Source organism: Acomys russatus, chromosome 1, assembly GCF_903995435.1.
Source record: "Acomys russatus chromosome 1, mAcoRus1.1, whole genome shotgun sequence".
Classification (NCBI taxonomy): domain Eukaryota; kingdom Metazoa; phylum Chordata; class Mammalia; order Rodentia; family Muridae; genus Acomys; species Acomys russatus.
This window is the reverse complement of record NC_067137.1, coordinates 49,451,259-50,020,479: the sequence shown is the minus strand read 5'-3', so window position 1 is coordinate 50,020,479 and position 569,221 is coordinate 49,451,259. Positions and strand designations below refer to the sequence as shown.

Genomic DNA, 569,221 nt, shown 5'->3' with positions numbered 1-569,221 from the left:
TAGGGTGGCCTTACCAGGCAACAAAGGAAGAGGATACAGGTAATGCAGATGGGAGTTGATAGGCTGAAGTCAGATGTTAGGAGAGGAGTGCTTCCCTTTCTGAGGACTTCACATGCTCTGTCTTCAAACTGTGAGAAAACCCCAGGAACTTACAGAAGCTGGACTAAAGTTTCAGACTTGTTTCTCTGGTCCTCCATTAATTTTTGTCCTTTCAATTTACAAATTATTCAATGACAACTGATCTCCTGAAGAATTCCACTCTGTGCCAAATGAAGACCCTGACATCTGTACCTGAGTCCACAGCCTTGGCATATAATCAACAGTGTCTGGCTGTAACAGGATGCTACTCAAACAGCTTGACACTCCAGGGACATCATTTTAGAAATACTTAAAATTAACAAGCTCCAAATCCGGGATTTTTCCCACTGCCAGGGAACTATCCCCCACTCAAGAAATGTCTACCTCTTCTTCAAATAATCTAGCCTCAAATACAAGCATGTAAATTAGGACCTTCATTGTACAATGTTGGTTTATGTGGTGCCCAAGTTTCCACAAATATTTACCACAATCATGTTTTGATTTTTCTAACTACAGATTAGTTAAGCTGTTCTAACATTTGTGTAAATAGAACTGAAACATATGCCTCATTTGATCATTTAAACTTCTTTATCTCAGTAATGCACTATTGGGTATCAACTCTGTTGTTTACATCAAGAGTTATTCCTTTTTATGCATCTACAGTGGTGTTTAATATATATATGTGTGTGTGTGTGTGTGTGTGTGTGTGTGTGTGACTTTTCTTGCTGTTGAGGTACAATTAGGTTATTAAAACCTCATTTAAGATGGGTTTCACACTATTATAATAATGCCACTAGCGTCTACCATTATCAGCCTGTTAGCTCTAACAGTTCTATTGGGTATATATAGTAATACCCAGTTATTATTAAAATTCTTATTGACATATAATCATTTGTATTTTACGTTATTATATTATCAATGATTTAATTCATATAAACACAATGAAATTGTAGGAAGCACAATCAACATTAAAAACTACAAACAGACTTCATATACATTCCAACAAATTACAAAAAGTATACCATTCAAAATGATTACAAAATATTAAGTATATAGAAGAAACCTATCCAATGAAGAAAAATATATCTACAATGAAAACTTCATCACATTAAGAAAGGCAATCAAAGAAGGTACTAGGCAATGGAAAGATCTCCTATGTTCCTTTTTGACATATGGATTCTGGACTGTTTTTCTGGATCTATAAGATGTGGCATCCAAATTTTATAGGCATTGTATTAAATATATAGTTAATTTTTATAGCTTACCTATTTTAATAATATCAATTCTGTTCATCAAGGATCATGAAAGACCTTTCCATTGTCTACCATGACATACAACTTCCCCTCAATTAGAATGGCAAGCTACATCAAGGGGTCAAGATGTTTTTAGGTCTAGATAGATGTTTTAAGTTGATAATGATGAGCTATGATAGATATTGATTTACATTCAGAATTCTAGATGAACCAAGATAGGAAAGATGTTTTCTTCAAGGCTGTCAAATATAAATAGCCAAAACACTAAGAATATATCTTTTATATAATTCCTGACTGTGTCATGGCTTTTCTTGCTATAGGCAGTTTATTGTGTATACATGTAATAGTATAAATGTATATGTAAAAAATTTAAAAAGCATTTAATAAAAATACTTTTCAAAAGAAATCTACAAATATTAGAGAATGTGTTGAGAGAAAGGGACTCTTTATTCATTGTTGGAAAAGGTTGAAAGCTAATGGCCCCCATAGGCTTATGGGTTTGAATGCTTGGTCCTCAATTGGTAAAACTATTTGGGAAGGATTAGATGATGCCTTGTTGGAAGAAGTATATCACACACAGAGGGCCTTGAGGTATCAAAAGATCAGGCCATTCCAGTTAGCTCTTCCTGCCTGTTGCTATGAATCAAGATGTCATCTCTGCATTCCTACTCCAGTGCCATGCCTGCTTGCTTGACTACCGGGCGCCATGTTTCCCACCGTAATGGTCACAGAATGCTTAGAAACTATAAATGCATTCTTTTTAAGGTTCCTTGGTCATGGCATCATGTCACAGAAACTGAAAAGTAACTAAGATGAGTGCAGATTAATACAGTCATTATGAAAATCAGCTCTGAAATTCCCCAAAGTTTTAAAAATAAAACTGCCATTTGGCCCATCCATTTCACTCATGGGTCTATATCCAGAGAACTCCATACCTTATCACAGAGATATTTGCACCCCTATCTTCATTGCTGCTTTATTCATTATAGCAAATAAATGGAACCACCTTGTTTATCAACAAGTGACTGGATGATGAACATTTGATATAATATGCAAAACTCTTCAGCTCGAGAGAAAATAAACTCATAGAATTTTCAGAAAATTGATGGGCTTAAAATATATAATAGAAAATGAGGTCACTTCACCTTAGAAGGAAAAAATGATATCCTCCTTCACATGAGGATCACAGCCTATATTGTACACAATAATATATTGTAAACAAATGTATGTGAAGGAAGCATATAAAATAAAGTAAGGAGAATAAAATGGTAAAATTAGGTGATGAGTAACAACAAAATGCTGGAAAGGGAGACACAAGTCTGGAAAAAGATGTAAGGCAAATTATTTTTCTAGTTTTAATTACATGACAGAATTATGCAGGGCCATTGTAGCTGATAGTGAATATTTAAACCCAAAGTGGCCAGGCAGGGTGGCACAGGTCTGTAATCCTAGCATTTGGGGAAGCAGATGGGGACAGATTTCTGTCAGTTTGAGGACATCTTGGTCTACAAAGTGAGTCCAGGATAGCCAAGACTACACAGAGAAACCCTGACTCAAAAAAAGCAAACAAAAAAACAAAACAAACAATCAAAAACCCAAAGTGAAACAGTATGGCTGCAGTAATTGCCGTTCTAGTCCTATAGAAGTTTGCTGGGGAGCATGGAGTTTGGTCTGGTCAAGCACTTGGTTGGGTGGCTATGCTAATGTAACTGGGGAGCATGGAGTTTGGTCTGGTCAAGCACTTGGTTGGGTGGCTATGCTAATGTAACTGGGGAGCATGGAGTTTGGTCTGGTCAAGCACTTGGTTGGGTGGCTATGCTAATGTAACTGTATGGTTTTTTTTTTATTTTGTGTTCTTTACAAAACTGAATTTTATTAAAAAGCAAATGAAATGCATTATTGGAATGTTTTACCATTGCTTAACTTTCTATTAGATAAAACTTTAACTCTAAACACTAGTAAAATGATATGAGTATCCAAATTTTACATCCTATCTTTTCAGAAGCATTCAAGTTGGACAAAGATGCATGAAAAACAACCCAGGCTGGCAGTGAACTCATGTAAATCTAATGCTTGAAGTATAGAGATGGTGATCAGAACTTCAAAGTCATTCTTAGTTTATTCATGAGCTTTTAACCATATATATATTTGGTTTAGGCAGGTGGATCTCTGTGAGTTAACCATAAACTTTTAACCTGGGACACATAGGACTTTTTCTCACCAAAAGAAGTATGTAAATAGGTTAGGATTAGTAAAAGCAGAAAATGCACAATTGTCTAATATTTAAATAGCTAATTGAAAAGCATCATATATGCAAATTTATCCTCTTCCCTTTGTATAACTATCAATCTTTAGAATGGCCTGGGAGGTCACTGCTCACACTGAATGTAGTGAGGGACAGCTAGCCTGAGTGTTCTGATACCCACTGCATCCCCAATTCTGCCTTCTCCTCATTTTCCATATTGGTTCCTTATACACATCTGTATGGACAGCTAGACAAGACACCCACCAGCCCTCATTCCTGTATACAGCTTCTGCTTACCTTACTCTCTGTGTAAAGAAGCAAATGTGGGGTATAAGACAAGGTAAGCAGATGGTATGAGGAATTCTGGGACGATAAGTGCCTGTAGAGTGGTCCAGAGTAGAAAATATGGACTTTAGATGCTTGGCCTTTCCTAGTTCTATTCTTCCTTTACTCTGGGAGATGTGTGACCATGTACTCAGACATTTCCATTATGAATGCAAACAAACCTTGTGTCATCTAATGCAGCTTCATTGCACAGCATGCTTCAGTGATACCAGTTCCTTCCTGGGACAGTAACAGTACAGTGTGTGCAGATCCTTAAGGAAACCACTCATTTTCCAGACACCTTAGCCTTTCCCCAGTATGTAGCTGAGATGAGGGTAATGTTTTGACAAGGAAGTGGGGAAGGGATAAGGAAATTAGCAGTACCTCTAAAAACATAGAGGTGAATGATGTCTTATCTCAGAGAAAAATTTTTGGCTAATCTCTAAGGATACATTAGTAAGATAATCAAAATTAAAAACACCAAAAAGAGAAAATCAATATGCTGTGCACGCACACACACACACACACACACACACACACACACACACACACACACTTAAAAAAACTTCCTCTGAAAGCATTTCTATTCCTTCTAAAGTCTAATAATATTTAATTTTACTGAACACCATTCTAGGGGGTGATACTTGCCAGCAAAATCTCCAGTATACAGATGTAGAAACTGAGGAACAGAAAGGTTGTGTTAAAGAGATGCTTCAGTTCACTTGCTTGGGAGTGCTCAGGCCACTTTCAGTTCCAGAGTGTCTAGCCAAGCAGTCTACAGCTGGACCAGCCAGCTACATTGGGTAGGTCTACTATGTGTTAGGCGGTTTATGGGGTGTTTTATATAGATTAGCTAATTCAGACTGTGACATGGGTATAATTATCTCTGCTTGACAGATGAGAAAACAGAGGCTTACTAATTTGCCAAAATTATAAAGCTAGAAAGTGGTTGAGTTGAATTTTAGTAACTCGCCAAAGTTAAATGACTAGTAAGTGACAAAGCTCAGCTTCAGACTTGATTAAATTGTGTTCAGGACATATTGCCTAGGAAAGCAATATGTAATATTTTAAGTATGCTTACTTTTTTATAATTTCAATTTATGCATGCAGTATAAAGATTCAAGCATCTGGGCCTTTCTCCTCCATGGCGCGTCTCAACCTTTAACAGTGCCTGATAAATGAGGCATCGCTGTACCCCACAGCACACAGGGGACAGTGATTGGATTTCCAGCACTGCAGCTGAAACCGAACCTGGGCTCTGAAAGAGGGCTTATAATTGGCTTTGGCCACATTTGAGTTTTTCCTGGGATGAAAAAGCTTGTTAGACAAAAGGGGGCAATCTTTCCATCAAGTAGCAAACACTTCATTTCTGTATAAATCTGTGGGTAACATAACTTACTGATTTCAAATTTCCCTGTGAGTGCAATAATATCCGGAGAAAATTGGAAAAAATATATCAGCACCAAATCATTCCACAGGCATTCCTCAGAACATTCCAGAGCCAGAGCACATACAGAGAAGTATGGAAAAATGACTGCCTGGGCACTCTGACTTAAGAGATTGAATTTTCCTTTGAGCCTTTGGTGTGAGGATAGGTGCTGCATCATAGAACACATTCGCCATGCGTTTTCAAGATTCCAGAGAATGAAGCATGTGCTTTTTAAATGTTAGGGGCATGAATGCAGGAAATGGTGCTGAATGGAAGGAGCTACTCTCAGACCCTGCTTACAGACATATCTGCATATGAGTGTAAAGCAGAGAGAGCATTTACAGACATGCTCACAATGCTGTGTTCTCATGGCATTTTTAGGCTACTTCAAGAAATACTGTTACTTATTTATTCTGATTAAAGTATGTGACTTTATCTCCACAGATTAAACTATTGTTTCCCGCGGGTCCTCAAAATAGTAGAAGGTTTGAGAAGACATTCCATCCACAAATGGAGTCTATGGAGTGATGGCTACAAAAGGAAAAGCAGATAGAACTTTGGGTTTATTAATGTTTTGTTTTGTTTGGTTTGGGCTCTTTTAAAACATCACTTTATGGCTGAATAGACATCGCACTCAATGAAATGTTTGGCATGCAGATTTTTGGGCCTGAATTCAATCCTCAACACCAGTATAAAAAGATAGTCATGGTAGCCCACGTTTATAATGTCAGGATAAAGGAGGTAGCGATACACAGATTCCCTGGGGCTTAATGACTAGCCAGTCTAATCTGCTTCACAAGCTCCAAGCTAGTGAGGGACCATGTCCCTGAAAACATGGTGCATGGCATCTAAATAAACAGAAGTTGTCCTCCAGCTTCTACATGTACATGCACAGGCATGCACATATACATGCAAGAGTAGAAATCTGCTTCTGCACACATATGTACACCTGCACACAGATGCACGTGGAAAAAAATGTGCAGAAAAAAAAATGTGTCAGTTTGAGTCTGGGCTCACTCAGAATGGCACTTGTTGCAGGTGCTGTGTCGTCACCAGCAAAAGCATTTTAGTTTCCCTATCTCTCCTCAGAAACTTCCAAAAATACCAATGTGTAATGTGAGAGAATGGATCTCTGCTGTTGCTGAGCTTTTGAACTTGAATTCCCAAGAACATTTTCAGCCATGAAATGGAATGCCTATGGTGATCATGGACTTCCACCCAGCCATTCTGGCACCTGAGCTACCTGGCCACAGCCCACACCTAGTAGGAAGTTACTCTTACATATTTGGCAGTTTTACTGAGGCACAGAGCCATGGGTAACCTGGTTGCCCCAAATTCTTTCTTCAAAGAGAGAGTCTCCTTGAATAAATTGGACCCAGCAGCACTGGTGGTCAGCCTAAGAAAAGGACACTTGGAGTGAAGAGAGAGGAAAAGAAAAACAAGCAGGTTCGGGGTCTACTTGCCAGCACTAACAGTGGGTGGGAAAACCTGTAACTCTGTGGTTTAGAAGGAGAAAGCCTCAAGGTGAAGAATTATTTCCTTTCATTCATTGTTTGAACTCTGTCCTGTTTTGGTTTGTGATTTATAACTCACTGTGGGTATGTTTTTATTTTTGTTGTTTGTGGCTTTTTTCTTTAACATATGAAGTCAAATCCAATACAGAAAAAATAACAAATGATTATTCTCCATATTACAGTAAAGCTGTGCATAATGGTGCTTTTGAAATCAACGTTGAAAAGTTTTATAGGAGAAAATAAAGGCTTAATGCATCACACAGTATATACTAAGTGCTTCACACACAGTATATATAAAATTTATTTGGGTACTCATAATTATATATTATAGAGTAACTATATTCCCTGTTCTGTTGATGTAGAATTTGGGGTGTTGTGAAAAGTACTGACTTGTCTGGAATTATTCGATGCAAATACCTTTTGCCTTTGTTCAATAGAGAAATCCTCTGTCCCTATAAAGGGACTTAACTGCATTTGTCTTTATTCTTCTTTTTCACAAATTTTGTCACTAACAATATCACATTCTATACATAAATTTACATATTTGAGACATTTTAAACTATTGTTCTTGTTTCTTTACTTTTTAATACTTTCATTGAATTTCTATTGATTTTTTGTGTTTTGACTCAGTCTTGCTCCAATAATTAGATTTTAACAACAATTCTATTTGGATAAGTTTCTAACATCCACGATTATGGAAAAAACAAAACATTACTATGGAGAATAAAAATACTAAATATAAGTTTATCTCAAATTTTATAATCCGGCGCTGTCCATTATAGGCATTAGCTATATGAAGTTTTAAATTTTTTTCATTTATTTTGTTATTTATTCAATTTGCATCCTGATAGCAGCCCCCTCCCTCCTCTCCTCCCAGCCCCAGCCTCACATACTCCCTCTCCCCTCTCACCTGAAGCTTTTAAAATTTAGTTAAAATTGACTTTAAGTTATAGCTTTCATATATAAGTTACAAGGAGTTGTTATTCGCCCCATTAACAAATAAATGGATTAGCAATTTAAAAATCAACAATTTATACAAAAGAGGGAAAGAACACAGAAACAATTGTAGTCAGAAACCAGAAAGTCAGAGAAACACAAGAATTTGCAGCTTACCATAGCAAACTTCATAGGAAGAACCCACCACAGAAGCAATGCCAGAGCAAGAAAGTCAACTGTAATTAAGTTGCTGAAGGTTCAGTGTGCATATTTATGAGGGTTAAAACTCAAGGGAACCAACAACAACAACAACAAAAAAAAAAAAAAAGGAAGAAAAAGAAACAAAGAAGAAAAAAAAAAGATAAAAAGAAAAAGAAAAGAATAAAGCCACACACCTTTAATCCCAGCACTTGGGAGGCAGAGGCAGGCAGATTGCTGTGAGTTCGAGGCCAGCCTAGTCTACAAAGTGGGTCTAAAAACAACTCAAGGGAACCCAGTCATGAGAGACTACCACCACTTTGTAAGATTTACCACCAAGATCTCAACTATTTTGCTAAAGTTACTATCAGAGAAAAGTCTTTCAGGTTTTCCCTCTGTAGGAAGAACCAAAGCCATCATTCAAAAATCTGGCCGAGGACTCTGACAAGGATATTGAGGACACAGACTCTAGCTCATTTCTGAGGAAGTAAAGAGTAGGGAATTCACCTAGAAAAACAGTAAAGATCTTCTCATCTGATGTTTAGCATATATCTGGCCCAGTAATCACAGCCCATTCTACTTTCCATGTGGTCCAGTAATCATACTTTTTATACTAATTATAGTAACCACTTTTCACACAGTTTGGAATTTATCATGTTACCAATATTCATACTTCTTGGTACTTGCCCAAGGAGTATATGATGCCAAAACTATAACCCACTGGCATTTGCCATACCATCATATGTGTGGTGTCTGTATATACACACATGATTGTACATATACATATATATATGATTGTGTGTAATATATTTATATATGTTATATCCATATATCATATATATATATGTTATATCTAATATAGAGAGAAATTGGAATTGTGTAATACAGCATTTTCTATTAATCTTTCTATATCTCTTTTCATACATTAATATATATAATGTATTTTCAGCATTGACTAATAATAATAATCAATTGTCTGAGATGCCATATATAGGTATATTCATACATATAATATATATCCTTTGTATTATATATGTCTATATCCTATGATATATATCATATACCCTTGGTACATCCAGTACTCTCACCTATTGGTACTTGCCATGTGATCCAGCTCTCTCACTGCTGGTTATTTATTGAGTTATGCAGTAATCACACTATTTGGTATTACCACATCTTAGTATTTAAGGGATGATCGGAGACTTGTATCCCTTCTTATTTAGCATGTGTCGAGGATTTCCCACAATTTGCTATTCACTGTGTGATTCATAACTCATATTCTTTATTATCTATTATCTGATGCAGTACTCATAGGCCTTTGTACTTACCCAAAAGAGTCAAAGCCTCCTGTCCACAAATGTCTGCACATAAGTGCCAATAGCAACTTTATTAATACCTTCCCAAATATAAAAATTAACATGATAATCCATGGTTTGAAAAAATGGTTAACTGTGGCTTACCAGGCAATTGAATAGTATCATTCAATGCTGAAAAGACTTATCTTTTAAGGTCTGAAAAGAGATGTAGTAAGCTTAACCAGAAAAAGCTATACTGTACAATTACAATTTCTATAGTATTTTGAGAGATACAAAGCTATAGAAAAAGGGAAGATTGGTTGCCATGGGTTGCTACAGGAAGTGATGGAGTACAATGAACAGCATTTCCATGGAAGTGAACTATTTCACATGATGCTATAATAATGCATACCCATCAATTTCCCAAGCACACAGAATGAATGAATCCTGAGAATGAATCCTAACATAAAATAATGGTCTTTTTGTTCTAAGTCATTGTTGTGTGTCATATTTTTCAAATGTGGATCCCATCTAGATGTTTTCAGAAGGGCAAATACTTGCACAGTAAGAGGAATTCATGATAATTTTTGCACTTTTATTTAAATTTTACCATGAGTCAAAAATGCTCTAAAAATAAATACTTCAAAATTAGTTAAAACCTAGTAAAACAAGAAATATGTAATTTCATAGGTATCTAGGGCTCCATGTTACTTGTAGCTCCCAGCTACTGGCGTGGAAAGTGCGGATAGAGTATTTTAGCCACTGCAGAAGTTCCATCAAATTGTCCTGCATTGGTGCTCACAGCTTCACACTGTGGTACTGCAGTGTCGACCACTGATCTCACTGCAGTGTGGCACCGGCAACTGCTCATGGATCAGTGGAATTAATATAGGAAAAATGGCCATTTGACCAAAAGCAGATCTACAGATTCAACTCAATTCCCATCAAATTTACAACACATTTTTTTGTTTTTTTCTTTTTGTTGTTATTATTTTTCAATTTAGGGTTTCTCTGTGTGGTCTTGGCTATCCTAGATTTGCTTTGTAGATCCTGCTAGCCTCTAACCCACAGTGATCACCTGACTCTGTTTCCCTGAGTGCTGGGATTAAAGGCATGCACTACCAAGCCCGGATACAACATAATTCTTTACAAACCTTGAAAGAACACTACCCAGTGTCATACTGAAGACCAACCAAACAACAACAAAATGAAAAACAAGAGAATTTTAAAAATCTGTACAATAAAAGACCTTTTGGAGCTATCACCATCCCTGATTTTAAGCCATACTACAGAGCAATAGTGATAAATAATGCATGGTACTGGCATAAGATAAGTTGATCCACTGATACGGGTCAAATCAAAGGCCTAGAAATAAACCCACCTGCCTATGGACATTTGATTTTTTGGCAAAGAAGCCAAAAACATACAATGAAAAAAGTAAAGCATCTTCAACAAATGGTGCTGGTCTAACTGGATGTCGCATGTAGAAAAGTACAAATAGAGTCATATCTATTGTCCTGCACAAAACTCTAGTCTAAGTAGATAAAAGACCCCAATGTAAATCCAAATACACTGAATCTTATATAAAGGAAGTGGGAATAGCACTGAGCACATTGGCATAGGTGACAACTTGGTAAACAGAATGCCATAACAGCTCAAGTAGTAAGATCAACGATTAAGAAGGAGACTCATGAAACTGAAAAGCTTCTGTAAGGCAAAGGATACTGTCTAAAAGGACAAAACAACAGCCTACAGAGTGAGACAATATTTTCACTAACCATAGATCTGATAGAGGATTAATATCCAAAATATATAATATAGAAAACTCAAGAAATTAAACCCAATAACCTCATTTAAAAAATGGGATATGGCTCTGTTGAGAATTCTTGACAAAGGCATCTTCAATGGCCAAGAATATGTTCAACTTAAATATATGTTCAACATCCTTAGTCATCAGAGAAATGCAAATCAAACAACTCTGCTATTTCATCTTACATCAGTCAGAATGACTAAGACCAAAATCTCAAGCAAGAGCTGATGCTGGCAAGGATGTGGGGCAAGCAGAATAAGCCTCCATGGCTGAAGGAACTGCAAACATGTGCAACCACTTTGGAAATCAATTTGGAAGTATCTCAGAAAATTGCAAATATACAAACTTTAAGACTTATACCACACCTTTGTGTGTACCCGAAAGAAGCTCCACCACACAACAAGGACATTTGCTCAACTATGTTCATAGGAACTTTATTTACAATAGCCATAAACTCAAAGCAGTCTTGACGTCCCTCAACTGAAAATGGAAAAAGAAAATATGATACATTAACACAATGGAATACTACTCGGCTATTAAAAACATCATGAAATTTGCAAACCAATAGATGGATCTAGGAAAGATTATCCTCAGTGAGGTAATGCAGGCCCAGAAACAAAAACTCTGCTGTGACCCTCTGTGCATGTGCCCTGGAACTATAGAACTAATTAAGTAAATGGAATATCCAACATGCTGGTTCAACATTATGAAGACAGAAAGCTTCTTGGATCTATCAAAATCCACACAAAAGAGTAAAGGAAAGAGCTGGCATTTCAAAGCCAGATGGTTTTGAGGCAAAAACGCACGAACACGTTTTGTTCCTCTTCAGTTTTATCCCTCCTAATCATACTGTCTCATCAATTCTTGGACTTGCATCACTTTATTACTTTGTTGGTATGGTGGTTTTCCATGTTTTTATATGAATTTCTAGCTTTTTATCCATAGACCAGTAGTTCTACAACTTTAACATCTTCAGAATTACATAGAAGAGACACAAAGCACTAATATAGATAGATAGATAGATAGATAGATAGATAGATAGATAGATAGAAAATGATAGAGATACATAGATTATGAATATGTATATTCATACATGTATTCATTCATATGTGCATACACACATACATACATATATACATAATATGTGCTTATGTAAACCACAATGTACACTGTTTGCTTAGTTTTTCTGTTAGTCCTTGAGTATTACAGTGATGAAAAAAACATGTGCAGACATAGATGTAGGTACAGACATGCAAACTAGGCCATGAATGAGCACACAAACATGATATTCTCTATTGATGTGCTACCATGTATAAATATATGTAATATATACATATGTATATTATATATGGTATATATAGTATATACTTATACACGTAGTGTCAAAATGCATAAAATTATGGCTTAAATATAATATTTTAATTATTGAGCAAGTGAAAGGAGAAATCAAGTCTAGGTAATATGGCCTCAAATGAACCCATTAACAGATTTGATTTTTCTAAATCAAAAAAGCCTTGGCTGTTTCAGATAGTGTATCAGGAAGAGGAATGAATTTGACATTTATTTTGGACACCATTAGATTTGATTTACTATGTAGATGCCTTGAAATAAAAGTTTTTTAGAGGACGAGAAATAAAAGACCAAAATAACTGGAGAAAAATAATTATAAAAATAAAGAAGATTCTTTAAGATTCTTAAGTACAATAGATATAGACAGATAGATTATTGACAGATTCTTAGATAATAGATAGATAGATAGATGATAGACAGACAGAAACATGTACTGTACAAATAAAAAATTAAAAAATTAAATGGATTAAGGAAACATTCATTTCTCCCATTTGTTATAATAGTTAAAAAGTGGTTAGTACATTAATTGTGCATTTTTATTACAAAAATTATATTTCTGTCTTTACTTCTTCAGATCATCTAGTCTTTTAAAAGGGACATATGTGTCACTGCGCTGGCCAGTTTTGTGTCAAACTGATACAAGCTATAGTCACTTGAGATCTGGGAATCTCAACTGAGAAATTATCTCCATAGACCCAGCTATTGGCAAACTGGTAGGGAATTTCCTTAATTAGTGATTGATGTGGGAATTCCCAGTTCAATGTAGATGAGCCCACTCCAGGGCTGGTGGTACTAAGTTCTATAAGAAAACACACTGAGCAAGCCAGAGGCCACACTTCTCTGTAGCCTCTGCATCTGCCCCTGCCTCCAGGTTGCTGCCCTGCCTGAGTTTCTACCCTGACTTCCCTCAGTGATGGACTGTTACCTAGAGGTGTAAGTGAAATTAATCCTTTTTTATGTTGCTTTTGGTCAGTTTCACCACAACAATAGAAACCCTAAGACAGTCACCATGACCAAGCAAACTTGATACTATTTAATATGGTCATGTATTGTGATGATGGTTAGCTTGGTCAACTTCAGACAATTGCTATCACCTGGGAAGACGGTCTCATTCTAGCCTTGCTTCTGTGCAGTTTCCCCTGTGAGCATATCTGTTGTGCATTGTTTTGATTGCCTTAATTGATGTAGAGAAACTCAAGCTGAAATGGGCATCACCTGTCCTTGGTTTGTGGCCTGGACTATATGAGGATACAGAAAGCTAGATGAACAGTAAGCACAGACACATTCATTTCTCTCTATTCTGTTTTTGGGTTGAGGTGGCTAACTACTTCGAGGGCCTGTCACTTTGACTTCTACAGAAGAATTCAGGGTAATTTAGAATCATAAGTTAAATCCCCCCAAACTGCTTTTATTTCAGGTATTGTATTACAGCATAAATGAAGCTAGAATGCCTACTATATTTCAGATTCTCTGTAGTAGTCATTATATTTCTTTCTTCAGAATCATGTCTTCTTTCACCTATAGATAAAGGCATTAATTCCCTTGAGAACACATAACTACCAAGGATACAGTTAAAGCTAAACCTCAGGACCATATGATTCTGTCAACATTAGGATGTATGGAATACTTACCATAAAACACCAGAATTTTGCCCAATGATTATAAAAAAATAAGTATTTTCTAGTCTTTAGAAATGCCCTAAGGAGTTCCATGTGGATAAACATTGTGAGTTGTTTTTGTGCTCTACTTAATAACAGAGGGGTTATAATAAATGTTCTCTCATGGTCAGACACAACACCGGACTTCAGCTACTGTCTGTCTCCTCGCACTCTCCATAAAAAGTTTATGTAGCACAGATCATAAAGAATACAACTGAAGACAGGGACTGGCAGAGCAGTGTTGATGTAATCAATGCTCTGCAAGCACTTTTCTTATGCAGCGCTTGTGGAGAAGCACATAAGACTTCACAGACATCTGTTTTTGAGATGATAAAACTGTATCATTTACAGACTTCTAATAGCTTAAACAAAATCTTTTATACTGGAAACTAATATCAGTTGAGGTACCTCTCCCTCCATATTTTATTAATTATAACCTCTCTACTCTTGACCTTTCAAAGCCATGATTATTTACTGGATTTGGTACATTTTAAAGTTGAAACAGCATTATATATTTAACTAGATTACAGATTTTGACATTTCACAATGTTGAGCTTTGATAAGAATCAGAACAAACTCTTTTGAAGATGGTCCAAGGTCATGCAGCAGAATGGGATGAGATAGGAAACTGACTTATCTGGTTTGAGAAAGCTCCTGATTTCCTTGTGGCTGGGCCACAGATGAATTAATGGACAAGGCAACTAAGTGACCAACTGCAAAAGACAGAATTAGCAGTGGCTGAAGAACCTAATCTGTGCCTGCTCAAAGATCTTTCATCCATTCACAACTTTGCATTCCATGTGGTTCTCTTGGAATGGTCAACCAGAGAGCTCTTATGTATCACTGATAGCAGGGCTTTGAATATGTCAACACACTAAGCAGTCTGAGTATTTCTTGCTTGGAGTCCAGTATCTGTAAGTCTTGACAGACATGCTGGCCAAAGCATATCTTTGCTCAGAAATCAAGAGCTCCAAGGTTGGGGGCTGTCAGTTGGTGGTATTCTTCCTTTCTAGAAAAAGCTGTTCTGGAAAACAAGCCAAGAAGGAGCAGAGAGAGGAGAGACAAAGTTCCAACAGCAAAGTCTGTGTCTTTAAATTCATCTTTGTCCAGTTACAAAGGTAAATGAGTCCTTTGTCTTGGGCTCAATTAGTTAAAATTGAGTTTGCATTTGAGAAAGTGGCATGGTTACCAGCATTTCATTCTGAAGGAAACAATTCCATCTGATCCCAGGCAAGTCCATCCACGTATCTCATAGACATGTCCTTTTCAAATGTAATCTGGTTTTTTTTATGTCTCCTTGTATTCCCTGAATACTGCCAGATTGTCACAAGTATTTATGAGCTGACCTGCAACTCTGTTCTTCCAGTGTTACTGTCTCATAATCTCAATTGTTTCAGACTAAACCGTGGCAATAGCTATTTCAGACTAAGCAGCAATAGCTGTCTCCCCACTCGACTTATGTCCTCTAATGAAGCATACTTCATGTCCCCAAAGGGTATATTTTCAATTGTTCATGTATTTATATCCCCCCAAGTGAGCAGTCCCAGCTATTTCTCACATAAAGTTGAAGTTGCAGAGCATGAATTGATTAGGTCCTGTTTAGTGTGGCCTCAGACTCAGCGTTCTGCCCAGTTCTCTTGTCACTCCCCGGCATATAATCTATGTTCCACCCATGGTAAAGGTCTTCTGTTTCTTGGCTACACTTATCTGTTTACATGAATATTTCTTCTTTACCAGCAAAACTGTGTTCAACATTTGCCCTCATCTGAACAGTGCTTGGCAGATTTAAAAATCCAGTCGAGTTTTTAGTCCTACTCTAAACTTGAATTTTCAAAATTTTATATAATCCAGAAATCTGAAATCCTTTTACTTCTTAAACTCAAAACTTTGTGTTATTTATTTTTAATAAAGAGAGAAACAGATAAATGTGGCAGCAAAATAGCAGATGATGGTAGAATTATGCCCAAGAACCTTGCTGCAGAGAGAACCCATTTATTATCTGTTGTTGTTGTTGCTGCTGCTGCTGCTGCTGCTGCTGTTGAAGCCAAGATAAATACAAAGGTACATACTGCTTGATCCTGTGGTATTGATCTGCATTAATATATTCATTATGACTTGCTTTAGATTATATTCTATTACCTCTAACCCCCCTTGTCTTTAACAGTGTCAAAAGCTGTGTGCACTCAACATCCCTCCCTTTTCCCTTGAAGTCAACAGTAGTGTCAGCCATAGACTGATGATTTCTGGTTTTCCAATTTCCATCAGCTTCTTGACTTGGGCCTTTACTGAGACTAGGATTCTTATTGTTGCTCTCTCCTACTCAGGCTTTACATTTCATTGTTACACAAAGAAAATTCATAATGACATTTTAAAATATCCTATTCAGCTATTAAAAACAAGGAAATCTTGAAATGTCCAGGTGAATGGATGGAACTAGAAATGATCATGAGTGAGGTAACCCAGACCCAGAAAGACATGCATGGTATATACTCACTTATAAGTGGATATTTGCCCAACATAGAAGTCCTCTGAGATTCTCCACCCAGCAGAGAAGTGGGACAGTTGTTGTAATTTGCTGCTGGACTCCAGGTAGAGAGCTGAGAGTGTATGGAAGAATCAGGAAGAAGAAGGACCCAAAGGACACAGGAGACCCACAAGGAGACCATCAAGTCCTGTGGATTTGGACCAGGGCAACTGCACAAACTGTTGCATGTGAAGGGCAATACATGCAGTAAAACTAAATCCCCTGTTCAGATCTAGCTGATGAACAGGACAGCTCATTCTCCATAGTTGTGCAGGGAGCAAGGACTGCCTTTGACATGAACTCTGGTGCCCCAGATTTGATCAATTCCCCTTTGGTGGGGAGGCTGGGAAGGACACAGAGGAAGGGGAAGCAGGCTATCTGCACAAGACTTGATAGGCTATAGTCATATATGGTGAGGGAAGAGCTCCTTTTCTGTCAAAGGCTAGGGAAGGGAAATAGAGCAGAATATGGAAGGAGGATGAGAATGGGAAGATACAAGTGAGGGGACAACATTCAGGATGTTATCTGAATAAATCTGAATAATTTTAAATATACATTAATATTATTATGATCTATGGTACACATTTTCTTCCTTAAGCATATAATGTATATCTATATAGCGGTGGCTTTGAAGTACATTCAATATTTTCTTATGTTAATCGATGAAAACAATCATACTATTCTTTTCAGCATTGATACCAGCATCATATAAAATACTGATTCTAGCTGTACCACTGGAACCCATTACTCCACCACTTCTTTGTACTGACTAGAGCCTCCTTCTAAGTTTATTTAGCAGGAAATACAGATGTTGGCTTAGCCAAGAACACAATTTAAAGGCCCAACAGAAACCACAAAACCCAATCAGATTTTTTTTCAATTGCTTAGCATTCCTTCCCATGTCCTGCCTTCTCAGGCTGTAAATGGAAGGAAGCAAACGTTCCTGTTTATTTCTCTAAAGTGCCTGCCTGAAACACTAATTCATTCATTTTTGAATCATAAACTAGCTGAAGCCAGCAATACTGCAACTCATTCACTCACAGTGAAAATTACTGTCTATATACTCAGCCTGGTTCATTGAAACTTCTCAAGGCAGTAGAGTAAACTCCTAGGCAAAGGGACTTTACTATTAATTCTTATATCACATGATGTTATATGTGCTGGGGTTATTGGAATGTTAGGTGTGCTGAAAACCCCACAATGCCCAGACAAGACATGCTGGATAAAATCTGTGCATTCTGGTAAATACATCAAGGTAATAATTACTTCCACATTTGCCCTTCTAAATACACAGTTTTTACTCATGGCCAGGTTGCCCTAACACACACCCAATGTATTTCAGATTTCTGTGTAATTTAAAGAAAAAGTGTTGCTGAGGTGAGCCAAATTCATATATGGGCTCTTTGTGTAAGCTATTTTAGAGCCACAGAGCCTGCGTCTCCATCCTTATGTACAGTTTGTTTCCTATGATGGCTTTCTGCCATCAATTGGAGTAGCATTCTTACAGTGCCCTAGACCCCAATATGAAAAGAGTTTACTTGTTTTATTATTTTTCTAAAGAAACTGTTCTTATGTGTGTGTTTAAGACAAGAGGACTGGTTTGCATTTTCAATACCCTCAATCTGGACACAGTAAAAGAGGTGATACATTGGGGGAAAGTCATGGGTTGTAATGCCAGTGGAAAGAATGAGCTCGTTTTCTTGCTTTGGAAGCAGGAGAATATACGTGATGCTTTTACTCCATGGAAAAAGAGGAACTGAGAACATTATGACACACTTTTAGAAGACAAAGCAAATGGAACAAAATGCTTCTTTGTGAAGCAAAACTAATTTATATTATTTATGAACGGAGTACGTGCTGTTGTGATGATTTTTATTCTTCTGTATAAAGGAAATCACAAGCTCAGACACTTTCGTAGCATCTCCTAATTACCATCATGTCTATGAATTTTTCAGCAATTATATTACTTTCCAGTTAGTCTAATAGTGTCATTCCATGTTAATAAGGTGTCTCTGAGAATGATGTCTTAAAATCTGCTCTTTCATTTGTATTGTTCTGAGAAAGGATCTTGCAGTGCTGCCCATGCTGCCCATTCTCTTCCATTTCATTCTTCTACTTCCGTCTTCAAGCTGCTGGGTTGCAGGTATGCTTTCCCACAGTCATCAAGAATAGCTTTACTCCTTTAGTAATACCCATTCTATACAGAACCCACTTCTTTAGCTGTGACAGTTTCCTTCAATAACACTTGATTTCAAAGTTTTTGTGAATTTAGTTTTCTTAGGCAGGTTTTCTTTGTTTACTATTTTTGGGATTTCCAAAGATACTCAACAGTGTATTGGGGGAGTCATTAGCTTTTCCTGTACATGATTTTTTTTTTACTATTGTCTATGCTTTCTACTCAAATACTAACTTAAAGTGACATGAAATTTTACCTGTGTTTTTTTAAACAATAAAGGTAACATGCATCCCTTGATTGAAATGTCAGTCTGCTCAGAGACAACCAAAGAGAAAAGAAAATCGAAAACTCAAATACAATGTTGTTATGTTTTATTGCAGAGTATTTATAATAAAAAGCTAGACATCCTGTGCCAGATACATCACTGTGGCGGTTAACTCCTTGGCATGCTGTTGAGATGAGGAATGTGTGTCTGGAATAGAATGACGGATAAAAGAAAATGTCACCGTTTTGATTTTACAGCCTCGGTCTGTGCGAGCTTGTCTGCTCCAGCTCTACCTGGTCTCCCCTGGGAAGAGCCATGTGCTCAGCAGCACCCTGACAGGTTGTAGAGGAACTTCTCCATGGGAACAGAGAGGATTTTAAAATGCATTTTAATTAAGTTGTAAACTATAAGTAAAAAGGATTACACGTATGAAAAGCAAGTCTAGATTTAATTGCTGTTTTTCAACTGAGAAGTCAAGAATGTAGTAGAATCCCTGAAAATCTTTTTTTTTTTTTTTTTTTTTTTTTAGAGTTCTCAACAGACATTTATTTTCTCCAATACCTGAATTTTTTTTTTTTATTTATTTTTATTAATTTATTCTTGTTACATCTCAATGTTTATCCCATCCCTTGTATCCTCCCATTCCTCCCCCCCCCCATTTTCCCATTATTCCCCTCCCCTATGACTGTTCCTGAGGGGGATTACGTCCCCCTATATATTCTCATAGGGTATCAAGTCTCTTCTTGGCTACTTGCTGTCCTTCCTCTGAGTGCCACCAGGTCTCCCCCTCCAGGGGACATGGTCAAATGTGAGGCACCAGAGTATGTGAGAAAGTCGTATCACACTCTCCACTCAACTGTGGAGAATATTCTGACCATTGGCTAGATCTGGGAAGGGGTTTAAAGTTTACCTCCTGTATTGTCCTTCTTTATCATCTTTAATTGCAGCTTTAGAATGAGTAAATCAGTAGTCTTGCTGCATATATTTTTTGACATGCCACCTCTTAATCACACATACTCATTTACCTGTCAGTTTTGACTAAGCTGACAGCACCTAAAGAGTAGGGCATGCTTGTATGCTGAGTAGGAGAAGGAATATAAACAGAGGAAAGAAATAAATTCCTCATCTGTAAGATGCACCAATGCCACATAACGGTGAGGGCATTTCATAAGTGAAAATACTTGCGAGCTGAAGAGGTGGTACAGCAGGTTAGAGCACTTGCCCCTCTTATAAAGGGCTCAGGTTCAATTCCCAGAACCCATATGGTGGCTCACAACCGACTGTAACTCCAATTTCAGGAAGTCCAACACTTTTTTCTGGCCTCACTAAATACCACACGTACATATGATACTGTACCATGCATACAGCTAATACGTATAAAATAAAGTATTAAAATATTTTAATTCTTAAAAATTAAAATCAATGTGATTGATATAAAATAAAATGTGACTCATTTTGGTAATATTTTACTTTTCTAAATAGCTGGCAGTTCCTTCAAAGTCAAAGCTTTGTATATTTTGTAACTTCCTTTAGATGAACCACTAAAAACCAAAGAATCTTAATGAAACTGCTGGAGTGTCTTTAATTACAGTTGATAATCTTTGAACCTTAATTTTTCCTGGAGAATTAGCAAAGTCTTAGTCTATATTACAAAACAATTGGTGGGATGCAAAGATCAACACCTGGAACATGTAAAGACTTGGGAAATCACCCTCCCTCTTATAAATACAGTCACTGAGGGGCAGAGGGCAAAAGCGTTGACTGTGGACACCAACACCATATACTAACTTTCAAACAGAATGCCTGTGACCATGGAATTGCATTAAGCTCCCTGCTTCAGACTTCCCATTTCTCCTACAAGTTGATTGTGTCAGTTTCTAACTCTATTAATCCCAGAATAGAATAGACATTGTGAATTGCCTGAAGATGAGTGGTAAGTCAGGAATTGGTGAATAAGGGTAAAGCCAGCAACCTCCTGGGATACTAAATCTCAACTCTGTGAGAACTAAAAAATGGTTTATATGAGTGTTTGAAGTGAGGTCACTGTCTCATCAGTTTCTCCTGAAAACAATTAACAGTGCAAAGAATGACATGTGGGATATGTGCCTGTCTATACAAATTCACAAAGTTCCCAGAAAAGCAAAGTCCTTCCTTACCATTAAAAAAGAAAAATAAACTAGTTTTAATCTTGCTCATGATTTGGGAGCCATAGTGATGGAAAAATAATTATATTTAGTAATCTGTCTCTTCAGAAAAGAATGTGTCATCCAGAAGAGTAATGTTAATATAAAAGTAACTGCCAATGTCAAAAAAAAAATTGCTCACAGTATTTTCTTAAGCAATTGACATGACAAAGTTACCACATTTAAGTGTAGGACGAAGATTGGGAGGGATACTGTCTCCTTCCTAAACCTGCATCAAAATAGGCTTAGGATCATGTTGACCCTTGCTTATACCCCTTAGTTCTATGCTGTTTTTTGTTTCTCTGCCAATATTTTACATTCCTTGGGTACATTAGCTAAACATGACCCCATTGCTAAGAAAAATATGTGTCATATCAAGAACATAAAAATCAGTACATATCGTTTAGGAAAACCGAAGTTATGTATCTCAGAGAATCAGGGATTCAGGGAACTGGTCCAAAAGAAAATGAGGATGCCTGACACTCTAGTTGAACTTGGCATTTGAGAATTTCACAGGTCTGCAGGGGACAGAGTCAGATCTTACACGGTACAATGTGAAAATAAAAGTCTTGAGGAGATGACTATCACCTTACACCCTTGTTAACCTAAAGATACTAGATTATTAATAACAAAATGAAGTGCAAAGTCAAAAGCAGTCGATAGGAAAATAATTTGAAGTAAGACATTGAAGTAATGATAATTAGAAAGAGAATTAGCTATGGTGACATTTCTGTAGACTAGGCAAGGCAGGGACTGTGGCAGTTGCTGTAAGCCAGAGGTGCGTAGCATGGTTGACAATGAAGAGGCTGAGCCACTGTGGGCCACCTTGTTCCATTTATTGTTTTAGTGCATAATAAGTTCACATTCTTCATCAAGAGGTCATATAAATTAAATAATTATATTTTATAATATATTTAACTTCTTGTTTTTTAATAAAATTATATGAATAAAGAGTATGAATTAAATATACAATATTGTTCTACTTTATCATATACAATTTGTACATATATCTATGTATATCTACATATTTATGTATACATATATACATATATGTATATCTACAGGAGAAAGATAAATTGAATGTTTACACACTGAGTTAGATTTATTGATAAGTGGTGATTATATAATTGCTTATTTCGTGGAACATTCTTGTATGTTTTTGTTGTGTGGATTTCTTTTATAATAAGAAAATTATGTATTTTTAGTCACTTAAAGTACATCTCTTCACTTGAAGAATAACTCTATAAAGTAAATAATTACTCTGTCACTAAAAAATCACATGAGACTGAGTTATAAGAAAAAAAATGCCCAAAGCACTGGGCAGTGCTTGTCTTGATGTCCTCTCACTGGACAATACAGGAAGGCTTATCTTCCTGAGTACCAAATGTCTCTTAGGATTTTTTTTTTTACTTTTCTCCCCATTGTATTCCTTAGAATTGACAACATCTTAGTACTTCTTTCAACCAGTGCCACAACAACTGACATGGAATGAGAAACTGACACTGGTTATAAAAATAAATTCTTTTCCATCTGCACAGATGCTGCTACTGAGGCACTGTCAGCAATGCACGCACTTAGAATGATGTCCTTGCAAGTGTGCATGCTGGGGTTGAGTCACTCACGCTGTCACCTGATTCTCCTTTGATCAACAGCAAACATATGCATGGCAGCTGGTTGGAATCATGGTTGGCTACGGCATGGGCATAACACTAGATTTTGTTTTCATGTACGAAACTGCGGAAATAAATACCATCACCTTGGCATCATTAGCATATAATCTATACAACCAGCACACAATAAGCATTCCACCTGGAACCAATTCACACAGGCATACAAGATTCACTGTAGATTCAAGTTTGATGAGAAACTGAAATGAGAATTTCTTAGTATACTAAGTGCCCAAGAGCTGTGCACACTGGAATTGATGACTTAGCAAAGACATGGCAGTTTCTATACTTAAATGAACCATCATTCACTGAGTCCATGATCTACTTTGCCCTCAATTTGGGTATCCCCAAAACTAAAGGCTAAGGTAGTAGTAGCTCTGTGTTTCTAGACTTGTCTTCAACAAGATCTCAGTCACCTAGAGAAGCATTATCATCTTCAGTTCATTGCTATCCAGTGGGTGCTGAGACTTAGATTCCTCCAAATTATGGATGCAATAAGAAAAAAAAAACCTTGGCAAGAATCAATTAGATATGATTTGAGTTCAACACTCTCTACTTCAGAATGCTAGACAATCAGGATATTATTATCAACATACTCATGTGTGCATCTACTGGGGCTTTGTCAATTGCAAGAACCAGAAAGTGTGAGATTAGTTCCTTAAGGGTTAAGCCGTTGTATTTTAATCACATAGTTAATGAATAAACACAGATGAGGTAGATAACAATATGCACCAGAACTAACAAATAGTACATATAAGTCTTTTTAAAGACATGTTGTCTAAAGCTAAATAAAGTTTGTTAACTAGAAGAAAAGGAGTTGTACACTGCTGCCTAATAGCCCTTACCTGCAGTAACTACTGTGTGGTCTAGAGTACAGTGAAAAGTGTAAATACCATGGTTAGGATTTAGGTGATTTTGGCTATGAATACTGCTATCTAAGTAAACTGTTAAAGAAATAAATAGAATAAAAGAATAATACAATAAATGAATAATACATCACACATGCACACATACCTTTGCTCATGAGCCCATATGTGCAAGTGCACATTTCTACTAATAGGAACACGTGCACACCCTTCTCTGAGCACATGCCCTGTCACACTCTCAACTCTGGATTGAGTTTTCAGTTGATTAAACGCATGAAACTGAAACTATCCAAATAAACTCTCTTGGCAGTTATTGAAAGTCTTTTGAAGTAAGCCAGAATGCCTCTCTAGTCAATGTTTCCATACTGAATCAGTCCGTGTCACAGTGAGATGTGTTTATTTTTTATGTTGGAACATAGATTTCTTCTCTTACTGTAGCAGCTCTACTAACATAAAAACGAAGGAGACTGAAGCAGCATTCTGTGGATTTGGGAACCTTGTCCTCGGTGAAAGCTTACGCTTTAATGCTCTTTGCAGTCTATTTGTGATAGTATTGGGCTGCTGTCTTGCAGCAGCAATTTTAGCTTTTTTTTTTTTTTTAAATGGCCTCAAAACCACCAACTATTTTCTTACCTCGGAGCTAGCAATGCTCAACAGTAGCTTGCATTTCCCTTATTCCTTTTCTCTTTCCAGAATCATGAGGGCTATTGTAGCTTGCCATTGTCACAAAAACTGACTAGTGATGACTTCTGTTGGAAAATTTAAAGTTAATTTAAAAGGCTTTCTTGAAAGGTCCCATCTTTATTCACAGTCTTTTACTTCTCAATAGCAACAAAAGAAAAACCATGACAAAATTAAACTTTTCCAGAAGAAACCTACACACATATATATATATCATGATACCAACCTCTTTCTCCCAAAGTTCTTATTTTGGAGGATGACATAAAACTAAGTGTTTAAGTCAATCCTAAAGGGACCAGCACATCCTTCCCTACTCAGGAAGTCAAGTTCGCTATGACATGTGGTCTACTCTACCTGCAGAACTCTCTGAATCTCCATCTCTGTGTTCATGCCCTATCTCTGAAGGCTCAGAGTAGTCACTTTGAAGACAGTAAGTCTTCCTGACATTAATCTAAGCTTCCTAGCTCATCAAAACTCTGCTCTCATCTTCAAGAAACTTGAATAATTATTTAAAAATAATCTCTCTATAGCCTGTCCATCACCTAACATTTTAGATTCATATGCTGTCGTTCCCTTCAGCTCTCTTGTGCTTTTTCCTTCAGGGGAACTGATCCACTTACCATCCTCCAGGCTTGCCTAGTGCTTTGATTTTGGGTAGAATGTTGTCATGTCGTTGGCATTTATACAACAACTCTTACTTCTCACAGTCTAGAAATCTCTACAGTCTATAAATCTCTAAATCAGTCATCAATATTCATCCCTTTGTAGTTTCTTTTTTCTGAGAAAGGGTCAGACTGTGTAGCTCTGCATGGTCTGTAACTCACTATGCTGACCAGGCTGATTTCAGACTCACAGAAACATGTCTCCCTCTGCCTCCCAAGTACTGAGATTATTTGAGCAACCCTATTTGGTCTTTGTGTAGTTTTTATGCCTCTGTCTTAGATCCCTGCATTCACTGTCTCCTAATAAAGTGTGGGTTACATTACAGATAGTATAGTGGCTTAAGTGCTATTTCTCCCACCCTACTTCAAATATATACCCACATATGACTCCTGAAGCTATGACTGTGACCCTATTTTAAAAGTGCTCTTTACAGGTATAATTAATCTCATTAGTAACTCAATCTGGATTATGAGTTTATCTACAACACAAATGTCTTTCCCAAAATCAGGGAACTCCCTTACAAACCTGAGAGATTGCATTCCTGTTGCTTAAATCAGACAATTTTGTGGTGACCTGAAATTCTACATAAAATACCAGAAGCTGCTTATGAGTGCCTTCAACAACACACTGAATTCCAGGAATAGAAACAAGCAAAAATTTGTCCTTTTACTTGATAGATTTTATGGTTTTGAGTTAGATAAAAATTAATGAGCAATCACAGGGCATTTACACATATCTCTTAATTTCCTTTATTCTATTATAAACACAGTGATACACATTTGATAAAATTATTGAACCAGTATTGACATGTCATTATATTGATAATGACTATAATAATAACGTTAATTAAAGTTCACTTTCTGTGGTGCCTTGTATTGGTTTTGAAATTTATAATGGCCTGGACCTATTTTTTTCATTATTAGCAAACCGATTTGTTTCATTGCCATAAAAATAATTAGGATCCACCTTATTAAGCTGTGGTACCTACTCATCATTCTACCATTTCTATCTTCCTTCTCTAAAATGACACATAATAATAATAATGCAGAATGGCACTTTGAAGATTTCTTTCTGTGACTTAGTGCTCATTTACAGTTTCTGTCATGTCTTTTGGTGACTTGAACACACATTTCCTTAGCTGCTGAATAATATTGGACTTGTGGATATAAGATATTATAGGCTTTTACATCATGTAGCCTTAGTATCTCACTTGAACCATGATAAACACAATTTCATTGGATTTGTAGATACATTATACATGGATGAATCATTGAATAAACAGCCAATGAGCTCAATGAACTTGTTGAATAAAAATTAAAACATGATATCCTATATGTAATCAAAGTTGATTGTGTTATTTTCTTGCTGTCATTGAAAGAACCACTGAATTTGAACTTATCTCAAACTAGAATCTTTGATACCTCTAAAAACTTATAGAATATCATAAATTGATTGCATTAAAACAGCTTAATTCTGAATTAAAGTACATATGCACAAATATGTATCTATATAAAACTATAATTTAATGTATTTTGAGAAACACTAATTACTAAATGTATGACTTTTTCAAGTAAACATTCTGATTCATATTTTAAATGGTCGAAAATAGATTTTTTTATAAAATGAATCATTTTTTAAAAGTAATAATAATACACAATTCAATCAAAGTGTTCTATGTACTATTCAGTCTCAAAAGGCAAAACACAGAAATTATTTTATAATTAAAAAAATAGTTTCTTGAAATGCCACTTTAGATAGGTTCATAAAGATTTTGGTATTTAACTTTGAGTGTGATTTGCTTGTGATGACTTCAGTGAAGACATAGGAAATTCATCACACAATTTTATAGTAGATCATTTCAGTCATGTTCAATAATGTTATCATATCACAAATAGGAAACAGTGTCCTCTCCCCCATTTAAGACTATCCTCAAATAAACTACAGATTTATATTCCATCTGGTATTGTGAAGAAGCAAGTAAATCATTTCCTTCTGGAATAATGAAAACTTTTCCCTCAAAATTCCCCACTCACAAGTTAATGGGCAAGAAGCAAAAACAATATTTCATTCACAATTTCAAAAAGGTTTCAGTATATGAAATCCTATGGCATAAACTTAAGGTACTCAAGCTCTTATTACTTTGTCTTATTGAATAACTGTATTTCTACTTCTACCAAAAACATAATGAAACAAACAAAACACCATAGAGAATCAAAAGGAAAACATCTCAACTTTTGACTATTTTGTTTTGATTTGATTTGATTTTTAGAAAACACACATAACTTAAAACACAGCATTTTGACTCCCCAGAGTCTCCTCCTTCGCCAATTCCTTCAACGTTGGGCTCCCGACTTTTCATTGCCCCTCTTCTTTTTGTTGCTGACATTTCTATGCATTTATCCTCTATGACAACAAAAATCTTGAAAATTTCTTTGCTCTCAGTTTACTAGAAAACATTGAAATGTTGAAACCTCTTGATAACCTTTATTATTTTGTTGATATTTCTTTTCTTCCTGTGGCAAGGTAGTGCCGGATTTCTTGTTTTTATTCTTCTTTGATTTCTTCCTTCCTTTTTGCAAGATGCTTTGGCATTTGACAAATCAAAAACTGTTTGCTTCCTTTTTTAGTCATATTATGTCAAGTGATTCCTTTCTCCTTTTTTTTTTTTAAACCCTCATCCATTCCTACTGCTGCTTCTAAATTTATCAAGCAGCTGATAAAAAAAGGGACACTGGAATCCTAACATGTGTAAATTCAAAGTATTATAAAGCATGTGTATTTTTTAATATTTATCGGTAAGACATATATGTGTCAATATACTGCCTTTTCTAAAATATACTGCCTTTTCTAGAGAGGCTCTACCAGACTCTTTTGTTACCATAATCTTCTGGGAGACTGAGGTACAAATTATTTTTCTCTCGTTTTCATAGCGATACAATATGTGCTACATTTTAATTAATATATCAGTAAACAAGTGTTGAACACAACTTATTTTTTAGGCAATGGGTTAAACATCAGAACCAAAACATGAATGTGGCATGAACACTACATTCAACCATCTCACACGCCCTGAGGCACAATTTGGTTCAAGAGAAAGAGATGTGTTAGTCCCAGGAACAACAGGAGTCACGATATCTCTCCCTGCCTTAAGCCTAACTGAGAGAAAAAAATCAGGAAACAGACGGATTTTCATAAAAATAAAATTTATGAAATATATTATATTAAAGCATCTGGATTCAAACACAAGGCATTTGATGAAAGTTAACAACACTTAAAGATGAAAAGAGAGAGAGAGAGAGAGAGAGAGAGAGAGAGAGAACTCAACAAATGAAGTACAGAAAGAATCAGAAAGAATTTTCCATAACATAATAAAGGCAAAATATGAAGAACCCCCTGTTTCTAAGCAGAATTCTAGAAATCCTAGGCAGATTGATGAAGTAAGGAAAAAAAAAACAGTCAAATTGAAAAGAAAAAAATTCAATCATTTACAGGTGGTATGGTCATTTATGTATAAAACTCCAAAACCTAAACACACACACACACACACACACACACACACACACACACACACACACACACACACATCCTTTTAAACTAATTGAGGATTCATTAAAATTACAAAATAAAAGTAGATGTAGAAAATTAGTTTTATTTATGGACACAAAGGACTATTCATCATACAAAAAGTTCCACTTTACAATAAACTCTAAAAAAATAAAAATTTCGTAATAAATTTAGCCAATGAAGTCAAAATATCGTACATTAAAAAGATTTCAGAATACAAATAAAATGAAGTCTCATGTTCATTTGTTAGAAAAATAACATTATGAAAATGTGCATGCAACAAGTGCGAGTGTGATATGCAAATTCAGCATAATTTCTTAAAACACTACTGACATATTTTATACAAATAGAAAAAATATTCCAAAACACATATGGAACTGCCAAAGGTCCTGCATAGACACAATGATCTTGAAACGGAAAAGAGGTTGAAGCATCATACTTCTTGCTTTAAAATATATTGCAAAACTACAGTGGTTAAAATGATTTAGAACTAACATAGACAGACATGTAGACCAGTGGAAGAGCTTATGGAGTTCAGAAATAAGCCCATGCAATGTATTCAACTCATCTTTGATTAAAAAGAAAAAAGCCAAGACTCCTCAGTTTAAAAGATAATTCAGTAAAGAATGAAATAAAAATAATGCTGGGAAAAGTAGATATGCAAGTGTAGATGGACGAAACTGAACCCTTAATTTAAAACATGGACCATGATAAAATCAAAATCAATGAAAATCGCAACCCCAAAAAATTTGTACTGCAATTATAAATTTAATTAACAATTACATTCAAAGTATGGCAAAAAATTCATAGTGATTTGAGGATGAATTTGCAAGATGTAGAAACATTGACAAAATTTCAGTCTCAACATAGTATTCATCTAGAATTTTGTTACAAGAAATAAGAGTTGGATTTTGGGGATCCAAGATGGCAGCGAGCAGTATGGACCGTGTTTGGAAGCTCCAGTGAACAATTCAGGGAATTACATAGATTTCTGAGCCAGGAACACCGAGGTCGCCACACCACAGCAGAAGGAGTGCTCCACGGTTCAGAGGGACCAGAGTGCAGAGGACCTGCGTGCCCCTGAACAAGGGAGGAGCGTGGATTTTCTTGGATTGGAACAGTAGCAGCAGAGGCGGCAGCAGCAGCAGCGGGCAGCTGCAGCAGCAGCAGTGGCACCAGCGTCAGCAGCGGCGGTGGCTGAGGTTTGCAGCTCAGAGCCTTCCAGTGGAGGCGATTGGTGTGGTGGCCAGTGGGACTTGCTGCAGGAGAGGGGACTCTGGGCAGTATTTGGGTCACGCGGTGCCTTTAGACCCAAACTGGACTCGCCAGACAGTTCAGCACCAGAGTCCCGGGTACCTCAGTGCGCAGTGCCGTGGAGACGCTGGCTCAGCTCAGCAAGCAATTCTGCCTGAGGCACTAGCTCAGCTCAGCTACAGCTCCCCTGCTGTGACGCAGGCTGGGCGAAGCACTCAGTTCCACCCGAGGTGCTAGCTCAGCTCAGCGGGCAGTTCTGGGGCACTGACGCAGGATGAGGTAAGCACGCAGATTCAGCCCAGAGTCTCTAGCTGGACTTGCCAGGCAGATGGGGCCCAGAGACTCTAGCTAAGCTATGCGCACAGGCTCGGCAGCCTTAAGACTCTGGCTGGACTCTCCACACAGTTTAGGCCAGGAGGCCCGGACTGAGTTCAGCGTGCAGGGTGGGTCCAGGGTCCCTGGCTGAGCTTGGTGCACAGTTCTGGCCCAAAGACTCGGGTGGAGCTTGGCGTGCAGTTTGGGGCCACAGTCCCTAACTGTGCTTAGCAGACAGATTGGCCCAGAGACTCTAGCTGAGCTATTGGCACAGTCCCAACTCTAAGTCCAACTCTGGTTGGACACAGTGCACAGTTTGAATCCAAAATTCCTGGCTGAGCTTGGTGGACAGTTCAGGCCCTGAGTCTATAACAGACCACAGCACACACTTTGGGCCAAAAGCCACTAGCTGAGCTTGATGTGCAGTCCCAGCCCAAAAATTCTGGCTAGACTCTGCATGCATTTTGGGGGCCACAGTCCCTAGGGGAGCTCAGTGCGCGGATGGGTCCAGAGTCCCTAGCTGAGCTTGGCAGATGATTCAGGCCCTGAGAATCTAGCTGAGCTTGGCTCATGGTTCAGTCCCATTATCCCTGGCTGGACTTGGCAGGGGACCCAGAAGGCTGTGGATACCTTGGCCTAACCCAACGCTCATTCAGAGACCCAGAATGATTGCAGGACCCACAGCACAGGGGGAGCTGAGGATCACTGACTGTGAGAGTCTAAAACAACAGGGCTAGCCTCCTGCCATCCACACCAGTGAAGCATCAGAGCTTCTAGCCTAGGGAAATCGTGAGAAAACAAGTGAATCAATCATCAGACTCCCTCCACCCAACAAAAACAGAGATGGCAAGATATCTAAAGGACAGCGTAAAAGCATACGCAAAAAAAAAAAAAAAAAAAAAAAAAAAAAAAAAAAAAAAAAAAAAAAAAAAAACCAACATGGCATCTCCAGTTTCCAGCTATCCCAAAGAAAACGACCCAGAGAATTCAAACACAATGGAAATACAAAAAAAATTACCTCAAAATCCTTGGTAATGAGGATGATAATGGAGGAAACAAATAAAATTTGTTATCAACGGCAGGAAGACCCAGCCAAACAGGAGAGAGACATAAAAGAAGCACATAGAGTGGAACTGGAAAAAATTCAGGAAAATGCAAATAACCAGATGAAAGAAATCAAGAAAACGGTTAAAGCTCTGAAGACCTATAAAGAGGCAATGGAAGAAACTCAGGAATATACAAACAATCAGACGAAAGAAATCAAAAAATCAGTTCAAGATCTGAAGATGAAAATTGATTCAATGATAAACACACAGACAGAAGAAAAATGAGAATGTGAGACTTCAGAGAAGAAGGCAAACAACACAGAGGTGAGCTTTTCTAACAGAATCCAAGAGATGGAAGAACAAATCTCAAGTCTAGAAGATACAATCACAGATCTTGAAGCACCCATTAAAAAAATGTCAAATCTGGAAAACTCCTGACACAAAACATCCAAGAAAACAAGGACACCATGAAAAGAAGAAATCTGAGGATAATAGGCATTGAAGAATGAGAAGATATCAGACTCCAAGGCCCAGAAACTATTCTCAACAAAAATCATAGAAGAAAACTTCTCCACTCTAAAGAAAGAGATGCCTATAAAAATACAAGAGGCCTACAGAACACCAAATAGAATTGACCAGAAAAGAAAAACTGCCCACCACATAATAATCAAAACACAAAACATGCAGAACAAAGAAAAAATATTAAAAGCTGCAAGGGAAAAGGGCCAAATAACATTTGATGGTAAACCTATCAGAATTGCACCTGACTTCTCAGCAGAGACCATCAAAGCCAGAAGGGCCTGGACAGAGATCCTGCAAACCCTAAGAGACCACAGATGCCAGGCCAGACTACTTTACCCAGCAAAACTATCAATAACCGTTGATTGAGAAAACAAAATATTCCATGACAAAAACAAATTCAAACAGTACCTATCCACAAATCCAGCTTTTCAGAAGGGACTACAAGGAAAACTCCATCCAAAGGGTCAAGCTACAACCAAAACTACTCAGGAAATATATAACTATACCATGGCAAAACACAACTACACAAACACTCGACTGGAAACAACATCAAAATTAAGACTCTTAACAGTCACTGGTCATTAATATCTCTCAACATCAATGGTCTCAATTCTCCAATAAAAAGACACAGACTAACTGAATGGCTGCATAAACAAGATCCAACATTCTTCTGCATTCAAGAAACACATCTCACCTGTAACGATAGGCACTACCTCAGGGTAAAAGGTTGAAAAAAAATATTCCAAGCAAATGGTCACAAGAAGCAAGCAGGCGTAGCCATTTTAATATCGAAGAAAATAGATTTTCAACCTAAATTAATCAAGAGGGATGCGGAAGGACACTTTATACTCATCAAAGGTAAAGTCAACCAAGATGACATCACAATACTGAACATCTATGCTCCCAATACAAGGGCACCCACATTTGTAAAAGATCTCCTAAAAAAGCTTAAACCACACATTGATCCCCACACAATAATAGTGAGAGACTTCCACAACCCACTCTCACTGAAGGATAAGTCATTGAAACAGAAACTAAGCCGAGAAATAACATCATTAACCAATGCCATCGGTCAAATGGATCTAACAGATATCTATAGAACCTTTCACCCAAACAAGAAAGAATATACCTTCTTCTCTGCACCCCATGGAACCTTCTCCAAAATTGATCACATCGTAGGTCACAAAGCAGGCCTCAACAAATAAAAGAGGATTGAAATGAAACCATGTATCCTATCAGATCACCATGCTCTTAGGCTGCAATTCAACAACAACAGAAATAACAAAAAGCCTACATGTACATGGAAACTAAAAAACTCTCTGATAAATGACACCTGGGTCAGGTAAGAAATAAAGAAAGAAATCAAGGACTTCCTGAAATTAAATGAAAATGAAGGAACAACATACCCAAATTTGTGGTATACATTGAAAGCAGGGCTAGGAGGAAAATTCATAGCACTAAGTGCCTTTAAAAAGAAATTGGAGACATCGCACATAAGCATCTTAATGACACAACTGGAAGCCCTAGGAAAAAAAGAAGCAGAAACACCCAAAAGGAGTAGACTTACGGAAATAATCAAACTCAGAGCTGAAATTAACAAAATTAGAAACCAAAAAAACTGTCCAAAGAATCAACAAAACCAAGAGCTGATTCTTTGAGAAAATCAACAAGATAGAAAGACCGTTAGCCAAACTAACTAAAAGGCAGAGAGACAGTATTGAAATCAACAAAATCAGAAATGAAAAGGGAGACATAACAACAGACACTGAAGAAATACGAGGAATCATAAGATTCTACTTTGAAGGCATATACGCCACAAAATTTGAAAATCTAAGGGAAATGGACAATTTTCTTGATCAATTTCACTTGCCAAAATGGAGTGAAGAACAGATAAACAAGCTAAATAGCCCCATTTCCCCTACAGAAATAGAAGCAATCATTGAAAGTCTCCCAATCAAAAAAACCCCAGGACCAGCTGGTTTCAGTGCAGAATTCTACAAGACCTTCAAGGGCAAGCTAATACCGATACTCTTCAAGCTACTCCAAAAGATAGAAATGGATGGAACATTACAAAATTCATTCTATGAGGCCATAGTCACATTGATACCTAAACCTCACAAAGACTCAACAAAGAGATTTCAGACCAATTTCTCTTATGAACATCAATGCAGAAATACTAAATAAAATACTTGCAAAACAAATACAGGAACACAACAAAGATATCATTCATCATGACCAAGTAGGCTTCATTCCAGGCATGCAGGAATGGTTTAATATACATAAATCCATCAATGTAATCCACCATGTAAACAAACTGAAGATAAAAAAACTACATGATCATGTCTTTAGATGCAGAGAAAGCATTTGATAAAATCCAATACCCATTCATGTTTAAAGTTTTAGAGAGATCAGGGATACAAGGCACTAACCTCAACATAATAAAAGCTATATACAGCAAGCCAATAGGCAAAATCAAATTAAATGGTGAGATCCTCAAGGAAATTCCTCTAAACTTGGGAAGAAGGCAAGGCTGCCCACTCTCTCCATATCTCTTCAATATAGTACTCGAAGTTCTAGCCAGAGCAATAAGACAACAAAAGAAGATCAAGGGTATCCAAATGGGAAAGGAGGAAGTCCAATTATCCCTATTTGCAGATGATATGATGGTGTACATAAGTGACCCTCAAAATTCCACCAGAGAACTCCTATAGCTGATAAACAACTTCAGCAAATTGGCTGGATACAAAATTAACTCAAAAAAGTCTGTAGCCTTCCTACACACAAATGACAAGCTTGCTGAGGAAGAAATTAGGAAAGCCACACCCTTCACATATAGCCACAAGCAATATAAAATATTTAGGAGTTACTGTAACTAAGAAAGTGAAGGACTTGTTTGGAAAACATTTTAAAACTCTGAAGAAAGAGATTGACGATGACTGAGAAGATGGAATGATCTTCCTTGCTCATGGATCGGGAGAATTAACATAGTAAAAATGGCTATCTTACCAAAAGCAATTTACAGATTCAGTGCAATCCCTATCAAAATACCTACAAAATTTTTAAAAGGCATCGAAATTTCAATTCTGAACTTCATATGGAAAAAAAAACCCAGAATAGCTAAAACAATCTTGTGCAATAAAGAATCCTCCAGAGGAATCTCCGTACCTGATCTCAAACTGTACTATAAAGCAATAGTAATTAAAACAGCATGGTACTGGCACAGCAACAGGCTGGTTGATCTGTGGAATCGAGTAGAAGACCCAGATATGAATCCACACACATATAATCACTTGATTTTTGACAAAGAAGCCAAATCCATTCAATGAAAAAAGGATAGCATCTTCAACAAATGGTGCTGGTCTAACTGGATGTCTATGTGTAAAAAAAATGCAATTGGATCCATATTTGTCATGTTGCACAAAACTCAAATCCAAGTGGATTAAAGACCTCAACATAAAACCAGAGACACTAAATCACTTAGAAGAAAAGTGGGGAAGAGCCTCGAACATCTTGGCACAGGAGACAACTTCCTGAACAGAACACCAACAGCCCAGGCCTTAAGGTCAACAATTAATAAATGGGACCTCATGAAGCTGAGAAGTTTCTGTAAGGCAGGAGACATTGTCAAGAGAACAAAGTGACAGCCTGCAGACTGGGAAAAAATCTTCACCAACCCTACATCTGACAAAGGTCTAATATCCAAAATATATAAAGAACTCAAGAAATTAAACACCACCAAACCAAATAACCCAACTGAGAAATGGGGCTTGGAACTAAACAGAGAATTCTCCACAGAGGAAAATCAAATGGCTGAGAAACACTTAAAGAAATGCTCAACCTCCTTAGTCATCAGGGAAATGCAAATCAAAACAACTCTGAGATTCCATCTTACACCCATCAGAATGGCTAAGATCAAAAACTCAAGAGACACCACATGCTGGTGAGGATGTGGGGAGAGAGGAACACTCCTTCATTGCTGGTGGGAATGCAAACTAGTACAGCCACTTTGGAAATCTATCTGGTGCTATCTCAGAAAAATGGGAATAGGGCTTCCTCAAGACCCAGCTATTCTACTCCTTGGAATATACCCAGAAGATGCTCCAGCACACAACAAGAAAATTTGCTCAACCATGTTCATAGCAGCCTTATTCATAATAGCCAGAATATGGAAACAGCCTAATTGTCCCTCAGTAGAAGAATGGATAAAGAAACTGTGGTACATATACCCTATGGAATACTACTCAGCTATTAAAAACAAGGAATTCCCGAAATTTGTGGATAAATGGATTAAGCTAGAAATGATCATAATGAATGAGTTTACCCAGAAGCAGAAAGACTCAAACAGTATATACTCACTTATATCTGCATACTAGCCCAAGGGATATGTCCCACGAAAGCCTTCACTTACCAGGAAACTGGGACAGAAGGGAGGACAACCTATTGGGACTCTAGATGAAAGAAGCATGGGAGAATAGCAAAGTAGAAGGATACAGATGGTCCTAGAAACCTACAAGTAGAACATTACGAAAGGCAGATTTGGGCCCAGGGGTTTCACTCAAACTAAGGCACCAGCCAAGGACAATACAGGCGGTAAACTTTAAATCCCTACCCAGATCTAGCCAATGGACAGAACATTCTCCACAGCTGAGTGGAGAGTGGGGTATGATTTTCATACAAACTCTGGTGCCTCATATTTGACCATGTCCCCTGGAGGGGGAGACCTGGTGGCACTCAGAGGAAGGATAGCAGGTTAGGAAAAAAAGACTTGATACCCTATGATACAGGGGGAGGTAATCCCTCTCAGGAACAGTCATAGGGGAGGGGAGTAAGGGGAAAATGGGAGGGAGGGAAGAATGGGAGGATATAAGGGATGAAATAACCTTTGAGATGTAACAAGAATAAATTTAAAAAATTTTTTTCAATCAATAAAAAAAATAAATAAATAATAAAAGAGAGAAAAGGATATGAGAAATAGGAAAAGAGAGTAAACAGGATGAAAGAGGAGGTGGGTGGTCTGGAGCATTTCTTAAGAATGAGGTGCTTTGCAAATCTCATGTTTTCATGTCACTAAACTTGGACTGTTTTATACTCTCACTCTACTTCTTATTTACACTTAAGCTTCTGATTCCTTGATTTTAAATACACTCTTTACCTGCTAACTATGTAATTTGATCTTCTGGTTCTGTAATCTGATTTCTGCATTCATTCTCCAGAGTCCAGCTGCCTGGCTGTGGCCACTGCTGTGTAGAGGTGGGAAGTGCTGCAGCTGCCTCTGAGTGGATCTTCAGTGGACAGTAACACCAGGATCCTCCAGCAAGGTGCAGCTCCCCATATTCCTAGAATGTTCTTTTGTGTTTCTTCCTCCATCCTCCCCCTCCTTAAAAATTTACAAAAATCTGCCACAAGTCCTGTGCATTTGGACTTTGTTATAACTCTTCTATCTTTGTTTTGTCATTATTGTTAATGTTGAAAGTGATACTGTCAGTATTTTGTTCAAAGTGCACTTGTGAGACTCTGATTATAATCTAAAGTCTTCTAAAATACTCTCAGTGTTGCTTCCAGGGAGGTTTTTAACTCATATTAAATGATGTCATTTCAACCATATAAACTTCATGACTCTTGTTTTTCAAAGACATTTCATTATTCATCAATTTTCCAAACCTTAAATTGATGGAGAAGTATCCTACATACGGTAGCTGCTTCCTTAAACTCATCTTCAGCCACTCTCTTTCTTGTACCCTGCCCTTCCCAGGAGTCCCCTTTAAACTAAATCTCAATTGTATCTCCTTTCAGGGACAAGTCTACTGCATTAAGACTCACTAGCGATTTGAACAAAGTTTGGCTGAGTCCTCTGAGACTTTGCATGTTGGAGCATTAGTTCTCATTGTGGTCACACTGAGGTGAAAGAATATTGAACAGGTGGGTTCTCTTAGGCATCGCTGCCTTTGGAAGGGTGTAGCGCCCTTCTCATGGGACCTTTGAGTTAACTTTTGTGTGATAGTTGTTATAAAGAGAAGAAGCCTACCCTTCTCCGTTAATTCTGGTCTTCATCAGTTCCTACTATTGTGATGCCATCTACTCTGAGATCCTCATCAGAGCCAAACTGATGTAGGTATCATACTTGTGAACCTTCAGAAATCAAAGCTAAATAAACCCTATTTCTTTATAGCCAGCTTTAATTTTTTCCACTTTGAAAACCTTTTACTAACATGTAAATTATACATAAATTTTTACTATATTTTTATACACATACACAGTTTGATCAGATTTACCCCATTATCTTCTCTTGTCCCTTTCCCACTTCTTTGAGCTTCTTCCTCTTTCTGACTAGTCTTCAGACTTTCATCATTTTCTTAGGCCCAGTACCCTCAGGGAGGATGTACATGTCCTAATAGCTGCGTGTGTGGGGCTGGCATAGACACCATGCACCACTGCTCAGGAAATTCAGTGCTGTTACTATCCACTGGCTTATTAGAGAACTCAGCCACCAGCTCAAAGAGTACTCCTCCCCCACAGCCTAGCAGCTTTTTAAGTGCTGCTCCTGTGTACAGAAGTGAATGACCAGTACTGCTGCTCCATGACATATTCAAGGCAATAGTGGCTGTTGGCAGTCATTAGCTCTTCCTCATATTTCTCTCATTACAAAGGAGATTCATCATTATTTATTCATCTTGACAAAAGGGAATGGACTAATATATGACCACCTTAGCCATCTCAAAGTTATCATTTCTCTAAAGGTTCTTCTGTCTAATACAGTCCAGTTCAGAAATAGTAGGTATTAAAATTCCAATATATGAATTATGAGAAATTATATTTTTATTTTTAATATTGATTAGCATATATTAACTATAAATTAATCAATATAATTCTGAATTTTAATACATGTACTAAGTACTTTGAACATATGTACTTACACTACCCTCTTATGTATGTTCTGTTTACCTTCTTATGGTCCTTTCTTCCCACATAGTTCCCGTTTTCTTTCTTTCTTTTTTTTTTTTAAACCAAAATTTTGTTTTGCTTTTATTTTTATTTGTACATGTCTACATTTGTTTCAACTTTAATTTTCTTTAATAGAGTCTAACATCTGTGAGCAGTATTTAATCCCAGCAGAGCTTCACTCTAAGGCACATACCAAGGCTTGTGTCGCGAAATCCCCATGGTAGTCTGAGTTATGTTGAGATACCATCATAGGGCAGTGCCATTCAGCATACCCCCTGGTCATAAGATGCACATAGCCTGAAGATTTGGGACTCTGTCATCTTGAGACTACAGGGAAGTTCTATCCTTTACCATTTGTCTCTTCTTTCTTACCATACATTTTATTTTACCTTATTTTGTATCCTTACACACTGTTAATATTTTTAGACTATGCTCCAAAATGATCTTAGATGTGGAAGAAGCCATAAGTTTTATGGTGAGGGTTTCATAGCATGTTTTCCAATACTGGAAATATCACAGAAGCAAATATAGCATAACAATCTTTATCCTCTTGGGATGGAAGAGTCCTTTCCAGCCCTCATGTGTAGGTTGTACCACATGCACTTCTCTTCTACAAGGCTTTCAACAGACTATGATAATACATCTTCTTGCTCCTAGCATTTGTTGTTATGTCTTGAATTTTGAGGGTCTTTTGCTTTCTTTTTGTGTCTCTGAGACTGAGTCTTCTGCTGTAGCTAAGGCTGGCTTGGAACTCCATGTCAGCTTCAACATTTGTCATCCTCATGTCTCAACCATCAGAATATTATGGCAGTGTAAGCTTATTGGCAGATAATTTAACTGAAAAGTGGGTTTTCTGTATTTATTTTCTTCCTGACACAGGCAGACACCATTTGTAAAAAATGAGGTAATCACCATCTGTGAATCTATTCTCCTATTCTTGTTTTTAGTTTTTTAATTTAAAATGTTAATTTTATTAATTTATTTAGATTACAAATCAATTGTTATTCCATCACTTGTACCCTCCCATTCTTCCCTCCCTCTTGCTTTCACCTTATTCCCCTCCCCTAGGTCTATGACTGAGGGGGACCTCCTCCCCCACTCTATGGTCATAGACTGTCAAGTCACATCTTGGTAGCTTGCTTATTCTTTCTTTGAGTGCTACCAGGCCTCCCCACCAAGGGGAGGTGGTCAAATATGGAGCACCAGAGTTCATGTCAAAGTCAGTCCCCGCTCTCCACATAACTATGGAGAATGTCCTGTTCATTGGGTAGATCAGAGAAGGAATCCAATGCTTACTATTGTATTGTCCTTGGTTAGTACAATAGTTTGTGCAGACCCCCCTGGACCCTGATTCACCCATCACGATGTTCTTCTTGTAGGTTTCTAGGACTCTCTGGATCCTTCTGTTTCCCCATCTCCTATAATTCCCTTTCTTCTTTCATGTCATTTCTTTTAATATAGATTCAATATCTGAGAGAAAATAAATGCTATTTTTTATTTGATTCTGGCTATTTCTGCTTAACTTAATGATCCAAAGATCCAAATATTTTCAGGAAAATTGTCTGATATTATTCTTTTTATGTATTAATTAAGCTCATTTAGATAGATTAATTGACAGATGATAGATAGATAATAGATAGGTAAATACATAGATAGATAAGACAGATAGATGTCATACTTTCTTTTTCATTATTATTATAATTATAATTATTATAATTTACTCACAACATTTGGATTGTAATCCCCTCGCTCTTGTCTTCCTGTTCCTGTTTACGCTTCTTGTGCCAAGAAAACATCAGGAAGTACAAAAAGTCACTATCTGGCAGTCATCCTAGTTAGAAACACACCATTACCAGGAAAAGAAATATCTGTGGTACAAATTATGGATGAATGTATTTGTGTTCAAGGGTGAAATCTCACGTTCGAGTGACTTTATTAGCAGTCAGTTTTAATAATAATGAAAAGGCACATTGTCCACTGAGAAGACTGTTATAACCAAGAACTTAGATCTTTCAGAGTAGAGATGTGGGTGATTCTTTCAGGCAAACCACCTAGAAAGTAAATGTGGGCCACTGGGAATGAGTGGAGGACACAGTGGAGGGAGTGGTGAATCATCATTAACAGTTCAGATCTTACCAGCAGGACCTCCACTAGTACTTGATAACCTTTTTTAAAATTTTATTTGATTAATTTATTCTTGTTACATCTCAATGGTTATCCCTCCCTTGTATCCTCCCATTCTTTCCTCCCTCCCATTTTCCCCTTACTCCCCTCCCCTATGACTGTTCCTGAGGGGGACCTCCTCCCCCTGTATATGCTCATAGGGTATCAAGTCTCTTCTTGGTAGCCTGCTGTCCTTCCTCTGAGTGCCACCAGGTCTCCCCCTCCAGGGAACATGGTCACATATGAGGCACCAGAGTACGTGAGAAAGTCAGACCCCACTCTCCACTCAACTGTGGATTTTTAAGTTGCCAAAGATCACCAAGAGTCCTGGAGATACTGTTACTTTCAAGTTAAACAACATTCTACTGGAACTGTGTGGCTTAGTTATGGGCTATAGAAAATCCATTTTTAGATTGCTAATAGCCCACTCAGAAATCATCTTTAGTGCTAAGGTGTCACCCCTGAAACTGAAACACAGAATGTGGAGTACTGAGTATTGTAGCCCTCACTGTGGATGTCCCTCGGCTGCAAACAGTGCCTTGTCCATGGTTACAGATTTTACCGGAAGGTAGCCTATGCTCAGGAACTGAGAAATAAGAACAGATAAAGTTTGACCCATATGCTTCTATTTGGGGCAGTTCTGAAGGCTAATCTCATACCCAGATCTCATAACTCGGTTGAGACGCCAGGTGCAACCACATTGCCATCATCCGTTTGAGAAATGTAACAAAATGCCTGCAATAGAGCAGAATAAAAAACAGAAATTTATCTCTCATGATATTGGAGGCTGAAAGTTGAAGATCAAGGCACCAGTAAGCTTGTCTTCTGAGACCTGAGTCCCCACTTATTCCAGAGAAGACCACTGTCTAGCATAAAGAACAGAAAGCTACATCAACTCTGTGGGAGGCCTTTCAAGCTCTAAATCCTATGCACAAGGGAGGGGTTCTCACAGCCTAATCAAATCTTTATGCAAATCTCCTAAATACCATTACATTGTAAACTCAACAGCTGAATTTTGGGAGAGACATATCTACACCATAACAAACCTTATAGAGCAATTCCTCTTTGTCTCTCTGTCTCTGTCTCTGTCTCTGTCTCTGTCTCTCTCTCTCTCTCTCTCTCTCTCTCTCTCTCTTTCTCCCTCTCTCCCTGTCTCCCTGTCTCTGCCTGTCTGTCTTTCTCTCTCCTGAGACCCTCTCCAAACTTTGAGTCTTTGAAAGTCTTCTGGTGCACTCTACAATAAGAGTTGGTCATGGAACCCCCTTTCCAGATTCTGACTTGATGACAGCCAATCAGCATTCATCCACTCTTGGCCATTGCCTGTATTTGTTAGCTTCCTTCAGAGTGGTTAGTCATTTTCACTGCCCTTGACTAAGCATCTATTTCCTGTATTAAATACTAACATAACTGGGGACACCCGTAAGCCATTTTTCCTTACCTCTGAGTCACCTTTAACACACCAAACAGAATCTTTTCTACCATCAGATTACAAAGCCTTTCTGACAGATGGAGAATATTTATCCTGGGATCCAAAATGCTCTTTCTCGGCTTTTTTGACGCCCCCTGGTTTTGTATGTTTTCCATTCCTGCTCAAAATTGTTACTAAGCAACTTTGTTGAATCCTTGTGTCTCCAAACTTCCTAAGTTGTTTGAGGTTTCTTGTGTTCTTGGCTTTCTTCTCTGAATGTTTCATAATGCTAAAACGAAACACCATTCAGTTCCTTGACCCCACCCACAACTTCAGTGAAAGCTACCCATGTCAAATCCTCCACACCTTTCATCACAAGCACACATTTCCAAAACCAAGGTCACAATCAAATACCCTCGCCCCCTGCTATCCTTAACACGGTCACCACATTCTCATAGCCACATAAGCTAAGAACTAGACAATCACATTGGTAGTCTTTTTCTTGATCAGGCAAACCTTCTCTTACAGCTTCCCCATTGTGTTTCTTATGCTTCTCCATGCAAAGTTCACTAAGACAATTATACACTGAATTTCCAAACCATGAGAGTATTTGAACTGTCCTCCTGAATCTTTCCTATAAGGGTCAGGGACTTCTAAGTAAAGTTGCCAAAATTTTACCCCTTTGCCTGCTTGGATGTGATATATACATTAATGAAATGGAATTGGACATAAAGTTGTTCATGACTCATTTCTTTCCATGCTAAAAGAAAATAATAGTAGTCATTTGTATCACTGCAAAAGTAAACTGATTATCAGACATTTAGTAATCTACAATACGGTGTGACTAACATGATTCACTCATCTGATTTTTATCTATATTCTTTCCTTTGAATACTAGAAGTAGTTTTTCATTCAATACATTGAACTTCTCCAGAAAACTGTCTGTGCTTGGCAGAGAGAGCGTAGTCATCGAATTGTTATTGCTCTACATCATTAAACAACTCATGGCACTAGCATTTAGTTAACTTCTTGAAACTTACACACTATAAAACTAAACGCATTTCAAAAACTCCAGGTAAGTACGAACTATAAGACTTTGGTAGACCGAAGGGGCCCTCCTCCCTCACTATATGGTCAAAGGCTATCAAGTCTCATCTTGGTAGCCTGCTTATTCTTTCTCCGAGTGCCACTATGCCTCCCCATCATGGGGAAGTAGTCAAATATGGGGCACCAGAGTTCATGTCTGAGACAGTCCTTGCTCTCCAATCAACTGTGCAGAATGTCCTGTCCATTGGCTAGATCTAAGAAGGGGTTCGATGTTTACTGCAAGTACTGTTCTTTGTTGGTGCAGTAGTTGGAGCTGAATCCCTGGGCCCATATCCACCCATCATGATATCCTTGTTGAAATCATGGTATTATAGGTTGAAAGCGGAAGAGAGGGAGGAACGGGAGGATACAAGGTACGGGATAACAATTGAGATGTAATCTGAAGAAATTAATTAAATAAAATATTTTTTTAAATGAAAACAAAACAAAAGACTTTGGTAGAAAGGGAATGTTCAAATACATGTAAATTAAGAAGATACAAGATGATCGTAGCAGGAACCAGTTTGTTCTCTAAAATATTGAAAGGCAAAGAAAAGAGTGTTGTTTAAATTCTATTCTGGCTACAACTTTAGTTACACTTTACTAAATAAATCCCAGCCAGAATTTCTGAGAGTTTCTTATTTAAACTCCCTGGCTGAGACTGCAAACTCAACAACTTCGGTTATCAAACACTGTAATCAATGTGGTAAAGCTCAGGAAAGATGGAATGAACAGGCTGCTCCCCAGACAGTGAGGGTTATTAGAGTTTGATAGACTTGGAGCCAGCTACACCATATGGCTGCTGAAAAATCCACTCATCAGAAATAGCTGTAAAACTGGAAGCATAAAACCTAAACCTATTAGGGGTCAAAAAACGAAAATCAAAAAACTAGTGCCAGATTTTGCCAGGAAGGATTTTCTTTAAGCATTAGAATTCTTCAAAACTATCCGTAGGAAGGCATACTTTACATAACTCCGTAAGAAACAGAGAGGTACATCTGCCATACCCAGAGCTAAGGACACAAACACCCAGCCTGTACCCACCCTTGATAGTCCTGAGCTAAGACCTTTCAACAGTATGTGCCCATGAATTTGTTTACTTCCACAGGTTTTCAAAATTAAGCAAGCACTATGCTTCATACAATAACATTGAATTACAAAAACATATACATTACTAAATCAAAGTAAGGCAAGTCCTGAGTGTCCTGTGAAAATTATCCTTCTTATATCCTTAGGTCCCAATGACTGAATGTAATATAGAGTATTTGCATGGAACACATGAGGGTTTAGGGTCTCATTTTTTAGTATGCAATGGCCGAAGGGGAATGATCTCCTGGGAAAGTGAGTCTCTTGCCATGTGTGGGAGGATGCATCCTGCACACATTCAGAGCACTTGTACACTGAATCTAGCATTCCTAGGAATTCCCTGAAGTTATGATTTTCTCAGGTCCTCATAAACACATGATTTTCAAACTTAGAAGTAATATAAATAATAGACAGTAACCAATTAAAATATAAACTTATTTTTGTCTCCTCTAGCTCTTGTAGACTTTACCAGACAAAATCTCTCCATTATTTAATGCAAATTAGTTCTCATGGGTTTTGCTTATTTTTATGTAATTAATCCCCTTGAAACACAACTTTGGTTGTACTTCAATAGTGAAAATCCAGACAAGAGTTTTATTGAAACAATTAACTTGATCAATCATAAGCTTATTCCTTTAGTCTAGATCAGCTTTGTTCTAAAGCCCCTAAAAAGGGGCAGGAACATTAACAGTCACATTTGTTGTTGTTTTGGTTTGGTTATTGAAAATAGACTTTTTCATACAATATATTCTAATTATAGTTGCCCTTCCCCCACCTCTTCCATGTTCTTCTCCCCTTCACATCCAAATCTATAATCTTTCTGTCTCTAGATGAAAGACAAACAAACAGGTATCTAGGAGGAACAGTAAAATAACATAAAGTAAAATAAGATAAATCAAGCTGAAGAAAAGGAACTAAAGAAAAAGCACAAGAAACATATAGATTCAGAGACACACACATTCATACACACAGGGATGAATAAAAACAAAAAACAAGAAGCCATAATGTGTAGAGTAGCATGTTTTAAGTTATGATCATTTGTAGCCACTGGCTTCTCTCTGCACTTCGTCCTCCACCTCTTGAAGTGTTGGATCTTAATTTCTGTCTTCTGCTGCTCTAAGAAGATAGTTCAAATTTTTCTTTAGAGTTCAGATAAACCTTGGCTTGCCTCTGTGGACTGGGACTTTTCAGGCCTCCTGTCCATCTCTCTTTAAAGAGAGAATTAGTTCAGTTATATCCCATATGAAAAGAATCGGCAGGATGCATCTATCCTGTGCTCAGACAAACACCAGGGTGAAAGGTGATTTGGTGTACTTTGGTATTCTTCTGCTTCTGTCATTAAGGAAGTGGGGTGATTTCCTCTTGCCCATTAGAGGCTGAGATGTGACTCCTCAGCTGCAGGGTCACATGGACCTTAGCTTTCAGGTTATCACATGAAAGTCTAGTCACCAGGGTTGAAAAGGTTGTGCAGACTTGACAAAGTACATTGATATAAGCCACTGACCATAAGTTCCACAAAGGCATCGTCTCATCATTCTTCAACCTTTTTTTCTTTTTCTTTTTTATTAATTATTTTTACATATATATTTATATTATTACACATATATACAATAAACTACCTACAGCAAGAAGAACCATGAAACAATCAGGAATTGTATAAATGTTACATTCTTAGTGTTTTGGCTATTTGTGTTCTGGATCCTTGAAGAAAACATCTTTACCATCTTGGGGAGTCTAAAATTCTGAATGTAAATCAATATCGATCATATCTCATCATTATCAACTTAAAACATCTATTTAGACCTAAAAACATCTTAACACCTGAACAACTAAGTTTAATTGTAAAGCTAAACTATCTGGCCTTCAATCTCATCAGAGACTTGAGAAGGAATAAAATTAATTTCCTGAATGCAGGGAGTGCAGGTTAGCAGCTTCCCAAATGAGAAGATGACAGAGATAGTTTGCTACCAGAGTCACTCCAAAACTCTCTATAACATTGGAGCATTATCTTCAGCCTTCTGGCTGAATCTATCTGATAGACATGTTTGTAAGGCAGGAACTATTGGTACTTGCTTACCCTGTCTTGGCAGAGTTTGGCTGTCAATTCTGCCTGCTTCCAAGCTTGCCCATTTTAAGGAAGAATTCTGTCTGGAGTAGAAACGAGGGCATTTTGTCCAGTGGCTTGTTTTCCACATTTGAATCCGGCACTGTAAGGAGATTCTTTGATGCTCTTCATCCTCTTTGATGTAGGCTGGGTGTTGCAAGGAGTTAACCTGTCTCATTGGCAATGAGTCTTTAAAAACATTTTACATGCAGAGCTACATGACTTGTGTAACAGAAATTCCAAGTAATTTACATGAATGTATGCTAAACATGATGCTGTGCCTCACCTCTCACTCTCTCTTTGTGGGTGTATCTAGTTTTGAAACATATCTCAAATATCCCCCCACAGTCTTGCAGTTTCTTCCCCTCTAGACTAAAAAAAAAAAAAAAAAAAAAAAAAAAAAAAAAAAAAAAAATTCTTGTTATGTTTATATGGGAATGAGTTCATAAAATGCTAAGATACATTATGTTAACATATTTCATCTGATAAATAAATGAAAAAAACTTAAAGGACAAGTTATTGGCCAAAACAATACACGTAAAAATATGTACACATTTGCATAACATTGTAACATATTTAAAATTTCAGTGGAAAATGACATGTATATACTTGTACATATGTGCTTTTAAATTTCACTATTCAGCTATTCAATACATCTGAAAACGGTGACAGCATCTGTGATGGATGGAAAGCTTCATCTCTAATGACACATTCCTTGGACACAAGTATGCTCAAGAGGAAATTGTAGAACTTCCACTGAGAGTGAAGATGGCTGAATCAATAATCTTGATCAACAGCCTGCGGCTGTTCCCAGAAATCCCTGACAAATGGGAGTCAAGATTATTGATTTCTAGGATTTTCTGCTTTTTCCTTTGACTTCCCTGAGAGAATGAAGTTTATCTCTGCTTGAAAGTATAAGTAATGCAAGGGGGATCACAAACGATGAGCCCTAGCACTCGAGGTGACCTCCATGTCTTTTATCTATTGAGGAGAAAGAGAAAAGTCCTTCTGAACACTGGCCTGAGAACCAACAGCTGAAGTCCTGTATCTGAGCATGAAGTTGAAATGGAAGCAGTGCAAATTAAAACCAGAATTTTTTTTATTAATTTGTTCTTGTTACACCTCAATAGTTATCCCATCCCTTGTATCCTCCCATTCTTCTTTCCCTCCCATTTTCCACTTACTCCCCTCCCCTATGACTATGCCTAAGAGGAACTTCCTCTCCATTTATATGCTCATAGGGAATCAAGTCTCTTCTTCGTAGCCTGCTACCCTTCCTCTGAGTGCCACCAGGTCTCCCACTCCAGGGGACATGGTCAAATATGAGGCACCAGAGTACATGTGAAAGTCATATCCCACTCTCCACTCAGCTTTGGAGAATGTTCTGACCATTGGCTAGATCTGGGTAGGGGTTTGAAGTTTACGGCCTGTATTGTTCTTGACTGGTGCCTTAGTTTGAGCGGGACCCCTGGGCCCAAATCTGCCTATCATATGTTCTTCTTGTAGGTTTCTAGGACCATCTGGATCCTTCTACTTTGCTATTCTCCCATGCTTCTCTCAGCTAGAGTCCCAATAGGATGTTCTCCCCTCTGTCCCGGTGTCCTGGTAAGTGAAGACTTTCATGGGACATGCCCCTTGGGTTAGTATGCACATATAGGTAAGTATATACCATTTGAGTCTTTCTCATTCTGGGTTAAATCACTCATTATGATCATTTCTAGCTCAATCCATTTATCCACAAATTTCGGGAATTCCTTGTTTTTAATAGCTGAGTAGTATTCCATAGTGTATATGTACCACAGTTTCTTTATCCATTCTTCTACTGAGGGACACTTAGGACCCATATTTGTCACCTTGCACAAAACTCAAATCCAAGTGGATTAAAGACCTCAACATAAAACCAAAGACACTAAGTCACTTAGAAGAAAAGTGGGGAAGAGCCTGGAACACATACGCACAGGAGACAACTTCCTGAACAGAACACCAACAGCCCAGGCCTTAATGTCAACAATTAATAAATGGTACCTCATGAGAAGCTTCTGTAAGGCAGGAGACACTGTTAAGAGAACAAAGCGACAGCCTACAGACTGGGAAAAGATCTTCACCAACCCTACATCTAACAAAGGTCTAATATCCAAAATATATAAAGAACTCAAGAAATTAAACACCACCAAACCGAATAACCCAATTGAGAAATGGGGCTTGGAACTAAACAGAGAATTCTCAACAGAGGAATATCAAATGCCTGAGAAACACTTAAAGAAATGCTCAACCTCCTTAGTCATCAGGGAAATGCAAATCAAAACAACTCTGAGATTCCATCTTACACCCATCAGAATGGCTAAGATCAAAAATTCAAGTGACACCACATGCTGGCGAGGATGTGGGGAGAGAGGAACACTCCTTCATTGCTGGTGGGAATGCAAACTAGTACAGCCACTTTGGAAATCTATCTGGTGCTATCTCAGAAAACTAGGAATAAGGCTTCCTCAAGACCAAGCTATTCTACTCCTTGGAATATACCCAGAAGATACTCCAGCACACAACAAGAAAATTTGCTCAACCATGTTCATAGCAGCCTTATTCATAATAGCCAGAACATGGAAACAGAATATTTTTATGAACACAGGAATGTATAAAATATTACCATGTTGATAATTATTTGACAATTCAAGTAAAAAACAAAACCCTACAAGCTCAAGTGGAAAAGCAACTCTGCTGCAGACTCTATAGTTTTTGTCCTCTGTATGAATTCATGACTACTCTACATGAAAAGAAAAACATTAAGCATCCATCCTGGTTAATTCTAAACTATGTTCTATCTATTGATAGTTTCAGATTATCATACAATTTGTGTATGTGTGTGTGTGTGTGTGTGTGTGTGTGTGTGTGTGTGTAAACACAGAAAGGCATAAATATGAATGCATTTGAAATTTTGTAATAATTCTATTTGAAAATCAAGAAGGGCAACAGTGAAAAAATTTACTGTCATTGTGGTAGGACAGATATTTCCTGACCATAGACAATATAAGTAATTTTACAGAAAATTATCAAGCAAATTAATAAAGGAAATGGATCTATTTATATTTTGGCTATGAAGTGGATAGTCAGGGTGAGAATCCAAGTTATGCTAATTTGTTTGAATGTGTAATACCTCTTACTAGGAGGCAAGTTCTTCCTCTGGCTGGAACAAGGGCTTCACTCATCCTCTTCCCATGGTATTGGAGAGGTTTTAATTGTTTGTAGTCCATTGGTTCAATAACCTGAAAGCTGACAGGAGGAGGACCAGTGTCTTTGCTTAAAATATCTCTTCTTTCATGAATGTGCTTATAGGAAGAGAGCAACAGGGTTCCTAGCTTATACAAAACTCTTTCAAAGATTTGGAACAACCACGACACCAATTCACAGTCTTCAAATGGCAGAAACATCAGAGCATAATATGTCTGGAGAACTCATCCCTGGTAACATATATACTAAGGAATTCAAGAACAGTCTTCACATGTTTGAAGCAGCCACATAGAACAGGAGATAAGTGTTTTCTTAAGTGTCAGAGAAAGACGACCAAAAGACAGATGGAATTACATTATTAGAAGATGATCACAGGTAGATAACACTTAGATCAAGGTTAAATGGGATATCATGGAGAGTTGCAAGGCTCTTCGTGTGAGATGAATAAATAACAAAGTGTTAATCACAGGGAGGATGGAGTTTTATCTGACTCACTCACTGTTCCATCACTCAGTCATATCTGATACTTAGAGCATTTATGCAAATGAGTTGAGGTTGTGAATGGATAAGCACACCTATTAGCTCCCTATGGTCCAGGGGCTGCATAGCCACCGCCAGTGGCTGGCTTTGCACTGAGTATTACAAACCGTTCAGAGTTACAAAATACATTTGAGGCACAGACCTCTCAAAACGGCTAGCTTCATCAACTGGCTCTAAACTTACTCTTAAAAAAAAAAACCTGAAATTCTTTGTTCTATTAATCCATATGCTTCTTCTTTTCTTTTTAATTTTTTCAGTCATGAAACTGTTTCTTACAGATTTCGTAAGTTGAAAACTTTTTGTGGTACATTGATAGGTCAAAATTCACTTTCTTTTTTTCATCATCTGTACTATTGTGATTTATGATTTCTTTTTATTTGGTTCTGGTCTTAGAATTTGGAAGCAGTAGGTAGGCTATGAATCCATTGTTTGAACTGAATAATATATAAATATCAGAACTGGAGTACAATAACGGGTCTGTTGTGCATCACACAGGAGAGCCAGTAAGATAAATAATGTAGCTGCATAAAAATACCTTATTATGCTTATTATAAACTTCTTTGATTTTATATAAACACAGACACGTTGGTGTACTGCACAGCCTCCACAACACAGATCAATTGATACATGTATTTGTTTTCAGTATTTTTAATCACTAAATGGAGGTTATAGTAAGTTCATCGTACAATACTTTGAATATTATTCTATACATGTGGAGCAATAACCTCTTTTTCCATATGTGTCATATTTATTTCCACAATGGAAAAGTGATGACAGAAATTTTTTTAACAAAAAGCTCCAAAAAGTAAAGCAACAGTAGATTTCCCATTAAGTGAAGAATTCAGTACCTCATTTTTCAGCCAGTTTTGAAGGAGCTCAGAGAATGTCCTGGCTTTAGAATAGATACTTCTTTCCAGCCAAAAGTCTTCAGAGACGGTCAATAAGAACAATTTCCATTCAGGAATTCCATCTTTCATAAGCCAGGTGTCAAGACTGTCAAACCTTTGGACAGTTTAGTCTTATCAAACCTAATAAAACAACCCTATGTTACCACCAGGAAACATCGAGCTGCTCTTTTCCTCACAGCGTCACTTTTTAACTCAACTCAGTTTACCAAAAACCAGTTTTGCATTCCTGAACATCTTGTTCAGATTGTGAAATGAGATTTCTCTTGCAACTATGTCAATCAAACACACACATGAAGCAAGAGTGATATTCAGACAGATATACTCTGAACTTAAACTATGAGGCATGAAGTATAAAAAGTATTCTTCCTGAAGAAAACCATCAGTGGTAGCAATTGATAGTTCATGTGGTGTGAGACGAAGCTGGTGAGTGTTGCTGCATGCCAGATGTATGGAATTCAGTACAGAATCAGATCTTGCTGCTGTGTCTCTGTAGCAAGGTTTAGTATGTGATAGCATGGCTCCCTTTGCAAAGCTTTGCATGAATCCCTCCTCATTTTACGTTTCACAGTTTGTAGTTCTACAAAAAAGAATACAGTAGAATGTCTTTCTTAATGTCCTATGGTTATATTTATGGCTAAGAATGAGCTTTGTTTTCTTGGGTAGGCTGAGCTGACCATTAAAGTGTTTCTACAGCAAAGGGTAAATACTATGTAGAATGATTCTGTAAGCCTGTCTAGGTTTCATTCCTGATTTGAAAGGGAATGATTAAAAATCACCTCTTTACCTAACCACTCTCCAGTGTCTGCAGATAATCAGCAATGCCCAGACTGAAGAATTCCTAGCTGTTTAGAAGATATATACCTCTGTCAACCAAGTGCAATTCCTGGATTGAAGAGTTGCAAATCAGAAGAAATAAGTGGCTATATTAACCAGGTCCCCGATTATGTATTGAATGCTACTGTGCATGGTATTATATCTAAGGGTATCAATTGTATCATGAGGTGCTGGATCAGCCCTGCCTTTACTTATTTTTGTTTGTTTGTTTTTCTTTGTTTTTATTGATTTATTTAATTTTTTAGATTTTTAATAATTTAATTTATTTATTCAGATCACAACTTAATTGTTATCCCATCACTTGTATCCTTTCATTCCTCCCTCCCTCCCACTTTCACCCTATTCCCCTCCACTAGGCGTGCCTTTATTTATATAGAGGTATAAAAGTCAAAGGTCTTCCAAATCCTTGGACCTATTTTGTTTTTATGATAATAAATGATATTGTGTAATGTATACTTTGTTTTTATAGTTTGTGATTATAAATTATAGCTGTTTGTATAGGTTTTCCATGAGGTTTAAGATGAGGACTTTGAGTACCACAGCAGTATAAGATCGGAACGGTCTGGTCTTCTGTAGCTTCACTAGCTGGATTCGCAGCTTCCAGAATGTTTCAGTCCATTTGCTTTAACTATATTCCTCTAGTTGCATGGTCTCATTATCCCTAGTGATCTGACCCTTTAATACGGTTCCTCATGCTGTGGTGACTCCTAACTGGAATCATAATAATCTCAACCCTTTCTGCTCCCACAGCAGTGAAATGGATTAAAATATCAATTGTATTTGCTACATGAAAAAAAAATGAAAATCACTCATTTTAGGAATTGTTGTGATTATGTAAGTATGGAAAATTGTCGTTGTATAGTCTGAGGGAGTTCTTTTTTAAATTTATTTATTATTTATTTATTTATTTTGGTTTTTTGAGACAGGATTCCTCTGTGTAACAGTCCTGGCTATGTTGAAGAGTTCTTTTTATTACTGTACCTGATTCAAGAGCTCTGTGCCTCTCTTAATCTCTAGGTCTCATCTCCATGTCCCAGGACTTTTCTCTGTTTTCAGAGTTTGAGAGGTTTTTTTGTTTTGGTTTGTTTGGTTGGTTGGTTTGGGTTTTTTTAATATCACCAATATTTAGAGGAGATTATCAATGGAAGAAGTTGTGAACAGGAAAGTTGTTTTTAATTGATACAAAAAGAAGAAAGAGAGCATTCTTCCTCTACCCTATAAAAAGCACTGAGCACTTAGAACAATGAAAGCAACACTGAGCATTCTGCAGAGCCGGCGCTGGTGTGGAGAAGCAGGGAAGGAAATGTGAGCTGCACGGTTCATTTCACCCAGATTATCTTTTGATCATCATTGAAAAAGAGCATATTACATTTATAAAGTTCACAAATTTGAAACATTTGATAGTCAAAATTACTATTAAGATATAACATGGAATAGATACTAATAATATTTGAAGATCACCTTTCTTTTTTTTTTACATGTAATCTTACAATTTTATTTTTTTTATTAATTTATTCTTGTTACATCTCAATGTTTATCCCATCCCTTGTATCCTCCCATTCTTCCCTCCCTCCCATTTTCCCATTATTCCCCTCCCCTATGACTGTTCCTGAGGGGGATTACCTCCCCCTTTATATGCTCATAGGGTATCAAGTCTTTTCTTGGCAACCTGCTGTCCTTCTTCTGAGTGCCACCAGGTCCATGGTCAAATGTGAGGCACCAGAGTACGTGAGAAAGTCACAACCCACTCTCCACTCAACTGTGGAGAATGTTCTGACCATTGGCTAGATCTGGGTAGGGGTTTAAAGTTTACCGCCTGTGTTGTCCTTGGCTGGTGCCTTAGTTTGAGCGGGACCCCTGGGCCCAAATCTGCCTATCATAATGTTCTGCTTGTAGGTTTCTAGGCCCTCTGGATTCTTCTACTTTGCTATTCTCCCATGCTTCTCTCATTTAGAGTCCCAATAGGATTTCCTCCCCTCTGTCCCAGTTTCCTGGTAAGTGAAGGCTTTCGTGGGACATGCCCCTTGGGCTAGTATGCAGATATAAGTGAGTATATACCATTTGCACCTTTCTTTATTTTAAATAAAATGTGACTAAATTATAAATTATCGATGAAAATAAATCATTCACATATTATACCTGGAAATAATTTATTGGTCTAGAGAAACTTTTTGGTTTTTTCCACCTCCATAATACTCCATGACACTTGACAAAATGATCCTATCTCATACACCACAGGTCATTATTTTGGAATACGTCAAAAAATTGTAAATTAATGTTTATGAAGAATCTCTAAATTACTAGTTCTAAGTATTGATGTACAAAATGTATGTAGCTTCTAGATCTTGCCCCATCCACATTATTTTCAATATTATCTTTGAAATATTATATGCATTTCCTTTTCTGGTTATTCCTATTTTTTTACATTCCTAATATAAGTGGGAATGCAAGCTAGTACAGCCACTTTGGAAATCTATCTGGTGCTATATCAGAAAATTGGGAATAGGGCTTCCTCATGACCCAGCTATTCCACTCTTTGGAATGTACCCAGAAGATGCTCCAGCATACAACAAGAAGATTTGCTCAACCATGTTCATAGCAGCCTTATTCATAATAGCCAGATCATGGAAACAGCCTAAGTGTCCCTCAGTAGAAGAATGGATAAAGAAACTGTGGTACATTTACACTATGGAATACTATTCAGCTATTAAAAACAAGGAATTCCTGAAATTTGTGGACAAATGGATTGAACTAGAAATGATCATAATGAGTGAGTTAACCCAGAAGCAGAAAGAGTCAAATGGTATATATTCATTTATATCTGGACACTAGCCCAAGGGGCATGTCCCAAGAAAGTCTTCGCTTACCAAGAAAGTGGGACAGAGAGGAAGACTTCCTATTGGGACTCTAGGTGAGAGAATCAAGGGAGAATGGGGAAATAGAAAGACCCAGAGGGTCCTAGAAACCTACAAGAAGAACATTATGATGGTCGGATCTGGGCCCAAGGGTCCTGATCAAACTATAGCACCAGCCAAGGAATATACATGCAGTAAACTTCAAACCTCTACCCAGATCTACCCAATCGGCAGGACATTCTTCACAGTTGAGTAGAGAGAGGGGTCTGACTTTCACACAAACTCTGGTGCCTCATATTTGACCCATCCCCTGGATGGGGAGGCTTGGTGACACTCAGAGGAAGGATAGCAGGCTATCAAAAAGAGACTTGATACCCGATGAGCATATACAGGGGGAGGAGGTCCTCCTCAGTCACAGTCACAGGGGAGGGGAGTAAGGGGAAAATGGGAGAGAGGGAGGAATGGAAGGATACCGGGGATAGGATAACAATTGAGATGTAATATGAATAAATGAATAAAATATATTTTTTAAAAAGGCACTTTATCTAATAGGGCATGCTTTTATGTTCTGAGTTGACAACCTTTGAGATTCATCCCTTGACACTCAAAACATTTTATTCTTCGTCATGGGTTTGGGACTAAGGTGACATGTAATGCTGTTACATTCCTCACCATGAAACATGGAGAATGCCGATACTGAGATTACACGAAAATAACTGGTGATGATCTTTAAACATATGTGAGTGCATGATTATCAGCAATGTGGATAAAAATTATCAGCTCATCCATACTGGCTAGTTTTTATCAACTTGGCAGAAGCTAGAGTCATTTTGGAAGAGAGAACCTAAACTGAGGAAATTATTTGAGCAGATTCGCCAGTGGACAAGACTATGGTGGTGCATGTTCTTGACTGATGTTTGATGTTGTAGGGTTCAGAGCACTGTGGAAAGTGACATCTCAGAGCTGGTGTTCCTGGGTACTATAAGAAAGAAGGCCAAGGAACCCATAAAGAACAAGCTAATGTGCATCACTCCTCCGTTACCTCTGCGTCAGTTCTGCTTCCCTGTTCCTCCCCTGATTTCTCTTGATGATATACAATTACTACATGAAAATACGCACATACACACACACACATACACACACACACATACACACACACACACACACTAAAAACCCTTTCCTTCCCAAGTTGCTTTTGATCTTGGTGTGTCTTAACTGCTTTTTATTTTTGAGAAGAGACACCACAACCCAGGAAACCACAGGCCCTAGGAGAGAACCTACTATTCTACTAAATGAACATAGCAATAAAATAAATCCTAAACAAAATTACTTCTTTTCAGTTTATTTATTTATTTTTATAAGCTTGTTTATTTTTAATTTATTCACTAAATTAATATCATTATTAAAATATTATTATTAATTTAGCCCCCTCCCTCATCTCTTCCCAGTCCCACCCTTCTTCCTTCTTCCCCCTCCCCTTCCCATAGTCCTGAGAAAGGGGGAGCCCTCCTCCCTTACCAATTGACCCCAGCCTATCAAGTCTCATCAGGACTTCTTACATTCTATTACTTTGGGGACTGGCCAGGCTCCCCTGTCAGGGGAAATTGATCAATGACTGGGCAACAGGTTCTATGTCAGAGGCAGCCCCTACTCCGCATATTATGGGACTCACATGGAGACTGTACTACCCATCGACTACATCTGAGCAGGGCATTTAGGTCCTTTCCATGCATGGTCCTTGGTTGGACCATCAGTCTTTCAGGTAACCCCAACCCCCAATGGCATCTGGATTTGTTGGCTCCATTGGTCTCCTTATGGAGCTCCTGCCCCGTTCAAGTCCTTTCTATCCCTCAGCTGATCCATAAGTCTCTCTGTGCTTTGCCCCAAAGTTTGGCTGTGAGTCTCAGCATATGCTTTGATCCCCTTCTAGGTGGGGTCTTTTAGAGGATCTCTATGGTAGGCTCCCATCTTTTCCCACTCTTCAAGCACTTCTGGTGTCTATTCTAGTTGCCCTTCTGAATGAGCATCGAGCACCCTCCCTAGTGTCCTCCTTGTTATTTAGCTTCTTTAGGTGTGTGGGTTGCAATGTGGTTATCCTGTAGTATATGGCTAATATGCACTTGTAAGTGGGTATGTACTATGCGTGTCTTTCTGGGTCTGAGTTATCTTACTGAGGATGATCTTTTCTAGTTCCATCCATTTGCCTGCAAGTTCAAGATTTCTTTGTTTTTAATAGCTGATTAGTATTCCATTATGTAAATGTACCACAGTTTCTTTATCCATTCTTCAGTTGAGGGACATCTAGGTTGTTTCCAGATTCTGGCTATTAGGAATAAAGCTGCTATGAACATAGTTGAGAAAATGTCCTTGTTGTAGGCTGGAACGTCTTTTGGATATATGCACAGAAGTGGCATAGCTGGGTCTTGAGGTAGAACTATTTCCAATTTTCTGAGAAAGCACCAGATTAATTTCTAAAGTCATTGTACAAGTTTGCACTCCCACCAGCAATGGAGGATTGTTCCCTCTCCAGCATGTTCTGTCATTTGAGTTTTTTATCTTAGCCATTCTCAGGGGTATAAGATGGAATCTCAGAGTTGTTTTGATTTGCATTTCCATAATGACTAAGGCTGGATACTAAATCAAGTCAAAAGTATCAATAGCCCCCTGCATACAAAAGACAAACTGACTGAGAAAAAAATTAGGTAAATAACACCCTTTACAATAGCCACAAAGAAAAAACATAAAATACATTGGTGCAGCTCTAACCAAGAAAGTGAAAGACTTGTATGAGAAAAAAAAAAAACTTTCAAATCTCTGAAGAAAAAAATTTAAGAAGATATCAGAAGATGGAAAGATCTTCCATGCTCATTGATCCGTAGCATTAACATAGTAAAAATGGTCATTTTACCTAAAGCAGTATATAGATTCAATGCAATTCCCATCAAAATACCAACATAATTCTTTACAGACCTTGAAAGATCAATTCACAACTTCATATGGAGAACCAAAAGATCCCAAATAGCTAAGATAATCCTGTACAATAAAAGATCTTCTGGTGGTATCTCCATCGCTGATTTCAAACTTTACTATAGAGCAAAAGTAATAAAAACTGCTTGGTACTGGCATTGAAAAGACAGGTGGATCAATGCAATCGAATCAAAGTCCCAGTAACAAACCCACACACTTACAGACACTTGCTCTTTAACAAAGAAGCCAAAACCATACAATGGGAAAAAACCCCAGCAACTTCAACAAATGGTGCTAATCCAACTGGATATCTCCATGTAGAAAAATGTAAGTAGATCCATATTTCTCACCCTGTATAAAACTCAAGTCCAAGTGGATTAAAGTCCTCAATATAAAACCAGACACACTAATTCTGTTAGAAAAAAAGTGGAGAAGACCCTTGAACTTATTGGTAGAGTAGACAACTTCCTTAACAGAACAATTATAGTCCAGGCTCTAAGATCAACAATGAATAATTAAGACCTCATGAAACTGAAAAGCTTCTATAAGGCAAAAGACGTTGTAAGCAGAACAAAGTGACAGCCTACAGACTGGGAGAAGATCTTCCCCAACCCTACATCTGACAAAAAGCTAATATCCAAAATATATAAAGAACTCAAGAAATTAAACATCAAGAAACCAAATAATCCAATTTTAAAAACAGAGTACAGAGCTAAACAGAGAATTCTCAACAGAGGAATATTGAATGGCCGAGGAACATCTAAAGAAATTCTCAATGTCCTAAGTCATCAGTGAAACAGAAAATTCCTTCTTATGGGTTGTCACAATGTCCAAGTCCAAGCAGATAAACGAGAGTAGAAAAAAATGGAGATGACACACATCACTTTTTACATCAGCTGACATATCTGATTACATCGAACTACAAAAAAAGTTTAAAGTTTGCATCAACTTCAATTCTACTCATTAGAAGGAAAGAAATTTTTAGTGGTTGGCTAACTTCAATGTATTCAGTTGTAACTAACATTTTAGGAGACTTTAGATTTATCATTTATTTATAATATTAATACATAGCAAATATTCTTAAAGAGATATGAGTAACATAATTATCAATGGCAATAGCTAACATCTAGTGATAGATTATTCTTCACAACGATCCACTATGAAACACACATTATTATGTGAGTATAGTATAATAATTCCAGTAACACATGAGTACATTAAAACAGAGTCTACATATTTAATTGTATAATTTTGTTCTATTTTCTTATTTTCTGAAATAATGCAGTCAAATTTATTTATATACTGTTTATCAGTACTCTAAACTTATTGTCAAATATGTTTTGAAAATTGAAAAATAAGAACTCTTCAACAAATATCATTATAATCATGTTAGTAGAAAATTGGAATCCCTGTTCTCAGAGAACTAGAAGTTTAAGAATGAGTCAGATTCTATCTTTGAACTTGACTTAGCAATATTTGTTAAATTTGCAATAACTTTTTCACTTAGACTAAAGAGCCACCAATTCTAGGCTCTGGTTAAAAGCCAGACCTCAAAGTCTCTTATTATTCCAAGAGTAAATTTGCAAATATTTTATTTTCTTAATTTGTCTCAACCTCTGGTTTTGTCACAGACAGTTTTCATTCAACTCCAAGTTGAACAAGAGCCCTTCAGTCTCACAGTCTCTCATCTCTACCCCAATTTGTCTTGGCAGATTGCCTCTCACTGTGGCTGCACTGTTTCCCTAACTCGCACAGCTGACACCACATGTGAACACTATTTGCAAGGCATTATTAACAAGAGCAGGGAATCCAGTTAAAGGACAGCCATCCCAGATAAGAAACTTTAATATTCATGAGAACCAGATCTATACCCTTTTTGCCGTGTTTCATAAAACCTTGTAAATTGCAAGATCCAAAGTATCTTGCTCCTTCTTTACTATCCACACAAAACTATCTAAATGTTGCACATAAAAACAAAACAAAAACAAACACACAGTATTCATGACTCATGTTTTAGTTGTCCACTGTGCTTTGGTGCATTAGGAAACATCAACCCAGTAGCAACTGGGTCACTAAAGCTGGCCTGAAAAACAAAACAAAACAAAACAAAAATTGAACCTGCATGTCAGATTGACTTCTATATTAATAAAAATATTTTTATCTAAAAATCCTAACAATCTGATTATAATTAAGTGATTTATTGTCTGAAGTCATATGGCCAGATACCATGCTGAAATGTCAACTTGTTTCTACTTTCCTTTCAAAGGAATACTGAGCTAATGATGGAGTTATCAGAGGAGACATACATGGCAAAGAAGAAAAAATATTTCACTCATAAGGCTTTCTCTCAATGTCTAAGTGCTTAGGAGAACCTCGAGGGTTTTATGATAAAGCCAAGAGTCTTTGGTTTCATGGGTGTGAACTTCTGGATTCTGACATAAAATGTCTCTAGACTAGGAAAGCATGCCTTTAGTCTGATTTTTTAATGGTTCAATATCAGACAGTTGTAAATTGAGACGTATCAGACCACACATTGTTCTCTATCAGCCTAGACAAACTAACACAATTAAATGGGAGAAAATAAATATCACTCTTAATTTTTCAACTGAACAAAAGAGTAAGATAGTTACCCCAAAACATTTAGTTATATAACAAAGTAGAATATATTTTAGGAGCTATCTTAAGTACACTTTCAGTGAAAGAAAATTGGATCAGAGAATAAATTAAGACATAGGAAGAAAGTATAAATGGAATACACAAAACAATTAGATCTCATTACATTGCATAGGAAATGAACTTTAACTATAAGTTATAAAATTCTCTATTTGCTTTTAATAGCTTGTGCACATAATATAATAAGAGAAATACTTGAACTCAAGATAGTTTTGGGAATGATCTTCCTTGTTCATGGACCGGGAGAATTAACATACTAAAAATGGCCATCCTGCCAAAAGCAATCTACAGATTCAATGCAATCCCTATCAAAATACCTACAAAATTTTTAAAAGGCATTGAAAGTTCAATTCTGAACTTCATATGGAAAAAACAAAAAACCCAGAATAGCTAAAACAATCTTGTACAATAAAAGGTACTCCGGAGGAATCTCCATACCTGATCTCAAACTGTACTATAAAGCAATAGTAATTAAAACAGCATGGTACTGGCACAGCAACAGGCTGGTTGATCAGTGGAATCTAATCGAAGACCCAGATATGAATCCACACACATGTGGTCACTTGATTTTTGACAAAGAAGCCAAATCCATTCAATGGAAAAAGGATAGCATCTTCAACAAATGGTGCTGGTCTAACTGGAGGTCTATGTGTAAAAAAATGAAACTGGACCCTTATTTGTCACCTTGCACAAAACTCAAATCCAAGTGGATTAAAGACCTCAACATAAAACCAGAGACACTAAGTCACTTAGAAGAAAAAGTGGGGAAGAGCCTGGAACATATTGGCACAGGAACCACTTCCTGAACAGAACACCAACAGCCCAGGCCTTAATGTCAACAATTAATAAATGGGACCTCATGAGTCTGAGAAGCTTCTGCAAGGCAGGAGACACTGTCAAGAGAACAAAGCGACAGCCTACAGACTGGGAAAAAATCTTCACCAACCCTACATCTGACAAAGGTCTAATATCCAAATTTTATAAAGAACTCAAGAAATTAAACACCACCAAACCAAATAACCCAATTGAGAAATGGGGCTTGGAACTAAACAGAGAATTCTCCACAGAGGAATATCAAATGGCTGAGAAACACTTAAAGAAATGCTCAACCTCCTTAGTCATCAGGGAAATGCAAATCAAAACAACTCTGAGATTCCATCTTACACCCATCAGATTGGCTAAGATCAAAAATTCAAGTGACACCACATGCTGGCGAGGATGTGGGGAAAGAAGAACACTCCTTCATTGCTGGTGGGAATGCAAACTAGTACAGCCACTTTGGAAATCTATCTGGTGCTATCTCAGAAAAATGGGAATAGGGCTTCCTCAAGACCCAGCTATTCCACTCCTTGGAATATACCCAGAAGATGCTCCAGCACACAACAAGAAAATTTGCTCAACCATGTTCATAGCAGCCTTATTCATAATAGCCAGATCATGGAAACAGCCTAAGTGTTCCTCAGTAGAAGAATGGATAAAGAAACTGGTACATATACACTGTGGAATACTACTCAGCTATTAAAAACAAGGAATTCCCAAAATTTGTGGATAAATGGACTGAGCTAGAAATGAACATAATGAGTGAGTTAACCCAGAAGCAGAAAAATCAAATGGTATATACTCACTTATAACTGCATACTAGCCCAAGGGCTAGTATTCTTACTTATTCTTCCATTGACTTAGGCATGTACTCTTAAAAGTCTCATTTGCTCCTTCATTCTGCAGAAAATATCTTCTTGGTATAATTTGAGAGCTGAGGGTAAACTATAGAATCCAGAGGCAGAAAATTCAAAGCATCCCCAATAGCCTTTGTCATTTCCCCACTGGACACCAAGTGTTTGATGTGCCCTCTCAGTCCTTAGTAATTGTTACATTTGAGGGCATACCACTGAACTCAGCCTCTGGCTTCTTCTTTGTATAGACATTGTATAAATTTTCTTCTTTGGAAAGCTTTTGTCCTACAGTATATTATCAGTTCCTTGGATTTATAATGTATTAGTTTTTATACTAATAATACTTTTCATGATTATTCAAGAGCAAGTGGGAAATGATATATTTTTAATCTTTTTTTTTTTTTTTTTTTTTTTTTTTTTTTTTTTTGGTTTTTCAAGACAAGGTCTTTCTGTGTTAGCCTTGGCTGTCCTGGACTCACTTTGTAGACCAGGCTGGCCTCGAACTCACAGCGATCCACCTGCCTCTGCCTCCCGAGTGCTGCGATTACAGGCATGTGCCACCATGCCCGGCTACATTTTTAATCATTGAAAGCCTATTAAAATAAGAGAAAAGGAAAATTTTTACCAAAATGTTTCAAACTAATGGCAATAATAACAATCTCAGAATAGTCAAAAAAGGCTAAGAACAGATAGTTCATATGAAGTATGTGTATTATGAAAGTGAGAAGCACAATGTTTTGACACACTATACAACCTATGATCAAAACATGGTAGCTTTCAGTATGACACCTCTGTTCTGATACAAGTCAAGGTGCACCAATTTGAATTATAAAACAAATAGTAAATGGAAGAACAAAAATAGCTTATGTTCTGGTAAAATTTAACTTCTCAGATTAGCCTACCCCCATCCACTGTGCATTCCATTCCCAGCCCACAGCTGAGCCTGCATCCTTGGAGGCCTGCTGCCAGGCAAGACAGGATATCTTAACACAGCTAAAGCACAAGAAAATGACCTTCAATCCAATCTTATGAAGATGGTAGAGGCCTTTAAAGAGAAAAATAATAAATACCTTAAAGAAATACAGGAAAATACAAGCAAACAGATAAAGAAATAAATAAAACTGTTCAAAAACTGAAAATGGAAACAGAAGGAATAAAGAAAACATATATTGAGGGAATCCTAGAGATAGAAAACTTTGGTAAGAGAACAGAAAATATAGATGCAAGCATCACGAAAGGAATACAAGGGGTAAAAGAGAGAATCACAGACATAGAAGATAGGATAGAAAAAAAATTGACATATTGATTTTAAAAAATGTCATTCAAACACAAAACATCCAGGACATTTGGTACACTATGAAAAGATCAAACCTAAGAAGAATAGGAATAGAAGAAAGAGAATATTCCTAGCTCACAGGCCCAAATGATATTTTCAGCAAAATTATAAAAGAAAATTTCCCTAACCTAAAGAAAAAGATGTTCTGGGTATATTCCAAGGAGTGGAATAGTGGGTCTTGAGGAAGCCTTATTCCCAGTTTTCTGAGATAGCGTCAGATAGATTTCCAAAGTGGTTGTACTAGTTTGCATTCCCACCAGCAATGAAGGAGTGTTCCTCTTTCTCCACATTCTTTCCAGGGGCCCAGGGGTCCTGCTCAAACTATGGCACCAGCCAAGGACAATATGTGCCATAAACGTGGAAGCCCTACCCAGATCTAGCCAAAGGACAGGACATTCTCCACAGTTGAGTGGAGAAAGGGGACTGACTTTCACACGAACTCTGATGCCCCATATTTGACCACATCTCCTGGATGGGGAGGCCTGGTGGCACTCAGAGGAAGGAGAGCAGGCTACCAAGAAGAGACTTGATATCCTATGAGCATATACAGGGGAGGAAGTCCTCCTCAGTCACAGTCATATGGAAAGGGAGTAAGGGGAAAAGTGGGAGGGAGGGAGGAATGGGGGGATAAAAGAGATGGGATAACAATTGAGATGTCATATGAATAAATTAATAAAATATATACAATAAATAAATAAGTAAATAAATAAATAAAGAGATGTTCATAAATGAGAAAGAAACTAACAGACACCATATAGACTGGATCAAAAGAGAAAATTCTCTCTCCAAATAATAATCAAAACACTAAATATACAGAACAAAGAAAGAATATTAAAAGCTGCAAAGGGAAAAGGCAAGTAACATATAAAGACAGGCTTACTAGATTACACCAGACTTTGCAACAGAGACTTTAAAAGCCAGAAGAGTCTGGACAGATGTACTGTAGTCTCTACGAGACCACAAATGCTAGCCCAGACTACTATACACAGAAAAACTTTCAATCACCATAGATGGAAAAAACAAGATATTCAGTGACAAAACCAAATTTAAACACTGTCTATCCACAATTTCAGCCCTACAGAAGATACTAGAAGGAAAATTCCAACCTGAAGAGGTTAACTACACCCAAGAAAACATAGGAAATTAATAACTTATTAAAGTTAATAAACAGGAAGTATGATAAATTTGACATTTCAATAAATGAATTTTAGTCTACATTTAAATATCTGAATGAATTGCATATGAAAAATATAAGTCAAACATTCCTTCTAACTTACACTAACTTATACTTTTCATATGCAATTCATTCAGACATTTAAATGCAGCCTAAAATTCATTTATTGAAAGTTCAATTTGTTCATACTTCCTGTATATTAACTTTGATATGTCTGCCAGATATATTGGGCTAGAAACCTGAAGAAGATGCTCCAAAGTTATAGAGTTTTGGGTGACTACTCAGGTAGCAAACTGTCTTTGTCATCTCTTTTAGAAAGCTACTAACCAGCACTTCAGTATTCTCAGGAAATCAATTTTATTCCTTCCCAAGTCTCTGAAGAGTTGAAGACCAGGTAGCTTAGTTTTACAATGAAGCTTAGTTGTTTAGGGGCTAAGATGTTTTTAGGTCTAGATAGATGTTTTAAGTTGATAATGACAAATGTGATGGAGATTGATATACATTCAGAAAGTCAGACACAAAGATAAGAAAGATGTTTTCTTCAAGGCTGTCAAATACAAATAGGCAAAATACTAAGAATGTAACATATAATTCCTGATTGTTTCATGGTTCTTCTTGCTATAGGTAGTTTATTGTGTATATGAGTAATAATATCAATGTATATGTAAAAATAAACAATGTGTAATTAAATAAAGAAAAGTATGAGTTGAGAAATTTGAAATCATAATAAAATCTAGCATAAAATTTTAATTTCAACATCCAATAATTACTTCCCAAAACAATAATCTGGAGACAAATGATAAGTTTTCTTTTATTTTCATGAAATACAGTACAGTTGAACGGCCTAGTCATGAGGGCTGTGCAGCTACAAATACTTCTATATCATAAGCAAAAAAAAAAAAAAAAAAAAAAAAAAAAAAAAAAAAAAAAAAAAAAAAAAACAAAGCATAGCAAGGTAGGAAGAGGGATAGGGATAGGTAATAGTCAGCACGTGAGAAAAACATGTAATATCCTTAAGATATAAGGGCTACACAGAGAGCTTTGGAGAGGCAGAGGAATTCAAAATTGCATAAACAGGGGAAAGGACAAAATATTGCACAAGTTACTCTGGAGAAGATTTTTACATGGCCTGTAAAGCCATCAAAAAGGATATTTAATATCCTCTATTGAAAGAAATTGAACTATAACCACAAAACTAATTAATCTTGATGTTAGTGATGGTTTAATACAGAAACAATTAAAGCTATAAAAAGTAAGAGACATAATTGTTATAACATTTAAGAAAAAACTCAGGAGTAGTGAATCAAGAGACTTAAATTTTTTTCATGCATTCTTTTCATTTGACCTAGAAAATTATCTTAAGTAAATAATTATAGACACACCAACTGGTGTATAATTAGAGTCGTTCTGCATGTTTTTCCCAAGAAAAACATGAAAAGCATTGAAAGTATACATAGAACACTGAATCGTTTGCATATGTACAACATAGTCCATTCACCTAAGGAATTGATTATAGCCATTAGAAATCAATGTATGAGAATAGCTAATTAGTAAGTGAAACCTTTTGTAATCTGGTGGTAACTAAATGGTCAAACACATGGTACAATCCCAATTTAAAATAAGGTTCCAGTAAAGGGTGTGTGTGTGTGTGTGTGTGTGTGTGTGTGTGTGTGTGTGTGTGTGTGTGTGTGTGTGTGTATTCAGACAACTATATATAACTGCTGACAAGAAAATAACTGAAGGTAATACTAAAATTTAGTGGCATTTGCTGCTGAAGAATGAGATTGCAGGTGAAGTATACTTGCCTTTCTCTACTTTTTAAATTTCCTAGTAACAGTTTCTGCCCAAAACAGTAAACATTCAACAGCAAGTTGAAATCCTCTTCAATAGAACTGGCAAGTGCTGAATATGAAATGAATGGTTCTCTCAGGCATTTGATTGCTGTTATACACTTAGTCTTTCTACTGGCAGAAGCAGCCCAAAATAACCAGTAAAACTTGTTCACACAACTGTGCTGACAATGATATTGATGCCTAGAACAACACAGAAGTTAGCTGAGGGAAAACCATGCCGGGTTCAGATGAATGAAAACCAGAGCAGGGCAAAAGCAACTGGAAAATTAGGAAAGTGACCAGGAAAGTGAATGTTGAGTTCAAACTCCCAACCTGGGTGGGCAGCTCGGGTGGGAAAGGAACTTCTCCAGGGTTTGGGTTCACTGACCACAAGTAGAACAGAGCTTTGTACAGAAGGTCTGAGTGAAACAAGGACCTACAAAAAAAAAAAAAAAAAAAAAAAAGTTCTCTAGGAGTGCTGCCCAGAAACAATACCACCCAACTGAATGGAGGAGACTCGGGATTTCTCGGTTCAGAAAACAAACCTCAGGAGAAGGAACAGGAGCCAGTGCCAACACTTCCTCTTCTCTGAAGTTAAGAAAGTAAATCTGAAAAGAAGTCAATCTGTCAGATTCTCATACAACTGTCTACCTCAACTCTTTAAACTGAGCAGTTTATTTCTAAGAACTAATCACAGAGGATTGGGTTCTACTTTAAACCAAGAGAATTTTGACCTTATTTTCAGACGGTAGCAGACTTTGATAAATGACATAAACTACTTCTGACGTATTAGAAGAGATCAATGTACTTGGATTGAAAACTTGCCTCTCCTTAAGTCTTTGTATTCACACAACACACGTAAGGCTGTGTGTTTAGGAGCATCAGCTGTCCTGTTCACTAGTTCATTATCCAATTGCTCTACATGTTCTTACATTAGTGCTCCCTAATCATCAAGGGATACCCAAGGCTTATTCCAGTTTGTCTTTTATTACTGTGATAAAAATTAAGACCAAAAGCCACTTGGGAAGAAAAGGGTTGCTTCATCTTACAGTCCGTCTATCATAGAAGGAAGCCAGGCCAGAAAGTGAAGGCAGGGGCCGAAGTAGAGACAATGGAGGAACACCACTTCCTGTCTTGATTGCTCTCCAGGCTCATGTTCAGCTAGCTTCCTTTTTTAGACTTCCTAGGGTTACCTGACAAGGATTGGCACAGCTATGGCTTCCAGTATCAATCATTAATCAAGACAACATCCCACATATATCCCTACAGGCTAATCAGGTGAAGGCATTTTCTCACTTGAGGTTCCCTTTCCCCAGATGACCCTAACTTGTGTCAAGTTGAATAAAAAAAACTAGAAGTCACCAGCTGAACACTGTATCAGTCACTTGTACTCTACTTCAAATCCACTGGGAGGTGAAAGGAGCAGTAGCATGTAAATGTGGTAGTAGGACATGTATTAGTCAAGATATGCTAAGCAATGTAACAATTACTGTAAAAAAGCCAGCATTGGCATAAAAAGGCTGTTTGCCAATTACACTATATGATTAACTTCAAGAGGTTCTGCAGAGTAATGTTCTGCTACATGGTAATACACAGAATGATTCCACAACACCGCTTTCTAAAGAACACTGGTGGTAGAAGCAAGTCCTAAGTCGAAGCTGGTATTTTATAAGAGGGGCTGATTAAAAAATCTGAAAGATTTGGTAATGACATTCCCTGGAGCTCACAGCACGACTGAGGAGATGCTAGAAAGTCTTGGCTTCCTTTTCATTCGAGAGAGGAGATTTTTCAGTAAGCACAATGTGTTCAGTGTGCTGTATATGTCTGGGCTGCACTGTGTATGGAGAAAGCAACTCTGTGGTCATTTGGTTATAAAACTGAAGATTGATCATTGGCTTATGTCTTAGCAGCTGCTACCATTGATATCATTGACAAAAAGTTAATCAAAATGAGCGTATGAGTCATATGTCAAATAAGTATTGTACATTTATCCATATTGAAACAATGTATGCTGAAATTCAAGTATCTATGGCAATTTCATAAAGCACAAGAAACCAGCTCAAAATCTAGGAAAGCTAATTTTTTTCTTTGTGTGTTTGCCATATCAATCAAAGTACATTGTTAAGATAATTTGTTTGAAGTAGCTTGCTTAATTCACACAATATCTGGACATAATTCATTTTCATAAACATTTGAGAAGTATAATAAAAAGCTATTTATCAAAAAAAAAACCCACATGATACATGTTAATTTTGACACTTTTATTACCTGAGGAGCAGGTATTACCATTTAGTAAGAACAAAATCATCTCTGTGTATAACATGGTTAATATCATAAGAAGTTCCTTTTTAGCCTCATGAGGTACCATTTATTAATTGTTGACCTTAAGGCCTGGGCTGTTGGTGTTCTGTTCAGGAAGTTGTCTCCTGTGCCAATGTGTTCCAGGCTCTTCCCCTGATTTTTTTCTAACCGATTTAGTGTCTTTAGTTTTATATTAGGTCTTTAATCCACTGGGGCTTGAGCTTTGTGCATGGTGACAAATAGGGGTCTAATTGCATTTTTTACACGTAGACATCCAGTTAGACCAGCAACATTTGTTGAAGATGCTATTCTTTTTCCATTGAACAGATTTGTCAAAAATCAAGTGACCATATGTGTGTGGATTCATTTCTGGGTCTTAGATTCTATTCCATTTATCAACCAGCCTATTGCTGTGCCAGTTCCATGCTGTTTTAATTACTGTTGCTCTGTAGTACAGCTTGAGATTGGGTATGGAGATTCCTCTGGAGGATCTTTTATTGTATAGGATTGTTTTAGCTATTCTGGGTTTTTTTGTTTTTCCATATGAAGTTGAGAATTGATCTTTCAATGTCTTTAAAAATTGTGTAGGTATTTTGATAGGGATTGCATTGAATCTGCAAATTGCTTTTGGTAAGATGGCCATTTTCACTATGTTAATTCTCCAGATTCATGAGCATGGGAGATCTTTCCATCTTCTGGTGTCATCTGCAATCTCTTTCTTCAGAATTTTGAAGTTTTTTTTTTTCAAACAAGTCACTCACTTGTTTGGTTAGAGATAGTCCTAGTTTTTTATATTGCTTGTGGCTGTCAAAAAGGGTGTAGTTTTTCTAATTTCTTCCTCTGCATGTTTGTCATTTGTATATAGGAAGGCTACTGACTTTTTGTAAGGCAGAGGACACTGTCAACAGAACAAAGTGACAGTCTCCAGACTGGGAAAAGATCTTCACCAACCCTACATCTGACAAAGGCCTAATATCCAAAATATATAAAGAACTCAAAAAATTAAACACCACCAAACCAAATAGCCCAATTAAAAAATGGGACTCAGAACTAAATAGAGAATTCTTAAGAGAAGAAAATCAAATGGGTGAGAAACACTTAAAGAAATGCTCAACATCTTTAGCTATCAGAAAAATGCAAATCAAAATGACTCTGAGATTCCATGTTACACCCATCAGAATGGCTAAGATCAAAAACTCAAGTGACACCACATGCTGGTGAGGATGTAGACAAAGAGGAACACTCTTTTATTGCTGGTGGGAATGCAAACTTGTACAACCACTTTGGAAATCTATCTGGAGCTTTGTCAGAAAACTGGGAATAGGGCTTCCTCAAGACCCAGCTATTCCACTCCTTGGAATATACCCAGAAAGTGCTCCACCACACAACAAGAACATATGCTCAACCATGTTCATAGCAGCCTTATTCATAATAGCCAGAACCTGAAAACAGCCTAAGTGTCCCCTCAGTTAAAGAATGGATAAAGAAACTGTGGTACATTTACAACATGGAATACTATTCAGCTATTAAAAACAATGAAATCCCAAAATTTGTGGACAAATGGATTGAACTAGAAATGATCATACTGAGTGAGTTAACCCAGAAGCAGAAAGACTCACATGGTATATACTCACTTATAATTGGATACTAGTCCAAAAGGCATGTCCCATGAAAGTCTTCACTTATCAGGAGTTTGGTATAAATGTGAGGACATCCTATTGGGCCTCTAGGTGAGAGAAATATAGAAGAATGGGGAAATAGAAGGATCCAGAGGGTCCTAGAAGCCTATAAGAAGAACATGACGGGTGGATCTAGGTCCAAGAGGGTATGCTCAAACTACTGTACAAACCAAGGACATTACAAGCAATAAACATTGAACCCCTACTCAGATCTAGCCAATGGACAGGACATTCTCCACAGTTATGTGGAGAGTGGGGACTGACTTAGACATGAACTCTGGTGTCCCATATTTGACCACTTCCCCTTGTTGGGGAAGCCAGGTGGCACTCAGAGAAAGAATAAGCAGGCTACCAAGATGAGACTTGATAGCTTATGACCATATAGTGGGGGAGGCAGTCCTCCTCCGTTATAGACCTAGGGGAGGGGAATAGGGTGAATGCAGGAGGGAGGGAGGAATGGGAGGATACAAGTGATGGGATAACAATTGAGTTGTATTCTGAATAAATTAATTAAACTATTAAAAATAAAATAAATTTATGTAATTATAATTTTTTTAAAAAGTAGTTCCTTTAAAAAAAAAACTATTCGTTTAAAAAAAAAAAAACCTAAAGCAAGTGATCAAACTGGGATTCCAGAAATGTATAAAAACAAACAAACAAAATTCTAAACTCTTTCATATACCCTCATGCTCAACCCAAACATCTAAGTCAGACTAAGAATAAGAAAATCTTTAAATTCAAAATCACGATGTGCATAATGATGAGCTTTTCCACAAGTCTCTGTACCAAAAACTAGATAGAAATTTCACAGTAAACTTTATTTAAATATTTTTTATTGTTACTCTGATCATGATTTCACACAATTTAATTATTATATTGCTATCTGGTGGTCTCTATAAGAGTTACTGACAATGACACTATTACAGAAGTGGCCTATGGCTTAATGTTTCGATCATATCCTATCACTCACTTTACCAGTATCAAGAGAAGGGTACCAGTCAGAAATTGTTCTGTTCCAGGGATTTTACAACCATGTCACTTATAAAACCATAAGACAAAGATCTGGGCATGGTTGTCCCTGCCAACACCCAGGAGGGTAAAACAAGAGGATTTGCTTGCTATATAGTTAAACTCTATCTTAAAAATAAAATAAAATGCCATTACTGAAGAAAAACAAAATAATATAAAGTGTAAATGGTAAAATGTAAAAAAATATGTTTGGGCTACATCGCCTGGAGCATACTGATAGTAACTTAAATTCTGCTCTTCTCTGATTCTGATGGCCTGACCCAAGGAAGACAGAAAAATTGAAGAGCAAGTTTTAAAGACAGGTCTTTTTAGCAAGACAAAATATGATGCTCGGTCAACTCTAACTGCCAAAACAAAATCTAATGAGGTTATAAAAATCAAGCAAATTCTATTTCTGTACATCTACGATGTGCTCACCTGTGTTGATTTGTGAAAATCTGAGTATTTTGTTTGCATGCTGATGTTGGTGTAACCTTTTATTGAAAACCTGATACCTGTGCTGGATAAAGTAGCACTATCTACAAGAAATAGTCCCAAAGAGAGCAACTACTATGATTTAGTCAATACTTGTGTTTAAGTCATAATTAGCAATCGTCAGTTATGAAACCTCCATAATAAATCAAAACCTAAAATCAGTGTGAATCTAGACAGGCTCTCTTTACCTCCAAGGTGATTTTTGGAATAGTGGTCCTATTGTTCTGGGGTGTCCTATCCCTAATTACTTCTTTATCTACAAACAGCAGCATTTACAATGAGATGTTTATTTTCATTACGTTAAGTGGAACATGTACACATGGAGACAGCCCCATATTCAGTACATATGCTGCACCATTTGTCCTTAAGTCTGGGGATTTCCTTCAGTTGGCAAGAATTATAGGAGAGGTACCTAACACCCAGACTGAGTGAGTTATTCTAGCTTACAGCGGTGTTGGAGAGAAAAGCACATAAACCAGAGGATGTCATTAGACCAGTGACAATGGAGGAGAAAATAGCCAGTGCTGACAGCCCTGCTCACTTGCAAGCTGATGGGTGTCAGAACGCAGAGCAGTACAGACAGAGTGGCTTAGGAAGGGGTTTGCTGCATCTGGTGAGAAAGGAACTACAGCAGCAAAAAGGGAACAAAATATTGTATGTCTGCTGCATTAGCTCCACCTAGGAGAAGCAGACACAATGAATCTACAGTGTATACGGAGAGGGAACTAACCACATATATTAATGCAGTCTTTGTGCCTCAGCTGTAAAAGGGGTTCTGGACTTGTAGTTAGCGTGGCTGCACAGATGGGGTCCGTTGCCCCTTTTTCTGCAGTATTCCATATTCTAATTATGAGTCGTGCTCCTTCTGGCACAAAAGCAAAGCCACTGATGTGACCTCAAGAGCACGTAGGATTAAAAAGCCAGGCCCGTGAACTCCTATGTCTGCTCTCTTTCACTTCCCTTCTCCTCCTCCTGCTAACTCAGCCTGAGTGATTGTTTGTTTGTTTGTTTGTTTGACAGCATTTGGAATTCTTCAAGCTGTCTCTGATTCCTTTACAATTACTGAAAGAAAGCTTGAAGATTCTGAACCAAATCATTACTTACTATGGGGGAGGAAGCATATGCTTCCTTCCTGATTAAAAGTGTGATACAAAAACAGCATGGGTAAGTAAAGTGCAAGTAATAAAAAAGACCTTAGAGGGACAGATGGTGTTGTCCAGCATTGTAGTGCAAAATCTGTATCAATGCATACAAGTCTCCAACTCACAGGTCACTTCATTTTGATTATAAATGTTACGTTGTCCAATTCTAATTATAAAGAAAATAATATCACAAAATTAGTTAAAATGTTAATTTAGATATTTCAAGATTATTTTGCACTGTTTTTATTATTGCTGATATAGCTCTGTGAATTTTCTCTTCTCTATAAAGTGGTGTCCCAATACTGAAGTGCAGAAGATACACCAGATTTCAGATTGCGGCATTCCTTGAGCACCTTTGAAGAATAAATGTCCATAACAATAAGTTATTCTCTTGCAGGGTCCTTGAGCCCTCCATCTCCCTTGATTCTTCCTCTCATTTTTCGACAAACTCCCCAAACTTGGTCTATTGTTTGGCTGTAGGTCTCTGCATCAGTTTCCAACAGCCCTTGGATGAAGCCTCTCAGAATACAGTTATGTTAGGCTTCTATCTGCAAGCAAAACAGAGTATCATTAATAGTGTCAGGAGCTGGCTCTCTCCCATGGGGTGGGTCTCAGATTGGACCAATCATTGGTTTGCCTTTTGCTCGATCTCTGCTACATCTTTTCCCTGCACTTCTTGTAGGCCAGACAAATTTGAGGATGAAGATTTTGTGTGTGGCTTGATGTCCCCACCTTCCATTGGGAGTTCGGACTGCCTACAGGCATTGGCCACTTCAGACTCCATATCCCCCATTTCTGAGAGTCACAGCTAGGGTCACCCCATAGACTCTCAGTAGCCTTTCCCATCCCAGAGATGCCCCCCACCAATTTCCAATATTTCACTTCCCTACCCCACCCCACCTCACACTCCCCACACCTCATCCCCAGCTCTGTGTCCCTCTCCACTCCCTCTGCCACCCACTTCCCTCTCTCCAACTACTTCAGATGTCTATTTTATTTCCTGTACTGAGTGAGATTGAAGCATCCCTACTTGGACCATCCTTATTATTTAGCTTCTTTGGGTCTGTGGATTTTAGCATGGTTATTTTGCACTTTATGGCTAAGATCCACTTATATGTGAGTACATACCATTCATGTCTTCCTGAGTCTGAGTTACCTCACTGAGGATGATATTTTCTAGTTCCACCCATTTGCCTAATAAATGCATGATGTCTTTGTGCTGAGAAGTATTCCATTGTGTAAATGTACCAAATTTTCTTTATCCATTATTAGGTTGTTTCCAGGTTCTGGTTATTATGAATAAATCAGAGTAACTGCCCTGGACCCATGGACACTCATAAAGACTGAACCACCAACCAAAGGACATGCATAGGTTGAACCTAGGCCCCCTACACCATATGTAAAAGATATGCAGCTTGGTCATCATGTGGGTCACCTAACAATGAAAGTAGAGGCTGTTTCTGACTCTGATGCCTGCCTTTGTATTTCTTTCTCATTGTTGAGCTACCTTTTATGGACTCAGTAGGAAAGGATGCACTTAGCCCTTCTACAACTTGATTTGCTAGGGTGAGTTGGAGCCCATGTTGTGGGGTGGGGGAGGCGCTTCAGTTCCCTGAAAAGAAGGAGAGGGAGAAAGGAAAAAGAAGACTTTAGGGTGGGACTAGGAGGAGAGGAGGGAGAGGCTGCAATCAGCCTGTAAATTGATTAAATAAATAAGTAAATGGGGGAAAATAGTAAGTCATTCTCATGGACTCTCTTCCACTGCAAATCCAGCAAAGAGTATGGTTTTGGGCTCTGAATACAGTAGCATTATTCTCAGGTTGAATCTTTTATTTCAATGCCATCATATTGAAACACTTAGAGATGATTTTGCCTTTCTCTTCCCCTTGATGCCTGATATCTTAATAACAACTTTGGCCTCTTGAAAATTAGGAACACAATTGTACTCATTCAGTCATCCACTAATTCATTGAAAAGATGTTCCTTTGATGAATATGAAGTACCTTTTCTATATCTTCTGATGACTTTGCCCTGACACTGTTAATGATACTTTGCTATGCTGGCAGGCAGGAGCCTAGCATCACTACCCTCTGAGAGGCTCTACCCAACTGTTGATAGAAACTGATGCTGAGACCCATAGGCAAACATTAGGTGGAGCTCAGGGAGTTTTGTGGAAGAGTAGAGGAAAGGATAGAAGGATCCTGAAGGCACAAGAACTCTACAAAAAGATGAACAGTCAACTAACCTAAAACTATGGGAGTTTACAGAGACTGAAGCACCAAACAAAGAGCATGAATGGACTAAACTTAGTTCCCCAACACGTACGTAACTGATAGGCAGATTGGTCTTCATGTGGGTCCCCTAAAAAGCAGACTTGGGGCTGTCACTGGGACTCAGTTGCCTGCTTTTGTACCGCCTTCCCCCAGCTGGATTGTCTTGCTTGGCCTCAGTGGAAGAGGGTGTGCTTAGTCCTCATGCTACTGGATGTCCCAGGTGGGTAGGTAAGGGGACAAGGCTCCCCTTTCTGAAAAGAAAGGAAGGGGAGAAAGAGGTAAGAGGGTGAGAGGGTAGGACCAGGAGGAGAGCAAGGAGGGGGTGCATTCAAGATGTAAAGTAAGTAAATAAATAAATAAATAAATTTTAAAAGGAGAATATGTCTTTTAAATCTCAGCTATCTGTCAATCTTATGATAACAATAACGGAGCAGAGCATATATCCACAAGAAAAAGATAGGTGCCTGTAATAAGTAAGACAGATAGGAAAACTATTTAGTAAGCTAGGAAAGTATAGGTATCATAGAAAAATGAAGGGAATGAATATCTAAATAAGTGTATGGGATTTCAATTTTAATAGCCAGAAAATAGTTCACTGAGAAAAAAAAACATATCTCTAAAGAAAAACATAATACAGTCATAGATTTATGACAGGACACTGTTCTATGATGCAAAAGCTGTGAAGGCAGATAATATGTGAAGCATGAGAGGAAAAGCAAGGTTACCAATAAGGCAAAGAAAGCAGCCAATAGAGATGGCCACCGAGTCACAATCAGACAAGCCGATGCGGGCCAACGCAAGAATGATGATCACTGCATTAAATGGGTGACCATTGGTCAGTTCATACCGATGAATGGCCTGTCTAGGTTTATCCTTTATAAGCCTGTTCCTGATAATAAACGTTTGAAATTACAGAGGCCAAATAAAAACATCAGCTAAAAGATAAAAATAATTAGCAGTGAACAAATGGCTACAAGAAAAAGAACAGACTGGTTGTATTGCATATGCATTCTTAACTTTGGATGAGCATAGTATGGAGACAGACTGGAAAGAGGTTATGAGACAGAGTCCAGCACTTTTGGCATGGGACAAAAATGGAAGCATGGAATGTCATTAAGCAAGAAAAATGGAGACTCTGAGTAGTATAGGACTTGAAGTGTCATTGTAAACTTGGTAAGTATCAAGTGCCACAGTATATCAAAACGGAGAAATCTAAAGTAGAAAACGCATGCCAAGGTATTCACTTGAGAGTTTTAAGTAAAAAGAGTAACTTTTGAAATCATGGAAAATACAAGACTTTCAAAATAGGAAATGTAGACAGAAGAGAGTCCTAGGGCTGAAGCTTGGGGTACTCTGGGATTTTTGTTCTGAGAGAGTAAGCTCTTCCTCCAAGGGAATCAAGAAGTATTAGCCAATAAGTTAAAAAAAAGTAATGGGGGCAGGGAGAGGGAGAGATAGAGAGAAAATAAATAATAAATAAATAAATAAATAAAATTTTAAACTGCAGAATGTGATGGTCCAGAAGCTATAGAAGGAGACGATAAAGGAGGAAATACATCAAATTCTGGTGATGAGTCAAGTGAGATGGGCAATAGGAACTAGCCACTGAGTAAAGCAGAGTGGAATTCATTAGTGTCTTTTTAAGGTAAATTTTATTAGAGTGGCATGTTCAGAAACGTGTTTAATGTGAAGTTAAAATTCAAGGAATAAGATATAAAAAGAATTTGTCATAGTTAATTTAGACAGTATTCTGAAAGGTTCTTCCGTGAAAGATCAGAAAATCAGTAGTAACTGTCAGGAAAAGATCCAATAAACTCCTTTTTCACATGGGAGAAATAAAAGAATGTTTGTAGGTTGATAGAAATGAGCCAGTAGAACAGGAAAAAATGATACAAGAGACATGGGGATATGTTTAGAGGAAGAAAAAGCAATTGTTCTGCCAAATGGAGGGCTTGCCTGTGGATAGGAACAGTGTTAAATCAGCCAATGTCCAAGTAGCACATTCATGCAGGCCGTAGTTATTATGCTAGATACCTAAAGCTCTTTCTAATTGTCTCTATTTTGTTTATAAGCAAAGCCATCAGCACAAGTTAGGATCTAGGAAAAAAATAAAAGTTTGAGGAAGGGAGAAAAATAGGAAATATTTTTCAGGGAGTGTGGGGAAAGGAATGGATGGAAGAAATATAATATGACTTCAGGCAACAGTAAGAGCCCAATTGAGACTAGAGGTCATAAATTTAAAGAAAGAAAATCATCATGGCTGTGTTTTTTATACAGCTATTTTAGCTGTGTAAAGCAAATGTGGAGTGGGAAGAGTGATGAATTTAATTACAGTTTATCCATGAAGGAGATTCTGAAAGACAGACATACCTCAAAGAGAGTTATTACATGAAGTGTCAGGTGAGTAAATAAAGGGATATAAAAGTGTGATCAGGAACAACAAAATGCATTATATCAATTGATTTTGGGGCTTCTGTGATATAAGGAGACATAGAAAAGAAAGGCAAGCGGTAGTTTTGTGGAGAAAATGCCTACAGCTGACATGTTTGGAGACGCTGACAGTTGTTGATATGAGAGAAATTATGCGACGCTCAAGTGTGTCACATAGATGAAAAGTGATCACTTCAGAGCTGAGGAAGTCAGAGAAGTAAGAAGCCACACAAAAAGAAGAAACTATAGAGATTTTGTGAGTCACCAAGAGTTGAATCTGGACTTATTTGAAGAAAGTCCTTCTATAAAAGAAATGAGCTATTGAAGGAAAACAGAAGAGGAAACTGGAGAACAGTAAATGAGAGCAAACAAGTCTCATAGTGTGAGCATTGAAGCTTCCAGTACTCATGCAGGAAGGATTACCAAGCAGCCTGGGGAAAAACTGCACAGTTATAGAGAAAAGAGGCACCTAGGAAGGATGCTCTGGGGGAGCAATGTCCTCAACAGAGAATTGATGCCAGTCTCAAGAATGGGTCTCAATCTTGTATACTTGGTGCATAAGTAGATTATATGGATGATAACTAGTTCCTGGATGCATGGAGGGATGGTGGTATGTTTTGATGAATAATTCTCAGTTTTATTGTTGTTGGTTTTTACTCCTAGTTCTCACAAAAGGTCTGCTCAACCTCCTTTTTAGATAATGAAATCGCATGGATTGATTGGTATTCTTGGCTGTCTCTGTTACGGAGTGCAAGAAGTATCCAGTCATGCACATAAAATTGGCTTTATCCTAGATCAGTTGGCCAAACAGAAATAGGAAGGATATAAACCTACTTAAGCATTACTTTGATATTAAGCGTGAATGCCCCAATAATAATAAATAGCGCTCTCATTGTATGGGTATGTTGAAGCTACAGAATCAAGTGTATAATTACAGCAGTTCTAAGATGGCAGCCAACACAATCCCAAGCAGACAGAGAAACCAAATTTTTAGAATCTAAAGTGTCCCATGATTTTAAAAATCCAAAGCCATTTTCCCTAGTATTTGCATCCAACAATTGACATCACTTCATATATCTTGGCAATATGAATACCAAAAAACACAGATGAGGCTAGATGAAAGACACTGATGCTTGAGAGAAAGGAATGCATTTGGCATTCTACAAGGAGTGAGGTAGAATCAAGCAGTGTTACAGAAAGAACCAAAAAACCCTTAAGGCAAGCCAGCCAAGAAAGAAGAGCTTCTCTTTCAAGTATAAATTGGCCTTTGTTGAATTTTAACAAGCCCTCAAAGGACAGATTCCTGGAGATGCCTAGAGTCCTTCATTTAACGTGAAAATACTTTACACTTTCTCTCAAACAAAGAAATCGCACCACTGGCAAGGAGCCAGAGCTTGCACATTTTTTTGAGGCACCACAGGAAAGAGAAAAGAGAGAGGCCAAGCCCTTCCACATCCAGGCTGTGGAAAGAATGCGCCCCACTTCCCAGAGTCCTCACTGGTGGCAGTTCTGGGTCTGATTAATGAGTCCTCCCGAGCTCCTGGCCTTGCTGCCCCCAGGGCTGCTCCACAGTTTCAATTTCCACCCCACATCTCGAAGTGCCTCCTCAGTGAAGAAAGCCCCGAAATGTTATGGAGGGAATAAAAGGAAAACACAGATATTAGCGCTACCTGGCCGGCAGGAAATTTGAACTGTATCAACTGAGATGCCCCAAAGAGCTGCTGAAATGTAAGATAAAGTTCAAGATGGGAGGACTATGTCGTGAGCATGAATTTCATCTGAGAAGAGGCCAAAGAGGTCAGAGTTTGAGTTAGAAGTTTATTAGTCAGTAGCATGCACCATCACTTTCTCATTGTGTTCTGCTCTGAGCTAGGACTTCTCTGAGTCACAGCTGCAATAAGTTCTTTATGATTGCACTTAACCTCCTGAAAAGGGCTGTGCCATTTGGGTGGCTAAGCTGGAAGAGCATACTTGTAAGCTATTATTGATTTCAGTATATGGATTTGAGATCTGTGAATATGTCTAACTCTAGTAACACCTGAATTTGTGTGCTATCTGCTAAGTTAAATAATTGTTAAATGTTTAACCATGTAATGTCTCCAACATACCTTTGTGGTACAGAAACTAAACCAGGGAACAGAAATAATCCATCCATGATCTGTATCTGGAAAATGGAAATCCTGGGATTAACTCATGGTAGTGTGGCTCTGGGGGTCTGTTCTATGTGCCACTCTTTTTCAACAGAAACCATGATTCAAAGATAGAAAGATGCTTCTTTCAGAAGGAACTATATACTGTGTTAAAGAACTCATTTGTAAATTGTTTATATGAAGGTCAGCTTCCTGCCAGAACTGAGAAAATGTGCCTATATGAACAATAAAAGTAGAAAAATTCAAGCCAGACAAAAGCCCCACATGGCAAAGGGAGGTGAGCACAACATTACAACCCAAGCTAATGGGCTACTGACAAGTGATAGCTTCTGGGATAGGGGAAGTCAATTCTCATTAAGAATAAGGTTCCTAATGGGTCAACCACACTCTGGTGGCTGGTCACACATCCAAGAGTATATGGGCAGCATTTACTTGACAAGCTTTGTTTTGTGTGGTTTTAAGAGGACACAAAGGCTGGTATGCAGAGAAGGGGGTTGTGATGACAAAGTACACTATACACAACTCTCAAAAAGTTAATGAAAAATAAGAAGACAGAGGGCACATATGCATAAAAAAGGGATGAATATGTGAGAAGACAACAAGTAAGTAGTGAAGAGTTGAGACTGACTTTAACTCCTGTCGTCTGCCTGTTTCCAAGCTATGCCTCCTCAGGCGGGTACCATCCTTTTAAGACATGTCTTTCCTTTCTATATTATGGGGGAAACAACAACAAGATCCATTTTAATATCAAATGGGATGGTGAATCCCATTACTTTATTCTCATACTCTGTTAAAGGAATGTGTTATATGGACCCACAAGAATTGCAAAATGGCAGAGATATTTTGGGTTTCAAAAAATATTTAAATGTATTTTTAACACATTCAGATTACAGACAATACAATGTGAATAACTAAGTATTGATTGGAGAAATTGAGCTCACATACAAGATAAATTAGAACCAATAAAACCCTTTCCTAGTTTGGACCCTAAAGTGTCCCAAGGTTTAGGGTTTCTTCTTAACCACTTAGTTTAAAGTCACTCTGCCTCTGAGAATCACTTGCTTGCAATCTCCATTGTGGCTACTTACAGCTATGAGAGCTTTGTGACCAGATCACCCCATGTCACTGATGTTTCAAGCTGCCAAAGCTTTTGTGGTTAAGAAGAATAGTAGACACTTTGACAATTTAAGACCAGGGCTTTTCTTCCACTGGAGTGATTCAACGTGCAATTTGTGCACATGTGTTCCGGTCCAGATGGAGACTCAAATGACTATCAGACTCTTTGGTGTGAGTTCAAATTTCCTGAAGGTGTTGGAATGTCTGTAAAACATCAGATGCCCTTTTACTTGTGATTTTAAAAAGTAAATACATTTTAATTCTCTGCTGATTTGACGTTTATTTTATTTATGGGAGGATTTGACAGTGTTGTTGAAAAAATGGTTCATGACTAAAGGTTGTTGTTAGTTTCTGGAAGGTACTTGATACTCATATTTAAAAGGAATATCTACTTTGTTCACAGCAAAAATGGAAAACCTAATCATTGTGTTTGTGTGTGTTTCCTGTGTCAAAACTTAAAGTCTTCAGTCTTGTTCCAAAACCATTCTACTTTATAGAATTATTGTAGAGCCGAGCCATTGTCATCATTCTAACAATGGAGTTCTCCTACTTAAGCTTCAGAAACTTGTTAGTTTTTTTCTTTTTCGCAGGGGAGATTGGACTTGGGCATTATGATCAATGTAAATACTGGAATTTTCTTTGAAAACTCAACAATAGTGGCAAACTTTATTCTCTAGCCCCTTAGTTTTATACTAATCATTTTGGTTAAGGGAAGAAGATAGAAACCCAGCGACATTGTTGTGCTTTAAATAGTGAGTTCTTTATAATGGGCAATGTCTAAGAATAGAATTGATGCAAAAAGAAAGAGATTCATGGCAGATATATATAAGTTTCAGTTAATAGCTTGTGTTTTCATTTTTAATCATAAACCATATTCACCAGTTGAACTATCATCACCTTATAGTTATGTTGATATGTAGTTGCTTACATAGCATGTATTGAGGAAGTGATAAAGGCTCCACGTGTTGCAGCTTTCTTTTGCTAGAACAGAAAATGGACCGTCAGGTCCAATCCTGTGGATTATGTCAGTGTTCCCAGGACTCAGCTATAACAATACAATTCTGTGACAGCAACAATCAGCTCAGGTGGCCTTGAACTATGGGATAAAATAATCTTTGTGCTGCAGTATTTCTTTTTTCTTTCCTTTTAGTATTACTATTATTATTATTATTATTATTATTATTATTATTATTATTATTATTATTATTATTATTATTATTATTTTGGTTGAGTTGGCATCATCACTGCATTTAGGAGCCCTCATCACCACTCTCTAACAAACAGATTTTTCTCTCAAAGTTTTTAAAACAAAGGAATTCATGAATCTTGCAGCAGCAATTGGATGCTTGAACTTCTATAGTGGCAGCTATCATTTCTACCTCCAATTCAGTGGCAACCTCTAGTTTCAGAGTGTCATGGTGCCCACTGCTCCTAAAGAGCCAGTAAGTGTTAGTATGTGCCTCAAGATGAACCACCTGAAGGCATTTGGTAAGAAAAAAAAAACTAATGACTATGAATAGGTAACTCAAAGGATGATTATAAATTTAAGAATATTTTTCCTTTTTGTTCTATAAATTCTAAAGAGTAAATAACGGGCAAAAAATGGGGCCACAAAATACCCCTTACTAAGTTAAAACATTTCATGAAACAGGAGCCAAACACTGAGAGTCCCCTTTGTTTAGTACTAAACGAAAAAACAGGTTCTAATTTGTTAAGACAAAAAGTGAAGGAAAAAGGCAAGCCAATGTAGCACCTTCTTTACATCAAGTTAGGGCAAAAATATGCTGTCATTAATGTAAGGGTCTTTCATGTTAATATACTTTAAAATCATAGAGGTTAAGCAATATTCTCCATAAGATTATCATCAGAGATATTGCATGCATTCCCATTTGTGGAGTTCCACAAATAATAGACAAATCATTCATCATTTGATTAAATAAATTAGCTGAAGCCAGATATAATGATTCATATATGTAATCTCCACACTGTGAGAGTTGAGGCAGGAGGATGGCAAGTGTGATATTGGACTGTGTTCTTTCTAGAAAAAAGATAAATGAAGAGAGAAGAGGGAGAGGCACTAGCCAAAAGAAAAATTTTATAAGCATGTTTAAGTAAATGTTTTCAAAATAGTACAGCTTCTGTTTATCAACTATATAGTATAGTTGATATTTGAGACTGCAGCTTCCTTATCATGTCTGGAATGCATCATGCTGCAGCAGCTGTCCAGGTCCTCTGGCTTTTACAATCAGGTCAGTCATTCCTCCATGATTTTCTTGATTAATTTTATCCCTTCTCAAGTCTCTGATGGGGTTGAAGACAAGATAGTGTATTTTTACAATTATGCTTATTTGTTTAGAGGTTAACATGTTTTTGGGTCTAGATACTTGTTTTAAGCTGATAGAGATGAGAGATGAGAGATATTGATTTGCATTCAGAATTTTAGACTCACCAAGATAGGAAAGAATTTTTCTTTAAGGTTGCGCTGAGTGTAACATTTATATAATTCCGATTTTTGTGGTTCTTCTTGCTGTAAGTAGTTTACTGTATATATGTGTATTAATATAAATGTATATGTAAAAAAGAAATAATAATAATAAAGGAGTAAGTTGTACTGTGTATGCATCATTTGAGCATTTAGGCATGGGCACCCCATTATCATTTCTTCTCTGAATGTTTACCAGTTTTGAGTGTCTGTTACACAAGAGCTGCAAGTAATACTTATCTGTGGCCAGCAAAAGGAGAACACAAATAGGGGAATTCATAAAGCCTCACCCCTAAAGAGCTACAGGTAATCAATAGCTTTGGTGAGAAAGAGAATCAGACATCTCCAAGGAGAAGCCCCCTAAAAGGTTACCCAAACCCAAGTGCTCAGCCCTACCCTCATGTACACTCATGTACTCAATAGGTTTTATAGATATAATTTTTCAACAATAATGTTTAAAGGTTATGAATTTGAGAGGGAATGGAACACACATGGAGGTTGATGTGGGGAGTGGCAGGTACAAATGTTGTATAGTATTTATGTATATAATTACAAATATAATGTTAAATTTTAAAAATACAACTACAAACAAATAATTCTCTGTACTTACTAATCTGGACAATTGATAGCCAGATAATCAACTTTCTTTTGAGTACTATAAGCCATAACTACATTTTAGTTTGTTTATTTTGGTCTTGAACTTCAGTGTGCTGGCTAGTCTTATGACAACTTGACAAAAGCTAGAGTTACTGAGAGGAAGGAACCTGACTTGATAAATACCTCCAAAAATCCAACTGAAACACATTTCCATAATTAGTGACTGAGGGGGTGAGTGCCCAGAATATTGTGAGTGGTGCCATCCCTGGACTACTAGGTCCTGGGTTTTATAAGAAAGGTAACTGAGCACGCCATGGGAAACAAACCAGTAAGCAACACCCCTCCATGGCCTCTGCATCAGCTCCTGCCTCCTGGTTCCTGCCCTGTTTGAATTCCTGTCCTGATTTCCTTCAACAATGGACAGCAATATGGAAGTGTAAGCCAACTAAACTCTTCCCTGCCCAACTTGCTTTTTTGTCATGGCAATAGAGACCTAGTTAAGAGAGTCAGTATCTTCATAGTTAAATGTCCTCCTTTTAGAGCTACTTTCTAACCTTGAGGCTACCCAGGAAGCTAGATTACTCACTGTTTCTGTGTCTCAATAGCTAATTTTTTTTTCTATTTCTGGTTAGCATTCCTGTTTATTGCTGCAATTCATCTGTTGATAGACATTTGGGCTCTTTCCAGTTTGAAGCTATAAATAAGGCTTCTTTGAACATTTAAGGCCAAAGTCTTTATACACAAATGTGTTCTTGTGTTTTTTGAGTATACACCTAGGACTGGAATGGTTAGGTCATCGGAAAGTATATTTTCTATGTTGTAGGCAACGGTCAAATTGTTCTCCAAAGTTTAAGTGCTATTTTACACTGATCTGGGCTTTGTTCAAATTGTAGTTGCTCTATCTTCACAAAAACTGGCCCATCCATCTGTTTGGTTATAGCAATTCTAACGGGTGTGTGCACGTATCTCTGTATAGATTTAACTTTAGTTACTCTACTATTGAATATCTTTTGTATGTTTAGCCCCCATTTATAGTAAAGTCTTTGCACCAATCATTTGATGTTCTTGACTGGATTATACCCTCCCCTTTTTTTTTTCCTTTTTTTCATTTAATGCTATTTTTGTCTTTTATGTTCATGGGTGTTATACTTCTATGTATGTCAGTACACATGTCCTTAACTAGTGCTCCTGAAAGTGACAAGGGGATGTCAGATTCTATGGAGTTATAGAGGGTTGTAAGCCACCTTGTGGGTGCTGTGAATTAACCCCCACTGGGCTTAACTGCTCAGCAATCTCTTCAGCCCTGTGTATTTTGTTTTTAACTGACTTAAAAGAACTGTGTAGTCCTGTTCTGAATCTTGTGTTACATACACTGTGAATTTCCTACCAGCATTTATTTGCCTTTGTATTTTCTACCTATGCTGTAGAAGAGTGAAACACTGAGGAAAGGCTAATGATTTCCATCTTAGGTTGTTTCTTGCCCTTCCTACATGAAGGAGATGTCCTTAGAGTTATATCCTATGACTTTTGGCTCTTAAATATGAGACAGTGCTACAAGAGTAATTTAAGCAGCAGGTCCTCATGACAATTATCACAATATTCCTGAGTAATTTTGATGTGTTTGATAAAGTGGTTGGCTATTCTAAGAGGAAATGGTTATGACAGTAAGCTATGAGGTACGATTGTCATTGCTGCTGACATTCTTAGATCATTCTGACAGCTCAAGAAGAGAATTCATCTCTTCCCTGATGAGGCTGTTCTCATCCTTAGGTGTTTCATACTTTCAATGACTCTGAGAAAAATGACTCTGCTCTTGATGTCTCTTGCCTTCCTTTCTGGGTACTTTTCTTTTCCTTAACCCTCATACTAAAGCTAAAGTTTAAAATATGTTTATTAATATTTATTGATATTTAAAATATGTTTATTAAATCATGAGAAGAGGAAGAGAATGATGAGGAGGAGGAGGAAGAGGAGGAGGAGAAGGAGGAGGAGGAGGAGAAGAAAGAAGAAGAAGAAGAAGAAGAAGAAGAAGAAGAAGAAGAAGAAGAAGAAGAAGAAGAAGAAGAAGAAGAAGAAGAAGAAGAAGTTGTCATGGATAAGAAAATATGTATTTGTAAGCATCCATTTCTCTGAATATGGCTCCTTTTCAAACTGTGATTCTAAGATATAAAAAAAGAGACTGTGCAGATGACATTCTCCATATGTAGTGTCAACAATACGGCCAGTCAGCTCAGTTTCTAGGAATTGCATGAGCCAAGAATAGAACATTGCATAAAACAATTAAGAAGAGTTGTCTATGTCTTAATTCATACCCAAAATAGACTTTCAACAGATAAAGCACATTCTATATTCAAGAATACTTTGAGGAAAAAACATTAATTCCCAGTCTAATAAAACAGGTCTCAGAAAAATCCACTCATATGATGGCTTATTTAGTATATACACCCATGGCTCAGAGGTCTTTGCCCATAGATTGTATCATTTAATTTTCTCTGGTGGAAATCTAGTGACTGACTTCTATGTCCATCAGAGAAGATAGTCAGTACTGGAAGAAGAGCAAATGACTACACATACACTGGGATAACTCAAGCAAATAGACTGAAACAAGACAATAATTTAGAAAAATTCAACACAAATGAAGCCAGAAAGTAAAGATTTTTTGTAATGCAGACACATTCTTTCTTATATTCCTTATATAGCACTAGCCAAATTTCTCTTTAGTAGCAAGAATCAAACACTCCAGCCTGGACAGTAACTCATTTTGTTGGTTCAAACATGTAACAACACAAAGTAACTTGGTGCCACCCTTCAGTTCCTGTGCAATAGAACTATTTGTCACACCAGCAATGCATAAGGTCCTGGAATCAGAAGGAATTTTGTGCTAGTGAGTCACAAGAGACAACAGCAAGCAGGGGCTTCTGCCATTTCTACCCATTAATCTTCACAATGGAAGACAGTGTTCTACAAGTGAAACACTGGTACAGAGTATATACACTCTGTGGGAAAATCATACTCTAGCCCTCTGACGTATCAACAACTTACCCTTACTGGCACCACATGTGTATGTTCAAAGCCCATCCTATCATTCTATTCAGCTAGTGTCTTCATCATACTGTGACAATATGACAGATTACATAAACATAGGCTCATTTCTACACTTCATTTGATCAGAAGCAAAACTGTGTGGCCTTTCCTGACAGTTAATAGAGAATTCTGAAAGTTCATGTATGATATATGTTTGCTAAAGATGTCTTGTGAAACTCCCTGTTCCTATGGCTCTTAAAACCTTTCTGCCCTCTGTTCCTTAAGATCCATGAGCCTTGGGTTCAGGAGTTTTAGGGTTGTAGATATATCAGCTGGAACTGAGCTCTATAACTCTACTGGTTGATCAGTTTAGTGTTTTGTATAACAGTTTTCATCTGTTTCAAAAAACAATAAGCAACTAAGAAATTCTGAGAGCAGGCGAAATAGACTTCCCTGGAAAGAGCATACCAATTGGTTATCCAATACACATGGTCAGTCCTGAAAACATACATACAAGTGAAATTATATAAACTAAAGAGTCTGTGTTCATATATTTAATACAACTAAAGAAAAGGAAGGCAAGAGTTTGAAAGAGAGCAAAGTAGTACATGAAAGAGTTGGGAGGCAGGTAGGAAAATTATATAATCATAATCTCAAAAAAGAAAAAATTGAATTTATAAATATTAACTATGCATAGGTAAAAAATTCTTATCCAGAGTATCATTCCAGTAAGAACAAAACACTGTCCTTTTCATAATGGCAGTGATACAGTGAAAACAACCAATCACGAGACAGTTGTGTGCTCACCCCCAGAAAATAATACCATGTCTTTGTCCCAGTGTTAGTCTCTGAAGCACATAAAATGGATATTCTCCAGGGGCTGTAGCTAGGTCTATTTGCCAAGTCTATGTTTAACATTTTTCTCTGACACTACAACCATTTAAATCACAAGCCACCGTTGGACAGTGGTAAGAGTCATAATAATCATCTTCAATAAATTATATTGGTCAATCCAGACAAACAACACAAAAATTTAAGAAAGAAGGGGCCGGAGAGATCATTCAGAGGTTAAGAGCACTGCATGCTCTTCCAAAGGTCCTGAGTTCAATTCCCAGTAACCACATAGTGGCTCATAGCCACCTATAATGAGATCTGGTGCCATCGTCAGGTGTGCAGGTGTACATGCAGGCAAAACACTGTATACATAATAAATAAATAAATCTGTAAAAAAAAAAAAAAAAAGAATGGTGAGTTTGAGAAAAAAAAAAGAAAGGAAGAAAAGATGGAATCCCTGGCTCTGACTATAATTAAATATTTACACTGAGTGATAATACTCCCAATTGGAGCCATAGCCTCTCTAACAAATACCCAAGTACCAAAAAGAGGGAACCATCCCTCACGATGTTCTTCAGGAGAAATTAAGCAACCTCCAAAACAATATAACTTTTGCAATTTCCCTGAACTAATACTCAGAATTTGAAAACAAGATATCACAAACTTCAGACAGAGAATGAAGGAAAGTAGATGGTTCTGCTCTGAAAGCCTCCCTGAGGTCTAGCTTTCATGGGTTTGGAAGGTGCTATATAAGCTGACAAGGAAGAAATGCAGTCGGTGGTCCTACCTGCTGTCAAGCATGCTAACCACAACAATGACCAACTTGGCAAGATTTGCCCAGTGGAGCATATGTTGGGTAATCAACAGCTTATTACTGGACTTCAGGCATAATCAATGTGAAGGAAGTCATGTTTGGTACTATAGACCTAGCTACCTGCTGTAGCTGTAGAAATCGTAGAAACAAAAGAAAAATTAGTATTACCGCTTCCCTAAATCAATATAACTTCTAACTGTGTTGTAAATACTTATCCTTATACCAAAGATAAATAAAGTACCACATCCCATTATGGATTTTTTTTTTTTTTTTTTTTTTTTTTTTTTTTTTTTTTTTACAGAAGGTAGGGACTACTAAAGAGATCCATGACTGGTAAGTAGTCTCAAGACAATAACTACATCAACACTACAATACAACACCACCCAATGCACCTAATGGCTCAGCAAACATGGTGGAAGAGCAAAGTGAAAGGTTTTAGAGTCACATGATCAAGATCCCAACTAAGAGTGCCTTCTAGACACAAAGTAATGCGACAACCATATAATTTCAATAGTATCTGTAAACATGTCAATAAGGATGAGGAAAATTTCACTATATTTCACCAATCAATGAAGATAAGTCTCAACACCAATGGCTGCTGAGAAATGGGGGGAATCAATTTTCATCAGGGACAAGACCCCTGAGAAGTTATCAGACCTAAGTGGCCAGCTATAAACATTTGTACATATCAGCAACACTAAATGGATTCAGTGAGTTATATGTACATATACATATATATATACACATGTGTGCATGTTTATATTCATATACACACACATATATGTTCATATATTCATACATATATGTGTATATATGTATATATATATACATATATATGCTCTGAAAGCCTCCCTGAAGTCTAGCTCACATGTGTTTGTGTGTGTGTGTGACAGATGGAAGAGAGAGAGAGAGATTGGAGAGGGAAGACAGAGGAGGGAGAAGTTGGAAAGGAAAACTTGAGGAATGGAAATTATGTATTTCTTCATGTATAAAATTCTCAAAACACACACAAAAAATAAAACTATAGAAAGAAAAAAATTTAGGACTAGATGTATATCTCAGTGGTATGATAGCATGGTGAGGCTCTGAAGGTGACCCTTAGCACAAAAAACACAGAAACAAAAAAACAAATCACTCTAAACTATTAGTGTAAGAATTAAATATGCTGAACTAAGGTTTTTAAGAATAATTTGCATCTTTATGGCCTTAATTTAGGGAAATTTTTCTTTCAGAGGACACACATATTAACATGCACAGGCACAGGCGCATGCACAAACAGCACACAACATACATGCATAGACACATGTGTGGGCACACCGAACCCACCAATATCATAAAGGGTGAGATAGTGAACTGAATTGAAATAAAGAGGTTTGATCATGAAAGTTTTATTTAGAGAACTAAAATGACATTTCAGTAAGCAAATACATGCCATTGCCAAATACATCAAAACAAAACATAAAAGTATGCATTAAAATGCCTATAATTAAGTAGGGGAAAATCTTGTTTTTTGCTTCTTTTAATTTTTTCTATACTGAGGATTTAACATGGGGTCTTGAACATGCTATTGCTCTGCAAGTGTTCTGTCACTGTATTGTATCTCAGCCTACAATATTGTTTTAAACAAACTACTGGAAACATAGCAAATACAAATGAAATGAGTTATGCTATAATTTTAATGAAATTACAAAGAATTAAAAATAATTTTTAAATACATTGAACAATATAAGTTAATTGCACAAAACTTCATGTTAATTGCACTCTCTCTTATTCTATAACTTCAAACAGTTATTAATGTTTCACAGATGGCCAGTGTGATGATTCGATAATGAGAGTAGAATCTATGGGTAAAAGTGTTATGAAAATGATCTTTGAAAGAAGGTATTTTTAAATGCATCTAACTGAAGTCATAATATGATTTAGGATATAAAGATAATCCAAAAGCATTGAGCTGGGGAGACGAATGACCCTCACATTCCCTAGGCATAGAGCGTCCTGTAGATCCTACTAGACCAAGAGAAATCTATGGCCCTCGCCCTCGAGATCAGTGCAGCCACATTAGCAACTCAGTCTGTAAGTGTTTTGTTATTATTTTCTATTTCTTATTTCTATTTTGCACAGATCCCTCATGATGATTTTGATTTTGCTTGTACATTGCTCAGCCAGGTTTTAGGACTGTTTCTTGTTTCGCCACTGACTTAATATAAGGCATTTATACCATATTATTTTTTTTTACAAGCACAAGAAGAACTTTTAATTTTCTTTTTTTCAATATATTTTACTAATTTATTCATATTACATCTCAATTGTGAATACTCTTCAGCCTTGTCTCATATACTCCCCTCCTCATTCCTGTCATCTTTCTCACATCCTTTTCTCCTTTTTGTACTTAACATTTTTAGTTTGATGTATGTATGTATGTATGTATGTATGTATGTGTATACATGCTTTTATTTTTATCTATTGTCTGTATGTGGTATTAAAAGTTGACCTCAGGGCTTTGCACATACTAGGCAAGTGTTTTATAGTTGAAATACACCCCAGCCCTCTCTTTTGACTTATTGACGATGACTTCCCATAGCTTTAATAATCTCTAAAAACCTCTGGGCCATAACAGTTTCTCTTCCTAGGTTTCCTCTCCTGTCTAATTTATTTACCTTGACTTTTTTCTTTTCAGTCTAATATTTAACCATAACCATAACCCACACTAGTTCCCTCCCACTCCTAAACTTTTTACCCAAAATCCAAGTATCCTCTGAGCTATCTTTGTGTGTTTAACTCCAAAAGTTATTGAAGTCAAGGGCCAATGTTATTAATTGGCTGCTATCACAATTTCATAGGGGTTATATCAAACAGCTATGGATCCTCTACCAGTTAATATACTCCTTTTATATAGAGCTTTCACCAGGCACTTGGAGCCCCTGATATGCAGAATAACACCAGATGCATAAATACCAATGTAATAACATAAGAAACAGGAAAGAGCAGAATGTGGTAACTTCTTCAAAATTATTAACCCTACAGCAATGGCCCCTAGTGACAGTGAATTAGATGTGATATCATACAAAGTCCTCAACATAGCAATATTAAGTTTGTTTAATGACAGAAACAAACAGCCAAAGGAAGTAATAAAGGTGATATATGATGTGAAACAGAAAATCAATACACAGAGAGGAAAATCATGAAGAAAAAAAAATATAAAATAATGGAAATAAAAATCATAATAAGTCAAGGAGAAACTCTGCAGAAATTCATCAATAAAATGAATCAACTGGGAGACAGAATACCTGAGCATTAAGGGAAGATAGAGAAATTGGACTACCCATCAAGGAAAAAGATCTAATAATGAGATGGTATAGGGAGATTATAAGATATATGTGACATTCTGAAAAGACCAAATCTAAGAGGTATAGGCATAGAAGGAGAATAATCTTGATCTAAAATCATGATAGAAAAAATGCAGAGTTAGAAAAAGAGATACTACTCCAGATCCAAGAGGCTAATAGAAGTCAGACACGCCAGGAAAAAAACTCCCGAGTCAATTCTAAGTAAAACACTAAACATACAGAGAAATGAAATCCTATTGAAAGAAACAAAAGAGAAACATCAAGCCATTTACAAAGGCAGGCCCATTAAAATAATTGCAGATCATTCAGCAGAAACTTTAAAAGCAAAAAGGCTTGGAATATGATATTTCAAGCTCTGGGCAATAACAAATGATAACTCATAATACAATACAGAACAAAGCTACCTGTCATAACTAAAAGAAAAAATTCCCTAATAAAAACAGATTAAAGGAATTCATGTGTACTGAGTGAGCTCTACAGAAGATACCTGAAAGAATGCTTCAAACTTAAGAGAAAAACAAATCTACCCAGAAAACCACAGGAAAGAATAAATCACACTAAAGTAATATTATACATGAGAGAAAGAGAAGAACAAATATTACAATATCCATAAAATGGCTGGTATCAGCAAACAATTTCAACAATAATGATAAAAATTAATCACTGTAATTCTCCAATAAAAAGGCACAGACTAGTATACAGAGTCTATCTATTTGTTGCTTCCAAGAAACATACCTGACAAAAAGGTCATCCTTAAGGTGAAATAGTGGAAGGAACAAGCACTGTCCTAACATCTAACAAAATAGTCTTTAAAAATAGGAAAAATAAAGATGTCACCTCATATTGATTAAGGGAACTATCTATCAAGAGGACATGTCTATTCTAAGCATAGATAGATATGATCTATCAAACATAGATAGATATGATCAGTTTCATTAAACAAATACTACTTAGAAGTAAAGTCACAAATTGATTCCAACACAGTCACAACAGGTGGCATCAATACCCTATGGTCAATTAAAGAACCAGACACTAACATTGGATCACACCTGACAGGATTCATTCCTCTCAGCATGCTGGACCCTAACATCCTGCATCCTTCATGTTCCAGCACCAAGTGCTTCAGCTGCTGTTCCTCATCAGAACAGGACAGCTCCCAGGACACCTTCGAAGAAAGCTCCCAATCCCGATTGGTCCAGCATTTCAGACCGTACCACACAAGACTCTAATTAAGCCTGGAATTTCTCAACATTTAGAAACTGGACCACAAATGCTATTTCTAGCTTGTTTAACCATTTTCTCAATTTTATTTGGGACCCTACAAAGGTATTATTCATCCCAAATCAGCCGGAAGAAACCTTCAAAGAACAATGCCCCATTACCTTTAAGGGGGGCTGTGTAGGTTTTTGGTTGCTTTCCTGGGCTACAGAGAGATATTTTCAGTAGTGGTTGGTTATGAGTTCTTTTTGGTCTTATTTAGAAAGAAAACAAGGTTGGACTCAGGGATGTCTCTCTTTTCCTTTATCTTTCATTCTTAGGTTGGAGAGAAGGGTGGAAAAGAAAGAAGGGGGAATATAGAAATATACAGGGAAAATAGAACCAAAAGTAGATTAGTGAATATACTCCTCAACTTAAAGCCTTAATTGTCACTCACAAGGTTACTTTTAATTCACTGGTATAGGATTTTTGTAGATCGATGCAAAATAAGTTTAATTTTAGATACATTAGTATAGAACTCAAACTTAAGATTATTCTTCACATATATTAGACATATTTCTACTCTAATATGAGGTATTGCATCTATATAACTCAATTACAGTACAAAGTTTACTTCCAATGCTTTGAAAGTGCTATTGCAGGATGTTTAGGATAAGTAAATTATACAAGTTAATTGTTAGTTGACCTAACCATGGTCATATCAATTACTACTGTATTTTTATCACAAGAATATACATCTTAGGTGCAACAGATAGATATGATTCTATAGAAAGATAAGGTAAAATAGTTAGAAGAGGTCTTCAAAAGCCTCAGGGACATATAGAATATGACATTTAATGTTTTTATTATCATAAAGATTCACTGACAATGAGACAGGCTAACCCCTGGCAACACCCAGCCTACCTGAAAGAGGATGATGAGCATCAAAGAACCTCCTTATCGAGATGCTCTCAAAAGTAGCAAACAAACCACTGAGCAAAATGTCCTTGCTACCACAGACAGAATTCTGCCTAAAAATGAGTAAGCTTGGATGCAGGAAGAGTCAATGGCCAAACTCTGCCAAGACAGAGTAAACAAGTCCTCAATAGTTCCTGCCTCACAAATATGTCTGTCACATATAAGGGGCCAGAAAGCTGAACATGATCCTCCAATTCTATAGAGTTTTGGGTGACTGTTCGGGTACCTCATATTAGAGTAGAAATATATCTAATGTGTGTGAAAAATAATCTTAAGTTTGAGTTCTATACTAATGTATCTAAAATAAAACTTATTTTGCATCTATATTCAAAATTCTATATCAGTGAATTAAAAATACCCTTATGAGTAACAATTAAGGCACTAAGTTGAGGAGTAAGTTTACTAATTTACTTTTTGTCCTATCATCCCTATATATTTCCATATTTCCCCTTCTTTCTTTTCAACCGCTATCTCCAAACCTAAGAATGAAAGATAAAGGAAAGGAAAGACATCCCTGAGTCCAAGGAAAGTAGTCCTTGAATTACAGAAGATTCTGACACCCATACAAGTCTGGCCTCCAGGATGGTTGTTGAATCTTTCCAGTCATATTGTATGTTGTCATAGCAGCATGAACTAAGACAGTTGAGTGAAGAGTGGGGTATGACTTTCACAAGAACTCTGGTGCCCCATATTTGACCATGTCCCCATGGATGGGGAGACCTGGTGGCACTCAGAGGAAGGATAGCAGGCTACCAAGAAGAGACTTGATACCCTATGAGCATATACAGGGGGAGGAAGTCCCCCTCAGTCACAGTAATAGAGGAGGTGAGTAATGGGAAAATGGGAAGGAGGGAGGAATGGGAGGATACAAGGGATGGGATAACTATTAGGATGTAATATGAATAAATTAATAAAAAAAGATGTCCATACTTAACTGGAACATGACAGATTACTACTTTGCCTCTTTGAGCTCATATGAGTAAGTAATTTCATGTCAATCCCAGGAGATATACTGCAACTCCTTCAGGAAAACTGATCACATTTTGTATATAATCCTTAACTTGTTAAGTCTAGTTATAGGGAGCCACGTGGACAAAACAGACCTCGACAGAATGGCCAGAGATGAAAGGATCAGGGGAAGCCCACAAACAAAAACAAAAACCCAAACAGGAAGTTGGCTGCCTCTGAATAAATATGATCTGTACAATCCCTTCAACTTTTCAAGACATCACATGTGTTTACACAATCACTGACTTTGCAACATGTTAATTCGAATGGTCTCTAAGTATTCCCTCCTGTTGGCAGTGATTGACGCCACAGTAAAATGAGCACTACCACCAAGAATTTGCTAGCTTTTATCTCCTCCACATTTTAGGACAGGTGTTAAGCCCCACCTGTGGCATGATCACTTCTTTTGTTTTCTGGAAAGTTCTGACATTACTGGAAAGCAAATAGTTTGTTCTTATTTACAGAACATAGGACTACTGCAACAATATCTGAACCATATTATTAACTTATTTTACAATAAATATTATTTATTTGTGGCGTTGGACATGTGGCATCTATTATTAACATCTCTAAGAGGAACAGCTGCTAACTTGTTAAAAGAAAACCAAAATGCCAAAAATAATTTGGGGAGAAGTAAAAGAACATGGCAAATGTTGACAACCAAGAGGCTTACTGAAGTTATCAGAAATGCAGATTACTTACACATTAGTAAAAAATAATAATGGCATTTCACACTTTACTGTCAACTTGTGGGGAGATTTCTACATGCCTCACAGAGCATGACATGCAAATTACCCATTACATTTAAGATTTTAATTATAATACAATAAAAGCTTTATTCATCATTTAATAAAAGGGAAGAATACTCAAAGGAGGCAGTGAGTGATTTTTTAAATCTTAGATATTGATTTCGTGGGTTTTAAAAATAAGTTAAAGGAAAATAAATATCCTAAATGAAGGAAAATTACCACTTTTAGGACTTTTATGATTGTTTAATGCGGCACTTATATTTTATCTATCTTTAAAAAGAATTTGAAATTATTTAACCAGGATATAACACAAAGTATTTGTTTGTTTTCTTTTTACCAAAATCATTAGGAATAATTTGGGAAGAGTTGCAAGTATTTGGTAAGGTTAAAGAGTATATTTCACAAGTATATTCTGCTAAAAAATGAAATAAAATCTATTATCTATCATCATAAAGCCCAAGACCAGACCCATTCATTTTTTCTGACACCATGCCATTCAGAACTTCAGCAAAAAAATTTCCTTTTGCGTGATCCAACCACTTCATTCAAAAGGTAGGAAAATGATAGAACCTGATATCAAGTAAGTGTTGAAACACTAACAAGTAAATACACAAAAGCTGTTCCACCACTTGACCTTGGTGGAGCAAGTTTACTGTAGTGTAGCTTTGAAAGGCTTAAATTAAAAGAAAGAATAAGCAATTAAAAAACCTCAAATTCTATAGCTTGCGTGTTTTCTTTGACAGATCATCAGCATAAAAAGTATTTCACAAGGTCGGAGAGACGGTTAAGAAAGTTGGCTGCTCTTTCAGAAGACTCAAATTAGAGTCACAGCATCCACGGGGCATCTCACAATCTCCTGCCAACTCCAGTTCTAGTGTATCTGCCTCCTTCTGGGTTCCAAGGGCACTGCAAGCATCTGGTACAAGGTTCATCTAGGAAAAATACCCAAATATATAAAATAGAAATAAATCTCTCTCTCTCTCTCTCTCTCTCTCTCTCTCTCTCTCTCTCTCTCTCTTTTAAGTAGTATTGCAGGTCTGGTTTTGTTTGTTTGTTTGTTGTTGTTTTGTTTTTCTTCTTTTGATGGAATCAAATTATTTGGGGCCTTTACATTTTGTACTGCAAGATGGTAGATGGTCACCCTCAGTGATGTCTGGTCATCCCTTGGAACTAATTTAAGACATTAATTGCTGAAAGGAGGCATGATGGCTCATTGCCTGCAGTAACCGTGGCTCTGTTCTTTAGTTGGAAACTCAAAAAACAGTGATAAAACTAGGGACTTATTTCAAACTGAAAATTAAAGTCTGATATAACCATGGACTTAAGTTTCCCATGGTAGTAACAGGAAATCCCCTTTGCTTCTCTGAGGCAGTTTTCTCTCTTTGTCTCTCTCTCTCTCTCTCTCTCTCTCTCTCTCTCTCTCTCTCTCTCTCTCTCTCTCTCTGTACCCCTCTCTATCTCTCTCTCTCTCTTTCCCTCTCTCTCTTTCCCTCTCTCTCTTTCTGTCTTTCTCAGAAGATCTCAACATTATCTTGTTACTACTGAGTTTATAAAGAGGCTACATTATACAGATATAATGTAACAAGTTGAATTTTCTTCTCGGTGAGTTCAAAGCCAATAAGAATGAGCCAAGGGTAAAGGAATAGGGAAAATCCTTAGCTATAGCATGTGAGGAGAAGCAGCAGGGCTAACCCAAAGGCAGAGCTCTCCTTGAGCAAGCAGACAAGAGGATGTGGGTGGTAGAAACCATAATGCGTATGTAAACAGCAAAGCACTTTGAGAAGGGAAGAAAGATATAGCCGTATCTCTGGCTATATTTAGGCCAAAGTCATGATGCATATGTTTGAAACATAAAAAGGATAGACATTGCTGGGTCTACTCTCTTTCTTTTATCAAAATTTTAAGAATTTTCTCAACAGACTTTAATACTATTATTACTGAAATGTATAAAAAAGTCTTGTTCCTTCAAAGGAATCAATTTTAAGAATTCATGCAACACATAATATGATTTTTCTCCTCCAAGCCCCTTTGATTTAATTTAACTCAAACTAAAGTTGACCCCACCGGTCTCTGTGGCACTCCTGTATCTGACCTCCTAACATTCCTTTCTCTTGTGTTTTCTGATTTGATGATCACATTAATGAAGCAAGTCTTCAAAAAAGAATGGTACCACTTATATTTATGGATACTAGATGATTCAGAAATAATTGTCTGTAAGAAATGGATTGCACATCCATCTAGGATGGCCAGGGCTCACTGGAGGTGCTCCATGTAAATAGCTTGCATTCTTTCCCCGTTGTAAGCAAGACTAGGTTTCTGCTACTCAACAAGCTATTCTGATATATTAAAATCTGTTCTCTGGCTGTATTTCCTTCTCACATTGCTTTAAAATGAGTATTAAAATAATAACAACAAAACCATCAATCTACCTAGGTCACTTTACATGCTGCCCTATCTACCATAAGAGCTATGTTTCCAGGGAAAGTATTGCCCAAAATTCAGTAGCTCTCTCCCTTGGTATCTGAGGAAAATCTTAATATTCTCTAAATACAGGCCAAGAATAACTTCACTAAAATATTGGTTCACAGCTATTGTTTAGTGACAGCGGTGTTTCTGTTTCCCCAAACTCCCAGCTTTGCTTTTGTGCATTTATAGTTTTCTTGATCATATGACTGTGTCAGGCTTCTTATGATTGCAGCCATTCTTATAACTGATGAAGAACCATCTCTGAGTGTTCCAACTGCACCTGTAAGCTTTCTGTGTCAGGTGGTGCATCCATGTACTCCACACAGAGTTCCACAAGTCTTCAAACCCTTGCTTCAGCTTGACTTTAGATGGTGAGTCCGCAGCGGCTCCTCAGAAAGATGATACTGGACAGCACGAAGAAGAAAATGATTCCAATATGAGTTCACATAGGATAAATTCTCCCTTTCTGTATGATCACCGCCATTTTCTTCTTTTAAAATATTTTAAATATGTTCAACTAATATATACCTGTCTGAAAATATGTGTGAACATATATATATATATATATATATATATATATATATATATTAAAGCAGCTCATATTAAAATAAAATGGAAAGGCTTCAATCAAGAAAAGCTATTTTTCTCCATACAGTAAAATGGTACTGAACCACCAGAGAGGATGCATTGGCTCCAGAGGGTTGAATAATCTCCACAGCAACTGAAATTCCATCACCACTAATTGAAAATCAACCTAATTTTAAAACATATTGTATACATGCATAAAATGTATTTGAAATATCACAGCAGCATTAAAATGCCGACAACCAGAGTCTTCCCTCTAGACTGGTGCTACTACACAGTTCTGCTCCAGAATCATTCCTGCGGCTGTGTCTGGCAGTCACACATGAAAGGGGTAGTTCTGTGCAGCTGGCAGCTGTTGCAGCCTTTAACCCTGCTGTTTTAGAATGTCATAAAATAAGCAGAATTTAATCTTCTCAAATCATTTGGTTGGTGGCTGTGATTTCCGCAGAAAATAACATCAAAGAAGACACACAGTTTTGTTGTTGCTCGCTTGGGCACCTGGAGCATCAGTGTATTTGGAAAGAGGAAGCAAAAAAATCTCAAAGCCTGTAACACAGTCTTGGGATTAGATACTAAAATGGTATGGAGACTGGCCTATTAAATTTCACTAGTGATGGGATGTGCCCAGGATGATAAAGTTAGGAGACAATGTCATCTAATTAAAAATCATCACCAACATGACTGTGCAAACATGAGCTAAGCAAGGACAACAGCAAAACACATATGAAAACGGACAGGGAAAGACCACGAGGCTTTAACACTACATGAGGAACTATGGGCAGGAAAAGAATGCTGAGATTGAGAGAAATTGTCTTCCCCAGGACAGAGCACATCAACTGATTTTCTGATACCAAATGGTCATCTCGGTCCCGTAATGACCCCTGAGACTTAAGTGTAAAAATGGTTCTGTAGATGTATCAGTTGAGACTGGCCATCAAAACCCTACATTTTGATCAGTGGCAGTTTTCTGTAATGGTTGAGAAGCTGATTAGAAAAAGACATGTTCTGCCACAATGTAAAATTGTTCTTTTTTACGGTGGATTGAACATTTAGTAATGTTAACCTAATCTTCTTGAGTGATAGCCCGTTACTGTCATTGATGAGTGAGCACCATACTATAAGGACCATGCAAAGCATCCATAGCCAAACATGCAAGGTGTACAGTGTGTCTAGGATAGGGGTTAGGTGATGCCTCTGGACTGGGTCATTCTATCATCATGATTGATTGGTCAGTGCCTATTCAGCATATATCACATGGGTTCTCTGATGGACTTGGACATGTAAGTTAAATATGATCAGATAATACTTCTGTAATCTCATCTCCTTAGTATAAATGTATATTATTTCTTCAGATATCCTTGGTCACACAGCTCATTCTTTTTTTTTTTAATGCTGAGATGTTGAAGATTCTCTCAGGGTTGAATATTCTCTGGGGTTGCTCTTTGTTTTCAAAGAAAACAAATGCCAAATAGTCTGTTCTGAGATCTTCTTATTGGAAAAGAGTTATTCCTTATTTGAAAAGTACAGGTTGATCATTTCTCAACTAATGTCAACATAACATACTAGTGATTTGCTGGCATCTCTTCAGTTCCCTGTTTACACATCTGATAGTTATCTCATCATATTTTACATATGTTGGTTGACATTGCATTCTTAAACCTCTCTCCAATAGTTCACTTTTATCCATTTATATTTTTCTTTAAATGGTATTTTCCTTACTTTTGTTCACAATATTTTCTTTTCTAATACGATTTTTCTGTCTGGACCACTTGACTCACTCCCATTAATGTAAATAGAAACAAAGGGGTATAATAGCCAATAATGCATACAGATCCTCGCCTGTCATCCAGGAATTCACAAGCCCTTCACTGCTACAAACTTTAGTAACAATAGAATACCATTTGAAGTGGCAAAATATCAGCTAAATTTTACCTGAAATAACAACAAAAATCTGTACTTATATCCTATGAATCTTCATATGTTTTAATACATTATTTATGGTAGTAGAGTTCACAGCAATACTCATGGGGAAAGAGTTTTAATAGAGTGTAAGCAATATGCCATTTCTGAAGATATATAAAATTATGAAAATGTCTGTTAAAAGACCAATAATTTTCTGAGATTGCCTGAATGCAGCATCATTCCCCTGCTCTTTCTGTCTAGCTACCACATTCTAACTCTCCTAAGGACACTGAGAGCTTCGGCATGTCCATATGGAAGCTTACATGAAGATTAATTACTATCTACTTTTCTGCTACTGGAGACAACATCCTAATATGCTGTTGCTATAATACTATTATGTCTCTAGCCTTAATCTAAGCTTTACAAAGGATGCACAGATAATGGTGTCACTTAAGGATACTTCTGGACACAGTAATAATTGTTGAAATCCCTTTCAGACAGAATTACAGAGATGCACATTACTCTCCATTACTATAAGAGAAGTTCTGTGAATGTAGGGGCCACACAATAACCCCATAATGTATGTTTCTATACTTGATAAATATTTACAAGATATACTCTTCATTCTTTCTAGGCCTACTGTAATGACTCCGCTTATATTCTTCCTTTCTGTTAATTTTATTAAGAGGTATCTAGCCAATCAACAAGTAGCCTTTCTGCCTCTCATCTCTCCTTTTAATTTTCATGTCATTCACTCATTCACCACATCTCATAATACCCTCCTGCCACTTCTCAATCCATCTTCCTTTCTATCCCATTGTGCCAATACCACATGCCTTGATTATCTTTCACTCCATTTACTTTTTAGGTACTGCTCCATTCTGTACATGCAAGTGTATTAGTAAGATTTAGTCCATTAATAAATTAATGATGAAAATGAGCAATAAATCTCAGCATAAGCCGATGGTGATATTATTAAATCTAAAAATTCCTTACTAAGAATATAGTTAGGTAGCATGGTTAAAGCATCTTTTCTATAAGAAGCCAAAAGTATGCAGTTTATTGTAAAATATAAAGTTTAACTAGCACAGCAGAACAATGAAGACAACAATATCAATTTTCAACCATAATAAAGCACTAAATAAATAAAACTAACAAGAGATAAAACAAAATTTTGATTACTTAGAAATTGATAATTTCTTTAGAAAAGTAGATATTATAAATTATAACAAGTTAGAATAAGATAGTCATTTAAAAAGTTACCTTTCTATAGTAATAATAACATACATAAAATACATATTTTATTCAGTCAATTATAGATATATCATAAGTACAAATAAAGTTTACAAAAATAAAGTGCATACAAGAAAATGACTCTAACATTCTACCCACAGATATACAGAAATCTCAAGAAGATACATAGTAAATTTCCAGAAAGTATTTTTAATAAAACATGTTAAAATATCACTTCTTCCTAAATTAATATGAATACTCAATGCATTGCTAAGAATTAACGAATATAAGCAATAAGCATGTGTGAATATATATCCATACAGCCTAAAAAATGGCTGCTGCCCCATCTCAAGTTGTTTTACTATATAGTTACAGTGATTGCTATTATTCAACACTGACGCAAAAACAAATTTTCCAGAAACACAGATAGAGGACCTAAAATAAGAGCACAGATGAGAAGTAAGTACGCTTGAGAGCTGGTGTCTCTATGTAGTCATCAAGTGGTGTTGAACCAATGAGCTTGCGTTGCAAAATGTAAAATAAAACAAACTTACAAAACAACCTTGTGTAGCTACTTTTCCTTCACCAAAATAAATCCCAAACTAAACTTCAAAGCATCAAAATGTGAAAAAAAAAAACCACTTGTTGTACATATCTTCTGTGTTTGAAACAGGCAAACATTTCTTAGGACAAAAATATGGTCAATAATTGTAATAATGGAAAAAGTCTTATTAATCATAATGTAATCAAGAAAGAATATGAAAGCAAGCATGACAAATTTCCTAAACTGGTATTTACCATCAATATAATAGCCAATCCCTCTCCCATCTGTAATCTTAACACAACTGAACAAACACAGCATAATTTCTCAAAATGTTAGAATATTAAATTAGAAATTTTTGAGGGTGAAAATTTTAAGAGATACTTAACTGCACCTTTGGAATCACTTTTTTACTTTGGAGTTTGTCCATAATCAAAATATCTAATCATGTTTAATTTTTGAGTCAAAGGAAAATATTAAGAGCCAAAAATTCTTAGCTTAGTAAGAAATAGCTGTAAGAAATCTAATTGTACTCGGTGCATTGTAAAAATAAGTAAACGGTAAATTTTAAAAAGAAAATAAAACTAACCCAATCACAGTCAAAGCTAAAACCATTGGTCATAAGTTTAATTTAGACGGACTTGTAAACGGGCTGTGGCATTGTGTTTAAGGTGATCCCTTTAATTATATGTTTACTAAAAAGCCTTCAAATTGTACTTACTTTTTATTATTTAATTTAGAAATATTTATGTATCTCTAATTTTATAAAAATTCACAAGAAAATAAAAATTCTGAATCTTAAAACTTTTCAAACTCAAGTTGACAAAGACTACCGTACACAAGTGCATGATGCATTTGGAGTTCTGTGCTATGAAGTAAGAGGTAAGGCCTGAATTGCTGTTGCTTTCTTGCTTCCTTAATTAAATATATAGCTTTGAAAAGGTGCAATTCATCTATGCACAGCACCATCCAGGTCTATGCATGTATATGCATAATGCAGTTGTACATGTATATAGCACGCACATATGCTCCTATCAGTGCATTTCCTGTCCTCTAGAATCAAAATGCTACCTCTAAACTACTGCGCTCCCTTCACATTTTAAAAGCAAGAGTACTCTATTCTTTAATAAATCTGCTTTTTAATTTTGAATCATTTCCTCTAGATTTCCATGGCAAATATATATTTTTAATATTTATATTAAAAGTACCGAATGGGCTTCTTAGCTTTAAGCTATAAATACCACAAAACAGATTTGGAAGTTGGAACAGACCCAAGGTAAGTGGTTGCTAATGGTGATGGGGAACCATAGGTACCCGTGCAGTAAAGCCACCACACAATATGAGGGAAACCATTAAATGACCTGGAAAGGCATCAAGATGGCTGGCCCCTTTGTAGTTCCAACACAAAGACGGAGCCTTATTTCTAAATATTCTCCCTGGTGGGGAATTACAGCTGGAAAACAATCCCAGATGTATTCATTTGTGTAACCATTTGCTTCTTGTAGCATATAGGAATGGAAAAATTATTGAAGCCTTCAATTCTGGACTTGTATTTTTTTAAATGTCAGGCTTTGAAAAATAGCACCATTTTCTTTAAAACCATTCATTTACCTGGAATGTTGGCCAACAGGCCTATAATATGGACTTGGTTTTTGTTAAGATTGAAAAAATGCCCAATGGCAAGGAAGGAATGGGCAATTTTAGTGGATAAAACTAAATATGAACCCAAACTCAGCTGAGCAAATTGTCTAAGAAGAGGAAAAAACAATCTTTTTACAATGTCAAGAAATACTATATCCTGTTAAAGAAGCACGAATTTAGAGTAGAAAGTAATCTAGAAAGACTATTTAAGGATACAAAAAATGAAATTTAAGGCTGTAGTCATCTTTATGCTGAGAAGAGATTATTTTCAATGCTTAGAAAATAGCTGCCAAACAGAAATCTGTTTTATGTAAGTCAGTTTGAAGATATACATAAGTTACATGGATTTATGCTTCCTTATCAATGGGCAAATAAATTTAAATTCAAACTTTAAAGGCTTGGTTATTTACATAATATCTAAATCAATAAAAATTAGCTAATACACATGTATATTTTCACATCAAATCATTGGCTAAGTATTAAGTCCACTTACTATCTCAAATTATACCATAATATTTAATGCAGGATTCCTGATAGCTGTTGATAGAGGAGTGAGAAAAGAAGAGAAAAATTATAATCAGCTACATTATTTTATTACTTGACTATATATAATATATTCAATTATATATATTGCAAAAATATACATATATTCTTTAAAAGATCAGAAATTTAAATATATTAAAATAGTAAAATGTTAGACATGTTATTGCAAAATATGTTCATTTGGAAGTAGATTTTAGTTAAGAACCTGAGAAAACACATTTGAATCCGTCATCTTCTTTGTAAACATTAATTGAACACTACAGTTTTCAAGGAACAGTTGGTGTCCAGGATGTCAACTTGGGGATGAAACCTTAGCACACACTTCTTCCAAGGTGCTGCTTCAGGGACACAACTTGAGTCCTAGTCTTGATGAGGTTAGGAAGACTGTCAGAGGGAAGAGGCTAGCTGAGTCTTCCTCCATTTACAGATCTCTGAATCCTCCCTGAATATTCCAGCAACCCTACTCAGCTCATGGAAAGATTTTGTGCTGTGACATATATGCAGTGGGTATTCTGGACCATGAAGGAAGAAGGTGTATTTGACTCAAATGATCTCCTGCTTGGAGACAGATGATTAGCCATAAGATTAGGATACCAGAGAAACAGATTGAATTAGTTTCAAATAAAAATAAGGAACTCCACCTAAACTATGCAAAACTTCCTTCACTATGACTTATTGCTTTCTTCAGACCATTGAAGCTGCAAATAAATTTTATGAGGAAGAACAATAAATTAGGAATGGATAAAGGCACAATTTCCAGCCTCAAGTTGCTTGTACAGTTACGTTTTAACACATAAAATTCAGAGCATAATACTAACAAGTTAATAAAATCAGCCCAGTGCTGACATGAAAAAACATTTTTTAACAGTTGGTTAGCTCAATCAGTTAACCTCGTTGACAACTTATAATTTCAAAACCCTACACTACTTGTATTCAATGAACATTAAAAATATAGAAAGGTTCATAAATACATGTATCACAAGTTCCTTAGCCTTGGAATATATTTGAGGAAGGAATAGAGAAGTTGCTTTTAAAGTTAAAACTATAAAATTACCACATAATAAAAGCCTGTGCTTTGAACACTAATTGCCCATTTATTAAGAGGGAAAATGCTCTTTTTGAATGATGAGGAAAGTACAGTATATGAACTTCTTTTGTTTTTTCAGGGATGTGTTTAAGTATTTTTTGTTTCTCCTGCCCCTTTCCCTTTCCTCCTGATCTTCATTTTACTAATATGCATTAGTATCAATGCAGCATTACATCTCTAAAGATTCCTAGGGCGTTTTAATTGAGAGTAAATTGCCTTCAATAAATAGGGCCTCCTACTGACTTGGAAGGCTGGCCACCCTAGTGGCTGGGTACAATTGCTTGTTTGAAGAGTTTAAAGCAAGGCATGATAGCCCACTTTGTCAGCTGCCTAGAGGGAAGTTGTCAAAGCTGGGACCCTGCTGCTTTATTCCTATAACTGTGTTTTAGAAACACCTCACAAGTGGAATTGTGGTTGCCTCATCCAGAAAATGTGGAAAGGATTAATGTGGCATGTAAAACAAATCACTCCTGAGCTCAGCTGAGAAAGTGGGTATTAAAAGCACTCCAGTCAAAAGAGCTTTAGTGAGAGAGTCACGGTGATATACAGTCAGCATATGTTGGGCTGGTAATGCTGCAGGGTGTTTGGAAATGGTAATGGTCCATGGGTGTAAAGTCTTTCAAGACCTCTTAAAGACACATGTGTTTCTTGAGTGTGTTCTCCAAACAAGGACCTGTTATGGGTTAGATTCACTGAAGCTTTTAAACTTTATTGATTGGCTTGTGGCATTCCAGGTTCACTTACTACTTTTTGAAAAAAAGAGTGTGTTGATAAACATGGTCAAGAATCCAACTTTAATCTTAACCTTATGAATCAATAAACAATGTGGGATGTTGCCTCCTCATCGATTACGGTGCACACTATTTATTTCTATTATAGAAGTGTTTGCTAGTTTTCTGAGTTAATAGTCTATATATCTCTGTTGTTCTTCTAAATCCAGGTGCTTTGTAGATTTATTTTGAAGGGGAAGAAAAGGGAGAGGCCTGAGGATTTTTTGCTATTTGAAATATGAACCACAGCCTTAATAAAAATGTATGAGTTTCAAGTGGAGAGAGAAATAAAATAAACCTGCTAAGTGTAATTTCACAAACTGAGACGAATTTCCTTGGTACTTCCACTTTATAAAGGAATTCATTCGCATCTTCCATCATAATCAAATGTATCATTATAGCCAATGTCAAATGGACTTTCAAAGAAGAAACAGGCTAGTTTTATATAGAGAGACACAGTGCTTGTATGTACTATCCTTTGGTTCCTATGTGCTCTCTTTTTAAAAGATGTTCATATTTTCTTAAATACTATATCTCACCAATTCATTCTTTTTTCTAAATAAGCTACACTAAGGGATTATGTTAAAGTTCTGAAACGATAAAGGCAAAACCAATAAATATGCAATAAATATGGGGTGAGACATGTAAGTGTTGTCAGCATGCATACATGCCTGAACACAACAGGCATATGTTTTTTTTGTTTTTTTTTTTTTACTAGACCTGAGAAAAGTGAACAGGAAGTACTAGTTAACTGACATAAAAATCTCATCAGGAGAACTGAAGAAACAAAAATACTATGTGAGACTGAAAGAAGGCAGGATGCCACTGGTTTGAGTTCAGTGCTTCCGAGTTTGGTCCCAACTCACAACCATGAGTGCAAATGTTTTCACCAACTTCAAGCATGACGTTATATGTTACCTTTGCTTTACTGCAGGCTTGGTAAAAGTCAAGTTCAATAACATCTCAGAAACAGTGCCACTCTACACTGAAATTACAACCAGCCTTGGGGACAAAGCAGATATAACATTTCTTAGCATCTCTGTAAAACTCATAAAGCATCACCATTGCCTTGTTTTTAAGTCAAACTTCCTGTCTTGGGCGTTTTCATGTCACTGGCAGAAAGGAAAGCATATGGCAAGTGCCTGGGAACAGTATGCTGAATGTGAAGCAGGTATTTTTAAAAGGTTACAAGTGTGGAAGTAAAAGCCAGTACCAGCGTATATCAGTAAAGAAGCAGGAAGCAAACAGGCACTGCGGATATGTGCTCACTACACCCAGAGATGCAACTAGTGCTCCCACCTTCCAGTAGCCCATGTGGAACTGAAGAAGATGTGTAGACAATGTTCTGAACAAGAAGCTCCATGTTTATAACCCAATATTCACGGATGGATTGCTTGGAGAGCCTTTGATCTTTAAATGCATTTATTCTGTATGAATATTCTCACTCACTCACTCAAAGTAAATAAAACCTTCTCCCAGATCTTTACACATTGTTTACAGTAATTCTTCCAGGGTTCCATGATAATAAAGTATGCCTACAATGTATATAAATTATTAGAACATCCATGCTACCTTTTAGAAGCTATGATTATATATGCAATCATATATATGTATATATATAAAATATATATATATATATATATATATATATATATATATATACAATCTTAAATGTCCAGCTAATATGTGGAGCATGTAAAGTAATTTTCTAGTTATATTAAATATCTTGATCACAATACATTTGTCTTTTATATTATTTTTTAGAAAGATAGGTTAGTCAGATAGCTAGCACGATGACAGAAAGTAGATGGTCTGGACAATATTCTTGTGTTATCATTAAAGCCTTGTGACATTTTTTGCCACTTGAATTCTGAGTCCGAGTGATGTATTCTGTTGTGTCTAACAGTAACCAGATTTAGATTCTGGTACTGAGAAATCACTGCCTGCCTGCTCCCCCGTGCTTAGTAGTACCGACTTTGAATGCTTCCCCAAACACACTAATTGGGGACCTGGACTGTGTTGAGCTGTGCAGGTTTTCCCATCTCCCAGACAAGCTGCACATGAGGGCAGACTAACTCCAATCAAGATGGGCTGCACACCTGTACAACAGATGACTGACTTTAATGTGAAAAAAAAAAAAAAAAAACCTCCACAATATAATTCGATTTTTTTTTTCACATGGCATACATACAACTCAAATGGCTAAGGAGCTGAATCATGCCATTTAGCTGCAAGTTTTCATTGCTAAAGGGTTTTATAGGGCTTAAATTTTATATAGTCCAGTATCAAGTACTACTCCTAATTGCATGACTTCAAAGTAGGCATGTGAGTCCTGGTTTTGTATTATTTTAATGCTGAGCATTCTCTGCCCCTCCAATTGTTCTTACAGTTTCCTATATTAACAATATTATTGAAAATTTTATTTAACTTCAATTTAGCAAGATGCGTGCCTCCTTCCTTGAATGCAAATTTGAACACTGAGATTAAAATGATAGAGAAAGCCAAGCATGAATCAGTTTACAGGCCAGGGGTCCACTGTGAATCCCATAAAGTATTGTTTCGGGAACCTGGTTAGTGTTCTGTACACCTGCTTAATGTTTTTTTCATCATCACAAATGTCAAAGTGCTCAGTAAGTCACTGGGATTTGAATGACAGCCATGCACTAAGCAAGCAGTTATGTTTTTTCACTACCAAATTGGACCATAAATGATGAAAAAGAGGTCAAAAAGGAAGTATGGAACCATACAAATTTGAAAGGGGAAACTGCTAATAGCCATAAACCTGGTGCAATCAAAGGCTTGGCGAGTCATTGCAAATTACCTGCCCTGTGAATTACTGATCGCACTGCATTATGATATGGAACTTTCTAACTCCTTTCATCTGTAGTAACAGGCTTTCTAATAGCCCACAGATCAAACGCAAAACTCTGCCAGTGGAATTTTGATACAAAAACACCAAGGTTTTGCACAAGCATACTGTATGGGAGCCTAATGTATATGAGCAAAACACATCTAGTGTTTCATTGGGGCAACTGATTATTTAATATAAGTATTTTGCGAATTGAATACTGCAACATAACATGTATAAAAAGGGAAGATTGGTAAAGCATACATGAGGAATTCACAAGGAAGAATAAAAATGTGTGTGTGTTTATGTGAGATTAATGTGGCTTAGTATGCTTAAACAAGATCTTCACTATCTTTCACGTACAGATGTTCCTAGACCCTTTACATCTGACTTGTGACTCAGAAATGTGGGAGATGGAGAAATGTACTCAAAGAGACCCCGCGTTTGTTTAAATGTAGGGATGGTATCTGTGTCAACAAACTCCTCTTCATATGTGACATGCACATTTGGGATACACCTTCATCAGTTTCCTTTCGCTACAGGTATCAACTAATGTTTTCGTTTCTTTTTGTTTTGTTTTGCTTTGTTTTGTGGTAAATTAAAAACCTCTTTGGTCTTTGAGCTATTTAAAGCAGTTATAAAGCTTTAAAAAAAAAATCAACGTAGATTTTGCCCCAACATTCAGATGTCCCTGACCTGAGAGCAGGAAGGAAGAAGCAGTTGAGATAGTGGCCAAAAAAAACTATCAGTTATAGTTAGAACTAAAAATATTTTTCTCATCGATTATTGGCTTGGGGTTCTTACATCATGATCTATTACTCATTTCTAAAAACAGTTGTCTTTCTTTAAAAAAAACATCAGCAATTAGTGTGGCTCATTAGTTTATAGTTCATATGCACATTTATGTATCAGACAGGTCATTCCTAAACTCAAAGGGAAAGCAACACAAGTGAACTGGTAGACACACAGGAAGATGAGGTGAAGTACCTTAAAGACTGTAAGGCTGAGAAGGCTTTTGGGTGGAGCCACTCTTGGGGACATGGTTGTCTAGAAAAGGAAGTATCTCAAATAGAACACACTTGAGTTCATGTGTAGTTAATAGTTTTTAAAAGCTAATTTGCATAGAACAAGATAGATAAGGAGGATCTGATAGACCATGGGAATACCAAAAGGTACAAAAGACTATAAAGATCTGAGAGCCATGGACAATGTAGGCTAGAAAATCATGAGCAGAGAAGAGAATGACAGTATGTTTTCACACTGGGTCATAGTAAGGAGAAGGGTAGTGTGTTTTAATTGGCCATTTTGTGGAGAACAGATGATGATTACAATGAATAAAAATAAGAATCCTAGTTATATCAACATTACCAGCATCTCCATGGTAGTAGCTTAAGCCACAGCTGGGCAGTATGGTGCAGAAAGTGAAAGCAATCCTGGTACCCACCCCATCACATCCTCAGAGGAGTTCTGCAAGGCCCCCTCAGTGCTTCTTCCATCCTTGTAACTCGGGAATCCAAACTTTTGATTAAACTGTTCCAGAAAATCAAAGTCTCCTCAGTAACTCTTCAATTGGAACATTTCTCTTGCAAGCAGTTTCTTTACTTTTTGAAGTAAAAGTTTTCAAACAACAAATCTATTTAAATGAGCTGAGTACAGAATGCAAGAACAAAAAAAGTTATTCTGGCCAAGTTTATCTTAAAAAGCATTTCAAGTCTTTGCGGCACATGTACTGTTATAACCGTATTGGTCAATAAATTGCTATTAATGAAATCTGAGCAGCTGAAGTTAAATGCTGTTGTCAGGGTCAGACAGAAAGGTAACCGGGGCCTGAGGGTGTTAGACTGGGGAGAATTTTTTATTGAATATTTTTTACATACACATTTATATTATTACACATACATACAATGAACTACCTACAGCAAAAAGAACCATGCAGTAATCAGGACCTATATAAATGTTACATTCTTAGTGTTTTGGCTATTTAAATTTGGCAGCCTTGAAGAAAATGTCTTTCCTATCTTGGTGTGTCTCAATTCTGAATGTAAATCAAAATCTATCATATCTTGTCATTATCAACTTAAAACATCTTCCTAGACCCAAAAACATTTTAACCTCTAAACAACTAAGCTTAATTGTGAAACTGAACTATCTGGTCTTCAACCCCATCAAAGACTTGAGAAGGAATAAAATTAATTACCTGAATATACAGGGGGTGCAGGTTAGGAGCTTCAACTAGGGAGAAATTTAAAGACTGGTCCTCTTTAGCTCACCCTTAACTATCATTTTTGCAAATAAGATATATTTGTAAGCACTGTGTTTTGAATAAATTTAAAGATTATTTTAATGTTTTTGTTTGTTTTATTTTTGTTTTTTGGGGTTCCTGGAGAGGGTCTATGACCAATAGGTGAAAAGAGGAAGGGAGGAGGTTGGAGCAGAGTAGCAATGTGTTAGAAACTGCTGAAGCGCTGAAACACTATGACAGACATGCAGAACTGCATCTCCCGCCATTGCGGGGTCCAGACTGTAAGAAGAGTTATGCCATAGCCCACATGTATTGCAACTGATATGGAATTTCTTTGTGAACATGTATATTTTTTTATATGGTGAGTATCAGTAGCCACTTTTTTTCATTGCATAGTAATTTCTCTTGCAAAAAGCTCTCTAATTCATTAGTAAATGAATTGACATAAACAGCTTTGGTCCATGCATTCTCTCTTTTTTTTAAACACATTTTTATTGAAAAATAAAATAATTCATATTACATCTCATTTTCTATCCCATCCCATGCATCCTCCCATTCCTCCCTCCCTCCCACTTTCACCCCAATCCCCCTTCCCTATGACTGTGACCAAGGGGGACCTCCTCCCCCTGAATATGGTGCTAGGGTATCAAGTCTCTTCATGGTAGTCCGCTATCCTTCCTCCGAGTGCCACTGGGCCTCCCCAACAAAGGGACATAGCCAAATATGGGGCACCAGAGATCCTGTGAAAGTCAGTCCCCAGTCTCCACTTAACTGTGGAGAATGTTCTGTCCCTTGGCTAGATCTGGGTAGGGGTTTGATGATGACTGCACGTTTTGTCCTTGGTTGGTGCCTTTGATCAAGCAGAACCCCTGGGCTCAGATCCACCCATCATAATGTTCCTCTTGTAGGTTTCTAGGACCCTCTGGATCCACCTACTTTCCTATCCCCTATATTTTTCTCACCTAGAGTCTCAATAGGATGTTCTCACCTCTATCCCACTTTCCTGGTAGGTGTAGACTTTCATGGGACCTGCCCCTTGGGCTAGTGTCCAGCTGTAAGTGAGTATATACCATTTGAGTCTCTGCTTCTGGGTTAGCTCACTCATTATGATTTCTAGTTCAATCCATTTGTCCACAAATTTCGGGAATTCCTTGTTTTTAATAGCTGAGTAGTATTCCATAGTGTATATGTACCACAGTTTCTTTATCCATTCTTCTACTGAGGGACACTTAGGCTGTTTCCATGTTCTGGCTATTATGAATAAGGCTGTTATGAACATGGTTGAGCAAATTTTCTTGTGTGCTGGAGCATCTTCTGGGTATATTCCAAGGAGTGGAATAGCTAGGTCTTGAGGAAGCCCTATTCCCATTTTTCTGAGATAGCACCAGATAGATTTCCAAAGTGGCTGTACTAGTTTGCATTCCCACCAGCAATGAAGGAGTGTTCCTCTTTCCCCACATCCTCGCCAGCATGTGGTGTCACTTGAATGTTTGATTTTAGCCATTCTGATGGATGTAAGATGGAATCTCAGAGTTGTTTTGATTTGAATTTCTCTGATGACTAGAGATGTTGAGCATTTCTTTAAGTGTGTCTCAGCCATTTGATATTCCTCTGTTGAGAATTCTCTGTTTAATTCTGAGCCCCGTTTCTCAACTGGGTTATTTGGTTTGGTGGTGTTTAATTTCTTGAGTTCTTTATAAAATTTGGATATTAGACCTTTGTCAGATGCAGGGTTGGTGAAGATTATTTCCCAGTATGTAGGCTGTTGCTTTGTTCTATTGACAGTGTCTCCTGCCTTACAGAAGCTTCTCAGCCTCATGAGGTCCCATTTATTAATTGTTGACCTTAAGGCCTGGGCTGGTGGTGTTCTGTTCAGGAAGTTGTCTCCTGTGCCAATGTGTTCCAGGCTCTTCCCCACTTTTTATTCTAACTGATTTAGTGTCTCTAGTTTTATATTGAGGTCTTTAATCCAATTGGACTTGAGTTTTGTGCATGATGACAAGTACGAGTCCAATTGCATTTTTCTACATGTAGACATCCAGTTAGACCAGCACCATTTGTTGAAGATGCTATCCTTTTTCTGTTGAATACATTTGGCTTCTTTGTCAAAAATCAGGTGACTATATGTGTGTGGATTCATATCTGGGTCTTCAATTTGATTCCATTGATCAACCAGCCTATTGCTGTGCTAGTACCATGCTGTTTTAATTACTATTGCTCTATAGTACAGCTTGAGATCATGTATGGAGATTCCTCCTCAGGATCTTTTATTGTATAAGATTTTTTTTAGCTATTCTGGGTTTTTTTTCCATATAAAGTTGAGAATTGACCTTTCAATGTCTTTAAAAAATTGTGTAGGTAATTTGATAGGGATTGCATTGAATCTGTACATTGCTTTTGGTAAAATGGCCATTTTTACTATGTTGATTCTCCCGATCCATGAACAAGGGAGATCCCTCCATCTTCTCAAGTCACCTTCAGTCTCTTTCTTTAGGGACTTATAGTTTTTTTCAAACAAGTCTTTCACTTGCTTGGTTAGCATTACTCCTAGGTATTTTAAATTGCTTGTGGCTAACGTGAAGGGTGTAGATTTCCTAATTTCTTCCTCTGTATGATTGTCATTTGTATATAGGAAGGCTACTGATTTTTTTGAGTTAATTTTGTAACCAGCCAGTTTGCAGAATGTGCTTATCAATTGAAGGAGTTCTCTGGTGGAATTTTGGGAGTCCATGCATTCTCAATAGCTAATAATACCAAGAAGGATATATGTGTACCATGTGCCCCTTGCTGAAGGGCTTCCTGGTGTTTTTCTTGCTACAGAATTCAGAGAAAACTGTATTTGTCTCACTAAAGGAAAGCAAAAGGATGTAAGAACACCTATAAAAGTTTTGAAAGGAAAATTGTATTTCTTAACATTATACAATCATAAGCCAGAAAGCCTTAGGGAAAACATTTCTTATTGAATTCATATTACATTTCCAAATATTTTTTTCAACTTGCTGATATAATTTGAGGTCACTTTCATGTACAAACTTCTTTTTTTTTTTCAGGATTTTTAAATTTCACTTTATAATTGTCCCATGTTTGGCAAACTTTTTTGAAAAAGCCCAGCTTTGGGGGCAGATTGTATGTTCAATGCACTTCAAAAAATAAATTAAAACCATACTTGATCACTTATCTATCAGTAAAATTTGATAGCGTGCCCACTACCTGCAAAGCTCTGGCTACCAGGAGAATATAGAGTTCATCACATATCCTTAACTGGTCTTTTATGCTCAAAAAAAAAAAAAAAGTCATCCTTGTCTTTCACTGACAAATGCAATATCTGCTTTTCTACAGGAAATTGTTTTTAAATCAATTGGACTTTTAATATATTTCACCTGGACCCAGATAATGTATGTATTATGATCATCAGATGATTTATTTAAATGATACTGAGAGAACACCATGTGGAAAAATAGATGTATGGCATATATATGAGAACAAAGGTTGAGGCCATCATTATCAGTTAAGTTTGCTAAGAAGAATGTAGAATTTTCTGGTGCAAAGACATGTGCTGTGGTCTTTGGTATTGGCAAACAGCTCCTCTAAAGTCTGCTGGGGATCCATAGTTAGCAGAAGCGACTCTGTGTTGGAGCAGATGCTTATAGGTAGGACACTTCATTAAGTATGGAGAGGCTGGGTCAGCTCACTGGAGGGCTGCATGAATTGCTTTCCTCAGTTTTGATCATTTGGGCCATATGTCTATGGACCACATAAAAGTTGCACATTCCTAGAAACCACTGAACCAAGACATCAGTTACTTCAGGACCCATCTGAACAGTTTTAGGCAATTCACTGCTTCGATTATTTGAAAAGATACATTTTTTACAATAGTTACAAAACCAGGACCTGTACCTTCCTTCACAGTGTATGTCTGTCTGCTTAAAATATCCGTTTGTTAGACATTCAATCCAACATTTACTATAATAAAAGAGCAGAAATTTTTATTTTAACAGGTTCTAATTTCTTAAATGAAGTGTTTGGGAATTAGATATCCTTAGTCCATATGTCTTTTAGTCTTCTACTCTTGTATAGCCTTGATATATATGCACCAAAGCCTAGAATTCTGAGTGCCAATATTAAGGATCTAATTTAATGAAAGGATGAAAGTGACTGTGAGAAGGGAGCTCTCAATTTTAATAACCAGGTGCAAAGAGAAACTGTCTTACAAAAATAGCTCTATAAAATGCCAACATCATGTACTCTGCAAATATAATTCACAATTTAAACATTTCTAATAGCTTTATTTTAAAAAGTAATTAAGGAAGCATATTTACTGCAGTATGAAGTGACTATTTTAATTTTTAAAAATCTCCTTTTACATTTTCCAAGACAGACTTCAAAGTCTTAATCTACAGTACATCTCAAATCAACCTTGTTACCAGTATATTTGTCTCTTAATATATTTTGTATAATTTCCAGTATCTTATATTCTTGCTCTCAAAATTGATCAAAATATATATTTTCTCTGATATACAATTAGATGATCTTGTTCCTCCTTATATCATTAATTTGAATATTTAGAAATATTATTCAATCATTCTATAATGGTATAACTTCACCAATATTGAGTTTGAATTTGAACCTTTCTGGTCTTCAATCTTTGCTATGTATATGCAGTGCTAAACTTCCTGTTTCATATTCCTGGAACTAGTTATTTCCCATCACTCTTGCTTCAATACATGTAGACTCAACACAAAAGTAATGTGACAAACTAAAAATTATTTATTTTGTGTGTGAATGTGTACGACACTGTTTTAAAGCATAATCTGTATTGCTATAGTGTTTTTCCACAATGTGAATTGAGAGAGGCAGGGACAGGAAAAGACTCACCAAATCTGTCTCAGAACTTCCACTTTAAATTCAAAACAGACCTGAATGTCTACTGGGATCTATCTCTACTATGACAGAGAATGTGCACCTGTGAGCACCTTAGCCAGCCAAAGAATGGCACCATTGCTTCACATAAATGTGGTCACAGATATTTTTTATTTGGTTATAGAATTTTATCATAAATCCCATGGCTCCACAGAGAATTCTATCTGTCCTACAGGGCTACTTTTTGCCTTTAGATAACATTTTACAGTGCAGGCCTGATGTATTGCTTCTGTCACCCTTTGACCACTAAAGGATCTGAGATCAGCACAGTGGGTGAATAACAGGGAGACAAAGCAAAGTCTCTGCCCCTCTGGCACAGCCTATGCATATGGTCACAATTTTCCAAGTTTATGGTAATAAGAGGAATGCATTTATCATCCCTCTGCTCCTTCTTAAACTGATCCTCCATTGTTAAATTTAGCAGTTGGCCACAGGTATCATAAAATTATTAAATAAGGTGCAGAGTAATGTGTGGGGTGTCCCGTTGAATTTTACAGGAAAATATTGGATAGTGGGAAAAGAGTGGCAGGTCTTAATGGCATACTCAAAAAAGCATTCACCAAATTAGACGGTTGCCTTAAGGTTTCTGAAAGTTATACTGGGAATTAAAGATAACCTGATGAATCTCAGACTAATTTAGCCTGTCATGCTCTGCTCCAGAGAGGACAGCCTTGACATAGCTATGGAGAAATTGCTCCGAAAATCAAATTTTCTCATTACACTGCAGACCACACCTAAGATCCTTTTTTTGTGCTTTATCTATAATCATCAGCATTATTGCGATGGTTTTATATAACTAAATTTTAGACACATAATTAAATAACAGTTTTTTCTTGTTCTGAGAATTTCTCAGTTTTCAAAAATCATGCAGGGAAAAAGAAAGTCTATCCAATTTAGAAATTTTGGCAACAGTAGTGATCATGTCATAGCTGCCTGCTTTAAAAATATTCAATTGGATGAAAGTGTTTGATGTTATTAGTCATCAGTAAATAAAGGTTAAAAACACAATAGGATACTAGCATATACCCTAAAATAATCTAAGATATAAAAAGCAGAAAATACTAAGTGTTGGCAAGCCCATAGAGACACCAACATTTTCTTACATTATTGACAAGAATGTAAAATGTTGTAACCACTGTGGGAATTCTTCTGAATTTCTTCCACAAAACAAAAAATATACCTACCCAAAGATGCAGAAAATCTACTCTTTAATACTTATCCAACAGAAATAAGAACATGAAGAATGCATGTTCAAGAACAACAAAAAATACTTAATTATATTTATAAAATTTTATTGAGGGGCAGCACTGGCATACAGATGTCCACAAGTGCAAAAAGAGTGGATTGAATCATGCGAACTAGAATTACAGGCAGTTTTGAGCCTCCTGACATGGGTGTTGGGAACTGAACTCTGATCCTCTGCAAAAAGAGTAAGCACGCTGGACTATCTCTCCAGTATCATTGGGAGGGAATCTCGGTCAACTTCGTTGCTCAAAGTATAAGGGTACTCATCCTCAATTTTCACCAACAGAAAAATGGTCAGATAAGTTCCCACAGAAGGACCAGAAGAACAATGGAGGTGCCTCAAAAGGGTTATGCTGAGAGAAAGAAGCAATCAAGGGACTATCTGGGTTTTGGGATGTTCTTGGAGCCTAAAATGGATAAAACTCACCTATAATGTAAAAGTTGAGACAGGGTTTGTCTCTCTTTGGCAGGCAAAAGAATAGAAACAGAGGACTGTGCTAAATTTTACACAGTAATTTTCAACACCATGAGGGAGACTTTGCTTTCTTAGATGTGTTGTATACAGGCAAAAAAGAAAAAAAAAAAGAAAGAAAAACAGATAACACACAAGATTTGTGCATTTCATGTATATAAAATAAACCCAGCCAAAAATGTCAATAAATTTTTAACTATACTTGATTATATGTAATTTTTGATAGAGTCTCAACATCTGTGATTAACATTACATAAATAAAATCCCATGCTTGACTAAGTGGTAGATTAATAGATTGTAAAACAAACTAAGAATTTGAGTGCTCTGTATGTGGGTATTCCCTGTTTGGACCTTTCAATTTTCATTGTAATACCAACTCAGCACAAAATTCAAATGAGTTTTCACTGTGTTGCTACTTAGAAGTTTAAAGATAAGAGCTAAGCAGACATTAGATGTCATGTCAGTTTTTAATAGAGGAATTTGAAATTCTATTTGATAGTATGTTTAAATCATCATCGTAGCTACTTAATACAAAAGAGAATGAGTTCCTCCCTAGATGGCCTATATCTCAAAATGAAGTAAATAGAAGTGATTTTATGAATGATGTTGATCAAAAAGTATACGATGAGTCTAGAATTTGGATGGCCATAAATGTACTTACCCTATGCTTAGGAATAAATGGCATCCAATTCTCTCCCAAACGTAGGGCACAGAGAGACACAGTAATTAACCTTAAGACTTTGAAGCCAAGTATATTTAAGCTTGAGTTTGGGATCTCTCCACCTTATTATTTTTGTTCCCTGGAAATATTAGGGAGACTAAGTCTTCATTGCCTCACTTACCAAATGGGCATTTCCAACATACACACCTGAAGGACTTTCTAGGGTATAACAGGATCTGTATGTATTAACAGTAATTACCCAGATGCACAAAGGAGGAGCAGAATAGAAGATACATTTGATGGACTTTGGACTTTAATGAAAATGTCTTTAGGCAGAGGGTAATAGTAAAAGAAGAATCTAAACAGAAACCAGGAGACCACAGACCTCTGGTATTCCCTGCACCCCCTTCCTTCTTCCTTTGCTGCGTGGCAAACAGGAACCCTCATGCCGTCACCCGCAGCCCTGAAGCAGTGGTGGCCGTGGTTATTCCTCAACATGAGTCTGAATGAAAAGCCACATTATGAGGGTTTTTTTTTTCCTCTTTCCTGCAAATCTTCTCACAAGCTTCTCATAAATAAACGGGGCTGAAGTCAAGAAAACCAGACTAAATCCCTTTCTTACTACTTGGACCATTCCCAAATCATCCATCACAGATTCAGGCAGATCAGAGCTTCTTAATATTTCTCAGGGTGGCTGGCTAGGTTAGGCAAAGGAGACAAAGGGGACTGTACTCAAGCATCCAGCCTATCTTTGCCAATCTCTTGCTTTAAAAAAATGAGTGGTGTGCTTTTTAAATAAATCAACTCTCTGCGTCTACTAGAGGAGATGAAAATGCTTAGGAAGTTCAGAACTGTACCGACGGCTTCTTGCAGAATGACACTGTGCAAGATGAAGATGACAGTTTCTCTCTTTAAGTTCTGAAGTCAATGACCTCTGAGAACTGACTATGGTTATCACTGACTAAAATTTACTGACTCTTCCGATGTAAAAGCTATAGATTTTAATTCTACCGTTGTTCCTGGGAAAGTGGGCAGATTGTATATGGGAGTATCAGATTAGTGTAAGAAAAAACAATGCAGATCCCAAGAAAATTATGTGTGATATATGTGCATGGGCCCAGAAAATACAAAAAATCTGAGATGCAGCGTTCTACATGACTGCTCTTAAGTTTTCCTAGGATGTCTTTGTTCTGTTTAAGTCTTTAAAGTGCTCTAGAGAACTCAATCAGAAAAAAAAGTAAGGATGAGAACAATGAATAAAGAAAAAGTGTCACAGAACAATTTTCACAGAATGAAAGATTTTTAAAATTCTTTTTTAGTCAAAAAAGTCCATTGTTGTTTATAATGTTTTATTTAAGGAGTATAAAATTCTTCATGGGGTTTAGGAGTACAAGGCCAGTACACCTTATCTTTTTCTGGCTCTTATACTTGAAAAAAGTTTCCCCAATTGTGGTTGGGACAGAAGACATTAAGTAAATGTGTATTTTACATTTCAGTTAATTAAATGTGATCAAAGGTACCCTAACAGTATTTCAATAAGCATTTTCCTATCATGTGGCACAGTCTATAGAATAATATAGCCATGTCTCTGTTATTCGTTGAATAGTTCCTTTTGCTATGGCCAAGCAAAATTTTCCATTCTTTGAAACCCAGTGTTTTACTACACAGATGAAACACACCTGTTTTTGATATACAACCACTTTCAATTCTTTTCAACTTTAAAAAAAAGTTTCATGAAATGGAGAAAAAAAAATCCGTGTTCCCTATTTTGCTGTTAAATATAATTTGGAGTTTTGCATTGCTGATTAACAAAAAAGTAAACAACCACTTTTGCAAGCAAGTCATTGTACAGTCTAATAATTTTAAATTGTTTATGAAGTATTCACTGTGAATACAACAGTCTCACTGCCTTTGGAAGCTGAACTAAAAAAAAAAAAAAAAAAAAAAAAAAAAAAAAAACCTAACAAACCAAAAAACAGTGACAAAGAGAGAAGGAGGACAGAGTAATAGGAATGTGTTTTCTATTACATAGAGTGATCTGGTAACATCTTATTTGGAAAATGAGATAAAAGGCAAATTAAAGAAAACAATTTAGGAGAGTAAGTGCAGGCAATGTAGACCTTGGGAGGAAAGCTTTTCTTCAGCAGGGGAACAGTAACATCCTTAAACTGGGAGCCATGGACAGTTAGTTGAAAGAAATGTGAATAGCTTGTGATAGAAAGTAAGAGGTGATCTCATAGGCAAAACAAGAAGTCAAATAACATAGAGATTCCTAGGACATAATAATGACTTTGGGTTGTGTACATGAATGGCATAGAGACTCGTTCAGAAAATGAGCAAGGGAGGTAGTATCTCACCTGTGCATTCATATAATGGCAAACCAGTAGGGTTGATCTGTTGAATATGCACTATGGAATATGAATGTAAAAGGATAAAATCTTGTTAGTGAGTCATAAAGTGCCTCAAGAGGAGAAAGGATTCTGATGTAGTATGGCAAAAATCTGGATTATTTCTATCTTGGTTTCATTTTATTTGATAAAGCCAATGGGCAGAACATTCTCCACAGCTGAGTGGAGAGTGGGGTATGACTTTCTCACGTACTCTAGTGTCTCACATTTGACCATGTCCCCTGGAGGGGGAGACCTGGTGGCACTCAGAGGAAGGACAGCAGGTTGCCAAGAAAAGACTTGATACCCCATGAGCATATACAGGGGGAGGTAATCCCCCTCAGGAACAGTCATAGGGGAGGGGAATAAGGGGAAAATGAGAGGGAGGGAAGAATGGGAGGATACAAGGGATGGGATAACCATTGAGATGTAACAAGAATAAATTAATAAAAATTTAAAAATAAATAAATAAATTTTGAAAGTAGAGACAGAATACGGGTTGAATACTGTTGAAAAACAGGTATGGAGTATGAGAAAATTGAGCCAATGACAAAGTAAGTATAAAAGCAGTTCCATTTAATAAGGAGATAAAGTATATTTTGGCTTTCTCTTGTGGACAGTTTATTTGTAATGCCAAATGAATGTGCGAGTAGAGAGAATGTGGCATGTAGGCAGACTTATCCACCTAAAGGTGAGGCATGAGGAACAGGCTGCACATAAATATTTCAAACTCGGGTTTCAGCAGTGCAAAGGACTTAATGCCACATAATTTGGTGAATCTCCGAGGACTAATGGATGGGTATTGATCAAATTAGAATAACAGAGCTTTTGCTAGGTACTTAAGATTCTATGCTGATGGATCAACTTTGAGACAGTGAGGGAAAAGTGGAGGAAGATTAGCAATGTATGTCCTGGAAGTCAATGTAAATAAAAACGAGAGTTATATTTAGAGATTTTATAACAATGAGAAAAATGTAGTATAATATAAAAAAAAGTCACAAATTTAGTACCTGAAGTGATAACTGTATCAGAAGTTTACCCTTCATGCAGAAGAGAATATTATTTGGAATGGGCAGTGGCTCAGTCCAGTGTTGAGAGTTGGGTGGAGAGCCACTGGACAGGGGAGGGTGGGACAAAGTGTTCATTAGAAGGTGACAGCTGACAAAGGAGTAAGAAGATAGTAGAAGACCACACTTGAGTATGAATGATTAGTCCCAGCTAATGTAATGTATAACATCTATAGCCTAGATTCTACCCACCTCTATAGGCAATTCCAAAACTCAAAAGATGCCCAATGTTTGCTGTTTTTGTTGTATGATTTTCAGAAACCCAAGTCTTCAGAAGCAATGTATATAAAACATGTCAACACAAAGCTTACTGTTTTCAATCCTCTCACCCCACTGTAGGTGTTATTTACTTATTAGCCCTTAATGCTTTCATCTGCAAGTTTAGTGGTAACTAGAAAACCACTAGTGGTAACAGAATGCCCATGCTTACCCATTTAGCATCTACTACTGGGTCTACATTCTATTTACAGTTCACTAGGAAGAAGAAAAGATCTAATATGAATATTCAACAATAGGAACTCATTGCAGGAGCTGGAGAGACAGCTCAAGGCTGCTCTTTCAGCAGTCCAGGGTTCAACTTCCAGCACCTACATGGCAGCTCACAGGCTTAAATAACCCTATCCAGTCCCAGGGAATCCAATGCCCTCAGAAAAGGGCTTCCTAGGGAACCAGGCAAAGGGATGTTATACAGCTATTCATGCAAAAAATGTACATAAAATAAATATCTTTTAAAAAGTCATCGTAATGCAAATCTCTACAGTGTGCCAATTCTAGAATTGCGCAGAGAGACAGAAGACACGAATAAGATAAAACACATTCTTTGGAAAGTCATTCACATTTATTAGTTAGGACAGTAAACTGCTGTCTTAGTTACAAGACAAAATTCCATGCTATTGGTTTGAGGTTTGGCACAATGTCATCTGATCAATGTTCCAGACCCATGAGATAAAGAAATATGTTATGCCTACACCCATATACAAAATTCTTTAGGTATAACATTGATTGTCTAGAGATTCTGATTCACCCATGGCCTTGAAGAAAGAAAGAGAGACACTAGTTATCACAAACTACTGGTTTATTTTGGTTGATGGTGGTTTTATTTAATAACAGGAAGTATATAATATATTCCACTATGCAAAACACAGACATAATAATATTTTTATAAGTGACTTCCAAATTTAAGCCAACTTAATGAGCAATTTTTCCTTTCTTTGTGTTTTGAGTAAGGTAGCAAGATCAACAGAATCAGAATGCCTGCTTCCCAGCTACGCTCCCAGCATGGACAGAATCTGCTGACCTGTTGACAGCTCTTATTCTTGAAAATTAAGACAAAAGAATGAAATAGATTGAGAAAAGTGTGTTCAGTATTATTAGACTCATATATACTTTAAACTTTTTGCATCTATTTATATGCCTTGTGTGCATGTGCGTTCATGTGTTTTCTGTTAAGTGTAATGTCAAGAAATAAAGAACTGATAGGGTTGTCACACATCACCTGAACAGTGAAGAGAAAACTGGTGTTCACTCTGTGAAAATGTTTAAGATCATCTGGAAATGAAAACAAAAAGCAGCAAAGGAGAGAGAGAGATGGAGGTAAGCAAACTGATGCTTTAAGGCCTATTAATTTAAACAGGAATAGGCAGAAGAGAGCATATAGCTGGGATTCCCATTACCTTAGAGTTAGCATGGCTTAGTTAACCTCCTTTCCTCAAAGTGCAAAAATTAACTTAAATTAAAAACCTATGAAAATCACTGGTTTCCTGGCAGCACGGTCACTCAGTGAGTGACTCTTGTGTAGTGTGTAAGAGAAAGTGAGGACTTTACCACTTTTCCCTTCTATCTTCAGTCTTTCATAGCTTTTTCCAGTTACAGTTTGTAGAACTTCCTTTCATTAGCAATTAGTATCTAACTTACAGCTTAATTTATAAAAACCAAATCTTCAGTCTCACAAAAAAAAAAAAAGTTCATTCATTGACCTCAGACCACTCATATAGCCTAGTATCATACAATTCAATGATTTAATGTGCCCCAACTGTGAAGAAAATGCAAGGAGTCGTCAAGTCCCATTAGCAAGTCTGTTACTCAACATTTCAGTTTGTCATGCGGCATAAAATATGCATGAGAAGCGGGGGAGGCAGCACTAATTTACACCTGTCTAGAAAGTTTGGCACTGCAGCCTCCAGGATGGGGAACCATTCACCAGAGGGGAAAATGTAACAAGAGACTAGGTAAGTATGGAAGATGAGGTCATCCACCAACAGCAATCTTCCGAGCTCATAGACTCCTCTAGATTCATGAGGTGAGAATGAGCAGTCCAGAGCACTGCAACATTCAATTTAGCAAACTTCAGCATGCGTTCTCAAGCTCTCTTTGTCCTGATATAGTCTCATATAGTAGGTGACAGAGAGAAGCAGTGTGAAAAGATAGCTCTGTTGATTTCAATCAAGATAGTCTTAACTGCCTGAAAAGCAAAGAAAAATAGGAAGCTCTGGAGTCATATTTAAAGTAGAAAATGTATGCAAGCTCCAGAAAGCCTTTCCTTCACCACCCCCAAATACCTACTTGCTGTCTTTTAATAGATTAATTCCAATTTATTTGAACAGATTTCTCTTCCAGTGACTATTATCAAAGTGTGTCAGGTTTTAAAACTTTTTCCTTATGATAAATAAATTTGCAAAGACTTTAACAATCAAAAACCTGATTGCAGATTTATACAATGATCTTTCTTCTCCATTTCTTCCAACGAAACCCATATAGTTATTATTTCAGCTTCAGAATCAAGTCTGAGAAATGGAAACCTGACTTAATGGTTTGTCTAGAACAAATAAACCAAATGTAGGGTTAGTAAAGTTAGTCAATCAAGGCAGTACATGCAGGATTGAGAGTCGAGGGTCTGAACCAACATTTCTGAAGAGAGCGTGAGTCTCTCAGCCAGGCCCTTTGCGATCACCAGAGCTTCTCTCAAGCATATTTAGCTGTAGTGCATGGAAAAGACTTACCTGGGACTTTACTGTAAGGAATGTCACTATGGATGATCTGTGAGACATACCAGAATCAGTACTAGCTTCTAAGTCGTGAACAAAGAGGGATGGTTGTTGCCCTTAACATTAGATACTACTAACACTTGGTGAGTAGGAGCCCAAGGCAGGACATAGCCAACAGCAACAATCAGAATAAATTTTTAAAACATCAGAACATAAAACTTCTCCTGGATTCGGCACTTTAGGTTAGAGAAAGGATATGGATAAACTCTAGAGAAGAAGAATATATCGGAGGCACTACAGTGCTATACATATGGGATAAACTTTAAACTGTCACATCTCTTAAAAAATGTCCCTTAACTGTAGAGTCTCTACTATTGGAGAGTATAGTCTGAAATGTTGTCTACAGTTAAGCCTAGAGTCTTTGAATCAGTCTAAACGAGAATTAACTCAGTCATCACTTTTATTATAAACAGCCTATGTTTGCTTATTTCGGTTTGATACAAGCGCTTCAGTTACACAGCATCGCATGCCTTCAGCACCTGTTGCTTCTCAGACAAAAATGTCCCTTTCTCTTTCTTATTCATGCACAAAGAAATGAATTTGCCAAGAGCTGTCATTCTTGAATGTACCTGCCAAGTGTCAGGTACTTTAAAAGCTCAAATGCTTATAGCATATGCTGCCATTGCAGGCAGAAACTTCCAGTGCTCAATAATTCACAAATGTTTGAATATATTATGTTGAAATATTCATCCCTTGATATAGTCACATGTGTTAATCTGCCAATGCATATGCATCATGCTTACATAGCACATATACCTTGCCTAAAAAATACATCTAGCAGTAATTTAATACCCTACCCCTTCAATTTTGAAAAATTATGTATAAATCCCTGGTATTATATTTTCTGATTAATAGCCAATTATTTACATAAATGTTAAAATTATGTTATGTACTAAAGAAACTTGGATTAAGCTTCTGAGTATAAGATAAAATCTGCTCTGATGAGTTCTTAATTTTATTAAGGACTCCAATATTTTCCAAGTTTCTGTTAGATTTTATAACCAGATCAAACTGATTTCTCCTAAGCTATAGTTTCCAAACAGGGACGAATCATAATGAAGGAACAAGAATAGAACTGCTTGGCTTCTAGAGCCTTCTCCATAATGGAAGGAACACTAGCCCATTTTCATGAAAAGAGGGACAGCCAATAGCCAGAAGGTAGTCTTCTTGTAGATAAATAATGTATTCTACTGTCTGTTCTGGGGTCCTGAGTAAGGTACCATGCAGGGTAAAGATGGGGAAAGAATAAGTCTCTTTCTGGTCCTCTTTTCAAATCTGTCCAGCCAACTTTGGACTTTGTCAGAAGAATAGAATGGAATAAAGGAAGAGTAGGGAAAGTTTTCAGAAGTACTGGCATGTGGTTACTGGCAGAGTAACATAATTAGATCTCTATTTTGCCAGCTTTCCCACACTCCCAAGACCAAGAGAAGCCTTTCCAGTTTGTTCACATCCTAGCAGCCTAAATGCCCAGCTCTGCTTTCCTTCTGTTCATCATGAGTACATAGAGCTGGAAGAAAATTGATCAAAAGATACCTAAATCCTGTGAAAAACTCCTGCAGCCCATGGCAAATCTGAACTCTGTCCCAATCTTATTTCAACCTTATTTCACGATGCTCTACTTCAGGCCACTTAAGAACCAAAGGCAGTTTTCTCTTGGAAAAGTTTAGCAAAATGTTTTCATAGTTCTATTTGTTTCTCCTCTGACTCACCTTCTCCTTACCTCCTTACTTCTCTCTCTTCTTTGTATACATAACTCAGAATCCACATTGCTTCATAAGTAAAGAATCAACTAAAAGTTTTAAGGTCTTTACTATTAGAAGGCACATGTTTTTAGTTAATTAATATTTTATGAACCCTGCAGGTAAGGTAACACATTTCACTAAGCACAAAGAAGTAAAGCTGGTTCCTCCCAGCTCTAGCCTTCATGATTATCGGCCAGTGTTCTTGTTACCAGAAGACTTTGCATGCTACCAAAGAAAAAACAGATTAAAAACCAGGCTACAAACCCACTGATCTGAATTCTTTGTAAGACATACTAGTGGCACAAAACTTATGGGAGTAACCAACCAATATGTGACTTGACTTAAGCCCTACTCCATGAGGTGACTCCTATACACAACACTGCTTGGGTGCCCAAGAACCTAGGACTAGATAGGCAAGGAACCTAGGGGGAAACCAAAACTACTATTCCTAAGGGAGAAAGGTAGCAATAAACTGCCTGCTAGTGACATTCTGCTATATTCATAAGCCAGTGACTTACCCAGCCATCATCAGAGAAGCTTTCTCATGCAGCATATGAAAGCAAAAGACAAAGATCCTTAGCCAAACAATATGGAAAGAGTAAGAGACCTTGGAACACTCAGTCCTAATGGGATATCTCCTTCAAAAAGAAGGTAGAAAGAGTATAAGAGCCAGGGGAGATGGAACTCATAAAGAAAACAAGGCCATCTAAACATAGAAGGACCAAAGTAAATATGAACTCACAGAGAGTATGGCAGCATGCACAGGGGCTACAAAGGCTTGTACCTATGTGACCCTGGAACTGAAAGGAGAGATGGACACATACTCCCATCCCTAACCTAGAAGCTTTCTCCAATTAATACCTGATTGTAAGTGAAAATTTAATTTTCTCAAGAGAGTCACAGTGGGGAAACAAAGTATTCTTAAGGGTAGACTGCATGCCCAGCAGTGGATGCCAAACAGAAAATGAGCCCAAAGGCACCTTTGGAAGTTCTTTGTCTTTTAATGTCATATTAGGGCTTTTTTAAAACTTATTTCTATTTCATACCCTACAGTTTTTGCTTCTGGTTTTGTGCTTTTATGAAATTCTTGAGTGTGTGAACAATGGGATCTCTGCATCTACATCTGTTTCTTATGTCTTTTCCTGGGCTCTTTTCCTTCTGTTTATTTTGTTCTGTTTTGATTTGCTTATTTTTATCTTATTGAACTTTATTTTATTACTATCCCTTACTATCCTGTTTTCCAAGGAGAGACAGAAATAGAATAGACCTTGATGGGATGGGAGGAATGGAGGGACTGTGAGGAGTAGAGAGGAGGGAAACTATAATCAAAATATAAGAATATAATGATTAAAAATCTATTATTAATCAAAGAAAACAAAACAAAACACAAAGGTTTCAGGAACCCAATGGTCAAGGACCCCATTGATAGGATACTAAAATGGAAATGTCACTTTTACTCAAAGGAAGACTTTCTAGTAACAGTGTTACTCACACTAAGCCCTCGGGACTCTCCATAAAAAGTTTATCATAGTTCATAGAATGGGAACTCTCAGTCTTGACCTACCACCAAACTGCATTTTTCTTATTCTGAGTAACTCATGGTTCCCCAATTATTAAGCTTCCTTAGAAATGGATATACTATTAAAAAGCAGAGTTTTCTCAAAGTTTTGTGGAAGATTTAATTTCTAGCCAGTGCCACTGGTGACCTAAAACCAAGTCTGACATACAGTTATGTCAACATCAAATTAAATGGAGAACACTTACTCAATGAGCAAAATCAGAAACAAGACAAAGCTGCCTTCTCTCCATGTCTGTTCAATATAGTACTTGATCTTTTAGCTAGACCTATAAGACAACTAAAGTGCATCAAGGGTATAAAATTTGGAAAAGAAGAAATCAAAGTATCTTTATTTGCAGACGATATAATAGTATACATAAGTAACCCTAAAAATTTAAGCAGGAAACTACTACAGCTAGAAAGAAGAAGGAATCTTCAACAAAACATGCTGGTGAAAATGGATGCCTGCATACACAAGAATGCAAGTAGATCTATACCTATCCACCTGCCACAAAACTCAAGTCCAGGTGGATCAAAGACCTCATAATAAAACCTGATAGAAGAGAAATTGAGGAACAGCCTTAAAAGTATTTGTATAGCAAACAATTTCCTGAACATAATACCAATAATGCAGGCACTAAGACCAACAATTAATGAATGGGACCTCATGAAACTGAATAGCTCCTGTAAGGCAAAGGGCCCATCAATCAAAGTTGTTCCCTACAAGATTGGGAAAATTTTTTACAAACTCTACATCTGATAGATGACTAATATTCAAAATATGTAAATGACTTAAGAAACTCAGTATAAAATCCAATAATCCAATGGGGTAGCTATATAAACAAAATATTTAATAGAAGAATTTCAGAAAGCTGAGAAACACTTGTAGAAATGTTCAACATTCTTAGCCGCAAGGAAAATATAAATCAAACTACTTTGAGATTTCATCCTATGTTTGTCAGAATGGCTAAGATCAATAACACAGTTGGCAGCTTATGCTGTGAGAATGTGAAGCAAGGGAAGCATTCATTCATTCTTGTTGGCGGTGCAATCTTGTTGGCCATGATGCAAATCAATATTAGAATATCGGAAATCAATCTACCACAAGACCAAGCTTTACTACTCTTCAGCATATACCTAAAGGATGCTCCATCCATCCTACTATAAGGGCATTTACACAATTGTATTTATTGTAGCTTTGTTCATAATAACCAAAAACTAGAACCAATCTAGATGTCTCTTAACCAAAGAATGAACAAAGTATAGTACATTTACACAATGACATATTACTACACTGTTAAAAAATTAACATCATAAAATTTACAGGCAAATGGATGCAACTAGAAAAATTAAATTATCCTGTGTGAATTAGCTCAAACACAGAAAGCTAAATATAATATGTATTCACTAATAAGCCAATGTTAGCTGTAAAGTAAGTGATAATCAAGTTACAATTCACAGTCCCAGATAGGTTTATTAAGGAGGAGGACTCTAGTGGGATGCATGGATCTCCCTGGGAATGGGTAATAGAAGAGATTTTGCAGGTGGAGTGGGGGGTTGGTGGGGACAGGAGCAGGAAGAATCAGCTAGGGGAGGGAAAGGATGAAGGAAGAGAGTGCAGGGTGAGAAAGCTGAAATGGGGGGGGGACACATTTGTGGGAGGTGTGTAAACCTCACACAATGGGAAATTCCTGGAATCTATAAGGGTGACCATGGTGAGGACTGCAAGTAAAGGAGGATACAGATGCTGAACTAGCCATCTTTTGTAGCCTGGAAAGGCTTCCAGTACCAGGACTATTACCATTAAGTTACGTTGTGGACCAAGGGTTCCCATGAAGAGCCCATGAAGAACCCAGGCTGAGGCTAGGTTGAAAAGGGTTGCTCTCTAAAACTGGCAGTTGTGCCCTGTTGCCAAAGACAGTGTGCACACAACTCATTGAACATAGAGATGTCAGGCTGGTGCTTACATGGAGCCTTCACCCTTACATTCTAACCTTTTTGGTGTGAGAAGGTGCTCTGCAGGCTATGGAAGAAGAAACGTGGACACCAACCCAGCCACAAACCCCTCTACCTGCAATCTGTCCTGCCTGCACATCATGCAGAAGCAATGCTGGCCAGAACATATAGGAACAGCCAACTAAAGTTTGGTTTAACTTGAGGCCCACCTTACAGTAGGTTGCTCATTCACTCTACTGTTTGGATGGCCAGAAAGTGAAGACTAGATAGCCCAGAGACCTAAGGTAGAATCATCCATGACTTGCAAAAAAGAAAAAAAAATCAGTGAAATGATTCCTAGTGATATTCTGCTACACTTATAGACTGGAAGCTTCCTACAGCAGCAGGTGGGAAAGCATGGCTGAGACCCACAGCCAGACAAGAGTCTAAATTAAAAGTCTCCACTGAGAGATTGGGGAGCCTGGGCAGAAGGGTGGAGAAAAGATTGCAGGAGTCAGAGAGGAGGGAGGACACCAGACTAACATGGCCCACTAAATCAACTAAGCAGGACTCACGGAGGCTCACAGAGACTGATGCAAGATGCAAGGGGACTGCATAGGTCTGCACTCTGTCTAGGTTATATTATGGCTGTTACCTTGATATTTTTGTAGGACTCCTAACAGTGGGGATAGGATTGACTTGTCCAGCCTCTTTATGAAGGCTTTTGACTTACTTTGTTTTGTTGAGTTTGGTTATTATCTCTTAGTGGGTTGTTCTTTTCTGAAAAGCAAAGGAGTGGGAGCGGATCTGGGGGAGAGGGGAGAGATGGGGGATCTAGGAGGGGTGTAAGGGGGAAACTGTGGTCTGAGTGTATTATATGAGAGAAGAATCTATTTCCTTTCTTTCTTACTTTCTTCCTTCCTTCCTTCCTTTCCATTTTTTATCCTACCTCTATCTCCAGAATACTTGGATTACAGGCATGTGCCAACATGTGCCCAAAGGAGAAGAAACTATTTTCAAGAAGAAGAAGGAGGAGGAGGAGGAGACGATTTTTTTAAAAAAGGAGGTCATACATGTAGGATGGTTATGACTTGTTGAAGGGACCCAGGGGTAGGGGGATGGGTATCAGAAAGGGTAATAGGGAGTGAATATAATAAAAATGCCTTACTTTAAGAAGACACAAAGCATTTTGAAATCTACTTGGGATAATCTTGTTTTGTATACAAAGTAGCAAAGCTTCTACCTCTCACCCTCCTCATCCTCAATGACTGCATGTTTATCTAACTGGTACCAGTATTGAGTACATAGCCTGGGGAAAAAATTAAGGAAAAACACAATACTTTGATTATACGTTTAAAAGGACATATAAGGAACAGAGATAGACCTTTCTCTCTTTCAGCCTAAGGTACTAATCAGAGAATTCCAAAGAGAATTCTACTCACAGGTACCACTAAAATGTAAAAGGAGTTCAGAGATCTATTTCCATCCAGCATAGTTTGGACACTATTGACACACACCATTATGATTTTTGATGAACATTTCCAAAAAGAATGGGATGTCTGTTTTGGCTTCTGCAGTGTGAGGAACACATGTCAAAAGGCAGGACAGAAGGCTTATTTTTCTACAGATAGCCCAAAATTGACTCCTTTTGTTAAGAAAATATGGCAGTCTGCTGGTGTCTCTCTTTTTCCTTTGTAATTGCAAAACCCTTCCAGATAAAGCTTTGTGGTATACAACTTGGTTTAGACGTCCTGGCTTTATGCCTCTAACTGTTTATAAGTCATGCAAGGAAGTCATCTATCTTGACCAATATGGCTCAGACATATTTTCCATGTTAATTACACATGTTTGGCCTGACATTGCAGTAATACGATTTCATTTGTTTAAAACAGCAGAAGGGATGTGTCTTTAACTCAACAAATGTAGGTAAAAATTCTTTCCCGGCTGAGTGTAACAAGTCTGGAAATTATAAAGTTGCAAGCACTGATGGCTGAAACCCCAGAGACAAGGAAGCTGATATTCTACAAGGATTCCTTATTTAGGCTGAAAGCATGCTGGAATGGTATAACATAATTATCACAAAAATTATTCTACTAATATATGTCGTAGACACTCCAACAAGATTGGCATCCTAAAAATAATCACCAGTTTAAAAGGAAACAGACAGCTTTCAAATCGACCCAGTGGAAATGTTCAAATTTTGGCTGTGTGTTTGGTCAGAACTTCAGCATTTTTTTTTTTTTTTTTTACACTTACCAGAACACCAGCAGTTAACCCCGTAATGGCCAACTGGTAGTTATTATCTTACATTTGGCTCACAGCTGTGCAGTTGCGCTCACTTTATTGTCGGTTCAGCTCTAACCCATTAGCTGCCTGGTGACCGCTTGCATGCAGAGAGGTCTTTGGTTAACTCAGTCCCCATCAGGATCACAGCTGTTGTAAAATGAGTGGTGACAAAAATATCCATGTGCCATGCACTGTAGATAAATCTGTGAGCCAATTTAAGCAAAAGTTGAAAGGCAAATGAGGGGATAGATCCTCCACTTTCTGAAAAATTATAAATTGCATGTCCTTCAGAGGTAGGAATGCCCTTTGTAAATATCAGTGCTCCTGGGTTATGTGTTGGGCTAGTGAGGGGTACAGGTTAGCCATGCCATGCCCAAAGAAGCAAATGCTTCAATTTGCCATAACTCTAAAGTCAGCATTGGCTATCTTTTCAACTCCATGTGTCAGCTTGGATGCCAAACCCTTATCTTAGTTTCTCTCTGCTTAAAGCTTAGCACAGTGATTAGAAATGTATAACAATCATCAAAATCATAATCATCCAGTTCAAGCAAAGCTGCCAGTCTGGGGGTCATTGAACAGATTTCCTTCCAAAGCACCCCACTACAGGAAGTACAGGTCCAGTTATAATGGCCACCCTTTTATCTAATTGCGGCATTGGGAGCTGGTGTTTCTTGTTATATGAAAAAAAAAAAAAAGCACAAAATAAACAAGGAATCAGGTGACTACACCAGAGACAGAAAATTGAGAGAGCTTTGCCTCTGTCTTACAGTTAAATGCCATTCTTTCTCAAGACATAGAATTCAGTGGTAGATGCCACCTGAAACTTAGATTTGAAGGAATTTTAACTATTCAGGTAAGAGCTGTTAGTTTGGGCTTTAACTGTTGTGCTCTTGCTCCTCTTGCCCTGCCTCTGCTGATTGGAGATGCCACCCTGGAAAAATTTGCATGCTCTTTTCCGTTACACACTTGGATTTGTTGCGTAACAGTCAGTGACTATGGATTTTGCTTCAGTAATTAATTTAAATATGCTTTGTGTGCTACTGTGTCAGGCACTAGTGACAAGCATAGAGTGTGCATGCAAGGAATCAAAAGTCTGTAGGCATTTAAACCCCAAATTGAAAAGAATAAGTACATCTCCCCCTTGCACTCAACCTCTAGAGAGTGGAGTTCTTTGTATCAGCGACAGGAGGATGCCTGAAGTGTGAATACTATGTACAGATTTTTAACTGACTAAGTAATTTTCACTGAGGAATATAATGTTAAAGTCTCAGATAGATACACAGACCGTAATCATTGTAGTATATGTTACCACAAAATACAAAGTATGCATTTTACTTGTTAAGAATTTACAAGTGCTGGTAAGTAATAACAAGAAATATTTTAAAATAGAATGGAACTCTGTGTGTGTCTCTTTCTCTGTCTCTCTCTCTCATTTTGTGTGTGTGTGTGTGTGTGTGTGTGTGTGTGTGTGTGTGTGTAAAATACTTGATTAAAATAAGGATTGTGAGGTTTATATATAGGACAGCTCTGAGTTAGAACTGCTCAAAGATGACAGAACTCAGGGAACCCACGGCAACTAGAATAGAAAATGGAGAACTTGTTTGTGAAAGGAAAAGGAAAACCTGTGAGGGCACAGCCTAACTTTTGTGACTAATGTGCCACCAATCTCTGAATGACTTATAAACCATGAGCATAAAAGGAAGATACAGGTGATTATACTGAACTTAGACTGCAGTTTTCCAAGTTATCCACCAATTGATAAAAATCATATTCTTCAGAAAAGTTTAAGTGAATCTTGACTCTTGTCAAGTGACAGTCACAGTATCCAGATAAAGCCTGAAATTGGCAACTGCTAAAGAATTCACAAAGGCCAACTCCAACATGTGTACAATCTCACATTCCACCACATCCTCCCTCAAATAAATATATATGTGTTGGTTTTTTTTTTTAAGAAGAAAAGTTAAAAACAAAGAAAAAACAAGCCATGAACCATATAACCTCTACTGTAGGGGGAAAAATCAATAGAAAGGGACATCAAAATGATTTAACTTTCAGAATTAACAGGAAATGATATTTAAAGGTTCCATTTAACAATACTAAACTGTAAATGAAATGTGTTCATAATGAGTAAAAAGGGAAAAATATTTTAAGAAATGAATATAAGACAGAGCCAACAGAAATCCTAAGACTAAAAAATAGTGCTGTCTGCAATTTTGTAAAAAGTAAACAAAACATTGCTCCCACCACATGAATCTGCCTCAAAAAAAACCCGATAGGATGCAGTAATTCTGGAGAGGAAGAGTGTCCTCCTGAACACACAGCAGCTGTGAGAAAAGTGGTTGCTCTTCCATTAGCCAGGGGCTTCAAGCACCATCACAGGGCCATGGAGAAAGCTCCCATAGAATGAGGCAAAAGATGAAATTGCTGCCCTGCTTTGGAAGATGTCTATGGCTGCCCTAAATTTCTTCCACAACAGTGCAGCAAATTTAATACATATCAGTTCAGAGTCTAAACGAGCATAGAAATTACAGCTTGCTGAAGTCTCGGGTGATCTCTTGGGTATTGTAGCAACAAAGAATATAAGTTGTTAAAAGGTGCAAAAATGAATTTAAAATATTAACAGTCAGAATATTAACTATCAGAAGGTCAAATAGCATATACAATTGGAAGTAGATAAGGTAGCATCGGCATGTGTTATTTGTCTCAAGGACTAGAGAGCTATGGTTTCTATAATCTAAAGGGAGACATTAATCCTAGTATCAGACATTTCTATGACGCTCAAGAAAACTACACAATAAATTGCCTATGCATAACTGGGCATGCATATCATATAAGTCAGATTTAAGCTATGGGAAAGAACATATTCAATGGAGAAATGGTTTTATAATTTAATCTGTCAGTCAAAATAAAGAACCAACCAAAATATGACCCTTAGCAACCCAGTTTTTCTCCTAACCTCATAAAAGAAAGCCACAAATAATTATCTATAGGCTTGTATTGCTTTTGTCTTCGCTGTCATTCTCAACAATTGTATTTCTTTCTTTTTGAACCTTTTTTATTTATTTGGTGGATGGTGCAAGCATATTGTGGCCCACTTAAGAAGTTCAGAAGACACCTTTCAAGAGTTCTCTCTCTCCACCACATGGGTTCAGGGCTCAAACTCAGGTTGTCTGAGTTGGCAGCAAGAATGCTTTCCACATGTCATGTTACCATCCCTCAGCAGTGCATTTATGATCTGCCCTCGTGCTTTGTTGTAAATAAAGCTATCTTTATGCTTTACAAATCTATAAGCCCTTATCTCAATCCTTTGAGGAAAAGAACAGTACCTGGAAATGCCAGGCTCAGACTTTAATGACTGGTAACAGATTGAGAGAGTGAAATGTAGTTCAGCCAGTAGAGGCCATGTCAGCATGAATAGAAACATGGGTCCCCTCAACAGCATTGTATGCAAGACACATGTGTAAGGCCTGCCTGGGCTACATAAGACTCTGTACAAAAACAAACAAACAAATAAATGTGAAGATGAAAAGATGTGAAATAGTTCAAGGGCCATCAGTCAAAATAAATCTTATGCATAGCAGGAAGGACTCTATTATTTTTATATGCTAAGAGATGGAAGCACTAAGCAGAAAAAAATAGACACAATATGGCTAAGTCAACAGGGGAACAGTTTGAATTGGAGGTAAGGTATTTTATCCCCTGAAACTTCATGAGAAATAAAGATTTTAAAAAAACTGAAAATTCAAATGAGTTAGACTAATGTTCAATGTTTGCTGAAATTGTCTGAGTTTTTGAATATGTCAAACATTTTCTACCTAAGAGAAATCATATTTATAATACTGAGTCTAAAAATAATATATGTATATAGGAGGAAATATCCAGTCTGAAATAACAAGTGTGATGGTTGATATAGTCAACAGGACCTAACTTATCCTTGAGACAAGCCTCATACAGTAAGGCATACCTGTGAGAGATTTACACTGATAACCTCTGGACATACCTGTGATGGATTTTATTTATCATATTAACTGAAGTGAAAACCAGACTCAGAATGTAAAAGACACCTTCTGCCAGTGGCTTAAATCAGAGGTCACAGAGAAAAGTCTTTTGTCTGCTTGCATATTATTATTGATTTCTTCAATTCCATCAGCCTTCATCTACCCTGCAGCCATGGCTGCTTCCGCCATTCTGTGCTAACACCAGAGCTTGGGTTTGGGGGCATTCCAGTGTGCACTGAGGACCAGCAGTTCTCATGAGCTCCCTTGAGGCCTTCAACACCAGATTAGAACTGCCAAGGCATCTAGCCTCAAGGGCTGAGCAGTTAACAAGTCCTCAGACTTTCCAGTGTACAGACCACCATGAGTGGACTACCCAGATTATACTGTGCAAGGCAATCTAATAAACCCTCTTTTAATATTCATTCTCTCAGTTTTGTTATCTGAAGGCACGAATACAATAGCTAGAAACAATGTTTCTGACATTTTAACAACTGCTTTTATAGTTCTTACAAAAGCCATGCCTGTATCATTAACTAAATTTGAACTTTTCCATGTAATATCTCTGAGCATATTTCACTTAAAAGTGAAAATTCAGGCTATGAACACTGAAGTAAATATTTAAAGTGTACATCACATGAAATAATATTCAATGTATAACAAAAAGAAACCTTATGGGCCACAGAAGACTTTGCCAAGATTCTATGATTACATTTAAGAATCTAAGGTACAGCTAGAATATGTAGTTACTCCCTTCAAATTTATCACTAATGAGAAAGAGCTATCACAGTATTCCCAGATATGACCACCTTTTCATCGTATTGTTTGTTTTCTTACTGTTGAGTGTTTGAACCCATTGTATGTCAGACAGGAGGCTTCTAAGTGCTCTTCTCACTCTACAGGTCATCTCCTCAGAGTGACTATTCTGGAAGACATGCAGAAGTCTTCTGGCTCAGTGTATTCCCATTTGTGAATTACTGGTTTGACTCATGTGTTTGGGCTGGGGTCATATCCAAATAATCATATTTTGCCACATTACTTTGACTAATCAGAACATTTAGGGGGTTGTATATGATTTTTATATAAGTAACATTTATTCCTGGGAAAGATGAGATTGTACTCTGATGTAGATTAGTACTTGATTGGCATTTAAAAATGATAGAGACTACAGATTGGATTGGGTAGTCTGACTAGATTGACAATCTTAATTCCTTTCATCCACAGACATAACCACTCTATTTATTTGTATCTGTCTCCATACATTTTGCTCATCAAGGGTTTTAGGTTTTATTTTCCATGCATGTATCTTTCACATTGTTGGTTAAATTTATTCTTAAGTAACTCTATACATGTGACACAAATGGATGTTTTAACATTTTATATTCTAACTATTTTGTAAGGAACACTTTATAAGAGTAAAATTAAAACTTTCTGTAAAAGAAGAACTCTTGATTGTTTTAATAACAACATATAGAATCAAATGAAGAAAAATGCACCAAATTTATCCAGACTGATTTTTTTTGTTTGGTTGAGGTTTTGTTGTTTCAAGACAAGGTTTCTCTGTGTAGCCTGGGCTGTCCTGGACTCACTTTGTAGACCAGGCTAGTCTTTAACTCACAATGGTCCACCTTCCTCTGCCTCCCGGACTGCTGAGATTACAGGCATGCACCACCACGTCCTGCCAGTTTGAATTTCTAAAAATATTTTTGGATTGGAATTTCTATTAAACCATATGTGTTAACATTCTCAAAACAGAAAAGTTCTTTAGGTTATTTTAGCATTGAAATATAAATATAGCATTATTTCCAACTAAGATCAATCTTGCAAAGTTTTAAGCTTTTAAATATTTAAACCCCATAAATTATATGTTTAAAGAATATGAAAATATTTTCTATTGCATTACATTGTATTCTAACTCTTTGAAAATGGGGTATGTTTTGTTTATGTTTTTATTGTTGTTTGGTTTTTGACACTAAAGACAAAAAGGCAGAAGCATGCTGGATAAGCACATTTCACTGAGCTCTATCTCAGGCCCCATAATAAGTGTTTAACAATTTTGAGTAATGAAAACAGGAAAAATGTCTTCACTTTACTTTTCATTTATCTCTGCCAACCTAAGTTACCTTTATATAATTATGACAAAACTTATGCTCATCACCCAGTATAAGGAAGGCAATATATTTGAAAAAGATGGAAAGCCTCTTTCACTGCCATTCTTTGTTTGCTGCTTTGGGCTAAATTTAACTGACCAAAAAAGCCTCACATTTTAGTTAATATATTCAGACAGAAAATTTGCATGGAACATTAATCCCCTCAATTTCAATAAGCATACAGGTTATACAAGCTAATAAATCATGTAAGCAGCTCTACATTTTAAAATATTGGTAAATCATTATTTGGCCTGGAATTAGTTGTCTTTTCTACATACCTCATGCATATTTACCACTGCAAATATTTCTATATTCAAGAATTAAAATGCAATTTTTTCATTAAGAAACAGTAATTACTCACTAACCACACCAAGTGATACACATTAAACTTGCATAGTATTTTATCATAAGTATCTCAGATTAAACATGCTTTGAAATACTGGTTTATGGTGCTAACTACATAAAATAAGAATGTATGAATTCTTGATTACATCTTATTGTAATCCATAAAATTAGGTTGAGTGTTGTGGACCAAGTTTATTAATATTGAATGTATATATAAAAATATAATAATACAGTTAGGTAGATAAATAAAGAGCTGAGAGTAAGATATAGAGCAAAGAAAAGAAGAAAGAAGATATATAGATGAGGCATAGATTAGATAGATAGATAGATAGATAGAGAGATAGATATAGAGAGATCCTTATTTATAGATGCATAGATAGGTGATAGATAATGGATAAATCAATAGATAGATGATAGATAAAAGCTTTTTAGATAAATAGATGATTGATACATAGCTGATAGATAGATAGATAGATAGATAGATAGATATAGATAGATAGATGATAGAAGAGCCGTTCATTGTTTCCTTTCTGCCCAAGCCCAGTCTTAGTTTTTTTATACTATGATAAAATATTAAACAAAAGCAACTTAACAAGAAAGGAACTTTATACTCACAGTTTAAGGCATAGCCCATCACTCATGGAAAGAACTTCAAGCAGCTGGTTTTATCATGCTTACAACAAGAGACAGAGAAAGAGTGTTAGATGCATACATACTAGTGCTCAGTGTGCTTTCTTCATTTTACACAGGTCAAAATTTGACCCAGCGAATGGTGATGATCACTTACTAGGTAAGTCTTACCACCTCAATTAACATGATCAAAAAAATCCTCCACAACCATGAACAGAGTCTCAGGTCCCAGAGGAAAAAGTACTTAAGGGACCATGTTTGTGAAGCTGTGAAGTTGAAACCTAAGTTGCAGCAAATAACACAATAGTGGATATGAAGGACCATGGAACATCTGCCACGGAGAGATGCAGACATGGAGCAGAAACTTCCCACAGGAAAATTCATTTTCTGCCCTTGGACGATCTGAAGGGGTAGGGCTATCAAAGCCCTTTGGAGCCCAGTTGATTACACAGATGCTGGATGTGGCACTACAAGATTTTGCCTTGCTAGATTTGGGCTTGCTTAGGCCTAATCTGTCTTTGACTGTCCTAGCTCTTATATTCTGTAATGTGATAATTTACTTCGTGTCATGATATGTTGGAAGCATACAATATTTTTGTAGGAATATACAGTAAAGAGGCCTTGGAAAACTAAATTGTTAAAAATTGTTTATAAAAGCTAGATTTCTAAAGTGGAACTGACCCATTTTTACCTTATAACAAGTAGCTTAATGGCAATGGGTGGTTATTTTAGCTCAGAGTTCCAGGTACATGTGGGAAGGGAACTCAGGGAAGCAGGGACTTGAATCAGCTAGTCACACTAAATCTGTAGTCAAGAGAAAAAGGGGGATTAACGCATGCACGTGAGTCAACTGCTTGCTTTGGGAACATGTTATGGCGTTAAAAAGATATGCTTGTATATCAAATTGACAAAGAGTGGCATTGTGGTGGTTAGAAATAGTAGTCAACTTGAAGGATCTAGAATCTCCTGGGAGATGGGCCTCTGAACATGCCTCTGGGAGGTTACCTGGGCTGTGTTAATTGATGTAAAAAGGTCCATCTTAACTGTGGGAGGGCTTCTTCCTTAGATGACATATCCTGGACCATATAAAATGGGGAAAGGGAAATAATAAGCCCCGTGTATTTCATTGCTCTTATTTGCTGTGTGGATTCACTGTGCAGAGCTGCTTCAGTCTCTCACCTCTACGACACCCACCATGAAGGACTGTATCCCCAAACTGTCAGCTAGAAGAAGCCCTTTCTCTTTCATCTTGCTTTTGTCAGAGTACTTCATTACAGAAAGAGAAACGTAGCTGAGACACCCACTCACTGGCTTAAGCACTGGGAGGAAAGCGGTGGCTTCTGTTGTCAACAAGAGCTCACTGAAGGCAGCCAGATATTTCTGTGCTGCCAGAAAAGAATGCGTCCCTGCAGTCTCTAACCCAACTTCATCCTCCAACATGGCAAAAAAAAAAAATAAATAAATAAAAATGCCTAGAAACTTCCTCAGTTATAAACTATGCTTCCACTATAGAAATTAGAAATGAGAGATGGCTAACTATATACATATACTTAAAGTTACCTCACCCTTTGCAAATCATCACTTTACTTCCAGGTCAGAACTACTATCCTGAGATCCTGCTTAGTTTGCGCACTCTACTTCAAAATCTCCCATATTGTCTAGCATATTCTCTAGACTTGCTGAGAGGCCACATGGCTTCACTCTAAAATACCTGGTTCTAGAGTCAGGTTGATACACACCATGGCTACAGTTAAGTCTCTTAAATTTCCAGCACCTCACATTCCTCATCTGTAAACTGAAAAAATATGAAAATGATAGAAAGAATTAATTTGAATATTTCAAGAATTTTGGACAACTGAAAGAATATTGTCTTTGACCCCCACCTTGCCCTTCCACCTCAGTCATTTTTCATGCTTGTGATTTCCAGAACAGGTAGACCAGATTGCAGAGCCTGTGTGTCCAGCAGTCATGCAAGAGGACCCCACATTGAAGAGGGCCCATGCTTCATGCAATGCTCAACTATAACCATCCTGAAATTCTTAAAAACCTTTGAGCCTGGTGCTCTGGACTGTCATTTTGCCCTAGTTTCTCCAGTTATGCAAAACATCATAACTACATGTTACCATGAGATTCTCTTATAACATCAGGACTCTCTGCAGATTTTCTCATTTTGTTAGTCCTGATGGCATCGCTTCCCTCTTCCCTTACAACAGTCTAGGATGAAGGGTCTTTTTGCTATTATGCCCCATATATCATAAGCTCAGAATTTGAATTTTGTTATCTTTTTCTTTTAAGAATTATTTATATTAGGGTATGTGGTTATGCTATGTGTGCATAAATGTAGGCCCACAGGCAAGCTCGGCATGCACATTGTGATGAAAGCAGAACTTTCAGAAGTCAGGCCTGTCCTACTGTGATGGGTTCCAGGGATCAAGCTCAAATAGTTAGACTTTCATGTGAAGCACTTTTATTTTCCCCAAGCTACTTCACAGGACCTTTTTTCATGTATATGTGTGTGTGTGTGTGTGTGTGTACATGTTTGTGTGTGAGCAGGAACAGATATCAGTGTCTAGTGTCTCCCTCAATCTCTTTCCACCTTAATTTTTCAGACATTCATTTTCTCACAGAACCTGAAGGTCTCCAAATCATCTTTAGAACTTTCCAATGCTGGGATCACAAACATTCTCCCAAACCCCATTACACAGCTTTTTTTTACAAGGGTGCTGGGGACCTAAACTCACATTTATGTAGCAAGTACTTTACTGACTGAGACACCTGCATATATCTGCTGTGTTTGATTCTATTACATTCATGGACTGACATGGAGCTCATTGGACTAGACCCCTTTACAGTATTAGACAAAACATTCATCTTTGAAGGACCAGGCCATTCTATATCTTAAAATGAGTTCAGTGATCAAATATTGGAGTCTTATCAATGTAGAGTTGTTATAAAGGTGTTTTAAATATATATGCTTTCTTGCTGACCAGAGTACTTCACAATCAAAACTTTGATTTCAAAAATCTGTGACTCTGGTCTCTCATCTTATTCCACACAGCATATCTTTTTATTCCCATAACAGCAAGCATGTGGGCTGCTCTTTGATTTGATGAGCCAACAGATTTGCAGTCTCAGCTTAGGATGATATTTGCCATCTGCCAGCCTCAAAGCTTTCTGTTAGGTCTCAACTTCTTCTCAGAAATACAACCCCAAGCCAGTCCTACTCTAAATTGGATTTATATAGTTATTCTCTGATCCATCATATAGTTCCTTCCCTTTTTTATTTTTTATTATTATTTTTATATTTTTACATATACATTTATATTATTGCATATAAATACAATAAACTACCTACATCAAGAAGAACCATAAAACAATCAAGCATCATATATATATATATATATATATATATAAATATATATATATGTATATATATATTTTTTTTTTTTTTTTTTTGGCTATTTGTATTAGGCAGCCTTGAAGAAAACATCTTTCCTATCTTGGTACGTCTAAAATTCTGACTATAAATCAATATCTATCATATCTCATCAGTATCAACTTAAAACATCTATCTAGACCTAAAAACATCTTAATCCCTAAACAACTAAGCTTAATTGTAAAACTAAACTATCTGGTCTTCAACCCCATACAAGATTTGAGAAAGAATAAAATTAAATATCTGAGTAAACAGGAAGTGCAGGTTAGCAGCTTCCAAAATAAAGAAAAATGACAGTTTGCTCCCTGAAGAGTCACTCAAAATCCAAAACTCTCTATGACATTGGAGCATCATTCTCAATTTTTTGGCCCAATATATCTGGCAGACATATTTGTGAGGCAGGAACTATTGAGGACTTGCCTACCCTTTCTTGTCAGAGTATGGCCATTCACTCTGCCTGCATCCAAGCTTGCCCATTTTTAGGCAGAACTCTGTCTGTGGCCGAAACAAGGAGATTTTGTCCAGTGTCTGGTTTACCACATTTGAAGCCATCTCCATAAGGAGATTCTTCGATGCTCATTATCTTCTTAGAGAGAGGCTGGGTGTTGCCAGGAGTTAACTTGTCTCATTGTAAATGTACCTTTAAAATAATAAAAACATCTTTAAATGCCATATTCTATAGGTCTCTGAGGTTTTTGAACCCCTTATCGATCTTACCTTATCTATCTATAGAATCTTATTTATCTGGTAAACCTAGGATATATATTTGTGATAAAAATAGTCAATTAGAAAAAAGGTCGAAATTAGGAACCGGTTCAGAATTGACTAGTGTCAGTTCACAAAAGGAGATGCAGGATGGCGGCGAGCAGTGTGGACCGTGTTTGGAAGCTCCAGTGAACAATTCAGGGAATTGCACAGATTTCTGAGCCAGGAACACCGAGGTCCCCACACCACGGTAGGTTCTGAGGGACCAGGGTGTGGAGGACCTGCGTGTCCCTGCACACGGGAGGAGTGTGGATTTTCTCAGATCGGAGCAGCAGTGGCAGAGGCAGCAGCGGCAGCAGCGGCACCAGTGGCGGTGGCTGAGGTTTGCAGTTCAGAGTCTTCTGGTGGAGACGATTGGTGTGGTGACTAGTGGGAGTTGCTGAGGGGAGAGGGGACTCTGGGCAGGATTTGGGATGCGTGGTGCCTTGGGACCCAAACTGGACTCAGTGGACAGTTCAGCCCCAGAGTCCCGGGTTCAGCTCAGTGCACAGTGCCATGGAGATGCTGGCTCAGCTCAGCAAGCAATCCTGCCCGAGGCACTAGCTCAGCTCAGCCACACCTCCCCTGCTGTGATGCAGGCTGGGCAGAGCACTCAGTTCCACCTGAGGCGCTAGCTCAGCTCAGCGAGCAGTTCTGCCCAAGACACTAGCTCAGCTTGGCGGGCAGTTCTGGAGCAGGCTGAGGTCAACTCGCAGATTCGGCCTACAGCCCCTAGCTGGACTTGCTGTGCAGTTGGGTCCAGAGACTCTAGCTGAGCTTTGCGCACGGGCTCAGCGGCCCTAAGACTCTGGCTGGCTCTCCATGCAGTTTAGGCCCAGAGTCGTGGGCTGAATTCAGCACACACTGTTGGACCAGAGTCCCTGGCTGAGATCAGTGCACAATTCCGCCCCGGAGACTCGGGTGGAGCTCAGCGTGCAGTTTGAGGCCAGAGTCCCTAACTGTGCTTGGCATACAGAATGGGCCCAGAGACTCTAGCTGAGCTTTTGGCACAGTCCCAGCTCAAATACTCTGGTTGGACACAGTGCGCAGTTTGAATCCAGAATTCCTGGCTGGGCTTGGCGGACAGTTCGGGCCCTGAGTCTATAACTGACCAGAGCACGCACTTTGGGCCAAAAGCCCCTAGCTGAGCTTGATGTGCAGTCCCAGCCCAAAAATTCTGGCTGGAATATGCGTGCATTTTGGGGCCAGAGTCCCAAGGGGAGCTGAGCTCACTGCGCAGATTGGGCCCGGAATCCCTAGCTGAGCTCAGCAGACGACTCGGGCCCTGAGAATCTAGCTGAGCTAGGCGCATGTTTTGGACCCATTGTCCCTGGTTGGACGTGGCAGGGGACCCAGAAGGCTGTGGATACCTTGGACTGACCCAACGCTAATTTGAGACCCAAAACGATTGCAGGACCCACAGTACAGGGGAGCTGAGGATCATTGGCTGTGAGAGTCCAAAACGACAGGGCTAGTCTACTGCCATCTACACCAGTGAAGCATCAGAGCTTCCAGCCAAGGGAAATCATGAGAAAGCAAGTGAATCTATCATCAGACTCCCTCCACCCAACTCTGGAAGCTACCCAACAAAAACAGAGATGGCATAATGTGTAAAGTACAGTGTAAACGCATGCACACAAAACCGCAAAACAACATGGCATCTCCAGTTTCCAGCTATCCCAAAGAAAACAACCCAGAGAACTCAAAAAACAACGGAAACAAAAGAAAATGACCTTAAATCCTTGGTAATGAGGATGATAATGGAGGAAACAAATAAAATTCATAATCAAATGCAGGAAGACGCAGCAAAACAGGTGAGAGACATAAAAGAAGCACATAGACTGGAACTGGAAAAATTGCAGGAAAATGCAAATAACCAGATGAAAGAAATCAAGAAATCGGTCCAAGCTCAGAAGACCTATAAAGAGGCAATGGAAGAAACTCAGGAATATACAAAAAATCAGATGAAGGAAATCAAAAAATCAGTTCAAGATCTGAAGATGAAAATGAATTCAGTGATAAACACACAAACATAAGAAAAACGAGAATGTGAGACCTCAGAGAAGAAGGCGAGCAACACAGTGGTGAGCTTTTCTAACAGAATCCGAGAGATGAAAGAACGAATCTCAGGTCTAGAAGATACAATCACAGATCTTAAAGCAACCATTAAAGAAAATGCCAAATCTGGAAAACTCCTGACACAAAACATCCAAGAAATTAAGGACACCATGAAAAGAAGAAATCTGAGGATAATAGGCATTGAAGAAAAAGAAGATATCAGACTCCAAGGCCCAAAAACTATTGTCAACAAAATCATAGAAGAAAACTTCCCCAATCTAAATAAAGAGATGCCTATAAACATCCAAGAGGCCTACAGAACACCAAATAGAATTGACCAGAAAAGAAAAACTGCCCATCACATGATAATCAAAACACAAAACATACAGAACAAAGAAAAAATATTAAAAGCTGCAAGGAAAAGGGGCCAAATAACGTTTAATGGCAAACCTATCAGAATTACACCCGACTTCTCAACAGAGACCATCAAAGCCAGAAGGACCTGGACAGAGATCCTGCAAACCCTAAGAGACCACAGATGCCAGGCCAGACTACTTTACCCAGCAAAACTATCAATAACCATTGATGGAGAAAACAAAATATTCCATGACAAAAACAAATTCAAAAGTACCTATCCACAAATCCAGCTATACAGAAGGTACTAGAAGGAAAACTCCATCCCAAAGGGTCAAGCTACAACCAAAGAAATAGATAACTATACCATGGCAAGAACACAACTACAAAAACACTCGACTGGAAGCAACATCAAAATTAAGAATCTTAACAGTCACTGGTCATTAATATCTCTCAACATCAATGGTCTCAATTCTCCAATAAAAAGACACAGACTAACTGAATGGCTGCATAAACAAGATCCAACATTCTTCTGCATTCAAGAAACACATCTCACCTGTAATGATAGGCATTACCTCAGGGTAAAAGGTTAGAAAAAAATATTCCAAGCAAATGGTCACAAGACGCAAGCAAGTATAGCCATTTTAATATCAAACAAAATAGGCTTTCAACCAAAATTAATCAAAAGGGATGCGGAAGGACACTTCATACTCATCAAAGGTAAAGTCAACCAAGATGACATCACAATTCTGAACATCTATCCTCCCAATACAAGGGCACCCACATTTGTAAAAGATCTGCTGAAAAAGCTTAAACCACACATCGATCCCCACACAATAATAGTGGGAGACTTCAACACCCCACTCTCACTGAAGGATAAGTCATTGAAACAGAACCTAAGCCGAGAAATAACATCATTAACCAATGTCATGGGTTAAATGGATCTAACAGATATCTATAGAACCTATCACCCAAACAAGAAAGAGTATACTTTCTTCTCTGCACCGCATGGAATCTTCTCCAAAATTGATCACATCATAGGTCACAAAGCAAGCTACAACAGATACAAGAGGATTGAAATAATACCTTGTATCCTATCAGATCACCATGCTCTTAGGCTGCAATTCAACAACAACAGAAATAACAAAAAGCCTACACGTACATGGAAACTAAACAACTATCTGCTAAATGACACCTGGGTCAGGGAAGAAATAAAGAAAGAAATCAAGGAGTTTCTGAAATTCAATGAAAATGAAGGAACAACATACCCAAATTTGTGGGATACACTGAAAGCAGTTCTAAGAGGAAAATTCATAGCACTAAGTGCCTTTAAAAAGAAATTGGAAACATTGCACATAAGCATCTTAACAACACAACTACAAGCCCTGGAAAAAAAGAAGCAGAAACACCCAAAAGGAGTAGATGTCTGGAAATAATCAAAATCAGGGCTGAAATGAACAAATTAGAAACTAAGAAAACAGTCCAAAGAATCAACAAAACCAAGAGCTGATTCTTTGAGAAAATCAACAAGATAAACAGACCGTTAGCCAAACTAACTAAAAGGCAGAGAGACAGTATTGAAATCAACAAAATCAGAAATGAAAAGGGAGACATAACAACAGACACTGAAGAAATACGAGGAATCATAAGATTCTACTTTGAAGGCATATATGCCACAAAACTTGAAAAATCTAAGGGAAATGGATGATTTTCTTGTCAATTTCACTTGCCAAAGTGGAGTGAAGAACAGATAAACAAGCTAAATAGCCCCATTTCCCCTACAGAAATAGAAGCAATCATTGAAAGTCTCCAAACCAAAAAAAGCCCAGGGCCAGACGGTTTCAGTGCAGAATTCTACCAGACCTTCAAGGGCGAGCTAATACCGATACTATTCAAGCTACTCCAAAAGATATAAATGGATGGAACATTACCAAATTCATTCTATGAGGCCATACCTCACCTATGAGACCTAAACCTCACAAAGAGTCAATAAGAGAATTTCAGACCAATTACTCTTACGAACATTGATGCAAAAATACTAAATAAAATACTTGCAAAATGAATACAGGAATACATCAAAGATATCATTCATCATGACAAAGTAGGCTTCATTCCAGGCATGCAGGGATGGTTTAATATATGGAAATCCATCAATGTAATCCACCATATAAACAAACTGAAAATAAAAAAAACCACATGATCATCTCCTTAGATGCAGAGAAAGCATTTGATAAAATCCAACACCCATTCATGTTTAAAGTTTTAGAGAAATCGGGGATACAAGGCACTTTCTTCAACATAATAAAGGTTATATACAGCAAGCCAATAGCCAAAATCAAAGTAAATGGTGAGATCCTCAAGGAAATTCCTCTAAAATCGGGAATAAGGCAAGGCTGCCCACTCTCTCTATATCTCTTCAATATAGTACTCGAAGTTCTAGCCAGAGCAATAAGACAGCAGAAGAAGATCAAGGGTATCCAAATGGGAAAGGAGGAAGTCAAATTATCCCTATTTGCAGATGATATGATAGTGTACATAAGTGACCCTCAAAATTCCACCAGAGAACTCCTACAGCTGATAAGCACCTTCAGCAAATTGGCTGGATACAAAATTAACTCAAAAAAGTCTGTAGCCTTCCTATACACAAATGACAAGCTTGCAGAGAAAGAAATTAGAAAAACCACACCCTTCACATTAGCCACAAGCAACATAAAATTTCTAGGAGTTACTCTAACTAAGTAAGTAAAGGACTTGTTTGAAAAAAATTTCAAAACTCTGAAGAAAGAGATTGAAGATGACCTGAGAAGATGGAATGATCTTCTTTGCTCATGGATCCAGAGAATTAACATAGTAAAAATGGCCATCCTGCCAAAAGCAATCTACAGATTCAATGCAATCCCTATCAAAATACCTACACAATTTTTTAAAGACATTGAGGGTTCAATTCTGAACTTCATATGGAAAAACAAAAAACCCAGAATAGCTAAAACAATCTTGTACAATAAAAGGTGCTCTGGAGGAATCTCCATACCTGATCTCAAACTGTACTAGAAAGCAATAGTAATTAAAACAACATGGTACTGGCACAGTAACAGGCTGGTTGATCAGTGGAATCGAATCGAAGACCCAGATATGAATCCACACACATATGGTCACTTGATTTTTGACAAAGAAGCCAAATCCATTCAATGGAAAAAGGATAGCATCTTCAACAAATGGTGCTGGTTTACTGGATGTCTATGTGTAAAAAAATGCAATTGGACCCATATATGTCACCTTGCACAAAACTGAAATCCAAGTGGATTAAAGACCTCAACATAAAACCAGAGACACTAAGTCAGTTAGAGGAAAAAGTGGGGAAGAGCCTGGAACATATTGGCACAGGAGACAACTTCCTGAACAGAACACCAATGGCCCAGGCCTTAATGTCAACCATTAATAAATGGGACCTCATGAGGCTGAGAAGCTTCTGTAAGGCAGGGAACACTGTCAAAAGAACAAAGTGACAGCCTACAGACTGGGAAAAGATCTTCGCCAACCCTACATCTGACAAAGGTCTAATATCCAAAATATATAAAGAACTCAAGAAATTAAATACCACCAAACCAAATAACCCGATTGAGAAATGGAGCTTGGAACTAAACAGAGAATTCTCAACAGAGGAATATCAAATGGCTGAGAAACACTTAAAGAAATGCTCAACCTCCTTAGTCATCAGGGAAATGCAAATCAAAACAACTCTAAAGTTAACATTTGGTGTAGTCTTACTTAGAAGTGCCTATATTTTATAATAAAAACATTGAAGAACAGACATTTTCCTTTATTAATTCTTTTCATCCAAAAACACAGTACTGTTTGTCAGATGAATCTGTTTTTAGTAATATTTTATTAATAATCTTCTACATATCCTGTATTTATTATCTCTAACTATACCATATTGTTTATAATAAATAGAACATTCTTTTTCCTCATCATTGTCAAATTCTTGCATATAATACAGAACATAAAGATGATCTTTATGTATTTATTCTTTTTCTATAGACTTCTATTAAATAGTTTTTCATTATCTAGTTTTGTATTCTATATTTGTAGCATAATATTTTAGTGGGGGAGGAGGTCCCCCTCAGTCATAGGTAGACCTAGGGGAGGGGAATAGGGTGAAAGTGGGAGGGAGGGAGGAATGAGAGGGATAACAATTGAGTTGTAATCTGAATAAATTAATAAAATAAAAAAAATTCAACAGAGAAAAGTTATTTTCCTATATTTATACTTAATTTGCCTTAACTCCCCATATCAATGCAATTACTTAGGACTTAGAAATCCCCATCTCAGTTTTTTTACTATTTGAAAAAAGAGTTTTGTAATTAACAATGATAATTAACAGTATACTTATCAATGATAAATCTTGTTTGCAGGTAAACTGTTCTGCAATTTTGTGTAGCTTATTCTTGTGTTTTGATTTGTTTTTCAATCATGAAGCTTTAATTGTAAATGATAAATATTTTTCAGATTTGTTAATATTACGCTGTGGTTCTTTTTGTTGTTGTTTTAGTTTTTTGTGTGGTTTTGGTTTTGATTTTTGAAGACACGGTTTCTCTGTGTAGACTTGGCTGTCCTGGATTCAATTTGTAGTCCAACCTGGCCTCAAATGCACAGAGATCTGCCTGCCTCTGCCTCCCTGAGTGCTGGGATTACAAGCATGCACCACCACGCCTGGCTATGATTCTTATTTTTACCGATTAATGTAGACAATATACTGTTAGAGTTTTGTAAAAAATTTTTTCTTTGTCTTACAGTTTTTGTATGTCTATTTACACGTGAGGTGAACCACACTTGCTTATCATCCTCATTCACTCTATAAGACTTAATATTAAAATTTCTCCGTAGACTATAATAGCTTACATAATAGAAGAGAAGCAGTTTCACATGTTTTAATTGAACTCATATGCTGGAGCTCTGTGGTCCTAGTTACGTTTATAAACTAGAATTTTCGCACTCTCTAACATTCAAACGATTAAGTTTTTAGTTCTTTTGGAACCACTGTGTATGTTCAAATTATGTTGGAAAAACATATTTTATTCTGATTTACAGATGTGTTGCTATAGTACAGAAATATTTTCATTAGCTTATGGGTTATATTTGATATCTTGTTCTCATTATTATGAACTGTCTCTATTTCAACCTCTTATTTCTGTTGCTACTCATTTCTCACCCTTCTTGAGATTCCATTTGTTTTTCAGGAGGCCTTGGGGTGGACTGATACTAAGATGGTTGCCCTTACATCCTTTCTGTCCCCTCTTCCAGGGGATTACCTGGGTTCTAAGGGGAGGGATTTGATGGAGACATCCAATTTATCTTCTCTCGGTGTATTATGTCTGGTTGTGGTTCCCTGTGTGTGTTCACATCTGCTGCCAGAAGAAGCTTCTCAAATGATGACTAGGAAAGGCACTTATCAATAAGTATAGCAGAGTATCATTTGGAAGTATTTTATTGATTTTTTTTAGCCCAATAGTGTTTGACTTTACCCTAGTCTCTGGGTTACCAAGTCTTTGTTTCTTGGTTACCCAAGTAGTTTCAGGTAGGAGTTCCTTCTCCCGGAGAGGGTCTTAGGTCAAATTAGCCACTGGGACAGAAAGGTTGTAAGAGCAAGAGGAAATTGTGGACACCAGGAGAACAGAGTCCTCTAAATCAAATAAACAAGGTGAATATGAGCTTGCAGGCTCTGAAGCATCAAGCACAGGGCCTACATGGCCTCTGCATATATATTATAGCTATTAGCTTAGTATTGTTATGGTATGTCTGACTGTAAGGATAAGAGGATTTCTGACTATGGTGTCTGCTCTTGAGACTTGTCCTTCTGTTGTGTTGTCATGTCCAACCTTGATAAGATAGTTTTTGCTTAGTCTAATATGTTATTTTGTCATGTTTACTGGTTAACCCTTAGAAGTCAGCTCTTTTCTAATAATAGACACAAAGAAAGTGGATCTGGAGGGGATACCCTCCTCTGAGGTTCCCAAGCTCCTCAGCTCAGCTGGGGCTATCCTTCCCTGGGAGCTACAATGCCCCTGCTGAGAGGGCTTTTTCCCAGAGCTATTTAGTTTCTAGGCTCCAGTGTCCCATGATGCCCTTCCACTGGGACACAGTGCAACCTCAGAACTGTGTGGCTCCTGAGCCTCCATGTCTCAGGATGCCCTATCATTGGGATACCTTCTTCCCCCCAGAGATGTGATGTTCTTGGGCTTCCAAGTCTGAGGATACGCGTCCATCCCAACAGTAAGGCTGACACCATTCCCTCACAGTGAATGCTCATTGTTCTCTCTGACATGAGTGTGAAGCATCCCCGTTTTCTTTTTCCTAGTATGTATGGGCTGGACAACCATTTCCAAGTAATACCTTTCTCTGAATTACAGCCCCTATCTATAGCAATGATAAGCATAAAGGGGATTAATTTAACTACTGCTTGCCACGTTTGTGGAAGGTTTGGAACAGGACCCATACAGGCAGCAGGACTGATTTCCACCCTGGAAAAAACTCAAAAGGGCAGTGCTCGTTTCTTCAGGAATCTTCAGTCGGCACCCTGGAAAGGCTCTTATATAGTTTTTGATGATATAAGAATTTACCAAAAATCCCTCTGTAAGAAATTCACCTGGCGGTATCCATCCACATCACAGCTCTGACCTCTGGAGGTCAGAGGGCAAGGCGTGGGTTCTCTCTGTAGCTTTCTTTAGCCTTTACTTTGTTGCTTTGTTTGTGGAGTCTTCACAGCTTCTTCTCCCTTCTCTTAACAACATCTTCTCTGGCTCAGCTCAGCTTCTCCTAGCTTCACTGTCACCAGCTCTTCTCACTCACTTTCAACTCTATTTTCATTCTTCTCAATCTCGTTTCTTCTCTTGTGTAACCTGACTCCTCTTCTTCCTTGCTGCATTAACTGTCTTCTCTGGCCCTGCTCTTCCCTCTCCTGGACCCTACTCCTGCCCACTCTCAACCTTAGCTGACTTTTTATATCCTCTCCCGTTCAGTGTCAGTTGCATCTTGGACTTACGGAGACAAAAGAGGTTATAGTTCATACTACACTCCTCCCAATTATTACAGTAATGAATATTTGCTTTTAAGTCCAGGAATGACAGGTAAAAATAATTAGGCAACTGTGTAAAATATACATTATGTTCAATACAAATTGTTACCAGAGTAACATAAAAAAAAAAAAGGTTTCTCATTCAACTTTAAAAGAGGAAGAGGGGACAATATGTTCATGTTTGGGAGAGGAATGTTCTAAAATGGCAGGTGAGAATATCTCATATGTATAAGAAATATGGGGACCAGAGATTAAAGCAAACTGTTAAGACATAATAATGTTTTTATAGATGATGGGCATGGTAAATATATGGAGTAATGGCAGTTCATGACATGTTCTATAGGGTATGCTTACCTTATGAGAGGTTTATTTGGTACAGTAGTGTGACCTAATTTTTTAAAAATTTAAACATATTTGTAAGTGCACCTGCGAAGGTCAAATAAACTCATGCTGCAGTCAGTATTCTCCTTCCATCATCCTGGTTCAAGGGATCAAACTCACTCAGGGTGTCTGATGGGCAGAAACATCTTTTCCTTCTAATCTATCGCACAGATCTGACCTGTTCTTAACATTTGTCTCGCTGTTGAGAAGAAAGGGAAAGTGAAAGTGGTGTTGAATAGAAATAGGATACATAAGTGATGCACAGGGAGACGGTGATGATTTGGGCCAGAGCTCGCACTGATGCGTCAGTCTCAGCAACTTCAGATATGAAACATTAATAAAAGAATGAGCTAAAATGGACTCTCACTGGGTATATCAACCATACCCAAGGCAGGCCTCTTGTCCAGGAGTAGGTGGCCCAGACAAAATTATATTAGTAATAGTCTGTAGAATTTTGTTTCATTTTGAATTGTTTTTGGTTGTTTTGGCTTATTAGTCTTTCGCTTATTTGTTTTGATTTTTCATTATGTGTTTTGGTGGACATTTTTGTGTTTCCTATTGGGGGGGTTGGTTATGTTTTAAGGGATATTTTTGTGATTGCAGGCTACCAAGAAGAGACTTGATACCCTATGAGCATATAAAGGTGGAGGAAGTCCCCCTCAGGCACAGTCATAGGGGAGGGGAGTAAGGGGAAAATGGGAGGGAGAGAAGAATGGGAGGATACAAAGGATGGGATAACCATTGAGATGTAACAAGAATAAATTTTAAAAAAAGAAAAAAAAAAAAGGGTAAAAAAAAAGGATAGAAAACATAAAGGATGTGTGAAGGTTTGGTTTTGTGGAAATACATGATAAAATGTATTTATAACTTTAATAAAAACACATGAAAAAAGATGAGTCAAATAAATATAAGCTAACATTTGTGATTAGAGCAACTTGAAAAATGCAAGTAATTTCTATTCCTGAGATGTAAAATGCTACAAAGTAAAATTTGAAAGGGTAAAGATCAGAAGTAGAATTCTGAAGCTATTAGATTTTAAATGATGATTATACATTCAAGCTGAGACATCAAACATGAGGTATGTTAGTCTTTAATCCTTACACAGGCTAAACAGATCTCCCCCCTAATGTAAAGCAAGGTGCCATCTCATTTCTCTCACTATTTCTTTGTTTTACCTCACATCTGCTTTGCTTCTTATGTCCTATTTTACCTGTATTTACCCCTGTGGCTTAAGTTTTATTTTAAGTTGATTGCTTTTAATTTAAAATGTTTATATATAAGAAAGAAAACTATATGTGTGCACAGAGATGCTGCATGCGAACCTCCTGAAATAGTCTTCATCTTCTTTTAAGCATGTTCTACTTGCAGAAGTTCCTGCTGCACCCGAAGCTCTGCCTCAGGAGAATCTTGTTCTGAAGTCTAACTTGTGTATGTTTTGCCTGCTGACTCCTGGGTAGTGGCACCATCCACTTTGCAACACACTGGATCTCAGGGAAAATCTTAGAATAACATGTATGGTGTCAGTTTCTTGAATGACGAAAGGCTTGGTTCTTTTGTCTTTTGGAACATGAGAGTCGAAGCTGCAAAACTGTTCAAATTCTTCTGAAGGAACCCATAGGAGGAGTTCCTGTACGTGGGTCTCAATGCTGAAAGCTCACTCTTCCTCTCCTGCTTTCTTTTAGCTCCTTGAAGTTCATATAAATCAATGAACATTTTCCTGTATGCAGAGAACGTTACTTACCAAACACCAAGAAAGGCTTTCCATTGCATGGAGGTAGCAAAGATGAACAGAATGCTTAACAGGCAACTACCATAGAAAAAGATTCACCTGTCTGAGCACTTATTAAGTATTTCATATTTTCTGCATGTAATACCATTTGGGTTAATAACTCTGTCAGTCTGTCCATGTCAACAAGTCATGGATAAGCCTTGGAATGTACACTGACTATCACTAAAGAGCTTGTCCTTTCCTCTGCCCTAGAATACTTTCTGTAGTAGTTAGGAGATCTTTTCCTGATCATATCTTAGCTCTTTTTATTAATTTGTATATAATTAATGATCAACTCTATAAAGAATTTATAAATCTCAAATTTATGATAGCAAACTTCTTTGTCTTCTTAACCCTTTTTTGAAAATTCTGACTGTTGGCTTGACATGGTCCAGTTAGGTCTCAATTTGACAACATGGGTTAAGTCTGAGAGGAAGATGCTTCCCAAGGTTGGCAGAATAGAGTTGATATCTTTGGTATGAACTACTTGGGTCTCCCAGAACTAGCCTAGTCCTTCCAGCTTGGCATTTAAGAAACTTAGACGTAATCTGTACTCTCAGCATACTGGATCTTATCCAGACCTAGATTCCTGCACTTCTCTGAATCTCATACAATGACTTTAGAAGCAAACTATATTAACTGCTATAGACCACCCAAGAGTAACCTTTAAACTCAATGTAGCCATATCAAATTTCCCAGGGCTCCTTCTGGGGAAACTGGCTCACCCAGGACCACCCAGAGTTTGAATAGGAGATCCAGTAGAGTTTTTGGTTTGGATTCAACTTCCCAAGAATGTGAGATGTCTTCCCCAATATTAAGAAGCCAGACTAAAGCCTGTTCACACAGAGAACGGGTTAGGAGGCAGCATCTCATCCCACCAGTTGGCTGCAGTGATTATGTGCACATCAGCTGCCCACATCCGAGGCTCACAGCCTGTGAAATCTCCAGAAATGTCACAAAGGCCTTGATTCCAACACAGTTTCTGCAGCAGAAGACGATACAATTAGCTTTCTTTCCTCTCTGTTGCCTTCCTTTAATTAATAGTAAGTTGTCATCATTATACTCAATGTCTTATATTTCAAAAACATGAAATAGCTAATTATATGGTACATTGAAATTTTTATATGAAATATATTACAGATATGAAAGATATTCATTATTTGTCTTGCCATTCAGGTTATGTCATCTTATACATTTGGGGAACAAAATCGGAAGCTTTTGTAACAGAAATGGATTGCATCAGTAAAGCCCATGGATCAATAGCAGAAGGCTGGGAGCCAGTCCTGCATTCCTCTTAAAGCCCTATGGTGCTGGCATGGAAGCTGTACCTGTACTTAGTTTCATAACTCTGTTTTATATGACCCTGAGAAGAATATGATGAATGAATGCATTGAACATTTCTCTCACTTAAAAATGTTGACCTTTTAAATACACGTTACCTCTACCATTTCCCAGACTTTCTATCAAATCCCCGGTGTAACTCCAAATTGATATGTATTTAAAATAAATTTTTCTTATGACCAGATGTAAAGTGATAGCAGCACAGAAATATGACAAGTCATCATATAGCATGACACAGCACAGCACAGACATGACTTTGAAAAAAAAACGGGATGCTACTTGTTCATTGACCTTCCATCAACCTCACTGGCAGAGTAGATAAGGAACATCTATTTGTGATGCCATACCCTCCCCAGAAACCAAAAAGTAGGTTTTATGAGTTGAAAACTGTTTAAAATTTCATCTAAGATACATACACTAAGGCACAAGTGATATTTTTGCGAGAAAAGAGAAAATCCTGATAGATCTGTTCCTTAAATTGGAAGAAAGTTTAGCCCAAAAGTCATTTGTCAACCACCATGTGGAACTGCTTATGCCAGACTGAGGCATCCATTAAACTGGAACACATTGTCTCTATACCGTATAGGTTACAGGAAAGAGATTCTTACAAAAAAAAAAAAAAAAAAAAAAAAAAACAAGAGAGAGGAAATGGCAAGGCTGTACCTGCCTGCTCCACTCCCTGGAGATCCTCCAGCTCCATACAGTTACTGTGCAACAGTCTATTGTCTTTCATCACCTCCCACACCTAGTGCTGCGTTGCAGTGCTCCACACTGATGACTAGCAGGCGACAAATAAAGTTCTCCAACTTTGTCAGTGTGTCAGCAAGCAAGAGCTCCTCTTCCCTCGTTGCCAGAAGGCTTACTTCTGCATCACTTGACTGATGGCTAGACATTTACAAGCCATTTTCTTTGGCTGACGACTTTGTTTTCAAACCCCTAATGGAGCATCTGTAACTACTGTTTTACTGAACTAATTTCAAACACAGTTGTGTTTCTAGTAATCTATGACAGTTTTAAAAGTTTGAAGAGACCAGGAGTTGGAGACAACAGTACACCAGATGTGTTTCATTGAGATTTGTTGCTAAACTACGTTATAGAGAAATTTCAGGAGGCAAATAGCAGGCCAGGCAGTAATAGGTCCTCATTAAACATATGTAATCCCATGTCAAGTAATAAAGTGAGGCTATCCAAGCCACAAGGCGCCTAGCTCAATATACAATGGCCAAAATGGCTTTAAGATGCAAGGTGGACAATTTTTGTCTTAAAAATGCTACAACACATAGTCTAAAAAAGTAATAATATTAAGCACCTAGAGTGTGGCAGATATTGCTTTCAACTCATATGTCCATGAGTCAAGGTACTTACGTTATATGGAAAGACAGAGAGCAGAGAGAAAAAGCAAATCACAAATAGTTCTAGTAAACAGTGAAGATAGGCAGGTAGACCAGGGCAGAGGTGTGTCAAGCTGTAGGGCTGGCAAAGGCTGACAGTTGCGGTTTGCAGGTATGGGTGGGCAGGGTATTCTTGGATGAGATGACATTCGCACAGACACCTGACAGTGAGATTAGTAAATGTTTTTAGTAATAAATAACCAATTAAGTACAGATGTCTCAAAGAACCGATCCTCCAGTAGCCATCCACTGGTCTGATAATCAGAGATGAAAGTCAGACATTAAAATGTCATAAAATAAGGGTGGTAGTTTTTTTAAAAATGTCTCTTTGTCATGTTCTTTTGTTCTTACTGTGTGCCTTTTCTACAATTCTTTCATCCTAATAACTTGCTTTGTTTTTTTTTTCTTTCCTGAAAAATTCATGTATTTCTTTTTCTACTCTCTATATTTTCTGCAATTATATGAGTAACTAGAAATGGTTCCAATAATGCAATATTATTTTCCTAGAAACCAATATGTTTGCTTATTTTCCTTTTTACAGTTAATATGGGTTTTCCCCTTCCCCTCTCTCTCATGCTGACTGTCAGGACTAGAACAAAGTCTGTCTCATTTAATGATATGCATATTCTTCATAAAACTATTGCCTTAAATTGAAAAAAAATCACAAAATAAAATAATAATACAAACTTGTTAGTTTCAAAGGGAGCTTAGTCTCCATATTTTTCCAAATCCAAAAGCTCCAGTTTTTATAGATTAGAAAATACATAGTGACGAAGCACAACAAGTTATAGGTAATAACTGATGTAAGAGCAGTTAAAACATAAATGTGATACAAAGGAGATGTTTGTCCTCATCAAGGAAGAGAATGGGGACTTGGTGCTCATCTTTTGAAGTATTTTATATAGAAATTATATGTTGTAGACCTTGATTTTCTAAGATTGACCTAACAAATTAGCACAAGCTGAGGAACTTAACACAGACGTTTGTTTCTTTAGCAGTAAGGGAAAACATACAAATGCCAGGAAACGTTTTAGAGGCTGTAACAAAAAGTCTGGTTCTCCTGCTTTCTGACAACTGTTACCATGCCCAGAGATGTGTCATTCCAATCCCTGTGTCAATGTGCCAATAGTTGTCTCCATTTGTTTCTCTAGATGCAAATATTCCTCTTTCTCTAAGAACACAGCCAGTCATTACCCGCCATTATGATCTCCTCACAACCTGACTACATCTGCAGACTCAGATTGCAACATGGGTCACATTTAAAGGGAGCAAGGTTTAGCACTTGGATTTATCTTTTCAATGAATACATTTAAACCCTCTGGGTAATGAATTTTCTTGGCACTACAACAAAATAAGGGCCAGAGCTGAGAAAAATTAAAACAGGTACAAAACACACAGAAAACAGATCAAATCAAAAGATCCACTTCCTCATTCACACTTGCATATAAACAAACCCAACTGGGTTTGTAGTTCAAGCACAGCGTTTAATTTCAATTCGTTCTATGTGGTACTCGGATTAGAAATTATTGTTAAGTAATTGTCTTCTGGAAACCTGTCTCCCTAGTATCTAGGATATTGTAATCAATGTGTTTTGGAGATAAGACAAAAAAAAAAAAAAACCATTTTCCACAAAAATGCTCATATTCAGAGAAAGTAAACTCTAATGGTGCAAGGTAGTTAACAAAACATATGACTCAGTTCATATGTACATCTTCAAATTCAAGGGTAACTATGGTCCTGATGTGTAAGTTCCATGCACTGAAAGCAGAAAGACATGAGTTAGATCCTAGAACCCTAAATCTAGGTAAAGATCTGGGTGTGATTGCTCACACTTGCAATCCTGGCGGTGAAGAAGCAGAGATTGAGAAGCTGGCTGCCTGGCCAGGCTTGGGTACACGGTGACTTTTGGGTTAGCAATAGAACCTGTCTGAAATGTAAAACTAAAAACTAAAAATGGATGACAGCCTGTGAGGAATGGCACCTGCCTATTGTCTGATGGCCTTTGAGGAATGACACCGGTATATCAGCTGGCATCCGTAAACACCTGCAAACACACACGCAGATACACATACTAACTAAATACGCACATACATATGCACATTCCATAAAAATGTAAACAAAAAATGGTCCAGCTTCCATATTTCATAGTCTTACACAGAAGACAGTAAGTGAAAAGTACTCTGCACTTGGAATGCTTCCTGCTTCCGTTCTCCATCCAAAGCAATATGAAATTGAATAGAGATAAAAGGGGGCTTTTAGTCTGCATCATTCGAAATTGAGAAAATGTTACTTGAAACTTAACTATAAAATCTTTAACACCAGATAGTTAAATTTATATTGTAGAAAGAATTTATTAAAAGCCTATACCTAAAAGATCTGTCATTCTAGCTTTCAGGAAGTTGATTTAGGATCAATATCATGAGTCCAAGTTCAGCCTGTACGATAATAAGATACTGTCTCCAGAAAAGGAGAGGCACTCACACGCACACACGCATGTGCACACGCACACGCACACGCACACACACACACACGGCAGAACATAGTATGCGTATATATGCATATCCTTTTCCCTGTTATTTCCCCTTCCCAACAGCATCAATTCACCTAAAATTTTTAATGCAATCATTTTCATTACTTGGAATTTTTTCTTGATGATCATCTTCCATGTGGGAAGAAGTTGCTATGCTGATAATGGGCAAGCAACAGAGAACTATGTTTTCCTTGTAAGCCTACTCTAGCTCAGAAAAGTTGCCAGTCAAAAGCACAAGAAAAATATTTTAATTGATTATCATTCCAAGAAATTTAGCCAACAAAACATTTCAGGGTAGGCCACAGACTTGTACATCATTCGCTGGCAGCCCTGGAGCAACAATAGGTTTATTTAAGAAATATGCTGTAATTCTAGGCCAAGGGAAATAAATGTCGTAAGTGCTTCTAGTGTGCTCAGCTTTCTCCTCCTTGAACTGCACATTTTCAATCTAGGACTTCTGATTCTGCTGCTATTGAAAAAGGTTTCCTTTTCTCCTTTAATCACCCTTCTGTTTTTCCATCTGCTATGCCTACTACTCTTTCAAATTATAGTTCTCAGTAACATTGTTCTTGAGTCCTTTGACATGGTACAGTACATGACTAATCTCGAATGTCGGTGATGTCCTGGGGTGGGAAGAGACCTCCTGCTCCTTATCTTGCTTCTCATGTGATAGGATGGATCAGGAATATTCCTAACATAGGGGGAAAAACTGTGGCTCTGGCGAGCTATGTGTGACTCAGCCACATGTATATGCAGTGGTAGAGCTAAGGCGAGACTCTGGCCTTCAGTCCTTCACATCCTTTTTACTTTTTGGTATAGAATCTATTATGAAATGGGTTCCTTCACCCATTATCTAGAAATATGATTGAAATGATGCAGGGGAGATAGAATTCTCTTGCAGTCAGGCATTTTTCCAAATTTAATTATTATTTTTGGAGAAAATCTGAGAAGGCAGCAGAGTGCAGAAAAGTATCCTTTTGAAATAAGAAAATTGCATTATGCTGCTCTTGACAATTAGATCACTTACCAAAACTATAATCTGCAAGCCATTCTTTGCAAAGCTGACACAGTCTATATCTGTAAAAGCTGTCCACTGACATATGTGTCCAGGGGTGTCCTTTGCATGAATTAGGTGATCACATTGAGGGATTTTCTGAAGCTATGTGCAGAATATCATAACAACGTCTGCTTCAATCAGACGGCTTTGCTTTCAAATTTATATGACACTTGGCTTGCAAGCATAGTTCCTTGTCTTGTTAGCTATTTCTAAAGAAATGCGTCTTGTCCCAAGGTCTTGGGAAATGATCAATATAGTTAGCAAAGGGTGAAAATCAGTGGCAAAACCCCACTTCTGCTCCTTCCTTTTGATCTGTTTTGTTCTCACATTTTTATGTTCTGTTCTTACTTAATTGGAGTTCCTTGTGTGGCCATGAGAATCACACTAACACAACTAAATGATAAAAATGATGATGGTGGTGGTGGTGGTGGTGGTGATGATGATGATAATGATGTTGTTGAAAAGCCACCCTCATCCTCTAAAAAAGCAAAAATGACTTTGCATGTAAGGGGGTAAGTAGCTGCAACTGACAAAAAGCATGATCATCTTTTCCTCTGTGGCTTTTTGTATTATAAGTTCATGCAGCAGAGCAAACATGCTTAACTTTCACATCAAAATGACTTCACTCATTCAATTATAATTTTAAAATTATTTATTGAGATACCTTATTCCAAGATACAGAAGTGGACTATGGTAAATATTAGAGAAATACAAAATAATCCAAGTAAGCATAGCCTATTCCTTCATAATGCTCATGGTGTGCTGAAAAATATGCAAAAGAAAAATTAAAGCTTAGTTAAACATGGAAAATGCTACAATGTAGCAAATACAGAGAAGGAGAACATTTAAAGCCAATTACTCCCATGGCCATATCCAAAGTTAAAGACAATTCACTGTATATTGGGTATAATTCAACTGAAGCTTTTTCTCAATAAAACACTTAAGGGTAAAAGCAAGTATGATGTCATTATAAGAACTGCTACCTAAAAAAATGAGCTCTGTCCTGTAGAAATGCTGTGTGAACTTCTCTATACACATATATTGGTTGCAGTATGGTGAGTTTACAACACTGTGCTTCAGATATTATATTCTGAAGTATGAAGCAAATACTTTCTAAGCATTATTTTGAATAAGTCTAGAGTAAAAATTGAAAGGGAGACAAAAATGTAGCTAGGATAAAAGAGTCACAATGGGATTCTACCCTCCCTGGTCTACACTTCAAATTGTTCTTAGTAAGGCCATAAAGCTAACCACATTCCATTGTCATAGTAGGAATTAAGCAGCTAATGTAAGTATACACAAAAATAGAGAGGAAATTATGTTAAACTATAAGTTGCTCTGTGGTTTAATGTGATAATACAGTAAGTATCACATTATCAAATTACTCACTAACATTCATCAAGAAGCCACAAGTGGGATGGCTTATCATGAATGGTTAAAAAAAGATTCAAGAAACAAAACATATTATAAATTAATTTCCATCACTCCCCAAAGCAGGATGTCATGTTTGTCTTTTTGGCTGGTTGGTTGGTAAAACAGAGTCTCACAGTCTAGAGATTGGAATGAAAAGCTTGTGAGCATCTCTCTTGCCTTTAATCCCCAAGAGCTGGTACTAGAGGTGTCACTTCCATGCCTAAGTACACATATATCTATATAAGACCCAAGGTACAAACCCTTGCCCAAATTCCATGTTGATCAAGTACCACCAGGCAATGGTCTTCTGATGTGACATAGTCATTCAATTCAGCCACAAAGCATCTTGGGTTTGACTTGGCAATTTAGAGAACAGCAACCACGCTGTAGAGATAACAGAGCACTCATTTCTGTTTGCAGGTCTAAACTGTTATCTGCTGGCTTAGGAAAGCTTTCCCCTGGAATTTTATTTTAATTATAAAGATAAACAGCAACTGGGACAGGTGATAACATAATCAAAGATTAGCCAGATGAATTTTCATGGTTTTTCATATTTTGCAACATCCTCTAATTTCCCCTGTAAGAGAAAAGTCTATGGAAATTTAGGCTGGAGACATTCCAGAGCTATTGTGGTACTAACTGAGCAAAGGAGGGCTGTGCTGAGGGCATATTTCTCCTCTGTCCTCTGACAGAACTTTGTGGAACTTCTTCACTGATATGAATTTAGCTAAGTGGCATGCAGAAAACTGACATGGATCACTTCCCTGTGGAGCTGCTGATTACAGTCCTGTAATGCACAGAATCAGGAAAAATGATTGTCATGCTTAAACTTTTATCAGTCCATACAAAGTACTATCTACTTTTTTGCCTTTTCCCTGACAGGGCAAGCAACCCTGCCAAACATCTTAGAACAGATAGTGGAAAAAAAAGAAAAAGTTTACAGATCTCAAGAGAGTAGTTGTCCACTGGCCAGGGAATGCATCTCTGTGGGCCAAACCACAGAGAAATATTTTTATCTAGTGTATATTTATTTTACTATTTGGTATATTATAACTGTTATCAAGTTTCCCATTCTTCATGAAATGTTAATATATGAGTTCTGGTTGGGGACCAGAAATCTCTGTCAGAGCAGTGACTTTAAAATATCAGTAAAACTAAAAGCCCAAATTATATTCTGGTATATTTGACATAGTGTATTTTTTGAAATTACACTTATATAGCTAGCATCAAATAATATTGAAAATATATAATACTCAATATTAAGAAAGCATTTGTCTTCCTTACATGTATTTCAAAGGAAATATTCTAATTATTGAATTGTGTAATCTATTTTCATCCAAATACTTCTGCATGGTATATGACATATAGCATGTGCTCAAAATATTTTTGAACTTATAAAAGAAAAATATTAGAAATGTGAATATAGCATTATGAGTGAGGGAACACAGACACCAAAAGACAAATATGGCATGCATTCTTTTCTATCAGGATATTAGTTTTAAGCCTTTGATAGGCATGATATGAATCATATAACCACAGAGGTTAGGTATAGAGTAAAGCACTAGGGCAGGGGGGGTATCTAAGAAGGAAGAGAAAATGGAACATATAGTTATGGAGAGACATGAACAGACTAGAGCGCGAGAATTAAATGGGAGACGAGGAGAAGACAGGGGAAAGAGTAAAGGAGGAAGTACAAAGGGGGACAGCTAGCACTAACGGCCATTTGAAGAGTCATATCAAATTTACTACTGTAGAAGCTTTTAAATATATAAATATATGAATGATATCTAAGTGGAATCATCAAAGAATGGGGGAGACAATGACCCAACTAGACATGTTTTGTCACCAAATGAAACTTCTATTGTCAGGAATGGGTTACGTCTAATTGAGTTCTTGGCCAAAGGAGCCCCATGGAAACCCCAAACAAGCGGTTCCCAAGGTTATTAAATACTCTCCATAAACTGCTGAAGACGACATTTACATATCTCATTGAGCATGGAGAAGTCAAAGTGGTGTCTAACTAGAGCCTTCACCCATGCTGACTAGTGCTCATGGTACTAGAAGGTACTCTACAGGCTAGCAGAGGACAAAGACAACCACCAACATAGCTACAAAGCATTGCATCTAAAATGTTGACCTGCCTGCATGGTAAGCTGTTGTAATAGTGGCACAAGCATTGTGTAAGTAACCAAACACCATCTGATTGAATTTAAGAACCACTCAACAAAATGGATCTCATGCCTGACACTGCTCTAGTGGTCAAAAACTTGAGCCTATATATGTCTTGGACCTAGGGAGAAACCGAATATTACTCTTCTACTAAAAGGAACCTAGAAATAAAATTACTCCAAACTAAATTCTGTTATTACCATAGAGGAGTGTCTTGCTTAACCATCATCAGAGAAGCTCCTTCTTCAAGTAGATGGGAACTAATACAGGGACACAAAATAGAACAATGCTCAGAGAGAGAGAGACTTGGGCACACTCAGTACTAAATGAAATGTCTTCGTCATACCTCTTTTCTTGGGATGCAAGGAACTATGCTGAAGAGAAGATGAACGATTGTAAGACATATTAGTGAGGCAGGAACTACTGAGGACTTGTTTACCCTGTCTTGGCAGAGTTTGGCTGTCGACTCTGCCTTCATCCAAGCGTGCCCTTTTTTCGGCAGAATTCTGTCTATGACAGAAATGAAGACATTTTTCCCAGTGGCTTGTTTGCCACATTTGAAGCCACCTCCATAAGGAGGTTCTTTGATGCTCATCATCCTCTCTGAGGTAGGCTGGGTGTTGCCAGGATTTAACCTGTCTCATTGTCAGTGAATCTTTAAAAAAATAAAAACATTTTTAAATGCCATACTCTGTACATCTCTGAGGTTTTTGAAGACTTTGTTTAACTATCTTACCTTATCTTTCTGTACAATCATGTCTATCTATTGTGCCTAAGATGTATACTCTTGTGATAAAAATAGACTAGTAATTGATATGACCATGATTTGATCTACTAACAACTTGTAAAACCATTTTATCCTAAACAGCCTGCAATAATACTTTCAGAGTATTGGAAGTAAACCTTGTATTATAATTGATATCCTTGGATCCTGCTGTTAGGAGGAAAACCAAGCTTCACAACTGTAACATATGTGCAAAGGGCCTATATCTTAAGAAATATGAATACTAGAAAAAATCTGTGAATGAAAATTGGATGCCATAGAGGACATTTTTGTTTATTATTTATTTTTTGTTTGTGTTTGTTTGTTTGTTTGTTTAAGACTGAGAGAGAAGTTGGGTTATAGAAACATGGGATAGATTTTAGAGGAATTGGAAATGAAAAATGAATATAATAAAAATATAGTGTATGAAAATTTTAAAGAATAAATAAAACATAATTTAAAAAGATATTTGAGCACATGCATTTCCTTTCTTTTCTGATGGAAAACATTTAAAATAACAGTTAAAATAAATAATACAATTATAATAGTGAAATACATAAAACAGAACTTGTATTATACTGAAGAATGTGATTTAAAAAAATAAATGTAATGAGGGTAATCCTTTTCTGAGAGTGCAATTGCCCTACATATCCTAATATAACCTCTCCTGCAAATAAATAAGAACATTGTATGCAATATATATCACATTGATTGCATTTGTCACGGTACTATATTAAAAGGTAAAGATTATTTAGGGAAAAGACAAAATAAATAGATGAAACAATAATGTTGATTTCACCTAGAAGGTATTTACTAAATTCAGTATTCCTGAAGAATCTGTTACTTTCTGTTGTTGTACTACAATTCCATGACCCAAGCCAATTTATAGCATAAAGAGTTGAGTTTGGATCATGATAGAGTCCATCATGGTGAGGAGAGAATGTCAGCAAGCAGCCAGAGCAGGAAGTTAGGAGATCACATCCTTAATGGCAAACAGGAAGCAAAGAAAACAAATTAGAAGTGATTGGTGCTCTTAAGTTTCAGAGATGTCCATAGTGACATAATTCCTCAAGTAGGACTCTACTTTCTAGAAGTTTCGAGACTTCCCCAAAGGTACCCACAACTATGGACCAAATAAACAGGTGAGACCATAGAGGACACAATGCCAGGGTTGGTTTTGTTTTTGTTTGGTTGGTTGGTCTTTGATTGTTGGTTGGGTTTTTTTTTTTTTTACTTTTATTTATTTATTCTGTTCTAGTGTACACATGTATGGGACATCTGTGGCAATCAGGAGGCAACTTGAACGATTTGGTTCCCTCCTTCCTACAGTAGATTCTGGACATTGAACTCAGGTTATCAGGATTGGCAGCAAGCAAACAATTTTTCCTACTGAGCCTTCTTATCAGCCTGTGAGTGCCAATTTTCAATGCATTTCAGGTCACAAGGACTATGAGATAAATTCTAAAAACCAAACCAGTATGGAAAGTCCCACAGATAATTTTTCTGTATGATCCAGAGAGAACATGGTAACAACATATACTTAATTAGTATAGATGTTCACTCTGGTTATTGTCATCTTCTGGCTTCCATCCTCATTTTATCCCTTGCTAGCCCAACCTTTCACACAAATTGCTACTCTTGATAAAAAAGTAAACGTTTGTACTCTGTACTCACTTATAAGTGGATATTAGCTCTTAAGTAAAGGACAGTCATGCTATAATTCACAGACCCAGAGAGGCTAAGGAACAAGGAGTAATTGAGGTGGGAAGCATGGTTCTCCCTGGGAATGGGAAATAAAATAGATTTTTGCACGTAGACTAAGTGTGGGTGGGCATTGGGGACAGGAGAGATCAGGAAGGGTGTGGTGGATGAAAGGGGAGAGTACTGAGAGAGATGACTAGAACTGGAGTAGGGGTGGGGCATTTGGGGATGCTCTTGAAACCTAGTGCAGTGAAAATTCCCTGGAATCTATGAGGGTGACCTTAGAAAAGACTCCTAGTAATGGGGCATACGAACCTGAATGGGCCATCTTCTATAACCAGGCAAGGCTTTCAGTGGTGGAACTGGCACATTAACCCAGCCACAAAACCTTAGACCTACAGTCTGTCCTGACTTCAAGAAGTACTGAGGTAATGGTGGCTCACAACCTGTAGGAGTAGCCAACCATTGACTGGTCCAACTTGAGGCCCACCCTAAGAGACCCAATCCATGCCTGACACTGCCTGGAGAGCCAGGAAACATAGGCTAGATGTTACAGAAACCTAGGATAGAACCATACAAGACTGGCGCGCGCGCGCACACACACACACACACACACACACACACACACACATATATATATATATATATATATATATATATATATATATATATAATTTCTACTGATATTCTGCTATTCTCATAGATTGGGGCCTAGCTTCATCCAGCAACTGATGGGAGCAGATGCAGAGATCCACAGCCAAATATTAGGCAGAGCTCAGGGAACTCCACAGAAGAGATAGTAGGTGCCGGATGGATTCGAACACCAGGAGAGCATGGCCCACAGAATTAATTAAATATGGCTCATAGGGGATCATAGAGACTGAAGTGAAAATCACAGACCCTGTATGGGTCTGCAATAGGTCTTCTGCATATGTTATGGTTGTGTAGCATGGTGTTCTTTGTGAGTCTCCTAAGAGGTAGAAGTGGGGGTTGTCTCTGACTCTTTTGCCTGTCCTGAGATCCTGTTCTTCCTACTGGGTTGCATTGCCCAGTCTTGATATGAGGGTTTGTGCCTAGTCTTATTGTAACTTGTTATGTTGTGTTCAAGTGATATCCCTGGGAGGCCTGGCTTTTTCTGAACAGAAATGGAGGGGGAGTAGTTAGAGGTAATGGAGGGGAGTGGTTGGAGGAATGGAGATGGGGGGAAACTGCAGCCCGAATGGGATGTATGAAAGAAGAATTTTTTTAAAAAGAAAAAAAAATTGTATGTTTGATTGTCTTGAAACTCAATGCTGTTAAAATAAAAAATTGGGAAATGAATAATAAAGTACATAACCCTTCCAATAAACTGGAAGATGATAAGGCATGAGTTCATTTTCAGTGCTTGCAGATTGGTGGTAAGCATCTGCAGCCACAGAAACAACTTGATGCCCTTTTTAAGGACTACAATACTATAGCAAGGCCTTAATTAAATCCCAATTAAGCTCAGAAAATATGAACTCTTACTCAATTTTTTAAATGTTGAAATTCAGATATTGAAAGATGAACCAAAATTAACAAACAATAGGTTCGAGTCCTCAATGGCACTGATAAATCACTGAATTTCACTAAGTACTTTTCAAAGAAACAATGCAGTGTATCAGCAAATAATACAAGATTCTAAAAACACTGAAACAGATTGGAAAATGATCTAATGTATTATTTTTATTTAGGATCTGGCTTTACTATTCAATATAAATTGAATTCAAAGCTGGCAAAATATATGGCTAGATCTTTCAGATACAGTGTAGAGGTGTGAAGAAAATTTATGGAAGGCAGACAGGAGTGCTTGTTGTTATTTGCATATTAAATGCATTCCAGGGTCTTTGTGTTGAAGGCTTAGTCTCCAACTTGGAGCTACTGCCAGGTGGAAGTGGCAGCTTTAGTTTATAAATTGCTTATTTTGGGCGTTACTTCAAGGAAAACTGGGAGCCACACCCTGTCAATGTTCCTGAGAGGGAGCATGCAAAAGAGGCTCACTGTTGTTTCTGAGAGAGATGGGAATTTACAGGAATCACAGCCAGAAATTTGTGAGAGGGGGAGTTGAGGAGGAGATAGTGCCTGGGTTGTAGCTCAAGAGAGAGAAACTTATTACAATATTAATAATTTAATCCCAATACTTTGGATGCAGAAGCAGATGCATCTCTAGGTTTGTAGTGAGTCTGATCTAAGAATGAGATGAAGTCAGCCAGGGATACACAAAGAAACCATATAACACTGTCTTTAAATAAACAGGAAACACACACAAACACACACCTGTGCATACCTGCAATACCTGAAGTAGAAATAAAAGTAACTAGAAACCTTAAGGCCAAGCAGCTCCTGGGGCTCACACAAAGCTGAAAACAGTAGTTCAAACTGCTAGAGAAAAAGGCTTTCAGAGCACAGGAATGATTGGAAAGAAATTGCAGAGGTGTTATATGCAAACACATTCTTTTTTAAAAGTTTATAAACATTATTGAAACATTATTGTTAAGAATTTGCAAATAACCAGCCAAGGACAATACAGGCGGTAAACTTTAAACCCCTACCCGGATCTAGCCAATGGGCAGAACATTCTCCACAGTTGAATGGAAAGTGGAGACTGACTTTCACACGAACTCTGGTGCCTCATATTTGACCATGTCTCCTGGAGGGGGAGACCTGGTGGCACTCAGAGGAAGGATAGCAGGTTACCAAGAAGAGACTTGAAACCCTATGAGCTTATACAGGGGGAGGAAATCCCCCTCAGGAACAGTCATAGGGGAGGGGAATAAGGGGAAAATGGGAAGGAGGGAAGAATGGGAGGAAACAAGGGAAGGATAACCATTGAGATGTAACAAGAATAAATTAATAAAAAAATTTTTTTAAAAGACCATAAAAGAAAAGAAAAGAAAAGAATTTGCAGATAAAACATGTAATGTTATTTTTATTTGTAAATTTATATTTTATAAAAATGAATGGAAAAAACACCCAAGAAATCTCAAATGCTATTTGAGATGTGAGATATGTAATCCCAATCACCATAAAAGAATTACTGCCCCGATAAAAAGGTATGCTTCTTAGAAAAAAAATCAATCATATTAAAAGGGAGCAAAGATGTGTTTTTTATATGCTATATGCTTATCTATGTAGATATCCTTAAGGAATTCTATTTATTCACTCAACAAAATTAAAAGACAAAACAGAGGCTCAAAGAAAATATTTTTTTCTTTAAATTCTTTTTTTATATACTTTTATTTTATTACACAAGTATAAAACAAACTACCTACAGCAGGGAGAACCATGTGACAATCGTGAGAAGAATGAGTTCTAGACATGTTACATTCATAGTGACTTGGCCATCTGCATTCCTCCAGTTTGAAGTAAGTGTCTTTCCTGTCTTCTTGGATCTAAATTTCCAAATAAGATTCAATATCTATCCTATCTTGCATACATAGCCAAGAAAATGTTTTAAAATGTCTTTTCAGCTGGAGATAGAGCTCAGCGATCGATAGAGCAGTTCCATGGCACGCTCGCAGCCCTGGCTACAGCTCAACCACTTCCTGGCTGCCTTAATGTTCATGGGTTGCTGACCAACAGGTAAAGAATGCCACAGGTTGTTTTGTTGCTATTGTTGTTGCTGTTGTTGTGAGGTGGTGTTTGTTTCTTTCTTTTTGGATGTTGTTTTGTTTTCATTGAGGTTTTGTTTTTTTTTTTAACTTGTTTTGTTTTTCGTTTTTGTTTGTTTTTGTTTTGGAGGGGGGTCATTTTTGTTACAAACTTGAAATTGGCTTAAAGTTGCATGGATAAGGAAGGGGAGAAAACCTGAAAGGACTTGAAGGAGAAAAATATATGATCAGAGTATATTTATACTTAAAATTGTCTTAAATAGTAAAAGCGGAGCACTGGTGGTACACACATCTAACCCGAGCACTTGGAAGCAGAGGCAGGCAGAGCTCTGAGGCAGGTCTTTGAGGCCAGCCTGCTGTACAGAAAGGGTTTCAGGTCCGCCAGGGCTACACAAAGAAACCCTGCCTCAAATAAATAAATAAATAATCAAACAAACAGCCAAACAAAAGAAAGAAAATTAGCAACATGGTAATATTTTAACGTTGAGAAACAAAAGTTTGGTTCTATCTCTCAGAGTTAAACCTATTGTATCCAGCAAGTTCATTCCTCACCATTTACTCAAGAGAAATGGAAGCACAAGTCCTTTAAAAGATTTGTAAATAAGTAATTCTTAGCAGCTTTATCTACACCAGACAAAACCTGAAGACACCCCAAGTGCTCACTAACTACCTAATACACAACAGTGTGTTTGATCTATACAATGGAATGTAAGGCAAGGCAGAAGCACTTTGTCCTCTTAGTAGTAACTGTTTTATGCAATCTCAAACCCAATAGTCTTAAATCACTAACAAAAACTTTGAGGCAAAAGCAAGTCAAATTCTTTTTTTTTTTTTTATTAGAAAAATCTAATTGATTTCTTGGTCAATCAGTTCACTCTCTTTTTTTTTTTTTTTTACATTTTTATTTTTATTTTATCTTTTAAATATATTTTATTAATTTATTCATATTACATCACAATTGTTATCCCATCCCTTCTATCCTCCCATTCCTTCCTCCCTCCCCCCTTACTCCTGTCCCCTATAACTGTGACTGAGGGGACTTCCTCTCCCTGTATATGCTCATACCGTATCAAGTCTCTTCTTGGTAGCCTGCTATCCTTCACTATGGAATACTACTCAGCTATTAAAAACAAGGAATTCCCAAAATTTGTGGACAAATGGATTGAACTAGAAATGATCATAATGAGTGAGTTAACCCAGAAGCAGAAAGAGTCAACTGGTATATACTCACATATCTGGACACTAGCCCAAGGGGCATGTCCCATGAAAGTCTTACTTACCAGGAAAGTGGGACAGAGGGGAGGACATCCTATTGGGACTCTAGATGAGAGAAGCATGGGAGAATGGGGAAATAGGAGGATACAGAAGGTCCTAGAAACCTACAAGAAGAACATGATGATGGAACGGATCTGGGCCCAGGGGGTCCTGCTCAAACTATGGCACCAACCAAGGACAATACATGCAGTAAACTTCGAACCCCTACCCAGAACTAGCAAGTCAAATTCTTAATGTGATCCCATGTTGACCACATTCAAATAACGAAAGAATTCATTGAATCCCAAGTGGAGAATATGTGACAGACATGTGTCCTTTGAACATTACTGTAGAAATAATGCTTTGTTCTGCTAATATATACCCACCCACTATCACTTGAAATAATGCTTTGTTCTGCTAATATATACCCACTCACTATCACTTGAAATAATGCTTTGTTCTGCTAATATATACCCACCCACTACCACTTGAAATTGGAGGACCACACACTCGATAGCCTGGAAACCTTATGACATAAGCTCTGTAAGTTTGTTCTTACAGGTATCAATAACCAACCACATATATAAATACTAACTACACAACTTATTTTACTATGAATATTAGGACTGTTCAATGTATACACCAACTGTGTACTCATGCAGTAGAAAATGATATTATAAATAAAAAGAAGCTTACCAAAATCACACATTCTAAGATGGGATGAAAGCTAAGTACATAGCATTAACAGCAATATCTAGTCTCAAAAGATCACAAACTGCATGATGCTTCATTTATAATATTCAAAGATCTCCTAATGCTTTATGATTATCTTGAGGATTATAGTAGAAAATAAATACAATAATTCCATTCTATATTCCTAGATGTCTATTTAAAAGATGTAAACATGTATCTATAAAGAAAAAGTGAATATGCAGATAAAAACTTTGGTAACATGGTTAAATGTATCTTTCTGCTTCATGATGTAGAAAAATGTCCACAGAGTCATTGGGAAAATGAAAAGCAAATACAGAAAAATAATGAGCAAACAAAAGTGAAACATTGAGCTTTCGCTGGATTGATTGAGGGAAAGATAATCTTTAGACAGGATTGCAGATCAGTACCAAGGAGTTGTTAAGTTTTTAACAACTGACTCAGCTAGAATTAAGTGACTCAACTTTATTCTTCATGGGCTTAACCCTTCATGAATACAGCCAGCAGAGTTCTTGCCTTGTATGATTGTTACTGATAATAACCATATTGCATAATTATTTAAATTTTTAAGTTATACTATTGATCAAGCCCATGGAGAAATCATAGTTCCAACAAAGAACTGAATCTTACTGCCTTTGAAAACACAAAGTAAGGATACAAATGATGGTAGAGGATAGGAAGAGAAGGAGAAAAGAATTTAGCCCCATGAATAATATCATTTATTATTATGGAAAATGTTAGAATGATGGTTTTAGAATAAAGAAAATGGGAAGGAACTGTCTAATTGACTTACAAAATTATAAAGCAATTTATATGTAATATAATGTAGAAACATGAAAAATTAAACAATAATTTTTTAATTTTAAAAAGAGTAATTGGAACAAATTACCCATGGTATGAAGAGTAAGTTATAGCAAAGTCAAACAGATGGAAACATCACAGTTAACGTTGTTTATGAAAAGAGCACATTGCTATTATGACACTGTTTGGAATATTTTTATTAAATATTTTACATATGCATTTATAGTATTACACATATATACAATAAACTACCTACATCAAGAAGAACCATAAAACAATCAGGGAAAAAAATATATATATATGTTACATTCATAGTGTTTTGACTCTTTGTATTTGGCAACCTTAAAGAAAACATCTTTCCTCTCTTGGTGAGTCTAAAATCTGAATGCAACTCAATATCTATCATATCTCATCATTATCAGCTTAAAACATCTATCTAGATGAAAAAATACCTTAACCCCTAAACAACTAAGTTTAATTGCAAAACTAAACTATCTGGTCTTCAGAGACTTGAGAAGGAATAAAAGGGATGTACAGGGATTGCTGGTTATCAGCTTCCAAATGAGAAGATGGCAGAGACGATTTGCTGCTGCCTAAACAGTCACCCTAAATTCTCTAAAATGGTGGAACATCATCTTCAGTCTTCTGGCCCAGTATATCTGACAGACATATTTGTGAGGCAGGAACTATTGAGGACTTGCTTACTCTGTCCTGGCAGAGTTTGGCCATCGACTCTGCCTGCATCCAAGCTTGCCCAGTTTTAGTCTTGGAGTTTTTTTTAAAGTACCAAAACAAAACTCAAAATGACAAATGACTGCCTCTTTGGAATATGAGTGTATGTAGAAGGACTTAAAGGTCAGGGGTCAGGGGGTTATTATGTTTTGTAATAACCCCTTGTAGTAGCTAATTTTTTTCATTTGAAGGAACTGTTTCATCTAAGCAAATGAAGAGATAGGTAAGTATCATGACAGCAGAATAAAATTCCTCAGTCAGAGCTTTCAGTTTTCTATTTGATATTATTTTCATTCCTCTGCCATGGTGTGCCATCCCACATCACAATGCAGGAGGAACCTGTCTTCCTTTGCATGTGACGAACCTAAATAAAGGAAGCTTTCTCAATAACTTTGTAAAATACTTTACAGCATCAGTCTAAGTGAGCTGAGTCGTCTGTGTAGTCACGGAGAGGGAACACAAAGAACAACCCTGAGTCCTGGAATCATTCAAACTGATTTATAGCCAGAGCCCAAGCAAAATTTAGAGATCCCTTTGGGCTGCACAGATGGCTGCTCAGCTCTGTGCGCGGGTTTGTCTCTGGATCTGAACACCACCAAAGAGAAACATCAAGGTCCAGCATGAGGCTCACTACAGTGAACCATGCAGGAACAGGCAGCTAACACATCTGGCACCTCTGGAGAAGGAACCCCATCCCATCCCTTATTAACCTTGCATGAGGTATATTTGCTTTGTCTCCTTAGATTTCAAAACAGAAAAAAAATAAGCCCTTGGAAGATAAAACACTATGTTTTTCCTGTTTGCATAGGAGCACCATGTCTATAAAGTTCTAGGGGATTTTTTTCTACACAGCTCTTTAGATGTAAAATAGACTGTATCATCTTATCAAGAGGTAAAAATACATTCCCTTCATCCTGGCATCAAAAGGACAACAGCAGTGAGTTTTAATCCTATCTTCCTAAAACTAATTGTAATTGTCTCTTCTTTTTCTTATCAAGACCTTAGTCAAGTGGGTGGCAACCCAGGACCATGGAAACCGCAAATCACATCTTTCTGAAGCAATAAGAGTTGATGTTTATATTAATCGTTGTTCTTATCTTTCTGATAAAATACTTGAAAGCAGCAACTTAAGCAGGAAAGAATTACTTGGGAGCTCAGCTTAACAGGAGACAGCCCGTCATGGTAGAGGAGGCATACAAAGAAGAAAAGCCTGGCAAATGTAGCAGGCATGCAAGGGGCGCCTGGGCAGTGGACGCAGGATGTTGTCAGGAAGCAGAGAATCCAGAGGGCACTGCACCAAGAATATAACCAGTAAGGTCTACCCCCATGTGACTCACTTCCTCCAACCAGGCTCCACCACCTCCCAAAGGCTCTACAATCTCGCCCCCACCGCCTCCCCACCCAAACAGCCACCAGCTGGGTGGCAAATGCTCAAATACATGAGCCTGTGGGGAACAATTCACATTGAAACCAATATTGAAGTTTTGCCCTCCTTGTATATTTCCTAAAATTTTGTGTGTGTGTGTGTGTGTGTGTGTGTGTTTGTGTGTGTGTGTGTGTGTGTGTTGCATTTTATAAGCACCTTGTACTACATTATTGAGCCATTGGAATTTCTGTATGTTGCATTTGTGTGTGTTTGTGTGTGCATGTTTTTGTAATGACATGCAGATGAGTGCACATAAACATGCGTGCTGGTACATGTGGAGGCCCATGGTTCCCTGGGCTACTGTGGGATTCTGTATTTTTCCGTCTTATTCATTAAGCTAGGGACTCTTAATCAATCCCAGATCTCACGGATACTGCTAATCTTATTTAGCAGTTGGCTCTAGAGATCCCATGTCTCTGCTTTCTGAGCCCAGCATTATCGGCAGTTGGCCACGTCTACCAGACATTTTCCTTAAAGTCTGTGCATCCAAACTCTGACCCTCACCCAAGCATGCTAGCCATTTTGCCATCTCCTCAGGCCCTTCTTTTTCCTCAATACTGTTTTATATCCATCCACTGCATAGTCTTATACCTTCTCTCCAACCTGTGATTTCTACAGCTTTTACTTTATCACTACCCGTGGGATCTCAGGCTTTGTATCTTTCAAAGCTACACAGATAGATGAGGAAAAAATTTCAGGGGCCAGGTTTCCCAAAGAGAAAATATTAGAGAGGAATCACTTTCAATTCTCATGCAAAGAGGTTTTGAGAAGTCTACCTAATCCTGAGCAGAAGCTTTTGTGTTCACTGACAGCTGAAGTATTTGCTTGAGATTTCTCAGGCATTGTCAAGCTTCTGCCCGTGGGGAGTGCAGAGGTGTGTCTGCACGTGTGGGAGTATGATGCTAATTTGTCCACAAGCCTGCTACTCCCACCACCTGCATGGTGTTCCTTCTAACACCACATGCCGTCTTGGCTCAGGACCCTTGCTTATTGACTGCAATAGTCTCCAGAAGATGTCAATATGGCTGACTGTTTCCAAAATGTTCTGTTGCTCAAATGCTCTTAGCGAGATGCCACCAGATCACTAAATTAAAACAGTTAACCCCAGTACCCCAGAACTGCAGACCTCTCCTCCCTGTAGTGCACAGTGTTCTCTGCTGTATTCACAACTCACTCTTTCTTCTGCTTATTATCTCCACAAAGAAAAAGTTATTGGTAATTATGCAAGGATGAAATGCTTATTACAGCAATGTCAGATAGACCAAAATGCTCAAAAAAAGTATGTTTTTAATGACAATGAATAAATATAAAGATTATGCAAGTTATGTCAAGTTGGTATCAGGATATAGCCTTTAATGTGTCCTCTTTTCATGGTAAACATGCAATTTCATATGTTATTTCGATATATTTCTATATATGCTATTTCTAATGTCCAAAATGGTTTGTTGTTTTGGGTTTTTCATTTGTTAGGTTTTTTTTTCTTTCTTTCTTTCTTTCTTTTTTTTTTTTTTTTTTTTTTTTTTTTTTGGTCTGCTTGTTTTGGTGTCCTTGGCCAATCAGTTTCTTTATCTCCCCTCTTTCTAGTTGCTAACATCTTACCAGCTTGCTAGCCTTGTTCATACAATGATTTTTTTTAAACATTCCTAACTCACTAAAGATTAACTTGAGAAGGGGTTTCCAACCACACTGCCCAGCTCCCCCCCCACAAAAATCCCACATAACAAGCTATTGGCTATGGTGTAAGGATGAAGGGAATCTGCTGCTAATAAGCTCTTGAGCAGACTGAACAATCCCTGGGGGACACAGTAGGGTCCTCTCAGGAGGAGAGAGAGACATTGCACCAGGAATCCCTTGCTCCCCTTGCTTGGATTTGCTGTCTCTGGCAGGGATCCCATCCACCTCAGCTCAAAGGGCAATTATTTTCCAGTAGAGCTCCCCTCTGGTTATTTGAGAAGTTCTCCAGCCAATATGGCCTGAGCCTGAGAAGACATCTACAAGCACAGGTATTTTGGAAGATGGATCTGCCTGAATGATTTCTTGCTTGGACTTGGCTGGGACTTTTTTCCGTCTCCTTTCATTTTTTTTTTTTTTTAGTGTAGATTTTATGAGTATTGAATTTTAGATGTGTCTAGTAGCTGAGATCGAGTCACAGACAAAAGATCTCTAAGACTGAAATATAAATAGAGAAGAGCTCGGGATGACATCATTCTGCATGCACACCAGAAGTGACCACAAATAACCTACAATAACCTTTAAAATTAGTTTTTTCCTGACTTCATAAAACAATATTTTATTTGGCAGGCATGTGTTGGCAAGCTCTTCCAAAGCTCTGTTTGTTTTCTGTATCCAGGAAGACATAGCCACTGTTGTCACATAGGTTTCCTTCTCTGTGGTTTTGCCATTTTCTGCTTCTTTATGAGTGGCTGTTGCAGAAGATTTTTCTTTGGAACATTTATTAAGAGTAACAAGGACATGAAGGAAAAACTGTCCTTATAAATGTATAGAATGGATTTTTTCTTTCACATGTGATGCTGAGCAAGCTCAAGAGAAAGAAGTGGAAACATCAACAGAGATGTGGCTGCTTTATTTTGAGGTTATATGATAGCAAGAAGCTGAATACAGGCCATTGAAGGAAATCAGTCTACTTGCATTTTGATAATGGAATCAAATCTTAAGTTATAAAAAGAATGTAGGATCATAATATAGTATTTTTAAAGTACATAGTTATTCTGAACAAATTGAAAAGTATCAAGGGATTAAAGTGTCATTTCAAAGTTATGTCATACATTAGACAATATTTTTAACTTTAACAATGTTTCCATTATAAAATAAAAATTGGCACAGTTTTCTAAATGTTAGAATACTATAAAATCATTTCTGAATCTAGTTAAGGTCATATCAGTCAGTTTTTCAAAACCTTCTTCCACTATTTCCTCGAAGAAAAAAGACAAAAAGCATAAAATGTTTTCAAATATAATTTTAAAAGCATCAAAAACTTCCCAAATAAACAACACTTCCAGAATAAGTCATGATATATCATTTACTTCTTTTGGTTCCATTAATTGTATGAAGGCAACAAAGGAAGGCTCTAATAATTAACCTTGTGCTGTTGACCTAACCAAAATTAACTGGCTATACAACAATTTAGTTGTCCATATAAAAACAGGAAGAGAGATTTCCCCAAGTAACCCTTATTCTCCATGAGAAAAACAGCTGGTGCTCTCTCTCTGTCTGTGTAAGCCTGTCGGGCACGGATGAAAGGATGTATATTTCTGATATCCTCCCTTGTAAATGGGTGGGTTTTTTTTCTTTTTTCTTTTTCTTTTTTTCTTTCTTTCTTTTTTTTTTTTTTTTTTTTTTTTTTTTTTTTTTTGTGGAAGTATGCCAACACTCAGTTCCTGAGAGGCAGGGTCCCAAGAAAGTATGGTCTGAATACTTAAAATTATATCTTTATAAAACAAGGTCTGTGAAAATGAACAAAGTTTCCTTGCCAGTGTTACATGAATAATTACTGCAAAATAATAATGGAGACCCTTACCTGTCCCTCCTTGGCAAGGAGGAAAAGATTAATAAGAAACACTGCCTTCCAACAACAAAAAGCAAAGTTCAAGTACCAGACTTCTTTTGTGTCCCTGTTTTCCATGCTACATTTCCCACAGCACACTGCTGGGATTTTTTATTTTTTATTTTCGCTACGCATGCTCACACATCTGTTGCACATGTGTGATCAAGCGACTAGGTTTTTGAGCCAAATGTCCTGTTAAATGGACAGAGTGGGCAGAGCATTCCTTTGAGAGTTAGACTCTGCCTCTGGTGGATTGCCGCCAAATGCAATGGTGTAATAAAGAAAAGAAATCTGCTCATTTGAATTGCATTGAAATGAACTGTGTCCTCTCCTAAAATACCATATGGTAATGATCCCTGGAGGTATGGTGCATAACACCTAGGGCTGGCAGGCTCCAATGAAAGGCTGTAAACGTCCCAGTGTAGTGCGGCTGTGAAAGGCAAGATAGTTGACAAGAAGCATGCAGGGGGGAAACAAGAATTCTATCTGATGTCCCTCAATCAATTTGAAATGAAAGAAAGTGGACTAAACAAAGAAATGCTAGCACGTCGCCTTGGAGAAACCCTCCTTCTGCCATTAAAAAACAGTTCTTGGATCTCACCTCCTGTAAAGTAAAACCGTATGGAAAGAAAGCTGTTTCACCTGAGCAGTAGCCAGAGTTTCTTTGGAGCAAAGTATCTCAATAAGACTCAAGTGTGTATGTCTGCAAAGCAAAACGCAGTCTTTCTAATCAAGCCCCCACCAGAGCTGAGTGCAGACGGACCTCGTAACTGGAGACGCTGACAGCTCACCTCCACTCTGGCTAGCACTCTCAGTGAACCACATCTGAAGGCAGTAGTAGCTGGTGACCTGCACACCATGCTATGAGATCTCTAAGGAACGAACACACACACACACACACACACACACACACACACACACACACAAACTAGAATTTTATAGCATTGAGAAATTCAGTAACATTAAAGAGTTGGAGGTGAAAGTCTGAAATATCAGTATGGCAAAGGATATAAGGAAGTAAGGCCATGATTATATAGAGATTTATAGTACGGGCCTGGCCCACAACAAACCCCAATATCCACAACAAGTAATCATAACAGCATTTCTATAGAAGGGTGAGGCTGATCTTTTGTTTAATCTTTCTTGTAACAGTTTCCACTAATTTAGTGTAAAATCAAAATATATCACAGAGGAATAAAATGAGGAATTACATCCAGGCGAAGTTATTCTTGCTCATAATTTTTCTAATGAACACTTGAATTGTAATGGTCCTATATCTGTTAATGAAATATAGCAATTCCTAAAACTAATTTCTCTCAACTCTCTCTATTGCAGTCTGGACAACTAAAGCCCATTTTTAAGTCCATTTAAAGACACAAATTTACATATATGTGTAAACATATATATTTGTATATAAATAATATATGTAAGTAGTTATTCTTTCATAAAAATCAATGTTCCAGTTTCCATGTCAAATGTAACTTGGTATTTGATTTGTATAATTTCTTTGTGATGATTTTTAAAAAGCTTTCTAATGATTACTTAGAAAACAAAGACACTGTATAAGAGAGACACAGTGCCTAACACTCATTAGGAAGTCTTATTTACTTCGGGGAATTCCCTCATTTAGTCTTAACCATAACTCAGTGAGCAGCATCATGTTCTCATCCCTATGGTTAGAGATGAGAGAAAGGAGATGGGTCAGTATGTGTGCCCTGAGATGGAATCACTTCTCTTTGATGGAGAGCCTCCATTCCTAGACACTGCCACACCATCACACTATCAAGGACTTTGCTTCGGTTTCTGAAATTCAGATTCTAGGACTTACATTTCAAATTTACCTTTCTTGTCTTCCAAGCTCATAAAAAGAGAAAGCCCTATTAATCTCAATTATTTTGTAGTCTTTTATTTAAAAAATAATCATTGCATGGCTATTATTTTTCATGCATGAAGAATATGATTGAAATGTCAATCTGTTATCTTTACACCATAACACTAGTAATAGTATATACAAACGTCTGTGACTATTCTTCCCATAGTGGAGAAGCTCTTTAATCTCACTACACAACTCATTTCATTTTTCTATTTTTCTAAGCAAATGCACATAGCCAAAATAGAGGCTTATCTGTTTTGTTTTGTTTTTAATGCACAGTTAATAGTGTTTTTGTTAAAATATTTTGAAAATGTTAAACTTTAATTTTAAGTGTTTGTTTCTGTAAAGAATGTCACTTTCTGTCCTTGGATATAAATTGTTTTTACTTGCAGGCCTCATGAGCACTGAGATCCAACAAACAAACAAATAATAAATAAATAAATGATAAAAGCTGTTAGAAGTCAGGTACCAGGGAGATGCCATCTCCACTGGTAGTCTTGCTTCAAGATGATTGTCATAGTAACAACACAGATCTTTCGTATTTTCATTAATGACACAAGCTTCAAATCTGATACTCAAATGTTGATAAAATTGACACTGAATTCTGATGCGAAAGTGCAAGTCATATATTACATTTCAACAGAGTTCTGAGAGCCCAGGGATAAACTAATTATCGTCTTCACTGAACAGAATACTGATGCACAGAGATTGTGTTTATAAGGTCACTGAAAATATCCATAGATTGTGACTGGCCAAATCTAGACTCTACAACAATCCCCAAAAGTATGTAATAAGTATTTTAAAGCTTCTTACAAAATCAATACCTTCTTTTCACCTGGGTTCTCAATGTGTTCACCAAAAAAAAAAATCCCAGTACAGGTTCACAACTGATGTTGGAAAGAAAACACCAAAGAAATCCTACACACCCATTTGTGTTTTAAACATAGGAAATGTGTATCTACACAGTACACTGCATAGGCTGTGTGAATTACCTTGAAAGTACTGGATTTACCTTTAGATGGGAACGAACTGAAAAGAAACAACTTATGTCATTCCACAAGCTGATTCAAAGAAAAAAATCCTGGCCATTTTAAAGATGCTTCTTACTTCCTGGATGGAAAAATCCAGGTTTCACTGTTTTCTTAATCACAGAGAACTTTAATAGCTCTACTGGGCAACCCCGTAAACAACCCAGTGTCCTTCTGGACTGTGACAGCCTTGTCAGAGTTGTTAGATAAATTTTAGTGAAAGTTAGTCCCTGCCCATGGACACTACAAGGATTTGAAGAAATGAAATAAACTCCTGACCGGGCAGATAACAGAGATGAATTCTTTATAATTCTCACCTGAAAGCGCCTATTTGAATCAAGAATGTCTCTCTCCTCATCCTCTACCTCCCAACCCCCACCCCTTGCCTCCCTCCATCCCTCCTCTCTTCTCACAGACACTCTGCTCTGGCTGGGGGAAGTGGGGAAGGGAGGGGAGAGCATTCATGGATAAACTCTGGACCTTGCAGACCCACTTCTGACAAATGTCTTGGGAATGTGCCCACCAGACGACACATTTTCCTCAGGAGCATATGTTGCACCTTGTGTGCAAAGCCTCTCCCACAAACAGGAATCTGAACTCAGCTGTTCTTCTTCTCCTCCCTCCCTTCCCAAGTCTTTTTGCTTCCTAATCTGCCAAATTAAATGCTAAATCAGGAGCAATGGCCTACAATTAGCTTTTCAATTAAAATGTACGGTTCAAAGTTGACTCCAGCATGAGTAATTGCTTTTGAAACCACAACCAGCAGGCAGCTGCAAGATTGTTACAACAGTTTATTTAACCTCAAAACATATGATCAATTTTATTATCTCAGCAAAAGGGAGATATCCTGGCGAGTAGTATTTTAAATATACTACATGCCCTACATGCTGGAGAAAGAGCCGAAATTCTTCAACACCATAAATATCCTTTTGCCATCACCTTGCTGAGAAAACAAACTCAAATTACACTTTCTTCATTCAGAACTCAACAGAGACTGAGAACTTTGCAGCATTCAGCAGAGGGAAAAGTGTGGAGAGGAGTTGAGAAACTTCGCAAAATTGCAAGGTTTAACTTTCAAACATCCGGCTGTAATATTTGGGGTTTGTGTTAATCCAAAAGAGAGAGTTGGAGAGAGCTGCCAACCTTTTCAAAACAAAGAGAATTCCATTTCCCGAATCCTGACTCAACTCTGCTAACCGGATTCAGAAATCCCTTCTACAGACACACTAAAGAAGATTGAAAACCCAGTGTAATGTAAATGAAATAACGGTCCTTGAAACTTCTGCCTCCACTTTCCTGCCCCTTGTGTTATACCCTCACCCTCACGCCCACCATCTTCCTCTCAGGGGATGCTTTGGGCCAAACTTGCCTAAGAGATCGGCAGCTCTTGCTAGATTTCAACACCAATTCCTACATTCATTAATAGGGCTCTCTTCAGCAGGGTAATTTCTCTGTGGCCTTTCTTCACATTTACAAACCTCCTAGGTTTGTTTTGTCAGATTAAGTGATGTTGTGAAAAGTGCTTAGACCACGCCCAGAGCACAGGAAGTGCCTTAACACATTTTCTCTGAAAGCTGAGTTCCCCCTGTGATATCTTGGCCAGCCAACAGTTATACCATCTTTCAGGCGAGGTTTCCAAGCTTTGGAGCTGGGATGTCTCACACCATCTGGAAGCGTGGTTCAAACAGCTGGGCAGGTCTTATCCCTTTAACTTGAGGTCGTGTTATGAAAAGCGTTAATGCACTTTTTATTTTTCCGGAATTTTAGCTCCCAATAGTGCCCCAATGGACAGACAGTGTAAGTACTCATATCTATAGGTCCTAATACACAATTATACAATGCCATGAAGTGTATGCTGGATACTAACTCCAGCTCCAATTAGTCTAGCTGAAAGCTGTCCAGCATATCTTTTCTGCAAGTTTTAATGGCCTTAAAGTAAAAAGAAAGGAAGGAAGAAGAAAGAAAGATAGATAGAGACAGAGAGAGAGAGAGAGAGAGAGAGAGAAGCACTTGAACAAACAAGACAGTGTAGAAACTGCTTTCAAGAAAAAAAAAAAACCAACAACAAAAACACTAATTTTTACAAACACTTCAATATCACAAGAACATTAAGAACGCCAGCCTCATGTCATTCTAACTCCCCTCTGGAAGCATGCTAATGTATTAGTTCCCTTGAATTTCTATAAACTCTTGTATATGTAGTGTTTTATATGTTTTTAAGTATATTGGTGCTTAAACTAATAATCATGTGGTGTGCCCACTAAATTGTCACTCAGGCACTCAACGCTGGCCTTTAATCAACAACAGAACTGACAGTACATAGGAGATGATCTCACCTTTGATCAATGGGATCTGAATCTAAGTGACTTGTGAGCCACTGAGGAAGGTTTATTGTTTTTCCCATCTAAGTGGTAAGCAGTTTCCACCAGAACTGTCAGTCAAAGGATCCTCTTTCACTTTCTCATAAATATGCATTCAGACAAATAGCATTTTATGTTTTGAAATCTAATTGGTGGCAACCAACATATTTGGATGATAAAAAATAAACATCTTTCAGAGACCCAGAGCAACATAAAACACAGACCCCTAAAAACCTTTGTAGAAACAGGCAAGCCATGAGTAAAAAGTAAATAGCAAGCCAGGTATGATTTCAATATCTACAAGACTTTATTCATGAAAATGTAGGAAATGCACCGGATTCCAAAGATATTTACTTATGTTTCAGAACTGAAAGAACTGTTTAATAAACAAATGGAGGAAGTGATTGAAATGCCCAGAATAGTAGATGGGAGCCAATAAAATGGGGTTCACACAGCTATAAGCAATGAAATACGTCTGCACACTGATGAAAAGGCATCTTAAAAATTCATTGCCGGTGGAAAAGGCAAATCTCTTTATTTTTCATGTGATTCCATTTTTGTTAAGAAAAATTGAGAAATACACATACATAATAACTTTCATATGCATAGGATGGCCTGTGCTAGAAAACACCCCTAAAGATTCAAATTGTGCAAAGGGCTACCACAGCCAACGGCCAGAGGGGAAGTAACTGATATTTTCATTTTTGTCCATAGTCATCACATGTGTCTCGGCTGTTTACAGCCAGTATGTATTAGTCTCCCACTAAATATTTCCACGTAGAAATGAAATTAAAATTGAAAATGGATACTGTGGCTTTTGATGTGAGTTGGATACAGTTTTTCTTCACAGGTAGAGAAGCCGAAGTATCACTCAGAGAAAGGAAGATGGGGGTGAGAGATGAGGGAAAAGTGGACTGCGGAACTAGCCATGACCCAAGTCAGTAAACAGGAATGTAAACTCAAGAGAGCTGCCTCCAAGATTCATAGTTTATGGTGTGTGTGCGTGCGTGCGCGGGCGCACGTGTGTGTGTGTGTGTGTGTGTGTGTGTGTGTGTGTGTGTGTGTGTGTCTTTCTGTCTGTCTGTCTGTCTGTGTTGCAGAGGAAACGTGAAAGAAATTATTTTCATTTAAATAAAAGAAACAATTTTGAGTGAAATTGGAAAATGCAAGGCAAAAGTTGTTTATAACTGTAGATACTAGCATGAGGTAACTAGGAAGAAAATTAGTTTCAAATGCTTTGAGTTGATAAAAATTTAAGAAATTTATATTTTCTTCATGGAGATTGGGTTAGATATAATCACATATTGCAGTAATCTCCCTTTCCCTGCATAAGAATTAGATAAAATATAAGAACTAGTGAAACATAAAACAAATGTATTTTACTATACAAAGAACTAACATCTCAATTTCAATAAAGATTTTTATTTTAAGTTTCAAACAAGGTTATTGTGTTTTAATATTTCAAGCAGGATTGCCCACATTTTTTTTCATTTTTCTTCAATAGTCAAACATAAAAAAAAAAGCCAATACAAAAGAAAACTTGCAGAGTTTATAGCAGGATTTGAACAATTTTTAAATTATTTCTGGAAATCAGGAAAAATACATGAAATGGTAATGTGAATATGAAAAACACTTCAGATTTGGGCCAGTCATCTTAGAACTAGAGATTCTTACCACAGAAAACAAATGTTCATTTTCATTTTTCTACATGGCCACAGATAATTTCACTTTTGAAAGTTAAACATTGAACTTTATTTCAGCATGGTTCAAACTCCTGCCTAGCGGAGTCCTTTACCTTAAATGCCTGGGCAAGCTTTAACTAGCAGGTACATACAACAGTTACGTCCAGGACAAACAAAACGGACAAGAGACCGCTGGAAATACGGTGAAGCCCACACTTTCCAAGGTGTTGTGTGCTGTCACGTTCAAATAATTCATCTTGATTCCACTTCTCCATAACAGCTTTACTTTATGAACATTTCACATATTAGAGTATAAATGCACTAATGCCATATGCTATGCTAATTTTTTGTTTGCTTATAGGAATCATCGACGAGATTTGGTAAGAAAAACATCAGAGAAAATGTCTGAGAAAATGTCTAGGGATTTGTACTTGTGCCTTGTTTTCCCTCTTCATAAGAGCAGCAGGGCAACTGACCAAATATTTATGGTGCTCTACTCCCTCTAGTGGGCAGCTTTTAAATGGACAGTTCCACAGCTGCCTGCCCAGCTGGTGCAAATCGCCCCTGAGAGCCGCAGAAGGGAAAAGGGTTGGCTGCTCCAGCAATGCAGGAACTTCACAGTCTGTCAGCTCACATGCTTCCTGTTTTCCAACATCAGGGAAGTTAGCTCCAAACTAGAGCTAACTGAGTTAAGTTATTTCTTCTGAACCATCCAGTAGGTGTAGGATGCAGGTCAGCACTGACAAGTCGAGCATACAGGACTGCGAAACAAATTTTAAATGCATTGCTTCAGTGAGGTAAAAAGCTAGAATATGCTATTAATAATCCTTGAAATTACAAGTACACAGTGGCTATTTTCCTTGCAATAATACAGTGCCGTTGACCATGAAAACAAAGATGAATACTGTGCCCAGTACCTGACAGTTTATGCAGATAAATGTGCTTAGATGTAAATTTGTTTGCATCTTGAAAAACTAATTGATTTTCTACTTATATGAACCTACATAATTTCTACTACACAGGAGAGTCACTGCAATGTATTTTTGCTAGCTTACCGACAGTGGAAATGGAGCCTTGTATGAAACCTAAATGACCTCAAAGAATTGACAGACTATCTTCTGAAAGTGGAAGCAAAAGTAAGTGGGAAATGCAGCATGTTTAGTCACACTAAAGCGTCATTTGACAGATGCTAAAATTTATCTTTCCAACTAAAAGTGGTCCATATGGAAAACTAAAGTTCAAGCAGTGCACAAAAAAAAAAAAATTATGTGTTGAAAACTTAATCCTCAGTGTAAGTTGTGGGAGTAGGGCCTAAGGTGTTGGGGTCAGGAATGCTTTTCTCTCATGTATGGGTTCCTTCCTATTATACAAAGACTTGAAATAAGGGCTTCCCTCTTTAGCCCCCTTTTTATCCTGCTTTTAGCCATGGAATACCATGGAAGTTCCCTGATAGTTTTTGTCTAGTGATTTTGGACTTTCCAACCTTCATAGCAAGAAACAAATTCCTTCCTTACATTTTTCTCCCTCCACTCACTCCCTATCTTTCCCCTCCCCCTCCTTTTTCTCTTCTTTCCTCTCTCACACCCCCTTTTTCTACCATTTGTACCACAACAACACAAATACAGAAACAATGGAGTTATAAGGTCAGTATAAATCCATATATGCACAGATACAGAGTACCCAGCCTTCAAAAGGAGATTGTGCCATCTAACAACATGGATAGACCTGGAAGGCATTGTACTAAGGATCATAAACCAAATGGAAAAACAAAACCTTCATGCTCCCATTTCAGTATGGAGTGAAGTCTAGAAACTGTTGAACTTACAAAACAGGGAGAAGAAGGCTACTACCTAGTAGCTGCCTTTGATAGGGTCCAAGTTTGAAGTTATGTCATGAATAAGTTCCAATATACACCCTGTCAACTGTTGCTGATAAAAATGCATGCTTGCTTGAAAGTTTTCAAACACAGAACACACACACACACACACACACACACACACACACACACACACATTGAGTGTATGAGGGAACAGTTCGTTCCCCCCTTTTACTGAAAATAGATTTTTTCCTCCTATAGTGTAATGTGATTGCAGTCTCTGCCCCCTCTACTATTCCTATATCCTCCCCACCTCCCTTCCCATCTATACATCTCCTTTCTGTCTCTCATTAGGAAATAAACATGTGTCTAAAAAAATAAGAGTAAAATAAAACAAACAGTGACACATCAAAACAGGACAAAACACACAGAAGGAAAAGAGTTCAATGAAAGGCACAAAAACAGATAGAGATGCAGAGATCCACTTGTTTGCACACTCAGGAATCCCATATAAACACTAAACTGGAAGCCATAATATATGTCCAGGGTATACATATCACAACTGGTTCATTGTGTGCTTCTAAGAGATGTAGATTACCTAAGTAAAGCTGAAAGTAAAGTGTTAGCTACTCCTCTAGAAAAAGGTTGCCTATCAGTTTCCCCAGCTTGCCTCAGTTTACCCTGAGCTTTTCAAACTATATTTTTTTTTGCCAAACTCAAATACACTTTAGATTAGAGATTAATGTCATTCAGCATCACCTCTAAATTATAGTTAACTATGTAATTTAGAACTCAATCAAGAGGCCCAATTATACAACGTACGGTGGTGCATACCTTTAATCTCAATTCTCAGGGGGCAAACAGTGGGGGAGCTCTGTAAATTTGAGGCCAGCCTTGTTTATATGGTGGGTTCTTGCACCTTTCCTGCTCTATAGAAGGATGGAAGGAAGAAAGAAAAAGAGGGAAGGAGGGAGGGAGGGAGAAAGGTAGGGTGAGAGAAAGGGAGACAAGCAGAGGCAGGCAGGCAGACAGACAGACAGACAATTATTTTTTCTATCTTCAAGATAAATTTAAATCATTGAGATCAACACAAATCTACAATGGTGTACACATTGACATCCCGCTTTCTACTTTCATCAGTGCATTAAATATATCCTCAGAAATCACCAAACGCATTGATGTCACATGAAGGAGCAGAAACAAAACAGCTTTCTCTTGTATTGACTTGACCAAGAGCAAGCCAAAGTTTTTATTCCTTCACTTCTCTCCCTGTACCTTCCATCGGTCTGTAATGTGTGTTTACTGCCCAACTTGTAATCTGTCTGTATGCCTGTGACTCAAGCCTGATGTGAGTGCACCTGAATCTGTGCTGTGTGCATGTGTGCATGTGTGCATGCGCGTGCGCGCGCGTGTGTGTGTGTGTGTGTGTGTGTGTGTGTGTGTGTGTGTGTGTGCATGTGCCTATGGCCATTCCTAACAAAAAGGTTTGTTTGGTATTTATTGAACACCATAAAAAATGTGGCATGGAAAAGAAACGAAGGATTCACAACAGAAATACTTAAGAGGTTTTATCTTTACGTATAAGGATACTTTGCCTGCATGTGTAGCTGTGCATCACAAGCATCCCTGGTACCCACAGAGGATGTTAGAGTTCCCTGGAATTGGAGGTACAGCTAGTAATGAGCTGTTGTTTGGGTACCAAGAACGGAATCCTGGTCCTCTACAAGAAGAATGGGTGCTCTTAACTGCTGAGCCATCTCTCTAGTGCCTTTACCAGAGTTTTTCAAATGAAGAAGAAAATTTGCTGACAACAACTGAAGTAATCATTATTGTAAACATAAGTTATCAACCTATAGCCTCAGATTGCATCCAACATGTATAGTGGGTACTTGTGTTAGGTTGCTTTCAATCTGTTGTCTGCTTCCAGAAAATTAATACCACAATACACATATACACATGTATTATTGTGCTTCAGGGATATGGTAAAGTATGTAACTTAGGGCTGAAGCTATTCATTCATTAGCTTAGGCTGTAAAAACTGGTTTAGTGGAATTAGTTACATTGTTCTTTTAAAAGCAGGTTAAATATAACATGCTGAGGACAGCAGGTTAAGTGCATAGTCTAAAATGGTCTCCAGGCATATCATTAACTTAGCTGGAAAGTCTGCAAACATTCATAATGTTTAAGGTCAAGAGATATTTTCTTTAAAATGATCACTGCATCCATTACTGAAGATGAAATTGCAGACCAAATGCTTGGATCTAGTTCCATTTACTAATTGTCACTTGCAGTATATGGCAGATTACTTTCCCTTTTGGATTATTGTCTCTGGGGGGAGTGTTGCTGGGGAGAGGAGGAATCAAGACATGGGAACGGATCAAGACAGCATCCAACAGGCTTGTGAGCATGGCAGCTTGCATACTTTGAGAAACAGAGCCCCGTGCACTCGGGATGAAGGGAAGGTATTTGCAAGAGGGAGTGGAACAAAGCTAAATACTTGTCCAAGACAAGCTCACACATACTTTCATGGGGCCAGTGGGTGACCTTTCCTACAGGCAAAGAACTTCAAGGCCTTTTATGAGGTAATTATATCTGCCTTGGGTCTCCCTGTAAGCAAGACTTTCTCTGTAAAATTATAACACAGCTGCGATTGTGAGGATCAGATATGAGGGCAGTGAAGTATTGGGACACAGATGGTAAGTTTCTTGTCAATTACATACCTTGGCATACATTTGCTATTTATACCCATAACGAGCAATACAAGAACATGAAGCAATATAAGGAAAACTCTTCATATTGTGTCTGTAAATATAACATGTGAGTTGCACAAACATGTGACATCAAGCCTACTCAGACTGTCTTGTTGTGTTATGTGATAATCACCATATTTTCTAAAGCCCCGGCTGATTTTCTACACAGACACTGGAAGGTAAGAAATCATCACAGTACAAGGGACCTTAAAACTGTTCTCACATGAGTTCACAGAGAGTCATAGACAAGTAGTCTCTGATACTTCAAGCACCCTGTGGGAAATCAGACCTAAACCTCTCCAAATTCCTTTGAAATTCCTGTGTGAAGACCAGCACTACGTCTCATCTGTATTTCCCTCTGAGTCAATTATGGAAATTTTTAAAAATGAAACTCATATTATCTAATGATAATAGGTAGAGGCCATCCTGAAAATTAGTCATCTTTACATCCTAGAACTACATTGATTTTAGGGAAATAAGCCTGCAAAGCTGGGGGTATGGTAAGATTCACTGATGAGGATATGTAGAGCTGAGCCTGCTTTGGGTTGAAAGCCCAAGAAGAGGGTAAATAAAGCAGAAAGGGAATGATTCTTCTGTTAGTTTGTGTCCCCATGTTTTGAACAGTTTGATGTGTTATGCTTAATGACATGCATGCCAGGGTGATGGAGAAGTATTTTTGTATTTCCAGAAAATAGTTATTTTTAAAATTATGCAATAAATGAAGAAATCTTTTAACCAATTTTGTTGTCATATTTATACTTTAAAACATTGTAAATATTGTAACTAAGGGAAAGAAAATCAAGAGGACAACTAATTAGCATTGAAGCAGCTAGTTATATTTGTTCACAGGTTGACCAGAAAAAGGAAAAAAACACTATAGTTTTCTAACTATGATTGGTTGTTATGTCTATAATTGATTTAAATATCTTCCTTGGAGTGTTACAGTTTATTGATATACATAGTTGAAACCATTCATAACTTAAGTGAACTTACAGTTAGTATACCTAGACTTTATATGGCACATTCTGTGGATTGATCTCTTTGGAAGACAAGACACGTAAGTGCCTGGCTCAGGGGGCTACACTGACTTCTACACTTCCTGAAATAATGTAAACCCATCACCTGCCCACACATATCTGATCATCAGTATCTTCATTAGTGATTCCACAGAGTAAGTAGAAGAGCTAATGAAATGATTTTAAAGAAAATATTTTCTGTGCATATGAAAAGAGCCATTCAGTGCATGTATTTATCTGAAACTAGTTTCATATGCCCTTAACTCTACTTGTTTATAAAGTTTCCATATTCTGATGCCTGAACTCTCAGAGTTAGCTCTTTGTTCCTCTACAGCAGAGCAACTACATTTCCTTTACAATTTATTTCATTTATGTTATCTCAAAAACCTATCTTTTTAACCCAGGAATCCTTCAGTCTCTACCACACCAGTCTCTACTGGCCCACACCTTTCCGCACACATTAGAAAAACCCTGGGCAAAATCACCGATGCTGTTTCGGAAATGTGACCATGTATTAGTTTTCAATTTATACAATAGATGCAAAGACTATGGAAATGATGTGATACCTTGAAACACTTCATGCCATATCTCTCACTGTATCCTTTCCAAACTATAGCTTTCTCTTTATTTTGGAGCTTCTGTAGAATAAATCCAGCACTTTGGGCCTGCTATACCAGTGCTCCTAGACTGAGCTACAACCCAGCCTAGGAATAAAGTCTTCTCACCACTTTGCTCATTGCTACACAGAGATAAAAGTGGCTAAGCTTCGAAGAGTGAGTCAATGATCACTAGGGCAGGGAGCATGGCAGCAGGCAGTCATGATGCCATCGGAGCAGTAGCTGGAAGCTTACAGTGGATCCATCAACTAGAAGGAGAGAGGGAGAGAGGGAGAGAGAGAGGGGGGGAGAGAGAGAGAGAGAGAGAGGGAGAGAGGGAGAGAGGGAGAGAGAGAGAGAACTAACTGGAATGGCATGGGCTTTTGAAACCTCAAAACCCATCCCAATGACACACCTCCTCAAACAATTCCATACCTCAGAGTTCGTCCCAAACAGTTATATGCAATGGAGACAAAGTGTTCAAATATATAAGCCTATGAAGACCACTCTCATTCCTATTACCAAACTGATTTCTAAAATGAAGCAATTATTACTCAGGTTGAAATTGTATGTATCAAAAGAAAAACAACCTTCATTGCTAGATAGCTACATTTTTATAATAGTTAACAATTTTCAGTGGTAGATTATTTAATATTTTGACTTAGTATTTTATTATAAATAAAACAAAATAAATTTGTGGGCTAAGTCCATCTGGAACATTACCAATGTGTAGACTCCAGTGGGCTTTCTAGTCATTATCAAGCTAATAGCTACAAAGCTATGGAATTCTACATAAGGAGTATTATAGTAACACTCGTGTATTTGGAAAAGAAGGGGCATTGAGTAAATGTTCATGCTCTCGTGGATTTCTCCATTTGATTCTCATGATTTTGCATTTGTCATAGAGTCTGGTAAGTAAGCTCTTTTGTTATCAAATCATAAAATTATTTCAAAAGGAACTTTGGAGCTGAGGAGATGGCTCAGACCAAAAGGTACTTGCTATGTAAGCATGAAGACCTGAGTTCTATCCCCACAGCCTTGTATAAAACTAGGCATGGCAGTGTCCACCTGTCATGTCAGCACCAGGAAAACAAAAACAGAAGAATAAGGGTCCCCTGGCCAGCCAATCTAGTCAAATGAGCAAGCTCCAGTTCAGTGAAAGACCTGCCTAAAACAAAAGGTGGGGAGTGATTGAAACAGTATTTGTACATTTTTGGCCTTCACACACGCATCCTAATGCATGGGGACACTCCGCACATGTGCACACACATTCACAACTACGTAAACAATATTTTATATGAAAATGAAGTATGAGAAAAGGGGCTTTCTTGTGGTTTTCACAGTAAGATTATTAATCTGGTGATAAATTCCTAGGCCACTCATAATATTCAAATGCTACATGTCATTTCTAAAAATCAATGAAACACTACACAAGCTCATTTTACATGATCATGACAAAGGACAATCTGTGTGGGCCACATGCCAATGTGTGCATGTGTGTAGACTTTTATGACAATGTGTGTATGTGTGTAGACTTTTATGACAATGTGTGCATGTGTGTAGACATATATGCATTTACTTTCCCTGCTGAATAGACCTCATTGCTTCTGCTCAAAGCCACACACAGAAGCAATTTCTTCCACCAGATGGAGCTTTGTTTCCATTAAAACATCAGACAGAAAACGAAGTTGAACAGACTTAAGGTCAACTTGCATAGACTGCTTGTTTTAAAATCCTGTTACAATTAAGGCTGATTCTCTGCTCTTTGTATAAGCAGAAAAAAAGTCATCTGTAAATCTTCATTCATACCATACAAAGAATGGTTTCTAATAATAATTCACAGGGATTCTGTAGCCAACAAGAAGCATTGTCTATGCCTAGACTTTCATGTCTCAGCCAATCTCAGAGCTATTCCCATGTAGTGGGATTAGCAATATAAGTTACCTGCTTGTTCTGCAGTTTGAATTCTTTACCTCTTGATTGTATCTCCCTCCCTAAGCCCCTCCCAGTCCTCCTCCCTCCCTTAACTTCTCTCCCTCCCTCCCCTAGTCCTCAGAAAGGAGAGCCCTCCTCCCCTAACATCTGACCTCTATCTACCAAGTCTCACATGTATCACTTGGATCCTTTTCCTCTGTGGCATTGCAAGGCCACTCTGCCAAGGGAAAGTGATCAAAGTTGGAGAGCCAGAGTCCAAGGCAGAAGTAGTCCTTACTCCCCATATGTGGGGCCCACAAAGTCTGTGCTGCCTGTCTACCACATCTGAGCAGAGGGTAGAAGTCCACATCATATATGGTCCTTGGTTGGTACATCAGCCTCTGTGTTGTAGTATAATTATCCTGTATTATGTGACTAATATCCACTTATGAATGAGTACATACCATGAATGTCCTTCTGGGTCTGGGTTACCTCACTCAGGATGATCTTTTCTAGTTCCATTCACTTGCCAGAAAATGTCAATATTTTTCCTTTTTTAATAATAGCTGCATAGTAGTCCATTGTGGAATGTACCACAGTTTCTTTATCCATTCTTCAGTTGAGGGGCATCTAGGTTGTTTCCAGATTCGGACTATTACAAATAAAGCTACTATAAACATAGCTGAGCAAAAGTCCTTGTATGGTGGAGTATCTTTCAGATATATTCCCAGAAGTGGTATGGCTGGCCAATGGCCAAACTCTGCCAAAACAAGGTAGGCAAATCTTCAATAGTTTCTGCCTCACAAATATGTCTGTTAGATATACTGGGCCAGAAGACTATAGATGATGCTCCAACATTATAGGGAATTTTGGATGACTGTTCAGGAAGCAAACCATCTCTATCATATTCTCATTTCAGAAGCTGGTAATATGAACTTTCTGTATCCTCAAGTAATTAATTTTATTCTTTCTCAAGTCACTGATTGGGTTGAGGACCAGATAGTTTAGTTTTACAGTTAAGCTTAGTTGTTTATGGTTTAAGATGTTTTTAGGTCTAGATAGATGTTTTAAGTTGATACTGATGAGATATGATAGATATTGATTTACATTCAGAATTTTAGATGCGCCAAGATAGGAAAGATGTTTTCTTCAAGGCTGCCATATACAAATAGCCAAAACACTATGAATGTAACATATATAAAATTTCTGATTATTTTGTGGTTCTTCTGGCTGTAGGTAGTTTATTGTATATATGTGTAGTAATATAAATGTATATGTAAAAATATTTAATAAAAAGTTTAAAAAATAAGTAAAATAAAAACCTGTTACAAATGCCAGGAAAATGGGATTCTAAGTTTTTTTGGTGAGAGCCTTCGACTTAGCAGATGCTATTTGAACACTTACAAATCATTTGACAACTGACTTCATCTGATTCTTTTCCCTTTCTTCAAGTAATAATATTGTCAAGTCTAGGGAGTGAAGAAAGCCCTGAATGAAAGAAGTCCTATGTTAACCTGTGCTGTCACCATAGGCATGGCCATGTCAAGGACCCCACAGCCTCAGGCTCACAGAAAGGGCAAAGCCTTCCTCAAGGAACTGAGTATGAGAGTCAACAGTATACTCAGAAACATCTACTGTAGCCTCTCCCAACCCTAGATACTTATGGTCTGAAGACTTCTCCCTGAAAAGATGGTTCCTACTAAGATTAGCAGCTTCCTCTTGACCCAGGTATAAATCATAAACCCTACTTCCTACTTATCTGTATGTGATATACAGATATATACTCTCTGTTCGACTGTATATAATAAACATGCTGAGCTTCTGGGGTGCTACAATTTATCTACCTGAGAGCCCAGATCTCCTAACACCAGCATGCTGTCTGTCTATCTGTTTGTCTGTCTGTATTCATTCTTCCACAGCACCAGTCAAATCCATCCTTGGAAGCCATGCACAGAAATGGCAGTCAAATTGTATATATTTAAGTATATGCATTTTCATAAAAACAGAGTTTTCAATGCATTAGATGCTGAGAGACATAAGATTGAAGTCCATGTTGTAGCCACTGGAGTAGTCTAAAAGCCTGCCTAGAAGAAGCAATACCTATTACTCCACCCATCATTTAATGTTTGACCTGCTGAAGACAGTACTACTTGAGTTATTTATTGATTTTTTTGTTTCCTGTTTTTCTTTCCACTGTGCTTAAAGTGCTGGAAATGAGGAAAGCAAGAATAACTTCAAGTATCTGTTCTGTAAAGCATTCATATATTAGATTATGCCAGTGAACTCTGGGAAAGGAAAAGAGGCAAGTGAATAAAGAGTAAAGGAGAAAGTCAGAGTATTAAAGGATTGTGATCGAATCAGGAAAACAGGGACCTGAATGTTCTGCTGCCTCTGATTTCTGCACCTACAAAGATGTGATGATGTTTGCTGGTCAGTGGTGAAGGCTGACAATCACATTTTAGGGAGGATGTTCTTTTGTATCAGTGATTTGCAACAAGAGCTGATGGAATGTGTGAGAGGGACTTTCAGTCAGGACTGGAGCTTGAAATAAGAGATAAGTTTAAAAATATGAATAGAGACCATATCATCACATATGCTTCAATGGCTTCTTAAATATCATAAGGTTTATATAATGTCTCACTTAGCAAGGGTCAAAATTCTTCAAATGTTTATTTACCAACAGGTAAAGGTTTAATTTTGGAATTGTTGGTATTGCTACAAAGTTTGGATGCAGCTGATTAGTGTTATGTTCATCTAAGCCTGCCATTAACCAGGTAACTAAAATTTAATACTTAGCTTTGTTCAATTACAATTCAAAAGTAAAGGTGGATATGAAGATATGTCAGAAGAATGTTTTAATAGAGCATGCCATCACCAAATAGAAGTACCTATGGATGCTATAGAAATACCAAGGAAGAGTAAGTACTTCTTTTGGGAAGGTCAAGCAAGGAGGTATGTAGAAATCTAAGCCAATCTTGAATACGAACTTTGTAGAGAGTAACCTACCTCTCCTATGTAAAAGGCGGCTCCCTTGGATTATCTCCAAGAGTGACAGCATCACATCAGTTTTCCTATATGTTCAATTTTCTTACATTTTGAGTAATCCTTTAGAAGAATAGAATTATTTTATTCTCATGTAAATTTTCTGTAAGAACTAGAGTTCTTTTATTTTTAAAGAAAGGATTATTTTTACTAGTGATGTGTGTGTGTGTGTGTGTGTGTGTGTGACATATGTGCAGGTTCCTTGTGTAGGCCAAAAAAGGGTGCTGGATCCCCTGAAGCTGGAGTTATGTGTGCAAGTTCTTGTGGAGTCAAGAAGAGGGTACTAGATCCCCTGAAACTAGAGCCAAATGTGACTGTGAGTCTACTGACATGGGTACTGGAAACCAAACTCTGCTGTAGCTGCCTTTAGCTATTTCATTGGTTATTTTTATACTACCCTTTGTCCCCCACCCCCATAGGTTTTACCCTGTATCATTACATAGGAGAGAAAGAAGGACAGAGGGGGGAAGAGAGAGATCCTAGAGTCTAATTTCTTTCTTCTTGTTTCTTCTTTACTTGTAGCTGGTCTTTGCTAATTTGTGGGTTCTTTTTTTCCTACCCTTTATCCAAGCCCCTGTTTCACCCCCTGTTTCATTAGGAAGGAGAGAAAGAAGAATATAGAGATCCCTGAATATAATTTATTTCTTCTTGCTTCTTCTTTGAGCAAAGCTACTAACAAGCCTCTAACAATGCCCCCTGAACAACCACCAACCATGCCTCACTCTAGCATTCATACCTTATGAAAATTTCCCAGAATTCCAAACATCACACAATTACAAAAATTATCTATGGCTGGCAAAACAATGCCATTGCTAGAGCAGGAGGCAAATCATAGTCAACTTCTTCATAGAGTCTGAAACAGCCCCATATCCCCACACCTGGGATTAAAACAAAGACATATTCTTACAATATTTCTATGTTTTTAAAGAAACCAAAATTCTCACTACATTATGGCCCTCTGGAAGAGTAGAATGTGCTTTTAACCACTAAGCTATCTCTCTATCCTTAGGACTGGACCACTTGACCATAGGAATACTCAGTAAGTAGTAAGACATCTTTCTAATCAGGTGACATATCTACAATGAATGACTGTCATCTTACCTAATCATAGAAAAATGAAAATCAAAAGACAGCTGCATCTTTTTGTGTAGTGTCAGCCTTGTCTCGACACAATGGTGAAGGTCAGAGTAAATGGATTTGCCTGTATTGGATGCCTGGTTACCAGGACTGGCTTCTTATCTGGCAAAGTGGAGATTATTGCCATCAATGACCCCTTCATTCACCTCAACTAAAAGGTCTACATGTTCCAGTATGACTCTACCCATGGCAAGTTCAATGGCACAGTCAAGGGTGAGAACAGGAAGCCTGTTATCGATAGGAAGCCCATCACCATATTCCAGGAGTGGAGCAAGATCCCACTAACAATAACCGGGGTGATGCTGGTGCCTAGAATGTTGTGAGTCTACTGGTGTCTTTACTACTATGGTGAAGGCCAAAACCCACTTGAAGGGTGGGACCAAAATGTGTATGATATCTTCCCCCATGATTATGATGGTGTGACCCACAAGAAATACAACTCATTCAAGATTGTCACCAATGCTTCCTGCACCACCAACTGCTTAGCACCCCAACCAAGGTCATGCATGAAAATATTGGCATTGTGGAGGGATTCATGACCACAGTCCATGCCATCACTGCTACCCAGAAGACTGTGGATGGCCCCTCTGGAAAGCTATGGCATGATGGCTGTGGGGTAGCCTAGAACATCATCCCTGTACCCACTAGTGCTGCTAAGGCTGTGGGCAAGGTCATCCCAGAGCTAAATGGGAAGCTCACTGGCATGGCCTTCTGTGTTCCTACCCCCAGTGTGTCCATCGTGGATCTGACATGTGGAATGAAGAAATGCCAAGTATGATGACATCAAGAAGGTAGTGAAGCAGGCATCCGAGGGCCCACTACAGGGCATCATGGGCTACCCTGAGGACCAGGTTGTCTCCTGTGACTTTAACAGTGACTTCCACTCTTCTACCTTTGATGCTGGGGTTGGCATTACTCTCCATGACAACTTTGTAAAGCTCAATTGCTGGTATAACAAGGAATATGCCTACAGCAACAGAGTGGTGGACTTCACGACCTACATGGCCTCCAAGGAGTAAGAAGTCTGGACCACCACCCCAGCAAGGACACAAGAGCAAGAGGGAGGCCCTCAGCTTCTGAAGAGTCTCTGTCCCAACTCATCCCTGACACTGAGCATCTCCCTCAGTTTCTATCCCAGACTCCTAGAATAACAAGAGGGGACCAGGGAGCCCTGCTGTCTTGAATATTATCAATAATTTTCACTGCACCTACAAAAATTAAAAAGAAAAAGAGAAAGAATTAACAAATGAAAGAAGGAACAAAAGAAAGAAAGAAAAGAAAAATAACTTCTCAATATGTTATTACTAGATAAATACATTTTCTCTAAGATACCATATAGACATACCATATAGAGGCAACTGAGCTTTTATATTTTTTAAAGAAAAAAAGACAATCTTTACATAGCTTACCTATACATTTCTTTCTATATAAAATATACTCTTAAATTTACTCAAGTATCATGAACTATTTATTCTAGTAGGGTAATTAAAAATATATATTGAGAATGTTGCAAGTTGATTATGACTAACCCTAAAAAATCCACCCTTTGGGGAAATTATTAATATCTACTCTGTTTGTTTCTTTGTTTAAGTTGTTGGACACAGACATTTTTCCAGAGAAGGATGGACATTGTTGCATCAGGTACTTTGGAGTATCCAGAGCTTGCTATACTAATTCAAGTCCTTTGTACAAGGGTGTGACTGCACATGAGCATTGCATGCTCTATGGCTCAAGGGTAGTTGGGACCAAACATTTTACGATCTCGTGTTTTTTCTGGGGAACTATGTGGAGTCAGGGCTAGTGTGACAACCAATCTACACTTGCTCATCTTTAATGGTAGTACATGTGTACTGCAATAGGAAGATTGAGATGTTAGAGAAAGCCTAGCCTGTGGCTCCATCCACTACATGCATATAAGATCAAGCTATCTGAGTGAGCTGGAACAACATCTCAGAGTGACATTCCGAAAACAAAGATGGATCTTCTTGTGGGATACACTGATTCAGCTAAGGTGGGAGGTGGAAAGGCCCAGCATGGCGGCTTTCTCATGAGGAACAACATCGGCAAAGGCAATAACTTGATAGTTTATTATAAATTAATATGGAACGCTATAAGCTGAAGGACTTATAGACAATGTGTCAACGTGATGGAAAGAATACTATGAATGGACTTAGTTTCCTGAAGAAACAATGTGTATTTACATTATAATACTTCGGTTTGGTCACAGGGTAGTTAGGCTGTTGATATTAAAAGTTGTACAAAAGATCGGCCGTGTGGACCATGTTTAGAAGCTCCAGTAAATGATTCAGGGAATTGCACGGAATTCTTAACCAGGAACACCAAGCCCCCCACCCCACTACAGCGGGAGTACTCCACAGTTCGAAAGGACCAAAATACAGAAAACCTGCATACCCCTGCACATGGGAGGAACACGGATGTTCTTGGACCAGAGTGGCTGCAGCAGCAGCTGCGGTTTGCAGCTGGGAACCCTCCGGCAGAGGTGTTTGGCGTAGTGACTGGTAGGAATTGCTGCAGGAGAGGGGACTCTGTGCAATATTTCAACCCCGTGACCCTAGCTGAACTCAGTTCGCAGTTCAGCCCCTGAGACCCAAGCTCAACTCGGTGTGCGGTTTGGGCCCAGAATCCCTAGCTGAACTTGGCACACAGTCCCGGTCCTGGGACTCTGGCTGGGCACGGTGCGCAGTTTAGGCCCAAAGTCCCTAGCTGAATTGTGCACACAGTTTGGGCCCAGAGTCCCTGGCTGAACTTGGGGGACAATTTGGATCCAAAGAATCTAACTGAAATCGGTGGACAGTTTGGGCCAGTTGTGACTCTAGCTGAGCTTGGCGCACGGTCCTGGCCCTGAAACTGTGACTGAACCCGGCGAGCTCAGTGTACGGTTTGGGCCCATGACCGTGGGTGGACTCAGTGCTAACTGGACTAAGTTTGTGGATTAGGCCCCAGACCCGTTTGGGTCCAGAGAAGCAAACTGGATTCAACGCTCAGGTTGGCTTCATAGATGCTAACTGGACTCACTATGTGTGCGGTTTGGGCCCCGTGACACTAACCTGGACTCTGCGAATGGTCTGGGTCCCAAAACGCTACTGGGAACCACTGACTAGCAGAGCATCAGAGCTCCAGGACTAAGGAAATCTCAAATGGTATATATTCACTTATATCTGGACACTAGCCCAAGGGGCACGTCCCATGAAAGTCTTCACTTATCAGGAAACTGGGACATAGGAGAGGACATCCTGTTGGGACTCTAGGTGAGAGAAGCATAGGAGAATGGGGAAATAAAAGGATCCAGAGGGTCCTAGAAACCTACAAGAAGAACATTATAATGGATGGATCTGGGCCCAGGGGTCCTGCTCAAACTATGGCACCAGCCAAGGACAATACGGGAAGTAAACTTCGAACCCCTACCCAGATCTAGCCAAGGGACAGGACATTCTTCACAATTGAGTGGAGAGTGGGAGTCTGACCTTCACACAAACTCTGGTGCCCCATATTTGACCACGTCCCCTGTATGGGGAGGCCTGTTGGCACTCAAAGAAAGGATAGCAGGCTACCAAGAAGAGACTTGATACCCTATGAGCATATAGAGGGGGAGGAGGTCCCCCTCAGTCACAGTCAGAGGGGCAGGGAGTAAGGGGAAAATGGGAGGGAGGGAGGAATGGGAGGATACAAGGGATGGGATAACAATTGAGATGTAATATGAATAAATTAATAAAATATATTTAAAAAAGAAAAAAAGAAGAAACTGGCAAGAGTAGAGGGATGGAAATTCATAATCAGGATATATTATGTGAGAAAAAAAATCTGTTTTCAAAAAATAGTTGATGGCAAATGGACTATAATTCTCAACCTATATTTCCTGAATTTCAGTGTAAGCTATACAAAGTTTAAAAAATATAATTTACAAGGGTTTTTAATTAAAAAAATAAATAAAAAATAAAACGTTGTACAATTATCTTCTGTTCCAATGAAATTGCTATTTATGTACACATAATTAGAATTAACAATGCATTTTTGTTGTAGAAAGGATAGTAGACTCTAGAAGGATTCTCTACCCCAGCTAGTTCCCAAATAACTTTGGGACCTTTTAGATTAATAAAAGCTTTAAGGCACCATAGCCGGGCAGATATCAACCCTTTAAGCTATGTTGTTATTTCTCAGCTACATGTCCCAACTTACTTGCCATATTGTTCCTATTTGGACTCCTTCTGTTTCATCAGGCCAGCTCTCATGGCCACATGCTCAAGGTCTTTACTGCTCCATTGTGACGTCTGTCTCTCCTCTTTCTCCCCATCACCTTGTGGTGCCCATCTGATGCCAAGCCTGGGAACCTAAGCCCTGCTTACTTCTCTTCTGCCCAGCTTTAGGCTGTCAGCTACCAGTCAGAGAATGGGTCAGCTAAGTTTACACCTCACTTGGTGTAGGTGAGAATGCACCCCTCTGAGTGGCAACCAGATCTTGGGGGCCAGTAATTAGCATTATAGTACATAGCACCAGAACAAACTCCAACAGCACTTCTTTTATGCATACATTAAATAGATTCACTCCATTTTCCACAGTGAAAAACAGGCCCACTTTTAGTTCTTCTTGTCCTTTAGTTCTTCTTGTGAATCAGCCATACATTCCCACTGCAGTCACCTCGGCTCTTTACCAAGCATGCTTCCATGTAACAATTGTAGTCTTTTGCTCTCTGCTTTTCTAAACTTGTATTCTATACAGAAACACAGAGAAAGTAATAAAGCTACCATACTCTAAGGGAAATTTTCTGGATTGTGCTTATTTATATAAAGTTTTAGATCTAAGGTTTAGCACTGGGTGAAAATTAATGAAAAAAAAAAAAAAGATAGAAAAATGGCACATTGTTTGTCACTCCCAACATGTCTTTCAATTTATATGCTGAGAATGATACCCTCAAGAAAACTGGGAGTCTAAAAATGGAAAATATCAACCAAATTGTCCTTTACTAAAAACATTGCTATATGTAGTGACACAAAGATAATTATTAGTTCTTTATAATGATTATAAAATTACACATTATACAATTTAGTAGATGAGAGTATAAAACTATAGCTTTAGAAATAAATACTTGTCTGATATGAAACAGCAATTAAAAGTAAGTCGAAACAAAAGTTTGTTGAGCAAAACACATAGGTTTGAGAATGAGTAGTGGTCTATATAACTGCATAATTAACCCAAATCTTTTAATATTCATTAAGATTTCCAACCAGAGTCAAGAACCCTTCCCTGGCCATGATAACATATTCAATTTGTCTTAAGTTGCTGGTTTATGGCAGAACTAATGGATATTCCCATTGGGGCCTCAAATCTTAATTTGTTTACATAATTTGGCTCATTTCCAGGCTTTTGCGAGCAGTAACTAATTCAAAAAACAAACAGACGGAAATGTCTTTGAATAGAATTCTTTCACCATAGGGTCATGCATACCTCCATTCAGTAAAGCCAACAACCGAATTCCTGAAGAGGACTGTTGAAGAATAGGTTTTAAAAAAAAAACTCAGGTGGAATTAAAGAAATGAACTTCTATCCACACAGGAAAAGAAACAGAGACCATTAACTCCACAGGGTCTTAAAAACACACACAGGGTGGGGGTTATTCAAACTGTTGAAAGTTAGTAACACAGATTAGTAACAAAAACCTAAAGGGTTTTGTTATCCACTTAGATGGAAGAGCTAGAGTGCAACCGAATTAAAGGCTTCAATGTAAAGATTGGATAAAGAAAAATAAAAAGAAACACCTGATTGTACCAATAATCCAACCAGTTTCAAAAGCCTATTTTTCCTATAAGCAGAGCAACCAGAGAAAAAAAGAAAAAGCATGACAGATAGATCGAAATGGCAGAGCTCCAGAAACATCTCTCAGTCAAACCTGCCAGACACATTGGCAGGTCCTGTCCCAGTAAGCAGACTGCAATAACTCTCTACAGCTTAGTAGAGACACAAGATCAGTCCTAGGCAGAGTCTCCAGTCATGTTTCTACTTGGGTCAAACCATCACCAAGCTTGTCTTTGGATGATTCTCCCTCTAAGCTCAACTAGTTTTACAAAATGGAAAATAAGAGACTGTATCCAATACAACTCAAGATATTGATATAAATAGGATTCTTAAAACAGATCTTCAATTTGTGACGGAACTTGGGAAAACCTGACTTTGTATAGTGTCCATCATATGGAATGATCATAGGCCTCCACCTCTGCCTCTGCCTCTTCTCAATTGTCATGTCCCAAACTTGATACAGATGGAGTTTCCAGAAACATTGCAAGAATTACTAAGGTTAAAAGGGAAGATAAAACTGCATTATATGAGCCAGGCCTCATCAGCGCTGAATAGAGCCAGATGTTTTAACAACTGCTGGGATTATTTGTAGCATCCTCATTAAGTAGAGAATTAATTTCCATAATTCATTTGAATCATGCAAACATTTATACAAATCAAAGGCTCCAGTGTTTCCGGGAGGAAGCAAAGAACAACCCGGTCTTGCTCTACCCCTGCTCTCCACAATGCTCACCGTTCTCTACACAAATCTCCCACGGGAGCAAACATTATTGAACATATGGGGTTGAGAGTTGCTTGTGGCAAAGGAAAGACAGCCTTTCGCATTCCCCAGCTATTTTCTAGACCTCTTTCTTTATCTAAAAAAATATTTTGTTATTAAAGAAAAAGATCCATATCTTTGAGAGCTTTAAATGATATTAAAAAGAATGTTTTAGACTATTACATTCCATTGCTGTTAGAAATACATGCTCTGAGGCCAGACAATTTTCACTATTTTTTCCCGCATACTTTTTGGTGCTTGTGAATTAGTAACTTAAAATGCGCCTTGGTTTCCTTATCTTGCAAATGGCAATGAGTGCTATTACTGCCTAGCACATAAAAGTACTAGGAGGAACTATACTATGAATTATCAAGTGTATATAAAGCATTAACATTAGCTCTTCAAACATAGTAATCCTTCAATAAGCATTAGCTATTTTTCTTCATGTTTTAAATGTTCATAATTTTAACTCAATATCATTTCATATTCAGGAAGGCTTTATCTGTTTTGAAAAACTCTTTAAATACTCAGGTCTATTTCTGTCTTTACAAAACTGCTGACTATGGAGTTATCCTTAGCATGTCCCAGCACTCTGGAACCATTGCTCTGACCAACTTTAACCTATGAGCCTTCTATATTAGCAGAAGTCTGTCTTCTAGAAAATTCCAAGACTTACAAAGACAAAATATGTCACCTATTGCTGCAGAATTTTTTTATCCTTGGTCACTAATTGCCATGTAATAAAAGACCCCAAACCTGCTATTCGCAAAGTCTCTGAGCATTTATTTAGCTCAATGTCTCTTGAAGGTCAAATGAGCAGAGCTATGTGATTCTATTGGCATCTGCTAGACTTTTCATCAATGGAAATAAGCTAGAAGTCAGCTGATCTGGGCCTCTGCCATCTTTCTGGAGTCTGAAGGCTATATTGGGTCTGGACATCTCACAAGAGTGACAGAAGCAGGGAGTCCAAGGAGAAAATGGCTTCTTTCTCTTCTTCCCACACCCTCCCTCTCCACTGTGCATCTCTCTGTGTGTGTATTCATGTATGTGCACTTGTGTATGTTAATGCATGTTTAGAGTATAGGTCAGCATCAGGTATTCTGCTAAACTTTGCTCCACCATATTTATTTTAGATAAAATATCTTCTCATAGAATTTGGAACTAACAAATTTGGCCAGAGTCTCTGACCTGCAAGAAGGAGACAGGTCTGCCTATCTTCTCCCCAGTACTTGGTAACAGATACACTGCTACATGTGGCTGTCATGGAGGATCTGCTTCCCAAGGGATTCCAGTGGAACACTAGAGACTCACTTTATTGGACAAAGCAGGTCACATGATTCTCAGTATAACCAAGAAGCACATGCTCCTCCAATGGAAGCAAAGATTATTTCTGACCAAAACTATAATTTAGCATAGACCTTAAGCTACAAAAATATTCCACTGTGCTCAGGAATAGCTCTGCTTTGTTGGAAGCCACTGAACTACAAATTGAAGCCTCCCAAGAATGAAAAGGAACAATGGAAGCAAGACTTCCACTAAATAATTTTACAGAATTCAAATCTGGTCCTTCTAAAATATAGATCATTATACTGTCATATTTTGTAAATATGTTACTCAGTTTTGTGTTGGTTTAAAATATACATGTACTAAATATAAATGAAAGTAACATTAAATTTCAAACTATCAACAATTTACTTACCAATGTTGATATCTATACAATTTTTCTTTTACTTGTCATTTTTAAAACTGGGGACACATTTTTCAGTTTGGAAATTCGCCTGTATAACAATACAAACTACATAATATTAAACACTGTCTATGCATCTACTACTGGTCCACTGAATTTAAACTATGTCGACATGAAATAAACAAAAATTTACATTTATTGTTTATTTTCAAATTGAACTTTGAAAATAACTTCAGTCCTTCTTTTTCTAAACAGTTTTCTTAATGTTTTAATTTAAATGCTATACAACTAGTTTCAGCACTGATACTGTGAAATGTACATATTATAAAATGATGCTTTGTTATTTAATTTTTATACAGTGACTACCATAACTAAAATATCCTGGAATGAAATCTGTAGTGATGACAAAGTTTTGTGGGAAATTAACTTTCCTATGAGACCAGTGCAGAGTGCCTGAGATGACTATACAGGCCTTTAAAGACTTCAGGATCTGACTCTTCTGTAGATGGTACCATTCATAAAGCTGTGCAGTAAGGAGGAAGCCTGGATATGTGAGGGAAGTCCTGTGTCAACGTGTGCTGCTGGCATGGGACTGGTCCTCTCAAGAATGTTGGTCGCAGATCCATGGCAAAGTGTACCCCTCCCCTCTCACAGAATGGCTCCAGAAAGATAGCAAAACCTTCCTCTCATTCATGTGTTGGTGTTGCTCCGAAAATGTCTACCACAACTCTCTCTCACCTGGTGTTTACAGGCTGAAGAAGACTGCTTCCATCCTGTGGTGCTTTGAAATAGGGATGGCTCCACAGTCTCATAGATTTGGATGCTTGGTCATTAGGGAGTGGCACTATGACTAGGTGATGTGCTCTGTCAGGGTGGATGTGGCCTTGTTGGAAGAAGTGTGTCACTGGAGGTGGGCCTTAGGGTTTCAGATGCTCAAGATAGGGCCTGTTTCACTGTCTCTGTCTCTTCCTGCCTCTCTGTCTCTGTCTCCCTTTTTCCCCCGCCCCCTCTCTCTCCCTCCCTCTTGCCTGTCGATACAGATGTAGAACTCTGTTCCTTCTCCAGCACCATGTCTATGTGCATGCCACCACACTTCCATCTATGATGACAATGGACTAAATCTCTGAACCTGTAAGCCAACCCTCATTAAAAGTTTCCATTTCTAAGAGTTGCTGTGGTCATGGTGTCTGTTCACACCAATAGAAACCCTAGTTAAGACCTACAGAAATTGCTCCTACCATGATTAGCTAAACCTGCCTCAGCTGAATGTACTAACCCTGCCCCTTTGTTTATCTAAATATAACCCTGCCTCCTTATTCAGCTGTATAAAATAACCCTGGTTATCTGTTCAACTCCATAGAGTAAATATGCTGAGCTTCTAGGGCTCCGAGGCTTCTCTGAGATCCCCAAGCATCGGTCCCAGGCTTTTTGTGTGTCCTAGGATCTCTGTGAATGGGTCCTTTGTTCATTCTCCAATCAGTTCCATCCCTGGAGCTGTGATGAACACAGCAATAAATAACCTCTTATGAAGTATTTTCATGTAAAATGTACTACTACTTTTAACCAATATAAGTCATTCATTGCGCACTTTGAATTTTTAAAATGAGTTACTTTTAATCTCAGTTAAGTAAGTAGTATGAACTTTGAACCAAAAATATTGACAAAATTTTCCTATAACTAGAAGCAACTTCAGCATAGTTACTATTGACTATTTTTTCTTTCTAAAATGTATTTATTCACTTTACATCCTAGTTGTAGCCATTCCCTCCTCTCCTCCCAGTCCAATGCTCCTTCTTCCCCCATTCTCTGCTCCCATGTTCCTCAAAGGGATTTTGGAAAATAAATTCAGACTGACAGGTTATTAAAGTAATTAAATTTATCAAAAATGGTGAAAAATATAAAGCTATTTCATGGTCTTTTAACAAACAATTTAAAATAATTTCCCTTATTTCTTTTTTTAAATTTTAACTTATTAGAAGGATTACATCCTGATTGTTATCCCTTCACTTGTATCTTTCCATTTCCACCCTCCCTCCCTCCCTCTCTCACCCTATTCCCTTCCCCTAGACCTCTGACAGAAGGGGACCTCTTCCCCCACCATATATGACCATAGCCTATCAGGTCTCATCCACATAGCCTGCTTCCCCTTCTCTGTATGCTGCTGGGGCCTCCCCCACCAAGAAGTGATCAAATGGGGGCACAAAAGTTCATGTCAGAGGCAGTCCCCGCTCTCCCCATAACTCTGGAGAATGAGCTGTCCATTGGCTAGATCTGAACAGGGCATCTAGGTTTACTGCATACATTGTCCTTGGTTGGTTCAACAGTTTGTGCAGGACCCACTGGGTCCAGATCCGCCAGCATTGATGGTCTCCTTGTGAGGCTCCTGAATCCTCTGAGTTGAAATTATTTTTATAAAACTGAGTTTGTCTCTTTTAGCTTATTTCTTAACCTGGAAGCCACACAAATAATTGAGACTCTTTCATAATACAATGCTTCACAACACAATCTGAGCAGTTTAAGATTGTTCTTAACCCTCTATGCTACTCTCACAAACATCCCAGTGATACTTGCACTTTGTAGCTTTCCTGGGCTCCAGCTCCTTCCTCCTGATCCTGGTGGCCTACTCCTCTCACTTCTCCCCCTAACTCCTCCTCCCCTTGCTGGCAGGAAGTCCAGCTTTATTCTCTCTGCTGATCATTGATTGGCTATAAGCTGCTTTATTGACATAACAGGAGGATAATTGGGGAGCAGAGTTTACACAACATTTAGACAGATAATCAGATTTTAAACTACACAATAAACTTATGCCTACACCTCTAGGTCCTTCCATCCCCCCATTCTTCCATACCACTCTCAGAGCCCCACCTGGGGTCCAATAGCAAGTCCAAGCATCTATTCTGGTCCCCCACTGGGTGGAATCTCTCAAAGGACATCTATGTTTCGCTAATACCCACTTAGATGTAAGTCTATACCATGTGTGTCTTTCTGGTTCTGGGTTAGCTCATTCAGGATGATCTTTTCTAGTTCCGTGCATTTTCCTGCAAATTTAAAGATTTCCTTGCTTTTAATAGCTGAGTAGTATTCTATTGTATAATTGAATACTGTAGTTTCTTTAGCCATTCTTCAGTTGAGGGGCCTGTAGTTTGTTTCCAGGGTACAGAGCTAAACAGAATTCTCAGCAGAGGAATAGCAAATGGCCAAGAAACTTAAAGAAATGCTTGATATCCTTAGTCAACATGGAAACGCAAATCAAAATGACTCTGAGATTCCATCTTACACCCTTTGGAATGGCTCAGATCAAAAACTCACGTGACCGCACCTGCTGGCTAGCATGTGGAGAAAGGGGAACACGCCTCCATTGATGGTGGGAGTGCAAATTTGTACAACCACTTTGGAAATCAATATGGCACTTTCTTAGAAAATTGGGAACAGTGCTTCCTCAAGACCCAGCCATACCACTTCTGGGCATATACCCGAAAGATGCTCCACCATACAAGGACATTTGCTCAGCTATATTCATAGAAGCCTTATTTGTAATTTCCCTTATTTCTTGGTCATCAAATCTCTTCATTCTTCTCACCCTGGTAAGGCTAGATGGTGTAAGGCTTTCATGTGGCCAGAGATGGGCCTGCTCCTGCTTTCCCTGCCTCTCTGCATTCCTCAGACCTCAGTCCAAGATCCTCTCATATCTCTAACCTCTACTCTGGATATGCTGGATATGGAGTTCCTGCTACATGATGGATATGAGCTGAAACTAATTCCATTCTTCTCAAGAAAGCTCCTCCCCCGCTGCCCATGCACTGCCTTTCTGTTCAACTCAGTCATGCAACCTTGGACAAATTAATTAAGATCCCTGAGTCCTAATGTCCCTGTATAAACAGTGCTAGCGATGGTATTTATTCTACATCTTCAGTGTGTGCCTCACTAATTTACACCCTGGTGGTGCCTGTCCTCTCTAATCCACTACACTGAATAAAATCTATGACCACTTACCCAGCATGCCCTAGAGCAATCTTGCTCATGCGTAGTTGTGCCTTGCTGTGTTAAAATCACTCATGCTCCCTTTAAACCTTGCTCAAAATTTCCTCCTGCCCTATGAAGTCTTTCAAAGTCTTAAAACTTTAGCCGGCTTTCACAGGTGTAAAGGGAGCCCACTGCAGGACCTTTCATTAACAGCTGGCAACATCGACAGGGATATGGAAGGTCTAGCCAAAATCCACATATTTTCACCTGTGCCAATCTGAGTTATCTGACGTACATTTCTTAGGACAGGGAAAATATGGTGAGCTTATAATTGTACACAGAAGTTTAAGATCAATAAACTAGCCTCTATTATTCAAACGTAAAATATAAACTAATATAATATTAGTACTTGCAATCTCCCATACCATTCAAATGTAACACACTGAGTTTGATGTTATATTGAAACTCAGGAAAATAAAGACGAACTCATTTAGCATGTGAAAAGAGACGTTTCAGAAAATAGCCATTTTTTAAAAAAAGATTTATTTGTTTATTATGTATACAGTATTCTGCCCAAATGTATGCCTGTACACTAGAAGAGGGGACCAGATCTCATTATATATGATTGTGGGCCACCCTGTAGCTGCTAGGAATTGAATTCAGGACTTTTGGAAGAACAGACAGTGTTCTTAACCCGTGAGCCATCTCTCCAGCTCCAAAAGTAGCCATTTTTATTGACAACCTTGAACAAAGACATTTTGTGCAGCTCTCATAGTTTCTGCATTCATTGTAAGTCCTACAGTGTTCTTATTTAACATATTTTAATAAAATGAATATATGTATATAACAAAATGCATTTTAACAACTGTATGTGTATATAATTGTTAAATGCCACATAAGGGAAAATATTCTGTATGGCCAAAAGAAATCAGAATGAATAAGTCTTGGTTTAGCAAGGCCACCATTTCCACATCGAGAGTAAAAAAACTCCACAGTGCTGGCCATTCTGTCTTTCAGATCACAGCCAGAGATGGACTGAAGCAACGCAACTTTCATGAAGCTCTCCAGACATATGTAAAGCTAACTCGCAAAAATAGAGACTCTAAGAAAATGTCAGCATAACATTTCCTAAACCAAAGAAAACATTCAATTTAAAACTAATAGCTAAAAAACTAATAGAAGAGTGGGAAGGGATTCCAGGCTCTTTAAAGATTGAGAACAATCAGAGACAAAGGTGAAGAAAACTTGAGACATCCCTTTTCCTATTTATTTACCAGCTTTTTTTCTTTTTCTTTCGTGAGGTTGCTCGATCCACAAGAGGCAAGTACTTTTCCAATGAGCCAATTTCCCAGCTCACCTCCTCTTTATAAGGTGTGGTGAATTCCAAAACAAGGCAAAAGGATGCAATATCAATATAAAAGGACAGTTTTAGGCTTAGAAATAATTCTGAAGCTGATTCATTAGCTCCATTATAATGTGACCAAGTTGTTAACTAATATAGACTAAGATGACAATAATATAAATTAAGATTACAACTAAGCTGTCTAAATACTCATTCTTTGATAGAGTAGCTCACCTGATCAATTCAACTGAACTTTCTGTGCTAGGGAAGAATTGTGTATGTGAAGGCAGTATTTTCTATCTATCTTTTCTGGTGGCAGCAATTTATATTTAACACACATAATTTCATGAACACAAATTTTAACCCACTTTTACAACCTAAGCATCATATCCAATAAGTGACAAGATAAAGAAAACAACTAAAATATTCTACCACGCACAAAGAGGAGACATTGAGGTGTGGAATCGAGCATGAGAGAGAGTCTAAGGAAGTGTCTTTGGAAGCTGATAGATGATTTTTGTCTTTGCTCTTCATGCCACCAGGAGCTGCCCAGCAAGGGCAGAATTTCTTTCTTTCACTAAGGCAGCTATGATGGCTGCACCTTGTCCTAAACTCTCTTGTAGTTTCTGCTCATCCTGAAAATAAAAGACAAAACAAAAATACATATTAAAAGCAGAACACAAAGACTTCAAAGTAACTGGTTAACGCACTTGAAACTGGAATAGGCCAAGAATGTTGATAAAAGCAGAAAAAGGGAAATTTGCAACATACCCTTTATACTAAAATATATTTTACAATGGCAAAACACAACACAGAAATTAAGAATTAATTAAGCTGGGTTGACTTGAGATAGGCAAAGCAGAAGCCATTGTTGGTGATCCTAAAGATAAATTAGAGCAGTATTGCAGAGGGAGCAAACAGAGAAGGTGGTTCATGTTTTATTTTAATATCATATGGTATGATTACCATTCTATTTTCCTTATCTATTGGCACCTCCTGACTAACCACAAAGAAATGTGCCCATATAAGGGCTTCCACAGAAGTGAAGTCATCTGGAAATATTCACGTCAGAAGAGAGAGAGAGAGAGAAGAGGAAAGCAAGTCAGCTCTTTCCTTAGACAGCTAGCTTTATTCAATGTGCCCGAAACACTTAACATTGGATTGTTCCAGGTAGTACTGTGATCACTTGGCAACCCAACAGGACAAACCCAGAGCACAGTGATCGCATGAAATTCTGGAATGTTTGCTAGGGACGTGTAAAGCAAAGAATGAGAGGAATGAGTCAAATGGCCAGAGTAGACAACAATTTTTGATAACCAAACATGATACCTGGTCTTATAGACACATGCCTGTAGTGGATGTAAACATGTTTTTTATGACACTTCTGGTTTTCATATCTTGTACCAGTGCTATAGGCCAGATCATAAGACAGAAATGCAATGCCAAATTCCCATATTGAAAAGCAGTTTATTTCCTCTCTATAATGGCAGCAACCTTAATTCTAGAGCTCCTGAGATGGCCCTGTAGTTGAGAGAACATCCTACAAGACCCAAGTTCCCTCCCCAGGATCAGGCAGCCATAATCTCTTGCAGCTCCAACTGCAGGGGATCTGCTGCCTTCTTCTGACCTCCATGGGCACTGCATCCTTACACAATTCCCACAGAGATGTACAATTTATTTAAAGATGAGGTAACTAAATTTTAAATGCTGCATACCAATGTTTCCATATACATGGATAAAAATTTTTAAAGACGACAATTGGTAAACTCAAGGAGTGATGTTTTGCTGCTCAATGCTGTCAGAGGCTCTAAGATATGGAAAAGCAAGCCTCCCTCTGCTTGCAGTCACTGCCATGGATATTATTATTGGTTTGATTACCCTGTTCACTGCATAGCACTGCAAAGTTTTGTTTTGTTTTGTTTTGTTTTTTAACTTAAAGCTATATTCTCCCATTAAAAAAATCTAACATGTATTTGGCAGTATAGCATTCACTGATTTTTCTCAGTTATACTTAAGCATGGCAAAGGAAGAAAGCCAGCTGAAGAGGGAAACAAGTGGACTCCAGTAAAGACACCAGGGGACAGAAGGCTCAGCGGTAAGAAGATCCATTTGAGGATGATAGATGTGATGGGTATTCATGGTTGTCAATTTGACGGCATCTAGAATTGCCTTAGGATACAAATGGCTGGGTACACCTGGGAAGTGCGTTTTCTTAATTAAATCATTTGAAATGGGAAGACCCACTTCTAGTCCACATCTTTGATGTGGGAAGACACACCTTGAGTCCTGATCCTTTAAAGTGGCAAGATCTACCTTTATTCTAAGCCACACTTTCTGATAGCAGCCTATATAAAGAACAGAGAAGAAGCACTCTCCTCTCTCCTCTCTCCTCTCTCTCTCTCTCTCTCTCTCTCTCTCTCTCTCTCTCTCTCTCTCTCTCTCTCTCTCTCTCTCTCTCTCCCCTCCCTCCCTCCCCCTCTCCCTTTCCCACTCCCTCTCCCCCTCCCCTCCTGCTCTCATTCTTGCTAGCAAGTCCACTCCTTCACTGACAATAGAGCCAAACTCTCCTTCAGGATTCGCGCATAGACTGAAGACCAGCTCATATATACAACCTCCTAGAATGAACAGCTACTGGATTCTTGGACTTTCATTTGGTAGACAGCCATTGTTGACTATCTGGACCACAGCCTGTAAGCCATCCTAATAAATCCGATGTATACACACACAGACACACATACATTTATAATTAAATCTTAAATATAATTATTAATTCTATATAGTATTGCTGTAGACACAGATGTAGAGACAAAAGATATCATTCTATTAAGTCTGTTCCTGTAGAGAATCCTAAAAATATAACATATTTATGGCAGTTCTTTGTGCTTTGTTGCATTTGAAAATCTGTAATCACAAACTTATTTTAGTTTTTCCATAAGCAAAAAAAAATGACATTAAGTTTATTTTCAAGATAGTTTACATTTATGTTGAATTTGCACCACGTAAAATCAATAATCTAGAATTTTCTCTGAATTTTCAGAAAACACTTATGTCCACACATATATTCATTTTTTTTTTACAAAGAAAACTTTTTGTTGGAAACAACTCATTTTTAAAAGACTGCCAAGAGAGCATTAATAACTCAGCAAATTTTAGTGTACTATTGATCAAAATCAATAAAATGTTAAGCAATATATTGTGGAACTCAAGCTAAATGTAACCAAGCTTGTACCTAATTTTATTCAGTGCATAACAATTATTCAATGGCATACTAAAAGCTTAACTGTTGCATTTTGCAAATGTTGGGAATAACAGCAAGGGAACAACATGAAATTACCATTTTTAATGTTCTATATTCTTAAACTGCAATACTTAGGATCAGATTTTACCATGAGTTTTACCTAGGAAACTTTGTTCATCTATTTTCTTACCACCTATAACTTTAAGTTGAAATATACTGTTTGTACAAAAATTATAAATATGTACGCACATGCATGCACACACACACACAGTTCTAATCACCATTATAATTTTCCTCATCCAAATTATATTTTATTTTTGAATTTTTAACAATTTAAAATATATCATTTCTGCTCTCCCTCACTCCCTCTTAAATTCATACCTCTTTTTAATTATTATTGATGCACAACCACACACATACACACACACACACACACACATACACATGCACATAAATATTCAAATACAACCTGCTATGTCTGTTTAGTGTTAACTTGTATGTATGTGATTTCAGGGCTGATCACTTATTTTTTGATAATCAATTAGGGAGCCCCAAGAGAGACTAACTCTCCTCTTTGCCGTTCTTATTTGCCTGTAGCCGCTTGTCTAGGACGTGGGGCACAATGAGATTTCCACCTTCCACATTATCATGTCCATTGGTGGTCAGGTTCAGGTCTTATTTCGGCAGCCATAGTGTTGGAGTAACATGGATGTAACCTCCCTGTCATCTTTATAAGATACAATCTCACAGCACACTACAGATTCCATGGACTCTTATACTGCTTCTGCCTCCTCTACAGTGATGTTCCTGAGCCTTAGGTGTAGGGGTTGTGCTGTACTTGTCTCTGTTGGGGTCCAACACCCCACAAACAGCCACTGTCTTCACCTTGACCAACTGAGGCTTTTGTACTGATCTCTGCTTGCTTTAAAAAGGGGTTCTTTGATTACTGGTGAGAGCTATATCTATCTGGGGATATAAATATGAGTATTTAGAATACAGTTAGAAATAATATTGGTTTAGTATAGTAGCAGTAGTAAGCTTTCCTCTTAAAGCTATGATATCACTAACCAAGCATAGTTGGCTAAATTTCCATTACAAGGTAAGGTGTCTCTTCTGTTTAGGGTGGCTTAAGTCTAACTATACAGCTGGTTACTGTCAAGATATAAGTGCCACTATTGCACCTTTAAGGAACGTATGTCTGTGCTGGTCATTGTTGTGGTTTATAGGCATTATAGCTGATTTCTTTTCCCCATTGGTAGCATGCATAGCACCATCCTGTACTTTGAAGGACAGTCCTCAGAGAGGAGATTTTCACATTAGGTCCACCGTGGGTCTTCCAAACCTTTTGTCCAAATTGCATATTGTCTTTAGCAAATGATACTTGTCAACTTCCAGTAGGTAACCAAGAACAAAAGCAATACCCTATATTGTATTAGGAGTTTCTTTGACTACCTTGAGCAGCAGTGCAAAACGATGTTTCTCATATAAGGTACTGGAGTTTCTGTCACATAGTCTATGGCTCTTGAGGGAATCACTATCTCCCCAAGTGGCAAAACTTCATTTAAAAACTGTATCTGTTTTTAATAGCTGAGTAGTATTCCATAGTGTAAATGTACCACAGTTTCTTTATTCATTCATCAACTGAGTGACACTTAGGTTGTTTCCAGGTTCTGGCTATTATGAATAAGGCTGCTATGAACATGGTTGAGCATATGTCCCTGTTGTTTGCTGGAGCATCTTCTGGGTATATTCCAAGGAGTGGAATACCTGGGTCTTGAGGAAGCCCTATTCCCAGTTTTCTGAGAAAGCTCCAGATAGATTTCCAAGCGGTGGTACAAGTTTGCATTCCCACCAGCAATGAAGGAGTGTTCCTCTTTCTCCACATCTTCACCAGCATGTGGTGTCACTTGAATTTTTTATCTTAGCCATTCTAATGGGTTAAAATGGAATCTCAGAGTCGTTTTGATTTGCATTTCCCTGATGACTAAGGAGGTGAGCATTTCTTCAAGTGTTTCTCAGCCATTTGATATTCCTCTGTTGAGAATTCTCTGTTTAGTGCTGAGCCCCATTTCTCAATTGGGTTATTTCATTTGGTGGCATTTAATTTCTTGAGTTCTTTAATATTTTGGATATTAAACCTTTGTCAGATGTAGAGTTGGTGAAGATCTTTTCCCAGTCTGTACGCTGTCATTTTGTTCTGTTGACAGTGTCCCCTGCCTTACAGAAGCTTCTCAGCCTCATGAGGTCCCATTTGTTAATTGTTGATCTTAAGGCTTGGGCTGTTGGTGTTCTGTTCAGGAAGTTGTCTCCTGTGCCAATGTGTTCCAGGCTCTTTCCCACTTTTTCTTCTAACCGATTTAGTGTCTCTGGTTTTATGTTGAGGTCTTTAATCCACTTGGATTTGAGTTTTGTGCATGGTGACAAATATGGGTCCAATTGCATTTTTCTACATGTAGACATCCAGTTAGACCAGCACCGTTTGTTGAAGATGCTATCATTTTTCCATTGAATACATTTGGCTTCTTTGTCAAAAATCAAGTGACCATATATGTGCGGATTCATTTCTGGGTCTTCGATTCGATTCCATTGATCAACCAGCCTATTGCTGTGCCAGTACCATATTGTTTTAATTACTGTTGCTCTATAGTACAGCTTGAGAACGGGTATGAAAATTCCTCCAAGAGGATCTTTTATTGTATAGGATTGTTTTTGCTATTCTGAGTTTTTTGTTTTTCCCTATGAAGTTGAGAATTGATCTTTCATTGTCTTTAAAATTTGTGGACAAATGGATGGGACTAGATCTGATCATAATGAGTGAATTAACCCAGGAGCAGAAAAACTCATATGGTATATACTCATTTATAATTGGGCACTTGCCCAAAAGGCATGTCCCACAAAAGTCTTCACTTACCAGGAGATTAGGATAGATGTGAGGACATCCTACTGAGATTCTAGATAAGAGAAATATAGGAGATGGGGAAATAGAAGGACCCAGAGGGTCCTAGAAACCTACAAGAAGAACAACATGATGGGTGGATCAGGGCCCATGGGGTTCTGCTCAAACTATTGCACTAATCAAGGACAATACAATATTAAACATCGAACCCCTGCTCTGATCTATCCAATGGAAAGGACATTCTCCACAGTTATGTGGAGAGTGGGGACTGACTTTGACATGAACTCTGGTGCTCCATATTTGACCACCTCCCCTTGGTGGTGAGGCCTGGTGGCACTCAAAGAAAGAATAAGCAGGCTACCAAGATGAGACTTGATAGCCTATGACCATATAGTGGGGGAGGAGGTCCCCCTCAGTCATAGACCTAGGAGAGGGGAATAGGGTGAAAGCGGGTGGGAGGGAGGAATAGGAGGCTACAAGTCATGGGATAACAATTGAGTTGTAATCTGATTAATTAATAAAATTAAAATAAAAAAAAATTTTAAAAAGAAAAAAAATTGTATCTGTATGTCTACACATGCTTTTTCTTATTTTTGCTGTAACAAAACTCTATGACCAAAGCAGGTTATTTTAAAAAGTATTTAATTGTCTTATAGTTTCAGAGAGTTGTCATCCATGATGGCAGAGCAAATGCATGGGAGCAGTTGCTGGGAGCTCATATTCCAATCCACAAGGAGGAGGTAGAGAGAGAGAGAGAGAGAGAGAGAGAGAGAGAGAGAGAGAGAGAGAGAGAGAGAGAGAGAGAGAGAGAGAGAGAGAGAGAGAGAGAGAGAGAGAGAGAGAGAGAGAGAGATGGGAGGGGGGAGGACTGAAAATGGTGTAGGTCTTTTAAAAGCTCACCTCCCGTGAATACCTCTTCCAACAAGGCCACATGTCTTAATCCATAGTTTTATTAATTATGGACCAAGCATTAAAACATACTATCCTATGGAAAGCATTCACATCCAAACCACCACATGCTTGCATGTACTTTTAAGTAAGTATAAAATCATAGGATGCCCTGTGGCTTTTTCAACCCTCTTTAGTTATTTACCCCTCTTACACATACCTTCTTCTGTATTAACCTTCCTCCCTTTTCCTCAACTAAGCGAACCCTCATTCACTACATATTCTCTTTCATATTACTTGTATCCCTTTGTAACACTTCCCCTCAAAAATATCTTTTTAAGAGATAAGGCAATATTCTAATTCTATTCCATAGCAATTAAATTTGGTGTGTAGAAGCCTATATGTTACCTTCATCTTGTTCTATGTGAGTCATTTATTGTGTTCTGTTAATGAGTTCATTTTCTTATGCCCACCGTATCTTTCATCTTCTTCAAAGTAGGAAAGTCTTGAGGCAGAAATTGTTATGAGTCTTCTAAACTGCTAGCAATATTCTTTAGAAATTATGTGATTCTTCAATGTCACTATAGCTGAAGAATTGACAGCAACATCTCCTCAACTCATAGCAGCTCTCTCTTCACTTCTGCTCCAGTTCCACCTTGACATTTACACCAGGAAGTGTTCTTGTTCCAAAATTAAATTGCAAAGAAGCAGCACTCAAGAGGCACAACAGTGGCTGACATGGTACAGTGCTATGTCTTCATCACTCTCTCCTGCTCATTGTCCTTTTCTAATTATGACAAGAGGCAACTTTTGAAGAAACTATTTCTAGAGTACTTGAGATAGATACTTCTTTTAAAAATATACCTAAAAATATTAACTCTCATCATTGTAAAATGCAGATGTCAACCTTTGAAGGTGTGCTTTTAAGTTTATGTTAGGCTGTGAGAAACCAACATGTAGGTTTTTAGGAATCAATTTCAAAGAATAGCAGGAAAGGCTATGATGTCACTGTTCTCTCAATATTTACAGACAACATGAAAGGAAATTTTTTAGATAGTTTTTCTCTATACATACCCCTCCTAAGGAATGCAATGAATTTTGTTGAGAACCATAAATGTAAAATAATGAATATATATTTAGGCTTCAGATATCTCAGGAGATTTTAAAAGTCCACCAGAAAAACAAATATTGTATTGTCCACACAAATTCCAAATTCCAAACTCATTACTAACCTCAGCTTCCTGGAGTTACAAAACCACTCTGAAATTCAGATCACTAATACTTTGATATTAACCTCCTTCTCCTTTATCAATATTGTTTTGGTAAATACATAACAAAAATTATTCCTTACATTCCTAAAATCTTCAAATATCTTAAACAAAACTGTTAAAATCATATATGTACATATGACTATATATATATATTCATTCTAACTACAAAGCACAAAATTGTCAAGTGGTAGATATTACAAACCTTCAACCATTGATTAATAATACAAACATCATCACCATTATCAAATTAAATTATTTGATACTAACTTTCTTTTCCTACAAATTTTGCAGATATGGATAAAGAAGTGTAATGGTGACACAGTGTCACCTAGTGGAGGTGAGGTTAAGTGCTCAGGGCAGGTCAAAGTGATCACCCTTTGATAGGTTTGAGAAAAAAAAGTAAATAATGGTCCTTTCTAAAAGAAAAGCATTTTAAAGTGGTCATACATTTTATTATTAACTGGTTTGGTTTATTTGATATCCTATTGAAAATGCAGTTATTGATTATTCAGAACAAACCAAATTTAGAGAGAAACAAAAAATGACATAAAGTAATCATAAAGGTCAAGAAAGAAAGAGAGGGAGGGAGGGAGAAAGGGAGAAAAGAAAGAAACGAAGGAAGGAAGGAAGGAGGTTGAGAGAAAAGAAAAAAGAACAGAGAAAGAAAGGAGAGAGAAAAGGAAGGAGAAAGGAAAAGGAAGGGAGGGAGGGAGGAAGAAAGGAAGTTAAAAAAGAAAAAAAAGAAAGGAGGAAGAAAAGGAAGAAGAAAGGAAGAAAAAAGAAAAGAAGGGAGGAAGAAAGAAAAGAAAGGAGTGATAACAAAGGAACTGATTAAAATTGGAGTAAAACGTGGAAAGTGAAAACCCCAGGTGTCTGGCCTAAAGAAAAAGCAGTTAATTGCTGTGTCCACTGCTTATGGAACTGAAACGTGTCATTTTTTCTGCACCTCACTTTTTTTTTACAACGTCATTCATATTATCAATTTTATAACATGACAACATTGAAAGGATATAATTTTCTCTTTAATTTATGTATTTATAGGTCTTGTGTTCTTAGTTAACCATAAGATGCTAAATAAGAACTCCCCCACGTTGTATTCTACACTCAAAGTACTACATTCCTTGTACATACTCTATACATAGCTTGTTATTTGATCCCCTCGTATTCCAAAGACAAGGCTTATATACACATGATGACTAAGACAACTCTGCTACATCAGAAGTTTTAGTTGAGTGATCTATGTCATGTTTGAAATAGGCAATAAGTCATGTGCAACTTTTGAAGAAAGTTATGTGTACCAAAGTCATGCTTGAGATCCATGTACTGGTGTCATAGGGGTGGGGAATTACAAGAGAAGTCTCATGTTTTAATCTCATATGCAGTTTTGAGTTAGGCAGTGCTCACAGCTATCCTGGTGTACATGCAGCCAGCAGGCCACAGGTTGGATGCATACATAACTATATTTCATTGAGTGTCTGAAAAATATGTCAAAACTAGGGTTTTGTGCTACATTTCCCCAATTATAAAACAATACCTTATCTGAGAATTACATGCTAAGGCTCCATCATATGAGAAACACAGTTTTACACAGGGTAGCCGCACAAGCAGGAAATACACACAATGGCTATTGGTTAGAACAAAATACAAACTCAGCACAAGGGGGCTGCAGAGACAGCTGGGTGCTTAAAGAGCACTTGCTGATTTCCAGTGCCCATATGGTAGGTCATTACTGTTTATCACCCTAGTTTCATGAGATCTGATCCTACTTTCTGTTCTCCTTAGGCACCAAGGACACATGTGGTACACATACATATATGTAGGTAAAACAACCATACTCATAAAATAATTTTTAAAAAATCATCCAAGGGCATCAAAGAATTGCCATGTTCAGATGATGCCTCCACTTTTAAAGATAAAATGATAAATGATCAAAGAAATCAATTGTAAAGCATTTTTTATGTAAATGGTAGTAGAGTAACAGCAAGAATGTCTTTTTTTACTTATGTGCATAACCCTGCAAGAGTAGACATGTGTGTACTTCTGTGCACACCACATGTATGTAGAAGCTCAAGGAGGCTGGAAGATGGTGTGAGATCCCCTGGCACTGCAGTGACATGAGGGTGCATGCCGCTTTGTGCATGCTGAGTACTAAACCTGGGTCCTCTCTTCATGCTGAATTGCTGTGCCATCTCTCCAGCCCAGCAATAGTTTCTACTGAAGCAGAAATTCTGGCAGACTGTTCTCACAAGACTTAGTTTCAAATTTTTAATTCTAAACCTAAAAAGTAAAGAGAACTAAGACAGAAAACAGTACAATTCAGATATACCCTCCTAATAAAAACAATTGTGTATAATTTTGTTAATTTTTTGAATATTTAAAAATTAGAAAAGAAAAACTCTCTGGTTAAGAACCACTAGAACCTCAAGTGTTTGGATGGAGAAATAAAATACAAGTTTTTCTCTTAAAAAAAAAAAGGTATGTATGCTTACTATTGTCTTAAAAAATCAATATCCTTCCAAGGAAAGAAAAAAAAATCTGAGCTACAGGCTGCAAAAGGAATTCTGGTCTGGTCTGGTCTGGTCGGTCAGTCTAAGCCTGAAAAACTAACCTGGCAAAGTTCCTTCCCTTCCTCCATGGGAGCAGAAGCAAGTGTTTCCCAAGGTCAGTGCTGGCACATGTGCTGTTTCCTGACCTGCTTCCCATCAACAGAGGAGACCAAATGACTCAAGTGCACAAGAATTCCTCGGTGAAAAGAATTTCGTAGCACTGCCAGGTTACATAGCTCCCTCTGAAATGATGCTTTGGAATAAAACAAGGAAATGTGGGAGATACTTATTTTCACTCTCAAGGATAGAAAGAGGATGCTTTAGCCAAAGACACAAAGAGATACAATGTCAGCAAAAATGTCACAGGAACAGAATATAAATGTATGTTGAATTAAATAACAATTAGATACAATATGCTGCCAAATTTTAGTATAGAAAACTAGCTTACATCATGCAGGTTTGAAAACATCTGTATCTCACAAAACTATAGGGAAACAATGAACATAGTGTCAGGAAAGTGATGATTGTAGCTACAGAACAAGTTATGAAAGAGAAGCCAAAAGAAGCCAATGAATAATGAAGTCATTATAAAGGTAGGAAAACAAACAAACAAACAAAACCAATGTGAGTTGGATTAAGTTCAGGATCTGCTAAAATAGCTCATTTGATAAACTAGAAAAACAGCAAAAAAGACACCAAGGAGAGGCCACCTGCAAATGATGCGTACTTAAACTTTAAAATGTCGCTATTTCCAGGAGAGAACAGTGTGTATACTTAGCACAAAAGAATGTAGGTGTAAAACCTCTAGGACGAATACATGTGGGGAAACAGAAGGATATTAGTGGAAGATTATTACTTAAGACATGCAGCTGTTTCATCAACAATGGAGTCAGTGTGCTGTCTCCATGAACTCAGAAGGCATACCAGTTAACTGAAGCCTTAGCTACAGACAAGAAAATATGTAAGGTCCCTTTGTAAATGATGGAATGAAGTCAGAACAGAGCAGGAAGAAAATCCTTTTATTCATCCAGTGATTATGTTTCAGAAACCCATCTAATCTATTAATGAAGATATGATAAGATAAATATGTGTTAGGGTTTTCTGTTGTTTTGCTCTAATGAAATATGTAATCAGATAAATAGGCAAATGTATGAATGTGTTCATAATTACAAGTTATAAATAAAACAATAGACCAATTAAGCATTACATTGGAATTTCCAGACACAAAAAATTTTTTAACTGCACACTGTATTTAAATAAGTGAAATCTAGAAATAGAGAACCCTTGCAGACATGACTATAACTGAAACTCCTCAAGCATGTACAGGTTTGAAGCAACGCTGACATATTTAGAACTGTTGAATTTAAGAAAAAAATCTTTATAAATAGATCACATAACAAATTAGATACAGCTGAAGAGAGAATTATTAAAACTAAAGAAGGAATTGAGGAAATTATATAAAACAAAAAACCAGAGAAAGTAACAAGAGAAAAAATGGCAAAAAGAGACTAAGAATACATAAAGTATGTCTAACATACATTTCATCAGACGTGTACAAAGGAAGATCAGATATAACGGGAAGTGATTTTTAAAGGCTTATAGATGGAATTATTCAACAATTTTAAATTAACTGATTGGAACACACCAAAAGATCAACAATTTTGCTGAGAGCCACTTTTGTCACTCCAGCAATAGCGGCAAGAATAAAATAACTTATTATAAGCGATAAAACAAAAGTCAAAACTAACCTTCTCCCCTAAAGCCAAAAACTAGCTACAAATGCTACTTTTGAAAAATTGCAATGAAACACAGTCTCTGTCAGATGAGCAAAAATACATTTCTTACACTAAAGAGCCATCCAGGTACAAGAAAACAAATCTCAGAATAAAAGTCTAGGAGGTAGAAATACGTGGAAAATAAATACATAACTTTAAAGACATGAATCTAAAACACCAAGCATTTTCAAGGAAATATTTATAATAGCACCTAAATATAATAGTTAAAAGTACAAGAAATCACAATATTGGATAAAAAATATGTCACGTAAAAAGTGGGAGGTGAATAGTCAAAGTGAATTAAAATGGAGGGAATGAAAAACTAATTAACATACTAACTTTAAACATTCTCATAAATATGAGATATAAATATCAAAATGTCTGAAAGCAGTATGAGAAACTTCTAAATTGGAAGAGAATAAAGGCTTCCCCTAATCATAAACCCAACCCTAACCCTAACCCTAACTCTAAGACTAACTGTAACCCTAACCCTAACCCTAGGTGACTAAGGCCAGTAGCAGTGGTTTCAGTATTTTCTTCAAAACCACTAGATCAAATGAACCCCTCTTTTCTGAATATAATATGATGACAGGAAAACCCCAAATGTCAAAATAACTTACTGAAAGGAAAAAGAAAAATAGGGGCAGTAACCTTTAAAAGTTCTCATGTTCTGCCTCTTATAAACTCTGGCAGCATCTAAGGACAAGCTGAAAATACATGGACATCGCCTGCATCACTGGGGAGTGGAGTAAAGCAACACTTAATTTGACTGACAGCCTTCTCCTGGAGCACATAGAGAGGGGCAAGAAATCTTTGTCTTTGCAATTGGGTGATGAAGAAGACAATAAGCCAGAGCAGAAAATCTAGGATCCAGAGATACAAAGAGAGCAACTGGAAAATGCCTAACTCCTTCCTCTAAGTTCACCAGGACTACATATTTAAAGCCACTGGGGTTTTCTACTGTAACAGAAGAGGGCAGCATTGATTTAGGTAAACAAGGCAAGGCCAAGGGGAGGTGGAGTGTAATCACCTACAGTTGTCACACAAAAGAGAAAAGATGTGACTTACTCCATTAGCAAACCATCCTCCACCACAATAAAGAGGAAGACTGTAGATGACACCTCAATCCCAAGAGCACTTTCACGTGACCCTGGCTGCCAACACACACTGTGTTAGTTTACACACTCCAATTAGAACATTAGAGTGCGGGAAGGCTCCAAAATGGATTAGTAAGGACAGCAACTAAACTGGGGTGTTAAGCTGAAGGAGGCCATGAATAAAATAACCCAATTTGGAAAATAGTATTATGATTCTGAACTCGATGAGAAGGACAAAACTATTATACTGTTATTATTCAGCTCTTTCCCACAGAAGCATGGCTTAACAGTTCTGAAGTTACACTCCTGTGTATCCTACATAGAAATGGTTTTTGAAAGCTCATTGGAGGAAAAAGTTACATATAAGAAAGCAAGCCTAGAAAGGACCCTCAGATTGCTGGAGAGTTGGATGTCACAGGGGATCCATTTTGTTTAGATGAGTCAGATGATGGGATCCATTCTGTTTAGATGGGTCAGATGTGACAATGTATCCATTCTGTTTAGATGGGTCAGATGTCACAGTGGATCCATTCTGTTTAGATGGGTCAGATGACACAGGGGATCCATTCTGTTTAGATGGGTCAGATGACACAGGAGATTCATTCTGTCTAGATGGGTCATATGTCAGAGTGGATCCATTCTATTTAGATGGGTTTATACTAAAAGAAATACCCACACAAAAGTGGACCCAGATGGATGTGTCCATGCATGCAGAGGTACACATAGGTCCCAATTTCTTCCCATGTAAGGGGACTGCAAACAATGGCACACCAGAAGCAGGGAGCACCTTTTCACCCTGATTATGGTTTCTAAATTCCGTTCTCTAAAGAAAAAGGCTGGATCCCCTCAAAAAGTTGTTGGCTCTATAGGTGAATGGGGAAAAGAAGAAAAGTGTCTGTTAGTACAGAAAGTAAGGAGGTACCCAACAGTGTGAAAAGGCAAGAGAAGGAAATGCGAGATGCTCCCAAGAACTGAATCTGGAACGATGGGAACAATAAAAACTTGAAACTTTAGAGCACAATACCCAAAAACAAAATACAAACTAACAACAAAAAAAGCAGACACCTATAAGTCCCCTCAGAAAGCAGGAGAGAGGAAAGAATTGGAAGACAACAAGGTGTATATGCAAACAGATGTCATGGAAGAGAGGTCTTCGTCATTTTAGAACCCCACTTAATACTGGAATGGAAACAGAATCTACCATTTGGTAAGCAACATTATATAAGTTTCCACTAATAAAGTTTTAAGTTGATGATGATGAGATATGCTAGATGTTGATTTACATTCAGAATTTTAGACGCACCAAATAGGAAAGATATTTTCTTCAGGGCTGCCACACACAAATAGCCAAAACACTATGATGGTAACATTTATATAATTCCTGATTGTTTCATGGTTCTTGCTGTCAGTTGTTTATTGTATATATGTGTAATAATATAAGTGTATATGTGAAAAAACAAAAATATATTTAATAAAAATATGTTGAGAAAAAAAGACTCCAAAATAAAGGATTATCAATGTATGTTAAAGTTAGTGTGCAAAGAACGATTTTTAAAAATAGGATATTTACATAGTCTCAAGAAATATCCTATAAAATAATTGTATATTCTAAAGGACAAAATACACTTTTAGTAGAGATGTATACTACCTTAATCTTCCAGACCTAGGTTAACATTAGTAATAAGACCTTCATTCTTCATATGATACACTGAGGTAGAGAAACCATATTCCTGTGATATTCATCTGGCAAACGTATATTCTGAGTTTATCAAGAAAAGAGTACAGAGACTGTCCTTCTATTGTCATGATAAAGTACTGATCAAAACCAACTTGGGCGAGGATAGGAGCAGTTTACTTTACACTTCCACCTCACAGTAGTGTCAAGGGACGCCAGAGAGAAGCGTGAACAGGAAGCTGAGAACGATGGAGGAACGCTACTTCCTGGAAGCTGAGAACGATGGAGGAACGCTACTTCCTGGAAGCTGAGAACTATGGAGGAACACTACTTCCTGGAAGCTGAGAACTATGAAGGAACGCTACTTCCAGGACTGTCTTTTCTAGCCTACTCCGCTACCTTTCCGATACAGCTTAGGCCCACCTGCCCAAGGGTGGCCATGCCCACCGTGGGCTGGGCCCTTTACTAATTAACAATCAAGAAACCCCCACAGATTTGCTCACAAGCAAATCTACTGGAGTTAATTCCTCAGCAGAGAGTTCTTCTTCCAAGGTCCTTTCAGTTTATGTCACATGGAAAAAAGCTAAGCAGCATAGAAACCGAATTGGCAATGTTACACAAAAGTATCTGACATTTGTCAAATTACAGTCTGAGCCAGCAAGAGGTCTCAAGGGGCAAAGGTGCCTAGCTGTGTAAATACAAGCACTAGAAGTAGCATAGGAGTCAGGCATGGACACATGCAATGTGTGAAAACTCCCAGAGCTGGTTGTGTGTATGAAGGGGCCGGTAGGAGGGAGCTGAGAGGAGGGTAGCTGAGGCCTGCTGTTTACCAGCCTAGCTCCAGGTTCAATGAGATACCCTAACTCAAGAGCAAACAGCAGAGAGTGATAAGACAGCAGACCGGACATTCTCCTGTGACCTCCATGCTCCCAGGACACACACACACACACACACACATACACACACACACACACACACACACCAATAGTGAATACACAAATAAAAATTTCAGAGTACATACTACAGATTAAAGATTGATAAGGCAAAATATAATATATGCTCCAGGAAAAAAAAAAGTATAGGAAGTGCTATTTAAGTTACATGATGGAGTTACATCAACAATACTTTCGTGGTTCACATAATGTGATAATATAAGATATTCTGGCTCATGTGTATATGTGAATTCCTTGTACTGTTCTTAAGTCTTTTTCATAAAGCTGAAATGTTTTCAAGGGGGAAAGGTAAAAATTATAAAAATACTAAAAACTGAAAAACAATTTCAATTAAAGAGTCAAGACAGAAAATACAGGGCAAAAGCAAACAACCAGGTGAACAAAATAAATCCAAATATTTTTTCTAACTGCAACAAATATAAATGGACAAAGTTCATGGACAGATACACAAAACTTGCCAGATGAGATTAAAAACTAAAAGCCACCATGAAACACAAGGGCAAAGGGCTGGATTTTACAGGACTAAAAGACACTCAAAAGCTAGGCTCTCACCAACAGAAATTTTGGCTCTCTATAGTCACCAGAGGATATAGGATATCACAGATGTGTGTGCATGTGTGTACACGTTTATGTGTGTGTGTGCATGTCTCTGTGTGTATGTGTATGTGGGTGCACGGATGTGTGTGGGGTGTCTATCAAATCAAATCAAATCAAATATAACTGCAATAGCATTAGAAAATTCGCTATGTGGTATAACTCACATTCACAACTCCATTACCATTCTCCACTGTTTACCAAGCACAGTTATGTTTTATGGTATTAATACAAACTAATAAGAGAACTAAATCCCCTGGGTCAATAATAAATCCTTAACTGGAGAGCTGAAATCCTCACGAGTTAAGGATTTGTAACTTCTAGAAAAAAGCTAAAGGTACATATGTTTTACCAAATGATAAGGGAATAAAAAGAAAAAGGAGACTGCAAAACAGATGTAGTGGACCTAAAGCAAATATTTAGTGAGTCAAAATGTCATTTTTTGTTACCGTCATATGGTCATGCATATACATTACAAAGGTAGGCAGGAAGTCTTGTCAATGTCAGAAACTGTCAGGCCACAAGGTGATAAGCCATAGGGGACAACAGATACCAGAGCCCAGAAAATGGAGTAAAGGCAAAAGTAAAAATTTAAACCAAACATGCATTGATTTGACTGTCACGGTTGATGGGATTTGGCAGGCTCCCTGGCAGGATCTGTTTTATATTGAGAAATAATGAACGTCTGCTTTCTCTGCCGACATGTTTGCAGTGAGGTGTAGGACACAGGAAAGACTAAGCAACATTTAATTGTTGCTCTAACATTAGAATAAGCCGAAAAAGATCTGGGCAGAACACAGAGAGCCGCACATTAGAACTCTCTTGGGGCACCCTGGAAACCCTACAAAGGAAGTGCTAACATGTTTTCCATCCTCTCAGCCGAAAGCATAATTCTCCAGTTTCCTGGATATACTAATTTCATAAAGAATAATTTAAGTGTTATATAGAACACACACAATCAAAAGGAAAAGACAGGCTGCAAAATCTTTCTTCCTTTTAATTATTTATTCATTCTGATTGGGATTGGAAGGCCTTTAAAAAACCAATAAATGCCTAATGGCTATGAACAATTAAAATCTAGCAAAGCAATAATAATTACAAGAAAGAAAGTGTCTGTCTTGATTATACACATTTCCGATGGGGGGAAAAATGGGAGACTACCACATACTGAACAGTCAGCTATGAAAGCAAAACCAGACAGTAATAGTTATAGGGATGTATTGAAGACAGCAGCCATCTCAAGGTCAGCAGGAAGAATTTCTATAATTACCTGCAACAGTCTTGTAGAAGCATTCCTTTTGTAACAAGATGAAAAGTTTATTTCCACACCTAAACAATTAAAAGAAAGCTTGCATTGGGATGTGCCCTGCTCAGGTTGTAATGTTTGAATAGCCAGTGAGTAAAAAATGTCATCACAGTGCTTTTAATGTTTTAATGAGTCTTTGACAAGACAGGTTAACTCCTGGCAACACCCAGCCTACCTCAAGAAGATGATGAGCATCAAAGAACCTCCTTATGGAGATGGCTTCAAATTCGGCAAACCAGCCACTGGGCAACATGCCCTTGTTTATGCCACAGATAGAATTCTGCCTAAAAATGGACAAGTTTGGATACAGGTTGAACCGATGGCCAAACTCTGCCACGACAGGGTAAGCAAGTCCTCCATAGTTCCTGCCTCACAAATATGTCTGTCAGATATATTGGGCCAGAAGGCTGAAGATGATGCTTCAACATTCTAGAGAGTTTTGGGTGACTATTCAGGTAGCAAACTGTCTCTGTCATCTTCTCATTTGGAAAGCTACTAACCTGCACTCCCAGCATACTCAGGTAATTAATTTTATTCCTTCTCAAGTCTTTGATGGGGTTGAGGACCAGATAGTTTAGTTTTACAACGAAGCTTAGTTGTTTAGGGGCTAAGACGTTTTTAGGTCTAGATAGATGTTTTAAGTTGATAATGACAAGATGTGATAGAGATTGATTTACTTTCAGAATTTTACACACACCAAGATAGGAAAGATATTTTTCTTCAAGGCTGTCAAATACAAATAGCCAAAACACTAGGAATATAACATATACATGATTCCTGATTGTGTCATGGTTCTTCTTGCTGTAGGTAGTTTATTGTATATGTGTGTAATAATATAAATGTATATGCCAATAAATAAAATAAAATAACATCTTAAAAAAAAGAGGCTGAGCAAGTAGTGCACATCATTCCTCAGAGGTCTCTGCATCTGTCCCTCCCTCCTTCCCATTCTTGGGTTCCCTCAATGGACTATGATTCAGAATAATAAATAAATGGACTGTGATTCAGAGTAAAAAAAAAAAATGTCATCACAAACTACTCAGAACAACCACGAAGGCTGTACCATTCTTTGTTTTTAAAAATTAGTCTATGTCATTTGTACAAAATACCTGGTTTTCTTATGGAATCTTCATGGCTGCACCTGCTGTCCTTTGATCACGGTCACCTCCCATGCTGCCTCTTCCACTCCTTTCCCCCTTGCCTTCTTTCTGCTCCATGGCAGTCTCCCTGCTTTCTTGACTTTCCTGTCCCTAGATTCCACACACAGCCAACAATGTGATCCCACAGTTTACAGTCTGCTGTTTTACTTAACATCATGACCTCCAGTTACCTCTTTGTTCCTGCAAAGGGCATGATGACATTCTTATTTATGGCTGAAAACATGCTGCTCTGAGTAGATACCACACTGTGTTTACTATTCACCCTGGCAATGGTATGGATACACTACTCATTTTAAATTTAGATCTTTAAAGTTTAGAGAAAGGATGAGGTGACTTGGCTATTTGTTATGGAAGGAAGGTGAGAGCTTGCTTTGCATGCCCTCCATATAGAATCTCATATATAAGAATTATCAGTGACAATTTCTTGCCATATCCCTAGCATATATTACCTTTATGTCTTTAGTAAATTATATGATATATAGAATGAATAAAGTACAGGTATTTTACATTTTTTATGTTACCATGCAAAGTAATGGGTTTCATCTTGGCATCTGCATGCCTTAGGCTTCTTTCTCATTGTCCCCACATCCACCCATGCTGCTTTTGTTTTCATCCTCCTGTATATCCCCTTCCCCCCTCAGGATGGTTGTCCTCTAAGTTAGTCCCCCCCTCTGTCTTGCTACATCATGCCAAAGTATATAGTTAAAGAAATACATCAAACATTTGTTTAAAAGAATAATAGGAAATTTCTTGTTTTGGGCTAAGCACAACTGCAGCATATTATTTAACAGAGCAGAAGATAATGCAAAAAGATAAAAACATTACTATGGTAGCTTTTAGTATGCAAATTAATAGAAAGGTAAGGGAAGAATACAATGGTTAAAGATGTACTTTAATATGATTGATATTTAAACACTAATAAATAACATTAAATATGCATTATTCTTCCCTTTAAAACAAAATAATGACTTGACATTTTCTTTAGCCTGGTATGCTGCTAATTACCAAGGTTCATGAAACAGAAGAAAAGTCCTCTAAAGTATGGAAGAGACACAGAAGGTCAAAGTTCAGAATGTCTAAAGGCAAGCTGTGTGTGTGAGAGAAGACTTGCCTTTTTGATACAAAGCAAGGCTGAGCTGCAGTAACTTAGACTTCTGTCTGTTCTACAATGTTTATTTCCTTATCAGCTGCAAAGGGCCAAGGATATTTTCTAAAAATAACTCTTGTAGCTCCTATCAAAGGACCAAACAAAACGTAGCCCCCCCCCCCCACGTAGATATGCAGTGGTGATGATACGCAGTAGGAACAGATTGCATGCCAAGGTCTGTGGTGCTTAGGAGCACTAAGGAAGTGCTATACCACATTAACCTTCTGATAATCCATGAGTTTATATTTGAAAGCGTTTCAGACTTCTGGTGGTTCCATTCTCTTATTTATAACTCTTTAACATTTCAAAAAAATGGCTTGACAACTTGAGAGACAAATACATAAAGGTTTTCTTTATACCAAAATTAGTATAAAATAAGATTTTAATTTAATAGGCAATAAAAAACAAAATGTGAATTAAATTTTATTTAAGCAACAAGCACTTATCCTGTTTTTAAAACTGCTAATCACATCTTTTCTGGAGACACTCAGACATCTGAACTGACTTTTAAAATATAATCCCTTATTTTTATTGGAAGATGGAGAGAGCAAGCCACAAAAGGAGAATTCCTATTACAAAAACATACAGTCATATAATACTTTAAAACTCTTTACGAGAATAAAGATAAATCTTGGGTTTTCATACTTACATACAGTGAGTATTTTATTTTTTCAGCAATGAAGCAATACTAAACATCACCTTTGTCATTTACTCTTGGGACATCTACATAATTATGATGCATCTAAAAATAGCTCATTTCTTATATGTAACTGAGTAGAATAATTTAGAACTTCATTAAATATAAGCCAATGTATGAACAAGAGGGTAATCTCCACCAATCTGAGGATAATGTGAGAAGATAATAACTGAGATAGAGAAGCCTTAGAGGACTGAATGAGCAGGAATAGGAATTATAACACACTCCCTAAGAAATAATTTTAAACAATGCTTTAAATTCCAAAATTTAAAAAAAAAAAAAACCTTTTTTAGAATTTTATTAAATGGCTTATGGGATTGCAAAAAGCCAATTTTTTCTTGTTATGAATACTTCCTAATAACAAATGGAGGCACAGGATGGTGCACAGCTTCCTCGTTTAAACATTTAGAGATGTGTACTTTTGGAAGAGATTGTGAGCTGAGATGCACCATGAGAGTGAACATATACATAGGCATCACAAATGCATAAACTGAATATATGAGGTATAATATTGGAGAAGTAAGGAAATGCTATGTGGTGGGAAATTCCTGAGAAAAAAAAAGAAGAGATGGAACAAAGATGAAAACAAATAAAAACCCATCCCAAACATGGCAAGAAGTTTCATATCAAGGGAATAAAGAAATGAGCAGAAAAAAGACTCTACACCGCTCCTAAGAGTAACTATTCATAGAACTCAGCAGTTTAAAAAAAAAAATGACAGCATGAAATTCGCAGACAAATGAATGGAGTTAGGAAAAATCATCCTGAGTGAGGTCATCCAAACCCAGAAAGACAAAATATTCACTCCTTTATAAGCGGATATTATCTGTTAAGTAAAGGATACATGCTACAATGCACAGACCCAGAGAGGCTAAGGAGCAAAAAGGGTTCAAGTGGGTATGCATGGATCTCTCTGGAAAGGTGAAATAATAGATTTTTCAAGTGAACTAGGGGTAGGTAGGGATGGGACAAAAGTGATCAGGCATGGGAAAGGCTGGAAGAATGGGGAGAAGGATATTGGAGAGGTGATATAGATAATGCCGTGGAAACTCCCTGGAATCTATGAGGGTGACTCCAGCAAAGACTCCTTGTAACAGGGGATATAGAGCCTGAATCATCTATCTTCTGTTACCAGGAAAGACTTCCCATGGTGGGAATGGGACACCAACCAAGCCATAAAGCCTTACACCTATAATTTGTACTGCCTGCAAGATGTGCTAGAGCAGAGGTGGCACAGAACTTGTGAGTATGGGCAACCAATGACTGGTCCAGCTTGAGGCCCACACCAAGAGAGGGAGCCTGCCCATGTCTGACAACTGACCAGAGGGCCAGGAACCAGGTTGGATAGCTAGAAACCTAAGATAGAACCAAACATGACTGGCAAAAAAAAAAAAAAGAAGTCAGTGGAATGATTTCTAATGATATTCTGCTATACTCATAAATTAGTGCATAGCTCAACTGTCATCAGAGAGGCTTCATCCAGCAACTGATGGGAGCAGCTGCAGAGACCTATATCCAAATATTAGGTGGACCTTGAGGAAGCCCTCAGAGTAGGGGAAGGATTATAGGAGGCAGAGGGGTCAAGGACACCAGGAGAATAGGTCCCACATAATCAACTAAGCAGGGCTCATAGGAGGCTCACAGAGACTGCAGTGACAATCACAGAGCCTGCATATATTTTATGGTTGATAGCTTGGTGTTCTTCTGGGACTCCTAACAGTGGGAGTTGCCTCTGACTCTTTGTTCTTGGGACCCTTTCCGACTATTAGATTGCCTCGTCCAGCTTTGATATGAGGGTTTGTGCCCAGTCTTATTGTAACTTGGTATGCCATATTTGGTTGATATTCTTGGGAGGCGGCTGTCTTTTTCCCTAAAGGGAAAAGGAGGAGGAGTGAATCTGGGGTTGAGGGACTGGGAGGAGTGATAAAATGGGAAACAGTGGTCTGGATGTAACGTATGAGAAAGGAATAATTTTTTCTATAGAATGTGAGGCCAGTGAGATGGCTCAGTGGGTCAAGGTGTTTGTGACATGAGTTAGACCTGTAGGACCCACATGGTAGAAGAGTCAGACTCCTGAAAGTTGTCTGCTGTCTTATATACATGAACTACACACACACACACACACACACACACACACACACACACACGTCAGTGAAGTAAAAGGTTCTTCAAAAAAGAATCTATCAATGTGGTTAAAGAAGCAACAAGAAGAGCTGTTTAATTAGATGCTGCTGTAGTTTGGCTCATGTGTTAGACTTGACTTCAAGCCTGTGGAGGGCATGGGAGGAAGGAAGCAGCTGATGGTGATTCTGAGACACTGTTCTTTCTGTTTTCTTATTTGCATCGTGGGCTTCACGATGTAAAGAGATTTGATCTTCCAAGCTTCTCATTATGATCATAACCACAACAGTAACACACAATGAAACAAACTCCACAAAATGGTTATTGTGAAGACTTGAGAGGTTTTAAAGTGTTAACATTTCCAAATTGAAGTAGACTAATCAAAACTAAGAATTAACAATCTAAATTCTAGTGATTTGATTTTATATTTATTGACACTCAAAACAATAAATCACAAAATCTATAATGCTAAATCTTATGTGGCATTTTAATAAGTAATGTCATTAATAGTCAAATTTATTTTTGTTAGCCAATTAAACTGTCACATAATACATTAATTTTGGTCAAGATTTCATCAAAAATTATAATTCAGGAAATTTGGGGCTTGCCATGCTTGTCAACTCAAGCTGCAAATGTACTTTTAGTTTTCTTGGGTATCTCATAGGAGAAAATAGAGATTTATTTCAACACTCCTAAAAACCATCAGTCTCTCAAATAGTATCCGTGACTGCAATTGTCGTTTTCTCTTCTTTTTCCAATTAGACCAATTGCACTTTTGGAAGGAGTGGCTTGGTAGGTTTGAGGAGTACCTACATGAGAAGTTTAAACTTGTCTGACTTTTATGGAAGCAGAAAAGTCAGAAAACAAAGGGTTTTTAATGAAACAAGGAAAAGCCACAAGACAGTGCAGTAACTTGGCAAGAAGGATGGATTGGAACCAGATTAGAAACCAAGGGAGCTTTGAGTGGTAGAGAGCCAGGAGAAAGGTGTAAGTGAAGAAAGAGTTAATGCCTTTCTGAGATGTAGCCAGATAGAAAATTAGACCTTAGTAAACTCCTGTAGTGAAAAAAAAAATAATAATAAAAGGCAAAAATGCTGTAATTAGAAAAATTATGAAGTATAAAAGAAAACTTACTAGAAGAGAGAACAAGGTTGACAGAAGAGAGGGAAGAAAATAGATGGAAAAGCCAGTGGTCCTGACAGGGTAGAATACTTTTACTTTAAACTGACTGTACAGTATAAAAATTGCTCCAGTCTTACTGCTATAAACAAGAAACACTGCTATACTGCTTCAATTTAAATTTATTGAATTCAATTTAAATTTATTGAAAAACAAAGCAAAATCATACAAGCATGATTCAAAACTACCACCAAACATTTAATTAGCATTACGAAACCCATTTGTTAAGGGAGAGTGGCATGGCTCCTTTATGCCACCCAGATATTCTGCTTCTCCTTTCTCTCTTCAGGCTAACTAAATTAGCCCATTTCAGCCCACTTAGGCCCCACCAACAAACCCCACTGCACAGGCTGTTTAATATGCTGATCCTTTCTCCAGGAGACTTCCTTCAACACCAAGTCTCTGTTTCTATGGAGAGGTTCCTTTTCATTCCCTCAACTCAAGAAAAGTCTTTCTCCAAAAGTCAAACACATTCATCTTAGCCTGTCACTGTCGCTCACCCCATTCGAATGTCCTGCTACTGTGATTCCCTGCTGGCCTGTACCATGCAGTGATGGCAGCTCCACGTTATCTGTCTGTCTTGCACTATCCATTCCTAAGTCCTCAACTTCCCCACACAGACCCCTGCCTTCATCAGGTGCCTTGGAACTTGTTCTGTTCCTGCTATACCCTGCTAGTGATCACAGTTATTCGCAGGAGATAAGAGATGACTTTCTCTAACCTACTGCTTAAGTTAGATTTGGCTGAATAACACCTCCTAAGTACTGCTATGAATTTGATGTAAATGTCCTTCATAATTCAGATATTGAGTCCCAATTCCCAGTGTGATGATACTTGGAAAGTAATAGCAGTGGTCAGTTCCTGGGTAAGGAGAATGCAGTCATTCCCGGGACTAGTCTTCATATAAAAGTGACCTAGGAAAGAGCCTGTATTCTTCTACCAGATGAGGCCATGGTGAAAAAAAAATGGCATGTATAAGTCATGGTGTAGACCCTTAGCCAACAGAGAATCTGTCAATATTTTGATGCTGCACATCCCAGCCTCCCATAGTATGGGGAAGACGGGTCAGTGTACAACGTGTAAACATGATACCTAACAACCATGTAAAATGCAGGGCATAGAAGCACACACCTGCAATTCCAGTACTGGGGAGGCTGAGAGAAGAAGAGCCTAGGGGCTTTCTGGCCAGCCAATCTAGCCAGTGGATGAACTACAGCTCATGTTTATGCTATATGAACGTACCACACACACAAAATAAAAAAAAAGCATGAGGAATAAGTTTATATGGATTATAAATCACCTTTTCTGTGATATTATTACAGCAGCAGAAACAGAGAGAAAAATCAGTACCAAGACGAAGGAGATACTGTAACAGTTACCTAGAAATGTGGAAAAGGGTTAGAACTAGGCGAGGAGTAGATGCTTTGAGACACATGAAGAAAAAAATTGTGTTTTAAGTAGACCATTTATAAGCTGCAGTGGGGCTCAGAAATGCAAAATAAAAAGAAAGCTGTTGTTACAAAGTCTCATTCTCCTTAAAGAATGCTGAAGCACTCCTGCACAGTTGATAGAGTTTGCAGATGGAAATAGAGCATATTGTTGGCAAGTGGAGGAAAAGCTGTGCACTGTTATAAAGCAGTAAAGAACTGGGCTGAACCCTTGGCTGTGTTTTAGCTCTTTGCTGAAAGCAGTATGCGCAAATAGTGAGAAGACTAGCTGAAACAATTTCAAAGCAAAGTGGGAAAGGGGTGTGTGTGTGTGTAGTAAAAAGTGAGCAAAATGGTTTAACGACTTAACTGTTCATCCCACCTGACCCCTGCCAAAGCAGAACTTGGATTTGGGATATGTTCTGTCTATACTGGAAAGAATAAGCAAGTAGCCATCCCGATATAAGTCAAGCTCTACCCATTATGGCAAAGTGGCAATAGTGGATCAGCTACCTAAATGGAAAACAGGGATGCTGGCAGTACAGTGGAAGAGTGACTCCAAGGACTCCGCAGATGTCTAGAGCTGCATATTCTAGTCCCAAAGAACAATGGCTCTGGGGGCTGAGATATTCAGAGGAGGGGCTGCCTTCCCCGGAAGCTTCTTCATAGGTGGAATCTTAGTTACTTTTCCTGTTACTGTAAGAACCGTAGCAACTGTAGTGAGCAGAGTTGACAGTCTGTTGTAGTAGGGAGATCTTGCACAACTTGAGGGATCTTATCAAGTTGTAGTCACAGCTAAGAAGCTGAGACAGGAAATCCTTCTGCACAGTCCAGGACTCAAACCCAGGGAGTGGGGCTCATCACCTCAACAAACCTAATCAGTAGAATTCTCTCAGCACCCCATGAGAAGGGACTGTCCCTGGAATCATGCTAGACAATACAGATGAATCCATTCACGAGGTTATAGCTGGATAGGTTGTTAGGAGGTGGCACCTTGTAGGAGGAACTCTGTCACTAGGTCACTGGGACATGCTTTGGAAGGGTTTGTATTCTCCACAGACTCTCTGCCACCATGCAGTGAGCAGCTCTCATCTTGCCAATGTCCTATTGACCCCTGTAGTTCTCCCTCAGCATGACCCAGGAATGATGAAGCCAAGTGAATATGACTAGAGCCTGAGACTGTGAGCAAAGATAAATTCTTTGTCCTTTTAGACTCCTTATGTTGGATAGTCTGTCATAGTGATGAAAAGTGAGTGCTCCTATCAAGATAACCAAAACCTGAATCCTTGGGCAGCTGTGTGTAATAGCCCCACCTCCTTGCTCAACTGTAGGTGGGGGCAATTTATGGTATGATAACTGAGTAATATTTATATTTTGGAGTCTCTCTCTTCAAACTAGAACACACTAAATAAGTAATAGCAGCGAGTGCCCTTGGAAACTTATTTCAACATACCTTATCAAGCACTAGACAAAGATGGAGGGTTTTCCACCTTTTGAAGATTAAGTTTTTATTAATTGTGACATACTCTTTAAATAGCTTCCAAAAAGAGGGAAGTCTGCAAAAAGATTTTCTTAAAAAAAAAAAAAAAAAAGGCAAAATTTCAAACGCTCAGTCAGAAGGTTTTAATAAATTGGAACAAGTTCCGTGTCAGCAAAGGTTAACGTACACCTCTGTGTGGACCACCATTTGACTACATGTGCATGTTTTGTGGTTTCTTAGGACTCTATTATACAAACTACACGTTGAGCTTTCTACCTTGTAATTATGGTAAGTGTTATTTGTGAAAGTTTCTTCAACTTATTGGAATTTTGCTTCTTCAGCTGGCAGCAATTATACACTCAAAGACCACCAGAAATAATCCTGCAGCCCCTTTGAGGGTATGCAAGCTTGCTATGAACACTTCAGAGTACACACAAAGAAACACTAAACTCTGATAATAAACAAAACCAGGGGGAAGATCGTTCTTTTGCATTAGAACAGTTATGCTCATAAATGATTCAAAAGACAAAGAAGTCTGCGAGTATGTGTCGCTGTAGCTGAAGTCAGAGCTGTTCTGTGTGGAATTCTCAAGACTTAACGTACCGCTTCCTATGGATTTACTGACTTCCTTGCCTGGTCCTTACATTCATTTAACAAAGCAATTTCCATATGAACAACCACAAACATTTCTGACTTCAGCTGTTAATCTCCCATGAAAAATGACTTCCATACTATTTTTAACTAGTATATGGCAATGATTATCTGTTTATCTCTGAAGCGTGAAAACTGTAACAGTGCCCTTTATAATGTATGTCTGGACCACGCTCTCTTCCAAAGCCTTGGAAAATGAATGATTAAAATTTTCTCCTAGGAACAAAATTGAGAAGCATGTTGCTTCCTTTTCAATTGGCCCCTCTATGCCTCCTAAATTTGTTCAGAAGTGGGCCTAATCCTCAGGAACTGAGCCCTTGCGCTGGAACTTAGAAACTCTTGATCTAAAAGCGTAGAAACCTACTCAAGTTATTCCAGTGCAGAACATAACTAAAACCATTGCACGGCTTTAACTGGGTGTGATAAATCAACTCTAGACTTAGCAACTATATAGTATGATTACTGTTTTAGATTTGCAAACAAGTCAAATAAAAATTTCAAAGCTAAAGCATCTCATTCTAGTTTGCAAAGCAAATAATTACGGTCTTTAGCATTACATTTATCTTAATATGAATTCATAATGCAACTTAAACATTTTTAAATTATCTATATGTATGTGTGCGTCTGTGGGTTTATGCATTCCACCTGTATTCAGGAGCCTGAAGAGGCCAGAGATGGCATGCGGTCTCCTGGGAACTGAAGTTATAGACTGATGTGAGCCACTGTGTGAGTACTAGGAATTGAACTGGGGCCTTCCACAAGAGCTGTAAGGACTGTTAGCCACAGAGCCATCTCTATGGCTGTAGTGTATAACTTCAAATCCAGAGATTATTTTGTTTCTGACTCTATATTCTGCTCTTTGTGATGTTTGAAAAGGAACCAATTACAAGTTATTTTGACTCCAAATATGTAGAGCCAGATAATTTTAAATTAATACAAGCAAATGTTAATCAACGTGTACAATTTATTTACTCTTAAGAAACACATTTTGACTGGGGACTGACTTTCACACGAACTCTAGTGCCCCTTATTTGGCCATGTCCCCTTGATGGGGTGGCCCGATGACACTCAGAGGAAGGGTAGCAGACTGCCAAGAAGAAACCTGATATCCTGGCATCATATTCAAGGGGAGGAGGTCCCCATCAGTCAGTCATAGGGAAGGGGAATGGGGTGAACGCTGGAGGGAGGGAGGAATAGGAGGGTGCACGGGATGGGATAGCAATTGAGATGTAATATGAATTATTTTATTTTTCAATAAAAAAAAGAAACACATTTTGGTCTGTCAGGAACTTTTATTTCCATAATGTCTTGTGTACATGTGTGCACATATGAATGTACAAAGATTTGTACACATGCTCTCATGTGCACACATGCACGCACGTGTGTGTGTGTATGTGCACATGTATGCGTGTGATTATGTCTCTTTCTTTATTTGTATGTGTAGGCTCAAAATCCATGTCTAATGCCTTCCTTGGTGCTTTTCTACCTTCCTCTTTCTCTACAAAAAGTCTCATAGTGAACCTGGAGATCATTAATTCCACAAGACAAGCTGTCCCACAAGCTGCATTGAGGACCCTTTTTTCCAGTGCTGGGGTCACAGGCATTCACATCTGTGACCAGCCTTTAAAGTGGGATCTAAACACAGGTCCTCATGTGTGCACAATAAGCACCTTACCACCTAAGCTATTCCCCACCTTTTTCCATAATAAGTTCCACTATGACTTTTATTATTATAACTCCATTATAGCAAATACTCGATGATCAGTAAAGATCAGCAGCAGCAGCAGAAAGATCTATGAAAGACAGGAAGTTTCCATGGCAAATTAGGGATTAGGGAGCAAAATTGGAATATATATATATATATATATATATATATATATATATATATATATATATTGCATACATATACTTTCAGAGACTTTTTTTCCTTCTGACAGCTCGTAATAAGATGTATATTTTATTAGGAATTTATCTCCAGATATGACCTATAAAAGTATTCCTTATACCTGACCCATTTGAGATCTATAATTCAGCCAAGTTTTTACCTTCAAAACAATTTTGCTGGGAGTGGTGGCACTCACCTTTAGTCCCAGCACTCAGGATGCAGAAGCAGGTGGATCACTGTGAGTTCCGGGCCAGCCTGGTCTATAAAACAAGTGTAGGACAGGCAAGGCTACACAGGGAAACCCTGTCTCAAAAAACCAAGAAAAATTTAATTTTGAAATATTATAGACAATAAGATGTTTTCCTATTTTTCTTTTATTAAAATTAGATTTGTTATGTATTTTTTCAGTGACAGTTGCCTCTCCCCCAACTCATGTCAGTTTCTCCCTACCTCGCCTCCCATTCAAATCCACATGCTTCTGTCTCTCCTTAGAAAACAAATAGACATCTAGAGAATAAAAATAAAATAAGATAAAATAAAGACAATCTGGAATGAGACAAAAAAAAAAAAAAAAAAAAAAAAAAAAAAAAAAGCCAAACAAAAGAGGGGAAAACAAGCCAAAGAAAAGCCTTAGAAAACAAAAAGGCATCTAGAGAATAAAAATAAAATAAAATAACAAATACAGACAAACTCATCAAAACAATGGAAGAAAAAAAGAGCCAAAGAAAAGCCTTATGTTATAGATGTACAGACACACACGAATGCACACAGAGGAATCACATAAAAGCAATAATGAGAACTCATAATGTAGATGCAAAGAACCTGAAAGGCTAAAAGGACAGAAAAAAATAAAACAATAACAAAAGCCCTGACAAAAATATAACGAGACAAAAGTTTCTCCAAAGATGCCACTGAGTTCGTTTTGTGTTGGTCATCTACTACTGAACACGGGGCCTGCCCTTAAGAGTTGTTTGTATACCCAATGAGACTACTTTGGAGAAAACTAATTTTTCATTTGCAAGTCATTATCATTTTGAGATGGCTTCTAGATTAGGGATGGGGGATTGTGTCCCCCTCAGAGGTGGGACCATATCTGGCCCAGATCCATGCAGGCCCTTTGCATGCTGCCTCCGTCTCTGCAAGTTTATATGTGTGTCAGTCCTGATGTGTTTAGCAGGCCTTGCTTCCTTGGTATCCTTCTGATGCTTTCTACCTCCTCCTCTGTAGAGTTCTCTGAGCCCTGGGCATAGGGGAAGGGGTATTTGATGGAGACATACCATTTAGGACTGAGTGTTCCAAGTTGTTTCACCATTGACACCCTGTCTCGGCAGTGACCCTCTGTGTTTGTTCCCATCTAGTACAGATGAAAGCTTCTCTGACTATGGCTGACCAAGCACTGATCTTTTAGTGTATCAGTCAGGGTTCCCTACAGTGATAGAGCTTATAGAATGAATCTTTCTATATATGTATAGAAAAGGGATTTATTAGAATGAATTAGAGGCTGTTGTCCTGCTAGTCCAAGATGGCTGCCTATGAACGTAAAGTTCAAGAATCCAGCAGTTGTTCCGTCCACAAGGCTGGATATCTCAGATGGTCTTCAGTAGATGCTGGAATCCTGAAGAGGCAGGCTCTAATGCCAGTGAAGGAATGGACGTGTTAGCAAGGCAAGAGCAAACAGGCAAAGAATAAAAGCCATCTCCTTCCAAGTCCTTACGTAGTCTTCCAGCAGAAGGTGTGGTCCATATTTGATCTGGATTAAGGCTTCTACCATAAAGATCAAGATCAGAAGTAAATTTTCCCACTTTGAATTAAGCAGAAATTTCTCACAGGTGTGTCCTGTGTGTTAATTATAGATGTAGTAAAGTTGACAAACAAGAGCCATCAAAATGACTATAGCTGAATATCATTAGGAGTCATATTACTGCTACATTCCCCTAACAGAACAGTAGTCCCTAATCTATCTGCTCTCAGGTTCTTGCCCACCTGAGCAGTGTCAGGAATGAGTTCAATGTTATGGAGTTGGCCTTAAAGCCAATCAGATATTAGCTGATATTAGTGGCACACATTTTGTGCCACTGTTTCACTAGTGCATCTTACATGCAGATCATCACTGTAAGTGAGATGCTCAATCACTTTTTGCATCTCAAATCTTTATGGTTAAGAACATAGCATGCATGCTTTAACACTTGCATAAACCCAAATGTATGTGTTGAAATCCTGACCAATATACTGATCCTACTCAGAATCGGGACTTTGGTTTTAAAGGTGGAACCCCATGAAATTAGTGCCCTGATAAAGAGGTTCCCAAAAGTTCCCTTGATTCCTTGCATCCCAAAAAGATGCAGGAGGAAAATACCATCGATAAGACAGAAAAGAAGCCAGAAGCAGACAATGTCTACCTAGCATTTTGATCTTGAACTTTTCTGTAGTAAAAAATTTATGTATGTTATGTATAAGCCAACTACTCTGTTACACTTTATTGTACTCCACAAAGACTAAACACTTTGAGAAGAACAGGCCTTTCTTCTGTATGATATACTTCTGTATTTTTAAAATATACTACAAAGAAAAAAGGAAAGCACATGGTTTATCTTTTGAAAAAAATGATAACAATATCAAATGCATACAATGTTCAAATTCAAACACTCAAAGGATGGTTGAATTTGGTAAGCAGCTACACAGTAATGTGCCACCATTCATAATGATTGAGTATTCTATATGGTTAAACATCATGGTGCACATCCATAACCACAGTACTTGCGAGGCTGAGACAGAAAGACTATGGATGAAGTCTTATCTCCCGCTTAATACAATATAATTCTTACACAAATTTTCAGTTGTCATTCATCAACAGAAGACTCAATTTTCTTGTCATTTGAACTAACCTGATATCCTCTGCTTGGGTAGAGATATATATGTATGCTTATATTGTGTATATGGGTATATATACATATATACTAATACTTCTGATTTAAAGGTAAAGGTGACCTTTGCTTTTTATTATCATGCTCTGTGTAATATGAAAACAGTCCATGATGAACTGCATAAGGCAATGCTTGCAATTATAATCCTGCACAAAATATGAGCACAGAGTGCTCATTAAACTGGCAACGCTTTATTAAAACCCTAGGAAAATATCAAGCAGAAAAAATATTTCACAACGTAAGTTTTATTATTTTTTGACGTGAGGAAAAGAAGATAACATAAATATTATGGCAACAATAAAGCCAGCATACTGTAAAAATCAACAGTTAACAGGCCATAAACCATGCCAACCATTCAGATATATGTGACATCTCTCTCTAAGTTTTTTATAGCTAAAGATATTTATGTGAAAACAAAATCATCATTTTTAAAGAATGTCTGATAGTTCCTTACCATCTACAAAGATAATATTTTAGGGAGGAGAAACCTCTGGCATACCTACTACTGACTATGCAAAGGCAGAGTTGATGGAAGTGTCTCATCTCTGGATGTATGGGGCAGTGACAACTAAGTTTAATTATAATCTGAGAAATATAGGAAACAGGCTTAAAGTACATTCAAAAATACTAATGCAGAACATTTTAAATGACACTGTAAAAAATCTAGTTGCGAAAGATTATCCATAATCTGCCACAGAAGCAAAATTTCTGTTTCAAATTAAAGATGCCTACTGAAATTTTATTCATGTTAAACTGTGTTTGAACTAAAGTTACCTCAATACATGAAAAAAAAAAACAAAAACAAAAACAAAACAAAATCCTTGAAGTGAGCGTCAAAGGATACCCCAGTTATACCTCATATCCATATCTACTGATAGTGATTCACGCTTCCTGCTGTACTGACTATGAATGAGGTGGGAGCTGATGAGAATTATATCATTACACAAGCTGCAAAGCATGAACACAAGGAAAATGCACTTGGTGACCATGAAATGATTTTTGTGTTGCAAAACCATTAAAAGTGATGTACTTTAGGATTATCTTCTGCTTTGAGTACTGTGAGGACTAAGAATCACTAGTCACCTCACCTATCGGCCACTCAAGAGCCCATTCACTATTCACTATTAGTAATAACTTTAAGTTTGCAGTTGAAGAAGAGGCAGCATGGAGTTTGATGAATACAAAGAGCAAAGCAAGAGAGTGTAATCACAGCTCTAAGACAAGAGCAGTATCTGCAGGTGACCCACCAAGCTTCTCAACAATTTTTATTCTCTCACCCCTACCTTCAAAGAAGAGATGAAAAAAAAAGTGACCCAGAAACCTTTGGAACTACCTGCCAGTCCATGTCAGAACTGAACTCAGGTTAAAATGGCACAGCTGAGAAAGTCTTCATCAAATCCAGCCTAGGAGAAGTTGAGCTCATACAAATTCTATTACTGATTCATTTGATACTATGGAAGAGTAAGGAAAAAATTTAACCTTTACAATCAGATAATATTGAACAGATCCACCACCACCACCCCGAACTGGATTAGGCTGACCTAGAACTCACAGAAATCTGCCTGCCTCTATTTCCTGAGAGCTAAGATTAAAGGCGTGTGCCACCATGCCTGACTCTAGCACAGTTTAAATATGCCCATCCAGACACTTGGCATATTTTCTATTTGGGTTTTGGCAACTAAAGTTCATTAATTTTCAAAAGCAGACTGTCTGTGATGTGATGCAGAAAGGTGCTAAGTGTGACATACAAACCTAAGAGCACTGTAATATTGCTGTCATTATGGTTTTTGTTAAAACAAGTCAGACTGTTGCTTTGATTAAGCATATTCAAGATACTATTACAAAGGCAAGGGCACAGCATAAAAGTGTATGTACTAGAGATGTCATTCTTCAATTTATTATTACACTAATGGCTTTAAGAAGTAAAGTCTTACATGCATTAACCACACAAATTATGACATAGAGACATAAGGAAATAAATCATAAAGTGGAATTGCCTTGGCTGAAGAAACAGGATATAGGGACAGTAGTTAGTCTTTGCCTTTTGGCCTACTACCCACACATGCTCAGTCATGCCCTTTTACAGAGCAGAGTATGAGAACCACAACCATAGAATATTCTTATCCTCTCATTCCTATACTGTGTACCCTTGCTCACTCTCCAGGAGACTTTGATATAGATTGAATCTTGGGCAGAAATAATTAGAAATGTCCTATCTCTTATATATCTGTTTCAATAATCAAGAATAAGCACTTACTTATAAATTTTCCATTGTTTACTGGACATGATAGTGTAGATGCCTAATGCCAGTACATGGTGGGTGCCAGCAGGAGAGTCAAGAGTTCAAGGTCCTCTTCTGCTAAATATTGAGTTCAAGGCCAGGATGGATTACGTGATATCTCCAAAATCAAACAAACAGAAATCCTGCCATTTCTAACAAATACAACATTTTTAATTATTGATAAATTGCTGAGAAGTAATCATTTCAATCTCATCACTCATTGATTTAAAGTATCAATAACTTTTGTTATGCTTTGAGCACCTAGAATGCCCCAGGCATTAAGGATAAAAGTGGAACATGTTACAGAAAAAAGAACTAATACAACAGATGCACAGAAATACCTAAAAGTGAACAAGGGAGCTGATGTTAACACCCTTTCCAACCCAAGCATGTTGGCTTAGGCCTGTAATCTCACACTCAGATTTCTCAGGCAACAGGATGTCACACTCCAATCCAACCTGGGCTATACCCCTAGCCTGAATATCAGGAAAACAAAACAAACACAAAAGCAAAGCCAGGGAAATGCCCTTATTTTACTGTTAACTTCCTGGCATCTAACTTGCATGTTGTTTCCTATAGCTTCTAATTTAATTAATTCTCATTTTGGTCCTGAGATTAATAGACTGTTACCCACAGGAAAAAAAAAATCTATGCCACCTAGTTCTATGAAGAAATTGTCACTTGAAATAGGGCTACACATTTATGACTTGTTCAGCTGTTTCTGCATTGCTACAGCAGAGGCTAGACCCAAAGCCATGTACCTTCTGCCCCTTTTTATGAGGGAAACCAAACTGCTCCTCAACAGTCAATAACTCTGGGTCTTAGTAGATTACTTCTTAAGTATTTTAAAGCGTTTAATAAGCAAATTCTTTATATACTACTGAGATCTAACTTCCCACACTTTCTTCACTCATTCATATAACTGGGTGAGGTAACAGATCCCAGTTGAGCTGACAGCTGTACAACAGTTTTAATGTAGTAACAAAGACCAAAAATCCAAAAAATAGCAAACCCGAGAGTTAAGTGAGTTATATAAATGTGAATATTGAAGTTTTTTATTTTAAAGGGAAAATAAAAATGGCACAGCTACTCTACCATGAGCTATGATTTTTATCCTTTTTAGGCAAACTATCCGTGTGGTAGGTTATTTTTATTTTTATATATACAGTGTTCTGCCTGCGTGTACACCTGCAGGCCAGAAGAGGGCATCAGATCACATTACAGATGGTTGTGAGCCACCATGTGGTTGCTGGGAATTGAACTCAGGACCTTTTAGAAGAGCAGGCGGTGCTCTTAACCACTGAGCCATCTCTCCAGCCTGGTAGGTTATTTTTAAAACACTAAAGATAACATTAGAGAAATTTCAAGGTTTGGCCTGGAGGTAGCAGCCTACACAATCACCAGCTACTTACATAAGAGGCTGAGTGTGTCTGTAACTGCATAGTGTGGGAAGCCATACTCAATTCTGCCATGTCAAAAGTCTCATGCTTAGGCAGCATGCTAAGCTGCTGAGCTCTGCAGGAGGAGGTCTTTGGGTTCCAGGCCATCCTTGGACTATTTACCTTTGAAAGAAGTGGGGAATTCCCTGCTGAGAAACACCTGGAGGGTTAAGAAAATCTTTTCAGAGAGCTACTCAGTAATAGAAAGTTCTTACAGAGAGCTATTCAGGCAATTGTGTTCTTCTTGCCTTGGGAGCTAGGGAGAGAGGGATCCGAATAGGTCCTATTGACCTTACTATACAAAGTCTTACTCATCCGCAGTAGAGAGAATCTTGATCAGAAATTTCCTGACTTTATTCATTATTTCTCGTGTCTCTGTACCCTACTTCCAATCCCCACTCCCTCTTTCAGGTGAACCCTGATTTGGTATTTCCCGTGGGTCAGGACACGACACATGGGCTTAGTAGCTTTGTGCTATATTTGAAATTCAGAGATGACAAGGTACCTCTGCAGTAGAATGAGTTCAAAGCCATGTTAGACAGCACAGTGGGATCTTGTCTGAAAATGTAAAACATAAAAGGAAGACTGGAATACAATTCAGTAACAAAACACTTGGCATGCCTGAGACTCTAGGTTCAATCCCTGGTAAAAATGAACACGTTAAGAAAAACATTTACATCATTGTTTTATATATAAGTTCACTAACAAAATATGTATGTACATGTCTTCCAAGGTAAATTATTCAAGCATATGATAATTTTCATAGTCACATTTACATGTATAAAATTTTCAAAGAAACCCAATCTTTCGTATTCTTACTAAATTTAATTTAAAAGAACCATATTTAATATGAAAAAGTTACTTCTTTTAAGAATATAGTTCTAAAAAAAGACAAAACTAGAAAAAAGAATAAAGTCCTATGTTATATTAAAGATATTGTTTATGAAAAGATTACTCTGAGACATATGGCATTCTAAATATAAACATTAATAAACTTTTTGTGTCTTAATCTACTTTTAGTCAGACAATTGTCCTATAATGGCTCCTACTTCTTAATAAAAAAAGAAAATCTGTGATAGGCTTGTTCCTATGCTTTATATTTATTTACTGATATTTTCAACTTCTTTGGAGATCCTCACAGGGCATTCAAAATACAACATCTGCAAATTAAGTATAGAAGTCTAATAAATCTCTGAAGAATAATATATAATTGAAATTTTATCCAGTGTTAAATTTTGATGAGTTATTAAGTACTTTTAGAGTAGTGGAGCATTTATGCATTATCCAGCCACCAGAGCAAAGAACAGTGCATCTCCACACTAACTCCCTCACAGCTCAGTGTCCGCTTGTCCACACAGCGTTTGTAAGAACATCCCACCATGGTGATATAAAGGTGGACAATAAATCTTTAAAGTATAAAAAGAATAAGATAATTGTAGGGAATTTTATAATTGCATGAGTTTAGCATTTTTGTATTTGAAGGTCACAGATGACAAATACTCTTGGATAAAGGAAGGTATTTATTTCCTGTGATTGGCTAGTTAATATTATATTACAGAGAACTGAGAATTATTTCTGGCACTGAAGAAACATGTGTGTAGAATCTGCATCATGACAGATGCACTCTCATATATAACGCTCATATATGTTCAAAAGTAAAGGAAAACCTCATCTATAGATAATTCTTCTTTCTACAAGTAAAACTCTTAAAACTGCTAGAGACAGAAATGCCTGCTTCTGGGTACAGGTGCATAATGTTTTTCATCATTGAGATAAGAGTAACAACACAATTAATGAAAAAGTCTCTTGTTTTACAGCAATTTCAGTACTAAATGTGGTGAAAAATCAACACTAGGAAAGCATAACAGTTACATGTATGGACCCTGGGGTAGATCCAATTAATTCAGGGCTATGTAAAATGCTGTGTGCACAGCTACCAAAAGATGGTCAGTTACAAAAAAAAACTAAGGTCACTGGGTATAAAACTGCCGGGAGGACTGGATTGCAGCACACTAGTATTACTGAAATTATGTGCTAGTTAGTTTTGTTAGTATGAAACAAGACTAGTAACAGGAAGAAGAACTATCAACGGAGGAACATCTTTATCAGATAGACCTGTGAACATTGCTTTGTAGCTTTTTGTTGATTGTTGATTGATGTGGAAGGCTCCAGCCCATTGCGGGCAGTCCCATGTATGGGCAGGTGGTCTTAGGATATATAGGTATAGACATAGATAAATGTAGATACAGACAGATATTAATAGAGAGTTTAAACATAGCTAGACCACATGAAGTGATAATTGTTTCCCAAGTACCATAGACTATCTAACAAAACATCAATACCAGACATGGGAAACCTCCCTTCAAATTGTTGGCCCCTGCAGCCTCCAAAAGACATTCAAACTAATATAGGCCCTTGTTTGCCTCCTGAACCAGAATGTAAGAACCAACTGCAGAAGACATGACACAGTCCAAACACCAGGACTTGGTAAAAGTAAGTTGGAACTGACCCAGAAGGATCGTCCTTAGGGCTAGCTCTCATAGTATCAGAAAGTGGGAGGTAAGCTGCCAAGGGGCAAAACCAATCAAGAGTCCTACTTAGCTGTAAATCTTATGAACTGCAACAAGGCCCAAGCTGGTACAACATCTGCAATGGTCTAGCAGTAGCACTCTCATCTCGTGGATAACCAATAGCTGGCTAACTGGACTTATGTGCTACACAGTGTGGGGGAACTCATGCCTGGTACTATAAACCTAGCAAATTAAACATGGTTTGAGAGGTCATAGACCCTAAAGGAGAAACTACTAGTTACTTTTCTAAAGCAGCATAATTTATAAGTGTACTCTAAATGCCGATCCTTACTCTCATCGACAAGTGCAGTTCTCACACCTCACAGAAGATTCTTCTTTTTGCAACAAATGAAGACAGAGATCTACAACTGGTTAAAATGCACACAATAAGTGACAATAGGGTGCACAGCTACAGCTATTAGACACACAAAGCAGCCTCTGTACCTAGGGCTCAGGGAACATCATGGAAAAGAAGGTACAAAGATTATAGGAGACAGAAGAGCAGGGCATCTGCTGCTACATAGTGCCTACTAGATATATTGGAAAAGCTACTACATTCATGAAATCTCAACAATTGACTAAATAAGGCTAGCAAATGACATCAGCAGCTAATATACCAATGTATATAGAAAAAAGTTCATCAGGCCCCACTCTTAGAAGAAAAGCTATAGGCAATCAATGGTTATGGAGGGAGAGTGAATCAGAATCAGGGACAATCATCCTGATAGGTTAACCAATCCCAAGGGGTCACCACTATACATATGTACATATGAATATCCCTAAATACATAAAAATTAAAGAAAATGAGGTTATGGATCTCAGAGAAAATACAGAGTATTATGGAGTTGAAGGAGCGAAAGGATGGGTGGAAATGATGTAAATATAGTATTACCATAATGAAATTTTTAAATATGAAATTTAAACTAAAGAAAGAATCCACAATAATCTTCTTGAGGAGTAATAACACATGGACAATGAAATAAATGAAGAAAACAATATAGAGACAAAATGAGAGGCTTCATAAATAAATAAAAAACATTAAAGAAAAGTAAATTGAAATCAAAAGCACATTTTAAAATCATATGCTATTAATACATGTGATTTATCCCTGAAGTGCATGCAAAATAACAAATATGATAAAAGCACAAAGAACCTTGCTCCCAATAAGATCTTCTGAATAGATGAAAAGCCAACTGACAGAAATAAAAATTTCTCCATCATAAAATTTATTACAAAACTACATATAAAATAAAGGTTCTAGAGCCTAATAAAAGCCATACACACACTAAGTCTACAGCTATCATTAAGTAGAATTAAGGCCAAAAAGCTTTTATATTCTGGGTACTCTAGCCAGACCCTTGAGTAAGGAGAAAGGGAGCAAAAGTATTCAAATAGAAAAAGAAGATATAAATAAAGTATTTTGAAATGAAAAAACTTAGAAAAGAGTCTTAAGACTGAAAGAAAATAAGTAATAATAATTTGAATCAGTTGTGAGTTACAAAATATACAAAATCACTTTTGTTCCTATAGACTGCAAAGAAACTATAGAACACAGATATTAAGAAAGTAACCCTACTGACATTAGTATTAAAAAAATAAAAAATAGTAACCAGATATGGTGGAGTAGGCCTTCAATTGTTGCAGTAGGGAAGCAGAAGCAGGTGTACGCTGTGAGCTCAAGGCCAATCTGGCTTACATAGCGAGGGATATATAATGAGACAATATCTCAAAAACAAAAATAAAAACTACAACAGAAAAGAATAATAAATATATCCAAGAAGATGAAATAATTTGTACATTAAACAGTAGAAACACTCATGAAAGAATTTCAGATGGTACAGACGAAAGGCATCCCATGTTTATAGGATGGAAAAGAAGTTTTCATGTGTCCATACTACTCAGAATTCTGTAAAGATTTAATATTATCTTGACAGCACATCTGCAGACACAAGTTCATGGTAGTGGTATTTGTTATATATTAATTGAGGTATTAGTCACAGTAGTTGAGGTATAAAAACAAGAATCCACTGATGAAACAAGAATCCACTGATGAATGAAAAGATAATGAGATTGTGAAAATTATAAGGCTATGAAGTTAAATGTACAAATAATTACATCTAAAACTCTCAGAAATACATATAACTTTATTAATGCTCTCTGAAATGTTAAGGCATACATAAAAGAAATAGTTGGGAATTTTGTTGAGAATAAGGTTATTATTCTCCCATTCCATCTCTAAGCCATAAGCTCTCAAACCTTAGTTTATACTTGTGTATGTATTGTGTTGTGATTTAGATAAAGGTTCTTCAATGTCACCTGGGTTAAGTAGACGTCTTTATGTCTTATTACCTTAAATCTTTAATATTAAAGGCAACATACACTCCATCTACAAGAGTGGTATACAACATGCATCATTAAACCAATATATTTAAGTATACTGTCATTTATTTGGGTAATGAAGTCAACAATTTGGTATCCTATGCTTTAGGTTATTTCAGCGTTTCCAATATTTAAACCCCCGACAAAGCAAATGGCAGGAGACACTGTAAACTAAGACAATACCATATGCCACATTGAATGCCATATCACCTTTTATTAATTTCTGTTCTTTCTATACATATAACATTTGGCTGATGATAAGTACATTTAAAAAAGAATTTCAACAAACTAAAAAAAAAAAAAAAAAAGAATTTCAACAAACTAAAAATTGTCACATGAAAGACTTTACTCATCAAACTCTACTCAGTTACTTCAAGAAAGGAGTGTCTGAAAAATTACTAACTCAAAAATGGACCCAAAACTGAGAAAAGAATGTAAGGAAGATGCATGATCTGTGGCGACTTGTTTTTTGACGTAATAACAAATTTAAATTAAAGGCACTTTGTTCATTGAGTAGAAACACTGACCTGCCTGGGTTTTGTCAAAATTAGCAGGTATTTCTGTTCTGCCCATTCCAGCATGCACATGTATATTTTCATTATAAAATTTTGTAAAAAATACAAAAAAAGCATTTTCCTTTATTTGTCAAAACACTGTGATGTGCATTTGTGGAGCTATGAACATTAGGATCTACATTCATATAGATACATACTTTATAAATATAATACTCTACTTCCTGTATAATCTTTTAGTTCAAAATATCCCAGATGGTTTTGTGGTGAACAAAAGTACTCATCTCAAAAAGGACAGAAAACAAAGAGGAAAATACTTCCAGAAGAGTTTTTCTAGGAAAATTCTAGTTAAAAATTTTAGATAATAGCAACAAATATATTATGCCTCCAAACTGGTCAAATCTTTGTAAAAATTTCAGGTATTACATAACTCCCAAATGAAAATTCAATGAACTAACTCCAAAAGCTACATTTCAAAGTTTCTTGGAATAAAACATTAATAAAGCTAGAAACATAAATTCTTAATAGCATTTGAGATTCTGAAGATACACAAACACAGTCACATGCTGTTGTGCTTCTTCTATCCAGCAATACCTTTAAAATGACCATAAACAGGGAATGGTTCTATTAGGCTAATAAATTAACTAATAAAAATATGCTGTGCTTTTAAAATTGTGAGAAAACACAGCAAAGGAAGTAAGACCACTTAGTGTAAAATTTTATCTAAAACCAAGTGGAGAAATTAACAATAAAAATACTGTAAAATAACAGAAACAAGTAAGATAATTGATGCAGGTTAAATGTTTATATTCATGATGTTGAATAGAATATATTTTATATAGCACTTTAAAATCATATAATATAGATGACTTCTAAATGGAAAAAATCCCACAATATTTATATAAATTTAAAAGCCTCAAGTTATCAATAATTACTCTTTAGTATGAGTCTACAAATGTTAAATAGGAACCTTGAAGACAAATACACTGTTTTACTTACTATGAATTAGAAATATCAGCAACATTGTTCAAAAAGGATTACACACATTAGTTTATTATTTCCAATAAATATTATAAGTTAGCAATATTAGAATTAGACTACGATCAAAATAATGTTAGCACACAATAGAAAATACTGAATTTCTGTTTATAGATCCAAACAAAGAAATCATATTACTAGCTTGGCATTGGTAATGCACGCCTTTAATCCCAGCACTTGGGAGTCAGAGGCAGGTGGGATCTCTGTGAGTTTGAAGTCAGCCTAATCTACAGAGTGAGTTCCAGGACAGCCAGGGATACACAGAGAAACACTGTTTCAAACAAACAAACAAACAAATAAATAAATAAGTTTTAAAATATAAACACAGTTTTAAATTGTTCCCGATGAATTGGGTGTTCTACACATTGGCTTAAAATGAACTCGAAATATATATAAACTATAAAGAAAAAGAAAACTTAAGTGAACTTTGAACACAGTTTAACCATACTATACTGAAACACATGAAAAATCAAGAAATATCCTCGCTAATGTGATTTACCTGCAGGAGGCAGCAAAACTTTGTGGAAGAGTGAGAGGAAGGATGAAGGGAGCCTGAAGGGTCAAGGACACCACAAGAAGACCTACAGAGTCAACTAACCTAGGCCCATGGGGCATCACTGAGACTGAGCCACTAACCAAAGAGCAAGCAAGGGCTGGACCTAGACCTCCTATACCAGTGTAGCAGATGTGCAGCTTGATCATCATGTGGTCCTCTAACAACTGGAGCAGGGGCTATCTCTGACTCTTGCCTGCCTTTGGAGCCCTTTCCCCTAGCTGGGCTGCCTTGTCTAGCCTCAGTAGGACAGAATGTTCCGAGTCTTGTTGCAACTTGAGGTGCCAAGGTGGGTTGGTACCCCTTGGGCCCTCCCCTTCTCTGAGAAGAGAAGAGGGGGAATGGGGGCAGGGGGACATGGGAGTAAGACTGAGAGGAGAGGAGGGAGGGAACTGGGATCAGGCTGTACGGTGATCAATATTGTGGCTGGGCAGCATGATAACTCTCAAGACAGGTGTTGGTACAGAGCATAAACGTCTTTAACTCAGTTGTAATGGGACTGAATTTTGCTCTGAAAGCAAAGCATGGGAACCATTTGCTTGCTTGCTTGTTTGTTTTTCCTAACAAGAGACACATTCTGATTTATTTCTCAGAACAACAAATTTACTAGCAATATGCAAACTAGACCAACATCCAAAAAAATTGTTTATTGAGAAGACCATGTATGAGATCATAAAAATAGTGCAAAAAGATACAAGGAGACCATGGTCTTTCATTGGCCTTAGGGAAATGTTCTAACAAAGTGGGGGCTGGGGGAGAACAAATCCAGGACACATATTTTGGAATAAATACATTTGGGAAATAAATCCAGGCAGGGAATGGAGGGATGACTAGGCAGGTGATGAGAGTGTAAGCTGACATAGCGAGCAGATGATGAACCCCAAGTATGTTGGGGAGGGAAAGGAGCATGTGGACATATGAACAGTGTGGATGAGCAGCCAAGGGTTCACATGTAAGAGAACTCATACTTAGGAAGATGACAGAAGCTGGAACCAAAAAAAAAAAAAAAATGTTGATCATAAAATTGTGGATGAAGAATGGAAGCCGCAGAGTGATCAACTGGAGTTAGTGGGCCAGGAAATGAATAGGGAAGCCTGTTTGTTAGTTAAGGAGATACAGAAAGGGTATGGATCCTAATGGGTGGGGAAGAACTGGGAGGTGTAGGGGAGGGGGAAACAATAATCAGAATATATCATATGATAAAATATATTCTGAATAAAAAACATAATATTTTTTCACTAAAAAATGTGGTATATGAAGGTTTCAAAATATCTGAAAAAAAATTTAAAAAGAAAATGAAAAAATTCTGAAAAAAATGTAGACTGACAAGTTTATCCATTTATTGTTTATGGGAATGTTTAGTTGTTTCCATTTGGGGCTGTTTTTAATAATCTTCTATAAGCATTTGTGTCAAGGTTTTATGTGCACTTAGGTTTCCAGCTCTGTTGAGCATGTTCCTATGAGTGGAATCACTGCTCATATATTAAACTCTAGAATAAACATTTTGAGAAACTGAAACAAAATGTAGGCTGGTTCCATCAGACAGTTGCAGGTGCTACTACTGCACCACTGCAGATACCTTTTTGGGGTGGCCATTGCTGTGGTCTACAAGCTTGTGCTGGGTAGAGCTACTGATCGCTTTTTTTCTTAGCAAATTGTATAACAACTTCTGATACCTTGAGAGCTACTGCTCAAGGAGGAGGTTTCCAGGTCAGATGCAGCTTGACCATTCCAAGTCCTGAGTCCCAAATTGTGTGGTATAGTCTACGATAAAGTCTTACCTTGCACTTCAGGGGCCAACCAAGGTCAATGGCAATTGTGTCTATTGGTTTGGAAGTCTCCTAGACTCCTATAACTAACATCTTGAAGGGAGGTTTCCCATGAGTGGCACTGGGGTTTTGGTAGATAGTCTATGGTTCTTGAGGGGAGCATTATCAACCTGTGTGGCATAATCTCTCTCTCTCTCTCTCTCTCTCTCTCTCTCTCTCTCTCTCTCTCTCTCTCTCTCAGGTGTTATAAGTATTTTTCAGTCAGCTTACAAAATAGTATGTTTCCTTGTGGGCTTTTTGAAATATCTATAGGGTTGTTTAATTTATCTCTCCTTTCTCCCCCCAACTGTATTATCCTTCCTCTTTTAAAGCCCAACCCCATGTTTTTCACACTCTTGCCCATCATAGGAACTGCATCCCACCCACCTCTCCAGTGCTCTTTGACTCCTCGTGCCCAATGGGACCTTTTTACTTTCCTGGGTTCTGTAGTTACTTCAGGTTATATACTCAAATCTAAACATTTGGATCTAGGATACACAAAGAAGAAGCAACATGTTTTTTTTCCTTCTGGCTGTGCATCTCAATTGCTCTATCGAAGTAACTGCCTCTGCTGCATCTCAGTCAAACAAAACTTTGGCTAACTTTGTCCACATGTGCACTTTGCAGCCGCTTTGTGCATCTCACATGGACATTGGCAGCTTTTTCAAGGGCTGTGCCAAGGAGTTCATATCCTTTTTGGTGATTCCCATGAGTGCATGGAAGAAAGTCTGAATATGCTCCCAGTCTTGAGAGCGAGGTGGCAGAAGTTTTGGTCACACACTGCATCCACCATCTAGAGACCAATGTAGTTTTACATAATTCACTCTCTTAGGAGCCAGGCGCTAGAGTTTTATTGAGGTCATCTTAGATGGTCACAAAGGCACCAATGGTCACGGCCTGTGATATGAATGAATTAATAAAATGAAACTGTTGGCTTTAAGAACATCTCATTCACCAGAATATGACGGTTTTAGAGCAGAAAATCACTGTTCATGTCAAACAATCATTTCAGGTGTCAAAAGCAAAATGTTAGGCAGAAGGGGAGTCTAGAATATGAAAATATGATGGAGGACTTGAAGGTAGAAAGTACTCACTAAAGGGTTGGCTTGCCAGTTAAGAGAGTGTACTGCTTTTGCAAAGGATCCAAATTTAATTCCCAGCAGCAATATCAGGCGGCTCACAACTGCCTGTAACTGCAGATTCAGGGAAGCTGATGGCTCTGTTCTTCCAGGGTAGCTGTAGTCATGTGCCCACACTCACATGAGCATGCACATGTGGGCAAATTGTGGGTACATGTGCACATGCATCGCATGCACATACATACACACTTAAAAATAAGATGAAACTTTAAAATAGTACTAACTATAAACATAGAATTTGTATAATAACTTGAAGAAGTTGATAAATCATCTCAAATATGCCAAAATTTCCAATTTAAGACCATATATTTCCTTGATTTTACAAACAGCAAAATGAATAAAACGATAGGCCAATGCAGCATAGCAAATAATCATTAAATGCACACTCAATGTATACCAAATACATATTTATGCTACTCTTACGAATATTCTTAAATAATTATTTTGGTAGTAGTATATTGCAATGGAGGTCTACAGAAAGGAAAGAGACACCTGTGGTTTTGAGGGATGATTTCTCATCCATTTCAGAAAGAAGAAGGAGCCCTTCTAAGTTCTTTTCAAGAGAAAAAAGTGAAATTCTTCGGCTTGCCCTGGAGGTCACTACATAGAACATGGTGTCAAGGAACTTGTGATGGCTGGTCTAGATCACCCTATGGAGACAAGGCTTGCATCTACCTCACAGAGATCCATCTGCCTCTGCTTTCTGAGTGCTGGTATAGAAGGCACAATGCTGAATTATTCTTTCTTTTAAAATGTTTCTTTTTTCCATTTTTTTTTTTTTTTTGTGTATCCAAAATATGTTGTATGAGCATCATATGCCGGGACCAAAGTGTGCCATAAAGTAATCTGACATAGAATTTGGTGAATAAGTTTTGCCTTCAAAATCCCTTAATGAAAGGTGAACAATGTAAATACAAGGCTTTATAAAACTAAAATTCTGTACACTCAAGTACACCATCACTTGGGTAAATTCCCTATAGAGTGGGAAAAATATGTACTATCTATACATTTGACAAAGGGTTAATGTCTAAACAATATAACAAACTCAAAAAATTAAGCATCAAGGTAATAAACAACCTAATTGAAAAATAAGAGCTAGAGCTAGAGATCTCAAATGATAAAATACATCTGGCCAAAACCAGCATAATATCCAATACCCTTAGTCACTATGGAAACACAAATTAAAACTACTTGAGATTTCATATTTCCCTCCATCAGAATGACTAAGAGTGGAAACACACATGATAGCAAATGCTAGTATGGAGACAGGGAAAGGAGAACACATATTCTCTCTCTCTCTCTCTCTCTCTCTCTCTCTCTCTCTCTCTCTCTCTCTCTCTCTCTCTCTCTCTCTCTCACACACACACACACACACACACACACACACTTTCACACTTTAAAATGGAGTCATCCTATAACAGGGCAATAATTTCCATAGTAGACACCATAAGATACTAAAGGAAAAGCCCAGCTCCATAAATGGTCTATTCCTTTTGGAACTGTTGGCCAGTGAGGTCTCATAGAACCACACAAACATTACTATCTACTGTCATTTTTCTTGGTCACCATCCATAACTTGAGGGTATGACCATATTGCTGAAGACATTACATACTTGACATTACATTTCACCTGGCACAGTCCTGGAAGTCTCATCCTTACTGAGTAGATATCACAGAGCTTAGAAGGTGCTGTGCAAGCTACTAGGAGAGAAAAGTAATAATCAATCATACCCCCCTACAAATCCTGAGAAATAAAACAATGACTAGCCAAGAAATGTATGTCTACTTGTGCAACAGTGACATGAACACCACGGCAATAACCAACCACTCTCTGATGGGATTTAAATAACATTCAACAAATGAAACCAATCAATTACACCATTATCTAGTGCGGAACCTATAGAAATGGACATAGAGCTTAGGGGATAACCTACTATTCTTAAGCAACTAAATGGACGCACTGCTAAAGCAACTACCAATAACCTATCATTATATGAACATATCAATGTGTTACTCACCTCCCATTTGAAAAGCATATATTTGCAGCAAATGGTGATTAACACAGAGCCTTACAACTTCCCAAAGTGCAAAAAATAAGAAGTTACAGAATACTCAGCCTAAAGTTACGTAAACAACACACCACTTACTCTCAAGGCTCAGGGATCAGGGCAAAGGAAAGGGTAGAAAGAGTGTAAGAGGCAGAAGCAATGGATAAATACAAGAAAACATCTGGATACAGCAGAAAGTTGCACATATGAACTCACAACAGTTGTGATAATGTATACATAATCCACTCAACCAAAGTCAGGCGAAATCCCAGCATAGGGAGGGAAGTTAAGGCAAACAATTCTACCTCTGGCTATACAATGGACAGCAACTGTTAGCTGCTAGGAGAGGTAAAGAGAGTTTTCTCTAACAGAGTATTTGCTTTTAACGTGATTACTATCCAAGGAGAGACACATATCCAGGATTATTAAGGCAGAAAAAAATGCTCTTGAAGCATTTACCAAAAACAAGGACACAAAGTTGAGTGTTTAGGAAAAGAGATGTGGATCTCAGAATCCATTTGTAGGGGAGAAGTGAATAGGATTAAATCACATTATATAAGCCTTGACACTCTCAAAGAACTAACAAAACAATCTCCTGATGGGTAAAGGAATACAAGCCACAGGTGTGGACAGGTGGGAAGTGCAGGTTCTAGTCCTCATGGCACACATTTGATTTGTGATGAACCTTTCGTTGCTAGAATTATGTTAGTAACCGTATTGACTTGTCAGAGAGAGGAGATCTTTGACTCAAAGGTTCTGTTCTGTTTTTGTTGGAGCTATTTTTGTTACCAAACCAACTTAAATGAACAAACTTTGCAAAAATGGCAGAGCTGTGTGAAAAACAGCTGGCAACAGACCTAGATGGCCTATTTAGATGTTAACCAGAAGAGAACGTTTTATCTTGATTGAGTTATTGTATCTTTGGATCTTTTTGTTTGAGCAAATGAATGCCTTCCCTAACTGATACAGGCATTACAGAACTTCACACTATGTACAAGTACTCTACAAATTTTACCCAAATTCCACAAATCCATCCAGCAGAGTTTTAAAACTAGTAAACATTAATGTTTACAATGACATTTTCATATTTTGACCTAGAAAACCTTGAATATAAAACTTCATAAAATCAGATATGAAAAGATCATTTTGTTTCTATACTTCTAAGAGATGTATTGAGTGTGAGAGAAAGTGTGTATGTGTGTGTGTGTGTGTGTGTGTGTGTGTGTGTGTGTGTGTGTGTGTTTTACAAAATAGACATGATAGAATTTCCTCTGGCAAGGCCCCATGGAAAGGAGATGTGAAATCTAATAAAAACACCATCTGGTGCAAAGCCTACCAGGTTGATGTTTTCCAGAAATTGCTGGGTTATATTACAATGCTTTGAAGTATAATGCCTGAATTATTAAACACAACTAAGAAGAACCCGAGTTTCATTTGTTACAAGTAGGATAATTGCTGAAATGGATCCTGGCCCCTGGAAGACAGAACTGAGTATCTGTACATTGCAAAAATCATTATATAATATCTAGTTTCTGCTAAATTTTAAATCAGCCTCATCCAGAATACAAAAAAGGTTTGTCTGATTCATCTATCTTTTGCTATATAAAATGAATACTATCATAAGCTTTCTGTGTTTATTATCAATGACACACTCATGCAAAAGTAAAAGCTATTAAAAAGCAAAAATATTCAAAGGAATTCTTCAAAAAGATATGAACTTGTTAATAGTTTTCTCTAGCATTTAATTTTTCAATTAATTAGAAAACATATAGAGCAGTCATAGTTACTGTTTCCAGAAGTTAGGAGGTGGTTTCAGGAGGATCCCAGTTCAAAGCAATTCTCAGCTGCACAGAAAATTTGAGACCCCACAACAAATCAATATAAACCAAACAAACTAATCCAAGAAGCTATTGGCAATTAACAGCTATAGGAGAGGGAAAGTCAGTTTTCTTTAAGATGTCTGCCCTGATAAGCTGCTAATGCTCTAGTGGAATGCTAAGAATAGATATGTAGCATAAATTTAACTTGATCCTGAGAGGACAAAAAAGAAGATACAAAGTTAAGAGGGTAGGGGTAGATCTGGAAAGGAATAGGGGAGGGACTGAATATAATCAAAATATGTTGTATAAAAGTCTCAAAGAACTAAAACTTGAAAAAAAATCACTCTTTCCTTCTAGAATGCTATTATGAACTGCATCTGTTTGTTTCTGTTCTGCTTCCTTCACTGTGCTCTATGCCTCTATTTTGGGTGTGCTACTAAGATCACTTTGTCAACATCTCCAAATCTTAACATAAGCACTTTCCATCTTTTTTTAGGGGATATGTTTATTAAATGAAGGGGAGAAGAGGGGTATGAGAGAGAGAGAGAGAGAGAGAGAGAGAGAGAGAGAGAGAGAGAGAGAGAGAGAGAGAGAGAGAGAGAGACAGAAGGGCGAGAAGAGCAGCATTTTCCATCTTAGCACAGCTCTGCAAACTTTTTCCCAGCTCTTATGCTTTAGCTTACGGTCATTTGTTCTCTTCCTAATAATTATACTAACAGTCCATGGCACAGTCCAAAGCCTTGACCTCTTCACATCCACTTTAGCAAGGTTTTGCCTTTACTTATCTTACTTGGCATTTCCTGAGAATGTGAGAATCCTCTCTCCCTTACCCAATATGGACAGCAACACCAATTCACAATACAGGAGCTCTGAATAAGTTTGCACTGTGCAGATTACAACCTAGAGCTGTCATTTAGGAAATGTAGTGATCTGGTTGGTTTTGTATGTTGGAATAATGGCTGGTTCTGACAAAGTCTTACTTTACCCTTTTTCCTTGCTATCTACTATATTATTCTTAGCTAACTTCCACTTCTCCTGTATAGTTATTTCTTGGTTAAGTTCCTGTCTTTGCTAGGGTTACTATTGCTGTGAAGAAACACTATGACCAAAGAAAATGGGAAGGGAAGGGTTTATTTGGTTTGCACTTCCACATTGTAGGTCATCACTGAAGGACATCAGGATGGAACTCAAACAGGGCAGAAACCTGGAGGAAGGAGCTGGTGCAGAGGCCATGGAGGGGTACTGCTGACTGGCTTGCTCCTCGCTGCTTTCTCGGCATGCTTTCTTATAGAACCAAGGACCACCAGCCCAGGGACGGCACCACCTACAATGGGCAGGGCCTTCCCCCATTTATCAATAATTGAGAAAATACCTTACATCCAGATTTTATGAAGGCATTTCCTTAGCTGGGGTTCCCTGCTCTTATACACTCTAGTTTGTGTTAGATTGACATAATACTAGCCAGCATAGCCACCGTCCCTCTACATATTCCTTTAAATATTATCTTTTTTAGAATATATATATTTGTGTGTGTGTGTGTGTGTGTGTGTGTGTGTGTGTGTGTGTATATATATATATATATATATATATATATATTGGGATTCTTCTTGGTGTGCCCATGGTATTCTGCCTAAGCTATGCATTTTTGTTTTGTTTTTAGCATAATATTTATATTCATTATTTGAAAATTTCATACACCAGATCCTGATCACATTCACTTCCCATTCCTCCCAGGTCTATCCCCCATCCTTGTGCCATCCCTCATAATAGAAATACACCAAATGCAGCTTGTGTTGAGCATAACTCACGGAATATGGTCAAACTCCCAATGGCCAGCCTCTTGAGGATAACTGAGTACTTTCCCATCCCTACAACAGAATCCATCAGCTGTAAAAGGTTGCACTTCAGAATTTTTATCTGTTTTTTAAGGACTCTTTTCAATGCCTTCCTGCTTACACAGTTTCTTTTTACTTTGTGCAGGGAGTGAGGTTAGGAGTATTGTAGTAGATGTTTTCAAAATCTCTCATTCTCAATTATGAGTCTGGAGTTATTGATATTACTGCAAAAGAAGTTTCCTTGCCAAAACAGACACCAGAGGCATAGGTCATGGACTTCCACAAGGTTTCCACGGCTGCATGGACCACGGTCATCTACAAGGTCTTAAGCGGTTTCACTGGCTAAACCTGGTCTCAGGTCCCAGCATGGATCAAGCACATCATCATGGCCTCTACTGACACCAGAGATCACAGTCATCAACATGGTCTCCTGCGGCAGCCATGATCATGGACCCAGTAGCAGGGTAGACCTCAGACATTGACATGTCTTTGGGCATCAGCATAGGCCACAGACTTGAACATGGCCTCTGGAGACCACACAAACCAAGGACAATCTTGCCCTCAGTGGCAACAAAGACCATAGGCATCAACATGGTCTCAGTAGGCTATGCATTTAAATATCCATGACAATGATATATGCTTACTCTAATAGCTGCTATACTTATAAGTAATATTTTATGAGATGCTTTGATATTTAATACATTTAATACTCAGAACAATGTCATAAAATAGTATTTTCTATTTCTTTTGCAATTAGAAAACAAAAATTAGAAAATCACGAGAATTTTAAGTCATCATTCATTGTCAAATTGCTAGTTGGTCATTGCTGACCTAAACAATCTGGCCTCTATATTTCCCTGGAAGGCTTATAATTCCCCAATGCTGTAACCCTGCTATGCATAGCCCAAATCCATACTCTTAAGACTTACCTTCACAGTCAACCATGCAGCTTATCAGTTTCCCTGGTAGTAAGACATTCTCCTTTTTGGGAGGAAAAAATTTTATGTGAAATGCAGTTTTTTTTTTCCTTTCTTTCTTTCTTCTTCTTTTTTTTTTTTTGAAAAAAAATTTCAAAGATTATCTACCCTCTTGGTTTTCTTGAGTCTGCTATGCTTAGCTAATATGTTAGTGCCTTCGAAACGTATATTGCTTCTGACACTTGCAATTAAACGTGATTTTTAAAGACAATACTGAAGTTTTACTTTTAGAGAGTAACAGAAAGGATAAGGAGATTAATCTGTGCATAAAGTGTTCACTGAGCAACCATGAGGATCTAGCTCAAATAGCCAAAGCTCACATAATGCCAAACACAGCACTGTGTCTGCAATCTCAGTACTCCAATGGAGATAGGAGGGGGAGCCTAGGAAGCCCCAGAAGCTCAAGGACTACCCTGGGAAGGGAGGTGGGGTGTTGTCTCAAAGAAGGTGAAAGGCAAAGAACCAACACCCAGAGTTATGCTCTGACCTCTACAGGTACACCAGGATTCGCATTCACAAATGTCCCATCACTAAATAACAAACACAAAGATTAAAAACATAAAAATAAAAACAGGGCTGGAGAAATGGCTCAGTGGTTAAAACGATGGCAAGGACTCAAGTTTGGGTAGCTCTGCTCTCAATCACCTACAACTCTGGCTACCAGGGATCCAGTGCCCTTTTCTGACCTCTGTGGGTACCACACAGACTTACACACACACACACACACACACACACACACACACACACAATAAAAAAGGAATAAAAATAAGAAAACAAAATAGCAGAACATACAGAAACCTAGCAAAACAGACTATAGAAGCTGTCTTTCTTTAGAGAAACTTAACAGGCTTATTTTCCTATGTATTTTCTGCCATGCCTAAAGTTATTATTTTCTACCACTCTCTAAAAACACAATCTAACAATACTGAGTATTCTGAATCAATCAACCCTGAGCTTCTGTTTATGATTACATGTGATCCAGGAGAACCTGGAAACTGGGATATCTCTTAGCTTACACAAATCAACCAACACTGGTACTGCAAGTTCAATAAGCTTAAATTTGTCTTACAGGACTAAGCCCAGGAACAGAAATTCTTACATCTGGGAAAAAGCAGCCATATTTCTGAAATATGCTGTCTTCATCAGTTCCAGGAACCAGATCAATGCCATAAACATGTTCTTGCTATGAAGGAACACATCGGAGACTATATATGTTCTATCAGCAATTCATGTGTGGAAGAGGCACACAGAGCCAGTCACCAATTAACTGCCTTATGCTCACTGTCACATGGCACCCACATGTAAATACAAATTCAAAAATAGATTTTTCCTTAGAAAAAACTTAAAATAAGCATTTGAAATGCCACAGTTGCTTTCACCCTCCACTTTCTTTCCTGTCCTCTCTACTGCCAGTTAGACTACTATACAAAGTCCTGAGTATCCAGTCACTGAGAGAAAGAATAGCGTGGGTGCAGAGAACTTTTTTATTTGTTCAGAGGCCCTACCATGAGCACTTGAATAGCCACTGTCACTATCTTTCCTGCCACCGTAAACTCTTCAGTTTGACCAAGACCTTAAGGTTCTAACATTTGTATTCACTTTTTAATCTATTAATAAATAATTTCGAAGTTCTATATTAAAATTTCTTACACTGAAAGATTGTGTGGACCTCAGTAGTAACATTCTGTCTAACCGTGTAGATTTATACCTACCTCCATATTCATTATTTTGATGTGTTAGAACGCACTTGGTTGTACAAAAGTTAAGTTCTGTTTCCTAGCTTTTGCTAATTAATCTAGTTCTACCCATTTATTTGAAGAGTCTGAGCAGAATGGAAATGTAACTGATAATCAGTTATATGGTTCATTAGTAACAGATGTACAGCATAAACTATGCTTATCAGATCATAGAAAAGCAGATTCTCAGATTCCACTGGGTCACAGTTGGTTGACGATCCAAGAACCACCCCTGGCTCCCTATTAACTATGGACTCATAGTCAACATCCCAACCTTTGGCCTTGTTGGGCATCTCTGTCCCTCAGCATGAATTCAGCCCCCCATCAGCTGCCAGCATCTCTTTACTTCCTTTCTGCATTGTCAACAATTCTTTGCCTTACTTCTTTCAACCTAAAATGAGACTCTAAGGTTGTAAACAACTTCTTTGAGAGAACTTTTCCCATCATTTCTGAACAACTTTCATCAATAACTTCTCGAAATTAATAAATGGAAAATTGTTAGATAATAACATTGCAGCCTTCTAGAATGAAGGAATCACATTGTGTTAGGGTATATTTGACATCCTGAGTCAACATCCAAAGTTTAACTATTGAATATTTTTCTCTTTTCCCTCTTGGTATGTAAGATTTATTTTTACTTTAAATCCTCTAACTGACACTTTATATTTGGTGATGTTTCTTAGCTGTTTGTTTTGGGCACCAATTATTGATCTATTATTTGATGTAAAAACAAAAACAAAAAATCATATGCAGAAAATGACCCAGGTTAAAAAAAAAAAGCATGTAATCATGAGCTGGCTCAACATATATCATATATCCATTAATATCTTAGTTTCATTTTTTGTTTGTTTTTTTTTTCACATTATTTTTTTTTATTAATTTATTCTTGTTACATCTCAATGTTTATCCCATCCCTTGTATCCTCCCATTCCTCCCCCCCCCCCATTTTCCCATTATTCCCCTCCCCTATGACTGTTCCTGAGGGGGATTACGTCCCCCTATATATTCTCATAGGGTATCAAGTCTCTTCTTGGCTACTTGCTGTCCTTCCTCTGAGTGCTACCAGTTCTCCCCCTCCAGGGGACATGGTCAAATGTGAGGCACCAGAACACGTGAGAAAGTCGTATCACACTCTCCACTCAACTGTGGAGAATATTCTGACCATTGGCTAGATCTGGGAAGGGGTTTAAAGTTTACCTCCTGTATTGTCCTTGGCTGGTGCCTTAGTTTGAGCGGGACCCCTGGGCGGCCCAAATCTGCCTATCATTTTTTGTTGCTATGATAAAATACTCTTGACAACAGCAACTTAGGATTCCAAGAAAGGCTTTATTTTAGCACAAAATCCATCAGTCCATCATTGCAGGGAAGCCAAGAATGCAAGGACCTGAAATAGCTAATCCCATCCACAATCAAGAGCAGAGAGAATGAATGTATGTTTGATTGCACTCAGATCACTTTCTCTGTTCTTACAGTCCCTGCATAGGGAATGGTGCCACCCACAGCAGGTGGGTCTTCCTGAATCAGTTAACAGAATTCAAATCCCTCACAGTAATATCCCCCAGGCCAACCTAATCTAGACAATTCCTCATTAAAAGTCTCTTCCCGAGTGCATTTAGATTGTGTCAAGTTGCCAGTTGTAACTGTCACAATGGCCTTTAGTGCTCACTCTGCTACCAGGAAACAGGTGAGGTAGCTGGGCATCACACAATGATTGCCATCTTAAACAGAACCTCTGTAGTGATGTAAAGAAGATTTTGGGCCACAGTAACCTTCAAGAAATAAGCAGAATAACATAGCTGATAGTTAGGTCTACAGTAACATTTCTGACTCCAGAGACCTGTGGTCTGAGAAGATGCTGACGTATGTAGGAGGTAGATGGATGACTTGGGGTATAACTCTTAAGCTGTGTTCCTTAGTTCACCAAGCTGACCCTGGGCAGAATCCTTTCTTCAGTCTATTGGTGCCCTCTATATCTGGTTTGGATTGACATTTCTGTATGTCTCAAGAAATGTCATGTAATAAACTACTTCTGATAATCTGGTTTAGACCGCATGTTCTTGATTGCTTTTGTTTCATGTTTTTCTTTGTGCACGTGTGCATGTTTGTTTCTGTATATATGTGTATAGATGCTCATGTGTTTGCACACACATGGAAGTCAGTGGTTAACTTCAAGTATCTCCCCAATCACATTTCACCTTATTTTTTGAGACAAGGTCTTTCACTGAACCCGGTTCTCATCAATCAGCCAGGCCAGCTGGCTGGAAATGCCCAGGGCTCCTCTGTCTTTGGCTCTCTACTTCAGAGATTATGGGTGTGCACCTCTATGCCTAATTTTTTTTATATGACGCTGGATATCTTGAACTAAGATCCTCTTCCTTGCAATGCAAGCACTTTACTGACTGAACCACCTCCCTAAGCCTGCTTTTGCTTTTGTTTGACTAGTACAAGTGAGAAATAACTATATATACATAGTACTGTGTAAAACTCAACTGCAAGACGACGTGAATGAGAAAATACTACTCAATGGAACCAAAAGGTAAAGCAGGAATTTTTCTATGTATGCAAATAATTGTTAACATACATCATACTGAAATAAATTTCATAATAGACAACATAAAAATGTAAGATTGATTCTCATTGTTTTTATACCCAGCATTAATGTTTCATTCTAATAAAATCATCACAAATAAGAATCAAGACTGATAAGAGTTAAAAATGATATAAAATATGTACATGCAATTGCTCGCATAGCATGAGATGTGATAACAGACACTGACATTGTCATAGAAACAAGAATACATTGTCAAAAAAATAAAAATATAAAAGCACCAATTCCATTAGTCTGTGGTTTCAAAGTGTCTATGAGAATGTTTTAAAAATCTGAAAGGCAATACAAATAAATTCTCTCTCTTAATTTTAGGCTAAAGGTCAGGGTTAACCAGTGCACACTGGAAAATTGGGGAAAAAAAGAATGTATACACTACATGGCTTTATTTACACAAGTGTTAATGAAAGTAAAGTTTCCCAACAAACGAGGTGATGATAGCTACTCAGGCAGCTACAGGGAGAGTTGGCTGACAGTTCCTGGCAATGCAAAGATTCCCTGAGGGGGATTCTCAAACAAAATCCCAACCCCACATAGTTAAAAACTTGCAGTCACTGTCAATCCATATGGGAAATTCTGTTAGAGAAGGTTCAGGCACGTAGCGCTTCAGGAACTGAAATTCTACACCCAGAAACATGATTTTCCATTGCCCTTCGCTGCCAGAATCCCATAGCCATGTCTGTCTCACATAAATAAAAAAGACCATGGAAATTACAACTTATTTCCATATTAACTCCTAGCTTATATCATTAATAACTTACAACATCATGCAAATGGAGGACGCTTTAGGGAAGATTAAAACATTTTATGTACCACATTAATAAACAGGAAATTAAAGACAGGAAATCATATGAAGTAGAAAGATGCAATCCAGTCTTATCTGAAGGAATAAAAATAATATAAAGATAAAATAAGCATTCATCTGTACACTAATCTGGCTCTATATTTTTTGTAACAGAGTTCTTAAGTCAACATTTCAAATCAATGTAAACTTGAATGACAGAATGGAAAAAGGAACATTTCTCATAAACTGCTTATGTCATATAATTATATAGTGTTTTAAATATTCACAGTGGAGCATTTCTAGACAAAAGAATATAACTGAAAGATGAAACACCATGACTTTATCAGTCAAGATAGAAGAGTGGATTTAACATGGTGGTATCAAGCTAGTCCACCATATGACTTAGTTGTCAGATCAGAGTCCTGTACTTTCTCATTATATCAGTACCTCTCTCAAGGACTCTATTCAAATATTGTAGAAGTCATACACTACATCTGAATGCTTGGCTTTAAAGAATTAAGTGGCTCACCCCAACTAGTCATTTTGTATATTTAGACAACACAAAAGCAAGAAAACCAGGGATCACTGTGCTTGAGGGTGAGAACATCAATGGGAATTAAAGGGTAAGGAAGTGATTGGGACTTTTCTGATATACATTATGGCGCATAGCAGTTTAGGAGTGTAAACTTCCCTATGAAACTCATTGGTCCATATGTTAATAGAACATTAATTACATTGATAAACTTCTAAAAGTCTCCTAAAATAAATGAAATATGAAAGTACAGATAAATAATGCATAAACACAGGATATGATAATTCTATAGGCTTTCAAAATAGACTCTGTCTTGGCTTCTTGAGAGTGTGATTTGTCCAAATCTCTTGTTTCTTTCATGGGAAGAAAGCAAGCACAGAAAACTATAAAAATAAATTAGGTAACAAGAACTTTCCAGAGGATAAGTACTGTGTCCTGATACCTTTAGGAAATTTATATAGACCAGGCTTTTATACAGACTCTGTGGGGAAGAATTTGTGGCATCAATGGACTGCCCCTCAAGATGGTTCCTGGGTCCTTCTTTGTTTTTCCTGTTTCCTGGCCCACAGAAGTGAGCAGCTTTGTTACCCCATGTACTGCACCTCTTGATGTTTAAGACTAGAAACAATTGCGTAAGTGACCCTGAGCCGAAAGCTCAGAAATCACAAGTCAAAATAATCTCTTGCCTTTGTCTATCATTTCACATTCTGTCAGCATCAGAAAAGTATCTAACACAGAAATGATTGTTTATTTTGTTGAAAACGAATACTCTTTTATGGTGGTTTGCAATCACCTCCTCGTTAACACAGTTAAAAGGGCGTCACTGCTCTTAGAGCAGATATCTTGATAATTAATTATAGAACAGATGTTTTTAAATGGTTTATTTAAATGCATAACAAAGGTGAAGCATGTTAGGAATAGTACTCTTTATCTCTTTTCAAAAATGTTTTCCTCACTTCCTTCTTTTCAAACACTGAATGACGGTCCACATTCTGTACATAACAATAGAAGAAAAAGAATCCCTTGTCCATCATGAATAGACAAGAGGGTAAAAAATCTAAAGAAGTTCCTCTCTGATACCAAATATGAGGGTCCAGAAAAAAACCAGAAACTATTCACTGTTGTGAACACGGGTCCATGGCTGCAGGGAGAGTGGTTTCCAGGCAGCTGCCAAGGACAGCACCATCCTTAGAGTGGGAGCATCCAGAAGCAGTGATACATGCTGGGAGCTTGGCAGGTTAGAGACTAACATGCCACAGACAAGACTGACACATGATACAGCAAATCTAGAAGGAAACCACTGGATGAAATGACAGCCTATCAGCCAAGGACATGGGACGATGACATCTATATTCATGTGTTATCTCTGCCATGTTTTATGGAGGGATGTGGTAGTTATGTGTCAAATGTCCCACGAAAGTCTTCACTTACCAGGAGATTGGGACAGATGTGAGGACAGCCTACTGAGACTCTAGGTAAGAGAAATATAGGAGATGGGGAAATAGAAGGACACAGAGGGTCATAGAAACCTACCAGAAGAACACTGTGATGGGTGGATTGGGGAACAGGATGTCTGCTCAAACTATTGTACTAACCAAGGACAATACAATAGTAAACATCAAACCCTTACTCTGATCTACCCAATGGACAGGACATTCTCCACAGTTATGTGGAGAGTGGAGACTGACTCTGACATGAACTCTGGTGCTCCATATTTGACCACCACCTCCTGATGGGGAGGCCTGATGGCACTCAAAGAAAGAGTAAGCAGGCTACCAAGATGAGACTTGATAGCCTATGACCATATACTGGGGGAGGAGGTCCACCTCGGGCTTAGACCTAGAGGAGGGGAATAGTGTGAAAGCGGGCAGGAGGGAGGAATAGGAGGATACAAGTGATAGGATAACAATTGAGTTGTAATCTGAATAAATTAATAAAATTAAAATTTTTAGTCTGACTTTCACACATACTCTGGTGCCCCATATTTTACCATGTCCCCTGGATGGGGAGACTGGTGGCGCTCAGAGGAAGGATGGCAGGCTACCAAGAAGAGACTTGATACCCTATGAGCATATACAGAGGGAGGAAGTCCCCCTCAGTCACAGTCATAGGGGAGGGGAGTAAGGGGGAAATGGAAGGGAGAAAGGAATGGGAGGAAACAAGGGATGGGATAACCATTGAGATGTAATATGAATAAATCAATTGAGAAAAATTTTTAAGTGTTAAATGGACAGATACTTTGATAATATAGATGAGCATTACCAATTTTCTCTTTTGTAAATTGTTAATGCACGATTACAAATATTTTGACTCAGAATTACTCTGCTCCCATATCCTCTAATAGCTCTCAGATATATACATATAGATGATGGACAAAATATGCTTAGCATGTTAATCTTAATCCCAATTTATTTTATAGAGGCTAAAATAATATACAGGTGGAACAGAAGACTTTTTGCCATTTTTTAAAATTTATTCATATTACATCTCAATTGTTAGCCCTTCCCTTGTATCCTCCTATTCCTTCCTCCTTCCCGCTTCCCCCCTTCTCTCCTCCCCTATGTCTGTGACTGAGGGAGACCTCCTCCCCCTGTATATGCTCTTAGGGTATCAAGTCTCTTCTTGGTAACTTGCTATCCTTCATCTGAGTGCCACCAGATCTCCCCATCCATGGGACGTGGTCAGAAAAGGGGCATCAGAGTTCGTGTGAGAGTCAGATCTCACTCTCCACTCAACGGTGGAGAGTATCCTATTCATCGGCTAGGTCTGGGTAGGGGTTTGAAGTTTACTGCCCATATTTTCCTTGGCTGGTGCCTTAGTTTGAGGAGGACCCCAGGACCCAGATCTGTCTGTCATAAAGTTCTTCTTGTAGGTTTCCAAGACCCTCTGGATCCTTCTATTTCCCCATTCTTCCATGCTCCTCTCACCTAAAGTCTTAATAGGATGTCCTCCCCTCTGACCCACTTTCCTGGTAAGTAAACTTTTTCATGGGACGTATCCCTTGGACTAGTGTCTCGATATAAGTGAGTATGTACCGTTTGTCTCTTTTTGCTTCTGGGTGAACTCACTCATTATGATTTCTAGTTCAATCCGTTTGTCCACAAATTTTGAGAATTCCTTGTTTTTAATAGCTGAGTAGTATTTCATAGGGTAAATGTACCACAGTTTTTTAATCCATCCTTTTACTGAGGGACACTTAGGCTGTTTCCATGTTCTGCCTATTATGAATAAAGCAGCTATGAACATGGTTGAGCATATGTCCCTGTTGTGTGGTAGGACATTTTCTGGGTATATTCCAAGGAGTGGGATAGCTGGGTCTTGAGGAAGCCCTATTCCCATTTTTTTTGGAACAGAAGACCTTTAAAAAGACATTAAATATAAAAAAGCCAGCAATGTATCCGAATAAAATATGTTTTTCTACCTAAGAAAGAAAAATGGTCTTCTTATATATTAAGATTCATGATATCCTCAAGGAAAACTCACTATTACATTTAATGCCACTGAGATGTCCTAGCCAATAGTACATAAGAAGTGAAAAACAGAAGCTACAACATAGCTTAAGATAAACAGGCTTTTACTACTTGCAAGCTGCTAAAACAGTAGTTCTCAACCTGTGGTCACTGCCACTTTTACAAGGTTCACATATCAAATATTCACATTATTATTTATAACAGTAGCAGATATGAGCTGGCCAAAAAATTAAATTTATGGCTAGGGGTCACTACAACATGGAGAATTGTATTAAAGAGTCTCAGTGTTAGGAACTTCAAGAGACGCTGTGCTAAAAAGGACCCAGTTAGAAAACTAGTATAATCAAGAGACTCAAAGCACAAATAAAAACTCAAAAAACTAGAGCAAACACTGCCTCTCTAATCTAGCACGTAGAGAACATAACTAAATGAAAAGCTATTTACAACAGTAAGAAAAATGATCATATAATTAGGAAGTGGCCTAAGAAAATGTTCATGGTGTCCTACAGGAAACAAAGGGTTGGTTGAAGCCTTTTCCACAGCACATGTAGACTGGATAGGTAAGCCTCTGAGGAAAGGACGGGTTTCCCCTGCTGTGCCAAACACCAGGAACAAAAGCACCATAGGGAAGAAAATGTTTATTTCATCTTACAACTCTCAGGTCACCCTCTATCACTGACACAGACAGGTGCTGGAGGAAGGAGCTCCAGCAGAAGCTGTGAAAAAATGCTGCTTACCACCTTTTTCTTACATGTCCGGGACCACCTGCCTAGCCTAGCCTTATCAGCCATTAATCAAGAAAGCGGACTACAGATTTGCCTGCAGACACATCCTCAACTGAGGTCCCTCCAGCCTGTGTCTCCTCCAGATGACTCCAGCCTGTGTCAAACTGACATGTTACTAATTGAACATGTACAATGGTCTTCCATGTCACTGCGTGGCATGGTTGAATGATCAACAGCCATGGTCTACAAGTTGCTTTGCACTCCCTGCAAACTCAGTAGCATTCCCAGCTGTTTTTATTTCCAAATGCTAATTACAATGTCTCATTGAAACAATTGCACACAACAATGAGGGGAAAAAAAAATCCATGCTTCCATAGAACGATACAAAAAGTTGCATACCTTCTGCATCAAGTTTCTCTTAATGCAGAAACATGTCAATCTTGTAAGTAAATGAACAAGAAAATAAAACATAATGTAGGAAGATACAGAAGCCTTCTCCTCTGTGAGAAAGTGCTTTTAAGATTAAATAAATAAACGAGATGAACAAACAAAAGGGCTCTTATACTTATGAGATATGTGCACTTGCTGGGATACTTAAGTGACAACCTGCTATCATTATCTCATCATTATGAGCTTTTGAACTGCACGGTTAGTTCAGTGTCAGGAGCCAGGTATTCGTTGGTACTGCTTCCTCACATGGAGTGAGGAGGTGTCAATAAACTTTTCCCGTAGAGCAGATAATATTTTAGATGTGTGGATCATATGATCTCTGTACACCTCTTGGACTCTTGTCCTGGGCAGGAACAGAGCCAGAGGCAACACATGCAGATAAGGGCTGTGCCCCACTATCACCATACTTACGACAGGCCAACAGCAGTCTTGGCAACGTTGGTCAACCTGAATTTTAAAAACTTCACTAACAACTAAAATGAAATGCACCATTCTTTATTCATATTCATATTCTACATGGTAAGAAACACTGAGGCTTCAAGAGTTTTAAAATGATAAAAGCCAAAAATGCTGTTTTATGTACTTATATAATGTGTGTGGCTTTTTTAAATAAATATTAATAGGAAGTACCCAATCAACCATAACCAACATACAAATCAGAATTTCATCTTTTTGAAATCTAGGAAATGGATATTTTTAATGGAAATTCTTTGAAAAGTTAATAGATTTTAAGCTATTTAGAAGAAATGTTTAACTTAATAAATTCCAAGTAGAGCTTCAAAGTACCCCTTGCATTATTCAGTTAAAAGTTCAAATCAGTATCAAAATAATCTATAATTTCCACTCAAGTCCTTGGGGGATAAGTAAACAACTCAAGTGCAAACACTTCCACACATTCTTTAACCAATTAGCTGGTATACCTCACGTCTCCAACTGAGAGACTAGGCAAAAAGTTTGTTGCTGTTTTTCCAGTAACATCTGGAAAGTTTTCACAGCTCTATGTTCATGTGGCTCCATGGAAATGCACTGCATTTTGGGAGAGTCCTTGGAAACCATTGAAAATGGTTCTCAGAGGCAAGTTAATAAGCTTGAGAGTACACATGAAGCGAAGTCAGACAACCAGGAAAGCTGAAAGCTCGCTGTTTATGCCTTAAATTGAACAGCTTAAATATATGCACACAAATCACAGTTTCTTTGAATGCTTTTAATTTAAAATTAAATTAAAAGTAACCATCCCAACTGAACGTGGTGATAAATGCCTGCAATCCCAGGCATGAGAGGGCAGACGGGAAGACTTTCCAAGCTTGAAGTCAGCCTGAGGTACACAACACCAAGACAGTCAGGGGTATATAACAAGACTCTGTTGCAAAACATTAAAAAGAAAAAAGTAATTTCTTTAATTAAAAGGATTCATTTTTACTTATATTTAAATGTACCTTATTTTACATGAAATTATCTTCAAAAGTAATGAACATCTATCTTTTCTAAGAGCATGTACTATCCTAATTCCCACTTCTTCTGTGAAATTATGATATATTTGAACATTCATATAGTTCTAATTTATTATATGACTGATTAGTCCCTAAATCTTCCATTCTTTTATTAAATAAAGAACTGTCAGGAGGAAGATGGAGTTGTGGGCTGAATGGATTCGGTAGACATTAGGCTCTGTAGTCCATCTTCACAAAGTGACCTGAACACTGGACACCGAGAGCCTCTGCATATTAAGAGAATGGAAATTCTTTCTTCTTAGAAAATAAAATATGCTCATTGAAATAAACTGTAATAGAATATAGAGGGTACCAGTAAAAGAATGAGAGAAAATTGGTTATCAGTCTATAAATGATGCTAGACTTACGATTTGCTAAACGTTTTCTTATCAGTCCCAATGTCTACTGACTCTAACATCTGGTGAAGCAACAGTGGGTCCTAGTCTAATACTTAGCACAAACCAGAAACTTTTTTAAAACAGGCAATTTTACCACTGCCCATTTTACTTATTACTGGAAGATGACATAGTAATAAAGGCAACCTGTCTTTCTAATAGTAAATACTGCAACGACTCCATGTAAACTTTACTCAACAAATAAATCACCATTTGTTTCAGCGCATATAAAACTTTCATATGACTATGTTTTAAATAATTCTTATTTATACAATAATCAGCAATCTCACCAAAAACTAGAGTTTTGTTTTTGTTTTTGTTTTGCTCGTAAATTACATAAATTTATGTACAAATACCCTGGGAGCTAGAATTTACAGAACAAATCATAAAAATGATACAGTAGGAGAAAATCCTTAAATCTGTGTTTGAATCTCTGATCAACCTTAAAGTACACTGGTAAAAAACTTGATCTTCCAAACAATTCTCTGATTAGCATGTAGACCACTGCCCAGATCCCAGATGTACCCCTTTGGGACAAATACTCGGACATGTGTAGTTACATAATACAGAAGAGGCTTAAGTAAACTAAAATGAGGCTGGTAATATGGTAATGAGGTAAAGGCGTTGCCTGCAAGCCTGCTAACCAGAGTTCAATACCTAGTGCCACGGGGTGGGAGACAGTGAACAGATCCCCAAGTTGTTCCTTGACCTCCACATGCATACCATGTCATGTATGTTCACATACATACACACTGCACACCAGGCACATAAACATGAATGAATGAATGAATGAATTATAAATATATGAATATAAATTTTAAAAAGAAAATTAAACTGATAAGTCACATCCCTCAGCAGAGTAAACTTTATGCTGTGAAACAAATAACTGTGGATTATGAGCTCAAATAAAGTAAAGTAGCAGTATTCATGCAATTTTAACATTATAGTATTCCAAATGGACAGGATAATTGGAAAAATATTCAACACACACACACACACACACACACACACACACACACACACACATGACATATGCACAAAAGAGAAAAATCTCAAAACTGCCTAAAGAAAAGGTAACAGACAGAACAATGTGTTGGCCAGGACAGTGGCATTATCAAAGGCTTTCCAGTAGAAATAATCAGGCCTCATAATAAACCTGGCTGAAAATGATAGATATTTACAGAAAAAAAAAATAGCATTTCAACAATGAGAAAAAAAGCCTGGCATCTTGGTGCACAGGGAAGCAGAGGCAGGTGGGTCTCTATGATTTCAAGGCCAGCCTGGTCTACAAATTGAGTCTAGGACAGCCAAGGCTACACAGAGAAACCCTGTCTTGAATAAAGCAAACAACAAAAAATAATAAACATATGAAAAGATTTCACACCAAGTACTCATTAAGAAATTGCAAGCCATGACCAAATGAGATGCTACTACCTATACGGCAATGGGTATTATTCAAAATGCCCCAAACAGAAACAGGAAAATTTCCTGTTGACATGAACACTGCGACCATTTTTGCCTTGCTGAGTAACAATGGAATGTTTGTTGTCTTTTTATATATCTACTTTTGAACACTATGTGTTTCTCCTCCAACTCAAGTATTCATCACACCCAACTGCTTACCTTCCAATACCAGATGAGCTCTGTCATGCTCAGGGTACTGTGTTCCCTTCTCATTGTTTTATGTTGTTTGCTACTAGCCAAAGAGGATGCATACTGAGGCAGCAACAGATGGATGGGGCATGCAGAAAGTATAGAACAGTACTTTCCTGTCATCTGTCTAGTGTCATCTGGGGTGGGTAAAAATGGGTTACTAGTGACGCCAAAACCATATGAAGTACAGTTGTGAGAAGAACTTCTGAGGACTCATAGCTGTGTCTGTAACACTTTAGAATTTAAAATAAAGTAATTGGTAGAATATGAAGACCAAAGAAGAATATTTATGCATATTACATGTGCATTTTTACACAGAAATTCTTTTATGAATTACTGGGAAAACATAGGGTAAATCATTTTGTTTCAGTTCCAAGAAACAAATATAGCATATATACTGTATTATAAAGAAATTCTAACTCCTAAAATAAAATCATTTTCTTCTTAATATTTGAGATGTGTGTGTGTGTGTGTGTGTCTGTATCTAAGATGTATCTAAGATGCAGTTGCCCCTGAATGTTAAAGGGGTCCGATTCCCCTGGCATTTGGAGTTATACAAGGTTGTGAGCCCCCAGTATGGGTACTTGGAAATGAACGTAGGTTTTCTGCAAGACCAACAAGTGGCCGTAACCTCTAATTCACCTCTCCATTCACTAAAATCTTTTTTTCCTGATATTTTCTTAACTTAAAATTTCTTTCCTCCACGGGATATTATATATGTAGTTAAGATTGGAATATCAATGAATATCAATTACTAATTGTTATATCATTATAGCTACCACTGGATCTAAACTAGAGTATGAACATATAAAAGAATGGGCCTTGGGGAAGCCTTTAACATCCAAGTCATAGACACTGTATCCTAATTAAACCATTAAAACATCCTTATGCTCCAAATGAGCTTAAAATATAGTAATGTCTGTAAAGCATCATATTCAAAAGCTGTGATAGAATATTAGACACTACAACTGTAGTCAGTGTCTTTCACTGCTTATAGCCCAAATCTTCTAGTCAGGACATGTATGTTTAAAAACACATTATTTTTAGAAATAAGGAGGCACTTTTTTAACTAAAAAGAAAATAAACAACAGGCACTTGGGCAATAGCTCAGTCAGTAAAGTGCTTATTGTACAGGCTTGAGGGCCCACGCTCAATCTCTAGGACCTCTATAAGAGGCTAGATGCGCTGGTGCATGGAGGAGAGACAGGAAGAGACGTGTGGATCTCTGAGGCTCACTGAACAGCCAATGCAGCTGATTTGGTAGGCTTCAGGCTTATGAGAGACCTGCCTCAGAGAAACAAAGTAGACACTGTATGAGGCACACTGACAAAAAATGACCTCTCACCTCCACATAAGCATACACACATATACACATGCACAAGAGAGTATAAATTAAAGTAATTCCACAATGTGTGTGTGTGTGTGTGTAAAATTACATCCTTCCACATATATGAGTTTAAGATATTCTTATTCTAAGAAATAAAAACATGGAAATGTTAACTTCTGAATAATAGAAACAAAATAACATAACAAATATCAAATGCTTTTAAATTTAAGTTGTTTCAGCAAACAACTTACAGATTTTGAATCTTCGCCATATGAAATTCATACACACACACATAAACTGTGCAGTTAAATCTAATGGCAAACAGACCTAGTATAACTTTGATTATCATCAATATTTATTTTTCAATCTGTAAACCTAATGTTCAGTTGCTGTAGGGGTGGTAAGCATTCACCACTGAATAAATAAAACACAAGTAAAATAAAAACATACCTAACCCATACTCTGCAATTGTTTTTTTAAGAAATCAGTTACCATCTGCTGAAGTAAGATTTTTCTATGCCTGGCCAACTAATTGGTGTTACATAAAATTATTACAGGTAACTGGGAAAATATTTGTTCCTGAAGAAGCTACATATAGATATGCTTAAAATACATCTTATTAGAAAGGTTTATGAGCTACAAAAAGTACATTTCTGAAGAGGTCATGGAGGCCAGTCCACCACCACAGTAGAAGCCCTTGTTTAAGAAAAAATGATTTAAAAATCACAATATATATTTTCACATCATTCCTGCAACATATCAATAAGGTAGCCTACTGAGAGCAAAGCTAATTTGTAACAATGCTTTAAAATTTGAATCATTTCTTAAATCACCTAAAGCAAAACACCAGTGTCAGTTGATCAAATCATCTAAGAACCCCAAGGACACTGGCAATAGGGCCTTGGAGGCATCTACTCACAGAAGGAAATCAGAGCAAAGGAATTGCATTTCTCTTTTTTTCAAAGTCAGGTCAGTTAATAATAAAATATCAGGCATGGTCCCTTAACTCCTACTTCAGGGCTTTACTTACCCACGGCCATTTTTAATGAAACATTTAGGACTCGCTGAAAGCATGTGTCTTATGACGTTTGTCTTTATTCCCTTCTGAACTTCTTATGTGTGTGTGCCACCTTCCACTCTCAGCACACTGTCCCCTCCTCACTGTCCCTGAGGAGCATTTTCACCAGTGCTGAATGTATACTTCTATACTGTGCCAAAGACCTGGAGCTGGAGAAATGGCCAAAGCTGCCTTGGAATATAAGCCATGGCTTAAACGGAAAGAAAGTCTTTGTGGTATGGTTCCTGTGTTTCAAGTAGCATTAATTACAAATGTGCTTAGTCAATAAAGAAATTCATGCATTATCCCAAGCTTGCCATTAAGGATTCAGGGTCTGTCCACCATTTTTGCGATTTTCTATGTTTTCTTTCTAATTAACATCACAGTGGGTTTATGAAGCATAATCCAGTGTTTTAATACATACAAACATCTGTAATGATCAAGTCAGGGTAATTATCATGTCCACCCTAGCATCAAACATTTTTGTGACAAAATCTTCTAGGCCTCTATTTCATTTTGAAAACAACAAATTACCACTGTAGTCATCTTTAACTATTACATACAAACACAACAGAAATTATTCCAACTTTGTAGCTGTAACTTTATGCCCTCCCTCTCTCCCTCCCTCCCTTTCTTTCTTCCTTCCTCTTCCTCTCTGTCTCTGTCTCTCTATCTCTGTCTCTCTCTGTCTCTCTGTCTCTGTCTTTCTCTCTCTCTCTCTGTCTCTCTCTCTCTCTCATACACATACACACACACACACAAACTGGGCTTGGGGAACATTATCTCAACGTTTTGGAATTTACATTTACATTTCTCTGTATGCCCGATTTATTTTATTTAATATCTTCTACAGTCACCTTAGCTATCTCAAACAAGATTCCATTCTGTTTGACTGAATATCACTAAACTGTGCATGTATGCCACATGTCATTCATCCTTTACTACATATGTAGACACTAGGTTGATCACACATGGGCTACAGAGAACATCATTACAATAAACCTCGTAAGTGCAAGTATTTCTCCCACATAAATAGCGAGTAATAGGTTTGCTAAAGTCAGAGGAAGCTTGTTGGCTCTGTTTCTTAACAAGTAAACTTTATTATACAACCCAACTAGCTTACATAAAAGGGAAAAAAGATTAAAGGGAAACAAGAATGAACCTTCCAGTATCCATTCCACAGGATGGGTCCTTAGGTGTCTCTGGCCTGCACGCTGATCCGGCCTGTTCGCTGATTCTCTTCCCAATCCACGTGCGCTCAAGTCTAGTCCGAACCTGCTGCTCCTTTCTGTCCACTCTGCCTGCCTGTCTCTCATGTGTAAGGGGCGGTCTCTGTCTCTGTCTCTGTCTCTCTCTCCCTCCCCCCCCCCCCCCCGACCCCACTGAGGGTCGATTAGAAACACAATAGCCAAGGTGGAGTCCCCTGGTCCCCTTTCTGAATTCCAGGCCCAGGATGGCTCTACCCAGTATATCTCAAGGTTAATCTCAGGGAGTATCCATGGTGTGTCCAAGGGCAAAGCCTGCCAAGATTGCTTTCACCTGTGACAAAGCTTACAATCCTTCCCACAGAAGCTTCTTGTTTTTAACTCTTAAAGAAAACTCCACACTACTTAATGGAGTCTAGTAGTTTGTATTCCTACCAAGAGTGTACAAAGGCTTCCTTCCCTGCAAGTCCTGGCCAGTGTTCCTTATCTTTTGTCTTTTTTATAATAGACATTCATATTGGAGGGAGGTGTTATTTCATAGTTGATTTTATTTTCTTTCCCTTGATATTAGTGATGATAAGCATTTTCATATGACTCCTGATAATGTATAGCTCCAAAATTTTTATAGAATTTCAACAAATTCAGCTTCATTGTGACATTAGTTTTGTTGATGATGTAGAAAAAATTTCTCTATCTCATGAAGAGAATTGTTTACCATAGGCTTAAAGGTGAAAAAAAAAAAAAAAATCTCAGATGCCTCCAAGATAAGGTTGGTTGTATGCTCCTGGCCAAACTTCAGTCATAAATCAACCATGTACAGGGAAAGGAAATTATTCTCAGGGCACTCAGGTCACTGGGGGCAAAAGAACAGCAAACTGACGATCCTGGTAAATTGCCTTAAGAACTTAAGAGTCTCAGGATACTGTCAGGGTTAGCATTACTTTAGTATCTCCAGCATATTTAAATACATTTACCCAACAGAGTTAAAAAGGATTAAACAGAGTTAAAAGGATTAAGCAGAGTTAAAAAAAAAAAAAAAAGACCCTAGATTGAGCTTTCTAAATATCTATAGGGCTGGAGAGATGGCTCAGCCGTTAAAGGCTAGGCTCACAACCATAAATCTAAATATCTATATACTCCCATTTTGAAGAAGCACAGGACTCTGTAATTATCTAGTCTGCCACCACCAATGGCCTCTAACACAAAGCAACTTAAAATAATCATAAATTGAATTTATCACATAGAGTTTTATTGATGCCCTCTTTGGAAACAAGGAATCCTTAACATATTGTGTCTAAGAGAAGCCAGAGAGAGTAGATTTCTCTTTGACAAAGTCTATCCATGGCTCATAGACATTACCAGCTGGTTGGACGTGGTAGTACACACCTTCAATCCTAGCACTCTGCAGGCACAGGCAGGAGAATCTCTGTGAGTTCAAGGTCAGCCTAGCCTTGAAAAACAAAATACAAACAAACAAACAAACAAAAAAAAACCCAACCAACCAAACAAAAACATTACAGAACTATTTCTAACTTAATGAACAAAATTCAAGTGTTATAACTCTAAAAGGTTCAAATCAGACTTCCTTTCAACTTAGATTTTATCCACTAGTAGGCAGGACAGCAATGTTCCTTCTCTCCACTTCAAATGAGATAACTTTAGTTCAAATTTATTTGTTCTATACCACACACATCGTTAAAACCAGTATCAGCTGGTGTCATTGTTACCTGTGATGCTAATGGCATCTACATGAACATGGTCACTTTCAAATCAACTGCCTTGTTTACACTCCAGCTCTCAGACCTACTTCTAAGTAGCTACCTAATCTTCCCAAGGCCCTTTGCTCATCACCTAAGCAGAAATCCTGACTCAATGCCATCTTAAAGCTCCATCATTGGCAGTAAGGTGCAGATGAAGCACAGCAGAGCTTTGCTGTTAGACATCCCTTCTCTATTTAGATTAGGAGCAGCCATTTTATACATGAACTCAGATTGGCTGTTCCAGAAAGACATTAGGCTATCCGTCCAGTACAGTGTGGGGCTTTATTATTTTAACATCCACTAATAATTCTGTTGCCTAAAGTACATTATTTAAGTATACCTTCTTTAAAGAGGTATGCTTTTTAAAAAGGTATAAATCCATAGAGATTTTTAAGGCACATATGTTTTTAACATTATAATGAGTCACACTAGAGAGAGACAAAAAAAAAATTTTAAGCTATGCAGCAAAATACTATAAAAACCATATTATTAGGAATGCCCCATGATCCTTCAGATGGTGTTGGCAAAGGGAATATAGGATCCGTCATATACAGCTCCCTTAGGATTGATAACCACAGCCCAGGGGAGGAGTCAGGTCCCCAGAAGCCACATTCTCTGCTCCTCTGAGGCACTGACTCAAGAGTCAGAGCAGCCTTGCCAAGTCCATTCCTGGACAAGGGCACAGATAATAACTTCCCTTTTCCCTTTAATCAGAGATGCTGAGGGAGTCTTGTGTCAGTCTGGCTCCCTATGGTTTCAATCTGTAAGTTATATTCTACAAGTTTATAGTTGGGACAAATAGCATAATTTTGGAAAGAGGTGACAAGATAAATGTTGTTTTGCTAAATGTCATAAATTAAAACCATGCTACTCATTTAAATTGTGACATTATTAATTGAATATACATTCAGAAAATTCATTATACAGCATTATTATTTTCAATATTAAGGCCTTAGATTTCTAATTGGATTGAAAATTCCCACCAGTTTCAATTCTACACTACCTCAGGTAACAGCAAGACCTTTAAAAAGTTGCAGAATCTCTGATTTTGTTTTCTCACAGAAACAGAACAATAACCCTGCTACAGGCTTAACATTAGACAACTCTAAACCTAAGTAGAGTGTAGGCACACAGCGCGTGCACAGTAAATATTAATGTTAATCATCATCACATGCCCAAGTTTTCTTCCTTTATTAAATACTTTTTATTTTTACATATGCATTTATATTATTACACAATAAACTACCTAAAGCAAGAACCACCATGACACAATCATATGTAAATATTACATTCTTAGTGTTTTGACTATATGTATTTGGCAGCCTTGAAGAAAACACCTTTCCTATCTGTGGGAAGGATTATTAACTTTGTCACAGGTGAAAGCAGTCTTGGAGGGCTTTGCCCTTGGACACACCATGGATACTCCCTGAGATTAACCTTGAGATAGACTGGGTGGAGCCATGCTGGGCCTGGAATTTAGAAAGGGGACCAAGGGACTCCACCTGAACTATTGTGTTTTTAATCGACCCTCGATGGGAGAGAGGGGCCGCCCCTTACACTTGAGAGACAGGCAGGCAGAGAGGACTAGAGGGGCAGCAGGTTCAGACCGAGCTGGAGCGTACGTGGGTCGGAAAAAGGATCAGCGAACAGGCCGGATCAGCGTGCAGGCCAGAGACATCTAGGGACCCATCCAGTGGAACGGATACCGGAAGGTTCACTCTTTTTTCCCATTAACCTTTTTTCCCTTTTGTGTAAGATACTTGGGTTGTATAATAAAGTTTAATTGTTAAAAAAACAGCCAACACCTATCTTTGTGCATCTCCAATTCTGAATGTAAATAAATATCTATCATACCTCCTAATTATCAACTTAAAACATCTATCTAGACCTAAAAGCATCTTAAGCACTGAACAACTAAGCTTAATTGTAAACTAAACTATCTGGTCTTCAACCCCATCAGAGACTTGAGAAGGAATAAACTTGATTACAGAGACAGTTTACTCCTTAAATAGTCACCCAAAACTCTTTTTTTTTTTTTTTTTTTTTTTTTTTTTTTTGGTTTTTTGAGACAGGGTTTCTCTGTGTAGCCTTGGCCATCCTGGATCCCAAAACTCTTATAATGTTGGAGCATCATCTTCACCCTTCTGGTCCAATACATCTGACAGACATATTTGTGAGGCAAAAACTATGCAGGACTTGCTTACCCTGTCTTGGCACAGTTTGGCCATTGACTCTGCCTGCATCCAAGCTTGCCCCTTCTTAGGCAGAATTCTGTCTGTGGTAGAAATGAAGACATTTTGCCCGGTGGCTTGTTTGCCACATTTGAAAACATCTTCATAAGGAGGTTCTTTGATGCTCATCATCCTCATTGAGGTAGGTTGGGTGTTGCCAGGAGTCTCATTGTCAGTGAATTTTTAAAAGCATTTTAAATGCCATATTTTGAATGTCTCTGAGGTATCTGAAGACCTTTTCTAACTATTTTATCTTTCTGTAGAATCATATCTATCTGTTCCTCCTAAGATGTATATTCTTGTGAGAAAAATAGACTAGTAATTGACATGACCATGAACTGATCAACTAACAATTAACTATTATAACTTATTTCTCCTAAACAGCCTGCAATAGCATTTTCAAAGTATTGGAGGTAAACCTTGTATTATAATTGAGTTATATGGGTACAATGCCTCACATTAGAGTTAATATATATATATATAAAATGTATGTGAAGAATAATCTTATATTTGAATTCTATACCACTGTAAGTAAAATTAAACTTATTTTTGCATCTATATACAAAATTCTATACCAGTGAATTAATATAACCTTGTGAATGACAATTAAGGCATTAAGTTGTGGAGTAGTTTCACTAATCTACTTTTTGTTCCATCTTCCCTATATATTTCTATATTCCCCCTTCTTTCTTTTCAATCCCTATCTCCAATCCTAAGAATGGAAGATAAAGGAAAAAAGAGGCATCCTTGAGTCCAACCATGTTTTCTCTCTAAATAAGACCAATAATAATGTGTAAACATCTCCCATTGAAAATAATCATATTTGACCACATTCCCGGAATGGGGAGACCTGGTGGCACTCAGAGGAAGGATAGCAGGCTACCAAGAAGAGACTTGATACCCTATGAGCATATACAGGGGGAGGAAGTCCCCCTCAGTCACGTCATAGGGCAGGAGAATAAGGGGAAAATGGGAGGGAGGGAGTAATGGGAGGATACAAGGGAGGGGATAACCATTGAGATGTAATATGAATAAATTAATAAAATAAAATAAAAAACAAAAAATTAAAATTAAAATTAAAAAAAAAAAAAAAAAAAGAAAGAAAGAAAATAATCCTCTATAGTCCAAGAAGCAACCAAAAACCTACCGGACATCTCTTAAAGAAAATGGAGCATGATTCTCTTAAGGTTTCTTCTGGCTGATTTGGAATGAATAATACCTTTGTAGGGTCCAAATAAAATTGGTGAAATTGTTAAACAAGCTAGGAATAGCATTTGTGGTCCAGTTTCTTTTCTTCTGCTCATACAAATAGCAGAGCCTTAATTTTTCTGTGCATCACACAAACCTTATACATTTATAATTTTAGGACAGTATAATGCTTATGAGAAATTATATGTTTTCAGAACAAAAGAAGCGGACACTGACATTGGATCAGACTTGACAGGATTCATTCCTCTCAGCATGCTGCACACTGACATCTTTCATCCTTCATGTTCCAGCACCAAGTGCTTCAGATGCTGTTCCTCATCAGAATAAGATAGCTCCCAGGACAGCTTCGAAGAAAGCTTACAATCCCAATTGGTCCAGCATTTCAGACTGTCCCACACAAGACTCTAATTAAGCCTGGAATTTCTCAACATGCCCAGATTTTCAAAAGTGGCATGATCTGTTTGAAATTACACTGACTTTCAAAAAATGCCTTATTTACAAAATTAATTTAAAATCTTGCCATGGTGTATTGTTATTTCTCCAAATGTATTAAATGACATATGACAATTTTGATTTTATATGTCCTTTTACAGAGTCTTTCACAAATTGTAAAATACAAAAGATTATTACATCAGCTTTTTAAATCATAACTAAAAATAATCTGAGGAGCCATAAGTTAAGTGCAAACTGAATGAATGATGAGGTACACAGACATGTTCCAACATGAGCCAGCAGCTCTCCAGGCCCTGATGGATAGAAGCACGTTCTAAAGCCCTGACATAGACTTCAACATGGCCAGATTCTTCTCAATGATACTTGACAGAACCAGAGCAAATCTAGCCAAGACTGTGGCTAAGATTATTTCACTAGCAACAGACATGTTCACGGACAATGATGTAATCACAAATTTTGGAAGCTAAGGAGTCATAGAATTAAGTCAGGCACAGGAGAAATGGTACCGTGATCTGATCTCATTCAACATCTATAAGAAAATGACAGGGTAAATAGGTGTGGAGATGCTGTGATATACGGTTAAGCACAAGAATTCTAAAAAAAAACTTTTAAAAAAATCAGTCTAGGTATGGTGGTACATACTTGTAATCTTGGCACTGGGGAAGCAAAGGTAGGTGGGGACATAGGGTTCTCTGATCTGTTAGTGTAGCCTGTTTGGCTAGTTGCATGCCAGTAAGAGAAACTGCCAAATAAATTAGTGGATGACTGCTGAGGAGCAGCACCCAAGATTATTCTCTGGATTCTACATGCATGTGCACTCACATGTACTTGAATGTTATATGCATATGTACATTCATGAAAACAGATACATATATACACAAAACAGAGTGCACATGAAACATTTCATAGCATATACTGATTTTGACTAAGCTAGGAATATTGTCTACAGAACTGTGGTAGCACATTTTCCACTTGGCTACTTGGGAAACGACTCAGCAAATGAACACCCAGTTGTTTAAGGATGAACTACTACACACATATGCATGGAAAATCTGAATCAACAACAAAGCCAAAGGCACACTCCTGCCCTAAATGAATATTTATGTTGCCAGTACCACACAGGTTGAATTAAACACAAATGCTCCAATTTCATATTGATATCCAGCCTGACAGCAATATCAAAAGATCAAAATCCAACATGATACAAAGCAATCCATCAAGAACATGTACTTAGTTAGTGTGAGGAAATGAAATAAAGAGTAGCAATAACCACAGAAGCATGGCCTTGCTGAGTGCTGAAATGCGCCTAGAATATAGAGAGAGCCCAGAGCAAAAGCACACACAACACACAGTGAAGGAAATGGTAGCTCATAATAAGTGTAACTTTTGTTCCTGGGGACTGGATGCTCTCGTCTGACCAACACAGGCACCAAGAATGCATACGGTACACATACATACACAAAGGCATACTCTCTGACACATAAAAGTCAATAAATATTCAAAAAGCTCAGACACAGAAGGCTATGTTTCCAATAGCAGGCTACAGTGAAAAATGTCCCCCAAGCAAATGTCAAGCAAGCTTACAGGCACACAAGCCAGACTTCTCCCTGCTCTCATGTGTGTGTACTTTCACATGTGTCTATTACAGTTGCTCCCCATTTCATATGAAGCTCTCAGGGCAAAGGTACCCCAAAAAGCTAGCTTCAATTGCTGACCTTCCATAGACAACACCCTGATTTGGGAGCACCTCTTTCCATAACTGTGCAGAAAACAACACAAAACAAAAACCTTGAATTTGAAGCCGTGCTGAGGAATATGAACAAAGGAATTACTTTCACTGCAGCTTAGGTCATTATGTTACAGAATGAATCATATAACCATAATTAAACAATAAGCATTCCTCAATAGATTTATTCTCTTTGGCTTCTACAAAACAACTGGCAAGGAAAAGCAATCTTCCCCACACCCACAGGTCTCATCATGTTGTTCTTCCAGTTCAATGTTCAAAGGTTTCCCTTGTCTTTACAAATACCAAAGGTTTCATTGTGGTTAATAGAATTAGCCCCAATCTATTATTTCATCTAGAAAAGATGAGATTTTTCCCAACATGCTCAAGTAATAAGAACCTTTCCAACTTCAAAATCATTCCATAGAAATATGGAGTCATCCTACAATATTGATCATGTGAAAACAAAATCATTTTGAAAATGAATTTGAAATATTGTTAAAACTATCTTCGTCAATTATAATAACTACTGAAATAAAAACAAGTTAGTATCTTCAAAAATAACTGACATTGCTTGGAATATAACTACAGTTCTTTAAGAATGTCATTTTACACTCAGAATTTTTAATATTCCTTCATCCTTCCTAGAAATAGGAAATCTGGAATTCTCTTTCAAATTCCTTTGTGATGTAGTCCCTCGACTGAATTTATATTCAATGTGATATATTAAAGCCAGTAAAAATGTGAAGAATACAGAATAGCTGTGATTTTATAAGGAATTAATCTAGATATAACTGGTAGCATTCTTGAAATATCATGAACACTGAAAATCAAATTGTTTAGGTAATTTAATGAGCCACATCCCAACTACAGATAAAAGCCTTTACATTCAGGGAAAAAAAATAATCCCTCAACTTGTAAAACATTCTGCATCACATAGTAGTAAAAAGACACTTCTAAGCTCAACTTGCTCAATAAACACTCTGTATTGAACAAGCTCATGATCACACATGCTCTCATCAAGTCTCTTAGACATAAAAACTATAAACCTTAGGATAGTAATTCTACTATATTTAAATTTATTGCTCATATACATCTTGCAATGTCCAAAATAGACTTTGAAGTGTAAGTACTATAAATATAAAGGAAGCAGCTATAAACAGATGAAGTCAGAAAGGCAAGAGAAAAATAAAATAAAAACACCACAGAGCCTAGTCCTTCCTGTGTGTGTCCATCCCTTTGAGATGCTTACTTTTGCTTCCCTCACTTACACAGCTTTCTTCCCAGCAACTCTCTTCAAGACTCATATCTTTTTAAACACCTTGTTCTCATTCTAATGGCAGCCAGGAAGCTAGCAGAGGAAGAGATCAGGGGTCCCTATTCCCTTCAAAGGTGCACTCCAACAGCCGACCTTCCTCCACTAGGCACTACCTCCCTGCAGGAGGGCCACAGGCTGTCCATCACGCCTTTAGTGATTGGGCCTTTGGAAAATATTTAAGAACCAAACCATTACAGGTTCTAAACATGTATCAGAAAAGACAGAAACCTGTGAAAATATTTCTCTAGCCAGAGAATCTGAGTGCCAAGGAAAACTATGTTTGCATTTAGCCATGTATCATGTTTTATTTACTGTATTGACTTCATGAGCAAGAGTTTTCTAGTGCAAATCAAACGAGATTCAAGAGCATCAGGCAAACTTGGCAGTAGGTGTCGACATGACACTTATGAGTAAGGTGGTGGGACCAAATGGTCAGAGTCTGATTCACCTTAATGTTTGGAAACTTGGGAAACCTTTTGAAATCATTCGTGTTAATTGAAAACACTTTTGTTTCTTCAACTTTTTTATTATTTGGTATTTGTTTCTTAATATACCTGCAGAATATGGAATTTTGTAGGATGTTATCAGAGATAGGACATCTCACAGAAGTAGGTAAAAGAATGAAGTGGAGAATTTTGCAACTTAAATAATTTCCCTTATCTGTCAGGGTTTTGCAATACCATTTTGCCCTCTCTAAATCTTGGAGATAACTTAAAAAAAAAAACATGAAAACCAATGTTTACAATGTTGTTGACAACATAGAATCAGGTGCCCTACCCTAATCAAAGCCACACAATAACACCTTTAGGCAGAGGTGACTAAGATAAGCAGAAAACTGAAGTGGCCCCACTGGAGAAAGAATATGCTTGCTCCCTGCTCTGTTCTGCGGCTCATGTGCCAAGTCAAATGTGGCAGGTAAACAGAGTGAGGTTCCAAGCACTCTTCCCAAGTATTTGCATACAGCCCTGACTTCTGTAACAGAGTTCATTTTAAACTGACCCACTCTTCCCTATGCCTTGCCTTCCCTCTGCCTTCCAGCCACTGTGTTGACCATGGCAGCCTCAGGAACAGTCCACCTGGCTTTTGGGATGTCACAGCCAGTGTTCATCTACCACTGAGATGAACATGTCCCAGGACAGGGGAGGGTCTCAGCCTACTGCCTTAACTGATGTCAAATCCCGTGGGGTTCACATGTTCCCTTTAACACAGTCAGAAGAGGTATAGAAATCTTCAAGCTGACCAGTTATCTTTAACATCCTCCTCCCTGTGTCCAGGGCCTGGCTGTGAATGTTGCACTATAAAAAGCCTCTTCCCTTTTTATGACTTTTCAAGCAACCTCTGGAGGCTGAACTTCTCAACCCTCTCTAGCCTTCACATGGACAGCTTACTACCTCAACTGCATTCCCAGGTCTTAGTTCTGCCCTAAAAGATCTGCACAGGATAAGACCATTGATGAAACCATTCTCAAGTTTCCATCTGTGTGCATCTGGAAGTCCCTGGTACAAAGTTGCCAAGAAATATTCATCTTGTTATATGCCAACAAGTACCCTTAACTAGGCTGGGTATATACAGAAAGAAAGAGTCAGATAAATGACCTGAGGTAGCAGGGTAACATTAAACTAAAATTAGAAAAGAAAACTGGAGGTCTGAAGGTCTGCAGAGACCCCAGGCTTAAATTTTAAAATCAGATAATTAAGTCAGAGCTTACTACAGTAAAAGCTACCTTCACAGGTCCAGCGAGGGCTAGTCCTACCACTTGATACTTTCTGATCACACAAATGCAGTAATGTTCGCTGCTTTGCATTTTCCCTGAGCAGCACACACAGTAAAGTCAATTAGGTCACTCTGTAAATGTTGCCGGTATTCCATGATCTGAGGACTGTTACTATCATAAACAAAATAAGCAAACCTTGGTGACTGGTTACTCAAATTACTTAAATGCTAAGGCTCTTGTTTGATGAAACACAGCAGGGACTGTGGTTTCTTGAAAATACTGTTGAGGGTAAAAAAATAAAATCTGAAAAAGGGAAACAAACAAAAATAACAACAACAAAATTAAAAAAAAAAAATCTCCCTAAATCTCAGGTCAGGAGGAATAAGGCAAACACAATAAACATGGCACACCTACATTTATAAATGCACTATTGTGAGTTTGAAGACTGCTCCAGGGCAACAAAGAAAACCTAAGTTATGAAAACAAAGCACCACCTGGGAACAGGAGCTACTGCAGAGATGAGTGCATGACAGCAGAAGGTTTTCCTTCGTACACAGTGTTCAACGGTTGCTTTTCATTTTTAAATGGAAGCGCATGCTCAGCATAGAGCACTGTCCCACAGGAAAAGAAGCACAAAACAACAGTACAGTTACAACTCAGGAAAGACTATCTCACTCACATGTTTCGAAGACAAATTAGTGACATACCTTTTCTCTACTGGGAAATTAGCAATCTGTAAATCTAGTTTTAAATCACAAAGTGACGGCAGCAGAACCCTAACACAAAGAGACTTTATAGAAGCTGCTATGGCTAACGCACAGCAAAACTTCGGACGACTCTCAGCAATGTAAATCCGTGTCTCCAGAATGACTCCAGGCAGCCTCAGAGAGCTCAAAGCTGTCGGGACAATACACTACTTGTTCTAAGCAACACCAGTTGACAATCTGCTGACCTCCAGTTCTTTGAGACAATGTGGCACCTACAACTCAACTGAGTCTTTCTCAAGGACCTGCAAACCTCTTGGGAATCTAAGTCATCTGGAAGGACAGGCTCCCTCCTCCTAGTCTCTGCAGCAATGTGGATTCTAATTTAATTGCCAAATAGCTGACTCATGGCCTCAATCCCTCTTACACTAGCCAGCCCTTTGTAATGTTTTCAACAGAGGTCTGTTCTTTTCCTGTCTTAACCCTTTCATTCTCCTTTTACAATGCCCAGTCGCTCCTGCTTACACAGGAATAGATCTCAGCCCTTTAAGCTCCCCTAAGGGAGTTGCTCAATAAATCTGTTTTCACTGATTTATCTAATGTCTCATTTTATCTTTAACCATAGTAAGTGCCTTTGATTCAGTGCGGAAAAAATGTCCAGGGGTTACTCAATTTTTAAAATCTACATTAACATTATAGCATAAAAATTTTCCAATGAAATGTAGAAGAACCCATAAATCAGCTACAGCCATTTATTTAGTGCACGCTTCTAAAAGTTCCATAAAGCATAGACGTATATGCTATTTAGTATCAGTCTAAAGGTCCAATCTTTTAAGATCAGGGTACCCCTGGTAAGAAGATAACATAATTCTATAAAACAAACTAAGATCGTATTTATTACCACTACAACAAAAATTTCCACCTGGAATCTCTATACTGCTCACTAGAGATTGTTTACCATTTCAGAGATTGCAAGCATGCTTCAGTGTAAAAAGAAATAGTTGTTAGATTCTCAAAACACTGTCTTAGGAAAGACATTGCTAACCTCCCAACTGCTAATGTATGCAATGTTTCAAAACCTCATTCTTCTACATCAAGAGAGATATTTAATCATCATAATGTCTATATGTAAAATGAAGAATTTGAAACACTCTTGACAGACTCTAAATTAAGTATCTTTCATAACATTTACATTCCTATAAGTCAAATGACTTATGAAGTTCTATAATTATTTGATACATAAAAATTCAATCAAAGGTGGCACTCAGAGGAAGGACAGCAGGCTACCAAGAAGAGACTTGATACCCTATGATACAGGGGGAGGTAATCCCCCTCAGGAACAGTCATAGGGGAGGGGAATAAGGGGAAAATGGGAGGGAGGGAAGAATGGGAGGATACAAGGGATGGGATACCCATTGAGATGTAACAAGAATAAATTTTTAAAAAAATTGAATCATAAGTACAAGGTTAGTTTGGGGGGGGTTGCACTTTTGTTTTGGTTTTGGTTTTTTGTTTGTTTGTTTTCGTAGTTGTTGCTGGTCACCTAATGTCACATCTAAACAGTGTATAATTATGCTGCAACAGCCCTATGCCTTAAGATTTCTGAAAAGTCAATTAACATATGAAAAAAATCGCAAGGCTTTTCACAAAGTGTGAGAGATATACACATCTAAATGACTTATTGTGCTATTAATAAATTGGCATATTATCAAGTCCCTTGAGCAACAGTACACTCCTGCCAGAGAGTGTTCACACGGTCTGTGGAGACAAAGCATGCAGAAACCTGAAGCAAAGCTTCTCACACTCAGCTAGCAGAAGCTGTCACTGCTCCACTGTTCACCAGGAAAGGTGGTGCTGAACTTGATCAGTCCAAGACAAGATGGCTCTCATCTTTGTTCATTTGCAATACTTTATTCTTTGCATTTTCTCACTATTTTTGAGCCAGGTATAGAAATAAAAATATATAAACTCCAGTGCATATGTAACAGGTAATAAAATTCATTGTGAAATAAATGAAAATGATAGCCCTTTTTTTTCTGCAAACTAAGAGATCAAGGGAATACAAACACGTATCCATAAAAAGATCACTCATTCCAACACAGAAACACATACACACATCCATAGCAAGATCTCAATATAATATAGCAAGTCAGGTTTCTAATAATTTTTGAACTTATGCTGAAATAAAAGTGTATAGTATGTTGAGAGCCTTAAAATTTTTGCCTGTAATCTCTCAAGTTTACTATTTAATTAGTATTCTTTTCAAGTTGCAAACAATGTTCCATGGATTCCTTGCCTCCAGGCCTTTCCATCTCAGTCTCACCCTTCTGCTCTAGTTCAGGTACACAATACAAGGTTGGCTAGAAATGGTAATTGCGGGCAGTCTTTTCTCATTTGTCATGTAAAGACAATATCCTAACATTGTCTTACCATATTAAGAGTGCTACATTCCTTATATTTCTGATATATAGTTTTACAATTAAAATTTAACAGTGCCCTAGGTTTGCTACGAATTTATCATGATTGGATGTGAAATTATGCCCGTGTCTCTTTTCTAATTATTTAAATAATATCAACACTTCTATTTAATATGTAAATATGTTAAATTACATATAGGAAGGTTATTTAATAAACTGACTAAATTCCTGGGGTAAACACATTTGTATAAATTCGATCCGTTGCAGGATCCGTATGGGAGTATAATCAGCATTCTCTGATATTTTAGATACTTTCAGGGGTACACTATGAATAAACCAAAGAAATACAGCACTGTAAGTACAACTGGGGCACATAAATTTAGGGCAATCTCTAAATGCTTTATTTGTGGTCTTATTCATCAATCCATCAGCAAATAGTTACCAAGGGCCTAGCATTCCAGGACCATTCTGGGTACTACAAATAAAGCAAGGAACCAGAGACAAAGCAATAGCAAAACAAACCCAGTGACCACAGAGCATCCTGTCTGTTTAGGGCTATATAACATCCATGGATCTGTCTTTAGTGACTAGTACCACAAATGGCTTTGAGGAAGGCACTCTATTTTTATTCCCATTCATGAGCTTGGCTGACCTGGCTTCTAAAGGTAGACTGCTGATGAGAAAGATTTTCACAAAGCCTATTCCAAACTGCATTTCAAATAAAATTTGCTCACTGAAGTAAGACAGTCTGTAACAATGATATTAAATTTGGTGACCTCTATTTTAAAAAATACCCTATGAGCATATACAGGGGGAGGAAGTCCCCCTCAGTCACAGTCATAGGGGAGGGGAGTAGGAAAAAATGGGAGGGAGGGAGGAATAGGAGGATAAAAGGGAGGGGATAACCACTGAGATGTAATATGAATAAATTAATAAAATAAAATTTTAAAAAAGAAAAAAAAATACAACCAGAGAAGCCTTTTGTATTTCTATTAATTTTTTAAAATTTTACTTTATTATTACTTTAACCGTATGGGTGTTTTGCCTGCATGCATACATGTGCTATATGTGTGCCATGTATGTTGCATTTAGAGGCCAAAAGAAGACCCCTGTACCTGGAGTTGCACACAGTTGTGAGTTGCTACCACATGGGTGCTAGGAATAAAAGCCTGGTCCTCAGGCTGGAGAGATGGCTCAGTGGTTCCCAGCACCCACATGGTGGCTCACAACCATCTGTATTATGATCCGATGCCCTCTTCTGGTGTACATGAAGACAGAGTACTCATATACACAATTAATTAATTAAAAAAAAAAAAGAAGCTTGGTCCTCTGGAAGAGCAGCCAGTGCTCATAACCATGAAACAATCCCTCCAACTCCATCTACTGATGACTTTATTTTTATTTGCTGTTCAGTTTAGGTAAGAATTGTCACAATTCACTAAGACCTAATGAGAAAGTTCTCCTGACTTGTCTTAGGACATGTTTTTTGTTTTTGTTTTTTTCTTAGTCCAACAAATATTATGGCTGAAACCAGCAGCATCAATGTAGTAGCTAGTTTCAGAAACCTGAGGATCAGTACAGTCTGCCATACTGCAGAAGGCCCAACAGCTGCTTTAGATGCTATGCTGTGACATCCTCAAGATATTTGCAGAATCATTTACTGGCTTAAGAGTTTTGTCTCTTTCCCCAATGCCTTAGAAAAAAGAGCAAATAGCTTAAATGAAGCAAAAGATACACACAGTGAGATACTAGATTTAAAATATTTGTTAAGAAAATACTCAGGATATTATTGTCAAACCTAGTGTTCTTAGTTTATTAAAAACAAACAACTGAAATCTCATCATAGAACTGGAATTAAAAAATAAAATAAAGTCAAAGGGTCAGCTAAGGAGGATTTTCCTGCTTTATTTTAACAGCAGGGGCATCATGGATAAGAGGGAGCAGGAAAGGAAGACAAAGGCATCCTTGATAAAGACAACTGTCAAGGAACAACATTAACTATTTCACCCCACAGTAATGTTCCCCTGTTCAACAGTGCTATTTCAAGGATCATGTTTTCCACAGGGAAAACACAAAGAAAAAACTCTAGCTACCCAGTGGGTCAGGAAACATGTGAGAAGTTATGAAAACCCTATCAACAGTGTTTGTATCGCAGCTTCTGACCCTTTTAAGGCTAAATGAAATGCTTTCCCTGCTGTGTTGTGAGAGTTCACAAAGACATGTCACTGCATGCTTTAACCTTTGCTCTTGGATTAGCATACTTTTAGAGAAAATGATATAACCATTTCATTTTCAAGTAAAACGGTAGCTTTAGAGATTATGTTTAATTATTCTTCCATGATTTAGAATTGAACTCAGTCACTAAATGTGTAGCAACTTTTTATCAAGGGCTTTAGTTTGTGTCTACTCACAAGGGTGAGAAAAATACAACTAAGTCTGGGCTGATACAGGATTTTCTTAAATTAAAAAAAAAAAAAAAAAGACCACCCTCCCTGGAGAGACAAAATCCTTTAATTGCATCAAAACATCTTAAATATGGAGTCAGAAATTTAATAAAGGGATAAGAGGATTAAAGTGAAGAATATAGTACAATTAGAAGTAAGCCCAAGTTTATTTAGCAATACTTCTTCCTACTTAAAATTCAAAATTGAACAATTCTAGTCAGAGCCTAAGACAATTCACCAATAAGAAAGTGAGAAACACTTCTCATCATAAAGTTTATTAAATAAAAAGATAGACAAAAAGTAAATTTCTAAGATTTTAATTTGTGTGTTTCCTTTCGGTTTTTTTTTTTTTTCATTTTTAAGATTTTATTTTTCACCATGTGTATGAGGCAGGGGGTGCACGCCTGAGTATACAGTGCCTCCTGAGGCTGGACGCCTCAGATTCTCCTGGGGCTGGAGTTACAAGTGGTTCTGAGCCACTCAGCCTGAGTGCGGGGAACAAATAAGGGTCCTCTCCAAGAGCAATTTGCACTGTCTACTTCTGAGCCATCTCTCCAGCTCCAGGCCTTAACTTGAATACTTTCAATGAAAAAGTCTCTCTGGTAAATAAAAAAAATATTAAACATGTCAAAGAGGTAGGATTTCTTATATATTTGAGTATATACTTTGAAATGTTTGTCCATACATTAGTCTAAAAGTAAAAATTAAAAATAATTTTTAAAATAATAAAATGCAAAAGATTGTAATATATAATTTTAACTGAAAAAAAAAAGAGTCATTTTGTAGTTTTATTATTGAACTTTGATTCCCTATATTCTTCCTGATAGAGTTTCGGAATGATACAGTGGCTATAACCTATAAAAATGGCAGGAGTTAATAACCGTGAATAGTGCCTTTGTAAAACATCTGTTTTCCTGCCCATTAGGAGCAAGAGTATAAAAGGAGTTACTATTGATATGTTTGTTATTCAAGCAAATCACATACTAATAGCATCAGTGTACAGTCATCATTCTCCACTCAGCAAGAGGAAATTGAAGCTTAATTAAAACATATTTCCTCACCACTTGTCAAAGGTGAGTAATTAGATGAATGAAAAACTAATAAACCTCACCATCTTCTAGACACAAGCTTGTAGCACACATTGCTCCTTTCTCTCTGAGTCTCAGGGGAGCATGAGCCCCACTGCACTCACTGTGATTATACCAGAAATGCCAAGAGGATGCTGTTATACTGGACTGTCCTCAGCAGCCAAACAGCCACCATCTTGGGGAGTACAGCTGTGCCCAGGTGGAAAAGATCATCTCGGCCAGGCTTGACTATTGACAACCATTATCCCCTCATAAAGCCTGGAGAGGGTTGGTTATCCTATGGTCTCATATACCTTCTGTTTACAACTCTGCCTTAATTTCAAGTGGCCTCCTGCTGGGGCGAGAGTATATAGACCTGGAAGGGCTAAAAGAAGGGCCCCATCTATGCAGCCATGGAAAGTCATCATCCCTGTAGGGAAAGACTTTCCAGTGCTTACATTTTCCCAGGTAAAGAGAGATTTTGGCAATGGATTCTGAGAGACTATGAACACAACTTCAGACTATGGAGATGATCAACTTTTATAAAGTGATGACTGGAAGCAGGAAATACAATAGGACCAAATGATACTATCTCTCAAAAATCACTCCTGGAAAACTGTCCTTAGGCAAATTATTCACTTGTATTTAAATGATTTATTCTTGTATCTAAATTACATATAATAAATATCTAATGGTTAATAAGCCCCCAAATATGTCTTTGTACCACAAGCCTTGTTGACCTTGACTTAGAATGTCTCTCCCCACGCCCTACTCCCACGCCACCAAGGCTATCAAAACCACAAGCAAAACCAAAACAAAACAAAACAAAAAAACCACAAGCATATGATATTCTCCACTTGATTCATTCAAACACTGTAATTTTAGAGTTCCTTACACAACTGTACCTACAGTTTGGAAAAGTAGTTTTCTATAAATTAAGCTGAGAAAGGTAGTTCTGTCATTCAACTGGTATTTAAAGAAAATCAACATGAAACTACTGCCAATGGGTATTTTTCACATAAATGTAACACACTTTATAATAACAGCACATACATTTGGAAACTCTATATTTTCCCATGAACTGGTTATTTAGTTTGAATACGCTATTATTTATAGTTTTTCCCCCATTTTACCAACATAACAGGAATTGGATAAAAGTGGAAATCAAATCATACTTTTACCTTTTCATTTGCATTAGCAGTATGGTAATGAATATAATGGACAATTTCTAGGAAATCAGATCACTCAAAATGAAGTGTGTGCTTTTAGTAAATCCATAAGCAAGTCATCGCTTAAGATCATCAGTTGTCTGTCCCTGGGTTCCTTATGTGCTAGTTCTAATGTACTGTAACAATGCTATTTTCAGAAAATACTCTCTCAGGACTCTGGGACCCAACACTTCCTGAGTTATAAGCTTTTAACATAATTCATCTCAACTTTCTCAAATAAGTCACTATCATATTGCAGGAATTATAATTCAGACCTCATGAATCTGAATGAAGTATTATGATTGCCTATAAGTATATACATTCTAAATTGATGTGCTCTTCTAATAACAATTCTTAGATTGTGGCGTTATATGAGAAAAAATGAAGTTTCATTAAAAGTATGCAACAGGAATATTTTTTAAATAACTATGATTAGGTGATGACAATTTTTATATTTTAAAATATTGGTATTTTATCTTCAGCCTATTCAAAGAAGTTCCAACATCTATCCATGATTACACTATCTTCATGATTTTATGGAATTTGCTTTTCTATACTAAATGTTTTTTATTATGTTGAGTTGAATAAAACAAGATATCCATAATCCACAAATCTGAGATAATACACATAACTATATAGTTGTTTCCTTTTTTGTGGTATCTCAAGTTAATCTCTCCATCAGTTTCCTAAGCATGTGGGACTACTGACCTGTACTATAAATTCCTGTGATTTCACTCATAACTCCTGAAGTCCTTAAGCCTGCTATTACTATATGAAAAAGTACAGTAGACCTCTGCCGAGCTTCCTTACTTTCTGCACAGAAGCTTTCCTGTACCGCGTAACTTGGCTCGGCAGGCAAGGGAACACTACCATGGCCTTCTCTTCCAACTCTTCTAACACATTTTGCCTGTCAAATAGTCTATAGTTAAGTCATCTTTACAGTTGTGATGTGAGAGGGTGGGGGAGAATGTTTATATAGTACAAACTGGTTAGGTATATTAAAACATATAGCCTTGTGATTTCATGTTTGTTCATCAGCCAAGCTGTGAATTCCAGGAGGACTGAAACCCAGGCTGAAGCTTGGCTTTGTGTTCAGCATGGTGCGGAGTTGGCTGTAGACAATAGGAAGTCAGTTAGTAAACTGTGTGTCAGGACTTAGGATGAAGGAAGGGATTTGAAAGAAAATTAAAATGCAAAGTTTGAGGTTGAGCCACATGAAGCTACAGTGCTATAAAATGCCTTTGAAGGTTCCTTGGAATGCATGACTTACATTTAGAACATTTATTTTTATTAGTATGTTTAATTTAAACTTAGTATCTAAGAGAACATGGCTATTTATAATTGAGATGAAAATCTACATCACAAGAATCATCAAATGGTTGAAAATCAAAAACAGAAAACTATGGATGAATATGCTCATTTCATTATTGTGGTTTTTTTTTTTTTTTACTCATACATGACTTACCTGTCTCCTCACTAAAAAATAAAATTAGATAATGATGCCACTACACTCTATGTAACATGAAATTAACGAATGGAGAGCAATTGTAAACATACTGTAAGATTAAATTTCCTTTTTTGGCTTTCTACAGTCCACTGTATATATCTAGCTATATATTCATATGGCCAACGAATAAACATATATATGTACTTAAGTATGCATATATTTTAATGTACATGCATATATATTAATAATTTTCATATTTAAATATTTATAGACCTAATTCAATTTTGAATACCTGAATTTACATGAAGACATCAGCAGTAAATTAGGATGCAGCTCATTATATTAGCACTTTACTAGTATTGCGGTTGGCAGAATCTGATGTGGCTTCCAACAGTTGCCAACACCCAGTACCTACGCCTGCATATAACACCCTTCCTGAGGGAGGGTGGCGCCTGGGAATTTGTCTCTGGTCTACAGAATAAAGACATGGCGAGTTGTTGCTCGGTTATGCAGCTAAGGGAGAAGGGGAGTTCAGTATTGTTGGGCGGCTCCTTTGCTAGCTCTGCTGTTGTAAGACTCTCTGTGAAGAAGGTCCTGTGAGCAGGAAGAACTAAGGTCCCAGTGACCCTAGAGAATGCACTGAGTTTGAAAGGAGATCATTTCTTTTTTTTTTTTTTTTTTTTAAATGTAATACTGTTTATTTAACTTCAAAAACATCTCAGCATTCTAAACATACAAAAAATAACAGAATGTTGCAAATTGCGTTTAAGTACAGAGGGTTCTTGAACTCTCATGGATGCAGTAGGTTTTTTTCTTTTTTTTTTTTTTTTTTTTGCTGACAACAATGAGTTCTACAGTTTGTTTAGAAACAGTTTAAAATCTACCGCACTTAACTAAGGAAAAAAATCCAAGCTGTAGCTCAAGGAGATCATTTCTAAGACAGCTCCGGGGATGGCAGTCTTGAGAGTGACCCAGAGACAGATGGTCACCAGGATCTATGGGGTAAAACTGCTCCCAAGCTTCTAAACAGGAAATGACAATGGAAGCCATTCCCGAGTGAATTAGTTCAAGAATCTCCCATATTGTACTTCCTGTTAGAATGCATGTTTTCATTTTCAGACATAATTTGTTCCTTTTTACCACAAATAAAATAGATATGTAACTAATCACTGTGTCTAATACTGCATTTCATTTGGATATGTTCCAGGAAGCTAATCTGTTGCCATTTTCAGAGTTTACCAAATGAACCAACCAAATTCCTTAAAAAATAATTCTGTTTTTCAAACTTAGAAAAATTACTAACTCTGACAATAAAAGTCCAAGTAATATTGACAAGTGAAAAATATTTTATCTAAGAAAAATCCCATACCCTGCAAAGAAAGGAAGAAAGGAAGGAGGTAGGGGAGGGAGGGAGGGAGAGAGAGAGACAGAGACAGAGAGAGACAGAGACACAGACACAGAGACAGAGACAGACAGAGAGACAGAGAGAGACAGAGCAAGAGACAGAGAGATACAGAGAAAGAGACAGAGAGAGACAGACAGAGACAGAGACAGAGACAGAGACAGAGACAGAGACAGAGACAGAGACAGAGACAGAGACAGAGACAGAGACAGAGGAGCCTAATTACTCTGAACAAGGCCTTGTGAGTTTCTGCAAACAGATTCAATGCTGCATGTGTGGATGCATGGTTCAGGGCTCTGCTTAGTGCAGCACATTGGAGTATATGCTTCAGTGCTCTATTCAATGTTGAATGTCGGGGTACATGCTTCAGTGTTGTACTCAGTGCTGCATGTGTGGGTGCATGCTTCAGTGCTGTGTTCAGTGCTGCATGTGTGGGTACATGCTGCAGTGCTGTGTTCAGTGCTGCATGTGTGGGTGCATGCTGCAGTGCTGTGTTCAGTGCTGCATGTGTGGGTGCATGCTGCAGTGCTGTGTTCAGTGCTGCATGTGTGGGTGCATGCTTCACTGCTGTGTTCAGTGCTGCATGTGTGGGTACATGCTTCAGTGCTATGTTCAGTGATACTTGTGTGGGTGCATGCTGCAGTGCTGTGTTCAGTGCTGCATGCTTCGGTGCTATGCTCAGCCATGCATGTGTGGGTGCATGCTTCAGTGCAGTGGGAACAATCATCTGTTCACTCAGTTACAATAGTTAAAACCCAGAAATCAGCTCACTGAAGAAAACAAAGACTAACTCCTCCAGTCTCATTGAATGCTTGTTTGATTATCCCATTCAATTGCTACTTTCCTTAGTGTTTGGAAGCGTAGAGATATCTCCACCTACCCTATGACCAATCCTGTGCTCTTAAGGATGATACCAAATAACACTTCAGGATAGAAAACAAATTCAGTCTTTGGACACAAAGATATCTTAGAGATGTTGGACTTGTGTGTGTGTTTCCTAGCAAGGACACTTGCAATGATTACAAAGATTCAGGACCCAGGCTGTTTCTAGATATCTCTCAGAGCTCACAAAAGACACTTACAAAAGACAACAAAGGATAATAGCATGTAACCCACCACATACAGTAATCTGATATATTTGTGGTGTAAGACATATTTACATAACTTTATTAAATCTAATGTTGCTAAAAGGATTTACTTTTTAGTTTCATATCTTTTTGGGGGGAATTTATATGACTTTCATAAGCCTTTCACAAATAACTACTAAACAAAAATGTACAGAAAGGCTTTGTTAACTTCGCTTTCTACTGTATGACTTTAATGTTATCTATAATAACATGAGAAGTTGGAATTCGGAAGCAGAGCCAGTGGAATGCAGACTAAACTCCAATCTGCTCAGTTGCTTTCTGTAGCTCTGCCAACTGCAAAGTCCTTTCCTGTCTTCCCGCCTATGAAAGTTAGCACAAACCCAAGCATTCTTTTCTAAACTTCTATTGTCTCTTTGTCTCTCATCAAAACCACCAAAAGACTGTTGAGCAGGAAGAAATAAAAATGAGAACATCCATCTATAGACTTAATTCCAAGTGCCCCGCCTTGTTGAGATGCTCCCCCCACCCCGTTTCTGGGTAAATACAGCTCTCCTCTGGTTGTCTTTCATTTTACTTTTATTATGCTGTCTAGAAGAAAATGAGTATTGTCTCTCTAAACAATATTAAAGAGTACTAAATCTAAGACTAACCTATCAATGAAAGAAATAAAAATAGTACAGTGAAACTCATGGTCATACAAGGAAAAGAAAACAACAGACTCGAGATTCTGATTTAACAGGCATCAGAGTGAGACCTGCCACAGTGTCACTTGGCAGGACCAGCACACTTTCACTTCTCATCTCCACTTACATTTTGTTCTGTTCAGTGGTTTATTTGCTTGCTTGATATGGGGCTTCAACATATAAATCAGGCTGGTCTCAAAGTCATAATTTTCCTGCCTTGTCTCATGAATACTCGAAGTATAGGCAAGTTATACCATGGATAGCATCACACAATGGTTCTACGGCCTAAGTTTTCCAAATGTAGCATCTTTACATAAATTGTCAAACACTATACAGCTTCTTCTTTAGTGCAGAAGCAAACAGACATTTTTCAATAGTAATAGGTTCAGAAAACACTTTAGCCTTGAAACCATACATTTGCTTTGACCTTGAATATCTGAGGTTTTAAAATACATGTACAGAGTAGAAAACTATGGGACTTTATAAAGTTTATAGACTATAAAAGTTTTATTATAGCTCATATATAAAAATTATAAGAATGTATACTTGTAAATATTTATATTAAGAATAACTATAAAATATTTTAGACATCAATAAAATAAGTCTGAAACCCCTTATTGGCTTAAAACATTCATACCTTAAATATTAGATATGAATAAATTCATAACTATATCAGTAACAGACTTTCAGATAATTAGAATGCATTCCTCCAATAGAATTTTATATTTTACAACTCTATAGCAAAGTTGGATTAAAAATAATAAAGAATACAGCTTTGTTTTTTAAGACAATGTCTCAAACTCTTGACCTCATACTCCAGACCTCTGCATGATAGGCTTACCAACGTGCTCTACCATCCTGGATGAGAATAGCCTTAAACTGACTGAGGTACCTTGAGGGACTTTACAGGCCTTTTCTCCATTCCATCTTGGGTAGCTCATTAAAAACCTGGCTTTGCAGTTCTCAGCTCAGAATCACAGAGATCTGTCTAAGAGCAAGCAATAGACTCCAGACTCTTCTGGTTTTAAGCAAACCTGTTTTCCAACCAAGGAAATATCTTGGGTATAGAGACACAGAGATATCTCCCTCCATCTCAGCCCTTAAGTACTCAGAGCATGCTGGATATTGGAGTGCTGTATTAAAGCTGCTGGATTCAGCAGGTAAAAACCACAAAGTATTAAGTTAAACTCAAACTGCATATAAGCAAATGTGAAATGCATGTGTATCCCATGTGATATTTAGAACACATTTAATACAAACATCATTCATGGCCTCTGAATTATAACTCAACAAGGTATTCAACATTTACCTTGCAATTCTACTCTCCACTGGAAAGCTGGCTGCAGTGCAAGCAGACCCTTTGTACCTGATGTGAGTCATATAGTCCTGAAGGTTCCAAGGATTGGATATGTTCTCTCTCTCATTTGAGCTTTGCCTAAATACATTTTATTTCACATCTGCACACTGTGGTGTTAGCATTGTTCATACCTAAGTCCCTTGTAAAGATGGAAAATGATTTATTTATAATTCCTACCATATTTGTATACTATAAACCAAAAATTACAGTACGTTGAGAAGGAAATATTCCTGACCAAGGACACAGACTGAAGTTCCTCCTCTACCCGTCATCCATCTATGAGCAAGAATCTGTATTCTTTGGAGCTTGGGGAGCTTGACTTTCACAACCTCTATAGTTTCACCATCTTAGATTTCCAGGATCCTTTGAAAATTGAATGTTTCATCTTTTTAGTGGCTAAACTGGGTTCATTTATATATATTTTAGAAGCAAAGCTTACAGCTACATCATAAAGAACACTGAAGTTCTCCCTATGAGACTGTCTTTATATTTTCTAGACTCACTAACTTGTACAGACAAGCTGATGTCACTTTCACCTCATACTATCGTCCTACTTCAGACTTCCGTGTAGGGTTGCAAATGGCACACCATGCCTCTAGTGATGATAACCGTTATACTTAATTCAAATGTATCTATTTAAAAATATGCCTGCAGACTAATGGCATACCTTAGATAATTTCAAAAATGTATAGTTGTATTTGAAAACACATTATTTTGCTGCTTTCTCACACATAAGTTTAAAATTTTTGTTTGATTTTTACATTGTGTACAAACATGTGTCCACATGCACACATGTATGCAGGCCAGAAAAGGGTTTCAGATCCCTTGGACCTGGCATTACAGGTGGCTGTCCCCTGTCCAATAGGGATGTTGGAAAACAAACTCAGGTCCTCTGCAAGGTCTTTTAAATGCTGAGCTATCTCTCTATCTCCTAGCAACAATTTTAAATATCTGTGACTACCTGGAAAGCTAGTAATGAATCATATTTATTCCAAACAACCCCAAAGCAATTGTCAGACTTAACTTAATCACCTACATGAGACCTCAAAAATAAAACTATAAAGTAGTCACGGGTCTGATGACAGCTATGTGTGCACAAAAGACAATTGTAACTTCTCTATGAGAGTCTCCAAATGTTGTACAAATCCCATCTCTTTGTATAAAGAATGACTAGGAGCCAAGCATCTTGCCTTCCACTTTAACTAGCTTGTTGCTACTAGCATAATAACAAATGCTTTTCTCCAGCTAAGTGCTGTGCTCTGTCAAAATGTAGATGCCAGGCACTCACTTTAAGTGCTTAAGTAACATGTACTTGGAGAAAACACTTGATCACTAATATTAGGCATACAACTTAAAATTAAGTAATTTCAGATTTGCCACAAGGCATGAATAATAATTCTACATGATTTCCCATAAAATAGAGGACCTCAGTTAAATCTGAAGTTTAAATTCCAATTTGGAACATAATTACAAATTTATCTGAAGTATTTTTGTTTAGCAAACATCACAATCTTATTTGAACTACCTAATAGCCAGCTTATTACGTTCTTTGGGGGTTTTGTTTCCTTAATTTTCTGAAGGGAATTTCATACATGAATGTTATATTTATATCATCTTCATCCCTCCTTTTCTCTTCCCATACCTCCCAATCCCTCTCAAATTCATGTCTGCCTTTTTAATTATTGTTACATATATGCATATATTGTTACATATACATATGCATATGCATATATATATATTACATGCACACACACAGACACACACAATCTATGAAGGACATAGCCTACTAAGACCATTCAGTGTTGCTCATATATACATATGTTTAGGACTGGCTATCTTGTACTTTGTTTTCTGTCTCTCAGCAGCAAACAATTACTGAAGGTCTTCATCGAAGGGTGGGGACTTGGGAAACTCCCCCCATGTCAACTGATGTTACCTTTTATGCAGATCTTGTTTAGGCAGCAATATTACTGAAATTTCATGGGTGCAACTTTCCTGCAATGTCTAGAAGACACTGTCTAGCAGTAGGTACCTTGTTCCTCTGTCTCTTAGAACCTTTCTTCCCTCTCTTTCGTGAATTTCCCTGAGCCTTTGGTATAGGAGTTACATTATAGATGCATCAACTGTGGCTGAGTATGCCAGTTGTCTGTTTGGACTTAAGGCCTGCTCAATAGGAGGGAAATTATATCGTACACTGTAAATCTAGTCTAGTCAACTATCTGTGACTGGAGCAGTAATAGACTCTAGAAGACAACCTACTACTACTGTTCTCCTAAACTAATACAATAATATAATCTGTATTGTAAATAGTTGTCATTTCGTCTAACCCCCTCTCCCGCCCCCCCCCCCTTCTGAGACCAAGTTTCTCTGTGTAACCTTGGCCATCCTAGACTTGATTTATAGGCCAGGGTAGCCTTGAACTCACAGTGATCTGCCTGCCTCTGTCTCCCTTAGTTGTCTTTTCTTATACCCACAGATAGGTGTAGTTCTTACCCCCATTAAAGAAGTTTCTTCTTGTAATTGATGGACATTTTCACAGAGATCCACACTGGTCAAAACGCAGAGCTTACATCTTTTCTCTAAAACATTTGTTTGGTTTTTATTGTCATCCTATAGCTGAGAGGTTAGACGCATGACAGCCCATGAAGAGAAAAGTAAGTCTATGTGTCTGTGTGTGTGTGTATGAGAGTGCATGCATGTTCTCCTAAGTACAGCACACATGTGGAGATTAGAGGAAAAACTCAAGTGTCAGCCCCTTCCTTTTACCTTGCATGAGGCATTGTCTGTTGTCACTCTGTACCAGGCTAGCTGACACAAAAATTCCTGTGGATTCTCTGGGCTCCACCTCCCATTTCTTTTTAAGAGCACTGTGGTTACAGCCTCGCCCTACAGCAACAGCTTTTCACACAAGTTCTTGTTGTTCAACCTCAGCTTAGTCTTGTATGCAAAAGCCTTAGCTCCTGAAAGCTCTCCCAGCTCCAGATGAGTCTTTTCCAGCCATCAGTTTGTTTGTTTGTTTGTTTGTTTGTTTTACCATCAACGTCCATATCAAAATCACTTCCAAACTATTAGAAGTATGAAAACACCCAATCCGTAAATATTAACACTTTAAATACCTGTGAGTAATTTAGGAGGAGTCCGCTTAATAAAATATTCCTTTCTTTCACTTCCCTTGCTAATGCCCGAATCCACATCAGGCTCTCCAGCTTCTGAGTGAGCGGCACCAGTGTGAAATCAAGGCAGTGCACCTGCAAACATAAGCACAGTGAAGAGTGATGCTCAAATCACAACTGCGATGTTCTCTTAATCTTGTTAATACAGGTTACTAATCTGTAATGTCCTTTAGGCAATAAATGCTTTATACATGAATAACTTATCCCTTTTAAATATGAGGTAAATAGTCAAGAAGAATATTAATTTTAGATACACCAAGATAGCAAAGATATTTTCTTCAAGGCTGCCAAATACAAATAGCCAAAACACTAAGAATGTAACATTTATATAATTCTTGGTTGTTTCATGGTTCTTTTTGCTCTAGGTAGTTTACTGTATATATGTATAATATTACAAATATATATGTAAAAAAATAAAAAATATTTAATGAAAAAGAAATAAACTCTAACATTCTGTTGCAAATCATACCAGTTATATAAAAATACAATTCCAGTAATTCAGTTTAACTCATGAACTACAACAAGGTTCGCTATTTAATAGCCTATGAAAACTAATAAAAGTCAAAGGAAGTAAATACATACAGTATTTTAGAATATCTGATATCTCTAATAAAGAATTTGCTGTTGTTATAATAAGCCCAGGGCATTTTTCTATAGAACATTGTTTCCGGCAATATCAGTATTCTAGAAAATATGCCAATTTAGTGAGGAGGGACTCAGTTATCTCTAAGGAGCTGGCCACTGGGAGTTTGACCATGCTCCAATGAGTATATGGGCAACACAAAATAGACTTGGTGTATTTTTTTTTTTTTTGAGGAGGGTATAAGGGTAGGAGGTTGAATCTGGAAGGAATAAGAAGTTAGTGGTCAGGATGCATTGTGTGAAATTCCCAAATAATCAATAAAAACATTGTTAGAAAAGTAAATTAATTAAAATAAAAACAAGTAATTAAGATTCAAAGGATCACAGAGTGATGCTTGCTTATTTTTCTAAATTATTATAGTTTTTCCAAGATAATTTGTTAAATGGAAACATAGCAAATTACTCTTATAGGAAACTGCCTAATTCAGTGGTTCTCAACCTGTGGGTAGCCATCCCTTTGTAGGTTGAACAACCCTCTCATAGGGTTGCCTAAGACCATGGAAAAACACAAATGTTTATATCACCATTCATAACAGCAGTAAAATTACAATTGTGAAACAGCAACAAAATAACTTTATTGTTGGAGGGTCACCGCAACGTTAGGATCTGAGTTAAAGGGTCACAGCATTAAGAAGGTTGAGAACCACTGGCAGAAATGATGCAAAGAACACTAATAAACATGTGTGTTCTTTTAAAATACCTAATTTAAATGTTTTTTTCAGAGTTATAAGTTTCCCTTTACGTATGCTTGCTAAGCAGAAACATTTTAAAGCTTACCCTACCTTCATGCCCCTATGTGGGTATTACCCTTCCACCCTGCTCACACAAAGAGAAATACATTTCATACCAAACATACATTTTATTATGTTTCTTCTATACCATACAGGGATGAATTTATCCATCTTAACATTGAATTTGTTTTTCTAAGTAAAATTATTTATATGAAACTTTTTATTTGTTATTGCTGGAGATTAAGCCTAGGGCTTCACACACAGCTAACATGCATACAACTATTGAGCTTTGTTCCAGCTCCTACAATGCTCATTTTAAAAAGACATACAATATTTTTAACACATATTAGGTTCAATAGATATTCAATAAGTGTTTTAGAACTTGTCATTAATACAGTTAATTGAAAATATGTATATATAGCTATTTCACATCATAAGTACAATTATATGGCAAAGAAAAAACTTTAAAATGACATTCCACAGCGAATCTAAGCAAAAAAAGGAGAAAATTTTTCAAGAAAATTAAAAGCAGAAAAGCTTTCCCGTGAGCTAACCAGCTGCTGTGTAAGGGGAGGAGAATATGGCTCTGGAAACATGGACCCTTCCTTCCTATCCCTGCTTCCCTGTCACCATATAGGTAGAACTTCAACTTCTTTATGAGGCAATGCAGCTCATGATAAGAATAACTGCTATCTAATGAGCTGCAACATGCTAGACTACACTGCTTGACTTTCCACCAGTGTAGTCTAGCTTGTAAATCGATGGGTGGTACCCAGGCCCTCGGTGCCCACCAGCTATAGCAAGATATACTGGTTCCCACTTAGAAGTCCTATAAAGGGTGGTTCACCAACCAGAGACTCTTTCATATCATCGATGAATCTACATCTACAAAGTCTCCTTCCTATGGATTTGCAATATTTAAGTAAACTGGACTTGGAGATCAGTTTGCAAACAAAAAACAAGCTAACTTACCAGACTGTAGACAATTGTGGATATTACAGTCATAGACAGAACTTAAAGTCAGGGAGCTGGCTAAGGGGTCAGGTCCTCTCCTCAGTAATGCTGCCGGAGACTGTACACCTTGGTACTAAGTCACCTTGCCTGAAAGACCACTGCAGAATGATGCTGAAGGCGTCAAAGTATGATGAAACTTTTAAATCTTTCTAAGTACCAGTATCACATAGACACTATACAATTCTGCTGGTTACATGTCACCCATAATTAATGAGTGAACTAAGAAATGGCTTATGTGTTTAACCTTGGACAGCTCCATGGGTGGCAAGGGCTCTGGCTCCCAGGGTTTACACAAAGCCATCTGCACCTCCTGTCTCCTATACTCAATCCCACATATGCTTTAGATTTCTAGAGTGACCAGCTAATATATCACTAGCCCCAGAAGACTTCCAATTAATTTTTAATAATTTAAAATGTGATTTTCATTAATCTCTAAGGACAGGTACATTTGCTAAAGTAACAGAACTAAATATTTAGTATAATAAAACTCCAGTTTACCACTCTTAATTCCATTGTTCATGCTTCCAGGAAGCCCAGAGAGTGAAGTCAAGATTTGTGGTCTGAGGGGAAAGAGACTGTTTATTTGACTAACAAAAAAACTTAATTTCTGGAGTTCTAATGTATCCAAATAACACATTGCTGAAATCCAACAAAAGTGTAAGGAATTGGTCAAGGAAATAAGTACTGGTAATTATCAAATAAATGACTTAGAAGAAAACAGATTGAGACCCGTGAGTTTGACACAATAGATACTATAAAATGACCCACATGTGTACAGAAAGTAAACTGGGTAGATTAGGCTCAGCAAAGCAAAACATGACTTTCCAAGAATGCACAGGCTATATCTATCAGCTGGTAACAGTGGCCAGCTGCTAAGCAGATCAAAGCAGCATTTATCACCAGGATCAGAAGAACTCTTCAAAAACTTTTAACTTGCTTCAACTATTTAAGAATTATATGAAACATATTAATGAAATTATTTTAGTTCTGTGAACTGTATTTCAATAAAAGAGAATAAGAGCATGAACAAGCATCTCACACTGAACTGCCTCACTCAGAGCAAATCTCAATGTCTTCATGAAGGTCAAGATAGAATTTTGATAAATGGGCACAAATTAAGTTACCAACTAGCAGGGAAGCGCAGACTAAATGCAGAACAACTGCTTTTCAAATCTCTACAAGCCACCACATATCCTAGAAGACTGGGGAAATGATCACTTCCGACAAAATATAATAAATTTAAGAAATCTGCATGAACACTTTAACCATACAAAAGATTTTGCATTTTCTTTTGACTTTAATATTTTTAAGAATAAGTGTTTTATAAAAGTACTAATGATATATTGGAGTGCACAATTATTTTTCACACCTTCACTTGAAAAAGCAAAAGGACAGAACCAAAACTGTATTTTAAACAGTCAGAAGAAAAAATTCAAAGTTTCCACTACAATTGCTAAGATTAATTTTCCTTCCAATTATTTCACAAAGTGCTCTGCATTATAAAAACATAATCTTAGGGCTGGAGAGTTATCACTGTGGTGAAACATATACGCATCTCTTGCAGATGACCTGGGTTCTGTTCCCAGAACCAACGGGGAACGGTTAGCAACAGCCTATAACTTTTCCTCTAGAGGATCCCATTCTGGCTCCTCATCTTCACAGGTAGCTGCACGCACATGTGGGTGTGTGTACACACACATGAGAAAGAAAGAGAGAGAGAGAGAGAGAGAGGGAGGGAGGCAGGCAGACAGAGGCCTAAGAGAGAAATATGTTAAATAGGTCTTAAACTTTATATATATGGGTGTTTCCCCTGCATGCATGTTTGTGCACCATTTGCATACAGTGCCCAAGGAGGCCGGAAGTGGACACAGATTCTCTACAACTAGAATTACATGTTGTTTAAAGCCGCTACGTGGGTGCTTGGAATAAAAGCTGGGTCCTCTGAAAAAGAGGCCAATGAATTTAGCCACTGAGCTAGCTTTCCCACACACTATCTTTTTTTTTTAGAACATAGTTTTGCCCCTAACCTATAATAAAATAATCCTATGCATTATACACAACTACAGTAATTATCAACACAGATAGATCATCTGTAATAAACAAGTTAAAAGCAATACTAGTGATTGATACGAGGCATTTTATATATAAATAACGTCAACATTCATTTTACTTTCTTCCTACAGAAATCTTCCAGAAAATATAAACTGCCAAAGTATGAAGTTATAAGTGTGTGAGTGTTCAAGGGTTTTCCATATCACATGTACTCAAATGTCCCTCCTTTCTTGGTAGGTTAGGCCTTGGAAATCTTGCCTTAGAAAATAAAACCATTGTTAAGTCAGAGTGTATTTAATATAGCTACTCCCAGATATTGCAGCTCAGCCTCACCACTCTCTGAAGAGTGTCAGTCACTTACCCTCATGGCAGATGCATATTGAAGAGAAATATGCTGCCAACACTGAGGGCATGGCACTGCAGTATCAATGGTGCACTGAGACAAAAAATCCAAAACTCAAGGATGAGTTTTTACTGAGTCAATAACCAACTCTAAATAGCCATAAAAAGTTTAAAACTATTGTGTCCAAGTGTCTTAAGTTAAAAATAAAAAATAGTGTTCCAGAAAAAAAATTATCTTAAGTTGCAGCAATCTGCATATTATTTGTGACTTCCCAAAATTTTGTTTTTTATCATGAAACTTAAAAGTTGTCTGTAGATGAACTGGATAAGCATTGTCTGATTTTTTTTGTAAGATGATTAATTTTTTGAAGTTCATTCATCAGTGAAAGAGGCTGCATGTATTTCCTCCATCAACTACAAAGCCCACTACACACCACCTTGAACTTGTACGAAAAGATGCAGGTATATCTATACTTGTAAATAGTTTTTACTTATATGCTGAGCTAATATAATTCAAAATAATTATAACATCAAATGGGCTTTCCAAAAGATAATGTATCTTGATTATAGTGAGAAAACCCATTTTTTTTCAAACCTCAGAAACCCACAAGGCAGGCACATAGTATCTGTAAGCAGTACTTAGAAAGCCTCTGCAAGCATTCTGAGTCTTCATCCAAAGTGCAAGTGGACCCATCAAGTAACTTCAAGCATTACAATATCCCAAATATATAAAGAACTCAAGAAACTAGAAATCAAAAACTGAATTTAGCCCACAACCGGCTGACTCCATCCTTCTGGGTCTTAGCACAGGCAGGATACTAGGGCACAACAACAGCCTAACTTCTTTCAACTAATCCCAACAACTCCATAATAAGTTCACCAACCTTTAACACATGAGCCTTTGAAGGGCATTGCAGATGGGAACAGCAATACACACTGTCTGACTGTCCTGCCCTACAGCAAGAGCTCATAGAGCTTGCAGCACCCCAGCCAGATATTAGCACACTAGGCAGGAATGATCTGCCAATTCCCCAGTTACTTCTCATTTGAGAATTTTCTAGAATGAGAATAATGTTTTATTAAATTATTTTTAAGATCCCATTTTCATCTAATGATTCAGGTTTCAATTACCCAAAGAAGACAAGCATTGACATTATTAATGCCATGTGTCTCCTGTGGTGAGGCAGACTGAGTGCTAGGCTTACTCCTGAACTGAGGATAATGGTTTTTATGACAATCAACTCTCACAACTGCTGTGAGAATTAAAGGGGGTCATTTATTTTTAAAAGAGAACGGTGACTCATTTCTTCACCCATCAATAAGTGTCTGTTATGACTAATGTTGACATAATTGCATTAATAATACGCATTAGCAGGTAACATTTGTTAGGAGGGTTCTGAGAGTTACAAATGGAGAATTCCATCTTTGCCAAATGTGAACAGCAAGAAACACAAGATCGCCATTGAACTCTATCGCTTCAGCATGCCTGGAACTCAATCCTAGTCATCCACACTCTGAAGAGGGTTGGCAGTGGTGCTCTCCAGTGCTCTCTCTCTCTCTCTCTCTCTCTCTCTCTCTCTCTCTCTCTCTCTCTCTCTCTCTCTCTCTCTCTCTCTCTCTGCATATTCTAGATGAGTATTCTGTCCCGAGGACTCAACAATGTGTATGTGACAATGACATGACTGTATTAGGTGGCACCATTCACAAATAAGAGGTCTCCAGTAACGATGGGGGTAAAGCGGAGGGCATTGATAAAACTTGCTGTGCTCCACCTTAGCAGTGACTCAAATGAAGTCTTAGCTTCAGAATCCTATAAAATAAATCCTCTGGTGCCTGGAAAATTGAATTATATTCTGCTTTTAAAGGGATCACATGTGCAATTGTTGCAAACAGCATTCCAGTCTAAGCATGTTCGCCAAGAGTAGCACTTTGCACTGACTCCATCACCTTCCCACATATTTATAAAAAGCCATTCAGAGTCTTAGAAAACTGCAAAAATAATCTATTTTTAGGTCACTTCATATTCTTATCCTCGGGGAGGAGTACTTAGGTTTGGTAATGTTCTTACCATGTTCCTGTCTCTGCTAGAGAGTCAGTTCAAAGTCCATGGGTGCTTTGAATTTCTGTTTCTTTGGCTGGTTTTATCCTGTTTTAGTTTTCAGAATATAAAATATTGCAAAAAAAATGGTTCAAAAAATCATAGCCTATAATTCAGACATATAAGACTTGGTAAAGTCATTGACATATTAAATAATAATATATTTATATGTAATACATGTACATACTATATTTAGTGCCATTATATAAAATGCAAGATTTAAAAAATATTAAAATTCAAATATTAATGAAACAAAATATACATCAAACTTGTCATTATGTGAAATCTTCTTTCGTTTTGTTTGGTTTGGTTTGGTTTTTTGTTTGTTTGTTTGTTTGTTTGTTTTTGTTTTTCAAGACAGTTTCTCCGTGTAGCCTTGGCTGTCCTAGACTTGCGTTGTAGACCAGGCTGGCCTCGAACTCGCAGAGGTCCACCTGCTCCTGCTCCCTGAGTGATGGGATTACAGGTGTGTGACACTGATCCCAGCTATGGGAAATATTCTTAAGTATACTGTGACAAAAATACTAGGATTATCACCTGGGCACCCAGCCTTCAAAACAAAAAGATCCTTCTTGAATGTTTTCTACCTTGCTATCAGGTCCCAGTTTTATGGAACATAAAATTAAAAAGCTACATCTCTCTCCCATTTACTATAATACCAATCTTCATTTCCTTGCTTTCATATGTATTTCTTTTCTTTTTGTTTATTTGTTTTATTTCTTGAGATTGGGGGGGGGGTGTCTCACTATGTAGCCCTGGCGGGCCAAAAAGTCTCTATATATACCAGGTTGGCCTCAAACTCACAGGGATATGCCTGTCTCTACCTCCCAAGTGCTAGAACTAAAGATGTGTACCCGACACGCTTAAATACTTTCTGATTCATCATCTGCCCAACTCCGCTAAACCTGAGCTGCTGTGGCAGGAAAACCCATTATTTCGTTATTTCTTAGAGCATTATTAAGAAGTTTCTTCTAAATAAACCAAATTCATCAAGGCAACACTTCTCAACCTCTGGGTCATGACCTGCAGTGGTCGGATATCAGATATCCTGTTATCAAATATTTATATTACAATTCATAACAGAAGCAAAATCACAGCTATGAAGTAAAAAGGAAATGATTTTATTGTTGGGGAGGGGTGTCAGGCCAACATGAGGAACTGAAGTAAAGGGTTGTCGCAGCACCAGGAAGGATGAGACTCAGTGCATCAAAGGCCCCTCTGCTTTGTCTAACCCATTCTTTGTATTGCATTCAGAGTTTCAAGTTAGCAATCCAACCTTGGCTCTTAGCTATTTGTGTAGCCCTTCTCCTTCAGACCCACCCACCAGTTCTCTCCAGCTCTAACCACTCCTCGCTACTCTATCATGAGGGATGATGTTCTTCTGACACGTCAGAGCTGGACCTCTGCTCAGTGTGCACTTCTCAGCAGGCTAAGCAGTCAATTCTCCTAATACCTCTCTAGACACGCTAAACATTAGAGCTGTGTTTCTTCGCAGTTCACCTACACCTCCTTGTTCTCTCAAGTAGTCATTGATTCCTTATCTACCACTTATTTAAATGGGAAAGAACACAGGAATTCTTGAGCTGTTATCAACTATAGCATTTCCATAGTTACTGTGGTCGCTAAAATAAATATTTTAAAATCCCCATTTAAAAAAATTTAAAAGATAAGTACAATTATATCTGTACTTAACTGAGATAAAAATAATATGGGAACTTATCTAGAATAAAATGCCACAACTCCTTCAAAATGGATGACTTTTTTTTAAAGGAAGTAGCTATAAAGCAAAATGTAAGCATTTCAAAAGATTTTTTCACACAGATGTTTAGTAAACACTATATGAATCTCTATCATTAAAAAGTCAAGTAGTACAAAGGACAGTTCACTGGAGGTGACTAATAGATTTTTCTCTATTATTTACACAGAATTATAAGAGGGATCAGGAACATGGACTTTATCATTGAGATATTCATTTTCAAAAACTAATGCCCAAGACAGGTATACAAAAATCGCCTGGTAGGAAGAACTGATTAATTTTATAACTACTTTCAATAGAGAGGTGGTGGGAAGGTAATAAAAAAAAAAAAACAAAAAACAAAAGGAAACAGCTAGGATTATCCTTAAAAGCATGCACACATTGTGAAAATAAGAGAATAAGAATGATGAAAACAAAAGAAAAATAATTCATAAGTCTTTGTCGGTTGCAAAAGTGGCTTGAAAATGGCATTTCAGCCAGGCATGACAGCACATGCCTTTAATCCAAGCACTTGGGCAGCAGAGGCATTCAGATATCCAACTCACAGTTGGAGGCCACCCTGGTCTACAGAGTGAGTTCCAGGATAGACTCTTGAGAAAGAAAGAAAGAAAGAAAGAAAATGAGAAAGAAATGAAGGAAGGAAGGAAAGTAGGAAAGAAAGAGGGAGGGAGGGACGGAAGGAGGGAGGAAAAGAAAAGAAAGGAAAAAGAAAAAAGAAGAAGAAACAGGCATGCCACTGCACCTGATTCATATTAAACATGGCTGGTACAATGACAACTGCTCTACATTTGAAATATACACAGTGGAGAGAATTGAAATGTGAAATGATTATACAACATGCTGCTGTTTAGAAATGGAAAATATTTTAAAAAGAAAATCCCCTTAGATGCAAAAAGGGCATAATATCTTTTTGTGGATAAATACTATTCGGAACTGAAGGTCATAGACACTAAGCAGCTCGGACAGGTTAAAGTGTGCTAGAACTAGTACCCATACCTGGGGCATTAACTCCAGATTCAGAAGCCCTACCACGTTAGTCACATGAGAATATAATTAACTTTCTTAACTAAACAAGATTAACTCAAGTAATGTACACAATTAAATAGTGTATGCAAAGTCAGGTTCCATATGTTTATATCATTTATATTATATTAAATGTTAAGCAAGTATAACATATAAGTTTAACAATATTTAAAATGTGTAGTAGTTTTGCAAAGAATCATTAAGGTAGGGTTTTATTAAAGCTCATTTCATTATTTAAATAGAAGACAATAGCACAAAAGCATCAAGGTAGAGAAACTCTCAAGCACATTTTTGTTTGTGGTATATACATTTATTAAGAGTAAAAAAGCATTTACCTAGAGCAAATGCCTCAAAGCACAGAGTGCCTCCACAGCCTGGGTAGATCATTACTGTATCATTCTCTCTAATCACAAAGAGAATAGTTACTAGGGAAAACATACACACATTATCTCTTCTCAATCCCTGTGCAGTTTTAAGCTAAATTATCTACTAAAATATGAAACCAGAAAGCTAGAGTGCAGCTACCACAATACGTCAAATAAATAAGTGGCATGGCAATGGCTAACATGTTAAACACAATTCTTCCACTGGATCAAGCATTTTTTTTTTTTTAATGAATGACAAAGTCAATCATCCAATTCTTCCTAGAGCTAGCATCAATATAATCTCCTTAGCAAAGCAGTCACTTTTATGTTCTTCATTGCTTTATTGGCCTTACTGCTTCACATGTCAGTTTTCAAACCGATTAACTAGGATCACACTGGCAAAAATAATTGCAAATTGTTTTGCGCACTGAACCAAGCTGACTAGCCTAGTGAAAATGGGAAATAATTAGGAAATCCTAAATCTGTGCTTAATTATAAAAATGTACTTATAAAAATTAGAAAATGTCCTCTAAGTTCCATTCTGCTTCAGACTTCATTAGGCCACCACTGTACCTAAAAAAAAAGGAATGCTCTCCTTTAAGAGGATTAACAGTAGGAAGGTTTATCTATGAGAATCCTTTCTCTATACACCACCAGTTGATGTTCATCACAATTAATCTTTGTCCATTTCGATCCTACAACATAAGCTTTCCGCTCACCATGTAGCCATAAGCAAAGATCTAAAATTATAGCAACACAGCCACTTCTCTCCGTTTAACACCCCTCATAAAAATGACTTCAGCCTGCCCCTCATCTTTGTGTTAGAAACTAATTCCTTTATTACCACACATGTAAAAGGCTCCAAGGGAAGTCTTTAACCAGTATTTATCTAGGTTTTATTATTGACTTAGGCAGGAAATACCTGAGACCTACTGTATCAGCACAAGACAAGAATTTGTAAAACTTGTACAAGTAATTCCACTTCTGCTGAAGTGGTACGCAGGCAGGAAAGAGAAAGCCAATACATTCAAGTAGAAATTATAAATACTTAACATGGAATGCAAAGAAAATACTTCAGAAGGAAAAGCAGAAGTGTTCACAAGGTTACAAAAGCAATGCAACTGAGACTGCAGCGGAACCAGGACTACCCCAAGGCCAGCCAGTGGTGAGCTCCCAAGCTGCAAAAACCACTGCAAACAACAACAGTCATCTAGAGACAGGAAGCAAACAGACTGACACATAACCCCAGTGAGAGACACTAGGAGGGAAAGCGCTCTCCTTTGCACGTTGTTGTGAAAGAACTTGTACCTTGACAACACAGATCTTCAGACTAGGAATGACAGGCTTAACAGCAGAAAATGTACCAAGTGAGCAGTCAAGTAAAAGGAGAGAAGTAAAAAAAGCAAAAAGTAAAAGAGCCATGTCTAGAATCTGGTGGGAAAAGTTACAAGATCGTGGATTTTTATAGCTTAAATTCAGGAAAGGCCTCATGACTGTGAAGCTAAAATAAGAAGCCATTATACTTAAAAGAGGCCCTGCCCTATTTTCCAATTGGCATTTGGTCTTTATTAGGTAGGAACATTGGATACATCTATGTGTATATATGTATATTTTTAATCTTTTTTCCATTATTTAACACATTCATGAAAGCATCAAAGTAGCAAGTGTATATTTTGTACAGCACACTGGATTGATTCTGTTCCTGGGGCTGCCACTGAGGGCTGTGGAACCTTCTGGAAACAATTTACTTCTCTGTGACAGCTTCCTCACATGTAAAGTATCAAGTGTCAATGGCTGATGGTTTTCTGGGCTTTTTATAAGTTATTGTATTATTTGCTGACATGTTAAAATATTAAATATTTTAACTATTTTCAAGACCTCACATTCTGATCTGTTATACCTAAAAACTATTTCCTACCAACAACAACTAAGCTAGGTTTAATACCTTTGAAGCCTTAATTATGTTTTTCCAACACTAAAATTCTATCTGATACTTTATAATTTTTGTAAGAGTGAACTCACAAAGTTTCCCATTTCATCTAACACCAATAAAACTGTACACTGCCAATGCAAGGTGGAGCCCCTGTGTGAGAGAACTATAGTAAAATTATTTTTCTATTAAAGAAGTACGCACATGATTTTACTAAGTAATACTGAGCTTGCTCTACTTCTCAAGTTTGAACTCCCATTCATAAATGTGTTGCCTAATTTTCCACAATTTTGACAGCTAGTGATTCATTTGATGCTTAGAGGATTCATTCCTACATACTGAAGAATTAAGCTTTAAATCATATGCTGTCCACTCTCTAAAGAATGTTTTGTGGAAACACAGCCTGGAAAGATAGGATTCCTACCGAGCTTTTCAGACATATGTGTATTGTGAGAGTTTTACCAGATCTATAACAGCTCTTTGACCATGTCTCCATCTCAGTTCACAGTCTTAGTCCCTTTTATTCTTGTTTCATTTAAATGGAAGCCAATGATTTCCTATGTGATCTTAATATTGAATTTACTTTTTTATGAAATTACTTTTTAGATTTTCAAATGCTGTATTTCTAGATATATGTCTGTTATTATTGAAGTAGTAAGTGCAAACAAAATAAGAAAATAAAAGCTGATGGCTGTGTGTATGCCCTATGTTCATATTTCTTGTATAAGGGTACCGTGAAAGGAACTTTCAGATAATCCTCTAAGCAGCAGCCATCTGACGAAGGAAGTCAGATATACATGGCCCCCAACTGAGACTGTCTACTTCGGACATTTCTTTTCCACCAGGGTGTGGCAGCACCCTGCACTTAGTAGAAACCAAACACTGAATTCTGATCTTCTTAACTAGTGCTAGGATACTCTCTCTGATACTACACAGTGAGTGTCAGTGTCCAGCTAGCTACACTATCCTGAGGGAAAATCACCTACATACTCCACAGCGTAAGCTGCTTAACCACAGTGTTACGTATGTTATGGATGTCAAATGTATTGTCATCATAAGATGGGCTTCTTGGAATGTATAATAAACCAACTGTAAGTTGTGGAGCATTTATATCATACAGTCTAAGAAGGCACAAAAAACAACTTCAGTTAACTCATAAAAAGCTAGGACCCCTTATAGGCTAGACTAAGCAGCATCAGATATCATATTTGAAGAAAGAAAACAGCCAGTGTAATAAACAATGAACTTTACTCATAACAAGATAATAGCCAAAAATATAGGGAACATACAAAGTCAGCTCTCCACAAAGAAGGAAAGGAAGCACAAACCACCTCCACCAGGGCAATGTTCTCCCCAGTCCCCATCCCTAGTCCTGAAGGAAGAGATGTAACAGGAACTGGTCCATGGGCCATGAGGAGAGATGCAGGAGCAGTCCAGACTGTGAAAATGTAGGCTCAGATATACAGGGGGAGGAAGTCCCCCTCAGGCACAGTCATAGGGGAGGGGAGTGAGGGGAAAATGGGAGGGAGGGAAGAATGGGAGGATACAAGGGATGGGATAACCATTGAGATGTAACAAGAATAAATTAATAAAAAAAAGGGAAAAAAATAAAACAAGGCAGTAAACGAAACAAACAAACAAAAAAACCAACAACAACAAAAGAAAATGTAGGCTCAGGGGTAACCCATGACCCTGAAGCTCAAGATCGTCTATAGGCACCATGGAGAGAACACCATAAGAAGGAATCACACGAAACTGCCTGGGTAAAAGACAACACAGGTATTTAAAAGTAAACAGCTGACCAAAGTAGTGGCTGTGGCAGGATCATGTAATTAGCACATTGTGATGGTTTGAAAGAAAACGCCCCAGAGTATGTGAGAAAGTTATATCCCTGGAGGGGGAGACCTGGTGGCACTCAGAGGAAGAACAGCAGGTTACCAAGAAGAGACTTGATACCCCATGAGCATATACAGGGGGAGGTAATCCCCCTCAGGAACAGTCATAGGGGAGGGGAATAATGGGAAAATGGGAGGGAGGGAAGAATGGGAGGATACAAGGGATGGGATAAACATTGAGATGTAACAAGAATAAATTAATAAAAAAAAGGGAAAAAAATAAAACAAGGCAGTAAACGAAACAAACAAACAAAAAAACCAACAACAACAAAAGAAAATGTAGGCTCAGGGGTAACCCATGACCCTGAAGTTCAAGATCATCTATAGGCACCATGGAGAGAACACCGTAAGAAGGAATCACACGAAACTGCCTGGGTAAAAGACAACACAGGTATTTAAAAGTAAACAGCTGACCAAAGTAGTGGCTGTGGCAGGATCATGTAATTAGCACATTGTGATGGTTTGAAAGAAAACGCCCCAGAGTATGTGAGAAAGTCATATCCCTGGAGGGGGAGACCTGGTGGCACTCAGAGGAAGAACAGCAGGTTACCAAGAAGAGACTTGATACCCCATGAGCATATACAGGGGGAGGTAATCCCCCTCAGGAACAGTCATAGGGGAGGGGAATAATGGGAAAATGGGAGGGAGGGAAGAATGGGAGGATACAAGGGATGGGATAAACATTGAGATGTAACAAGAATAAATTAATAAATAAAAAAATTTTTAAAAATGACATAAAAAAAAAAGAATGAACCCCCCCCCCCCCCCCGTGGGTTCCATAGGGAGTGGCACTATTTGGAGATGTGGCCTTGCTTTGTTGGAGGAAGTGTGTGACGGGGGCCGGGGGGGCAGGCTTTGGGGTCTGAGAAGCTCAAGTCAGGCATAGGGGCTCACTATTACTTTCTACTGCCTGGAGATGCAGATGTAGAACTCTCAGCTCCCTCTCCAGCACCATGCAGGCTGCCACGCTTTCCGCCATGACAATAATGATCTAAATCTCTGACCTGTAAGCCAGCCCCAACTAAATGTTGTCCTTTATAAGAGCTGCTGTGGTCAGCTAGGCAGTGGTGGTGCACACCTTTAATTCCAGAGGGATTCTGATCTCTCTGAGTTCAAGGCCAGCTTGATCTACAGAATGAGTTCCGGGACAGCCAGGACTACACAGGAAAACCTTGTCTCAAGCCAAACACACTCACAAAACGAGTTGTCTTGGTCATGGCGTCTCTTCACAGCAGTAAAACCTTATCTAACACACAGATGTTCCTGATCTGAGCATAAGAATGAACAGTGACAGTAGAAGCCAGGGCCCCGATAAGACAAACATCTCTAGCTGAAAAAGTAAACAACCACGCCTGTGTGGTCACATTAGTACCTAGGATTTAGGAACGCAAGCATTGGAAGTGTGATCACCCAGCACCAGCAGAACAATAATAGGTAGAAATTACCCAAAACCTGCTGACTTCTGGGGGAAATCCAGGACTGACACTGTTGGAGCAGAGTTTGTTTTCCAGAGCACACAGCAGGTGGCTGTGAGCCACCTGAAATGCCATATTGAGAGGCATCCAAAGCACGTAGTACACATAATTAAAAATAAAACCAATATTTAATAAATCAAAGAGGATGTAAACAAACTCCTAAATAAAAACACAAAAGTACAGCAAACAGAATTGTGAAAAGACAATAAAGGACATGAAAAGGAACCCAATAAATAAATTAAAATACTAAAAAATAAAATTAAAATTTTAGAAATGAAAATCTCAAGTCTTAAAAATAATAGGGCCTTAGGAAAAAAAACTCCCCGATACAATGTATAAGGAAAGGACAGGCATATGGCACACATTTACAAGAGAAAATGTCATGGAAATAGGAGAAAAACTTCAGAGTAAAAGTGCCAATGTTAATCAACAAAATCATAGCAGAAAATTTCCAAATCTATGATGAGAGATGACCATGCATATTCAATAGGCACAGATAAGACCAGAGAAATGCCTCTCCATACTGTAGTCTAATTAAGACCCTAAGCACAGGAACAAAGAAAACATACTGAAATTTGCAAGATGGATAGACAAAGTCACATATGAAATCAAGCTCATCAGAATTCCAGCAGACTTCTCAACAGGAACTCTCACTCTAACTCATGGAATGTGGCCCACCAATTAGCATAACCACGATGGGTGAGCCCTTGAGGACTTTACAATGTTATGGAGGATTACTCTGCTTGTTGTTTTTGTGGCCATCATATTCCTCATAATCTATGAATCGTATGAGAACTCTATGGAGGCTGCCAGTCTCTCAGTGGGTAGTATACTGGAATGCACGATAACAATGTTTGACCTCTTTCAGGCACTGCTGCTGGAGCAGACAAATGACTCAACAACCACCCTTGGAAAGAACCTAGAAAGGTAGAATGTTAGCAATGACCACTCCCTTTAGAAAGAATTTGTAAAAGTAGATTGTCTAGAAAGTTAGGTTAAGATGTTTTGGTCAGTGGCTCAGATATAGAAAATCGTGAGGAACCATTTGAAACTCAAAAAGGCACATTCTTTTTAAAATATATTTTATTAATTTATTCATATTACATCTCACATGTTATCCCATCCCTTGTATCCTCCCATTCCTCCCTCCATCCCTCTTCCTCCCTACTCTCCTCCCCTGTGACTATGACTGGGGGGGAGCCGTCCTCCTCCTGATTATGATCCTAGGGTAGCAAGTCTCTTCTTGGTAGCCTGTTATCCTTCCTCTGAGTGCCACCAGGCTTCCCCATCCAGGGGACGTGGTCAAATATGGGTCACCAGAGTTAAAGTCAGTCCCCACTCTCCACTGAACTGTGGAGAATGTCCTGTCCATTGGCTAGATCTGGGTAGGGGTTTGACGTTTACTGCACATATTGTCCTTGACTGGTGCCATAATTTGAGCAGGAACCCTGGCCCAGATCTGCCCATCATAATGTTCTTCTTGTAGGTTTCTAGGACCCTCTGGATCCTTCTATTTCCCCATTCTCCCATACTTCTCTCACCTAGAGTCCCAATAGGAAGTCTTCCCCTCTATCCCACTTTCCTGGTAAGCAAAGGCTTTCATGAGACATGTCCCTTGGGCTAGTGTCCAGATATAAGTGAGTATATACCATTTGACTCTTTCTGCTTCTGGGTTAACTCACTCATTATGATCATTTCTAGCTCAATCCATTTGTCCACAAATTTCGGGAAATCCTTGTTTTTAATAGCTGAGTAGTATTCCATAGTGTATATGTACCACAGTTTCTTTATCCATTCTTCTACTGATGGACACTTAGGCTGTTTCCATGTTCTGGCTATTATGAATAAGGTTGCTATGAACATGACTGAGCAAATGTTCTTGCTGTGTGCTGGAGCATCTTCTGGGTGTATTCCAAGGAGTGGCACACTCTTAATAGTAGAGCCAGGGACTTTTTGAAGTTGCCAGGCAACAATAGCCAAAATCAGCACTTGTTGATGTGACTCTCTTGCTGAAGCTGGACTGGTGGTCAGGTGATGATTACTTTTTTGTTCCTATTTTTGCCCTCAGCTTCATGATATGCTTTAATAAAAACTGTTAATGAGTACATGTGCACTTTGAGGATTTAAGGTAGAAATAGCTCATAGTTTTTTATATAAAAGTTTAAACTTGTGATTCGTTTAAGATTTTTCTAAGATTACTTTTTAAGATAATTGATTCTTTCTTTGTAACCACAAATTGCAGCCTGCCAGTAAAGAGAACCTGGATGAAAAAAATTACCTCGTTTGCTTACACTTCATTAATCTATCACAAGTTGCTTAGTTACAAATGTATGTGGGTTCTTGGCAATAATTTGTTTTTCACATTTGTTTCTCACCCATAATACATAAAATATTTAATCATGTGAGGGTATTGGGGAACATTTTTTCTGCATATACTCATTGTAATTGTTCACTTAAATAAAAATAGAATGTAACCACATTGTGATTTTTGTACTGCTTGAAAGATTTGGCTGGGATGTATAAGCTGTGGGAGAAAAAAAAATAAGTTGTTGGAACTCACTCATTTGAGTTTACTCCACCCACCCAATATGTATATATTGTGTATATATGTATATGTGTATGTATGTAAAATGGTTGGAGCTTGTTCTTTGGAATTTGCTCTATCCACCCAATGTGCATATGTGTGTGTTTCTGCATGCACTTATACATGTATGGATGTGTGTGTGTGTGTGTGTGTGTGTGTGTGTGTGTGTGTGTGTGGAAACTTGTTGAAGCTTGTTGTAACTTGCTTGTTGAAGCTTGTCTTGCTTCATCCATCGAGTGTGTGTGTGTGTGTGTGTGTGTGTGTGTGTGTGTGTGCGCGCGCGTGCGTGTGTTTATGGTCTTTTTTCTCCTGTTTTCCTTTTCTCTTGTTGCTGGCAATATGCCCCCATTGGTTACAATCAGTTCCAGCCTGGAGAGCCAAGCCTTTTACCCTCAGTTGGCTGGGTAATCAGTCACTGGTTACAAGCAGTATTGGCCCCATCACAAATTCTATGCCCCATTCAGTTTACCCTGTGGTGTTGAAGCTGGACTTCAACAAGAAATATACCTGATTATCAAAGACAAATGCTTCCTTGTGAAAAATAATGCAAATGGCATACCAACACAAATAGATGCAGAGAGTGAGCAGGTGTCCCTGTTTTAACATCTGACAAAATGACAGTCTTAGAAAAGATACCAAAGGTTACTTCATAAGATGAAGGGAACAGGCTGGAGAGTTAGGAGCTCAGCAGTTAAAAGCACTGACTGTTCTTCCAAAAGTCCTGAGCTCAATATCCAGCAACCGCATGGTGGCTCACAACCATCAAATCTATAATGACATCTGATGTGTATTTCTGGCATTTATACATACATGCAGATAGAGCACTCAAATACATAAGAATACATAAATAAGTAAATCTTTTAAAAAAGGTTAAAGGAACAACCCATCAAGAAAGTACAACAACTCTAAATATATATGCAACATACACTGACATACACATTTCATTCAAAAAACACTCTATATGTAAAGTATTTATAAATAAACTGCAACACAACAATGGTGAGTTGGTGAGACTCTTTAATAGCCCAATCTCATGAACAGATGGGTCATTCCAAAAAGAAGCAAGTGAAAAAGCATCTTAGTTAAATGCGGCCTAGATGAAATGGACCTGACAGATAGCAACAGAAAAATCTATGCAAATATTGCAGAATATACAATCTTTTCAATAGTTTATGTAACTATCTCTAAAATAGACTGTATAATAGAATGCAAGGCAAGTCTTAGCAAGCATAGGAAGCTGAAATAATTTCTTATATTTTCTACTTCATCATAACGAAGTAAAATTAGAAGTCAATAGTGAGGGAAATCAGCAACAGGAAAATTCAGACTCATGGAGATTAAACATGGTATGGATTGAGGAATGGGGCATCAAGGAAAACAAGATGTAAAATTGAAAATGTCTCAAAGCAGAAAATAAAGACACTACATATAAAACCTGTTATGTACACTGAAAGCAGTCCTTAAAGTACCTATGTTTAAAAGTATAAGATAGACTTAGGATTTTAGAATATCTGAAAAAATGGCAATCTAGAAGAGATAAAAAGCCAAATCCTAAATCAGCACATGAAAGAAATAATAAAGGTTATGGCATAAATTAACAAAATGGAAGTGAACAAATATAAATAATCAATAAACTAGAATCCTTAAAATGTTAGATAATCCCTTAGCCAAACTACCCAAAAGAAATAGAAGATCAAAATTAATAAAATTAGAGAATAAAGAGTAAAAATGACAAGAGATACCGATAAAATTCAGAAAATTATTAGTGCTATTAAACTGAAAAGCCTAAAAGAATTGAATGAATTTCCATACTATACAGCTTACCAAAATTAAACCAAGAAGGCATAAACAATTTAAACAGATCTATAGCAAGCAATGAAACAGAAACTTCAAAAAAAAAAAATGCCTTAAAAAACAGTGCAGAGCCACATGTACTCACTGTTGAATCCTACCAGATGTGCCAAGAACTAATGCCATGCTTCTCTAACCACTTCATACACTAGAGAGGGGAGCAACACAACCACAGGTTTTATGAAGCCAATATTATAGATATCAAAACCAGATAAACACACAGAAACAAAACCAAAACTGTATGCCAAGTTCCCATATGAGCACAGATGCAAAATTCTCAATAAAATACTTGCAAATCAAATTGAAGAACACGTCGGAAAAACCATTCATTTCTCCCAATTAGTTACAACCCAGAGATGTAAAGACTTCAATACATACTAGTCAACAAATATAAAACATCACACAAACTGACTTAAGTGTAGAAATCACATGAATGTGGCTTCCACAAAGTCAAGGATCCGTTTATTGTGAAAAGCTCTTAAGAAATTAGGATTAGAAGGAATGTACCTCGACATGATAATATTCTATAAAGAATAACAAACTTACAGTCACCATTATGCTAAATGGGAAAAACTCAAAGCATTTGGACTATAAAATTCAGAACCAGCCGAGACTGCTGACTTTCTCTATTCTTATTCATGTGAATGTCCAAGATTTTAGCGAAGAATTAGGACTGGAAAGGAATAAAGCAAATGCACATAAGAAAGCAGCAAGATGGCATGATCTTCTTCTACATGGGAAACAGTAAGGATTCTAAAAGGTAACTCTTAGAACTAATGAACACTTTCAGCAAAGTAGCAGGATACAGCAACAGCATAGAAAATTCAGTAGCAATGACGCATAACAATAATAAACATACTGAGAAAATATCAGAAACGCAATTCTAATCACAAGACCTTCAAAACTAATACTTTGGAAGAAACCTGCCTAAGGAACTGAAAGACCTCTACAGTGAAATTTTTTAATAATGGACAAAAACAATCTAAAGAAGAAACTACAAGATTTGGAAAGATTTCCCATGGCAATAGATTGGCAGAATTGAGACTGTACACATGTTTACTGGAAACATTGTATAAAATTCCAATGACAGTGATATTTTTATGAAACTGGAAAAACCCTAAAATTCATAAGAAAGCATAACAGATTGAGTAGCTAAAGTATTTCTAAGAAAAAAGAACAACGCTGTAGATAATCCACTCCTGGCTTCAAGATATATAGGGTCACATTCATAAAAGCACTAAAAGCAGCGCAGAAAGCACTGGGATAATCACAGACACATGGATCAATACAGTCGAGTGGAGAACCCAGAAGCAAGTGCACACAGTCCCAGCCAAGACACCTAACTTTGACAAAGATATATAAAAAAATCATAGGACAAAGTTTTGTGAATAATGGTTCTGGAAATATGGGAAGGCACACACATATAAGAATGAGCCTAGATCCCCATCTCTCACCCTGAATAAAGCGCAACTCCAAACCCATCAAAGATCTTAACATGAGATGTGAAATGAGGAAGCTGTTAGAGGAAAATGCTCAAAAATATAGATAGACAAGACTTTCTCACAGTAGTCCTCCAAAGGATTAAATCAGTCTCAGAAAGACAAGTCTTATGTTTTCTCTTTTCTTTGGATCCCAGATTTTGTAGAGATGCATAAAATCATGTGAATATTTAGGAAAACAAGAGGAGAAGCCTAATTGCCTAAGAGACAAAGTCAACTAATTGGAGTAGAGAGGAGTGGGGAGAAAAAGAAGGGTCAGAACAGGAGTGAGGTGAAAGCAAATTATGTAATGATATAAAAATATCATGTGAAACTTGCTATTATGTACAATGCCTATTCACCAACACAAAATACAGAAATCATACTTTAAAAGAAAATTCAAATATAGTCTTACATAATTTTTGATAGAGAAAGCACTAATTTTAACATGTATTTAAGACATTTTTGCTATCATAAACTACCTAAATTGTGAATGCTTTCATATGACTAATCTATAATAGAGTCTTTTATTCCAAATAGGGAATATTCTTCTAGTGAGAGATATACTTGTTATCAGACAATGTGTTTCTATTGGTCATAACTAAAAGGCTGTATGGAACAACAAATGTCACTAAAAATGCACACAAAACGCACACAGCACTGTGAGTTATTCTACCCAATATTGGTTTCCTACATTTAATACAAACATCTGATTTTAATCAATTGGCCAATATTTACAACAATCTCTGACTTATTGTAAAAATATGCAGTTAAATATACCAAAATGAAGATTTTTAGGTAGATCAAAGTAATGCTAGCTTCCAACATGGGGGAGGAGGGCAATTGATCACACCATTGGCTAAAGGCAATTAGCATTTGATTGCTCTAATAATGTCATACGTGTAGTGTGACCACACAGCAGAGCTGGTCCCAATCCCAAGACTAGTTGACCAACACAAATTGGACCCAATGGGGTAAAAGGAAAAAAATTCATCTTAAAGTTGGGTAGAAAGACATAGGACAATTAGAGGGTGGGCATATGAGAAGTAGAGAGGATGTGTTCAAAATGCACCATGTGACGTTCGTAAATAATTAAGAAAAATATAAAATCTAATGCAAGTTTGTTCCTTAAATAATACTAAATGTTATCAACAGAGGAATATGCCAAATTAAACTAATATAAAAACAAATAAAGGGAAAATAATAGTGATGAGTAAATAGATGACCTAGAACAGTATTTTGAACATTAAAGGTTTAATAAAAAACTTTTAGAAACCTAAACTTACCCAAAATATTTCAGAAAAAAAAAATCCCTTGAAATGAAGTCTATTATAACATATTGTTATACAATAGCCACATGACTACAAAAATTATGAAAAATAAGCTTTTTAAAAAGAAAAAACAAATGTACTTTAATAAATTTCCTAATTCTTTTCAAAAAACTGTTTCCTCTTGCCTTTTTGCGGAAGTATTGTACCCTACTTCAGCTGGATCTCGAAGTAGAGCCTGCCTACGCATGTCAGCTTACCCTTCGTAATAAAGATCTCCAGTGCTAAAGATCTCTAAAGCACTAAAGAAACTCCTCTGAATTTTCATTAAGCAACCATGTAATAAAGACTTGTGCAAACTGTAGATTAAAATCTAGTCCACTACACCAAGAATTCAGGAGCATATTGGGGGCTCCTTTCAGTGTGTAATTTCCTAAATAAGATCAACTCAAAAGCTGACTGTCCCTGTTGATGACAGAAACCAAGGAATTACAAAAGGATTTTGTATATCTACTTGACAAAATGAGAAAATGTGACCTTCATCATTACTAATCCCAATGCCAATGATTACCTCTTTAAACTACCCAGGGCCAGTGTGATGGCTCAGTAGATAAAGGCACCAAGCATGTACAGAGGATTTAAGCCCTAGAATACAGTGAAGAACATAGTCAACTCCTATAAGTTATCCTCTAACCTACATGAACATGTGTATCCACACTTGTACACATGTGTGCACACACACAATTATTTCAATAATTAAACTCAATTTTAAAAGTTCATACACTAATACTTGGGTCAAATGCCTCAGTTTAGTTGACCTCCAGCCTCCTTTTCCTGTATTTGACCTCAACAGCATGGGAAATAGTTACAGTGTAAGTGATAACCTTCAAAGTTGATGAATATCAGTTAAAAACTTCACAGATGTATAAAAGAGAGTGAAATGAACATAATTTCCCTTGGCCTTTAGCTGACTCTCCTCAGGTAGAGTCAAATTGGAAGTTGGTAGCTCTTATATGGTTCCTATGGCACGAAACAGTCCTGTAAGCATTTACAGTTTGGAGAGAAAGAGATAAAACATCCATGTACTCCCAGCACATGGAGATGAGGAGCTCAAGGCATGACTGGCAATGCGGTGACTGTGAGACAATTTATATCTACTGAACCATATTATTTCAAAGAAAAAATACATATTTATCTATAACTTATAATTTTAGAACATGTTTATGATGAATAAAGAATATCTATGTACAAACACGGCCAGATTCCTTTTTGTTTAGTCTCAGAATTTAAAGTCATTTAACTAAAGCCTCATTAAAAGTCAAAACAAAAGCATATTTTTGTAGTAATTCCTCAGCAAAGTTAATTTAGAAGGACGTGAAGTGAATAGACTTCCGAGACTTCTAATATGTACATCTTTCCAGTTAAATAAAAATGTATACATGTTTATGGACACAGTTGTGTTTATCTTATAAACTCCCCCACTACATGTATATATATTTTTCCATTAATGTTTAAAGAATAACATAGCTAGACATAAAGTCATTTTTATTTAATTTTATAATCGTATTATTTCTCTACTTTTACTAACTTGGAGAATGATTAGCTAAATTTTCATTCATAAGGCAACAACTTTGGGATGCCTTTGGTCTAATGTGATGATTATGGCATGAATAACTATTAGCTTAGGAATCATATGATGGAGATGAGATACTGAATTGGGAAAGAGAGGCTTTCCAATGGAAGTACTCAGGAGAAAGATAGAAGGGGTGATCAAAGCTTAGAAAGCAGGTTAATGGAAGTGAACTTTGAATCATCCTATCCAGAGGGAAAGAAGATAAGCCAGACAAGTACCAAGGGCCATGCCACCACTGCAGGCTTGCAAGGGCCCAGTGCTGGGCTGGAAGTTACTTTCTGTATTCATTCATGCTAATCTATACAACGTGGGTGTTACCAGCTTCAATTCTACACTCAGGAAAATGAACTTCAAACTGGAGCATCTTGAGAAAGAAACTAAGCCATTGGTCTCTTCTTCTCACTGGACTGGACAAGCCCCCTGGCTTGTCACCTATGAACATCAAATGTAGATCTCTATACAAATAATCTGGACAGAGAAATAGAGGGCTCAACCTAGGATTTCAAACATATCCTTCACCCCAAGAGCCTTGCAGCCTTCCACCATTGAGCTGATTCCAAAACCTTCCTAAAGCACTCAATGACACTCTGTTGCTCCAGAAATCACGCAAGTATATAGACTTCCATAGTAGCTGCTCCCCTCGCACCTATCTTTAGCACACATAACCAAATACACTTAGCCAGTGAATAAACTAATCTGACTCTACCCAACCCTTCCCTAGTCCCACTGCTCACACTCGAGGTATGCATAATGCAGAGCTTTCTCTTTTTCTGCATAAATTATCTTACCTATAGCAAGAATTAAGCTCCCATATCACAGAATAGGCTTGAGTGTTTGGCATAGGGCCGTCACTAGAAATTTCTGAGAATGTTGGAAAGCCCTCCTCCACAGGGTAAAAAATGCTACAGACTTCAAGGCCTGTTTCCACATCCAGTAAGTCTAGCATAGATTCTGATTTTATTACTCAGTGAAGTCTTCAGTCAATGTATTCTTTCAGTCAACTGCAAAGGTGTGTGTGTGTGTGTGTGTGTGTGTGTGTGTGTGTGTGTGTGTGTGTGTGTACTACAAAACAAATAAATACACACATATATGAATGTATATGTGGTATATGGGAGGTGGTTTGTCTCTCCAAAAATGTCTAGGCCACTCTTCTAGATGCCACTCACTCATTCTACTTATATTTTCCATGGCATAGAGAATCCATTGCTTCTGCTATGTTGACAGAACACCCTAAATACAGCTCTTAGACATTAGTTTAAAAACCAGTCAACTTGGCCACATATTTTGCTGTGCTGGTGAGAATAAAGAAATTAATGGCTAGTAGAATCAACCAGTTTTCCAATTTCATTGAGCCACATGGTCATAACTACAAAGACAAAAGTCAGCAGAAAAGTCAGCCTAGGAATTCTGAAGTCTTTTGCACATTGGTGGATACGCAATTGAATCTAATCTTTTCCAGGCAGAATTGTTAAGTTCTCAAGAAGAAAACAGAGGTGCAATGAGAGTAAAGCTACAATAACTCACTTACCAAAACAACAACTATGGGATATAGGAGAGGACGGCTGCTCTCTTCAATTATACTCAGTAGCTTCTGGGTTTCTTGAAAATCAGAGGGCACAACCTCAAAGAAAAGAAAGTAAGAGAAAATGAATGGAAGACCTTAAAGAATAGAAGTTGGCTCCTGGAGGGGGAGAGTTCTACATAATATCCAATGTATTTATCAGATTAACAATTAAACCACTTTAAAAGAAACCTACAATTTATGGATATTAAGATTTAAGCAATATCCTGGGTTAAATTATGTTATCTATGGGTGGAAAATTAAAAATACTGTCTATGGGAGAAATATTTGCATCTCATGCTAGGAATTGGGTTCCAAGAATAATGTTTTCTTATATGAAATAGTAAAAAAATACAGTTTTTCAGCACAGAGTAGATAGCACATGTAAGGGTTCAGAAAGGTGTATTCTCTTTGACACTGTATGCTCGAGTCTCAAATTCTTCCAGCCATTACTGTTTACTACTTACATTCACACAGATGAAACTGTAGCATTGGTCTGTGATGAAGTTCTGAATATCTCCACCCACATGGTCCAGAACCACAGACGTGACTTTGACACACTAGGAAAAAAGCCATACCAAAAGACATTTATCATTTAGACAGACAGGCCCACATGAACATAAGCGACTCCATGACAAAGCAACAGATCTGTTCTAAACTCATGGAGCCTTGTAGCATGTACAGTAACAAACCCAGCTGAAGTGTATCAGACAACCACAAGAAAGATAATTGGAATTAATCCATGAATAATGTTTACTATTTTAAAATACAAAAAAATGTAGGAATTGTTACAAATAGGCAAACAGTTTTGCAGACTGAGGAAACACTCGGCAAGGAGCATGGTTTGTGTTTTATGAAGAATTTGTTACAGTGGATATTCAGGGGCAGGAGGAGAAAAGCTGAGCGGGATGTGGTGGTGGGACTGCAGGGGCCTATTAAGTACCATAGTTTAAGCAGCAGATTTCATTCCACCTGGAATGACCAGAAGCAAAGAAGGCAATAAGAAATTATTACAATGATGTCTGTTAGAGAGAAATAGGAACTGCACTTGGGCAGTAATAACCCAAAACAAAGACCCTGCCAAACACTACCTTCTAAAAGGTAGCTAATCTGGCTGTGGTGGTACACACCTTTGATCCCAGCACTCAGGCACAGTGGCTGGTGGATCTATGTGAGCTCCATGCCAACCTTGCCATCATAGTAAGACTCTGTCTCAACAAACAAACAAAAGGTCGTAACTTTAGACTAGATCTAGAAGGGGCAATATATCAATCATAAAAATACTTTCCCAATAAAGTATTTATAATTTGGCATTCTCTTGAGCCACATTTTTCTTTAATTATAAATACAAACTTAAGGTCAACAATTAGCAATGGGGCCTCATGAGGCTGAGAAGCTTCTGTAAGGTAAGACTCACTGTCAACAGAACAAAGCGACAGCCTACAGACTGGGAAAAGATCTTTACCAACCCTACATCCAAAATATATAAAGAACTCAAGAAATTAACCACCACCAAACCAAATAAAACAATTGAGAAATGGGGATCAGAACTAAATAGAGAATTCTCAACAGAGGAATATTGAATGGCTGAGAAACACTTAAAGAAATGCTCAACATCGATAGTCATCAGAGAAATGCAAATCAAAACGACTCTGAGATTCCATCTTACACCCATTAGAATGGCTAAGATGAAAACTTCAAGTTACACCACATACTGGCGAGGATGTGGAGAAAAGGAACACTCCTTCATTGCTGTTGGGAATGCAAACTTGTACAACCACTTTGAAAATCTATTTGGCACTTTCTCAGAAAACTGCAAATAAGGCTTCCACAAGATGCAGCTATTCCACTCCTTGAAATATACCCAGAAAATGCTCTGCCACACAACAAGGACATATGCTCAACCATGTTCATAGCAGGCTTATTCATAATAGCCAGACCTGGAAACAGCCTAAGTGTCCATCAGTAGAAGAATAGATAAAGAAACTGTGGTACATATACACTATGGAATACTACTCAGCTATTAAAAACAAGGAAATGTCAAAATTTGTGGACGAATGGATTGAACTAGAGATGATCATACTGAGTGAGTTAACCCAGTGGTATACACTCACTTATAATTGGATACTAGCCCAAAAGGCACATCCTACAAAAGTCTTCACTTACCAGGAGATTTGGATAGATGTGAAGACATCCTACTGAGAGTCTAGGGAAGAGAAATATAGGAGAATGGAGAAATAGAAGGACCCAGATGGTCTTAGAAACATACAAGAAGAACATCATCATGGGTGGATCAGAGCCCAGGGGGTCTGCTCAAACTCTTGCCCTAACCAAGGGCAATACAACAGTAAACATCGAATCCCTACTCTGATCTACCCAATGGACAGGACATTCTCCACAGTTATGTGGAGAGCAAGGACTGACTTTGACATGAACTCGGGTGTTCCATATTTGACCACCTCCCCTTGATGGGGAGGCCTGGTAGCACTCAAAGAACGGATAAGCAGGCTACCAAGATGAGACTTGATAGCCTATGACTATATAGTGGGGGAGGAGGTCCCCCTCGGTCATAGATCTAGGGGAGGGGAATAGGGTGAAAGTGGGAGGGAAGGAGGGAGGATACAAGTGATGGGATAACAATTGAGTTGTAATCTGAATAAATTAATAAAATTTAAAAAGCAATAGGATTCTTTTATAAAATCTAGCTGTAATAATGTCCCAGGAACTCATATCTCAACATTCACACCTGCATTGCACATATCATACTTTACAATCTATACTCCTAAAACAAAATGCTGCTTCTAACACATGGAACTGTAGCCCCAAGATGCTCTACTCCATATACTGTTATAAATTATGGGAGAATAGAGAGGGAAGGTGTCAAGACCTAGTTCTGGCATAAAAACTAGTTCACTGATAACGCTTAAGATTTTTTTTCCACTTAAAATTTGTACTGAGCCCTAAGTTCAAAGAGAACTTTCAAATATTCAAAGAGAGTAATCATATATTATTCAAAATGTATATATGTATATATATATATATATAACAAATATCAATTTATTATGCATCAAGTTTTTACCAAGAAATCACGTGAGCTAGATATTACAAAGAAACGCTAAAGTATTCCTGGGCCTCTAATGTATCCAAATAATTTGGAAGGCTTTATCAGCTAATTTGCTCCAGACTCTTCCATGATGTTTGTATGGCAGACCCCTTGCCGTGACAGCTATGCCTTTCCTCCTGCAGACTCTCTGACATTTTAGAAAGTAAGAGTAGAGATGTCAGTCTCCCTGGAGCAGATTTCCAAAACATTCCCAAGTCGTAACGATAGGTCTCCTATGTGACTAAAGGATGAGCTGATTTGTCAGAATCCCTTGCTTAAGACTACACTTTCCTAATATCAGAATGCTTATAAAGGCCTCACAGCCAGGCAGCAACTGGCCAGCAACCTCTTGTAGGAGTGCATTTCAGAGAGGAAGCTCTGCCTTGCTGTTCTTGCTACTGCAATGGCTATGAGGAGTAAATTATCTTTTTACAGAGCCTGCTGCCTCAAGTCTTCAAAAGGAAGACTGTGGTACTGTGTCAGGGTAAGTTGTATGCATGGAAGCTAACTCATTTCTCATTGGTCAGATAGAAATCAAGGCAACCACAAAAACAGATCTTATCATGCAGAATTCTGAATTCAAAAAATGATTTAGTTTTAAAATTTCCTTTTGTATACACATAAATGAGATCTGTGCTAAAATCATGAGCCATATAATGAATTAAGCTCCTAAATATCAAAACGTAGATGAACTTCTAGAGCACAGAGTTTAGAATAATTGAGAAAAGAAACAGGTATATTTTTCACAACTAGCAAATGCTTAACAGGGCTTAAAACTCTGCCATACATATGAAAGAAAAGCAGTTTTAAGTTAAAAATACCATATATTTTAATTACCAATAATTACCAATAATCTCTGAATATTACATGGATAGCATTCTGATAATTCTATCAGTAGTATATGCTGTAACTACAAGAACAGTAACAGGATGACTTAAGGTATAAATAAAAAAATAAATAAATAAAAAGAAAGGGCAGTAAATGCAATATCACCAAAACTACTGATAAACCTGAGATAATGTTTAACATGCAGAGAAAGCTATTTCTAATGGTTAAACAAAGACAACACCAATACATCAGAAATCCTAGACTTCCAATGACAAGCCAACACATTTGTAAGTCAGTTTTGACACCTTCCTGTGAAAGACGAGGAAAGGCTCACTTTATTTCCGCTCCCAGCAACAGCTGGATCGTATTCTACATACTATAAGGTAACTGCATATGTTACTCCCATATTGTACGTGCAATAATCTGTATCCAAGAAAACTAAGCTTAATTCATTTTCATATAATTTTATATTGAATTATATTCATCTGTAAGAGTTTTGTGGACTTGTGTTTGATATTCATGTTGGTCCAAGCATCCTGCCCACTATACCTGTGGTATATTCCTTGAGCCTTTTGTTTTGAATTCTAAGAATAACTTGGCTAGGGATAATCCTGGCATTATACTTTTTCTTCATACATTTGCACATACTAGCCACTGCATCTGAAGACCACATGCTTCCCCGCAGCGCTTCACTCCATCTCTCACTGACCCGCTCTTTTCCAAGCACTACACCAGCTAAATTTCAACACTTCCTGGATTTTCACAGCTGTCCCCAGTGATGTGATATCTGAAATTCTCTTTCCTCCTGTCTTGTAGCTGAGGAACAATCAGACATGAGATGATACTCCTGAATTCTGATTTTATTTGAAGCTTGCAGATGAGACTCCATTAAATTTGAGTGGCCTCTGTGGGGATGTAACAGTCATGCAGTATGTCTAAGCTTTGCTTGCTTTGGGGTTTTACAGGAAGGGGCACTTTAAGGAACTCTTTATCTGGAGACACCTTGGCAGATTTCCTGTTCAAGAGATTTCTTTCCAACTCCCCCCTGACCTCTGCTATACTGTGCTTCAGGATGTTGGCTTGTTCATCTAACTGAACACCTGTTACGGTGACTCTTGTGAACTCACAGGATAAGGGATTTCACATGGCATAGTTTAGGAGTGTCAGTATATCATGCAGAAAGACGTGAAGTGGACTAGAGAGATTCAGGCCAGGGCCAGACAGGAAACAGAGAAGGGGAGCCATCAAGTATTTCCTTTGGGCCCCAGTGTGAAAGAAGGTGAGGTGCACATTCTGTATAAGTTTAGCCTACTGCATAACTCATACCCACTCCTTAGTCTACATGGGAAAACCCACACTGACACATCCAGAGCTAGGCCTCTCTCAGGTAGTTCTAAATCCAGCCTGGTTGGCAGGAAAGAGTAATCTTCACATTTTATTTCTTACCCTTGTGATTTTTTTAAAAAGACCTGGACTGCCATTTCAATCTCTGATGGGGGTTGAAGATCAGATAGTTTAGCCTTACATTCAAGTTTAGGGAAGAAGTTCTTTTTAGATCAAGATAGATGATTTAAGTTAATAGAGATGAAATATGAGAATGAATTTGGTAATTTTCCATCCATTTCTATCTTTTGGAGTAGCTTGAATAGTATCGGTATTAGCTCGCCCTTGAAGGTCTGGTAGAATTCTGCACTGAAACTGTCTGACCCTGGGCTTTCTTTTGGTTGGGAGACTATCAATGATTGCTTCTATTTCTGTAGGGGAAATGGGATTAGTTAGCTTGTTTATCTGTTCTTCACTCAACTTTGGCAAGTGAAATTGATGAAGAAAATCGTCCATTTCCCTTAGATTTTCAAATTTTGTGGCATATATGCCTTCAAAGTAGGATCCTATGATTCTTTGTATTTCTTCAGTGTCTGTTGTTATGTCTCCCTTTTCATTTCTGATTTTGTTGATTTCAATACTGTCTCTCTGCCTTTTAGTTAGTTTGGCTAATGGTCTATCTTGTTGATTTTCTCAAAGAACCAGCTCTTGGTTTTGTTGATTCTTTGGACTGTTTTCTTAGTTTCTAATTTGTTAATTTCACCCCTGAGTTTGATTATTTCCAGATATCTACTCCTTTTGGGTGTTTCTGCTTCTTTTTTTTTTTCCCCCCTAGGGCTTCCAGTTGTGTCTTTAAGATGCTTATGTGCGATGTTTCCAAGGACCTCATGAGGCTGAGAAGCTTCTGTAAGGCAGAAGACACTGTCAAGAGAACAAAGTGACAACCTACAGACTGGGAAAAGATCTTCACCAACCCTACATCTGACAAAGGTCTAATATCCAAAATATATAAAGAACTCAAGAAATTAAACACCACCAAACCAAATAACCCAATTGAGAAATGGGGCTTGGAACTAAACAGAGAATTCTCAACAGAGCAATATCGAATGGCTGAGAAACACTTAAAGAAATGCTCAACCTCCTTAGTCATCAGGGAAATGCAAATCAAAATAACTCTGAGATTCCATCTTACACCCATCAGAATGGCTAAGATCAAAAACTCAAGCGACACCACATGCTGGCAAGGATGTGGGGAGAGAGGAACACTCCTTCATTCCTGGTGGGAATGCAAACTAGTACAGCCACTTTGGAAATCTATCTGGTGCTATCTCAGAAAAACGGGAATAGGGCTTCCTCAAGACCCAGCTATTCCACTCCTTGGAATATACCCAGAAGATGCTCCAGCACACAAGAAAATTTGCTCAACTATGTTCATAGCAGCCTTATTCATAATAGCCAGAACATGGAAACAGCCTAAGTGTCCATCAGTAGAAGAATGGATAAAGAAACTGTGGTACATATACACTATGGAATACTACTCAGCTATTAAAAACAAGGAATTCCCGAAATTTGTGGACAAATGGATTGAGCTAGAAATGATCATAATGAGTGAGTTAAACCAGAAGCAGAGACTCAAAGGGTATATACTCACTTATATCTGCATACTAACCCAAGGGGAATGTCCCACAAAAGCCTTCACTTACCAGAAAACTGGGACAGAGGGGAAGACATCCTATTGGGACTCTAGATGAGAGAAGCATGGGAGAATAGCAAAGTAGAAGGATCCAGAGGGTCCTAGAAACCTACAAGTAGAACATTATGATAGGCAGATTTGGGCCCAGGGGTCCCACTCAAACTAAGGCACCAGCCAAGGACAATACAGGTGGTAAACTTTAAACCCCTACCCAGATCTAGCCAATGGTCAGAACATTCTCCACAGTTGAGTGGAGAGTGGGATATGACTTTCTCACGTACTCTGGTGCCTCACATTTGACCATGTCCCCTGGAGGGGGAGACCTGGTGGCACTCAGAGGAAGGAAATCAGGTTGCCAAGAAGAGACTTGATACCCTATGAGCATATATAGGGGGAGGTAATCTCCCTCAGGAACAGTCATAGGGGAGGGAAATAATGGGAAAATGGGAGGGAGGGAAGAATGGGAGGATACAACGGATGGGATAACCATTGAGATGGAACAAGAACAAATTAATTTTTAAAAAAATTTAAAAAAAAGATGTTTACTTCAAGTTTGATACATATAAATAGCCAAATCACTATGAATGTAACATTTATGGAACTCATGATTGTTTCTTGTTTCTTCATGCTGTATATAGTTTATTTTATGCATGTGTAATAATATAAATGTATATGTTAAAAAAGAAACATAATAAAATAACAATAATAATAATAATAATAGTAATAGTAATAAAAACACTTCTGGGTCTGAAAAAAAACCTGGACAGGAGAGCATTTGCAAATGATCTTCACACTGCTGCATTTACTTGGTTATCATTTTAAAATATTTTATAATATTAATATTTTAATATATTATTCTATTTGTATATTGAACATTATGAAAAAAATTCCCTAATATTGAGAATATTTCAAGACTAATGCCTTAAACAGTTTCATTTGCTATTTCAGAACATACAATTTTATAGATGTTGCATTTTATGCAACTCCAATTAGATTAATTCTAAAGTAGTGAATGCATTATTCAATTCCTCTTTAATTTGTTTATAATCCACTTTTTCAAAACCTAACACCAACTCTGTTCTTCAACACAGAGATTTTTAACCTTGAAGGCCATTTTCCTTCTGTATTACAAACACTGGTCTAATTCTATATGTACTAATTAATGTCTTAAAGGTTTTTTATATTGCTTAAACTTTATTTTTCACGACTAAGTTGACATCTTCCTTCAGAACACAGGATATGGATTTATGTATAGCCTACTATTCATCTGTAGAATGGTAGGTATTTAGCTGTTATTAAAATATATTTGCTCAACTGTTCGATAAATTTAAAACTCCGATTAAAATATAGCACCATTCATCAGATATGTATATACCGAGAGTATTTTACAAAGGCTATTAAACACAAATCTACATATATGAATACACACACCAACTAAACTATAAATTTTTTTTTCTTAAAACCAAGACCCTTGATAATTATTTCCAGTCAAGTGTAATTATTTTTGGTCCTACAGCTTTTTTCTTGGCTAGAAATAATCAATATTTTTTATGCTTGAGTAAAGAGATTTGACTTAACCTAAATATGCAGTGTCTTTGACATCCTAATAAACAAAAACCATGTTGGCTGCCATTCCTGTGTCTGAGCAATGCTGTAGCAGCAATCAGGGCTGTCATTCTTGATGTTTCCACTTGCAGGCCCAGCACAGGGAACAACCTATGGCTAGACAAACTTTCTTCCTCTAAATATTTTGGCTAAAAACATTTAAATATTTAAAACACATTTCCAAGATATCCAGCAAAATTAAAGAAGTATACCAAAATTAAATGTTTTTGTTATAGCGTAACGACCATTGAGTAAAGACTTACCATGCACTAAGTACAAACATCTGTGCAGTGGAAATACTATTTAAAGCGTGGGCACTAGGGAGGAAGATGGGCAGTAAGAGAGCTTCCTTTCAAGAAAAGTCAGGGCTTAACTAAGCCTAAGAGGCATCAAGTCCAGGAGCCAGAGATTCAAAAATTTCTGAGAAGCCAACCCACTTTTTACAGAACTTGTTGGCTGACTCATCTCAGAATCAGAATTGGCCACTATCCCACTTCACTCCCATTCACCCTGCAGCCCTAGTGTGGGAATAAGCAAGGGAGTGGTGGAGAGATGTACTTTCCTTCCAGTCTGACTAAATGTTAATGATTACTATAAAATCTTTGTTTTCCTTGTTTGGTCCACTTAGCTTTGAGCCTTCACTATGGTCTTCCTATATTTAAGTCAGATTTTAACCTAGTCTAATTAAGAACTTGAACTCAGGAGCACAGTTCCCTGGCTTTCAATGTATCTCTGGAACATTCTTTCTGTGTGATTTTTATAGTCTTACTGTGTCCTGTGGCTCAATTTATTCATTGGCAAAATAATGCCTGTTAGAATCCATAGTATTAGCTAATAAATGAGAGACTAGGATTGCTGCTTTTAATGTCTTTCTTGAAACCTGAGAAAAATGTAGCTGGTAGGCAATCAACCCCAGTGTTTGAGGTGATGCCTGCTATTCTATACAAACTAAATGCCCCAACCACGAATGCTAAACTGGTGAATGATGTCAATGTTCCTCATCAAGACCCAGACCCTTTGCAGCTGATCACACCCAAAGAATTACCATTCACTAAATGCAGACATCTGCATAGTTCAAATTCTATTTAAAGAATAGATACCATAAAAGAAGATGAATATTCAGAAAAAATCCTTTTAAGTAGGAATATATGAAGAGAAAGCAAAAGAATACTGTCACCAAGGGTCTGTCATGCCATGGGGCCACTGGGACCTATTCTCATCTCAACAAAGAAAGCGCCATGTTTCCATAAGCATGTGTGTTACAAGTCTATGGGCTTTCCCAGCAATCCTTGTTCTAGATCCAGTAAGTGTGCTAAATCCTATTCAGATTTCTTCCTTGAAAGCACATAAACTGATATCTCCTTGAACAGCAACATATTAAATACGGGCTGTTCTTACACTCTGGTGCTGGCGATTTGATCACAAGATCTTGGCGGACAGCCTTGCGGGCACACAGAGGAAGGAGATGCAGGCTATCACGATGAGACCTGATGGACTGTGGCCAGATGGTGGGAGAAGAGCTCCCCGCCCCACCCCCACCCCATGCTCCACCCCGTGGCCCCCCCCCCCCCCCCCCCCCGTTGGAGGCCTTGGGGAGAGGAATGGGGTGGAAGGGGAAGGGAAGGTGGGAACAAAAACATAAGAGGGAGAGGATAACAATGGGGATGTAGTGTGAATAAATTATAATGAATTTAAAAATCAATTAGAAAAAATATGTTCTGTTCTTAACTCCACTCAGTTATTTCACATCTTCCCCTTACAAATAACGCTTTTAGCATATTATTCTATCTCCATATTGCCTTCACATTTAAGGCCTTACATTTTCACCTTTCTGGGTCCTAGATTTGGATGAAAATATGTAACAAGTGTCTTCTAATTAAGGGCTTTGGATTTGACCTTGGAGAAGAACTGGATCCTTTTGAAGTACTGCATCCAGTATATAGCAAGTAAGTGGGCAGAGGGATTACAATCCCAAGACTCCCTTAAGGATGGTCTTCCCTTTTTAATTCCAAAGACTATATAATGGGGATGAAAACAGAGCTGGTCCTAGCAAACATGAGTTCCTGTCATAAGGAACTCAAGGTCCCATTCAGTTACATAGATATTAAATATCCAAAGCTGAATAGTGTGTGAAAAACTGTAAGGCTCCCACACAATACAAATCTAATGAAGCCTGTGCCTCTCTCCTCAGTCTGCACTACAGAATGCTACACCACTTTGTGGCTAGTGGGCTACAAGTAAATAAATGGATAATTAATCCATAGATTGTGTTTGGCAAGCACTATACATATATATTTCCCAGATAAAATGACAAAGGACAACATGTTACATGGTATACCCAGTAATGTGATCTGTTTCTATTTAATAATGCATAAAAACATTGCAAGAACTTACAAGCTGACATAAACAAATCCTATCTTAACTAAAAGTACAAAGTCACAAAAAGTAAAGTCCTAGTGAGCGATGGATAAGTGTAAGGTTCCCCTTATGTGACCAGGCAGCGTTCAACGAGGGCCAAACTGAACACTGAGCTTTCAGCAGTGAAGGAAAGGTTTCTGTCTTTGAGAAGCTCATATCAAATGCAGAAAATGGCTAGTACGATCTGCACACTTAGATGTGCATGAGAACCTCTCAGAACCTTATACAAAACATGTATCTTTCATTTTCCTGGATGTAGGAATCAGAATTTCTGAAACACTACCAATTGGTGATAATATTACCAGTCTCCTGACAGCAGGATAAAGTAAAAAAGGATCCTTTAAAAGCACACAAGTTTAAACGGGCTCTCTTATCCCAAGTACGTATAATCACTGAGGGTGCATCCACATATAGCAATCCAGAGACCATGTTATCCCTGACAAAAACCCAAACTACTGCTTTTCTTACCATCTGAAATTAATTACCTATTTTTTTATTAGATCAATCAGCATGGTGAACATGAATGACAAGAGTAAACAAATTTATTATTCCAACTAATTTTCCTTCAAATTCCTGACAAATTTACATAACCTAATTTTATTTACATGTATAAAGTTGAATTTCTCAAAGGAATAAGAAGATAACCTAGATGCATACGTAAGTGACATTTCAAATTTTCTACATAAGCATGAGCTGATATATAGAAAAAAACTAACTCCAATTATTGGCAAAATATCCTTAACTTGAAATTACTACTCAGAGGCAACTTGAATAATGCCATTATATCTCTTGTGCGCAAACTACTTTTCTCGAATGTACATTCCTCTTGATTAAGAAATAGCTTTGTTCTGTCTAAAAATATACCATGTCGTACAACTTTTAATTATAAGATATATATTAGTAACCTGTTAACTAGGTATTATTTAGCGTACAGGTTAAAATTATTTACAAACATTAAAGATAGATTTATATTTGCAAAATATATATATAAACAGAATCACAAGATGTAAATATTTAAGCATGAATATTTCATAATGTTATATGTATTATACACAGGTAAATCTGTGTTCTGCTGTGCATGCGCATGTGTGTGGATAAGCCTGCGGGCCAAAGGATGATCTTAGGTATAATTCCCTAGGTATTATCCACTTTTTAAAGGCAGTGTTTCTCACTGGCCTGTAACTTACAAAGCACCCTATGCTGTCATCAAGCCCCAGAGATGGTACTGTCTCTACCTCCCAAGCACTGGGGCTCCAAGGACATGTTACCACACTCAGTTTACTTACCTGGGTTCTGAGGAATCAGCTAAACCTTAGTGCTTGCAAAACAAGTGCTTATTACTGACTGATTTATTTCCCCAGGCCTCGGGGTATTTTTAAACCAGGGATTTCTTAACAGCAAAGAAAGGTATATTCAAGGCTCAGTAGAGAATATTACTGCATATTCTGAAGAGACTTCACACGCTGGATGCAAATCCACTTCTTCACCCCGCAGCTGCTTCACTGTCTAGAGCTCATTTCTTCATCACGGCCTCTCTTGTAATTATAAAAGGCAGATTACCAGCAATTACATCGCTTCAGCTGACTCGCTTCAGCTAATTCCTGCAGCATCTACAATCCTGCCATGCCTTGAATCTTCTCGTCTTGTGAACTGGTGTCAGGTTATGAAATCAATTAGAACAGAGTGTGCTTAGTGTCTTAAACTCTTTGCAATTCCTCACATGATTGATGGATACCTAGCAGCTACCTATTTATCTACAGAAATGTATCTGGCTAATGTCCCAGCAAAGATATATTCTAGAAGTCTGCTTTAACATAGTTCTATCATCATTAACCACAATGATTTATATACATATACATATACATATACCAAAGCTGTGTGAGGGACCTGTGAAAAAAGGCAGTGAAGGTGGTGTGTTTAATTACAGTACAAAGTAGGATATGCAGAATGACCCCACAGTTAGTTGGTCCATGCAGGGTTCTAAGGACTAGAAATCTGAAGCCAACTCCAGGAGGACAGTGAGAAAATACTGAGATTTAAAACATAAAATCAACAAGTATGCTGCTACAAAAGAAAAGTGAAAACTACATCATTTCAAGGCTCAAATAAGACAACATGCTGGGACATGAAAGCAATATATTTGTAAGAGAGATGTTCAGTGTAGACAGCAGCAGGGCTTTAAATGCCCAGCCACACCTTGAGGACTTTGATTCACACATACTGAGTAGTCACCACAGATGCAGAGAGTCAATGTGACAAAGAGAAAACAAATGGAGAAGTTCTAGTTATGGGTCTATGAAACAAGTTTTCAGGTAACAAAGCTACATGGATAATTAAATCATAAGCTCGAAGCGGCATTTTGCTTCAGTTATTGTAGAACCGCCACACTCTGGAATAATAATGTATCTAGAGCCACTGGGACAACAGAATAGCCTACCATTTTGAACTTTAAAGTAGAATTATACCACAGACAAACAGTTGAAATGCATATCCTCACCCAATTATTAGATGAAGCCTTAATAAATATAAATGACTTTTTAACAGTCACGCGCCCTCTAACTGGATGAAAACAACCAAGAAAAGTAGAACTATAATAAGTACTAAGACTATTAGCTTAAATTAAAAAGCATAACTTCCCAGTATGTGCCTATTTACTAAAAACAATTGAAGCCAGGTGTGGTTACCCACGGTGTAAGCCTGCAATTCAGGCTAAGATAGCATGATTGCAAGTTGAAAGAGAGTGTGGGCTATGTGATGAGTTCTCCTGAGATCAAGCCAGGCTGTAGATGAAGAAAATGAAAGGAAGGGGTTGGGTGAGATGGCTTAGTAGTAATGTCCCGGCCCCACAAGCTTAAGGACCTGAGGTCAGGTCATCAGCACATACATAAAGTGACAGTCACGGTGGAGACTATATGTAATCCCATCACCAGGAACTCAGAAACAGGAGAATCCTTAAAGTGTGATGGCTAGCTAGTCTAGTTGAATCAGTCAGCTCCTGGCTCAGTGAGGGACCTTATCTCCAAAATTAGGGTGAGAGATCAAAGATAGCTCCCAACATCAATTTCCAGCCTTCACATTTATAAGACTGCATGCATATCTGTACACACAAAAGCATAGATACGCACAAGAAGGAAGGAGAGTTAGAGGAGGGAGTGAAAGAGGAAGAGAGGGAGGGGAGGAAGGGAGGGGGGAAGGAGGGAATCCAACTATTAGAGGTTAACAATTAAATATACCAAAAAGCTGGCTTGTGGGGCAGGGGGTGATTCTACAGTCCAGGGTACTGAATTCCAGACCTTACGCATGCTAAGCAAGCAGTGGATCACTATGTTATGCCATTAGTTTAAGGGAACGTTTTTGGTAAGGTCCTATATGGACTTTCTACAAAGGCTATTTCCTGTATGTATAAAACCAATTTACTGAAGTCGAAGGCCTATTTCATGAAAATAATAACATTGGATAAAAACTCTGATGATCTACTGTTCTATGTTCTGAATACTCAACATTATATTTGTTAGCACTTAGAAACTGTGACATCACTCTTATGTAAACAAGGGTACAGAGACCATTTTTATAAGTGATCTTCCTAAGAGAAGAAGGGGAGTATATGGGAGGGCTTGAATGGAGGAACAGAAAGGGAGTAATTGGCAATTATATTATAATATCAAAAATTATTAAAAAGAATAACCCTTGTGGAGGGCTAGGGGAAAGAGGGAGAGAGAGATAGAGAGGGAGGGTGGGACCAGGAGGTAATGAGAGAGGTGACTACAATCAGGATGTAAAAAAATTAAAACTGCAGAGCAAACAGTTAGCTTACATTCCTAATCTCACTACATGGGAAGAGCTCTGAGACAGGCTGAGACATGCATGTTTTTTACATCTTTCGGCTCTACTTTCTATTATCTCTCACTATAAATCTGATCTGCTATAGATAGTGCTATAGACTGAGAGTTACATTGTTTTGAAATTTCCTTTACCAAATTATCCCATTACTTCTGAACCCCACCTCATGAAAATTGTCAGGACTCGGGCAAGACATAGCTGATTCTTTGCCACGGTTTAATTTAAATGGCTTCTAGCAAAGTTCTCAGTAGAACTTTTGGTCCCCTCTGAAACGTTCAAACAGTTTATTGTCCACACTTCTCCCTTCGTTCTGCCTTTAAGTTCCAATTACAGGATTCAGGGCTCTATGAGGCCACGGCTTCAAACGGCTTCACACTCCTCCTGTGATCCAGATGCAAAGGCCTACAAACTACATAGTGCAGCTCCCAGCACTGCAATGACCCCGACTCTCACTTGTTATTTTGTTGTTGTCATGACAGAATACATGACATAAACAACCTAAGAAAAGATGGATTGGCTTTTACCCGCCCCCTAGTCTGAGCAGCCACAGCTCATCAGTGGTGTAGGCATGGCAGAGTTTATGACAGCTCCTGCTTACAGTAGCAGAAACAGAAAACAGAAAGCAGAGTGGGGCCAGGCAGACTATACCTCGTGAAGCCTGTGATCGGTGACACACTTGCTACCAGACCTCACCTCTCACAGGCTCCACAAACTTTTAAAGCAGAACCACCAGTTGCAGACCAAGTGTTTGAACACATCAACCTACTGAGGGCCGTTCACTTCCAAACCCAAACAAATTCCATGAATGCATCAGTATGTACATCCCTGAAGTATGTCTGGAGAGCTCTTTCTCAGAAATACAAGGTCCAGAAAAGTAAATAAAGCAGAAGATGACAGCAAGACTGATACTAAGGTCCTATGACTTAAATGTCAGTGACAAGTATGTGCACATAAGTATGGGGTAGGAAATGTGCCTATTAACATATAGTCCTCCCCATTTAATTTATAGCCACCTCATACATGAATTTGTTATTTTCCATTATGTTATAGTTAGACATTTGGGTCACCCCTAATGTATGTTGCAAAATTCTTCCCAGGCAATTACCATAAGCATACCCAATGCCTTCCTTCAGTTTCAATGGGGAACATTTCTTCTATTCATATCAATAAAACAATCCCCCCTATTGTGTGAGGAACAGCTCTACACCCACACTGATCTGCCCTGCAGATTTCAGCAGTGGTGACTTCATCATTTTTATATGCTCTTTTCAAAGTCAGACAAAAGCTCTTGGGAGAAAGAAGTTATAATATTCACCATTTTGTGCTTTTCTGTAAATTACGGGCTGAAAAATAGAGTGACGCAAGATAAATCTGCTTTTACAATGGGAGAGAAATCTACATGAAACCAGATAAATCCCTATCTGAGGCAGCCACTTCTTTCAGACTTAACTATCATCCTGTCAAAGTTTAAAATGTCATACTAATTTTTTTCTTTTATACGGCTCTTGGGAGATATTAATTAGCAAAAATCATTTTGCATCAACTAACACCACAGTCATGTATTGACTACGTGATCTTGTACAAATTAAAAACCAGGAGATTTCTTTAATTGCAAAACTGAAGGAGAAAATGATAAGGATAAACACATATACCTCTGTGCTGATGTACAGAAAGCTACACAGAACTGTTAGGCCACAACAGTTAAGGACGAAAAATGTCCACATGAGTATCTGTAGCTAACAATTAACAAAGCTAGAAGCCAGAGAGCGCTAAGTAAGAAATGACAGCTCCTTCCAGCATCCACCAAGATTCTTTGGATATCCAAACATCAGGGTTAGAAATGTTGAACAGGTGTTCTATTTTAAATCTCGTCTGAAGATTCTGAGATATGAAGCAGTGTTAGTCCCATTAAGAGCCTGAGACTGGTCTATTTATGACTACTTGCTAGATGTAATACGAGAGATTGGTTCTGCAGATCCAGGAGGATTCATTCTTAGGCCACCAACAAAGACTGCAGCAGCTCCTGAAAGAACAGTTATTTCTACAACAAAGAAAGTGCACATTCAATATCTTCTGTTGCACCCTGTCAACTTGTAACGTAGATGTTCTTGCTATAGTGCGGGAGCTGATGAAATTAGGCAACAAGGCTGACCTCTAGATACAGACCGCCAGATGTCAGGGCTGTTTCTATGCTATCCAAATCCCTAATTTCAAACCTAACCACAATCAACTTTCAGGACCATACCATATATGTTTAAAAAATATATATTACTTGATAGTTATAAATTCTTCTTAGAAGCAAAACATCTCAAGGAAAATACAAAATTAATTAAACTGTAATAAAATCAATTAGGCAAAAAAACACATGTCCAAATACAAAGTTACCATTAAAATGGTTGTAAAAGTCTTCAGTGGTGAAGACAGAAATGGTTCCTGTATCCATCACACTGCTTCTTCTGTTTTCCCAGAAGAAAGCGGATCAGTTCATAACTGATACACATATATCAGTGTTCTCAGTATCATGATTAACCCATCTATGGTCACAATTATCTCCCTTTTCTCCCTCTGTCTAAATCTCTGGTACTTATAAGCAATATAGTTTATCGGCCACCAGGGCATGATGGGCATGGGCCTCCAGCTGTATCTGAGTCTTATCTTGTCACATGGCAAGAAGTGGGACTTTCAAAACATGGTACATATGAAGATAAGAACCATGCAAAGCAACCAAGAGCAGTGTTTCTCAATCTGTAGGTTATGAATCCCATCAGGGTCAGATGTCAGATATCCTACATTCTAGATATTTACATTACAATTTGTGACAGTGGCAACATTACAGTTATGATGTAGCAACAACATAATTTTATGGGTGACGGTCACCACATCATGAGGAACATGGACAGGGGATGGAGTATGCATCAATCAAAATATTAACAGAACAAAATATTATAGGAGAAGAGGAAATAGCAACATTTCGTTTGAGCAATTTGTATGTTTTCCAAGGAAGACACCCTTATACCACAAAAATTTGTGGCAGCTAATCCAACTCAGTCTTTGAATGCTTACATTTAATTTGTCTCTTAGCACTTCCTCAAGAAGATGTCCTGTGGCTTCTTGGTCTTTTGTATTCATGACCACACAAATCTCTTGTGAAATTTTCTCTGAAATTAAAAATACAAAAGTGTTTCAATTTATCATTCAAAGAAAACATACAATAAAAGCCCTGTTATCTCAAAACTTATGCTTGCTTGACTTTAATCCACCTCTTGAATAAAATGAGAGACATTCTAGCTCCAGATCAGGTAGAGTGACCTGAGCTACACACTAAAACTTCTTTAATTCCGGTAACCAGACAGGCCAATGCATCTGTAAATTAAACATTATGTAATAACCATCCATTAAGCACAGAGATGAGAAGGGAGTTTATATTTTAAACGGAGTAAATAGAAGTGAAAATCATTTGTGTGATGACTGCCAACCTTCTTTGTTCATAAGGAGTCTCCAGGATTCTCATAGATTACCACTTATGAGTAAATATCTCCTTTTGCTCATGTCCAGAGTTTCCCTGGCATGCATCTAAATTGTCTCAGTTCCTGTTTGTATTCTTACAAAAGGAAGTAAAAATGGTTAAATTGCGCTCAAACTTTGAAGGCTTCCTTGAGTTGCCCTGGTGGAGGGGACCCAGGCATGAACATAGAACATTGGCCCCATCGACTCATCTGACATCAGGTGGAGTGGGTTCAGGGGTGATGCTCTGCTCTCCCCATGCCACCTTTGGTAGTTGGCAGAGCCAGCCCCAAAGTTATGAGAATAGGAGCGATATCCCTACGCCTCACTGCCTGAAGCATTTGGGAGGCTGAGCCCTGCACCTTGCCTGGGAAACACATGGAGTTAGCCCTGATGGCGAATGTACAAGTGAGCCATTTCTGAAGAGTATGAGAGCAGCGGAGCTGTCCCAGCCTCTTGCCAGTGACAGCACTTACGATAGTGGGCCTGTACCCATTTGCATTCCCACCAGCAATGAAGGAGTGTTCCTCTTTCTCCACATCCTTGCCAGCATACGGTGTCACTTGAATTTTTGATCTTAGCCATTCTGATTGGTGGGAGACGGAATCTCAGTGTCATTTTGATTTGCATTTCCCTGATGACTAACGATGTTGAGCATTTCTTTAAGTGTTTCTCAGCCATTCTGACCCCCATTTCTCAATTGGGTTATTTGGTTTGGTGGTGTTTAATTTGAGTTTTTACATATTTTGGATGTTAGACCTTTGTCAGATGTAGGGTTGGTGAAGATCTTTTCCCAGTCTGTAGGCTGTCACTTTGTTCACTTGACAGTGTCTCCTGCCTTACCAAAGCATCTTAGCCTCATGAGGTCCCACTTGTTAATTGCTGACCTTAAGGCCTGGGCTGTTGGTGTTCTGTTCAGGAAGTTGTCTCCTGTACCAATGTGTTCCAGGCTCTTGTCCACTTTTTCCTCTAACCGATTTAATATCTCTGGTTTTATGTTGAGGTCTTTAATCCACTTGGATTTGAATTTTGTGCATGGTGACAAATATGGGTCTAATTGCATTTTTCTACATGTAGACATTCAGTTAGACCAGCACCATTTGTTGAAGATGCTATCATTTTTTTATTGAATAGATTTGGCTTCTTTGTCAAAAATCAGGTGACCATATGTGTGTGGATTCATTTCTGGGTCTTCAATTCAATTCCATTGATCCGCCAGCCCATTGCTGTGTCAGTACTATGCTGTTTCAATTACGGTTACTCTATAGTACAGCTTGAGATTGGGTATGGAGATTCCTCTGGAGGATCTTTTATTGTATAGGATTGTTTTTGCTATTCTGGGCTTTTTGTTTCTCCATATGAAGTTGGAAATTGATCTTTCAATGTCTTCAAAATATTTTGTAGGTATTTTGATAGGGATTGCATTGAATCTGTAAACTGCTTTTGGTAAGGGAGATCTCTTCTGATGTCATCTTCAATGTCTTTCTTCAGAGATTTAAAGTTTTGGGAATGCAAACTAGTACAATCACTTTGGAAATCTATCTGGAGCTTTCTCAGAAAAATGGGAATAGGGCTTCCTCAAGACCCAGCTATTCCACTCCTGCGAATGTACCCAGAAAACGCTCCACCACACAACAGGGACATATGCTCAACCATGTTCACAGCACCCTTATTCATAATAACCAGAACATGAAAACAGCCTAAGTGTGCCTCAGTAGAAGAATGGATAAAGAAACTATGGTACATTTACACTATGGAATACTATTCAGCTATTAAAAACAAGGAATTCCCAAAATTTGTGGACAAATGGATTGAACTAGAAATGATCCTAATGAGTGAGTTCACCCAAAAGCAGAAAGAGTCAAATGGTATATACTCACTTATATCTGGGCATTAGCCCAAGGGGCATGTCCCATGAACGTCTTCACTTACCATGAAAGTGGGTCAGAGGGGAAGGCATCCTATTGGGACTTTATGTGAGAGATGCATGGGAGAATGGGGAAATAGAAGGATCCAGAGGGTCCTAGAAACCTACAAGAAGAACAATATGATAGTCGGATCTGGGCCCAGGGTTCCTGCTCAAACTATGGCACCAGTCAAAGGCAATGTGTGCAGTAAACCTGGAACCCCTACCCAGATCTAGCCAATGGACAGGGCATTCTCCACAGTTGAGTGGAGAGTGGGGACTGACTTTCACATGAACTCTGATGCCCCATATTTGACCATGTCCCCTTGATGGGAAGGCCTGGTGGCACTCAGAGGAAGGACAGCAGGCTACTAAGAAGAGACTTGACACCCTATGAGCATATACAGGGGAGGAGGTCCCCCTCAGTCACAGTCACAGGGAGGGAAGTAGGGGGAAAGCGGGAGGGAGGGAGGAATGGGAGGATACAAGGGATGGGCTAACAGTTGAGATGTAATATGAACAAATTAATAAAATATTTTTAAAAAGATAGTGGGCCTGTGTCTTGACTGGGCAGCACAGTGGAGCTGGATCTAGGTGTGGGTGTGGTTGAAGTGGCCTAAGAGCAGAAGAGCAGGAGAGCTGTCCCTGTCTCCAGTAATGGCAGCATTGGGTGGCTGACGTAGAGCAGTGCAGAACTCAACCTGGTGGTGTGGATACAGGAGGACAATTAGGTTGAGCTACCACCTCAGCCCAGATCTAAGCCTTTGAGTTGGCCCACCACAAAAATCTACCTCATCTGTGCATTGTTGGGACATATGAAAGAGCCAGTCCTGCTGATCCAAACCTGGAGGATCTCCACGACACAGGGCAAGGACCCCAGGAGGAGTCCCAGTAAGGACTCAATATTGATGGTGTCAAAAAGGCCAGAGAGGGAAGAATGGGAGGAAACAGGGGAAGGGCTAACAATCGAGATGTAATATGAATAAATTAATAAAATTAAAGAATGGAAAAAAAAAAAAGGCCAGAGACCTTGAATCAGACCAATAATACATTGCAATGAACATTTGCAAGTGAAGATGTATGGACAGAGGAGTAAACTGTGGGACATGCTATGATAAACTACAGATTCCACAAGAAGATGGTTTCTGTATTTTATTTGGTTTTGTTTATTTTTGTTAGTGTGCTTTTTATTTTCTTTTGGGTGGTGGCTACAAGGGCAGAGGGAAGATACAGGGGGATGGGAAGATGAGTGGAGCTGGGGCGCATGACGTGAAATTCACAAAGAATCAATAAAAGGTTTTTTAAAATATTGGTTGGATCATCATTTGGCTTTGCTGCTTCATACATGAATGGCTTATGTAATATATTTTCTATATGAATTAGTCAGCTAATAATATTTTGAAGTAAAGCTAGAAAGGACAGGTAAAGTAATATCACCAATTAGTAATACTCTTGTTACTAATTCCCATTTCCCAAAAAACACCTGTTTATTCACAAAGCCATAGTAATATAGAAACCATGGTGACCACAGAGAAAAGAATTACTATGACTATGGATACTGAAATTAGAAGCCTTCACATTGCAGAGAATGAACTAACTTTCCTTAGATCTCAGGATCTTTAGTAGTAGAAAAAGGACATAAATTCGAAAATACAATAGGACTATAGCTACCTTAGAGGACCAAAATGGGGGTAGAGGAAAGGCATGTAACACTTAGTGAACCTTCAAAGACTCCCATATTCTTTCACATTCAACTTCCCATTTAATGCCTCAAAATATATATTATCTGTTACCTAAGTGTTATAATTATTGTTTTTACTCCAGGATATTTAAATTTGGGTCTTCCCAAAGACCACACCTTCCTTGGAATAATTTCTATAAAAAGCTGTTCACACATTCATTCTAAGCTTAGACCCTTCAGTCAAAAAAAGGAAGCATATATAAACAAAGAAACTGAGATTGAAAGAACCCCTCTATTCTGAATCTGGGTCTGCTACACAGAGCTATACTGCCTTTGCCTCACCCCAACTCTTTGAGGTACTATTTGCTTTCTAACTAAGGTTCTATTAATTCCCAAAAGTCTGTAGGTTCATAGGCCTAATACAATCAAGTTTGATGAAGAATGGAGATTAATGAGTCCGACTGTGTTAAGAAACACAGACTGCTGATAACATTAGGTAATTTTTTTAATATTAAATGAGATTAGAACTTGCTCTAGAAATGTTAAGTAGGTTTTGTCTAGGAATGTAAGCAAGGAATTTGAAAAGAATTCAGAAAGATATAAATGGAAATAAGATAAAATGTGTGGAGGGAAGAAAAGAACTTATAAACATAGTACAATGAATAGGCAGCAAAATTACTTGGAGGCAATGGGACAGCTTAGTAGGAAATGCTATGGATATTCGAGGAAGATAAAAAGGTCATGGAAATCTCTCCAAAAAAAGACTGATTACAATGTAACTATTCTCTAACCATATTCTTTTGAAATGAGGTCAACATAATCAACATACCATAAAGGTAAGTACTTGGAAGGAAACATGGCTCAGCAGCATCCTTGAAAATGACTAAACACATTTCTAAATGTTTCTAATGCACAAAAAGTTGAATGTATGACTACAAAATTATCTTCCAACTAACAATATGTCACCACTACAATCATTTTTGGAAAATTGATAAACTACAAATAATTAAGAATTTTTCAAGTAAAAAAAGTAATGGATAGATTGTTCCTTCCTTTTTTTTTTTTTTTTACCATATATTCCATACATAGGTTTAACCTTTCTGTCTAATGAAAATTAATAGTAACAAAACCAAAGATAGAAAACTTTTATCACCCTAAGAAAGTATACTAAAAAATGAATTTCAACTACAATTTTCATTTATCTTGGACTTTATTTTATCTATTCCAAATACAGAACTATTACTTATGAATCTTTCATTGCCAAGTAAATTTTCTAATCAGTTGATATAATTCTGATTTTTAAAAGAAATAACAATATTAAAACACTAAATCTTTAAATGATCATGCTTGATTCCCAAATTTCTTGATAATGTCCTTAAGTTTTCCCTACTAACAGTGTCATAATATCTAGCACTGAGTCATTTTATAGTTTGTTTTCAAATTTCCCATTGGTAATACAGTTATTATAATATTTTTATTTCAATGCAAAAATTATTTTATATAGATCTTATAGTAATTTTTCTAAGTTTATCTATAATCTGTAGTCTTCATCATATACGTGCACATATGTACATAGAAACACAGGATGATTAAAACTTTTTCCTTTCTAAATCATAATTATGCCTGATAATTTAAAAAAAAATTTTAAATTCTCAATTTCTGTCATATTTATAATAAACAGCTAAGCTATTTGAAAATGAGACCTGTTTTTGTCTACTCTCCAGAGAACTGTGTAATCAATGTCATTCTGAAATATCTACAGTTCATGAGTAGAGTTACTGTTTCAAGTTATGAGTGTTCACTGGCTCTATTCTGTATCAGTTTACTGCATTGTATTTGTTTTTAAATGTGTCCATATAAATCCTATGGCTGTAAGAAAGGAGTGTCCATAATGACTTCAATGTCCACAGGAACTTAATATTCTTTTCTCATTTGGTGATAACTACTTAAGTCCTTAGTATTTGTCCTGATTACCCTTGCCAAGGTACTAACCATTGAATTATCATATTCCCAGAAAAGTATTTGTTAACAGAGTGCTATGTAGCAATATAAATGCATAGGCCTAATCCATCACCTACATAGCACATAGATATGATATGAGAGAAGAGCTCATATGAAAATAATAAAGTAAATGAAGCCAAAATTTATGTCATGGCTCTGTGAAACCAGGTAAAAAGTATGGAAGTTATCTGTAAGGTTCTTGTATGTACCCTTTCAGCTTGAAAAAATTTTATAATAAAAAACATGTTATAATATAACATTTACAAAACAAAGAAGATACAAGGAAAAATATATTAAAATAAATTAATAGTAAAATTATATAAAAGTAGTAAAATTTAAAAAAAACTGTAAAATTCTCGTCATGAATTAATGATAATGAGAGGAACACATGAGTATAATCTAGAGACGAAGCCAAAAAAATCATAAATGATGCTATTTTCTGTGTGTTCAACTCATATAATAAAATTTCCCACCATTTGTATATCACACAGTGGTCTGAGATAGACCAGCTGTGTTCTATGAGATAGATAGATAGATAGATAGATAGATAGATAGATAGATAGATAGATAGATAATAGACAGACAGACAGAGAGATAAGATAGATATCCTCCATTAATAAGGGCAATTTCTCAATCAGTTTCTATTCTAAGACCAGATTATTCAAAATCTCCAACTACTCTGCTAACTCACTGCCTCTGTCTGCTTGAACATTAGAAGTCTTATTTGGGTACTTTTCCTACCTTCATCCTCTTCAAATGCACAGATTTTTAACTACTCAACAAGTTTTTAGCCTGCATTTTGTTAAGTTCCAAAAGTGAACCAATGCTCAGCTAGATTGGAATCTCTGCTTAGCTGACACTAACTTTGTATAATTTGGGGATTATAAGAGCGTCCTCGCCTTTAAAATATATGCAAATTGCCTACCGTAGCTGATTAGCTCCCTCAAGCAGTGTAACTCTTTTGAGGTAACATTTCGGTTTTCTTTAATCTTCTTCCATAGTGTGGTAATTGGAGGACTGAGTTTAGAACAACGTGGTGAGCCACCCATGCACTGAGTCTTTCTACTTATGATGGGAAAACATTTTTAAAAACTAACCCCAGCCAGCGAGTAGTTTTTCTGCATGTATAACCAAGGTTTATAGTTAAGCAATACTCTAAGTCATCTCCCAATACTCTGAAGATGAGATATAAAAATAACCAACACATTTAAAATGTTAAAATCAGGAACTAGACACATATTCAATAACAAAGTTTTATACAAATTCAGTTCAGTACCTGGGATTCTTCTGGAAGTCACTAGGTCATACTCTGGTAAAGGTTTATGAGCATGGACTGAGAGAAGACATTAGACATCAATTATCAAGAGAAGTCAAACAAATATAGCCAACCCCATTTTTTAGTGTCTACATAAAAACTGAGTCTGAAAGAAAAATTATGTTTGCAAATGGGAATAGGTATTTTAAAAGCTTACTTCCATCTGGTGCCATCTTATTTATTTTGATGCTTAGTAGCTCACTGTGACCTTTGACTTTTTGAAAATGACAGATTTCCATGTCTGTACTTTAACTGACATTTAACTGATGACAAATTAAGAAAAATATAAGATTAAACAAAACAAGCAAACTCTATTTTCTCTAATCTTGACCCAAATATTTAGCTTTCTAATTTACATCCTTTTTAACAATAAAATGCCTAGAAAACAAAGCTCCTTTTAACTCATGTTACAGCCTTCCTAGTCTTATTAATGAAAAGCTTGACTCATTCAATGTTCTTGACGCAAATGTTCTCACATATTCACATAAGATACCATCACAGCACTGTTTTCAAGAGAGTGAAGAACAAAAGAACAAAAACTATTATGTACAAAGAAGTCTTGGGGGGAATGTAGAAAATTAAGTATCACTCAGAAGCCAGAAACATCAAAAAGCAAGGTTTCTGAGTAAATCTGCGCTGTCACTTTTCATTGTCTAAAGAAGCACGGATAATGTAAATGGCGCCATCACCAAGAGCTTAACAAGAAAACTGTGAGAAGGGCACAGCACATATGGACAGTGGTCCACTTGCACCCTGTAGAAAGCTGATTTCCGTTGTTCATCTTCTTAACTTCATTCAAAAAGTTTCAAAAGAATTTTGCACTTAAAAATCACAATGCTCAGTAAATGTTAAAAGATCCTTACAAAATTAAACCCTCCATTTTCCATGTGCGTAAGACACCAAAGCCAACACAAGGAGTTCTGTTTTCATAATAATGAACCAATTTTGTTCATATGTATTTTTTGTTTTGTTTTGTTTGATTTTGTATTTTTGAGACAGGGTTTCTGTGAGTAGCTTTGGCTGTCCTGGACTATTTGTATACCAGGCTGACCTCAAACTCAAAGAGGTGTGCCTGCCTCTGTCTCCCAGAGCACTGGGATTACAGGCATATGTCACTGCACCTGGCTCCCACGTAATTTATCTTCTTCCTTCAAGTCAAAGCCGATTTAAAATCATCTCTACATCCTTTCATGCACATCCACAAAGACATTCGAATGCTTTCTTATCAGCAGAGTTTTTAAACAATCTAAGGAAGAAGCAAGTATGAGGGTACAGATATAGTCTTCTTAAAATTGAGAAAGAAGTGCATCTACGCATTGACGTTTAAAACGGGAGGTGGGGACTGTATTTTACAAATAAAATATAAAATTATTAGTCAGTAAAAGAAATTATATTTCAGACAAATCAATTACCCTTTAAGCAAAACAAAGGTAAAACAATACACAGCGACTGGGAAAAAGACAGGGATATTTATATGAATTAATATTAACTAATCCTAATTAAAAGCAGTTAAAAATGATTTTCAATTTTAACTCATCTTTCATTTTTTATATAAAGCCTCAAATGAATAAGGCACAATGAGCGATTTTTATAGCATAAGTTTACTCAAGTTTGTACAATTATAGCCAGGAAAGAATAAATGAATTTTTATAACACCATGTAGTCACAAAAATGAATGCATTAAAGGTTTGCTGAAGGGCAATATTAAAAAATAAATATGTTCGTCTAATGAAGAAATTCCATAGGGGCTCACTTCCCTGAAAAATTTTAGAATATTGACCTCGTTGCCAAGATATGGCCAGCATATTAAATTAAGTGTGGTTTGAAACTGTTTGTGTGTCTTGTGTATGTCTAGATAAAGTATGCTAGCACTGGCGTCTCTTACCACTTTAATATCATTGGGGTTTGTTTGAACATGCAGAGCAGGCTTGGGTGGGCTCAACCAGTTTGTGGATAGAGTGGGAAATACAGTGCTTCTTTGTTCAGTGGATGTTTACAAATGTATCAGTCAGCCCAGGATTTTGTTGTACTAATTAATCACACGACTCTAAAAAGATTGCTTTCATTTTCATTCAAAATAAAAGCTGGAAAGAGTTAAACATTAAATAACATGGACCAAATTTAACATGCTACCTTAGGATAAAGAAATGCTGTGCTTGCGTTGTCTCTTGTAAGCATAACAGTAATTTGTAATTAGCTACATTTTAGCACAGACACCATGAGAAACAGCCATGAGGACACCATGTTCCATATGTCTTTCCTACTAACTACATGGCACGTACTATGTAGGAACCCATCTAGGCAATGATGCTAAGTTAAATCAAGTTAAAAATTATCAGAAGATGAAAATTAGATGAGGAACTTTATTTCTATTTGGAGATCTGAGTCACATGCTTGCCTGAAATTAAATACCTAAGTCAAATATTAATGATGCGATTTTGTTTTCCTAGCAAAGAAGTGTCCATACAAAACCAAACATGTTGACTTGATTTTAAGTTAAGATGGACCAAATAACTTATTTATATAACCAAATCCATTGTTCCAGTAAGTAATAAATTTGCCAGTACAAAATTCTCTAGCATCTGACATAAGGTTTAAAAAAAAAAGAAAGATTTTATTTATCCTAGCAACATTTTATAGTGTGAAATATACTTAATAAACAAGAAAATAGTCCCACCAAAGCAGTTGCTGCCCCTCAATGATTAGCATCCAAGGGGCAAAGAGGGGAAGTATACCAAATTACAGAATGCTCAGCATACACACCATAGCATGGTAAAAGTTACAAGTTCTACCCTAAAGTAGTAAGGTACTGTTTACCAAGACCAGATTTATAAAAACAAAATTTAAAAAGCCTAAACAGTACACAACTAATCATCTTTAAACTATTATTCTATCATTCAGTTTTTATTTTTGTTCTGTCACTGGACGTGTCTAGAAGTTTAACATCTAGTTATCATCCATTTTCTTGAAAATGTGTGATGCTAATAGCAGCCAGTACTTTCTAGAAAAAAATACAAGGAGACAGATCTTTATTCTCCAGAAGGTCAGGCAAAGTCATACTCCTCACCCAAAGGTATGACAGCTGGGCAAGTTGAAGGCAGAAAGCACCAAGGTGTTCACTGAAAGAGTTTTCGGATGCAGGATTGGCATCACGCTAGTTCACAAAGTGAACCTGTAGAAGAGACCTTAAAACCGAGACAGTATAAAGTCTCACACTACAGCCATTCTACTCAGGGCATGAAACAATTTATATTTCAGGTCCACTCTGAGGTCTCAGCAAGGTCATGTGCACCAAGTTCACTTGAGCTCAAGTTGTATACAGTCACAAGGTCAAGGTCACGTGAGTTTATGCTGTATACAGTCATGAGGACAGCTCAAGCTTGGAAACATCACTCTGAGTAATAATGAGTAAGATGATGGATAACCTAAAGTAAACCCATTCCTATGATTACACTCAGGAGGGACACAAAAGCACATCCCAAGAACAATCCATGTGATGGAGGAACAGCGGTTACAACAATTTTGTCTTGTTTACTTACTTGTAATTTTCTCACAAGCTCCTCACACAGCATCATTCATGGACTGTGTTCTGACAGAATATAAAGTCTCATGCTCAGAAAGTGGGTGTGCATGACTGGGAGGAAAGAGAAGACATGACCTCCAAAACAAGTTGGCTTATGGATAATGCATACTTGTATTACAATTCTGGATTATGTTCTTGCCAATTTTGAAACCCAGAAGAATGCACCTCAATCTGGAGCAGCATTGTCTACCATACATAATATTGTTTTAAAGACTAAATACGTGAACTTATATAAGATGCCTGGCATGAGTGCTCTATGCCCCCAAACAATACAGTTCTACATTATGGCAGTATTTTAATGACATAAACAAATATCCTGACATGCATCTTTTTTATGATACTATTTTTTATTGAAAAATAAAATCATTCATATTACATCTCAATTGCTATCCCATCCCGTGCATCCTCCCATTCCTCCCTCCCTCCCGCTTTCACCCCATTCCCCTTCCCTATGACTGTGACTGAAGGGGACCTCCTCCCCTTGAATATGATGCTAGGGTATCAAGTTTCTTCTTGGTAGTCTGCTATCCTTCCTCCACGTGCCAACGGGCCTCTCCATCAAGGGGACACTGACACGCATCTTTTGCAAGCAGAAAGGCAGTAAGGTGGAAGAGGAAAGCCACATATTACTAAATCTTAAATCTTCAATGAAGAAAAAAACTATGCCAGTATCTGTTACCACACAATTATTAAACCCAAAGCAATAACATCATACAGAAAGAAAACAATAAAGTAGATAGGTCCTTCCACGTTTATTGAACCATGATCTGAGGATGTTCAGCAGCTGTTGACTTTGTGAGCAACACTGAAATCCACAAAGTATTTATTATGGTATTTAATTAGGTGACAAAATGAGCACTGAACTTAATTAGAAACTTTCTGGTATTTATCACATTGAACATAAGTATTCATGTATCATGAACGGCATTTTGTATTGACTGAAATTCCACCACTGATGTAACTTAATAGATGATGTGTTTTCTGGTGCCCTGGACAAAGGGTAGGCAATGCTTTTCTGATAAGACAGAAGTTATTAAATGAAAATCTCAGTTCCAAGAAGAGGGTACCTCCCTTTGACTTATTAATCTGGGAACCATAACGCTACTTACATCACGGGGTTTGGGGAGATGAGAGCTATAGACAAAACGCTCCCAGCAATGCTCAACCAAAAGCTGGATCCCAATACATGCTGGAAAGCTAGCCTATGATCCCATCTACTCAAGAGGCAAGAAGGACAATCACAAGCTAAAGGACAGTCTTGGCAATTTAGAGAGATCCAATAACAGAATAAAAAGTAAAAAGAGGGTTAGGAACATAAGACAGTGGTAGACCACTCGCCCAGCATGTTCAAGACCATGGTTGCTTGGATGCAATCCCAAATACAAAATAAATTAAAGTAAATAAATCATAAAACAACTTTGACCATTTATTAAAAATGATTGCTAATTTTACGCAACAATTTGACTGACAAAGGGCTGCCCAAATAGCTGTTAAGTTCTGATTGTATCTGTGAGGGAACTAGAGTTTCTGGGAAAGGTCAGCATTTTTATGAGCAGACTAAACAAAAAAAATGGCCCTCATCAATGTGGACAGGTTAGCACTCGGTCCACTCAGGGTCTCACTAAAACAGGGAGACTCCTCCCTCTTTGATGCTAGAACACTCATATTCTACATTTCATCTCAGTTTCTATTCTAACAGTAATGGCTGTTGTGCTTCTCCACTCTTTGGGTTTTGATGGAAATGACACCAAACACTCTCTTGGATGTCTAGCTTGCAGATGGCAGATCACAGACAACATCATATGAATAGAGGGAACATTGAGGGACATAGAAAGGGAAAGAAGCACTTCACTCAGGAGTCTGGATGGAGATTCAAAGCAGTTGGGAATTAGAAATGCCAGCACAGTCAATGACATGTACTATGAAGGTTACAAATGTAGAGATAATATTCATTTATACACAGACACTTACGAATATTAAAACAGCAATGAAACATGCCTCAGGCATAAGTACATATGCCCCTGAATACTGCCTTATTTCTCTCCCAGATATTATCTGGGAATCTCCCAAGCAAGACTATTAAATTTTGTTGACAGTGGAAACATCTTAGCTTCCCATGCAATTCTTGTGTTCTTCAGTTTTACGGTACCAAATAAAATTTGTTCTTCTATCATTTTGTCTGCACATCTCAGGAACCAACCAATGATCTCATGTAGGCTCCTTAGCAACCCTGGGAAGATGGAACTTCAGAACCCATTGACATCAAATAGATGAGAAGAAGCAAATGCCCACCCTTGGGCTGTGTAGTCTTTCCCTGCGCACTTTTCTACTAACCTAAAGATCTCTTAACAAACTCCAATTCTGATTAATATTGACTTGTCCTAAAATACTTTTTACAACAAAGTCAAGAATCTCAACATCACCTTAGTGGAGAACTCTGAAAGGAACTCTTGGGGCAGCAGCAGGCAGTTTCGTGGATCTGTGTCTCTGGCCCTTCTTCCTCCCACTGCTAAGCTGAATCCCTTCCTGTATATCTAGACCTTTGTGTATCAGTTAGCTTTCCTTGGATAACCCTAACTGATATAGTTAGAAAGGGTAAGCCTGTGAATAAATAGGCAACAGTGCACCCAGTGTCTGGGCAGTTGCTCTCCACCTGACATTCTGAGACAGGATTTCGCAGTAAACCTGAGCTCACTGATTCACCTAGGCTGGCGGATCACTCAGCCTCAAGGATGGATTCTCCTTCCTATCTCACTAGCATTGGGTTGGCAGGTATATACTACCATACATTGCTACATCTCACAACTTCAAAGTTCCAAAAGTAAAACAACTCCTGTTTCCAAGGTACTTTAATTACTAGTGTTGATATTTAGTACCAGTCATGAAGAAAGTAGTAATCTCGGGTAAAGAAATATACACTTGGAGTTAGAATGCTATAGCAAAGACTCCAAACTTAAAATTCAGTAGAAATAGCTTAGAGAGACATGACCTAATGACCTGTAGGAGACTATAAGGGGCAGCCTAAAAGAATAATTCTCAATTTTGATTTACAATGCAGTTACCTAGGGTTCTTACCAAAACAGATTCTGATTCACAGGAGGTGGGACTAAAGACTATAATCTCAGGATGTGAGAAAATCACAATACTGCTGACCTGGCTTTCTACAGAATACTAAGGCACCAGAGATGTGGCCCACTGTAAGTCCAGTAACATCAGAATCTCCTCTAAGGTCTTAGTCATACAAGCCTTAAAAAACAGGGAAACTCTTGAGTCTTCAACTAAAGCAACTGCTTACACCTAGCCGGATCATATCCCTCTCTCAGAATAAAATAGAACACCTTGTAAATACCATATCAGAAACTGTTCCAAAGTAAGAAAACAATTAGCTTAAGATATTTGCTTTTGCTTATCTACTGGCTCTGATAATATGTGGGGAAAGTATTATAACATGGAAAATTCAGCAGTCTAGACACTTAACTCCTTAATGCCCACATTACAGCACCACTCAACCCAAGCAATGCACAGCTTACTTGGATATACAATCAAACTGAATTTTCTATGTCTTTGTGTTAAAAGCATAAACAACCACAGCATGGCTTAGCCAACCACTCACAAAGAAATATTTACACATTGCCTGGTAAATAGATGTCAGCGTTTTGATTTATGGTTGTAGATTAACTATTTACAAACACAGAAACACAAATTATGTGACAATTAATGGTTTGAAACAAAATGTCCTTGAAGGGAAACAAATCGGAGGGTAACTAAAGCACAGCTTCATGATTAGCAAAGAGCTTTGCTTTCCTCATGTGAGGTCACATGACTGCCCAACCCGGCAAAAGGCTGAATTTAAGTTTATTTCTCAGTTAAAACATGAGTATATCACTTTGCCCATAAGCTAATTTCGATTAAAAAAAAAAAAACCAAAACAATCAGCAGCACCAGCTTCCTGTTGTCTGAAGGCCCCTGCTGTTACTAGTAAAACTGAATGTTTACTGAATGCTCTTACTAGTAAAACTGAATGTTTTAAATGGGGATTTTCAGTCAGTGGCAACTTTGTCCCTTGTGACATCTGACAATTTCAAGAGTTATGTTTCATGGTCACAGTCAGGGTGTAAAGAAGAGGGGACAGTGTTGCTGGCACCTTAGTGGTGTAACTAGGGGACTACTAAGCAAAGCAACAAACTCTCCTGAAATCCAAGGATCATCTGATCTATGTGGCCAGGACAGAGCAGAGCTTAAGAAATCTGATTTAAGCCAAAGAACCTGCGGAACACAGGCCTCTGTGCTGATTTCACTCCCAGCACTGTAGTAAATACTACATGGTTGTTGGATCTGCCATGTGGTATCTTAGGGGCAATAGTAATGAAAAGAAGGCAGTGTTCCCATATATGTGATCACTGAACTTGAAGAAAAAAAAATATTTCAGGTATTGTCCAGGAAAAAAACGTTTGCTTTTTGTTTTGTTTTACAAAACAACTAGTCCAATGTTTCTAAGTTATGTAAACTGTAATATGGAGGGTGCTCCCCAATGCTCTGAAAGGACAGAGCAGAGGAGCAGCAACAGTCTTCTAAAACAGTAAAAAAGAAAGATCTTCACAATTTTATTGGAATATCAGTTTCTATAGTTGCCCTTCCAATAGTTTTGATGCTCCATATATAATAGGCTAAAGTCTTTCTTTTATAAAAATTAAAATCAATGTGGCATATTATTATTTCACAAGCAGGAGACAAAAGAAAATGCAATTATTTTCAAAACATGAATCAGAGACCTCCCTAGCCTCCAGGCATCTGTCCTCCTAAAATGTCATGGATTTAACTATCCTGAGAAATCATTAGCTGGCTCACATTTCCTGAAACATAGAAGCTGACAGTCACAAGGTCAAACATACCCTTAATCATGGATTCAGCTGCATACAGATCTTGTTTGTAGGTCACCTAAAGGACAGATAAACCTCATTAGACTCAACAGAGCAGGCAGGAATGTGAAAGCAATAAAACAATGCCCTCAAGGAAATTTTTCCTTCTGGAGAAAAACACAACACAGGCAACTTCCAAACGAAACAGGCACTAGATGTTCACATTAAATCAAGTTCAATTTCAACAACTTGTGAAGATCTGAGTCTTATATCTTTGAATAAATTGTGATAGCACGTAGCAGTAGTTACTGAAATATGATCACTATAATTGGGGTTTTATAATCAAAGAAATGTGCAAGCATTCAAAAATAAATATTCACATCTCTGTTTTGCAAGGTTTTACTCAGGATAAGAAGGAGGTGAGGAAAAGAGGGGGTGGGGGGGGGGTGGGAGGAGGGCAAGGGGGCTGAGGGAGGAAAAGAATCTCCATATAACAAAAGTCAACCAGCTCCATTCTAGGCTGAAATTCTCAAAGACAAATGTATGTTTAAAGGGATTTCTTCCGAATTGGGAAGGTGTTTATGAAACCAGTTAGTTGTGCCTTGTGAGGTTTTTCTTAGAACACAGTTCCCACAAAGAAAGAACCTATAGGGTGCCACAGTGAGCCTAAGAACAACTGTGATCTTTCCTTAATAGCAGCTTGCTCATGAGTGTACCCTGCCTGTTGTAAAGTAACCTGCCCTGGTGCGTAGATCTGGTCCACAGCAGATCCTTCCCAGAGGCCGTCCAGCGAGCTCAGAGGCAGAACACCTGCAAGGTCATCTCTTGTGTCATGGAACACAGAGTAAACAATAACACAGTATCGAGTAAGTACAATAAGGTCTTATATCCTTACCCATCCTTCAAACACGTAGATGATTAACAACGCCAACAGTCCCAACCTTGTTCTGACAATTGTTCACCTAACTAGTCCCTTTCCAGACTGTCAAGTTGGGTTTTTTCCCTCCAAACCATCTCACCCCTGAATTGGTTCAGATGGCTTGTTTGGCTCAGGTACACAGGGACACTTATGAATTAGACAGCTCTGCTGGCCACTTACCCTAGCAGGTAAGTTTCATGATGCTGTACCCTTCAGAGCTGCAATAACAGCAAACTCAGAAAGACAGATGGAAGTCTCCTGGACCATGAACTAATCTATTAAAACCATGCTGTCTCTAAAGAAAGTCCAGCCCACTGATGTCCTTGACTCGGTACTGCAGTTACTATCCACTGTACAGTTCTGCATTCTAGAAAACAAGAATAAGCAAAGTGTATGGATCTCCCAAATGTAATGTATCAATAAGTGTTTGTAAAAACTGTGTTAGATGCTGCTCAGAGTCCTAGGGGCAGAACAATGCCAGGAGTCAGCGAGCCTTTCACCTTCAGGGATGTCACCTTGGTCAAGAGATTCCTGTGAAATGGAACAGACCTAGTTTTAAACTCTTTCTTAAGCTAAGGTTAACTAGGTACCTGAATTCTAAACTAGCTAATATTTGCAATTTAAATAAGAAAACAATTTATATAGTAACTATGCATTGTATGGCTTAAACTTCAGAGAGAAATCAAGAATATACCTAGCTAACTTCATCTTTTTTCTCATGCTTTCAGGGATAAACAAGTGACAGAGACAGATAGAGAGCCAGACGTTCTCCTGGGCTTTAGGACCTTCAGCTTGTACCGCATATTCCTGAGTCTCCTAGTATTTCTTTTTCCTCCATTATTCAACCTCTCTTCAACAACCATTTCCTATAGCTAGTTGTTCAATCAGCAGCTTCCCTTAGCCATTTGTTCACCGCCTGCTCGACTCTCCCTACCGTGAATCCACCTCTCTTCTCTCCTTTTTGCCATCCCCAGAGCTGGTCTTGAGGAGCAGCAAAGTTCAAATTAATATTAATACTGGATTTTTAAACTTCTATGTTTATTCTGAAATACTAAAATATCTTTCAGAATTCTTAAAACCTAAAGCACTGAAACTACTTAAGTATAAAATACAGGTTTTTTTCACTTTATGGTAATATCCACAAACTAGATTTCAAACACCTCTTAAGCTTATTCCTCCTGTCTCCATATTATGGGTTATAGATGCCAATGTGAAGATTAATTTTTTTTACTATGATTAACATCTCGTATATGTTTAATAACAGCCCTAAAGCCAGGTTATAGTGTCACTCACCTATAATCTCAACATTTAGAGACTGAGGCAGAAGGATGAAATGAGTCAAAGTAGTCTACACAGTGATTTGAGGTTTGCTAGAGCTATGAGCTACTAGCTAGGGGGTAAATCTGTTTTTTCCTAAATAAAGCACCTAATATACTTCAAAGAGAATATTACTGGAAAATTTCATAATTGTGAAATGATGTGTTATTTACTTCTCTAACTTCTTAAAAATGAGTTGTCCTTTCCTGATTTTTCAATGACGTGGTGACTCACAACCATCCATAATGTGATCTGGTGCCCACTTCTGCATAATAAACAAATAATAAATAAATAAATAAATAAATAAATAAATAAATAAAAAGGCATCCTAACAATCAGTTTTGAAGTTGATTTTCAGCACTTCCTCGGCTTTCTGGTTAAGATCAAGTGTTGAAATTGATTTTCTTGTCAGTACTTTTCCTTTGACCTTGCACAATACACAACTGTTGAAAACACTTATTTTTAAAACTCTTGTAGTAATGGGCTAACATGTTGATGCTTTTCTTACTGACTGGTTTCCCAGCCATACTGACTGGAGCCTCTGGAGCCCTGTGGAGATCAGGAAGGGCCTGCAGACTATACAAGGAGGTTCTGGCAAGGCTGTAATGGCCACCCACTCCCTATAACTCAGTCTTGTCTCCTTCCCAGAGTTCTGTGCCTGTGCAGTGGTTCCTCTGTGTCATGTGTTTAGCTGAGAAACAGTCAAGAGAGGAGAAATCTGACGTTCACACTAAATGAGTCTCTCAGTCATAGGCCAGGCTTCCCTCAGCTGCCAACATGCACTTCTTATGGGAACTCTACACTTATATTTGCTCACTTTATGTGTTATGGCCCAAAATAAGACATTTCAGGACTGAACCAAGCCAAGGTGGGTCTCACTCTCCTGAGTAAAAGTACACTACCCTTGATGCTCCCACACACCAACCACATAGGATCACGAAAATATCACTCTAATACTTGGCAAAAAAAATTAAAGCTCTTAATTCTCATTCTTAAAAGATATAAAATATATTTTAGACACAGGGTTCAGATCCATAGGGAACTCCAAGTCTTGGCTTAGATCTAGCTGGACTATAGAAGGACTGTGGCTCCACACATGCATCACTCCTCAGCTTTCTAGCTGCCAGAAAGAGCCACTTCCCTGTTGCCATGTACCTACAGTGCATACCAAAGCCACAAGATGCCAGGCCCCTTCCTCTACTCTGCAGCCAAGGGTTTTGCAAGCCAGGAGGTTTTTCCCTGCTCTCACTTTCCTCTCTATGCCAAGAGAGATACCTCAGGCCATTCCCAGTCTGCACTTCTCCTCTCTGCCCAGAGAGGTAGCCATGGCTGCTTTGGACTTCCCCACAGGCCTCTGGCTATTCTTTCTTGTATCTATACTAAAAGCCTCCCAAGCCTGGATTGATGAGTCTGGCTTCCCTGCACCATTCCTTGTAGTCGGTATTTTTGAGCTATGTTTCCATTTCTTCAGTTGCAAACACTGAGATAATAGTCTTTTTCCTAGGTTGGGAAAACTACATGAAAACCTCAACAATAGAAATTATGCTGTTGCACTTGCTGAGGGCGAAGCAGAAATGCTTCCAGGTCTTTGTTCTTAAACCAAGATAGCAGAACAATGGTTCTGCAAAGGCTTGTGCTTATCCAGAGGAGTCTTCCAGCTATGCTGTGATGACACGAACACTTGCAGCCTCCTTCTCAGGATGCATTTGAAGACAATAAAGCCATTGTTAAATTTCTCCAATAACTGGTTATAAATCTCCTGCCTTAGAGACATTTTTGACATTTAGGAAAGAGAAGTCTGGTTAAGCAAGACTGTATGGAGCACTAAGAGACCTGCTAGTGTCTAAAAGTATACTTGGGGAAAACATGAGACAGATACTCACTTAAGTTCTTTTTTAAATGGGATCAAATTTCATCCAAATAAATGCTCACCAAAGCTACCGACGCACAGGCACACTGGGAACTGAGTGTGGACCCTGTTCTCAGGAGCTAGAGCAGCACTTCTCTATGCTTGAACATTTTGGGGGGAGGAGGCATTTACCTGGTCATGAGGAGAGTGTTCTTTACCATGTATGGTAAGGGTTTTTTTTAAGAAAGTAACTTAATTATGCATTCCTCAGACATCAAAGGACCTTGCACAGGTAGGCTGGCATTAACCCTGAATGTCTGATTTTTAGACTTACCTGTGTCAAAATATATATGTCAATTTTAAAATAAGTACCTCCTCCTCATAGAATTTCAGATGACCTTTAAAACAGTCCTATAGGCGGTCTTTGGGAATCTCATAAGCCTGCACATCACAGGGGCATGAGCTCCCTGACCTCCCAGAAGGAGGTTATTATTTTAAAGTTTATATACATAATCATATATATAATCATATATTAATGGCATCATATATCAACTTAATATAACATTAGAACCCTAATTACAGAGTACAGATTGCACGAGCCAAAAAGTGTATCTCCATTGTTCTCCTATAAGTAGCAATTAGGAGTTTCTCTACGTATATAAGATATTACCCAAAAATTAAAGGACTAAAGACAAAGCATTCAATGTCAACCAGAGGATGGTCTCTAAACAGAGACTAAGCAGCTGAGAAAACTACAAAAAGAGAAGACAGGACAGGATGTTGGAGGATATCCAGCCTAAAAAGACAGGACAGGATGTACAAAGATAACCAGTGTAAGGAGACAGGACAGGATGTGGGGAACATCCCCAATGTAAGAAGAAAGACAGGATGTAGCAAGAATACCCAGTCTGAGAAGATAGGACAGGATGTGGGGTGAATACCCTGTCTGAGAAGATACACAGGATGTAGGAACAATACCCAGTCTGAGAAGGCAGGACAGGATGTTGGAGGATACCCGCTTGAGGCAACAGCAAAATTACATTTTGACTAATTTCCCCCTAACACAGAAGAAATGTGGTACCAAAAATACTCAACAGTGCCCAGTCTATTTGTTACAAGCTTTTTTAGAGTCAGTACCTTCTGATGCACATTGTTAGCCAAACCGATTTTACATCTGGTAGGCTCCAGCTTCTGTGTCGTTGGGAAAATGATGCTATCATCCTGATATCCACTAGGCCTGGAAGGCTGTGGCAGCCATGCACCATGTGTTTGTTTGGATGCTGCAACCAAACACTACAAATAGGACAGCTTAGGAAAGTAAGAACCCATCCTTTCATTTCTGGGGGCTACAAGTACAAGAGTGGGGATTCTGTTTCCCTCTGAGAATTCTGGGAAACTCCCTTCCAGGCCTCTTCCTTGCTTCTAGCGAATAGTAGCAATATTTCTGTATCCTTTGGACTGTATTTCATTGAACCAGCCCTGCATCATCATCATGTGGTATTCCCTCATAACCATGCCTCTTCTTCTGGAATATAAGGATACCAGTCATGTTGGATTTAGGGCCTGTCCAGTTTGACCAAATCACAATGTGACTGCATCTGCAGACTCTCTTTCCATCTATCTCAGGCACAGATGCCAGCACTTAGAACATCAACACACATTTGCATGAGAGAAGTCACCCATAAAACATGCAAAATGATTCATCAGTGGAGCTAGTAAAAGCAGGAGAGAAAGTCCAACATGGCACAGAACACATCTAAAAGGAGGCTAACGCCATTGTTACAAACAATAATGAAATATAGGTATATCTCACACACACACACACACACACACACACACACACACACACACATACACACACACACACAAGAATTAGTAAATTTGAAGATGAGCTGAAAAAAATAAAAAGCAAAGTGTTTCTTATCTTTTACCCACAGACCTAAGTGTTTTATAATCTTGATGAAAACTGAGACAGGAGAAAAATAACCACAGCTTCAAAGAGGTCAAAAGGGAAGCCAGGGTGTGCTGTCACTGCCTTGAAGTCCCACTGTTTTCCTCTGTGGGCCTCAGACTCAGTTTGGATAGTGAAATGAATTATACAAAAGTAGAAATCAAGATCCTTAACAAAACCCATTACTAATAATTGACAAAATCCTTACAGTTACTGAAAGCGTTCAGATTAGGGTTCATATGGATTACTGAAGAATGGGGAATTTACTGGAAAAGTTATCAGTGCCATAGATAGATAAACAGTTGACAACAGCATGGCTAGGTCTGCAGTTCAAGGCTGCAGAATCAGAGGTAGACAGTATGGGGGCGTGGTTCACATGGGTAGAAGTTGAGTCTCTTCTTATACCTTTCTGGAACTGAGGGTGGTTTCACAGTACAAACCTGCAGCCAGACATTCTGAATCATAGGGCAAGGGGGCATTGATGGAAGTGAGGAGCAGAATGTGTGTCCATCAATACCCTTTTAATACAAACTCACTTCCCAGGTGGGAGACTCTGGCATCATAAAGTGTTAGCTAGGGCCTCACAGAAATTGATTGTCTCAGTGCGTTATCTGCTAGGTACTATCTGTGAGAGGGGAAGGTGAATCATTGTGGCCTGAACAGGAGACGGATTTCATATAACATTATTATAGTTACTCCTGTGGCCCTAAAACCTGTATCATATAACAGGAACAGCCACACAGTAGCCTACTAGTAATATCTTAGTGGCTTGTAAGATGTAAAGACAACAAACACAGTTAAACTCTGATGATGAACAGCAAGAACACTTTACCTAACTGACTGCAAAGACAAGATTTCAAACATTCATAGAGTAGTCTTAGAAGTGTTTACAAAGTACACATTGAGGGAAGCACGTATGAGGCATGGATAGATAAAGTAAGTGTTACTCTGCTGGGCTGATAAGATTTAGATGTCCTTAAATGAGAAACAATACCACATGCATTTTATATAAGAGGCAACAATCCAAGCATGTCACTCTTTCTGAAATTTTAACAGCCAATCTTTTGTGTCTGAGGCAATCTGAGTAGGCAGCAAGGTCCATCTCATTTCTGTAAACAATGCCCACTCGCTATATAGACTAATTCTAGGCAAGGTGACAAACGTCTTTAATCCCAGAACTCAAAAGACAGAAACAGCCAAATCTCTGTGACCCTGTTCTACATAATGAAGCCTAGGACAGCCAGAGATACATAGTTATCTGGAGTGATTCAGAACTCTCCAGAATTTCATAGCATTTCATAGATTTCAAAGCACTAGAAACTTTTTGAAGCAGCTATGCCTATTTTAGGTTTCAGAGGCTTGGCCTGTGGCACTTCTTCAGGTCTCTTTGTGCTCCACACACTTCTCCCTGATAAAGGAAAGGTGGGCACGCGGTTGAGCATCCACCTGGGCAGGAAGCCACAGAGAGATGGTGCCACAGCCTTAGCCCCAGGAACCTCTGTCTCCCCCACCCCAGAGAAAGTCATGAGCCATTAAAAGACTTGGGCCTTGCCAGAGGACCGAGGGGTGGGTCCAGCTACACCATGGGTCTGTGCTATAGTAGTAATGTTTTCAACTTGGTTTAAGTGGCTAGAATCCCAGGACTGAGGAATACGTTGCTGGAGTAGACAACGGAATTGTAAATTGTAGCTTCAATCCAACTGAGAAAACATTAAAAAAGAAAGCAAGGAAAAAGAAGACGCTAACAAGCACAGAGGCTGAAAGGCAATGTGTGTAACTAAATAAGAAACAGAAGCATTCCCACACACTGATCTCATAAGCCCCAGTGAGACTCTCTGGCTTTCAGAGTCGTCTCACAGCTGTAAGTACAGCACACCCACACGCATCAGAGGGACCCCCCACGTGCTGATGAATCTCTCTTACCTTCCAGAGGTTGGGAGGTCCCTCTATAAGTCTTGCTTTCCTGTGACAGTATTTCAGGGCCAACTGCAGGCACTCTGTTCCAAATTCCAAGTCATAGTCACTACACTGGTGACAAAAGAAAAAAGAAACAGACATAGAAGAGTTAACAAACTGTAATACAACTGGCGAAAAATAAAGGCAAACAAACGAGAGCCTTTTGTTTTACAAACAAGTAAAATATAAAAGGATGCATTCTGAGAATTTGCAAACTGATTAATTACCTACTGATTGTGTTATGGAATAATCCTTCCCGTACTCTGAAAATGAAATAAAACAGCACACTAATAGGAAAGTTATAATTATTCCTAGAGATGTAAGCTCCCTTGAGTGTCTCGGGTGACTGATAATAACAATATTTCTTTCTGTTGCTTATCCTTGAAAGTAGAGCTGACAAATGAAGAACTCAGATGTGGTAATTCAACAAATATCTTTTGTAAGATCCAAATCCCCTTTTCTATTTATAGCAAGACATTAAAACATGAATTTTGGTAGACCTCTGCTTTGTACTTTTAATATCTTTACAGTTTATCTGGTAGTGTGTGAGATGTCTATACAGGGAAGAGCTATCTCATGATAAAATTCCAATAATAACAACCTTGACTTTTCCCCAACTCATCACACTACAAGAAAATGAGCACTCCCTAGCCAACCTTGCAGGTGCTCACAAAATGCCCGATAAGAAACACCCATAGGATGAGTCACTTCCTGCCTTCAGTGGTGATGTGAAGCACACCCGGATGCTATGCTTCTGGCTATACCATAGCTAAATCTGTGAAAATCAGAAACGTATAATATAAATATGTATGAAATTTATTCAGGAAAGAGAGGCTGGGCTTGCCTAGAGACAAGTCTGGACTTATCATTATAAGATTAATATTATAATAGTAATGAGGCTTGGAGAATTCTTTTTCTGTTTTAGCTATTGTTGTGGTTGATGATAATGATGGTGATGATGATGAGGAGGAGGAGGAGGATGGTGATGATGATGTTTTGAGGCAGGGTCTCTCAGTGTACCTCTAGCTCACCTGGAACTCATTCTGCAAATTAGCTGGCCTCAACCTCATATTGGTCAGCCTGCCTCTGCCTCTCAGCACTTGAGACCCTGCCTCAAAACATCATCATCATGAGACTAAAGGTATGTGCCGTCACTGCCCTTCTTAGAGACATTTCATAATACAACTCTTCAAAAGAAAAGTTCAGAATTCTGCTATCAATAAAAAAGTTGAATTTATGTTTTTTCAAATTTTAATGAACAACTTCTTTTTATTAAAACATTAAAATTAAAAGATATGATACACATATTTGAGCAAAGCAAAAACAAATGGAGCAACAAAAGGAAGCTCTTTTCTTAAATCGGCCAGAGCTCTGGCAAACTTTGAAGAAGCTTCAAATCATTTTCAGTAATGCTTTGGATCACATTCTAATTACTAAAGTCTAAGAACTCCGCTCTCCCCATGCCACCACACTTATCTCCTCCTGGCATTTTGATGATGACTATCTTAGGACATGTGAACTGTTTTGTCTTCATATTAACAACTAATTTCTGTTATAAACCTGCGCACTTCACTTTTACCTATAGCTCCTTTGGAATGTTTACTTCTTGAACCTCAAATTAACTATCCCTCTCACTCCCCTGACACTAACGCTCCTGTTCACCTCACTGGAGCTTTAAGCCCTATGAAAACTACATTTGTTGTTTATTAGAAAAATCACATTTTTTAGACTGTCCTCATCTGCCAGCAGACCATGGTTAAACACCTGAAAAGATGTATTCCTACAGGCCCAGATTCCTTGTTCTGTATATATAGAGTATGCTGTATCCAAAGAGTAGATGTTCTTTATGAACCCAGTCCACAAATTAACCATGTCGCAATCAGCTTTTTTAGGTGGTAGCCTATACATTTGTCATGTGTATGTTAACATACTATTGGGAACCAAAAATCTGCCAGGAATAATGGTAAACACCTTTAATCTCAGCACTCATGATGCAGAGGCAGGCAGAGCTCTGTGAGTTTGAGGACAACCCAGTCTACACAGGGAGTATTGGCCAGCCAGGGGTACATTGTGAGACTGTTTAGAAAATAAACACAAACCTCTGCAATACTTAACGGGAAAACAATTCACTCATCCCCTTATATCTGACTCTGTCTCCCATGTTCCCATGCAGGCAGTCATCACTGGCTAGTATTTATTTCTATATGTAACAGTCAACCTTTGCCCAATAACAAATGTTCAGAAAATCTGTGATCAGTGAAAATAAGCGCATTCATCACACAGTTGTAGCATGGCAGAGGTACCATCCTTTTAGCTGTAGGGCTACAGGGCTCTGATTCATCTGTTTACTCTGGTGGCTTAGACTGGAGGAACAGGAAACCAGCACAAAAGGACAAACCCAAGAGTGCTGGCACATTGTCAGCCTTCACCTGTTGCATCTAGCAAAAACCTCTTTGCCCAATGCAAATCAGGCAGACAAACACAAAATTGAGAATGAGACACTTTGCCCAGGAGGGTTCATGGCAATGGTACAAAAATAAGGCATTATTTCCAGAGGATGAGGACTCTGGCTTGGCGATTTATCTAGCACGCAGCACACAATGCTTCTAATTAATATACCTGTGATGTGGCCATTTCACTTTTCTGTTTTATTTACTATCTTTTGAACAACAACAACAATGAAAACTTTATTTCTTTTTCCCGCCCTAACACATGTCCATACTTTCCACGTCCCATCATTTCAGTACGTAGTTTTGATCTTACTAACATTATCCATTATGCAAACTTTTCTCATAAAGAACATACTGCTAAAATTGTTTTCTTAAATAAGTTTGGTTTCCTTGTAATTGAAGCTTAACTTTTGTTCTGTGTGGCCAGCTTTCTAATAGCTCACTTCACGCTGCACACTTGGTTACCTACCTCTATTCTCAAGACATGTTAAGACTCAGGAAAAGTCACCCTTGGAATCTTCCAGTCATTTCAACAGGGACCACTGTGCTTTCTGCCAATTCCAAAGGTGTTATTCTCAGAACACCACATGCCCTCTCAGGGGCACTTGTGATCTCTCTATCACTCACCACAACCCCATGTATGCTGTGCAATCTTTTTTCTTAACTGACCCATTTTCCCAAAACAAATTCTCTAAGACTTTCCTATGGAGATATTGTGTGGAGATGGTTATGAAGATATCTAAGATTAGTATGTTCAGGACTTTCCTCTTAAACTGGAGAGACTGCCCAAACAAAACCATTCCAAAGACAGAAGGAAAAGCTGCTAAGATGCTGGTGCTAGCTTCCTCAGTCAGCAAGCGTTAGTATGCTTAGGTTCTGCCTGTCACTGTTTGGAAAGCACTTTGGCCTTCCACTGCAGCCTCTGTTCTCCTCATCACACTCCTCCCAGAGTGAGCTTCTTTATAAATTCACTCTATAAAAATGTACCTTTTGCTTTCCTCAGCTCTTAAACTTACAGAGTTCTTTGCTTGCTGTCATTTTCTGGCAAATTTGTCCTTTTTTATCTATCGTGTCCCTGTTACTAAGTCACCTGCTTTCCAGCTAATCTTTTGCTATCAGCACTTGTCCTATTCTTGATCTTAAGGACTTATAGCAGGTTTCACTCTCTCTATTCCCTTGAATGATGCCTAAGTGGTGAGCAAAATGAGAGAAGTGTCCAGTCTGCTATCAGCACCTATAAACAGAAAATGTATGCATATTACGTGCATGCATATTCCAAACTGTCTTCTACAAAGATGGCATCTATTCAAATCCCTATAAATGGTATGCAACTGTAGCAGGTTTTTTAACATAAAGTAAATGAATGTGACTAACATGGATTCAGATCCTCAGAAGAAATGCATTATGTACCATCTGATTATTTTTCTTGAAAAGGAGATATTGCTTAATTTTCAGAGTTTTTATATGCCCACAAAAGGTTAGAAACTATTGTTTTATGGTAATCATATAATGGTCCATGGCTACAAATGATCTAATTGTGCATGCTTCCATCCGTGACAACATTCAAATTACTCTTGCAGTAGGGTAGCCAGGGAAGTTTGCCCAACAGGGAACAATATATACATTAAAGTAAAGCTAAATTAAAGGCATGCAAGTACAGGTTTCTCACTCTGTCGTTGGAGGAGCATGCTCACAATATTCAAGTATTAACGAAATAGAGGAGTTTGCAATTAGATAAACAATGAACACCTGCATTCAATTTATCACCTCAAAATCAATCCCGAAGCACTTTACATCCATTCTCGTCGCTTCAATTATGCAATGGCTCCCTAGAGTTGCATGAGACAGTTATCCAAGAAGCTTTGTTCTTATATTATATCAGATCAGCCTCCGAGTAAACAACCTCAGACTGCATCCATATGAGGGATACAGAAACACCTCTATAAGAAATAAAGGCACACACGATCTGCATAAATAAGCACAAGATTTCTTTTGGGTGGGAATTTTTTTAATGCGTTTACACAGAATGCATTTGCAAAGGCCTTCAAAACATCTATCATTAAAAAAAAAAAAAAAAAAAAGCAAAAACCAAATAAACCTTTCACATTATCCCAAACCTTGGCCATCCTACACAGCCAACACACTTTATGTCTGGCAATCCCTTCCATAGCTGTCAGTTCAGCACTGCAGACAGTTTTAATTTTTGAATGTGTGGATGCAGATAATTAGCACAAGGAAGCAGCATGGGAAACCACCTTACTGGGATTGGTAAAGTTGCACTTTTAGCCCTTTCTGTTGACTTTCACAATCAAATATTGTCAGAAACTACAAAAAGTAAAAATGTCAGTGGAATGCTTGACTCTGATTTATCTTCTTGGGAAACTAATCAAAAGTTAGACAATAAAAGCAGAAAATGAAATAGTGGCCTTAAGCTGCAATGAATCCTTGAATGTATGTAAACAACTGAAGGAAAACACAACCCTTAATACCATCCAACTACAAAGATAAGGAAGATCTAAATTTTTACAAGAACTGTCAGAGGGATTTGCCATCAGCTCACCACGGGAGTGTAAAGAGCTGAAAAGAGCCCAGGATCTAGAATTAGTCTCTGCAGCAGTAGGAGCTGCCACACTATTTGAAGATAGATGATGAGAAAAAGCCAGTCTACTGGAGAGGCTAGTGACCAACATGGCTGAAGTTACCTGTAGGACACAGTCATACTCATGGGCAGTTGAAGACTTATCTCCCTATTTTTATGTATGAAATGTGGACAGAGTGATTACAGATGCTGAAGAACATCTGTTCACTAATGAAGCAAACACTCATGGAAAACTTTCTAGGCAACATACTAAGAAGGATGAGCGAGCCTGAGAGGATGGGATGGGTGGGAACCACAAACGCACATATGAAACGAGGAGCTCATTGTCTTAGTGGCAATGTACCACACATGGAGAAGGCCAACAGAGACGCCAATGATCTTGTCAGGCATCTTTCTTCCATTCAACTGATACAGCATAAATCACACTAACTTTAATCTTAGTGCAATTAGAACTACAACAATGTGCTTTAACCCCCAATAGATATTATTCCAACTCCTTTGCCAAACAAAACTATAGTTTAAAATTATTCTCTACTTTCTACACAGCTTGACCAGGGGCCTCTTGCTACGTCCTCCTGCTCTCTAGCTTTCATCTCACATGGTAACTTTGGAACTACCCTTTGAGTCTTTCGTACATGTTCCTCAGCATCAGCTCTTCATAAAATATGATCTCTGAAACTCAGCATCTGCCAAACATGTGGCTATGCTGCTAAGCAAACACCTTACTTTAGTCCGCACTGTCGATGTTCTTCAGACAAGACAGATCCCACAACAGAACACTAGGTCATCAGGCTGAACACTAACAAATTAAACCAGAAGGAAAGACAAGGACATGGATGAATTTCAGAAGCATTGTCTCACTACAGAAAGCAAGACAGACTACAAATCCATGATTTTGTTACTATGGTGTTTGTTTCTTTATTGAGACAGTGCCCCTCTACGTAGCCTGTCTGTCCTGAAGACCAGACCACCAGCCTCATACTCATAAAGATTCACCTGCCTCTGCCTCCCAAGTGCTGAGATTAAATGAATGTGCCACCATGGCCCATCCTGATATGGCATTTTAGAATAGAGAAACTGCAGGCATAGAAAATATATTGATGGTGTCCGGGGTCAAAGGGTGGAAAAAGTGAATAAACCACAAATTGGCACAAGGTATACAAAGCTATTTTCCAGGTGACAAACATATTTTAGGTAGTATGTTATAAAATTTCAAGACTGTATGCTTTGTGAATAATCACCAAGCAACTTTTACTTTCATATAAGTTATGTCCCAGTGAATCTTAAATATAAAATACCATATTTATGATAATAACAATGAAAAACAAGCTACTTAATAATGTTTAGTGAAAGAATTTTAAGACTTTGAAAGGGAAAGCTGTAAAATTTGGTGTAAATGTATTTTTTTAATTGAAAGAGATTTGACTATTTGGCATAGGTGCTATATTACAAATATCACAGTTCATCCTCAAATAGCTCTCAGATAACTTACAAATAAAAAATAAATAAGCTGATATTCTTAAAAGTTATAAAATCTACCAAGAAGAGACTTGATACCCTATGAGCATATACAGGGGAAGGAAGTCCCCCTCAGGCACAGTCATAGGGGAGGGGAGTAAGGGGAAAATGGGAAGGAGGGAAAATGGGAGGTTACAAGGGATGGGATAACCATTGAGATGTAACAAGAATAAATTAATAATAAAAAAAAATTTTAAAGTAATAAAATCTAAGCATAAAATTATATAAAAAATTAGATGCTAAAATCGGATAATACTATTAAACATGAAAAAATCAGTCAATATAACTTTCTAAATATTATTTTGTCAATAAGTAAAAATTACAATAAACATATTCTTTGCCTTATCCCAATTGCCATAATAGTATCATGTTATAACAACTAAGATAGCTTGATAAAAGGACAAATATCCCAGGGAACTTGATAGCAGTAAAAGATATATGGAGTTATAAATACCTGAAAGCTGACTGTACAAATAAGTAGAAAATCAATAAGGGATTATTCTGAAAATTGTGCAGATTGTACTGATTATTACTCTACAACTTTTTTCTATATCCAAATCAAGGATAATAGTTTTTTTAAAAAATATATATAGGAGAATATTTTTGTGCCTTCAAAGCAGAATGTCTCAAAATACAAAGACTCTTCAAAAATCCACAAAATAAGAAAAGCAGAGGGAGGGGAGCTATTTTCACCACCAATAAAAATGATTTGTTCAGAATATAAAAAGGACCCTTAGAGTCAGTAAAGACTAAATCAGCATAATAGTAACAGAGAGGGCAGGGATGCCTCAGCAGGTAAAGGCACTTGCCACAAAGTCTGATGACCTGAGTTTGCTCCCTAGGGTACTGAAGGAGAACTGACTAGCACACAGTCTCATGATCACCTCACACATGTACCTCCCTACCATACACACACAGATACATATGCAAATAAACAAACAAACAAACAAATAAATAAATGTAGTTGTTTTGAATGAGTATGAGCTAGGATAACCTACCCATTTACAGGGAGAAGCGCAACCTCACAAATTTCCTTTTGGGCCACTGAATTTCAGTAGGTTTATATGTCAACAGCAAGCTGATGAGAACATCAATACCTAGGAACCCTCTGTACATAGCAATAACCCATTCTGTGCTGAACTGTATCTGTTCTGTTTGAAATTCTTACATCTGATACCCTAAGAATAGGACCTTTCCCGACAATGATGGTTTCACAAAGGCAATCAAGTTAAAAATGAAGTTATTAGGGTGGTCCCATCACTGGGTCCTTTTAAAATGGCAATTTTTAGACAAAGGCAAACACAACAAAGAGAAAGATACACACTAGATGACAGAGGTGCTGTTTCCCATGTGCCAGAAAAGGCAAGACTGCTGCCAAATGCTGAGAGCTAGTTGAGACAAGCAAGGCGTCCTCACTGGTGCTCTCCAGGAGACAGGCCTGCACCAGCACCAAGAGAATAGACTCTCAGGCTCCAGAAAGGAAACACAGTAACTGTCTGGTTTTACTACACTGAGAACTTTTAGAAACACAAGAAACTAATATACGTACTATAAAGCAAAATAAAATACTAATGAGAACACCAAAACCTAAAAGTCAGTTTGAGAACCTGACATTATTAGATAGGGAAATTGAAAGAAAAAATGTATATCATATAGTATCACATGACATGCTTTTAAATTAATAATTAACTTAAATACAATTTTAAGTGTTCCATAGGAATCCAGCAGGTAGAAAATGTTTCTAACAAATTGATACATTTTGGCATGGTGGCTTCCGGGTGTTCCCTCTATCTAAACCCTCAGTCACATAACTTTGCATCTCTCTCCACCAAGGGAAGTACGAAAGTCATGTCTCCATATACTGATGATGCTGGTGGTGTGGGTAGTAGAAAAAAAAGCCAAAATGAGAGTGTTCCAATCACAAGATTAGGTTTAGGAGACATTACACATTTGACTTTTAGACACCTGCGCCATATCCTTAAGAACAAGCCAAAACTGGCGATTGGCCAAAGAAAGATAATGTAATGGGCCAGAGTTGTCCGGACTTTTAGTGCAAAGTCTGTTACCTGTTTTCTTTTTCTGAAAATTCAGTTATTAAATAAGATACCATACTCAAAATGTTTGATATATTGAGCATCCTTCCCTCTCTAATTCTAGAAGAAATGTTGAAGTCACTGGCTTATGGATTTGGGGGGGGGGCGGTTGTTTTGTTTTGTTTTGTTGAGACAGGGTTTCTCTGTGCAGCCTTGGCTGTCCTGGACTCAATTTGTAGACTAGGCTGGCCTCAAACTCACAGAGATGTGCCTGCCTCTGCCTCCCAAAGTGAAGGGATTAAAGACATGGGCCACCACACTCAGCTCCCTGCTTTGTTTTGTTGGTTTTTTTTTATTGCCAACATTATTTATTTATTGTAATTCCCTTCAAGCTTTCACTCTGTAGCTTCCTGAAAGTGTTACACAGCTGAGGACCTACCCTAACAACAGTCTGCCAATGATTACTGGGTTGTAATCTAGATAAATTGCCTAGCAAAGAACATCATTATTCATGTTCCATGAGCAAAGAATAATAAAATAATTTCTAAGTTGAGAAAGAAAGTGAAATAAATGACATGCGCTCCTCAGGGAACAGGAGACCAGCATAAACTAACTAAAATCACAAGAAATGAAATATCATGAATTAAGAAACTGTGAAAGGGAAAATTAAAAATTCATCTTAAGGAAAGCAACAAAAACCTAGAATTAATTCTGCTCTTCACTTGCAATTTACCAACCAATTGTTTTTTTCAATGATTAACAGCTTTCCTAGAAAACAGTGAGGATCTGTTCCTTGGAAACACAAGATAGTTAGGGAAATTCCATGGACATTAGAAAGTTCCAGGAAAAGAAAGAATTAACAGCAAAGACGTCAGAATTCTCTATGAGCTTAATTGTAAAACTAAACTATGTGGTCTTCAACCCCATCATAGACATGAGAAGGAATAAACTTAATTACCTGAGTATACAGGGAGGGCAGGTTAGCATCTTCCCAAATGAGAAGATAATAGTAATAGTTTGCTGCTGAACAGTCACCCAGTACTCTCTATAACACTGAAGCGTCATCTTCAGCCTTCTGGCCCAATATGTTTGACAGACCTATTTGTGAGGCAGGAACTGTTTAGGACTTGCTTACCCTGTCTTGGCAGAGTTTGGCTATCAATGCATCCAAGCTTGCCCATTTTTAGGCAGAATTCTGTCTGTGGCAAAATTGAGGACATTTTGCCCAGTGAATAGTTTGCCACATTTAAAACCATCTTCATAAGGAAGTTCTTTGATGTTCATCATCTTCTTTAAAGTAGACTGGGTGTTGCCAGGAGTTAACCTGTCTCATTGTAAATGTATCTTTGAAATAATAAAAACATCTTTAAATGCCATATTCTGTATGCCTTTGAGATTTTTCAAGACCCTTCCTAACTATTTTACCTTATCTTTCTATAGAATCATATCTTTCAGTTACATCTAAGATGTATGTTCTTGTGATGAAAATAGACTAGTAATTGATATGACTATGATTTGACCAACTAACAATTAACTTGCATAACTTACTTATCCTAAACAGCCTGCAATAGCACTTTCAAAGTATTGGAAGTAAATCTTGAATTATAATTGAGTTGTATAGATACAATAGCACATATTAGAGTAGAAATATATGTGTGTATGTATGTATATATAATGCATTTAAGAATAATCTTAAATTTGAGTTCTATGCCAATGTATCTAAAATTAAACTTATTTTGCATCTATATACAAAATTCTATACCAGTGAATTAAAAATAACCTGGTGAATGACAATTAAAGCATTAAGTTGAGGAGTAGTTTCACTAATCTACTGTTTGTTCTATCTTCCCTATATATCTCTATATTCCCCCTTCTTTCTTTTCAACCCCTATCTCCAAACCTAAGAATGGGAGATAAAGGAAAAGAGACATCCCTGAGTCCAACATTGTTTTCTCTCTAAATAAGACCAATGATAACTTATAATCAACTCCCAATGAAAATCACCCAAGAAAGCAACCCAAAACCTATCCAACTCCCCTTAAAGGAAATGGGAGCATCATTCTCTCAAGGTTTATTCTGGCTGATTTAGGACAAATAATACATTTGTAGGGGTCCAAATAAAATTGGGGAAAATGGTTAAAGAAGCTAGTAATAGAATTTGGGGTCCAATTTCTAAATGTTGAGACGTTCCCGGCTTAATTAGAGTCCTGTGTAGGACAGTCTGAAATGCTGGACCAATTGGGATTGGAAGCTTTCTTTGAAGCTGTCCAGGAAGCTATCTTTTTCTGATGAGGAAGAACAACTGAAGCACTTGGTGCTAGAACATGAAGGAAGCACGTTGGGAGGAATTAATCCTGTTAGGTCTGATCCAGCATCTGTGTCCAGTTCTTTTGTTCTGAAAAATGTCCATCCATTTTCAATAGAACTAAGTCCATCCTTGAGAAGCTCTATGGACTCCCAGCCCCGGTAATGCTGTATGACTTGCCAAGTCTCACCTCTCCGAAGCATCTCACTGGGGCCAACTTACCAGTGTAGCAACCTTCAGCCAGTCAAACCACACACAAATCATAGCAAATGGGCTTTAACATGAGAACAACAGTGGTTTGTGAGAGTAAGGGAGGTTTTAAGGCCAAAGGTTCTCCATGCTCAGCCCCAACTGTCTGAATGAACTACATTCCCTCTCGGGTTAGTAATTCCTGCTTCCTGAATGCTAACATGCATTCCTTGCTATTCCATGTAAGCAGCAGCATTTTCTCCTCCCATAAGTTTTCACTGAATTGTAGACACCGGACACAGGCCTAGCTTAACTACAAAATTTAAAAAAAAAAAAATGAGGAGAAGTAGCTTGCTGATTCTTTTTCCCTGTGATGATATCAAGACTAGGAAATAGATATAGAAGCAAAAAAAAAAAAAAAAAAAAAAAAAAGGAATCTCTTAAAACAGGTGTCAGGGAATGAAGGTAGATCAACTGTCAACTGTCCAACAGAGCCAATCAGAAAGGCACTCTTTCTCTATGGAATCCTCATGTCAGCAAAAAGTTGTGCAGCCACCTTGTCCATTGTGAGCTAATACTGTTTTATCTTTATGTGTAGGCTCTTGAATAGCCAAAAAAGCTGGAGCAATATTTCTGAGGGAAGGAATGACTCTATGTTAAGTGTGTCTCATAAGTTCTTGTGTATACCATGCTGCAAACAGGAAAATGTCTCCATGAGGAGCTACTAGCTGTCGCCAACTCTCACAGAACTTGAGTAGATGTGTAATTCTTTTTTCCAAAAATTGTAACGAAAATGAAAGGCAGAGGATGTTACACTTGAGAATGAAAGCCTTTACTTAATCATCCAAATAGCAAACAAGATGTACCCTTTTCTCCCCCATGAAACTCCATATTGAACATAATTTGACGAGAGCCAAAAAAGAGAAAAGTGGTACTCCAGTTGCTTGGGCCATAACTGTTTCTGGTCATTTTGCTTTAGTGAGAGGGGTGGTTTGGGGTTTTAATGTCGTCTTTATGACAAAATAATGGCAATCAGCGACTAGAATCAGATGCCCCCTATTCATTTGTATCATGGAGAGGTTGTTATTGTTGTTGTTGTTGTTGATGATGATTTTTGTTGGGTGGTTGGTTGGTTTTTTGAGACAAGGTTTCTCTGTGTAGCCTTGGCTGTCCTGGACTCGATTTGTAGACCAGGCTGGCCTTGAACTCAGAGCGATACCCCACCCCACCTGCCTCCACCACCACTACCAAATCCTGGAATTACAGGCATGCACCACCATATCTGGCCCATATTTATCATGTTTTAATTTTTAATTCCTGAGGTCTCGGTGTGGACAAGTCGTCAGATCTAAAGCTCCAGAGAGACCCTAGTCTGGGAAGAGAGCAGCCTTTGTGAAACTCCAAGGGTCTTTATCACAGCTTCTGATAGCAATTACAGAAACTCTGCCATCACCAGCAAGAAGTTTCTCCTACAAGACAAACTCATTAAACTGACTCATATGTGGAAGAGTTTTCATCAGAGCATGACTGACCTGGAAGATGGAATCACCAGCCCACACATCTCTAGCCTTCTGCACAGCAAAAGGAAATGTCCAGCTTTAACCCATACTAGCTATCCTGCTGCACCTCACCACAAAAACTGTTATAAATTTGCAGCCAGATGGACAGAAAGCCCAAGCCCCTCTCATCACAGGAATATGGAACACTTCTCGACAGCTTACACTTTACCACAAAATTACCAAAGTCCTATTTACTATAAATACCTTGTTCAGGCATGGTCTGGTGGATTGTGTTTGTTAATTGTTGCCCCCCCCCCTTCCGGAGACTCTTACTGTTCACGAGCAAAATGTCAAGTACCCTAAGTGTTGCTGTTTAACTTTGCCTGATGGGCTGAATAAATGCCTACACACCTTGGCAGGGCAGAGTGAGGATGTGTGGCAAAAGTTCATGGATTTCCAGGAATGGAGGATGTTGGGTAGATGAGACAGGGACAGGAGAAGGAAGAAGCAGATTCGTCACAGGATGGGAAAGAGCCACTTAGCGCAGGAGGAGGAACTCTGAAGTTTGGCATGGAAAGAAGTGGCCAGATGGAAAAAATAACCAAATATTTTGGGATTATGCATGGGAAATAGCCCAGATAAAATAAGTAAAGCAGGTGGCATGGGATGGAGACAGGGAGATAATAGAAGGTAATTTAGGGGGTTTATGTCTGCCCAGCCCCAGGTAAATTAAGACTTATTCTAAAATAAAACAGGTCTCTTTGTCTTTTTTTATTATGATAGTGGGTTAGATATTACCACCATAATAATAATTATAGGGTTTGATAATTACATTATTACATATTTTATATTTACTACAACAATACACCGTATAGCATACCCACCTTTCAATTAAAAAAAAAATTACATCCCGCTCAAACTAAGGCACCAGCCAAGGACAATACAGGAGGTAAACTTTAAACCCCTACCCAGATCTAGCCAATGGTCAGAATATTCTCCACAGTTGAGTGGAGAGTGTGATACGACTTTCTCACGTACTCTGGTGCCTCACATTTGACCATGTCCCCTGGAGGGGGAGACCTGGTGGCACTCAGAGGAAGGACAGCAAGTAGCCAAGAAGAGACTTGATACCCTATGAGAATATACAGGGGGATGTAATCCCCCTCAGGAACAGTCATAGGGGAGGGGAATAATGGGAAAATGGGGGTGGGGGGGAGGAATGGGAGGATACAAGGGATGGGATAAACATTGAGATGTAACAACAATAAATTAATAAAAAAAAATTTTAAAAAAAATTACAAAGCATACTGAACAAGCGCATGGGGGTCGGGGTTGGAGGGGAATGAACAGAATGAACAAGAGCATAACCATACAAAAAGGAGGTTAGAATTCCAACATAGAATCCAATGTTTAAACCAACCATCACAAAACAGCAGATGGACAAGGTAAGTGCAGAGAAATCTTCCAACCATTAGAAGCAGAAAGGAGAAGCGGAATCTGGGTGCTTTAGGTGGCCCATCTGCAGGAGGGAAGTAACTGCAGGCTGTCTAGCTTGCAGAATGCTGCACATGCACAGCTGACAGTGAAAGTGAAAAGTGAAGAGAGAAAAGACCAAAAACAACATTTACCAAAACAAACTCTAGAGCTTCCAGCAATGAACAGAAGGCCCAAAGCATACAGGCACCTGCTGACAAGCCTCTCAAGAGTTCCATTGCCAGAACCCACATGGTAGATAGAGAGAACCAAGTACCAACTCCACAAGTTGTCTCTAACCTCCACTCATGTGTGCCCTTCTCAATGATAAATAAATAACAAATAATAAAATTTAAACAAATCTATAAGAACAAAACTGTAAAACAAATGTTATACCAGGAGGCTAAGGAAGGAGAATTACAGTGAATCCAACATCATACTGGGCCACAAGTGAGACCTTGCCTCAAAAGAAGATATTATCACATAATACAGATAACAGAAATGCCAACACAATGAAGAATATGACCATGGAAAGTAATCAAAACAATTATAATTCACAGTTTCTCTAGCAAATAGCAAAAATCTTTACCTAAGTATATTATAGTTAAACTACAAAATCAAAGTTAGAGGATAAAATCCTCAATGGAGTCTGAAAAGTAAATCCTGACATGTAAACAGCCAGGATAAGTATTAAACTCACTTCTTGGAAGTCAATCAAACACAAAGAGAGAAGCCGGGCGTGGTGGTGCATGCCTTTAATCCCAGCACTTGGGAAGCAGAGGCAGGAGGATCACTGTGAGTTCCAGGCCAGCCTGGTCTACAAAGCGAGTCCAGGATAGTCAAGGCTACACAGAGAAACCCTGTCTCAAAAAACAAAAAAACAAACAAACAAACAAACAAACAAAAAACCCAAAGAGAAAGAATCAAGTGTTATAGTTGTTGGGAAGAGAAAAATACCACCCATATAGAAATCTATGTTCTATGATATGATTGTTTCTTTAGACAGAAATAAGGAATACTCATTCTTAGAAACAAAAACTGAAGGAAAATGTTCCTATAGGCCTGTCTCACAAGAAATATTCTAAGCAGCACAGGAGAAGTAAAACTCAGACACACAACAGAAACATAACCACAGAAGTTTTAGACAAAGAAAAAAATCAAAGAAAATAAAAATTTAACTATTTTTCTTAACATAAAAGATAGAATATATCTTTTTAATAAAGTAACAAAATTAATAATACATTTAATTATGCACATCCTGTTTTTTATTTCAATATAGAATTTAAGATTTTTTTCATTCTGTAAAGAGTTGCAATAGAATTTTCATGTAAATTGCTTTTGGTAGGATTTTCACAATATTATCCTACCAATGCATGAGCATGGGAGATCTTTCTATCTTCTGATATTTTCTTCAATTTCTTTCTTCAGTGTCTTAAGTTTTATTATACAGTTCTTTCAGCTGCTTGATTAGAGTTATCCCGAGCTATTTTGTGAGGTTATTAGGAAAGGTGCTATTTCTCTGATTTCTTTTTCAGTATTTGTCTTTTGTATATAAGAAAGATACTGATTTTTGTGGGCTGATTTTGTATCCTGAAACTTAAATTTTTCTCCTATAGAAGTTTCTTGTTGGAGTCTTTTAGGGTCTTTCATATATAAAATCATATAATCTGCAAATAACGATACTTTGACTTCCTCTTTTCCTATTTATATCTCCATACTCTCCCTCAGTTATTTTACTGTTCTAAGACTTCAAGTCCCACATCAAATGGGTAGAGAAAGAGTGGACTTGCCTTCTTCTTGATTTCTGTAAAATTGTTTTGAACTTTTCTCCATTTAAGATTATGTTGGCAATGGGCTGGTTATAACTCATTGTGTCGCGGTATGCCTCTTGTTTCCTTATTCAAGACTTTATCTGGAAGGGATATTCCACTGATGTCGAAGGCCTTTCCTGTATCTGATGAATCATGTGGGTTTTTTTTTTTTTGAATCATGTGTTTTTTATCTTTTAACCTGTGTATCTGGTTGTTTAACATGTCTTAATCCATATTTTTAATATCAGGGCAATAATAACGGCATATAAGAATTGGAAAATATTTCTTCAGTTTCTGTTTTGCGGAATAATTTAAGAAATATTGACATTAGTTCTTCATTGAACACCTGGCAGAATTCTACAATGAATCCATCTGGACAAAACAAAACAAAAAGCAATACGGCTCCTATTTTACTAGGATTATTTTAGTCTGTTTAAATTGTTTATTTTATCTTAATTTACCTTTGGTAGATCGTGTGTGTCGGTCTGTCTGTCTCTGTGTGTGTGTGTGTGTGTGTGTGTGTGTGTGTGTGTGTGTGTGTGTGTGTGTGTGTCAATTAATATTTCTTTTGACCTCTTCCACTTTGGCAGAATAAAGATTTTTAAAAGTATGTTCACATGACTCTCTGAAATTCCTCAGTGCTTGTTAGTAGGAATATCTCCCTTTTATCCCTAATTTTGTGTATTTGGATCCCTTCTCTGTCTTTTGGCTAACTTGACTAAAGGTTAGTCACTCTTGTTAGTTTTATCAAAGAACCAACTCTTCTTACCATTGATTTTCTTATACCATATTTTTTGTAGTAGTGCTCTAATTCATTGATTTCTACCCTAAGTTTAATTATTTCTTCCCATTTACTCTTTTTGGATATTACTTATTGTTTTCCTAGAGCTTTCAAGTGTGTCATTAAGTTATTAATCTTTCCTTTTTTTAATATAGGGATTTAGTGCTATGAACCTGGCTGTCAGAACTGCCTTCATTGTATTTCATGAGTTTGGTATATAGTATTTTTAATTTTCATTCAATTCTAAAAAGTTTTTCTTTCCTTCTTTATTCCTGTCTTGGCCCAATTTTCATTTAGTAATGAGTTAGATTCTTTTAGTTGGTATAATTTCTTCCATTTGTATTGTTAGTGATATCTAGCTTTACTCCATGATAGTCTCGAAGAATATAGGAAGTTATTTCAATTTTCGTATACCTATTGAGCCTAAATTTACATCCTATTTTATAGCCAGATTTTTTTTAAGTTCTATAGCCTGCTGAGAAGAAAGTATATTCTTTAATATTTGGGTAAAATGTTGATGTTCCCTAGGGATCTGTTAAGTCCTTTTGATTCATATTGTGAACTCCATTTTACTTAGTTTTTGTCTAAATAGCCTGTCTATTGATGAGACTCGGGTATTGGTTACAAACTACTACTGTGTTAGGGTCAGTATGTAATTTTTTGTTTTAACTGCCATAGTATTTCTTTTTCTCTTTTACTTATTTTTTATTAATTTATTCAGATTACATCTCAATTGTTATCCCCTTGCTTGTCTCCTCCCATTCCTCCCTCCCTCCCTCCCTCTTACACCTTATAGTGCTCCCTTAGGTCTGTGACAAAAGGGGACCTCCTTCCCCACCATATGGTCAAAGTGTATCAAGTCTCATTTTGGTAGCTTTCCTATTCTTTTTCTGAGCGCTACAGGCCTCCCCACCAAGGGGAAGTAGTCAAATATGGGGCACAAGAGTTCATGTCAGAGACAGTCCCTGCTCTCCACACAGCTGTGGATAATGTCCTGACCCTTGGCTAGATCTGAACAGGGTTTCAATATTTTCTGCATGTATTGTCCTTGGTGCAGTATTTTGAGCAGAACCCCCTGGGTCCAGATCTGCCCATCATGATGTTCTTCTTGTAGGTTTCTAGGACCCTCTGGGTCCTTCTATTTCCCCATTCTCTCTTACTTCTTTCACCAAAGTCCCAATAGGAGGTTCCTGCATCTATCCCATTCTCCCGGTAAGTGAAGACTTTCATGGGATATCCCTGGGCTAGTCTCCAATTATGAGTATATTATCATGTAAGTCTGTCTGAGTCTGGATTAACTCACTCAGTATGATCATTTCTAGTGCCATCCATTTGCCCACAAATTTTGGGATTTTCTTGTTTTTAATAGCTGAATAGTATTCCACAGTGTAAATGTACCACAATTTTTTTTTATCCATTCTTCAACTGGAGGACATTTAGGTTGTTTCCACATTCTGGCTATTATGAATAAGGCTGCTATGAACATTATTGAGCATATGTCCTTGTTGTGTGGTGGAGCACCTTCTGGGTATATTCCAAGCATAGTATCTCTTTTATGAACTTAGGTGCCCTTCTGTTTTGTGTATACATGTTTATAAATTATAATGTCCTCTTTTTGGATTTTTCCTTCAATGAGTATGTAGTGTTTTCCACATCTCTTCTGACTAGTTTTTATTTGAAATTAGTTTTGATTTAAGATAGCTACACCTGTTTTGTTTGGGGTTTTGTTGTTGTTGTTGTTGTTGTTGTTAGATTCACTGGGAATACATTTGTTCATACTCTCATCCTAAGGTGATGTTTATGCTTGATGATGAGGTATGTGTATTAGATACAGTATTAAAGTGTCCCTGTTTTCCAATCCAATCCGATTGTCTTCTATCAAGAGTTATTATTGAATGGTATTCATTAATTCCTGTTATTTTGTTGTGTTGTGGTGCCACCATCTTTTGATTAAATATTCTAAGATTATTTATTCCTGCGTCTTTTTAAATATAATACACTTTTCAGATTAAAGTTTTCCTTCTAGTGCGTTCTGTAGACCTGGATTGATGGACATAAATTGCTTAAAGTAGTATTTATCATAAAATGTGAAACCTGTGGTCTCTTAAGAGCTTGTAGAACATCTGCCCAGGGCCTTCTGGCTTTCAGAGTTTCCAGTGAAAAGTTGAGTTTTATCTTAATGAGGCTGCCTACCTTTCTTTAAATAGAGAAAGTTTTCTTCTATGATTTTGTGAAGAATATTAACTGCATCTTTGACCTGGGTTTCTTCTTTATTACTTATAGGTTGATCTTTTCATAATCTCCCAGATTTCCTGGATGTTTTGTGACTGAATTGTCTTTAAAGATTTAACATTTTCTCTGACAACTATCTGTATCTTCTATTTTGTCTTCAAGGCCTGAAACTCACTTTTCCATTTCTTTTATACAGTTAGTGAGAATTATTTGAGTCTTTTGTTTGACTTCCTGAGATTTTCATTTTGAATTTTATTCCACTTTGGCTTTTCTTTAGCAATTCTACCTCTCACTTTAATTATACTTTAATGTCTTGAATCATTTTCATTATTTCATTCAACTCCTTGTGCTTTCACAATATCCATTAATGCATTTATTCATGCCCCTTTAGTGTTTTTTAACATATTCATAATTATTATTTTGAAATCCTTGTCTTGGGCTTCACTTAAGTTGCTTTTCTCACGGCCTATTACAATGAAGTTGCTGGATTCTGAAGAAGGCATATTGTCTTGGTTGCTTATGTTTATGTTTTAGTGCTTGGGCCTAAGCATATGAAGTTGTGATGTTTGGGTTGCTTCTTGATGTATTTAGACATCTTGAGATATTTAGACTCTCCTTTGGTGAGTGGGTGATTCATTATCTGGTTGCTGTTGTCCCAGTCTGGGTCCTAACAAAATGTAGCTGCTGTGAGGACCTGGGTAGACTGTAGTTCTAGGTCTCTGGATATGTGTCACTAGTAGAGAGTGATTCTGCAGTTGGCAGAGAGATGTTACAGAGAAAATAGGCCCAAGGGAAAGGCTAAAAAGGATAGCAGAGAAGAACTGCAGGGACCCTGGGTCCACACCAAAAGTCCAGGTCCCAAGGGGAGGGAAGTAGGCTGAGTGAGTTTTGTGGGGGAGTTTTTTTGTTTTGTTTTGGTTTGGGTTTTTTTTTTTTTTTTGGTGGTGAGTTTTTTTGTTTATAAGTTAGAAAAGTAACCAATACATTGGTAGACAAAGAGAAAAACACATGAAGAGAACATGAAAGAGAAAGAAGAAAAACAAAACAAGGAGAGATTTAACCTCAACAAAATTTAGACCATATGTCTAAATTCAATTTAGACCATTCAATGATTAAATCATAAGAATTTTTTTCTGATATAAGAAAGCAAGATGACGAGGCCCATTATCTCTATTTCTGTCCAACATAATCATGCAATTGGACAAAAATAAAAGGCAACCAAATAGTAAGAGTTAAACTATCTGCTTAATGACTATAGGATTTTATATATAAAATAAAGATTCACAATTTTGTTTTCTAACACCTAATGGTGTCTCAGGGTTCTTCTGTGATGCAATGGAACAATAATTAAACAAGATACATAAAAGTATCTTACAAACAAATTGAGTGTATAGCTTTATTAAAGATCAATGTGAAAGCAGAGGCCACACATGGAATAATGTTAAGTATATGTATGTCCTATCATCCATGAGCATGAACTATTTCCTGGCAAGTCATTTTAAAGCCTGATGGGAATGTCATTGGTAAGAAAGCTGTAATCTGTAAACTCAGAAAAGTTATGTAAAGAGAAGTCTAAGAGAGATGCATGGATCTCCCTGGGAGGGAGCAATAGAATAAATTTTTACGAGTGGACTGAAGGTAGGGCCCTCAGAAAGAAGCAGGGAAATGTCAGATGTAGGGAGGAAGAGCGGCGGAAGGAGAGAGTGTGGGGTGAGATGGCTAGAATTGGGGGACACTTGGGTGGATGGGATGGAAACCTAATACAGTGGAAACTGGAAACTTTCTGCATTATATAAAGATGATCCTAGTGAGGACTCCTAGTAATATGGGATGCAGTCTCAACTGGCCATCTCTTGTAGCCAGACAAAGCTTCTAGTGGTGGGACTGTGTTCCATTTGATTGTTGGCCAAGGGAGTCCTATGGAAATCCCCAAACAATCCAAGCTGTTGCTAAAACAAAAGGTTGCCTTTTGTCTGGCTACACCCGGTGTGTCTATTGTGAGTCTCACACACTGGAGAAAGCTGCCAAGCATGATGACATCAAGAAGGTGGTAAAGCAGGCATTTGAGGGATCCACTAAAGGGCATCTTGGGCTACTTGAGAACCAGGTTGTCTCCTACGACTTTAACAGTGATTCCCACTCTTCCACTTTTGACGCTGGGGCTGACATTGCTCTCAATGACAGCTTCATAAATCTTGTTTCCTGGAATTACAGCAACAGGGTGTTGGATCTCATGGCCTACATGGCCTCCAAGGAGTAAGAAGCCCTGGATCACCAACCACTGCAAGGACATGAGAACAAGAGAGAGGGCCTTGGCTACTATGGAGTCCCTGTCCCAACTCAGTCCCTGATACTGAACATCTCCATCCCACAATTTCCATCTCAGACCCCCAGAATAACTGGATGGGCCTAGGGAGCCCTACTTTCTTGAACATCATCAATAAAGCTCATTGAACACCCCCCACACACACACACACAGACACATACACTAAAAGATGTTCAAGAAATATAGGGAGGGAAACCATAGAAGTCATTATAAACCATGAACCACTCCAAATACCAAATTTCATCTTACATAGAAGAAATAAAATTACTTTCAAATTATACCACAAAGTTATAGCAGCTCACTAAAACATCATAGTACTGACATGAAAACAGACAAAGAATAATAATGGAGCAGAATACAATACAAAAAAAATAAATCATATACTTCCGGTGGCTTTCAACAATGATGCCATAAACTCAGAATGTCAACAGTATTTTCAATAAACGATGCCAGTAAAATTGGCTACCCATATTACAGAGACATAAAACAGTACTTCATACCTCAACCTTTTTACAAAACTCCATTTAAAATAGACAAAAAATGTTAATATAATGACTAAAACTTTTAAATCAGTAGAAAACATTAGGAGAAAAGTTTCTATGAGTCATTTCTTTGTTATAGCTAAAAAAAAAAAAAATATATACACACACATACAAGTAGCCAAACCAAAAATAGATAAGAAGGAGTGCAAACTGAAATGCTTCTACATTATAAAGGAAATCACTAAGAAAAGAGACACCCCAGAGATCTCAGAGACAGAGGAAAGGATTTGCAAATCATCAGATAAGGAGATAAAGACCAAGGTAGAGGATGAGGCTGAATAAGAAAATACCTGTACTTTAAAGATGGAAAGGCCAGGCTGGAAAGATAGCTCATCCATTACAGGCTAGGTTCACAACTGAAAATATAAAAATGAAAAGGAATCTGAATAAATATTTTTTAAGGAAAGGGTATATACAAGTAGTCAAGGTGCATAAAAAATACAAATATAAATTGAGACATCACTTGACCACAGTTAGTTTTCCTGTCATCTAACATGTGAAAGGAGGTGTCAGGCAGGATTAGGAAGGGGGAACCTCATACAATATAGATTAGAATGCAGCAGAGGTAATGTCTCTAGGTGCTACTTGAAGAAGAAGCCAGTCAACATTCTATTGTCAAATTTTTTAGAGGACCTATTGGCAGTTGGTGGCTTCAAAGGAGAGAGAAATCACTCTCTTTGGGAGATGTGGTTACTGCCATGCTGCCCATACCTCGCAGAATGGTCCCACACCCATAAACACACACACACACACACACACACACACACACACACACACACACACACACACACATACACACCACTAATTGGACTCAGCAGGCTATTACTAGCTAACACAGAAGGAGGGCATGAAGCTGGGAGGGATACAGGATGAGATACACTAGAAGAACTGAGAAGGAGGTAGTGGTAGATGGACATGATCAAACTCTAATTGTATAAAGGTATGAAATGTTCAAAGAATAAAAAATTACCCGGCTAAGATCAAAAATTCAAGTGACAACATGCTGGCGAGGATGTGGAGAGAGAGGAACACTCCTTCATTGCTGGTGGGAATGCAAATTTATACAACCACTTTGGAAATCTGTCTGGAGCTTTCTCAGAAAAATGGGAATAGGGCTTCCTCAAGACCCAGCTATTCCACTCCTTGGAATATACCCAGAAAATGCTCCACCACATAACAGAGACATATGCTCAACCATGTTCATAGTGCCTTTATTCATAATAGCCAGAACCTGGAAACAGCCTAAGTGTCCCTTAGTAGAAGAATGGATAAAGAAACTGTGGTACATTTACACTATGGAATACTACTCAGCTATTTAAAATGAGGAATTCCTGAAATTTGTGGACAAATGAATTGAACTAGAAATGATCCTAATGAGTGAGTTAACCCAGAAGCAGAAAGACTCAAATGGTATATACTCACTTATATCTGGACACTAGCCCAAGGGGCATGTCCCATGAACGTCTTCACTTACCAGGAAAGCTGGACATATGGGAGGACATCCTATTGGGATTCTAGGTAAGAGAAGTATGGGAGAATGGGGATACAGAGGATCCAGAAGGACCTAGAAACCTACATGAAAAACATTCTGATGGGTAGATCTGAGCCCAGGGGTTCTGCACAAACTATGCTACCAACCAAGGACAATATGTGCAGTAAACATCAAGCCACTACCCAGATCTAGCTAATCGACAGGACATTCTCCACAGTTGAGTGGACAGTGGGGATTGACTTTCACATGAACTCTGGTGCCTCATATTTGATCACGTCCCCTTGATGGGGAGGCCAGGTGGCACTCAGAGGAAGGATAGCAGGATACCAAGAAGAGACTTGATACCCTATGATCATATACAGGGGGAGGAGGTCCCCCTCAGTCACAGTCATAGGGGAGGGGAATAGGATGAAGGCGGGATGGAGGGAGGAATGGGAGGATACAAGGGATGGTATAACAATTGAGATGTAATAAGAATGAACTAATTTTAAAAATTAATTTAAAAAAGCAAAGAACATTATCTAAGCCAGGTGTGGTGGCACATGCCTGTAATCCCAGCACTCAAAGAGGCAGAAGCAGGTGGTTCTCTGTGAGTTTGAGGCCAGCCTAGTGTACAAAGTGAATCCAGGACAGCCAAGAGAAACCCTGTCTCAAAAGTTTTCTTAACAAAAACAAAAAACATAAACAAAAACTGAAACAAACAACAAAATTATCTAAAAGATAAATATGCTTTTAAAGTAATAGATATGATATTTAATATGATGTGAGTATACCTCAATGTACATATATTGATACATCATTGATGTATTCAATTTTTCTATCAATTTTTAGAATAAAAACCTAAAAGAATGGTTTTAGTATATCATAAAATTTAACAAATTCAACTCAATTTTGACATAAATGGCGTACCATATGTATCAACATAATACATTTTACGTATAGAATAATATATCAACATTTTATATAATAATATAGAATAATAATGATTTCTTAGAAAAGATTTGATGGCAAGAATATTTTATTGGGGAAAAACCCTTCAATAACATCCTATATCTATATTTAAACAGCCATGATTAAACTGAAATTTACATTACAGAACTCAATATACAGTTCAGCTTTTCCCCCTCAGGATGTCATACTGCCTTTGAACACCAGGACATGATGTAACATGACTTGAACTATGGTTGAAAACAAAGGGCATTTGTGCATCACACAAGGCATCAGAATGAGGAATGTGGTAAGTAGACCAGCCTACATTAAAGGAGGAAGAAGGTCTAAGTGACTTCCTGGCACTCCTAATTCCATTTAATGTTCTGTGGTAGAAAATACACAAGCTGCAGGCAATGATGAAACCTATCTTTCACTGCCCAGGGAGAGTTTAGACATTCACTCTTTTCTTTTTAAACTTGAAATATTTAACTTATTTTAGGAGAAAATAATAAATAAAGTTCAGTTTTTAGGTATGCTGAAAAATGAGGGATATGATTTTTTTCATTGATGTTTCCAGTTTTCCCTAAGGTATACATATCAAAAATACACTGAATATTAGGACTAAAGCACAGCACTAAACTAGAAAGATTAAAAAATAGATAAAAAATATAGACAGTGAGAATAAATATGTGTTGCTAAGGAAATCTAGGACTTGTCACACTGGGTTACCAAATCTTATCTGAAAGATGCTTGCCATGGTAGTTATGCTTCATGTGTATGTGTCACTACATCTGTTATTAGAATAAAACATTCTGTCATTGCAAGATGTGGTTAGGAAAATGCATCAAAAATAATAACAGAATGTCAATTTTTATCTTGATTTACCATCTAATAGCCAATCTCCTTGAACAAACACTGACTTCTCATTTTAAATATGAGACAAGCTCTTTCTTGGGATTTGGAAATTTTTCTTCTATGGTTTTGCTGAAATTATTTTCTGGGCCTTAAAGCCGGAAATCTTCTCTTACTTCTATTCCTATCATTCTTAGGTTCATTTTTTTTTTTCATGGTGTCCTTGATTTCTTGGATGTTTTGTGTCAGGAATTTTTTGAATTTAACATTTTCTTTGACAGATGCATTGATTTCTCCTATTGTGTCTTCTACACCTGAGATTCTTTCCTCCATCTCTTGTAGTCTGTCTGTTGGCAGTGCTTACCTCTATAATCCTGTTTTCTTCTCTAAGTTCTCCCTATGCGGGATTTCCTTAGTTTGTGCTTTCTTTGTCTCTATTTCCATCTTCACATCTTGAACTGTTTGATTTCCTTTACATGTTTGTTTGCATTTTCCTGCATTTATTTCAATGATTTGTTCAATTCCTTCATCTGTTTATATTTTCCTGTAATTCTTTGAGTGATTTATTCATTTCCTCTCTAAAAGCCTTCAACTGCTTACCTGTACCTTCTTGTATTTAAGGATTTTATTTTGTTTGTTTCCTCCATTATCATTTTCACAAACATAGATTTAATGCCATTTTCTTGTGTTTCAGTTGTTTTAGAGAACTCAGGGCTGCTTGTCATGGGATAACTGGGTTTTGAAGACATTATATTGCTCTGTATTTTGCTTTGTTTGGGGGTTGTTTTTTTTGTTTTGTTTTTGTTTGTTTGTTTGTTTGTTTGTTTTGCTTTTTTGCTTTTTGTGGTTTTACGCTGGCCTTTAGCCATCTGGTTGTCTATGGCATTGGCTGGTAGATCCTGTTGCAGACTGGAATTCTAGGGGAAAGGGGGTGAGAAGGGATGAGAAGAGCCCTGGGCAGGAATATGGATGCTCCTGTAAGTGCCCTCCTCAGATTGGTGGGAATGGTCTTGAACTGTTGGTTAGTTCTCAGGGACTTGCCTTTGACTCTCCTCATATGTATGATCCTGGGGACCAAGTGGCCTCCTCAGGAGCCTGGAGAACCTCTCCTTGCCAAGGGAAGTCACAGAGTCAGCTGCCCCACTACTGGCTTCAGGATAACCATACTACAATCCATAGAACTAAAGACACTAAAAAAAAAGGAGAACCCTAGAGAAAATCCTTAATTCTCATTTAGAAGGACAAATAGAATAGACACCAGCACCAGTTGAAGAAAATAAACAGGACAGGCGCCTACCACAGAGGTTATCTGAAATACTCTGCCTCGTGGGGAATTGAAGCAGATGCTGAGACTCTGGGCAGACCACAGAGAATCTTAGGGAAGAGTTAGGGGCTAGAAGAACATAGAGGAGACAGGATCTCCACAAGGAGACCAACGGAGCCAAAAAAAATCTGGGCCCAGGGCAGCCTGCAAAGACTGACACACCATCCAAGGACCATGCATGAAGAGGACCTAGACCTCCTACTCAACTGTAATAGACAGGCAGCTCAGTCTCCATGTGGGTCCCCTAGTATGGGAAGGGGGCTGTCCCTGACATGGACTCTGTTGCCTGCTCATTGATCAGTTCCCCCTGGTGGGGTGGCCTTGCCAGGCCACAGAGGAAGAGGAAGTAGGCAGTCCTGATGAGACATGATAGGCTAGGGTCAGATGGTAGGGGAGAAGGGTTTGCCATTCCTAAGAAATAGGGGAAGAAGGTTGGGGGGGGGAGGAAGGAGGGTGGGACCAGAAGGAAACAAGAGAGGAGGCCACAATCGGGATATAAAGTAAAAAAATTTTTTAAAAATAAATTATAAAAAAGTAAATAATAAAAAATGTCTATCCTTAAAAAATAAATAAAGATAGGACAGTCACTTCTTATTTTTTAATTTTATTAATTTAATCAGATTATAGCTCAATTGTTATCCCGTCATTTGTATCCTCCCATTCCTCCCTCCTTCCTGCTTTCACCCTGTTCCCCTCTCCTAGGTCTATGACTGAGGGGGACCTCCTTTCCCACTATATGGTCATAGGCTATCAAGTCTAATCTTGGTATTCTGCTTATTGTTTCTTTGAGTGCCATCAGGCCTCCCTACCAAAGGGAGGTGGTCAAATATGGAGCTCCAGAGTCCATGTCAAAGTCAGTCCCCAGGCTCCACATAACTGTGGAGAATGTCCTGTCCATTGGGTAGATCAGAGTAGGTAACCCAGAAGCAGAAAGACTCACATAGTATATACTCACTCATAATTAGGCACTAGCCCAAAAGGCATGTCCCATGAAAAGTCTTCACTTACCAGGAGATTGGGATAGATGTGAGGACATCCTACTGAGACTCTAGGTAAGAGAAATATAGGAGATGGGGAAATAGAAGGACCCAGAGTGTCCTAGAAACCTACAAGAAGATCATCGTGATGGATGGATCAGGGTGCAGGTGGTTCTGTTCAAACTACCGCACTAACCAAGGACAATACAAGTAGGGACAGTCACTTCTTAGTGACTATTTCTTGCATAGATTATGCATTCAGAAAACCATTTCTCTTTCCTCCTCATACAAATTGCAAAGGTCTTGAAAGTTTGACAAGGGAAATTTTGAGGTAAAGTTATAGATGCCATTTTAGCTTAGTTTCCATTGACCTAAAAACTCCACAGCACATGCAACGTCACCAATCAACCCCTAGGCCCTGCTAGGAACTATAAGTTTGCTCAAAGTAAGAACATAGGTACAGGAGACATCCAAATCATAGCTGAAACCAATGCCCAGGTCAAGCTGCTGTCAACGACATGACTCAGATTTCTTTTTATCAATAACAAATACATTTGACGTGGGAGTTGAGTGGGCCTAGATATATGGGTTCTTGAATCCCAGAACAAAAACTGGCAGTACATAGGAGCAGAAGTTTTAAAGAACAAAAGTTGCCAGAACTCGGAGAAAGGTTAGAAGCTCAGTGGCAGGCACTGCACAGAGCATGGGACTTTGAGATCTTAGCATTGAAGTCTTCACAGAATGCAGGAGTCTGTGAGACTGTACTACATATGGGACATCTTAGAAATGGGATGGGATTTGGGCCTCTTTCTCTGTCAATAGGATTTGCCACCAGTTAATTCACATATCCAAATCCTAGATATTCGCCTTATTTTCCAGCTTCATAATTGCTGTCTAGAAAAAAAAGGGAAAGAAACAATATGCTATGTTGTGAAAACTAGAATAATTATTCAGTATGTTTTAGTGTCTTAAGTTAAAAGGAAATATATTCCTAGAGCTTTGCATACAAAGATGGTATTGTATCACCAAAACAGCTCTTCTGCTATGTTTTCATCTCCAAACAGGAAACCTCTTGGAAGCAATCCTTTCTTCTCCAAAGAATGTAGATTATTCTCATGATGATTCATCTGGCAATTATCCTTCCCACCACATCACCTCACACACTGAACTGAGTCACTACATCAGTGTAGTCTCCTTCATTTGGATTAGTGTCTCATACCCATCATACTCCGGTAAGCAACAAAATGACCACAAGTTGCCCTTACAGTCTCTACTCCATACTGCTTGAATAATCACAGCCTTGATCTGCTTCTGAGCCATGAGTCAGAAGGTAAAAGAGTTTCAGAAATCAACTCAGCCAAACCTTGCTTTTATAGGTACTTGGCCCACTATCCTCATTGCTTCAGGAGTCTAACTTCCCTGGTAGAAGGCTAGAGGCAAAGTGGAGGCCATGTTGACCCAAGAAAGGGAGAACCAGTCAGTACAGGGGTTTACTGTTGATCAGGCTCCTGAATTTAGACTCCAGTTCATTTAACAATATACTGTGAAGATATTTATTTTCTAAAATGTAACAGTGTCTTTTTGTATGTGTTTAGGTATTTTGCTTACATATATGTTAGAGCACAACATGTGTCTGGTGCCTGTGGAGGCCATAAAAGGTGTTACAGTTGTTATCTGTCGTGTGGGAGCTGGGAAGCAAACTAGGGTCCTCTGGACGAGCAGCAAGTGCTCTTAACTTCTGAGCATTCTCTCTATTTCATGATGGTTTTTGTTTTAAAATCCTTACCAACGTATGCATCATTTTAAAAGAAAAGCTGGATGGAGTACTTAAAACCATAAGGATAAATTCCTAGTGGTTTGACAGTTAGTATCCTAGCCCTGCTAAGTCTCAAAATATAATTGAAACCATTAAAATGAAAATTTCAAGAGAAAAAAAACCTATGACAGTTCTACAAACTTAAAAGATCCTTGCTCATGAAGTTGTACAGACATACCAACATGGCACACACTTCACTAGAGACTGAACAAACTGAAACAAAGAAAAAGGATTATTCACAAAGAGCTTCTTTTTATGTATTTATACTTTCTACACTACATGGCTCCTTCTCAACTCTCTGGCAAATGAGATGGCTTCTTTCCTGGCCAGCAATGGAGTAGGGACTGTAAAGTCAACCAGACTAAAAAGTGAACTGAATCACTCCAGGAAACAAGTAACAGAAACTCAAGGAACTGTGGTGCTTATTTCTTGCTCTGAATACATAATGGCTATTTCAAATTAAAGATGACCACAAGTTCCTGGGAAATTTTCCTATTTAAAAACAGGCTGGGCCCTGACAGCTCCACCAGGAGGCCACAAGAGAAGTACTGTTGTGCCAGGCCCAGGTCAAGGTTGAAAGGCAACCAGCAACTTCTACTGTGGTCTCTTGGAACCAAGCCTGTTTTCAAGTTATCAATCCCATTCTTTGGTTTGCTGTTAGTCACAAACAATGTATTCATGAAGCTTGGCTCTGGGGTTTCTATTATTTCTTACTGTTTCTGCATTTGTCTTGAAATTCCTTAGCCTATCCATTATAGTAACTTTTTCTTTTTTGTCAGGAGTCTCATTTTAAATCCAATACTGCCATAGCACACATCATTTTAAATATACAATAAATCTTAACTATGAGCTGAATCCTATAGATGTTTATCAACCAGAGTTTGATATTTTTCTCAAAAAGGTTGTTGTGTACACCAAGAAATAGGCTTCAAGTCACAGTGCTTCTCTGAATTCTCAGTGATAACCACCACCAGTGTTTATCAAATTCATATTATTATAGGAGGGCCTGAACTCAAGGCCAAGCTCTGTTCCAGTGTGATGGAGAGCCAAAGCCTACCAGAAACTGACAGAGTTTAAGAGTTTGTTGAAGCCAGAGTTGGCTTGCCCTCTTCTCACCAAGACTAACATGTCACAATCAACAGACAAGGGACTAGCAGTCTGGGAATCCCACTGGAATGACCAGGGAGAATAAGACTGGTGAACCTGTGGATGCTGCCCACAACTCCAGAGTCGACTGTTGCAACCTCAGCAACTGAAGATGGCCAGCACTGAACTGTAGGTGGAAGTAAAAAGCAGGCATATAATAGGAAGTCAGTGATGGTGCAAAACCCTGCTGGGTAATTAACACCACTGAGCTCTGCACTCTTCCCAGTGGTAGCATTGGAAAGTGATGTCTTTCAGCCTGCTGTGCTGTGTGTCACTTTTAAACTCTCCTAGCAATAGAGGTGTTTACAGAGCCTACAAAGATAGCGAAGGGTGGACTCAGCACTGTGAGGTAATGTATTACGTGGCATGTCATATAATTCCAGTCAGTTGGAATCCCTCTTGGAGATTCAATATGTCCCAATTTTTGCAGGCTTTTGGCCACAATTCATTATTTCTGTATAAGTTTGTCCATCTAACCTGCCACTGCCCATCACTACCTACAGGCACACTATCAGCTTTATACACCAGAGGGTTGGTTGTAACAGGCTAGTCTGTATATCAGGAACCAGATTCTAGTGATTTGATCCAATCCAAAGGACAAGGCTCATAGTTTTATATTTCATACTAATTATAGTAAGGCTTATAAAATACATAGCTATTTTGATATTCATGATGTACATTATTTCAATAACAAAATTTTGTTCAAATAACTCAAAATGGAAAAATTACTTATTTTACTATTCCTGAGAAAACTTTAAAATTGAGTTTGCTCAAAATTTGTGAAAATGAGTTAACTATCCAGATAATGACAAAACAGAACTAGCTCACAGGTGGAAATATCAATAGCTTTCTGAAAAACTAATGCCCCCAAAACAATGACATTGAATTTAAAATCATATATAAGAAAAATATGAAAATTGTACTAGTAGAAGTCTGTGATACTGGGGTTAAGGTCCTGGCGTAGTGACAGAACACTTGAATATCAGATGATAGGCCCTATGTTCAATCTCCAAAATTGTAAAAATAAAATATAAAATGAACAGAAATCAGGAACAAGTGATAAATATTAGTGTAGTTCAAGAGAACATAATTTTGCAGGGTATGGGCCCCACAAAACAGAGCTGGTTAATTTCTATAACATGGGTGAACTCATAAGCAGGCTAGCTTTAATATCCGCAGAGAAACTCATTATTAGAAATCACATAGACTTTTCAGTGTACTAGGAGGCATACCAATAAACCAGATTCTGCCAAAACCACTTAAAAGCAAAGTTTTTCCTTCTAGGTCTTTTGGCACTGGCTAGTCCTTTGTGATACACCAAAGAATCTGTTTATATTACAAACTCAAACAACACTGGCACCAAACATCTCAGAAAATGACTACCTTCTAGGAGCAATGGGTATCTTTTAAAGGTATATGCATATTTAAAACACGGCAAGGAAATAATTCAGCAATGGAAAAATAGGACAGTAAGAGTTGCTTATGCATAATCCAGTGGACTGGAGAGTAGTATGGCCTCCACGCTTGAACTGACTCACAAGAAATATGGGAAACAGATCTGACACATGTACTAGATCAGGAAGATTAAATCCTACAATGATGAGAAGGTGGGGAAGGAAAGGAACAGAAAGGTAGCTGGAAGTATTGGAGGAGGAATCCCTGAGTGCTGAGTCTGCCAGGCCATGCTGCCTAACCACTGAAGGAAGGCTAAGGGAATTCACAGAAAAGTCTGAAAAAAAATAGGCCTGGCATCTGCCCTCTACTTCTGTGGATCCCCAGCCCAATGGCTGCTACTACCCATCAACAGTGTATGCAGGTAGAAAACATGTCAAGTGATGAACCTCAATGGCACGAACATCCTGAAACTCCCAAGGACCTTTAAAGCCTGCTGTTCAGCCTACCTGACAGGAAAGAGGTCAGTGAGAGAGTGACGTCTGCAGTATGCCTGCCATCTTAGCCCTGCTCACTACTGATCAAGCCTATTGACCAACCAAAACCAAAAATAATCCCCAGTTTGATCAAACTGACACAGCAACATCTATCACAGAGGAACAGCATACAATTCAGAAATACACATAGAATTCATTTGTCAGCATAAAAATGGAGAGAAAGGTATTAAGATCATCATTATTTGATTTAAAAACCTTCATTCTTTTGATAAACTATACCATCAATCTCAACATTCTTGTTCTATCTATCAGGCTACAACTTTCTAAAACAAAAAAAAAGCCAAAAAAGCAAGGACTTGAAGTTCTAAGGCTTGCCTATCTAAGAAGAGTTTTATTCAAGCCATAGAATTCCCAATACAGTAATGTACATACTGTACAAGGGAGATGCAAATGGTCTGAGATCCATAAGAGCAAAGGAGATGCAAACCCAATCCATCTCATCATGTGTCCCACCAGCTTTCATTTGTATTAAAGCCAAGCACTATATTTTCCTTCTGAATGATGAACAGTGAATGCCCTTGTTCACAAGCACTTTGTGATGTACATATGGTGCTGCCATCGTGGTCTCCTTAGTCCCTGAGTCTGTCACCCTGACAGAAAAGTCAGAGGATGGTCTGGAAACTACTGTCAGTCATTTCTTGCCATATAAAAAAAAAAAAAAAAAAAAAACTTAAAGTATGAGTCTCGGTTACATTTACTTCTTCAGTGTCCACCTGTGTCAATTTCCCTTATCATTCCAGTCCCCTCCTGATTGTCCATCAGAAATAAACTCCTTATCTGAGGGCCAGAATCCCATAGCAAAATATTAGGAAGAGGCAAATTGAATGCTGTCTCTTTGGGCAGTTGACTCAGACAAGCATGCAAATCTTCTGCTCAGCCTATTTGGGAGGGGAGAAGACAAGTTCTGTGTGCTCCTGAGGCAGGCAGCAGATTAGCAATATATCTTCTTGTATCTGCATTTCGGTTTTTGCCTAAGGCTTACATTCCTGGGGAGCCTTTGCCAAGAAGGCATTCTTGAAAGTAATTAAGAAAATTAAAATGATGTGGCTTTACTGAAATCAACGAATAATGAGCCTCAAAGAACTCAACGTCTGAATATAACACAGATTGACCACACAGAGGGGGCACAAATTACTAAGAGTTGATGATTTATTGATGATGCCAGGAAAGGTTAACAGAGGAGGAGAGAGTAAGAGCTCTAAGTTGCAGAATATTTTAAATGATCCCCCAGTGCACTGAAGACTTAACTGTGAAATGAGAGTGTAATACCAGGAGAATAAATTTGCCACCATACATAGGAAATTTATAAAGACCTAAGACTGACAGGGCTTGAAGCATCATAATGATGCAACATAAAGACAGTGCTGACAGGTTAAGAGGTGATATACATGGCCAGTAAAACCAAAAGAGAAATAATATCTGGGCTATAAAAGAAACTACACTAAATCAGTAAGAAAGATGCAGAGAATAAAAATGAACAAGAAATATTAATTAGCAGTATTAATGAGATTTCAGTAAGTCTAAGTGTATTCAGACTGCAGTAATAACTCAAACTGGATAATTTATGAACAAGAAAAATGATTACAATTCTGGAGGCTAGGAAATCCAAAATCAAGTCACCAGCAGATTCTGTGTGTAGGGACAGCACTTTCTATAGAGAGAATAAAGCTGCATAGATGGGCTTCCTGCTGTGTCCTTAGAACAGAAGCTGGCTTCCTGTGGCCGCTTCAATAACAGTACCAATTCTATTTTGCAGAGTGTAGTCTGGCAACCAAGCCACCTCGAGAAAGCATCACTTTTGATATCACCGTTGCAGAGTTTAGATTTTAGTGTATGAACTTCAGCAGAACACGAGCATTCAATAAGAAAACCTGACATCGTATATAGAAAGCTTTACCTTCACTAAATGAGTCAACTAGAATACAGAATTACAGAGACACCCACTGTACTAACATAGACTAGAAAGTTAAATGTACAAAGCATACTAAATACTGTAAGCCTAGAACAACTGACAAACTCATGTGAGAAGCTTAAATTGATCATCATAAGTATATCATGATACACTAGAACTGAAACAGAGAAAAAAACAATTTATGGTTTTATACCAATGATCAAGAATTTCTCTAGATAAGGACTACTGTGCTTAAAGTACTCAGAAGGGGCCACAGAATCTTGATCTACACTCTAGAATTTCCTCAAAAGAGGGCCAGAAAAATAGCATCACTAAATTAGCGTACCTCATGCAATAGCTGTTAAAAGAAAAATTAAAGTAGAACAAGAAAACTGTGTGACGTGTGACGAGTAGAGAACCATGACTTGAATAGTGTTCAGTTCCCAACACATCGCAGAGATTGAGTCTGGTCTACACCAGGAAGCGTCACAGGTGAGAGTCCTGTTTGCATTCCCAGCTGAGATGCACCAACTGTCACTCTGCATAGTTGGCAACTGATGTTTATGCAGAATAAAATAATGGTTTGTATATATATCAACATTTTTAAAACAGCACTTTGATTCAGAATGCTTCATCTTTTAATCCCTATCCACTTCATTTTCATTTTTCCACTTATTTCCTGACATTCACTTGCACATCATGTGTGCGCGCATGCACACGCACACACACACGCACGCACACACACACACACACACACACACTTTTCATTCCCTTATCAATGCTGAAAAATAACTTATGCCTCCTCCTCTTTCTCTTTCATTCCTCTGTAGGTCCCCAAGTAATATCATTAGGTTCATTCTTAAACTCCTTTTTCCAAGACTGAAAATACCAAAAACTTCAAACTTTAGTCCAAGCCCCACTACATACTCAGCACTGTCCTATTTCATGTTTGTTGAATGATTCAAGGATAGATGAAATAAGACTATAAAAAAGAAATAAATTACTAATAATCACAGTGCTCAGAGGACAAAAGCAAGACATTTTTCATAAAATTCCATCTTTTTAAGTGGTTTCCTATCACCCCAGCAGCTGCATGCCAGATATACTGATGATATAAAACCCAGACTTAATACATTTCAACCCACGTGAGGCATGGGTAGGATATGTGTTATAAATAAAATAGCTGTTTCATTCTCTTATTCTTTCCTATTTTAGTACACAGGGATATAGCAAGAGTCAGTGCAAATTGAAAAGGACTTTACATTCAAAGTTAAGTAGGCTATGTACTGTAAAAAGAAGATTTTCTTCTCAGACTCTACTGTAGAATAATATGCAAATAGGACATAGAGCCACATGAAAGCCTAGGATAACAAGTCAAAATTTTAATCAAATTAACATCCCAAAGAACACTGTCACTAATAAATTTTGATATATCTTTTATGTGTGTATATTCTCAAAACCTTAGTTAACAAATCAGCCATTCTAAACATTGCACCCTTGGAAATGTGTGTGCAAGCCATGAGGTGGGCTTTCCCAACAATGAAGCCGGGGATATGCTCTGTGACCACCACACTAACTTTCTCAAGAAACAGACTCATGCAACTGGAAAATGTTTCTGGGTAAGAGCCTATTGTTTGTCTTAAAACTGCAAGGATACAGCGACATATTTCAACAATTAGTAGAAATCTCAGAAGTCAATCTCTGGATTTTAGTTCATGCTACTAACTATGAGATTTGTTTGCTGTTCTTTAATTCTCACTATTTTCCTTAGGAATCTTTTCCTTTAGTAGCTTCTTACTATACCATTAAAAGTTCCCAAATGGTAGTCTTGTTTTCCAGGTGATCTTAAAACAAAAACAAACAAACAAAAACCAGTGAAAATCTAATCACACAGAAGAGCCCAGGACCAAAGGGAAACTATTAAATATTTATATTATAATCTTAATTATCTGCTTGGTATCTGAAGAGCAACATAGAATCGGAATGCAAGTTGCAGACAGAAGCAGGAAGGGTATGTGAAGGGACTAAAAGGATTATGGTCAGAGCACAGATGATGTAAGCAGGAAGCAGCAAGGGAACTAAGCAGCAGGCTGCACAGAGCAGACATGTGGCCTCTGTACCATCCAGAGTCACCTGCAATCTCCAACAACGTCACCTACAACAACCAAGTGCATGCCTCATTACTCAACTTCAAACCACCTTGGCTACAATGAGCATATTTCCACTCAACTATAGGAAAATGGCGAATTCCAGTATGCATTTCTCACATGAGTTGCACAAAGAGAAGTTCTATACTGGAAGAAAGTCAACATAAGGCCATCTCTCAAGGCCACATAAAAGACTGAATCATTCAATGGCTCTGCAGATTTTTCAATCAAAAGTTTTTCTTTTTTGCTATAAATACCCCCAAAACAGATCTGTTATTTTTGTCATCTGAAAAGATTTATATAGGTTTTAGGCTGAATATGAGAGTGAAAGTTGACAGAGTGCTTGCCTGATATGTGCAAGTTCCTGGCTCAACCTCTGGTACTAAAAGAATATGGAGAGAGAAGTAAAGAATGAAACAGCAGTATATGTTATTCAAAAAGCCATATTATGGTGCTCACCACCCCTGCCTGTATAGAAGACCTGCTCCCTAGAGCAGAAACAGAAAACAGAAATAAGAGAACACATTTCCATCTGTATTCACCTACTCTGCATGTCTCCGGCCCTGGACTATCTACATCCCCAGCCAAGGTCAGCTGTATTTGACACCCCTACTACATGTCCCATCTCTCACTCCAACACTGTCTTCTAGTGAATCATTTCCATGGATGAGCTATTCCTTCATCTATCCTGATCTGAAACTGCTTGTGTCTATGACTTCATCTCCTGCATAAATGTGCCAAAGGTCCTTCCCAAACTGGTCCTCTATTCGCTCTAAAATCAGACCAGAATTTCATGTACACCACTACCTTCAACCACCAGTGGTCCCCACAATATGCTAATATATGTGACCACTGTTTTCCATAAATCCCTGTCTCTCCATCAGCACCATGGCTCCACCATTAGGAGTTTTCCTTTACTGGGCTTCTGGGATATGACCTGCTTGACTATATGACTGATCACCTTTCCCTTTATCCCCTGTGGTATGTTGTACAACATTTCCCTACACAACGATGCCCATGACTAATTCCTACAGTCTATCGGCAGATGCCAAGGCCTTTGGCAGTGTGATTAAATTAACAATCATGAGACAAGGAAATTATCTTGAATTACCCAAGTGAGTCCTAGCAATCACAGGATCCTCTAAGAGGCAGAAGACTAGAGTGAGCCCCAGGGCATGTGACAATAAAGGTGCAAGGAAAAGGCCAAGAAGCAAGTAATTCAGGCAGCAGCATGAAGTAGCATGGAAGGACAGGAAGCAAACCCTCTGAGCTCCTTCAGAAGTGGCACTACTCTGCCAACATCCCTTAGATTTCCCACTTCCAGAATTGTTAGGACATAATACTGCTGTTCTAATTCATAGAGTTTCTGGTAGTTTTTTAGAAACAGCTATATGAAATAATAATTTCTTCACAACTTCAAAATGTTGGTTCAGTTTTTTGTTCTCTTCCACTCTTTCACGTTCATTTACTTGATGATATCGGTCAAATCCAAACCATTAAATGCCTACATGAAGACAACTCTATGCTTATCTTTCTAGCTAAATATTCACACTAAAATCTTTCTCAGTTTCTAAAATCCTAGGCCATAGTGCTCAAGTTTTGGGATTCCCAATAAATTATATGTAGAAGCAAAGAAAAAAGTAATGGTGAAAAAAATTTGTGTGTGTGTGTGTGTGCGCGCGCGCGCATGCGCGTGTGTGCACATTTGTGTGTTATGTATAGATAAATAGGTGATGATAGATGATGATAGATAGATGGATAGATAAATGATAGATAGATAGATGGATGGATAGATAGATAATAGATAGCTCGCTAGATAGCTAGATCGCTAGATAGATAGATAGCTGAGCTAGCTAGTCGCCACCTATACTGTGGTCTGCCTCCGGATACGCCAGGGGTGGGGTGCTGAGGCAGGACCTTGGACTGCACAGTGAGTGTACAAGCAAAGAACACATGCCCAGGAATCGCTTTGGAGAACTGGTTTGGTGGGGTAGGGATTATCTATGCCCCTGGGGAGGTGGAGGTGGTCAGGGTCTCTGAGGCAAGGTTTATGTTGCCATGTATAACTGGCCAGGACAAGGGTGTTGAACGATGCTTTGTCTGCATACTCAGGGGCTGGAGGTTCGGGTTGGGGGGGGAGCCTTATAAAGTAAAGAAAGGAGTGAAGTCTGACAACTGTCAGGATAACAAGTTCTTACTAAGGTTAATAGTCGGGGAGCCAACTTTATGGCACCAGGTTTGGAGAGGTGGGAGAGCCAAGCCCTGCCATCCTCACCTAAGGTATCCAGGGGTTAAAGCTCTCCTTGACCCTTTCTCCACAATCCTGGGCCATTATGGTCAGATAGATAGATAGATAGATAGATAGATAGATAGATAGATAGATAAGCATAAGTAAAACCAGGTGATTCATGTTGTAAGTGATGTTTGCAGGGAAGATCGAGCTGTCTTGAGAGGCATGTGTCAAAGGGTTTTTGGGTTAGAGTCTGTGGCTCCTAGGACACTGTGTGTTTTTCAGTTCCTGAGAAACCAAGGCACTGTCTCAGGCAGTGGAGAATTCAAGCCACTTGTGTTTCTCTGAATTCGCTAGAAGTCAAAGAAGCAAATAGAAGTTTGACAAGACCATTAGTCTTATACATATTCTTGTGTACCCTGTATAGCTTCCAAATATCATAGTGTCCAGGCAATTACCATTGTATTGATCCTGGCAACCACCATTATATACTGTTTCTGATGAGGTTATAAAAAATTCTGATTGTTTGCAATAAATTTGTCTCAGGCCCAGTCTTTCTGAGACCTCCTCCAACCCATGCCTGATAAATGACATTCCCACTGACCATAATCAGGTAACCCTGGCTTGCTAAGTAAGTGCTGACAGACAATAATACAAGTTCTATTATTGCACAGAAGTCAAGCAGTCTCTGTCAAACTGTGGTCTCATTGGTCATTATCCTAGTTCTAGTCAATACCATCTTTCTACCTAGTGCTTGAAGAATTGTTGATGTTTAGGAATCCAATCTGCTTCTGTTTACAGGATGCTTGTCTACCAAAACTGTGGTCCTGAAACAAGTGGCAATTTGGTTTCCATACTGCTTCTGCTTAAGGGAGATAACCTGATTCTGTGATTGCTCCTCAACATGGGACAGCCTGCCTAAAAGGCTCTCCTGTCCCAGAAAAGCTTAGGGAAATGCTGTGAAGACTTCTAGACTTCACTCCAGGGTTCTGGAAGAGAAGATTGTAAAAGTAGAGGTTGAGAATCCACTGAAAATATCTCAGCTCTTCAGCCCTGAAAGGGAAGATTTCTATGCAGTCTTAAATGACTAACATTTAGATGCACAGTTGAGTTAGGATCTTATCCCAAGTTTTGAATCAATAAAAGATGGAGATATTAATTAATCCATCAGGCATCCCATAGAGGAAGTAAAGATTCAGCGGTTTTAGCAAAAGCAGTCTTTACTCTTTAGTATACTTTCTTAGCACTCCTAATCATATGTCTGGAAGGAATCTCATAGCTGTAAGTATCAAAGCAAATTTCTACTTCCTCAAAACTTCCACTTCCATCTCAAAAAAAAAAAAAAAAAAAAAAAAAAAAAAAAAAAAGATAATTATATCCTAGTTTCTCAGAACAAACCTTTGTACTAATGACTCTTCCTTATCTTTGATATGTGATATACAATCTACTCTGAGTATTTTCCCATTTCTACCTTCAAATCCATTTGAAATATTAGAGTTTCATGCTACTCTATCTAAATTATCCCAGTTATCACAATTCTGTTATATGCCTTGGGCTTTTCATTGCTATGTCAAAATACCTGACAGAAGCAACTTAAGGGAAGAAGGGCTTATTTCTTGATTTCAAAGGTTACAGTCCAACATCAAACACAAGAGCATTCATACTATAACAGATGCAGAGAGAAGAATACAGAATGAGACATGAGCAGGCATGATGGTTTATGCTTACAACCCGAGCTCAGGAGTCCAAGGCCAGCCTTAGCTACACATATAATTTGAGGTCAGACTGAGCTATGAGATCCTGTCTCAAGAAACCAAAAAAAAAAAATAAAAGAGAACAGGACAAGACTTATCTGTCAAAGTCATGCCATCAGCGGCCTATTTCTTCCAGCTTCCATTATAAAATGTCTACGGCCTCCTTAAATAGCACCAACAGATTGGGGCCTAGCAGTGAACAAATGAGCCTGTGGTAGACACTCCATATTCAGACTACAACAGCACAGAAGAGTATATATTAAAGTTGATAAACACATTCACAAATCTCAGAACTATGCCGATGGCAGAATGTAGCTCAGCAACACCCTGTCTATAAAATGGGATATGTGAACTCCACTTGGAGAAATTCATAACAGCATAATAAGTATAACCATAATAAAATTCTCAAAATAATGCCCTATAATCCAAATTATTTTAAGGAAAGCTGGCTGAATTTTTTTTCATTAAAAGAACATTCTACATAGTCAATTGTTCTAAAGGTACCTAGAGCCAAGTATTAAAAATTGAATATGTGTATGCAAGTAACTAGTATCATTCTCTACCCTAACTGTATACACCATATCTAGCATAAATGTATTTGTTACCACTACCTATAACCCCAACTCTACATCTCTTTCACCACATTTACTGATGACCCAATCAAATATATGATACTTAATAATGACTTATCCAAATAGGTAAACAAATGGCAATAAAAGTATCTAAGAACATAAAGTTTCCAAACGAAAGAAAAAATACACACACTCTAGTATCAGTTTATGGAGTAATACAGTTATTTAAGTTAAATACTTAATTAACATTCTAGATATCTGTACTGAAATTTTATCCTATTGGGCCTCAAGAAGAGCTGTTTGTAAGGCATGTGTGGGCCAGTGTTTGGGAAGGCACCAGTATGGTAGATTGACTGTGCCTGGACTGTCTGAATGCATAGCAGTGTTGACACAGAACATCTGCATTCCTCCTGAGAATGTGGAATTTCTGTAAGTGCTAGCCAGGGGACATCTATGTGACAAATGCCAACAAAGCCCCTGGGCTCTGAGCCTCTAATGGACTTCTAAGCATAGCACGCACATTCCTGCATTTTCATAGCTCCAAGAACAGCTTCCTGTGATCATCAAAAGAAGGAGTTTAAGCAGCTTCCAAATGGGTTCTCCCAGATGCACTGCCTAGGTGTCCATTCTAAGGCAGTACCCCTATTACCCCATTGTAATACAAACTGGCCTAAAGTACACTGACATGCTGAGAGTCACGAGTTTTTCTAGAAATTCTAATGTGGATACAGTTTTAAAAACCACAACGTAACAGCAGCTCTTTGCAAGTCCAGATTCTTACCTGCTGATATGCTTCATAGATCACATCAAAGAGAAACGCTTGGGGCATTTCGCTCGCCCTGTGTTTGGCACGGTCCAGTGAGTGGTCTAAGCAGCCATCAGCAGAGGGACTGATGACAGTGGACACCAGAGGTCGAATTGCTCCTGCTGCCTACAAAGCAAACAAAAAGGGAAGCTCATGTTTACTTTACCTACAGAGCATTTGAAGGAAAACTCTAAATTCTACATCTCACTTCACAAAACAGAGCTTCATTATTTTCAAGAGTCTCAAGAAGGCATGTAAATAAATGTTTGCTCAATCTACAATTTACATCTAAATTTAAAAAATCAATTTCATAGGCTGGCACTTCCACGCACCTCAAGATGGGAATACGGTTTTCATTGTACATTCAATTTTATTTCCCTCAGGCAGGCTGGATGGCTCAGTGAGTAACTAACTATGCTTGCTATCTTGCCAGAAGACCTGAGTTTGTTCCTTGGGACCCACGTGGTGGAGGAAAGAAACGGAGTCCCACAGGTGGTCCTCTGACCTTCATGTGCATACTGTGACACACGCACCCTCACACATCACACACACATTAAATAAATGAAATTTAAAAATGCTTTCCATCATTAAGTCACTGAGGTCAGACTCTATAAAGGAATGTTACAAGACAATTGGGTTTTCCCTGAAGATGGGAGGGAGACAGAAAGAGTCTATTGTGAAACAACTGAAATGAGCTTCAAATTAATGCTTAGAAATGATTATACTTTCAGAAAAATTTAATTCACACATTGGATCATTAGAGAAACCAACTTCCCAGGATCCCCACTTTGAAACTAAACAACCTAAGTAACAATGAATTTATGTCTTGCTCTAATTCATTTTACAAACAGTTCCTTTCAAACATAACATCCGTGCGGTACTTCCTCGGGCAAGGCATCCACTCACTTCCATTTCTACAATGAAAGCTCTGTCTTATTAACAGCCGCAACTGAACTGCATGTTAAGGATGACTCCTTCATGACTGACCATCTGCCCTGTACTTTTATTAGGGTGTCACTGGTAATGTGGTCTTGACTGTCCTTACCAGAAGGCTACCACGATGTAGTAGCCTCAAAGTAAGCATCTGTGCTAGGCAGTCAACGAAACCTTCCTATCTTTAACCTCCAACATGCGGTTTCTTCTCTACAGAATTGTTACATGAGCATCTTGGCTCACAAAAGATAAACAAACAAGTGAGCTCTAAAGAGACCATCATCCGATCAGGATGGTCAATGTACTAGTTTACAGATGTCAGGGAGCTGACTGAAAAGCAGAGCTAATATATACACATCATTGTTTCCTGTTTCTGGCACATCAAGTCAAAGTGTGGAGCCTAGACACAAACGCAAAAGTGACGCAGCCAAAGGTGAAGGGACATAGTGTCCAGCACCTACAATGAGGAGTTGAGGGTAAAATAGGAAAGAACACCCTGACTTTTAAGGAAAAATATTACATTTCCATTACAGTTGTCTATACGCACTACTAGAATTCCATGCCAGGCCATAAAGAAAAAAAAAAAAAAAAAGAAAAGAAAAAAACTGAGAGATAATATGGTATCCAAATTGGGAGGGCAAGGAATGTTACCGACTTTCCCTAGTGAAACAGGCAGTGAAAGATATAAGAGGTATTTTTATAATATATTTTATTAATTTATATCTAAATTGTTATTCCATCCCTTGTATCCTCCCATTCCTCCCTCCCTCCAATTTTCCCCTTACTCCCCTCCCCTATAACTGACTGTGACTGAGGGGGACCTCTTCCCCCCATATATGTTCATAGGGTATCAAGTCTCTTCTTGGTAGATAAGAGGCATTTTTAAAGCAACCACTGAAAGTCTCTGAGAATTGTTCAAGGACTTATAGCAGAGAAAAATTTATAGCAGATAAAAATCTGAATCTTTGTTGTAAAAAAAAAAAAAAATGTGTGTGGTCCTTCAGTAATGACCATCCTGACTCAACTGAGATTAATGAGATTAACAGCAGCTCTAGAAGAAGTACACAGAGCTTAAAGCAGGGAGGAACCAGAAGAGGTACACAGAGTTTAAAGGAAGGAGGAACCAGGAGAGGTACACCGAGCTTAAAGGAGGAAGGAACCAGGAGAGGTACACAGAACTTAGAAGGGGAAATGAGTGAGGGACCAAAAATAATACAAACAAAAGCACAGCCCTTAGTTCTGGCTTACACTGGAAAAAGTAGGGAGGCCTCAGCACCTTGCATAGACTGTGAATCCATGCAAATGTGGCCCAAATGTTCTCCTGCTCATCGGCAGAGCCAAGTTTCTATGCCAGGAAGAGAGAGACAGGAAGATAGCCCAAGTGTTCGGGGCTCTCTTTAAGTACCTGGGCAATGAAGGGGGGGGGGTCACACCAAAAGAAACAGGACACTATGCTCACCCGTAGCTCCAGAACAGCAGAAAATTGTCATGGTGGGAGAGAATGGGGTCTATGATTAAATAAGTCCTCCTCAAAAAAAAAAAAAAAAAAAAAAAAGAGAAATTCAAACTAAGTACATTCCTAGAAAAAGGAGATTATAATGATGAGCAATTAGGATTTGCAATCTACGTGAGACCAAAAAATGTTGAGTTTAAGGCTGGCTATTTACCAGAAGACACAGGAAGCATAGCTAGCAAAATTCCCACCCACTAGGGCCAAAACAAACTTCAAACATTGGTCTTAAACTTACCCCTGCAGAAAGGCCAGTGTTTAATTGGGTCAAATTGCAGAATAAATATGCCACCAGCATTATTAAAAATAGAGCTAACAAAAATAAGTTGTTGTAACATGAATGTTTTGTTCCCAGATCCTCCTGTACAGTCACCATGAAATCAATTTGCGTATGTGACTCAAAAGCACTCAGTTCAGAGGTTATAAAAACCTGAGCTTAGGTGGGAAACAAGATTCCCAACTAAAATGTGAACATAAATTCCAATGATCAGAGAACATGAAAATGTTGGAAAATGTATCTGGACATAAATAGTTCATAAGATATACACTTGTCAAGATTTGTATATGCTGGTTCCTTGTGTTTATTGCTACTTTGAAAATAGCTTCTCATTTTCCTCTGGCCAGAGTAAGAGCTTATGTGGTTGATGTATGTTCTTAGTATTTTTTTAAAATTGGAATCATTTTCATCCATCTATTTAAATAACAACTGCTCATTTGGAAAAACGGAAAGAAACAGCTGAACAGCTAGAAAGAGGATGAAGTTGAACATGTAGGAGTGATCCCAAGAGACAGCGTGGGGAGAAACCAAAGCAGTCAGCTAACCACGCCAAATGCCTGTCGTCTCAACGTGAGTACACATGCCCAACTTCTTTACCTCCGACAAAGTGACATCAGAAGAGCTCTGTGCAAAAGACTCAAGTAGAGTGCATTAGCCAAGTCATAAATAAACAAATGAGCAAACACTATTTCATGGAAAGGTGGATGGTAGGAACCAGTCAGTATCTAGAAGTGGAAAGAGATATTTTTTTAAATATTCCATTTTTAATAAAGCATTGTAGCCAAAGATAACAATATGATTGGGCCATGAGGGGACCAGGGAAGCTACAGAAACTGCCCCAGGTAAACTAGCACATATAGGTTTCAAAGGCCTCTTAGAACTGTGTTCAGAGACCTGAGGCAAGCATGTCTATAGGGAAGCAAGGCATTCAGACACTGTCTTTGTCCAGTACAAATTCTAGGATTGAAAGCTACAAGAACTGACATGACTCTATAGGAGCCCAACAGTTATTCCCCAGCAGAAATGGTGAGCGCCAGAGGCAGCAGGACAGCAGTCACACCAAGAGAAAAAACTCATCTAGTCATAATAGAGTCAACATCTCAAAAGAGAAAATAAAAACACAAAAAAAGAAAGATGCTTTGCTAGTCAGTTCACTGTACAGACTATATAAGATGTTTTCAATCTAAACAAGATGAACTCCAGCAGCAATTCTGATGCAAGAGAAAAGGTACCAGCAAACTTAAAACACCAGGAAAAATGGTGATTTCCTTCCCTTTTTAATTAACTGGTTGAGAAACCAACTGAATTAAGTAATACATACATAATCCAACCACTGAGGTACAATTAAAATAAAAAAAAAAAACAGAGATAAAAGTGTACAGAGATAAGGAAATGAGTATGGATGGGAACATGAGTGTGGTGGCCCATAAAGCAAAAATGCCTAATGAGAAATATAAACCATACATGCTTGTTTGCTACTCTCCTTCCAGGTTCTAGAAGGAAATGTGCAGTTAATAATTTGAACAATGGATTTAGTTTGTAACACATAGAGGATATATGCATAGCAATAATAATAATACATAGAAGGAAAGGATAGAGTCATGTAAAAACATTTCTGTTATAAGAAAACTAGGTTAGAAACCTATATGGACATCTCTATGCCTTCCCACAATGTCTAATTTGCAAGAGACTCCTACTTTACATGATAAGCAAACATAATTTCTTTTTTTTTTTCTATTCAACAAGTATGCATTAATAAAGTACCTAAAAGAACTCTGTTCAGTGATACAATAATGACAAAAACCATAGTCTACGGTCCCAAGAATGAGTTTAATACACTGTCCTTTTTGGTCCTATTTTAATGAACACCATCAGTAAGAAACTTCACTATATCTTAGATTTGACAAAGAACAAAAACAATTTCAAGACGACTTATTTGTTCAATAATCTAAAGCTGCTTTGTCTGAAATAATGCACTTGGCCTAGGGAGAGAACTCAGTCTGTAAAATATATGCCTAAGACCTCAGCAATCAGATAAAGCCCTGGCATGGTGGCACACATTTGTAATCCCAATGCCAGGGAGACAGAAGCAAGAAGATCACTTTGAATCAAGGGCCAGCTTATATGTCTTATGGGAATCCTGAGCTAGTAAAATATCCTGTCATTTTTCTTCTGGTTGATATAAACTATACACTTGCACATATTTAGGTAAGCTTATTTTCCCTAATGTTCATAATTTTTTATCATTAAAAAATAATTTGTAATATACTTTTAACCAAAATTAATCAAAAGGGATGAGGAAGGACACTTCATACTCAAAGGTAAAGTCAATCAAGATGACATCACAATTCTGAACATCTATGCTCCCAATACAAGGGCACCCACATTTGTAAAAAATCTATTAATGAAGCTTAAACTACATATCGATCCCCACACAATAATAGTGGGAGACTTCAACACCCCACTCTCACTGAAGGATAGGTCATTGAAACAGAAACTAAGCCAAGAAATAACATCATTAACCAATGCTATGAATCAAATGGATCTAACAGATATCTACAGAACCTGTCACCCAAACAAAAAGGAATATAGCTTCTTCTCTGCACCCCATGGAACCTTCTCCAAAATTGATCACATAGTAGATCACAAAGCAAGCCTCAACCGATACAAGAGGATTGACATAATACCTTGTATCATATCAGATTACCATGGTCTTAGGCTGCACTTCAACAAATAGCAAAAAGCCTACACACACATGGAAATTAAACTACTCTCTACTTAATGACACCTAGGTCAGGGAAGAAATAAAGAAATTAAGGACTTCCTAAAACTCAATGAAAATGAAGGAACAACATACTCAAATTTGTGGGATACATTGAAAGCAGTGCTAAGAGGAAAATTCACAGCACTAAGTGCCTTTAAAAAGAAATTGGAAACATCCCACATAAGCAACTTAACAACACAACTGGAAGCCCTAGGAAAAAAAGAAGCAGAAACACCCAAGAGGAGTAGATGTCTGGAAATAATCAAACTCAGGGCTGAAATTAATAAATTAGAAACAAAGAAAACAGTCCAAAGAATCAACAAAACCAAGAGCTGGTTCTTTGAGAAAATCAACAAGATAGACAAACCGTTAGACAAACTAACTAAAAGGCAGAGAGACAGTATCCAAATCAGCAAAATCAGAAATGAAAAGGGAGACATAACTATGGACACTGAAGAAATAAAAAGAATCATAAGATCCTACTTCAAAGGCATATATGCCACAAAATTTGAAAATCTAAGGGAAACATAATTTCTTTTAATCCAATATTAATATTAGTTAGTAACTAACATTAACTGTCATAACACATTATACATCGCATGGCAAATACACATATGTTTACGTATGTATTGATGTGGATCACAAAATGACAAGAAGGAGTTGAAAAGGCAAGCAGTTTCAAAGAAGCTGGGAAATTAATACACATATAGAGGAGTCTGTGGGGCCAAGATGACCTGGAAAGTCACTGGGGCTGCTGAAGTAGAGCCAGACAGGAGCATGAGAGTTGAGCTACAGAGTCTAGCAGCAGAGGTGAAAGGGAAGAATTAGGTAGAGACAAGCTGAGTAGATGGACAGACAGCACATGCAGATAGCTGGACAGAAGAGAGGCAGATAGCAATTTGAGTGGAGCCACATCAAAACCAGGAACCAGGCCAAATCAAAGCACCCAAGACAGTCAGCTTCTCTGCCTGTTGGTCCCTTCATGTATACACGTAGTGGTCGAATAACAGGTCAGCTTTTACCACTTCAGGGCTGTGTTTGCATCTCTTTATGGAGGTCAGATGAGGGAGCTGTAACCTCTCCTCTGTCTGGGCCATCTATTAAATTCTCAGGAATATTTTTCCGAATATATCAATATGTTCATGTGTCCCAAGTTACCCAAAACATTTGTCAATAGGATCTTTTCTACTCCCAGTAACAAGTTAATGATCAGTTTGTGCTGCTCGAATGGTGTTGGCCATTCACGTGTCAACCCAGATACAGAGTCAAAAGCTGCTTGCAAAATGGTAGCACTCACAAGAAGGCACAGTCTAAAACATCAACATTTTACATAATAATGCAACAATTTAGAGTAGAGCACAGCATGATCTCAACAATGCCTCTTCAGCTCAATAGCATGAAGTAGTAAATATTTAACTTTTGCTAACACGTACATTGTAGGCCATCTAGACCACGCTAAGAAAATAACACAGTCCTGGTTAGGCTTACTATTGTAATCATGAAACACCATGACCAAAGCAACTTGGAGAGGAAAGGGTTTATTTGGCTTATATTTCCATATCCCACTTCATCATTGAAGGAATTCAGGAAAAGAACTCAAACAAGGCAGGAATCTGGAGGCAGGATCTGATGCAGAGGCAATGCAGGGGTACTGCTTACTGGCTTCCTCTCCATGGCTTGTTCTGCCTGCTTTCCTTTAGAATCCAGGACCACCAGCCCACGGATGACACCACTCACAATGGGCTGGGCCCTTCAACATCAATCACAAATTAAGAAAATGCTCTACAGACTGGCCTACAGCCCAATCTTATAGAGACATTTTCTCAATTGAGGATCCCCCTTCTCCAATAACTCTAGCTCATATCAAGTTGATACAAAACTAAGCAACACACGCATACACATACATACACACACACACACACACACACACACACACACACACACCAATAAAGATATTCCAAAGAAAAATGTTCATTGAATGCAAAAGAGAAAGTATAATTTTTTTTTTAAATCAGTCATATGCACACACAAATGGGAGATTGAGGAGAATTGTGAATTTAGGCCAGGATGGGCTACAAAGATAAACTCTGACAAAAAGGGGGAGGGGAGAAAAGAAAGAAAAATTCTGTTATTATGGTCAGAGCCTGTGGTCTGGCATCCTTACCAAGGCAGGTTTTCACTCTAGTCCTCAGTATGTCAAAGAGAAAATTTAATAGAGAAAATCAAAAGAAAACAAAAATATACTTACGGAGAAGGGGTACAAACAGACCCAGCCAAGTCTGTCTCCCATTACTAACATGTGAATAAGGTTTAAACAGCAAAACCAAGCAGTCTCTATGGATCTATCCACCACCAACGCCTCAGAGCCTGTCTCTGGTAAGGCCATTCAACAAGTTGTAAATCTTTTTCTAAGAAGCAAGTTCTTCTTTTGGCTCTCTCCAGGGCCTCAAGAATTTCCTTCACCCATCATGAAATTCATAAAGAAATTCCAATTTCTTAGGATCCATTTTTTTCCATAGTCTCATAATGAAATGAAAGGGCACAAGTGTCTCTTTAGAATATCTTCATTCCTGCCATGTGGGTTACAAAAATTAGTCCATGTAAATCCAACTATCTGATACACTAAATATGAATGGATTAATAAACTAATCAAAAGGAAAAAACTGTCAAATCAGATTTTAAAATTCAAACTACATTCTGTCTATAAGAATACATTAACATACATAGACACAAATAGATATTTGATTTTGTGTAAGCCCATCAGGAAAGTATAAGAATTAAACATATTCAGCTACCAAAGCCACAAAACCCCATAAAAAAAAAAACCTTCCAAAATGGAAACATTAACACTGAGAATTAGTTGCCAACAGTAACACTGTGCTGACTAGTATACGGTCAATTTGACACAAGCTAGAGTTATCTGAAAGGAAGGAACCTCAATTGAGAAAATGTCTCCATAAGACATGTAAGACATTTTCTTAATTATTGATTGATGGGAGAGGGCCCAGCCCTTTGTGTGTAGTGCTATCCCTGCGATGGTGTTCCTGGGTGGTCCTGAGTTTTATAACAAAACAGGCTGATCAAGCCAGTAAACAGGACCCCTCAATGGCCTCTGCGTGAGCTCCTGCCTCCAGGTTTATGCCCTGTTTGAGGTCCTATCCTAACATCCTTTGATGATTAACAGCAGTATGGAAATGTAAGCCAAATAACCCTTTCCTCCCTAATTTGCTTTTTGGTCATGGGGGTCCCATTAACTGTAACTAAGATAGGCATATTCAATAAAGTCACAAAAATTAGGCATATCAACATGGAAATAAAAGACTTGAAAATGTTCTAAGCCACATATGCCTTATTGAATGTGCCAATAAATAATAGCAAAATATAAATTACTAGGTGGCATGGAAAATTCTCCAACAGACCATAGTTGGCCTATGACCTTTAGCAACCTGCTAAGCAAGTGCTGACACCCTCAGTGGACCCACCACTATTGCTCAAGCTCACACTGCTCACCCTGCTTGGGGGAGGAGAGCTCACAGCCTCAGTACTGACCTCAGGCAGAACTCTCAATGGTCATGCCTGGGTTGGATGCAGGACTGCTGTCACACACAGGGACATGATGCCCAATAACCTTGACTCTGAACAACTACAGATATCTGAGATTAAGAATTGTTCGGTCTGGATTAGGTCTCCTCCCAAAAGAACTTCTGTGGTCCATGATGCTACTAGAGGCCAAGTTGATGTTCATGGTCTGCGCTGCTGCCAGAGACCATGGTGGTGTGCGTGTTCTGTGTGTTGCCATGACAGGTTAGGTTGATGATGTTCATGATCCATTGTCATTGCTGGAGGCTGTGTTGATGTCTGTGGTCTGTGCTACCACTGGAATCCATGTTGATGTCCGCGATCCGACCAGCCACCAGAAACCATGTTGAAGTTCATGATTTTGTTGCTGCTGCCTGCTATGGGCAAAGAGGCTTCTTTTGCAGTGAAACCAATGACTGCAGACTCATAACTGAGGATGAGAGACACTGAAGACTTCTGTGACAACCTCCCCCCCCACTAAAAAAAAATTAAACAGTCTAAGCAGAAGTGATTAAGGAGACTCTTAAAAACTATGATAAAAATGAGAGTCTTACTGTGACTTGAGGTGCTAGGATGGGTTGATAGTACTTGGAGGGCCTTCCCTTCTCTAAGAAGAAGGAGAAGGGGCAATGGGAGGAGGGAGCATGAGGGTGGGATTAGGAGGAGAGGAGAGAGGGGGGTTGAGATCAGGCTATAAAATGATATAATAAAAAAAAATTAATACCTAGGTATAGCTCTTTGCAGTTGTTGGCTTCCAGAAGGGATGGAGATGGAGAAGGAATCAATCTTCTTTAAGGTGCTGGCCACTGGGAGTTTGACCATGCTCCAGTGACTATATAGGCAACACAAATTGGAATTGGTCATTTTGAGGGTTTGCTTTTTTTGCCTTTGTTTTGTGATTTTGGAGGAAGGGGAAGGGTGGGAGGGAGGACCCAAGGGAAATGGGAACCAAATGTGACCAGGGTACATTGTACAAAGTTCCCAAATAATTAATAAAAAAATATTATGTTGAGGGAAAAGACTCACTAAATTTTGAAAGACTTAAATTATACTAAGAATGTTCTCTCTTTAGGATACAAATTAGAGAAGAAAGAAATTTCAGAAATATGTAGAAATTGAAAATATGCTACTGAAAAAGAAACAAATGAGTCAAGAAAATCAGTAGGGAACTTGAAGATATTTTAACATGAAAACATAGGCACTGTGCAAATACTTGAATGGCTTGGTGTAAGTATTGCTGAGATATATGAGTCCCTGTCCCTCCCAAACAATCTTTAAGCATGAGTTACAGAAACTCCAGATCCTGGATAAATGATGTTCATGATAGGAAGCATTTTGGTTTTATACTTGTATACACAATCTATCAAAACAAGCTTAAAAATGGAAAGCTGGAAACGGCCTTTGACAAGAAAATTGGGTTAACAAATTAAATTCCTATAATGGACAAAGTCAAGACCTGTAGGGCTTCACTGATTATGTAAAAATCATAAGGAAAATGCCAGTTCCTCAAAAGGTTTCCAACAAGAACAGAACAGGTGAAGGAAGAGGAATGAAACCCTTCCTCAATACCCCAATAAAGCAAAGCTAGCACAGGGATGGTAACCACAGAGCAATAGCCTCTCAAACATATATACACAAATTCCTAAATGCAATCATGCCTCTGTATCCTCAGGGGATTGGTTCCAGAAGTACATGTGCATATTAAAACCCCTTATATAAGTGCCATGAGATTTACATGTAAATGCCCACAGCCTCTCAGATACTTCAAATCATCTCTAGATTACTTACACCATATACAATGTAAATACAATGTAAGCGGTTGTTACAGTATATTATTGGAGGCTAACAAGAAGAAAGTGTCTACATGTTCACTACAGATGCAGTTTGTTCCCAAATGTTTTCCTCCACAGTTGCTTGAATCTATAATGCAAAACCTGAGGACATGAAGGGCTGTCTTTGCTTATAACTATTCACAGCATATAAAAAGTATTATGCACCATGACCAAGGGGAATTTATTCCAGAACCATCAGATTGACTCAGCATACCAAAACCCAGTACACCATAATAACAGAACAAGGGCTGAAGCACATGGACATCTCAGTAGATGGAGAAGACAGCACAAAACACAGCATTCTCTTCTTGACAATAAAAACCATTCAAATTAGAAACAGAAGGGGCCTTGATCCACTAAAAAGCATCTTGAAAACCCTATAGTTAAGGAAAGACTAAATGTTCCCTTTTTATGATCATAAAATAAGATAAAGAAATTCACTGCCATACTTTTCATTATTAGACAATATAATGGGAAAATCTCTGAGAATTTCTAGCTGGGAGAATGTCTTAAGAAAATGTAAGCAAAGCGATCAAAGAGAAACAAGAGCATCTCTCTGTGAGGCCGATGACACCACCTTGTTTAGAGAGGCCCTTTAGGAATTCATTAAAGAGTTGTTGGGATAGGGAAACCCTAAAAAGATGCAGGGAGCAAGCTCAACACACAAAAATCACATGAGAAATGGAAAATACAAAAATAGAATTATGAAGATTCCATTTAAGTATTTTTTTCCATTAAGTATTTTTTTTCCATGTAAGTATTTTTAAAGGAGTAAACTTAGTCCATGGTTAAAACATAATCTTGAAAAGCATACAAACAGTTCCAGCTCCTAAAGGTTACAGTTTCCAGTCCTTTATTAAGCATCACCATTAGTATATAGGCATGCTCTGTCAACTGCCACCAGAAAATCAATGCACTCTGGATCACAAGGTCACCTCAAGCTACTAGCAAGCTGTGGTTTGGATAAGAAATAAACCCCAACATTCATGTGTTGAAGTTTTGGTCCTCAGTGCAACACTGTCCGTAAGTGGAGCTTTAAGAAATAGCTTAATCTTGAGAGCTCTAACATTAATCTGTTGATGAATTCACATCTGAACGGACCACTAAGAGATGGAATCTTTTCATAAGAAGTGGGTCACATGAGTGCATACTCTTGCAGGACGTCTCATTCCTGAGACTCTCGTTCTCTGTCTCCTCATGGAGCCATTCATTCAAGTTTCCAAGTCAGAATCACATGGCTGTGCTTCTTTCACAAGGTCAGGATACCTGGGCCATGTAGCATATGCCTCTGGGAATGTAGTGCCTCTCATGCTCTCAACCCCAGAGACAAATCTTTTGGTGAGTAGGTGGGTTCTTGATTGCCAACTTCCTTTCGTTTCTTTTAATCCTTCCTTTGAGCATTCTTGTATTGGATTAACAATAAATTAAAGAGATGTGTGTTACTTCATTTACCTCTAGGCATTTTAGTTGTCAGTGGGTATTTGATATGAAATATACTCAAAGGTGGAGACTTGCTTCTTTTTTTATTAAATTGTTTTAATTTTTTACATATATATTTATATTATTACACACATATACAATAAACTACCTACAACAAGAAGAACAATGAAACAATCAGAAATTATATAAATGTTACATTCATAGTGTTTTGGCTATTTGTATTTGGCATCCTTGAAGAAAACATCTTTACTATCTTAGTGTGTCGAAAATTCTGAATGTAAATCAATCTCCATCACATCTCATTATTATCAACTTAAAGCATCTTTCTAGACCTAAAGAAAACATCTTAATCCCTAAACAACTAAGCTTAATTGTAAAACTAAACGATCTGGTCTTCAACCCCATCAGAGACTTGAGAAGGAATAAAATTGATTCCCAGAGTATACTGGGAGTATAGGTGAGCAGTTTCCCAAATGAGAAGATGACAGAGACAGTTTGCTACTTGAACAGTCACCCAAAACTCTCTATAACATTGGAGCATCAACTTCAGCCTTCTGGCCCAATATATCTGACAGACATGTTTGTGAGGCAGGAACTATTGAGGACTTGCTTTTCCTGTCTTGGCAGAGTTTGCCTGAGTGCAAGCTTGCCCTTTCCTAGACAGAATTCTGTCAGTGGTAGAAATGAGGACATTTTCCCCAGTGGCTTCTTTGCCACATTTGAAGCCATCTCCATAAGGAGGTTCTTTGATGGTCATCATCCTCTTTGAGGTAGGCTGGGTGTTGCCAGGAGTTAACCTGTCTCATTGTCAGTGAATCTTTAAAATAATAAAAGCATTTTTAAATGCCATATTCTGTATGTCTCTGAAATTTTTGAAGGCCTTAACTATTTTACCTTATCTTTCTACAGATATATATATTCTACCTAAGACGTATATTCTTGTCATAAAAATAGACTAGTAATTGATATGACCATAATTTGATCAACTAATAATTAGCTTGTATAACTTATTTATCCTAAACAACCTGCAATATAGCACTTTTGAAGTAGTGGAAGTAAACTTTGTATTATAGTTGAGTTATATGGGTACAATACCTCATATTAGAGTAGAAATATATATATGTATATATATAATATGTAAAGAATAATCTTACATTTGAATTATATATCACTGTATCTAAAATTAAACTTATTTTGTATCTATATACACAATTCTATAAAAGTGAATTAAAAATTACCTTGTGAGTGACAATTAAGGCATAAAGTTGAGGAGTAGAATCAGTAATCTGGTTTTTTTGTTGTTTTGTTTTGTTCTATCTTCCCTATATATTTCTATATTCCCCCTTCTTTCTCTTCAATCCCTATCTCCAAACTGAAGAATGGAAGATAAATGTTAAGAGAGACGTCCCTGAGACCAATCTTGTTTTCTCTCTAAATAAGACCAATAATAACTTATAACCAACTCCCATTGAAAATAACCCTCTACATCCCAAGAAAGCAACCAAAAACCTACCCGACCCCCCCTTAAAGGAAGTGGAGAGTTGTTCTCTATGTTTCCTCTGGCTGAATAAAACCTTTGTAGGGGCCCAAATAAAATTGAAGGAAATGGTTAAACAAGCTAGGAAGGAGACCTGCTTCTTATTATTAATTCTAATAGCATTTTACCTGACACTCTATAGATTAAACCCGTATGTAATTTAGGAAGTCACTCATAAATATTGGAACTACATATTGCTTGTTGAATTTGAATGTTTTCTTAATTGGAGTCTGTTGTTTAGACTTACTGTAAATATCTGCTTTTTTTACTCTCTAAACAAAGTTATTTCCTATTAGAGAGAGCTGTCCTTGCAGGGATCCTGGAGAGACTGTGGGAGTGGGGAGTGGGTCTGAGAGGAGTTAGGGGGATGACTAAGAATGGATATAATCAAAATATAATCTGGAAAATTCTGGAAAATTCTCAAAGAATTAACAAAATATGATATTTACATTTACATATACACATATCTTTGAGATAAGTCTCTTACAACTTAGCCCTAAGTTGGGTTGGAACTCCTTTTGTAGAACAGGCTAGCTTCAAACTCACACAGATCCACCTTATCTCCCCTTCCCCAGTGCTAGGATTTAAAAGGATGCACCACATCTCACAATTCTAAAATATTCTATTTTATGGGGAAAAAATGAGTACTGGGTTTATAATCACAAAATTTGAATATGAGCCCCAGCACTGTGGTTTATATTCCAATGGATTCCAGATTGTTCTTGTTTTACTTTCTTTTTTCTCCTTTTTTCTAGATGGAGTTTCTCTGTGTACCTTCTACTGTGTCATCTGAAGATGGAATTTTCTAGGGTCTTTTTAACTGGGACAAGAATTCTCTTAGGATTTTAGAGGAGTTCAATTAACTTACTAAGGGAGAATCACGCAATGCAATGCCTGGATATATTTTAAATAAAGGACAGCTTCTCAAAATCCATTTAATGTCTCTTTCACTTTTTCATCTCTCTTTTAGGGTTGTTTCTATAGCACCAATAAGTCTACCTCTTTATCGTCTACATTTTATATTCTCTCTCTGCCTCATCCTCTAAACTCCCCCAAACCTCCACACTACATCTTAGTTGTGGTGAGGTAATCAATTTTCCTTCATTTTGTCTCTCCATTGTAATACTTAGGCCATGCCACACAACTAAGAGCAATGGATCCAGATGATCATGGACTGATGCCTCTAAACCATAAGCCAAAACAAAAGTTTCCTCCTTTAAACTTTTAGTGTTAAATTGTCAGTGAGTTGGGAGGAACTACCTAATACAGAAGTTTAAAGCAAAGGTGAATTACCTATAGTATGGCAGTTTCCAACTTCTGTTTCTTCCCAAACTGTCCAGAATTCATGTCAATTGGGGCTTTAGCTCTTGAACTATATAACATTTATCAGTGTCACCAATGATTCACACATTGCTAATTACAATGCACAGGTTTTAGGCTAACAGTGTCGGGGTTGATCTGGAGCTACTATGAACGCAAAGTAAATTGCTTGCCTACCAAGACCCTTACTGTTCTACAAACAAATTCTCATATATTCAAAGTGACGCTGTAAACTTTGCCTCCCAAATTATCTCTGATTGGCTAAATAAAGTTGCCACGGTTGGCTAAATAAAGTTGCCATGGTTGGCTAAATAAAGAACCAAGATTTGCAGGCTTAGGGGAGAAAGAGGAAGGACGAGAAAGGAGCAGGTTGCTTTGAGTTAGCATAAACTAGATGCCTATGGCTGGAAGGAGCTTGCTCTGAGGATTGGCATGATGGAGAGAAGTCGCCCAAATGGAAAACACATACAAGTATTGATGGGGGTTTAAGTAGGGAAATAAACACATAGTTTACATAAACACCCAGGCCAGGTGCATTATGGCTTATAAAAAAATCTAATAGGCTTCTGTGCCTTTTATTTATATAAAAACAGCTTAAGGAATAACTGCCTCCTTAATAATCATATGAATTAATATTAAATATTAATAACCATTCTATGTAAGAGTTTCTACTTACTTTTCATAAACTAGTTACAAAATATATCCTGTTGGCATTCCAATATAAAATGTATACTCTTATTTTCTCAATTCAAAATATGACAGGCCTGAGATTCAAGACTTCTCTACCTACGCTCATTCCATAGATTTCTACATCAAATCCCATAACTTGATTTCTAAATAAAAAATTCCAAATGTATGAATCTTTTTCTATAATATTCTTTTCAATTCTGGATTTGCACATCCAACTGCCTATTAAACATCTCTACTTTCCTTCATGAGTCCAAAATACACATCAGAACTACTGCAGTAACGTCACAGTTTAGGTCTTGTCTATGCTATCCACCACACAATGCTCTTATATTTATCCCCATGGACAGGAATGCCAATTGTATTGCTCTAATCAATCTCATCTGGCATCTTGGAAGTCATTCTTGATTTCTCCCCCACTCTCATAATGACTGCTCAACCCATCAGTTAACTCTAGCAACAGCAAAATACCTGAAATTGCCCTACTTTTCACCACTTCCACCATGACTGCCTCCATGGCACTATTTAATACATATGTTCTTCTTCTATGAGACCTTCCCAGGAGCTTCCCCATTAGTTTTCCCTTTGGCATCTGTAGTAGCAAGGACTTAGAAATAGATATCACTTGTAAAATAAATGAATTTTGATTTTATAGTAATGTTTATGAATAATATATAACTTCCAGACTTACATGAGATACTTTCCCTAAATACAATGTTCCAAAAAAGTCTAAATGGATACAAAACAGAAGTCTTGCAAATATAACCAATAATTATCTTAGACATACATGGGTTTTAACTAAAGAGAAAAGCCAGAGAATGGCAAAGCTCAGATTATGTTTGTCCATCGGGTAGAAAAGAAAAATGAGTAAAATTTAGGAAGAAACAATTTCAAAATCCATGGTAACCTTGTAACACTAGATGGTAGGTATTACTGTCCATTGTACTCCACATAGCATCAGCACATACAGAACAATTTCAAAAAAGAGCAATGGGGCCCCTTCTATCTTTATCACTGAAAGCCAGCTCCTTAGAAGCAGAATCCATCCACATATTAAATACCATTAGAGCAGAATGGGTAAGGTCTTGTCTCTGTAAAAATATTAGTGCATGGTACTGGCAGTGTCAGAGGTCTCATCACACACAACTCTTAAAAAGGAAGGAGATCCCAGATGAAGCCTTCTGTGGCCCACCCTTCTGCCACACTCACTACCCACTGGCAACAGCAGATGCAGAAGATGGATGCTCGTGCTGCAGGCACCTACTCCTGAGCTGAGTTTGGTAACAGACCTCTGTCCAGAGCCACATGTACAGTGAATCCTGATTGTGTGGTGTTTTCTGAAATAAGTGGCATAACCAGGACACAGTATGGACAAAGCCAGTTCTCTCTGCAACATTAACTCTCTGGGAAGCTTGTTAGATTCCCCACATTATCAAATATTCTTAGGAGTTAGCCCAGTGGGCTCCAGATGGAACTCAGCAGCTTAGGCTACTGGTGTGACTTGCCTCTCATCCATTAACATGTTTACATGTGTTCATGTATGATAGTCAACATGGGCACAAATCACAAGATGCAGAAATGCAAATGCCACCTCCACTTGTTACTTTTAACCACAGCATTAAAGCTAGGCATTGTGGTGAGGGACTGTAATTCCAGTACCCAGGAGTCAGGTAGATCACTGTGTCTTTGCAGCCAGCCTGGACCATATAGGAAGACCCTATCTTTAAAAAAATAAAAATAAACGGATTTAATTTATGAAGGAACCATCCATAGAGCAGTGCTAACACATACAGCTGCTACGGCATCTGCATTATCCTAGATTGCTTTCTGTTGCTGTAATAAACACCAAGCGCAAAAACAACTTGAAGAGGTAAAGGTGTATTTCATCTTACAGTTTACAGTATATCAAGAGAAATCAGAGCAGGAACTCACGGTGACACCCTTGCAACAATAACTGAAACCGAAGCCATGGAGGAATTCTGCTTACTGGCTTGCTCTCCATGGATTGCTCAGTTTACTTTTTAAAAAATAACTTTTGATAACTTGTAATATAATTTCATCGTTTCCCCCTTCCCTTTCCTCCCTATAAACCCGCCCCTGTGTCCCCACCTTTTTTGTTCAGGGCTTCTTTTGATTTCAATGTTGTTGGTAATATGCATGTATTTGTGGGCACTGCCTATAGTTATCTGGGCCCTCCTACATCTATCATTAGCCAAGAAAAGCCCAATAGACTTGCCTACACAATTAAAGGGAAACGTGAACATCTACCTTCTGATGGAGGCCAACTTGATAGAGGCACTCTCTTAGAGTCTTCTGAGATGACCCTAGCATGTAGCAAGTTGACAAAAAGCAATCAAAAACAGCAAATGCATTGTAGCTAATTAAATGGTGTGCAATGTGCAGTAGAAATATTTCATGATGGACATAAGCCCCCTGAGGCTCACAACTATCAAATAAAGTAACACTAGCGACTGTAAAAATATTTGCATCACCAGCTGTTTGCCTCTGGAACTAGAGCACTGTGGTCTCCAGGCTGAGGCGTGGCTCTGACCTGTGTGGTAGCATAGTTCTTCAAAGTTGTAGAGGGGGACAAGAGTCAGAAAACTGAAGGAAGAGGGTGTCATCCAGAAAGCCACCTGCTCTTCAAAGTGGCTGTAATATTCCACAGAAAGAGAAGTTGTGTTGCCGATGAGGATGAGGATGATGAAGAGAATGGCTTTTGTGGAAGAAAAGGGAGAAAAAGCTCCAGTGGAGAAACCTGTATGGAATAGTCTGCCCAAAATGTACAATAATCAAGTTGAAACAGAAAAAAAAAGAGCCTTGCAACCAACAATACCAAGACCAACATGTCAAGAATCTTTCAGAAAAACAGGAAAATTCTAAATCAGGAAAAGAACCTTGTGATGATTCCCCTTCACTGTCCACTTGACAGAACCACCCTGAGCCCACAGCTCGATGAGGTGTGCTTCCAGAAAGGTTTGAGAGATCAGGGAACACTCATCATCTGTGTGTGTGTGTCTGTGTGTGTGTCTGTGTATCTCTGTGTGTGTCTCTGTGTGTATCTCTCTCTGTGTGTACATGTGTGTCTGTCTGTGTGTCTGTGGGTCTCTGTGTGTGGGTCTCTGTGTGTGGGTCTCTGTGTGTGGGTCTCTGTGTGTGGGTCTCTGTGTGTGGGTCTCTGTGTGTGGGTCTCTGTGTGTGGGTCTCTGTGTGTGGGTCTCTGTGTGTGGGTCTCTGTGTGTGGGTCTCTGTGTGGGTCTCTGTGTGTGTCTCTGTGTGTGTCTCTGTGTGTGTGTCTCTGTGTGTGTGTATATGTGTGTGTATGCATGTGTGTGTGTGTGTGTGTGTGTGTGTGTGTGTGTGTGTGTGTGACAGAAAGAGAGAGAGAGAATCTTACTCTGCCACTCTATAAACCACCACTGAAGTCCATATGCAACAAAAGTCATCAGAGGAACTGCGTGTCATTGGTTAAACTTTAACTCTAGGAAAGTAAACATTCAATCCACCTTAATTCTACTACTACTAAATGTTCTATTTGCGTATTGATAAACCTTACTTCATTTGAATCACTACACAGAATCAGCTATCCTTGACAAAGTTCTTCCAACCCCATTTGAAAGCATATCAGGGGACGGGCATACAAAGGTGGATTAAAACTCAGCTGAATGTGGCTTTTAGAGCAGTTGCAGCTTCTTCGGCATGGTCAAACCCTGAGTTCCAGCTGCTCCTGTGAAGTACTTCAGCTTTAAACACTCACGGGTTTGCAAGAGAATACCTCCATTAGCTCAGGATCTAAATCAATTCAAAATTTGTTCTCTGATAACAGTCTGGATCCCAGTCATCCAGGAGGGCTATTTATGTTACTGACACACAGGACGTCAGCACACTGATGTCTAGCACCCCGATGACAATCAAATACAAGGAACTAGTCAAGTTAATTCTGCTTAAAGGTCAAATTTTTAGATGCAGAATAAAACATCTGCCAAGTGATTTACCAACTCTGCTGCAAAATACATGCCCAGAATACATGGCTTGGAGTTTTAAAACTAAATGCTAACTTACATGTTCCCTGATGAATACAAATGAAGTCTAAGAGGATTGTCACAGTGTCATTAATCACTGCTAAGTATAGCCATATTGCATAAGCCCAAGATTACATAGTTACACTCTTACCAATGTTTCCAGTTACATATATGTCACTGTCTCCACAGAGACAATGTAAATGACTTATTTTTAAACTAAAACCTAGTTTTAAAAATCTAGAATGATAAAATGATTTCTATGTAAAACTTTGTCTAAAGTTGATTTATAACAGTCTGAAACTGCTTAAGGTTGTTTTCTTAACCTAATCAACAAATAAAATATCTAGAGCCATTTATAAACTCTCATTATAGTCAATCATTCATTAATTTATGACAACTGGGTTGCTGCTGCTGTTGTTGTTAAAGGTTAGTCACTTTGTTAAATAGTAAAAACAATTGTTAAAGAATAACAAAATCATTTTGTTGAATCAAAAACACATATTATAATATTTTTTGAATTATTACGTTCTCCTCCACTTTGTGACTGCCATTTTAGTGACTCTTACTCTAAGGGGCAGGAGGATACAGAGAGGCAGCTAACCATCCTACAGTGCATGAGGCTACTGCTGTAACAATGAGTTGTCTGTGTTGGAAGGAGCCAGGGCAGGAATCAAAGCCTCCACCACCATTATCAAACTCAAGACAAACTCTCAAGAAGGTTAAAATATTCTGACACTTATCTAAAGCTATAGTCATGGAAAAAGACAAATTCAAAGAGCTCAACTGAGTTGGATGCTGAATACAGAAGACCTTGAATTCAGAAGAAAGGCCTGAGCATAGGGGATGTGGAAGATGTCAGTGTGTTAGTGGGAGTCCAAGCCTGCATACAAACGTATTATGCAGACTGAAGGAATGGTCTCTTTTCAAAAGGTTAACTGCAGCAAGGGAAAATGGTAGAAAGTATAGGAACAGAGAATAGGTGTTTTCACAATCTCTAAGGATTAGAGCAAGGCCCAAATGTAAGGAGACAGGTGTCTCTTGGGTGTTCAAATTATCTGTACCTATAGTGCTTACAAGGATCTGTGCATGGTGTGCTGAGAAAATAGGGAAGAGTCCTGCCGTGACTCAGGCTGTGGCAGACACCAACAGTACAGACCAGGCCCCTGCCACTGGTTATCTTGTGGCAGTTCACAAAGGGCTGGGTGACATCTATTTAGAAGAATATAAGAACAGTAAATCATGAAAGCAGAATACCCTGAGGCCAGCTCCAAGCCCTTCCTCACTTCTAGTCTCCAGTCTGGATGTAAAGAGGTAACAGACTGAATTTTCTGCCACACATGATTCGGATGGCCCAGTGCCAGGCACACAAGAATGCCTTAGAGGCCTCTGCCTTCAGCTGGACACTTCAAAGACAGCAAGAGGGATCTCATCAGCCCTTCTCTCTCACAGCACAAGCCCTTCCTCCTTGACCTTCCAAGAACCAGAATACTTTAGATTGTTGGGGTAGGCTTCAGTGAAAATGGTCCTCACGGTATTCTAGGAGAGGCACTATTGGGAAGTGTGGCCCTGTTGGAGGAAGTATGTTACTGGGGAGTGGGCCTTGAGGTTTCAGATGCTCAAGCCAGGCCCAGTGTCACTTTTCTCGGTCTGCTGCTGCAGATCTGTATGTAAAATTCCCAGCTACCTCTCCAGCACCATGTCTCTCTGCACACTGCCATGCTTCTCTTCATGAAGACCCTAAGCCTCTGGAACTGAAAGCCAACCTAAATTAAATGCCTTCCTTTATAAGAATTGCTGTGGCCATGGTGTCTCCTAACAACAGAACACTGACTAAGATAATTGTATAGTCTTAGGTGTAGAATCAAATTTTTAACATCTACCTCTGCCTTACACATTTAATGGAGCATCTGATAACAAACAACAAAAAGAACACATGATTTTACCACAAAAATGGGAATTTTACTTTAAGTTTTATGAAAAAACTATAGTATAGACATGATTTAGGTTTCTCAGAGATCAGTAGATTAATGATAACAAAAAAAAAAAAAAAAGAGCTACAGAAAATATGGGAATATGGTTTGAGAGGAAAGCACCACAGAAAACAGAGTCATAGACACCAAAAGAGACGATCAAGAAGGAAGAGCTGGTTAGCACTGCCAGGCAGAAGGAGTATATATTATTTCAGCTCCTACCAGCATACTATGGCATGGTTCTCATAGTAGCATGTGCTATCATGAACACCAGATTAAAGTGAGCAATCCCTGGCAAGATGCCCCTACTTCAGACAACAACCCCAAGTCGAGTACTCAGCCACAAGTCCAGAATGCTCCCAGTGCCCTTATCCAGGACTGAAACCAACACCCCTATCTCTAGGAAGTGTCACACTTATAATACCAGGTTGATCACAGGGAAGCCAAGTCAGACCAGCTCCCAAATGCAGTGCTATATTGAGTATAGGCTAGAAGGATCTGAAATACAAAGTGTCCATGGATTCAGAACACGCCACTCTCAGTACCTCAGTGTGTCCACAATAACTAAGCAGCTGTTCTGAGCCTCTGGGTCTAGAGATTTACAACAGTGTCCTGACATATGAGTGATTCATTGAGTTATGACTTCAGCTCTTAGAGCATGCTGTAGCTGGGCACTGCCAGTTCTCCTAGTATGCAGTAGCCTTGCTCTCCCTGTACCAACAAGTCTCAACCACCTTTAGACATCTTTTATTACCCCTACATACTTTTACTCTCTAACATTTGCCTTGTAAGAAATCCTTGTTGCTATTCATCTTAACACAAGGTAGAAGAATGTGATTATTTCATGCTTAGAAGAGATGAAGATTTCTAGTTTTGTCAAAATGGCAGTAAGGACATTTTAACTATTGCAGTTAAAAAACTAAACTAATAAAAGCAAATCATAATTTAAAAAAAATATGACTAAGCTCCTGACAAGATTTCCAGGGAATAACAAATACAATACCTAGAAATAAAGGAAGTAAGATTACAAAAATGCTTGGGTTAACATGAATTTTTATCTTTAATAGACAACAGAGAGTGATAAGTAACATCTTGAGCCTGGGCCACTTGGTCAGGACAAGGCTCTGACAACCAGCTATGAAGGACACACCCTCGATGAAAAGGTAGAACACCCAAGTCAAGGAAAACAGCAAGCAAGATTGTCTTGGCATCCGCATATGGAGCAGGGCCAGCTGCTCCTGAAAGCCTTAACAATCAGCTTAGCATATGTGGAGGGATAGTTTGATTTAATGTTACCCAGGATCTACAAAACCGCAAACCAAGATTCAATGAGATGCTGTTCGAAGTTAGTAATGTGCTTGGAATTGCTGGCAGAAAGAACATAAATCCATGCTTCAAAAACACACCCCATCCCATGTCCACAGGATTCTCCCTGATAAAGTCCTGCCAAACAAGAGCAGGACTCATTCCTAGACATCTGTTACAGCTCAAACTATACGGCAAAGGAGGAAACAAACCATAAGAAAAGTGAACAGAAAGGAAAAGTTGGAGAGCTACCAAGAAGTACAATTAGCTGCAATGTATAAATGGTTTGAATATTAAAGGACAACATGTAAAATCAAAAACATAAAAAAGACTAATCACATTTGAAAAAGGACTAGAAAGAACTGAAAAAATAGTAAATGAATTCCTAACCAGGACATTAAACACAGCTAAAAAGTGAATGAAATAGAAAACAGATTATCTAGAAAACATGGAAACATGAAAGACAAGCTAGACATGAAGACTGGATGAAAGGATCTATCTAGCATTCTCCTGGGAGAGGAAAATATATACAGATAGGAAAATGACAGAATAACTGTTGGTGTTCTGCTAAGGAAGTTGTCTCCTTTGCCAATTAAGGCTCTTTCCCCACTTTCTCTTCTAATAGATTTATTTTGAAGTTTTTGATGCACTTAGTTTTGTACAGGGTGATAAATATGGATCTTTTGGCATTTTCTACATGCAGACATTCAATTAGACCAGCACCATTTGTTGAAGATGCTATCTTTTTTCCATTGTATGGTTTTGACTTCTTTGTCAGGAATCAGGTGTCTGTAGGTGTGTGGGTTTATTTCTGGGTGTTTAATTCAATTCCATTGATCAACCAGTCTGTTTTTATGCCAGTACCATGCAGTTTTTATTACTAAATTTCTCTGTAGTACAGTTTGAAGTCAGGGATGGAGATCTCTCCAAGACCCAGACATACTGGTAACTTCTGGGCATATAACCAAAAGATGCTCTACCATACTACAAGGGCAACTATATTCATAACAGTTTTATTCATAATAGCCAGAAACTGGAAACAACCCAGATGTCCCTCAACTGAAGAATGGACAAAGAAGATGTAATACATTTGCACAATGGGATGCTACTCAGTTGTTGAAAATAAGGAAGTTGTGTAATTGGCAGGCAAATGGATTGAACTAGAAAAAAATCATCCTGAATGAGGTAACCCAGACCCAGAATGACACACATGGTATGTATTCACTTATAAGCAGAGATTAGCCATACAGTACAGGATAACCATACTACAGTTCACAGACCCAAATAAGCTAAGTTACAAGGCGGTCCCAAGGGAGGATGCTTGAGTCACACAGAGAAGGGGAAATAGAATAGACTGTGGAAGTGATTGATGAGAGGAGACAGAACAGGATAAGAGAGAAAGTGCAGAGAGAAATTAAGGGTAGGGATCAATGTAGGACGAGTCGGGGCAGGAGGACAGAGGGCTTGCAGAGAGAAAGACACCATGGAGGGTGCATCTCTGAGACAAGCTAAAGACCTATGACAGGGTAGGCTCCTGGGAACTAATGAGGGTAACTCTAGCTGATACCTCTAATAGGTCATGAAGACTGAAGAGGCTACTCTCTAACTAGACAGGACTCCTAGTACAGGGAGGAAAAACACCAACCCACGCACAAAAACTTTGATCCAAAATGTACCGTGTCGACAAGATGTGCAGGGATAAGGGTATAAAGATAAGAGCAGAGATTGAGGGAACATCCAAGCAATGCCTGGCCTAACCTGGGACCCACACTGTGGAAGAGAGCCAAACCCTAACACTATTTTTTTTAATGTATAGAGCCATCACACAGGAAATCTGATAACTATACAGACTCTATGACCAGGAATAATCTGTTTTCCTGTATGACTGTCTCTGCTATGGTTGCAGATGGGAGCCTAGCATAGCTATCCTCTGACATGGTCCACCCAGTAACGGACAGAAACATGCTGAGACTCACAGCCAAACATTGGGCAGAGGAAAGGAAGCCTTGTGGAAAAGTGAGGCAGCAGGGGATGTGGGGGAAGAGAAAGACTCAGAGGGGACAAGAGCTTCACAAGAAGACCAACAGAACCAACTAACCTGGGCCCAGGGAGACTTGCGGAGACTGAAGCACCAACTAAGGACCATGCCTAGGCCCCATACACATATGTAACTAATGGACAGCTTGGTCTTTATGTGGGTCCCCTAGTAAGAGGAGAGGGGGCAGACTCTGTCATGGACTCTGATGCATGCTTCTCAATCACTTGCCCCTGGTGGGGCTACCTTACCAGGCTACCATGGCAGAGGATGTGCTCAGCCCTGATATAACTTGATGTGCTGGGATGGGTTAGTGGGGTGCTCCCTTTGTCTATGGGTAGGGAAGGGGAGATTGGGGGAAGAGGGAGGGAGGGTGGAGCAAGGAGGAAAGCAGGGAGGGGAAATGATTGGGGTATATAGTGAATAACTAAATAAAATTTGTAAGTATTTAGAAAGAACCAGATTTCATTAAAAAGTTGTTGATTTTAGATATATATGTGATTAAATTTTAAAAATAGTTTGAGTCAAGTTTAAGAAAATGACAGATTAATAAGAATTGCCACAAATGTTTGTCAATAAAAAAACAACACAGTTCTCACCTAAATAGGAATAAGAAATAGTTTATTCTGGGGCCAAATTTGACTAATCATAGCCTGGGAACATAGATATAGGTTACTCTAAATTTCATGTTCCAACAAGGAAGCGGGTTCATGAAGTTTTTATAGTCATAAAGCAAAGAAAGTCATAAATCAAGACACTTTTCAAATGCATTAGTGGAAATATCACAGATGGGGAAAATTCTACTATCAGCCATGTATGTTATCTGATGACAATCTTAGCTGTGGAGTTGGTGGAAGTTAGTGGTCTACTAGGTTAATAGATGCCAAGGGCTTTTTATCTGTGAGTCACAGGATATTACTTCACACAGAAGTGAACAAGGAGTGGCTACTCTGGGCGCTAAGGCTACCTAGAGATAAGGTCTGGATATGTCTCTCACTGGGATTGCAAACTTAAGTTTCATGTCCATGCTCCCCACATTTGGAGAAATTTACTGGGTAAACAGAAAAAAGTAAACATGTTCTAAAGATAGCAATAGGCATTTGGCCAGCCTGTATTTACCTGAGTGGCACAGAAAGGAAGACAATCTTGTCATCTTCAAATGACTAATGTAAGGGATATAAAAGTCATGTATGGTTATTCATTCTAGAAAATAAGCCATTTCTGACAGACTCAAGGTGCAAAGTTCCATGGGCCAGTTTTTTGCTAATTGTGTATACCCTGCACTTCTGTCAGATTTTTAAATATAACAGCTGATGGGATTCAATCATTCAAGTTCTATATGTGCACATATATTTATAAACTTCATTACAAAAGAACCTTTCAAATAAATAAGAACACCACACACCAAATATTAAGGAGGTCCAAAGTCTATGCTACTTAATGAACCAATATACAGTTATGACTGGCATTGAAATGGAAATTGTGAAACTGTACAGTAAATTTTACATTTTCAGTACTTAAACAGAGGACAGAATTAGAACTAGAAAAGTAATTATCACCACATCCCTTTTAAACCTCATGTCCATTATCTACACTCTCAGGAAGAAATAAACCCTTATTCTCCCATGTGGGGAAGCTACCCAGTAATGTATGCACGAATGCAAACAAATGTACATGTTGGGGATGGCATGAAGAGAAAAAGAAAAGCTGACTAGAAGAGGATAAGGAAGAACTGAATGAACATAATCGACATATATCCTAATGATGTCATCAGTATATATTCTCCATGAGCTCACAATATGATAAATGATATGACAAAAGGCGGCCAAGTCTCACAGTGTGCAATGCTGTCACATCCCTAAAATACTGTCTTCAAGTCACTGTCCCCACTTAGAGAGGGTTAAATGTATTTCTATCAAAATACAGCGAGTTAACTACATCATGTTTGTCCCTTACCCAGTCTCAGTGTCAAACACTCACCCCGTGTTCCTTAGCTGCTATGACAACTCTCAGGAGAATATCTTCTTCAACGAAAGGTCTCACAGCATCATGGATAATGACCACTTCTGGCTTAGTGAGTTTACAGTCCGGCTGATCTTCTGCCAGGGCTTTCAGTCCATTGAAAATTGATCTGTGGCGCGTTGCTCCTGCCTCAGCCAGTGAAATGCGCTTATGTCCATACCTCTGGATGATGCTTCTCATTGCTGCCATTTTCTCCCCTGTCACTGTCACCACAATGTCCTTTATCCAGCATACGCTACAAAGAAAGCACATCTACATTTAATAGAAATGGACTCTAAAGCTCATGGAAGAAAACTGAATTTCCAATATAAGTAAGTATCAATTGATCTACCATTGAGAGAGTAATCCTGAGAGCTCAATTGTTATGCATTGTTATTAGGTCTGGGAATCAGTAAGCATTTCACACTATCAATAGAGGTGACTTCTTATATGGCATGGTACATAAAGTATGTCATACTACATATTAGATACATGAAACTTTTAACTTCAATTAAATTTGCACAAATAGTATATTTATAAATTGTCTGAGAAAACAAACAAAAGAATATGCTTTTAAATATATTGTTCCTATTATTTTATCCCTCAGGAGGGGAAGAACAACTCAAAACATTAGTGCATTCTACAAGCTGACTTCCTCAAGATGTTCCATGAGCTGCAACCAACCACACAAATATTAAAACTAGCCAGTCTTATTAAGAACTCCCCCAGATTGAACACAGTCTATACTGGATGTCTGTAGAATCAAACAGGATACCAGTGCTAGCCAGCAAGTGACACTGGGGACCTGCATGTCCCCATGTGCCCAAACTAGGACGATGCCTCTGACCCACAGTGTCAAGTCTGAGTAAAAGTCACTGAAAGTTTCTAATATTTTATAATATTTCTAATATTTAACTACAAAATGCAATTTAAAAAAAGAAGTTAAGTCCTAAAAAATATAGTATCAAAACCACAGATAATGAGAAAAGCACGTAACACCCATGAAGTGTGTCCCGTTTTTAACTTGTACAATAGTCAAACACACCTCTACTCTGTCTCTGACAGAGAGAGTAGTTCTCAAAATACATTTACATGATAACTGATAGAATATGATTCTCTAATTTATGTAATAGAGTCATATTAATACATTTACTATGTTTCATAGTATAGAATATATACCTTTCTGTATTTCGGTTTTATTAAAAATAAGTGGATAGTAGAAAAAATGCCACTTTTTCACTGACAATACAATATTTCCTGTGTTTTGGTTTGGTTTGGCTGTTTGCTTGATTGACTGTTTTGAGTCATCTTCTGGCATATAGGCTCCAGCGCAAGACATGTATGTGTCTTGTGCATTGCATTATACAAAATACAAAATTATTATACAAAATAAGTGTTTATTGAATAAATAAACTGCTCATAATGTAATGGCTTAGAACACTTATGGGTTGGTTTTCTTGCTTTTAACCTTAGATCCTTAGGTTACTTAGAGGTACTCCATTACTTTTATATTTTATCAGACATTTTAAGACTTCAATGATGAAAGAGATGAGTAACATAGGATCCCCAAGAGCCATCTGAATAAGTAATTAAAAATTACAGAATAAAATCACTTGTAAATTTTCATTTGGTTTGCATAGAAACCCCACCCATTCCCCACACCAATCTCATTCTTAACAACTCTAGAATTTACCCTATCCTAGCAGCATAGAAATTATACAGCTCACAAAGATTAACTCAAATGCCAAAATACCACTCTTCAGTCCCCCTCAGTGTGGAGTTCTGGAAGGTTCTGGCTCAGCTACCACAGCTGTGACCCACCATTCTTTCTTGTAATCATTTACAATAGAGTTCTTAACTGTCTCATCTTATCTCAACACAATTTATTCTTGCTACTAATGATCTTTCCCAAGTTCAAACCCTAGAGCCATGCTCCTGGCTCTGGCCCAGGCCTTTGTACACATAACTGTCTCCTGCCATAAACACACAGGCCTCCCCTCTGCCAAGACCCTTTTACTTTCCTGCCTAGCTGCTTCCTGAAGGGAGAGTAATGTGAGTCTGAAATGCCCTCACAAGCTTATGTATTTGGACATTTGGTCCCTAACTGATAATGCTATAATATGGAACCTTTAGGGCAAGAGACATGGCTAGCTAGCATCAGTGGGCCATCAAGCCTTTGAAGGTTAAAACCAGGCCAGCTTCCAAGCTATATTCTCTGCTTCCTGGTTGGCTCTGCTGACCCACTTCACTGCCTTCCCCACATAACAGGCTGTATCCCCTACAAAGTAAAGTTTCTCCTCCCTTAAGCGGATTCTCTCACAGAAGATGAGAAAACCAATACAGAGGGCAACATATCCTCTTACTAGTATGTCTCTGTGTTGCTCTCATTTCTCCATATTGCCTTGCCTCTGTCCCTATCCTACCAGCCCATATCTGAGCCCTACTTGATCTCCAGCTCCAGACACAGCCCAATCCAGGAACCACCCTTGACCACAAAGCTGGGTGCAGCCTCCTTTCCTGCCACTTCCAAAAGCCTTGCCTCTCAAAGGTTATTACATGGCATGCTGCAGTCTGTAAGTTTCTATCTCCCTCATTAGGCTGATGGATCTCTGAAAGATCACATCCCAGAACCTGGTATATGGGAATCTTTACTAGCGTCTATGGGGTGTGTTAAGGAATGTGCATAAAATATCTCATGCCCAGCTCTTTGAGATAAATTTCTATGGTCTCAATCTTACCCTTGAAGACACAGAGATAATGACCCACCCATAAGTGTACCAGTAGTAAAAAAGGAAAAGACTGGGATATGACTTTGGAACTCACACTGTTAACCAGTATAAGTGTGTCAACACTGTCTCAGAGAGAAAGTGTAACATCTAGGAGAGAAAAAGTCATCTGGACCACTCTGTATTTCACATTCCATTTCTGTTACTAGGGTAGAAATATGTGGTATTGCTGCTTTTACAGTAAAAGAGTCAATTTTCTGTAATTTCTAATAACTCCAACAAAGGAAAGTTTCCTTTCATGCATGTATTTACTGACAGTCAATAAATGTCAACCGAGCATCTAGCACATGCCTCTCCTATGCAAGGCACCAAGGAGACAATGATGAACAAGGAAGGACAGCTTTCCTTATAGCACATTCCATAGTCAGTAAATATCTGCTAACTGAACAAAATTCTTTTTTTTTTTTTTACCTAATTACTTAAGTAATTAGGTAAAAATGCTTTTAAGAAAGTATTAAGCTGAGCATAGTGGCACATGCCTTTAGTCCCAACACTGTGAGACAGAGGCAGGCTAATCTATGTGAGTTTCAGGCCTGCCTGCCTGGACTACAGAGAAAGTTCTAGGACAGCCAGTGCTATAACAGAGAAAACTAAAAAGGAAAGAAAGAAATTATTAAAAGCCATCAAATGTGTTGGCCACTTAATGTAGTCCCATGTTACCATCTTTAATACAGAGGAATTGTAATAAATATTCAGCTCCATCAGTGGCAAAATTGTTGTATAAAGCAAGAGAGCGAATTGATTCCTAAGCTATTTACCTTTGCTACTTCCCATTGCGTTTTTTCCAGAGAACTCAGTTGAGCGAACTTTCAAAAGTTTAATGAAAAATTACATTCAACTAAACTACAAGAGAATCAAGAAGAAAGATGAAAGGCTATCACATAACATATAGGCATTCAAATATCTATTCAGTGGTTCCTTCTGTTTCAAATAAATTAAACTAGATGTAAATAATTATAAACAGCTAGAGCTGTAACTTTAGACCATTCCCAGGCAATTGCATTAGCTTTTTTTAAAATTGTGAGTGTTTTGTCTGCATGTATGAATATGCACCACACACATGGAGTCCAGTGAGACAGACATGGATGCTTGTGAGCTGCCCTGTGGGGGCCGGAAACCATACCTGGGTCTTCTGCAACAGCAACAAGTGCTCTTAACCACTGAGCCCCAATCTTATTAAATTGAATTTATAATGGGTCTGGGTTTGGAGGGGAAGGGGTGCGGTTGTTGAAACATTTCTAATATAGGTTGCCTAGAATGCACTACCTACCACAAGCTGGTCTCACACTAATGGCAATCTTCCTGTATCAGCCTCCTGACTGCAGATTTACAGGTCTGAGCCCCAACTCCCAGCTTTAAAATGTTATAAACCACCATTTTTCAAAGTGTGCATTTCAGGAACCAATATACATCATTCAGACCTTTCTGTTAAGCTAAATCCAGTATTGTTGACTAAGTTAAATAGGAATGAGAATAGAATGCATAGCACAAAATCGGGGAAAAAAAATTCCTCAATAAAGTAAAGGTTTATAAAGAACTGCTCCATACCATTCAAGAGCTAGTGAACTTCCTAGGCTATTTTGTTCAAAAACCAAGGATACATCCAGGACCTGCGAGCTTTTGTAAGTACTGTTTGTATTTCAAAGGATTTGTTCACATTCTTTTCAAGTCATAGAATTAAATTTTAATTCTGCAGAAGACTTTTAATAGTTTAAAATCATGAGACTGTAAAAGACCTTAAGTACCTCACACAGTGCACACTGAATAAATATTTGCTGAATAGAAGCATCCAGCCTACTTCTGAGCTGAAAACAAGTCCACACCAAACCCCCCGGCAGCCCAAGTCTATCAAACTCGCATGAGTATTTCCTTCCTGGCACATTCCATAGCAAATATAAACGTAGCCCCAAGCTCCCTAACACCTACAGACATTTTGAGGAGGAAATCTAATATCTCTGAAGTTCTTTTCTCCTGGAATAACAACTGTTACAAGCATACTCTGCTCAGACAGTTTAATAAAGCCAGTTAAAAACAGAGCATTTACACAAATGCTTATTTAAAAACCTGGGGAAAGTCAAGCTGCCTTAACGCCTACAATACTTGCTCATCCAGGCTGCAGGAATCCAGCCTTAAGGAGACAGTGGCAGCTGCTGCACTCCAACATGACTGCCTTCTTGTCAACTTGACTCTGAGCTGCATCGTAGCCTTGTCTACAGGTTCGCGCCTCCTTGTGCCCATTTTGATGTTTTAGGATAACATGTTGAGTCAGTACAATGGGCAGGTTGCTAATCGCTTAACAAACGCAAGACTTTTCCCTGCAGTGCAGCTCTGTAGACTCAGAAGCAAGGGCCGCTCCCTGGTTTTGAGGTCTCAAAGGGAAGGCAACACAGAGCTCTCATCCTATAACCTGTACAAAACACACCAGCTTTTCTTCTCCCCTTCACTTAGACATGCCCTTAATGAACCAAATGAATTTCTCTTACCATTCAACCAGAAGTGTCCTAAGCACTGCTCCCTTTCTGAATTTCTCACACCTTCCCTCGTCTCTCCTAACTATCTCAGTTTAACTCATGTGATCAATATTGCTCATTTAGAGAAACACGTAATTCTCATCCCTCCTGCTCACAGAATTTGCAACGGTTTAAGCCAATATTATTGACCAGAAGAATTGTTTAAAGTACATGAGAAAATAAGAATGAAAGAAAAAGAGAAAATAGAAAGTTGAGCCAGGCATGGTGGTGCACGCCTGTAATCCCAGCACTCTGGAGGCAGAGGCAGGTGGATAGCTGTTGAGGTCAAGGCCAACATGGTCGACAAAGTAAGTCCAGGACAGCCAAGGCTACACAGAGAAACCCTGTCTCGAAAAACCAAAAAAAGAGAAAAGAAAAGAAAAAAGAAAGTTAAATAACATGTAAGCTAATACACTAAAAGCCATACCTTGGGGCCTTTAAAAAATAAAATAAAATAAATAACTAGACCGGAGCCATCCTTGGTTTCTAGGAGAGGCAGCCGATGAACTGCAGTCAGAAGTGCGCATTTCTATGACACACACACATACTGATCTGCTGAACTGCAGATGTCACATCCACTACTCCACTGTAACCAAACTACAGAGACTGCGCAGTGGACTGACTGTACAGCTACTGCACCACTATATGGGACCATCTTCCTGTAAATTGCTATCAGAGGCCAAATTATGTTTTGATAAGCATGAACCACATTAAGGAACAAGTCATCTAAAGCAGGGTCTTTGAGCTCCTAAGGGAGCTGGAGAAACCCCGAGCTTTAGGGAGAGTGAGGACAAAGCCGACATACTGGCAGAGGAAGTCCAGCCCCACACATCTAAACAAACATGGCTGATGTTCACGTCACTTGTTTGCTCCTGTGTAGTCACACTCTTGCCATTTTTAAAAGGTATTCCACACTGCCAACACTTCCAATAACATTTCCTTTCCTTAAACATTAAAAACCAGAAGTCAGTAGCCTTCTTAGCCCTCTTAGCGTAGTAGGCCCCGAGTCAGTATCATAAGAACCAGAAATCAGATTAACTGGTAAGAACCAAGTCCACATTTTGTATCTTAACAATAACAAAACAAACACACAAATATAAACAGTACCTGGACCCTTCTGTAACCGAGACAGCTGCAAGTTTTTCCCAGCAGACCTCAGCCCCAGCCAAGATCTTAAACATTACCAGGTACTCATGAAGCTGTTACCCAGCAGAGTAAAAGAAACCGCCCGCCACCCCCCAACCCGGCCTGGCCTAAAGTTCATGAAACTGCCAGCTCCATCCTATAACTCTGCCATGCAAGACATACTCAGAATACGGCCCTGCCTCTCCTCCTATGCCCCTCAGATAAATGTTTTGACTCATCACTGTGGTAACTACTGTTTCTGTGGAAATCCAACCAGTCCCATGGCAAAAAGGTTAGGGTCACTACATGCGGAACCGCTCTGCTAGCACTTTTGTGCGCCCTCCCCCCCTCCAGCCAATGACTGTAAGGGATAAAACAATTTCCAACTTCAGATCCAGGAAGAACATTTTTCTAAACACTAAAACTTGGGTACATAAGTTAATCACTCAACTGGGCCTCCTTACCGAGTTGTAAGCCCTAGACAATAATACCTTTCTCCCATGGTTTCCAGAAACATTTCTTCATAGAAAGTTGTGTCAAGCAGCAATAGTTCCATGAGGGACTAAGACCTCTGATCTCAGTTCCTTGTTAACCAAACAACAACAAAAACTAACCAACGCACCCTGAGTTATATAACCTGCTGTAATTTATTCCAATTTCCCTAGTAGGCTATAAAGGTTTCAAACTGCTTTGATAGATTCCGCAAAAATGGAAAGCAAGTGTTCTTTTGCCGTATTGTCCATAAACAACCCTTTTCCAAACATTCTAGTACATTAAACGATTTAAATCTTAGTGCTCATCTATCTCGAGTTACCTCACTCGGTACAAGCAAAAGAAATAAATTAATAGAAAGTACTTCCCAAGGGATGAGATGCTAAGTGAAAAAAAAGTCTACAACTCGCGCTGCCAAGGTCCATTGCAAGCCGTTACACCGCCGGCATAAAGGAGCCGCAGCATTGCCCGGAAGTCTGTGGTACTAGAATTGTGTGCGTGTGTAGCAGTGATAGGACGGCTATACGAAGCAAACCCCATGCTATGCAGAGAAATAACACACACAGACAGGGATGGTAACTGGAACTGTTTCCAGGTCTGACTGAGTTTCAGATGTAACCACTGGCCTTGATTGCTTTAATCAAGGATGATTGCGGCCCTTTACACGTCCACTTACCAAATGCCAATACTCAGTAAATAATCTTATGAGATTAGACCGTTGGACTTTTTGAAGTGTGTTGGGGACAGGAGAAGGGGTTGTTCTTCGGAACAAAATGCCAAGGACAGTGTTTTCTATCGAAGCCTCCTATAAAGGTTAATTATGCAAAATATTGGCATCTGTCATTAAAAGTAACCTGTCTCCTTGGAGGTTTAAGGCGTCGCCACAACTGTCCCTTTGACTTGGAAACCTTGCAGAACTAGAGGACCTTTATAACACTGTCTACTCCTGCCCTTTCAGTCGAGCCTCAGCCTCATCACATCACAACACAAACAACATATCCCTTCTTGTTATCTCACCACTTCTGCAAGGCTTTCCCGGCACTGCTCACTGTTTCTGGAATTAACTTCACTCTCTTTTCTAAGGTGTCTTTGCCTCAACCTCACCTTCCACTCCCCTCCAGCTACTGAAAGGCTGGACTTAGCCTGCCCTTCTCTCTATTGCCGGGTATTTGGCCAGGCCTGTCTCCCCAGAAGTGCCTGCCCAGGACGCTGGAGGTGCGGCTACGACTCTCCTGCGCCCGCATGCGCAGTGGCACTGTACACCAGGCACTCCCCGGGCTGCTCTTCCATGGGCTAGCCTACCCGGCCAGCGTTGGAACTGAAAGTCCCTTGGTCCCCAAGCACTGGTTAGTCAGTGCCCTAAGCCCGCTGCTCCCCGCCACGCTGCATGTTGGAATGAGCTGGGAGCTGGGGAGCGGGTGACCGGCGCCAGTTACCTCTCCAGGGCCTGCAGGGTGTAGCTGATGAGCGGCCTCTCCAGAAGCCCGCAGAACTGCTTGGGGATGCTGACGCCCATTCTCTCCCCGCAGCCCCCGGCCGGCAGCACGGCGGCCACAGTTCCAGGGAGGCTCCCGGGCTCCGCCCCGGCAGCAGACAATAGGGACGCCGGGAACGCTGAGCCCGAGCTAGGCGGGCCGCTCACGCAATGCCCAGGCTCAGCGGGCCTACTGCAGGGCTCGGGCTCCATGGCGCGAGCGGAGCGCAGAACCCCGAGGTACAGACGGGGAGCCGAGAGCGAGGCGCCAACACCGACCCTGAGCCGCGAGGGTAGGCGAGGAGTAACGCGGAGCCGGCTCGGGGAACGTGGCCCCGGGTGCTGAGCCCGGCGAGAGCAGCCAAGCCGGTCTTCCCTGCAAGGGCCCGGAGCCCCGAGGCAACGCTCTTCCTGCTCTTCCCACTCTCCCTCCAGGCAGGCCCAGCTGAGGCTGCGGACGGCAGGGCAGTTCTTAAGCACTTTAGAGTCTCAACACAGGCAGCTGTGCACGACAGTCAGGGCCAGTGCTTACAGCTGAAACTCAGTCAGACCTGGAAACAATTCCAGTTACCAGCCCTGTCTGTGTGATTTAGTTCTCTGGGTTTCCCGCTAGATAAGAGAGAAAGATTTGTGTTCGGGGTACAGTTCAAGCCCCAGACGTGAGCACCTCGCTTATGTGAATTTCGCTATCCTCAGATGCGCCCTGATTCTACCAAGCAGACAGGTAAATGGCTAGGAAAAGTCCAAAACCAGACTGCAAGGTCGATTCCCAGACCTGTCTACACAGTGGAACCACCAAGCAGAGTGACCCTGAACCCTGTGTTGAGGATTTGATTGGTCTAAAGCACAGCCAGGCCTGTGGAATGTTTTTAAAGTTCCACAGGTGATTCTATGGAGCAGATGTGTTTTGTGTAAGACAGCAGCCACACTAATTGCTAAACAATCAACACACATCTCACCTTAACAGGAAAAACCCTAGTGGTCATTTTCACCACAGAGACAACATGACTGACTGGTAAGTAATTGATAGAAGACTACACAGCCAACAGCAGGCAGCCATAAATCCTTGGTTTAGCGGTGCAACCAGTGCTGAGAAATTCCAGGCCTGGTACACATCTTCCCCTCATTTGGAACTGTCCTGGGAACCGCTGGTGAAACATAATGGGTGTTCAGAGTGCCAAGCACTATTGTGCTCAGTGAGTGGAATGTAAAATTCATGAGAGTGTGGCCTAGCTTTGCTTTTGGTTTGGATTGTATGGCCAGCTTCAGGAATGTGACAGGAGCCTAATACTTACTGAACGAATTGATGATTAAATAAATGACAGAGTTCGAGGAATTATTTGACCGTGTATATTATCAGTCTTTACCCACCAACAGATAAATTAGATTCATTTTTTAAAAACCTTGAGCATTGAAATTACCCAATTACAAAATTAAACCTCATTATTTTTATCCATTTTGCCAATTGAAACCATGCAGAAATTTTTTTTTTAAATCCTCTGCTCTTAACCCTCTTTTGTCTAATATTCTAAAGTGCTTTCCATTGTTGCTTTCATTATGAGGAATGGTCTGCTTCTGCGCTAACTGAAGTTTGTCGAACTCTTGAACCTCAGATGAAAAGAAAGCATTGTAGCATACTTATTTGTATTGCGATGCTTGAATTTTTTTCCCCCAGGAAATGGGTTGGGGAGGGAGGCAGGGAGGGAAGGAAAGACTGAGAGACAGACAGATGGAATCGGTGGTGGAGGCCCGAGAGACTGATTCTAGGAGAGAGCTCCTTGCTAGGGAGTTAGGTATATGGATGTGATGATCGAGCTTGCTCAAAGGGGACACCAGAGAAGGCTCCATCACATCTTCTGGATGGTCAGAGGGATTGTGTTACTTACAGATGCTTGACAGAAGAGAGGAGCCCTTGGAGCCTATAGCATGTCCAGACACAGCAGAGCGCTCAGCAGGCAGAGCAGACCAGGGAAACTAGGACTCCATAAAACCCACAGTTTTTGCTCTTCCCAAAGTGGCTGCTGGTTAGATTGTCTTAAAATTTTGTACAAATGGGTACATTATTTCTGTGTCTGTGGTGTTAAGTTTTATTATGCTAGGATATGTTAGGTTTGGAGTTTGTGGAATGAGGGACAAGTGGGTTATAGAGCAAGCCACCCGAAAGGATGGAACATTTACAAGGAAAAAAAAAAAAAATGCTGGCTTGAATGCTGGCAAAAGAAGCCTGGTTTGCTCATTCTGGGAATTTAAAATAGTATAGCTCAATAGGACTGTTTTAGTTAGGGTTCTATTGCCATGAAAAGACACCATGACCACAGCAACTCTTATAAAGGAAAACATTTCATTGGGGCTGGCTTACAGGTTAGAGGTTTAGTCCATTATAGTCATGGTGAGAAGCATGGCTGCGTGCTGACAGACATGGTGCTGGAGAAGGAGCTGAGAGCTCGACATCTTGATCAGCAGGCAGCAGAAGTGAAGACTGTGCCAACTGGGCATAGTTTGATCATAGGAGAGCTCAAAGCCCACCCCATAATGACACACTTCCTCCAACAAGACTACACCTTCTAATAGTGCAACTTCCTATGGGCCAAGCACTAAAGTACCTAAGTCCACGCGGGCCATTGTTATGCAAACCACCACAGCATCTGACCATCATCTAAGATATGAAGGGGTTGCGGAGATAGCTTGTTGGATAAGAGCAGGTGCTGAGAAAATTTTAATCCTCATCACCCAAGTAAAAAGATAAACACTGCCCCTAAAAGCATTGCAGGTGTGGCTGTTGTGTGGCATGTGCATCAGTAGGGAGCAGAGAGAAGTTCCATCTACTTTCAGTCTTCTGACCTGTGAACTTCTGGATGACTAAATCGCCTACATTCCCTGAAAAAAGCAAGCCTGAGAGGACCTCCAATCTGGCACCATGGGGTCTGGACAGAGAGCTATCCTGAAATAACCACCAGTCCAGTGTCACACAGGTCTTAGGGAGTAGGCCATGCCTGAGATGACCCCTGCAAGGTGCTATAATGCATGACACAGGGACCACTAAGAGGAGCAAGTAAGTGGTAGAGAGATGGAAGAGAAAGAGAAACAGAAGGATGCAGGCACAAAGAAGAAAGGCAGTACTGGAGACAGGAGGGTAATGAGGAACAGCCTGATGTGTGTGGCCAGTGATGACATATAGGACAATGGTGAGATCCTGGCCTTGCTGCCACTGAGGACCATGTCTTTGTCTGTGGCCGTGCAGCATCAGGGGTCTGTTACCACCAAAGGCCATGTGAACATCACTGCTCTGGGTGGCCACACATGGACATGTTGATATCTGAGGGCTGTGTAGAACTGGCCCCACCCCTCACCTGGACATTGCTGGAGGTCTAGTTTTGTGGGATTTGGGAGCAAAGAAGCTGACCCACCCCTACCAGCTGCAGTACTTGGGAAAGTAGGCCCTACACATTGCAAGAGTTTCAGGTAAGCCAAGGGTATAAGTGTGGGATAGCAGGCCCTGCCACTTGTCTCCTATGAGGTGGCATGGACAAGAAAAATATATTCTCCTCCCCCTTACCCCTCACTACCTTCAACAGGTGGGAGACCTGGTTCTGGGGTCATGAGAGCAGGAGAGCTGTCCTTGCCCCTCACCAGCTACAGCACTCAGGAGAGCAGCTCTGCACCTTGCCTGGGAGCATAGTAGAGAGGTGGCCCTGGATGTGGGGCTTGCAGGTGAGCCAGCCCTAGGGCATGAGCAGAGAAGAGCTGGCCCTGCTTCTTGTCTGCTGCGCAGTAGCATGGACAACGAAGAGACACTTACCTCCCCTCCCTTGTCCCTCATCAACTATGGCAGGCCAGAGAGCTGCTCCCCGGGTCATGAGAGTGGGATAAATGGCCAAGTCCCTGTCACATTGCAACACTCGAAAAAACACGTCCTTCATCTCACCTGGGCAAATGGGTAGAGCTGGCCATGGTGTGTATGGGAGTATTGGGGGGGTGGGTATTTGCTAGTAAAATGGTGAGCTGACCAGCTCAGCTACCTCTCATGCCCATTTCCAGAGGTTTGAATTGGCCCACCCCAACGTCTACCCCATGGAGGAGCTGCTGAAGTACATGAAGGGGCTGGTCCTACAAATCCAAAACTTCATGGTCTCCATGATACAGGGCAACAACAGGACATCCAAGAGGAGTCCCAGGGAAGTTCCAGTATTAATACAGTAACAAAACCCAGAGGCCTTGTACATTACAATGAACATTTGCAAGCAACGAAGTATGGACAGAAGAGTATACTGTGGAATACACTGTGACACACTACAGCTTCCACAATGAGGTTTTGGTTTGGTTTTGGTTTTCCGTTGTGGGGGGAGGTTGTAAGTGTGAAAGGTGAATATGAGGGGAGGAGGTGATGAGTGCAAGATGTGAAATTCATGAAGAACCAGTAAAAAGTTTAAAAAAAAAAAAAAAAAAAAAAAAAAGACAGACAGCCTAAGAATGGAAGGGTGGAGACACGCAGATCCCAGAAGCTCACTTGCCACCCAGCGTAGCCAAAATAGTGAGCTGTGGTTCAGTTAGAGGTCCTACCTGTTTCAAGGCAACAAGGCAAAGAATAATATAGGGGAAAAATAGAGGAAAACTCGGATCTTCCTCTGGCCTCCTTATCTTCATACATGTGTACTTAACCTGTACTCTGACATATATTTACCACATACTCACACATACACCATGGAACAAGAGGAAGACAGAATATCAGGAATGGAAAAAAAGATACTGAAAAAAAATAAAAATAAACTTTGAGCACGGTTAACATATTAAGTTTATAAATCAAGAGAGCTAAAGACATAAATAATATATTCAATAAAACCATCTTAGAAAATATTCCAAATTTAGGGAAAGGAATGAACGTGAACACTCTGGAAGCATTAGCTACAGAACACCAATCAGACAAGAGAAACATTCCATCTTAGATAATTACCAAAAAATAAACAGAGAGATGACAGCTTCAAGAGAAGCACCAAGTCACATGTAAAACGAAAGCCTAGCAGAATTATAGACAGTTTCTCAACAGAAACTGCAGTGCAAGAAGAACATGGATGATGAATTAGTCCCTCCCACATCTGTCAGCAGTCAAGACAATTCCTCACAATCTGGCAAGGAGATTCTTCTGCTAAGAATGATACATTGCTCCAAAGTGGCTCTAAGTTACGTCAAGCTGAAAATAAAAACTAACCAAGCTCCAAAAGACAGTATTTGTCAACCTAGATGACTATAACCAGCAATCCAGCAAAGTGATTTGCCATAATTGGAGAAGAAAGGAAAACTTTCCATAATAACAATAAACTTAAGGAACTCCTTGCCACTAAAGCAGCTCTGCAAAGGATACTTGGAAGATGGCTAAGGAGATGGCACAGTTCTGTACACCCCCAGTACTACCGTGGAAGAACAGGCTGGGAGACAGACAGAACCCTGGAACTCCCTGGCCAGACCATCTAGCCAAATTGGTAGGCTCCAAATTCCATGAAAGACCTTGGCTCAAAAATAAAATGAAGAGTCATTGGGAAAGATACCTGATATCACAGGCTCTAGCCTCTGTATGCATTCATGCACTCACACATGTGCCTTCATACACACACACACACACACACACACACACACACACACACACACACCACCTACGGACAGACACACAAAAGAAGATACATAAAGGAATCCTTTAGGCTGAGAATAAAATTAAAGACATCCACGGCATTATATGAAGGAATAAAAGATAAAGAAGCACAACCAGTAAAATAATAGAAGTTAACACACACCTTTCGGTAGTACTCTACTTTTCCATCTTATCCCAATAAGGTCTTCAGAATGACAGTCATTAAGAAAGCAACAAGTATTGGTGAGAATACGAACAAAAGAAATAATGATGATTTCAATACCTCACTCACTATCAGATAGGCCAATTTAAAAAAAAAAAAAGAAAGAAAAAAACATTGGCATCAACTGACATAGATCCAATGGACTTACCAGACATCTACAGAATGTTCCATCCAAAAACTGTAAAATACACATTATTCTCAAACAACCCAGGGCATATCCTCTAAAAACAGGTCATTTATTAGAATACAAAATAAATTTAACAGGTTCAGGAAATTGTACACAGTTTCTTGTCTTTATCTCATCACAATGGGAGAAAACTAGAAACTTTCACCAAGACAAACTGTAGATTATACAGAGGCTCCAGGAGAATTAATGAGTAATGATGCATCAAAGAAATACAACAGCATGTAATGAAAGTGAAAACACTATGTCAGTACTATGAGGTACAAAGAGAGCAGTCTGTCCAAGTTAGACTTACTATTGCTGTGATAAAGCTCTCTGAGCACAAGCAAGTTGGGAAGAAAAGGGTTTATTTGGTTTATGCATCCATGTTGCTGTTCATCATCAAAGAAAGTCAGGACAGGAAGTCAAACAGGGCACAACCTGGAAGCAGAAGTTGATGCAGAGGTCATGGAGAGGTGTTGCTTACTGGCTTGCTCCTTAATGATTGTTCAACTTGCTTTCTTATAGAACCCAGAACTTCCTAATTAGGGGTGATGACCCCCCCCACAATGGTCTGAGCCCTCCCACATCAATCATTCAGAAAATGCCCTTCAGGGCTGCCTATATTCAGATCTTCTGGAGGCATTTTTCCTCAGGTGAGGCGTTTTATCTTCAGTGGCTTGAGCTTGTGTCAAGCTGATACAAAGCTAGCCAACACACAGTCCTATGAGGAAAGCTATGATATTTAAAACAAAATCAAATCTCATTCATAACAAGCCCAACATCAGTAGATAACCAGAAGTCATAAAGATTAGGGCAGGAATTAACATAAAGGAAACAAGAAGCGTGTGTGAAGAATCACTGAAGCAGAACGGTTTCTTTGAAAAGCTAAACAAACCAAAGTAACCAAAAGGAACAGAGAGAAGGTCCAAATTAATAAGGTTAGAAGTGAAAAGGGAAATGTAGCAATAGATACTGGTAAAATTTAGAAAGTTGTTTATACAGGCCTTAAGTTTTTATTTTCCAGTAAATGAGAAAATCTGGAAGAAATGAAAGAATCCACAGATGTGTGTGGCCTAACAAAATTAATCCAGCATAAGATAAATAACTTAAAACAAATCAATAGCAAGCTGTGAGACTGAAGCAGTGATTAAAAAGAACTTCCCCCCCACCACCACCACTAACAACAACAAGCAGACATTCAAGCCCAGATGGATTTCCTGTCGGATTCTATAGAACTTTACAAGACAGCAAAATCCTCATGGTGTTCTGTAGAACAGTAAGCAAAGAAATGCCACCAAGCCTTACTACCCAAGTACAAAAACTGGGTAAAGATACAATAAAAAGTAGAAAATTAAAAGCCCAGATAAGCATGAATTCAAAGAATTTACACATAAAAGGATAATTCATCATGATAAAGATAGCTTCATACTAAAAGCACAGAGGTTTAATATGTGCAAATAAGTGTGGTCACTTACAAGTAGACTCAAGGACAGAAATTTATGTTCACCTCAATAAGTGTACAAAAGTGTTTTGACAAAAAAAAAAATCCAACACTCCTTCCTAATAAAGGCCACGAGAAAAAATACAAAACATTAACAGGACTATATCTCAACATGATAAAAGCTGTATATGACAAACTCATAAGCTACAATGTACTAAATGGTAAAAGATCTCAACACTAGGGAGCAAGACAAGGATGATCATCTTAGCTAAAACAATAAGAAAAGACCATGAGATAAAAGGGATTAAAAAAGAAAAAGGAAGAAGTTAATATATCCTTACTTGCAGATAATATGATTCTATACACAGGAAATTCTGAACACTACCAGAAACAATTAGATCTGACAGAAAGTTTGCAAAAGGGCAGTATACAAATTAACTATGGAAATCAGTACAATCATGCTAAGTGAAAAAAATCAGAAAAAAAAAATCCCATTCACATTTGCTTCACAAAATATATTGTCATAAACCTAGCCAAGGAAATAAAGATCTCCATAATAAAAACTAAAACACAGAAGAATAAAATTAAAACAAATACTAAGAAATAGAAAGACCTTACATGCTCCTAGTTTGGCAAAATTAATATTATTAAAATTACTTTACTACCAAAAAATCCATAGATTGAATATAATACAAGTCAAAATTTCTTTACAGAAATATTATCTTGAAATTAACATGGAAGCAGAATATTTCCTAGATATCTTAATCAATTTTGAGCAAAAAGAATACTGCTGATTTCACGTTGCACTATACAGCCACAGTAGCAAAAGCAATATGGTAAGGGCCCCTGTCTGTCTAGATCAATGGAATAGAATAAAAGACTCAGACATAAGCTCACATGTAACAAGAGTAATGTGATTATTGATGAAGGTGCCCAAAAAAGAAAAGAGAAGAAAAATGGTTCTTTAACTGTGGTGCTGACAAATCAGAATGCAGAAAATTTAGAGACATCAAATTAGTTGCCTGTTTCTCACCCTCGGTGAAAATAAATTCCAAATAAATAAAAGACGTTAATATAAGATATGAAACTCAGCAACTGTTAAAGAAAAAGGAAACAGAAACAACTCAAACTATTGCTGAGGCAAGGACAGATTTTCCAGTCACTCATGAAATAATGCTAATGGTTTATAAAGGAGACCTCATGAAATTAAGCAGAAAAAAACAAAACAAACAAACAAAAAAACCAAAAAAAAAAAAAAAAAAAGCAACAATAATAAAGGGAAAAGGCAGTTTATAGAATGGGAGAAAAAAATTGCTAGTGATACACTTGACAGATGGTTAATATCTAAGATAAACAAAGCATTCAATAATTAAACAATAGAACAAATAGTTCAATTGATAAATGGTCTAGTGAACAGATAATTAACGAAAAGTAAAGGGCAAATGTTCAATAAACACAAAAATGTTAACCTCACTAGCCTTCAAGAATACAAAGTTAAAACTATAAATGTAGATTCTACCTCATCCTAATCAGAATAACAGTCATTAAGAAAACAAATAACAAGTGTTGGTGAGAATATGAACAAAAGAAAAACCTAATATATTGTTGATGAGTATGTAAATCAAGCTAGTATTTATGAAAATCATTATGGAGGCTCCTCAAAGAACTAAATTTCAACATAGCATTTCACCCCAAATGCCTGTTGGCACCCCAGACAAATGCTACACATGTTGAAGGGGGAAAGGGGGAGCAGTGGGAGGTTCCATGAGTTCCACCACAAACATGTTCTGGTGTTCTAGAAACACCTATAAATTCAGCCATCCATTCTTCAGCTCCAGCTCCCATGGTAGCTTTCCAAACTCATGGTCCTAAATGGTGAGGAACCTCTTAGTCTATTTGTGTCTCAACACTGCTCTGCAGCATGTGGGGGTATTAGCATTTGGTTATTGCTTCGGCTCTCAGAGACTGGAAAAAGTAGAGTCCTTTGACATGCAAACTCACATAAGACATTAATATGATTTCCACATGTCATGATTGTGTGCTAGGAAAAAGCCAGAGATATGGGAAATTTGGGAGTGCCTTTTAGAGCAATGGAGCTTCCTGAGGTTGCAGGTGGACTTTTTTTTTTTTTTTTTTTTTTTTTTTTTTTTTTTTTTTTATCCTTCCAATTTTTTTTTTTTTTTTTTTTTTTTTTTTTTTTTTTTATTAATTTATTCTTGTTACATCTCAATGTTTATCCCATCCCTTGTATCCTCCCATTCCTCCCCCCCCCCCCCATTTTCCCATTATTCCCCTCCCCTATGACTGTTCCTGAGGGGTATTACGTCCCCCTATATATTCTCATAGGGTATCAAGTCTCTTCTTGGCTACTTGCTGTCCTTCCTCTGAGTGCCACCAGGTCTCCCCCTCCAGGGGACATGGTCAAATGTGAGGCACCAGAGTATGTGAGAAAGTCGTATCACACTCTCCACTCAACTGTGGAGAATATTCTGACCATTGGCTAGATCTGGGAAGGGGTTTAAAGTTTACCTCCTGTATTGTCCTTGGCTGGTGCCTTAGTTTGAGCGGGACCCCTGGGCCCAAATCTGCCTATCATATTGTTCTACTTGTAGATTTCTAGGACCCTCTGGATCCTTTTATTTTGCTGTTCTCCCATGCGTCTCTCATTTAGAGTCCCAATAGGATGCCTTCCCCTCTGTCCCAGTTTCCTGGTAAGTGAAGGCTTTCGTGGGACATGCCCCTTGGGCTAGTATGCAGATATAAGTGAGTATATACCATTTGATTCTTTCTGCTTCTGGGTTAACTCACTCATTATGATCATTTCTAGCTCAATCCATTTATCCACAAATTTCGGGAATTCCTTGTTTTTAATAGCTGAGTAGTATTCCATAGTGTATATGTACCACAGTTTCTTTATCCACTCTTCTACTGAGGGACACTTAGGCTGTTTCCATGTTCTGGCTATTATGAATAAGGCTGCTATGAACATGGTTGAGCAAATTTTCTTGTTGTGTGCTGGAGCATCTTCTGGGTATATTCCAAGGAGTGGAATAGCTGGGTCTTGAGGAAGCCCTATTCCCATTTTTCTGAGATAGCACCAGATAGATTTCCAAAGTGGCTGTACTAGTTTGCATTCCCACCAGCAATGAAGGAGTGTTCCTCTCTCCCCACATCCTCGCCAGCATGTGGTGTCGCTTGAATTTTTGATCTTAGCCATTCTGATGGGTGTAAGATGGAATCTCAGAGTTGTTTTGATTTGCATTTCCCTGATGACTAAGGAGGTTGAGCATTTCTTTAAGTGTTTCTCAGCCATTTGATACTCCTCTGTTGAGAATTCTCTGTTTAGTTCCAAGCCCCATTTCTCAATTGGGTTATTCGGTTTGGTGGTGTTTAATTTCTTGAGTTCTTTATATATTTTGGATATTAGACCTTTGTCAGATGTAGGGTTGGTGAAGATTTTTTCCCAGTCTGTAGGCTGTCGCTTTGTTCTCTTGACAGTGTCTCCTGCCTTACAGAAGCTTCTCAGCCTCATGAGGTCCCATTTATTAATGGTTGACATTAAGGCCTGGGCCATTGGTGTTCTGTTCAGGAAGTTGTCTCCTGTGCCAATATGTTCCAGGCTCTTTCCCACTTTTTCTTCTAAGTGAGTTAGTGTCTCTGGTTTTATGTTGAGGTCTTTAATCCACTTGGATTTGAGTTTTGTGCAAGGTGACAAATATGGGTCCAGTTTCATTTTTTTACACATAGACCTCCAGTTAGACCAGCACCATTTGTTGAAGATGCTATCCTTTTTCCATTGAATGGATTTGGCTTCTTTGTCAAAAATCAAGTGACCATATGTGTGTGGATTCATATCTGGGTCTTCGATTCGATTCCACTGATCAACCAGCCTGTTGCTGTGCCAGTACCATGCTGTTTTAAGTACTATTGCTTTATAGTACAGTTTGAGATCAGGTATGGAGATTCCTCCGGAGCATCTTTTATTGTACAAGATTGTTTTAGCTATTCTGGGTTTTTTGTTTTTCCATATGAAGTTCAGAATTGAACTTTCAATGTCTTTAAAAAATTGTGTAGTTATTTTGATAGGGATTGCATTGAATCTATAGATTGCTTTTGGTAGGATGGCCATTTTTACTATGTTAATTCTCCCGATCCATGAGCAAGGAAGATCACGCCATCTTCTCAGGTCATCTTCAATCTCTTTCTTCAGAGTTTTGAAATTTTTTTCATACAAGTCCTTCACTTGCTTAGTTAGGGTAACTCCTAGATATTTTATATTGCTTGTGGCTAATGTGAAGGGTGTGGTTTTCCTAATTTCTTCCTCTGCAAGCTTGTCATTTGTGTATAGGAAGGCTACAGACTTTTTTGAGTTAATTTTGTATCCAGCCAATTTGCTGAAGGTGTTTATCAGCTTTAGGAGTTCTCTGGTGGAGTTTTGAGGGTCACTTATGTACACTATCATATCATCTGCAAAGAGGGATAATTTGACTTCCTCCTTTCCCATTTGGATCCCCTTGATCTCCTTTTGTTGTCTTATTGCTCTGGCTAGAACTTCGAGTACTATATTGAAGAGATATGGAGAGAGTGGGCAGCCTTGCCTTGTTCCCGATTTGAGAGGAATTTCCTTGAGTATCTCACCATTTACTTTGATTTTGGCTATTGGCTTGCTGTATATAGCCTTTATTATGTTGAGGAAAGTGCCTTGTATCCCCGATCTCTCTAAAACTTTAAACATGAATGGGTGTTGAATTTTATCAAATGCTTTCTCTGCATCCAAGGAGATAATCATGTGGTTTTTTATTTTCAGTTTGTTTATATGATGGATTACATTGATGGATTTCCGTATATTAAACCATCCCTGCATGCCTGGAATGAAGCCTACTTGGTCATGATGAATGATATCTTTGATGTGCTCCTGTATTCGTTTTGCAAGTATTTTATTTAGTATTTTTGCATCTATGTTCATAAGAGAAATTGGTCTGAAATTCTCTTTCTTTGTTGAGTCTTTGTGAGGTTTAGGTATCAATGAGACTATGGCCTCATAGAATGAATTTGGTAATTTTCCATCCATTTCTATCTTTTGGAGTAGCTTGAAGAGTATCGGTATTAGCTCGCCCTTAAAGGTCTGGTAGAATTCTGCACTGAAACCATCTGGCCCTGGGCTTTTTTTGGTTGGGAGACCATCGATGATTGCTTCTATTTCTGTCGGGGAAATGGGACTATTTAACTTGTTTATCTGTTCTTCACTCAACTTTGGCAAGTGAACTTGATCAAGAAAATCGTCCATTTCCCTTAGATTTTCAAATTTTGTGGCGTATATGCCTTCAAAGTAGGATCTTATGATTCTTTGAATTTCTTCAGTGTCTGTTGTTATGTCTCCCTTTTCATTTCTGATTTTGTTGATTTCAATACTGTCTCTCTGCCTTTTAGTTAGTTTGGCTAATGGTCTGTCTATCTTGTTGATTTCTCAAAGAACCAGCTTTTGGTTTTGTTGATTCTTTGGACTGTTTTCTTAGTTTCTAATTTGTTAATTTCAGCCCTGAGTTTGATAATTTCCAGGCGTCTACTCCTCTTGGGTGTTTCTGCTTCTTTTTTTTCTAGGGCTTCCAGTTGTGTTGTTAAGATGCTTATGTGCGATGTTTCCAATTTCTTTTTAAAGGCACTTAGTGCTATGAATTTTCCTCTTAGCACTGCTTTCAATGTATCCCACAAATTTGGGTATGTTGTTTCTTCATTTTCATTGAATTTCAGAAACTCCTTGATTTCTTTCTTTATTTCTTCCCTGACCCAGGTGTCATTTAGCAGAGAGTTGTTTAGTTTCCACAAACGTGTAGGCTTTTTGTTATTTCTGTTGTTGTTGAATTGCAGCCTAAGAGCATGGTGATCTGATAGGATACAAGGTATTATTTCAATCCTCTTGTATCTGTTGAGGCTTGCTTTGTGACCTACGATGTGATCAATTTTGGAGAAGGTTCCATGGGGTGCAGAGAAGAAGGTGTATTCTTTCTTGTTTGGGTGAAAGGTTCTATAGATATCTGTTAGATCCATTTGACCCATGGCATTGGTTAATGATGTTATTTCTCGGCTTAGTTTCTGTTTCAATGACTTATCCTTCAGTGAGAGTGGGGTGTTGAAGTCTCCCACTATTATTGTGTGGGGATCGATGTGTGGTTTAAGCTTTTTTAGGAGATCTTTTACATATGTGGGTGCCCTTGTATTGGGAGCATAGATGTTCAGAATTGTGATGTCATCTTGGTTGACTTTACCTTTGATAAGTATGAAGTGTCCTTCCTCATCCCTTTTGATTAATTTTGGTTGAAAGTCTATTTTGTTCGATACTAAAATGGCTACACCTGCTTGCTTCTTGTGACCATTTGCTTGGAATATTTTTTTCCAACCTTTTACCCTGAGGTAATGCCTTTCATTATGGGTGAGATGTGTTTCTTGGATGCAGAAGAATGTTGGGTCTTGTTTATGTACCCATTCGGTTAGTCTGTGTCTTTTTATTGGAGAATTGAGGCCATTGATGTTGAGAGATATTAATGACCAGTGACTGTTAAGAGTCTTAATTTTGATGTTGTTTCCAGTCGAGCGTTTGTGTAGTTGTGTTTTTGCCATGGGATAGTTATCTATTTCCTGGGTAGTTTTGGTTGTAGCTTGACCCTTTGGGATGGAGTTTTCCTTCTAGTACCTTCTGTAAAGCTGGGTTTGTGGATAGGTACTGTTTGAATTTGTTTTTGTCATGGAATATTTTGTTTTCTCCATCAATGGTTATTGATAATTTTGCTGGGTAAAGTAGTCTGGCCTGGCATCTGTGTTCTCTTAGGGTTTGCAGGATCTCTGTCCAGGACCTTCTGGCTTTTATGGTCTCTGCTGAGAAGTCAGGTGTAATTCTGATAGGTTTACCATTAAATGTTATTAGGCCCTTTTCCCTTGCAGCTTTTAATATTTTTTCTTTGTTCTGCATGTTTTGTGTTTTGATTATTATGTGGCGGGCAGTTTTTCTTTTCTGGTCAATTCTATTTGGTGTTCTGTAGGCCTCTTGTATGTTTATAGGCATCTCTTTCTTTAGATTGGGGAAATTTTCTTCTATGATTTTGTTGAGAATAGTTTCTGGGCCCTGGAGTCTGATGTCTTCTCTTTCTTCAATGCCTATTATCCGCAAATTTCTTCTTTTCATGGTGTCCTTAATTTCTTGGATGTTTTGTGTCAGGAGTTTTCCAGATTTGGCATTTTCTTTAATGGTTGATTCAATATCTGTGATTGTATCTTCTAGCCCTGAGATTCGTTCTTCCATCTCTTGGATTCTGTTAGAAAAGCTCACCTCTGTGTTGCTCGCCTTCTTCTCTGAGGTCTCACGTTCTCGTTTTTCTTCTGTCTGTGTGTTTATCATTGAATCCATTTTCATTTTCAGATCTTGAACTGATTTTTTGATTTCTTTCATCTGATTTTTTGTATATTCCTGAGTTTCTTCCATTGCCTCTTTATAGGTCTTCAGAGCTTGAACCGTTTTAGCTATTTCTTTCATCTGATTGTTTGCATTTTCCTGCAATTTTTCCAGTTCCACTCTATGTGCTTCTTTTATGTCTCTCACCTGTTTGTCTGCGTCTTCCTGCATTTGATTACGAATTTTATTTGTTTCCTCCATTATCATCCTCATCACTAAGGATTTGAGGTCATTTTCTTGTATTTCCGTTGTATTTGAGTTCTCTGGGTGGTTTTCTTTGGGATAGCTGGAAACTGGAGACGCCATGTTGTTTTGGGGTTTTTTGCGTATGCTTTTTCGTTGTCCTTTAGACATCTTGCCGTCTTTGTTTTTGTTGGGTAGCTTCCAGAGTTGAATGGAGGGTGTCTGATGATAGATTCACTTGTTTTCTTACGATTTCCCTAGGCTGCGAGCTCAAAGCTTCACTGGTGTGGATGTTAGGAGGTTAGCCCTGTTGTTCTGGTCTCTCACAGCCAGTGATCCTCAGTCCCTCTCTGCTGTGGATCCTGCAATTGTTCTGGGTCTCTGAATGAGCGTTGGGTCAGGCCAAGGTATCCACAGCCTTCTGTGTTCCCTGCCAAGTCCAGCCAGGAGCACTGGGACCGAACCACGGGCAGAACTCAGCTAGATTCTCAGGGCCTGAACCGTCTGCCAAGCTCAGCTAGGGATTTTGGGCCCAAAATGCACACAGGGCCCAGCCAGAATTTTTGGGCTGGGACTACGCACCAAGCTCCACTAGGGCCTTTTGGCCCAAAGTGCGTGCTGTGGTCAGTTATTGACTCAGGGCCCGAACTGACCACCAATCTCAGCCAGGAATTCTGGATTCAAACTGTACACTGTGTCCAACCAGAGTCTTAGAGTTGGTGGAACCGAGAGCTCTGTCCAGCCTGTGCCACAGCAGGAGAACTGCGGCTGCTCTGAGTTAGCGCCAGTAGTGGAACAAGTGCTCCACCCGGACTGTGTCACCGCAGGGGAGCTGCCGCTGAGCTGAGGTGGTGCCTAGGATGGAACCGCGCACGTCACCAAGCCTGCGCCACAGCAGGAGAACTGCGGCTGCTCTGAGTTAGCGCCAGTGGTGGGACAAGTGCTCCGCCCGGACTGTGTCCCCGCAGGGGAGCTGCCGCTGAGCTGAGGTGGTGCCTAGGCTGGAACCGAGCACGTCACCAAGCCTGCGCCACAGCAGGAGAACTGTGGCTGCTCTGAGTTAGCGCCAGTGTTGGAACAAGTGCTCCGCCCGGACTGTGTCCCCGCAGGGGAGCTGCCGCTGAGCTGAGGTGGTGCCTAGGATGGAACCGAGCACGTCACCAAGCCTGCGCCACAGCAGGAGAACTGCGGCTACTCTGAGTTAGCGCCAGTGGTGGAACAAGTGCTCCGCCCGGACTGTGTCCCCGCAGGGGAGCTGCCGCTGAGCTGAGGTGGTGCCTAGGATGGAACCGAGCACGTCACCAAGCCTGCGCCACAGCAGGAGAACTGCGGCTGCTCTGAGTTAGCGCCAGTGGTGGGACAAGTGCTCCGCCCAGACTGTGTCCCCGCAGGGGAGCTGCCGCTGAGCTGAGGTGGTGCCTAGGATGGAACCGAGCACGTCACCAAGCCTGCGCCACAGCAGGAGAACTGCGGCTGCTCTGAGTTAGCGCCTGTGGTGAAACCAAGTGCTCTGCCCAGACTGTGTCACCGCAGGGGAGCTGCCGCTGAGCTGAGGTAGTGCCTAGTGTGGAGCAGCGTGCTCAACTACGCCTGCGCCACAGCAGGGGAGCTATGGCCACGCTGAGTTAGTGCCTCAGGCAGAATTGTTTGCTGGGCCGGGCCAAAACCCGGGACTCTGGGGCCGAACTGTCCGCCGAGTCCAATCTGGGTCCAAAGGCTCCACGCGACCCAAATCCTGCCCCGAGTCCCCTCTCCCGCAGCAATTCCCACCAGCCACCACACCAATCGCCTCCACCGGAAGGCTATGAGCTGCAAACCTCAGCCGCCGCTGCTGGTGCCGCTGGTGCTGCCGCCTCTGCCGCTGCCGCTCCGATCAGAGAAAAACCACGCTCCTCCCGTGTGCAGGGGCACGCAGGTCCTCCGCACCCTGGTCCCTCCGAACCGTGGAGCACTCCCGCTGCCGTGATGTTCGGACCTCGGTGTTCCTGGCTCAGAAATCTGTGCAATTCCCTGAATTGTTCACTGGAGCCTCCAAACGCGGTCCACACTGCTCGCCGCCATCTTGGATCCTCTGCTCGCCGCCATCTTGGATCCTCGCAGGTGGACTTTAACGTGGGAGTTAGGGTGTAGGACACACACATGGTCACAGAAAACTTCTAATAAAGCAGTGGCCTCTAGTTTCTTGTTTCAAAATTTTGAAGTATGAAATTCATGGGGCTTGGAGCATGTCAGTTTAGAAAAAAAGCATTTTATTACAGAGAGCTGAAGGAAAAGGAGACAGTGCTCTGAGGAATGGTTAGCACTGAGGGTCATGGCCTTGTAGTCAGTAGGTTTTACAGGGTTGAGGCATAAAGGGAAGTAAACAGGTTAGTTTGGTTCCCAGTCCAATTGCCCATGGCTCTAGCAATTTTGGTCACATCCTCAGTATGGTTTCTAGGAAAGGGGTGATCACTTAGAGAGGAGATTAAAAAAAAAAAAAAACCAGAGTTTTACAAAATGGCATAACCACCACCAGGAGAAAAGTAATTATTTGGCAAATAAAAACAAATGCAGGCCTTTGTCAACACATGACCTGCAATACTAGTTCTTAATGGGTCACATATCAGAATTATCTTTGGGGTTTATATAGCTGCACATGCTGCTCAGAGTATGAGATGAGTGCTTGGTAGGGCTTATCTGAGGGACACCTGTTAGAAAGCACCACACTAGACAGCTACACACATGGACTCAACAACATATAATAGATAAAGGTAACAACAACCAGTGCAATATACAAGCTGAGCACTGACTCTGGAGGTACGTCTGCTTGTATAAACAGTTATCCTGTAGCTATAGAAAGAACTGTTGCTTTTACATCCCATGGCTGTTCTGTGAGACAATAGCATTATTAACACTTTCACAGGAACGAAACTTGAAAGGAGTGACATGTCAGAAGAAGTGAGAGGCTGGGATCCTAGGTCAGAAGAACATATACTTGTGTCAAAGGAGGACAGAAGATTTCCATTTTTTTTTAAGGACCCTTCAGAGTAAACTTGAACATTTGAATTCCAATTTTGTAACATATTGTCAAAATATTCATACACACACACTCAAAATGACATTTTTTTTAACTTTTTAAATTTTAATTAACTTATTCAGATTACAGTTCAATTGTTTTCCCCTCACTTGTATTCTACGGTTCCTCCCTCCCTCTCACTTTCACCCTATTCCCCTCCCCTAAATCTGTGACCAAAGGGGACCTCATCCCCCACCATATGGTCATAGGCTATCAAGTCTCATCTTGGTAGCTTGCTTGTCCTTTCTCTGAGTGCCACCAGGCCTCCCCACCAAGGGGAAGTAGTCAAATAAGGGGCACTAGAGTTCATGTCTGAATCAGTCCCTGCTCTCCACACAACTGTGGAGACTGTCCTGTCCATTGGCTAGATCTGAGTACTGATTCGGTGCTTACTGTACGTATTGTCCTTGGTTAGTGCAGTAGTTTGAGCAGATGCCCCTGGGTCCAGATCCGCCCGTCATGATGTTCTTCTTGTAGGCTTCTAGAACCCTCTGGGTCCTTCTATTTCCCCATTCTTCCATACTTCTCTTACCCAGAGTCCCAATAGGAAGTCCCTGCATCTTTCCCGGTCTCCTGATAAGTGGAGACTTTCATGGGACATCCCTTTTGGGCTACTGTCCAATTATAAGTGAGTATATACCATGTGAGTCTTTCTGAATCTGGGTTAACTCACTCAGTATGATCATTTCTAGTTCCATCCATTTGGCTGCAAATTTTGGAATTTCCTTGTTTTTAATAGCTGAGTAGTATTCCATAGTGTAAATGTACCACAGTTTCTTTATCCATTCTCCAACTGAGGGACATTTAGGCTGTTTTCAGGTTCTGGCCATTATGAATAAGGCCACTATGAACATGGTTGAGCATATGTCCTTGTTGTGTGGTGGATCATGTTATGGGTATATTCCAAGCAGTGGAATATCTGGGTCTTGAGGTAGCCCTATTCCCAGTTTTCTGAGATAGTGCCAGATTGATTTCCAAAGTGGTTGTACAAGTTTGCATTACCACCAACAATGAAGGAGTGTTCCCCTTTCTCCACATCCTCGCCAGCATGTGATGTCACTTGAATTTTTTATTTAACCATTCTGATGGGTGTAAGATGAAATCTCAGAGTCGTTTTGATTTGCCTTTCTCTGACAAGAGATGGCTCAGAGGTTAAGGGCATTGATTGCTCCTCAAGAGGTCCCGAGTTCAATTCCCAGCAACCACAAGTGGCTCTCAGGCATCAATAAAGTGACCTGATGCTCTCTTCTGGCATGCAGGTATATGTGCAGCCAGAGCATTGAATATATATATCAACAAAAAAATCACATTTTTACAGTTATCAATAAGCAGGATCTCTTAGAGAAAACACCTCTGGACAAAATGAAAGGCAATGAGTGTAAAAAACATCTCCATTACTTACTTCTGCTGTTACAGTGGCAAAATATCTGACAGATGGGACTTTAAAAACGTAATGTTATTTTGGCTCACAAATTCAGGGAACATAGTCCACCAAGATGACAAAGGTACCACAGTTGGACAGCTCTATCCACAGCGGCAGAGACTTAACGCATGGCTTACTCACTTCTTGGTAGCTTAGGAAACAGGAAGCTCAGGGGATAAATGGCAGTAGGTAGTACTTTTACAGCTCACCCCCACTCATCTGCTCTACTAGTTGGACCACAATTGTAAAGCTTCTGCAACCTCCCAAAACAGTGCCACCAGCCAGATATAGTGCTCAAACACAGGAGCCTGTCGGCAACACACAAACTCTCATTCTTCTGCTTTCCTTAGACTTGTGGTCGTTCCTATATTAAACTCCCTACAGTCTTAATAGTCTCAATACTATTAAAAAGTCAGTGTGCTGGCTAGTTTTATGCCAACTTGACACAAGCTGAGGATATCTCAATTCAGAAAATGCCTCCATAAGGTCCAGCTGTAGGACATTTTTTTTTCAGTTATTGATTGATGTGGGAGGGCCCATCCCTGGGGCTGATGATCCTGGGTTCTACAAGAAAACAGGCTGAGCAAGTCTCGATGAGCAAGCCAGTAAGCAACACCCCTCCATGACTTCTGCCTCAGCTCCCGCCCCCTCCAGGTTTCTGCCCTGAGTTCTTGTCTTGACTTCCTTTGACGATGAGCAACGATGTAGGAGTGTCAGCTAAATGGGCCCGTTTGTGGTGGTTTGAATAGGTTTGACCCCTATAGATTCATGTGTTTGTCCTACAGGTAATGGCGATACTGGGAGGTATGGTCTTGTTGGAGTAGGTGTGGCCTTGTTGGAGTAGGCGTGTCACCGTGGGGTGGGCTTCGAGGTCTCCTCGTGATCAAGCTCCGCCCAGTGTGGAAGAACTTCGCCTCCTCCTCCTGGCTGCCTTTGGATGAAGATGTAGGACCCTTGACTCCATCAACACCAAGTCTGCCTGTGCAATACCATGCTGCCCACCATCATGCTGTCCACCAGGATGATAATGGACTGAAACTAAGCCAGCCCCACTTAAATGTTTGCCTTTATAAGCATTGTCTTGGTCACTTTTCACAGCAATAAAACCCAAACTAAGCCACCTTCCCTCCTCAAGCTGCATTGGTCACAGTGTTTCATCACAGCAATATTAACCCTAATTAAAATAGACAGTTTCTTAGCATGAGAACCTATAAAATGAAGGAAAAATTGTCTATACTTCAGACATATAAGGATATTTGATAAATATTCCTAATCCAAAATGGTGTAACAGGAGCAAGAAAATACAGGCCTAAATCAAGGATAAACCACAGATAAGTAAACACTAAACCCTGACTCTTGGGCACATGGCATCATCATGTAGGCTCCAACAGACATGGTGGGCCATGGCTGTATTGTCCCTTTGCATATGCCACACATGGCCTCCCTCCTGTGCCCACTATACTCAGTGTCTACAGCTTCCCTTGGCAGGTATTCTATGTTCTACCAATATCTTTGCTACTTAGGCTTCACCCTTGAAGCTGTAGACATTGGTCTTTCAGAACTTTCTAGCAAGCACATTGACCCTGCCCACTTGGCAGAGCTTTGCCATCATTTTTCTGAGTCTTTGAAGTAAGCCTCAGTAACTCTTTCACTTTTACGTTCTCATGCCTACAGTATCAGAAGCACACAGAGAAATTAAGTTCTGCTGCCAGTTTGTCATGTATCTAGGTGCCCATTTAGCACAGGTGTGGCAACCTCTGGCATAGCTAAGCTCTGGGAAACATCCCTAGGCAGCCATGTTCAAGAATGGGACCATGGCCATGGCATTTTTCTGTTCACTCTTTGATCAGGCACTCCCTTTTGAAGAGAAATTTTTTCAAATGAGTTTATATTTAATGCATACAGGATTTGACAGTTTCAGCCTTGCCTGCAAGACTCCTTTCCAATTTCTGTAGAATAAAGCCCTTAATGGCACTAATCTCTTTGCCAGTGTTAGCCACTCTGTCCACCTCACCTTGTGAACAAGTTTCAATGAGCTTATACCCATTTCCTTGCTAAACTGCACATTTTCCTTTCTGTGTCATGCTTTTCCCTTCATTCTCACTGTAAACCTGGCTGAAAGCACTGAGCAGTAACCATGCCACAGTCTGACTGTTATGCTGTTTTGAAACTGTTTCTACCAATTACTACATAGATCTGAATCCATGCTCAGGAGAATGTGAGGGCAAAGCTAAAATGTGTGCACATTCTCAAAATGCACAACAACAACAAATGGTCTCGAACCCAACTGCCAATACAAGCCATCCTCGCATGTGAAACTCCATAAGCATAGTCTTTTAAATTTAGGGGCATTGGAGAGGTCATTGAACATGAGAGCACCACTACCTGAAGATGTTGTGGTTAAATTCCCAGTATGGCCTAATAATGTTTATTATCAGGCCTATAATTATTATTACGACAGTATTTTCTAACCCACTAGCAATCAGTCAAAACACAGACACCTGTTATATTTTAAAATAGCCTTAGTTAACCTGGGGCAAGGCGGATATTAATCCCCTAAACTACTTCCCATAGTGGGGCAGGTATGGAAAACCTGTCCCAATCCCATGCCATCTGGTTCTAAAAATTTCTATCAAGCTACCTCCCATCCATAATCCCATATGATTGCTAATGTTCTTCATCTGGGCCAAATCTCCATCCATGCCAGCCATGTGCTTCTCCTCCACCTAACCCATGATGGTGCAACTTTCTCCTCCCCTCCTCTCCTCAGGTCTCCTTCTCCCAAGATTCTCTCTGTCTCCCCAAGCCCTGGAACCTTAGCCATGCCTATTCCATTTGCCCTGCCCAGGTGTGATGGCCTTTAACTGGTCAAACAGGTTAGGCTCTTAGGCAAGGTACAAGTGGGGCACAGAGACAGTAAGCAGAAATTAGCATCAAAATACATCAGTCCAACCTCCAACATGGAGAAGCGAGAGGAGGGCATCAGGTCCTCTGGAGCTCATACAGATGCTTAGGAGCCACCCAAAGTGGGTACTGGGAGCTGAACCCAAGGTCCTCTGTGAGAGCAGTTCATGCTCCTAAACGATAAGCCATCCCTTCATCTCAGCATTCTCTTCACTAACCACACCTGTGTTTCCATTCCTGTTGCAGAACTCACAGTGGAATCTCCCAGTAAGCTCTGCTATCTGTGTACATCGTACAGGGGCTTCTCTAACCCACAACTCCAAACTCCTCCACATTCCTCTTCTTCTTTTTTTTTTTTTTTAAACCGGTTAAGCCAATTTATTAAAATAGTTGACTCAGGAGACTGCAATGGTGACTTCAGCTTCCACTCCTGGCTCAATACTGATGGAATTAATCTGCTTAACAATCTCAGAAGGACTGTGTAAGTCAATGAGTCGCTTGTGGATTCTCATCTGGAAACGATCCCAAGTCTTGGAACCTTCACCACAAGGAGTCTTTCTGGTAGTGATACTCAGTGTCTTGGTAGGCATGCGCACCGGTCCTTTTACTTTCAGATTATTTTCCTTTGCTCCTCTGATCAAGTCGGCACACACCTTCTCCAGCGACTTTACGTTGTGGCTGGTGAGCGTGATTCAAATAGAGTGATTGGCTACCTCGGGTTCCACGGCGTCTTTCCGGTATCTTTAAAAACCATGGCTGCGGCGCGGCTTCCTGACCGACTTGTTCCTCAGCAGGAGCGAATAGTGGTGAGTCAGGACCGGAGCTGAGTGAGCAGAGCTCCGCTGCACGCACCACCGTGTCTCAGAAAGCCTCCACATTCCTCTTAAAAAGGAATATGGGCTCATGAACCATGTGATGAGGTACATCTCATAATCAAGGTAATAATTTCTGTATTTGTTTTCTTGTTGCTGTGACAAAGCAACTGACAAAAGCCACCCAAGAGAGGGTTATTTTATTTTGGCCATAGTGTCAGGGAATATAGTCCACCATAGAAGGAAAGGCACGGTAGCTGGGGCTGTCTCCTGTCCATGGCGGTAAGAAGCACTGTAGCTAAGGATGCTCCATCCGGGGCGATGGGAACTCATCATATGGTTTGTTCATAGCACAGCTGGCCATCAAGCATAACAGATGGAAAACAGAGCCAGATATGACCTTCCAGGGCACATCAGTGACAATCCACTTCTGTGTATTAGGTGTCAGTCATGTAAGTTCCTTATCTTCCCAAAGCACTGTCACCAACTGATGACCAGACATTCAAATGCATGACCCTTTGAGGAACGTTTCACATAGAATCCACGGCAATACTGGAACCTACAGTATACTGTAGAAATTAAGATATCTTTTTATCTTGAGTAATGCTTCATACATTATCAACACTTAGTATAATAGTTTTCCTCCAAATATTTCAATTTATTCATTTTATTTTCTTTTTTAATTTTTTAATTTAAGAACGGAATATCTTTTACTTTTTACATATACATTTATATTATTACACATATATACAATAAACTACCTATGGCAAGTAGAACTATGACACAGTCAGGAATTATATAAATGTTACATTCTTAGTGTTTTGGCTATTTGTATTTGACAGCCTTAAAGAAAACATCTTTCCTATCTTGGTGCGTTTAAAATTCTGGGTGTAAATCAATCTCCATCATATCTTGTCATTATCAACTTAGAACATCTATCTAGACCTAAAAACATCTTAACCCCTAAACAACTAAGCTTCATTGTAAAACAAGAAAGGCCAGTGAGACATTTTATTTTCTTATTCAACATTTTCTGTTATATTTTTTAACATTTATTTTAAAACTCGTGTATCCTCAGCCCTCGGTTCAATTCCAAGCACCACAAAAGAAATAAATCATCAAAAAATATCTGACATAAACCAGAGGAAAGCCCACAATTATTCTTGAATACAAGTGTTAAATAAATAAATAACTTGAAATTGAGTTCTCTGTCCATGATGAAATATTCTCAAAAATTGCCTCAATCTTTAATGGTCTTTGTTGTGGAAATTGCAAAAAGCCTTTTCAAGTCTCAGACATGTTCAATTAGGGTTTCAAAGAGCCTAGCACAACACAGAGACATCATTATTCCTTTTGTAAAAAGCAAAAATATTTTTATTTCACCAGAATTTGCTCTGACTTAATAATGGCCAAAGACACCATGTTGCAAAATTCTAAGGATCACTATGCCCAGAAAATGCACTGTGCATTTTGCCACCTGAAATTGAGTAATGGAGGAAAGCTTACATCTTAACTAACTTTTAAACTTTCATCTCAACTAAAACTTTCTTCTTAACTAATTTTAGAAGATGGAGGTTGAAGCCCCTCAGCCCCTGTGTGTGTGTGTGTGTCTGTGTTTCACATTTTGCATTAAAAAGGCAAAGATTATGTACTTCTAAATTGCATGTTTTAGATCTTTCAAAGAAAGGACTAGTTAAAATTTGTGTTCCCTGCTGGTAAAAGCTATTTGCTAAGCCAACATCTGAAAACTGAAAAAAACAAAACAAAACAAGAACTTCAATACTACCATGTTTGGAGTGGAAATTTCTCTCTGTGTGTGAAGGCTGAGTTTCTACACATTATAAATAAGCAATTAAAGTGTGACTCAACTAGAGTTTGTTGTGGAGGGACAAGTGACCTCTGCTTCATGAATGGAAACTGTTTCCTTAGAATTGTGCAGTTATTTTGAAAGCACAAATTATTTTAATAAGTAATGGAGAACTGAAATGAAATGTCTCAAAGTTTCAGGTCCTTCCCTTTGTGATCTTTAGAAATGGTTTCTGTGATTGTCAATTGAATGGAATGACATAAAATTTCACTGTATTGTACTTGTAGAGAGAATAGCATTAATCCAAAGTTTTCTTGCATGCAATGATTGGCATTCAAATTTTTGATTATCTCATTGTCAAAAAACTAAACAGTATATGCCAGAAACAAACGGATAGGAGTTAATATGAAAATGTACATCTTACTAGGGTTTCCTGTGACATTCATACTTGCACCATGAAGATTGTTGGTTTTATACCCTGAACTAATTAGGTATCAGAACTCAATGAAAATAGCATCTCCACTGTATCATCCACCCACTTTTGACTATCACTCCTTTAATACAGATTTAAAATTCATTGTCCAACCAGCAAGATGGCTCAGTGGATAAAGGCACTTGCTGCCAAACCTGACAACCTGAGGTCCATAACCAGATCCTACATGGAAGGAGAGAACCAACTCTTTCAAGCTGCCCTCTGCCCTCTTCCCTCAATCCATGAGGTACACAGCCACTTACTTACACATGTGTACACAAACAAATAAACAGCTCAAATTCACTGTCTATTACCTCACTATCTCTGTGACTCCATGTCTGTGTGCCCTGGACATTATGCAAAATAATTCATTAGGATGTAGCCACAGGAAGAAAAGTCTACTGCTTGCTTCAATTTGCATTTGCTTTGCCTTTCATTCCTTTCAGACCTTAACATCTTGAGTTCTGTAGTGTAAGGCATTCTGACAGAAGCAACTTTAAGGAGAAAAGATTTATCTAATTCAGAGTTCAATGCACATCCCATCATGGTGGGAAAGTCAAGGCAGCAGGGGCTTGAAGCAACTGGTCACACTTAGGCCCACAGTCAGGAGAAAAGCGCCATGACTGCGTGCTGCCGCTCTGTTCCCTTTCTGTTCATGCAGCCTAGGGTACCCCTGAGAGAATGGTGCCACCATTCAGTGTGGGTGCCTCACCCACCCAGACACACACAATTAACCAAGGGATTCCTTCACAGACATTCTTTTTTTTTCCAAAATAATTTTTTTATTAATTTATTCTTGTTACATTTCAATGTTTATCCCATCCCTTGTATCCTCCCATTCTTCCCTCCCTCCCATTTTCCCCTTACTCCCCTCCCCTATGACTGTGCCTGAGGGGGACTTCCTCCCCCTTTATATGCTCATAGGGTATCAAGTCTCTTCTCGGTAGCCTACTATCGCTTCCTCTGAGTGCCACCAGATCTTCCCCTCCAGAGGACATGTTCAAATACGAGGCACCAGAGTACGTGTGAAAGTCAGACCCCACTCTCCACTCAACTGTGGAGAATGTCCTGTCCATTGGCTAGATCTGGGTAGGGGTTTGAAGTTTACAGCCTGTATTGTCCTTGGCTGGTGCCATGGTTTGAGCAGGACCCCTGGGCCCAAATCTGCCTATCATAATGTTCTTCTTGTAGGTTTCTAGGACCCTCTGGATCCTTCTACTTTGCTATTCTCCCATGCTTCTCTCATCTAGAGTCCCAATAGGATGTCCTCCCCTCTGTCCCAGTTTCCTGGTAAGTGAAGGCTTTCATGGGACATGCCCCTTGGGCTAGTATGCAGATATAAGTGAGTATATACCATTTGAGTCTTTCTGCTTCTGGGTTAACTCACTCATTATGATCATTTCTAGCTCAATACATTTGTCCACAAATTTTGGGAATTCCTTGTTTTTAATAGCTGAGTAGTATTCCATAGTGTAAATGTACCACAATTTCTCAATCCATTCTTCTACTGCAGGACACTTAGGCTGTTTCCATGATCTGGCTATTATGAATGAGGCTGCTATGAACATGGTTCAGCAAATTTTCTTGTTGTGTGCTGGAGCATCTTCTGGGTATATTCCAAGGAGTGAAATAGCTGGGTCTTGAGGAAGCCCTATTCCCATTTTTCTGAAATAGCACCAGATAGATTTCCAAAGTGGCTGTACTAGTTTGCATTCCCATCAGCAATGAAGGAGTGTTCCTCTCTCTCCACATCCTCGCCAGCATGTGGTGTCACTTGAATTTTTTATCTTAGGCATTCTGATGGGTGTAAGATGGAATCTCAGAGTTGTTTTGATTTGCATTTCCCTGATGACTGAGGAGGTTGAGCGTTTCTTTAAGTGTTTCTCAGCCATTTGATATTCCTCTGTTGAGAATTCTCTGTTTAGTTCCAAGCCCCATTTCTCAATTGGGTTATTTGGTTTGGTGGTGTTTAATTTCTTGAGTTCTTTATATATTTTGGATATTAGACCTTTGTCAGATGTAGGGTTGGTGAAGATCTTATCCCAGGTCTGTAGGCTGTCACTTTGTTCTGTTGACAGTGTCTTCTGCCTTACAGAAGCTTCTCAGCCTCATGAGGTCCCATTTATTAATTGTTGACATTAAGGCCTGGGCCGTTGGTGTTCTTTTCAGGAAGTTATCTCCTGTGCCAATGTGTTCCAGGCTCTTTCCCACTTTTTCTTCTAAGTGACTTAGTGTCTCTTCACAGACATTCTCAGTGGCTCAATAATTCTTACAGCCCCTCACAAGTCTGTCTCATGGGTGTCAAGGTAACAAGTGATATTAGCCATTATATCTAGTCAAAAGCACTTATGGGCTTGGCCTCTCTCTGCTACTTGTAGAAGCTGAAAAAGGACTGTGTGGTTACCACCTCTTGCCACCATAGTCATATAATCAAGTCTTGCCTCTCATCTTGCCCACACGTGCCAGGCTGCAGACTTGGGAGGGCATGGGTAGTCGCTAACCATATAGTAGGTCTGGGCCTGGTTCTTTGGCTTTGCCTTTCTTCTTTAATGTCTGCACCAACCAATGCCAGAAAAGGCAGGGAAGAACAGGGAACCTGGAGAATTGGGGTGCTTTGAGGAGCATATCTGTGAGACCCTAAAGGCTGTAATCTCTCAGTGGGCATGGAGGTCTCCTCTTTTTGGTGGTGATGTTGAGAAAATTCTCTTTTGAACCTGAACTTGCTGTGTAATTATGGGTAACCTTGAACTTCTATTCTTCTAACTACCACCTGAGAGCTAGTTTATGTATGCCTAGTTTGTGTGTGCACTTAGGTTAGTGTGTACAGATGCATGACTGACAATGTTTAGAACAAAGGTTCACGTTCTCTATTTCACTTTAAGTACTGAGTAATGATGACTGTGTCTGCCTATCATTTTTATGTTAGGTGAGTTATTAAATTCCTCAAAATATCCATTTCTTCATCTGTAAGTTTCAAATAATCAATACAGAGAGTAGAATACGGTTAAGATTAATTTTTCTAAAAAGCATTTTGTAAGAGATAAAATGCCGTTCAAAGATCTAGAGACACTTTGACAGCAGGCAGTTTGTTTTTGTATTCTATTTTTACAAATAGGTGATTTTCAATAAATACACAAATAAATGAATGAACAAGGCTCTATATAGAAAGTCATTAACATTCCCATGAGAAAGAGCAAAATGGAGCTGAAAACATGAATAAGCATCAAATGGGAAGAGCCAAGTGAGGACTTTGTTCCATCTTGCCATTGAGACTTTTGTATATGAGTTATTTTTGCTGAGAAAACTTATGGTATAAATTAGACATAATAACATTATTTTTCCTATTCCATCTCACAGGATTGGTTTCAGTATAAAATCTATGTTAAGTGTGTGTGTGTGTGTGTGTGTGTGTGTGAGAGAGAGAGAGAGAGAGAGAGAGAGAGAGAGAGAGAGAGAGGAGAGAGGGGAGAGAGACAGAGACAGAGAGAAATTATTATATTTCTGGTGATTCTGTCATCTTTACCAAAATGCTGGAAGGAAAGGCATCTCCCTGCCTTATTTTCATTGCATCCCCAACACAATACTATTATCCATTGTGGGCTCTTTAACAATAATATTATTAATGAATGGTGGCCTTCTGTTTTTAAGGCTGTCCTTCCTTGTCAGAAAAAAAAAAAAAAACAGAAAGAAAAAAGATGGTATTTCAGGGGTTCCAACGAGTACCAACTTGTGTTCCCCCAAGCACTTTGTATCAATAAAAACTCAAAGCATGCACCAAGAGAATGCTTGATTTATACCTGTCCAGGCAACCAACCTGCCGCCCACAGAAGTGCTGGAAGCCTGGCAGTTAATCAGGAAGACAGTGTTGATGTTTTGTGTTCTGTTGCTGCACCTTTGAGTTTGTCACATAGTGGCATTCTTTCATCATGTCATACCATAATGAAAGCTCTGTGGACATCTGTGATTCCCTAGCGTCTCCAGGGAGAGAGAACCAGCTTGTGCATCCCAGGGACTCAGTAACAATAAACTTAGTGAATGAAGGCGTTAACTTAAAAATGAAGAGTATGTGTGCTCTTTTGAAATGCCAAGTTATTCATTTCACTCAACACTTAATTAGATGAAATTCACTACATTTTCCTAGTTCTCTTCATTTTAGAAAAGATTGAGAATTTGTGTTGAACTTAAAAGCTTCTTCCTTACTCAGATTGCATGGCAATTTCTCTCCTGTGTTTGTATGTATTTGTGTTCTCTCTCTCTCTCTCTCTCTCTCTCTCTCTCTCTCTCTCTCTCTCTCTCTCTCTCTCTCTCTCCCCCTCTTCTTACACACACACACACACACACACATACACCATTCTTTTTATTAAAATCTAGTATTATCCAATCTCCTATTTCCAGAAGGCTATAGTTATATATTTTAGGAAATGAAAAAATAATTAACTGTATGTTTGAATATAAATGCATTGTATATTTCTTTGAACTAATTATACAATTCTTCTCAATATACAATCCAAAAAAAACTTGTTTTATGCACAAATCTGAGAGCTTACAAGATAAATTTTATACTTTAACAAAGATACAATTATTTCTCATGAAGGTGAGAAAATAATCACATTTCCTGTTTTTTTTTTTTTTTTTTTTCTAAGTTAAAATAATTCCAAAATCCCTATCTGTAGTTTCAAATGGTTCTATATGGAAATAATAACACAATGGCAGCCAGTAAGGGATCATCCGTTGTGAGTGCAAAGAAGAAACACATAGCTGGTCTCCAGCTGCAGAGAGACAGGATTTAGCCGGCCCAGGGCAGACATACTTTGTGCCACTGTTCAGAACATGGAAGATAATCAATTCCATTCTTGACTTTTTGGGGCCGTTTAGTCGTCTTTCAAAAGGAAAGGCCCAATCTCCAAGCTCACTTCATGTTTTCTCTTTAGTTACAACTTGCAACATTACTTTACTCTCAAGTTGTCCTCAGTGGCAGAATTCCTCTAGAATTCAAACTTCACACTTCTCTGAATCTCAAACTTCCAACTCTATCTAAACTCTGGTTCCACAAAACAACCAACCAAAAGCAGACCAGTGGTTCCAGATGGCGCCATGTCTTCCCTGCACTTAACTTCACCACTGGCTATGAGATGCGGGAAACAGAAAGCAGAGGGCTCCAATTCCTTGGAGAGATTTCCAAGTCAAATCTTGTGCAAACTTCCCTTATTCTGAGGCTTGGGGCGAGGATAGGAGAGTGTGGCAGAGGTGAATGTGAACCAACTGCATCATATACATATGTGAAAATTCACTGCAGCCATTAGATGCTAATTTGAAATAGGAAAGGAGAAAATCAATTTCCTTAAAACTCAGCTTGTGCTGCCACTTGTCCACTCTAGAGCTGCTGATGACTCTTATCTCTCCAGAGCTTACTACGGACAGAGACACAGCTGTGTCCAGCTGTTCAGGTGGCCAATTAGGCCTCTCTTTTCTTGACCTGTCTACCTCCTATTTGGCTCAACAAATGAGGAGTGAATTCACACCAGTAAAAAAAAATAGTAATAATAAAAATGAAATGCCCCCAAAATATATAAAATTAAAAATAAATGGATGAATGAGTAAATGAGCATTGAAAACAATGAGTAAGACATGAGGGAAGGCAAAAGATGACACAGTAGACAGTGAAACCCTAGCTAATGAGATCCCAACTAGGCAAACATTGATTTAAAATAGCTCTTGATTTCAAAGGAGGCTTCAAACAGTTGTCTCTTTACCAGACTGGATAATTCAATCTGTCAAGAACAGTTGATTCTCATGCACAGGATGCGTGGACAGCTCGCTTCCTGTATGGCCTGGTGACCAGGCTAAGAACACTGGGAGGATGGAGTTAAAGGAGATGAATCTTTTTCTCATCAACTGGGATTCCATCTCTTGGAGGTTGCTTGGTCTGTTGCATATTAGCAGCATGTTGTAAACACATTTTGTGCTTCTAAAAATTGTTTATAATTATAAAAAATAAATAAATTTTCTGGTCCTAAGTTAATTAAGGACAAAAGTGATGATGAAGACTTGGTTACTGATTCATTGCATATTCTAAGACCTCAAGGATATTTCATAGGCAGATTGGTGTAATTCAACTTCCTTTGGGATGGAATACTAAAACGGGCTCAAATAGAACTTAATTTAGAGCTCAGTCTATCGATATTCATTTGCCAAAGCAATGCAATGTGGATCTATTTAAAAACTGACAGATTTTACTGTCATTAAATATAAACAAAAAGAAATTTTAAGATCCTAAAGAGCTTAGCTGCCAAAATAAATGCCTTTGAAATTTGAAGATAAAATTATGCAATGTTTGAATCTCAGCTATCTAAAAGCTACTTATGAATAGGTCTCAACTATTTTTATTCATAATGAAGCCAAAGTGTCAGCTATCCAGACTTAAAAAAGAAAACCCTCACACATCCCCAGTGTAAGTCCTGAAATGTGTGCTGATGGGTACTACCTCCTTCACAGCAGAGAAAATGAGAAAGAGAACAAACGCTAGCAGAATCAAGTGAGGCAACCATAGTCCTGCTGGACAGAGGGTCCACAGCTCTTAAAGCAGGACAGTAGAGAGAGTACTACATATGTGTACTTGGTTGAAAAAGCAAAGCAATCAACAAAGTAGTGCATGCTATCCTGCTCTAGAGAGAAATAGCTCCGGTTGGGCAAGTACCTTCAGTGATAGGAGGCTAGTAACAGTTGTGAACCACCAGACATTGTACATATACTGTGACACACTAGACAAGGGTTATTTTTTCTTTTAAAAATTTTTATTAAATGTTTTTACATATGCATTCATATTATTACATCTATATACAATAAACTACCTACAGCAAGAACCATGAAACAATCAGGAAACACACACACACATACACACATTAGATTCATAGTGTTTTGGCTATTTGTTTCGGCAGTCTTGAAGAAAACATCTTTCCTATCTCAGTGACTCTAAAATTCTGAATGTAAATCAATATCTATCATATATGATCATTATCAAAATAAAATCTATCATATGTCATCATTATCAAAAGTATCTATCTAGACCTAAAGGTATCTTATCCCCTAAACAACTAAGCTTAATTGCAAAACTAAACTATCTGGTCTTCAATATCATCAGAGAATTGAGAAGGAATAAAATTGATTGCCTGAATATACAGGGAGTTCATGTTAGCAGCTTCCAAAACGAGAAGATGATAGAGACTGTTTGCTGCCTGAACATTCACCCCAAATTCTCTATAATGTTGGAGCATCATCTTCAGCCTTCTGGCCCAATATATCTGACAGATATATTTGTGAGGCAGGAACTATTGAGGCCTTGCTTACCATGTCTTGGCAGAATTTGGCCATCGACTCTGCCTGTATCCAAGCTTGGCCATTTTTAGGCAGAATTCTGTCTGTGGTATAAATGAGGACATTTTCCTCAGTGGCTTGTTTGGCACATTTGAAGCCATGTCCATAAGGAGGTTCTTTGGTGCTCATCATCTTCTTTAAGGTAGGCTGGGTGTGGCCAGGAGTTAACCTGTCTCATTGTAAATGTAACTTTGAAATAATAAAAACCTCTTTAAATGCCATATTCTGTATGTCTCTGAGGTTTTGGAAGACCTTTTCTAACTATCTTATCTTATCTTTCTATAGGATCATATCTATAAGTTACATCTAGGATGTATACTCTGGTGATAAAAATATACTAGCAATTGATATGACTATGATTTGATCAACTAACAATTAACTTGTATAACTTATTTTTCTAAACAGCCTGCAATAGCACTTTCAAAGTATTGGAAGTAAGCCTTATAATTGAGTTGTATGGTACAATACCACATATTAGAATAGAAATATATTTAATGTATGTAAAGAATAATCTTAAAGTTGAGTGCTATACCAATGTATCTAAAATGAAATTCATTTTGCATCTATGTACAAAATTTTATACCAGTGAATTAAAAATAACCTTGTGAGTAACAAGTAAGGTACTAAGTGGCAGAGTAGCTTCATTAATCTACTTTTTGTTCCTTTATATTTCTATATTCCCCCTTCTTTCTTTTCAGTCCCTATCACCAAACCTAAGAAGGAAAGATAAAGGAGAGACATTCCTGAGTCCAACCTTATTGTTTCTCTAAATAAGGCCAATAAACTTATAAGCAACTCCCAAGGAAAATAAACATTTATCACTCAAGAAAGCAATCCAAAACCTATCCAACCCCCTTAAGGAAAATGGGGTGTTGTTCTCTTAAGGTTTCTTCTGGCTGATTTGGGACAAATAATATCTCTGTAGGGGCCTATATAAAATTGGGGGAAATGGTCAAACAAGCTAGGAATAGTATTTGTGGTCCAGCTTCTGAATGTTGAGAAATTCCGGGCTTAATTAGAGTCCTGCGGAGGACAGTCTAAAATGCTGTTAAAACTGGGATTGGAAGCTTTCTTTGCAGCTATCCTGGGAACTGTCCTATTCTGATGATGCACAGCAACTGAAGAACTTGGTACTGGAACATGAAGGATGAAAGATGTCAGTGTCCAGCGTGCTGAGAGGAATGAATCTCGTCAGGTCTGATCCAGCATCAGTGTCCGCCCAGTTCTTTTGCACTGAAAACATATAATTTCTCACAAGCATTATATAGTTCTAAAATTATAAATATATAAGGTGTGCATGATGCACAGAACAATTAAGGCTTGTTCTCTGCTCTGTGTATGTGCAGAAAAAAGACATCTGTAAATCTTCATTCATACTAATGAGGAATGACATCTAATTATAATTCACAGGGATTCTGTAGCCAACAAGAAGCATTGTCTATGCATTGACAGTTAGGTCTCAGCCAGTCTCAGAGCTAGTCCCACATAGTGGAATTAGCAATATAAATCACCTGCGGGTTCTGTACTTTGAATTCTTCACATCCTGATTGTATTTCCCTCCCTCATTCCCTCTCCTTGCACCCCTAGTCCTCAGAAGGGGGAGCCCTCCTCCCCTAACATCTGAACTCTACCTATCAAGTCTCATGTGTATTGCATGTATCCTCTTCCTCTGTGGCCTGGCAAGGACACATAGCCAGGAGGAAGTGATCAAAGTTAGGGAGCCAGAGTCCATGTCAGCAGTAGTCCCTACTCCCCATAGGTAGGACCCACAAGGAGACTGTGCTGCCTATCTACTACATCTGAGCAGGGGATCTAGGTCCACATCATCCATGGTCCTTGATTGGTACATCAGTCTTTGTGTTGTAGGGTAGTTATCTTGTATTATGTGGCTAATATCCAAACATGAGTGAGTATATATCATGTCTGTCTTTCTGGGTCTGGGTTACCTCACTCAAGATGATGTTTTCTAGTTCCATCCATTTGCCTGAAAATTTCAAGATTTCCTTATTTTTAATAGCTAAGTAGTATTCCATTGTGTAAATGTACCACTTTTTTTTTTTTTTTTCATTTTTTGACTGAGGGACATCTCGGTTGTTTACAGAGTCTGGCTATTACGAGTTAAGCTGCTATGAACATAGGTGAGCAACTGTCTTTATTGTGTGATGGAGCATCTTTTGGGTATATGCCCAGGAGTGGAGCGGTATGACTGGGACTTGAGGTAGAATTATTCCCAATTTCCTGAGAAAGTGCCAGATTGGTTTCCAATGTGGTTGTACAATTTGCACTCTCACCAGCAACGAAGGAGTGTTGTTCCCCCTTCTCCACATCCTCACCAGCATATGCTGTCACTGGAGTTTTTGATCTTAGGTGTAAGATGATATAATCCTGATAGGTGTAAGATGATATAATCTCAGAGTCGTTTTGATTTGCATTTCTCTGATAACTAAGGATGTTGAGCATTTCTGTAAGTGTTTCTCAGTCATTCGATTTTCCTCTGTTGAGAATTCTCTGTTTAGCTCTGAACCCCATTTAATTGGGTTATTTGGTTTGGTGGTATTTAATTTCTTGAGTTCTTTATATATTTTGGATATTAGACCTTTGTCAAATGTAGGTTTTGGAAAGATTTTTCCCAGTCTGTAGGCTGTTGCTTTGTTCTGTTGACAGTGTGGTCTGCATTACAGAAGCTTCTCAGCCTCATGATGTCCCATTTATTAATTGTTGACATTAAGGCCTGGGCTGTTGGTGTTCTGTTCAGGAAGTTGTCTCCTGTGCCAATGAGTTTTAGGCTCTTCCCCAATTTTCTTTTAACAGATTTAGTGTCTCTGGTTTTATGTTGAGATCTTTAATCCACTCGGACTTGAATTGTGTGCATGGTGATAAATATGCATCTACTTACATTTTTTTTTTACATGTAGACATCCGGTTAGACCAGCACCATTTGTTGAAGATGCTATCCTTTTTTGTACTCCTCTGAAATCATGTATTCAAAGTCAGTGGATTAGCAACCAAGGAAGCACAGGAAGTGCTGACAGGAGCACAATACAGGTTCAGAAGCAATTCTGACTTATCATCTGCTTGGACACAGCCCTGCAAAGCAGCAGGAAGAGGCTAAAAAGAGGGCATGGCCAGTCACACAAGAAAGGAACTACCATGAGGAAGAGATCACAGCCAGAGGCATGTGGATACTTGGAACCTAAAGTGTTCCAAATATTACAAATATTTGAGTTTGTAAGCTAGCCCTATTTAAAATTATTAATGAAATGTTTAATAGAAAAAAAGAGCTTCCATGTTTGAGACCATTACAAGAGAAATTTAAAAATTAAAAACCAAACAAGAAACAAATTCTCAAACAGCAAGAAAAATAAGTATCAAAGAACTGTGAAGTTATGCCAAGTGGTTTAATATCCATGTAAGAAGGAATTAAAAATTTTGAGAAGAGAAAAGACAGAAATGCTACTGAAAATAAATGTCTCCAAATTAAAGTCAGGCAAGCCACAACCACAGATTCAGAAAGATAAAAGAACACTAAAAGTAGGATAAATGCAAAAGTATAATTCCGAGGCACCTTGTAGTCTAGTTATGGAACACATAGTGAAGAGCAATCTCAAACCACACCATATATACTATACAGTAAAATGAGGCTCAGATTTGTCTAACTTCCTAGCAAAACAGAGTAAAAATAAAAGCAATGTTGGAAGATGCAGAAAATGCTGAGCTAGAATTCTTACTCCTCTGAAATCATGTATTCAAAGTCAAAAAGAAATAGACTTCCTTGAAAAGAGAAATAGGGGAATTCAACTGCTGATAAACTGGCCTTGTAAGAAGTGTTAAGGAAGGCACAGAGGCTTTTCAGAAAATGGCAATCTTGTAGTAACTGTAGAACATCTGAAAGTAAGTAGCTATAGGCAAAACTGAAACAAAAATTCATGATCATTCTAACAAATAACAGTTTGAGTAATAATAGAAGTAATATATTTCATTATGCGTTTATGTACAATATGCTTTAAAATAAAGGGCATAAATGATAACCATAATACAGGAGACAAGGAGTAGAAAACTAGGAATGGGTAGACAGTGTGAGAGATTTCTCTTGCCCATGGAGCAGAATAATAGTAGTCTGTAGTGATCCTAATTACTTCTTCTGTATGTTGTAAATCACAGTGCAGTCATGAAGAAAAACTTCCAAAGTGTATTTGATATGTTTAAAAAAGAAGAAAAATATAATCACCTAAAATTCTCAAAAAAAAAAAAAAAACCCAGGAGATTGAACATCTGTAAAAGATAAAATTGGAACCAAAGAGTAAGTATAATAAATTAAAAAAACGATAACAAACATAGTAGATATTGCTCCAACTACATCAATAATCACCTAAGTTTTAATTGTCCAAAGAAGACCCAACTACCTGGTATCCATGATGAAAACAGCTTTGAATGTAAAATAGTATAGAGATTTATAGGGAAGACAGAAAAAAAATATCTTAATCTTTTAAAAAGAGCAGTGGGCACTTTGCTTTCAATAGAATCAAATTGCACCAGGAAATCTTCAAGAACCTCAGTGAAGTACAAAGCATACAGTGCCTCGTTTAATTCATAATGAAATCAACAAAGGGGGAAAAATCTAAAAATATGTGGGAAATGCACAAAGCACTCAGAAGAACACATGGGCTGAAAATGAAGGTCTCAAGAGAAATTGTTAGCTGTTTTGAATAAAATACAATGTGTCAACGTGCCTGTGATGCAGTGAAAGCCACACTCAGGGATGCTCAGGGTGCTTATTTCATTGGTTAATAAAGATATGACACCAATGACTGATTTTTGACTTTTGTAAATGATAATGTAATGTAAAGGAATGTAATATAAATGTAAATGATAATGTAAAGAAAAATAGAATAGAAGAAAATATTAATATTAAAATATTTTAATTATTATTTAACATTTATTTTATATAATTAAATAAATATTATTTAATATTAATATTAAAATTAGAGAAGCAATGAATAAAGTTATAAACATGGAGAAAGATTAACTTTAGACACAAAAATGGGGGCTAGCACTGCTAAAGCCTCTATAAATGCTAAAGGGTCACAGAAAAGTAGCATCAGCCCTTCTGGCCCACAAACCCACCATCTAAATGCAACAGACAAATTTCATGAAAGCTATCTGCTGAAACTGACAGGAAGAAAGAAAGTAAGTGAGTAGAACTATAGCTGCTAAAAAAAAAAAAAAAAAAAAAAAGTTGAGTTACTAACTTACTTTCTTTCAAAATGGAAGCACCAGACCCACGTGGATTCTAACAAATCTTTATGAGATTATAACAGGAGCCAAAGAGACAGCTTGGCAGATGAGAGAACTTGCTGCTCTTCTAGAGACTCTGAGGTCTGTTGTCAGCACCTACTTCAAGTGGCTCATAACTGCCTGTGACTCCAGCTCCATGGGGAGCCGACACCTTCTTCAGGCGTCCTCGGACACCTGCATACACATTCATAGCCTCAGACACACACAGAAATAAAAATAAAACTTTTCAAAAGTTATAACAATTTCTTTTAGCTTTTTTTTTTTCAGAATATAGAAGCATGGAATCTCATTTTATTAGCCAACATTGCCATAATACTAAAGTGACAGCCATGTTAACAGAAAACTACAAAGATGAGTATGGTGGCTTGTGCCTGTAAGCCCAGCACATGAAATATGAGAAATGATAATCATAAATTTGAGTCCAGATAGGGTACACAGCAAAATAGTGTCTCAATATTCACTACACACACACACACACACACACACACACACACACACACACACACACAAATAGCTCTTGTAAGTATACACAATAAAATCCTTAAAGGAAGAGAAAAAAAATCAAAATCATAGTATATAAGAAGAAATACAAATCATGGCCAAGGGGGGGTTTATCTAAGTATCTAAGGCCAATTCAGCACATGCAATTCAATTAAAGCACGGCCAAAAGGTAGGAAGAAAAACTCAGAATGATCACATCCATGTGTACAAATTGCATCTGACAGACTCTTTCATGGTTTCAAATTATTCATGCCTAAGAAAAGAATCTTTCAGTGAGTGGGAATAGAGGGGGGATCCTCGCCTATAACACCGCTGCTGGTGACATCATACTTACGGAAAACCTCTAAACTGTCTAATTAAGGTCAGAAACAGCTATTCATGGTGGTGCATGATGGAGCTCAGGACTGGGGTAGAAGTAGGAAGATAAGGGGTCCAACGCCGTCTTCACATACATGGTCAACTCAAGGCTGGCCTAGGCACATGAAACCCTGCCACAAAAAGCAAAATGAAAAAGAAAATGATCAATAACAAAACAAGAACACATCCCTTACTCCTCTCAACTACATATTAAAAGTGCTAAACAATAAAAGAAGGCCAAACATGGAAAAGATACAGTACGCATAATAGGAAAGAAGAGATCAAACTATTGTCTACTGATAATATTTTCCGGTATAGAATATCTGACCTACATAAACTCTAAAACTAATAAGGTTTTAAAGTTTAGAATATAAGATCAATGTACAAAATTTTGTCTCTATATTAATAATGAAGAACAACAATTTGAAGTATAGACTTCATGTATGTATATATGTATATATTACTATTCCCAATTTTTTAATGTTTAGGTATAAATATAACAGAATTATGTGCAAAGTCTATATGACAAAAATGGCAAGATTCTGATGAGTGGCATCAAAGAAGAATTGGTGAGGTCAGAGATGTCCAATACTTATGACAGGAAGATCCTCTGTTGTCCAGGTATCATTTATTCCATTGTAATCTACAGATGTGATGACTCGATGTATATTTCCATACGCATCTACCATTGTCATAGCCTATAGAAAAGTCTCATTTACTTAAAAAACCCTCTTTTCTATGCCTCTTCATTATAAGACAGTGAGTGTGTTCTCTAGATTATGACAACATAAATCAGGGTCCGTTTGTCAGACCCCATTGACTGTGCACCAAGAGTCTATGGAACCCAGGGGCTGGGAACGTGACTTGCTTATAAAGTGCGCATCTTGAAAGCACGAGGCTCAATCCATTCACCAGTCCCCAGCTCAGAAAGTCAGACATGGTGGCACATTCTGGAAATTCCAGAGCTGAGAGGCAGAGACAAGTATATCCCTGGGACTGGCTGCCCAGGTAGGCTAGCCTAATCGGTAAACCCTGGGTTCCAATGGGAGAGCTTGCATCAGAAAACAAAAAACAAGGTGAATAGAGAAAGGATACCCAAGGTTGATATCTGACCGACCCTTTGCCTATCAATTTTGTTATGAACCTAAAACGTGTCTAAAAATAATAATAAAATGTGTTAATCTGTAAAAATGTAAACAAACAAAAGGTTAACTAGGGCATCTGCAGTCTTGGTAATAGCTCGGCAGTGCATTCAACCTCCAGTTAGTGGCTTGCTTAATTCCTGCTCAGGAGCATCTCTTTGCACTGAACCAGACAGTTGACAGTTGAGGGGCTTGTGTAAAACACTTTGTTTCTAAACCAGTTTCTGATTCAGGAGATCAAGAGAGGAACCACAGCATGCAGGTTGTTAAAAAGTTCTCCCTTTAGGCTGATGCTCCACTGTCTTAAACAATATTCCCTACAACCTCAGGCCCTTCGTTTTTCTTTAGTAGAGATTTAGCACATTGGAGAAATCAGGCTGCATATCATGAGTTATCATGTCATGGCTTTCTTCTGTTTTTTAAGTCAGGGTTTCTACTTTTGAATGTTTCCTCTTTCTTTTTTTTTTTCCATATTATATTCAAGATCCTTAGTCTTAATAAATGAATTCAAGTTCAACACTGATAGAATTAAAATTGAACACACTGCTTGCAGATTAGAATCAACTTAGCCAGAGCTAGTGTGACAGTCCTTAAGGCATAATAGTTATATGATAGAAACGATTTTAATAATAAATAATAACCTTATACATATGGTAACTCCCACAAATAATAAGTTTTATTCAAAGTGAAGAAATAAAGGTACAATAAGGAAATGGCTTTTATGGAGCCTTTGTGGTTAATTGATGGAACTAGGCCTAGGAATTGGGAAAACTTTCTGTTCATTGGCTCTTATTTAAACACTTTACTGTGTGTGTGTGTGTGTGTGTGTGTGTGTTGTTTTTTGTTTTTTGTTTTAGAAATAAGCTACATCTTGTGTAAGAGCAAAGTATGTTCTCACCTTAGGCCACTGCTAACCATTAAGTCTCACGTCTCATCTTCAGTGTAGTGGGAAAGACTAAAAAAACAACAGATCATTGTGTATTGTGTATAATGGCAGAAATAAAAAAGTTTGGCTAAGTTCTCTCAAGGGTCAGGTTAAAAAGGAATGTCAGTATTGAGGTCTTTTGCTATGGTTTTGAACTATTTCATGAGCACTGTTAAAAGAAAATTAGGACCTTAAAAAGGATTTAAACAATCCTAATTACCTGATGCCACTGGCCCTGAACCTTATTGTGGTATAGGAAGACCATATCAAAGGAACGTTCATCAATTAGACCCATACAGAACCCTACTTTGTTCCTTCCACATTGCTGAGATTTTTCTGTTCCATGAAACAAAGTTTCTTTGTGTTAGAAGCAGTGTGAGCTCACTGCCTCTAGTCATCCGAGATTCTAAACCCTGCTTGGGACACTGACTTCCACCTCAGAAAGTCTTGAATTATGGAATCTAGAAACGCAGATGATAATTGCAAGCAGGATTCCAAATTGAAAGAGTGGTTCTTCAACTTAAAAATTAAAAGAAAAGAAGATAAGAAACATTAAAGCAAAACAAGGGGTTCCTGAAGTCGGCTGGACATGTGCTGGATCCAGCCTGGATGCTGAGCTGCTTCTACTGGCGAGCCTCGTTTGTACTTGCCATCCTATCATTAGTTTCATTTGGATCTTTGTTACTCACCTTGGCCAGCCAAGAATCAGGAACTGAACACAAGGCCCACTGCCACATAGATGCTACAAAACCCTCCGAAACGTTCCATCTGATTAAACAGCAGCGGAAAATACCCCAAGGCCACTTAATTAACTTAATGCAGTTAAGTGCTCAATGCTAGTAATAAGTCCTGAGGCAACAGATGGTATAGGCATCTATCACTATTTTTTCTGCTTGCATTCCATAAGTTCAATATTTAATCTACAATTTATATGTATTGTTGTAATAGAAAACATTGGATACTCTGATCTGGCTTAACCTTTATGTAGTGGTGGTTTTCCCTATTGAAAACAAGAAAATGGCTGGGTATTAATGCTTCTTAGGGTGTGTGTGTCGGGGGTGGGGTGGGGTGGGGGTGTGTTTTACTTGACATAAGGTGGAGTCATCTGGAAAGAAGAGGTGTGTTTGTGTGTGTGTGTGTGTGTGTGTGTGTGTGTGTGTGGTGTATGATTCTGTTTTACTTGACATAAGTTGGAGTCATCTGGAAAGAAAGTGTGTGTGTGTGTGTGTGTGTGTGTGTGTGTGTGTATTTGTTGTTTTACTTGACATGGTTTTGTTTTATTTGACATGAGGTGGAGTCATCTGGAAAGAAGGTTGCCTTTGCTAAGAGAGCGCCTCCATCAAATTGCCTGTAGGCACTTGTTGATTGATAACTGATGTGGGAGAAACCATTCAAGCATTGTAGTATCATTCCTGAGAAGGATAGAAGAACCTGGAGGGGCCAGGAGCTTCACAAGAAGACCAAGAGAGCCAACTAACCAAGGCCCAGGGGCCTGGTGGAGACTGAAGCACCAACCAGAAACCTTGCATGGACTGGATATAGGCCCCCTTCATGGATGCAGGCAAAGAGGTCTTCATGTGGGTCTCCTAGTAAAGGGAGCGGGGCCTGTCTCGGATATAGACTCTGTTGCCTGATATCTGTATTTGCCTTCATGGGGCTGGCCTGCCAGGCACAGGGGAAAAGGATGTACTCAGTCCCGATGCAACTTTACATGCGATGGTAGGTTGGAGGGGGCTCCCTTTTTCTGAGGAGTAGGAGAGTAGGGATAAAAGGAAGAGGGAGGGTGGGTGGGACCAGGAGGAGAGGGAGGGAGAGGTCTACAATCAGGATGCGAAGTGAAGAAAGAAAGAAAGAAAGAAAGAAAGAAAGAAAGAAAGAAAGAAAGAAAGAAAGAAAAGAAAAGAAGGCTGAGGAAGTTTTGAGGGACAAATCAGAAAGCAGCATTCCCCTATAGCCTCTGCTTCATTCAGTTCCTGCCTCTGGGCTCCTGCCCTGCTTGAGTTCCTGCCTTGATGTCCCTTATTGACAGACTGTGACTGAGACATGTAAGCCAAATAAACACTTTCCTCCCAGGTTACTTTGGGTCATAGTCTTTATCACAGCAATAGAAAGCTAACTGTGAAATTATCAGGTTATATTTGTTTTTAACACAAAAATGTATAGAAAGAAAGAAAAGGAAAAGAAAGTTTTTCTTCTGTAAAAGTGAAACATTTTAATATTTCTAGTGTGCCTTCCCTATCTTATGCTAGAAGTCACAAATAAAAAGTTAACGTCTGTATAAGATGCAGCTTTTAATTTAAAATACGAACTAATTTGCCAAGCAAATGAAGAGCATACAGGCAGGAAGAATCATCACATTTTTTTAAATTAGCAAACTTTGCTGGAAAAAAAAAACCCTAGTATTTAGCCTCCTTTGAAATATATTTTTATAAAACCAAACATGAAATGTACTTTTTACAGTATGTACATTACAATAATTTATAAATGTTAAATATTCTATTTCCATTTGTTAGAACATCTTCTGTGTTTTACCTATGTTAAAATATCCTGGCTTATAGAAGAAAATAGATAACAAATGGGAAGAATTTATTCAATTGTGATATCAGAGGAGTCTAATTAGTAATACACTAAGCCTGGTGGCCTAGAGCACTTGTGTGGCACTAAGAGTGAACTGAAGAGCAGACAAAAAACACCTAGGATTGCAGTCTGCTAACTGATACCCAGGTGTCTCTAAGTTACCAGCGTTACTCTTACATCAAACGACAAGACAATCTTGAAGAACAAACTGAAAATGAAGCCAACAGTTCATTGACAAGGGTTTGGATGTCAACACTGCTTATTTTTTATTTAAGACAAGAGATATAAGTCCAGAATAAAACCCAAATCTACTCTGTCCCACACTCTGAATTCTCCCACCTTCCTGGTGCTTTCCTTCTTTCCTCTGCCCTGTATTCTACTCCAAACACAGGCAAGACGAAGTCCTGCACGGGTCAGGGTTCTCCCTCGTTGAACTAGTTTCCATCTAAGAAGCACTAACAGTGCAAGTAATAACATGAGTCCCAACAAACAGGACCTCACCTAAGATACACCCAGCTAACTGTCCTTACAGCTGAGGAAACTGAGTCACATTCTGCCTAGTCTAACTACCTACAGCATGTGCAGGTCCAGATTCAATCCCTGGTACTTAGTTCTGACAGTGGTGCTTTTGACTACTGTGCCCCACTACCGAATACTATAGCATGAGACAAAAAGCAAGAATAGCTTCCTTTCTAATCTTTTCCCAGCGTTCCTATTCCTAAAATCCTAACATTGTAGAGTCTGGACTGGGATTAAGTAATATGTATCTTTAATGGCAGAGAAGGAGTGGACCGAGAGGGAAAGGTCTTGTTGCAGATGTTGTTGTTTTCAGGCACTTAGAAGTAGGTGGAAAAGAAATACCAAAGCTGGCCGTCCTTTCCACGCTTTGTACATCTAAAGCCTGTGCTCTGTGGTGGGACCAGGAAGCAAAGCCTGGCACAGCTGTTCCTGCAGTCCCGCCGTCTTTTATCTATGGAGTGCTTTCCCCTTAAAGTGAGTCTTTGAAATTCTGAAAGCTGAGTGCTTCATTTCCCATCATTCCACACCTATGCCAAGTTCCAAGAGTGTCTTTGATGTGTATCTAAAGTGGCTCGGCACCCCGCTGTCATCGTTCCTGGATCAGTCTCACCCTGTGAAACTGTGATATGATCATCACTGTCCCACGTGAGGAGACCAGCTGCACATGAACAATGACAATGTCCTTCTCCAACTTCAAGGAGCTCATGGACATTCCCGATGGCCGCCAGAGGGTACATTGTTGGGAGGTGACATTTACACATGTTTGAAATCACAGGAAACATCACACAGCAAGCCCATCTCAAAGCTGGAGACCTTCAACCTTCTCAAGTTTTGTTCTTACATTTGTTGATGATGGTAGCCAAACTTACGAGCTGCTAAATGCAAATGCCTGCTTCCCTCAAGTTGAAGAAGAAGTCTAGCAGAGAACACTTTGTTGTTAGTGGTATCAGTAATTCAGTTTCCTGAGCATTATCATATTTGGAGTATCTTTTTTTTTTTTCAATTCATTTTCATGGTTCTTTAATGGTCTTTTTTTTTTCTGGAACAGCCCTTTCCTCTGCATTGAATGACAGCACCCACCAATCGTTCTCTCATAGACAGCACATTCTTGCGACACCATTCTTATGAAAGCATCTAATAACAAAAGACACATAATAACAAAGACCAAAAACATCCTTTCCCTATTCCTGCTATAGAATGTAAATATGTGAAAATTCAGAAGCCACAGGAGCTGACAGGAAATATTTCCGTATCTCATATTCTACAAGATCTACTCAAAGAGATGCTATCTTGTTTTTTGTTTTTGTTTTTGTTTTTTGTGGGGTGTGTGTGTGTGTGTGTGTGTGTGTGTGTGTGTGTGTGTGTGTGTGTGTGTGTGTGTGTGTGTGTCCTGGCTTTAGTTTTTAGTAATTTGTTCTTGAAACACATGGAATCTAACTTTAAGGGAAGGTATTCAAAGTTCTCAGAATTTCTCCCCAAACTGTCACATCCTCATCTCAGGCATGAAATAATGAGGTGGGAAGATGGATGATAGGAGCGCCCTTGAAGAGCATCTTAATATCCCTACGCACTTGGGGAAGGACACACAAAAGACCAAGGGGTTCTATCATGATTCGGTGTCAACTAAGCGCAATCCACTCTGCCAGCTGTTGTAAAGAAAGGTAAGCCCATAACTGATACGAATTGCATTCAGCGGCTCCCAGGCCCATGAGCTCTAGATGGAGTCAGCCGATGGGAGCCTTGGCAGGAGATCAATTGGAAGAAGTAGGAAGAATGACAAGGTAATTACTCCCCTGGCTCCTGCTCTCTGCAGGTCTCTCTGATGGGTTCAGACTGGCCACAGCCCACTACAGTACTTTTGCCTGCCCTAGTCTTCCAGCCTACTATAACTTTGTCTTGTCCTCCCTTTTCAGAGCCTGGGGTGGTGACAGCTCTGTTGCTGTTGGCCCTGCCTGCAGTTCTGCACTCAGCCTTGTACCTTCCCACTTAGACCTTTAATAAACAGAATCCACGTAAAAAGGTCCCTGCACTTGTCCAGAGTGTGTCCTCTGTTGCTTTTGGTATGCTAATACAGAAATGTCAACTTGGCTCTCAGAGAATTTACAATCTAGCTGAATTCAGTAGTGGCATATTTGACACTGTAATTCAGGTCTCCCAACTTCTGTCTGAGAGATCATATAAGCAACCATAAAGAAATTGTATGGATATGTACAATTTGTTAGGTACACTTTTTTTAATTAACTGCTAAGATATAAATTGAGTAAAATTTATATGAAATATAAGGGTTTGATGTACTTGGCTTCTGTGTCCTAGCAGACTGAAAGCTGTACTCTTTTCTGAAGATGCCACCATTTTCCCCTTGCCTTATTGCCAGTCTTGCCAAGAGCTAATCACCCTCAAATTTGCAAACCTTGTTTTATGTTGTCCCTTTTGGGTACATTTGTATTTAAGAGGAATAATGGATGGAATCCTCTAGTGGTGCAATATCAGTAGTTCCTGGAAAGAAGGAGAGCAGTGTTTTGCCATGCTATGCTGTTTTTTGTTTGTTTGCTTTGGTTTTTTTTTTTTTTTTTTAACCAGGCAGAAAGAGCAGCAAGACTTCTGACAGCATTTGAAGGTTCCTGTTCTGGGCAGCCATTGAGAGAGATGGCTCCTTTACAGGACTTGGCCAGGTACCATCCCACTGTGTTGACAATGTATTCTTTTAGCCTTCTGTCCATTATCAGCATCTCCCAGCCCTTCTACCTCTGCTCAACATAGAGCACTCCAATGCTGTGGCTACCTTCCCATAAAGAATGATGGTCATTACAACTGTTCACAAAGAGATGATAAAATACAACAGAAAAATCCATAACTCACAATGTCCAGTAACCACACCTGTTTCAGTTTAATAACATTACCAATTTATGCATCTCTCAACTCTGAAAGAACAAAATGATCAAAAGGGAGCTTTGTTCCTGCTCCAACATCTGCTAGAGGCAGTCTCTTGGATTCTTCCCTTACTGTGTGGATTAAGGAACACAGATATAATATATATTTACACAAATGAAACTCAACTCTTACTTTTTTTACATAAGACATATGTTAATGACTAAGAATCAATGTCACTTAGACAATAACAACATGGCTTGCTTGATAGCCCTTCAAGTACCCAGTGAAGTCTATAAAATTTTCCATAGCCTTAATTATTTCTGTATACAGCCAGATGGACCATCATCAGACTCCATTCGCCAGGGCAAATTGATTATAGTGGCTTTGTTTCACAAGTGTAGTGCTTTTTAAAAATGTCTTTCTAAATTGTGAACACCAGTAATGTCTAATGGCATGGATGAACACCTCTACATATTTTGTCTGCTAAAGTTGCCTACAATTATTGCCTTTAAAGCTCATGTTATCACCCCTGGAAATGGACAAAGAGACACCTTCTTGGTGAAGGTGGTTTTTTTGTTTGTTTGTTTGTTTTTGGGTTTCCAGACATGGTTGCTCTGTGTAGCCTTAACTGTCCTGGAACTCTACCAGGCTGGCCTTGAACTCTCAGAGATCCACCTGCCTCTGCCTCTGGAGTACTGGGATTAAGGGCATGGGTGCACCAGGTAGTGGTGGTCTTATATCAGTCAGGGGCAGAGCAAAGCAGATGGCCATCCTTTGTTCATTCTAGTCTGATGCCTGGCTTGGTGGCCAAACATTTTTTTATGCCTTGGACACATAAAAAAATTAAATCAAATGCAGGCAGCTTACAGAGAGAGGAGAAAGATAGACAGAGACCTGAAGTTCTGCCTTGTCAGGTCATGCTGTTGAGGAAGGAACCCACAGACCTGCCCTCTGCCCCAAGACACTGGTGGGCCAAAGACCCATAGAGCCCCCACCTACTACTATGCCACATGGGAGGAGGAAGACAGACAGAAACCTACAAACTACCATGCCAAACACTGGCCTTCCCTCAGTCACATAGCACAGGCAGTCTATAGACACTCATTTGCTTCCATACCATGCAGCTTGGAAAGATGTCACCCAGGGACCCACCAGCCATGTGGCCAGCCTACAGCAGGAGCCACCGCAATGTGTGAGTATGTGCTGATCAGATGGGAAAGAAAGAGAAATAGATAAGCTTGAGCATTATGAAGAGAGACAGAACTGGAGAGGTGAAGGTGGAGAGGAGTACCCTGTTGTAAGGTCCCAGACCAAGCTATCTCTGAGGGACATGTCTGAGTCCATGGCTACAAAGTAGCAGGGGTTGGTGTCGATGGCCGTGGCTCATATTATCACTAGAGAACATGGGAATGTCCCTGGTAAGCCTCTAGAACCACATGGATCTCTAGGGGCTATGCAGAACTGTCCATGCCCTGCAATGGCTGCTGCAGGCCCTGCACTTTGCCTAGACAGCACAGCACAGCTTACCCTGGTGGTGGAGGTAGAGGTGAACCAACCTCAAGGGCAAGAGCACTAGAGACCTGGCCCCTCTGCTCCTTTGTCCTGAGGTAGGGCTGATGCCCTCCCTACCTTGCCCCTTGCCACCTGCAGCAATTGACGGAGCTGGTCCCGAAAGTGGGTAGGCTGGTCCTGATGGCGAAGGCATGGGTGAGCCAGCCCTGACCGTATAAGAGCAGAAGAGATGGTCCAGCCCCTCAAAAGCTGCAGTACTTGGGGAAGCTAGGCCTGAGCCTTGACTGAGCAGCACAGTGACACTGGCTCTGGAGACATGGGTGTGAGTTAGCTGGCCCTAAGAGCATGAGAGCAGAAGCACAGACCCCACTTCCTGATGATGGCAGCACTGAGTGGCCTTGACAGAGCAGTGATGGAGAAGTCACCCTGGTGGTGCAGATAAGGGAGACTCAGCACACTGACTAGCTCAGCTACCACCCAGGTCCAGATCCAGGGTTCTGAGTTGGATTACCCCAAAATCTGCCAAAAATTGGGTCCTGTGAAAGGGCCAGTCCTGCTTATCCAAAGCTGCAGGATCTCCATGGCAAAGGACAACACCACCGGGATTACCAGTAGGAATCCCAGTGAGGATCCAAAACTGATGGTATTTCAGAAGCCAGACTCATTGCAATGAATGTGTGAAGATGTGTGGACAGAGGGATTTCTGTGGGACACACTATGACATGCTACAGTTTCTGCGATGATATGGTTTTCTATGCTTTGGATTTTGCTACTGTTGTTAGAGGTATTGGTGGTGTGGTAGTAGTGGTGTGTGTGTGTGTGTGTGTGTGTGTGTGTGTGTGTGTTATTTGGCGGGGTTGCGAGGGAAAAGGGAGGATGTGAGGGTCAGGGAGATGAGAGGGACTGGGGTGCATGATGTATAACAAAGAATCAATAAAAATTAAAAAATAACTTGTTTAAGTATAAAGGTTAGAAGAGGAAAGACCTCAAAAGGCAACTGAATGCATACAAAGAGTTGTCATCTGGAATAGGAACACGACTCAGTCAAGAAAGGACTTGCTAGTCAAACAGGAAAGCCTGAGCTAGAACCCCTAGTGCACGCTCGCGCGCGCGCACACACACACACACAAAATGCTGGGCAGAAAAGCACCTTCCAGTATTTGCAGCACTCCAGAGGTGAAGGTAAGAGGATCCCTGAGGATTGCTGGCCATCAAACCTAGCCAAACTAGCAAGGTGCGGAGTTACTGAGAGACCCTGACTCAAAGTGTGTGTTGCGAGGGTGGGGTGGGGGCATGAAGGAGAACAATTGAGGAAAACAGTTGACAATGACCTTTAGCTTTACACCCATGTAAAAATGGGGCATGGAAGCTAGCTGGGGCTGAAGACAGACAGATCCTGGGGACTTGCTAGGCAGCCATCTAGCCAAAACATCAAAATCCAGAATCAGTAAGAAACTGTCTCAAGCTGGGAGTGGTTACGCATGCCTGTAACCCCAACACTCAGGGAGACAAAGGCAGGCAGATTTCTGAGAGTTCAAGATCAACCTGGTCTATAAAGTGAGTTCAAGACAGCCAAGGTTACACAGAGAAACCCTGTCTTAACAAAAAAAAAAAGAGAAAAAGGAATTTTAAAAAAGGAAACTTTTTGAAGCAGATGATAGGAAATGCATATAATATTAACCTCTGGTTGCTGCAAACTCGCAAACAAATATGTGCATCTACCCCACCCCCATATGTATACACATCCGTACTCCATACACAGACAAAATTAAATGTTTTTAATCTAGTACTTTTATATATGAAGTTAGATGCTTTTGAAAATCTTTCCTAAGATTTTATGTACTAAAAATAGAAGTTTCAGCTATACTTGGCAGACTTCATAATCAAAAACAGATAAGTGTTTTTTCCTCTACACTATTCTCCCTTGCAAGAGTTTAACTCAAGTGTTTGTGTCAATATCAATGTTGTCTTCTGAAATATGTTATTCCTGTTGTTATGTCCAAATAGTTCAACCCAGGAAATGCGCAACAACAATGCTGCCCTGTAAACCCTGCTCAAGAGCAGGAGTGTGTATATTTACCTTTGAACTTGACAGGAGAACATTTGTTCTTTTCCCAGTTGGATTGTCATTCGTTCCCTGCTGTATTTTTCAGAACCTGATAGACATAGACTGTGTTCCCAACAACTACTAGATGAATGAACTGGCTGGTGAATGATTTTAAAAAGGCATAAAAATTTGTCTGCTAGAAAGATCTCTACTCTGTTGCTGTCACTACCTATGTGTGTGTGTGTGTGTGTGTGTGTGTGTGTGTGTGTGTGTGTGTAAGTATATATATATATATATTGTGTTTCATATATATACTTGACATTTTTAAAGAAAACCTTTCAATAAAATTATAACATTATTTTACAATAAAACCTTATATGGTATACTCACTTTTTCTTATCACTTTCTCTAGAGTAGAGATTCTAGAGATAGCTAAAGATCAGCAGTAGAGCTTTTTAACAAGCTAATTCTAATATGTTTTGCTCCAAAGCCCTTCCATTTTTCATGGTCCTTGGATAAAATGGGACATGTCTGAAAGAAGCAGTAGTGTTGATCCTCCTGGATTGGGTCTCTGCTTTCAGCATATGTTGTCTAACTTCCAGAAATAGTGAACATTGGGGAATATGCCAACTTTCATAACAACTTTGAACAAAATCTTACTCTGAAATTACATGACTGGGTCAACTAGAAACATAGTTGGAAATAGAGAGCAGCATAAATCAAATCATGTTTGAGCCTGTCCTTACAGTTGGAAATGCAATCATGTTGTCTGAGGTAACAGAAGGTTTGGGAGCTTCAAGGCATTTTGGATAGTGTGTAATTCAGTCCCCTTTCCTTACTGGTCAAACAAACGAGACTCAGGAACTGAAGCTACATCAGGAGTTCGTTCAACTGAGTAGCAACACAACAGAGTTCTGGGTTCAGATCCACACATGCTGAGACCACAATGCCTGTAGGTCAGTAAGAGGCATGGAGATAAACCACTTCCCAGATGCTTTCAGGAAACAGCATCTGCTTTGCAGCACATGAATAACTACTTAGATAGTGGAAGCCCATCAACTGTGATTGGGTAGCACATTGCCTCGGATTAGAAGAAGCACATAAAAGGAGCCATGGAGCATGCAGGCTTCCTCCTACTCACACTGTTTCTGAATTCTGTGTTCTGACTTCAGGAACACGGTATGCTGTGCTTCTTATTTAGAAGTGCAGTGGGCACGCCAGGTAGGCTGGACACTGAGTCATGCCTGCGTTTTCTCCTAATAAACAGCTTGAATTGAAAATAGCATTGCTTCTTGAAATAACGAATGGTCACAGATTAAGCATAAAATACTTACTGCTATAAAAAGTCAAAATTAATCAACTCGGGAAACATTTTTGTCAGAAGTAAAATAAAAACTCTTCGTTAGGTTGTTAGGTATTTTCAAGGTTTGGGTTTTGATTTGTAACAAAGAAAACCAAGACAAGAAAGTGTTTTTTAACTCTTTGACTTTGAGACATCTCTTTTCAAAAGGCAAAATTTTTAGGCCAGATGAGATGGCTCAGCTGTTCAGAGCACAAGCTCATAGAGGACCAGAGTTCAATTCCCTGCTGACACGAGAAAGCTCACAACTGCCCGTAACGCCAACTCTGAGTGAACTACTACGATCTTCTGTAGTCCGTGGACACCCACACACGTGCACATGGACACAGACAGAGTCACACAAGTAAAATAAAATAAATAACTATGTCTAAGGCAAAAAAAACAAAAAAAATCACTTAAAAGCCCTGTATGAAAAGTAAGAGAGTAAACAAGGGAAATATTAGGATACTCAGGAGTAAAATTGTCATGAATTTAAGTAAGATGAAGTGTCAGTTGCATTGTGTAGAGAGCTGTTAAGAAGCTCTCTTTACTTTACAGCTCTGTTTGGTGTTTTAGGCTATCTCTAAATGCCAAGTTTAGATTAACCACTTTGCAAATGAAAGTACTCACTGATTATTTTGTAGCCCATTTACCAATGCTGTAAGATTCTTTTAAAAGTTAAAAATGTGTATAGATTATTAAGAATACATTTCAAATGAAGAATTTATTTCTGTTGAAAGTGTGATGACGACAAGGGACATGCAAATTGAGATAATCCATCTCACCTCAATCAGAATGGCTATAATAAAAAAAAAGATTTAAAGTGCTGGCAAGGATATAGGTTAAAAACAAAACAAAAGAAAACAACAACAACAACAACACATACACACCAGCAGGGAGAATGTCTACTTGTGTGGTGAGTATAGAGGCTTCAAAAAGAATCAATTATAGAACTGCCATATGGTCCAGGCAAAACACAGCTTACCATATACACCAACGAATCTGACCCGTGTTCATTGCTATGCTCTTCGCCGAGATACCCACCACCAGATAAGTAGATAAAGAAAGTGTGATGCATACATATAGTAAAGTTTTATTTCATTCTAAAGAAGAACAAAATTACAACATTGTAGGAAAATAGATGTAACTGGAGATCATTGTGTTAAACAAAGTAAGCCAGACTCATAATAAAGAGAAATACGGATGCTTTCTCTCACATGAAGAATCTAAATATAAAAGCAGAAGGGCAGCTAATTGTGGGATAGAAGTACATCAGCAAAGGGGAGCTGAGGGTAATATGGATTATGGGAGGCAGAGGAAGACTTGAGAGAACGAATAAAAAGTGAGTGAAGTCTTGAGTAAACCGGAGTTGTTGACATGAGTACAGCCATGTCAGGAACACCCGTGTCTCAGACCCATGGGAACAGCAAAGCCTTCGCTAGTCTGAGCAAGGCTGTTAACAGTGTGTGTGGACAGTATCAACGGCAGCATCTCCTCTCAGGTGACTGAAATCTGAAACTGCTCCCTTATAGATGCTACCACCAAAATTATTTAAATCTGTTTCCTTGTTCAGCTGTATGCAATATACTCACCAACTCCATTCAGATATAAAAAATAAACACACTGAGTTTCTGGGCTACTGCTGGTGTGTCTCCATCAAATCATGGACAACTCACCCAAAGTAAGCTTTTCTGAGCTATGCAGGTTGTAACACACACACACACACACACACACACACACACACACACTTTTTTCAAAATATTAAAGAAAATATAATGAATGTATTACTTTGGACACAAACTAAAAAAGCATTATTAAAAGAGACAAACATAGACAACGGGGCTAGAGAGATGGCTCAGTGAGTGAGGGCGTTTGTTCTGCAAGCATGAGGACTTGAGTGTGAATCCCCAGCACCTACAAGATCCCAGCATTGAGGGACAGACACAGGAGGATTCTGCAACCTTCCTGGCCAGCAAGCCAGCCAGCCACCCAATGAGCTTCCAGTCTAGTGAGAAAGCCTGTCTCAAGGAAGAGAGTGACAGAAAGATATTGGGATCTAGCCCCTGGCCTACACACACACACACACACACACACACACACACACACACACACACACAGGGGCATGCGTGCACGCAGGCACATGCACGCACCACACAAGAGCAAAATGAAAAAACCAAAGAAAAAGCATAGATTTTTTTAAGCCACATCAAACAATTAGTCATTTTGATGACAATAAACAATAGATAAAATATCTGGGCCTCTGACAATGTCATTCACTTTAGACATTTTTGTCCTTATTTCTGTGGCCGAAAATAAAGTCAGTAATATAAAAGAACTCTTGGTTTCCAGTTACTAAAGTTAAAGACAATATCTCATCTCTTTACAGAAATCCTACAACTGTTTGACTCATTTGTTACCAGAAAATAACTCAGCAAGTGACCAGGCCTGGTGGTCCATCCCCACCCAGTGGGATTCACTCTGGAAATGATTACGTAGTCAGCTTGGCATCAGTTCATGGTCCTAGTCAGCTTGGCATCAATTCATGGTCCTAAATACTTGAACCTGGAGACAGAACCATCTCACCATGGGAATTTCCAAAGTAACAGCTATGATACACCTTTCCAAGACACTTTATAAAATATCCAGGCTAATGTACCACATGCACTGTGGGAAGGAGTCACACACTGAAGGACACTGGTGAGCAGAACACTTGCTGGGCTGTCTACTATAGCAGCCTTTTATTGAAGAGGTAACAAGGATTTCTACCTGCCAGATGTCTAGCTCAGAAATGGAGAAAGATCACTTGAATTCAAGATAAGTTCCAGTGGGAACATGCTGGCAGCCATCCCCCTCTGGTCTCCACGGAAGGAATTATATTCACAAAAGGAGGATGCTCTCATTGGCACCGGATCATCTTCCCACTGAACTTCCGTGCTTATATCAGCCTTCCACCAAAAACTTGACAAGCTTTTTTCAATTATTTGTAGAAAATTCTGGGACTTGCTCTGATATTTGGCCCAGGCATATATTAATCATTGCAGTTCCCCTGTATTACGTACTTGTTTCATGGCTGTTGTAAGATATATGACCAAGCAACTCAAAGAAGAGCTTGTGCTGAGAGCATGGCTCCGTGGGTAAAGGCTTTGCTGCGCCCCCCGTGAGGAAGGGAGTTTTGTTCCTCAGAGCGTGTAGAAGGTCTGAAGCAGTGCTGTGTCCTGTAACCTCAGTTCTCCTAGGGGAAGTGCAGCCAGGAGAATCCCTGCAAGTTTGCAGGCCAGCTAGCTTAGCTGACACAGTGGCAAACAAGAGAGCCTGTCTCAAACAAGATGGAAGGTGACAAGTGACACCTGAGATTATCCTCTGAGGTCCGTGTGTGTTGGCACTATGAGTGAATATGCACAGAGACGAAAAATGAAAAGGAAGGAAGGCTGGGACCGAGGCTCGGAGATTAAGACTGTTTTATACTCTTACGACAGAGCTTAGTTGAATTATCAGCACCCATACCAGGGGGCTTACAGCAGTTTATAACTCCCTTTCCCAGGGACTGTTACCTTTTTCTGTCTACCCACAAATACATGTATACACTCACATACAGACACATGGATAACACACAAATAAAAATAAAAATAAGATAAATAATAATAAAATCTCTCTTTTTTAAAGGAAGAGTTTTCTCTTGGTTTGTTTTCTATTTATGTGATAAACACCATAAGCAACAGCACATTAGGGAGGAAAGTGTTACTTGGCTCACGTAACCTGATCATAGTCCATCCTGGGGTAAAACAAGACAAGAACTCCACCCAAAGCGAGCTTGGCTTTCTCATATCAATCATCAATCAAAAATAAGCCCCACAGGCTAAATAGAGCCAATTCATCAACTGACGCCCCTTCTTGCCAAGTGACCTCCACTTATGTCAAGTTGGTGGAACACAGAACAGCACTGGTTAATTTGGGCTTACAGTTCCAGGGAATACAATCTATTGAGGCAGAGAAGGTATGCCCAGAAACAGGTGGCCACTGGCTACATCAAGTCCATCCTCGAGAAGCAGATAGAGAAGATAGCCATGTTCAACTCACACCCTGCTCTTTGGTCAGTGCAGAACTGCAACTCATGGAGGTTAGACCAGCCAGTCTAAGGTGGTTCTTCCCTTCACAGTCAAGATAATGTAGACAATCTCTCACAGAGGTGCCAGAGCTTTGTTTCTGTGGTCATTCTAAAACCTTCAAATGGACAATCACATTGCACTTTCATCACCCTCTCTTGCCTTTCCATGTTCTTCCTTCTCCTTTCAAATTGTCCCCGTTTACTTTCATGTCTTTTAAGCCTGTATCTCATATATGAAAGAATACATAAAATGTATGTCCAAGTCTGACTTCATTTAATGTGTTACTCTCCAGTTCAAACCAATTTCCTAAATGTGTGTGTGCCTGCATGTGCATCCGTGTGTGTGTGTGTGTGTGTGTGTGTGTGTGTGTGTGAGTGAGAGAGAGAGAGAGAGAGAGAGAGAGAGAGAGAGAGAGAGAGAGAGAGAGAGAGAGTGTGTCACATATAGAGGTCAGAAGACAACTTGCAGGGTGAGTTCTTTCCTTCCACCTTCTGGGATTTGAATCAAGATGTCAGACTTGGTGATAAACACCTTCTTATCATCTTACCATCCTCTTTTTTTCCTTTGTGGATGAGTAAATATTCAGATTTTCTTTGTTCATACAAATATCTGTTGGTGGCCACCTATATGAGTTTCATTTCTTACCAAGACTGTGTTACTAGGAAAGCTCATAAGTGTTGAGTTTAGGGTATGGAATGAGTTATTGTTGTAAGACTAACAAGTATTGTTGAAATTTAAATACAATCCAATGATGTTCTAATTCCAAACATAATTGATTTTAATAAAGTAGATTTTAATACCTAGAGATTTCTAACTATGGTAAAAAAAAAAAAAAACCTACATATAAAGAGGAAGCCATCATCAAGCACTTTAATTTTTTATATTAGGTCGTTTTTATCTTCCTGCTGCTAGATATTATTTTCTTCCCTTACAACCTCTTGGTGTAAACATTAAATGGTGTCCAATAAAAACATCACATTTGATGGGTGTGTTATATTACACAATGAAAATGTTGTTATCCTTTACCCAGTTAAGAAAGGGCATGGAGCTGCAGAGATGGCTCAGAGGTTAAGAGCACTGTCTGTTCTTTCAAAGGTCCTGAATTCAATTAGCAACCACGTGGTGGCTTACAACCTTATAATGAGATCTGGTGCCCTCTTCTGGCAAGCAGGCTCATATGCAAGCAGAACACTGTAGACATAATAAATAAATCTTAGAAAGAAAGAAAGAAAGAAAGAAAGAAAGAAAGAAAGAAAGAAAGAAAGAAAGAAAGAAAGAAAGAAAGAAAGAAAGAGAAAGAAAGAAAACAAAGGATAGAAATGAATTAAGTTTTGTTTTGTTTGTTGGTTGTTTTTTGTTTGTTTGCTTGTTTTAGGAGATAGGGTCTCATGTTACCCAGGCTGGCCTCAAACTCATTATGTAGCCAAGGATGACCTTGAATTTCTCATCTTCATGCTTCTGCCATTTAAACACTGAGATTACAGGAACGGGTCATCATGCCCAGTGTTTCTGTAGTGTTGGGAACTGAACCCAGGGCTTTGTGTAGGTTAGACTAGCATTCTACTAACTGAGCTACATCTCCATTATAGATACTGTATTTTTAATTAAGTGTAATTATACACTAAGCTTGGTTGACTTTTTTAAAAACTAAGTAAAATAAACATGATTAAGAAGTCTTCTGATTATTATCTTTGGTTATTTGTTGTTGTTTGGAGATAGGCATTAATCTCCCTATGTAGCTGAGGACAGTCTTGAACTTATGGTCCCCTTAACTCCACTCTCAAGCTCAGACTGCTTAGTTACAATTAGTATTGTTAGAAAATAATAGTGACTAGCAACTAAAATACTTTTTACTAGATTTAAATTTGTTAATTTACCACTTATTTATTTATACTTAGTGTCTGGGTATGCAGACAAGTTCACCTAAGACAAAGGACTGCCTGTGGGAGTAGGAGTGAGTGCTCTCCTCCTACCATGTAACATGTCTCCTGCCATGTCCTGGTAACAAGCACCAGTGTCCCTGGCCCTGCAAACAGAGATTGTAAAGGCTTCATGACTATGCTTGGTTTGAGCGCAGCACACCATGAATATTTATTCTTCCATATCCTTATTGATATACATACATGGATAACTGTCCAATACAGCAAAAGTATTAACATATGCATCTGCAAACCACCCATAGCACCCATAGTAGCCAAAATGAATTTGCCAAGTAAATGTTTTTGAGGGTAAATGTTTTGAGAGTAAACCAGAGCACATTCTCTGCTAGAATTACAATGTCCTTTTGAAACGATAATTGCTAATGTGATAATAAAGTTAAATACAGCTTATCAAATTGGACCCTGAGTTATCTGTTTAAAGATACCTGAAGTATAAACATCGATTCAGACACAGCACTTCAAAGAAGATACTAACTAAAACCTGTGCTTTCTGTTGACTTTTCATTGTTACTTCACTTGTACTCCGGGCCTTTCCATCCGACTGCTGACCTTTCCCATTTAGCATTACATAACACACAGTGAGTGCACTGCCGGTTTAACGTGGCCAGATATGGGATGGCAATTCAAATGTGAACTTGAAGAATAGATCCAATCCTTGGTCCAGCAGAGACTGTTGAGAATCTCCTTTGTGAGCCTACTTTATTCCACACCCTGAGGCCTTGTTAATCAACATTAGCTCTTGTTTCATCTTTCCTGAGACCTTCACTCAGTGTTTGATAGTGAAAGGCAGAGACTTCTTGGGTTTGAAACCATTGTCAGGGCGAGTTTCTGTGGCTGAGCAAATGAAACAGAGGTGTGAAATGACATATTTTGGTACAGCAATATAATTGTGATTGCCCAGATGCATTGAAGTGATATGTTGTAAAACAGTTTAAGATCTGGAAGATAAATCACTAGTAAACTGACATTTGTTTATCACTAGTACAACAGTTAAAATTATTCTGTAATCAGTAGCTCTTCACTTGTCTCTTTGTTTCCACTTTGACAGCGTTCTGTATATACCTGCGATGCTCAGACTTGTAACTAGCAAACCCAAACAGCTCAGTGCTAAGGATTCCTTAGTCCTCCTTACCCATCAGCTGAGGGAAAGCCAGCCTAGCTTTGCTTTATTTTTGTGTTTTTTTTGTTTGTTTGTTTGGTTGGTTGGTTTTTTGTTTTTTGTTTTTCTTGCAGAGCCAGGAACTGCTTGAATTAGCATCAGTCACCCAACCAGGTGATATGGTCCAGGACTGTCATCATGTTACTTAGTCTAATAGAATGCCAAACTGGGAAAACTATAAACTTCGCAGAGACATTTTCTCTTCCTTTTGTGATGTGGGGTCATCTAAGAGTGTTTCAGGTTCCATGAGGTGAGATGCTCTCCCCGTTACTGTTCCTTTCCTCTCAAAGTTAGCTGCACATGGATATTACCTTGTTCTGCCCTAGGAACTTCTGAGACAACTCTGCTGGGAGCCTTTCTTTTCTTTTTAATTGATTTTTAAATGTATTATAATTTATTCACATTACATCCTGATTGTTATGCCCTGGCTCTTATCTTCCTGTACCTACAATCGCTACCCCTTCCACCCCCTTCCTCTCCCCCTGACGACCAATGGGGGTGATGGGGGCGCCTCTTCCACCACCTTCTGGCCACAGTCCATCAGGGTCTCATCAGGATAGCCTGCATCCCTTCTCTCTGTGTGTTCACAAGGCTGCCCTGCCAAGGGGCAGTGATCAAATCGTGGGCACCAGAGCGCATGTTAGAGGGTCCAAGACATTTCCCCCTCCCACCTCCTCACGTGGACAATGGGGTCTAGGTTTACTGCTTGCATTGTCCTTGGTTGGTGCATTGCTTTATGCAGGCTCCCCTGTGTCCAGTTCAACCAGCCTTGATGGTCTCCTTGTGGGGCTCCTGAACCCTCTGGGTCCTTCCACTCCACCCCACCCCACCTCACATACTTCCATACATCTCCCAGCGCTCTGCCCAGAGTCAGGCTTTGAGTCTCAGTTATCTGTCCCGATCCCGTGCAGGGTGGAGTGTCTCAGAGGACATCTGCGTTGGGCTACTATATTCACTTATAAGTGAGTGTATACCATGCCCGTCTTTCTGGACCTGGGTTACCCCACTCAGTATGATCTTTTCTAGTTCCATCCATTTGCCTGCAAATTTCAAGATTTCCTTGTTTTTAATAGCTGAATTCCACTCTGTAAATGTATCACAGTTTCTTTATGCATTCTTCTGTTGAGGGACATCTAAGTTGTTTCCAGATTCTGGCTAGTACAAAAAATAAGCTGCTATGTTGAGCAAATGTCCTTGTTGTGTGGTACAGCATCTTTCAGATATATGCCCAGGAATGGTGTAACTGGGTCTTGAGGTAGCACTACTCCCAATTTTCCAATACCCCTTCATCCAGAGATTATAAATCGGATGTGCTCCTTACAATGCACTTTGGACTATCACTCATCCTTCCTGTCTACCTCAATTTCTGGAGATGTGGTACCCCATCCCTCTCCCCTCTGCCTCCCCTCTCTTCATGCAAATAGCTTCATCAAAGCTTGAATGTGACTGATGGGGGCAGGGTTAGCTCAGGAGTAGAATCCAGGCTTAGCACTTATTAGGTCCTAAGTTCGATCCCCAGCAACAACAGAAAGATCCGATTACACATATAGCTTTATTTTACAATGTTTGCAAGTATGTACCTTTTTATACATGTTAGAGGCAAGGACAAGAACGTTTAGCAGTGTTTATATTTATTAAAAGAAATCAATGCCATTAAAGGTCAAGCTGCCTTCTGATTGCATGGACTAAATAATAAAGTATTACATATTTCAGCTTCACAGAGAACCATGCTACTGATGAAGTCTATGATGAAACGTGTAATATATAAGAAGACTGGAATATTTATTTTACATATCTACAACATGTATTTTCATATTTCTAGATCAGCCACAATTCATATTGGGAAATATTTAGATACATGAAAAATCTTCAAAACACAAAAAAAAATAACATTTTGAAAAAAATCACATGTGAAAGCTCATTAAATAACAACATTGACAAATAAATAATCGGCTTTACTTATTAGCTGCTGCCGTGCATTGCTGGCATTCCATTCCACGTGAGGTCAACATGCGGGGGTATAATTTCACACTGAGACTGTAAAATGCCACAGGGCTTATTTTTGAAGTGAAATGTCACAAGGTTTGCCTCTCTTTCAAAGGAAGCTAACCCTCTGGCTGTCAGACTACTCCCACCAAAACTACTGGCAAAGCCCCTTTCTGAAGTGTTCTGTGGAGATATATTTTCCGATGAACTTTTCTGGTTTGAAGGGATTTCGTTTGGGAAGGGCAAGGGTGAGCTAGGGAATGGAGCGTGTTGGACTGTAAGAGGATAGATACAGCATCAGGTGCTTTGTAAAAAATGACATGACGGGGAATGGAAACTACAGGATGCCTGGCTTTCACTGCAAACTGTACTCATTACATCTTGAGAAACTTGCAAAGGAAAAGCTAGTCTCAGAGAAGGTCCCAGAGAAGGACAGCCTGCTGGGCCTGATCAAAGCAGAAAGCATATACTTTCAAGTGAGAAAAGAGCAATGGCAAGCTCGAGTCGTCCAAGCAATCAAATCTGGGTAGCAGATGCTTTCTTCTCAGTCCCACTCTAGCTCAGACTGTGCTTGCTGGCTTTGCTCGCTCTCTTCCGCTCTCTGTGGTGCTGGGCGGGCTTGGCTGGCGACACGCTTTCGAAGTTGTGGCTGGACTCGTTGTGCTGCCGGGTGTACCTCTTGCACTTGCAGGCCGTGACCACAGTGACTTTGTAGGTGCGTGTGCTGCCGTCCTGACACTGCAGCTGGATTCTCTGGGTGCGCGTCTTGTCATTGACACACCGCCACTCCTGGGAGCTCCTCCGGCTCCAGTACTTTGTTCCGTAGCCTCCTCCGATCCAGTTGGGAAGCACAGGCAGAGGCAAGCACTCGCCCGCGCACACCAGCTCCTTCAGAGGGTTGATGCTAGTGCACTGGCCATCTGAAATATATTTGGTGGACCGCAGTTCCCGGCAACCCACTTGAACTCGACCTGCAGGAAACAGGAAAGAACTGCATCAGAGACAGAAAGCAACTGAAGGTGTTGGGGTTTTGTCGTTGTTTTAAGTAATTTGCAATGACTATATATATAATCCAAATTACAGCAAACTGCCAAAGAAGTGACTATGTACTTAATTTTCACAAGGCAAGTCTGCGGGAGGATTGGAAAACACTTTCATTATAATGACCAGGCTACATAATGGTTGTAACTTTGGGGAGGGAGAGGGAGATGGACAGAGAGACTTATGTTTCATTAACTCATTGTTTATTAAAGTATTTAAACGTCACATTCTTTTAGACTTATTCCCAATAAGGGTTCCACCCCTGCAAATATTCACTCATCAAAGAGTACACTTTAATGTACTCATTCTCATGGGTTGCATTGGTTAATGTCTGCAAGTGCTTTTAATTATGTTTTTCAAAAATCTCTTGAGAAAATGTGGAAAGTATTTAAATATTGTGTACAGTGCATATGCATGCTGTAATATTTTATTTCAATTATAGAATTCAGCTGCATGGTCACACATGCATATGGATATAACCGTTGACATTTTGCATATCAAACTTAATAACTACATTCTAAACATAAACTCACAAACTATGTTTTAAAAATGCAAACAGTAAAATGTTTGAAATGCAAAATGCCACCACAACTCAATATTTAAAGAATAGTAAAGCTCCTAAATTAAGAACGTATGGTTGCCATAACAACTTGGCCACATTTCCATGAATTTTATGGCAGAAAATACCGAACATGTCTGATTTACAACTGCACAAGGAACCACGGTGTTCATTTCCTGAATATCAGGCATGGAAAACTTTTTGTTTTAGTTATTTGGATTTGATAAGTATGTTCTCTAATTGGCTGTTTCTGATCACGTGCCTCGTGTAATTAAAACAAAAACTAATCTTAAAATATTTGAAGTTTTCTTTCTCATTACTTTAATATCTAAATGCTTTGTTATCTAAATAAGAATTACTTATAGCAAACCTGAAAAGAAATCAAGGCTTGTTAACCAGAGAAGGGGAGAGAAAGCTTAACAACATAGGCAGATAAAGTGTCCCAACCAAAACTAGTAAAAGCTGTTGAAATTGTCCTTCTAACTCCTGAAAACCATCTCAAAGTGGACAGTGAGTCAGAAGTCTCCCTCAATTTCTGCACCCCAGAATGTCTGGTTTAAGAGTCATAGCCTAAGGCAAGTGTGTGGCTATGAAGCACACGCGTGTTGATGTCTGGGGATTGAGATGAAAGGGTTAACGATTTAGCCGGGCAGCTTGCTGGGCTTGCCTGCTCTGACTCCAGCTCACCTTCCTGCAGCTGCCTTAGGAATGCACCTGGAAGCAGCCAGCAATGATTTTGACTCTCCTGGTTTTTGTTCCTGGATGTATAACATTGGGCATTTTTTGTGGTGACGTTTCTCTCTCTGACAGTGAATACCCAACACACTGCTCAGTAACCCAATACTGATAGACATGTCCTGTGCCCTGAAACCAACCATCTACCTGCAAGTAAAACACTTGGATTGTTTAGAGAGACATTACCAGTCATATTCACTTTGACTGGTAGACATGTCCTGTGCCCTGAAACCAACCATCTACCTGCAAGTAAAACACTTGGATTGTTTAGAGAGACATTACCAGTCATATTCACTTTGACTTCTCAAAGGTCAAAACTCTTTTTGAATGGAGTTTAAGAAGGAGGGGCAACGATTTGGGTATGAGTTTCTGCACACTGTTTCTCTATCTTTCTTCAAGCTGATTCCTAACATGAACTCATTTAAAGGAAGAGAATATAGAAAAAGGGGAAGAAATTTGAGTCCCTCCAACTAGTAATCACGTGGCATGTGTGTCAACTAAGCAAGCGGAAAAGGTAAAGAACCGCTCCTCATGCTAATCATTAGCATACTGTTATTTAAAATCCCCTGTTACAAATATGCACTCAGTCTTTCACAGAAACACACAATTGCCTCAATTTGACCTGTTGTTTAAAGGATGATTTTAGAAAAGAATGATCCTCAAACATTTTGTAGTATAGAGCTCTTTCAAAGTGAATTTCATCAAACCTTTATACCTCTCCAAACTAGACGTATTTTAGACATCTGTGTGAGCAACTTCATGTTTCCATCGTTTGTGAGTCCCTATACATAGTTCTAGCTAGTTACCATCAGGCACTTCACCAAATTTGTGCACGTTCTGAAATTAACAAAGTGCAAGACCACATGAGTTTAAACTGTGCAGAATAACACTTTAAAGAATTCTCCTTTTTGCAGAGTTTTTAAAAAGCAACAGTTCAATACATGAATACATTTCCCTGTGGGTACTGGATAAACCATGTCTGCACTTGCATTATCAAGCCACCGTTTTAATTATATTAACTCTAAAATCACTACCCAGGAAAGAACATCAGCCCACGCATGCAGCAGATCGCTCCCGGATTATTTTGCAAGACATATATGGTTCACATTAGCTTACAATAAAAACCATTCTACAGGAACAGGAGCTGATGCTTCCCAAAAGGAAAAGAAAAATCTGTACAAGTAAAAACACACTTACTGTTGCGATCCAGTCCAGTGCTACTGAAATGCCTGCCTCCGTTCCTGGCTTGATTCAAGGTGCTGTTGCTGCTGGGGTGTGCTGGGACAGGTTTAACCACATGTGAGTAAAGGATTTCTGTGGCATCGTTTTTAAAAGCCAGACAATTTTTCATTAGGATGCATACAAGGGGACCGAGATAGAGATGAATGGCAGGAGGAAGCATGGTGAGGGGAGGATTTGCTTGGCTGAGGAGCTGCTTAATTCTTTTCCCCTGCTTCTGCACTGTTGACTGTGGAATTCCTCCCCAAGGTTCCCTTTATATAGCCACAGAGGCTTGGCGTTCATTCAGGTGTAAAGTTGTGTGGAGCTTCAGAGTGAAAACCCAGGGAAGGGGAGGGATCCCTGCTTGACCCTGCAAAAGAATTTTACCATTGGAGAAGTCCGCTGCAGAAGGGGAGGAGCTTGCTTCACAAATTGCCTGAGATTTCAGAGTTGGGCTTGACTGGTCTGTGAGCCCAGCCAACACAGGCTAGGCGCAGCAGCTCTGTCACCACTGCTACACTCCTCAGTCACATCCTCTCCGGAGCCTAAGTCACTTTCAAGTCTAATGCAAGGGAAAGTACAAGGTTGTCACACAAGGAGGCTGGGTTTCTTTTCTTTTCTTTTCTTTTTTTTTTTTTTTTTTTTACATTTTTGTTCTATATTCCCCTCAGATTTGAGAAGATGTGGGGTCCCAGGGGGTGACTTCCCCAACAGTTGCAAGAAGCCAGTGAGTTTTCAGTAGTGTCGGACTTGAGTAAAGCGTCTGTGTTTTGTTTCTCAAGAAAACCCTTTTCCCTCCCTTTTCCCATAAAGAGGAAGACACAGAGCTAAAACCTGCCCTCTGGACACACTTGAATAAAGCTGCTTTGATCTGCGTGAACAACTGTCCTGCTAGGTAAATTATTGCCAGGGGTTCTGTGTGGAGGATAATGAGCAGAACTCAGTGTGAGCTAAAGTATCTAACGTCAGTTTTCATCATAAAATATGCCAACGAGGTTTAGCATTCACCGTGCCCCTTACACAAAAGAAAACCATGTCCCACATATTATTATTATTTACCAATTCAAAATATTTCTAGATTGTTCATACATTTTTTTTTTTACCACTTCCATTAAGTCTGCTGGCCAGGCAAGAAGTACTGTATCTCTGTGGGCTACTTTATTTCTACCTGACACAAGCGTTCCAAGATTGGGTCACTGATCTTTAACTCTGAGAGTGTAAGGGGCTGACAGGATGTCACAGCCTGTAAGGGCACATGCGGCCAAGCTTGACAAGCCTGAGCTCAACATCTAGAGCCCACATAGTAGAAGGAGAGTGCACTCTGGGAATTTGTCTGCTAGCTGTCACATGGCATGAGCAGACATGTATAAAATAAAGAAAAATGATTTAAAAACAAGAAAACAAGTTTTGTCTGATTTATTAAACATTTTGATTGGAATAACTTTTAAATTGCCTTTTCAATTATAAGGCTGTTTTGATCCTTAGTGTGGGTATTAAAAACGTCTGAGTAAACTTTAAACCCCTACCCAGATCTAGCCAATGGTCAGAACAGTCTCCACACTTGAGTGGAGAGTGGGGTATGACTTTCTCACATACTCTGGTGCCTCACATTTGACCATGTCCCCTGGGGGGGGGGGGAGACCTGGTGGCACTCGGAGGAAGGACAGCAGGCTATCAAGTAGAGACTTGATACCCTATGAGCATATACAGGGGGAGGAAGTCCCCCTCAGGAACAGTCATAGGGGAGGGGAATAAGGGGGAAAGGGGAGGGAGGGAAGAATGGGAGGACACAGGGATGGGATAAACATTGAGATGTAACAAGAATAAATTAATAATAAAAAATTTTTAAAAACAACAACAAAAAAAGAAAACGTCTGAGTGTTTGTATCTCTTTTACTTCTTGTCTATTGTAACTACTATTGCCACCACCGCCCTCCCTTCTTCCTGAAATCTATATGTCAACAGTGGCACCTACTGACATTTTGGAACAATCTATTGCTTATTATGTCGGTACTGCCCTGCATCTTAACTATGATCCGTGGCTTCTAAGCAGTAGATGCCAGTAGCAACCCCAGTTGCAAGAAAAAATAATTCTTCTACTGCCAAATTTCTCCTCCAAGTTAAAACCATCTCTGATTAAGAACTACAAATGTTCTATCCATTTATCACTATAAAAAGAAAGTAAACATAAGAATAGAAGTCTAAGTACTAAATAACAATGGAATGGTTTTCTCTTTTTTTTTTTTTTTTTTTTTTTTTTTTTCCAGGAGAAGCTTGTACTGTGATTTTATTTTTAGAAAAGATAACTGCTTATCCTTAAGAGATATAAAATGTTCATAGATAAAATAATATGGTGCCTGGAATAAATGTCAAAATTATATAGTAGGGGGTATTTAGGAGTGTATATATTGGTAAATTCATATGGATTGTGGACTGTTAGAATGTGATGCATTCTGTTTTCTCTTACATATGTTCAAAATTCTACAAAATAAAAAATTGAAAACCAGAGCTAAACAATCAATTTAATGTACGACCATTAGCTTGATTTCCTATTGTTGCGTACTTTATTGTAAGATTCTTACTGGAACATAATAGATCAGATTATTTTGTGCATGGAAGGTTATATATCAAGCATCCTTCTGAAATGGCATAAAGGATTCTTGTCCTGCATTAAGGGACTTCAAGTTAATTACTCAATGTTCACATTGACTGCTGATCCGAATCCTACAGGAAGCAAGAGTCAAAACAATCAATCCTTCTCCAGTGCATTCTTTTTGTGTATCAGAAGCAGGAAATATTTTGTTTTGAATTTAATTATCATGTTATTCTATAGATTGAACAAATCAATATAGGTTGTTAAATGGGCTTAGCCTTTTGTATTGTGTGCGCTTCACTTGGGAAGCAGCTGAACGAGAAGGAGAAGCAGCGCAGTTGTGTATACTTACAAGGAAATAAAAAGATAACCTATGAAAACTGCTCTGGGAAAACAGAAACAATCACAAACGTAATATTTAATGGGCATTTAATAATCAGCGTAACACACTTTAGTAAGAATCACTATAATCTATGCCTTCTCTGGCAAGATTATAGACGTTGATTTTAAACATCAACCTGAGGATTCTGCCTCTTCCTCCCTCCTCCTCCCTCCTCCTCCTCTTCTTCCTCTTCTTCCTTTTCTTCCTCTTCCTCCTCCTCTTCCTCCCCAGGTCTTTTAGCCATTGATTCTCCCCTTTACTTGGCATAGCCTTACTCCTTACAATCATTCCATTTTGTGAGGTTGCAGCCCTGGCTCATAGGCCAAGTGCAGCCTAGTAAATGATCCTGAACCAACAACATCCACAGAGCTAAGACATATTTGTTTGTTTTAACTAATTGAGGGTTGGGGAATCTGATGATGTGGTCAGTTTGTCACTTTGTGAATCCTACTAGGGCTGTGGCCGTGTCACATATGGAACCCTGAAATATGGTGAGTGCAATTAGTAGGTAAGTTTTGAGGCCTGCCTTCTACTTTGTAGCTGAGTCATTAATATCATTCCACTGATATTAGTAACTGAACGATGGAATTAGAATATCTTCTATTGATCTAACAGGCAAAGTATGCTGCAGGAATTTTCATATTCCAATAGCAATGTCTGTCATATGGCTTCTGGAGCTGCAGTCAGAAAATGTGGCGTTGAATATATCTTTTGGAGACCATGGCAACTGTCATGTTCAATCCCAGAGTTAGGTAATGCTTCATTCCATAAAGTAGACTGTTTTCTGCATTTGAGTCTTTTTTCACCATTTACAGTGTTTGTGAACTTAAACATGTTATCTTTTCGAAAAATTTTTATCAGTGTCTCCATCTGCAAATATTGCCAGACTGACTTGCCACGGAGAGAAGTAGGCTAAATCCATAGCATAAAAATCAATCAAACCCAGAAGAAATGTGGGAGAAAATATCCCTTGAATATGATTCTAAAAGTGATATTTTCATTATAGCCTTCAAATTGCAAACACAACTTAAAAACTAGAGAAGCCCCAAATAAACACAATTTTACCCAGTGTAAAGTAAAAATAAAAGGCTAAGAGGACGGAGGTTGTCTGCCCCAATGAAATAGGTAAATGGAGCCTGGACACTTGGTTTTTGTTTGTTTGTTTATTTGTTTGTTTTGATTTGCTTTTGCTTTTAGAATTTTGTTTTGTTTTCAACTTGGGCAAAGGAAGAATTAAAATAAATATAGACAGAAATAGTCTTCTATTCAAGTACGATCTACACCTACTATTTCATGGTCTTAGTTATTTTCAAATGATTCCAGTTAATAAGAAAGAATTACTTCATCAGAAAGGTGAATAACTGTTATTAGTTTATGAGGGAAACTGAACAAACACAGGATTTTCCTTTATTTACAAGAGAACAGCCTTGCTGCTGGTCCTGACTGTCTGGAGCAATCAGGTAAGAGTTCTGTCCCTGTTCCTCTACCTCCCTAAGAGCTTGCATGTTGGCAGCATATTTTGTTTTGCTTTGGTTTGGTCTTGCAGTTGTCCAGACTGGATGACAGCTTGCCACCCTCCCTCAGCTTTCACAGCCACCACACCCAAATCCGTCCCTCTATATCAAAGCAGTGCTAGGCATGACTGCCAAGTTCAACTGGCCACTTCACTAAAAGAAATGCCTCTAGCCTAATATTTGTGAGCAGATTTCCCTCTGCCTGCTTGTGTTAAGGGGACTGAGTCTTCCCCATGAGAAACTCAGCAGCACTCGCAGATAAAAGGAATCATTCTTTCAAGAGTGCTAGCAACCCTCCCAGTGTCTGTGAAGGAAGACCAGCATTGGCCATCATCTCACCACCTTTATTAGTTGTTTTAATTTCTTTAGATAGGGGGGATGGAAAATTAAATTTTTTCTGCTTTTAATGTGCCTAATGAGGATGATGCCACATAATGAATGAGCTGGGTAACCCAATGTAGAAACCCAAGTGAGATTTCCAAACCCAGCATACATATTGCCAGCCAGAGCTTTGTGAATTCTGCAACATTGACATTAGGGCTGATGAGCTTTTTCCTAGTAGATGGAGGAGGTGGTCTGTGTTATTACAGAAGGTTTAATTGTATCCCTGAGTTCTGCCAGCTAGATAACTGACTACACCCACCCACCCACCCCGAAGCCTCACATACAGTCTCTAGGATGGAGGTTAGGTCAGCAGGGATGGGCCTTCCATGTAATTGCACACAAATTTTACTACCACTCACAAACTTATGGACTTGATTTTAATGTCCTCACCCAGTGCACCCAGCCCCTATCATCCTTAAAGTAAATTTGACCAAGGGTAACAGAGTATTAAATATCCTAACCTAACCTAAGAGATTACTGAAAGAGGGAATTACTTTTGTTTCTAACAGCAATCTTAAAACAGCATTTAACCTGCAAGCTTGCAAGAAATGCAGAGCCTGGAGCTACCCTGACTACATTAGGGCAGAGCCCAAGAACCTGTTTTTTAGTGAGGTTCCAAAAATCCTAGAAAAATCTATGTTCCCTAGTGATTGACTAATGCTCCCCTCCACAGGCATGGGTACTCGGGGCCCTGCCAACTGCTACTGCATGGTCCTAACCCTTCAATGGCCATGTTGCCATCGATATCAGATTTACTGAGAAATGCAAGTTTCACCAGTCTTCATAGATTTGAAAGAGGGACAAGGTCGACATGATGCTTTGGGACACTAAACGGAGCCACGCTGTACAAGACGGTTTAGATGTAGTTACACTAGAACACAGAAAAAGAGGTTGTTAGGGAAAGAACAAGACTCCCACAGTTGAAGATGGGAGAGGGCTTGGACACATGGGGAAGATTCTACGGAGCTAGTTTGGCAGTTGATTACAGAAGATGACAAAGGTGAAAATACATTTTAACCCTGGATGCCTGAAAGAATGCCTTAGGGAGAGACTCTGACAGCATAGGAAAAGAGAATAAATAGTGTAGGCTCTGTCAGGAAGAGGCTAAAGAGCTGATGGGCATCCAAGAAAAATCAAAGAGACAACTGGAAAAAGATCTGGAGAAATCTTTCTAGTCACTAATAATGGGTTCATTAGAGAGATGTCCTATACATTATTATCATAGATCTTGGTTTAAAACATAGTTGTCAAATGGTAACACTATAAGACTTTCATTTATATTTTAAAGTCACCTAATCATGTCCCTAGAGGGATTACATGCACACGCACACGCGCGCGCACACACACACACACACACACACACACACACACACACACACACACTGTCAGCAACTCCAGGAGGGTGACCAATTGTCTTGTTATTTAGTGCAGGCTTATAAAATGAATGGCTTGTGTTTTATGTAAAGCCATAAATAACATGAACCTCTCATTTGCTCATTTTTTTGATCATCAGTTACCTAAACTGTTGTCATAATTTAACTCATCTCGTGAGTTCTGTTCCAATCATGATAGAATACTCTCTCCACAATGCACTTTTAAAATTCACACCTATCTCTTCCTCTTCCTTACATCAAAAACAAACATCTCCTTAGACAGCTGCCCCAACCCCACTCTTTCAGTCTCCTACTGTGTTTTATCCTCAACAGGAGTCCTTAAGCTTACACTCTCTCAATGCTTCTCTCCATACCTTGGCAGACATTGTTTCTCATGTCTAGAACACCTGTCCTTCCTGTGAGTCATCATTTTATGATCAAAAGTCTGTCTCTTGATCCTTCATTGTCTATCTAGATTTCATCAGTCAAACAATGGGAAAAGCAAGGATAATGTAAGGGCAAGCCTTTCAAACCATGACGGATGTGTATTTTTTAGCATTTTTCTATAACAATAGAAAAATGCTTACTTTAATATTAATAAGGTTGGTTGACTTGCATTTCCACCCTTATGTACAGCAAGCCACATTTATGACTAATAAAATAATTCAATCGTTTTAAATGAAGCATTAAAGTAAAAAAAAAAAAAAAAAGGAAGAATTCAGACTTTAGTATAGATTAGTGGCAAGTTTTCTAAACAAGATTTATTCTTCATATTTCCACGGCAATGGCAAGAAAATTAATGTGAGTGCTTAATACCTAAGTTTCCTTAAATTTATTGAAGAAATAGAAAAATGATTTTATTATAGGAAAGATCCACATAGATCCTCCTTTTTAAAGTCTGAAGTTTTAAAAATTCTTCTTTTTAAACAGCTGGATGGTGCAGCGGTTAGGATCACCTGTTGCTCTTGCAGAGGACCTGGGTTCAGTTCTCAAAAGCCACATAGTCACTCACAACATCTATAACTTGAGTGCCTCTGATGACCTCCTCAGGCACTAAGCATGCACATGATACATGTGCATACACATGTCAGCCAAACACTTAAGCATGTAAAACAGAATAATAAACTTTTAGAAATTAAAAATCTGGTTACAAAATTTATTTCAAACAACACATGTATATTCCAAAAGTGTAAATGGTTCATTAAGTGAAGGGATAAAACCCAGCTTTTCCCATCCTTCCTCCAATTCTTTCTTTAAATATAATCATGATTGAGAGTTTGTTGTGCTGATTGCCAACAATTTCTGCATTTAAAAACGTATAATTTTTTTTCTTCTCATACACATTATATCATGTTACATTTTTTTCTCAAATTATGCCTTGCATTGAAGGACCTACACTGAACATTTTCTCATATCAGAACATTTATATTTACCTCATTTTATAACTATTTGCTATATGGATGTGACTAGTTTATTGATCTAGTTCTTTATTGTTTGATATTTAGAACATTTCCAAGTCTTCTTATTCATAAATCTAACAGAATATTTGCTTTAATTCACTATATTTTATTCTCTGTATCTGGATAAAGGAAGGGCTGGGAAGATAAAGGAAGGGCTAGGCATGTGCACTTGGTCAAAGACAGGGGCCAAGGCCTGCTACTTCACATTGCTCCAGACAGGAAGTATGGGGGTGGGGTGGGGGTTAAATTTGAAATGTTCCACACCAACTCCTGTCCTGAACACTTGGCCTCCAGCTTGTCCTAGGATCTTAAAGGCTGCATAGTGAGCTTTTAGGAGGTGAGGTGTGTCTCTACCAGAAGTAGGTCAATAGGGGCAAGCCTTTGATCGTTGTATCTGCCACTGGTTCCGGTTTATGCTCTGCTTCCTGATCTGCAAGAGTGAAGAGTGCCTGGCTTCTCCCCAAGCCAGAAATTCCATCAAGCCTTACTTGCAATGGTGGAACCTCAAGCCACAGTTGTTTGTATTAGTTATTTTGTCGCAGCAACACTAAAGTAACTTATATGGGAGGCCAGGCTTCCCAAAGGATGGACAGCACATGCATCAAAGATAACAAGAGCTGGGCTGGAGAGATGGCTCAGCAGTTCAGAGCACTGGCTGCACTTCCAGTGGTCCCGAGTTCAATTCTCAACAGCCACATGGTGGCTCACAACCATCTGTAATGAGAGCTGGTGCCCTCTTCTGGCCTGCAGTCACACATGCAGGCAGAACACTATACATAAGAAAGAAAGAAAGAAAGAAAGAAAGAAAGAAAGAAAGAAAGAAAGAAAGAAAGAAAGAAAGAGAAAGAAGTCTTAAAAAAAAAAAAAAAAAGGATACCAAGAAGGAGGAGATGATGCAATCCCAGTGTCTTTACCCCTGCTGCGCTTCTGGACAATGCACTGGTGCCAGGACAGATTGCACAGCAGAAAATTTGGTGAAGTCTTTGATGAAGGACCAGGGAAGGAGGAAAAAGAAAATAAAGGCCAGGGTTCTAAATTAAATTGATTTAAAAGGTTTTTTTAAATTTAAAAAGTTTTTTTAAATCAATTTGGTCTTTTTTGCATACTGATGCTTCTAGAGTGGAAATCATACACTCTTCCTCAGCATTTGAAATCTTCAGCATAAAAACATTTTAATTTTTTATATTTACTCATTTATTTTTGCATGTATGTGTGCACATGCACAGCATGGTGCATGTGTGGAGGGCAGAAGACAGCTTTCTGAAGTCAGTTATTTCCTTCCACTAACCAGGACCCAGGGCTAGAACTCAGGCCATCAGGTTTGGTAGTAAGTGCTTTTACAGACCGACCCATATTGCTAACCCCCAAGTTAAAATCAGACTCTTAACTTAGACACTTTTTATTCATAAGAGCATAATTTATCTTGACTAAAGCGAAAGTGTGCATTTTCAATAGTGTCCCTTAATATTTACTGTTATTTGTGGATGTCCATCCTTCCATTTTTAAAGTTTTTAGAATACCATAGTAACAAGCTGAGGCTTCACTAAGTCTTATGTCATGACAACTTATTGTAGCATTTGGACGTTGTACTGACCTATGTGCTCTGAAGCGCACAAGAACAGATATGGATCAATAGTTTATTAAGAAGAAAAAAAAGTGTTCTAGAGAGTCAATGCCTGAATTGCAGCCATTCTTTTATTTTTTTTCTCTCTCTTTCTTTTGTCATTGCCTTCATTTTTAATTAGTAAGGATGTAATTTCGTAAAGAATGTTTAAGGCCTTACCCTTGTATAAGGTTGATAAAGATTAATTTAAATGAAAATCTCACAGATACAGTTTATCAATTATTCTCTCATTGAGAGGCATGATTAAATTGCTTTAAACAAGAAGAGACAAAGAGGATTCTTAAAATGTCCTATGGCTTGGATGTTTTTAGTTCGAGCAACAATTGATTCTGTCTTTGGGCCTACTTCTTCTTCGTGTTTATAATGCAGTTGGGGGATGTCGGCAGCCAGTATTTGTGGAGGTCAGGCTTCCTTGACAAATGGCCAAAAGGGATCTTGAAAGAAACTGCAAATCCACTGCTGCAGGACATCACACGCTGTTTAGTGACCATCGAAATATCTGGCTGGTTTTGCAGCCGTCCTAGACAGTCCCAGGAATCTGGCTAGCTTCAGAAGTTGAGCTAAACAAAATGCGACTGTGCAGAGCCACACCCGAGGGTGACTGTCTCCAAATGCCTTACAAGTCAGAGGCTGAAGCACTTGAAAGGCTTGGATCCCTGCAGATCAAATCTTTGTGAGATTGAGCATTTAAAGCCAAGCCTGAAGCACATTGACATTGTCATTTAGAGTTCTCTTCCTGTGCTGCTTTGCCTCCCAATTACAAAGGTGGCTAGTGCACATGATAATTATGGTTCCTTCAAATGTATTCACTCTTGAGCAGATCCTCTCAGAAATGTTGGCACGGTTTCAGGGTTCTCAAACAACTGCTTGCCAAAGCACTCTTTGATCCAGTGAAATCATCCTATGATTCAAAACAAGGCCTAGAGCCTCTCAAGAACTCACATCTTAAATCCTCATCTGTGCTGTCTAACCTCCCCGTGTTCAATCTGAAAACTGATTTTCCCTTATTAGTGAAAAAGGAATACAGTTCCCCTCCCCACCCACGCCCACTGTGGGATTGATAATATGTTTCTTTTTGTTTCCCTTTCATGAATTCATCTCTTCAACAAACATAAATGGGTTACTTAGAAAGTACCAACAGTGGGACTTGCCCTGTAGTTATAGACAAGACAAGGCTACCTCCTCCAATTCAGAGTGAGGTGGAGACAGTTGGTTAAACAGATAATTACAATAGGAGGTTTTAAATAAGGGTGAGGTCATGACAGACAGAAGCAGGGCTCCCAGCCACCAGCAGGGGCCAAGAAGATTCCAGTGGAAGTGAATACTGAGTAGAGGGTTAGAGATAAACAGCAGCAGGCAGATGATAAAAGTGAGCATTTCGGAGACAGGAGGAAGAGTGCATACCCAGGCCTGGCAGTGAGAGAGCACGAAGAACGCCTGTCATAAAGAACCTTCCATGGAGTAGTTAGAGAAGAGGTGGGAGGTTTCAGTAAGTGGGCCAAGATTTCAAGCACTGTTGCTCGTTCTCTGAAAAGTTGAAAAGTTTTGAGTGTTATTCTAAAGTTAATGGGAAGAGCTCTTAGAAGAATTTTGAGCAGGGTAGGGTTGTGATCAGTATGAAGCCCTAGACAGCACCAAAGGACTGTAGAAAAAAGATGAATTCAAAATATGAATTGTTATTCAGAGCTGAGAGGCCTCACAGCTCACATCAAACTATACTGAGAATACCTGGGCTAGAAAGATATGGGGTGACCAAGGCATCACTTGTACAGATCGGGACTACAGCAAAGAAAAAGGAGAGACATGGAGGGAAAAGCACAGGAGTGGGAGAAAAAGAGAAGAGAGAGTTCACTGGAAGCAACATACACTGCTTAAGGCATAGGTCTCCAACTGGAGACGGAGAGGAGGCATGGGACCTTCTTGTCAATGTCTTAGTTTTCCAAGAAGAGACACACTTACCTCCTAACACTGTTAGATCAGCTACTTGCTTTAAAACAGCATAAGGATACATTGAGGATTTTTCCCCCAAGCTTCCAGTCTTATGAGCTGAATATCAGACAGAGCTGATTTCGTCCAAAACACTCCTTGAAGGGTCTCTTTCTTTGTGGCCCATGCTGCTATTGATCTTGTCACTCCTTGGCAGTGCTGGGAGTTGAACCACGGGCCTCGTTTATCCTAGGTGGGCACTCTGCCACTGAGCTACACCTCATCCCTGCATGTACGCTTTTATTTATTTTTGTGAGTGTATTTTTAATATTCAAAATAATGGCTTCATTATAATTTCTTTTATATTTGTACTAATATTGCATATATACATATATATATATATATATATATATATATATATATATAGTGTGTGTGTGTGTGTGTGTGTGTGTGTGTGTGTGTGTGTCTGGATAACATGGGCCAACATGAAAGAGGATTATTAGAGTTATCTGGTCCTGGTGTATCAGGACCTATGTGAACTTTAATGCCTTTTAGTGTGTGGTTACCTTTCCATTTGATAGGTCACTTGTATTTCCTAGGCAAATAAATTATGTTTTATTAGCCAACTCACTTATTGTAGCCATGACATCTTTCATTTCTACCAAAATGTCAATATTAGCTCATTACTTTTTTGAGATTATAATATTACAGCATTTCCTCCTTCCCCTTACTTTCTTTGCGCTCTTTCAAATTCATGCCTTCTGCTTTCATTAGTTGCATAAAGGTATATGCATATAGACATATATTCTTAAATAGAACCTGTTCCGCTCATATAATGTTACTGTGTGTATGTTTTCAAGGCTGGTCATTCACTATTGGATAACCAATTGGTGTGCCCTCTCCCTGGGGAAGAGTATTTCTCCTGCCCCAACATTCTTCAGTTATCTCCAGTACTTTGTGTAGGATTCTGGCCTCCTGGCATATTCCCCATTCACTTTGGCATGTCCATTGGTGTCTTGGGCAGACGTGTTGGTGAGACTTTCTGCATGTAACTTCTGATGTGACCAGGGCATATGATGTCACAGCAAACTCTCTGACTGTCTGATTCTTATAATCTTTTCACCCCATCTTTTCAATGTCCCCTAAGCCTTAGATGCAGGAGTGTTTTGTAGTGGTATCCACTGGGACTGGGCTCCATGACTCTGTGTTTTGATTGGTTGTGGTTTTTCTCTAGTGTTTGTTCGTCATCTGGTCACAGAGAAGCCTCCTGGATGAATGGTAAAGACTACACTTCTCTGTAGGTCTAAGGACAAATGTTTAGATTATCAGGGAATGTTTCAATAGAGTGCAGATGGAATATTTTTAATTCTGTAGAAGAGAACGCCTCTGTGAGTGTGACATACTATCATTTTCCAGCACTTGCAAATAATGCCAAGTTGCTCTTCAAAAAATACTGAATTGAATAATCTTCAGCCATATGAGAAAGAGATCATTTTTCTGCCCACACCATAAATGAGAGTAATAATTTTAATTGAATTGTCAGTTCAATAGCTAATTGAATTATTATCTGTAAAACTGTGAATTAATGAGGTAATTTTTCATGTTTATCATGGGTTTTTTCTTCCTTTATTTGCCTATTCATCTCAAAATTATATTCACTTTGTTCTTTCTATGTATTTGTAAGTGGTCTTTCCCTTTTGTGCTATAACTGTTTTATTATAAACAGAAAATATTTCTATTTTGCCATAATAATTATGCTTTGTTTTCATTGTCATAAGCAACTCTTATGACTGGTTTCACGTCCTCCTGTCTCCTCTCTTTTCCCAACCACTCTCGCTGTGTCCAGTCCCTGGGGACTCTACCCTGCTTTGTGACAATGTGACCTGAGTATTTTGGCGTGCATTTGTTTCTGCCTCATGCTTTGTGCTTTCTTGCTCTTGGATGCCAGTGAACTCTCTGTCAGAGTTCCTAGGAATTCATGTGTGTTCCAGGGCAGGGCACACTGTGAAAATCTTCAGGAATCATCACCTCTTAGTTGTTACCACTTGTAGCTCTTCAGATCTTAAAGTGGGCGTTCCAAATCTTCCCAGAATACTCCTCGGAATAGCAAAACCTGGACACATAGCTCAGGCAGCTAGATAATGTATGTTTTTATTAACTTCCTCTGATAGGATATTTTCTACTCACTCTTACTGGCCGGCATAACATCCATAAATAAACTACCCACAAAAAATCTTTGTCTTAGACTGAGGTTTGAGGCTAAATTGTGTGTGCCTTTCGCACATAAAATATATTTCTATCTTTTTTCATTGCCAAAACAAAATAGTTAATAAGAAGCCATTATAGAAGAAAGATCATTTTTGGTTTACAGTTTGACATCATGGTTTATCATTATGGAGGAGGCGTGTGCAGGAGTAGGAGGCAGAGGGTCATTCTGTGTCCGTGGTTATGAAGTAGAAAGAGAAGAACGCTGATGCTCAGTTGGCCTCCTTCTCCATTTGTCTGCACCCAGGGTTCCACATGGTGCCCTCTTTCCCCATCTTTTAAACATCTCGAGAAATGCCCTCATAGGCATACCCAAAGGTATATCTCCTACGTGATTCAAAATCCAGTGAAGGTAACGGTGAATATTAGCTATTGCCTTGTATGGGAATAAGTATGCATGATCATGAATTCATAATTCAAATACTTTGTAGTTTCTTCCTATATTTGTTGATATAAGGACTTTGCCTATCTCCAAGATCAAGTAAGTGTTCATGTGCATTTTAGTTATTTGTCATTTTTGCCTTTATTATTATCATTAAGCTTATTTTTAATAAATTACCATATGTTATTTATTCCTTAATATGTATATAAATTTTAAAACAAGGTCGACCAGACATCCATGTTTTCCAACTTTTTGTTCATTAACAATCTAGAGTTTTAGGACCTCCATCTATTTTTCATTGTGTATAATTAAGTATTAATAAACCAAGTATGAAAAGGTGTAGCAAGTCACCAAGCAAGGATCCATGCCTTTGGAGGGGGAAGGCTTTAGCTGGCATTACAGTTAGAGATCTCTCTTCCATGCCACATAGAGGTCTGTCACACACAGCACAGTAAAGAGCCAGACACTTGCTCTGTGTGAATTACATACCTGCTTCTGTCCCCACTCTAGGAAAGGTTAACACTAAACCATATAATTGACCTTGTTATGGCTACTTTATGGACATAATTTTTAATTTAAATTATTTTAAGTAAACACATGAGACTAGGCTACGAGAGACACTACCCTGGTGTTCGTGAGCTCTGCCGCTGCCTTCGTGCTTCTAATGTCTCAAACGCAAACAAGTAGATGACAAACCGAGTGGCCCACAACCATGAGCCAATGTCTGTGTGTTCAAAAAATTGTTTCTGGCCATCACACTAGTGTCCTTGAGCTCTCAGTCTGTGTGTGTGACAATGCTACCAAAGATTACTGGAGCTCCTTAGGTGTGTTTTACTGATTGACTGGGTGAACCGCTGCTCAGCACCCTCCTTTTTAGCTATTCTTCTTTCCTGGTCTTCCCAGACTCATGATAAAATCATCTTGTCAATAATCTTCCCGTAATGTGGTGAAGCCTGGAGTCATATCATGTGATACCTCTTGATGGGTAGCCCTGGCTGGCCTGGCACTCAAAGTGTGGCCTGAGCTGTTCTCCAAGTCATGCTAATTTTCCCAACTCAGACTCCCCAACTCTGGGAAGACAGAAATGCACACTATAACAGCTGTCTATAAAACTGAGAAAACCTCCATAGTCAGTTTTTCATCTAGGAATGTGAAGTCCCTCTAAATTCATCCAAGTGTTTTATAGTAAATCTGTATTCATATTGGACTTATGGATTATGTTTTGTATACATTCTTACATTAGTCCTGTTACGGCTATAACTCTTTCAGTATGTTTTGTATATGACCCAAAATATTATGTAATAAAACATAATAGTAACGTCAGCAAATTCTCTTACAAGGTACACTTATTTAAAACACTGTTCACATTTTCCTATCACGCTTCCTTCCTTCCTTCCTCCATCTAACTTTTATCATGATATATCAGAAATATTTTATTTCAGTTTCTCACTCTTTGAAACCGGCTGCTGACTGTGTCCTCTGTACCAGGCAACCCTAGTAATATATTTCCTATATTCTTTGAAGGCATCCTGCAAGCTAACAGCATATACTATATTTTGAAAGGAATGTGTGTAACATATTCACTTATCAACAGCTAGCAATTTACTAAAACAAGAGGAAATCTAGGAATAGTTGACTTTCTAAAATTAAGACATCCAAAAACAGACAGAATAACCAGACTGGGCCTTCCTGAATATTCCAGTTCTCAAACTTATCATGTATCTACACACATACACACACACACACACACACACACACACCACATACAGATACACTCACACACATGCACACACAGACGTACACACAGACACAGGGAGTTTTAAATGTGTTTTCTTTGTCTAATTTTCAAATAAAAAGAAGGATATGGATAAAATGGTAAATTCCAACCTTCAACAAAGTTCCAAATATTTTTTTCCCATTAGAGATAAGCACCATAGATACATTTTATGGACATGTTCAAGAAAATTAACTTTTTAAAGGATATTTAAAGGACTAAAAAATCTTTTTAAAGATCTAGCTTGTATTTTTTTAGTATAGTTATCCTACAATTTACTTAATCAGTACCCTTGTGAGTATTTGGATTGCAATAGTTTTCATAGTAATTAAACATAACTCTTTCCCATTAATCATTTTGATTATGAATGAACAGTGCCAAGTGGTCCTGGATTCCAGAGCTGAGCTGGACCAAGGCAAACTGTTTCATAACACAGATCTCTAAATAGTATAGTACATGTGAACACATGCGGCTGCACTTGTATATATATACATACATATTTGTATGTGTATGAATAAAATCCAAATATCCACATCTTAGATTAATTTATTTCACTGTCAAATTAGTGGATTCTGACAATTCTGTTTGCAAATACATGCTGTCTTGGGCATAGCATTATCTAGAATGAGGATTTGTCTCTGTGTAACATAAAGCCAAAGTCACAGCAACCTAATAAGGCTGACTAAGCTCTCTTCCTGTGAGCAAGATAGTCTGAGTAACAACCATCACCAGAGTCCAGGAAATTCAGTCTTCAGTCCACCATGAATCCCACCACCTAGTCTACTGCTAAGAATTATGCGGAAAATTAGTCAACTGTGTCAAGGCTATACTCAGCTTAAACAAGATCCCCTGTAACCCTTAGGGTTTTTTTCTTTTGTCTCATTGTTTTGGTTTTTTTTTTTTCCCTTTAAATCTTGATCAAATATTGGGGTATTTTTCCTTTCATAAAACTTTTAGAGAGCTATTAAAGACACTAGTAATCTAAAATAGAAAAGTGGATTTTATGATATTTCTTTATCAAAGGCTATTGACTCTTCTGAACCAGGCCTACATTTCCAGAGAATGGTCATGATAACCTACTCAAAGGCATTTTTCAAAAAAAAAAAAAAAAGTGTTAATTGAACAACATTACCAGCATCGTTCTGAGAAAGACATGAGAAGCAATGTGTCTAACAGGGAAGACAGGTTTCATGTATCTACACATATTTGGTTTTTGTTTTTTCATTTGTTTGTTTTTGTTTTTCAAGACAGGGTTTCTCTGTGTATCCTTGGCTGTCCTAGACTCTCTTTGTAGACCAGGCTGGCCTTGAACTCACGGTGATCCGCCTGCCTTTGCCTCCCAAGTGCTGGGATTAAAGGCCTGTGCCACCACCGCCTGGCTGTGCCTAAACACGTAATTTCATCCCACATCCGAATTCATAAATACGTGAAATGTAGAAATTAGTTTACTAGTGTTATTTCTAACATTTTAACAATGTGTGTTTCTATCTTTAATTCTTTGTTATGGGATTCAGAATGAAAGACGTTTACAGTAATGAAATAAAATAGCAAAGTCAATTAACATATAAATAATTTATAGTTTATATGACTATTGCCCATAAGTTGAATGATGTGTATGGTAGAATAAAAAAAAAAAAATGCTACACACCAAAGTTAACCTGACTTTGAATTTAGAAAGCCACTTTTTCTTGAAAGAATAATGTGTGGTTAAAATAAAATGAAAAATTAAATGCCAAAAATGCATAGCCCAGTGTTCATTAGAGAAATGTATGCATTCAGCCTTAGTTATTTGAGGGAAAGCATTTTATTGACATTACTTTGACTCATCTGTGTATTTTAAGGGTGAGTGCTGACAATAGTTTACAAGGACCTGAGCATAGGGTCTGAGTGACAGCATGTCACTATCATAGCATTTGACATGATAGTTAACAGGTGTGAGCTTTGCCAATAGACATTTTTCAGCTCAGAATCATGATTATGCAACATGCCGTATCAGGGGACTTTTGTTCTCGTCTCTTTATGCCTAACAGGACAATGATGGATTTATACACACGCTGCTCCTATTTAGTCTTAGCTTGTATGTGTGTTTCTCTAAAGGAGGTAAATATGCAAGTTTCTTAGCAGTCACATTTTCCTGCTTGGAAATGCATATTTACAGAGAGTGAAATATCTTTCTGGGTGAGCTAGAATCTTCTGAGGTGCACCCCAGTCAGAATACCAGAAGTGCAATGCTTTTGCTCAACATGACTGCCTTACTGCTTACATGCAGGTGGCACCCACAATCTCAGTATTTCAACAGACAGAAGGCATGATGCGAGTCCAGCAAGGCCCAAGGCAGGTGTAAAGCCACCATGCTGCTATCCACTACTGAGCAAACAGATTCAAAGAGTCATTGGCAGTCCTAGAAGATACAGGTCTGTTGGAAACAAAGCTTCACTACAACACAGCAAAGCATCACGTTCTAAGAAATTCTAAGGCTCACTTTTCCTCCTTGCATGGCTTCTCCAAAATGACTAGCCACTTACCCACAAAATGGAGGCAGAGAAACAAAGAAAAACGGCCCATCCCGTAGTGCCCTCGTTTCATGTCTTCGTTCCTCAGGATTATGCCAGAGATGGGGACTGTTAGAGTACACACACAGCTGAGCTACGATGTACACACTGTGATGCTTTTCAACAATCCCCTGTGATTTAAAAAAAACTCCTATATGTGCATTCAAACTGATATAAAAATGAGGGAAATCATACTCGAGTTTTTAGCTTTCTTAATTTTCATTTTTCTTCATTTATAACATGTTGGAAAAACTCCTAACAAGTTGTGAAAGAAGCTGAAGAAAATAGGAAAAAGCTGCATGTGGAGTGATTCCTGCAGTTTGAACTTGCACTCCTCCCCATATTCACACTGTACTAGGGAGGCCTCACATAGGAAGCTCTGGGTGAGCTTCATGACGTACTGCAGTAGCCCTTAGGATGATTTGGCATCGTCCCTTTTTCATCCCTGCCAGGTTCTGATGGCCTGTTCCTCTCACCCCTGCAATCTGTCACCTTTACAAAAGACCCTCTTTCTGTTTAATCTAGCTGAGGTGTGCTCAGTTCTTTACAGCTGAGCAACAATCCATGAGAACAAAATAAAAATATTTTTACTTTATGCTCACACACTGTCTCATTAACAGTGAAGGTAGCCCTGGGGGGACACGTAGAGTTAAGAATCATATTGTCTGGGTTCTCTAGCTAATAATACCATGGCCAAGATTCCAACTCAAAGAACCTGATTCCAACCCTGTGTGGAGCCGCCCTGTTCCTATTAATGTGTGTGCTGAATGCTGATGATCCCTATGGCAAGAATTTTACTAAGTTCTAAGTGGGCAGAGTGCCATTCAAACAAACAGGCATCATTAGAGTGCAAGGCAGCAAGCGCTGTAGCCAGCATTGTTGTTAAACACATATGGCTTAGTCAGAGAAGACACAGTAAACTCGCTCTTGTGGGAACCACCGTGGAGAGAACCAGGAAAGGTCAATGCTTGCCTCCGGGATTTGTTGTCTCTGTGTGTTATCTCACAGATGGTGAGCTTTCTGGATTTTGTTGTTGTTGTTTTCTGGTTTTGTTTGCTTTTGGTTTGGGTTTTGATTTTTAAGACAGGGTTTCTCTGTGTAACAGCTCTGGCTGTCCTAGAACTCTCTTTGTAGAACAGGCTGGCCTTGAACTCATAGAGATGAACCTGCCTTTGCTTCTCAGGTGCTGGGATTAAACGTGTGTGCCGCCACGCCAAGCGAGCTTTCTGGACTTTTAACAGTATAGACTTGATGTGAATCAGGAAGCCAGACCCAAGTCAGGAAGAAAGATGACTTCGAACGGAAATATTTACCTTTCCTCGGCTCATTTGAAGGTCTAAATTAATTTTTCTGGAATGTTTCCTTATGTGCTGTGTAGGGAGTGGGGCTAGCAATAGGGGGTGAGGTGAGAGGTGGGGGATGGGGTGAAGATACTCTTAGTGAAGTTCATACAGCTAAGCTGGCAGAATTTTAAAATTTGCAATTACAATAGATTCTTGAGGGGTTTCCACAAATAAATAAGAAATGGTAAAGGGAAACTGAGAATTTTGGACCCAGCATGTGTAGTCACTACCCATGCTAAGTTTACCTTTGTACTATGAAACTCAGTGTGTGAAAAGTGATATCATTGTGATTTAGGGTCATGTGTCATTTTACTTTCTAGGTTTCTAAAATTATGCTGCTAAAAGGTCATGGACAGATAGTACTTTTTAAAAACTATACCACTTACACACACACACACACACAAAATATGGTCTAAACTGTACAAGTCAAAACATTACAAAGCCATAAAGGTGGGGATGACTAGTCCTCTGCCAGCAATTGAGTGAGATGGTGCCTTCATGGTTTATTCTAAAATAACAAAACAATCTGGAACAATGGAGTGCTTCTCCTACCTCATGAATATCTATGACTCCAGTTCATGACAGAACTAGTCATTAGCTGTCTCTGCCAAACCTCACCGCCCAGAGGAGATGACTGTGGCATGCAGAGCCCAGAAGTCTCCAGGTATTGAAATCTTAGGTTGATGGAACACAAAACACTGCCAAAAGAGAACTCTGTCCTCAAATATTGCCACAGTATTACACTGGTGACCGAAACGAAAAGCAAACATTCTAACTGTAAAGTGTTGCTTACTACTTCCTTAGGCAAAGTGATCATAGAAAATACACCTGATGACCTGCGGCTGCCCAGTTCATGTATGCCAACAGGGAACCAGATATAGACAGACAGATGATAGATAAATAGATAGATAGATAGATAGATAGATAGATAGATAGATAGATAGATAGATGATATACCAGTAGATGATAATAGACGGATAAATCGATATAAGATTTTTTTTTCCTTTGGCTATAAGAAAACATGAGTGAGGTACTTGTTTTTATTTTTAATTGCTAAGCACGGAAAATGCATTTTTCCAAAATTGTATTTTAGAATATTTGCTTATTATCTAAAACTATACTGTCACGCAATCAGCCAAGCATTCATTTGTTAATTGCTTAACTTATTCCAGCAAACTTACATTTCAAATCTCTGAATACTTAAAACTATTTGGAAGGAAAGGGATGTTTTTTGGTACGTTTGATATACTACTGATATTTGCCTACATGCACAAGTATGTTCTCTTTGTTTAGTGGTGCTCAAATGTAGATCCCAAGATGTGGAAGAAAATTTATTTGAAGAGGCTTCATAGGGAGCAGGTGTGAACGAGCAAGGAGACTGTGCAGGGAAAGGCAAAGCCAACAGTGGCATGCATAGCTGACATGATGGCTGTGCCAACAAGGCAGCCCTGCCAGGGCCGCTGAGCAACAGCATGCCCACACTCTCTTTCAAAGGACAGGTGGTGCTTGTCTATGTCCTAGCCGCTGTTCTCCAGTCACAGAGGGTTGCCTCAGGACAACTCCCTTGGATATCTGGCTTAAGGAAGTGCTTGTGGCTACAGCAGAAGTTCCAGTACAAGACAGCCAGTGGGACTGAGATTTTTGAAAAGTAGTCAGACCTTTTAAGTGATAAGATCAGAGACTGAAGAGATGGTCAGTGTTTACTGGTCTTCCAAATGACCCAAGTTTGATTCCTAGCACCCTCCTTGCATCTGTAGCATTAGATCCCAAAGGTCCAATGCCCTCTGCTGGCTGACACAGGCATCTGCACCCATAGGTACACAGCATATCCCCACCCCAAGCGACCCCCACCAAACACACATATGCATAATTAAAAACAAAGTAAATTCTTAAATTATAGCTATATGTAAGACACACCATAAAGTTATCTATTTCTTATCCAAAATTCAGGTGTGACTGGGTGTCTGCCTTTTTTTTTTTTTTTTTTTCCCTGTACATCTGGTAACTCTATCTTGAGGACATACTTGAAGTGGGGTCCTGTTGGCATGAGACTCAGGCTGTTCAGCATTACTGTAATTAAAACAAGATGTCAGGTAAAAGGAGAGGAAAGACAAATGTCTTGTGCTACTGGGCACTTCTTGTGTTACGTGTGTGTGTGTGTGTGTGTGTGTGTGTGTGTGTGTGTGTGTTAATATATTTTTACTAAAGGTGGGCTGGGAAATATCACCATGCTCCCAAGCACCACATCCATCTAATTTTCCAGGTAGGCTTGGGGGAGTTTTTCTTGGAGCTGTTCTTCCTTCAAGCAACACTCTCTCCACACACCCAAGGACTGGCTCTTTCTCAAACGCTCTCTTCATTTTGAAGGCTCCTGTGCCTCTGAGATCTTTGTTCATTCCTGGAGTGGCATTGCTCTTGGGAATCCTTGCCCCACAGCTAAATACCTCCACACTGGGAAAAGATGGATTTTTGTGGTGATTAGCGACAGACAAGTGAGTCTTCGAAACCTCCTGGAAACCTAGGACCCTGGCTGCACTTCTTGCATTTTTCTTGTACCTATCCCTGAATCAGACTCTAGTGAGTTAAGGGCTGGGTTTTTCCAGACTATTCCATCACAGCTGTCTGGGCTATTGAGCAGTTATTCTTAGCATCCACTTCTTTCACACTCCTATGGACACTACTGCTGTTTTCTGACATTCTGAAGGCAAATACGGTCTGTTTCTTCTTCTTCTAGAGTTTCTTGATTTCCCGGAACCTGGCCAGCCATGCAGTCCAGGGCAAAAATTGGCTCACTGCAGATATTGGTTTCTCTGTCCTTGCCTCCAAATCCAATCTCCCAGGCTCACCTTTAGCTCTATAGCAGATCACCAGCTGCAGCCTCCCCCTCCTCTCCCCCCTCCACCTCTAGTGGATCACATAAATTTTCCCTCCACCCTACCTCCCCACTCACCCTGTTATGCCAGCCCCAAAGCCCAGAGGACATTCCCTGGGACCCTACCAGCCAAGCCTGCTGGAGAAGCAAATAGGACAGGCAAGCACATAGGGAAGCTTCAGACCTTCACCCCGCTTGCCTCCTCAACCCAACCCCTCGGTCTGATGCCCAGCTCTGTAAGCAGGCTACACGTTGGAGCTCTCCTTACACTGTAGGTCCACATTCCCAGGGAACCAAACAGATCCTGGTGGAACACCCTGCTTTCCGCATTCCTGTGGACTCCTTTATCCTCCAACTAGCTCATCCCCATTCCTAAGTGTCAGCTCCCAACACCTAGAAGTGTATTTTACCTGAAACTTCCAGTAGCCACAAATCCAAGAAAAATTCCCTACCAGGCAACACACAGTCACTGTATTCTCCTAAGAAGGAAAGAGGACACCAGAAACCAAGGAACAAAACACCCTCCTCACCAAGACAACTAGAATTACGATCGTCTCAACCCGGGGGCCCATAAATAAAAACGTGAGCCCTGAAAACTGCAACATAGCAGAACCACAAAAAGCAGCGCATATCAAGTCACAGGAAGCCTACAGAAGACCAAACAGAATGGACCATAAAAGAAAAGTGCTGCTCCACATAATAATCAAAACAGTAAGTGAGCATAACAAAGAAAGAATAATAAAAGTTACAAGGGAAAAGACCAAGTAATATATAAACATAGACCTATTAGAATAGCACCTGACTTCTCAGTGGACACTCTAAAAGTGAGAAGGGCCTGGACAGATGGTCTACAGTATCTAAGTGACCACAAGTGCCAGCCCAGACTACTATATCCAGTAAAACTTTCAAGCAGATAGATGGAGAAAATTCGATATTCCATGAACAAGTAAAATTTAAGCAATATCTATCTATAAGCCCAGACCTACAGAAAGGGATAGAAGGAAAACTCCAATCACACCCAGAAAACTCAAGGAATAAACAATACTAGACCAGAAAACAAAAGAAGGGAAACACACACATACCACCTCCACCAGCACCACCACAATAACAACAACAACAAAATAATAGGAATCAACAAGCACTGATCATTGATATCTCTCAACACCACTGGTCTCTATCACCCAATTAAATGATACAGTCTAACTAGGATCCATCCTAGGCTCCATCCTGAAACACACCCTAACATCAACGATAGACATCAACTCAGAGTAAACGGATGACAAGAGATACTACAAACAAATGGACCTAAGAAAAAAGCTGGTGTATCCATCTGAATATCTGACAAATAGATTTCCAAAAATTAGTTTTAAAAAATAGGGAAAGACACTACTGACTCATCAAAGGAAAACCCTATGAAGAGGACCTTGTAATCCTTAACATCTATGGCCAAACATAAGGGCACCCAAGTTCATAAAGTAAACAAAACTACAGCCTAAATTGCATATTAATCCTCACAAACTGATAGTGGGAGACTTCAATACCCCACTCTGGTGAATATACAGGTCATCCAGATGAAAACTAAACATCAAAATGCTGAAACTGACATCATAAACCACATGGATATAACAGAGATTTACAAAATGTCTCACCCAAGCTCCCCCCTCCCAAATATACTGTCTTTTCAGCACTTCAAAAAACTTTCTTCAAAATTTACCACCTACACAAAGCAAGTCTCAACAGATCCAAGAAAATTCATATAATACCATGCATCCTATCTGACCACCATGGATTAAAGCTGCATATAAGAAAATACCCAAATTAACAAAATCAGAGAGGAGAAGGGGGCATAAAAACACACACCCAGGAAATTCAGAGAAGCACATGGACTCACTTTAAAATCTGTACTCCAACAAATGGGTACATTTCTTAGTATATACCACCTACTACAGGTAAGTAAAGACTGAGTAAACAGCTTAAACAGATCTGTAAGTCCTAATGAAATAGAAGCAGTAATCTAGAATCTGCCAAACAAAGAAGGAAAATAGAGTGGAACACAAACCAATTTTTCTAATGAACATAAATGCAAAACTTCTCATAAAAATGCTTGCAAACCAAATTCAAGCATACATAAAAAAGATCGTACACCATGATCAAGTAGTCTTCTCCCAGATGCAAAGATGGCTTAACATGATAAATGCAATCCACCACATAAACAAACTTAAAGACAAAAACCACATGCTCATCTCAGAAAAAAAGCAACATCCACTAGGTCCAGAAAGGGCAATGAAATCTAACACCTCTTCATAATAGAAGTTCTGAAAAGATTAGGGATACTTCCACATAACAAAGACAATTTACAGTAACCAATGGCCAACATCAACTTCAATGGAGATAAACTCAAAGCAATTCCACAAAAATTGTGAACAAGACAAGATTGCTCACATTCTGCTTTTTTTTTTTTTTTTTTTTTTTTTCAGTACAGTGCTTGAAGTCTTAGCTAGAGCAATAGGACAACTAAAGAAGAGCAAAGGGATACAAATTGGAAAAGATGAAATCATCATATCCCTATTTGTAGATGCTAGGATAATATACATAAGTGTCCCTAAAAATCACACTAGGAAAGCATTTCAGCTGATAAATATTTCAGCAAGAGTGGGTAGATACAAAATTAACTCAGAAAAATCAGTGCCCTTTCTATATACAAATGAGAAACTGACTGAGAAAGAAACCTAAGAAACAAAACTTTTCACAATAGCCTCAAATAATATAAAATAGCTTGGGGTAACTCTAAAGACTTGTATGATTTTTAAAAAACTTTAAGTAATTGAAGAAGACATCAGAAGATGGAAAGATCTCCAATGCTTATGGATTGTTAACATCAACCTGATAAAAACGGCCGTCCTACCAAAAGCAATCTACAGATACAATGCAATTCCCAACAAAATTGCAGCACAATTCTTCACAGAAATTGAAAGGACAATTTTCAGCTTCATATGAAAACACACACACAAACACCCCCCCAACACACACACACAAGAGCTAAAAGAACCCTGAACGATAAAAGAAGTAGTTGTACTACAGAGTTATAGTAATAAAAACAGTATGGCATTGGTACAAAAACAGACATGTTGATCAATGAAATCTAATGAAAGACTCAGACAAAAATCTACACTTCTATAGACACATGATTTTGAAGGAAAAAATTACACTGGAAAAACAACATCTAAGATAAATGTTACTGGTCAAACTGTTTGCATGTAGAGACACTTGCTCAACCATGTTTATTAATCCTCTATTCATAATAGACAGGAATTGAAAATAACCAAGATATCCATCAATGAATAGGTGGATGAAGTGAATATGGTATATTTACAAAATGGAATATTACTTGGCTATTTTAAAAATGACATTATGAAATTTACAGGTCCATGAATGGAGCTAGAAAAATCATCCTGCTTGAGGTACCCCAGATGCAGAAAGACAAGTATATAGTATGTATTCTCTTATATGTGCATATTAGTTAAGTCAGTGATGACCAAGCTACAAATCATAGAACTACAGAGGTTAGGTATAGAGTAAGAAACTAAGGGGCACAGATAGATCTCCCTAGGAAAGGGAAATAGAAGAGATATTTATGGAAGGATAGGGAGGGGGCTGAAATGGGAGAATCAAGTGGAGTGGGAGATGAAAGAGGGAAATGTGGAAGGAAATATGGGGAGAGTCACTTAAAATAAGGGCTATTTGAGGGGTGGTATGGAAACGTAAGACAGTATAATCTTTCTAAAATATATACATCTATGAAGGTGGCCACCTAGAGCCTTCACACCTACTTGCTAGTATCTTTGGTACAGGCATGTAGTTTGCAGGCTACCAGAGGAGAAAAGTAAACTCCAAGTCAGCAACAAAACCTTTAATCTACAATGGTGTCCTGGCTGCAGGGTATGCTAGGGCAATGGTAGCACAGAGCTTGTCAAAGCAAACAACCTATATCTGCTTTGATTTAAGGTGTGCTCCATAAGATAGAACCCATGCTGATACTATTTGGGTGACCAAGAACCTAAGACTAGCTAGCCCAGAGAAAGGACCTAGTGTAAAACCAAATACGCCTATTTTTTTGTTTTGTTTTGTTTTGTTTTATAAAAAAACTCAATAAAATGACTCCTGAAGACATTCTCCTATAATCATAGATGTGTCTTGCCTTGCTCAGCCATCATCAGAGAGTTTCTTTCTTAAGTAGTGGGAACAAATACAGAGGCCAACAGCCAGACATTATGCAGAGTGAGAGACTTTGGAACAGTCAGCCTTAAAGGGATATCTCCATCAAATTTCTCCCTCAGTTCTCAGAAACTCGTCAATGAAGCAAAATGATCAGAGGGGATGGTGGACACTAAGAAAACATATAATATGAACTCAGGAAGTGAGGCAGCAGGACATTCAAGGTCTGCACCAGGTGGAAAGAAGATGCCTCTAATTGAAAATCATTTGCAAATTAAACTGTAGTTGTCTCCAAGGGAGTCTCATTGGGGAAACAAACAACTCTTAATGGACTTCTTGCCCAGTTTCAGATGGACAACAGAAAACAAACTCAATGGTATCTTTGGAGGTCCCTTGTCTTAAAATGTTATGTCAGGGCTTTATTTTTTAATTTTATCTGTTTTCTTATTTTATTTGTCTATGTCTTGATTTTTGTCATCTCTTTTTTTTTTTTTTTTTTTTTTTTTTTTTTTTTTTTTTAGCCTCTCAGGTCCTTTGCATATATATATCATGGCTTCTGGTTTTGTGTTTTGATGAGATTTGAGAGTATGTGGACAAGTGTGTATCTATGTCCATATTTGTTTCTTGGGCTCTTTTCTCCCTGTTTGCTGTTGTTGTTGTTATTGTTTTGCACTATTCCATTGTGTTGTTTTTGTTTTATTATAGTATTATATTATAATTATATTATTATAATCCCTCAGAAGCATATTTGTTTCCTAATGAGAGATAGAAAAGAGGTGGATTGGATGAGAGGAGGTGTGGAGAAGCTGGAAAGGGAAGATGGGGGGGAACTGCAATTAGGATATATTATATGAGAAAAATCTAATTAAATAAAATGAAAAATTATTTTCCTATTTCTTTGGCTTCCTAGAATGTCTACATGGTCAAAAGAAAGTGCTAGAAAGCCTTGGAAGCTTCCTGTCCTCCGCACCTTCTCTTCTCACATTATTAGTGTTTTGTATGAAAACCAATTCAACTTCTCTCACCATTCAGATCACCAGACTCACTATGATGCTTCTGTGTTTTCTAGTCAGTATTTCCATTACTGATGGTAGAACTGCCCCATCAACTCATAGTCCTTTTCCTTTGATTCTGTGCAACATATCTCTACTTCATCAAATTATACAACAGTTTACTTATATTTTCTGAGGCTTCTCGGACCCTCTTAGCCTTTGCATTTTTATTTCTGTGTCACAGCACCATTCTGATTGCTTCACACATATGTTAGTCCAGGCATTCTAAGAAACAGAGGCCAAATCATTACTTGCCTACCTGTGAGACTTATTAGGAACAGTGACACCTGTACAAAGATGAAGGGAGGAACTGAGGAAGAGCCTGAAGAACCACCAGTGAGAGAAGCAAGCATAAAAAAGGACAGGTAGACACATCTAAGACTACCATTTGTAGATTTATCTTAAAATAGTTACATAGCAAATTTGTATTGTATGCATTCGAGGTGTACAATCTAATGATTTGGCATATGTCTACATTACATAATTAATAACAGAGCCAATTAATTATCAAGTCCATCATTAGCCATAGTTGCTATGGAGGAGGAGGAATCTGATACCAGATCAGTTCTCATCAAACATCCCTGGGGGTGGGCTTTGATGTTTCCAAAGCCCAAGCCAGGCCCGGTGTCTCTATCTCTCTTCCTGCTGCCTGTAGAACAGGATGTAAAGCTCTCAGCTACTGCTCCAGTGTCATGCTTTTCTACTTCCCACCATGATAAAAACAAATCAAGACTCTGAAACTGTGAGCAAGCTCCCAATGAAATGCTTTCTTTTTTTTGAGAGTTTGCTTGGTCATGGTGTCTCTTCATAGAGCACTAAGACAGAAGTTAATTTTAAAAATACTTGGTGCTGCTAGTCATGAGATTTAAGTAAGTGTGGGAACTCAGATTTGCTGAGATGCTTTAGACAGAGATTTTGAAGCGTTGTGTTTCAAATCACTTTGAACTGAAGTTCTAGTGAGAGGGAATGTACTTGAGTTAGAGAGTCCACAATTCTAGTTGGCAATATTGTATCTTCCTAACTGTGGAGAATTATAATATTGCTGATCCAGAGCCAAATTAACTTGGGCTGTCATTACCTCCCTTAATGGCCACTTATTGCCCACTTCTATGTCCTTGTACATATCATGTGAGAACTTTTAAGACAAACTAACAGCCACTAGTTTCCACCAGCCTAAAAGACAAGGCTGCAAAGAGGTGACATCTACAGCCTACAAGAGAAATGTCCTAGCTTTGCTGTAGTGTCTACCCGATGCTCCCACCAATGTATTTGAAAAGTGATTTGATTTTTGTTGTTGTTGTTGTTATTGCTCTGTGTCTTGGTCACTGTGTTATTGTTGTGAAGAAACACCATCACCAAAGCAACTCCTATGAAAGAAAACAGTAAATTGGTGGCTTGCTTGCAGTTTCAGAGGTTTAATCCATTATCATCAAGGCTGGGAACATGACAGTACACAGGCAGACATGGTGCTGGAGAAGGAGCTGAGAGATCTGCATCCAGATCCTTAAGTTGTAGAGAGAGATCAACACCGGGCGTGGCTTTTCAAAGCACACCCCCAGTGACACACTTCCTCCAACCATGCCACATGCAATAATTCTCAAGTAGTATCACTCCCTGAGGACTAAGGATTCAAATACATGAGCCCATGAGAGCCATTCTTATTCAAGTCACCACCCTATGGAACCACAGAAACTTCCTGAACCCATTACAGTGTTAAACTATGTTATTTTGCACAACCTGAACCCATGTTCTAAAGTCCTAGTCACTCACATTTGGCTCTGGGATAAAGTCTGATTCCTGCTGAGCTGAGAGCTATGCTTTGTGAGAAGAACTAGTTAGACATGAGCTTATTTCAATAGCTCCTTATAGCTTTCGCGTAAGAAACTGGTAACCATGGCAACAGGTGCTACTTTTGCACCTTCCTGTAAAGCTCAAAGAGAACAACTTAAGTAGAGTCCACAGCATGGCAGCACCACACAGTACAGTGTCACTTAATGAATTTAATATTAACTATGGCTGAGCTTCAATTAAAAGTGGACTTGATGGATAGTCACGTAAAATCACCTGCTTTCTAATCATTCTCAGGTCCACTTTCCTCTCCCACTGCCCAGACACCTGAAAGGAGGAGGGTAGGTGACCCAGACTCAACAATCTGCTCCTTTGCAGTCGTTGATGCCTGCAGCTGTGGATGCACATCTAGCTGGAAGGCTGCCAGGCATGCTCATCATGTGTCGCTGCCTAACAGTTCACTCCTGAAATACGGCAGATGAAAATGACGATAAACACTAAGTCAAATTCCTCTTGGCTGGGAACAGCGGAAGGGCCTGTCCTCACCTGGAGTCCCTGAAGTCATGTCAGCTGCTTTTATTATCATGTGAAGTCTTGACTGCGTGTGGAGACTCCGTCATGAGGTTGCTCTCTCATTGGGCTGGCAAATGGGTGTGCTAGCGCTCCGTCGAAGGCCCCAGATCTCCTGCCAAGAGCTACCCGAGGGCCTTAACAAACAGCTTAAAGGTAAAGTCTCAATGTTTTATATGGCCTAGCATCAGAAGCCATATGCCATCAGTTTACAATATTCTACTCCATCAAACTCAGATACCTACTCAGAATCTGTACTACTGCGCAGATAAGCAAAACTAGTGCGTTCTAAAGCAAGTCTGTTTAGGCGGAAAACTCATTTCTGACAAAGTTGCCCAAATGCATCTCAGAAGTGTGCAGCATGCTCCCTTAGTTAGAAAACGTCGAGAAAGTGTCGTTTCTGCTAACACTGTACTGCTACACGTCTGTTTGCTGAAGGGTGAAACGGCAGCGTAATGTATGTTTCTGCCAGCAAGTACACTGTTTCTACGGCAGTGTAATGTATGTTTCTGCCAGCAAGTACACGGTTTCTAAAGAAATGTGAACACACTGAGGGGATAGCACAGAGGAGGAGGACCCCAGAAGACAAGCATACTTGGGAGCCATCTTCCAGCTAATTCATGTATTAGTATCGCATGCATGCAATGTTTGTGGCCAGAAGAAACATGTTACAATATGGCTGGCAGGACTAGAGAACACGGGCAAGAACCACCTTTATAAAAACTGAATTAAGCCTATGTTTTTCCTTTGTCTTCATAGGAAAATTCGGTCTTCGTGCCAAGCCCCCTGCTTTGAGAAAAGATTTAAAGCCATGATGCCAGGAAACCAACTACTCGCAGGCAGGATTCTATCCAAGTCGGGCTACCATACCCTAATCAGTGCACTTAGCAGTCCAGGTAAATGCCTTCCGAAGAGCCCGGGTCTTGTTGTGCCTCCAGGACCCAGCTTTGTTGTTGTTGTTAATGTGTGTTAATTTTCTGTATTTTCCTACAGTCTTAAATCCTACAAATTGTATAGTATCAACCTATTCACTAAAGATGTTCTCGGTGCCTGCCTTAAAGGAATGAGCTCATGGGGGGAAGGGGAACCGGGACTGGGGGGAAGGGGCCACATTGAGAAAGCAGCGCTGGAAGCTAACTCACTGGGCTGACCTTCCCTGACAGGATTAGAACAAATAAAGCTGTTGGCAGAATCAGGAAGGATTTAACCAGCAGAAGTTTGTTAAATACTGACTCGGGGAAATGGAAACTCCTTCTCAGGAGGTCCTTAGAAACAGGATAGATTCTAATCTGTCTGGAAGAATTTAGGTGTGGTTTTTCTCGGGGGCAAGTGAATTGGTTTATATAACTTCACAGAGTTTCCTGTATGCTTTTTTGACACCCTTCCATGACTATTTAAAAACTTACCCATTGCCTCTTTGCACCCAGGCAGAGGCCCCTTAGGTGCAGGATATTTGGTGACCCTATCTCAAAGCTCAGATCCCCTTTCTGGGAAGTGGGAGACCACCCACGCAGAGCCATGATAGGCTGCCACCTAAAATCTACATATTTACCCTACTGCGAATTGTCTGTCATCTTCATTGTTTCATTCGTAGAATTATTTGCAAAGTCTGGTCATTAGTACTTTTTAAAAAAGAGTTTCTATTACTTTGGATTTCTTTCTTTCTTTCTTTTTTCTTTTTTTTTTTTTTTTTTTTTTACAAAAGCATTTCCCATGAAAAATGTCCTAATTAACTTTTAGCGTATGCAATTATATATGTATATTTTTAAACTTCAACACTCTTAAGGAAAAGAGGAAAAAAGAGTCCGTAACCGCTGCTTGCTCCGAGCCTTGTCACTGTCGATGTGTGTGTTCTTGTGTGAAGAAACCCAATGCGGCTAATATACTCTGTGAATGCTATGTTCTCTTTTCTAAACAAACAATGAGATGATCAATTTCAATCTTATGCCCAGGCCTCTATACAAGTGTGTTTCCCATTAAAGTTCATCATAATGTTTCCAAATGTGTTTCTCAAACAAATCAAGACTGTTTTATCCTAACATAGTTAAATTATCTTGATTTCGTTTGAGAAAAACGCCAGAGGTCAACAGAAAATATAGTCGAATGCACCATTTTTAAGAATGTTATGTTCCTAGTGGAAAGCTATGACTGATAGATTTCATCTTTAGATGCAGAATCTTGCAGAGCATGGCCCCCATCCCTGTGTGGTACTGTGGTTCTCAGTGCGTCCATTCCCTGAGTCTTTACCTTTTCTTTTCTTTAAGCTTTCACCTATTTTACTTAGGGTTTTTTTTTTTCCCCTTTTCTTTTTTTCAAGTTCCAACCAGAGCTAAATACAAATGGAAACCAGTAAGCGCTAGTTTTACTCCAAAGGAGCCGGGGTCATCCCGATTTAGTCCAATAAATGCAGGAACCCTTAAGCAAAGCTCTCCTTCACTTAAAAGAAAAAAAAACACAAAACAACAAATAAAAATAATGAAACTACACAGTCGTCTTTCCTTGTGCTCACTGCACAAATGAGCCCAGAACTCCTAACACTCTTGTTATTTATACAGTGTAAGATCCCCACTTTTAATTGATTTTTTATTCTAAACACTCAACTTCTTTAGGATGGTGTAGAAACCAGTATTTCTGCAAAATGCACTGGATTTTTAAAATCTGTAATTAAAATTTCTAATACCAAAAACAAAAACAAAAAAAATCCCAAAACCAAAAAGTCCTCTAGTTATGATGGCTTTGCAGCTAGGAATGTTCTTCAGCTTTGTTGCTGCCCAGGGCAGTGATGGTGGCACACGCCTTTAATCCCAGCACTTGTGAGGCAGAGGCAAGTGCATCTCTGAGTTGGAGGCCAGCCTGATCTACACAGTGAGTTCCAGGTGTCTATACTTCCTGTCTTTTCTCAGTTAATTTATCATGAAGGATTGACGATAAATGCCTATTACACACTACCTCAACTCTAAGGACCCCTCTGATTGTGCCACCCAGGCCTATTCGATAACCATAAAACCGCCAGCCCTCATTCCCCACAGCCTCACACATGAGCTGTCTTGAGAATCTCTGCCAAGTAGCTTTGTATTCCCAAAAGACATAACATTTTGAAAAAAGCTTTATATTTTATGTTTTAAAGTATAATAGATTAAAAAAATAATAGTGATGAACATTGATTGTAATACATCAAACAGGGGGGAAAATCTATAAATTCATGGTAGACTTGAACAAAAACACTCAGTTGTTATTGGAGATGCATACTTTCAACTTATCATTCTTTTAGTTTACATTTATTTTTTTGTTATGTTTGTGTGTAGGCATGTGGTAATGGTGGTGGGGTGCTGGTGGAGATCAGAGGACAGCAGTAGTAAGAGCAAGTAAGTGGTGGAGAGATGAGAGAGGAAGAGAAGCAGAGAGATATATGCACAATGAAGACGGGTGAAGAACAGCCTCATGTGAGTAACATGAGCTACCACCAAGGCCACGGTGAGACTCTGACCTGTGCGGCCACTGAGGCCACTGCAGCAGTTGGGGATCCATGTTGGTGTGTGTGGCCCACATTACCACCACAGGCCTGGTCTGAGGCCTGGTCTGGCGACCCCAGAGCTTGCTCTGAGGACTTCAGCGTAGGGGAGACAGCTCCAAGAGTGTGAGAGCCAGAGAGATGGCCCCCATTGGTGTGGGGAGGGGGATCTGGCAGACTGACGGAGTCAGCTACCATGCAGGCCCAGATCCAGGCTTTTGAGTTGGCCCACACCAACATCCACCTGACCTATGAACTGCTGGAGTGCATGAAGGGGCTAGTCTTGATGAGAAGAAGCCAGTATGGATAGTGTAGCAGAAGGCAGAGTTCTTAAACCAGACCACTGACTCATTCCAACAAACATTTGCAAGTAAAGCTGTTTGAGAAAAAGAGTATACTGTGTGACAGTATACAGCAGCTTCCATAGAGAGAATTTCAGGATGATCTCGTATGAAGTGGACACAGAGTGTATTAAAAGGCATTTTTAAAAACACAGGTAATAAACGCTGCACAAGAAGGTGAGATACTCCTGAGAACATGGGATTTTCAGACAAGTGTCACACTCCATAGTCTGCAATAGTCAAGGACTGGGGGGGGGGGGTTGTGAAGTTCAAAGGCATCTTAAATGATTCCTCCATTTCTTTTGGGCGGGGGTGGGGGAGGGGTGGAAACTATAACCAAAGCAGAGCCGCCAAGGGTCTTGAGGCATCAATAAATGAGAAATATAAACAAACAAATGTAGGAGTCACCATCAAACTCCACTACCCACAGCCATGCCATGTTCCCACTGACAATGAGGTGATAGACAATGAGGCGTCAAGCATCTCCTGCCCAGACAGGTTCCTGGTTTGGTCTGTTGTCTACGCAGGTAGACAGAACAAGGAGCTAGTCTCAGGCAGCCAAAGCAAGAATACGAAGGAGGAGAAGTAAGGAAACTTTCCACTGGAATGTACAGACTTCAGGCTTAGGAAGCAACACCCCCCACCACCACCACCACCCTTCTCCCCTCCTCCTGAAACAAGTGGAGGCCTCTGGTGACTCACTTCTTAGATTCACTAAACAAAGAGTCCTTGAGTAAGTCACCATAAAGAGTTCCAGAGAAATGTAGCCTCAGCTAGAGGCTTTTCAGGGAGTCTTGTTAGAGGCAACAGAGAACTGAGTTCGTACTCTTTTGGAAAATCCTCTGAACAGTGACGAGGAACAGAGACAGACTCATGAGTGGAGAATAGACATTAGAGGTAAGAATGCATGGTAATGACGAGATGGCGCCAGCAAAAGAGCAGCCTAAGGTGTGGATCTGAAAGGGGATGTGGCCATGACAGTCATGGGACCCAGGAGAAAAGGCCCAAACAAGGGGACAGATGTGAGCAAAATAAAAAAATAAAAAGAAAGCATGGTTTTGAAAGCTGTGAAGAGGAAGGGCAGAAAGGGAGCCCCAGCCTGCTTCTATGTTTCATATGGAATCCATGTACATGTCACATCTGACACACATAGGAGAGTGAGAGCGAGGGATGACGACAAGGGAAACTAAAGGTGTCTCCTCTATAAGAGGCACCTTTTCTTTATGAGCTAAATGATGGTTTATGTTTGCTTCTTGGAAATAAACATAATATCAAATTAATTTGTCATGTATCAGTTTTCATCATTCAAAAGATACAGAAGCACATTTGCCCACCAAAAAAGTGTCTTATCGCTTGCTTTTTCTTTTCTCTTTTCTTTTCTTTTCAAACTACATCACTTGCCATTTCCTGCCTTTTACCCATCCAGACTCATCAGATGCTATGCACACGGCTGCCCCAAGAAAGAAGCAGAATTAAAAGTCAGAAAAAAAAAATATGCAGATATGGGAAGAGAAAAGCCCCTCACTCCAGACTCGGGTGAAGTCATTCATCATCTGAGAAGCAAAAATTCCATCACAATCACAGCATTCACTGCAAAACGTGTGTGCTGTGAACATTGGCAAAGGTATTTCTTTTCTGTTAAAAGAGCAATGAGCCAGGCTCAAGGCCTGAATGTATATGAGCTTGAGTTGGGTCTTACTCTTGTAGATATGTCCCAGGACTTCCACAAACAAAACTGTCTTAGAGTTTCTATTGCTGTAATAGAATACCCTAACCAAAAGCAAATCTGTAGTTCATCTTCCAGGGAAGTCCGAGCAGGAACCAGGAGGTGGGAACAGAACCACAGGCCATGGAGCAATGGTGCTTACTGGCTTGCTCTTCATAGCTTCCTCAACCTGATTTCTTATTTTCCCCACAACCACCTGCCCAGGGGTGCCACCACCCACGTTAGATTGGGACCTCCTACATCAATCACTAGTTAAGAAACTGTCCCACAGGTTTGCCTACAGGCCAGTCTTTTAGGGGCATCTTGTCAGTTGAGGTTCTCCCTTCCCAAATGACTCTAGCCTGTGCCAAGCTGACATAAAAATACCTGGCACAAAAATCATTGTTTCTGAGCAGGATACCCTAACTTTCTGTGTCCCTGTGATCCAGACTTAAACCTTCTTGGTTGTAATTCTGTCTGGTGTCTCTGCAAAAACCTCCCTGTGAGGGAATCATTTAAGATGCCTTTGAACTTCACAAACCCCCCAGACCTTGACTAATGCAGACTACAGTGTGTGACTCTTGTCTGAAAATCCCACGCTCTCAGGAGTATCTCACCTTCTTGCCCAGTGTTTTTAAAAATGCCTTTTAATACACTCTGTGTCTGCTTCATACTAGGTCATCCTGAAATTCTTTTCTGTGATGTGGCCAGGGATCTCATCTCACCTGAGTGTAGATCGTTAAGAGTTAGGGGCCTCCCCCAGGTTCCTAGGTGTGTCAGTGTGGAGCTATGCCGTCGTCATTACCACCTCCGACACTGGGCTCCTCCAGCCTATCTGTTCCCATTATGTGTGTGTTTCTAAAAGGCAACTCTTCTATTTTAAATTCGTGTCTGTCAAAAGAAAGACTGATTCTTGTTATCCATACTTCTAATTGATATCACCACAGAATTCTGAGATTTAGTATGTCATTTCAAATTCTCCTTAGCTGTTTCTGTAACTTGAGATAACTGCTGGGGGAGAAGAAAACAATTGTATGCGTTCTGTTGTTTTGTTTTGTTTTCATTTTTTATTGAAAAATAAAATCATTCATATTGCATCTCATTTGCTATCCCATCCCATGCATCCTCCCATTACTCCCTCCCTCCCGCTTTCACCCCATTCCCCTTCCCTATGACTGTGACTAAGGGGGACCTCCCCCCTGAATATGATGCTAGGGTATCAAGTCTCTTCTTGGTAGTCTGTTATCTTTCCTCCGAGTGCCATCGGGCCTCCCCATCAAGGGGACATGGCCAAATATGGGGCACCAGAGTTTGTGTGAAAGTCAGTTCCCAGTCTCCACTTAACTGTGGAGAATGTTCTGCCCCTTGGCTAGATCTGGGTGGGGGTTTGATGATGACAGCACGTATTGGCCTTGGTTGGTGCCTTAGATCAAGCAGAACCCATGGGCCCAGATCCGCCCATCATAGTGTTCTTCTTGTAGGTTTCTAGGACCCTCTGGTTCCATCTATTTCCCTATCTCCTATATTTTTCTCACCTAGAGTCCCAATAGGATGTCCTCACCTCTATCCCACTTTCCTGGTAAGTAAAGACTTTCATGGGACCTGCCCTTGGGCTAGTGTCCAGTTATAAGTGAGTATATACTATTTGAGTCTCTCTGCTTCTGGGTTAGTTCACTCATTATGGTCATTTCTAGTTCAATCCATTTGTCCACAAATTTCAGGAATTCCTTGTTTTTAATAGCTGAGTAGTATTGCATAGTGTAAATGTACCACAGTTTCTTTATCCATTCTTCTACTGAGGGATACTTAGTAAAGGCTCACTCACTTCCCGCATTGCATGTGCCAGTGACTACAGCCACACCAGGGTTTTATTCTGACAGTTTCTATTTTTCCCGTGAGCTTTTGGGACCCTTTTTCTACTACTGGGTTGCCTCATCCAGCCTTGATGTCAGAATACATGCCTGTCTTACTGAAGCTTGTTATGCCATATTCGGTTGATGTCCCTGGGATGCCTGCTCCTTTCTGAAGGGAGGAAGAGGAAGGGTAGATCTGAGGAAAGGGAAGATGGAGGGGAGAGACTGGAGGAGGGGAGCAAGGGGAAACTGCGTTCAGGACATAATATATGAGAGAAGAAGAAATAAAAAAGGAAAAAGGAGAATATAACAACAAAAAGAGAGAGAGAGAGAGAGAGAGAGAGAGAGAGAGAGAGAGAGCTCTATCTGTTCTGTGCCGTGTGAGGGCAGCAGAAAGGACAGCCTCTGCATCCCACAAGGGGCCCTGCTATAAGCAATAGCAGGAGAGGGGCTATCTCCTGCTATTCCATCTGGTTCTCTGCAGCCTAACCTAAGCCTGGTCTCTTCGCTCACCTGTCTTCCCATCCTGCCCAGTCATTTCCAGCTCCAACAAGAGAACTTTACTTACTACCAGTGCTAGAAATACCACTCCCTTGCCAAAGAATGCTTCTGGGCAGACACTTGACTCCATGCTGGTAAATGATGCGTGACCCAGAACATTCAAGGAAAGCTTTACCCTCTGCTGTGATGACAGTGGGTTGTAGACCATTTCCCTGCCAGTGCAGTGGCTTGTCAGTACATCAAATGTGGAACTACCACTGCTTTTCTGTGATGGAGAGGTGACCTGGGCAAAAAGCCAAGTGAGCTGACATTGGAAGGACAAACATCCAAGGGGGGGGGGGGTCCAGAATTTATCTTTGCCTCACATTTGCAAGGTCCTGGGTTTGGCTCTCAGTACCAGGTTTGTTTGTTTGTTTCTTTGTTTTTAAATGATGAATAATTAAAAGCTTGGACGCTGCGTCTTTTGCTGGGAGAAATCCAGAACCAGATGTTGAATTTCCCTGGTGGTTCCTTGTGTATAAAATTCCAGGAAAGACCCCAAAGTCATTCCACCACTTAAATGAAGCTTGTTAAATATTTGTAATTAAGGCATAGGATCAACTAGAGTTGCTACCACAGCTATACAGTATACGTGTGATCCCTATTTCAACAACAAAATGAAGTTAATACAGTAGTTCATTCAAATAATATCACAGGCACCGAGAGACGGCTCAGTATGTAAACCCATTTGTTGCCACACAGTGTGACAACCTAAGTTGGATTCCAACGACCTAAATGACAGAAAGAGAGCTGACTCCCATGACTTCTTGCTTTTGACCTCCATAGGCATGCCATGCTATGAGCATACTCATACATAATACACACACAGGTAAATCATCCAGATATAAGCTACATAAATAAATAAAAACAAAATATATGGGGAAATGAATCAGAAGAAAAGTGGCTGGAAGATAAGAAAAATAAGCTATGAAACCTAGACTGTTTTAGCAAAGAAACTGTAACATTTACCAATTCTATATGATCTTGCTAAATTGTCTGGAAAGGGGACTCTGGGGCTGCTCCCGGAAGCCACACTCATCACAGACCACACCAAGACAAACAGTCACGGAAGAGCACATAGCATGCTCTGAGTCATCACCTTATAAATGACAAAGATCGGAAATAGGGGATTTTCTTCACTCCGAAGACATCCCAGTTACTAAAGCTATGATACAAAATACAACTAAAGTCAACAAAAGGAAATGCAAAGGAATGTATGTAATTATAGCAAAGACAGGATGCCTGGCGTCCTCTCCACACCGTGCCCAATAGGGGCAGAGCAGCTAACTCCACACTCTACTCAGAAAACACACAGAGGATTAGCTCACATAATGTCCTGGAAGGGGCTTAGCTGACTTCCTCTGCGTGAATGGCACCTACGCGTTAGTGACAGTATTTTCAAACCTCCTCGGTGAAAGCAGGAATGCAGTGAAATAGTTTCCAGACCACCTACATGTAACATACACTAGATTACACAACACATTCATTTCAGTGGGCATGCTTTTTGTAGCAATCAATCCAGGGACTGAAAAACTGAGAACAGGGTAATGGCATTTAATTAATTCGCAAAACGCAGCTGTACTTCAAGCTCTTGGCAGCTGGCCAACGATTTTAATGTAATTTTTTTCCAAAAGAAAATGCAATAAGAAGTTCCAGCAGGAGTATTTTTTTTTATTTTTCTTATTAGTTCTTAATTTGGTAAGAGACATCAATAGATCTGAGTGCTGGGAAAGCGCTACAGCAAAAGTTAAGGTCAGTGTAGGTAGAATATATACCTCAGAAATAACAGAAATGTGATTGCAACATGGTATCAGATCCGCCTACAAGGCAATGCTACCACATCATCAGATTCAAACATACACGGACATAAAATTTTAAAAAAATCCAAAGTACAGCTTAAACCAAAAGGACACTACTAGGGTTTGCATAGCTCACCAGTAAAATAGGAAGGTTGGCACAGGCTAGAACCAAGGCTCAACTACCCCCAGGCTTGTTACTATGATTTCTTCCATCGTCAGTTCACTATAGAAAGAAACATGGTTGATGGAAGCTTTCAGGTTCACAAATGAATAACATCATGAAAAGGGCCTAGGAAAGAGTTCTGATTGGTCTAATATGTAAGACTGGCCATAATCTGTGACTAAGGTTATAAGGTCCTGCTAAATTTAGGCTCCCACCTTCATACCAAAGGCTATGGCTGTGAACATAGAAGGGTTATGTAGACCCTACTGTTACCCAATAACAAAACCTCTAACACAACTTCTCCTCATGTAGGTAAGGTCAAGAATTGAGTATTCAGTACCTATAGGAGAAATAATTTATTAGAGAAATAGTCTTACAAATATCACGTTATGAAGACAGTCTATGGAGTGCAAATCATGTATAAGAGGCCAGTGTTTGGAACACCTAAAGAACTCTTAAACCAGAAAGTGAAAACGGGCATCGTTCTAAAAGGGATACATATTCCCTAGTTATGCACTTACTAGAGGAAAAGTTGCTAACTTCCTTTCAATAAAGCTAATTTACTTGCCTTCCTGAATTCTGAGGAACTTGTGAGTAGGTTTTAGTTCAACTCGCTTTTTTTCCTTCTCTTTCCTCGCTTGCTATTTGCGTCCATTAAACTTTGTCGTTGTTGTTTTTAGAGGTATGTTTGTAGGAGTGGATGCATGTGTGCATGCATGGGTACACGTGTGCATGTGTGTGTGTGTGTGACTGAATCATATGGATGCCAGAAGAAGGCACCAGACACCTTGGAGCTGGAATTACTCCAATTCTTGGGATGCCTAACTTGCTATACGGCTTGTGGAATCTGAACCCCAGTTCTCTTGAGTGTACCATCAGGGTATGTAACCTCTGAATCATCTCTCCAGTCTCTATCCATTAAACTCTTGATGCCACTGAATGAAGCCCTTTTCTGAGAAAGAAGGGAATCAAAGAGAACATAGAGAAGGCAGATGCTCAATGATAATGAGACTCAGGGACCCTAAACCAGCAAGTTACCTCATCTGCACCTCTCCATTCTGCATCTCCCGGGTCAGCTTCACATCAGCTCCGTCAGAGGCAAGAAGCAAGGCCAGCTGCACCAAGTGTGCATCACTGACTGCTTTAACTGCCTCCTTTCCTCCTGGTTCAACAGGAAGGGATCCCATGCCCGAATTAGATGAGTGTCTTATACCTGATGCTGGGGTGGACGAGATCAATGCCTTCTCATTAGTTATCATAGTCCTGGCTGGGAGGGGAGGGCACAGCAAAGCTCAAGCAACCTACGGAGGAACCACAGTGAGGGGGCTCATTTGTAATATCAAGAGAGTGGGTGGCTCCTGGCTCTTGCAGGAAGATAAGACCAGATTGTGTGACTAATTTGGCAGCCTGATAGGGACCGAAACCTGCAGTTGGAAATGAAGAAAACCAACATTTAGTGGGGTTTGGTTGGGTGGTTGGCTGGCTTGGTAACCTGGTCTGCAGGGGATGAGGGACAGAAACATAAAGCCAGGCTACTGGAGGCCATGACAGGGCATATACTCTCAATGTGACACTGCATGGCATGGTTTCCTCACACAGAATAGCCTAGTCTTCCTCTCTTCATGCCTGTTAGGTCACTCTAGGGTAACTTTTCTATGTAGACTGCATGAAGTCATATACCTGCTGCATGGTCACATGAGGAATGCGGAGTTAGGTTTGTCAGCCTTGTAGGGCAGTGCTCCAATAAAGCATTCCATTCTCTCAATCAAGCGCTAAATCAAGTTTTAGCCACACTACGTCCCAGCCTTTATTTTTTCTTTCCTCCCAATTGATTGGCTATTATTTTTCTTTTTCACTCTTTATGCTCTCTTGTTTATATCACATGTCTCTTATTTTTTTTTCTCCTCTCTCTTTCTTTCCCCTGCTGTTATCTGTTCACTTTTAATCACGGTCTCCCTTCCCCTCCTACTGATTTTTATGCACGTGCATGTTCATATATGTGTGCTGCTGAACGCATAAGTATCAGGCTATGCATGTAGAGGCCACAGGAAAATCTAAGGTCAGACATCATGTGCCATTTATCCTTTGTGAAACACGGCATTCTGCCGGCATGGAACTCAAACTGAGTAGCCTAAGATGACTGGTAAGTGATAGATGTTTCCATAGTGCTGGGAGTACAAGTGTGTCCTGCCCTGCCAGCTGCTGTTCTCAAATATTGATTCTGGAACCACGGTCAGGTCCACATGCTTACAAGGCAAGTATTTTACCCACTTAGCCACCTGCCCAGCACCCCTCCAACACACACACACACACACACACACACACACACACACACACACACACACACACACACACACATTAATAGCCTATGCCTGCAAGGGTGATTTAAAGCTCTTAACCATGGAAGCAGTAGTTTTCTGGTGGCCTTCAACTTTATTTCTACTTCTTGAAATTCCATATCAGGCAAAGCATAAAAAGTACTGGGCAAAGCCTAAATGAGCTATTGGTCTAGCACCCCAACCCATGTTTTTGTGCAATGCCAAACTTCTTGGCTAATGCACCCTTGCTGTGAAAACAGTTAATCTCACTTTATTGTAACCACAAATGAACTCATGAAATGCAAATTATTTCCTTGGCCTGTAGAAGTCTTAAACTTACAGTGTCACAGCTTCTTAATGCTTTTATAGTTTTTATGAAAATCACTTTATTTGAACTATTTTTCAAATTGTAGTGCCTCTAATTAAAATGAGTATTGAACTCTCCTTTTTTGTTTGCTTTATGTGAAAAGGTGGTAATAAAAGCATTGTTAACCAGAAGCTAACCACTGAACGGCCACAAAGAGCAAAGCTAATGTGGTCACTAAGATACTGGGATTACACAAAATGCATTAGGTTCTAAGCAAACAATAGCAACATCTTTAATGATCCATTTGATTGCCAGTCAACACCAAGAAGAACAAACACAATTAAAGTCCATTTAAAGCTGTGAGCAGCAGGCTATTTGCTTTCTAACTTCTGCTTTTGGAGACTCTCTTATTCATATCCACAGGCCCTGGTAGAGGGACTTAGGGAGGGACTCGGTTTCACTGCCTGCCTGATCAAAGGAAGAAAACAATGAAGGGTACCAGTGTCTGGCCAGTTGTTGTCCCAGCCTTCCTGGAGTCCTAGCCTTTGAGATGCTTCCTGCTACCTCAGCATGAGTATGTGAAGCACAAACTGTTTCTAAGACTGCCAGGTGCCCCGTTATCATGGTCAGCCATAAAACTGTTAAGTTTTTTCTAGAACAAATCTTCATTCTGAAAATTACCTAAAAATAAAAGTATCCAGAAGAAAATCCCAGTGCCCTCAGATGTTTCAGTTAGATTCTTAATGAGACACGCACACATACACAGAGAGAGAGAAATCCATATGTAAATAAATCAAAGTATGTTGATAAATAATGTCTCCAGTTTGACAGAATGACCATGTTTTACATGGCTCCTCTGTTGTTCTTTAAGCATATGGCTCATTTGAAATGTTTATAAAGAAGTGAGAAAAACTATTCTTTGCTTTCTTAATAATGTTTATTGGGAAACTATGTTTTTTAATTAAAAATTAATTTAGGGTTTTCAGGCATCAATGAAACTGGCCTTATGTCCTGGGTTACATCCCATGCCAGCACTTCCTGCAGGCCTACCACCTGCACTAATGTGATTAGACATCAGAAGGCAATCCTCTTTTGCACCCTGGCTGCTTCAGAGTGGTTGCCATTGTAAAATCATAGAATCTCGACTAGGAAGCTCATGACGAAAATCCATAAATCCACACGTGTGAAGAGAAGGGACCATACAAGAATTTGAATACCAAGAGACAGTATCATTGAGGGCACTAAAGGTTGCTTTCTAATTTGGTCCATTTTTCCTTGCTGTAGTAAAATACCTGAGGCTAAATAATGCATAAAGACAAGAGGTATATTTGGCTAATAGCTTGGGAACCTGAATCTGTACTATAAGGCAGGTGTACTTTTTTGGCTTTTGCTGCATGTGTTATGGTGGTGATGTCTTGGCAAGCACATGTATAGGAAGGTCATATAATGAGATAAGAGTCCAAAACAATTCAAGGGCCACAGTCTGTGTTTTACAACAAGTCACTCATATAGAGAACTACCAGGTCCCAGGAGAACAAACTTAAGTCCTCCTGGGGCAATGGCCACAGTGACCTTACAGTCTCCATTAGTCTCCGCCTCTTGAAGGTCCAACTGCCTCACCACCAATAACACTCTGAGCATCGAAACTCAACCATGAAGCCTTGGGACCAATCATATCTAAACAACATTGCCGTGTGTGTGTGTGTGTGTGTGTGTGTGTGTATGTGTGTGTGTGTGTGTGTATGTGTGTGTGTGTGCATATAAATACAAAGACATCTGTGTATGCATAGATATGTGCATACATATTTACACAGAAGATATATACTTCAAGTGTCTGATTATTATACGACTGTGATACATTGTATTCCTGCTAGCATTAACAAGACTTTGGGGAAAATGTCAACTCTCACCAGGTCCAACCCAAAAAAATTGAGGATATTTAATTCCATGGACTTCACAATTTTAAATTGTACAGTTGAAGTCAATTTGTATAAACTACACGATTTTCACCTGACAAATTCTCCAATTTCAGGCAAAAGTCCTGCACTTGGCATCATTACTGAGAAGCCCTTGCCTCCCGGACTCCCCTGGGACCCATCTATGTACCGTCTGGAGTTCCTGTCTTGGGTTGTTTCTACTCCTCACTTAGGGATCTGAAATGCTGCAGGTGGGCTCTAAAGGAAGCTGCATACTGTGGGGTGCTCCTCTCTGAACTCCACATGCGACACCCAGAAATCAATTTCCCAACACAAACCAAATGCAAAGGGATCTTTTATTAAGCAAGGCAAGGAGAAAAGGTGACTTAATCAGGCAGAAACAGCAGAAAAAAGCTTTGCAAATGTTAGCTTTAAGAAAAAGGAGAGGTCTGTGTTAGCATGTGGTGTCTGTGTTGGTAAGTTCTGATTGGGTATTTCAATTAGGCTAATCAAACTAATGAGTTTTGATTGCTGGACCTGGATGGTTTCATAGTTGGACATTGGTGATCAATCTCAGGAATGAGTTATTGGCGAAAGAAAGGAATAAACTGGTGGCTATCTTTAGGAATGTAATCTAAAGTTTTAGCAAGAGAGAGAAGAGTAAAAGGCAAAACCTGTCAGTGCCATGTTTGCCATCTTCAGGCCTGCTTGAGCCCTTCATTCTCCGCTACACACGAAGCGTAGAAATGGGTACCTGCTTAGAAGATCAGAGGAAGCCTGGACAAGAGCGAGCTCACTATTGCTAGTGTGATGTTACACTGAATTGGGCACAAATTTGCAAATGAAAATTATTTGGGCCAGGCTTGCTGGCACACGCCTTTAATCCCAGCACTTGGGAGACAAAGGCAGGCAGATCATTGTGATTTTGAGGCCAGCCTGGTCTACTGAGTGAGTCTGGGGCCACCAAGGCTACACAGAGAGACCTTGTCTCAAAACCACTCCCCCACCCACCCACCCACCCCCAAATAAAGAAAATTATTTGGCTGAGATTCTGTGTGAACTTTTTTTTTAAGCTCTTCCTGACAACATAGAACTGTTTCTGAACAAAAATCAGTTCCTCTTCCTATACAGACAGGATGTTGGGAATCGTATATGAACACTGAGAAGGAAGAAAGTTTGAAAAAGTGACCAGGATGGCTACTTTGCTGACAGGACCTGATAACCTGGCAAGACCTTCATTTAGACAGTGTCCTCCAGAGCCCTGAAGGCAAAATTAGGCTAAGGCTGTGGAGGGAGACTCACGCTTCATGCTGCAGCTCCAAACCAACCACCACCCTGACACCTCAAAAATGTAACCATGGTCAAAACCCTCAGGTGACACCATAAAGCAGGTGACAGCACCAGCAAGTGATGTCACAATCAGGAGACATGTTAAACAAGAAAAGGGCAGAAAATGTGACTGACATTTGTGGTAGTCATCATTCATTAAGTCTGCATGGTAGAGTGTGGGTCATTTTATCTAATAACTGTTTTTTACTCGCTTAAAAAAAAAAAAGAACATGCAAACTGGACATTGGAATTATTTAATGAAACACTTGAGAATTTTAAGCCATGTGGGTTTATTAACAGACTGTCCCACAAATAGTTTTTCTCATATACTTTTACTGCAGAGATTCTTCTTTAAATGTCAAGATCTCTAAATGTCAACGATCTCCACACTAATTTTCACTGTAAATATTACACCCAATCTTTGTAGGATAATGTAACAAAATAACAAAACTTTTCACTGAACTTTCAACTTCATTTTGTTGTTCCAACAAATGTGAGATCCAGTGACATTGACTTGAAATTGGCCAACAACTAGTTAATGTCAGAGCGGAGGCTAAGCCCCACATGCCCCAACTTGGTGCACAGGGCCCTTTCTTCTCATCCAAACCCACACAAACGATGCAAGAGAGCTTTCAAACTGGGGTATGCACAGCGCTGCAGGCAATGGCGGGATGCCAGGGGGCTGAAGCCACAGGATAAACACAGGGTGTCTTGCCTCAGTGTAAATATTACTCAAAGATTTAGAAGAGTAGGGGAACCACTTTATTTTTTTATTAAAACAAGATTGATTATAAAGGAGGCTGCACATTCTAAATAAATTTTTGAGATTTCAGCCTGGGTTCCTCTGGCCACTATCCTAGCACATGATGTAAAAGCCTTATGCTCTCCTGCTCAGGATGATGATGATGATGATGATGATCTGACATAAAGACATCTGTGAAAGAGTTTTTATGCTAAAGTGTCTTCTATAGTCTTTATCTCTGACATTCTGTAGGGATTAGCTTCCATAATCATTATGTAATAATATTTTTAAAAGACCACGGTAAGATGTTAGGGCTCCAGTAAGGGTGCTTGCCAACCTAACCATGTGAGTTCCATCCCTAGGGCCACATGGTAGGAGGAGGGAAGCAACTTCCACTGCTCTCTCTCTCTCTCTCTCTCTCTCTCTCTCTCTCTCTCTCTCTCTCTCTCTCTCTCTCTCTCCTCGTCTCTCTCTCTCTCTCTCCCTGTCTCCTGTCTCTCTCTCTGTCCCTATCTCTGTCTCTTTCTCTGCCTCTTTCTGTATGTCTCTGTGTGTCTCTCTGTCTCTGTCTGTCTCTCCTTCTCTCTCCTCACAAAGTTAGGAACATTTTTTAAAAGATCTTAAAGTGATTTTTGAAATCTCAGTACTAAAAATGGATTTTGTTGCATTTTTAATGTTATTTTTAATTTTAGATAAAAAGTACAATGGAAAAAAACAAAACAAACAAACAAAAAAGTACAATGGCATAAGATTAAAAGATAATCTTTTCAAATACAATTTTAGTAGAAATTACATGGAAGATGTTTGCAACGTTTACTGCCTATGGTTTTAAAATTATGTGAGATGTACAAAATTGAACAAATGCTGTGTTTTGTCACTTCTCCATGCAACATATTAATAATATCTGAAATGCTTGATCATATTAAATGCAAAAATGGAAGACAGGACAATAAAGTATTTTATACACTTCTTTGATGGCCTATATCTCTGGTCTTATTTCTGGCTTAACATTTAAACAACAGTTCTTAGGGGATGCTTCCCTCTGTGTTAATTCCAGCTGCCAGCTCTTGCCTCCTCTGTGAAGACCATGTCCAGCGCTCTAGTTCCAACACCCTTCATTTTCTTTCTTTTCTTTTTTTTTTTTTTTTTTTTTTTTTTTTTTTTTTTTTCGAGACAGGGTCTCTCTCTGTGTTAGCCTTGCCATCCCGGACTCGTTTTGTAGACCAGGCTGGCCTCGAACTGTCAGTGATCCACCTGCCTCTGCCTCCCAAGTGCTGGGATTAAAGGCGTGCGCCACCACACCCGGCTTCCCAACACCATTCTTGTAAGTGTTTAACAGCCGGATCCATTTCACAAAGCTACATTTGATTTGTAAATGTCAGGTTCAAATTTGGAGACCAGCAACCAGCTCATTCGGTTCAATCAATACTTACTAACACAACGTACTAAGCCCTGGCAGAAGACAAGACATCTCAAATTGGACCCTAGTTTAAAAGTTCCCCCATGAGCCGCAGCT

At 38.5% G+C, this 569,221-nt stretch overlaps 2 protein-coding genes, 2 non-coding genes and 3 pseudogenes across 5 annotated transcripts; 3 read left to right on the top strand and 4 right to left on the bottom strand.

The window, feature by feature from the left end:
• The first annotated feature begins 200,092 nt into the window (after positions 1 to 200,092).
• LOC127196124 (glyceraldehyde-3-phosphate dehydrogenase-like) lies at positions 200,093 to 201,076 on the top strand (annotated as a pseudogene).
• A 13,022-nt stretch (positions 201,077 to 214,098) lies between these two features.
• Positions 214,099 to 456,563, bottom strand: Crppa (CDP-L-ribitol pyrophosphorylase A). Of its 2 annotated transcripts, XM_051145035.1 has the most exons (10): positions 456,313 to 456,563; positions 447,943 to 448,219; positions 420,728 to 420,877; positions 379,076 to 379,180; positions 371,150 to 371,195; positions 355,331 to 355,425; positions 337,925 to 338,017; positions 337,425 to 337,517; positions 311,703 to 311,834; positions 214,099 to 214,255 (listed from the first exon to the last, which is right to left on the bottom strand). In XM_051145035.1, the coding sequence occupies exons 1-10, from the start codon at positions 456,561 to 456,563 to the stop codon at positions 214,151 to 214,153; spliced, it is 1,347 nt and encodes a 448-aa protein (XP_051000992.1). In that variant the 3' UTR covers positions 214,099 to 214,150. The 2 variants fall into 2 exon arrangements, with proteins under 2 accessions (XP_051000992.1, XP_051001000.1); XM_051145043.1 differs by lacking the exon at positions 420,728 to 420,877.
• On the bottom strand, positions 445,735 to 445,891 carry LOC127197605 (small Cajal body-specific RNA 14). Its single transcript, XR_007831701.1, has one exon. It is a non-coding gene; the product is annotated as a small Cajal body-specific RNA 14 (non-coding RNA).
• A 2,535-nt stretch (positions 456,564 to 459,098) lies between the features above and the next one.
• LOC127197522 (small nucleolar RNA SNORA17) lies at positions 459,099 to 459,225 on the top strand. Its single transcript, XR_007831693.1, has one exon. It is a non-coding gene; the product is annotated as a small nucleolar RNA SNORA17 (small nucleolar RNA).
• A 19,959-nt stretch (positions 459,226 to 479,184) lies between these two features.
• LOC127196113 (40S ribosomal protein S20-like) lies at positions 479,185 to 479,569 on the bottom strand (annotated as a pseudogene).
• Positions 479,570 to 504,149: 24,580 nt separating this feature from the next.
• LOC127197365 (uncharacterized) lies at positions 504,150 to 504,305 on the top strand (annotated as a pseudogene).
• A 12,801-nt stretch (positions 504,306 to 517,106) lies between these two features.
• Sostdc1 (sclerostin domain containing 1) lies at positions 517,107 to 521,415 on the bottom strand. Its single transcript, XM_051145028.1, has 2 exons — positions 521,089 to 521,415; positions 517,107 to 518,527 (listed from the first exon to the last, which is right to left on the bottom strand). The coding sequence occupies exons 1-2, from the start codon at positions 521,291 to 521,293 to the stop codon at positions 518,112 to 518,114; spliced, it is 621 nt and encodes a 206-aa protein (XP_051000985.1). The 5' UTR covers positions 521,294 to 521,415; the 3' UTR covers positions 517,107 to 518,111.
• Between the last annotated feature and the right edge of the window lie 47,806 nt (positions 521,416 to 569,221).

Bases quoted from the DNA above. Each gene is read 5' to 3' on its own strand.
- Crppa (XM_051145035.1), bottom strand. From the start codon at position 456,563: ATGGAGCCCGAGCCCTGCAGTAGGCCCGCTGAGCCTGGGCATTGCGTG. The intron at 371,196-379,075 runs GTAAGAGAGATT...TCTGTCCTTTAG, and splicing joins GACCTCCCAACCTCTGGAAG to GTGACCTACAAACAAGATCT. The intron at 311,835-337,424 runs GTAAGTGAGTTA...TTATGTTTGCAG, and splicing joins ATCCCATAGTTGTTGTTTTG to GTGCACTGCCTTGATTTCAC.
- Sostdc1 (XM_051145028.1), bottom strand. From the start codon at position 521,293: ATGCTTCCTCCTGCCATTCATCTCTATCTCGGTCCCCTTGTATGCATC. The intron at 518,528-521,088 runs GTAAGTGTGTTT...TGTTTCCTGCAG, and splicing joins CACTGGACTGGATCGCAACA to GTCGAGTTCAAGTGGGTTGC.